Source organism: Macaca nemestrina, chromosome 7 (assembly GCF_043159975.1).
Source record: "Macaca nemestrina isolate mMacNem1 chromosome 7, mMacNem.hap1, whole genome shotgun sequence".
In the NCBI taxonomy this organism is placed as follows: Eukaryota; Metazoa; Chordata; class Mammalia; order Primates; family Cercopithecidae; genus Macaca; species Macaca nemestrina.
In genome coordinates, this window is record NC_092131.1 from 91744487 (window position 1) to 92282057 (window position 537571).

Sequence of the window (537571 nt, forward strand, 5' to 3'; positions counted from 1 at the left end):
CCTTGTTGTGACTTCATAATTGCTAGGATGCCTGGGGCGGTAAACTGTGATGGACATTTCGCGTATGACAGCTTATGTAATACAACGGCCCCATGAAGCGGATTCAGTTTCTATTCCCATTTTACAGATGAGGAAAGGGAAGCTGAGAGCTAAAGTGACCAGTCAGGGTCACAGCTTCAGAGGAGGGCTCTGAGGACTTGAACTCCTGACCACTCTGCATGCTGCCTTTTCTGAGACAGGTGCAAAGGGGATAGGCTTAGGACAGCCGTTGTGTTTTCTGGGGCTACTGATTTTGTTTAGAGAAGTCTTTAGGAGATGAGCCATTGTTGGCCCTCTCATCCAGAAGACCGCTCACCTCTGAAGTTTTTCGGGGCCACAGTGCCTGCATGTGCCCCCAGAGGTGCCTGTGTAATGGACACGAAGCCAAATGGTTGTTTGCATTTGAAGATGAGAAATTCAATCCCACAGCACTTAAAACAAAGTGGTTGGGGTGGGTGAGCAGATGAGCAGAGGCTGTGAGCAGAGGAACTGGGAAGTTACAAAGGAAGCCAGAGACTGGCCGGCTTCCTCCCTCAAGGACAACGGGGCAATGTGCTGGGGAGAGCCCAAAACAAAGGCGGCACATAGACAGCAGACGCCAGAAAATAAACCTGGAGCTCTGCACAGAGCTCCATAACACCAGTGTTCAGGAGAGCCAGCAAAAGGGACTGCAGGGAGGTTTTTAAAACATGTCAAAATGTGGTGTAAATCAGCAAGTCATGTGGAAATGCATGCTTTTTAACCTGCCAGAAGCTGCAGAGCCAGCTGGATTTGGCTCTTCTGCTCCAGGAGGACAGGAAGAATTTGATACTTATCCTTTAAAGCTTCGGGTCTGGAGTGGGGGCAGAGTTATCAGTGGCCCCCTCCTTGCCACCTGCCGTCACCCTGGAAGAAGAGGCAGTGAAAACAGACTGTTCCAAAAGATGTTTTCACCCTCATTGCTCCACTCCAGCTCCCACCCTTCCAGAAGTTGAGCCTCCTGAGGCACAGAAGACTCAGCGCACACTGCCCACCCCTTACCCATTCCAATGCTATTGTTACCCTCAAAAAGTCAAGCAGAGAACTCGACTATGAGTCCAGCCAAAGCAGAAATGCAAAGAGTGTTTACATCACTTTAGAGAGCACGTCTCTCCGTACCACTCTTCACGTCAAAGCCCTTGTCTGAGAATTGCAGGCAGTGGTAAAAAGGAAGGAAGGAAGGAAGGAAAGGAAGGAGAGAAGGAAAGGAGGAAGGGTAAGTTTAAGAATTCTGGAGCACAGCTATTAGCAGAGCACAATCACTGTTATTTGTAGTTAAAGCAACCAATTTTAGGAAATTGCCACAGCCTCTGTTCAGTTGTTGAAAACCTATACCTGAAGTCTAGTGTCTCCAGCAACTTCGAGTGCTCAGAAAGACCCTGTGCCGAGCACTTACGTGTGCCACTGGCTTAGAGGGAACTGAGGAGCAGCATCTGTCAGTCTTTCCCCTGTGGCTTCCTTGAAGGCACTCAGGGGTCCAGGTGTTTCTGAGCTGCAGGGGCTGTGCACTGGGCCAGGCACTGAGATACAGAGGTGAGAAGGAGCAGCCTTTTCTTCAAAGGGGCTAGCAGGCCATGGGGAGGATACACCTTAAAACACAATCCGTCATGAGGAGTTTCCTAGGGGTGTGGGAAGAGAACAATGAGTGTCTAAGGAGGAACAAAATTAGGGTAGGCTTCTTAGAGGAGGTGATGCCCACAGTGAATCTGGAAAACCTCCTGGTAGGATGCAAAAGGGACCCTCACTGTGTCTTGATGTGAAGAATAATGCTCAAGCTGCCTAGAAGCCAAAGGAACCACTGACGACTTGGCCAGCTTCTCCCTCACCTCTTCCTGACACCCCACTTTCTCCATTCAGAAATTCGAGAAGCTTCTCTGTACACACAAGCCTGTTTCCTCCTGTCTTCAGGGTAAACCCTGCATCAAGTCAATCCATCAAGTCTCCACTTAGGCATCATTTTCTCTAATATGGGGTTTTACTCAATGTATAGTGTGTTTCTTTTTGTATGTCTGTATCCTCCCTTTAGAGAGTGAGCTCCTTGAAGAACTAAAACTGTAACTTATTCTTTATTGTATTCACTGTGTCTAGCACCAGTGCCTGGAATGTCCTAGAAAATCAAATAAATGTTTCATAAATATTTATGAGCAGCCTTTAGGCAGAGGGACTGCTGTGTGCAGGGACCTTGAGTGTGGCTCTGAGACCCCACAGCTAGCACAGTATGCCTGGAGTCTGCGCTGAGTACTGGGAAGCAGCTAAAAGAGTAGTTGGGAGTGAGATAGTGCATTGATTGATCATTAACATGTCAAGATCAAGCCATTCGGATTTTATTCTGAACCCCAACAGATTTTAAGCAGGTGAGGAGCTTGAGCTATTTGGCATTTTAGAAAGATTACTTAGGGAGTAGTGGCTGGTGGGGAGAGAAAGCCTGGAGGCAAGACAACCAGTTAGGAGGTACTGATGTTGTCAGACCCCCTCCCGCCCCACCACCTCCAAAGATCTCCACAAAGTTCCCACACATGCTGATGACTTCCTGTGTGTCCGTGTTTGAGAGTATGCTCTAGCTAGAGGGCTGGTCTCGGTAGATAAATATCCCAGCTTCCTCAAAACTCAGGAAGACATTTCTGAGGCATGCTCCCCGAAGTCTCTTGTGGAGGGATGGGTTGTCCCAGTAGATTGGGCACCCATTGACAGCCGTGGTGACCTACTCATTTGCACACTTCTGTTACCTCTTCTTCTTTCCCCTCTCTCACTTCCTGGGATCACCTTCCAAACACTCTACCTTCACCAGAATCTTTGGGAGTCTACTTTTCAGGGGACCTATTTGATGCCAGTGCTACCTGAGATAAGAAAGAGGACCTGAATGAAGGCAGTTTCCTGATACAAATGAGAAAGCAGGGGCAAAATAGAAAACTGTTTAGAAGTCACAACTCACTGGCTTGCTGACCTTTGAACCAGGGCTTAGAGGGAGTCGAGAAGTCCCAGTTGTCCCCCCAGGTTTCTTGTTTAGGCTGGACAGTAACAGCATTATTTAAGTGGGGAACACTGGAGGAAGACAAAATGGAAGGAGCTGGGGCTGGACAGAAAGAAATAGAATGAGTTCCATTCCACTTGTGTGGAATTTGAGATGCCTGTGGGACAGTATCTCCTTAGCCTCAGGAGCTGGAGAAAGATACAACTAGATGAGACTGGACACGTTAGCAGGGGACTTCTTGGAGGAGGAAAAAAAAATTTTTTTTTTTCTTTTTTGAGACGGAGTCTCGCTCTGTCGCCCAGGCTGGAGTGCAGTGGCGCTATCTTGGCTCATTGCAAGCTCCACCTCCCGGGTTCACACCATTCTCCTGCCTCAGCCTCCAAAATAGCTGGGATTACAGGCGCCAGCCACCACGCCCAGCTAATTTTTGTATTTTTAGTAGAGACAGGGTTTTGCCATGTTGGCCAGACTGGTCTCGAACTCCTGACATCAGGTGATACGTCCACCTTGGCCTCCCAAAGTTCTGGGATTACAGGCGTGAGCCACCACGCCCCGCCAGCAGGAAAAATCTAAGCAGATTTTTGAAGTTGAGGTATATGGGCTGAGGAAAAAGGGAAATGACTTATGGAGTAGAGGAATGACCAGAAGGAGGTGGTCAGGGAAAAGAATGGATTCATAGAGGAAAAAAGTAAGTTTACCCGAACCAGGGAAAACTGGAGCAAATAAGTGATTAGGGTAAAATGAGCCTCGAAGGAGTTTTGTGAGCCACTTGAAGACAGGGACTATGCCATGTTCAACCTTCTGTCTCCAATACTTACACAAAGTTGATATTTTTTAGGCATGGTGTGAACCAAGCAAAGTATCTTAAAAAACTAATATTTCTCTCTCTCAATATTGTATGAGTATAAATAATTAAAAATTGAAGGTTTTTAATCTGTTACCCCAAATTAGTAGTAAATTCTCCCTCCAAATTTAACTTCGTATAAAGACTTTTATCTTGTTGAGAAGTGCCACATATAAGAGAACTATGTCTTACTTGTTACATCAAAGATCTAGTGACTTGTAACTATTTCAGAAAATCAAAATTCTACGCTATTAATTAAACCTAAAGATAAAAACAGAATCTGCTTTGTTCTGTTCATGGGAAGTTCATCAGCTTTAAGATCCGTAATGTCTGTGTGCCAGAGAGAGAAAATCGTATACTCCTTTTCTATTGCAAGTTCTACAATAAACACCCAGATCTGTAACAAGTGCCATTTTACGATAAACTATGGCTAAGGAACTATAGCTCCTTAGATAAATAGTTGATTCCAGGACTGGGGCAAGAAAAAAGCAAGATGAACTTATGGTACCAGAAAATAATGGGGTCATGTCAAAGGAATAAAATAAATATCCATGAGCCCGTACTGATACTAATAAATAGTTAAGTGAATAAATAAATGGGAGAGAGGGTACAGATCTTCCTGACTGAAGAATTCCAACTAAAAAATGTAAAAGGAATAAGGACAATACAAAGCCATCATTAGGCAGACAGCACTGTTAATAATTGTTGCAGTGGGTGAAAGGATGATTAGAAACACGACATTTACATAGTCTCAAAGTAGTTTCCTATAAGATATTTATTAATTAGAAAGGGAAAAATAGCAGCTTTATAGTAGAGAAACCCAGCAGACACCACCTTAAGCAAGTGAATAAGGCTAGCATCGTCAGTAATAAAGCATATCAACATCATGTATCCCATTATATGATGCAGTGAGACGGGCATCTCACTTCTTTGGTATTCTTGCTAAAAATGTATAACCTGAATCTAACCATGAGAAAACATCAGACAAACTGCAATTGTGGGGATATTTTACAAAATAACTGACCAATGCTCGTTAAAAGTGTCCAGGCCATGAAAGACTAGAAAAGACTGAGGACCCGTTGCAAACTGGAGGAAATCAAGGAGACCTGATTACTAAATGTAAAATGGGATTCTGGATTGGATCCTGGTGCAGAAAAGAGACAGAAATGGGAAAACTAGTGAAATTTGAATAAGGTCTGTATTCTATGAGCATATATAATAGTGTTATGTCACTGTTAGTTTCCTGATTTTCATAATCATATTATCCTTATGCAAGAATTCAATGAATTTTCTGCACCATTTTAAAAACTTTTGGTAAGGCTAACATTATTTCAGGATAAAAAAATTAAGTGATAAAATATTTTAGTATTCTATGCTTTACTCAATTCCCCAATTTTAACCCTCATATGGAGTTAATATAGCCGGTATAAAGTATTTTTACAATGCTTTACAATAGTAAATTCAACTTCAGTTTGGGCAATATTAAGACCATTAGAAAATGTTTATAAGTATGAATGTGTTAAGGTGATCAGTGTTCTGAATCGAGGGGGAAAAACACAGAAAAAAACAAAATGTTTGCAATTATTACACAAAGCCATAGGGTTCCATGTCCACCATGTGGCTATTCCTAAACATCAGAAACTGACACATACACATGTATAATGTGGCCCATTACATCCTTTTCAGGTATTGAAAGGGTGTTTTCACTTTTCTTATTTTAATATCACATGGGCTTTTATTCTTGAATGGCTGATGATGAAAAGGATGAATTCAGGTTCTCAAAGAAGCAGATAAAAGAACTTTTCTTTGCTCAGTTTATATTCTTGCATGTAGAAGTCTACCTAAAGATTAAATAAACTTTTAAAATATAAGAAATTGAATCTTTGACAGCTGGATGTTTTACACAATTGAACTTCAAATAAGTCTTTCAATTTCTATTATATGTTGTCATTTTGTTATATTGTATTTTTTCTCTTGTACAGAGTTTATTCAGACTTTGTGATTCTCTCTACAACCAACAATATATTCACATGTCAATTACAGTAATTCCAAACCTTGAGTTTATTTTCTTTTCATGTTTTATATTCAATCCAAAGAGAGGCTGCATTTCACACATCTCCCGATATCCCACCCACATCAACCCTTGCATATGCAACCATCATGATCTCTCCCTACTGTTCTCTTTGCCTGTGTATTTTTGTCTCAAAATTTCTTTTAAAGGCTTGACCTCTCTTACCGAGAACCCTTTAGTTACCCTTCAATAATCTCTTTTGAAATGCATTCCAGGCATTATCAGACTCTACCATGCCTATTAAGATGTCCATTTAGACCAATTCTGGGTCTGGATGTCCCCAAAGATCTTGTACAGAGAGAACGGTCAGTTCTCTGTGATGACTACAGAGAGAACACAAATCAGTTCCAGACTGCAACTCATGATCTAGCAAGGATTTATATCTGTTAGAATTTTCAAATGTTGAGATTGGAGACAAATCTGGTAGTGACTGAAAAGGCATGACCACATATTTTCGAGTCAAAAGTTCCTTTGTTTAAATCACATCTCTACCATTTCCTACAAGTGTTACATTGGGCAAATTGCTCAACCTCTCCAAACCTCAATTTTCCTCCATATAAAAGATGATGATAAAAGGTTATCATCTTTTACAATACCATAAAAGATGAAAACTTTGAGTAAGATTATCTTACTCAAGGTTATTTAAAGAGCCTCCATAAGCTACATGTACCAACATAAATAATAGTTACATGTGTGGTTCATTGATTCCTTCCGCAAACTTCTGAGCCCCTGCTGTGAGTCAGGCACTATTCAGGCCCTGGAAATACAGAGAAGATCCATGTTCTCTTGAAGCTTGCAGTCTTGGGGGTAGACAGACAATAAAAAAATGCACCAACAAGAAAATGTCAGATGGTAATAAGAGCTATGATGAAAATAATCATGAGATACAGTAACTGGGCCAACGCCTTAGCTCTGAGTTCAGGAAAGGCTTCTCTGAGGCGGTGACATTTCAGGTGAGTGGCCAGATTAAGACCTGGAGAAGAGTATTTCAGGCAGAGGAAATAGCAAAGTTCCTGAGGTGGGACAGAGGTTATTTTGTTGAAAGAACAGAAAGAGCACAAGTGTGGCTGGAGCAAGGTTAGGGGGCAGGGGGTGGTTTTTAAGCCATTGGACGGTTGTTTTGCATTGTTGTTACCTAAGGAGAGAACCAGGAAGAAGTAGTAGATTAAATCATTAGCAGGGTTAGTACAAACTGCTCCCTTCCTGTTCAAAAGGCAAGTGACTCTACTTCTGGCTATTAGGTCTTTTTTAGTTAGTTTGTTTGTTTGTTTTGTTTTGTTTTGTTTTTTGAGACAAAGTCTCGCTTTGTCCCCTAGGACAGAGTGCAGTGGCTCCATCTTGGCTCACTGCATCCTCTGCCTCCTGGGTTCAAGTGATTCTCCTGCCTCAGCCTCCTGAGTAGCTGGGATTACAAGTGTGCGTGGGATTACAGGCGTGCGCCACCACACCCAAATTTTTGTATTTTTAATAGAGATGGTGTTTCACCATGTTGGCCAGGCTGGTCTCGAGCTCCTGACCTCAAGTGATCCACCCGCCTCGGCCTCCCAAAGTACTGGGATTATGGGCATGAGCCACTTGCACCTGGCCTTGGCTGTCTATTAGCTTTTTAGCTGCAAGTAAAAGGAACCCAAGTCAAACCAACTTAAGCCAAAAAGTAAAAGAGAAAGAATGTATTCATTCATTAGACTATAAAAGGCTCAGGGATATTTACAATCCCAGCATTGCTGGATTAGAAGCTGAAATGACATCATCCATTCAGATGCTGTCCCCCAACACCACCACCGCATTCTGTGCTCCTCTGTATCACCTTCACTCCCATGCAGGCCCTCTTTACAGCTGGTCCTGCAACAACTCTGGGTTTTGTTGTTGTTCGTCCGAGTCTCGCTCTGTCGCCAGGCTGGAGTGCAGTGGTGCGATCTCAGCTCACTGCAACCTCCACCTCCCAGGTTCAAGCGATTGTCCTGCCTCAGCCTCCCGAGTAGCTGGGACTAGAGGCGCGTGCCACCACATCCAGCTAATATTTTTGTATTTTTAGTAGAGCCGGGGTTTCAGCATGTTGGCCAGGATCGTCTTGATCTCTTGACTTCGTGATCCGCCCACCTCGGCCTCCCAAAGTGCTGGGATTACCGGCTAGAGCCACCACGCCGGGCCTCAGCTCTGATCTTATAGTTTCCAGCTTAAGATCTCCATCAAAAAAGAGCTTTATTTTACCTTCTTATTAGCAAAGTCCCAGAGTTGAGCCTGGCCCAGGTCACATGTCTCTCTTAACCAATCACCATGGCCAGGGTGATAGAGTACTCTGATTGGTCGTGTCTGAGTGACTCACCCACCCCTGGAGTCCTGGAAGGGGACTCAAACTCATCAGAACCTCAGGGGCACGTGGACTGAGAGTGAGGAGAGCCATTTTCCCCAAATTGGGATGCTATTATCAGAAGAAGGGAGCCTGTGTGTCAGACAGACAAAAAGAAAATCAATATCACAACAATTGTTCAGCAAGTGTTAATTGTATGCTTGTATTCAGGCTGCAGTTGGCAGAAATTTGGTCCATATCCTCAAAGATAATCCTGGGCTACTATTGGAAGAGATAGAGAAGGAAAATTGTCAGTAAGAAATGTAACAGACTATCTTGTAAGACCTGAAATGTCATGTGCTGCTGCCTTGACCCTCTTTGACCCTCATGAGATCCCAAAGGTCTCACCCTGAGTCCCCTTGCTTTCTCTCACCAGATATGCCCCCCACCCACCAGGAAAGATTCCTCACCCAGCTAGTTCCCCTATCAGCCAGACCAGTTGCCCACTATCTGGACCTAAACCTACTAGGTTCCATGTCACTGCCAGCCTGTAAAATTATCAAAACAAGCCAATGACATCTTCCTACAGGAACCTGGGGACACCTCACCCTCTTGTTACTACAAGGCCTGATTCCCACGGCCCCTCCTGGTTCTCTCTGCCACAAGCGTAACCCCAACGTGGCTTCACATGGTGCATGGTATCCTCCTCCCCAAGGCTGTGAGGATGTGTGACTAATAAACTGATGCCAACCTCACCTATCCAGTGTCAAGTGTCTTGTGTTTGGCCATCTCATATTAATTAGAGCAAGGGATCCCTCCTTCACCAAGAGAGTAAACAGGAGGTGATCAGAACTCACACTCTAATTACTTTCCTAACAATAGCCAGGAGCCCTTTGCACTGGTCAGTTGATTTCAGGCCAGACTGGACTATGATAAATCCCAAGAGCTGCTACTAGTAGGCATGGGGGCAGCTGTGCACACCAGCAAAGCTCCTCTATTCCCCTGGTCCCCAGCCTCTCTTCTCAGGTCTTCTCTCATGTGAGGTCAGGCCAGCAGCTGTGGTGTCTTCCTCATTAGTACCTTCCCCAGAGTCTAGCTGAGGGCCTGACACATAGTAGGCTTCCAATATATGAGTCCTGAGTGAACGAATAGATCTTTGTCTTCAATCAAGCAACTGCAAAGTGTGGAACACTCTGGTCTGATTCAAAAATTTCTTTTAAGTTGGAGCCAAAGTGACCAACCCAGAAAATCAGGGAATGGAAAACCTATTTCACCCTGGGCTTCACAGTACATACTGGAAGTACATACTGGAGGTCAGAAATCATGATTTTCAGTGTTCACATTAGCAAAGTATTGAAGCAGCCTTTTTTTTCTCTTTTAATGAGGATTCATTTTATGCTTACATTTTCAATGAGGTCCCTGTTTTTGTCAGAAATTTCAACCTCTTCTGGGTAATTGCACAACTTCTGGCTTCACTTGGCCTGCATAGCCTTGGCGTGACTGACTTTTTTGGGTACATGCTGTAGGCAAGATTTTTATGAGGCTTGATTCTTGTCTTGACTTTATTTGATCATGTATATCTGTAATTCAGCACATAGATGAAAGCAGACAGCACCTCTCAGCACCATGATGGTGAACGCCACAGAAAATGATAAAAGTATTTATCATATATGGATCTACAGGAATGCAAAAAAGCCTTTCCAGAAATCATGCTCTGGCATGTTGTGTGAATTAAGCACACAGTTTCAAGGGGCTGGGTCTCTCGTTGAGAATCATTTGCAATTTCCAGCAGCTTAGATAAGTTGGATTTGACCTAACCTAAAAAAAGAAAAAAGAAACTGAAGTGTTTTATCAGAATTCTTCTCCAGAATTCTCTGTCCTGGTCTTTGCATCTATGGGAAGGTGCATTTTTGAGCAACTTCTCTTTAGAATACCTCTTCTAGAACTGAACACAGCGGCAGAGCTGTGACAGAAAAATCCCATTTTTCACCTTTCAGATTAAAAAACATGAAAAGGTTTGTTAACATGCTGAGTTGGCAAGGGCGTATAGAAACAGGCATTCTCATACATTGTTAGTGAGAGTGAATATTGGTGCATTCTCCTTGGAAAGCAATTTGGTTAATATCTATCACAATGTCAAATGTGCTTAGCCTTGACCCAGCAATTGCACATCTAAGAATTGTCCCTTGCAGAATATATTCCTTGTGGAATTGTTTATAGTACAAAATAATTCAAAAAAGGAATAAATATCTATCAAAGTGAGATTGAGTAAATAATTTATAGTACAACCATGTAAGAGAATACTATTCACCTACTATAAATATATGACACAAATATATGTGCATGTGTGTGTGTGTGCTCCTAGACCAGTTGTTTCCAACAAGAGAGACATCTGGTAACATTTGGAGACAACTGTGGGTGACCAGGGGAGTGGGTGCCAGAGGCATCTAGTGGGTAGAGGCCAGAGATGCTGCTAAGCATCCTCCTATACACAGAACAGCACTTCCCCATGAACAACAAAGAACCATCCAGCACAACATGTCAACAGTGCCAAGGATGAAAAATCCTTCTTGTAGACAAATCTCTTCCTCCAAGAAGGGAAACTGGAAGACCCTTTTGGCTTAGTGTGCATGTGTTTATATTCCACATTTTCTGTTAAAGAGTAAATGCTAATCAGTTTTCCAATATGCATTCTCAGGCTCGCTCTCAGGCTGGGTATGAGACAGCAGCAGGTTTCACAACAGCCATTCCTCCATCTTCTTTTGCCTTGATCCCTTCCTTGCTTAGACAAAATGGCAGACGCAGTGAGTGAGCTTGCGGTTGAGAAAAACTACTTGGAATTCACAAGTTCCTAGGCCATTTCTGGTCACCCAGGGACAGAAACATCACTGATATGTTGGGTGTTGACTTTAAAAGTAAAGAAAAGAGGGTAGCTTTCTTTGACTGGTTGCCTCTGCTCATGTTGACTCTAGAACTTGGAGATGTAGAAAAGCAAATCACTCTTTCTCTTCCTCTCAGGATAGCTAACGTCAGGGCTACACCTCTCTGATGGCCAGAATGTGCAGTTTTTACTATTCAAATCATATATTAGCTCTTGAGATATTTTAAACACCAATTGAAGTCTAGCATATAAAAATTTACCCACAAAATTTGGCAAAGATAGGGCTACCAGGATATTGGTTGTAGCACTGTTCATAATGGCAAGAATCTGAAAACTTTTAAAAGTCCAGGAGAAAACTGTCATATTAACTACATCATAGTCACGCTATAGAATATTCTGCTGCTGTTAAAAAATGAGGTGGGTCCATATGTGTTGATATGGAATAATCTCTAAGATACATTCTTTGAAAAAAGCAAGTTAGAGAACACTATGAATGATAGGCTTCTTTCTATGTAAATTACAAATATCTATCTATATATGTCTTTGTCTGTATCTGTCAATCTACGTACATATATATATATTAAATTGCATCTTGACATAGACATTTCACTTTCTGAACGGAATAATAGTCACTTACATCATTGCTATGGGGAAAGGAGCTGAGGGCAGGGTAAAGGTGAGTGTTCCAGGCAGCTTTCTCATAGCATTTCATACTCTCACATGCTGTTTAAACATTCTAACCATGTACATATGCATGCACTCTTAAAAATTTTTGACAGATGTCATCAGGATGGTAAGAGTATAGACTATTTGAAATGTTTTTCTTTATATTCCTTTTTACTTATACAAATGGACACATATGAATATTATGAAAGAAAATTTAGAAAACCTCAGAATCTAAAAGAAGCTATGTAAAAGACTAAGGAATTAAAGAGACAATTAAAAACTTTTCTTTAAAGTTATAGCGAAATTTATTTACAGTAAAAATGGCTCATAGACGAGCTCTCAAGTATGAGCAATGCCATTGAATAAGTATGAGTGGAGGCTGGGCATGGTGGCTCACACCTGTAATCCCAGCACTTTGTGAGGCTGAGGTGGGTGGATCACGAGGTCAGGAGTTCGAGATCAGCCTGACCAACATGGTGAAACACTGTCCCTACTAAAAATACAAAAATTAGGCCGGCATGGTGGTGCGCACCTGTAATCCCAGCTACTCGGGAGGCTGAGGCAGGAGAATCACTTGAACCCGGGAAGCAGAGGTTGCAGTGAGCTGAGACTGCACCCTGCACTCCAGTCTGGACAACAGAGTGAGACTCTGTCTCAAAAAAAAAAAAAGAAAAGAAAAGAAAAAAAGTATGAGTGCAACATGTCTTGTTATTATCATCATTATTATTATTAAGGTTACTATTATCCTTTAATCTGTTGGTATTTTTGAATGTCTACAATAAGCAAAAAACATTTGTGGTTAATTTGATGAAGGAAATAAAGATGATCCAGACATGGACACAGGCATAGACTCCTTGAGGTACCTGCCAGCTGAGGGGATGAGTTTGCACTGAATTCTGTCTGCAAACCAGCTAACCAGGGCCAAAAACCTGGGTAACATCCAAGAAAGGATCAGGGCATGAACTGAACCAGTGGTTTGAGTACCAATTGCCACAAAAATCTCTTTCATGCGCATGGACCAGGGCCTGAAATCTCCACCATTACAGTGAGTCCTAGAGATGACAACAGAGGCTGTTTTAAAACAAAGTGCGCTCTTGTCCACTGGAACCCTGGAGGTATCAAAGAGGGGAAGGTTCCTGCTGTGCCTGAAACCCTTAAGAAAAAGCAAAGGAATTTTGTAGAACTGAAGATTAAGCACCCGATAAAGAAGTTTGCCTAAAAAATGCTTTGAAAGGCAAGGAGGAAGCTTATCTATGAAAAAGTGAAGCGTTATCACAGGAAATATAGACATATGTACAGAACTGAAATTCAAATGGCTTGGATGACAAAAAAAACTGACAACTTCTAAGTATCTGCAGAACCCAAATTGGCATTTGTCATCGGAATCAGAGGTATCAATGGTGTGAGTCCAAAGGTCTGAAAAGTGTTATAGCTTCTTTGCCTTTGACAAATCTTCAATGGAACCTTTGTTAAGCACAACAAGGGTTCAATTAACATGTTGAGGATCGTAGAATCACATGTTGCATGGGGGTAACCAAGCCTGAAGCCAGTCAATGAACTAATCTACAAGCGTGGTTATTGCGAAATCAATAAGAAGCGGATTGCCTTGGCAGATAACACGTTGATTGCTCAATCTTTTGATAAATGTGGCATCGCCTGCATGGAGGATCTGATTCATGAGATCTATACTGTTGGAAAACACTTCAAAGAAGCTAACAACTTCCTGTGGCTCTTAAAATTATCCTCTCCATGAAGTAAAATGAAGAAAAAGACCACCCATTTTGTAGAAGGTGGAGATGCTGGCAGCAGGGAAGACCAGATCAATTGGCTTCTTAGGAGGATGAACTAAGGTGTCTACCTGGATTTTTTCTAGTGTGGTCAATTAATAAACAGTGCCTGCTTTAAATCGAAAACAATAAAATGAAATGCTCATGATTAAAATGCAGGTGAGCAGGTACTTATTTCTCAAGCCATGCAACCCAGTGTCTCAATGTGACATTTTTATTCCTCTTGATAGCAGCAGATAATGTAAATCTCAGCCAACCAGGGGCAAAGTGGGTTATTTCAAATTGAATCTCATTTAACTCAAGAATCTGGCCGGATGCGGTGGTTCACACCTGTAATCCCTGCACTTTGGGAGGCCAAGGCGGGCAGATCACTGGAGGTCAGGAGTTCAAGACCAGCCTGCCCAACATGGTGAAACGCCATCTCCACTAAAAATACAAAAATCAGCTGGGCATGGTGGTGGGCACCTGTAATCCCAGCTACTCAGGAGGCTGAGGCACATGAATCGCTTGAACCTGGGACGTGGAGGTTGCGGTGAGCCGAGATCATGCCACTGCACTTTGGCCTGGGTGACAGAGTGAGATACTCTGTCTCAAAAATACCCCTGACATGTATTGGAGTGGAGAGAGGAAGGTGCTGGTTCATGGTCATTCTCTGTAACCGATTGGCATCCCCCCAAGATCTCCAGTCTGCTCTGGATCTTGAGCACAGTCACCCCGTTATTGGTGTCTACTAAGGCTTGGATGCAGTGTTCCCTTACTCAGCTGTGAGGCTCCTATTTATCATAAAATAGCTGTAAAACCCCACTGGACAAAGATCCATGAATCTGGTTCCCTAGGTATTCATCCTAGTTTTGTAGTTCTCTACTCTGGCTGCGCATTGGAATCAATTGGATAGCTTTAAAAAATGTCTGGGCCTCACCCTTTCCCCAGATCTTCTGATTTAATTGGTCTTGGGTGCAGCCTGGGCCTCAGGGTTTTTTAAGGGTCCTCAGGTGATTTTAATTTGCAGCTATGGTTGAGAACCACTGCCCTAGTTTCTCTAGGTGAGCCACTAAGCTCTCTGAGGTTTCAGTGGCAGAGATGGGCTCCCATGTGGCCCTCTGACTCATTAGTTTCCACTGCTTCTTCACCCTCTGACATGACCTGTCACTGTACTAGTTGGGGCAGGCACGGCTTTAGTAACAAACATACCAAAATGTGTAATGGTGCAAGGTAAGAGGAATTAATTTCTAGCTCACATAATCTAGCTCACAAGTGTCAGGGTAAGGTGGATATGAGTGTGGTGGTAGAGTGGCCTCACACAGGCCTCAGCAACACAAACTGACTGCAACTGTGCCATCTTCAACAGCAGCTTCTATGGTTCCCCCAGAGGTCACCAAAACAGCTCAGCGGGGACAAAAGCATGGAAAGACACATTTGGAAGGTTTTAATGGGCCAGGCTTAGGAGTGGCCCTCAAGACCTCGGTTCCCATTCCACTGGTTAGAGCCAGTCTCAGGGCCACACCTACCTGCAAGAAAATCGGGGAAATGCAGGAAGGAAGGAGAGGAAAATGGATTTGGGTGGATGCATTGCAGTCTCCATCACAATCACTGTAGTTGCACCTGGCAAATTGCACCTAGCCTCAATTCTCTTGGCCCTCTCTGCCTTCAAAATAATGAGCTGGCAACACCCTAACATTGTGATGAACCCTTCATCTGCCCTCTTGAGGACTGCACCTAAGTAGCTGAACATGACTGGACACAGTTTGGCATTTAATTCATGATTTTAAACCTTAAGTGGGGCCAGGTGCAGTGGCCCATGCCTGTGATCTGTAATCCCAGCAGTTTGGGAGGCCGAGGCGGGCAGATCACTTGAGGTCAGGAGTTCGAGACCACCTTGGCCAACATGGTGACACTCTATCTCTACTAAAAATACAAGAATTAGCCAGTGTGGTGGTGCACACCTGTAATTTCAGCTACTCAGGAGGCTGAGGTGAGATAATTGCCTGAACCCAGGAGGCGGAGGTTGCAGTGAGCCGAGATGGCACCACTGCACTCCAGCCTGGGCAACAGAGCAAGATTCCATCTCAAAAAAAAAAAAAAAAAAAAAGAAAGAAAGGAAAAAATATTTTATTTGGACACCCAATGCCTGAGGCAATCTGACTACATTTCCTTAATAAGCTTGCTCCCCTCTTGCTCAGTGTGATCATTTTATACCTCAGCCTCTTCCCAGTCTTAATATGTTGAAACCTGAACTTGACTTTACCTCTTAAACCAACCCTGACCATCCTCCCCAGGCTTCTACATCTCAGGAAGCAGCACACTATTCAGCCAGTTGCTCAATCTGGAAATGCGGACATTATCCTGATTCTTCCCTTTCTCTTCCCTATGTCTAACCCATGAGCAAGTCTCATCAGCTTTGCCTCTGAAATCTATCCAAATTCTACCCGCTTCTTCCCGTCTTTTCTTCCACTGCTGTAGGCCAGGTCACCACTGTCTCTCGCCTGGACTGCTGCCTCTTGGTCCATGCCCCTAACAGCCTATTCCCCATCGATAGCCATGGGATGTTCCTGAAACACTAGCACCATCACCTCACTCCCCTACCCGATCCCCTAACGTGGCTTTCACTGCACTTTGTAAAAACTCCAGGTTGCTGTACCTACATGGTACCCGCTGCATGGTCCCACCCCTCTCATCCCATCCAGCCCCACTCTCCCTCCCCTTTGCCCTCAGGTCCCTCTACCTCTCCAGTCCTCGAGTCTCATTCCTTTCTCAAAGCCTGTGCATTTGCTGTTCTCTTTGACTAGAATGCTTTACTCCTGGCTTTTCAGGCCGCTCCCAAACATCTTTTAGGTTTCAGTGGACAGGACTTCCCCTGTTCACACTTCCAAATAGGTCCTCCCCATCCCTTATCCTTTCACTCTGCTTCCTTTGCAGCACTTATTACTATCTGTAATTAATTAGTCGTGTGTGCTTATTTGTTTATCGTTTCACCCCACCAGATTCTTAGCTACACTAGGGTAGAGCTATGTCTGCTTTGTTAGTGGCTGGCTCCAGTGTCTGATATTGGTTGAATGCAATATAGGTTCGTGAATGCAATGCAGTGAATGAATACAACAGGTCAATGGTTCTTAGCATCTATCTATCTATAATCTGTCTCAAGTAACTCCTAGGAACCTGATGAAAGGTCTTTGGGCCTTTTCCACTGAAATGCACAGAAAACACTGCATTTAGTTTCACATTATCTCTGGGCCTCCAGAATCCCATTTGCTCTGAAATTAGATTAATAATTCTGGAACTAAATAGTACTTTTAGCTCTAAAATTTATGTATGTATGTATGTATGTATGTATGTATGTATGTATGTATTTTGAGACAGAGTCTTGCTCTGTCGCCCAGGCTGGAGTGCAGTAGTATGATCTCAGCTCATTGAAACCTCCGTCTCCTGGGTTCAGACGATTCTCCTGCCTCAGCCTCCTGAGTAGCTAGGATTACAGGCATCCCCACTATGCATGGCTAATTTTTGTATTTTTAGTAGAGATGGGGTTTCACCATGTTGGTCAGGCTGGTCTCAAACTCCTGACCTCAAGTGATCTGCTCGCCTCAGCCTCCCAAAGTGCTGGGAGTTCAGGCACGAGCCACCACCACCTTGCCCTAAAATTCTTATGGTATCACATATCAACTATTCTGCTACCAATAAAAGTACCAATAAAGAAAACAATAAAGCCTTAATAAGATGGCACCCAGGAAAGGTAATTTTTTATGGGATAATGAAAAGAAGCAGGAGATAACTGGAGAATAGGCCATTGCCTTCAAAAAACAGCTGGAGAAAGACACACCCAAATGAGACCCCAGAGAATCCAAAAACCACCTTGGAAGGTGTGAGCTCCTAAAGCAATCTAGGAATACCTGAGTGGCCCCCTTGGAGCCAGGTTCCAGGCCAGAAGACAGCCCCCCACCCCCAAATTACTTAATGCGTGGCATGGCTGAGAGAGAAAGATCATCTGCCAGGCCATGGATGTGAGTCCCTGAAGGGCACTCCAGAGATGTTGGAGCAGAACTCATATTTTGTTATCTTGGCAGCTATGGCTAATGGGAGATGGGGGACAATAGGACCAGCTCATCAAGGGCCATTTCCAAGGTGGTGGCAGTTGTGAAAGTGCTAGCATAAATCTCCCCTTGTTTGAATTTCCTTAGTACTCCCAAATCCCTATGTGCTGGAGATACATGTTTCTGACGTTTCAGGCAGCAGGGTTCATGCAATTCTCATGAAACTACTGCAGGGTTTGCACAGGGAGCTCCCCAAGAAATGCTTATCAAGGCAACGATCAGATCTTGTGCTGCTGCCAGGGTATTCACAAGCCCTACAGGAGTCTCTATAGGGGCTGGAGGTAATGGCTGAATCAGAAGAGCCACTCCAGGGAGACAGAAATCCTTGTTGCAGAAGAAGCTTTAGGACCTGAGCAACTCATCACGTCTGATGTCAGGTGACATGCAACAGCCCAGTCTTTGGTCCAACAGGTGCTGGAGCACCTGTCAGCATAGCTGCTACAAACTCCTGGGTATGTCACAAAAAAGAACCCAGGGCCAGCTATCTAAAGGGCAAGAAGGGATTTGGATAACCACAGGGGCCTCACCTATAGGTCACAGCTGTCCCTGGCCTCAGGCAAGCAGACCAGCAGCCACTAGCAGGTGCCACCCATAAATGCTGTAGACCAGAAGTGGATACCTTGATCTTTCAGCTGTTGGACATTCCGTGCAGCATATGTTGTGGGTTGCATGGTAAATGATGCCAGTGCTTAAAATTTTGAGATGAGTTGGTAGATGGGCTATGGTCCAGTATTTATTTCTACAGAAAGTGGGTTTATGTGCAAGGCAGAAACTATCCTGTGTGTGAATAGGACCCCTTTATCCCACCAAGCCCCCTTGAATGGGCATTTCTTTGTTTTAAGAAGTTTTTTTCTTTGCTTACTAAAGGCATTTTTAAAAAATTGATCATCAGAATTGTGTATTATTTCAACTTTTAATTAATAGTTTAAATAATTAAATTGGGACTCTATATCGCTTAACAGATGCATTTAGAGTAAAAGTCAGATGGCAAATATTAAAGAGAGAGAAATTCCCTGAAGTGCAAAGGAAAAGGAGAAGAAAGAGGAACAGAGGGGAGGACTCAGCTGTTTCTGCTTACTTGAAAACACACACACACAAAGATCTGAAAGAAACGTAGCAAAAGATCAACATCTGTTACATCTGGGAAGTAGAGGCTCTGTAGATACATATAATATTATTTTCTGTACTTTTTTGTACCTTTGAAACTTCGTAATCAAAATAAACTTTTAAAAAAATGATGGGATGGAGAAAGTAAATGTTATGGAACATAGGTGTGTATAGGGATTTCTAAAATTTCTTCATATGATTTTTTGCCTCGGAGATGAGAAAGGGAGATACATGTCAAGTTTGGATATGTAAGGCATAACACAAATTAAAGCAAACGTATTTGTGCTTAAAATGTGCCAGGCACAGTTCTGAATCCTTTAATCATTAACCCATTGATTCAAGTACCAGCTAAAATCTCCTTCCAAGGACCTGCTTACCAGACGACAAATGGTTTCAGTTGCTAGGGTTTCCAATTCAGCCTCACTTACTAAAATTAAGCAAGGAAACCTCTAGCCAGAAAAGATTAAGCTCCTATTTCTCAATGCATGGGTCTCAGGAGTAAGTGAAGCAGGGAGAAATAAATCTCGGCTGCTGATGTAGCATCCTGCATGAGATGGACCAGTGAAAAACAGGCCCCAATTCTATGAAGGAACTAGGGACCAGACACTGAGAGGACTAACCCCGCCAGGATGTCCATCACTCACAGTCACTCTCTCTTCCCTTCAAGTTTACCATTATCCTGACTACTAACACCATACATTACCTTTGCTTGTTTATAACATGTATACAATTGCAATAATTTGAAATGTATTCTTCTGTCTTGCTTTTGTACTCAACATTACATTTGTGAAATTTATTTATATGATTGCATGTATCAGTAGTTCACTCTGTCATTACTGTACAGCTTTCTGGTGCATGAACAGATTATAATTTATAAACCCATAACACTACTGAAGGACAGTTGGGTCATTTCCAGTTGACGTCATTCTGAGTGGTGCTATGGTGCTGCTATGAATGTTCTTGTGTATGACTTTTTTGTTGTTGTTTTGAGACAGGGCCTTGCTGTGTTGCCCAGGCTGGAGTGCAGTGGCGTGATCATGGCTCACTGTAGCCTCAAGCCTCGACCTCCCAGGGCTCAAGCAATCCTCCCAACTCAGCCTCCCAAGTATCTGGGACTACAGACCTGTGCGACCATACCTGGCTAGTTTTCTGTATTTTTTGTAGAAACGGAGTTTTGTCATGTTGCCCAGGCTGGTCTTGAACTCCTGGGCTCAAGTGATCCACCTGCCTCAGCCTCCCAAAGTGTTGGGATTACAGGTGTGAACCACTGCACCTGGCCTTGTGTGTCTTTTGGTGCAAATATCTATGCATTTCTTTTTAATATATCCTTACCATGCACATGTGTTCGGTTTTTGTAGATACTGCCAAATAGTTTTCCAAGGTGGTTGTACTGATATACATTTTCTCCAGCGGTGTGTGAGAGTTCTGGCTGCCCTATAGCATCATAACATCATCAAAACCTGAACTTACCTGTTTTTTAAAAAATTAACATCTAATCTATGTCTCTGTGCTTATGTTTAATATTTCTCTAGGGAAGAGATTTCTGGTGAGGCAAAAGCCTACTTCTCACATTTTTCTTTTTGAAAAAGTTCCTTGTTTTCTCTCATTTTTTCTATTCTAGGTGAATTTTATAATGAATTTATTGAACTCCATAAATATGGTCATTGCCAGATTAATGCTATACACATTTAAAGTTTTAATAGATACTGCAAAACTGCCCATCAAAAAGGTCATGTCAATATATAGTTCTACCAACAGTGAGAGTAACTGTTTCCTCTCTCCTTAACCAACCCTGCATATTAACAAACTCTCAATTTTTTTTTTTTTTTTTTTTTTTTGAGACAGGGTCTTACTCCATTGCCTAGGCTGGAGTGCAGTGGCATGATCCTAGCTCACTCAGGCCTCAACCTCCTGTAGTCAAGTGATCCTCCTGTCTCAGCCACCCAAGTAGCTGGGACCACAGGCACGTGCCACCACACCCAGCTAATTCTGGTATTTTTTTGTAGAGATGGGGGTCTCACTATGTTGCCCAGGCTGCTCTCGAACCCCTGGCCTCAAGCAATCTTCCTGCGTTGGCCTCTCAAAATGCTGTAATTACAGGTGTGAGCCACCGTGCCAGGCCAAACTCACAAATTTTTACCAAAAAAAAGATATCTTAGTGTGTTAAAATTTGCCTCATTAAAAAGGAGGGGGTTCAATGTTTGTTACTCATTCATTGGCCATTTGCGTGTTTTGTGTGATTTGCATGTTCACATTCACGGCTAGTTTGTCTGCTGTTTATCTTTTTACTATTTCTATCTGTAAGAGTTCTTTATATATTCCAGATCTGCACTGTCAAGATGGTTCACGACTTGCCCTATTTGTGTATAAAGAAAAATGTTTTGTTTTGTTTTGTTTTCAGACAGAGTCACGCCTTATCACCCAGGCTGGAGTACAGTGGCATGATCTCAGCTCACGGCAACATGTGCCTCCCGGGTTCAAGTGATTCTCCTGCTTCAGCCCCCTGAGTAGCTGGGATTACAGGCGCGCACGCACCACCATGCCTGACTAATTTTTGTATTTTTAGTAGAGATGGAGTTCACCATGTTGGCCAGGCTGGTCTCGAACTCCTGACCTCAGGTGATCTGCTGGCCTTGGCCTCCCAAAATGCTGGGATTATAGGGGTGAGTCACTGTGCCCAGCTTATCTCTCTACATTTGAATTAATGAAGTAAAATTTAAAATTCAGTTCCTCAGTCACACTGGCCATATTTCAAGTACTCACTGGCCACATGTGGCTAGTGGCTGTCCTGTTCAGGAGTGCAGAGAAAACATTTCCATTATCAAAGAAAGTTCTATCGGATAGGGTTGGTCTAGACTGCAATCCTTTTCCTACCAACAGTAAAAAAGAGTAACTGTTTCCCCTCACCTTCACCAACCCTGCCTATTAACAAACTCTCAATTTTACTTGTTTTTTGAGACAGGGTCAAAAATATTTCTATTGAAATAGTTTCACTTAGTCTATTCCTATTTTTAATATTATTTTTAATGGAGGGATCATAATTGTATATATGCATGGGGTATAATGTGATGTTTTGATGTAAGTATACAACGCGGAATGATTAAATCAAGCAAATAAACGTATCACCTCACTTACCATTTTTTGTGATGAGACATTTGAAATTGAGCAATTTGGGAACATGCAATACATTATTATTAACTACAGTCACCCTGCTCTGTGATAGATCTCAAAAGGTTTTTATCCTGTCCAACTGAAACCGTGTAATCTTTGACCAACAATCTCCCCACTCCCCACATTCTCTCTCTACTCCTCCCCTCCCCACAGTCTTATTCTTAGATTTTAACTTTTGAATGCATTCTCTTATGGTACAGAGGAATACATTTTGATGCAGGCAACTATATTAATCATTTTTGATATGGATTGTTGAGTATGAATCTTGCTTGATAATACCATCAGAAGTTATAAGCATATTTTCCTGCACTTTCTCCAATTATTTACTAGTTTTGTTCTTTATCTAGAATTAGTTTTTAACTGTAGCACAAAACAGGAGCCTAATTCAATTTTTTTTTTTGCAATGGATGGTCAATCTTTCTAATACCATATATTGTGCTTGGGAAGATGAAAACTAGAAACATTGGAGAAAAGCACTAGTAAATGTCACATACCTTTAACCAAGTTAATAAAACTTTCCATCTGATTTTAGAAGGAAAAATTTCCTTCTGATTTTAGCTAGAATGGACATGAATTTTGTCAACTGAGTTCTCTGTGTCTCTCAGGAGAATCACTTTTTTTCTCCTTTAATTGGAACAAATCCTATCCTTAGTTAGGGGTAATATATTGTTTTTAATTAACTGATGGATTTGAGGTGCTAACATTTTATTAGGATTGTTGTATATATTGGCACTTTTTGATACCTACTATGCCATTGTATCAATGTGTTATATGTTTAGCCAGCTTCCTATTAACAGACATTCACATTCTTCCAAAAATTTTCTCATACAAATAATATTACGATGCTGCTGTAACTTTGTATGTATGTCATTTTGCACCTGTGCACATATATCTGTAAGATAAATTCCCAGACATGAGATTACTAACTCAAAAAGTCAGTTTTCCAGGTATTGCTGAATCGGCCACCGTAAAGATTTGTACCAATTTACACTCCTACTGGAAATGTACGAGAGTGGCTATTTTCCCAGATTACTCCTAAGAGTGTCCTTAACTGAAAACTCCATCTCCTTAGCTCAGCGACGCTGCTGGGCTCAGTCTGTGTCCTCACTTTGCCCCAGTGGTCTAGAAACTGTCTCCAGACAGAGTGGGACAATCGTCAGGCTCACTTCGTTTATTTTCCTTCTCCGAGAGATCACAGTCCCGTGCTGTCCAATGTCTGATGTCAGAAAGCCATTATTTGAAATATTTGGTCCAGTTTTCTAGTTGTTGATGGTGAGACATTAAGTCTGTGCCTGCCACTCCATCAGAGGCCAGCAGGAAAACTTCTCTTTTTATCTTTTGCTCTCACTCTTTCTGTACACAAAAATAGAGTTGGGCTGGGCTCGGTGGCTAACGCCTGTAATCCCAGCACTTTGGGAGGCTGAGGCAGGTGGATTGCCTGAGCTCAGGAGTTCAAGACCAGCCTGGGCAACATGGCAAAACCCTGTCTCTACTAAAAGCACAACAGATTAGCTGGGTGTGGTGGTGCATGCCTGTAATCCCAGCTACTCAAGAGGCTGAGGCATGAGAATTGTTTGAACCCAGGAGGCAGAGGTTGCAGTGAGCCTAGATCGTGCCACTGCACTCCAGCCTGGGTGACAGAGTGAGACTCTGTCTCAAAAAAAAAAAAAAAAAAAAAAAAGAGTTGGGTTTAGTTTTGTAATTCAACCTGAAACTCTTTTTTTATAGGTAAGTTAAGCTGCTTTACAGTGATTGATAACGACAGATATGTGTGATCTCACTGCTGTCGTATTATTTTATATTATGCTTACTTTCTCTATTAAAATAATTCACTATTTACCTTATTCTCTTGCAAGTTTCTTCTGCAAATTAGGCAGGTTTGCATGTTTGATGTTTACCTGTGTAATGATAACTTCATATCATGCTCTTAGTTCTCTACTTTGGACTACATCTATCAGGTCCCTATTATGAGCAATAATAAAATTAGCATATTTCCTCCTCCTTCCCTACCTTTTCCTTTCCTTAATCATCTAATTTTAGTCAATGTTATCTTTCTTATGTTTATCTTTGCACAATTTAAGATGCTTGTAAATCTTTTATTTGATGTTCAACCTTAAGTGATATCCTTTGATTTCTGTGACTACATAGGAGTTGATTAGTGAGCATATTCTACCTTCCACCTTTTCCTCCCTTCTCTTTTCTATTCTGGAATTGTATCATTTCTAACATCTCAGCAGATTATGAGATACATTTTCTGATCTGTCATGCTAATCCCCACATTTGTTTTAGCCTTAGAACTATAGTTAGGTATATGCTATGTTCAACCATCTCTTGGTTTTCTGAAGTTTGTCTGTATGTGTCGGATATCCTTTGCTTGTCTTCTACGTCTAACATTTTCTCCTTCATCTTTTGAAAAACTTTCTTTACTTCCATTTCATCTATTCATTGTTCTCATTTTTACTCTTTTTGTCAATACTGTGTCTTCTCTTTTATGTTCCTGTTAATTTTGTCTTAATTCTAGGGTCCTTTTGCTATGTTATTCTATTTCTTTCCCAAGTTCTTCAAGCACATGATTCGTTTCTTCCTATTATCCTATCACCTCTTCCCTGTTATATATATTTGTATTTTGAGATGGAGTTTCACTTTCAGGCTGGAGTGCAATGGCATGACCTCGGCTCACTGCAACCTCCGACTCCCGGGTTCAGTCGATTCCCCTGCCTCAGCCTCCCAAGTAGCTGGGATCACAGGCGCCCATCATCGTGCCCGGCTAATTTTTTTTTTATTATTATTAGAGATGGAATTTCACCATGTTGGTCAGGCTGGTCTCAAACTCCTGACCTCAGGTGATCCGCCTGCCTCAGCCTCCCAAAGTGCTAGGATTACAGTGTGAGCCACCGTGCCCAGCCAATATTTTTCTTTTTAATATTAATTTTTGCTTCGTGGTTTTACTTTTAGAGGAAATTTCTTCAATAATCTTTAAATTTCATGGCAACATATTGAGCAACATTTTATTGCTTTCATGATGACAATATGTTCCTAATAAGTATTCTTTATTTCTTGGTAAATCTTGCTGATTTTTTCAGCAAGATAAAAAAAGCAGGTATCTTTAAATTTGTGTTTGGGTAGTTCATTTTAAAAATTACTCATCTTTGAATGACTTGGGTTTCCCTGGATCAAAAGGTTTCTGGTAGGGGAGTGCTATGGAGAGGGGGACTGGAGACAGTATAAACCTTCTACATTTCACAACTCACAGGGTTTCTTCTTCTCTGCTCTACCACAGAGACAGACTGTTTCTTGCAAATATGGCGCATCTTTGTGATTCTTTGAGCAGCTCCACCTTTTCTGCTTTTTTGTATCATATGAAGTCCAAGAGGGTTTCTGCTGCCCAGCTTTGCTTACTGTGGTTCTTGCTTTTTTTAATTGAAAACAGGAGATACATATTTACACGTCAAGTAGAGCCTTTTACCTATTTTTATTAGCACTTTCAACTCTGCTAACCCACCCCAACCCTGGGCCATCTAGCTACTCTCTGAACCTTTTTCTTTATATTCTTCTTATAGCTTTCGCTTAATATCAGCCGTCTTGACATTCCTTGCACATATTTTAGAGTCTGCATATAATATCTAGATATCTTGATTTCACTGAAAGTCGAGTGCGTAGGGTGTCTTTCATTCTCCTTGCTGCTTTTGTAGGATTCTCTGGAGGACAAGGTGAAAGATGTTGATTTACTCAACCATGTTCTACTTAAAGTCTGACCCTATTTTTTGTCCTTGAAGTTAACACATCCTGTTGTCCATGTCCTTGTGTATTCTGAAAAATTGATTGTTATCTGTTATCCAATATTTCAATTTAATTGAAATATTTAATTTTGTAATTTTTATAGATTTGATTTTTATTTTATTAAAAATAATAGGATGAGAAAATCATAAAGAGTGAAATATTTACCAATTGGGGTGGCAGTGTGACTCTCAGTGGTTCCTTCTTTTGGAATTGGCACCCACACTTAGGGGGAAGCCTTATCCCTGTCCCTCTCATCACACCTCTTTGGCACAGTAATACACATGAGCAGTAGGCAAGTGTCATAATCAATTCAGAAATATTACCATCACCAGTTCATAAATTCATTTCTTACCTTTTCTCTACTTTCTTCTAAAAAGGAAATGGGAATACATTGTTTTATTTATTGTATCTATATCTTGGGATAACTGTTATTACTATTTTCATTTTACAGATAATGAAATAAAGCTCAAAGAGGCTCAGTTTCCAAGATTACACAACCAGTTAGGTGCTGAGTTAGGACTTAAATCCAAGATCACCTAAATCTGAATTACATTCATTTTACTATGTTATACTATGCTATACCATCAATATAACAACACTACACTATACACCAGACTATACTATACGCTATACCATACCATTACCTTTCCATGCCATCCCATGCCATCTCATACCATACCACACCATACCATTATACCACACCATGCCAGGCCATACCATACCATTATCATACCATACCATGCCATTACCATAACATGCCATGACATGCCATACCATACCATACCATGCCATACCATGCCATACCATGCCATACCATGCCAGGCCATACAATATCGTTACCGTGCCATCCCATCCCATCCCATTCCGTTCCATACTATACCATCCCATCCCATCCCATACTATACCATCCCATCCCATCCCATCCCATCCCATCCCATCCCATCCCATCCCATCCCATCCCATCTCATACTATACCATACCATTCCATACCATACCATACCATACCGGCAGCCTCCTTACTTCCTGGGGTGAATTCACATTTCTTGGAAATATACATATTATAAAATATACATACTATTGTGTACGTACTTTAGCAGAGTTTATAAATTTTACTAAATACTCATTCTTAAGTTTATAGGCAGGTATATTAGTGAAGTCATTAAGTTGTTAGTAATGCCTATTTTTCTTTTCCAAATGATAATAAAAAATAATTTCTGCATGGGAAAGAGCCTTTTGTTTTTCCTCAAATTTTAAGCTTTCCCCCAGGGAATGAAAATTTCAAAGATGTTAAATAGTTCCCTAACTCAAGGTCTAAAGCAGGGGCAAATATCCTATTCAGTAAGCCTGGGAACTCATCTACATTTCCTCCGGGTCAAGAGGCAGAGAGGCCGGAGTGCTTTCAGCTCTTGTCTGAAGATGAACACTGACAGGACATGGGCAGGTCACAAGGCAGCAGGATGGTGAGACAAAGATCCAGACTCCCATTCCTGACTCTGTGGCTCATGCGCTGGGGAGCCCTGAGCAAGTTACTTACCCTCTTGGGATCACAGTTTCCTCATTTTTATAAACAGTGTGTTAGACTAGATGGTCTTATATAAGGCCTCCTCCAGAGAAAAAAATGATAGAATTTTATGCTTTTTATAAGGCAGACTGTGTGAGCTATACTGTTAGAGTTTTAAAAAGCACACAGCTTACGAAAGTATTTTATAAACTATAATCTAAATAGCATCTGAAAGCAAATGCAACATTTAAAAAAATCCTTATCTCTGGGTGGTAGAATTTCCTTCTCTATGTTTTTCTGCCTTTTTCAATTTCTGTACAATGAATATGTATTATTTTTGTAATCTGAAAAAAAATTGTATTTTTTTTAACACATTGGAAACTGCAAGGGAACCAAAGATAGAATAAAACAACCCAAATTTTAATGTAGCCAGGATACCAGACGGAAGGCCCAACATCCCACATATTATGGAACGTTTTAAGATGTCAGAGGGTCAGGATCTCATCTGACAGATGGACCCACCAGCAACCCAGTCCTCTCAGCAGCATCCGGGGACAGTGTTTCCATAATGACTCACGGGGACGGTGCCAGCCAACCCCAGATCACAGCCTTTTCCATTTCCAGCCCTAGAGTTGTCACAGCCTGACACTGTGGTTCTCATGGAATTCTGAAACAAGCCTGGCTTCATCATAATGACTGCCTATTCAAGGCAGAAAGGGAAGGAGGATATGACTAATGACATTTGGAGGGAGTATGGGAACAAAACCAAAAATTACAGTGACTTTCTGGTTGGGACACACTGGTTAGGAACAGAACTGCGTATTCACGAATCCAAGAGTGTGTGGCCTGGCCAAAGGACCAGAGGCAAAAATAAACATCAGAACTGCCCAATTTGTCAGTTTTGAGTGATGAATCTTGAGCTGCAGGCTGGGAGTTGGGCAAGAAGCCATTTGACAGGTGGACTCCTCAGCAGTGGGGGCAAACTTGCTTGGTAGGGGAACTGCAGTAGGGAGACCCATCTTGGCACAAAGGACACTCCCAGTTGTCCTGTAAATGCTATCCCCCTCACCCGCACAAAAACTATCCTCATGGCATCTCACATTCTCAAGGTAGATTCAGACAAAATCATTGTCAGTTCACAAGCTTAGCCAATTGTGTAAGATTCACAACTCCCAGGCACTCCAGTTTCCATTCATTAATAGGGGTTCTTATCCTGGACCCACGGACTTCCCAGGGGTCTGTGGACAGAATTCAGGAGGCTTTGATCTTGGGTGAAAGAGCAATTGGATGTTTATTTTTATTAACCTCTGACTGAAATTTAGCATTGCCTTCTGTAATGTACGTTGGCAACAAACCACAGTAATATTAATAGTACCCTGACATTGTCACCAATGGGAAGTAGTGATATATTGAAATTACATTACCTTGTTGTAAATGTCTCAAAATAAAGCTTATGCTTATTACTACTTGAAAATTACAGAACTCATTAAACCCACTAGTAGGTCTTGGTATTCAATGCATTAATTAAGAAACACATCTATTACTATGGCACAAATTCACTTAGAAAAATATTCCGATAACTATATCCACTATAAGGATTTCCACTGTAGTCCTCTGTATTTTACCTTGTGCATTTCAAAACATTCTCAAAAGTAAACCATAGGTTTCACAAGATTGCCAGAGGATCTGCAGCATAAAAACATTTAAGAATGACTGCATTAAAATAAAAATATGGTACTTCCTTTTTCATCCACATTCAACGTTAGACTAAATCTTTGGCACTCGATTACCTCTGAAGAATTCTGCTGCCAGGCAAGATGGAATAATGGGTCAGAGACTATCCGTCAATATAACTTAAAATCTGCAGCAAGCATACAAAACAACTATTTTCAAAACATTGGATATCAGCTAACAAAGTAATCCATGAGAGCTGGGAAATGAATGAAGGGAAGCCTACCATTGCCAAAGTGTACAGCCAGAAGACAGTTTCCAGGCATGAGTGCAGGCAGGGGAACCCAGCTGGGGCCTGCTGGTCTCCCCTGGTTAAGAAGACTTCAGCTGGAAGTCTGAGAGACTGAGGTGGCCAGAGTTTGCAAGACATAGTATCAGAGAAGAAAGAGCTGCAAAGAGAAAGAGCTCTAGAGATCTTCAAGGAAGTCCCTGTAAGTCTTCAGCTATGGACAGATCAGCACATGTGGAAGAGAAAACTACCCACGGCTGAGGAAAGAAGCCCCTGAAAGGATTACAGGGAGCAACCCCTGGAAACCAGCCTGAGCAGGGAAGGGTTCATAGTTTAGTGGTCATTGATTCTACCTCAGTAATGGAGAAAAAGTTAACCCTAGACTAAATGCTATTCTGGGCCCTCCTGTCAAAACTTGAAAGTAAAATCTGAAAGAAGTAAATTGGAGCCAAGTACTTTAACTGAACTTCAGGATAAAACTCAAGAATATTAATAGAATTAGGAATACAAAAGTGTCCAACCCTTAAAAATGTAAACTTTATAATGCTGGTATCCTAGAAAAAATTACCAGGCATGCAAAACAGCAGGAAAATATGACCCAGGAAGAGAAAAAAATTAATCAATAGAAACTGGCCCCAAAATAAAACAGATAATGTAGTTCCTAGCTAAGGATATAAATATGGTAATTATAATTGTATTTCATGTGTACAAGAAGATAAAGATTAAACATGTTAAGTAGATACGTGGTAGATATTATACACACACACACACACGAATTAAGAGATGAAAATTACCATGTCTGAGATGACAAATAGTTGGGATAGGATTAATGCTGCAGAAGAAAAGTTTAATGAACTTGAAGACATGGCAACAGAAACTATCCAAAATGAAACACATAGGGGAAAAAATAGAATAAAAAAAAATTTACAGAGATTCAGTGAACTGTGGAACAATTTTATGTGGTCTACTATATGTGTAATTGAAGTCTCCAAAGAAGGAGAGAGCAGAAAAAATAATTGAAGAAATAATGCCCTCAATTTTTTCAAAGTTGGTGAAAAATATAAACTCACACTATAAATTCAAAACACTCAATGAACCCCCAAGTACAAGAAATGTGAAGAAGGCTGGGCATAGTGGCTCATGCCTGTAATCCCAGCAGTTCAGGAGGCTGAGGTGGAAGGATCCAATGAGGCCAGGAATTCAAGATTAGCCTGGGCAACACAGCGAGACCTCATTTCTACAAAAAAATTAAAAAATCAGCCAGACATGGTGGCGTCCACCTGTAGTCCTAGCTACTTGGGAGATTGAGGCAGAAAGATCACTTGTGCCTAGGAGTTCAAGCCTGCAGTGAGCTTTGCACCAGCCTGGGTGACAGAACAAGACCCTGTCTCTAGAATTTAAAACATAAAAAATAAACAGGTAAAGAAAACCAAGGCATGTTATAATCAAATTGCTTAAAATCAATGGTATAGAGAAATTCTTGGGCCAGGCGCAGTAGCTTATGCCTGTAATTCCAGCACTTTGGGAGGCCAAGGTGAGAGGATCATTTGAGGTCAAGAGTCTGAGACCATCCTGGCTAACATGGCGAAACTCTGTTTCTACTACAAATAAAGCAATTAGCCAGGCTTGGTGGCGCACGCCTGTAATCCCAGCTACTTGGGAGGCTGAGGTACAAGAATCGCTTGAGCCTGGGAGGCAGAGGTTGCAGTGAGCCGAGATCACGCCACTGCACTCCAGCCTGGGCGACAGAGGCAGAGAGAGAGACTTTGTCTCAAAATAAACAAACAAACAAACAAACAAACAAATAAATAATAAAAAAGAGAAACTCTTAAAGCAGCCAAAGGAAGAAAGACACCTTATGTACAGAGGAACAAAGGTGAGGATTATAGCACATTTCTCCTCTGAAACTGCAAGTGAGAAGATGGTACAGCAACATCCTCAAGTATTAAAATAACAAAAGAAAACAAAGCAAAAAACCCATCAGCATACAATTTTTCTCCTTATGTTAAATCCTTTATTTAAGAAGTTTTTAAATGATTAGTATTTATATATTTAATAAGTAATTAAATATTTACATAAAACTGTACAGATCTTCCCCTTCTTTGGTTACATTTATTCCTAAATGTTTTTTGATGCTATTGTAAATGGGATTGTTTTAACTGCAACCTCCATCTCCTGGATTCAAGTGATTCTCCTGCCTCAACCTCCTGAGAAGCTGGGATTACAGGCAGGCACCATCACGCCCAGCTAATTCTTGTATTTTCAGTAGAGACAGGGTTTCGCCATGTTGCCTAGGCTGGTCTTGAACTTCTGGCCTCAACTGATCCACCCACCTCGGCCTCCCAAAGTGCTGGGATTATAAGCATGAGCCACTGTGCCCAGCCCCAATATTTCTTTTTTCAGCTAGTTCATTGTTTGTGTATAGACATGCAACAGATTTTTGCATACTGATTTTGTACCTTGTAATTTTACTGAATTTGTTTATACAAAAATTCCTAAATCTATGACATAAATCAACAGTTTTGTCAATGTGGTTGAACAATATTAAACTATATATGCCTTTTTGTAGTTTTCTATTTTTTTCCAGCTTTATTAAGGTAAAACTGACAAATAAAAATTATACATATTGAAGGTATACAATGGGATTTCTTTGATATAGTTACACATTGTGAAATGATTATCACAATGAAGTTAATGAACATAGCTATCATCTCACAATTGTCTTTTTGTGTGTGTGGTGAGAATATTTAAGCCCTTCTCTGTTAGCAAATTTCAAGGACACAATACAATATTATTAATTTTAGTCACCATGCTGTTCATTAGATCTCCAGAATTTACTCATCCTGTGTAAAAAACTGTACCCTTTGTCCAATACCTCCTCATTTCTCCTACCCTATAGCTCCAAGCTACCACCATTTTACTCTGCGTCTGTGAGTTTGACATTTTCAGATTTCACACATAAATGAGATCATGCAATATTTTCCTTTCTGTGCCTGGTTTATTTCACATAGCATAATATCCTTCAGGTTTATTCATGTTATTCCAAATGACAAGAATTCTTTCATTTTTATGGCCAAGTAATATTCCATTGTATGTGTGTGGGTGTGTGTGTGTATATATATATATATATATAAAATACTTCCATTCATCTGCCAATGGACACTTAGGTTGCTTTGATGTCTTGGCTATTGTTAGTAATGCTGCAATGAACATGGGAGTGCAGATATCCCTTCAACAGACTTATATCATTTCCTTTGTATACATGCCCTAAAGTGAGATTGCTGGATCATATAGAAAGTGCAGTGTACAAGGGTTCCCTTTTTTTCACATCCTCACCAACACTTGTTATTGTTTGTCTTTTTGGTAATTACCATTCTAACAGATGTGAGGTAATATCTCGTGGTTCTAATTTGCATTTCCATGATGATTAGTATGTTGAGCTTTTTTTTCATATACCTGTTGGCCTGTTGTATGCCTTCTTTTAAGAAATGTCTATTCAGATCCCTTGTCAATTTTTTAATTGGGTTGTTTTTATTGCTATTGACATACAGTTTCAGGTCTTATGTTTAAGTCTTTAATCCATTTTAGTTGATTTTTTGCATGTGGTATGAGATGAGTCCAATTCTATTAGACATGTGACAGGTGTGGTGGCTCATGCCTGTAATCCCAATGCCTTTGGGAGGCCAAGGCAGGAGGATTCCTTGAGTCCAGGAGTTTGAGACCAGCCAGTGTAGGGAGAATCAACATAGGGAGAACCCCATCTCCACAGTTTTTGTTATTAGCTGGGCATGGTAGTATTCACCTAGGCATAGCTACTTGGGAGGCTGAGGTGGGAGCATTGCTTGAGCCCAGGAGTTTGAGGCTGCAGTGAACTATAATTGCATCACTGCACTCCAGCCTGGGTGACAGAGGAAGATCCTGTAAAAAAAAAAAAAAAAAAAAGAAAAAGAAAAGAAAAAAAAAGAAAAGAAAAGAAAAGAAAGAGAGAAAAAAGAAGACTACTCTTTCTCCAGTGTGTGTTATTGGTACTTATGTCAAAGATTAAAGGTTAATCACTATTGAATATAAATGTGTGAATTTATTTCTGGGTTCTCTACTATATTCCATTGGTCTGTATGTCTGTTTTCATGCCAGTACCATACTGATTTGATTGCTATAGCTTTGCAGTATATTTTGAAATTGGGTAGTGTGATGTCCCTAGTTTTGTCCTTCTTGCTCGAGATTGCTATTACGATTCAGAGTCTTTTGCAATGTCAAATGAATTTTAGGATGGCCTTTTCTATTTCTGTGAAAAATGCCAATGGAATTTTGACAGAGATTGCATTGAATCTATAGGTCATTTGGGGTAGTATGAATATTTTAACAATTTTAATTATTCCAATCATTAACATGAGATGTTCTTTCATTTATTTGTGTCTTCTTCTTCAATTTCTTTCATCATTGTTTTATAGTTTTCAACGTACAGATCTTTCTCTTACTTGGTTTGATGAATTCCTAAATATTTTTGGTGTCTTTGTAAATGATATTGTTTTCATAATTTCTTTTTTCAAATTGTTTATTGTTTGTATATAAAAAGTAACAGATTTTTTACGTCTTATACCTTGCAACTTTACTGAATTTGTGTATTAGTTCTAAGAGTTTCTGGTGACACTTTTGTCTTTAGGGTTTTTTGTATGTACAGATCATACTTACAGATCATAGCATTTGTAAGCAAAGACAATTTTACTTCTTCTTTTCTGATTTGGTTGCCTTTTGTTTTAGTCCATTCTCACATGGCTATGAAGAAATACCCAAGACAGGGTAACTTATAAAGGAAAGAGGTTTAACTGACTCACAGTTCCACATTGCTGGGGAGGCCTCAGGAAATTTACGATCACAGCAGAAGGCAAAGGAGAAGTAGGCACCTTCTTCACAGGGTGGCAGGATGGAGTGGGTGCCAGCAAGGGAAATGCCAGATGCTTATAAAACCATCACATCTCATGAAACTCACCCATTATCATGAAAACAGCATGGGGGAAACTGTCCCCATGATCCAATTACCTCCACATGGTCCCACCCTTGACACATGGGGATTATAAGGATTACAGTTCAAGGTGAGATTTGAATGGGGACACAGAGCCAAACCATATCACCTTTTATTCCTCTTTCTTGCCTAATTTCTCTGCTAGGACTACCAGTACTATATTGAATAGAATCAATGAGAGCTTGTCTTGCTTGTGCCAGACAAGTGCATCCTTGTCTTGCTACTGATCTTAGAGAAAAAGCTTTCAGCTTTTCATTATTGATTATGTTAGCTGTGGACTTGTCATATACAGCCTTTAATGTGTTGAGGTACATTCTTTCTATACCTAATTTATTGAGAGATTTTATCATGAAAGAATGTTGTCATCAAATGCTTTTCCTGCATTCACTGAAATTATCATGTGGTTTTTATCCTTCATTCTGTTAATATGGTATATATCACATTTATTGATTTTTGTATATCAAACTATCCTTGCATCCCAGGGATAAATTTCCCTTCATCATGGTATATAATTCTTTTAATGTGCTATTGAATTCAGTTTGCTAGTATTTTGTTGATAATTTTTGCAAACAAGTTCATCAAAAATATTGGCTTATAATTTTATTTTCTTACAGAGTCCTTGTCTGGCTTGGGCATCAGGGTAATGCTGGCCTCATAAAATGGACTTGGAAGTATTTTTTCCTCATCAATTTTTTAGAAGATTCTGAGAAAGATAGGCTTTAATTCTTCTTTAAATATTTGGTAGAATTCAGAGGTACAAAGAGGAGCTGGTACCATTCCTTCTGAAACTATTCCAGTCAATGGGAAAAAGACGGAATCCTCCCTAACTCATTTTATGAGGCCAGCATCATCCTGATACCAAAGCCTGGCAGAGACACAACAAAACAAGAGAATTTTAAACCAATATCCCTGATGAATATCGATGCAAAAATCCTCAATAAAATACTGGCAAACCGAATCTGGGAGCACATCAAAAAGCTTACCCACCATGATCAAGTGGGCTTTGACATACACAAATCAATAAACATAATCCATCATATAAACAGAACCAAAGACAAAAACCACATGATTATCTCAATAGATGCAGAAAAGGCCTTTGACAAAATTCAACAGCCCTTCATGCTAAAAACTCTCAATAAATTAGGTATTGATGGGACATATCTCAAAATAATAAGAGCTATTTATGACAAACCCACATTATCATACTGAATGGGCAAAAACTGGAAGCATTCCCTTTGAAAACCAGCACAAGACAGGGATGGCCTCTCTCACCACTCCTATTCAACATAGTGTTGGAAGTTCTGGCCAGGGCAATCAGGCAGGAGAAAGAAATAAAGGGTAATCAATTAGGAAAGAGTAAGTCAAATTGTCCCTGTTTGCAGATGACATGATTGTATAACTAGAAAACCCCATCATCTCAGACCAAAATCTCCTTAAGCTGATAAGCAACTTCAGCAGTCTCAGGATACAAAATCAATGTGCAAAAATCACAAGCATTCCTATACACTAATAACAGACAAACAGAGAGCCAAATCATGAGTGAACTCCCATTCACAATTGCTTCAAAGAGAATAAAATACCTAGGAATCCAACTTACAAGGGATGTGAAGGATCTCTTCAAGGAGAATTACAAACCACTGCTCAGTGAAATAAAAGAGGACACAAACAAATGGAAGAACATTCCATGCTCATGGATAGGAAGAATCAATATCATGAAAAGGGCCATGCTGCCCAAGGTAATTTATAGATTCAATGCCATCACCATCAAGCTACCAATGACTTTCTTCACAGAATTGAAAAAACTACTTTAAAGTCCATATGGAACCAAAAAAGAGCCCACATTGCCAAAACAATACTAAGCCAAAAGAACAAAGCTGGAGTCATCATGCTACCTGACTTCAGACTATACTACAAGGCTACGGTAACCAAAACAGCATGGTACTGGTACCAAAACAGATATATAGACCAATGGAACAGAACAGAGTCCTCAGAAATAATACCACACATCTACAACCATCTGATCTTTGACAAACCTGACAAAAACAAGAAATGGGGAAAGGATTCCCTATTGAATAAATGGTGCTGGGAAAACTGGCTAGCCATATGTAGAAAACTGAAATTGGATCCCTTCCTTACACCTTATATAAAAATTAATTCAAGATGGATTAAAGACTTAAATGTCAGACCTAAAACCATAAAAACCCTAGAAGAAAACCTAGGCAATACCATCCAGGACATAGGCATGGGCAAGGACTTCATGTCTAAAACACCAAAAGCAATGTCAACAAAAGCCAAAATTGAGAAATGGGATCTAATTAAACTAAAGAGCTTTTGCACAGCAACAGAAACTACCATCAGAGTAAACAGGCAACCTACAGAGTGGGAGAAAATTTTTGCAATCTACCCATCTGACAAAGGGCTAATATCCAGACTCTACAAAGAACTTAAACAAATTTACAAGAAAAAATCAGCAACCCCATCAAAAAGTGGGCAAAGGATATGAACAGACACTTTTCAGAAGAAGACATTTATGCAGCCAACAGACACATGAAAAAATGCTTATCATCACTGGCCATCAGAGAAATGCAAATCAGAACCACAATGAGATAGCATCTCACGCCAGTTAGAATGGCAATCATTAAAAAGTCAGGAAACAACAGGTGCTGGAGAGGATGTGGAGAAATAGGAAGACTTTTACACTGTTGGTGGGACTGTAAACTAGTTCAACCATTGTGGAAGATAATGGTTGTAGAAGTTCGTCAAGGATCTAGAACTATAAATACCATTTGACCCAGCCATCCCATTACTGGGTATATACCCAAAGGATTATAAATCATGCTGCTATAAAGACACATGCACACGTATGTTTACTGTGGCACTATTCACAATAGTAAAGACTTGGAACCAACCCAAATGTCCATCAATGATACACTGATTAAGAAATTGTGGCACATATACACCATCAAATACTATGCAGCCATAAAAAAGGATGAGTTCATGTCCTTTGTAGGGACATGGATGAAGCTGGAAACCATCATTCTCAGCAAACTATTGCAAGGACAGAAAACTAAACACTGCATGTTCTCACTCATAGGTGGGAATTGAACAATGAGAATACTTGGATGCAGGGTGGGGAACATCACATATCGGGGCCTGTCGTAGGGTGGGGAACGGGGGAGGGATAGCATTAGGAGATATACCTAATGTAAATGACGAGTTAATGGGTGCAGCACACCAACATGGCACATGCATACATATGTAACAAACCTGCACATTGTGCACATGTACCCTAGAACTTAAAGTATAATAAAAAAATAAGAAAAAAATATTTGGTAGAATTCATTAGTGAAGCCATTAGATCCTGGACTTTTATTGTTTGGGAGGTTTTATTACTGACTCAATCTCCTTACTCAATATTGGTCTGTTCAAAATTTCTTTTTCTTCATGATTCAGTTTTGGTTGGTTGGACATTTCTAGGAGTTTATCAGTTTCTTCTAGGCTATCCAACTCATTGGCATACAATTGTTCATAGTCTGTTCTGATCCTTTGCATTTCCACGGTATCAGTTGTAATGCCATCTCTTTCCAAAAGAGAGTAGTGATGGCTATACTTATTATCAGGCAAAATAAATTTTAAATCAAAAACTGTCACAGGGGACAAAGAAGGTCATTATATAGTAATAATGGGGTAAATTCATCAAGAGGATGTAAGAATTGAAAATATACATGTATCAAACATCATAGCACCTAAACATATAAAGGAAATATTAAGAGAATTGAAGGGAGAAATAGGCAGTTATACAGTAATAGCTGGGAATTTTAGTACTTCACTTTCAACAATGGATAGGTTATCCAGACAGAAAATCTATAAAGAAATAGTAGACTGTAGGCCAAAAGGATGTAACAGACATATACAGAACATTCCATCCAACAGCAGGAGAATATACATTCTTTTTAAGTACATACAGAAGAGTCTCCAGGTAGATCACGTTAGGCCACAAAACAAGTCTTAACAAATTTAAGAAGACTGAAATCAATCAAGCATCTTTTCTGACCACAATGATATAAAATTAGAAACCAATAGCACGAGGAAAACTACAAGAATTATAAATATATGGAAATTAAACAACATACTCCTGGACAACCAATGGTTATATTGAGAAATCAAAAGAAAATAAAAAAATATCTTGAGACAAACAAAAATGGAAATACAACATATCAAAACCTATGGGATACAGCAAAAGCAGTTCTAAGAGGGAAGTTTATAACACATCGAGAGAAAAGAAAGATCTCAAATAACCTAACTTCACACCCCAAAGATCTAGAAAAAGAAGAGCAAACTAACCCCAATATAGCATAAGGAAGGAAATAGTAAAGATCAGAGCAGAAATAAATAAAACAGACACTAGACAAACAACAACATATACTGTTAAACTTAAGGATTGGTTTTCTTGAAAAGATAAAATTGACAAAGCTTTCACCGAACTAAGAGAAAAAAAGAAAACTCAAATAAATAAAACGGTAAACACAGAATTCATTATCCAGAAAAAAGACTTTTCAAAATATAGGCAAACTAAAGGCTTTTGCAAACATACAAATGCTGAAAGAACTCATTACTAGCAGGTCTGCACTACAAAAAAAAAAAAAACAAAAAAAGTTAGAGGAAGTCCTTTAGATAGAAAATCATGCTATTTGGAAATCAAGGTCTACACAAAAGAATTAAAAGCACTGGAAATATGTGTAAACTATAAATATGTGTAAATATAAAACTTTAAAACAGAATTTAAATCTCTTTTTTAAAAAAGATGTGACTGTTTAAAGCAAAATCCAAAACAGTGTATTATGAGGCTTATATGTAGAAATAAAATGTATGACAACAATAGCACAAAGTTTGGGAAGGAAGAAATAGAAGCGTACTGTTGTAAGGTTCTGATATGATCCATGAAGTGATATACTATCACTTGCGGTAGGCTGTGATAAGATTAAAAAGGTTATTATAAACTCTACAGCGACCTCTAAAATAACCCAACGAAGTGTTTGAGCTAATAAGGCAACAAAGGAGATAAAGTGAAATAATACGAAATACTCAAGCAATCCACAGGAATAGGACAAGGGTAAACAGGAACATAAAAGGGATGAGACACATAGAAAACAGATAACAATATGTAGATTTAAACCTAACCAGATTCATTCACATTAAATATAAGTGGCCTCAATGACCTAAATACAAGGTAGAGATCATCAGATTGGATAAAAGAGAGAGACCCAGGTATACGCTGCCTGTGAGAAACATACTTTTGAAATAAAAACTAAATAGCATAAAAATAAAAAGATGGAAAAAGATATATTATGCTGACACTAATTAAAAGAAAACTGGAATGTTTATATTAATTTCACACTGAGTAAACTTTGGAGCTAAGGATATTACCATGGGAAAAGAGGATTGTTTCATGAGGATAAAGAGGTCAGGTCATCAAGGGGACACAGCAATGATAAACATGTATGCATCTAGTAACAGAACTTCAAAATACATTAAACAAAGACTGGATAGAAATAGAGAAAAAGAAAAATTATAGTCAGAGATTTCAATAGTCCTTTCTCATTTACTGATGTCTCAATAATTAAGGGAACATAGTGACCTATGGGACAAAACAAGTAGTCTGATTGGCATGTAGTCAGTATCCCAGAAAAAAGGAAGCAGCAGCAAAAAAGTGAGAGAAATAATGGCGAAACGCTTTTCAAATTGGACGAAAACTATAAACGCATGATAGAGGAAGCTCAACAAAACTCGTGCAGAATAAACATGAAGAAAACCACACCAAAGTACATTATAATCCAATTGCTCAAAACCCATGATGAAGAGAAAAATCTTAAAAGCAGCTGTGGGTAGTTGGGGGAGATACACTACATACAGAGGAACAATGATGAGAAGGATGGCAAATTTTAGTCACAAACTATGCAAGTTATTGGAAAATGAGGCAACAATACTGAATGAAAAACCCTGTAGATGTAGGATATTATATCCAGCAAAGAGATTTTTTTACATAAAGGTAAAAAATGACAAACAAAAGGTAATAGAACTTACTCCCAGTAAACCTGCACCACAAGAAAAGGTAAGGAAGTTATTCATGAAAAAGGAAAATGATACCAGATGGAAATAAATCTACACAAAGTAAGGAAGGGTACTGGAAATGGTAAATATGTGGGCAAATAGAAAATATATTCATTAATAAGAAGTTCTTTGCCCTGCAGCCTGGCCATGAGTCTGTTTGCCTCCATGTGGCAGATGGGATGGACTCATGGCTAAATTTGTGGGAAGACTGGGTGCTGGGCACCACCAGGAGGAGACTTGCCAGCAGCCATCCTTGGGTTCTGAAAGTTTGTCTTGGATTAAAAAAGTACAGTGGCCTTGGTTGTAGGTGCAACTAGAAAGCTACAAACTATTCATGCTGGATGATCTGCTGTGTGCTCCCAACTTCTCCAAGAACATTTTAATCTAAAACCACTACCTGAAGTAATGGGAGTATCTGCAGCCATTATGTTGCCATTTGGAGGAACAGGAGTAGGCTCTAGATACCATGTGGAGGTAGGTCCCACTGTGCCTGTCCTTGTGTGCCCGGTCCTTGTTGTGTGCCCCCTTCTATTTAATTTTCGCACACAGTGTTCTCCCTATGTCACAGATGACAAACTCAAAGATTAAATAACTACTACAAAAAGCAAGATGCAGAACAGTGTATGTAATATATTACCGCTCAGGTAAGAAAGAAAGGGAAATGAGAAAAATTACATAATATTCACACACATACATATTTGCTTGTTTTTGCAAATAGAAACACAGAAGCTAACGAAAATGGTTCCCTAGGAGGGGTACGCAGGAGTATGTTAAAGTGAATATGAATGGCAAAAGTCCCACCCCCTTTTTAATAACTTTGAGTTTTGTTCTATATAAATGTCTTATATATTTAAAAATAACATTTAAAATAAAAAGAAATAGAAAAAAAGGAAAAATTGAAGCTGAACATAAACTAGGCCAGGCGTGGTGGCTCATGCTTGTAATCCCAGCACTGTGGGAGGCCAAGGTGGGAGGATCTCTTGAGGCTAGGAATTCAAAACCAGCCTGGGCAACATAGTGAGACCCTGTCTCTATTTAAAACAATGAACATAAACTAAAAATACCATATCAAATTGATAACCTATTCTTACAGAGCAAATAATTATTTCAAATATCTTAAACTCATAGTAGTCTGACTACATCCTTCAAGGTCAGTTAATAGTTTATATTAGTAATATTGATGTTGTAGAAAAAGGAAAGCAACAAAATTATACCACGATAATAAGCATGATGGAAAGGCTCCCAAACATAAGTCCTATATCTGTTCTATTTGTTCCTTCATGACAAAGAGCTTCCTCTACAATTCTTAATTTCCTGTGTAAACCCAAAACCTGAAACTTAACACCAAAAAAAAGATGAGATGTCATTTACCTAAATAGAGAAATATAATAACATGCTGCCAATGAAAATATTGAAAATATAATCTAATTAATTTAAAGAACTGATTGGCACAGTTTAGGCTGGGCATGGTGGCTCAAGCCTGTAATCCCAGCACTTTGGGAGGCCGAGACGGGAACACAAGGTCAGGAGATTGAGACCATCCTGGCTAATGAGGTGAAACCCCGTCTCTACTAAAAAATACAAAAAAACTAGCCAGGCGAGGTGGCGGGCGCCTGTAGTCCCAGCTACTCGGGAGGCTGAGGCAGGAGAATGGCGTAAACCCGGGAAGCGGAGCTTGCAGTGAGCTGAGATTCAGCCACTGCACTTCAGCCTGGGTGACAGAGTGAGACTCCGTCTCAGAAAAAAAAAAAAAAAAAAAAAAAAGGAACTGATTGGCACAGTTTAGAGGAAGATATTGCAATAGAGCTGCTGCTGTGGTTAGTAAGTAAGAATTTAAGCTGTTTAGATTCTTTAATTTCTCACTTTGAAGCTAGAGAATTTTCAGAGAAACCAATAAAACATGAGGATCCAATTTCAGAGTTGGGTATTTGGAGTAAGTGGGTCATAATATGGTGTAAAAAAAAATCTGAGGGTGCTAGATTGCTGGATAAAAGTATTAAGAGCAGTTGGGGGAAAAAAACCTCTTTATATGGGAAAGAAATGTTTATATGCTAGATACTTGCCGCAATCTCTATAAATCTTTGGTGAAACAAAACAAAGAGAGTTGTGGTGAGTACTAAATAATACTGGTCAAGCACTCACTGTTCGCCCATGGACATTGCTCAGTTAAAATGATGGAGAGTTTGCTGACAGTTAAATCAAAATGACTAGGAGTTTCTTTTTGTTATTGTTGTTGTTTTTTTTTTTAACTTTGGCATTTGCCAGACCTGAGTATCTTATTTTCCAGAATTTTGAATCCAGTTACAGTAAAAATGAATGTTTTTTATTTTAATCTTTTATTTGTTTTTGTTTGTTTATTTGTTTGTTTGTTTTTGAGATGGAATTTTGTTCTTGTTGCCCAGGTTGAAGTGCAGTGGTGTGATCTTGGCTCACGGTAACCTCCACCTCCTGGGCTCAAGCCACTCTCCCGCCTCAGCCTCCTGAGTAGCTGGGATTATAGGCGCCTGCCACCATGCCTGGCTAATTTTTTGTATTTTTAGTAGAGACAGGGTTTCATCATGTTGGCCAGGCTGGTCTCGAACTCCTGACCTCAGGTGATCCACCCACCTCGGCCTTCTAAAGTGCAGGGATTACAGGCGTGAGCCACTGTGCCCAGCCCATTTTTAATTTTTTAAAAAAGTATTTGGCTATTTAAAGCAAAAATAAAAAAAAACAATGTATTGTGGGTTTTATAACATATATAGAAGTAAAATGTATGACAACCAAATATGTTATTTGAAATAAGATGAAGATTGTGTGTGTGTGTGTATATATACACATACATACATATACATATATTATAAAATACGCACACATGTAACTGTAAACCCTAGAGCAATCACTGAAAAAGCAAAATCAAGAGGTATAGCTAATAAACTGAGAATGGATATTTAATGGGATTATTAAAAAAATTGAAAAGAAAGAAAAAAAGGAGCAAAGATCAGATAAAATAAAAATATAACAAGATATTTAAACTCTGCCATACTTATAAGTACATTTTAAAAAATATTGACACATAATATTTGTCTATATTTATGGAGTATTTGTGATATTTTGTTACATGCATAGAATGTCTAATGATCAAGCCAGGGTGTTTAGGGCATCCATTACCTCAAGTATTTATCATTCCTATGTGTTGGGAACATTTCAAGTTCTCTCTTCTAGCTATTTGGAAATATATAATACCTATTGTTAACTGTAGTCACCCTATGCTGCTATGGAACATTAGAACTTATTGCTTCTATCTAACTGTATTCTTGCACGCATTAACCCACCACTTTTCATCCCCGCTTCCAACCACACACCCTTCCCAGTCTCTGGTATCGCTCATTCTACTCTCTATCTTCATATGATCGACTTTTTTAGCTCCCACATGTGAGTGAGAACATGCAACATTTGTCTTTCTGAGCCTGGCTTATTTCACTTAACATAATGACCTAAAGTTCCATCCATATTGCTACAAATGACATGATTTCATTCTTTTCTGTGGCTGAATGTATTCCATCGTGTATATATATATACACATTTTGTTTATCCACTCAGCCACAAAAAAGAATGAAATCATTTGTTGATGGACACTTAGGTTGATTTCATATCTTTGCTATTGCAAACAATGTTGCAATAAACATGGGCTACAGGTTTCCCTTTGATATACTGATCTCCTTGCCTTTGGCTAAATACCCAGTAGTGGGATTGCTGGATCATATGGTAGTTCTATTTTTACTTTTTTGAGAAATCTCCATACTATTTTCCATAGTGGCTTTACTAATTTACATTCCCAGCAATGGTACAGAAGAGTTCCCTTTTTTCACACTTTGGCCAGCATCTGTTTGTTTGTTTGTTTGTCTTTTTAATAATATCCATTCTCATTGGGGTAAGATGATATCACATTGTGGTTTTAATCTGCGTTTCTCTGAGGATTAGTGATATTGAGCATTTTTTCACACACCTTTTGGCCATTTGTATGCCTTCTTTTGAGAAATGTCTATTCATATCCTTTGCCCACTTTTTAATGTGATTTTTTGTTGTTGTTGTCATTGAGTTATTTGAATTCCTTGTATAGGCCGGGCGCGGTGGCTCACACCTGTAATCCCAGCACTTTGGGAGGCTGAGGCAGGTGGATCACGAGGTCAGGAGATCGAGACCATCCTGGCTAACATGGTGAAACCCCGTCTCTATTAAAAATACAAAAAATTAGACGGGCGTCGTGGCGGGCGCCGGTAGTCCCAGCTACTCGGGAGGCTGAGGCAGGAGAATGGTGTGAACTCAGGAGGCGGAACTTGCAGTGAGCCGAGAAGGCGCCACTGCACTCCAGCTTGGGCGACAGAGTGAGACTCTGTCTCAAAAAAATAAAATAAAAATAAAAATAAAAAAAGAATTCCTTGTATATTCTGGATATTAATCCCTTGCTGGATGGATAGTTTGCAAATATTTTCTCCCATTCAACAGGTTGTCTTTTTACTCTATTGGTTGTTTTCTTTACTGTGCAGGCACTTTTTAATTTAGTATAGTCCCATTTATCTATTTTTGGTTTTGTTGCCTGTGTTTTTGAGGTTTTAGCCATAAAATATTTGCCTAGACCAATGTCCTGAAGGGTTTCTCCTGCATTTCTTCTACTACTTTTTAAAATAGTTTTGGGTCTTACATTTAAGTCTTTAGACCATCTTGAGTTGATTTTTGTACATTGTGGGAGATAAAGGTCCAGTTTCATTCTTCTGCATATGAATATCCAGTTTTCCCAACACCATTTATTGAAGAAGAATGTCCTTAATATGAATGATTTAAACATTCCTATTAAAAGGCAAAACTAGTCTCATTAGATTTTAAAAAGCAAGATCCAAATATATGCTGCCTATAAGAAAGCATATTAAGTATAAAGTTGCATAGATGTTAAACAGAAAAGAATAGAAAACAATATACCCTGTGTGCAGAAAAGAGTTAACATAAAAGATCTAAAACTGCTATCCCCAGACAGGCCTTCTTGAGAAGCTGGCCTTCAGTGGTGTGTGGGAACTTGAATTTTGGGAGTGTTACTACCATTTTCAGGATGGATAACAATGGCTTACTGTGCCTAAACTGTCTGTACGAATAACGTGGTTTATGGTGAACAACCACTTACCTTCTGGGGGTCTGGCATTTTGAGATGTGCTAGTCAGAGAGTGTCTGTATGACCAATGCTCTAAAAAAAAAACAGAAGAAGAAAAACCTTGGCCATGAGTCTTTAAAGAGCTTCCCTGGCAGAAAACATTTCAACATGTGTTGTTACAATTCACTGCTGGAAGAATTAAGTGCATCCGTGTATGCTGATTTTGCTTTGTATCTCTTCACTATAATAAATTATGGCTATGATTATAACTCTATGTGTCCTTCTAGTAAATCATTAAAACTGGGAGTTGTCTTGGGAGACACAACATGAAAATACTCATCAAAAGAAAGTTGGAGTGGCTACATGAACATCACAGTAGATTTAACAACTGGTAATATCACCAGGAATAGAGAAGAGCATTTCATAGTGATAAAAGGGTCAACTGATCAGGAGGATGAGATAATACTCAAATGTGTAAGCAACTAGTAACAGAGCTTCAAAATAGATGAAGCAAAAATTGAAATAATTGAAAGGAAAAATAAACAAATCCATAATTATAGTTGAAAATGTCAACTTTCCTTTATCTGTGATTGATAAAGAGCTTTTTTTTTTTTTTTTTTTTGAGACAGAGTCTTGCTCTGTCACCCAGGCTGGAGTGCGATGGCACGATCTTGGCTCACTGCAACCTCCACCTCCCGGGTTCAAGCAATTCTCCTGCTTCAGCCTCCCAAGTAGCTGGGACTACAGGTGCTCACCACCATGCCTGGCTAATTTTTGTACTTTTAGTAGACACGGGGTTTTCCCATGTTGGTCAGGCTGGTCTGGAACTCCTGACCTCAGGTGATCCGCCTGGCTTTGCCTCCCAAAGTGCTGGGATTACAGGCGTGAGCCATGCCCTCCAGCCAGAAGAACTATATAAATGCAAAATTAAAGTAAAATTGATAATAAAAAGATATTTGAGATCTCTCCAAATATTTGGAAATTAAACAATACATTTTAAAATGCATGAAGAAATCACAAGGGAAATTAGAAAATATTCAGAATGGAATGAAAGTAAAATAACACATATTAAAAATTTGTGAAATGAAGCTAAACCAGTATTTACAAGAAAATTAATAGCATTAAATACTTATATTAGGAAATAAAGAAAATTATCAAATTTTAAGGTACCAGGTAATTTAATGAAGAAAGGATTGACTTTTCAATAAATACAGTAGGAAAAATTATCTATCCATACTTGTATTCCATAATAGAATTAAATAGATACAGGATAATGAGTGCATTTCTGGCCATTCTTTTGCACAATTTCCAATTTTTCAAAAATAAGAGTACATTACTTCTATCATTTTTTTTTTGAAAAAAGGAGCAAAGTTCTTAGCTAACAAAAAGTTCTTAGCCAGATGGCATAATACAGCAAAAATCTGGCTATTTGAGAATAAAAGAGAAGAGAAAAAATTTCTTTCTAAGATCATTTCTGATCTAAAATTCCATGATGCTCTCTTCCCACCAGTTAGTTAATTCAGGGCAAATGAAGTGCAGCTTCTGTCACTGCATACAGCCTCCATTGCTGGATCCTAATGGCCCTTCAGTCCTCAACACCAACCACTCCGTCTCTCTCCAAGCCATGTCTCTATCTTGGATAAAGATCCAGTCTATTATTTGGCTGTTTTAGTAGGTGTCCCCTGCCCCTACAGGTTTTATGGACTCCAGGCAATTGTCTTCTTTGGGGTCCTAGGATGGTATTTTAAGATATTTAGGGGACATTTTCTTAATTGGCTGAGACCACAAAAAATATAAAATATTTTGTTTAATTATGGCCTGAATAATATCATATGCAGAATTAACTGGATCAGACATTTTGAATTATCTTTACAGATTTCTTTAAAAATATTATAGGCCAGACACAGTGACTCATGTCTAGAAGCCCAGAACTTTAGGAGGCTGAGGTGGGAGGATTATTTGAGACCAGCCCGGGCAACATAGCAAGATCCCTGTCTCTACCAAAACAAACAAACAAATAAAAAAAGTAGCCAGCTGCTGTGATTCATGCCTGTAGTCACTGCTACCCAGGAGGCTGACGTGGGAGGATAGTTTGAGCCCAGGAGGTTGAGGGTGCAATGAGCTATGATCATGTCACTGCACTTCAGCCTGGGAAACAGAGCAAGAGCCTGTCTCAAAAAATAAAAAGATAGATAGATAGAGAGATAGATTACAAGGCAGGCTGGATGGGATGGCTCATGCCTGTAATGCCAGCACTTTGGGAGGCCAAGGTGGGAGGATTGCTTGAGCCCAGAAGTTCGAGATCAGCTTGGGCAACATAGACCTCATCTCTACAAAAAAATTAAAAATTAAAAAAATTAGCCTGATGTGGTGGTGCGCACCTGTAATCCTAGATACTTGGGAGGGTGAGGAAGGAGGATCACTTGAGCCCGGGAGGTCGAGGCTACAGTGAGCCATGATCATCACAGCACTGCACTCCAGCCTGGGTGACAGAGCAAGACTCCATCTCAAAAGAAAAAAAAAAAAAAGAAATAACCACCTTAGACGGAGTCAATTTATTAGTTTTGATGCAATTATCAGATGGTGAAGTTGTTTTGTACTTTACAGACGTGTACGAAGTGTGTTAGATAAGTTAGTGGTGATCGACCACCAATATCCATCTGCTGTCTATTGTGCTAAATACTCCAGGGGGATTTGAAAGATTCTCTGGTTTCAAGGAGCTGTTGGCTGAGTCCAGGAGACAAAAAACTTCACACAACTTCTGAATAATTAGAGCAACTGTCACTAGCTATAGTTCAGGACGCACATGTCAAAACTGAGGACATTCAACAAAGAGGAGAATTCACATAGAAAAGGTAAAGTCGGAGGAGGTGAAATCCTGGTGACGTGCTTGGGGTTGTCAATGTGTCTGGGTCCAGTACTAGCACAATATTTGGAAGAAAATATTACAAAGACCTCTTAACTGAAGTCAAACAAATATGCTATTGTATCATAGTCAATTCAGTCTTAATAGTAGAAACGTTGATTCGAAGTCAATTCATTGGTTTTGATGGAAAATTCATGCACTAATTCAAGAAATAGGTATTGAATTTTTGGTATGTGTCAGGCACTGAATAAGAAGATAGGGATGCAGGTGAGCAGTAGGACACAATCACTGCCCCCATGGAATATATACATCCCAGGAGGGATGTTATCAAGTTATAAGCACACAGCTGCCTCCCACAACACAGGAAATAAACAGGGTGTTCAGGAACATGTATCCAGGCCAAATCTAGCCTGGGAAGTCCAGAAAGACTTTGCTGAGGTTGTGATGGTTCAGTCGAATTTTGGAGGATGAAAAGAAATTAGCAGGGTGAAGGGGAAAAGAATATTACTGACAGAAGAAACTGCATATGTAAAGGTTAAATTACTTTTACCTTATAATATTTTTTTGATACAGGTCTTGCTCTCTCACCCAGGCTGGAATGCAGTGGCAGGATCTCAACTTACTGCATCCTCCGCCTCTGAAGTTCAAGCGATTCTCCTGCCTCAGACTCCCAAGTAGCTGGGATTACAGGCCTGTGCCACCATACACCACTAATTTGTGTGTGTGTGTGTGTGTGTGTGTGTGTGTGTGTGTATTTTTAGTAGAGACGGGGTTTCACCATGTTGGCCAGGTTCATCTTAAACTCCTAACCTCAGGTGATCCGCCCACCTTGGCCTCCCAAAGTGTTGGGATTACAGGCATGAGCCACTGCGCCCAGTCAGGTGGTTATTTCTAACCTTTGCACATTGCAGTTTCCTTTTAGAATGGCAAAAGTTGGGGACTTCCTGGAAAACTCCACATGCACAGACTGTAGGTTCAATAACCCCAAACTAAGATTTACATTGAGCAGAGTGCATGGAATATAGTGTAAAAATACACTTGTGTAATCCAGGCCAGTGGTGTCTGTGATGTATTATTTCATGATTTTGTGTTTATGAAGTTCTATATAGGATCTGTCTTTGATGGCAATTATTAGAATGGTTTGGGAGATGAAGAAAATAATTTTAGAGAAGAAAATTAACACTAGGTACCTACCATGTGACTGCATTGTGCTGGGCCTGGTATACACCTGATTACATTTCATGACACCGCACCCTAGAGACAGCTGTCATTGACCCTGTTCTATATTTGAGAAAACTGAGGACCAATGAGTTAAACAACGAGTCTGAAATAATGCAGTTACTAAGGAGTGGAGCCAGGATTCAAGTCCAGCAAATATGTCCTTCTCAAACACTAGCCACACTTTGTAGGTAATTACAGCTGCATAAACCTCACTTCGGGTTGCTCTGTAGAAGTTTTGCTCACAAGTTCTGTAATGTACCTTTTACGTTGAACCAACAATATTTTGGGGCGCACAAAGTATTAAAAGTGTCCCTATGTATGTGAAAAGGAGCATTTTGGCAATAAGAATAAGAAAATAAGATCTTAGGATAAAAATAAGATTTTATTTCCTTTGCCACTTATCTCAGAAAAGGCTGTAAAGTTCCACTGTAATTATTCATATTAAAAGAGAGTATCTAATACACATCTAATACATCTAATCCCTATTTGACTCAAAGCTTTCCTTTAAAACAAAAAGTTTTTTTTCTAAGATCCTGTAATAAAATTCATAGATAATCTACCTATATACAAAATTTCAAAATAATTAAGTATAATATTTTAAATACAATACAAAGAAGAAGACAAAAAAATTATAATAAACTATGTATTGCAACATGTACATATTCAGGCATGCCTAGACTGGAAGACATAATACACTAACCAGGTCTTTTGCACCAATACGTAGAATCACATTTACAAATACAGGCTGATCAAGTAGTGTTACACTGAGGATGCAAATACCATGAGCAGTATTGCTCACGGAGATGTCATTTTTCTGAAAAAGCAAACAACTCTCAGTGGAGTTGCAAACACAATGTGAAACAACTTTCTAAATGTGTGTGTATTGCATTCTTGGAAAATTCAGTGCCTATTAAAACTGTGCAAATGTTACTCTGTTTATATGAAAAAAACAGCATTATAAGTGCTGATAATTACAAACAGATTTTCCCCCTATATCGATGTCTGGTGGTATATTCTAAAGTGTGTGGGATGTGAGACAATTCTTTGTATGGTAGGATGCCGCCACAGGTATTGTCTAGTGCTCCTGGCTCTGCTCTCTAAACACTAGTATTGTCTTTTCAATTATTGTGATAACCACAAACACTACCATCGCCACCACCACGTTTCCAAAATCCCCCATTGTGAACCATTAATTTAATATACACCAGGCACTGTGCTAAGTTCCCTACAAATATTATTTAATAATTTACTAATTTTTTCCCATTCAACAAACATCACACACACTCGAGATGCAGACATAGTGCTATGCTCTGGATATACAGTTGTAAACAAGATAGTCAATGGCTAGTGACCACACAGAATGAATGATCTAGTAGAGGAGATAGATGACAAAAACTTACAAATGAATATGTAATTACAAACTGTGCTGAGTGCTATGAAAGAAAGAATTGGCTATTGTAAAACAGCAACACACGAATCTATCTTAAAAAAGAGTATCAGGAAAGTTTCTCTGAGCCAATCAATTTAAACCCTGACCTGAAGGATGTCAAGCAGGCAGCTGTGGGAAGTTATTCTATGCTTTTCCCAGAGGAAGAAAATGAAGCCTGGAGAAGTAATGTGGTCAGGTCATACCACTTCTAAATAGTCGAATGTATCTGAACTCAAGTATCACTAGTTCTAAAGGCCATCAACTTTCCAGGTTAAAAATGAACAGTACTACCAAACAAGATAAATAAATGGGCCAGGCATGGTGGTTCACGCCTGTAATCCCAGCACTCTGGGAGGCCAAGGCCAGCAGATCATTTGAGGTCAGGAGTTCAAGACCAGCCTGGACAACATGACGAAACCCCATCTCTACTAAAAACACAAAAATTAGCTGGGCATGGTGGCGTATGCCTGTAGTCCCAGCTACTCGAGAGGCTGAGACATGCAAATTGCTTGAGCCCAGGAGACAAAGGTTGCAGTGAGCCCAGATCACACCATTGCACTCCAGTCTGGGCAACAGAGCAAGACTCTGTCTCAAAAATAAATAAATAAATAAATAAATAAATAAATAAATAAATGGCCAAGAAGCACATGAAAAGATGTTCGACATCTTTGGTCATTAGGGAAATGCAAATCAAAACCACGGTAGGCTACCACTTCACACAAGAATGGCTATAATAAAAAATATGGAAAATAACAAGTGTGAGTGAGGGTGTGGAGAAATAGGAGATGTCATTCATTGCTGGTGGGACTGTAAAGTGGTTCAGCCATGGTGGAAAACAGTATGGCAGTTCCTCAAAAAGTTAAACATAAGATTACCACAGGACCCAGCAATTCTACCCCTAGGTGTAAGCACCCTAAAATGACAATAGGTACTCAAACGAATCCTTATACATGAATATTCATAGCATCATTACTTACAAAAGCCAAAAGGTGGAAATACCCAAATATCCATCCATGGATGAATGGATGAACAAATTGTGATTTATTCATGCAATGGAATATTATCCAGCCATAAAAACGAATGAAGCTTTGACACATACTACGATGTGGATAAACCTCAAAAACATTATGCTAAGTGAAAGAAGCCAGACACATAAGATCACATATTGTATGATTCCATTTATATGAAATATCCAGAATAGGTAAATTCATAGAAATGAAAGCAGATTGGTGGTTGCCAGGGGCTGAAGGGTGAGGGGAGAATGGAGGGTAACTAGTTTGTAGGTATGGAGTTTTTACTTTGGAATGATGGAAGCGTTTCAGAACCAGGTAGAAGTGGCAGTTGGTACAACATTGTGAAGATACTAAATGCCAGCAAATTGTTCATTTTAAAATGATTAATTTTATGTTTTGTGAATTTCACCTAAATTTTAAAAAATGGATGGAAATATCCTCTTGCCTTCTTAGATTTACATCCACCTGCCTTGAAAAAGATCTGACTTGTTTATATGTTTGCTTCCAGTGTAAAGGTGTATGGCCAGGAAAATGTGACTCACCAGATGTTTTCTCATGAGAAAAGCAGTCAGACTGATAGGGGAACTCTGCTTCTCAAGCTTAGGGCCTTCCTGAGCTTCTCTGACTGGGAGGCCACGGAGGAGCACAGGGTACCGTGCTGTGGGGTTCCCAGCCACCTGCAGGCCTGGTGGGCAGATAAAGCAAACGTCTCTGTGGGGACTTCCTACAGAGAGCACACCGTGGAGGGGAGGAGGAAAGAGGAGGGGGCTGCATGGAGGGAAGGAAGTCCAAGGTCAATGAGGGAGAGCAGGGAGATGCTGCCCGGAGGTGGCCAGCAGAGAAAGGTCTGCACGGGGTTTGAGGGAAGCTATCCATGGTGTGTGCTGGGTAATATCCCAAAGATCCACCCTGTAGGAATACCAGAAGTAAAGCCCTATATTGTTTGTCAAGATTCCTGGCAATGGATTTGTTTTCTCTTAATATGTAAAGGAACATAAAGGGCATAAGACTCATTTGGTTATAGGTAAAAATGAAAGGTTGAAGGAGTTAGTGCCTCCACTTTTCTCTGTGAAGGTAGAGGCTATGATATTAGCAGAAAGGGAGGAGGACAGAGCCAAGGAAGAGATTTTGCAGAGGGTAACCCATCCCAACGTGTGAGGACAACAGCTGAGGCTGAGATCCCACTTTCCAGAGCACCACACCCCTACTTTCTATGTTAGGGTTCATTAGTAGACATCAGGAACCACACTAGCTATTTTGAACAGAAAAAAATTAATACTAGGAACAGTACGCTTTAAAAACAATCATCAGAGGGCTCCAGGCACAGACTTCAGGATGGGGAACAAGGAACATGACTGGTGTGCTGAGAGCTGCCATAACGAGGAGCAAGGGAAATCCAGAAGCTGCCCTGGACACATGGCCTGTAGGACACCTTCCCTTCATTGCAATCCAAGGATCAGAAAACTACTGTGGAAATATTGGCTCTCAAGCCAAGCAGTGACTTTGACCCACACCAGCAAAAACATGAGTGTGCCATGCCTTGCCTCTGGGTGAAAAGATGGAAACAGGGCTGGCTAAAGCTGTAGCAGGATCCAACACAGCCTCGGGGGATTTGTCACAGAAACAACAAAAGCCTTACTTCTGCCTCCCAAACTTTGTGCAAAAATCCAAACAGAGTAATATCAAAAGCTGAGCTGCAAGGGATCCTGGAAAAAGCAGGTGCTAGCTAACCAGCCTTGCAGTACACAAAGGCCCAGTAGGAAGGTCAAACAGACTGTGTGTCCATCCACAGTATCCTTCTCCCCTTAGTCTCCCATTAGACATTTTTAAACCTTGAAAGTATTCATCTTTAAAGTGAATCAGAGTTTGCATTGAAATATGGAAGCTCTAACTCTTGTCCTCGAGAGTTCTGTAGATTGCAAATCCTAAGTGATTTTAAATTAATCATTTAAAAATGAAAAATTTGCTGGCATTTAGTATCTTCACTTAGATACGAGAAGATATTGATTTTTCACTGAATTTCATCTAGATCGGAGAGAATCTGAAAATTTTGGAGTAGGAAGAGAAATCATTTTGTTCTCATAATAAAGCTGGAGAAAGAAAAGTGCAGAGAAGTCCACGCCCTTGATGCTTATATTCTAAATTGCACACTCACTCACAAAATAATCCCCCATAGAAAACAGCTGCTCTTCTAGAAGGAAACCCCTAAAATCATATTTTCACAGGTTTTGAAAGAGTTCACCAGCTACACAGTCAGATGTGTAACTGAACAATCTTTTCATGCCTGGAGCAAGTTCCAAGGGCCTCTCCAATTTGCCCCCCTAATTTGCCAAACCATGGGACAGCAAACCTGCAATTAGAGCTGTATTTTTAAATTGTGTAAGTTTTATGTGGCACTTTCCCCCCCCACACACAGTCCTGCCAAAATGCTGTTATTTTTGCAGAGGAAATACAAAGAGTGGGCTTAAAATTACAAGTCACATTCTAACTCAGGAAAAGGAAGTGGGTTCTCTGGGGCCACCTCCAGGCTGGACTCTAGGCAGTTGTCCCAACCTCATGACTCCACAATGTCAAACACCTGGAAAAGCCATGGCCTGCCCTGAAAATGCGAAGACTCCTGCTTCCAATTTTTCCACAAAGATCCATGATCCTTCCTGACCGCTGGACATCTGTGCTTTTGGTTGGGTTTGAGGACAAAGTTTGGCCCCTAGCTCCGTGTCACTTTAATGTCAGATATGTTCTCATTGGCCCCATTGGCCAAATGTTCTTGCGCCATCCCCCACTGAGTCTCATGACATTTTATCTGTTCTAGAAATGACAGAAGATGGGTCCCTCTGGGATTCACGCTCCTCTGCTGGGATTTTCACACCATTCGCCATGTTAACATGAAGCAACAGCTGGGTTGAAGAGAGCCGATAAAAATAGCAGCATCACACTGCAAGCAAGCTGCATGGAAAAGAAGGGGAGTCACGTACTTAATGCAGGGTGGCACTGATTTCTTGTCTTCCCAGTCCAGTGGTGTATTTCTCAGACCATCTACTTTTTCACAAAGAGCAAAGTGAGTTTCTTGTCCGTGTAAGTTTTGGCTAGGAGAATGAGGAGGGGGGCAGATAGCTCCTGCTCTCCTGCTCTCCCGCTCCTCCCTTGTTGGCCCCTGGTATCCCTGATTGCTAACTGGCAGATCAGACAACTAGACAGCACAGCCCCTGAACCAGTGAGCCCAGCCAACTCTGGGAACTTGGTTTTCAAGATTGCTGTGAGTTGCAGCAGAAACTTCCTGCTGTTACCCTATCTTTCCATTCATTAAAGTGTAGCTTGCAATTGAACATTCTGACATAACATAGCTGAGATTTTTGGCAGCAATGTTAACCATATTCAAGAGTTTCCTTCAGACGACGTTAAGTTTTTATATCCTCGTGAATGCTTGCCGCCTTCCTTTAATAACTTGAAAAAACAAGCTTCTCTCAGGAACGTCATTGTTCCAATATTTCCCCAGCACACATTTACTCCTTTTAGAAGTGTATTAGGTGTGTGTATATTTATAGAGTCTGGGTGTACCTAGGTGGGTTAGAATTGGACATCTTATAAAAAGTCAGCAATCTGAATGGACCTTAGAGAAGAGGTATTAGAAGTCTAGTATTTTCTTCGTAAGATCATGTTTTTCTCCTTCTAAATTATTCGTTCATTTCACCACAAAATTGCATTTTATCAAAAAGAGTATATTCACTAACCCTCAGCCTTGGGGTGTGAAATAGCCTTTTACATTTCTAAAGCAAAATCTTACCAAAAAGTTACAAAGGGAAGGTGGTAAAATGAAGGTTTCCTTCCCTTCCTCTACAGTGAAAAATGTAGTCTTATTGTGTACAGATATCACAGTAGAATTTTTCAAGTAGAAAATTAATTGGCTTAAATTTCCAGCTACTGAGATAACTGAAAATCTTTAAAAACCCATTCTTATTAAAATGCAAAGTAATAGTGCAAAATGCAATGAAAAGCCAAACTGAATTTGTAATTTTTAAGTGCCCCCACAAATGGGAAGTTTGTAGTCTTCTTGGATGACCAGTGGTTTAGTAAGTTCTCCAAATCCATTGTGGTGCTTGTTTGCAGGCAGAATTATCGCAGCAGAGTTACTGTTCCCTAAAACTTTAAACAGTGTTATGTAATATAACACAATGTGGTTAACTGAGATTTTTTTTTTAAGTTGCTAACAGGGTTATTCATTATTTATTTATTTATTTATTTATTTATTATACTTTAAGTTCTAGGGTACATGTGCACAATGTGCAGGTTTGTTGCATATGTATCCATGTGCCATGTTGGTGTGCTGCACCCATTAACTCGTCATTTACATTAGGTATATCTCCTAATGCTATCCCTCCCCCAATCCCCCTACTCCACGACAGGCCCCAGTGTGTGATGTTCCCCTTCCTGTGTCCAAGTGTTCTCATTGTTCAATTCCCACCTATGAGTGAGAATATGCGGTGTTTGGTTTTCTGTCCTTGCGATAATTTGCTGAGAATGATGGTTTCCAGCTTCATCCATGTCCCTACAAAGGACATGAACTCATCCCTTTTTATGACTGCATAGTATTCCATGGTGTATGTGTGCCACATTTTCTTAATCAGACTATCACTGATGGACATTTGGTTGGTTCCAAGTCTTTGCTATTGTGAATAGTGCCACAATAAACATACGTGTGCATGTGTCTTTTTAGCAGCATGATTTATAATCCTTTGGGTATATACTCAGTAATGGGATGGCTGAGTCAAATGGTATTTCTAGTTCTAGATCCTTGAGGAATCGCCACACTGTCTTCCACAATGGTTGAACTGGTTTATATGCCCACCAACAGTGTAAAAGTGTTCCTATTTCTCCACATCCTCTCCAGCACCTGTTGTTTCCTGACTTTTTAATGATCACCATTCTAACTGGTGTGAGATGGCATCTCATTGTGGTTTTGATTTGCATTTCTCTGATGGCCAGTGATGATGAGCATTTTTTCATGTGTCTGTTGGCTGCATAAATATCTTCTTTTGAGAAGTGTCTGTTCATATCCTTTGCCCACTTTTTGATGGGGTTGTTGGATTTTTTCTTGTAAATTTGTTTAAGTTCCTTGTAGAGTCTGGATATTAGCCCTTTGTCAGATGAGTAGATTGCAAAAATTTTCTCCCATTCTGTAGGTTGCCTTTTCACTCTGATGGTAGTTTCTTTTGCCGTGCAGAAGCTCTTTAGTTTAATTAGACCCCATTTGTCAATTTTGGCTTTTGTTGCCATTGCTTTTGGTGTTTTAGTCATGAAGTTCTTGTCCATGCCTACATCCTGGATGGTATTGCCTAGGTTTTCTTCTAGAGTTTTTATGGTTTTAGGTCTAACATTTAAGTCTTTAACCCTGAATTAATCTTTGTATAAGGTGTAAGGAAGGGATCCAGTTTCAGCTTTCTACATATGGCTAGCCAGTTTTCCCAGCACCATTTATTAAATAGGGAATCCTTTCCCCGTTTCTTGTTTTTCTCAGGTTTGTCAAAGATCAGATGGTTGTAGACGTGTGGTATTATTTCTGAGGGCTCTGTTATGTTCCATTGGTCTATATCTCTGTTTTGGTACCAATACTATGCTGTTTTGGTTACTGTAGCCTTGTAGCATAGTTTGAAGTCAGTCAACTGAGATTTTAACACAAATTATGACATTATTGAACCCAACAGGCTCCACTTAGATTTTTTGTTTTATTTATTTATTTATTTATTTTGAGATGGAGTCTTGCTCTGTCACCCAGGCCAAATTACAGTGGTGCAATCTCGGCTCACCCCCTCTGACTCCTGGGTTCAAGTGATTCTCCTGCCTCAGCCTCCACACTAGGCTGGGACTACAGGTGTGCACCACCACACCTGGCTAATTTTTGTATTTTTAGTACAGATGGAATTTCGGGGTTTCTCCCATGTTGGCCAGGCTGGTCTTGGACTCCTGACCTCAAGTGATCTGTCTGCCTCAACCTCCTAGAGTGCTAGGATTACAGGCATGAGCCACCGTGCCTGGCCTCCACTTAGATTTGGAAACTGACTTACAGCTGTAGTACTGCATCCCTAATCTACTCCTCAGTGCAAATATACAAGGCGTAGGCTAGCCTAGGGCCAGAACAGCAATGGTATTAGTGACTTACTTCATCTTGAATTCACACAGAAAGCCTTAGTATCCTCTATTTTACAGATTAGGAAAAAGATGCTAAGAGAAGTTGAGGAACTTGGCTGAGCTGATGTAACTAGATGGGACTTGAAACCTTGGCTCATGGACCACAAGTTGACATTACAGCCATTCACATGAGTTTGCATTTGTCATCTGAAGCTTCTGGATTTCTATCATGTCACTTGCTGTGGTCTCTTGTCTTTGTGGGAATTAAAATTAAATTGTGATGGTTTTTATTGACTTCTTTCCCCAAACATGTGCAACACCAAACAGAAAATAAAAGATCGCAGATGGGATTCTGGAATATGATTTCTTTAACAAACGATTTTATAAATGTATCAGGCCCAACTTGCTTGGTTGGCCAGATGCTAAAATTGTATCGCAGAAGTTTGGGCAGCTTCTGAGGAAATGGGCTGCTTCCTGTGTGTATTTCTCAAGTCTACTGTGGCTTTAGTCCCACACCACCCTCCCACCCCCAGGCGCATCTGGCTAGAGTGTGTGGATGGGGCAGACTGGCCAGGTCCAGCCAGGCTAGCTTTTCATGAGCATAGAACCAGGGAGCATGCATAGAGCCCCAAGAGCAGGGGCATGTGGGCACCTTGATTTCCCAGGGGAAAAAATATTATAGGAAATGTGAACCAACAGCCAAAAGTAGGTAAGAGTCAGAGGCTTGGGTGGACAAAAGGATGCAGTGAAAAAGAAGAGAATTTGGGGGTGTGTAGAAAGACTGATAGGAGGCCAGGCGCGGTGACTCACGCCTGTAATCCCAGCACTTTGGGAGGCCGAGGCGGGCAGATCACAAGGTCAGGAGATCGAGACCATCTTGGCTAACATGGTAAAAACCCGTCTCTACTAAAAAAAATACAAAAAATTGGCTGGGCATGGTGGTGGGCGCCTATAGTCCCAGCTACTCGGGAGGCTGAGGCAGGAGAATGGCGTGAACCTGGGAGGCGGAGCTTGCAGTGGGCGGAGATCGCGCCACTGCACCTCCAGCTTGGGTGGCAGAGCGAGATTCCGTCTCAAAAAAAAAAAAAAAAAAAAAAGACGGAGAGAAACTGGCAGATGCAGAGAGAAGGAAGAGGAAGGTGTGAAAAGACAGAGGAAGAAAGCCACGTCTGTGCAGGGAAAGCTCTGTGCAAACTAAGTAGCATTGAGAGACCGTGCCTCCGTGTCCAGGGATATTGTGGAATCCTCTCTCCCATGCCCCTTGTTTTAGTTAGGCCACTCTTAATTGGAGATGTGGGAGAGAACCTTAACTGGACAATTTTTAGCTAAAATAAGAGAATGATACCTCCTGAAGCCAAACTGTGGGGTGTGGAGGTGGGTCCCTGCCTTGGGGTAAATGGAGCCGTTTTTGGCTGCACTCTATCTCTTATCTTGGCCTTTCTTTGTGAGTGGACTTCACTGTCTCAAACCACTCCTCCATGAGGCAGGAGACAGTGTGCCTGGGCTTTAGGCTCTCCTGCTCCCCGTTCCAGTTTCCATCCCAGAGATGAGGGACCCCATTCCTCCGTGATCAAGTCCTACCCCTACAATAGGAAAAGTCCTTGTAGGGTTAGGCCACATGCCCACCCCTGGGCCAATCACTGTATCAGGGGCAGGTGTGGTACTAGGATTGGCCCAGATTTGGTCACGTGCCCGCCCCCTGAGCCAATCACTGCATCAGAGGCAGGTGTGGCACTAGAATTGGCCCAGATTTGGTCATGTGCCACCTGAGCCAATCACTGCATCAGAGGCAGGTGTGGTACTAGGATTGGCCCAGATTTGGTCATGTGCCCGCCCCCTGAGCCAATCACTGCATCAGAGGCAGGTGTGGTACTACGACTGGCCCAGATTTGGCCATGTGCCCACCTCCTGGGTCGATCACTGCCTCCAGGGGCAGGTGAGGGACTATGATTGGCCTAGATTTGGCCATGTACCCACCTCCTGGGCCAATCACTGCATCCCGTGGCAGCTGAGGTACTATGATTGGCCCAGCTTTGTCTATACCCCTATCTATGGGGTAGGAGAGGCAAAGTCTTTACCAGGGACAGGGCGATCAGAGTGCTGTCCAGATGCTATGGTGTTCTGTTTTGCTGTCCACGTGTTTTCATCCCGTTCCAGCAATGGCTTGATCTATAAGGACTCAACTGAGAGCAGCCAGGCTGTCCTTGTTGGATGGTCATATGAGGATCTTGCAGGCTGGGGACAGTTGCATAAAGTGTATTAAATTATATAATTCATTTCCTTTGCTTTGAATCAGAATATTTAATTTTATTTGAAATTTCAAATAATATCGAAGAAGGGCACACAATGTTTACATTGATCAAAATGGGACATAGATTTAAAATGTTTGAGAATTAGCATTATAACGGGGAGCTTTTCCAACTGTCTTGCCAGTGGCAGAATTCATTCCTGTTTGGACAAAGGCTGACTTCATCTCTTTAGTTCATTGTGGGGTGAGTGGAGGAAATGGTCCAAAGTGGTTAGCCGCATTCAGAGGGAGTAGGGGACAGGGAAGGCACTGCCCACGTACTGAGCACCTACCGTGCATCAGGCACATAGTGTGCAGTTTTTCAAAGTGACCGCATTTCATCCGTTTGGCATCTCGGCGAGGTGCAGCTGCTCAGGCTATTTGTCATAGAGGCACTCGGCCTTAAGACGGGCGTCTTGGCAACTTACTTAGACTCTCTTTCAAGGTGCTTCCAAGTTTGCCACGTGGATAACAGTCCCTCGTGTCTGCGTCAAAGTGCAGAGAAGATTGATGGGATGGTGTTGGCAAAGACAAGAGTGATGAAGACACTCCTTTCTGTTCTGAAACCTTATTAGGATACTGAGAGTTCTTTCAATGCAGCATCCACTAGGGCTTTGGTTATGCTGCAGCCTTGAAAAAGACCAGCCTGTTTCCATTTCCTGCCTAGAGCCAGCTCTCAGCAGAAAGTGGTGGGGCTTAGTGGAGGGCTGGGTGACCACAGGCAGAACACCACTGGAGCCACATGGCCCTCACTGTGAGATGGGGTGACAATGCTAACCTTTGGGGTTTTCAGAGAGAGACAGAGAACAACGATGCCTTTTCTGGAGCTGCTACAAGGCACATAGGATGTACCGGATACATACTAGCTAGTGTTAGGAAGGGAGCATAAACATCTGCCTACTTATTTTTATTTATATATTTTTACCCTGAGCTCGGATGCCTAGCTTTGCTCAGCTTTCTGGATGCCAGCCAAGCTAAATTAACACTCTTATCTTCTGGCCCCTGCAGCTGGCAGCCTCCCCGTAGTCTTTGCGGCATTCTTTTTAGGCTCAGTCGTGTGCACTGGGAAGTCATCCTGGGCCGTCCCAGACTGTCCTCTGCTCTGGGCTTTTTTACCTACTCTACGGCCAACTGAGCCCATGTTTCTTCTCTGCAAGCAAAGCAAGGTCACTGAGGCGGCCCGGGTTGTACACAGTGGGAAAAAAACCATCTTGCTGTGAGAGTGAAGGAGGGGCCACGGATATTCAAAATAATTGTGTCAGCTGACCAAAACTTCACCCAATTGTGCCAGAGGGGATTCAGCTAGATGTATTTGATGTGCCCAGCAATGTCAGCAGTACCATGGGATGCTGCCCGCCCCCCGGGTTTTCTTAGGCTACTCTTCTCAAACTCTAAAATGCGTGCTTAATCTCCTAGGGACCTGCCTAAAATGCAGATTCTGACTAAGAGAGTCTGGGGCGGGGCTGGAAATTCCAAAGTCATAACAAGCTCTCAAGTGATGTCCCTGATCTCTCTGATGACCACTTTCCAAGAAGCTAGGCTTATGGCATTACTTAGCAAACTTCAGTAACGTTTTGCCACATGTCATCTTTTTTTAATTATTAAGCTTTTATTTTTCAAAAAATTTTATTTGTAAAATATATGGGGTATACATGTAATTTTGTCATAGGTTGGTGCAAGAGTAATTGAGGTTTTGTCATTACTTTTAACCACAATTACTTTTGCACCAACCTAATACATGGATAATTACAGAGTGGTAAACTCAGGGCTTTTGGAGTATCCATTACCTGAACAACATAGACTGTATCTATTAGGCAATTTCTCATCATCCACCCCTTTCCCACCACCTCCCTCTTCCAAATATTCATTGTCTATCATTCCATACTATACGTCTGTGTGTACACATGATTTAGCTCCCCACTCATAAGTGAGAACATGTGGTGTTTGTCTTTCTGTATCTGAGTGTTTCATTTAAGACAGACCTCCAGTTCCATTCATGTTATTGCAAAAGACATGATTTCATTCTTTTTTATGGCTGAATAGTATTCCATTGTATATATACACCACATTTTCCTTATGCAATCATCTGTTGATGGACACTTAGGTTGATTCTATATAGTGCTGCAATGAGCATACAAATACAGGTAACATTTTTTTTTTGGAGATAAAGTCTCTCTCTGTTGCCCAGGCTGGATTGCAGTGGCGCAGTCTCAGCTCACTGCAACCTCCACCTCCCAGGTTCAAGCAATGCTCCTGCCTCAGCCTCCCAAGTAGCGGGGATTACTGGTGCCCACCACCACACCCGGCTAATTTTTGTATTTTTAGTACAGACGAGGTTTCACCATGTTGGCCAGGCTGGCCTTGAACTCCTGACCTCAAGCAATCTGCCCACCTCGGCTTCCCAAAGTGCTGGGATTACAGGCGTGAGCTACCACGCCTGGTCACTTTTTGATATAATGATTTCTTTTCCTTTGGGTAGATACTCAGTAGTGGGATTGCTGGTAGCTCTGTTTTTACTTCTTTGAGAAATCTCCATACTGTTTTCCATAGTGGTTGTATTAATTTACATTTCCACCAATGGTACATACGCATTCCCTTTTCTCTGCGTCCTCACCAACATCTGTAATTTTTTGTCTTTTTACAGCCATTCTGACTGATGTAAGATGATATCTCATGGTTTTAAGTTGCATACAATTTACTTTTTAATTTTTTTAAATTTTAAATTACTTTTCTTCATATTGACCTACTTTTTTTTTTTTTTTTTCCTTTTTGAGACAGGGTGTCCTCTGTCACCCAGGCTGGAGTGCAGTGGCACAATCACAGTTCACTGTAGCTTCCACTTCCCAGAGTCAGGTGATTCTCCTGCCTCAGCCTGGCAAGCAGCTGGGAGGCGTGCACTACCATGCACAGCTAATTTTTGTATTTTTTGTAGAGACGGGGGTTCGCCATGTTGACCAGGCTGATCTCAAATTCCTGGGCTCAAGCCGTCGCCTACTTCGGCCTCCCAAAGTGCCGGGATTACAGGCATGAGCCACTGTCCCTGGCTGACCTATCTTTTAAGGTAAACCTATGTGTATTGCCATGAAATCACAGCTTTGAGGAATGATTTTTGTTTTAATACATCTTAAAATGAGCATGTAACCATTAAAATGTGAACTATATGTTGATAATAACTGTACGCTCCAACAGTGGTGTGGCATCATGTTCTAAGAAACACTGGCTTCAGGGGTTCTGAAGGAAACCATAGCCTGGACTGCCCAGACCCCGTTTTTTGGACTCTTTAATTTGAGCAGCACCGATGCTTCTGCAGGAGCACTGGGGATTCTGGAATGGAGTCAGGGTCATTTCTGGACAATGTATTAACTGCAGCAAAGAGCACCTTCCTGTGCCCAGCAGGCTGTGTGAAAGCAGACTGCTCCTACCCAATGCCAGGGCACCTAAGAGGGTGACGAATGGCAGTGGGCTGTCCCTCCAAAGCCTTGTCCAAAATGCTTTTTATGCTCGGCCACAAATTTTGTAAAAACTTATGCCGCGACTAGAGAGTAGGAAAAAATTATATATCCAAATTCCCTGCTGACTCTGAGGTGCTTGTTTACAAAGTAAAACGTCCCTGGTGAATTGTTTCATTTACAATTAAATCTAACAATAAGCCATTGTGGCTAAATTAATTTCGAGCTAATTTCACAGGAACTCCATGTCCTGTATCAATTCTGAACAAAAGAGTGTGGTGTCGGGCAATATGACTCATTCTGAGGCCAGGCCTCCAGGAGGAGCTCCGGGAGGTTGATGAATAAATGGTAGGTTAAGAGAGCTATGATCAGGTCCCCTGCAGGCCAGAGACACCGATGTGATGGGTTCTGGAAGCCCCTATAGGTTTTGTCAGTCACACCTGAGACTGGCTTTCTACTGAGAGCACCAACCCTTGACCAGCCCTTGACCGAGGCAGAGTTTTCCACTAGAACCTGTCCCACTCTGACCACAGCCTGGAGGAGCCCGGTCCTGGCCACAAGTGTTTCTGCATAGGCTCTTTAGTCCTACGGACACCTTGATGGGCCAAATACCTTCACAAATAGGATCCCACTTCATCTCACCCTGAGAAGCCCACATGGGTCTCTCGTTTTTATGGATGCAATAAGTAAGCTCAGAACCACCCCGAGTAATCATCCCAAAGCCATGTAAGAAGGAACTTTCAGAGCTAGGGTTTCTACCCAGACCTAGTGAGTCTGGTCCTTCTGTCCCTTCAGTGAAACAGCAGCCATAAAGATCCCCTCCTCCATCTAGTGGGTCCCCGGATCTCCCCACAGTGAAGATCTCTGAAGTTTATCTGGGAGCTTTTTCCTTTGAGTTTCAGATTTGACTCTGGTTCCCAATTTGGCTGATGTCAGTTACTCACATTTGAATGTGAGTGATTTTGAGAACAGACTTTGGGCCTCTCTGCTCTATGGTGGTGGGAGTGAGGTGGCCAAGGAAACCCCATCTCAGCCTCAGAAAGGGGAAGCTGTGGATGCCAATGACAAGCTTGGCGGGATACTTTTATTTTTAGGGGTGATGGCCATACAGTCTTTTTGCTCGTGCTGGTTTGTCAAAAGAACACATCTGTGCACATCCCACCTTCTCTGGAATTAAGGCTCCAATGATGCGTGAGTCTTAATTTTCACAATCAATAAGCACCTGCCTGTGTGTGTTTTCAACCATGTTAGAGAATGATTCTTTCCTGGTTGGGCAACTGGTTTGGATTATTAAGATGACCTTTGAAAGAATTCACAGAGCGGGTCCTTCATAGGGTTTCTGAAGTGATGCATTTTAATTAAGAGTGTTTCTGCAAAGGAAAAGATTAGGTCAGTGATACCACTCTTGTTTTCCTGTTTGCTCCCTGCCACCGTGGTCTCCTGACTATCTTGGCCTCCCCAACCGGGACAGGTTGTGTCTGAAGGCAACAACAGAACCATCGGTTGGAAAATCTGGAGTCCTAGGGAAGGAATGCTGTGAGACAGTTTGCCTGTGTCAGGGCTTGGGGAGCATGACATTTATGTGCCTGAGCAGGATGTCATTTCCCGCTGAATAACCTGGGCACCTACCCAGCCTTGATTTTGGCCCCAACTGTGTGTTAAATGCAACCAATATCTCTTCTGAAAGCTCCTAAGAACAATCTGAATTGATGGGGATGTTTTGTTTCCAACCAAAAGATGCTGGTGGCATCAGCAAGGAAGGCAAACCCCGTGACCATAAGAGCTAAACAAAGAGGCGGGAGCCATCTCCGCTGGCCAGGGGGATCAGTGCGTTCAGGGGTGAGGAACGACAAGGGCAGTCCCCTGAAATATTTGTTTCTCTTCTTGTCATGTTTTTTCTTTGTTATCTGATGGCTTGCACCTGACCTTCCCAACAGGCTGCAAAACAGTAATGATTGCTGCCTGGTGGAGGTAACCTTTAAGTGGAAATACCGTCCTTGTGGGCAAGAGGCCACAAACAAAAGGTCAACATGTGGACCAACGGGGAGCTGCCTTGTTTGCCCACCTGGGGCCTTTACCCCCACTCGGTCTTGTACTTCCCACCCTCCTCCCCACAAGCAGATGGATGGCAGGTGGACTCCGACATCCACATCCAAGCACTGAGTTCTTCCCTCTCCTCTTGGCCCTGACCAAATTTCCACAGAATCTGGTTTCATCCCAGTGTTGCACTCCTAGTAATGGGAGGGAGGGCTGGTGCAGCCCACAGTGAGTAGCTTTACTGTTGACGGCTCAAGTACTTCTAGCCACGGTGGTCTTTCCTTCAGTTCAGTCCCATCTTCCAGCTGGATGGATGCAGTCCTCAGGGGAGGGGCTCCCCGCCTTGGTGCCTCACCCTGGGCTCCTCCACAGTGGAGGGCCTTTCCCTGTGGTTCTCAACCCTCTCATGAGTCCTCTCCCAGCTCCTTGGTCTTCGTCAGGCCTCTGCTCCTCTTCCTAGAGGCAGAATCTCTGTGTCCCGCAGCCTCTCCTGTGCTGCTTTGTTTGTGTCCTTTAGTGGAGCACCTTGGAGGCTCTCAGAGAACCTTCTCGGGCCAGCCCCAGTGTGTTTCTTATGTGAAAGGAGAGCCCTTGTAATGAGCTTTGGTTTCCCAGCACCTGAAGCATGATCTTGATATTTATGTGGAGAATTGCTTCTCTGTCTCTCTCTCTCTCTTTGAGTCTTTGTGAAGAGCAAAACCACCTCTCTGAAAGGTAAGTGATGGTCAGATACTTTCTTTTTCCAGCCTGCCTTGCAGCTGGGGCTCAAAGAGTGGGGCCTCCCAGCCAGGTGAAGGTGCCAATACCAGACTCAGAGTGGGTGACTCAGGAGGGAAGGGACAGTGGTGGCCGCAGAAGCAGTGGCAGCCAGGCACAGCTCCTGGGGTGGGCGAGGTGTGGGTGCTCAGCAGTGGTGGCAGGGTTTCCCCATTGGCCCTGGTCTGTGGTGTGATTTGACTCATAGTTCCTCAAAGATCAGCTTTGTGCCTGTCTGTCCTCTAAAATGATTTGGAGCTGCCCCAGAGCCTTTCATGAGACTCCCTTTCACTGAAATTAGCCAAAATAGGTGTCTGTTGCTTGCTACTAAGAACTTGTTGCAAACAGCATTTCCCTTCACCTTAAAGCACATCCCAACACCCATTCTCAAGGTTTCTGTATCTTATTTTCCTTATTGGCCTGTAGCCTCTACCCCAAGGAAAGGGAGGGAAAGCCATCTGAATTTCCGAATGGATTTTTTTAAACACATGGCAGTGACAATACTCTTTACAAAGCCAAGGTTTTGGTTTCTTCAAGTAAATTGAAGGTGAAGGGGAGGGACAAAGGGGCGGCAAGCCTCTTGAGAAGCCCACATGTGCTGTGGCACCAGAAGCATGGAGGAGCCCCAGTGAATGGGCCACACGTGGTTTCCCAGAGCCCCCAGGTTCCCAGGGTGGTGCAGCCAATGTTTCCATGCCATGGAGAGAGAGCAGGTGTGCCTGAGAGCAAGCTGCAGAGCCTTGGTAGTGGGATAAAGAGAACACAGGGGCACCTGCTTGGGTCTGGCAACTGGAGAGTGGAGAGGTCACAGATACAGGGGTAGCAGGGTAAGTGCCAATTTCCTGGGGCCAATGAACATTGACTATCTGGGTCGCAGACACAGGGTGCCTCCCAACCCATAATACACCTCACTCAAGTTTAACACCTGGTGAGAAAGAGAGGAAAGAGGAATAAATTTTAAAAATCTGTAACTGATTCCATTTTTACTTAAAAGACACTGAGAAAATTTTGATAGTGACTGAATATAAATAAGGGGTTGGGAGCTGCATTAAATTCAATCAGAAAAATTAAGTAAGTTATTTGCCTGCATAAGTCTGAAAAATTTCAACTTTCCTCATCTCTTGGGGTTACCGTAGGTTTTGGAAGAAGGTGAGATTGGGGCTAGAAAACCCACTGTCTTCCAACTCAGCTTTATCCTTCTCTTTAAGAACCAGGCTTTCTGCACTTGATGTGGTTACATCTTTGAACTTACTGGCAAGAAACATATGTCTGTAAATTGGCTTTGAAAAGTGATACCTATATGCAGGTCATAGAGAAGGGCTAGGATCCTTATTCTGGGAAATTTTCTGCTTTCCTGGGAAGAAAATTACTGCAGTGAATGAAAACAAGGTGAAACAAAACCAAAGGAATCAATACATTCCATCCGCCTTTGCTGCTTCAGCCTGTGGTTTGGGAAGCTCAGGCGCAGAGGTTGTTGAGAGCCTGCTGAGACAGTTTGCCGAAAAGGTCAGCATTCTTGGTCATCAGGGCTAGTCCTGGAGCCCCAGATCTGCTATTGCAGGGACTCTCTTCTGCACCCTTCAGCTTTATATTATTCTGGAAACATCTTCCCTGATCAAGCATGAATGGGACTGGCCAAACCCTGCCTGCTTTGATGGCATCTTGCCTTGGACAGTACTCAGGCTAATAATACACACCCTCCCATAGGTGTTTGTTGTTGGGTGCTCTCCACCTTCAAGGACAGACACTGTCCTGTTTTGAACTCGAGGCAGGAACTTTGACACCTGCCCTAGGCTGTCTCAGGAGCTCCAGGAAGTGTCACTTTATGCTGTAATGAAGGTGTTCTTCTGTACGGCCCCTGCCTTCCTTTGCAGTAGACAACTCACTCCTCTCTAAAAATATCACCCAAAAATATCACCCATGTTCACACTGCTGTGCCTTTAACCACAATATCTCCTCAACCCAGAACGCCCATCAGCCTGCCCTACCTCACTCCAACTCCCTGCCTACTGCAGTAGGTTGTCCTAGACTCTGCTAATGACCAGGTGCCACAGGATGGAGAAGCCAGGGCATAGGAAACATGAATAGTGAAATCCAAGAAGCCACCCCCACATTGTTTTTGTTTTTGTTTTTGTTTTTTGAGACGGATTCTCACTCTGTTGCCCAGGCTGGAGTGCAGTGGTGTGATCTTGGCTCACTGCAACCTCTGCTTCCCGGATCCAAGCAATTCTTGTGCTTCTGCCTCCTGAGTAGCTGGGACCACAGGCATGTGCCACCACACCCAGTTAATTTTTCTATTTTTAGTATATATGGGTTTCACCATGTTGGCCAGGCTGGTCTCAGACTCCTGACTGCAAGTGATTCGCCTGCCTAGGCCTCCTAATAGGCCAGGATTATAGGCGTGAGCCACCACGCCCAGTGCAAGAAGCTACTTTGAGCTGAAGATCAATCAGTTTATTTAAAATTGGGACTGGGAGCCAAGGTGTGGCTTGGACATTGACCAGATGTGTGGTGGTGATGGATCATTCAACCTCTCTAGGCTTCTACTTCCTCAGCTCTGGGCTGATAGGGCTAGATGGATGAGTCCTGTCTGCCACATTAGCCTGCCACTGTAATTCTGGGTTTGCTTCAAGATGGTTCATCCACATGGCTTGTGGCAGGAGGCCTCAGCTCCTTGCTGCATAGACCTCTCCATGGGGCTGATTGAGTGTCCTCACAATATGGCAGCCAGCTTCCCCAATGCTAGTGATTTGAGAGAGACAAGGGCAGAAGCCACAATGTCTTTCATAGCTGTACCATCACTCAACCTTACTCCATCAGTCACGTGGACCAACCCTGATCCTATGTAGGAGGGGACCACACAAAGCATAGATACTAGGAGGTGGGACTACGGATGGCCATGTTGCAGGTGGCTGTCACCAAGTTCCCAATCCAAACTTAGTTAGGCTCACCTGAATTATCAAGAAATCGATCTGGGGAATTTCCTAGGAGTTCCTGCCCTCAGGGTCTGTATCCTGCCCCTTTGGTGCCCAGGAGTGATAGGTCCCACGGAGCTGGATACCAGAGAAAATCCTTGCATGACACTAGGCAATGCCAGACACAGAGTTGACAGACAAGCAGGCGCCAAGAGAGGGATCTGAGAGCCTAAGGCTCGGAAAGTCCAGAGGCTCAGCAAATGTAGGAGGGCCCAGTGGGAGCCAAGTTGGAGCTGAGTGCAGGAATACATGATTTCTTTCTTCTTTTTTTTCTCTTTTTGGAGGAGGGAGTAAGTCATTTTTAGTTAACATCGAAGTAAATGTGTTCAGATTAATACCTTGAATTATATTAATGTACTTTCTTTTTTTCACTCCTCCTTGTTTGTGATTTCCACCTACTTAGCCACAGTTTCCATCATCTTCATGAGCAGTAGCTGGAATGAAGGAGAAAGGGGAAATGGGAATGAAGACAGGATGCTGAGTGTCCACTTAAATACACTCAAGAACAGGAGGACTGAAAGCCAAGACCTCAACTGCAAAAGCTGGGCCCTTAAGAGAGGAAAGGGTTTCCTAAACCCGCATACATTTCTCTTAACTATAAAAGTCTTAGAGGACAAGCATGGGGTTTTCAGCACACACCATAGTGTAGAGAAGGAGTCACAAATGACCCAAGAGCACTTCCGTGTCCCCCAGCAAGGGGAACAGCCCTTCTTGGGCTGGGATGTGGGGGGCAGAGATGAGAGACATTTTCAGTTAATGACATCATTAGATTAAGACACTATACCTAGAGTGCGGGAGAGATTATGGACACTTCAGATGGTCCAAAGAAGAATCTGAAAGCTTGTGCTCCACTTTCTGTTTAGAATTTCAGGCAGAGACTGCCTTGCAAGGTGATCTAGACCCATGCTGGCGGGCTTCAGTAGAGGAGAAATGATGGTGTGGAACGTTTAGATATGGAGGGAATCTGAGATGCTATAGAGGAGGTTCCCTGGGTCTGTGTGTGGCTTGGGTGAGATCTAGAACTTTCTGTGTGGGGTGGGAGTCGGGAGCAGTAGTGCTACAGGGTTGCGGGAGAGGAAGAGGTTGGTGCCTGGTAGGAGACAAGCCCCTGCAACTGGAGGCCAAGACAGGATCACAGTGGGCAGAGCACAGAGCCCAGGGGTGGAGCCGACCTCCAGACACCAGGAGAACAACCCAAGTGCCTCCCATACAGTCAGACTTGAAACTAGAGAACAGAGGACCGGTAATGTCTACTTTGCCCCCATGAGGAATAGAAACGACTTCCTGACCATCACTTGGAGGGACAGGAGGACTTTCAAGAGGGTGAAACTCTGAAAAAGAGTTTACCCTGTGATTAATTAAATGAAATCCTCAATGGCCAAAGTAATTATACAAAGATTAAGTGTCAAATGGGAGAGAGTTTACCTGGAAGCAGTAAGATTCATTGCTTTTATTGGTTCATTTGAGGTTTTTTTTTTCTGCTTTCAGTGGAAATGGATCCTCATGAGTCGGTTGAGTTTGATTAAACAGAATTTAGCATTTCAGCCATTTGAGTGACAGTGGGTACATTTTAAAGTCAGCATACCACCCAAAGTGATATATGAGGTGGAATAGGAGGGGTGGCAGGTATTCAGCTTAAAGGACAAGGGTATCATGATCAGTGGCTACTGTTTTACTTTTAAAAACCTTCCTTTTCTGGATCTAGAATATATAAAGAATGTCTACAAATCAACAACAAAAAAGAGGAAGAGTCTAATTTTTTAAATGGGCAAATGAGTTCAGTAGGTATCTCACAAGACAAATGAATGGTCAGTAAGCACTGAAAAGGTGTTGAACATCCCCAGTCATCAGAAAAATGCAAATTAAAATTGCAATAAGATAACATTTCACGTCCACTAAAATGGCTAAGGTGAAATATAATGAACATTGGCAAGTGTGTGAAGACACTGGAACCCTTTATCATTGTGGATGAAGACGCGTCTAGCAGTTTCTTATGGCAGTAAATAAACATACATCTACCCTACGACCCAGCAGTCAGTTCCACTCTTAGTTATTAACCCAAAAGAAGTGAAAAGAAATGTCTACACACAGACTTATACAAGAATGTTTGCAGTAACCATACTCATAAGAGTCAAACACTAGAAACAACCCCAAGGCAAGTCAACAGAAAGGATCAACAAAATGCAGCATCTCCATTTAATGGAACATCACTCAGCGATACAATGAACCATCTTATTTTTATTTTTTGATATGGTGTCTCACTCTGTCACCCAGGCTGGAGTGCAATGGCGCGATCTTGACTCACTGCAACCTCCTTCTCCTGGGTTCAAGTGATTCTCCTGCCTCAGCCTCTCGAGTAGTTGGGATTATAGGTGCATGCCAACACACCCAGCTAATTTTTGTATTTTCAGTAGAGACGGGATTTCACCATGTTGGCCAGGCTAGTCTCGAACTCCTGACCTCAAGTGATCCTCCCTTCTCAGCCCCTTAAAGTGCTGGGATTGTAGGCATGAACCACCAGGCCTGGCCAACAATCCATCTTCTGTTAGACCCACAACAAGGATGAACCTCAAAAAAAATCGTGCTGAGTGAAATAAGCCTGACACAAAAATAATACATACAGTATGATTTCATTTATATGCATTTCTAGAACAAACGCAATTGATCTATGTTGATACAAGTCAAAAGGTGGCCAGGAACATGAGGGAACTTTCTGGGCTGATGATTATTGTTCTATATCTTGTGTTTAGTGGTGATTACATAAGCATATGCAACTGTCAAACCTGAACACTGAAGAGCTGTGCATTTTATTGTACATAAATTATACCTTAATTTTTTTTTTTAAAGAACATTAAAGAAACCCCTCTTCTTAAAGTTTTGGCTCAAGTTCTTATGACAGATTAGGCTGGCAAACACACAAACCCCAGAAGGCTCTTTATCTTTAGTGGGGGCACCCTCCCTCTGTCCCTTCATCTGTTCCAAGTGTCTACATGCCCTCTTACACACATACTGCACACTTGGGGAATGTGAGCGTGTACATGTACAGACACTCCTTCATCCCCAGGGGCAGCCCCCTCCCCACATGCCCCTCTCTCACTTGGAGCCTGCAGGAACACCCTGCCCCTGCCCCTGCCCCTGCCCCTGCCCCTCTGTCCCTCTGCCCTCCCTGCCCACACCCTCGTCCTCCCCCCGTGGTCTTAACTGCACTAGAGTCATCTCCGGTTCTAAACCTCAGCACACTCTAAATCATAGTTTGTGTGTGTTTTTTTTCGGTGAAATACGGATGCTTTTGAAACCACTTTCCCCTCTAAAGGCCTCCTCCTTCCTTGTTAACTCTGGGCTCTGCTGTTTCATCAATAATGCAGCTCCTTCTCTCATCTCAATTACAAATGTGGACTCTCTCTCTGTGTTTTGGATCAGACCGGCCTCTTCCGAGTTGCTTCCTTGTTTCTCAAGTCTGGCCAGCAGCGACCCCTACCCTGCCACTGGGATGGAGGGGTGGCACTGACTCTCTTGAAGTCAGCCTTGTCTTGGGGCTCAGTCACTTTGTTACAAGTGCATTATTTCCCCTCCATCTTGCTTTTGCCCAAAGCAACTCAGCAATCTCCTTCAGGCCTCTGGGTCTGCATGGGAAGTCCTTTTGTGAATGCAGTTCCCGGAGGAGCAGCCTTTTCCACAGCATCTCTGCACACACCATGTTATCAGCCCCAAGGGACAAAGCATTCACCGTCAGTATCCACATCTCCATGGTTCTGAGCCCCTGCCTACTTTAGAAGAAATTCTGAAGCTCACACTGTCCAAATATTTACCAATCCAACAGCAGTCAGAAGCGAGGGCTGCTCCCCAGCTAACAAAGCTCCAAGTCCATAAGGCCAGGCCCTGCCCCCTCTCCATCTCTGTCCCTGTCCCCCAGCTGGTGGTCTCGGTGAGGCTGGGCCTGCCTGGGCCAGAGCCTGGGTGCTTCCCACCCTTCCTGTGGATGCTCCCCTGGGCCTCACTTGAGCAGTGAAAAACATTCTTGGTCCATCAACCGAGTACGGGGCTTAGGCTCTGTCCCCTGCTGGTAACGGAGGCCGTCCTGGAGTCCAGCCTGTGTCCTTGGAATGACTAACTCTGTGCTGTTCCTGCGTCCTTGGTGAGGGAGCATCCCACCTGGGCTGGTCTCATCTGCTGATATCAGCAGCAAGTCCCCTGCCCTGGGAAGAGGCTGGCCTGAGGGAGGCCAGAGGCTGAAGCCCCCGCTGAGTTCACAGCTCCCGAGACCAGACCAGAGGACCAGCTCCTGAGAAATCAGTCTTGAGAGGTGAGGACCTTTCAGTGCCCTGGCTTGCAGTGCTCCTGGCCACAGAGGGTGACAGGCATGAGATGGGAGGGCCAGGGTCTGCAGAGGAGGGATGCCCCTGGGCACCGTGGTGTCCCTGATGGGCTGACAGCAGCTGAGGGGCCAGCACAGCAGCTTCTTGGTAGAAGACAGGGGATCCTGAGGAGGAGGTGAGGGTATATTTCCACTGGACGATGTGGGCCTGAGCTAGCAGCACTGTCTCCCCAGGTGCAGCCAAGAACCCAGGTGATTGCAATTGCTCTGGAGAAGCTAATAATGGGAGTGGTGGCTCACGCCTATAATCCCAGCACTTTGGGAGGCCAAGGCGAGCAGATCATGAGGTCAGGAGATCGAGACCATCCTGGCTAACACGGCAAAACCCCATCTCTACTAAAAATACAAAAAATTACCCAGGCATGGTGGCGGGTGCCTGTAGTCCCAGCTACTTGGGAGGCTGAGACAGGAGAATGGTGTGAACCTGGGAGGCGGAGCTTGCAGTGAGCCGAGATCGCACCACTGCACTCCAGCCTGGGCGACAGAGCGAGACTCCATCTCAAAAAAAAAAAAAAAAACTACCCTGCCTTTAGATATATTTTATTTTTTAATTCAAAAAATAATATATTTCCCAGTTCTCTTGCACCTTGGGTGCAGGCTGGGGGATGCTGGATCTATCCCATGCTCCCTGAGATGGGGAGCACACAGCCTCAGCTACAGGCATCGGGAGGTGCCTGCCGAGTGCTGTGGCGATGGCAGGTCCCAGCAGGCCTCTGAGGATGAGGGCCCACTGAGTGCAGGAAGGGCATGGTGCCGGGCCACACAAGCACAGTGAAGGCAAAATGACATTGCGTGCATGGAGGCCTGCAGTGGTCACAGCTGGGGTCCAGCATAGGGTGGTCAGCCTTGTCAAAAAGGGATGCTGTGGTGGGGTCATTCCTGGGCTCAAGGCCTCCAAGCTCAACCCTCCCACGCTCTGTCTGTTCCCCTCCAACTTTGTCACTGAGCTCAAAGCTTGTGTCCTCCCTTCTAAATATGCTTAGAATATGGCCTGGCCTGACCTCAGCACCGCCCCCTCAATGGGCTTCCCTGGCAGGCCTGACCTTCCAGGAGCTGCCCACCTTGGCCTTCCCATCCCTTCTCAGCCCTGGAGGATCCGCGGCTCAGAGGAGAGTCCTGTAGTGAAGCCAAAGGCAGGAGGGGGACAAGGCAGAGTGACGGGAGACGAGGTTGGGAAGACAAGCAAGGTTACAGAGGGGGCTTGGGAAGTCATGCCAAGGACGTCGCCCTTTTCCTTGAAGATGCTGAAGACATGCCCAAGGTCATTGACTGGGGACTGGGTCAGCTCTGAGTTTCCAGAAGATCCCTGGGGGCCAAGGCCATGGGACATGAGGACTGAAAACTCAGATCCCACTTTCCCAGCACGGAGGCTGCCTTCCAGCTCTCTTCCTGCCCCAACCGAAGGCTGACGGCCACCACAGCCCCGTGCCGAGCCCTGAGAGCCCCTCCAGTTTCCACCATCTCTTTCCCTTCCCCATGGCTTGTCCTCCTCTACTTCCCTTTCCATCTGTCCTGCTGGAGACCTCACACAGCAGCATCTCATCCCCAAACCCCTCCATATTCCCCTCAACGGAACCCTCCTCCTGCCTTCATATTTGTCTGTTCATCTTCTTGCTGGCCCCCTCCTGGGGACTCTCTGTCTCCCTTGTGCCCCTGGGATCTCTTTTGATCAGCTGGTTTGAAAGTGGAAATGACCCACACCACTCACCCGCTTCCTTGTGTCTCTGGAGGAGGCTGCCTGTTGAATGCATGTTGTCTCAATTGCTCTCTCTCTGGGCTGCCTTAGCTACACTCGCTAATTCTGACATTAAGTGTTAGTTTAAAACTTAGCACCAGTATTATGAAGGCCCGCAGATAAATGCCATGTCTTCTAACATAGCCTGTGCATGGACTGAATGTTTGTGTCTCCTCCAGATCTACATGTTGAAATCCTAACTCCCAATGTGATGGAATTAGGAGGTGGGACTTTGGGAGGTGATTAGGTCATGAGGGTGAAGCCCTCTTGAACGAGATTCATGCCCTTATAAAAGGGACTCTTGTTCTCTTGTCCTCACGTGAAGACACAGAAAAGGTGGCCATCTGCAATCTGGAAGAGGTCCCGCATCAGAACTCAGCCAGGCTGGTGCCTTGATCTCCAATTTCTAGTTTCCAGGCCTATGAGAAAGAAAATCTTGCTGTTTATAAGCCACTCGGTCTATAGTACCTTGTTATAGCAGCCGAAACTAAGACATCGTGTCAGTAATAAGGGTGATATTTTGAGTTCTACCTCTCTTACTACTTATTTCTCTCTTGCTTCAGACATTGGGTGGGGAAGAAGGGTGCTATTTGTTGAGTCCCCTGAAAGACCTCCAAATAGAGGGTCTCTACTTCTCTGCAGAGATTGCCACCCATTTCCTCATTTACTTGTTGCCTCCTTTGGTACCTTGTTGTTCTAGAAGTCTTTTCGCCCATTGGTGTTTTGAAATGTAGAGAGAAGGACTTTCACTTCCAAGAAAGAGTAGAAGACAGCATCATGCAATGCAACACTGCAACAAATAGAGAAAAGACAAACACATCAGGATCACATTGTGAAGACCTTAGGGAGCTGCGGATGCAATGAAGACTAGATAAACTAAGATATGAAAGAAGATAGACCCCCTTCCCAGGGATAAAGAGACAGAGACCCACCAAGCATTCAGTAAAACATCTAGGAGAACCTCGGCTGAGGAACAAGAATAATGAACCATGAATGAGTCAAACTAACTAAACCTGCAGTCCAGCCCCAACCCAGCTCAGTTCCTCATGGGTTGAGGTGACCGGCCCTCTCCCACCAACTGGACAGAAGAAAGGGTGAACTTTCTTTGACATCCTCCAGGGTTCTTTCACACACACTATCCAGCATACATTAAAAATATAAGGCCAGGCGCAGTGGCTCACGCCTGTAATCCCAGCACTTTGGGAGGTAGAGGCAGGTGGTCACTTGAGGTCAGAAGTTCAAGACCAGCCTGGCCGACATGGTGAAACCCTGTCTCTACTGAAAATACAAGGCTAGCTGGGTGTGGTGGTTCACACCTGAAGTCCCAGCTACTCAGGAGGTTGAGGTACAAGAATCACTTAAACCCAGAAGGCAACGGTTGCAGGGAGCCAAGATCATGCCACTGCACTCCAGCCTGGGCAACAGAGCTCTGTCTCAAAAAAAAAGAAAAAAAAAATTAAGAGGTGTGAATAGGCAGGAAAACATGACCAAAAAAATTTTTAAAACCAAGCTACAGAAGTGGTCAAGGACTTTAGAGTTAGTAGGAAGGACTTTAAAATAACTATAAAAAATATGTTAAATGAAATAGAGGAAAAGATGACCAAATGGATAAAAGATAGAGAATTTAACAGAATATTAGAATCTGTAGAATAATTAATTGAACATTCCAGAATTTTTAAATATAGTATCAAATCAAGGACTCTGGAGTGAATTGAACAGCAGCAGGACATAACAAAAGATGGCATAAGTAAACTCAAAAACCAATAGGAAATTTTCAGACTGAAGCACAGAGGGCAGAGAATGAAAAGAGCAAAAGAGAGTGTGGAAGACGCATGGGGAACCATGAGATGTCTAACGTAGTTGGGGGCCTAGAGAAGAGAGGAGAGAATGACATAGAAGCAGTATTCGAAGAGATAGTGGTTGAGAATTTTCCAAAACCAATAGAAAGCATCAACTGAGCTGGTGTTCATTTAAGAAACCCAGCAAACCCCAAGCAGGATCAACACAAAGAAAACCACTCTTCGGCACATTGTGGTCAAACTGCTAAAAACCATTTATTAGAAAAAGGCAGATGTCCTGCAAAAGAGCAACTGTAAGGTGTACGGCTGGCTTTTCAACTCATGGTGAGCAGAATAATGAGTTTTAAAGATGTCCAGACCCTAATCCCTGGAACCTGTGAATATGTTACCCCACATGGCAAAAGGGACATTGTAGATAGGATTAAGGTAAAGATCTTTGCATAGGGTAAGCATCCTGGACTGTCCAGGTGGGCTCCACATAATCACTAGGGTCCTTATGAGAGGGAGGCAGGAGGGTCAGAGTCAGAGAAGGAGATATGAAGATGGAGGCAGAGGTCAGGGCGATGCCATGGCTGGGGCAGATGCCATGAGCCGGAGAATGAGGGCAGCCTCCAGGAGCTGGAAAAGGCAGGACACAGATTCTTCCCAGAACTCCCAGAAGGCACACAGCCCTGTGGACACCTTGTTCTCTTGTTTTGTTTTGTTTTTGTTTTCATGGAGTCTTGCTGTGTTTCCCAGGTTGGAGTGCAGTGGTGTGATCTCAGCTCACTGCAACTTCCGCCTCCCGGGTTCAAGCAATTCTGCCTCAGCCTCCTGAATAGCTGGGATGACAGGTGTGCACCACCATGCCTGACTAATTTTTGTATTTTTAGTAGAGATGGAGTTTTGCCATGTTGGTCAGGTTGGTCTCGAATTCCTAACCTCAAGTGATCCACCCCCATCAGCCTCCCAAAGTTCTGGAATTATAGGCATGAGCCACCAAGCCCAGCCCCATTTCAGATTTCTGACCTCCAGAACGGTAGGAAAATAAATTTGTGTGTTTTTAAGCTTCTAGGTTTGTGGTCATTGGCTACAGCAGCAGAAGGGAGTAAATACACAATACAAGATAGCAGGCACCTTGCTGAGGTGCTATTAAGTACACAAAGGAATAGATTTGTTGCCACTTTGCCCACCAGACCCCTTACCTCTCTCTGTATTCTTTTTTTTTTTTTTTGCCTTGAAGTAACTATTTATTTATTTATTTAATTTCTTTTTTTTTCTCCTTTTTTTATTTATTTTTTATAATTATTATACTTTAAGTTCTAGGGTACATGTGCATAACGTGCAGGTTTGTTACATACGTATACTTGTGCCATGTTGCTGTGCTGCACCCATCAACTCGTCAGCACCCATCAACTCGTCATTTACATCAGGTATAACTCCCAATGCAATCCCTCCCCATGATAGGCCCCGGTGTGTGATGTTCCCCTTCCCGAGTCCAAGTGATCTCATTGTTCAGTTCCCACCTATGAGTGAGAACATGCGGTGTTTGGTTTTCTGTTCTTGTGATAGTTTGCTAAGAATGATGGTTTCCTAAAAAGCTTCTACACAGCAAAAGAAACTACCATCAGAGTGAACAGGCAACCTACAGAATGGGAGAAAATTTTTGCAATCTACTCATCTGACAAAGGGCTAATATCCAGAACCTACAAAGAACTCAAACAAATTTACAAGAAAAAAACAAACAACCCCATCAAAAAGTGGGCAAAGGATATGAACAGACATTTCTCAAAAGAAGACATTCATACAGCCAACAGACACATGAAAAAGTGCTCATCATCACTGGCCATCAGAGAAATGCAAATCAAAGCCACAATGAGATACCATCTCACACCAGTTAGAATGGCGATCATTAAAAAGTCAGGAAACAACAGGTGCTGGAGAGGATGTGGAGAAATAGGAACACTTTTACACTGTTGGTGGGATTGTAAACTAGTTCAACCATTATGGAAAACAGTATGGCGATTCCTCAAGGATCTAGAACTAGATGTACCATATGACCCAGCCATCCCATTACTGGGGATATACCCAAAGGATTATAAATCATGCTGCTATAAAGACACATGCACATGTATGTTTATTGTGGCACTATTCACAATAGCAAAGACTTGGAATCAACCCAAATGTCCATCAGTGACAGACTGGATTAAGAAAATGTGGCACATATACACCATGGAATACTATGCAGCCATAAAAATGGATGAGTTTGTGTCCTTTGTAGGGACATGGATGCAGCTGGAAACCATAATTCTTATTTATTTAATTTCAATAGGTTTTTGGGAATGGGTGGTGTTTGGTCACATGAATAATCTCTTCATTGGTGATTTCTGAGATTTTGGTGCACCCATCACCCAAGCAGTGTACACTGCACCCAATGTGTAGTCTTTTATCCCTCACCCCCTCCCACCCTTTCCCCCGAGTCCCCAAAGTCCACTGTGTCATTCTTACGCCTTTGCATCCTCATAGCTTAGCTCCCACTTATGAGTGAGAACATGTGATGTTTGGTTTTCCAGTCCTGAGTTACTTCACTTAGAATAATGGTCTCCGATTCCATCCAGGTTGCTGCGAAGGCCATTATTTCATTCCTTTTTTATGGCTGTCTCTCTGTATCCTTAAAACTAATCACAATGAGGCCCTTAAACATAAACTTTGATACCTCAGGCAGTCCTAGAGATAGATGAAACTCCAAGCTCTTGACAAATCTAGCACTTCTAATGCATGGTTGTTGAAAATACGAGATGACACTTAAGACTAATTAATTATTTTTCTGTTTTCATGCTTCCTTGTCAGTGATCTTTCCCCAGTTTTGCTAGGGGAGGATTAAGATTATTATAGCTGGATTCCAAAGAGAAAGTGACAGCATTCCTTCTTGACATCCTGGATAAGCTCCTGAAACCCATTTCAGAAATAAGAGTGACTCTTTCAACCCTAAGAGCCAAGTATTTGAGAGAAAGAAGTCTTCTAAATTCCAAAAGCATTCTTTAATATATCAGGCACCGAAGTCAGAAAGACTGGACATGAGCTTTGTTTTTTTTTTTTTTTACAATAAAATACACATAACATAAAATGTATCATTTCAATCTTTTGTTTGTTTGTTTGTTTGTTTGTTTGTTTTGGACCCTCGCTCACTGCAACCTCCACCTCCGTGGTTCAAGCTAGTCTCCTGCCTCAGCTTCCCAAGTAGCTGGGATTACAGGCACTTGCCAGCACACCCGGGTAATTTTTTGTATTTTTAGTAGAGACAAGGTTTCACTATGTTGGCCAGGCTGGTCTTGAGCTCCTGACCTCAGGCGATCCACCCGCCTCGGCCTCCCAAAGTGCTAGGATTACAGGCCTGAGCCACTGCCCCCAGGCCTAACCATTTTTTAAAATTATTTTTTATTTGTATTATTTTTATTTTTTTTAAGACAGGGTCTCACTATGTTTCTCCCAGAAACACTGCACCCCACTGGCGTGCAGTGGCTATTCACAGGTTTGATCATAGCTCACTGCAGCCCCGGACTCCATGCCTCAAGGGATCATCCCACTTCAGCCACCTGAGTAGCCCAGACTACAGGCACACGCCACTGCATGTGGCTCCATTTTAACCATTTTTTAACTGTACAATTCAAGGGCATTACATATATTCACATTGTTGTGCAATCATCACCACCATCCATCTCTAGAACTTCTTCATCTTCCAAACTGAAACTCTGCCTCCACTCAACACTCACTCCCTTTTTCCCTCTCCCCTGCCCCTGGCCCCTGCCATTCATTCCCCTTTCGGCTGCTGTGAATTGGACGATTTCATGTTCTGCAGAAGAGTGGAGAGTTTTGCTTTTCAGCTCTAGAATGGGAAAGGAGCAGGATAGAATATGTGGGCAATTTCCTGCCACACAGGAATGCAGTACATCCCATTTTCCTGGGCTGGAAGAAGAGCATGAAAAGAGAGGGCGGAGTAAAATAACTGAGGCCTGAGTGAGCGCCCTCTGCTTCTCTGTCACTGGAGGAGGAAGGATGGGGACCCCAGCAGGTTAGGGGATCCCAGAACAGAGGGTGCTTACTTCCTGCCAGCCAGAGGGCCCAGTCCCCTCCCAAGATTGTACATGGACGTCTCAAGCTCTCACATGCCTCCTGGGAAGATTGAGCACTTCCCAGAGACTGGATTCACCCCCGGAATGGACTAAACTGCAAACTCAATGTGACTGCCTTCTCCAGGATGGATGAGGTTAGTATTTTTCCACTACTGAATAGAAGTGGGGCTCTCCAACAAATGGAGTTCAATGGTAGAAAATGAAGTTAACATTTCTGAGCATCTGAATCTTAATTCTAAATTGTATACCTGCTACAAATACCCTGGCCCAAGAGATTCCTTCCTGTCCCCTGCAGGGGTCAAGGCCAGCATCCCTTGGCTTCCTAAGCTGTTTGGCTCTGAGCTGGGTGGGGCCCGCACGCAGGAGCAGCAGCTCCGTGTAGAAAGCTGTTTCGGATTTCTCCCCTGGGCAGGGTGCCACACGCACATGTTGCAGTCCCTGCCGACAGCCATGCCCAGCGCCCTGGCAAGCCACCCGCCTCCCAGGCTGCTTAGACCACTGGGTAACGCCTCCTCCCTCTCCCACCCCCACCTCTTTCCTTCCCCCCACTCCACCTCTCTCCTGCTCCAGGAAAAATATTTGGACATTGCACATCCCTCCTGTCACGAAACACACATAGAGGACAGAGGGCGAAGGCAGGGTCTGTAGGAGCCCAGGCGACCTCAGAGCAGTTCACTTGCACAGCCAGTCCTTGGAAACGTGGGCTGCGTGTCTGCTGCCAGCCTGGGGAAACTGGCCCACGGAGCGCAGCCAAAGGGGCTGACTGGGTGAAGCCAGGGATTTACAGGCTCGGGGAATTTGTAGGATTCACATCTGTTTCTCCAACATTTCTCTCGCCTCTGCCGGACGTGAGCTCCTTGAAGGCAGGACCAGGCTTGGTTGTTCTGAGTCTCTCCATCTCATTGGTCCTTGCTAGACAGATCCCTTTTTCATGGAGTGTCTCTGCCGTCACCCCTCACTCCACCCCAGCCCTCAGTAGTCCCATAGAAGTTGTGGGCTCCCGTGGTTCAGGCCTGGGGCAGTGGTAGATTCAAAATATTAATAGCACCATTCAGCAATCAGAAATGAATTCCACTCCTCACTCACATATCCCCCAAAGATCTTAGACGTGGCACCCGTCATAGTCTCTGCAAAACTTCTGTTCTCTTCTCATTCTCTTTCCTGCCACCCTTGAAACGGCAAGGACAAAAACGATACCTCTCCTCCCAGCCCTTCCTTCCTTCCTTGTCTTCCGCCTCTGCACCCCCCGCTCCACCTTTTATCTTGCTTGTTGACTTAACTGCTTCCTCTTACCTCTGGGTCCCAGCCTTCCCCCTCCATTCCTGCTCAGAAGTGGCTTTGGAGCCTGTAGAACATGCTGCAAGGTCTTTGGGGCGCTGGTAGATCTACACTCACACCCTCTCACCCTGGCAAGACCCACAAAGTAGAGGCTGGCACAGTTGGAGGAACAAGAGGCTGAATCGGAAAAACTCATTCAGCTGAATTTTGACGACGGATGGCCTTTTTCTGTAAAAGAGAGAGGAGACAATGCATGCAGTTCAAACACAGGCTGGGCTGTCTCTCTAGGGTGGGGAGATTTGCTCCTGTCCCCAAAGCACCCCTTTCTTTCCAAGACCCTTGTGACCCTCCGGCTGCCTGCTTAATGTACCACCCACACTGTGCAGACCCCACCCCAGGAATGTCCCCACCAACAACCTCAGCTGTGGCCTCAGGGCCACCATGGACACTCTGAGTCCCCAGGGATGCAGGCAGCCCCTAGAGGCAGTGGGGTGTTCCCAGGATGAGGGGTGGTCAGACACAAGAGTCTTTCATGAATGTCAGAAGACCCCGAGTGCTCTGTGTGAAGGTCAGTTGCTTGTGCTCAGAAGGCAGGAAGAAGCTGCTTTGTGAGCTGAGGAGGGCAAGAAGGCATACCATTTGCCTTTCAGGCTTTGTGCGTCCCTGCTGGGGGCTTTTTTTGTTTGTTTATTTTTGCCTTATTTTGGGGTCCATTTAAAAATTCCTCACACCATTAAAGTATGTCATTAGGGAAGCCCTGGGCCTTTCTTACGAGGCTTTGAGTATGAATGTCAGCCAACATCTCTACTTTAGTTAGCTTCATCTTTTAACTCTTTGAAAAGTGAGGACAAAGAGCAAATATTTTATTTCCATTTCTTTTTTCTTTATCTTTTCTTTTCTTTTCTTTTTTTGAGACAGAGTCTCACTGTGTCACCCAAGCTGGAGTACAGTGGCACTATCCCATCTCACTGCAACCTCCACCTCCTGGGCTTAAGCAATCCTCCTGCCTCAGCCTCCCCAGTAGCTGAGACTACAGGTGCCTGTCACCACGCCCAGCTAAATTTTTTTTTTTATTTTTTGTTTTTATTTTTAGTAGAGACAGGGTTTAGTAGAGACCTTTTTGGCCAGGTTGGTCTCAAACCCCTGACCTCAAGAGAACCACCAGCCTCAGCCTCCCAAAGTGCTGGGATTACAAGCGTGAGCCACCACATCTGGCTTCTTTCCATGTGTTTTTTTTTTTTTTTTGAGACAGAGTCTCACTCTGCTGCCAGGCTGGAGTACAGTGGCGTGATCTTGGTGATCTTGGCTCACTGCAGCTTCTGCCTCCCGGGTTCAAGCAATTCTCCTGCCTAAGCCTCCCAAGTAGCTGGGACTACAGGTGCCTGCCACCACATCCGGTTAAATTTTTTTCATTTTTAGTAGAGACAGGGTTTCACCATGTTGGCCAGGTTGGTCTCGAACCCCTGACCTCAAATGATCCACTTGCCTTGGCCTCCCAAAGTGCTGGAATTACAAGCATGAGCCACCACGCCCAGCCTCTTTCCATTTCTTGAGTTCAAATCTATACCCTCACACCGTGTGTGTGCCCCAGTGCTGCAGCTACGGAAATCCACTTACAAGGCCTAGGATGCACCACAAAGTCCCTCCCTCACCCAGCAATGACCCCCAGGTAGCTGGGCTCATCTGTGCCCCTAGAGACACTGTGTGGCCCTTCCATGCCTTGGTTCCTCACCCGTGAGGCAGGAATTATGGTGCCATTCCAGACAGACGCTTGAGCGTTTACGGAAACGTCAAGCAGTGACAGCTAAGCTTATTTTAGTGATTTTTGTGTGCCAGGCACTGTTCTAATTAATTTAATCTTCACAGCTCTTATTTCATGAGGTAAGTACTGTTACTATCCTCCATTACAAATGAGAAAGTTAGGGCCCCATGAGGATGAGGGACTTGTGCAACATCACATGACTCATACGTGGCAGAGGTGAGACTGGAACTCAAGCCATCTTCAGAGTCTACTCTTTCGTGCATGCTCAGCTGGCCTCGGTTTAGAGGTAGGTATGGAAGCCAATCCAAAATGCCTGCAGGGACCCCCAGACTAGACAGCCCTCAGCGTTCATGGGGCGATGGCGGCAGTGGGCAGCTGCTCTTGAACCACAAGTGATTGTTACCTTGCAGGAAAGAAGGCTCAGTGTGTCAGACACTCCTGCTTTTCAAAACCCTGTCTCTACTAAAACTACAAAAATTAGTTGGGCGCTTTGGCACATGCCTGTAATCCCAGCTACTTGGGAGGCTGAGGCAGGAGAATCTCCTGAACCTGGGAGGCAGAGGTTGCAGTGAGCCAAGATTATACCACAGCACTCCAGCCTGGGCGACAAAGCAAGACCCTGACAAAAACAAACAAACAAACAAAAAAGAGCAGCTGGAAATCTGGATATTTATGTGAAATTCTTAGTATAAAAATGTAATCGGGTTGGGCACAGTGGCTCACGCCTGTAATCCTAGCACTTTCGTAATCTGTCCTCGGGTGGATCACACAAGGACATCGAGACCATCCTGGCTAATATGGTAAAACCCAGTCTCTACTAATTACCCAGGTGTGGTGGCACGCACCTGTAATCCCAGCTACTCAGAAGGCTGAGGCAGGAGAATCGCTTGAACCACGAGGCGGAGCTTGCAGTGAGCCAAGATCACGCCACTGCACTCTAGCCTGGGCCACAGATCGAGACTCTGTCTCAAAACAAACAAGCAAACAAAAAAAATCTTTTGAAAACCTTATGTAAGGAAAACAAAAAACAAAACAGTCTACACCAGCTCATGGGTTGCCTGCCTATGGCCTCTGGCTCAGGCTAAGGAAGGTAGATTGGTTTAATCTCCCATCAACTCTATCCCATTAATAGTGGCTACCTGGAGAGCAATGTGGAGAGGGGCTCTGAGTGTAAGTCTGGCCTCAATGAGAAAGAGTGCTGCAATCCTTTGGTCATGTCTGCCACAGGCACAGCCTAGAAGAATGACAGCATCTATATCTTGAGCTCTCTTGACTGGTAAGACACTATACGGAATGAGCTAGCATTCAGTCCCCATTCCTCCAGAATCTCATTGGTTAAGTCCCCCCACCTTACCCCAGCCCACTCCAACCCAGAGCACCTGCAGAGTCATTAAGGGTTCCGTGTCCAATACTTTCCAGTTACTAAGTACTTAGATTAGAAACCCTCACACAAATCTTGTGAGAAAAGTGTGGCCACATGCATTTGATTTTGTTTCAGCTCCTCTCCAGTCAGGAATTAGGAGTCCCTTTTGCCATAAGAAAGCCAATCAACCTATCCAGGCATATTGTGATCTCATTGAGGCTTCACTGGTGCTTGGTGAAGGGACATGATACAATGCACATTATTTTCACTTGGAAAAGCCTCTTCTTCAAATCGCCTTATTTATCATCCCACTGTGGGGCTTCTACCTCTGACACGTGTACCCCATCTTGCTATGGTTTAAATGTTTTTCCTCTCCAAACTCATGTGGTATTTAGTTGCCATTGTGATGGTATTGGGAGGTAGGGTCTTTAAGAGATATTTAGGTCATGTGGGCTCCACCTTCATGAATGGACTAATACCATTATTATGGAAGTGGGTTTGTTATAAAGGGTGGGGTTTTCCCCCTCTTATGCTCTCTCTTGTGCTCTCTCTCTCTGCCCTTCTGCCATGTTAAGATGCAGCAAGAAGGTCCTTCCAAGATGCCAGCTCCCCAATCTTGGACTTCCCAGCCTCCAGAGCTGTGAGTCAATAAATTTCTCTTAATTTTACATTACCTAGTCTGTGATATTCTGTTATAACAGCACAAAATAGATGAAGACACATCTTTTTCAGGATCTGACCCTACTGTTCTTACTTCATGAGGGTTTCCTTTTGGAAATTTCCAATCCCTGTCCTTTCCTGAAGAAGCCATCTTCTGTGGATTAAGTGCACCCTTTAGAATCCCTGTTTATCCTAATCTGCTTAAAAACATATTTTCCCTGACAAAGTAAGTCTCCCCTTAAGAGAAGTTCCCATACCAGCCACTAACAGGAAATGGAGCTCCCAGTACATCATGACTTGTGTAAAGCCATTCAGAGTCAACCCTCGAGCATCTCAGATGTGTGACCCAGAGATCTGACATTTATATCATATGTGACACTGTATCATATATGATACTGTGTATGACACATTTATGACAGATTGTGATCTGTGGGTGGCCTCACCCAGACTGATTTTTTATTCTTTATTGCATCTACATTTGCTTATAGTTACTTTTGCCTGGTTTAGCACTTAATCTGCTTTCTGATTTTCCTTCTTTGGGAAATTGGCTTTCTCAGCCAAATGATGAGGCGTCTGAGAGCAGATCCTATTCCTCTTACTTCATTCACTCATTTGACTAATATCATTTGAGCTCTTGCTGTGGGCCAGACACTGTTCTAGAACCCAAGGATACAGCACTGACCAGAACAGAGTTTCTACTCTACTGGAGCTTACATTTCTTTTTTGAATTGTATGGCAGTCCATGACTGTCAACATTCTGGTCCTGAGGATTCTTGTGGTTTTGCTGGGCACAGTCACACACTGGGAGCTTGCCCCAGCTTGCACCAGCTCCACGTATTTGGCTTTGGTTTCTCCTGGTGGGGACTTCTTTCTCTAGCTATGTTGACACATGCCCTAGAAAAAGACCACTCTCCCCAGGTTTAGGCATTGCCATTTGATCCTGGGCAAGGCACTTGAACTTCCTGAGCCCCTTTCCCTACCAGTAAAAGACGGGTGATTCTACACAGCAGGGCTGTTGCGAATTTTAAGTGGTTGAAGTGCACTGGCACCATGCAAATGTCCCTTATGATAGCAGCACAATCATATGCAGAGATGCATATTCAGAATCCAGCTCCCACCCCTCCCAGCATGTCCTTGTTGCTCTGATTCTTTCAGAGGTCTCCTTTCCCTGGGAAAGAAAAGAACCAGCAGAATACAAATACTAAAGAATCCAATTCTTAACTTGGGAGTTTCAAAACGGGCTTTTAAAATGTATAGAAGAAAAAGTAATCATGTGAATCAAGACTTTTTGCTATGCAAGAGGGAAGCTTTTTGAAAGAGAAATGGTTTACCGAGTTTCAAAGAGGAACTAAAAAACTCTTTAAAAATTGGAGCATAAAGTTTATTTCCCAAAGAGTGGAAAGGAAAGAGGAGAGGAGAAGAGGCCACATGAGCAACGTGATGTGCAGACCCAAACCAGGTTGCCAAGGCGGAGGGAGAAGGGACTGCTGGAAGGAAGAAGTCTGTGAGCCCTCCTGTCCTACCAGATGGCTCAGGCTCAGGGGGAGACAAAGCAACCCCTATATGAATTTTGGGGAAATCCAAGGGTAGGGGAACCTTACACCAGCTTCCTGGGCAGGAGAGCTGTTGAGAAGAGATGGGTGTGGGGACAGCAGAGTGAGAAAGCCTGGATGGGGTCTCCTGCAGTCTTACTGGGACTGTAGATTGGGAGAGTAGCTCAGATTGCCTGTGCTCCCGAGATGGATGTGGTAGTGAGCAGAGAATGGAAGCCAGAGGCCCAGGCTGGTGGCTAATTCTCACATGACAAGCAGACACAGTCATCAGTGGCAGAGAGGGCTGGGCAAGCCAGCGGCCAGATGGAGATATGTTCAGTCCCATAGACACTGACATGAGGAAATGCTGGTTGCTTCAGCAGATACCAGTGGAAATCAGTGTTGATGTTAGGAGCACAGGATAATCAGCATAGGATAATAGCACAGTTATAATCAGCATAGGATAGGATAGGCTCTGCTGTAGTAACAAACATACTCCAGAACTCAGTAGCTTGACACATAAACATGTGTTTCTCTTTCATGTGATCTAATCCATTGTGTGCTTTGAGGATCTCCTAAGTAGCTCCCTTCCAAGCCATGACTCAGGAGTCCAATTTGCTCCATTTTAGTTTTGACTTCTAGGATGGCCTCAGCAGAAAGGGAGGACTGGAAGGCTGCACAGAGTGCTTCCCACTATCTTAGCAAGGAAATGACATACATTATATCCCCTTACAGCCCCTTGGCCAGAACTAAAAACATGACCCCAACCTAACTGCAAAAGAGCCTGGGAAATGCAGTCGTCCATGTGCCCAGGATGAGGGAAATTAAACGGGGCTTAGGAAAACCTAATATCGTCTCTATCACCATCACGAACCAGGCATGTCTTAGACACAATGATCCGCACATTCCCTGTGAAATTGAGATGTCATTTCAGGGAGAAAAATCCTAAATTTCAACAAGCTTTAACCTAACTTGAGAAATCACCAAATTCAATTGGTTTTTCATGGAAATGACTAGGCTACATTTTGTTTTTTTGTCATTAGGGAGAAATGGGGACTAAAGATAGGAAGAAGTTGCTGACGGAAAGGCAAATAAAGTTGAATCTTTGCACACATGAGAGCATGGGCCATGGCATTTGTGCCTGCTCCATTATTATGGGTTATACATTGTTATTGCTGGGAAAAAAAGCTTACAGATTGTTGGTCAGAAGTGGGATAGCATAGAGATTGAGTGCATTGGCTCATGGGTTCAAATATGAGTTCTGCCCTTTACCAGCTGGTTTACAGGTTAAATAGGATCAAACGTGGAAATGATCAGCTCTGTGCTGGACACACCATACACTCACAATAAGATTAGCAGCTGTGAACATCCACAGCTCAAATGAAGATCCAAGGAGTTTAACCTCCTATCTGGTGCTTTCTTATTACCCTACCCTGCAAAGCTCTTGTCATCATGTTTCCACTTTTAAGATTAATGATGATAATAATAATAATAATAATGATGCTAGGAGAAGAAGAAAAAGGAGGAGGAGGAGAGGAATTATCATTAATTGAGTTCCTCTAATGTGCCAGGCATTTTACATAACTCATTCAATACTTAAAACAACTCTGCGAATTGGGTATCATTATCACCATTTCACAGATGAGGCAATCAAGGCTTACTGAGGTTACATAACTCGCACCAGGTCATAGAGAAGTTTGAAAGCACATCCATGTTGAGATCCAATGCTGGCCCTGTCATCCACTAACTGTCAGACCCCGGGTGAGTTGCCTGACCATGCTAGGATTTGCTTTCTCTTCCTATAAAAGAGGAATAAAAATAGTACCTATCTCAAAAAGAAAAAAAAAAGTTCACAAATTCTTTGACCTTCTTCCAACCAAGAGGTGGGATCTCTGTCCCTCCCCCTTGTATCTGGGCTGACCTTAGTGACTTACTTGTAACCAAATAGAATGGAACTCAACTTCTAAGGCTGCTCAGAAAAGGCCATGTGGTTTCTGCTGGTTCTCTTGGAACACTTGCCTTTGGAGCCTGGAGTGACTGACATAGGTTAAATTGTATTATCCCCCCAAATTTTTTTGTCTAAGAATGTGAAATTATTTGGACATAGGATCTTCATAGAGGTAATCAAGTTAAGATGAGGTCGTTAAGGTAGGCCCTAATCCAATATGACTTATTGGATTATGAATTTCCCCCTTATAAAAGGAGGAAGGCCTGGAGCAGATCCCTCCCTCACAGCCTCAGAAGGAACCCACCCTACTGACACCTTGATCTTGGATTTCCAGCCCCCAGAACTGTAAGACAATAACTTTCTGTTGTTCTAAGCCACCCGGTTTGTGGTGTTTTCCTATGGCACCCCTAACAAATGACTATAATTGTTACACAAGAAATCTGACGACCCTGAGGCCCATGAGGAAGCCCAGGCCACATGGGGAGGCTACTTCTATGTATTCTGGTGACAGCTTCAGCTGTGGTCCCAGCTGACAGCCAGCATCAACCACCAGACACATGGGCAAAAATGTCTCCAGATGGCTCCAGCCCCCCGTCATCAAGTCACATCCCCCCACCCTTGTTTTCAAGTGTCCCCAGATGAAGCCCTAGACACCATGAAGCAAGTAGATGCTGTTGTACCTTGTCCGAATTTCTGAAGCACAGCATCTGTGAATACAATAAATGGCAGTGTTATGCCACCAAGTTTGGGACTTTGTAAAGCAGCAACACTAACAGGAGTAGCCTCGCAGCTAATGAGGGCCCCAGCCAGGTTCTGAGCCCGGGCTCTGGCCATGGACTGCAGGTCTTTGCTCTGCTCTCTCACGCAAGCTCAGCAGCCTTGTTTTCTCAGAGGGTGCCCCGGTAGGAAGATCTTCGCCGAGTCTTGTCTCCAGGGAAGCAGGGCTGGCCCACCCAGGCTTAAAACTCTGGTTAATCCATGGTTAACCTCCTTTCAGGAAGCCATCTCCCCAGCTTCATTCTCCAAGCTTGGAGAGCAGGCCAGGCTCCTAAAGGCAGCCATCAAGTCTAACCTCATCAAAGTATGACTTGAACCTGTTCTCAGGGTCTTTTGGCTGATGAGTTTGTGCAACATTACGGCTGTCGGGAGGCAGAATATGAGCTGGATGTCTAATCACCTGGGTTTAAATTCTGGCTGTGCGACACTAGCTGTGTGGCCCTAGGAAGTTATAATAACCTCCCTGAGCCTGTTTCTTCAACTGCAAAATGGGGATGTAATAGCAACCACCTCGTAGGGGTTCTAGTGAAGCTCAGACAAGCCATTTTCATATGAAGCGTGGAGCAGGGGTCTGCCTAGCACAGGGTCAGTTCACAGCCCATGTTAGCTACTGTTGCTAGTCATCAATATCAACCGTTTACTTGTAGGGATTTGTTTGTTCTCTCCAATGCAGACTATTTTAGTGCCTGGAAGCATCCTCGCAAAGGAGAAAAGTAGCTTAAAATAAACCCAAGAATGTTGAGTTCTTTCAAAAGTTAATTTACAAAAAAAAAAAAAAAAGATTCCAGACAAATCTAAGGTAGAATTGTTATTACGGGTTTTATTGTTCCAAACAACCTTGAAAAACTAACTCTGGAGCTCCAAAGGGTAGCAATTAGGCCTCTGGTGAGAGTCTTCAAAGCATTTAAAGCCTTGCCAAGGGACTCATGGCTTCACTTCCTTCCCCATTTTGTGGTCACCGTGTCTGCCTGCATCCCCCACCAGGGCCCAGGCAGGAGTGTGGGCAGGGCCGCGTGGTCTCCCCGCTGCTGCAGGAAACGCTGCCTGCTGTCTGAAGACTCCCAGAAAGAGAAGGCTGAGAGGGTGACTCAAAGTGAACCATCTCCTCTCCCAACCCATGTCCCCCACCCTGCACGCTGCACCCTGACAAGACCCCTCTTCTGAGCCCAAGACTGAATCACGGCTCGGGGCCCTGGGATGCTCGCAGGCCCCCTTCCCCAGTGCTGGCCATGAGATCCGACTGCAGGGTGCCTTTATGGGTCTGAGCTAATTCCCTCCTGAGCTGCAGCTTACCCCACGGCAGCACTTTGTCAGAAACAGTCTCTGGGCTTGCTGCTGGCAGGCTGCTTGCTGGCTGTTAAGTCTTCATCCTGCTCTATGCGGGGCAAGGCTTGTCCAAATATTTGGCTTGATCCTGCTTTCTGATTCATCATGTGCAGGAACCTCTGTAATTTCATCTACTGCGTGACTCAGACAAGAGCTGAGCACAAGTGCTGTGCACCAGAGCCCTGGAGGCTGCACACAGGCCAGGCCTGCAGCTCCCCAGGCAAGCCTCCTGGGCTTGGGGAGAGACGCTGGCACTCTCGGGATCAGCTAGCCTGAGATTAAATCTCTTTTGTCTGAGATGATTAATAGAACCCCAAACACGCCTCGACACAGGGTGTGAGGTGCACTTTGTACCTTTTCCAAGTTTTTTTTTTTCTTTTTTAATGCTAAATCCATTTGCATCTCATAAATTATACTGGCTCCAAAATGAAGTGTTCCTGACAGCGGCAGGCAGGGTGTGGGTTCCATTGAAATGCTTTTCCCTGTCATCCCCTCTCTCGCTCTGAGACCCTAGAAGATATCCTGCTGATCTTCTAAAGGAGGAGGGGAGGCAGTGAGTGACCTAGATTTCAAATCAGAAAGATAGGTAGAGCCAGCTCGCCTGTCTTCAAAAGGCTGCCCATGCACTGGGTTCTGGGGTTTTGGAAGGAGCCGGAAGGAAGATGTTCCCCGGGCTCCTACCCGGATGCTCCTGCTTATGGGTAACATGGTCATTTTCTCCTTCAGCAGGTTTTTCAGCCTCAGAAAGGCCACAGGTTGGGCCAGTGGGGTCCGTGAACCCCCCTCGGTGCCCCTAGGTAATGCTATCTGGGAGGGGGAGGGGAAGTAGAGAGAGATTGACAGCAGAGGTGAGGCACTCCTTGTGGAGGTGGTGGGGCAAGGGAAGGGGACCTCTGGACAGGGGGTGGGAAGTGGGGATGGCAGTTCAGACACCAAGGGGATCCAGGAGTCAGAGGCAATGGGGTCTGAACCCTCCTTCCACCACTTTCCAGCTCTGTGGCTTTGGACAAATGACTCGCCCTTTCTGAGCCTCTGTTTCTTCATGCACTCATTCATTTCCTGGGTATTGCCTCTGTGCCAGGGCTAGGCCACCCCATTGGCACTTAGGTTCTAGACATTACACAGTCAACACAGCCCTGTGCCTCTAGAGCACGTCCAGTGTTGGGTGAATATACCAAGCACAGGACAGAGTTTGGTGCAGGCCAGAATCACAGGACCATCAGTGAGCTAGGCCTGGGGTGGGCAGGTGAGGGGTCCAGCGCAGAAGACTGAGGAGGTGCAGCCAGGGAGGCAGGAGGGATCCAAGGAGGGTGACAATAAAGAGGAGAATGCACACCCTCACACAGTGGGAGCTCAGGAAATGTCGCCGTTGCTGTTATTATTTGATCACTGTCAGTGGGCGTGGCAGTATGCTTGGGGCCAGGATGCTGAAGGGAAGGGAAAAGAAAAGCTGGAGGAGGGTGGCTTCGCAGCCAGGGTAAACAGCACAGCCAGATGGCTGCCATCATTTCTCGCCACTCCAGTCGCCCTCCTGCCTCCAAGTCACAGGCGGGCTTCACTTCGCACCATGTCCCAAAGGTCAGCAGGCTGGGGTTTCACAAGCGGGCATTCCAGGCCCGGGTCCCGCACAGGGAGCACTCTGTCCGTGGTCAGGCCTCCAAGTTGCCAACCAGGACTAGCTGCTGGAGCTCTGGCCCATCCCAGGGGACCCCAGCTGCTGTCAGGCTGGAGTGGGTCAGAGTGTGGTGGGGAGAAAGGCAGCCCCGCCAGGGACAGGGGCAGCTGTCCTTGCCCTAAGCACCTGAGTCACACTCAGGCCAGGGAGCCATGGCCAGGGGCATTCCAGGCTCTGCAGGGAGGGCATGCAGAAGGGTGGTGTGTATAGTCACACGTGTATATGTCAACGTAGTGTGTGAGTATACTGTACGTATACGTGACTCTTTTATCGGTATATTTGTAGTTTTATTGAATTTCCATATCCTAGATAGTGGCGATCGTTTATCACCTTTTTCTAAGCAGGGAGAAACAAGACTCAGAGAAGTCCAAAGAAACTAAGCTGAGAAGCAGACAGCAGAACAAAAGTTCAAGTCCGACGTTCTGTGCCTTCAGGCAACAGCCATGAAACAAGAGGTCACAGCTGTGGAATGGCTTGAGCCCTACCTCTCATCACAGATTTCGTTATGCTCCATTGGTAGAAACAGAGGGAAGGTTTTGCGTCTCCTGTTTTTAAGGTTGAGAGAGAGCCACTAGAAGGGGACGGAGCTTAAACAAGGCCCCCTCTGGCCTTTCTCCTGTGTAGGTGATGCTGGCACAGTGGCCCCATCCACCGGGTGTCCCTGTGCCCTGGGCTCCTGGAGGAACCCTGCTGACCAGAGGAGCTCCCCACAAAGCCCACACTCAGCACTTTTCACCCCCTTCCCTTCCCCTTTCACTTCCTAACACTATTTGGGGCTGCGTCTGCCTCCTCCAAGGACACAGCGTTCCTCGCTCATCTGGGCGTCCCGGGGTGCCAGGCATGATGGCCTGTGATGGGGGCTCACTCTGGTCGCTCACCTTTGTATCCACAGGGAAATGGGGAAGCTCTGCAAGCCTGGGCCAGGGCACAGCTTGGACAATCTGTCACCAGTGTGCAGAGTCAGCCGAGAAACACAATCCTGCCCAGGCTTTCTGTGGCTGCGGCCAAGAGGGTAGGGCTGCTGGGCTGAAGGCTGTCAAGTGACCGGGCAAAAAAAAGCCAGCCTCAGCCTGCATGGCTGCAGCAGTCCATGCTGCAACAGAATAATTCCTCTTAGTGGGAACAGGCCTCCCACGCTTATCACAAAGCACCGGCTGCCTTTCCAACGGGGCTGGAGGAGCTTTACAAAAAGAAAAGGAAGTTGCCCTTACATCTTGGGGAACTTTAAAGACACCTAGAAAATGAAATCTTGGATTTTACTTTCCTGAAAGGCTGAGGTTGAGCATAATTCTCTGCCTTTGTTCCCCTTCTTTGTCTTGGTTAAATGTTCCTGGCCATACTGTACCTGTGGTTTTATTGTCATCCTTTTTGGGAACGAGCAGGATATAAATCAGTTAGTGAAATTTTAGAATGTAGCTCTTTGGTCTAGCATCTAAGTAGATAAAGAAGAAACAGGCACTTAATAAGTGCCTCTGGAGGCTTGTGATTTGCGTGGGGCTCCCAGCAAAAGGTAAAGTCTTTGCTTAGAGGTTACACACACTGAACGCAGGGTGGTCCTCAGGCCCCTGGTCACAGCACGCACAGTGTTGGTGCCTCGATCTGCAAACCTGGTGCGCACAGCCACTGGGGACCATCTGCCCCAAGGCCACCCCAGGACTTATCAGAAAGGGGAAGAGTCAGCCAGGTGCGGTGGCCTGGGGATCACGCCTGTAATCCCAGCACTTTGGGAGGCCGAGGCCGGTGGATCATGAGGTCAGGAGTTCAAGACCAGCCTGGCGTAGATGGTGAAACCCCGTCTCTCCTAAAAATACAAAAGTTAGCTGGGCGTGGTAGTGGGCGCCTGTAATCCCAGCTTCTCGGGAGGCTGAGGCAGAGAATTTCTTGAACCTGGGAGGCGGAGGTTGCAGTGAGCTGAGATCACGCCACTGCACTCCAGCCTGGGTGACAGAGAGAGACTCTGTCTCAGGAAAAAAAAAAAAAAAAAGAAAGAAAGAAAAAAGAAAAAGAAAGAGTCAAGTTTCCTGCTTCTTGCTGCAGCCGGCTTGATCAGTGCTCTAGAAAAGGGGGGTGGGTGACTCCAAACAGCCCCCGCCCCAACTTCTTGCCACTGTTGGCTTCCCTAGGCAGAGGTCTGACAACAGCAGGGAGTCAAGGCCTTGGAAGGGTCCCCCCAGGCAAAAGCTGATTTGCCTGTCCCCATGCCAGGCATAGGGTGCTTGGAAGTGGTTGGGTCTTTGCAAGGGGGGTGACTGCAAAAAGAAGGTGAGATGTGTTGCTGCCACAGTGGAGGGCTTGCCAGAACCAGCATCGGAGTTGGTGGGTTCCCTGACTTATGGAAAAGATTTAGGGAAAGCCTGTAAAATACTGGGCAAAGGATTATATGGAACACTTTAAACACCTGAGCCAGGTTGTGGAGGGAAATAAGTGTTATGACAAGCCACCTATCTGCAATCCCTGCCCTTTATCTGGGAGCGCAGGCGTGATGAAAACCTTGAAGTGAAGTCAAGGTCAACATGCTGTCCTGAGTCATTAGCCATACACAGATTAGTAGGTTAATACAGAACAGGCTGCACAGACGAATTACACCCAGAAGCCCTGTCCTTGGTGTTGACACCGAAAGGTTCAGTTATCACAGGGAGAGTGATGCCTGCTTAATTTTGATAGGGTTTAATTATTATGATAAATGCCCTTGGAATTTAACTCTTTCATTCCACCTAGTGTTATGGCTTGTATGTCTGTGTTCCTCCAAAACTCGTATGTTGAAACCTTAACCCCCAGTGGGATGGTATTAGGAGGCGGGGCCTTTGGGAGGTGATTGGGTTTAGGCGAGGTCTTGAGGGTGGTGCTCCCGTAATTAGAGTAGTGATTAGAGTAGTGTCTTTAGAAGAGAAAGACACTAGAACTCTCTCTTCACCATGTGAGGATACAGTGAGAAGGCAGCTATCTATAAACCAGGAAGCTGGACCTCATCAGATCCTGGATCTGCTGGTGTCTCCAGAACTGAGAGAAATAAGTGTTTGTCATTTAAGCCACTCAGTCTGCAATATCTTGCTGTAGCATCTCTAACTGGCTGAGATATCTTATTAGAGTTCTCCAAAGAAACAGATCAAATAGGAGATAGATAGACAGATAGATAGATAGATAGATAGATAGATAGATACATAGACAGACAGATAGAGAGATAGATTTATTATGGAAATTGACTCACGAGATTATGAAGGACAAGAAGTTCCACAATCTGCCATCTGCAAGCTGAAGATCCAGAAAAGCTGGTGGTGGAATTCAGTCCAACTCACCCAGGAAAGTTGGTGGTGGAATTCAGTCCAAGTCCAGAGGCCTGGAAACGAGGGCATGGGGAGGACGCTGGTTTAAGTCCTGATGTCCAAAAGCCCAAGAACCGAGAGGTCCAATATCCAAGGGCAGGAGAAGATGGATGTCCCAGCTTAAAGAGACAGAAAATATACCCTTCCTTCACCTTTCTGTTCTAAGCAGATCCTCGACAGATTAGGTAATGCCCTTCCACATTGTGGAGGGTGGACCTTCTTTACTTTGTCCACTGATCCAAATGCTCATCTCTCGCAAAAACACCCTCACAGACACACCCAGAAATAAAGCTCTACTAAGTATCTGGGCATCCCTCATCCCAGGCAAGTTGACACACAAAATTACCCATCATAGACAATGTCAGAATGAGGATCTCAACTTCAACTGGATACAAGAGAATTGGCCTTTTCTCTCCCCGGCTTCTCTGGGATCTTTGGGAAGGATCTTTGAGGAGTAAAATTCTGCTGTTTCAGAAGGATACACATCCCTGTCACTTGAGGTTGTTAGGACACTTTAGGTCAAAAGTTGCAGAAACCCACTTCAAATGAGCTCATGGAATTTGTTGGGGGGGTAATTGAGCACTCTTTTGGAACCAAGATGGAATTGAACCACTGGGCCACGAGAGAGGTGGCAACCACGCCTAGAAGCTGCCAGAAATACAGGAAGCTACTCCCTATCTGTCTCTTGCGAAAGCCACATGTGTTCTTGCCTCTGCTTCTCTCCACCAACCCATCTTCTGTGTTGCCCTATGCATGTCATGTGGTGGGTGGAAGGTGATCATCACACAGTTTCTGAGTTTACATTTCCTCCCTTTATAGAATGGAGCACTGATTGGTCCAGCCTGGGTTAGGTGTCCAGCCTTAATCCAGACATCTGAGATTAGGGAGACAGGGTTGTAATACACAGACACGGACACCAGAAGCTCTCCTCTGTATGTAGGTGGGTGGAGGGGATCAGCACTAACAGAATAGTCATTGTGAGCAGGGTGGCACTCCAAAAGGAGACTTGTCCTGATCCTGAGATCAAAACGGTGCACAGTGAAGGAAACAATCAGCATAGTGAAGAGACAGCCTATGAAATGGGAGAAAAATATTTGCAAATCATCTATCTGATTAGGTTAACATCCAAAATATATGAGAAACTCAAACAACTAAATAGTGAGAAAACATATAACCTGATTTTAAAATGTGCAACAGATTTGAACAGTTATTTCTCAAAAGAAGACAAACAAATGGCCAACAGGTATATGAAGAGGTTCTCAACATCACTAATCATCAGGAAAATGCAAATCAAAACCACAGTGAGCTGTCACCTCACAACTGTTAGAGTGGCTATTATCAAAAAGATGAGAGAGCCGGGTGTGGTTGCTCATGCCCGTAATCTCAGCACTTCACCTTTGGGAGGCGAAGGCAGGCAGATCACCTGAGGTCAGGAGTTCAAGACCAGCCTGGCCAACATGGTGAAACCCTGTCTCTACTAACAACAATTAGCCAGGAGTGGTAGCGGGCGCCTGTAATCCCAACTACTTGGGAGGCTGAGGCAGGAGAATCACTTGAACTCAGGAGGTGGAGGTTGCAGTGAGCCGAGGGGAACCCTTGCATATCGTTGGTGGGAATATAAATTAGTACAGTCATTATGGAAAACAGTATGGAGTTTTCTCAAAAAATTAAAACTAGAACTACCCTGTGACCCAGAAATTCCACTACTGACTATATATCCAAAGGAAATGGAATCGGTATGTTGATTTCAGATCTGCACTCGGGTGTTCGTTGCAGCATTATTCACAATGGCCAAAATATGGAATCAACCTAAGTGCCCATCAGTGGATGAATGGATAAAGAAAATATGGCATATATACGAAATACTATTCGGCCTTAAAAAAGGAAATCTTGTTGTTTATGACTACATGGATGAACCCAGAGGATATTATATTAAGTGAAATAAACCAGGCACAGAAAGACACATACCACATGTATGTGTCAAACTCACAGGAGTAGGAGTAGAAAGGTCATGACCAAGAGTTGAGGGGCAGGGGGATTAGAAAGATATTGGTCAGAGGACCCAACATTTCAGTTAGATAGAAGGAATACATCCAAGATCAATTGTACATCATGATGAATGACTACAGTTAATAATAACATATTGTATACTCGAAAATTGCTAAGAGAGTAGATTTTAAGTGTTGTCATCCCCCAAAAATGGTGTTTGTGAAGTAATGACTATGTTAGTTTTATTTAGCTATTCCACAATGTATACATATGATCAAAATGTGTTGCACACCATAAATATATATATATACTTTTTTGTCAATTAAAAAATGAATTAAAAAGTGATGCTCTCAGAGTTTCCTGATGCCAAGAATAGCCGGATAGAATCCTAGGAGGTGGAAGACCTGGATCCCACCTCCACCCTCTCAGGCTCTCTCTTTTTCTCTTTATTACACCCCAGCTTAGTAAAGGCTCTGAAAGGAGTCATCTTCAGCCTTCTCAATTTGCCAAGCAGCAGGATTTTGGATGTTACGATCACCTTCTTTCTTCTGGAACCCTCTTTCCAATGAGGGTAAGTGTGGTGTGGTGGAAAATGCAGAATTCAATGTCAGGCACACCTGGAGTTCTACACACACTCTGCCACTTACTAACATCTGATCTTTCTACATTCTGATTTTCTAGTCTATAAAATGGAGATGGTAAATAACATGTATCCCTCAGGGCTGTGTGAGAACATGTGATCCTCAGTTCAGTGCTTGGGACGTAGAAGATGCTCAACATACCCCAGTGCCCTTAGGTCTCCTTGCCAACACACGAAATCCCCCAAGGGCAACAATGTTGTTCTTCCTGCCTCTTCATCGAGAGGGCAACTTTTAACCAATGTCCTAATGGAAATTAGTGCCATTCACAAGTAGACTTAGGCACCACCACTCAGGGTGCTTGGGTACTTGGGGAAATTGGGTGTCATAAACATTTAAGTAGGCCTACACATTTATATTCAGGCAGGACATCTTGCAGGACATCTTAACCCAGTGTCTCAGAGAGCAGAATCCATAGAACATTTCCTTGAAGCCATCATCAGAGACAGATTCTGGGAAGTTGGGCCATGGAAACTCTTTTTGCTTTTGCTTTTTTTCTAGAGGTGGGGTCTTGCCGTGTTGCCCAGGCTAGAGTGCAGTGGCATGATAATAGCTCACTATAACCTCAAACTCCTGGGTTCAAGCTATCCTCCCATCTTGGCCCCCCAAAGTGCTGGGACTGCAGGCATGAGCCACCAGGCCCAACCTAATTTTTGAATTATGCTCCTTGAATGAGTGAGTCAGCATTAATAGATGATTCAATTCTAGCAGAAATCAGACCACGTAGAGAGAACGAAGAAAGAAGCCCACAAGGGCCAGGAGAACTTCTAACGCACCTGCTCAGAATGGTGAGGACAGAGAACCAAGGGGACTTCTCCCTGTCTCCAATGCCACAGCCCACCCAGCGCCAAGGCTCTCTGGCTATGAGCTGCACACAAGGGTTGCAGGGAAGGGAAGGCCACAGGCTTGAGGGAAGCCTAAAGACACTAGCTCAGGGCTCTGCAGCTGTTGGGGGGATTCCACCCGCTCTACCATGTTTGTAGACATGTACTATCTACAGTACTCCTCCTTTCAAGAGTCAAAGTCCCAGGGCAGAAGGTAAAGATGGTGGAGCCTGGGTTGTGGGCAGGGCTCTTTGGCTCGGAGTCCCTGCAAGATGTCCCCAGAGGAAATCAAGGCCCAGTGACCAGAGAAGGGGACATGGCTCAGCAAAGGTGCCCCACACCAAGTCCTGCTCATTCTGCCTACAAAATATTTCTCAGATACATTGCAAATCTATTTCTCAAGCTATTTCTCCAATCCATTCCTGCCGCATGATTCCCGGGCTGCTGCCGTATCACGTGGTACCTGAGCTGGTGCCCAGATGTTTTTCTACATGCATTTACAGACATTCTTAAAATTGGTCTTGTTTTGTGGACAAAGAATGACATCTACATACTCTTCTATGTCTTGCTGTTTTTACTCAACTCTGATTCCATGCCCTTCAGGTTGGCTTCTCTTATTCTTTGTCATACTTGCTTGTCTTGCAGAGTATGAATGGCCCATAGTTTATTTTGTTGGGCTCCTGACAACAGACATTTAGAGTGTTTTTCTTAAAGACATTTTTTATTAAATTACATATTTGATTTTGTGATAATGGTAAATTCACATGCAGTTGTAAGAAATAATACAGAGAAATACCATGTACCTTTTACCCAGTTTCCCCCAATGGCAACATCACTCAAAACTGTAGTACAGTATCATTAGAAGGATACAGTGATACAGTGATCCATCCCTACAAGAATCCTTTCTGTTGCCTATTTATTTACTTATTTATTTATTTATTTATTTATTCATTTATTTATTTATTTAGAGACAGGGTCTTTCTATGCCCAAGCTGGTCTCAAACTCCTCGGTAGCCTCAAGTGATCCTCCCACCCTGGCCTCCCAAAGCACTGGGATTAAAGGCATGAGCACCTGTTGCCTTTTTTAGCCACACCCATGTCCCTCACATCCTCACTCCCCATTCCCTGCACCTGGTCTTTTACTCTGGCCAATCAGTAATCTGTTCTTTATTTCTATAATGTTGTCATTTCAAGAATGTTATGTAAATGGAAACATATAGAATGTAACCTTGAGAAATAGTTTTTTATAACTTAGCATAATTCCCTGCAGATTCATCCAGGTTGTTGCACATATCAGAGTTTGTCCCTTTTTACTACTGAGTAGTAGTCCTCAGAAGGAATGTACCATAGTTTGTTTAATCATTCACTCTTGAAGGACATATGTGTTGTTTACAGTTTGGGGATATTACCAATAAAGCTGCTATAAACATTTGTGTACAGGTTTTTTGTGGGAATAGAAATTTCATTTATCTAGGATAAATGTCCAGGAGTACAAATGCTGGGCCATATGGCAGTTGCATGTTAGTTTCCTAAGAAGCTACCAAACTGTTCTCCAGAACATCTGTGCTATTTTACATTCCCACCAGCAATCTATGAGTGATCCAGTTTCTCCACTAACATTTGGTGTTGTCCCTGTTTTGTATTTCAGCCATTCTGATGGATACATATTGATATTTCATTGTGTTTTAATTTGTATTTCTCTAATGCCTAATGATGCTGGACATCTTTGACGAAGTGTCTGTTTATGCCATTTTCTAATTGGCTTTTTTGGGTTTGTTTTTGTTTTTGTTTTCCTATTAAATTTTGAGAGTTCTTTATATATTCTAGATACCAGTCCTTTGTCGGGTATGTGGTTTGCAAATAGTTTCTCATTGTCTGTGGCTTGTCTTTCCATCCCTTTAACAGGGTCTTTCTTAGAACAAAATTAGAAACTTTGATGAAGTCCTATCTATCAGTTTTTTTTCATTATGGATTGTGCCATTGGTGTCAAGTTTAGGAACTCTTGGCTTAACCATAAAGCCCAAAGATTTCCTCCAATTTTTTTCTAAAAGATTTATAGTTTCATATTTTACATTTAAGTGTAAATGTACCATTTTGAATTAGGTGTGAGGATGAGGCTGAAGTTCACTTTTTGCCTATAACTGTCCAATTGTTATAGCACCATTCGCTGAAAAAGCTGTACTTACCGCATTGAATTGATTGTGCACCTTTGTCAAAAATCAGTTGGTCATTTTTCTGTGGGTCTATTTCTGGGGTCTCTGTTCTTTCTAGTGATCTATGTGTCGATCTCTCTGCCAGTACTGCACAGTCTTGATTACTAGAGCTAGATAATATATCTTGAATTTGGTGGACTAATCTCATTTTGCTCTTTTTTTGAATTTTTTTTTTTTTTAGCTATTTGAGTTATTTGTGCTTTTTATATAAATTTTAGGATAATTTTGTCAACATCTTCAAAAAACTCTTGGTGGAGTTTTGATAGAAATTGTGTTAAACTTGTATATCAAATTGGAGATAAATGATATCTCTACTATGTTGAATCTTCTAATCTACAGAGTCCTTCTCTTCATTTGTTAGATCTTTGATTTCTTTCAACAGTTTTGTAATTTTTATCATATGATTCTTATGTCTTGTTAAATTTGCATGTATTTTGCTTTTTAAAAAACAATTATAAATTGTATGCTAATGTCTCCTGATCATTGTTAGTATATAGAAGTACAATTGATTTTTGTGTGGTTATCTTAGATACTGCAACCTTGTCCTTCAACCTTGTTGAATGCACTTTTTAGTTCTAGGAAGTTTTTTATTTTGTGTAGATTCCTTGAGATTTTCTACATAGAAAGTTATGTCATTTGCAAATAGGAACACTTTTGTTTTTTTCCTCTCCAATATGTATGCCTTTTATTTCCTTTTCTTGTCTTATTGCAGTGGCTAGAACTTCCAATACTATGCTAAATAAGACTGATGATGGTGGACATCTCCAGTTTTAGAGGAAAATCCTTCAGTCTTTTGTGATTAAGTATAATGTTTGCTGTAGGTTTTCTGTAGATGCTTTTTATCAAGCTGAGGAAGTTTCCATTTATTCTAAATTTGCTGAGAGTTTTTATCATAAATTGGTGTTGTATTTTGTCAGATGTTTTTTCTGAGTCCATTTATACTATCATGTAATTATTATTCTTTAGTCTGATGATATGGTAGATTATATTGATTGATATTTAAATGGCAAACCATTGTTGCATATCTGGAATGAATCCTGTCCAGTTTTGATGTATAATTAATTCTTTTTCTATATTGCTGAACTCTGTGTGTTCATTTTTTGTTAAGGATTTTTGCTTCTATGCTCATACATGATATTGGTCTGTAGTTTTAGTTTTTACAGCTATCTTTGTCTGCTTTCAGGGTCAGAGTAAGACTAGCTTTATAAAATGAATTGGGAACTATTGCCTCCTTTTCTATTTCCTGGAAGAGATTGTCTAGAATTTATGTTAATTCTTCTTTAAATACAATTTAGTATTGAAATCATCTAGGTCTGGAGATTTCTTTTTGGAGAACTTTTAAACTACAAATTTGTTTTTCTTTGTAGTTACAGGGGTATTAAAATTATCTATTTCACAGTGAGTGAGTTGTGGTAATTTATGCTTTTCAAGAAATTCATTCAAGTTGTCAAATTTATGTCTGTAGAACTCTTCATGGTATTCCTTTATTACCGTTTTTATGGATGTAGGGTCTGTAGTGATATTTTCTGTTTTATTCTTGATAATGTTAGTTTGTGACTTCTCTCTCTCTTCTTTGTCAATCTTGCTAGAAATTTGTCAATCATATTGATCTTTACATTTCATAGAATTTTCTTTTTGTTGTCCTGTTTTTAATGCCACTGGTTTATGCTCTTACCTTAGTTATTCCCTTTCTTCCACTTGGTTGAGGTTTAATTTTATATTCTTTGCATATGCTGTAGCTATATCCCACAAATTTTGACATATTTTCATTTTAATTTACTTCAATATATTTTTTATTTTCCTTGGGACTCCCTCTTTGATTCATGGATTATTTAGAAGTGTGTGTGTGTTATATTTTCAAACATTTGGAGGTTTTTCTGTATCTTTCTGTTATTGATTACTAGTTTGATTTCACTGTGGTCAGATTATACACTCTACATGAATTCAGTTTTATTAACTTTGTTTGTTAAGATTTATTTTATGGCCCAGGATATAGTCTATCTTGATATATGTTCCATAGGCTCTTATAAAGAATGTGTGTTCTGTTACTGTGGAATCAAATGCTTCAAAAATGTCAGTGAGCTCCTGTTGGTTGATGATGTTGTTCTTTTTATCCTTGCTGAGTTTCTGTCTACTTGTTATATCAGTTGTTGAGAAAGGAAAGTTCAAGTCCCCAACTACAATTATGGATTAGTCTATGTCTCCATTCAGTTCTATGAGTTTTTGCTTCATATTTTTTGTTGCTCTGTCGTTAGGTACATACACGTTTCTAGTTGTGAAATCTTGGTTGATTGATTCTTTTGTCATTAAGTAATGCTTCTCTCTGTCTCTGGTAATTTTCTTTGTTCTGAAGTATTTTTTCATCTAATATTTATATAGCCACTCCTGCTGTCTTTTCTTTTTTAAGTAAACCTTTTTATTTTAGGATAGACTTAGAGTTATGGAAAAGTTGTGAAGAGAGTTTCCATGTCTCATGCCCAGTTTTCCTCATGAACACCTTACATTAGTATGATACACTTGTCACAAGTAATGTGCCCATATTCACCCATTATTAATAACTAAGGTCTATACTTTATTCAGATTTCCTTAGTTTTCACCTAATGTCCTTCTTCTGCCCAGGATTCCATTCAGGTTACTACATTACATTTAGTCATCATTGTTTCCTTAGGATTCTCTTGGATGGGACCATTTCTTAGACCTTCCTTGTTTTCAATGACCTTTGGAGGAGTACTGGCAAGATATTTTATAGAATGCCCATTGATTGGGATTTGTCCGCTGTTTTTTCTCATAATTAGAATGGGGTTATGGGTTTGGGGGAGGAAGACCACAAACACAAAGTGCCCTTCTTTTCATATCATATTAACAACATATACCATCAGCATGATTTGTCACTGGTAATGTTAACCTTGGTCATCTGGATGAGAGCATGTTTGTCGGTTTTCTCTACTATAAAGTTACTCTTCACCCTACCCCTACCTCCAACTCTCCACCCCTGCCTTCTTACTGTACTTTTTGAAAAGAAATTCATTATGCACAGTCCACACTTAAGGAATGAGGAGTTACATGCTATTTCCTTGAAGGGAGAATATTTGTCTATTTTTTCCATTTGTCTATGTATTGAATAATTTATGTATGACAATATGGACTCGGATATTTATTTTAGGTTACGATCTAACACTACTTTATTTGTTGTTTAAATTGTCCCAGTGTTAGTCTCTGGGAACTCTTTGGGTTGGCTTCTGTGTTCCTTTGATAGACTCCCATCATCATGTTTTGTGGATGTTGGCTTAGTTTTGAGGACTTTCTTGCTTTCTGACATTAAAAGATGATCCAGGATCATCTCAGATAGTCTCTGCCCCAGATGCAGTGCCAGCCATTTTCCCAGAGAACTCTGATTTCTTTTGTTGAAGAATGATGTTAGAAATCAAGATCTGGGCACGAGGTGTGTTCCTGTGGTGACATTCCTTCTTGGCTCTCTCAGCAGAGAGAGCAGGAAACTCTATGTGTGTGTACTAACCTGTGTATACACACATATCTATAAACATTTCAATATGTATCAATCTGCATCTATATTAGGCTAGACATGAGTTTATACCTATATCTCCAGCTCTAATCAATCACCCCACCCCATTATAGCCTTCTCCTCTTATTGTCTGTAACTTCCTATTCCAACAGTGAGAAACTTGACTTCAAAATTCACCATTCGTTTACTTAAGTTTTCTTCTTTTGATGAAACTAGATCACTGCTTACACAACCCTGCACAAAGCCCTCTTGCCCATCCCTTTCACAGTTCCCTTGGCTCAGCCTCTCCCATCTCACAGGAACTGCAGCAAAGTGGGCATGGAAGAGCCACCACCATGTCCATTGAATGACAGGAAGGCTCTGACCGTGGGCCTTTAGGGGTGACAGTTCTTCCTTTCACATCTGTTCTCATGGGGCCTGGAGGTGCATGGATGAGGTTGGTCCATGCCACCATGACTCTCAGGCCACCACCAAGACTAGAGTGAAATGATGTGAATATCCCACACTACAGATGCTCCTTCCCCTCATAGACTCCCCCCACTCCCCCAACCCTAATTCTATCCCTCTGCTGAGATGAGGCCCAGATTCTGTCAGAAATGCCAGGGACTACAGTCTTTAGGACTTGAGGCTTCTGTCCATGCCTGTTGGAGCGATGAACTTGGTGTGACGCCTGAAGGCCACCAGCTCCATCCATATTGCTGCAAAGGACATAATCTTTTTCTTTTTTATGGCTGCACAGTATTCACTCATGTATATGAACCACTTTTTTTTTTTTTTTTATCCAGGAACCACTGATGGGCATTTGGATAACTCCTTTGCTATATAGGCTCTTGTAAACAATGTGTGTTCTGCTACTCTGATTTCATGTTTTATCTATATATATGGCATTGCATAGCATATATATATGAGAATTGAAAAGTTGAAAAGTCAAAAAATAACAGATGTTGGTGAGGTTGCAGATGAAAGGGAACACTTATACACTGCTGCTGGGAATGCAAATTAGGTCAGCCATTGTGGAAAGCACTGTGGTGATTCCTCAAGGAATTAAAAGTAGAATCAGTATTAGACCCAGCAATCCCATTATTGGTTATACACCCAAAGGAAAATAAATTGCTCTACCATGAAGACACATGCATGCATGTGTTCATTGTAGCACTATTCCAATAGTAAAGACATGGAATCAACCTAAATGCCCATCAATGGTAGACACATAAAGAAAATGTGATACATATACACCAGGGAATACTATGCAGCCATAAAAAAAACAAGATTATGTCCTTTGCAGCAACATGGATGGAGCTGGAGTCCATTATCCTAAGTGAACTAACACAGGAACAGAAAACCAAATACTGCACATTCTCACTTACAGTTAGGAGCTAAACATTGAGTACACACGGACACAAAGAAGAGAACAACAGACACCAGGGCCTACTTCAGGGTGAAGGGTAGGAGAAAGAGGGTCAAAAAGTTGATACTATGCTTATTACCTGGGTGAAAAAATAATCTGTACTCCAAACCTCTGTGACACATAATTTACCTATTAACAAACTGCACATGTACCCCTGAACTTAAAATAAAGGTTAAAAAATAAAAAATAAAATATGTACTTAGAACTTTTACGTTAATGTAATTATTGATGTATTAGGACTTAAGCCTGCCATTTTATTTTTTGTTTTCTGTTTGTTCTCTCTGTTTTTCATTTTTCTATTTCCTTTTTCCTCTATTCCTGTGGTTACTGGGACATTTTTTTGGATTCCATTTTGATTTATTGATAGTGTTTTAGAGTGTCTCTCTTTGTGTGGCATTTTAACTGGTTGCTGTAAGTATTACATTATATCTATATAACTTTTTTTTTTTTCAGACAGAGTCTCACTTTGTTGCCCAGGCTGGAGTGCAGTGGTGAGATCTCAGCTCACTGCAGCCTCCACCTCCTGGGTTCAAGTGATTCTCCTGCCTCAGCCTCCCAAGCAGCTGTGATTATAGGCCCCCAGCACCACACCCAGCCAATTTTTGTATTTTTAGTAGAGATGGGGTTTCACCATGTTAGCCAGGTTGGTCTCAAACTCCTGACCTCAAGTGATCCAACTGCCTCGGCCTCCCAAAGTGCTGGGATTACAGGCATGAGCCACCACACCCAGCCCATTATATCTATATAACTCATCACAGTCTACTGGTGTTGATATTTTACCAGGGCAAGTGAAGTGTAGAACCATACCTCCCTTTATATTCCTCTACCCCTCTTATTTATAATGTCTTAAATATTTCCTCTATATATATTTAGAAACTAATCAAACCGTGCTATAATTTTTGCTTCAATCATGAAACAATTCAGAAACCTCCAGAGGACAAGGAAAATGTATTTGTCTATATTTTTGCCCTTTCCATTGTTCCTTCTTGTTCCTGACGCTCCAAGATGCCTTCTTTTATCATTGTCTTTCTGTTTAGAGAGATTCCATTCTTTTAGGTCTCTGGTGATTAATTATATTAGTTTCCTTTCATCTGAGATGTCTTGATTTCTCCTTTCATTCCTGAAGGATATTTTCATGGCATATGGAATTCTGGTCTGAGATTTCTTTTCTTTTCTTTTCTTTTTTTGAGACAGAGTCTCACTCTGTCATCCAGGGTGGAGTGCAGTGGCACGATCTTGACTCACTGCAACCTCTGCCTCCCAGTTTCAAGCAATTCTCCTGCCTCAGCCTCCTGAGTAGCTGAAATTACCAGCGCCTGCCACCAAGCCTGCCTAATTTTTGTATTTTTAGTAGAGATGGGGTTTCACCATGTTGGCCATGCTGGTCTCGAACTCCTGACCTCAAGTGATCCGCCCACCTCAGCCTCCCAAAGTGCTGGGATTACAGGCGTGAGCCACCACACCCAGCCTGAGATGTCTTTTCTTTCAGCTCTTAGGAAATGCAGTGACATTTCTTTTCGGCTTCCTTGGTTTTTAATGAGAAATTCAGTGTCATTTGTATTGTTTCTCCTCTAGGTAAGTTGTCATTTCTTTCTTGCTGCTTTCAATATTTTTCCTTTGTCTTTGATTTTCACTATAATATAAAAGTTTCACATTAAGTTTTACCATGATATTTCTTGGTATAAATTTCTTTGAATTTATTTTGTTTGGGGTTCACTCAGTTTCTTGAATCGGTAAATTTATGTCTTTTGACAAATTTAGGAAGTTTTCAGCCATTATTTCTTTGAGTATTTTTTCAGCCCTCATTCTCCTTTTCTGGAACTCTGATGACAATAAACGTTAGAATTTTTTAATCATCCCACATATCCCTCAAACTCTCTTGTTCTTCTACTACTACTCTTCTCCTTCTCTTTATCCTTCTCCTTCTTACTCTTCTGTCTATGTTCTCTTTGTTCAAACTGGGTAATATCTATTGTTCTATATTCAAGTTCATGGATTCTTTTCTCTGTCCATTCTACTGTTAAGCCCATCATTGAGTTTTTAATTTCAGTTACTGTATTTTTCAGTTTTACATTTCTCATTTGGTTCTTCTTTATATCTTCTGTTTCTTTGCCTAGATTTTCTATTTTTCACTTGTTTCAGGTATGTTTGTAATTGCTTGTTGAAACATATTTATCATATTTGCTTTAAATCTTTGTCAAATAATTCTACTATATCATCACCTCAGAATTGGTATATATTGATTGTCTTTTTCATTCAAATCGAGGTTTTGCTGGTTCTCAATATGACAAGTGATTTTTGACTGAAACCTGGACATTTGGGGTACTATGTTGTGAAATTCTGGATTCTATTTAAACCTTCTGTTCCAGTTGGTTTCTTCTGAGATTGCTCCAGTACCAAAAGCGGGGACACTATGCTGTCTTGTAACTGCCAGGTGGAAGTAGAAGTTCATGTTCTCTACTTGTCCTTTATTAATGCTTGGAGGGGAGGATCCTTGTTCCTACTAGGCCAGAGTGGCAATTCTAGCTCCCCACTAGGCTCCACTGATTCTACCCTTGTGGGAGACAGGGAAGGATGCCTCATTATTACTAAGTCCAGGCTCTCCATGTATTCTCCATTGACAATGCAGTGGCAGGAGCTAAACTGTTTTCCTCTATAATACTTGCTGTCAAAAATGAAACTGTAATGAACATTTGTGCTCCAGTGGGAGGATCTGGAGTCTTAGAGGTAGAACTGCAGATAAGAGAGAATGCTCATGACACTTTGAGAGCAATGCTTTTCAAACCAGGCATTCCAAGGGGTGCTGGGGACTTCATGAGGGAGCATAGGGAGGTACATGGGTGTCAGACAGGTCCCCACCTTTGGGTTCTCCACACTAATTCAGCAGGAGAGGCCCCCCTCTGCCCTGTCTCATTCACTCAGCTCTGAGTCAGATTTCATTTGAAGCATTAGTTCCGTGGCTGAAAAAAGAGAGAGAATGCATGTGGAAACCATGGTGAAAATGTCTGAATTTCTGTTTGTGGATGTCTGTGATGATATGAATCATAATCCATCCCAGCCATGTTTCTGAGGCTGCTTGGGGAAGGAGCCATGAACCTGAGTATAACTGGCTATAAGAGCCTTTGAAAATAATGAATTTGCCATCAAATTATCTTAAAATGCAAACCATCTTGTTGCATTTAAAACAGCATTTAATTTATAACAAAGCTAGTTGACACATAATTTTTCAGACACACATCAATTATGTGAAACAAGGTACACCTGTACTAAAATTCCTAGTTCACCGATCCGAAGAAGAACATCTGCTTGGATAGGCCCTTAAAGAGCAACAACAGATTTGAAATAAGGGACAAGTCAGGAGGTTGCCCAGGAGAGGAAGATAGTTACAAAAATGTTCTGAACTTTAAAATAACAGTCCCTTGCAAACAGAAGTTTTTTTTTTCCAAAGTGTCTGTCCTCCAGATCTCCCATCTACCATTTCCACCCTGCATGTGAATCTCACTTCTAGAGGCAGCTGCCTCACATTCAGCTTACGACACCTTCAGAAGGTTTGCTAATAAATGCATATTGAAAAAGCATTCTGCCCATGGGAACCAACTTCTTTTTCCATCACCTGTGGCTTCTCAACATGAAATTAAAGGCAGAAGCAAGTAATTGCAGCTGGTGGCAGCTCTCAAGGTTTAGTACTGCCAAGGGATCTGGTCCATGTCTCATCCCCTCCGTTTCTCCCTCCTCTCATCCAAGGACCAAGCAAAATGTGGGGCATGACCTGCAATAAGGTGGTCCTCCCAGCTAGAGCACAGTTCCCTGAATAGCAGTTCTCAGGAAGCCTGTGAGCTAGCCCAGCCAGGGGCTTTTCCAGGCTTTGTCCCAAGCGCAGGGCTTGCAGAAGAATATTGTCAGCCTTCGCTCTCAACTCAGGACCATCAGTGACCTCATGTGGACCTCACCTTGGTGGGAGAGGTTGGAGGATGATGCTCACCTCCCAGGGAAGTAAGCCTAAGTGCAGGTTCCTCTGTCTGCCATGGGGGAGAAAGTGAAAGGTAGGGCTTCTCACAGTGCCCATCTGGCCCTGTGGAGAGTTACTGGTGACATTTCACAGTCAGTCATCCAGCCAAACTCATGTGTACCAAAAAGAAAAAAAGGCAAGTAGAATGTGCCGAAAGCTTGGAGTCAAGGATGGCATCATGATTTTTGGCTTGAGCTAAGAAACGATGGAGTTGCTCAGATGTTGGGAGGCGTACTTAGCTTTTGGGGGTAGAAATCAGGAATGCAGGCTTGTGCAGGAGACAGTTGGATTTATGACCCCAGATTTCAGGGGAGAGGGCTGGTCTGGAGATAGAAATGAGGGAGGCACCAGCTGGTTTGGACATTCTTTCCCCCATGACTTCATACCTGGCAAGGCCTCACTCCCCACTGGGGGGTTGGGTGTGTTCTCCCCTGGGGGCCCTGCCCACCTGCCCTCTCTCCCTGCGGAGAAGCGAGCTGGGGGCAGCGTGGGGCCCTCTGCTCCTGCCAGCCAGGCCTGGGCTAGCGAGTTCTCTCTGTGCTCAGGCCCCAAACGGAACACCCTCTCATAAGATTCCCCAGCCCGCTCATGGCTGCCCACCCACACCAGCCAAGTGTCACGGAAGGAATGTGGTGGCAGCTGGGCCCGAATCACAAGACAGAAACACCCAGGACACATAGGTCAAGCCAGGAAGTGCCTCCTGAAAGGGAGAAGCCCAAACAGGCCGTGGATGGGCGGGGGCTCAGAGGAAACCAGCGCCGGTGAGTCAGCCTGCAGTTCTGTTGGATGGAGTGTGGGCTGCCAAAGAAAACAAATTCCTCCAGCAGGTTTATCTCCTTGTGGAGGAGGCCTAATCAGCAGCATGAAGTGGCAAAGGAGGGAGGCCATATGCTCCTGACCGGGCTGAGCTGCCCATGCCCAGATCAGCTGGGTCAGCCGCGTTGAGCGCCTGCTCCCAGGATGGAGGCTTACTTCTGGTGGGGCCTGTGTAGGGCAGAGGCCCCTGTACCAGGCCAGCCAAATCCATCCCATCCCAAACCCTCCAGGGGAATGGAGCTCCAACAGAAATGAGGAGGGGCAGAAAAGACACAAACGAAAGCAAACGTGGATGCAGAATTTCTGAGGCGCCACAAGAAACTTTCCATGGCCACACGCTGGGCTTTCAGTGGGAAACGTGTTAGGCTTGGCAATGCCATGGAGGGCCACAGTTCAGGGGAGGTGAATGGTGGCTTCTGGGTTTGTGCAGTGCACACTCTGCCCTGCCATCCCAGGGGCCCTGGATGGAAGGCCCCAATTCTTTATCTATATGGCTGCAATGATGATAGGAGAGGCACATTCCCAGCCTCAGAAGATGCATTTGGAGAATCCATAGCACCTAAGAAAACAGGACAGGTGGGCCCTGCTCAGTGGAGCAAGTCATCTGACCCTTAACAAGGACCACATGTAACCCCCCCTCAGTTCTTCCTCCACTCCTGCTTCCTTCTCCAGGGCTTCTTAGAGTGGGGCTCCCAGTCCGGCAGCACCAGCACCACCTGGGAACTTGTTAGAGGTCCCATATTCTTGGGACCTCCCAAGACCTGCTGGATGGGAAACTCTGGGGTAGGGCCTAGTTGTGTGTTTAATAGCCTCCCCGCCACCACCTGCCCCCAGGAAGAAGCATCTTTTTCCCCTACACAGCCTGGGGACAGGCAGCTCTGGCCTTGGAATCACTTGGGGAACTTTTAAAAGTGCCCATACCTGGGTCTCACCCCTACAGATTCAGAGTTCACTGGTCTGGGTTTTAGCCTGGGCATCAGAATTTTTGGCTGTTTTGCAGGCTGAAAGTGCTTCTGTGTTCTGGGGTGCTGGGCTCAGGGTCACCCCCTAGAACCATGAACCACGAGATGGAGGCTTGCACTTGACACCTTGCAGGTCTGAGCCTCATGGCTGCGGAGACAGCTCAGCTCAAGAGAGGTGCTTGGTCTTCAGTGTGCACCAGAATCATGCCTGGGCTGTGAGGGGGGCGCCCGATCATGCAGATTCCTGGGCGTCTTCCCCAGAGATCCCAATTTGGTAGGTCTGGAGTGGGGCTGGGGAGTGTGCATCATGAACAATGTCCTGGGTGATTCTGATGTGTGCTCAGGGATCTTCCCTTTGAGAGTCACAGAACAGGGACATCTGAATGAGGTTCTGGTTCCATCTCTACCACTCATCAGCCACAGGCCTCCAGCAAGCCCTTTCACCTATGGTGGCTTCATGCATAATTTGGGGAAAATAGCAGCCTCCCTTGTCCCCTCTGCACAGTCGTGAGACCACATAGATCTGGGCTAGACTGGCCGCTGTGGATGGTAGGACAGACAGAAGGAACTGCTGGACTGTCCTCCAGCCACCTACAGTTGGGCTGTGTGGAAGGAGTAATACTTACTGAGACTGCCCAGCAGAGGTGGCAAGAGTCGTGCCGAAAGACCAGGCCCAGAGTGCGTGGGTGCCACTTGCAGCTCCCGGCAGCTGCAGGGAGGGGTCTGTGGGTCCCAGGCAGGCTTTGGGGTGCAAGGCAGGGGAAGGGGCAGGCCCTGAGGTCCCAGGAGCTGGATCTGAGACCGAGAGGCTGCAGGCTCCAGGGAGCTCTTCTTTTCTGATGGGCTTCACGACCTTTGAGACTTCAAGTTTTGTTCAGCTGCCCCTGACCACAGCCGACCATAGCCACTGAACCTGATAGGAGTTTTGTTTTCTTTCAGAGCAAGTCCAGAAGCAGGCAGGCAGGGCTGGTGGAGCTGCATGAGGAAGTCCTAGGGAGCCAGGCTTCTTTGAGCATCCGGCTCTGCCGTCCCAAGCATACAGTGTGTCCTCAGTGTGTCACCAGATGGCCACCCCCGGCCGGACTCGGCTTCTGCATTCAGGCAGGAAGCAGCGAGGAGACAGGGCGGTGGCTGTGTCTGGAACACCACACTTCCCCAGGCATCCCGGCACCCTGCCACGTGCGACTCACTGGTCAAACTGGATCCCCTCCAGGTCTCAGCTTGGGGGAAAGCTGAGAAATGTGGCTGCCTGGAACAAAAGCCAGGTGGTAAGGCGGGAGGTGGAGGCGGGGCAGGAGCGGAGTGGGCTCCTGGCTGGTCGCAATGGACTCATGCTTCTGGCCACCTTCGCCACAGCAGGGTCACAGTGACCCCACTCCCAGATGGCCACCGGGCAAAACAGGGCGTCCTGCTTCTCAACGCTGGACCCACACAGCCTATAACCTATCCCCTGGCTGGAAAGAACTCACTGAAGTCATCACAGCCAAGCAATGTGACCTGGGAAGCGTCTGCGCCCAAGAGCCATGGTTTCCCTGACATTACTGACTACCCATGGTGCTTCCAAGAATCAAGTGAGGATACAATTGTGAGAACAACTGAAGGCTTAAAAGGCTGGTAGAAGTACAGGGGATGAAGCCCTGACTCGCCCATTGCCCACCTCTCTTCCTCATCATCCCTCAATTCAGACCTAGGCAGGATTTGCCTCTCTGACCAGGTAGGATTTGCACTCACACCCTCTTCAATTCTCTTGCTACCACGGGACGCTCGTGTCTCCCTCCAGCAGTCACTGGCTCTGGAATGAGGGGCCGGGGTCTCTGTGTCCTGCACAACCCGAGGCCCTACGATTAGGTGGTGGGGCCTCTGCCTTGCTCCAGGCCGCATGGGTGTCTGACCTTGGCCGTCTCGTGGCCTTTCTCAATTAGCATTTCTTCACCTGTGCAGCGGAGATAATAATGTTACCTCAACCCAGGCGGAGGCTAGGAGGAAAGGCAAACAAAAGACCTAGCAATGGCAAACCTAAACAGCCCTGGAAATGCTTCATAATCAAAATGTTTTCTCCCTCTTTTGAAAGCAGAAATGGAGGGAGCATGTGAAGGATGGAGAGAGGGGAGCTGGGTCACCGCTTCCCTGGGCAGGAGGAGAGAAGAGGAGGAAAGGGGGAGGCGGGTCGCTGGAGGCAGGTCGGGACGGGGCTGGGAGCAGCCCCTCTGCGAGGCTGTGAGGTGCACAAGAGGGGACGGGTGGCCAAGGGACACTGCCACTCCACTCAGCAGGTATGTGCTCCAAGGTGTTGTGTTACTACATGATTTTCAGGGTGAGATGTCCCTCTCTGGGCTCTGCATGGTGGCCACCAGCTTAATAGGGGCGCTGGATGGGAGAGGACCATGGGCATGACTCAATTCCACTTATTTAGGGGCAAGGAGGGCAGAGAGTGTCTAGAACCTCTGAGCAGGGAATTTGGGTTGCCACAGTGATCAGAGCTCCACTGCTGGGGCCTCCTCCTGGGGTGACCTGGAGGTTGTCCCAAGACCCTGCGTTCGCCATCACAGCCAAGAAGTTCAAATGGGGTTCCTGAGACAGCATCAGCCTTCTGAAGGAGGACTCCGTCGTCCTCTCCTCCTAATGTGCAGTTTCGTTCTTGGTTTTATAATGGTGAGTCTCTGGGTGCACAGGCTCCTGCGAGTCGGGCTCTGAGCTTTCTGGCTTGTCACAGGGAAGTCATAACCTTTCCACAGACACGGGTGTCAGCGGTTCCTTTTGCACATCCTCTAGCTGAGGGGGAAGGAGTGGGAAGCTGAGGCTGAGGCTTGTGATTATGCAACCAGGAAAGGGCTGCTCTAGCAATGAAGATCAGGGTTTGGAGCTCTGCTCTTAGACGGAAGGCTCAAGGGGCGGGGGTCTGGTCATTGTCTTCCAGTGGGTGGGAGCTTTGTTCCGAGCGTGGCTTGTCCTTCCTGTGAGTAGCTGACCTCACTGGGGAAAGGGGGTGGTTGGAACAAAGCCGGAGAGACGGGGCTTAGACACAGGGAGTGGTTTCCCGACAGACAAGGTGAAGACAACAAACCACTGGCACGGGTGGAGAAGAGTGGCCCTGGGATCATTTTCATAAATTATTATTTTAAAAAACTATAAAACTGATACTTGAACATGGTGGCCAAATTCGAACACTACAGTAGGGCTTCTCAAAGTGGGGGTCCTGGAGCAGCAGCAGTGGCTGCAGCCTTGCCTGGGAACTTGCTGGAAATGCATATTCTGCCTCCTCCCCACCTCACCACTCACCGCAGGACCTGCTGAATCAGACACCCTGGGGCTGGGCCCAGCAGACTGTGTTTGAACAAGACCTCCAGGAAACCCTGAGGCACCAGTCTGAGAACCCTACAATACAGAATGGAGACCACAGAAGGCAAATTTCTCACTCACAGGGGCGCTCCCCATGGCTACCTTCTTTATTCACTTTCTCACACAGATGGGCTCACTCCCAGCACCGCATTGCTCAGCGCTCCACGCTTTCACCTAATAAATAGATCTTAGATCAACCCACCTTTTGCCAACTCCAAAACTTAGGTGTCAGCCTCATTCTGGTTTTTTTGTTTTATGTTTTTTGAGACAGAGTCTCACTCTGTTGCCCAGGCTGGAGAGCAATGGTGCGATCTTGGCTCACTGCAACCTCCGCCTCCTGGGTTCAAGTGATTTTCCTGCCTCTGCCTCCCAGGTAACTGGGACTACAATTATGCACCACCACGCCCAGCTAATTTTTTTTTTTCTTTTTGTATTTTTAGTAGAGACAGGGTTTCACTATGTTGGCCAGGCTGGTCTCAAATTCCTGACTTCAGATGATCCACTCACCTTGGCCTCCCAAAGTGCTGGGATTACAGGCATGAGCCACCACACCTGGCCAACCTCATTCTTTTTTATACCTGTCCTTCCAGGGGAAGAGGGACATAATTCATTCAGCCATTGCCCCATCCATGACATTTAGGCTGTTTCTAGATTTTTACTCTCTCAAAGGCTGGTGCTGTGAGCATTCTTGTGAGAATCTGTTTCTGGGGCAGGTACCTCCTAGTAAACGCATTGCCGGGTGGAATGGTGTTTGCAATGCCAATTTTGCCAGAACCTAGGTAGCCCTAAAACAGGTTCCATCAATTTATATTTTCTTCCAAAATATAGAAAAAATTCCCTTTTGCCATTCTTTCATCAGTACTAGAATTGTGAGTTTCTTCCATTTTGCCATTCTGACGGGTGAAAATGGAGAGTCAGCATTTTGATTTGCATTTCTTTAACTAAGAGTGTCCTTGGGTGACTTTGCACATGGAAATGGTTCATAGCCACTTCTATTTCTTCTGTGAACTGTCTGCTCACAGCTTTTCTCCCTGCCTCCCACCCCATTTTTCCTTTGGGTCGTTGTACTTTTTCTTATTGATTTGGAAGAGCTCGTTGTATATTAAAGAAAATGGAAATTGTTGTATATTACAATCGGTTTTCCCCGGCACTTCTTTTGTCTTTTGTCTGAGTTGTGATGGTGGTCATTATTACTGTCATTATAGGACATAAAGGTGTTTCTGTGAATGATGTTAAATGTATCTGGTTTGAATGCTTCTGGATACATGTTATGCTTTAAAAAACTTTTTCCATCTTGATATATATATTTTTTTAATTCATGTTTTCTTCAAGTTCTTCAAATCCAAGTCTGAGCTCCAGGACTACACAATTTGGGTTCAAATCCTGCCTCTCCTAATTGTTGGGTGACTCCATGCCTCACTTTTCTACTCTGTAAAGTGGGGATAAGGAAACCTGCTTCATAGTATCAGGTTGGATGTGTGCTTCTCTAGGGGATGCCTCCTCGAATGCTCAACTGAAGAAGGTTAATCACACCTGTAATCCCAGCACTTTGGGAGGCCAAGGCGGGTGGATAACCCGAAGTCAGGGTTCGAAACCAGCCTGGCTAACATAGTGAAACCCTATCTCACTAAAAACACAAAAAAAAGAATTAGCTGGGCGTGGTGGTGCACAACTGTAGTCCCAGCTACTTGGGAGGTGGAGGCAGAAGAATCACTTGAACCTGGGAGGCAGAAGTTGCAGTGAGCTGAGATCACACCATTGCCCTCCAGCCTGGGCGACAGAGCGTGACTCTGTCTCAAAAAACAAAAAACAGGTTAACTTGAAATATTCCCTGATGCCCCACTGGAACCAGCACCTGGATCCGATGGCCTTTCACGGTTATTTCCAGGATCTCCCGTCTCCAAGAACAAGAGACTTTCCCTGCACCTGGACACATGCTTGCCTCCTCACCGCTGCTTCTCCACCTAGAGGGGAGAACTCCCCAGGAAAGGGGTTCAGGTTCTGCCTTGAAGGTTGGCAAGCCCAGGAAGAATTGTGGGGTCCCTGGGATGCTGTTATGGGTTGAACAGGGTCCTCTTTCAAAATTCTTGTTGAAGTCATAACTCCCTATACTAACGATGTCACCATATTTGAAGATAGGCAATTAAATTAAAATGAGGTCATTGGGGGTTAAGAATCCAGCCTGACTGGTGTGCTTAGAAGAAGAGGACATTTGGACACAAAGGAAAGATAACGTGAGGACACAGGGAGAAGGTGGCGGTCTACAGAGCAAAGAGAGGGGCCTCAGAAGAAACCAAGCCTGCCAACACCTCCATCTCAAACTTCCAGTTGCCAGAATCGTAAGACAACACGCTTCTGTTGTTTAAGCAACCGGGTCTGTGGTGTGTTGTGGCGTGTTGTTAGGGCAGCTGGAGGAGACTAGCAGAGACGCCCTCCATTAGGCCTCCCTGCCTCTGCTTTTCTAGACCCCAAGCTGGGTGGGGGGTGTGGATTATCTGGGTGTCTTTTACCCCTTATCTGATGCTGCAGACCATGACCCAGATGCGGACAACTGTTCTCTCCGTTCTCTCTCCCCTCCCACAGTCACCCCTCTCCCCCCACCGAATAATATGAAATACAATATGTGAGGCTTTGGGTCTGGACAAAGATCAAAACCAAAGGACAGGTGCTGAGGCGGAGCGTGAGGAGGCTTCCTTCGCTGGGCGAGGATAGGGACATCCACGTGGACCTCCCGAAAGCCCTGGCGGACCCCCCAGAGGCCTGCAGGCAGCTGCAGCAAAAACAGGTGTGGGGGCCGCAGGAAGCTGGCGGCCTCCAGAGGCCCCGCGCTGGGGAGTGCAGCACAGCGGGTGGATGGAGGTTAACGTGGGGGAAGAGTGATAGGGAAAGCGCGTGGCACCTGGCTGTAAGATTACGGGTTCTCCCTGCAGGCTGGCCTGGAGATTGTGGGCGGGGCCTCCTCGGGGCAGTGGGCGTGTCCAGGCATTGAGCTAAACCCAGAGTGCCTCCCCTTCCTCTGTCTCTGCAAGCATGCCAGCTTGACCCCAAAGCAAGGGGATGTACGGGGGGGGGGGGGGCAGGAAAATCCATCTCTGGGGGAGATGGATTGCAATTTAGAGGCTTCTCCTGAGCTTCAGGGACGAGGAGCCGCAGGTCAGAGTGGAGAATAAACCTGCTGGGAGACTTGATGCCTCCCTTCCCTGTCCCGCGGACCCAGAGGAAGGTTCTTCATTTAGGGCCAGGCAGGGCAAGGGCCTCAGAGCCTTCCACAAAAAAATGAGGACCCTGCCTCTCTAAGACGCCCGGACCCCTGCACAGTAGGGAATCCCCGGCCCCAACTCCAGGGCTGAGCTGGGTTGGGGGCAGCGTGGTTGGGGTTGCACCTCTCCTCCTGCGATCTGGTCCTGAGGCCCAAACAGGCCCGAGTGCTGTCCCCCACCTGGCTCTGCCCGCCGGCGAGGCTGCGTCTGCTAATGAGCCGCCAGCTGCAGGAGTGGCTCTCAGCAGCTGCTCTGGCCCTGCCAGGTGTGTACGCCCCAGGCGCGCAGGCAGCTGGGCAGGCTGAGCGCCACTCGTAAAAGGTAATAACCCATTGCCACAGGATAACCGTCCCCTCCTGACAGGCAGACTTGATCTCATTAGCGATCCTGCAGAAGGTCTGGAGAGGACTCCTACTCCCCACCCGGGGTAAGGGCGGCACTCAAAACAGAGAAGGTGCACCATCTGCTCCAGGTGCAAATGGGACCAAGCTCCAAGTTTCCTGGGAATATAGAGGCAAAGGAGAGGCAGGACATGTTTAACAAAGGAGGAGACACACTCCCAGTGCTCCCTGTGTGTGTGTCCCTGACTGGTGCCTTGGCTATGCAAACACTGCTCCGGGCGTCTGTGGAGCCCAAATGAGGACCTTGCACAGGTGGGGTCCACAGCTGGAATGCCCTTCCTCTGTGGACCTGATGAGCCCTCCTCTGCTGGGAAGAGCTCTTGTCCCGGCTATCACTTCACCCTTGCTCTTTCCTCTGAGCTCCTGTAGTGCTGTTGCCTGCACCACTGGGGTTGAAGGAAAGAACTGCCAACACCTCACTGCACTGGGGATATCTCTAAACTTCAGGTTCCATGATTTGTTCTGGGTCGTATGTGGCCAGTGTCTGCTTGTTTGCTGGATTCTGCTCTCCTAATCTCTTTCTGCTATGCTAGGGATATTAACATTTTTCTGGAGCATGGACACTTTTTGAGAACCTGATGGAAGCTATGGACCTCTTACCAGAAAAAAGTACATAAAAAATAAAATGTCTACAATGTCAGGGGGTCTGTGCATTCACTAAAGTCCATTCAGGGACCCTTCAAGCCAGTGGTTTCTAAACTTCAATGTGCATCAGAATCATCAGGGGCTTGTCAAAAATACAGATGTTCAAGCTTTACCAGCTGGTCTGGGGTGACAGGGAATCTGCATTTTGGCCAGTGCCTGAAGTTGTTTAGATGCTTGTTCTAGAACTGCACTTCAGGAAATACTGCTCCATAACCAGGCGCGGTGGCTCACACCTGCAATCCTGACACTTTGGGAGGCCAAGGTAGGGGGATCGCCTGAGGTCAGGAACTCAAGACCAGTCTGGCCAACATGGCAAAAACCCATATCTGCTAAAAAATACAAAAAAAAAAAAAAAAATAGACAAGTGTGATGGTGCGTTCCTGTAATCCCAGCTACTTGAGAAGCTGAGGCAGGAGAATCACTTGAACCCAAGAGGCAGAGGTTGCAGTGAGCCAAGATGGCACCACTGCACTCCAGCCTGCTTGATGGAACAAGACGCTGTCTCAAAACAAACAGACAAAAAACCAAAACAAAACAACAAGGGCAACAACAAAAAACACTGCTCCGGGCGTCTGTGGAGCCCAAATGAGGACCTTGCTCAAAATCATCTCCAGATGTACAGGTCTTGATGTTCCAAAGGAAATTGCAAACTTCCTTACAGAAGGGACTGAATCTTAAATCTCTGTACTCAGCCCCAGTGCCCCAAGACCTCATCCATAAGCACTCACTGCTTGCCCAAACTCCTTAAGGTTCCCCAAAGAGGATTCTGGGAAAGATCACAAACCAATTGATGTGGGCAGACTCTTTCTTCTTGTAACCCCAATGGGACCAAACAATGTTGCCTTGTTGTGATGTGATGAGATTCCATCCCCTTCTCTCAATTTTTCCACCATTGGCAGCACTTAGAAGGGTCTTTGCAAAGGCGAAAAGAATCCCCAGGATTCATGGCTTTCCTGCCCAGCTGCACTAGCTGTGTGTCAGCTACCAGTCAGGGGGAAGGTGTGTGCTGGCATTATTATGCCTCTGTGTTCGCTAGTTCGAATCTGGAATTCTAATCTGATTGACTAAGTAACTTTTACTCTAATTAGAACAGTAGGGTTTGTTCTTAATCTGCAACCATTTAATCTTCCGTCTCATTAACTGTATAAAGGTCTTTATGAATATGTAGATTGGGAAGGAAATAAAAGATTATTTGACCTTGAAGAAACACATATAAAATAGGTATACACTCTCAACCTCTTGTTCCCTTTTATTATGCAGATGCAAAAATTGGTAAGGCTCCAAATCAGGCTATTGTGGGTTATCGACAATCTTGCAGCCAATTAGGATGCAGCATTCTGATGAGCCATACAAGTTTAATAATTAGTGTAGTATTTACATATGAGCTGCTTGCTGAGAATTTGCATGTAAATAAAAATGTGCCTATCAAAACCAGTCAGCAGCAGCCCACTGATGAAAAATGTCAAAAAGGTCCAAAGTAAAAAAGGAAATTGCTGTGAAGTAAGGGGCCAAATGTCTGCAGCCTCAAGTTGAGTCCTCATTTTAAGGGTAAATGGCCTTCTGAGTATACCTTGTGCCTTCCCTTTTAGAGATATGGGTGATTTGTCCTCTGAAAAGCTTGGAACATAATGTCAGACAAGCTGATTAGCTGGTTAAAATCCTGACCCTACCACCCACCAGTTGGGAACCTCTCTGAGTCTCAATTTCCTCATCTGTAAAATGGGGAAAACTGCCAGGCATGGTAGCTCACGCCTGTAATCCCAGCACTTTGGGAGGACGAGGCAGGTGGATCACTTGAGGTCAGCAGTTCGAGACCAGCCTGGCCAACATGGTGAAACCGTGTCTCTACTAAAACTACAAAAATTAGCTGGGCATGGTGGCAGGGGCCTGTAATCCCAGCTCACTCCAGGGGCCAGTGTTTAGCCAGTACTCCCAGTGACAGCTGCGCTGGTTATGAGGACCCTGCCATCCTTCCAGACTATGGCCCAGTACCCACTGCTATGCCCCCATGGTTCGCTGACCTAGCCTTTCTCCAGAGCCCCCAGGGGACCCAGCATCTCAAAGATTAATAGCCTCACCCCACCCTGAAGTGGGCTCCAAGGTCCAGCACCAGCCCATCCGTTGTCATGTTTTCTGATTGGGTGACTGCTCTCCAATACCAGTACCTGTGGTGATATCACGTCTCTGGTTACCGATGTCTGCACCAAGCTCAAAATTCATCTTTGCCATAGCATTTGCAATGGCAATCCTGTCTTTAAGGACACTCAGACTCACCGTCCTTCAAGGGGAAACCCCGTATGCTCTTTTCCAGCATGGTCCAGTGAGTATTTCAGTGAATGCTGTGAAGGGGAGAGTTAGCCACTGAAGCACCCACTCTCTGCTCAATGATTTTGTACCAGGTGCCTGGGGTGTTGGGGCTGGCAGGGAGAGGGCATGACTTGGGAGGAGAGGGTTTTCCTGGCTAACATGGGGCGTGATGTCTGGCTCCTGGCCTTTGACATAGTTGACTAATCCTTTCCACTGCCAGAAGCCTGCAAGGAATGGCATGTGTGGAGAAGATGGGGTGGGGGTGGAGTGTTCTGAAGCAGAAGAAGGCAGACACATGACTCTTACAGCTTTTAATCTTTACATGTGGAGCAAATGAGAACTGAGAAATTTTAAGAGTTAATCAGCAGTTTTCAGATGACATAGTTCACATTCTTTTTTGTATTCAAACGCCAGCAAGAGAACTCTGGCAAAAAGATCAAGTCCATAGATGCTTGAGTGGTGGAAAAAATAGTGACACAGTTTTTCCATTGCAAATCAAAAAGATATGATCTTATGTTAGTACAGGGAAGTGTTTATGAGCAGTGACATTAAAGGGAGCAAAACAAAAGTCGGTGTGTATATACTAATTAAAAGTGTGTACAAACAGCTCTAAGCACATCAACAAAGCTCAGATGGAATCACAAACTATGCCCCTGGTATAGCATTGGGCTCTCTTTTGAATGCAAAGTTGAGTTTTAAATTGTTCTGGTAAACATTAATCAGCGATCGAGACCAACTGTTCCAGGAGGAGGGTGGCATTCCCGGGGGCTATCCAAGTGTTTCATGGACGTCTGGTGCCAGGTCCTTTCTCTGAGCCCCAGCACAGGTGCTGAGACCACATCCTCCACTGCCTGTGGTAACCCACCTAAAGGCAACTGCAGATGGGGTGGGTTTACAATGCTCTCCAGCCTAGGAGAGCGAGGGGGAAGCAGGATGCTGAACCATGCACATTGCACAGCTACTGTCTGTGCCCAAAACACACCCAACCAAAAGGGACGAATATGTCCCAGGGTGCACAATTTGCGTCTGTTGTCAAGTTGGTCTTCGGGGAGTAGAGAAAAAGCTTGGGGATGGGAAAGAGTGAGGCTTCACTCAATGCCATTTTGTGCCATTTGAGTAAAATAAATAAATAAATAAATAAATAAATAACATACAAGCATTTCCTATTGCAAAAAGGAATTTACTAATTATTTAAAATATTTAAATGGGCCTCATCAATGCACACAGCTGGGCTCCAAACAAGATGCCCTTAGAACAGTTAAACCTCATCTACACCCTTGAGTTCCCAGAACGACTCTGTTCCCCACCCTCTGCCCCAGTAGTGGCAGCCTCCTCAGCTCCCTGCGCTTGGAGACAGTGTCTCGAAGGATCCGTCCTTGAGCTCTTCCTTTCCCAAAGTCCTCACACCCTCATTGCTTTCAGGAGAAGGAAAGTGATTGTGGGAATGAAAAAAAGCTAAAAACAGGCACTGTGCTTAACAGCAACAACAACAAAATCCAAGATAACTTTTTGCAAATCAAAAAAGAAGCTGGAGATAAACATAGTTTGTACTTAATAATAGTATAGACACGAGACGGAACATCCTCTTCCCTCAACTGAGGAGGGGCATCTGAGCTGGGGCAGGCAGCAAGGTGAGCCAGACTTCAAGGAGGCTGGGAGGCTTTGGGTGGGAGACCAAAGTGGAGCATGGAGTCAGGGGGTAGGGTTGACAGCTAAAGTGGAAGACACCCAGTTAAAACTGAATATCAGATAAACAATGATTATTCGTAAAGTATGTCCCACATATTGCATGGTGTTGCTGTAGAGGACAAGCCTCCACATAGGTTCTGGGTGGGGATGGACTGGGGTGAGCCCCCCTACCCCACTACGGTGACATTGCAGACATTTGTTCTGCTGGAGTTGCTGTCGTCCCACCTGGCATTAAGCCAAGCATCCTTAGAAACCAGTGTTCTCATGTTATACATGAAATACCTGAGACTCAGAGGGTTTAAACAAATTGCCTAGTCGCTTTGTAGTCATCTACCCAGTAGGTGGTAGATGGGATTCTCCCTGAGACCAAGGCCTCCTCCTTATACCAGAAGGTGTGGTGGGTGGCAGGGGTTGCTGAAGGCTGTGAGTTGCAGCCGTGGCTGCCTGTGTCTGACTCACACTCAAGTACTCAGGCTGGTCACCACCCAGATGAAGGAGTTCAGGCTTCACTGGGCACGTTCCCTGCCCTGCCCTGTGGGTCTCACAATGTCAGGTTCATTTTCAGTCTTTCAAAGCTTTGGAAGAGCTTTGTAATGTCATTAAGACACTCGAACCCCTTGCTGGAACTCAGGTTGGCGTCAGTCTTCATGACCTATCAGTGTGACCATCACTAGTGGCATCTAAACCACAAACTCACCCACTTGGGAATTTGAAGTCCCAAGGTAAAATGCCACCTGCCTGGAACAGATGCCTCCCCACCATGTTCGTTGTGGGCCTGCTTCCAAATTGGATCACAAGAAAGCAGAGAAATGGAGGAACAACCAAGTCTAGGAGTTGGCACCCCGTTGACCCCTATTTTACTGGACAGGAAGAGGAGTGGGGAGGTTAAGTCCCTTGCCTAAGGTCACCCAGGTCTTGAGCAGAGGAGCCAAGAGTCGCACCCCGGGAATCTGACCGCAGATCCAGGGTGCTGAGTAACTCTTGGCTAGTCCATCTTTCCAGGTGATCTCTGTGGTCCCGGGATGATATGGCAGCCCCCTGCAGTCCACTTAGTCCCCCGGCTGCTAAAAGGCGGTGCAGGATGAGATTCTCTAGCAGAAGTTCTATGGAGAAGCTCTTCCCTCCCCTCTCCATGCTCAGCCACCCAAAGTGGCAGCATCTGAAGAGAGAGCTGCACACCCTTCTATCCTCTCAGGTCTGGAAGGAGCCTTTTGAATCAAGGGTATGTAGTGGTTTGGCAGGAAAGACGGGGAAATTCAGAACAAGAGCAAGATCAAGATACAACGATGCATCCACAGACACTGTGAGGAAAGGGAAACCCAGTGCAAGTGGGCTTACTCAAAAAAAAAAAAAAAAAAAAAAGGAAAATTTATTTCCCTAATACATTTCTGCAAGGTGGGCTCTATATGAAGGTCTATTTTATGTATGAGAAAATGGAGGAGAATGCATTTAAAAAGCTTGCCCACGCTGACACAGTGGGTGGCGGAGCTGGGATGGAACCCAGGGAGCTGAGCCAGCAGCCGTGACACCACCCGGGAGTTTGTCAGAAATGCAGAGCTCCAGGCCCCTCCTCAGACTCTGATCAGAGGCTGCTCCTAACAAGGCCCCAGGTGATTTGTGTGCTTGGTCCAGTTGGAGAAGATAGGCCCGGAGAACCGTCACATGCTCCTTCTGGGTTTGTAGGACCATGCAGCCGAGATGTCCAGGGATTTTTGTCATTTTGTTGACTGCTGTATCTCCAGCACCTAGAACAATGCCTTGCATATAGTAGGTGCTCAATAAATGTTTACTGAGTGCATTAATTGAATTTGAGTATGGCTTTGTTGAGACTGAGCTCAGAACGACCTCAAAGACCTTGGCATGGGTTTCTGCCTGGGCTGGTCACCTTCTCCCCAGCCATCTTGATGGAAGGCCAGAGGGGGATAGGTGGCCGGAGGGAGTAGTCATTGTTTGGGATTATCTGCTTCTCTCATTAGTGGAGCTAATCACCCAATGTTGGATCAAATCACAAAAATCTTTGAAATCCCTGGGAGCAGCACCTCTTCCAGCGACAATCCTCATTTCTTCAGTTTGTTCATCAAACCTTCCCCACCTCGGGTACCAGGGCTGCTGTTCTGCCACTCACATACCTCAGGCGCGTTTCACATACCCGGGAGTTATTTCAGCCACATCTCTCCAAGGTCTGCGAAGGGTTTTATTTTTGTTCTGTGAAAAGCCTTCAAAGCCCTCACTCTGAGCTTTGAGTTTGGTGTGGGCAATTTGAAACATTTAATGGGAATTGTTATGTTTTTTTCAAGAAGGAATTATTCTCAGCAAAGTCTGGGACTGGCCGGAAGGAGACAGCCAGACATCTCCAGGTGGAATGAGCTTCCTGCTGTTCTCGGGGAAATCAAAGCGAAACGCATAGCCCCTGCTTCCCACCCCCGTGCCGGGCCTGACCCCAGCCTTTCATGTGCAGCAGCCACAGGGAGGAGAGAAAGTACAAAACCAGAACAAACCCCCCGAAGTCAAGGCTTGAAATGAAACCATTTCGTGATGACAATACTCTGTTCTTCTTTAAACTCTACCCAAGAACAAATGGAAGTCTTTTTTTCCATGGAAACACTGGATTCGGGCTTTCATCCTCAGAGGGCTTTATTTTGGGTGCCTCCCCGCTTCCCTCCTTTCGTTCGTTATTTTATTTGCACCTTCTCGGAAGCCAGGTGGGGGTATTGGGAAACAGGAGCCTCCCCCTGTTCTGGCCGAAGGACCCACCACCTGGGCCCAGTGACGCTGGGTCTTGGGCTGCCCTGGCCGGGGGATCATGAGGGGTCTGCTTTCATCCTGGTGTCAGGGAATAGGGGAGTCCAGGGAAAGGATGGTGCTGCAGCCCTCCCCCCACCCCCAAAGCAGGGCGCTGCCTGCCATCTTCCTTTCAACCTGTGTGAACAGAGAGGGTCATAACACAGCTGAGGCAGCTGGCTGGAAATCTGGGTCTTAAAATAAAATATTGTCATCCAGCCCACTTGGCCAGTGTGACTGCGGTCCCCATGTGGACCGGCAGGAGGGCAGCATGAAAGGCTGTGTGAGCCACTCGGCCTTTCCAGCTGTCCTGAGGCCCAGGGTGTTTCAGGAAAAAGTGTCCGGGTTTCAGGGTTGGATGCTACTAATTATTCCGGAAGAAAAGCAATCGCACGTGGCTAAAATCAAAGGTTGATGTTTCTCCGGGCACCAGACTTTAAAACCGGGGAAGGGCAGACAGGCTGGTGTGGCCCTTGCCTTGTTTGCTTCAGCCTGGTACTAAGCCCACTCCTAGTCCAGGCTTCGGGAACTTTCTGCATGGAAACAGAAAGCTGGAGGGAATAGGGAAGCCCTGCTGAGGGGCCCACGGGAGCACGGCGTAGCCCAGGAACAATAGATCAGAAGGGGGTCCACAGGGGTGGGAGTGCCCAGGGGAACCTGCAGGCAGCCCAGCCACTCCCCCGAGTCACCAGTGGCTCTCGGTCAGGTCTCTCGGGTGCTGACGTCCTCCTGCTTCATGTTATGGGCCTCTGCTCAGCGCTGACCTCCTCTCCCTCCGTGGGTCCTGGGTCCCTGAGGGCAGAGACCCCCAGTATGCTGGGCCCCAATCCTCCCAGGCTGGAGCAGGGAGCCTCCCCAGATAGTGTTGGAGCTGCCTTCCTCACCTGCTCTGCACCCCAGAGAGACTCCTCTCCCTCAGCCTCGGTTCTCACCCTGGCTGCCTGTTGCCCAGGCCACACTCCAGCCTGATCCCTGGTGTGGGGCTAAATGCTCCAGGTAGGGAACATGGGAAAAGCCAAGAGCTGCTGCTCTCCCAAACCAGGCAGTCAGTCATCCCGGGCAGACACAGACAGGAGGGATACAGGGAGAGGTCAGGCATGGAGAGCTGGGTCACAGACAGCAAGGAGGGCCAGAGTGCCCCTGCCAAGAGCCAGTGCAGGCCACAAGGGCCCAGGGACGCCCCATCGTGGCTCTGCTCTGTCTCTCACTTAGCGCCACCCCTGCCTGCCTGTGGACCTCACTCTCTGGTGTTGGACAAGCTTTTCCAGGAGCAGGGGACACACCACTTGACTTCCAGCGCCAAACTTCTCAGCCTAGTGCCGGCGGGGAAGGGCTCTCTACATATGCGCCCGTGCTGCATGAGGCTGGGGGCAGCTGGGCCTGGCAGACCCCTAGAATTACATGGGGAGACAGAAGGCAGTCCCCAGAGGCAAGGGTGCTGGACAGAGGGGAGGAGGGATGCTGAGCTGATCCCAGTGCCATGTCCCCACTTGGCATATGACTTTGCAATGCCTACAGAGGCGGCCCTGGGATGTGGCCCTGGCCCTCGGGTCACTAGGCACGGCGCCCCACCCCACTCCCCAGCATCCAGTGCAACAATGTCCTCCTGTCGCTAAGAAATGCTGATGGATCCCTGGATGGCAAGGGTTGCAGAGGTCAGTCTGGGGGTCACCAAGAGACATTTCTTCCATTACCGTCTTCTGGTTTTACGTGTGAGGAAAGGCAGAAGCAGAAAAGTTCCGTCACCTCGAGGTCACACTCAGATTAGAATCAGGGGCTCATCCCACCCAGGTCCACACCCCACAGAGGGGCTGTCAGGCTCTCCCATGGGCACAGGAGAGCACATGTGTGGCTGGCACAAGAGAACCTCTCTGCAGGCATAACTGGGTCCTCTTTGGGGGATCGGGGGGCACCTGCCTTGGCGGGGAAGGAGAGTGAAAGAAGCCAGCGTGCCTGGTGGCTGAGGGTTCAGGGGAGGCACCTGGGATGCAGTGGGTCTTGTCATGGAACATGAGGGGCGGATCAGATCTCACAAGCTTGGGATGGTGTAGGAGTCCCAGGGGCAGGGGGCAGGAGGGAGTGGCAGCACTCAGGTGGTTTCAGCCCTTTCTGGCCCCAACTGGTTTCCCTTTCCTTTGAAGCCCTCCCATGGGTGAAATCAAATATGTTTTTGTACCCAGTCTTGCTGGACTCTGGGGCCAAGGAGGGCTGCATCAGGGCTGCTGGGGGCTCCATCCCCTGCACGATGCCTTCTCCTGCAGCGACTGATTGGCAGTGGACAGAGCGGAGCTGAGGACAGGGCAGAAGAGGCTGGCAGGGGTGGGGTGATGTCACCCTGGGTTCCAGATGGCCCAATGCTCCCCACAAACCTGGGTGCCAAGCCCAGCTCCCTCTCAAACCTCGGCAGTCTTCTAGGGAGTGAAGTATCCTGATTCTCAGCTTCCGCATCATTTTTCTAGGACAATAAAAATGCCCAGGCTCTGGGAATCTGCCCAAGGATACAGAGTCCTCCTTAAATGTGCCGTTTCCTTCTCTGGAGCCAGGAAGTAGGAGAACGGAACTTGTCTCTTCTTACCCAAGTATCTCTGGGCACGCCACTTCCCTCCTCATCTATAAAATGAGACAGCAGAGCAGATGAATAAAGTTCCTTTCTTGCTCTCTTTTTTAAAATAGCAAGACTCATTCCTGAAATGAAATCTCGTTCAGAAATTTCAATATAAAACAGAAGCAGCACTGCCTGGCCGAAGTCAGTGTGTGTGGGATGCAGGGGTCAGGCAAGGGGCAGGAAGCCCACCAGGTTGGCCTCTTTGCCCCACAGGCTGCCTCCACACCCTGCCATGAAGCCCCAGGGTGTCAGGGAGCCTCAGTGTGAAATTCACTCTGACAGCTTAGAACTCTCTGGATCCAATTCAGATGCACCAAACAGGGAAACAGCTTCCAGGAAGCCTCACCCTCCCGTGGCCTAGAAGCCTGGGGCAGCATCCCTTGGGTGTCACCCGCGAGGGTGGGGACAAGTGGGGGAGGCTCCCCCTGGACATCTAGGAAGGCTGGGTTCAGGCTCGAGGTGGCTGGACTCACATCTTCCTCGCATCCCGTCACCCCGCCCCTCCCCTGCCAGCCCCTGTGGGCCCCCACCCGACAGGAGCTCACGCATAGGTAGTTGCCTCCACGTCTTAATGCCCTCCCCCTGTGAGTCCCCAGGGCTGGCACACCCTGCAATTACAGCTGCTGTTCCCCTGCCTTCCCATTGTGCCTGCCTCGCCTCCCCACTCTCCCCGGCTAATTGCCGGGTTTGCCCTTCACGGTTTCTGCGGTAATGCTAAGGCCTGCGCCCCTCAGCTGCCAGCGTTGCCTGTTTTAGTAGCTGCAGGGAGGAAGAATCAAGATGACTTCAGCAAAGCCCTCCACTTAGCTTGGGAGAAGGGGGCGTTTGTGGGCAGGGCATCGCATGGGAAACTGCAGTGTGCACTTGTTTGACGTGGATCCCTGGTTCAAATGCATCCCCTGGTCCCTGCAGGTCCGGGGTGGTGCTGGAGTTTTCGCATGTCTCATCAGCTCCCAGGTGAGGCGTGAGGGTGCAGGGGTGAGCACAGAGGAAGTTGGGAGCCCCAGGCTGGTGTGGGTGGCTTGCCCAGGTCTTGCTGGGCAGCTTGGAGCAGGTCCTGCCACCAATCTAGGGGTCCAGTCTCAAGGTGTCCCAGGTTGTGGTAAAGACCAGAAAGGGAGGTGCACTGGATTCTAGCCCAGGGCAGACCATGTCAGGGGGGCTTCTAGGAGCAACAGAGATGCCAGCGTCCACTCTTCCAGCCCTGCTGAGAAAGCGTCACCATTTTCTGAAGAAAGCATCCTTTTTATTCATTCCAGAAATATTTATCGAGTGCCTATGGCATGCCAGGCACAGTTTAAGTTCTGAGGATACAGAGTAAACAAGACAGGCAACATCCCTCCCTCCTCGAGCTTCTATTCTACTGGGAGTCAGGGTAGGAAGACGTGATAACAAGGTAAATAAGTCTAATCCGGAGTGTGTTACTGACAACGCAAGCTAGGAGAAAAAAGGAAGCAGGAGCTGAGAGGAGTCTCGGTGGTGATGGAGATGGGGAATTTACTTAAATAGGTGGCTGTGAAGATATCCAGCCTGTCCCAGGTGGACTTTTAGAAGATGGATTGTTTATAAGGGCCCAAAAGTATAGGTTCTTCAAAAAAAAAAAAAAGTAATTTTTGAATGTGTGACAGGAACACAAATTCCTCCATGACAGCTTCTGTTTTTCTGGGCAGCTGGGCTCTGGGTCACGGCTGCTGAGTGCAGGCAACACTCGAGCAGTCCCAGGGCTGACCGACTGCCCATCTGGACACTGGCAATTGCAGGGAAAGAGGCGAGAGCTCTGCCAGGTGCTTTGAAGCTGTTGCATCATGTCTTCCTCCCCACAGCATTCTGCAGGGCCTGTCCTCTTGGTGATAGGGCGCCTTCCCAGTCCGCGGCTCTGCTCTAGGGGAAGAAAGAGGACACTGTCACAGGTTCCTGTCCCCTCCAGCCAACAGGAGCAGCCACACGTGGTCATCTGCCCCCGAAGCTCTGTGGCGTCCCTGCCATGGGAGAAGTTACCAAGAAACCCCCAGAGCCCAGAAGGAGGCAGGCTGGAGCCCCAGCAGGTTCTGCTCAGTGGGGAGAGGCAGATTGAGTCCAAATTTTCCATTTTAACTGGAATCCTAGGGGTTAAACCTGGCTGTGACTTGGCAATGGCCCCTCGTCCATGCTGCTCCACAGGGGGCGTCCCTCCTCCCCAGGCCCTGCCCTGCTGTGGCTCCTGGGGCCTCTGCTCCCAGCAGGTCTCACCCGGGACAGAGGTGGGGGTGGAGCAAGAGGAACCAAGCCAGGAAGCTGCAGAAATAGCTCTGGGGGTGGGAGGGCGTGGTGCTGCTGAAGGCCGAACACCCACACAGGGTGTTGTCTCTCTGCCCTCCCAGGCTGAAGGGATTTCTCAAACACAGGCCTCCTTCCCAGGCGGTAGGCCTATGTCCAGTGAGGGCCCTGCCCATCCCAGCCTCCATTTCCTCTCACTGTTCTCAAAAGCTGGGCCCAGCGGAGGTGGGGACACCAATGTCCTGCTGCCCATGGTCCCTTGAGAACTGGCCAGGCTGCCCCCGCGCCCGGCACTTGTTCATCTGGACCCTCCAGCCAGCATCTGGGCTCCATCTGACCCCACCCTACAGGGCTCAAGCCAGCTCCAGGCATGAGTGTGGCCAAGGCCAGGTCTGTCTTCAGGGTCCCTTCCTCATCTCCACAGCCTTTTCCTGTCCCGGCTCACCCACAGGGGGCCATTTCTGCCCCACACAGGACTCCCTGTGAACTAAGGCTGCACATGCTTCTGGGTGCCCCTCTCTGGGCAGCTGCGGGGCAGGAGGAGCACCTAGCTGGTGGGTCCCAGACCCAGCAGCAAGAGCTGCCTGCCAGATAGGACCAGAGGGGATGGCAGTCAGCTGGGGTGAGGGGTCCACAGACAGAGGGCATGGGGAGATAGGAGGCCTGGGTCCCTATGGGGAAAGGGGGCCCCAGAAACCAGTGGGAATTATGGGATCTCCTAAAAGAACATGCTGGAAGAAGGCACAGCTGCCCACTGCCGCCCCAACAGGAGTCACTGCTCACACAGAGGTCTCCCCTTCACCAGCCACTCCAGCCAGTGACTGGATACCGTACAGGCACTAGTCCCTAGAACCAAGCCATTCCTGCCCGACCCACTGCCCTGTATGCAGGCCTCTCTCTGGGGCTTCTCATCAGCCTAGCAGCATAGCTTTCTCGGGGCTCCCCTGGGTACGCACATCCTCCTGCCCAATCCCCCTTCCCTCTCTCCCTGTCCCAGGGTCAGACCTTCATCCAGACTCAAGTCTCTCTTCCCATCTGCCACAGGTGCTTCCCCCGATGAATCTCTTGCCCCTCTCCTCCTGGCTTGCTGTCTGCTTGTTGAAGGACCTGGATGGACATGACAGGGTCCAGACAGGACTTGGGAGGAGCAGTGAGCTTGCCATCAGGGCCAGCCTTGAAGGACAGGGTGTGGGCGTGTCCCCCATCAGGATCCCCTGCTGTGGGTCTCCTTCCTGCTATGGGGGCTGATGGAAGATGCAGGCCAGACACCTGCACGTCTTTACCCTGTGCTGAGCAGCACCCCCTGACGGAGTACCCTCCCCACTACACCCCCATCCCATTCCAAAGGAAGAGACCCTGAGTGTCTGGAATGAAAGCCCCCTTACCCCGGGTCAAACTGATATTGCTGGGATCTTTGGTTGGGTCTCAACATTACCCAATATGGGCAACAGAGAAGGACTGCCAAGAACTGGGCAAGGCCCCATAACTGCTCCTCCTGCTTGTGCTCTCTAGATCAGAGACCCTCCCAACCTCTTCCCTAGGAGCCTGACCCCTCCCTGGTATGTCACCTTTGCTTGACCCAGGCCTCTGGAGGGGCAACAGCCTGTCTCCCAGCACCAGCTGGGCTTCTGGCCTCAGTGGTTGCTCATCACACTTCCGGGGGCTGCCACGTGGGGTCACGTTGGTACCAAGGTTCTGTGTGGGGTGCAAGGATGACCACTGGAAAAAGGGCCAGCCCTGCCTTCCGCTGCTGCATCAGACTGGTCCCCATACCTCTCTCAGGCGGGCCAGTGACCCTCCTCACCAGCCATGGCTTCTCTTGTGACTCAGGCCCACTGGCAGGCTGGGTCCTGAATCCGGCAGGGAGGCTGGCCTATCAGGTCCTCACATGGCTGGAGGCACAGCCAGCCACCAGCATCCCTTGTGCTGTCCCCGTGGGGAAGAGAAGGGAATGATGTGTTCATAAACACCAGGGCAAGTGGGCACGGGCATGACACGGAGGAAAAAGTACTCCAATCAGAAGGGGAGTGGATTTTGGCAACACACATCTGGGCGGTCAGTCCCCAGAGGTGGGTACTGGACTGAGCTCTCTCTCATCCAATGCCACCACTGGGTGACCTCCATTACGTTTCTTAACCTCTCTGTGTGCCAATCGCCTCATCTGGAAAAATGGGAATGGAGAAGAGTTGTACCTACCCACGGTGGTTCTGTGAGCGTTTAAGGAGCAACTTCCTGTGAGACATGGAGTCCACGTGTGGCCCATGGTGGGCTTCAGGAAATGTTGGTGATGACAGGGATGAGGGAGCAACGGAGAGCCGGCAGTGAGGTGACGTACCCAAGGTCACGCCACCAGCAGAGGCAGCTGGTCACGCTGCTGAGAGCTGGCAGGAAATAGATGCGGACAAAGCAGGGTTGGTTTTCAGCTTCTCTCCATGGAAAGGCCGGCTGAACTTTCCCTCACCACGCAGAAATCGATAAGCAGGAGGTTTTTAAAAACCACCTCCCCATCGAACCTGCCACTGCCGGAGCTGAAGGCTGCGTGTTTTGTGGTCCGCCCAGCCCCAGGGGCACTTAGGGTGCGTCCACACTGGGTGTGCCAGTCATGCACTTGGGCTGCAGACGCCCAGGAGGCAGAGCCGAGCCTGCCAAGGTTATGTGTGCACCTCTCAGCTCCCTGCTTAACACTGCGTTCCCGGGACAGAGATTTCTCCCTGGCTGCTTCACATCCAGAGGAGACTATCAGTTCTCAGCAGAAAATAAGGCAAGTGTGAAAACAGCTTTTTATTTATTTTTATTTTTATTTATTTATTTTTTTGAGACAGAGTTTCCCTCTTGTTGTCCAGGCTGGAGTGCAATGGCGTGATCTCGGCTTACCACAACCTCCGCCTCCCACGTTCAAGCAATTCTCCTGCCTCAGCCTCCTGAGTAGCTGGGATTACAGGCATGCACCACCACACCCGGTTAATTTTGTATTTTTAGTAGAGATGGAGTTTCTCCATATTGAGGCTGGTCTCAAACTCCTGACCTCAGTTCATCAGCCCGCCTCAGCCTCCCAAAGTGCTGGGATTACAGGCGTGAGCCACCACTCCCGGCGAAAACAGCTTTTTATGCCCACTGGGGCTCCACTTCCAGGGGAGGCCTTTCCTGGAGGCCCCCATTCGCTGCAATTCCTCAGCCTGGCTTGGAGTCACACCCTCCCTCCTATCAAGAAACATTGCATCTGCAGCGATCCCCCAGAGTGAGTGGCTGGGAGCCTGGGGGAGGAGCAGGGAAGGTGTTGGAATACTTCAGGTCATCAGCAGTGTTGCTGAAAAGTTTTGCCAGGAAACCCAGATCAGCCACCAAGAATCTGAGAGCCAGCACATGGGAAGAAGAAAAATAAGGTGATTTTTTCTGGGATTTTTGGGAATATTTGGGCCTCAACCCTGTCAGGGCAGGTTAGGTGGTGCAATGGTGACAAGCCCCAAGTCTTTGTGGCTGATAGCAGCAGAAGTTTCTTTCTTGCCCACAGTAAGCATCCATCATGGTTAGCAGGAGACTAATCGTGGTCGTCTCTCCAGGACTCGGTTGACAGGAAGCCACCATCTCAAACTGTCGGCTTCCATTTCAGAGGGAAGGCGCCCTCTGGATGTTCTCACACCAGCATTCAGAAGCTCTTGCCTGGAAGTGTCACAGGTCACCTGTGCTCCCTGGCTAGGAGTAGTCCTTTGGCCACCCAAATGCCTGGGAGCTGGTCAGGAAGACAGTCACACAGGGGCCCAACATGGGTCTGCCCAGTTCTCAGGCACCAGACCACACCAGAGCAGGACCCCCTCCTCCCCTGCTTCCCCTCCTGTACCCACCAAAGCCACATGCCAGACGGATCACATGAGCTCAGGGCCAGGCCTGCCCAGATCCTCGGGCTGGGCCACCCCCGAGAGCTTCCTATGTCAGAGGCCCACTTTTTTACATTTAAATTTTACTTTTAATATTCTAAATGGATAAATTACAGTTGTATGTATTTATGGGTACAAAGTGATGTGATGACTGATGAACATAACATAAAAAATTAAATCAAGTAATTAGCATATCCATCCCCTTACACACTCATCATTTTTTGTGGTAAGGACATTTGAAATTTACTCTCTTGGTGATTTTGAAATGTACAACACATTATTACTTACTATATTTACCACACTGTGCAATATATCTCAAAGAAAAGAAAACTTACAGTGCACACCTGTAATCCCAGCCATACAGGAGGACAAGCACGGAAGGATCCTTTGAGCCCAGGAGATCGAGACTAGCCTGGGCAACACAGCAAGACCCCATTTCCTAAAAAACAAAACAAAACATGTATTCCTCCTGCCTAATTGAGACCATGTGCCCTTTGACCGTCATGTCCTCACTCCCCTCGCCAGCTCTCCCACAACCTCTGGCACCATTCTGCTCTCTGCTTCTTTAACTTTGATTATTTTCCACCCCACATACAAGTGAGAACCTGCAGTATTTGTCTTTCTGTGCCTGGCTTATTTCACTCAGCATAATGTCCTCCAGTTCCATCTATGTTGTCACAAATGACAGAACGTCTTTCTTTTTTACAGCTGAATAGTATACCATTGTGCGTCTACACCACACTTTCTTTATCCATTCAACCATTATTGAATGATTAGATTGATTCCGTAACTTACAAATAGTGCTGCAGTGAGCATGGGCATGCAGTCTACATGTCCACTTTTGATCTTTTGAACATGAACTCAGACCCCAGTGACTCACACATTTTCTTATTTAAAAAAAATACGTATGCATATGTATAAATTATATATGTGTGCATATATGATGTATACATACGTTATGTGAATGTATCTATACACACACATATATACACACATACAGCAAAGGTCTCCAGAGACTTCAAACTATATATACATTTTTTTTCTTTTTTTCTTTTTCTTTTTTTTTTTGAGACAGAGTCCCTCTCTGTCACCCAGGATGGAGTGCAATGGTGTGATCTCAGCTCACTGCAACCTCCACCTCCCAGGCTCAAGCAATTCTCCTAACTCAGCCTCCTGAGTAGCTGGGATTACAGGCACACACCACTGCACCCAGCCAACTTTTGTGTTTTTTTTAGTACAGAGGGGGTTTCACCATGTTGGCCAGAATGGTCTCGAACTCCTGACCTCAGGCGATCTGCCCACCTTGGCCTCCCAAAGTGCCGGGATTACAGGCGCGCACCACTGCACCCAGCCTAAGCTATGTATCTATACATACGTATAGATAGATGGACAGATGTTCCTTGCAGTTTTCCTTTGGAGATGGTTTACAGCTCTGGAGAGAACCCGGGGTCTCAGCACCTTTGCCATTCTAACCCATGAAACCTAAGGGTCAGCAAAGGGGCAACGGGGCCTTGGAAACTATCTTGCTTCAGTATAGTCCCTCATCAGAAAGTGGAGTCTCAGGAGATAAAAGATGCCCGGTGTCACCAGCTAGATCAGGGATGTGTTGACTCCCATTCCATCTGGAGGGATCTGGGGCCCTGCAAGTGACACTGAGGCAGGCCCTGCAGCATTCCCAGGTCCCACTGAGATTGCTGTACCTTGCCTCAGCCTGAACTGGACCACCTCTGCTCACACTGCATGCATGTTACTGCCTGTGACTGTAAGCACTCTGATCGCATTGCCCGTCCTCTCACATACTCATCAGCTTTATTTCTTGCCACTTTCAAGAAAGTGAGAGCCCGAAGAGTAATGCCCAGGCAGTAAGAGAGGTGAAGCATCTGATGGAGGCTTCTTCCCACTTTTCTCTAATCCGATCCATGTTCAGTAGCTTTTCTGCATAGGAGAGCCTCTTCACGTAGACATCCATGCATCCACCCACGCATCTACCCATGCATCCACCCAGTCGTTCAAAACCCATTTTCCTTTCCTTCTAGTTTACTGCGCACCTACTCTATGTCAGGTGCTATGTTCACCAGCTTACAGTAGAATGATGACCGAGTGAAGATGTTGGCCCCGAGGAAAATAAGCGACTGCTCTCTGATTCTTCCAGGGAGCAGATTTTGATTAGAGAAAAGGAGTCCAAATAGTACAAGGCAGGAAAGAGGGGAGGGGCACAGAACAGTGAAGCTGAGGCTGCAGAGAGTGGGGAGGTGGCTGCTAAAAGACTGTTTATTTACAATTCACACAGCAAAACTGACCACCTGCCAAACCCCATCCAGGGACAGATCTGGGTGCAGAGACCCCCAAATAGCCTATGCAGGCAGGTGTGGGGCAACCCTCAGTGCAAGGGGAGGGCTTGTGGGGTCCTTCCAGAGGCTCTGAAGGTGATAAGCTGCCATGAAAGATGGTAAAGTCTTTCCTGTAGGCACAGTTTGTGGTCCATAAAGACCTTTGCAGTGCAGAATGAGTTATTATTATTACAAGCCAGATGTGCCCCACTTGTTACTGAATCATCAGGTTGACTCTAAGTTTTAAAAATCCAATTTCCAGGCCCTCTTCACCTGCCAAGTGGGCAACAGCAGTTACTCTCATTGGAGACCCTTTCCCTTCGCCACTTCCCAGGCTCCTCCAGACTGAATGCATTCAGGGAGTCACCTCCCAGGTCAAAACCTGCTGTGATACCATCAAACTGCAGCACAGACCACAGACCACAGTCCCAAGCCTCCCATTCTTGACTCTAACACCAGCCTAGCCTGACCTGCTGCAGAGTGTGGCCTGTGACCACATCTGCGCTCTGTCCACACCGCTTCGTCCAGCCTCCCATGCTGATCCCCAGAGCAGCTCCCTGGGATGCCCTCTTCTCATCACTGCATCTGCTGCCCACCCAGGGCCCTCTGACCTTACCCTCCTGCAGGCCCCTCCCATCTGAGGTGCTCTGGAACGCCTGTGGTGTGAGTATGCGTGAACTTTGACGTGCCTGCGTCCATGCTCAAGAGCGGTCTTGCCTGAACCACCTTGTCTCTAATAATCAGCATGAAACTCCTCAGAAGAAACAGAGGGGCCCCTCAGAACATCACGGAAAAGACTATGGCTCCAAAACAGCTAGATTCTAATCCCACCCCTGCTGCAGGGCGTGGCCCTCAGGCACATCTGTGCTCCGTGCATGTGATGTGACCTCGCAAAAGCATCCATTTCCTCATCTGGAAAACAGGACAATTCCTGGACTCTGCACACCTGGAAGTGACCATGAGGGTCAAATGAATGCTTTTCGAACTGCAAACGCTGTTCAGATGCTGGCGCCGTGACCAAAGACCTGGCTTACATCTGCTCTGTTTTCACAGGACACAGCCCTGGGTATACAGTAGGTGCTTAATGCAGGTGACCATGAGGAAGGGCTGTAGCCCGTGGAGGGCAGGCGGGTGGGATTCAGCTGGGGTCCTCAAAGGCTGCACCATGGGAAAAGCTGACAGGCCCTCCTGCTGGGGCCCAGGCTGGGAGCCAGAGCCCCTCCTTTGGCCACTCTGCAGTGGAAGAACAAGGAGCACACAGGAGGAGTGGCCCAGGCTCTCCATCTAAGGACATTCGAAGGGGACAAAAGGCCGTAGAAGCACTGGCAGAGCCTGAACGTGGCACCGTAGCCTCCTGCCAGCTGGAGATGTGCCTGGGCAGTGTGTCTTGGCATGGAATCCACAGCCAGCCAGCCTGGGGAGGGGATGGGGCCAGGACCCCTGGCTGTACAGACGGAGAGCCAGAGGTGGTTGCAGGTTTCTAACCGATAGTGGAGCTGATGAGTGGCCCGGCTTTCATTTGTTGACAGGAGACGCATGTCTGAGGCCAGAGCCAACTTCTTCCAGGGAACGGCTGAGAACCCCCGGGGGTGGCTTCCTTCCTCCTCAAAGGACACATGGGACGCAGATGTACAGGAGGCTGTTTAGAGAGGGCTCAAGTGGTGAGCTGTGCAGGGGTCCTCACGCCCCAGCCCAGTCTTGGAATGGGGCTGGAGACTTAGGAAGTGAGTGCTGGGGTCCTGTGGTTCCTGCCTTCGGGAAGATCTGAAGGAGCTTCCTGCAGGCCTTTCTTCGCAGCATTCATCCCAAACCCCGAAGCCTCCTTCCCCTGGTTCCATGGTAGGAGCGGTTGCATTCCCCTGTCTGAGAGGGCCACCTCCTTCCCACCTACTCAGGCTGGCAGGGCTCAGGCTGAGGTCCAGACCCTCATGCCAGCTTGGTGCTTGGCCAGAGCTGCAAAATTGCAGCTGGGCTGCCTGCAGGAGGGCACCGCTGAGGCCTTCTAGGCCCAGACAGGCCGAGAGAGTCCCCACCCTCCACCCCAGCCCCACCCTCCTCCTGAGGCCCCTGTCATGGGTGTGGGTGACTCAAGAGGAGGTTCTGGTTTCTGTCTGATTTAGCGGCTGAGGCAACCTGATCCTGAAACAATGACAAGCCTCAGAACGGTCCTTCCCACGCCCTCAGAGGAGCGTTTCAGGCCCAGCCAATAACACAGCAGAACGGAAAATGACGTTGGGAGGGAAAGGTCAGGCGGCTCGGCCTCCCGTGGAAGGCAGCAGGTGGTTGCTCAGGCCAGAGGGCCAAGTGGCGCGATCTGTGGGCACCGGCAGTTGGCAGTGACCCTGCAGATCAACCTGGGTCCAGGCTGCGGACACCAAGCAGGGGCACCTGCCTGGCCTGGCTGCCTCATGTGGTCCCCACAGCCTTGGCCGGGACAACTCAGGACAGTGGCCTGGCCTCTAGGCCAGCAGGCCAGCTAGGTTGCTAACGCCTAATTTGCCTGGAGCCCCGGGCCACTCGTGGACACAGGAGGAAGGGGTGGGGTAGAGGTGGCAGAGGGAGAGCAGAGCCCAGCACACAGCATTTGGCACCATAATCGAGGCAGCTGCTTTCCTTACAGAGCTGCCACTGACAGGATCAGCACTTACAGAGCCCCTGCTGTATGCCAGGAAGTACATTTATTATTGCTTCTTGTCACATTGGCCCTGCCAGGTATGTACCCCAAACATTAGCCCCATTTCACAAATAAGAAAGTTGAGGCTTCTGTGATTAAGCAGAGGCTGTGAAGTCCCATTCAGAGCCCCAGCCACCCAGCTGTCCTGTAGGACAGGACATACCTACTAGCCTGCTTCTCGATTATTCTTTTCTTCTCTGCCACCTTGGGAATGTCCCCCCCACCTGCAAGCACAGCCCGGCTATGCCAGGGGAGTCTGTGCCCCAGAGCCCCCTCATCCATGGGGATGGGAGTCTGTAGAAATGCTCACCTCTGCCCTCTCCAGTGAGGACATTGGAGGCCTGTGTCCCACAGTCTCCCTGAGGGCCCAGTGGGTTGAGCCCGTTGCCTGCAGTGGGAACCCCTCATTCATGGACCTCTCTCCCTCCCCTGCCTCCCTCTCCACCTCCACCCCTGCCCTGCACTTCCTGGGATCACTTCATGCACCCAAGTCCTCATTGTGGTCTGCTCGAGGGGGAACCCACATGGAGCCATGCCCCTTCCAGGCACAGGGAAGAAGCACAGGCCCCTGGCTGAGTGTGCCACAGGGGGTGCAGCAGGAGTGCAAACGCAGAGTTCAACTCAGCATCCAGCTGGAACCCACGTTCACTTGCATTTGACCAGCTTAAGAGAGACAAGATGAGTAGAATTGTAGCAATCAAAGTGCTTCAGCTGCAGGTAGTAGGAAATCCAGCTCAAACCGGTTTAAGCGGAGGCCAGGGGCTGCAGGTTGGGCTTCTCCCATGGCACCTGCTCTGGTCCCCCAGTCCCCCTGAGTGGTGCACACTTCCCCCCACAAGGTGTGTTGCTGGGTGGCCACGGCTGTCCCGGGCTCGCATTTGCTCATGACAGTGTCTGGAGAGCTCCGCCTTTGAGGGCTCTTCCTGGGGCCTCTACCGAGAGAGGACTTGGGGAACATGACAAAAAATATCTGGGTTCTTGAGACAGCAGAAAGGGTGGTGGAAGCTGGGTGAGTAACCAAACAGCATCTGCTAGAAATTTTTTTTCTCCAATTTAAGTTTCTCCCTGCTGACTTCTCCTTAACCCGCCGCTGACTGGCCAATGCTAGCAGACGGGCACAGGGAACAAACTAGTGGCATATTAATCTTCATGGAAAAGCCTAGAAATGGGCCGTCCTTTCACAGCAGTTCTGTGTCTACAGTGAACATGTGAGCTGTGTTTAACTGTGTAAACACAATAAAGTTGTGTTATGGAAGTGAACTTGTTCCTGACTGGCAGGTGGATTTAAATGTAAGAGTGGTCCACGGCTCCCTCCACGGAGCTGCTGCTGCCCTGACATCCTTCCTATGACCCTTCAGCCTCTGGTCATTGACCTGCCTGTGTCCATGCATGGCTGAGCTGGAGGCCCACACAGGAGCAGCCATTCCTGGCAGGTCTGGGCAGGGGTCCCTGGCGTGCAGCCCTGGAGGGGCTGGGGCTGTGTAAGTTCAGGGCCTTGTCTCCCTCACTGAAAATACAGGACACAATGGGACAGAATAGAGAGCCCAGATATAAGGCTGAACACCTACAACTATCTGATCTTCACAAAGCTGACAAAAACAAGCAATGGGGGAAAGGAATTCCTATTCGATAAATGGTGCTGGGATAGCTGGCTAGCCATATGCAGAAGAATGAAACTGGACTCCTACCTTACACCATATACAAAAATCAACTCAAGATGAAGTAAAGACTTAAAGGGAAAATCTAAAACTATAAACACCCTGGAAGACACCTTAGTAAATACCATTCTGGACATAGAACTTGGAAAGATTTCATGGTAAAGATGCCAAAAGCAATTGCAACAAAAACAAAAATTCACAAATGGAATCTAATTAAATTAAAGCGCTTCTGCACAGCAAATCAACAGAGTAAACAGACAACCTAAGAATAGGAGAAGATATTTACAAACTATGCATCTGACAAAGATCTAATATCCAGCATCTATAAGGAACTTAAACAAATTTACAAATGAAAACCCCATTCAGAAGTGGGCAAAGAACATAAACAGACACTTCTTAAAAGAAGACATACATGTAGCCAACAAGCATATGAAAAAATGCTGAATATCACTAATCATTTGAGAAATGCAAATCAAAACCACAATGAGATACCATTACACACCAGTCAGAATGGCTATTATTATTATTATTATTATTATTATTATTATTACTGTGATTTGAGACTGAGTTTCGCTCTTTTGCCTGGGCTGGAGTGCACTGGCGCAACCTCCGCTCACAGCAACCTCCACCTTCCAGTTTCAAGGGAGTCTCCTGCCTCAGCCTCCCGAGTAGCTGGGATTACAGGCGCCCACCACCACACCTGGCTATTGTATTTTTAGTAGAGATGGGGGTTTCACCATGTTGGCCAGGCTGCTTTTGAACTCCTGACCTCGTGATCTGCCTGCCTCAGCCTCCCAAAGTGCTGGGATTACAGGTGTGAGCCACCATGCCTGGCCTGCAGAATGGTTATTAAAAAGACAAAAAATAACAAACCCTGGTGAGGTTGTGGAGACTAGGAAACACTTATACACTGTTCATGGGAGTATAAATTATTTCAGCCATTGTGGAAAGCAGTGTGGTGATTCCTCAAAGAACCTAGAACTACCATTCAACCCAGCAATCCCATTTCTGGGTATATACCCCAAAGAATATAAATTGTTCTGTCATAAAGACACATGCACACATATGTTAACTGCAGCACTATTCACAATATCAAAGTTATGGAACCAACCTAAATGCCCATCAACAGTAGACTGGATAAAGAAAATGTGGTACATATACACCAGGGAATACTATGCAGCCATAAAAAAGAATGAGATCATGTCCTTTGTGGGAATGTGTATGGAATTGGAGCTCATTATTCTTAGCAGAGTAATGCAGGAGAGCCAAATACCACATGTATGTTCTCACTTATAAGTGGGAGCTAAATCATAACACATGGACACACCAAGAGGGGAGCAACACACACTGGGGCCTCCTTGAGAGTGGAGAGTGGGAGGAGGGAGAGGAGCAGAAAAATTACCTATCTGAACTGTGCTTATGACCTGGGTGACAAAACAATCTTTACACCAATCCCCCATGACATGCAGTTTATCTATATAACAAATCTGCACATGTACCCCGAAACTAAAATTTCAAAAAAAAGAAAATAGAAAACACAGGACACTGTCCCTCTCCCTCCCCCAATCAACCCAAGCTAAGATTTTCAAGGCCTCTACACCTCTTTTAAATAATTCCCAGATGACTGAATTCCCAGACTGAAGCAAATGCTCCCGAACAGGGGAGCAACTCGGCCCTGGGGTCTTAAGTTCCCACCTTGCCCAAGAAATGAGACTGGCCTCCTCCTCCTTGCAGGGCAGTGCAGGGCAGTGGAGGAGCAGGGGCAGTGGGCTGCACTTGCAGCTGTGTCGCCCTGAGCAATGGTATCCGCCCTTGCTAAGGCTTGAGTAGGTAAAAAAAGCGACCAGGAAGCTTGAACTGGGTGGAGCCCACCGCAGCTCAAGGAGGCCTGCTTGCCTCTGTAGACTCCACCTCTGGGGGCAGGGCATAGCTGAACAAAAGGCGGCAGAAACTTCTGCAGACTTAAACATCCCTGTCTGACAGCTTTGAAGAGAGTAATGATTCTCCCAGCACGGAGTTTGAGATCTGAGAATGGACAGACTGTCTCCTCAAGTGGGTCCCTGACCCCCGAGTAGCCTAACTGGGAGACACCTCCCAGTAGGGACTGACTGACACCTCATACAGCCAGGTGCCCCTCTGAGACGAAGCTTCCAGAAGAAGGATCAGGCAGCAACATTTGGCTTTCTGCAATATTTGTTGTTCTGCAGCCTCCACTGGTGATACCCAGGCAAACAGGATCTGGAGTGGACCTCCAGCAAACTCCAACAGACCTGCAGCTGAGGGTCCTGACTGTTAGAAGGAAAACTAACAAACAGAAAGGACATCCAAACCAAAACCCCATCAGTACGTCACCATCATCAAAGATCAAAGGTAGATAAAACCACAAAGATGGGGAGAAACCAGAGCAGAAAAGCTGAAAATTCTAAAAGTCAGAGTGCCTCTTCTCTGATTTTTCTGATCGCAAAGGAATGCAGCTCCTTGCCAGCAATGGCACAAAGCTGGACAGAGAATGACTTTGATGAGTTGAGAGAAGAAGACTTCAGATGATCAGTAATAACAAATTCTCCAAGCTAAAAGGGGATGTTTGAACCCATCACAAAGAAGCCAAAAACCTTGAAAAAAGATTAGATGAATGGCTAACTAGAATAAACAATGTAGAAAAGACTTTAAATGACCTGATAGAGCTAAAAACCATGACACAACAACTACGTGACGCATGCACAAACTTCAGTAGCTGATTCGATCAAGTGGAAGAAAGGGTATCAGTGATTGAAGATCAAATGAATGAAATGAAGCAAGAAGAGAAGATTAGAGAAAAAGAGTAAAAAGAAATGAACAAAGCCTCTAATAAATATGGGACTATGTGAAAAAACCAAATCTACGTCTGATTGGTGTACCTGAAAGAGACGAGGAGAATGGAACCAAGTTGGAAAACACTCTGCAGGATATTATCCAGGAGAACTTCCCCAACCTAGCAAGGCAGGCCAACATGCAAATTCAGGACATACAGAGAACATCACAAAGATACTTCTCGAGAAGAGCAACTCCAAGACACATAATTGTCAGATTCATTAAAGTTGAAATGAAGGAAAAAATGTTAGGGGCAGCCAGAAAAACGTAGGGTTACCCATAAAGGGAAGCCCATCAGACTAACAGCGGCTCTCTCAGCAGAAACTCTATAAGCCAGAAGAGAGTGGGGGCCCATATTCAACATTCTTAAATAAAAGAATTTTCAACCCAGAATTTCATATCCAGCCAAACTAAGCTTCATAAGTGAAGGAGAAATAAAATCCTTTACACACAAACAAATGCTGAGAGATTTTGTCACTACCAGGCCTGGCTTACAAGAGCTCCTGAAGGAAGCACTAAACATGGCAAGGAACGACCAGTACCAGCCACTGCAAAAACATGCCAAATTGTAAAGACCATCAATGCTAGGAAGAAACTGCATCAACTAATGAGCAAAACTACCAGCTAACATCATAATGACAGGATCAAATTCACATATAACAATATTAACCTTAAATGTAAATGGGCTAAATGCTCCAATTAAAAGACACAGACTGGCAAATTGGATAAAGAGTCAAGACCCATCAGTGTGCTGTATTCAGGAGACCCATGTCACTTGCAGAGACACACATAGGCTCAAAATAAAGGGATAGAGGAAGATCTACCAAGCAAATGGAAAACAAAAAAAGAGCAGGGGTTGTAATCCTAGTCTCTGATAAAACAGACTTTAAACCAACAAAGATCAAAAGAGACAAAGAAGGCCATTACATAATGGTAAAGGGATGAATTCAACAAGAAGAGCTAACTATCCTAAATATATATGCACTCAATACAGGAGCACCCAGATTCATAAAGCAAGTCCTTAGAGACCAACAAAGAGACTTAGACTCCCACACAATAATAATGGGAGACTTTACACCCCACTGTCAACATTAGACAGATCAATGAGACAGAAAGTTGACAAGGATATCCAGGAATTGAACTCAGCTCTGCACCAAGTGGACCTAATAGACATCTACAGAGCTCTCCACCCCAAATCAACAAAATATACATTCTTCTCAGCACCATTTCACACTTATTCCAAAATTGACCACATAGTTGGAAGTAAAGCACTCCTCAGCAAATGTAAAAGAACAGAAATTATAACAAACTGTCTCTCAGATCACAGTGCAATCAAACTAGAACTCAGGATTAAGATACTCACTCAAAACCGCTCAACTATATGGAAACTGAACAACCTGCTCCTGAGTGACTACTGGGTACATAACAAAATGAAGGCAGAAATAAAGATGTTCTTTGAAACCAATGAGAACAAAGACACAACATACCAGAATCTCTGGAACACATTTAAAACAGTGTGTAGAGGGAAATTTATAGCACTAAATGCCAACAAGAAAAAGCAGGAAAGATCTAAAATCGACACCCTAACATCACAATTAAAAGAACTGGAAAAGCAAGAGCAAACACATTCAAAAGCTAGCAGAAGGCAAGAAATAACTAAGATCAGAGCAGAACTGAAGGAGATAGAGACACAAAAAACCCTTCAAAAAATCAATGAATCCAGGAGCTGGTTTTTTGAAAAGATCAACAAAATTGATAGATTGTTAGTAAGACTAATAAAGAAGAAAAGAGAGAAGAACCAAATAGATGCAATAAAAAACGATAAAGGGGATATCACCACAGATCCCACAGAAATACAAACTACCATCAGAGCATACTATAAACACCTCTACACAAATAAACTAGAAAATCTTGAAGAAATGGATAAATTCCTGAACACATACACCCTCCCAAGACTAAATTAGGAAGAAGTTGAATCTCTGAATAGACCAATAACAGGCTCTGAAATTGAGGCAATGATAATAGCCTACCAACCAAAAAAAGTCCAGGACCAGACAGATTCACAGCCGAATTTTACCAGAGGTACAAAGAAGAGCTGGTACCTTTCCTTCTGAAACTATTCCAATCAATAGAGAAAGAGGGAATCCTCCCTAACTCATTTTATGAGGCCAGCATCATCCTGATACCAAAGCCTGGCAAAGACACAACCAAAAAAGAGAATTTTAGACCAATATTCCTGATGAACATCAATGCAAAGATCCTCAGTGAAATACTGGCAAACTAAATCCAGCAGCACATCAAAAAGCTTATCCACCACAATCAAGTTGGCTTCATCCCTGGGCTGCAAGGCTAATTCAACATACACAAATCAATAAATGTAATCCATCATATAAACAGAACCAAAGATAAAAACCACATAATTATCTCAATAGATGCAGAAAAAGCCTTCAACAAAATTCAACAGCCCTTCATCCTAAAAAATCTCAATAAACTAGGTATTGTTGGGACATATCTCAAAATAATAAGAGTTATTTATGACAAACCCACAGCCAATATATTGAATTGGTAAAAACTGGAAGCATTCCCTTTGAAAACTGGCACAAGACAGAGATGCCCTCTGTCACCACTCCTATTCAACATACTGTTGGAAGTTCTGGTCAGGGCAATCAGGCAGGAGAAAGAAATAAAGAGTATTTAACTAGGAAAAGAGGAAGTCAAATTGTCCCTGTTTGCAGATGACATGATTGTATATTTAGAAAACCCCATCATCTCAGTCCAAAATCTCCTTAAGCTGATAAGCAACTTCAGCAGCAAAGTATCAGGATACAAAATCAATATGCAAAAATCACAAGCATTCCTCTACACCAATAACAGACAGAGAGGCAAATCATTAGTGAACTCCTATTCACAATTGCTTCAAAGGGAATAAAATGCCTAGGAATTCAATTTACAAGGGATGTAAAGGACCTCTGCAAGGAAAACTACAAACCACTACTCAATGAAATAAAAGAGGACACAAACAAATGGAAGAACATTCCATCCTCATGGATAGGAAGAATCAGTATTGTGAAAATGGCCATACTGCCCAAGGTAATTTATAGATTCAATGCCATCACCATCAAGCTACCAATGACTTTCTTCACAGAATTGGAAAAAACTACTTTAAAGTTCACATGGAACTAAAAAAGAGCCTGCATTGCCAAGACAATCCTAAGCCAAAAGAACAAAGCTGGAGGCATCATGCTACCTGACTTAAAACTATACTATAAGGCTACAGTAACCAAAACAGCATGGTACTGGTACCAAAACAGAGATATAGACCAATGGAACAGAACAGAGCCCTCAGAAATAATACCACACATCTACAACCATCTGATCTTTGACAAACCTGACAAAAACAAGAAATGGGGAAAGGAATCCCTATTTAATAAACGGTGCTGGGAAAACTGGCTAGCCATATGTAGAAAGCTGAAACTGGATCCCTTCCTTACACCTTATACAAAAATTAATTCAAGATGGATTAGAGACTTAAATGTCAGACCTAAAACCATAAAAACACTAGAAGAAAACCTAGGCAATACTGTTCAGGACATAGGCATGGACAAGGACTTCATGACTAAAACACCAAAAGCAATGGCAACAAAAGCCAAAATTGAGAAATGGTATCTAATTAAACTAAAGAGCTTCTGCACAGCAAAAGAAACTACCATCAGAGTGAACAGGCAACCTACAGAATGGGAGAAAATTTTTACAATCTACCCATCTGATAAAGGGCTAATATCCAGAATCTACAAAGAACTTAAACAAATTTACAAGAAAAAAATCAAACAACCCCATCAAAAAGTGGGCAAAGGATATAAACAAACACTTCTCAAAAGAAGACATTTATGCAGCCAATAGACACATGAAAAAATGCTCATCATCACTGGCCGTCAGAGAAATGCAAATCAAAACCACAATGAGATACCATCTCACGCCAGTTAGAATGGCGATCATTAAAAAGTCAGGAAACAACACATGCTGGAGAAGATGTGGAGAAATAGGAACACTTTTACACTGTCGGTGGGACCGTAAACTAGTTCAACCATTGTGGAAGACAATGGTTGTGGAAGTTCCTCAAGGATCTAGAACTATAAATACCGTTTGACCCAGCCATCCCATTACTGGGGATATACCTAAAGGATTATAAATCATGCTGCTATAAAGACACATGCACATGTATGTTTATTGTGGCACTATTCACAATAACAAAGACTTGGAACCAATCCAAATGTCCATCAATGATAGACTGGATTAAGAAAAAGTGGTACATACATGGAATACTATGCAGCCATTAAAAAGGATGAGTTCATGTCCTTTGTAGGGACATGGATGAAGCTGGAAAACATCATTCCCAGCAAACTATCACAAGGACAGAAAACCAAACATCGCATGTTCTCACTCATAGGTGGGAATTAAACAATGAAAACACTTGGACACAGGGTGGGGAACATCACACACTGGGGCCTGTTGTGGGGTAGGGGGAGGGGGAGGGATAGCATTAGGAGATATACATAATGTAAATGATGAGTTAATGAGTGCAGCACACCAACATGGCACATAGATACATATGTAACAAACCTGCACGTTGTGCACATGTACCCTAGAACTTAAAGTAAATAAATAAAAATATATATATAATCAATGCACAGGACTCAACAGTAATAGCTCAAAACATAACCGACCTAGATTCTTTCAAACAGCAAGATCAGATTAATAATATTATAGCTGGATTTTATATTTTTCTCTTAAAGTTCTTTGCCTGCTCAATTAAAGAAAGGATACATACCCAAAGAAAGCAAGATATAACGACTGTTTTTTATATACAATTTTAAATCCCTGTCATTTATTTAAAATCTAGACACAGCTTTGATCTATTGAATTAAACTGCATACCATCAAAGAGGGTGTAATTCTTCAGTCAATAAATCAAGGCCCACCCCAGAGACGGTGAGAGGGTACTGTCTCGCCTGCCTCTCAGGGCTGGGCATGGGTGGGGGATGCAATTGGAGTGTACATGGGGCCTCATGCACAGGGCGTGTCTCCAGTCGCAGAGACCCCTGCCTGAAGGATCACTCAGGGTCCAGCTAGAAGTAGAAACCACCCCAGCTCTTTGAACAGAGAGACTGTACCATCAAGCATCGCTAACCCTTGTGCATTGCAAAGGCAAAAAGTGAAAACTGAGCTAGCACAATAGAGCAGCAACTGCCAGGGGAGGGCTGGGAGCAAAGAGGCCAGGACAGAATGATTAAACTTCCAGGAGTGAAGGACCCCTGGAAGCAATACGCAGATCCGTGAGGAGTGGGCACAGGCTGGCCGCAGCAGATGGTCTGCCCCAGTGAGGGGAAGGAACACAGAAGCAGGCTCTGCGGCGTCCTTCTTCATTTCGTCCTGAATGGGCTTGGCATCCCCCAGCTCCACAGCCTTTGCTGTGCCTTGTCCCCTTTGCGATCCCGTAGGGCAGGCAGCCTCTCTGATGGCCCTCGTGATTCCTGCCACCTAGCGACTGGCTTCTACTGAGTAGAATCTAGCAAAAGTAATGGGCTGTCCCTTCCAAGATTATTTGGCTACAAAATGACTGTGCCCCCCAGCTTGCCCGCCTTCTCTTGTTCTCTCCCCTGCAGAGCCCTTGCTCTGGGAAAAGCCAGCTGCCCTGTACTGAGCAGCCCTGTGATCCACGTCCTCCACCAGCAGCTGGAGAAGGCCTGGAGCCCCAACAGGGGACACCAGAGAGAGCCTGGAAGCAGATTCTCCAGCCCCAGTGGAGCCTTCAGAGCCTCCCGCCATGACTGGGGCCTTGTTAGGAAACCTCAGAATTTCCAGGATCCTCTTCTGACCTCCATTCCAGACCTGCTTTCTCTGACATGGCAGCCCTCACACCCGCCCTGTTAGGGGAGTCAAGGCAATTGACGCATACAGGCGCTCCTCGAGTTACCTGGGGGTTGCATCCTGGTAAACCCATTCCAAGTTGAAAATATCGGAAATTGAAAACGCATTTGACACACCTAAGCTACCGAACATCCTAGCTTAGCCTAGTGGACCTTAAACATGCTCAGGACACTCGGGTTAGCCTACAGTTGGGCAAAAGCATTTCACACAAAGCCTATTTTATCATAAAATGTTGAATATTGTACATTCGTCAAAACTGCCAAGATTTCAAAAAATCGTAAATTGAGCCACCACGAGCCAGGGACCGTCTGTAATTCCTCAGGTGGACAAAGATTATAAGACTATGTATTTCCTATAGCTGATTCCTGAGAAGAATGCTCCACTCCAAGTAGGCGACAGTGCAGGTGCGGCAGGCCCGGGCTGCCCTGGGATTCTGTGGCGTCCTCCATGGGGTGCTGGCAACCTGCATCACCCTTGCTGTGGCTCCGTCCTGCAGCCTAGGCTTGCCCACGCTGTGATTTCCTGAGCTCTGCAGCTCCCGTTCAGCCTTCGCCTGCGCAGTGGGCATGCAGCCCTCAAAGACTGGGACACTTCACCCTCACAGTGATGTTTCCTGGCAAGCCAACCAGCCAGATTCTCAGCGGATCCCTGGGGCCTCCCCTGGAAGTAGGGGAGATCCTTCAGGCTGCTTCTCACTCTGCAGGGACTGAATGAGAAGCACCACTGGTTTCAGGGAAGCTGATACCCACCAAGGTAGAGCCTGGGCTGTAGGGAGTTGTTAGGGTGTCCTCTGGGGGGTCAACCCTGATGGAAGGAGACAGAATGGGACAGGCGGGATGGTCCGAGGGAGAAGCTGGTCTGAGGAGCCCCGGAGCTGGGGTGGCCCTGCGAGCTGCACCAAGCTGTAATGAGGGGACCAAGGTTTATGCCCCCAGGCTGATCCGTCCCTGGCTGGGGGCTGCCTTGGGTGAGGAGGCTGCTCTTTCCTGCCAAGGCATTTCCCCAGAGGGCTGACAGCTCTGTGACCTTGAAGTCCTAGGCCTTTCCAGCTTCTCATTCCCTGGGGCCATGAGCCTCATGACTCAGCCCTGGAGGTGGAGGCTGCAAGGAAACCTGGAGGAGGTGGGAATGAGGAGACTGCACATAGCCCGTGGACTCCCACGGCCAGCCTGTGCCTGTGGGAAATGAGTTCAAGCAGCAGGGCCGGGAACTGACTCACCCTGCGGTGCCCACCGATGAGAGGTGCCCATCGTCCCCGCTCAGGGAAGCTGCTGTAGCATCTCGCACCTTCGCCTCCTCATTTCCTACCACCTCCTATGCTTCAGGAACGGCTGCCTGTGAGGCTTAGCCCCACATGATGCCTGGAGACCCTAATTTTAAGGACCTCTCTCTTGTTCCAGATCCACACTGGCTACTACTAGCTCCTTTCTGACAAGAGCCAGCAGCTCCTGGTACTGACAGGAGCCCTCCTACTGCCCCATCGGTGACCACTGCCACAATAATGCTGTGGGACGGATCGCCCTGAAACTCAGTGACTTGAAGCAATGAGCAATTATTTAGCCCACGAGTCTGCAGCCTGTGATGCAGGCGGGACTCACCCGGGCCATTGTCCTGGCTGCTGGCTGGTCTAGGGTGGCCTCGGCTGGGGCAGCTGGGGACGCCAGTCCTGTTCCAAGGGTCCTGTCCACCAGCAGGCCAATCGAGGCATGTTCTTACACTGTGGCAGAGCCGAGTGAGCAAGCCCCATTTGCCGGCACTTTTCAGGCCTCTACTTGTATCCCACTTGCTGACATCGCTTGGCCAAAGCAAGTCACGTGACTGACGCTGGGTCAAAAAAAAAAAGAAGGCCCTGCAAGGGGGCCCGTGATGGATGTGGATTCAGGGAGGGTGCGGTTGACAGCCCCCATCCCCATATGCTGCCTGGCAGGAAAAGGAAGGCCAACAAAGCGACCCCCAAAGTCACAATCCCAAAGCTAGTTCTGATACGAGAACAGATGCTCGACCCCCTGGAGACTCTTCTGGGCTGGACTAGCGTGGCCACAATCACTCTGGGAGAGCAGGGGCTTCATCTGATTCACACTGCTGCCACCATCGATAACAGTGCAACCCCTGCACAGAGAATGGGCAAAAATAATTACTCAATGAATGAAATCTAAAATGGGAACCAGGGGGTGTTTCTGACAACGTTTGTATGTCTTATAAGGGGTTGGAAAAGGGCATAACCATGTTTTCGGTGTTTCTATGCAATGAACTTCATTTTATTTCATTTGTGTTTTTGTCTTAAAGTCTACCACTGCAAACAATTTTATATAATTACCACTAGCTGTATCACCACCCCCCGACCCCCGCCCCCCACCCAAAAAGTGGCCATGGCTGGTACAGTGGCTAACGCCTGTAATCCCAGCACTTTGGGAGGCCAAGGTAGGTGGATCACCTGAGGTCAGGAGTTCGGGACCAGCTTGGCCAAACATGATGAAACTCCATCTCTACTAAAAAAATTCAAAAATTAGCTGAGCATGGTGGTGGGTGCCTGTAATCCCAGCTACTTGGGAGGCTGAGGCAGGAGAATCGCTTTAACCTGGGAGGCAGGGGTTGCAGTGAGCCAAGATCGCGCCATTGCACTCCAGCCTGGGCAAGAAGAGTGAGACTCCATCTCAAAAAAAAAAAAAAAAAAAAGGCCGGGCTTGGTGACTCACGCCTGTAATCCCAGCACTTTGGGAGGCTGAGGCTGGCAGATCACGAGATCAGGAGATCGAGACCATCCTGGCTAACGTGGTGAAACCCCGTCTCTACTAAAAGTACAAAAAAAATTAGCCTGGCATGGTGGCAGGCACCTGTAGTCCCAGCTACTCGGAAGGCTGAGGCAGGAGAATGGCATGAGCCCGGGAGGCAGAGGTTGGAGTGAGCTGAGATCACACCACTGCACTCTAGCCTAGGCAACCGAGCAATACTCCGTCTCAATAAACAAAACAAAACAAACAAAAAAGTGGCCATGATTGCATCACCATGCAGCCTCTGGAGTCCAGAGCAAGAAAAATGCCGAGGGTACTCGTTAGCCCTGAGTGGAAGTGACTTATTGGAAACTTGGCATGGGCTGGCTAAGGCCGAGCTCTGAGCTAGCATAGTGCCGAAGCCTGTCCCCAATCACAGCCACATGGACTGGCCTGGACCCCATGACCAGGGAGGGGAGAGGGGCCCAGGGAGGCCAGCAGGAGAGGGACCACCAGCGTTCCCCGGGGTTCTTCCCCAAGCTGGATTCCAGGTGGGTGCCAGACAGTGCAGTTGGGGGAACACACCAGACGGTGTCTGCCATGTAGTCCCCTCCAGCGCCGAGACCTTGTGGTCTCTCTCAGCCTGAGGTCCTGCCTGCCTTCAGCAGCCCGATGCAGCCCTGCCATGCCCTGCCGTGCCTCTGTGGCTCTCCTCTCCTTGGCAGTCTTCCCCTCACCTTTCTTTGTGCTGGAGCAAGATGAGGCTCCACGCAAGGCATCTCATAAGGGGACTCATTTGGAACATGAAACTAACGCAAGGACTCGGGGCAGGGAAGCTCTCCGTGATTAGCAATGGTGTATAGGATTTATATACACGTGCTGGGCATGAACACAGGCTGGAAGGAAGATTCATTGCTTTTGCTTCTATGGATTCATTTACTTTCAGCTCCAGGCTTCCTTATGCTGAGCTGGAGGGAACTTGACCTCAGCCATCGTTAGGCTTCTTCCTTGGGAAGAGCAGAGGTCCCAGGCTTTCTCTATGAGGCCAAGGTGCTGGAGGCCCAGCTCACTGGTCTGTCCTGGGTGTGGTGAGACACTAGACCCCAGCCTGCCCTGCCCTTCAGATCCATCCAGTGTGTGGGTGTGGGAATCTTGATATGTTTAGGAGTTCTAGAATCCGTCTACCTCCCAGTGCTGCTGGAAAGCACTGCCTAAGAGCTTCAGACTCCATTCCCCAGGAAACAAAGAAAAAAATTATAAGAAGAAAAAAGGGCCAGGCGCAGTGGCTCACACCTGTAATCCCAGCACTTTGGGAGGCCGAGGCAGGTGGATCACAAGGTCAAGAGATACCATCCTGGCCAACATAGTGAAACTCCATCTCTACTAAAAATACAAAGATTAGCTGGGTGTGGTGGCACGTGCCTGTAGTCCCAGCTACTTGGGAGGCTGAGGCAGAAGAATCGCTTCAACCCGGGAAGCAGAGGTTGCAGTGAGCTGAGATCACGCCACTGTACTCTAGCCTGGCGACAGAGTGCACCTCTGTCTCAAGAAAAGCAAAAAAGAAAGCCAGAAACTAACTTAACTGACTCTCCATTCCTACCAATAATGAAAATAATAATACTAATAATAATCGCTAGTGCAAATACTACTACTAATGATTGCTAATGAGAATTATAATACTACTAATAACTGCTCTTAGATTGTGTGCTTGCTTTGTCTAGCATTGTCCTAAGTTTCTTATGAATAATTAGCTCATCTGATCCCCACAGCAACCCTAGGAGGGCGATACTACTCCCATTTTACAGATGAGGAAACCGAACCACAGAGACCTTCAGTAATTTGCCCAAGGTCAGACAACGAACAAGCAGCAGAGCTGGGTACCCCAGCACTCTGAACCTCTGAGCCCTCCTGCCTGTCTAAGGATAAGCACAGCCATTGGGATTGTGGAGCAGTGAATCCGGGCACTCTCTCTGTAATGAGGGAGCTGATCTCACCAGAGAGTGGTGTCCTGGCCTTGGAGGTATGCCTATGGTTCTGCTGTCTTCTTCTCTGGTCTCAAAGCCCATTTCTCCTTCCACTTAGGGTCTTTGGGGGGTCACTTGGAAAGGGATCCAGGACAGGCAGAGCCAAGGCTGCAGGTGCCTTTGACATGCTTGTTAATCCAGACAACTCACCCTGTGACATCAATGTGCAATACTGATCCTCGGTCACACCGGGCTAGTCTCAGAGTAGGTGAGTTCGCCAGAAAGGGAGTTTGCAGGGAGGTTTCCTTGAATAGACCCTCAGCCCTTGCTCACCTAAGCTCAAAGAAAACCACCTCCACTAAGATGCCAAACCACAGGGAAGTTTGTTCTCACATAAATTCCATGCCAAGGGTCAGGGTGGGCTTCAGGACTGGCTTCATCCAGGGGCTGTGGCCCCATCTCTCAGTGATTCTCTGACTTCCCAAATTAACTGTGTTAGCTTCATCCTCAGTCTGGCTTCCTTCATGGTGGCAAAATGGTGGCAGCTGTCCCAGGCCTCAAACCCGCCTGCCCAGATGTCCAGAGACAGAGGAGGTGTTTCTTTCCTTGGCTCACTCTTAAGAGCAAGGAACTATTCACATCTCCCTGTCTCAAACTAGGTCACACGCCCACCTCCAAGCCACTGGAGCTGCAACTCTGGGGCCCAGAGTAATGCCTGCGCTGATTGGCTCAGGCCTGGATTCCTCCACCAGTCACAGTGCCCAAGACAGTGGGATGCTGCCTGGCCAGTCAGTCTCAGCCCTGGGCCAGGGATGCTTGGGGCAGGCCTAGGGGAGAGGGGAGGGAGCTGGTGGACAGCAGCAGAGGAACCCAAGCTCTAAAAGAAGAGGACATTAGTTAAACATCAGAAAATCAAACTGCAGCTCAGAGTGGGCTTTGCCTTAGGGCTGGGCAGCTAGACTGGCTGGTGGCTGTGTCCTAACATGGACCTTCCTTTAGGATGCATCCTGGCTGGCCTGAACTCGGCACCTTACCTGATGCAGAGTGGTGACGGCTGGAGATGGAACCCCTCTGTTGTGGGCCACCTCCCCAAGGTTGACCAGGTCTTCAGAGACCCTTGGGAACTCGTAGTTTTGTGCCCTGTTTATTTTATTTTTATTTAATTAATTAATTTATTATTATTTTTTGAGACAGAGTCTCATTCTGTCACCCATCCTGGAGTGCAGTGGTGCGATCTCAGCTCACTGCAACCTCCACCTCCCAGGTTCAAGCAATTCTCTTGCCTCAGCCTCTCAAATAGCTAGGATTACAGCCCTGTGCCACTGCACCAGGCTAATTTTTGTATTTTTTTTTCTAATAGAGATGGGGTTTCACCATATTGGCCAGGCTGGTCTCGAACTCCTGGCCTCAAGTGATCCACACACCTCAGCATCCCAAAGTGCTGGAATTATAGGCATGAGCAGTGACTGCACCAGGCCACCCTGTCAATTTTATATTTATGAAGCCATCTGAGGGTAGGTTTGACTCATGTCTCAGACAAACAGCCCCAAGAGAAGAAAGGGATGTGTTATGGGCAGTGGACGCTGACATCCAGCCCACCTGTGTCCCTGATGGACACAGCAGCCTCTCACACAGCACCAGGCAGGCACTGAGGTCCTTTGTCTAGCATTGTCCTAAGTTTCTTATGAATAATTAGCTCATCTGATCCTCACAGCAAACCTAGGAGGGCGATACTGTGAAAGCACAGATGAAGAACAATATTATCCATGTAATAACCTCCAGCTTGCAGAGGGGAGCATTTACAATAGAGCTGTTCTAGAAGGGCTCCCATTAAGTGGGGCCCCACTCACCAGGTGGCTGCTGGGGCGGAATCCAGGCTGCCCATCAGGCCCATGTTTTGAGTGATACCTTTTTTTTTTTTTTTGAGATGGAGTCTCACTCTTGTTGCCCAGGCTGGGGTGCAGTGGTGCGATTTCACCTCACTGCAACCTCCACCTCCTGGGTTCAAGCAATTCTCCTGCCTCAGCCTCCTGAGTAGCTGGGATTACAGATGCCTGCCACCACGCCCAGCTAATTTTGTTGTATTTTTAGTAGAGTTGGGGTTTCACCATGTTGGCCAGGCTGGTCTTGAACTCCTGACCTCGGGTGATTCACTAGCCTCGGCCCCTCAAAGCGCTGGGATTACAGGCATCAGCCACCGTGCCTGGCCCTGAGTGATGCTTTTGATGAGCACAGATTTAAGATGCATTTAAACAGGAAGGCAGCAGCTTCCTTCTGGCAGCTGGGGACACGGGAGGAACAGGAAGAACACGATCTCCAGCTCAGCCCTGGCTCTGGAGCTCCCTCTACCCCTTGCCAGTATTAGGTGCTGGGTGCTCTTCAGGGTGCCACGGCCATCACCATGACCCAAATCAGGAAACAGTGCTGTTTATGTGTCAGCTGGCACCAAAAACTTTTCTGCAGCCCGAAACCAGCATACAGAATATGCTCTCAGCTGCAAATCAGGCAAATGTACCTTGTGTTTTTATATCTTTAAGTGACATTATCATGAAAGTGATCGTGTTGTAATCTGGAAGGAAAGGCACTCCTTGGCCAGACACTGCCTCAGAGTCAGCAAATGCTGGCCATATCTGGGGAGGGCAGGCAGCAGTCAGGAGCTCAGGAGAACCATGCACAAAACTTATCCACAGGGCTTTATCTCAGCAATGCCAAGTTAGTGAAAGCACAGTTGAAGAACAATATTATCCGTGCAATGCCCACAAAACCATACTATATAAGATGTGCAACATTTACGTGTGCAAACATATAGAAAATAGAGAGACCCCAGACTACCATCAGCAAGAGCGGCTGCAGCTGGGGAAGGGCCTGGAGTGGGGGTGGGCACAATATTAACTCCACCACTAATATTTTTTATTCTTTCCACAACCTCCCTGGGGTAGCTGGGAGTGGAAGCCTGGCTGCACAGGGAGATGTGGTTTGATGTCTGACCTTGTTTTGGGTTTAAAGGCATCCAAGTAACTTGTCTCAGCACTTAGAAGTGCATCAGAGCCAAATGTCTCCAAAACTGGGCCTCGAGCCATAAGGAGAAAAAAGGAGGCCGCAGGCTTGGCAGGAGTGTGCTGCGAGCGGAGGCTGGAATCAGCCCCTTGGGAATGCTCTCTCTCTGGGGACAGGAGGAGGGCTTTCCTACAGCACCCCTCTCCCTCCCACCAACTCAGCTCCAAGGAGTGAAGATAAATACTGAGCCACGCCCAGGAGAGGGAGGGAGTGGGCAGGAGGGAGTGTGCAGAGTTTGGGGGATGGTGGGGAATGGGGAGAAGGTTTCTTTTTGAGGTCTTGGCGTATACCAGGCACATTTCATTATTCCTCAAAAAAATCCTAGGAGAATCTCTTCATCATCTCCCTTTGTAAGATCAGGAAATGAGGCTTAGAGAGGCTGAGGGGCATGGCTGGGCTACGGGCAAACACATGCCATTTAGCTGCGGAGCTGTGTCCCCTCCAGGGCAAAGGTGGCTCTGGACTTCAGGGGCAGCAGAATGTGGTGGTGCCAGTGACTAGGATTTGGGGACTGTCACCTCCAGAGTCAGCCCCATCAGCCTACAGGAAGTCTCAGCGCTCCCTCAGCAGCTTCTGTGGTTCTCTGGCTGCAGGGCTAGGTCCTCAAAGCCCAGCTCTTCTGCTGAGTCCAGGGCTCGAGAGGTCTGCAAACGGGAAGCAGGGTCCGGGGAGCACCCCATGGAGGCAGACATGTGCCCACGACGCAGGCCCAGCACACCTGCATTAGGTGGGATTTACGGCAACCCAGAGACCCTCCAGCCTAACCTGAGGCTTTGTGCAAAAATACATGTGCTTTGATTATCAAGAAAAATGGGACGGTAAAGTAGCTGTTACTTAATACATGCAGTTTTCCAAGGCAGATGAAACCTTGCAGGCACATGAGGCCCAGGGCAGGTCTTGGGGAGCAGCCTTCAAAAGGTCTTGGCAGAGCCCCTAGGTAGAATCCACCAGCTCCTCCGTCTGAGCCCTACCTGTCTGAAGGCTGGAAGCACCAGCTCTCTAGCTGATCACCCTCAGCCCTTGTGTGCCCAAGGTCCCAGCACAGCAAGGTGGAAATGGCAGCCAATTTGGGCAGGGTATCAGTGCCAGATGGACTTCCAGTCATGTCTGTTGATTGGCAAGGACCCAGGCCAGGACCACCCAGACAGCATGCCTGGCTGGGACAGGAGAGAGGAGCAAGCCCGGTCCGTGCCGTGCCCACCCAGTCCTTCTGCACCTGGCTTTGCCAGCTTCTTTGTCTCTCTAGTCCTGACTATCCACCTGGAGGAACCGAGAGCTTCCTCAGAGCAATGTGCAGCACCGTGCTGGGCACGAGGTGGGGACGTGCCTGATTTCAGGCTACGGGTGGACTCTGAGAGGTTGAGAAGGGGGACTTGAGTTCATGGGCATCTCCAGCTCGCTAGCTTGGGTTTGGGTAAGAATCGGGACCAGTTTTTTAGAGAATCTGCTCTTCTCCTCTTTCTCATCTGAAAAACTCTCACCAAGTCTATTTTGGATCTTCAGCTGGAAGAAATCTTTATTTTTAAGATGCTAACCCTGGCACATCCTAGCTCCAGAGCAGCAGCTGGCGGGGAGCGCAGAAAGCCTGGCGGGGCTATGTGGGTGCACCTGGAAGGCTGGCCACTGCTTGTAGAGCAAGGACGAGAATTCTCGCCACAAACTTCTGGCTCTGGAAAGGCCAACTGAATGCCTCAGAACCTGGAAAGATTTTTGTTTGTTTGAAGCATTTTTAAGGGTGATAATTATTATTATTATTATTATTATTATTATTATTATTATTATTTTGAGACTGAGTTTCACTCTTGTTACCCAGGCTGGAGTGCAGTGGCGCGATCTCGGTTCACGGCAATCTCTGCCTCCCAGGTTCAAGCAATTCTCCCTGCCTCAGCCTCGTGAGTAGCTGGGACTACAGGCATGTGCCACCATGCCCAGCTAATTTTGTATTTTTAGTAGAGATGGGGTTTCTCCATGTTGGTCAGGCTGGTCTCGAACTCCTGACCTCAGGTGATCTGCCCACCTTGACCTCCCAAAGTTTTGGGATTATAGGCATGAGCCACCATGTCCGGCTGGAGAATTATTTTTATGAGCAAGCAGACAGGTTGCTGTCACCATTTCACACCTGCAAGAGTCGCCTAGTTCGGGAGGTGTGTGGTCCTTATCCTAACAAAGTCATATCTCTGCTTTCTCATTTCTCAGTTGTGAACACAGGTGCCCTGTGTGCCTTGACCACGCCATGTTCAGTTACTTAACCACAGCTTGCCCAGGGTGCCTTGGCTGGAAATGGTGAAATTTACCAAACAGTAAGGCCCCGGGGACACTATCACCCTTCCCTGTAAGGAAGGGACACTGTGGAATGGTAAGAGGGTGGAGAGCCCAAAGCCCACACCCGCACCTTTCATTTCACTTGACTTACTGTCTCGTTCATTCACTTCATTCGTTCATTTTACAGGAGCCTTGTCTGATCTTCGAATCACCCAGGAGTGTGGTCTCCTTGTCCCCAAGGCTGTTTCCTGGAAGAGCCTCTTTCTTCTCTCCATCACCATGGAACTATAAGGGTCCCTGGAGCAGTGGCAGTTGGGGCTTCCCTCTGCCATGCCATCCAGATGCAGCACTCCTGTCTGAGAAAGTAGAAATCGGGGACCTCAGAGACTCTCATGGAGCCTTCCTCTTCCTCCGCAGGTGAGCTTTCTTCCATCCTGCAGCAGAGGGAAGTCTTGAGGGAAGTCTTGAGTGGCACCCCATCAAGCCTGCAAGGGGAAAGTTTCAGGGAGAATGGCTGGACCCGCTGCTGACTCCAGTCACCACATCACAAAATCCCTGACTGGACCCAATAGTGGGTTTGGACAGGGTGGCATTTATCCTTATTGGATTATAAGTGTTGCCTCTTCCCACCCTCCAATCTCCTTTCCTACTAATGTCTTTGTGCTCTAATGACTACAAATGAATACATTATAAACTTCTCAAAGGAAGGGACTGTATTCCCTCTGTAGGAATTGACAGAGATTCTTTGCTTGACCAAACTTTAGTCAGATTCCTGGGCCTTCTCCTAGGCTCATCTTTGCATTTCCTTGTAAAATCCAGTTTTAACTTAGAACCCTGCTGAGTCAGTTGAGCAAGAACCCCCTACCATTTGTACCTGGTCACCCTCGATATCTGATCCGGTTCCTCTCTCTCCACCATCCCCCGTGTGGGGTCTGCTCACTCTGGCCTGTCTTCTGCAAGAATCCTGTGAGGTGCATTTGCTCCGGATCCCCCGTATCCCCCTTTCTCCTGATGTTTCCTCTTAGGAATTTTCCATCCACTGCCCCTACCCTGCTCCTTGGCTGTCAGTTCCGCCTTGCCCATACCGTATTCAGAGCTGTCCCAATCTCCCCTCCCCACTGTATAAGTCCATCGCAGCAGTCCCTATAGCTATCCTGATGGTCCTGAATAGTCTTCTTTCCCACACTTTAACGACAACCACCGAATAATTTTTCTTTAACAGTATCTCTGCGGGGCCCTAAAGTGGTATCTAGTACAAGACCTTCGGTACATGTTAAATATTTCTAGAATGATGAGACCTGACCTTCCCTCCTGCATGCACTTATCATAGATTGCATGGAAAGTACTGCAGTGGGAGAAAGGGGACAGTTATATGTAAGGAAGGAAGTGACCTACATCGTTAGAGAACTACAAATAAAACATTTTCTAAGAGTGAGAGAGGGAGAGCTTGCTGCTGACCGGCGGAAGTGAGCAGGTCCAAAGGCATCTGACCCCAGGGGCCAAGAATAAGCAAAGGGCAGCATGTTCACAGGCTCAGACTGGACTCCATGCCGCCGCTGGCCCCGGTAGGGAATACGCCTTACCAGAGGATGTGGACCCTTACAAAGCCAGGTTCAGCAAGAGACAGGAGGTGGGCCCCTCATCTTCCTACATCCCACAGAGAGCGCAGCAGTGGTGGTGGGGAGCTGGCCAACAGATGTCCCACGGGAGACTCCCCACCTCTGTCACTCTCCCTTTTTGTAGGGCCCACATGAGAAAGTGACCCCGTCACAGTGGGAATACCCACACTGCAAGGTGCCAGGAAATCTGGCTGGTGGTGCCAGCTGTTTCTGAGAGTTGTCTGGGAATGCCAGTTGTCGGGCAACTGGAGACCCTAGCCCAGGAAAGCTGCAAAGAAACCACTTGTCCCAGATGAGGCCGAGCTCAGAGGCAGTCCCTCTGGCTGGAAGGTGGGGGTCCAGGTCCCCACTAGCGCATGGTCCGAGCCACACTGTGATCCTGGTGTTTGTAGCGTGCCCTGCTCCTTCCTCATAGACAGCGAAGGAATCGGTTGCTGACAGCTAGATAGGAGGGCCAATTTGGAATTTAAGAAAATAAGAGGGTCAGAAGCCATTCTGTATAAGAGATTCATGAAAACGAAGAGCAGAGTAACAGGTTAATACAAAAAATGGAGTAGCAGGAGGGATCACAGCAGACCAGACTGATCTGGACAGAAGAGAAAGTGAATGGGGTGTTCTAAAGGCCTGCAGGACACCACAATTTGTTGTAAGACGCCGTCCTGCATCCTCTCCTACCCACCTCTGTTGGCAGTGCCCTGGAGTCAAGTGACAACCGAAAGCGCCCCCCACAAAGGTCCGAATGCTCCGTGGGTGGCAGTGCCTGTGCTGTGAACCACTGACCCAGAGCCCTCGGGGGTTTGCCGATGGATGGTAGGGGCTGAGGTGGGCAGTTTGAGAAATACAGGTGGGCGAGGGTTGGCCAGCTATGGAAACTTTCTGGACTGGGAAGTTAGTCAGAGGGACGAGTCAGTGTGAGTCATGTTGGGGGCAGGTGGTGGCTCCCTGGCGACAAAGGCATGGGTGTGGAGGTTAGGGCCGGGAAGAAAGGAGAGCTGGTGGTCTTTTCCTTTTGTTTTGTATAATTTATGTACCATAAAATGCACATGTTAGTGTAGAATTCAGTGACTATTGGTGCAATCACAGAGTTGTAAAACATCACTGCAATCTTATTTTAAGTGACTGAGCTTCGGTGAGGCTGAGGATGCCGGCCAGGCCTCAGGGCTGGTAAGGACTGGATGTGGGGTTGAGACAGCCCCTCCTTCAAGGTCATGGCGGGAGCCACAGGCAGTGGGTGGACCAGGTGGACCCCTGGTCCAATGGCTTGGGGTGGGAGCAGGAGGAGGTGACCTAGCCAAAGAGGCACAAGGAGGCCAGGAGCCTGGCTCAGAGCCCACGGGAGGAGAGTGGGGGAGAAGCTGCTGGCAGTGCTCCCAGCAGGGGCAGGGGTGGTGTCAGGGGGTGGGGAAGGCAGGGTGGGGGCAAGTGGGAGTGGGAAGGGAGCCCACTTTCCTGGTGAGGAGAACAGGGAGACATGGAAGCCAAAAGGGCGGTGGGCCACGAGGTGGAGGTGGAGGAGGCAGCGGGTGATCCTGCTGGAAACCCCAGGTCCATTCCTTTAGTCCACCCTCCTCACCCTCGCATCTACCCTCCTCGCCGTCCCTCCTCTCACCACCTTTCACCGCCTCCTCGCCTCTGCCCTTAGTCCCTTACCCCATCTGCACTCTGGTTTAGTCCAAGCCACCACCCCGGACCTCTGTGCCCACTCCCTGCCCCCTGCCTCCCCCAGTCCCTTCTCCACAGCATTGCACTAAGTGTGACAAAATGTCAGTCTCCCTGAAACGATGCAACAGCTTTGCAGCTGTCGTCTCTGGGGAAGAAAACACAATCACTTTAGCAGCGCTCCTCAAGCCAGGCCTCATCTGCGGCCTGGTCTACACCCACCACCCTGTCCATGCCCGCCCCCATCCACGCCCATCCCCATCCACACTCACCCCCATCCATGCCTGCCCCATCCATGCTCACCCCCATCCATGCCCATCCCCATCCACGCCCACCACCCCCCACCCACACTCACCCCCGTTGACGCTCACCCACATCCATGCTCACCCCCATCCACGCCCATTCCCATCCACGCTCACCATCCCCCATCCACACTCACCCCTGTCCACGTCCACCCCCATCCATGCTCACCCCCATCCACGCCCGCCCCATCCATGCTAACCCCCATCCACACTCACCCACCATCAACGCTCACACCTGTCCATGTTCACACCCTGTTCATGTCCCCAATCCACGCTCACACACACCCACGTCCCCCCATCCAGGCTCACATCTGTCCACACTCACACCGGCCCACACTCACCCCATCCCATCCCACGGGACCCTGCCTCACAGCCCCGCCCTTCCTCTGCCTGGAACAATCTTCCCCTTCAAATCCACTCATAGGTAGGCCAGCCCTTCCTGCAGGCCTCTTTCCACCCAGCCAGCAAACACCACACAGTCTTCATGTTTCCTGTGGCTTTTCAGCAGGTTGGATTTTTTCCTTACGGTGTCTGGAAAAGGGAGTCAAGCTTCTCACTCCCCTCCCTTGCTACTTTCTCCTCCCTCTGCAGGCTCTGGATCAGGCTGCCAATCTGTAAATGATGTTTTAGGTTTTTCTTTGTTGTTGTTTTGGTGCTGTGAAGACTGCCTTGTTAACACCAGGTGCTGAAAGATTAAAACTTATCAATCACCATCATCAAAGCAAGGAGGGGTAGGATGGTTTCAACTAGTCCCAAATTTCCTGGAGGAATTTGGCCTCTTGTCAATTCCCCTCTCCCAAGGCTGACATTACCAGCAGAACAAAGTCCCCTCCAGCTGCCCACTCTCGGGGTTTACTGAGTTAAAAATCTCTTAGCTTGGGCTCTGTGCTAAGCACAAGAAAGGGACCAACATTTCTTGACTGATAATATATTAGTCGTTTCTTGCAATCTGACTGTGGGACTCTAAGAATAGTATATTTTTCTGGAAGCAGTTTTAACAACCTAGAAAGCTTAATTAAGCTTTCCTGCTGCATTGTTTAAATTGAATTAGTAGCAGAAGAGTATTTTTAGAAGTGAAATGATTATTTCATGTAACAGATACATGTCTGAATATTCTTAAACCTCTATATAGGCCAAAACATAGCTAAAGAATTGACTTCACAAGTCTAAAAGTATGAGCGGTTGCTTTTACATACGTCATCACTATCATATCTATTTATTCAATTTATACCTTGAATTCTTTTTTCCTAAGTACAAAGTGAGCTGGGATTGGAAGAACTTTTAAAAGCACTTTACAAACGTGATAGGCCTGGAGTGATTTTTCAGCTCCTTCTGGTTTTGCTGGTCTGGGTGGGCTCGCTTCCTAGCTTTCAGTCTTGTTTGGATTTTTTTTTCTTTTATTCAGAGGAACCAGGATATCACTTAGTGGGGACTGCTTTGTGTATCACTTTGGATAGTAAAAGTACCTGATATGGTTTGGTGGTGTCCCCACCCAAATCTCATCTTGAATTGTAACTCCCACAATTCCCACATGTCGTGCAAGGAACCCAGTGGGAGGTGATTGAATCATGGGGGCAGGTCTTTCCCATGCTATTCTTGTGATAATGACTACATCTCAGGAGATCTGATGATATAAGGGGGAGTTTCCAGGCACAAGCTCTCTTCTCTTGTCTGCCGCCATGTGAGACACACCTTTCGCCTTCCGCGGTGATTGTGAGGCCTCCCCAGCCACATGGAACTGTAAGTCCAATAAACCTCTTTCTTTTGTAAATTGCCCAGTCTCAGGTATGTCTTGATCAGCAGCATGACAATGGACTAATACGGTACCATTAAAAAGTTTTGTTATGAGGAAGCTGCAGGTTAAAATAGAAAGCAGCCATTTAACTCATGCTTTGAAGTGTGCATCTTCTCAGAAACTCGGGTGACCAAAGTGAGGTCCCAGATGGCATATTTTCAAATGAATGCTCTAGCTAGAATGGACATTTAAGGCGCTAGTGAAAAACATGACATGAAAGTGGTCCAAATGAAACTCTCAGATTTCCCTGGGTCTTTCTATATAAGTAGAATAAAGATTGTTTTGATATTGGTAATGTGGAAAATGTAGTTTCCACCATGACTCCTGATGAAGATGACTAAAATATTGATATAAAAATAATGGGAACTGGCCAGGCACGGTGGCTCATGCCTGTAATCCCAGTACTTTGGGAAGCTGAGGCAGGCAGATCACCTGAGGTCGCGAGTTTGAGACCAGCCTGGTCAACATGGTAAAATGCCGTGTCTACTAAAAAAACATAAAAAATTAGCCGGGCGTGGTGGTGGGTGCCTCTAATCCCAGCTACTCGGGAGGCTGAGGCAGGAGAATCGCTTGAACCCAGGAGGTGAAGGTTGCAGTGAGCCGAGATTGAGCCACTGCACGCCAGCCTGGGCAACAGAGCTAGACTCCATCTCTAAATAAATAAAATAATTAAATTAAATTAAACAATGGGAACCACCTAATAGAAGTAGAGGAAGTGATCTCGAGTAGGAATCATCTACATTTGCTTGCTACAGGTTTGGCAAAGGGGCTGAGAGGGCTTCTTGGAGAAACCTGAGGGTGAGTTGGGGTGAAGCATGATGAATTCTATTTGAGGAATTTTCCACATCCTCTGAGATAGGTTTGCCAATTCAGATACATCAGTGAGATCACGCAAAGATATGGGACTGGGCAAGACTGTCCCAAAGGAAAGTGGCATGCGAAGACAACTCCTTGAGGTGGCCACAGGCACAGGCAAAAATCAAGTTGTTGCTTGCTTTCTTTTGATACTTGTGCTATCAGATGATTCTGCTCTTTAATCTCACTTTTTCATGTTCACCTTTAGCATGAGTTTCAGTATTTCTCCATGTCTCTTCCTCTGCCAAATACTGCAAATCCAGGAACCTTTGTAAACAATCATGCACCATTTCTTCTAAATTTGTGTAGTACCTCCTTCGATTAGGGTTTTTTTGGTGACCTGCAAAATCTCCGGGCTTCCCTTCATCTTCAGCTACTCACTTAGCTTAGCTTCCTACAGGGTAAACAGAGGTGGGCTCACTTTCATTTCAGGTTTTCTAAATACTGAGTCTAAGTCTTTCTTCAGAAGAGCCATCCCCCACACCCATGGAGACACAGTCCAGGCTACTCCTACACTCAGCCTATTAGTAATCTCAGAGGCTGCTGCAGGTCAGTGCCAGGCACCAGCAAGTTGTAGGAATGTGACTGATGTTACCAATTCATAACATTTCTTTTTTCTTCTTTTTTTTTTTTTTAGATGGAGCTTTGCTCTTGTTGCCTAGGCTGGAGTGCAATGACATGATCTCAGCTCACTGCAACCTCCACCTCCTGGGTTCAAGTGATTCTCCTGCCTCAGCCTCCTAAGTAGTTGGGATTACAGGCATGCACCACCACATCCAACTAATTTTTGTATTTTTAGTAGAGACGGGGTTTCACCATATTGTTCAGGCTGGTCTCGAACTCCTGACCTCAAGTGATTCAACTGCCTCGGCCTCCCAAAGTGCTGGGATTACAGGTGTGAAACACCATAACATTTCTTTCCTTAAATTTGGATTTTCTTTCAGAGCAAACATAGGCACTGGTAAAATCATGGAAATTTGTAAGTAATGCCTTGTTACTAAAGCGGTGGTATTTCATCATCTCCCCCCATCCCCACGACCCTCTTCTTCTCTTTTTTTTCCAGTCTCTTTACTCTTCACACTTCCTAAGTCTGCGGAGTTTCTCAGCCACAAAAACTCCCCAAAGGGTGCGGCTTGCTCTTCTGCAGCTGACACAAGGACCCCTGCTGCCACCCTCATCTTCCTGATGCCATTTTCTCGGTGTTCACACAGCTCTTTCTGTGAGCTGTTCATTTTAACTAAAGCTGGACCCCATAGCTTATTTTTGTAGTGACCCCTGAACAACATGCCAACTATTAATATTTTGGCCATGAATCTGATGTAAATCAATGTTGTGAATTTAATATTAAGCAAAAGCTTAATTGATGAAACTCCAGCTTGTTTTGTTGTTGCTGCTTTTACATAATACGTCAAACAGAGATGGTTCTGGGAAACCTAATGAAAATTGTGTGGCCATGGCACACCAGACAGTCACACAAATAAAAATACATTTGGAATGAAATCCTATTACAAGCCTCATCATAAATGAATCTTACATTAAATAAAGAGATAACATTTTCTGGGCCGGGTATGGTGGCTCACGCCTGTAATCCCAGCAAATTGGGAGGCTGAGGCGGGTAGATCACCTGAGATCAGGAGTTCGAGACCAGCCTGGCCAACATGGTGAAACCCCATCTCTACTAAAAAAATACAAAAAAATTAGCTGGGTGTGGTGGTGTGCACCTGTAATCCAAGCTACTCAGGAGGCTGAGGCAGGAGAATCACTTGAACCCAGAGGCAGAGGTTGCAGTGAGCTGACATCATGCCACTGCAATGCAGCCTGGGCGACAAAGTGAGACTCAAAAAAAAAAAAAAAAAAAGATAATGTTTTCCAAGATTGCTCTGGTTGAAAAGAGCTGAACTGATCATGTGTGTTTATAAAAGTAGTAGCAATTTAGTACTTGCTTGTAAAAGAATTAAATCTTCCATCTGCCTGCTCAAATAAAGTCATAGAGGAGGAAACTGGAAGAAATCGATATTTTCAAATACAAGAGAAAGCAAAAGACTTAGGTTTAAAAATATATTAAATATACATACAAATATATATTATATTAAATGATATTGGTAGACATATAATACTTTTTTTTTTTTTTTTTTTTGAGATAAAGTCTCACTCTGTCGCCCAGGTTGGAGTGCAATGGCACGATCTTGGCTTACTGCAACCTCCACCTCCCGGGTTCAAGCAATTCTCCTGCTGCAGCTTCTTCAGTAGCTGGAATTACAGACACCTGCCACCACGCCCGGCTGATTTTTGTATTTTTAGTAGAGACGAGGTTTTGCCATGTTGATCAGGCTGGTCTTGAACTCCTGACCTTAGGTGATCTGCCCACCTTGGCAAAAGTGCTGGGATTTTAGGTATGGGCCACTGCATCTGGCCAGTAGACATGTAATACTATGTAGTGATTATGTACATCTGTTTGTTGATATAGATTTTCATAATAGGTGAAGAAAGCAGGTTATAAAACTGCAGAGAAATATGCCATTTAAGTCAGACCACATATGTATGTGTAGGATTCATACGAAAGAATGAAAAGGTAGGCAAATATTCATCAAAAGAGAGGGGGATTAATGAAATTTCAAGCTTTCACTTCACGCTTTTCTTTAGCCTGCAGTATTACTTTTGTAATTAGAATAAGGCTACTTTAATATGATTTAGAAACTATAAAAAATACTACATGGATAGAGAATTCCTGCAAGGAGACTGGGATTAAAGTACACTTCTGTACTAAATAAAAAAAGACCAGGTCTTCCCTTTTAGGGTAGTCAATCCTGTAATTCCAGCACTTTGGGAGGACGAGGCCAGTCGTTCGAGACCAGCCTGGCCAACATGACGAAACCCTGTCTCTACTAAAAATACAAAAATTAGCTGGGTGTGGTGGCATGCGCCTGTATTCTCGGCTACTCGGGAGGGTGAGGCAGGAGAATCACTTGAACCTGGGAGGAGGAGGTTGCAGTGAGCCAAGATCACACCTCTGCACTCTAGCCTGGGAGACAGAGAGAGACTCAATCTAAAAAAAAAAGAAAAGAAAAGAAAAGAAAAAAATATTAAGTAATCAATGCACAGGACTCAACAGTAATAGCTCAAAACATAACTGACCTAGATTCTTTCAAATAGCAAGATCAGATTAATAATATTATAGCTGGATTTTATATTTTTCTCTTAAAATTCTTTGCCTGCTCAATTAAAGAAAGGATACATACCCAAAGAAAGCAAGATACAACGACTGTTTTTTTATATACAATTTTAAATCCCTATCATTTATTTAAAATCTAGACGTAGCTTTTATCTATTGAATTAAACTGCATACCATCAAAGAGGGTGTAATTCTTCAGTCAGTAAATCTAATGGTGCAGGTCAGTGCCAGGCACGAGCAAGTTGTAGGAGGACGTTTGGTAGATAATTACTTCCTGTACATTTTTATTCTAAAGAATGGTACCAAAACAGTGTTGGAAACTGAGGAAAAAAGCAAATATGGCATCCAAATGCTTTACAGAGGAGTACTTCCTAGTACTTTACAGAATTTTCCATTTGATTTTATGTTCAAACACATTAATTTCATGGTGTCTTACTTTCAGCAGGTTTCAGTCCTTGAGGAGCGCTTACTAGGATGGTAATTGTTTGATCAACAGATTAAGTAAATTGGAAGACTCTCCAAGTGAAAATTTAAAATTACTGCAGTTTTGGCCTGATGCTGATGTTAACCAGCAAGAACAGAATCTGAAACCAGATGAGCTGTTCGTACTGCTTTCTCTGTTTTACAGCCACAGTGACAGCAGTTCCCTGGCTTCTGGAAGGAGTGTTGGTCTATCCAAAAAATGTACTAACAGATATGTAAAGTAAGTTGCATCTCTAGCTTTGATTTTTTAAATCGAGATATTATATACCATACACTGAATTTTACCTCAATTCGATGGTTTTCGGTACATTCACAAGGTTGTGCAACCATCACTGCTATCTAATTCCAGACCATTTTCATTGCCCCCAAAGAAACTCGATACCCATTAGCAGTTAGTACCCATTTTCTTCTCCCCTCAATTTCTGGCCAGTAGCTACTTTCTGTCCCTAGGGATTTCTTATTCTGGACATTGCATGCTAATGGAATCATACATGTGATCTTTTGTGGCTGGCTCCTTTCATTTCATTTTCACGTCATAATGTTTTCAAGGTTCATCCATGTTGTGGCATGTGTCACTAACCCATTCCTCTTTATGGTTAAATAATATTCCATCATATGGATATACTAGATTTGATTCATCCATCCATCCATTGATGGGCACTTGTTGGCTATTATGAACATTCATGCACTAGTTTTTGTGTGGATGTGTTTTCAGTTTTCTTAAGTGCCTAGAAGTGGAATTACCAGTCATGTGGTAACTCTGTTTAACCTTCTGACGCACTGCCAGACTGAGCCAGTGTGCATAGTTCACACATTCCCACCAGTAATGTATGAAAGTTTTAATTTATCCATTCTTGTTAAGGCTTATTATTCTCCACCTATTTGTTTATAGCCATCTTAGTGTGTGTAAAATGGTATCTCATGGTTTTGATTTGCATTTTCCCAGTGACTAATTATGTTGAGATCTTTTCATGTGCTTTTGGACATTTGCATATCTTCTTTGGAAGAATGTGTATTCAAATCCTTTGACCATTTTTTCTTTGAATTTTTTTTTGAGTTGTAAGAATTCTTTATATATTCTAAATACTAGACCCTTATCAGACATATAATTTGGGACAAGTTTTCCCATTCCGTGAGTTGTCTTTTCACTTTCTTGATAGTGTCCTTTAGGCACAGGTTTTTAATTTTAATGAAACACAATTTATCTATTTTTTCTTTGGTTGCTTGTGCTTTTGGTGTTATATCAAATAATCAAATGCTTAGTCAGATGTCATAAAGGTTTACATCTACATTTTCTTCTAAGAGTTTATTTTCATTCTAAGACCTATTTTCATTTAGGTCTGCCATCCATTTGCAGCAATTTTTGCCTATGGTATGAAATAGGAGTTCAATTTCATTGGTTCATATGGCTATCTCACTGGCACCATTTGTTTAAAAGATTATACATTCCGTCATTGATTTGTCTTGGCACCCTCATCAAAAATAAATTGACCATAGTGTAATGGTTGATTTCTGAGATCTCAATTCTATTCCATTGATCATGTGTTTATCCTTATGCCAGCATCACGTAGTCTTGATTATAGTAGCTTTGTAGTAAGTTTCGAAGTGGGAAGTGTGAATCTTACAACTTTTTCTTCAAGATTATTTTGCTATTCTGGGTCCCTTGCATTTCCGTATTACTTTAGGATCAGCTTGTCCATTTCTGCAAAGAGTGCAGCTGGTATTTTGATATAAATTGTTGATCAATTTGGGGGGTATTGACATCTTAGCAATATTTTCTCCCAGTCGTGAACATGAAATTTCTTTTTTTTTTTTTTTTTTTTTTTTTTTTTTGAGACGGAGTCTTGCTCTGTCGCCGGGGCTGAAGTGCAGTGGCCGGATCTCAGCTCACTGCAAGCTCCGCCTACCGGGTTCATGCCATTCTCCTGCCTCAGCCTCCTGAGTAGCTGGAACTACAGGCGCTCGCCACCTCGCCCAGCTAGTTTTTTGTACTTTTCAGTAGAGACGGGGTTTCACCGTGTTAGCCAGGATGGTCTCGATCTCCTGACCTCGTGATCCGCCCGTCTCGGCCTCCCAAAGTGCTGGGATTACAGGCTTGAGCCACCGCACCCGGCCGAAATTTCTTTATATTTATTCAAATTATCTTTGGTTTTTAATGATGTTAAATCCAAGTATTCTTTGTGATGCTGTTGTAAATGGAAATTTTTGTGTTGTTCATTGCTAATGTATAAAAATCAATGATCTTTGTATATTAATCTTGTATCCTGCAACCTCATTGGACTTATTAGCTCTAGTAATATTTTGGTGTGAATCCCTTAATATTTTTTACATACAAGATCATGTCATCTGCAAATTGTTTTACTTCTTCCTTTCCAATTTGGATGCTTTTTATTTCATCTTGCCTACTGCTTTGGCTAGAACCTCCAGCACAAGGTTGAATAGAAGTGATGAGACAGAACATCCTCGTTTCATTTGTGATCTCCGGGCGGGGAGGGGGGGAGGCTTACAGTATTTTGTGTCAACATATCAGCTATGGGTTTTTCATAGATGTCCTTTCTCAGGATGAAAAAGTCCATTTTTGGCTTTTTGAATGTTTTCGTCTAAGAGTTTTGGATTTTGCCAAATATTAAATGCTTTTTCTATATGCATTGAGATGATCATGTTGTTTTTGTCCTTTATTCTAATAATATGGTGTACTACATTGATTTCTGTATGTTGAATTTTGAATTCCTAAGATAAATCTCACTTGCTTATGGTGTATATTCCTTTCTGTATGTTGCTGGATTTAGTTTCATTAGTATTTTGTTGAGGATTTTTGCATCTATATTGAGGGCTATTGGCCTGTAGTTGTTTTCTTTGCCTGATTTCTAATGTGGGTGATACTGAATTGGGAAGGGTATCCTCCTTTTCTGTTTTTTGGAAGTTTGTGAATAATTGGTGGTATTCTGTAAATGTTTGATAGAATTCACCAGTGAAGACATCTGCTCCTGGACTTTTCCCTGTAGGAAGTTTGTTGTTTTTAAGAGATGGGAGTCTCACTCTCACCCAGGCTGGAGTGCAGTGGTGTGACAATAGCTCACTGCAGCCTTGAACTTGTGGGCTTAAGGGATGCTTCCACCTCAGCCTCCCAAGGCGCTGGGACTACAGGTGTGCACCACCACACCTATTTTTTTTTTAATTTATATATTTTTAGAGACAACGTCTCATTGTGTTGCCCAGGCTGGTCTTAAACTCCTGGCCTAAAGCCATCCTTCTGCTTCAGCCTCCCAAGTAGTTGGCATCACGGGTGTTAGCCACCATGCCTGGCTGTGGGAATTTTTTGATTACTCATTAATCTCTTGTTTAGACTTATTTAAAGTTTTTATTTCTTCTTCAGTTTTGATAGTATATGTCTTTGTAGAAATTTGTCTGTGTCATCTAAGTTCCCTAATTTGTTGTCATATGAACTCTTATTTTTATTTCGTAAGATTGGTAGTAATCTTTCATTCTTGACTTTGGTAATTTGTCTTCTCAATTTTTTTTTTCTAGGCTGGCTAAGGGTGTGTCAACTTTATAAAGTGACTTTTTCTAAGAATCAGCTTTTGGTTTGATTTTCTCTATTTTTCTTTCTATCCTCTATTTCATTTATTTTGATTCTAATCCATATTATTTCTTTGTTCTGCTTGCTTTACATTTAGTTTGCTAGCCTTTTCTGGTTTCTGAAGGTTTAGAGCTAGGTTATTGATTTGAAGCTTTTAACAGAGACATTTATAGCTATACATGGTCCTTTAAGTGATGGTTTAGCTGCATCTCATAAGTTCTGGTATGTTCTGTCATTTTCATTACTCTCTTAAGGGACTTTCCTTTTCCCTTGTGATTCTTTTCTTTGACCCATTGGTTAAAAGGAGTGTACTGTTTAATTTCCACATTTTTGTAGGTTTCCCAAATAGTCTTCCAATTTTTAATTTCATCCCACTGCGGTCAGAGAACATGTTTTGCATAATTTCAACTATTAAAATTATGCCTTCTTGATGGATTGTCCCTTTTATTATGTAATGTCTTTGTCTCTACCAACAATTTTTATCTTAAAGTCTATTTTGTCTGATGTTATATCCACTCAAGCTTTTTTCTTAAAGTTTACATGTATTTTTTTCATCCTTTTACTTTCAGCCTACTTGTGTCATTGAATCTAAAGTATAATAATAATTAATTAATTAATTAAAAAAATATTCTTACCTGCATCTGGAACAAAAGGAATTGTTAAAATAAATATGTAAAAGGAGAAAAAAAAAAGAGTTTCTTAGTGGGCAGCATATAGTTGGACCATGATTTTTATCCATTCTACCACCTTTGCCTTTTGAGTGTTTAATCCATTTATGCTTAATGCAATTATTGATAAGGTAGGGTTTAGTCTGCCTTTTTTTTTTTTTTAGTCGAGACAAGGCCTCACTATGTTATCCATGTTGGCCTTTAACTCCCAGGCTCAAGCAATCCTCCTGCTTCAGCTTCCCAAAGTGCTGGGATTATAGGCATGAGCCACTGTGACCAGCCTTGTTGTTTTCTATGTTTTTTTGTTCCTTTATTCCTCCATTACTTCCATGTCTTTTCTTAGCAGCTATTTTCTAGTGTACCATTTTCTTTGTTGTAACTTTTCCTATATATTCTCTAGCTATTTTCTTAGTGTTTTCCCTGAGGATTATAACATTTCGATTTATAACAACCTAGTTTGGAATAATGCTACTTCAACAGTATAGAAAAATTTTCTTCCTCTGTAACTCTTTTCCCTCCGCCTTCCTTTGTAATGTTGTCATACAAATTGTTTTTTCACTTTGTGCCCAGATTTTTAATTATTGTTTTATGCCGTTGCCTCAAATCAGATAGGAGGAAAATAAGTTACCAAAATGCATTCATACTGCCTTTTGTATTTACCAATATAGCTACCTTTATCAGTGCTATTTCTTCATGTGCATTTGAGTTACTATTATCTTTTCATTTCAGCCTTAAGTTCTCTGTTTATTATTTCTTGTAGAGCAACCTTGCTAATAAATTCTGTTTTTATCTGGGCATGACCTAATCATTTCTGAAGGATAGTTTTGCTGGAAATAGAATGCTTATTTGATAGTCATTCACTTTCAGCACTTGGAATACGTCATCTCACTGTTTTCTACACTCCATAGTTTCTGATGAAGATCCCTAGCACATGAGTCACTTCTCTCTTTGCTTCCAAGATTCTTTGGACAGTGTGATTTTGTATCCAGGCATGAATCTCTGAGTTTATACTTCTCAAGGTTCATTGAGCTTCTTGGGTATGCAAATCAATGCTTTTCATCACATTTCAGTTTTTGGCCATTATTTTTTCCCCAATATTCTACCTCTTTCTCTCCTCTCTTCTGGGACTCCAATTATGCATATATTGGTATGCACGATGGTGTGCCACAGGTCTCTGAGGCTCTATTCATTTTTCTTTATTCTTTTTTCTGTTTCTCAGACTAGACAGAGTTCTTCTCATGAATTTTTCAATTCAGTTATTGTATTTTCAACTTCATGATTTATATTTGGTTCTTTTAAAAATAATTTTTCATTTTCTATTTAGTGAGACATTTTCATACTTTTAGTTCTTTACACATAATTTTTCTTTAGTTCTCTGAACCTACTTAAAATAGCCAATTTAAAGTCTTCATCTAAAAATCCAATGTCTAGACTTCCTCAGGTGCAGTTTCTATTTTTTATTCCTCCCATATATGGAACATACTTTCTTCTTTATGTGTCTCATAATTTTTCTGTGGAAAACTGGACATTTCAAAGAACAACGTGGCAACTCTGGAAATCATACTTACCTTTTTATCTCCTTGCTAAGGGTTTGATGTACTTGCTGAGTTTTTGGCTTGTTTAGTGACCATTCTGAACTAATTGGGTAAAGTCTATATTCTTCATAGTGCATGGACACTGAAGTCTCTGCTAGGGTCGTTTAGTGGTCAGCTAATGATTGGACGGAAATTTCCCTAAACATTACCAAGGGAGTTTTCTTACTGTGCTATGTCTCCAAGTCTGTACTAACGGCTCTGGGTGCCTGTTGGGGCACCCCTTCAACACTGAGCCAGGAAGGCGACAGGAAGGAAGCTGCCTTTGGCCTCACTTTCTGCTTGTGTGTCAAGGTCAACCTACGGTGACAGCTCAAGATATTCTTAAGTCTTTCCTGAGCAGGAGGATAACCCTTGGCATATGCAAAGCTCTATACATACACATGACCATCTAAATTCCTAAGAATACCAGAACTTTTTGAGGTCCTTATGGACATCTCATTCCCTAGCTTTTCCTTTTACGTTTTTGGTTAGCCTATTGTCTGCTCCAAGGGTTGGCCACCACTTGAGGCAACCACAAAATTAACCAATTGCCTCTGAGTCTTTCTTGATTAACGTCCCTGGGAAAAAGGCTTTTCACACCTGGCAAGCTCCAATCTGGTAAAATAAAGACAGTCTTGCAAATGAGGTCTTCCAGGGACCTGCCTGACAGGTCAAATAATGACAATTCTCTGGGAATGAGGCTTTAAAGGAGTTCTAAGTCCATTCTGCCCCCTCTAGTGGCTTCCAGGCTGCTACTTTTCACCTTCATTGTATACTGTTGGTTTTCAAGGATACAATAGAGATGGAAGGGGGAGATATCTCGTTGTTCATACCGAGATTCAATAATTTCTCTTGAATAAATACACCACCATTGATATTCTGAGCATTCACATGGTTCAAGCTCAATTATTCTATAAACTGCAGTAACTGAGAGAGGCAACCAAACTGGATGAAGTATGAGTTTTTAGCCACACTCCAAATGAATGTTGCCATAATTTTTCAGAGGCCTCGACAATCCTTTCATTATGTATCTATTTTAAAAATCTTGGATCATTAAGACTCAAAAATCACCATAAGAAACAAAACCTGATACTCTTTAACACAGGTAGCAACGATAATCCACACTTGTTGAGTGGAAAAAAACCCGGCTAACCCTTGAAAGTCTCTTAATTACATATAGAAATAATCTCCAAATGCTACGCCTTCTGCCCAGCCACCACACTGGCTGCTATACTTTCCATCTCCAAAGTACAAGGGGACCACACATACAGTCATGCTTCAAAGGCTGTGAAGCAAGCTCTTTTCCTGACCAAGAATGTCAGTCACTTGGCTATGATCAATCCCTTTCCTAGAGACACCGGCATCACTTTCAGATCTATTAGCTGATGACACAGGAAGGTAGTTCCTCCCTGTAGGCACAGTGAGACTTGAACGATTTTTTTTTTTTTTTTTTTGAGACGGAGTCTCACTCTGTTGCCCAGGCTGGATTGTAATGGTGTGATCTCAGCTCACTGCAACCTCTGCGTGACGGGTTCAAGCAATTCTCCTGCCTCAGCCTCCCGAGTAACTGGGACTACCGGTGTGTGCCACTATGCCTGGCTAATTTTTTGTATCTTTAGTAGAGACGGGGTTTCACCATGCTGGTCAGGCTGGTCTCAAACTCCTGACCTCAGGTGATCTGCCATCCTCGGCCTCCCAAAGTGCTGGGATTACAGGCGTGAGCCACCGCTGAGACTTGATTTTTAGACAGACATAGAGCTATTTCAAAATACAAACTTTATAAAAACCCCCTTTGTTTGAAGCACAGACAAGATATTCACTGAGTTTCTGGGAAAATGTATAAGAACTTCAAGAGGAGCAAGCAGGAGTGAATGAAAACCACAAAAATGAAGGCATAATAAAATGAGCAGGGTAATGTAAGGATCCATTTAAAGAGTCTTGAAGAGAGTGTGTTTATGAGTCTGTGAAATGAATTTACATCTCAATTTTTAATTGTATCAGGTTGCATTAGTGTTGGTCCAGTTAGAAATCCATGTTCATAAATCATCATAATACAAATGTTTTGATTTATGCTGAGGCAATGTATTAAATACTTTATAGCAAAGATTAGAATTTCTGATTTTTCATTCAGGAAAGAGAAACAACTTTACTACTAATAATTTTAAAAACTGGCTTTGAAAGTCCCCAGAGACTACAAAATAGTTATGTATTTTAGAGAAAATTATACGCAGAGCCTCATAAGCCAACTGGTGTTGAAGCCTTTTTTTTTCCTAGACTGTAAAGATTTTAATTTGTAATGCTCAATGTAAAACAGGAGTGAATTACACTAGTCAGACAAGCTGGAGTGTGAAAGGTCTTAGTGAAGCACAGTGACCAAAAGATGTTTAATGTACACCTCACTTTTCCATAAGAGAAGGGCCAGGTAACAAAGAAGTACATCACTCTTATCCGTTAGCCGGAGTGGATCCTCTGCCCAGGCCAGGGCTCTTTTGAATAGGGATCATTTAATTATTATGTATTTTAAGAGTGTGCTCAAAACATGTATTAACTGAAGATGCAGCATTTCATCCATACAATGTTATGTAATTAAGGTTTTTGGTATGATAACAATTGGACATACTGATGAACACTGATAGGGTAATCCACTAAAATGGGCCCCCTTTGCACTACATCATATGAAGGCCTATGCTCATGAGGCTATCCTGGACTTTAAAATTTACCACTAACCACACGAGAGCTCACTGAAGTAAACTTACCTGAATAGAGATACTTTCCAAGTAGCTCACTTTTTTTGCATTACTATTATTGTGTGAAATACTTTTCTACCTAGCGTAACTGTTGCTCAGAAAACAACATATATAGTAACTTCAGACTTGCTTTTCTGCAAAGTTTTGGACACAATTCAAATATACAGCATGTAGGCAAATTTTCCCCAGTTGATAACACTCCTTTATAATATCAAAAGATTAAGAATGACATCGATGAATCCAGCATAAAATTTCCACAATGAACAGCACCAGGGAAACCATTTAAGTTCCACTTCTCATCAATTAAGTTCAGGTGCTATACCCAAGGATTAAGGTTGAGACTGCCCAAAGGTTGTCTGCCTAGCCCACTGCTGTTGTTTAACACACCGTAGTTAGGTAGAGAAAGAATGCTTGGATTATAAGCATCTTTGTAAAATTTCAAACAAGGTAAAACTAATGTATTACCTTATCACAATGAGAGTCCTGAATACCAAGTTAGCACATTTCATAGCTCCATTCCATGACATATGATTGTAGAGGATGAAATAGAAAAATGTAGCAAGACATTTACTGTCACTTAAATGATAGGTAGCAGTCACTTAGGCCTGAAGCACAATTGTGAAGTTTCATGCCACATTTTCACCGGCTAACTTATATGCATGTAGAGGTTATGTTAAAACTTCAGTTATTCCAAAGGATGAAAGTGTTACATTTTGATACAGATCTTCAGTTCCTATTTTACTATAAGCCTTTGAAATGTTAAGGCTGAATAGATCAAGTTATGAAAAGGGACAAGAGGAAGTAAGAACAGTGCACACATGGTAACTTTCTGCCTTCTCCATTCTACGTGGATGGTGTGCTTTCCGGGCAGCAGGTGGTGTGACTGTAAAAAGATCACACATTTGTCAGTAACTATGTAGGATTTTTGGCACTGTTAGAGCGTAGCATTATAAAGTCAGGGCGGCTAATAAAAATTCCATCAACCAAATTTTTGATAAGTCTGAAATTTAAAAAATATAATTTTTCTACCAAGAAAATCCTTAGTTCTCCATTCAGCCCTTTTAGAAAACTTACATCATTAAAAACCATTTTAAAAAAAGAATCACTTCACAGCAACCAGATGAACATCTGGCAGCAAAGCAACATTAAAATGCCATCCTTTGAAAGGAAGAGCAAATACGTGACTCCTTCATGAAGAGCAGTTCTTTCTGGCAGGCTGGAGGCTCACAGACTTTCTGTTTATGGACTTTTGCAGAAGTCCAAGGCTGAATTTGGACCTGCTTTTCCTGTATTTTCTCAGTTGCATCTGGACAGTATGCTAAGTATACAAGAAACGAGGGTCAAAATGAAGACAATGTCATGCATCAGGTGACCAAGTAAATGTGCACAGCTTGTACTTAGAATCATTCTGTTAAAAACTAGTAGTGGAAGTAGCTGAAGCCTGTCTTTCACGTGTGACAAAAATATTTCAAAGTCAGTATAAACTTAATCATAAACCCATCAAAAAAGAACACTGAGGTCTTATTTCAATGTGTGTTTTCTCCCCCCTTTCTCATTGTATGGAAACTGTTTATATTGAGAAAGAAAAAAAAATCAGATCCTGTAAAGCTTCAAATATTCCTCAAATTCTTCTCATATAAAAAAAACTTATCAGAAAAATAAAAAATTTCAAAATCATTTTTCTGCAAACATTTTTAAAAGATAAGAAGTGTATTTTATTACAATCTACATTTTTGTTTTTAAAATCCCTCACAAAAGTCTGTTGCTACATTGTAAAACTTATAAACAAGGCTGGAACTTCCAGAGGGTGTGTGCTCTGGGATCCTCACTGAGCCTCCATGGGAGCCTCACTTTGCCGCCAACTCAGGCACCCCACCCTGCTACTCAAGACCATTGAGGCCATGGGGTTTTCTGAAACTCCTCAAAAACTAACAAGTTTCCATTGGAGACACTGTGGAGAATATGCTCTCAGGGAAATAACTCTCTGGGGAAAACAAGGGAGAGGAGAGGAAGCATCATTGAAGGTATGCGTGTTCAAAAGGGAATCTGGCTAGATTATCAAATCACTGTTTTCCAGGCACCTGAAACTTGCTTTAAATTAGATTTGGGGAGGCCCATCAATCTAAATGGTTTGTGTAAAAGACACACTCACATAAAAAGGAAAAACACAGAAGACAAACGGGTCCTTAATTTGGGGGATATATTCCAACTTGGGGGAAGGGTGAAGGCATTTTAGCTCTGAAGCTCAATCACGACATTTCCAGAGAGTTCTGCAGTGCCCCCGCATTGGACAGGACAGAATGGAAGAGTGTGCTGGACTGGCTGGATTCCCCAGTGTCAAGCTGGCAGCGCTCCTGAGGCTCTTGAGTGTTTATCAACTCAGCAGGTCAAAAGTCTGCAGACACTGGGTGGAGCAGCAGTAAGCCACAAAACTAACAGTTGTCCTCCTGGAAGGGGAAAAGGAGAGAAGAACACTGTGAGTTCAAGATTAAAGTCTCTGATTCTTTCTGTTGAAAACTGTCTCTTTTTTTTTCTTTGTTAAAATGGAAGATTAGCCATGGTCGACAAACTGCATAATAGAAATTTAAATTTCCTTTTAAAACTGAGCACTGGAATCAGGTGAAGTATATACATGTGAATGTTCATTTTAATAGCAGTGTTCAGAGGATATACTATCCCTAAAGCAGAAACTAAGAAAAAAAAAATCTTTTCCACTTTACATTTTGAATTCTGCTTACTAGAACCAACAGTGCAATCATAGAATTTGAAGTCCATTATAAAAATCATGTAACAGAAAATGTCACCAATTTAGCCAGAACACATATATACCAGAGCTTAAACAACATAATTTTAAGGAATTTATCCTACAAATATATGTATACACATAGATTGCTCATAGAGGTCATTTCAGAATCTGAATAATACAGTTCAAAGGTCTTCCCACATATCAGAGGTTTGGGCACCTTTGTGCAGTGAGTCACAAACTCCAGGGGGCCTCCGACTCACTCTGGACAGTTTCAGCTGCTAGATGCCTTGTTTTCCTGCCAGAAGTGCTATCCTCTGGTAGGGGAGAACAGTCTCTTGTTGTTTCCACAAGACCCCCTGTGCTAATTGTCTTCTATTTCCTCACCCCCAACACAGTCCGCCTTTCTCTGTGGCCCAGGAAGGGGACCTCTGTAGACTTTACCAGCAAAGCTGCCTCAACTCCAGCTTCTGGTTAGGCCAGTGGGAGGCACCAGCAGAAGGCACCAGCAGGGGGCTGAAGGACAGGAAGAGGGAAAGTTGAGTATTTCCACCCCACTTCCTCTCTACCTCTGGGACTGGAGATTCTATCAGGCAGGCCCCCTTTGCCACCTCTGGTTCTTGCCAGGCTCCAGAGCTCCCTTTGCCCTTCAGGCCCAAGGATTAAGCATGGTAAGGGCTTCCTAATGCTGTGAGTCCCTGTGTGCCTCATTATCCTTCTGGATGCTCTGCACCCTGCCCAAACTTCAGCCAATTGCCCTTCTTCACTGATTTCTCTTCAAAGTCTCAGCCAAATGTGCATTTTGTTTTTCAGCCCTGATGAATACAGTATGTGTTATGAGAAGTGGCCCAACAAAGCAGCTCATCCAAGTGACATTCTGAGGTTGGGCTGGTGAGTACATGAATGGCTTTCTTACTAGGGAGAAGTGGGACCCTGCTAATCTGTAGCATGTGGTGGCATCGCAGTTACTCAAATATCACTGGAACAGAAGGTAACAGGAGGGCAAGGCATTGGGACAGCAAGTGGCTGTGGCACTTGATTGCTATGGCATCATGGTGATTCCAAGTTTGTGGGGTGAGATGACTTCTTTTGACTGTGCTGAAGAGATTCCGAAAAGAAAATGATAAGCTTAGTCCTTGAGATCTCAACTCAAAGCATGGGTAGAGAATCAGAAAGTTTTTATGGTGGCCTTAAATGAATCCTTATTTTATGAATCTGCAAGGGACATGGCTGAAGCTAAATGTAGAGGTTTCAGGATCACATGCCAGATAAAGATATATTTATGCTAAGTCTCTTATGCTAAAGTAAAAGATGCTGTTGGGAAAGAGTGGGAACTTGAGACTTAATATGGGAGCCTCTAGACAGGCACAAATCTAAGAGCCTTGACTCTCTAGCACCTCTAAACATTTCTTCATATCAGAAACAGATCTTTCCACCTTCTACGAAAACTAGCATTCCCTTGGGTACAAATGTTTCAATGGCTTCCTCTGTGGTGGTTATCTAAAAACTTTTCAGGACCCACCACCATCAATACTCATCGCCTCTAGGGCCAAAAAGGGTAAAATCCTAGCATGATCCAGAGATCACTGCAAGGTCTACTCCTGGAGGAAATCATGTACATGCTGATGGAGTTGCAGGATCTTGTCAAACTATATTAGCAGGAACCTGGAGGGCACACATGGAAATGGATTCTAAGTACATTAGCCAGCAAGAATGAATGTAAGATTGGATCAGGCCAACAGGGGTACTTCACCTATACCTCAGAATATGATACATTAAGCACCTGGGAGTGGTTAACAGAAGGCTTGACTCATTGGAGGCCAACAGCCGATGAGACAGCTGTGCTAGACTCCCCTTGCAGATTCTAGAGGGAGGAAAATGGAAATGCAGAGAGGACCCAAGGTGGCGGACCCTGCTCAGCCACCTCCTGAAAATCTCCAGGAGGGCCAAGAAGTCTTTTCTTCCCTAAGGCTAAATATATTTGCAAGGGGGAATACAAACTGGAAGTAGCAAGCACCCTTGATGCCTCAATAGATACATGATTATCAGAGGTGAGAGAGAAATCCTGCAAGAGTTCACATGCCTGCTACATCAGTGCAGTTTCAAATGGAAAAGAAGAGTTATATCCAGAACTGCCCACTACAGAGAAACAGATACACACTTGGTGGATCCCTCTGGATTTCGGGAGAAAATATATTTCAGTGGGAACTTCTGGTTCCACCAAGATGGGGTAGGCCCCATTCTTCCCAGGTCTTCTCCACTACACCTGAAACACTCTGAACAAAATACAACAAATAAGCACAGGCAAGCTCTGAAAGGGAGAATGAAGGCAGACAGCCCAGGGACAGAGGGACTTGAGGAACAACGCAGTGCTGGCGAGTTCCCTGGGTACCTTATTGCTCTCTATATCTTAAATAGAATGCTGTAGAAACCTCCAATCCAGAACCAGTAACATGCCCAGATGAAATTGGCTCCAAGTAAAGTAAGCCAAAGGCCAGGGATAGGAAAATCTACAGAGACAGAAAGTAGATAAGCAGTTGCCTAGAGCTAGATATGATGGGGATAGAGGGACAGGGGCAAGAGCTAAGTGTTTAGGGTTTCCCTTAGGGAGAGAAAATGTTCTGAAATGGATTAGGGTGAGGGTTGCACATATCACTGAATGTACTAAGAAACACTGAATTGTATACTTTAAATGGATGAAACTATATGATATGTGAATTATCTCAATAAAGCTGTCAAGAAATAATAGAGATGAAAGGAGAAATAGATAAATCCATAAATAGAGTCGGGGACTTCAATACCTTACTCTCAGCAACTGATAGAATTACTAGATAGAAAATTAGTACAAGTACAGAAAAACTGAACAACACAATAAAAAAAAATCTGACATATACAGAATACTGTCCAACAGTGGCAGAATACACGTTGTTTTTCTCAAATGCCCATGGACCATATACCAAGTCACAGCTGAAATCTGCCTACGTGGACAGAGCTGCTAGAGCCATAAACTGGTAGGAACACTTAAATGAGAATGTTTACAAAATGTGGGCAAAAAACCACACCTTAAAAAATTTAAAAGGTATCAAACAAATTATGTTCTCAAACTACAAGGGAATTAAACTAGAAATAATAAAAGATAGCTGGAAAATTCCTAGATATTTGGAAATTAAACAACTTAATTCTAAATATTTAGGTGAAAGAAGAAATCTGAAGAGAAATAAAACAAATTTTCAACTAAATGAAAATGAAATACAAGTTATCAAAAAGTAATAGGACGCAGCCAAAGCAGTACTTAAAGGGAAACTTATAGTACTAAATACACATGTTAGAAAAGAAAGGTCTAAAATTAATAACTCATATTTCTACCAGGAAACTACAGAATGAAGAACAATTTAAGTTTAAAGCAAGGGAAAAAATCATAGAGTATGTTCTTTGACTATAATAGAATCAAACTAGAAACCAATAACAAAAAGATAAGAGGAAAATCTTCAAACATATAGAAATTAAACACCACAGTTCTTTGACCCATGGATCAAATGACCACACTTTCGCAGGTCAAAAGGAAATATCAAAGGAACTTAAAACATACACAAACTGAACGAAGATGAAAATACGATTCAAAAATCAAAGATTTTGGTACATAGCTAGAAGACAGCAGTGCTGAGGGAAATTTATATCACTAAATGCTTACATTACAAAGAAGCTTAGATTATTGATTTGAGACTTTTCCTCTTTTCTAATGTAAGTACTTAGTGCTATAAATGTCCTCTTTTAGCTTTTAAAAACCTAAAAAAAGAAAATAAGCCCAAAGCAAGCAGAATAATACCAAACAATGAGGAGAAACCAATGAAATCAACCACTAGGATTATGAATAACAATAAAACTGATAAATCTTGAGCAAGACTGACAAAGATAAAAAGAGAGAACACACGAATTAATATTAGAAATGAAGCAGATGATATCACCACAGATCCTACAGCCATTAAAAAGATGTATAGGAATACCAGGGACAACTGTATACTAATAAATCTGACAACTTACAAGAAACAGTCTAGTGTCTAGAAAACTACAAACTACCAAAACTCAACTGTGATGAAATAGACAACCTGAATAGTCCTACAACCATTAAATAAATTGAATTTATAATTTAAAAAAGAAAACAAATTTCCCTGCCCAGATGGTTTCACTGAAGAATTCTAACAAAGAGTAAAAAAATAAATTTTTGAAAAGTTTTACACAATTTCTTCAGGAAAAAACAGAAGAAGAGGAACACTTCCTAACTCATTTAATGAAGCCAGTATTATCCTGACTCCAGAACCAGACAAGGATAATACAAAAACAGAAAATTACAGACCAACATCTTTCATGAACAAAGATTTTTAAATCTTCAACAAAGTATTAACAAATTAAAGAAATGTACAAAAAGAATTACATACCATGATCAAGTGGGAGTTATTCCAGGCATGTGAGGCTAGTTCAATATTTGATAATCAGTATCACCCGCCACATCAACAGGCAAAAGAAAAACCATATGATTATATCTATGGACTCAGAAGAAGCATTTAACAAAATAGAACACTTTTTCATGATTAAAACTCTCAGCAAACTACATAGAGAGGAAATCTTCCTTAATTTAATAAAGAGAACATACCAAAAACCCATACTTATCAGTAGGGTTAACACATTATACTTAAGAGATTATATTATACTTAACACATTATATATACTATTATAGTTAACACATTATACTTAACAGTGAAAGGCTGAGTGTTTTCCCTTTAAGATTGGGAACAAGGCAGCTGGGCGCGGTGGCTCACGCCTGTAATCCCAGCACTTTGGGAGGTGGAGGCAGGCGGATCACGAGGTCAGGTGATCAAGACCATCCTGGCTAACATGGTGAAACCCCGTCTCTACTAAAACTACAAAAAAATTTAGCCAGGTGTGGTGGCAGGCACCTGTGGTCCCAGCTACTTGGGAGGCTGAGGCAGGAGAATGGTGTGAACCCAGGAGGCAGAGCTTGCAGTGAGCTGAGATCACGCCACTGCACTGCAGCCTGGGTGACAGAGTGAGACTCTGTCTCAAAAAAAAAAAAAAAAAAGATTGGTAACAAGACAACAAGGCAAGGATGTCTATTTTCACAACCTTAGTCAGCACAGTACTTGAAGTTCTAACCGCTGCAATAAGGCAAGAAAAAGAAATAAAGGCATACAGATTGGAAGGGAAGAAATAAAACCACTCCTTAGCAGACAGCATGACATGATTTTCTATGCAGAAAATCCCAAGGCATCTACAAAAAATACTCCTAGAACTAAAATGCCAGTTCAGCAAGCCTGCCACATATACAATCAAAATATGAAAATGAACAACATTCCCATATGCTAACAATGAACATATGGAAATTGAAATTTTAAAACACAGTATCATGTATAAGCACACAAAAAAGTGAAATATTTTGATATAAACTTAGGAAAACGTTTAATGGTATGTATGCTGAAAATTATAAGATGCTGATGAAAGAAGTAAAAGACCTAAATAAATGGAAAAACACACCATGATCATGCATTAGAAGACTCAACATAGTATATATGTCAACTGTCTCCAAATTAATCTATAAAATTAAAGCAATTCTTATGAAAATCTCAACAAGGCTTTTTGGAGACAAAGATAAATTTATTCTAAAATTCAGTGGAAAAGTGTAGGGCCTAGAATAGCTAAAACAATCCTGAAAGGGAAAAGTGAAGTGGAAGTATCACTCAACCTGATATTAAGGCCTACCATAATCTAACTATAGTAATTAAGACAGTTTGCTATTGACTAAGAGATAGACATAGATCAAGTGAATGGAACAGAGAATTATAATATAATTATATTAACATGTAATTATATAGGCTTCACGACCTTGGGGGAGGTAAAGATTTCTTAGAACACAAAAAGCATTACTATAAAATTGAAATGGATTAATTTAACTTCATCAAAACAGAAGACTTGTTTTCAAATGACATCTTTAGGAAAGCAAAAAGGCAAGCATCACTTTTGAATTTTTTTTCTTAACTCAAGAAATTATGTGAATTTTGAGTTATTAGATACTTTTACATTACCTCTAATTTTAAAAAATTGAAGTTGGTTGGGTAATGGTTAATGGGTACAAAAAATAATCAGAAAGAATGAATAAGACCTACTATTTGATAGCACAACAGGGTGACTACAGTCAGTAATTTAATTGTGCATTTTAAAGTAACTAAAATTGTATAATTGCATTGTTAGTAATACAAAGAATAAATGCTTGAGGGAATGTGATTTTCATGATGTGATTATTATGTATTGCATGCCTGTATCAAACATCTCATGTACCCCATAAATATATCTACTATGTACTGACAAAAATTAGAAATGAAAAAATTTTTTAAATAATTTTTTTAAATGAAGTTGGTTAGAACCCTAGTTCCAATAATTTTTATGCTATACCAGGATATATACATTTGAATAAATCAAATTGAAAAGAACCACAGACACAAAAGGTGTATTTTGGGGGATTAGTTGATGAAACTTAACACAGGGATCAAAAGATAATTATGTTACATGCAAATCATTCATACTAGGGATACATTTCATACCACAGCCATTTAGTTTTTAAAAATAAAGCTCCTCATATGGTTTAGCTGCGTACCCACCCAAATATCATTTTGAATTGTAATTCCCATAATCCCCATGTGTCGCGGGAAGGACCCAGTGGGAGGTAATTAAATCATGGGGGGGCGGCGGTTACCCCCATGCTCCTGTTTGCATGACAGTGAGTGAGTTCTCATGAGATCTGATGGTTTTATAAGTGTCCTTTCCCTCTTTGCTCAGTAATTCTCTCTCGCTGCCAGTGAAGAAGGCCATGCTTGCTTCCCCTTGAGCCATGATTGTAAGTTTCCTGAGGCCTCCTCAGCCATGTGGAAGTGTGAGTCAATTAAACCTCTTTCCTTTATAAATTACCCAGTCTTGGGTATTTCTTCATAGCAGCATGAGAACGGACTAAAACAGCTCCCAAGCAAAACCATTCAATTCCATGAAGATACGGGATTTACACTCGTTAAAGGATAATGTCCTTTGGATCATCATTAACTCCTTATGAAGCTCATGGGGGTGGAGTGAGTAACCTGGAGGTGTCATATTTGTGCAACAAATAAATCCCAAGGCTGTGTACTTATTTGCTTTTGGGAGACTCATCTAATAACATATTGTATCTGTTTGTTGTATTAATAATCTGAGTTATTACAAGTACACCAACAAATCTGCTGCCTTAAGAATGGATTCATGTTGGTTAAGTCCTTTAAAATCCACAACTGTGGCACCAGAGACATCAGAGGTCTGGGGAAACACTTTGAGCTGAGCAATAAGCTCTACAGTTAAGAAAAAGATGCTGATAAATTCTACAAAGAACATCAGACATGACATTTGTTGCTTTAGAATCTCTGAGCATATTTACAGGCAAGGCAGAAGAAAGAGCATTTCAGCTTGGTTTTAAAATACAGAAATACCACTATTCCTTAAAAGAACGAATCACAATGCTGTTGGCACATATTGGAGCCCACAAAAATCATAAGAAATGTGGGATTTCTTCTGCAAATATGTTTCCTGATTAAAAACATAAAGCATACATTTGACTCATACAGAAAGTCAAGCCAAAAGAAAAAAAAATATTTATAAGACAAAGTTAAAATCCTGAGCTTGTGTACATATTAACTTACTCAAGAATCATCTAATAACATATTGTATCTGCTTGTTGCATTTATGTTCGTAGTGACTGTCTCTCATGGGAAGATTCTGTGTGCAGAAACAGAAACAGAAATGTCAAGCAGATTTCTTTCTTGATTGTGTCCTTGCCCTAGACATTAGGAATGAGATATGTATGAGAAAAGAATCAGGTGGTGGGGTCAAAGCAGAATTTTCAGTACCTACTGCAGAGCATGGCCCATGACAGATGGTCAACAAATAATTTTTGAATGTTACAAGGAGGAAGAAACAGTTAAGAACAATTTACTTAAATTTTTGAAGACTATTTCACTTGTGGGAAATTTCATAAGTCACCTTAAGAGGGTGCCAATGAATAGGCTTCTGCCAAAAGGAAAAAAAAAATTCCCAAAATGAGTATGCAAATAATGTTGGTATGACTGATATTACTTGGCTTCAAAGAAGCAATAGCCACAAAAAGCAAGGGTAAGGAAATGTGAAACATTTCATAAGTGATGAAACCAGATAAGAATTATGTAAAAGAGCTTATTTTAAAAATAAACTACTAGTGAGTGAGAGAAGGGAGTATTAATTCTTCTGAAAGACAAAGGGAAACTTTAAGACCAAGTCAGTTTTGCAGGCCCTCTAACAAACAGGTCTCCATCTCAAGGCACAGCAATCACTCAGACACGTGGCACTCTCATAGAATCACTCTGGCCCAGATGACCAAGAATTCCTGAAAGAACCAAGCTGTGCAAATCTGAGCTTGAAAGTGGCCTGACTGAAGCCCATGGTGTCCTCACCTACCACAGCGCCCGGCTGGCAGTAGGTGCTCAAACTGTGTTTGCTGACCGACTGGATAAATTAATAAACAAGAGGATGAGTCTTTTGAGTTACTTGGAAGTAATGTGAAAATTTTTTTTACAAGAAGCCATTGGCATACTAATGTTTTGTTTTTGTTTTTGTTTTTGAGACAGACTCTTGCTCTGTCACCCAGGCTGGAGTGCAGTGGCACGATCTCAGCTCACTGCAACCTCTGCCTCCCGGGTTCAAGCAATTCTCCTGCCTCAACCTCCCAGTAGCTGGGATTACAGGCACCTGGCATACTAATATTTTAATCATTAAAACTATTTTTAATTTCTAAAGCAATACCAGTTTGTTACAAAAATTTAACACTACTTAAAGGAAACCAATGTTACTTTGGTGTATGAGTCCTTCCCAAGACTTTTTCTATATATATACAATTATTTCAATATATGTGTATGTGCATGTATTTACTATATATGTGCACATAGATATACACATATATTCACACCTATAATTGCTTGACAAAGACTGGATCACACTATGCAATCTTTTATGCAACTTGCATAAAAACTTTTTTTTTTTTTTTTTTGTGACGGAGTCTCGCGCTGTGTCACCCAGGCTGGAGTGCAGTGACGCGATCTCGGCTCACTGCAAGCTCCGCCTCCCAGGTTCACGCCAATTCTCCTGCCTCAGCCTCCGAGTAGCTGGGACTACAGGCGCCCGCCACCACGCCGGGCTAGTTTTTTGTATTTTTAGTAGAGACGGGGTTTCACCATGTTAGCCAGGATGGTCTCGATCTCCTGACCTCGTGATCCACCCGCCTCGGCCTCCCAAAGTGCTGGGATTACAGGCTTGAGCCACCGCGCCCGGCCCATAAAAACATTTTTAATTGAACAAAAAAAAAATTGCCATAACAATCTTTCCTTTTCTTTTTTAATGTGTATACAATTTTAGAGAAAGGGCTTTTTCAGTACCTCTAGAAAGAATTTTTTTCAAATATTGTTTTGTAGATTTCTAAAATTATATCCCAAGTATATAGAGTTGAAAATGAAAGTTCCCCTTCCACCTGACTACCTCATAACTCCACATTCCCCCCTTCCCAAGATACTCATAGTAAAGAGTTAGAACTCCATCCTTCTGGACTTTTTAGTGCAAACACCCAAACTGTACACACACACACACACGTGTGGGTACATACATACACATACACGTGTGGGTACATACATACACATACACACACGTGTGGGTACATACATACACATACACACACGTGTGGGTACATACATACACATACACATGTATTTCAAAAGTATCTTGTTCAGAATGTTAGAGAATATTTAATTTTGTGTTTATGAGTTTATTTATGAGTTGAAAGTATATTTGAACTCATTATTTACAAGTTTATTTATTTCAAGATTTCTCGATGCTAATATGCTGGTCCACTTAGTAGCTAATTGAACAGCACAGTGGCTAAAACACAGATTTGGAGTCAGACTGCTGGGGTTCAAATCCCAGCTCTGCTATGACACCTTGGCCCAGTTTGTAATCTTCCTGTACCTGTTTCCCCTGTAAAAGGGATATCACAGGTTGGACCACATGGAAATGCATATGACTTGTATGATTCAACCTAACGACAGTAAATATCTTATAGTACTAAGAAAAGTAATATAGCCCTAGCTCAACTTCCAAACTAGATCTCTTTATCCCTAGGACTATTGGTTCTTCCATTGCACCCATGGCTTATTACACAAAAGCAGAGACAACACAGCAATGAAGCCTGAATGCACTCTGTACTACCTGTTTTGGCTAAAGCTTAACCAGCATTATGGGAAGAACCATTGTGATACTGGCCTATCTACAGTTCCTGTCGCAAAATACCCTGGTGATTAAAGTAAGACCTTTTGATTAACTGTGATAGTTAATTTTATGTGTCAACTTGGTTAGGCTATGGAGCCCATTTGTTTGGTCAAATACTAGTCTAGCTGTTGCTGTAAAGGTATTTTTTAGAGATATGATTAACACTTAAATCAGTACACTCTGAGTTGAGCAGATTACCCTCCATAGTGTGGGTGGGCTTTTATCCAATTAGTTGAAGGCCTTAAGAGCAAAAAAGTAGAAGGTATTCTCCTTAAGACTGCAATAAAGAATCCCTGCCTAAGTTTCCAGCCTGGTGCCCTGCAGATTTCAGACTCAACACTGCAACTTCAACTCTTACCTCAATGTCCAGACTGCCAGTCTGCCCCAAAGTTCTGAACTTGCCAGCCTTTGCAATTGTGTGAGCCAATTTCTTAAAATCAGTCATTCTCTCTCTTTCAATGTGAGAGATTTTGCTATCAGGAAGTGGGATGCTGCTGTGACAAATACCTAAAAATGTAGAAGTGGCTTTGACATGGGGTAATGAATAGAGGCTGGAAGAGTTTTTAGGTGTGTGATAGAAAACAGATTACTGGGAGAAATAAAGAAGAATCTGGTGAGGGCTCACAAAAGAAAGGAAGGCGCTATAGAGAAAGTTTCTATTGTCTTAGAAAATACATTGTCAGGAACAGAATGTTGCTAGAAATACAAATGTTAAAGATGCTTCTGGTGAGGTCTCAGACTGCAAAAGAGATTATTGGGAGAAATAAAGAAGAATCTGGTGAGGGCTCACAAAAGAAAGGAAGGCGCTATAGAGAAAGTTTCTATTGTCTTAGAAAATACATTGTCAGGAACAGAATGTTGCTAGAAATACAAATGTTAAAGATGCTTCTGGTGAGGTCTCAGACTGCAAATGAGAAATGTATTATTGGAAACTGGAAGAAAGGTGATCCTTGTTATAAAGTAGCAAAGGACTTGAGTGAACTGTGTTCTATTGGATGGAAAGCAGAATTTGTAAATGATAATTTGGATATTTGGCTGAGGAGATTTCTAAGCAAAGTGTTGAAGACACTGCTTGGTTTCTTCTTGCTGCTTATAGATGTAAGTAAAATACAAGAGGAGAGAGATAAATTGAGAGCACATTATTATTAAGCACAAGGAACCAGAACTTGAAGATTTAGAAAATTCTCAAAGTCTATTCATATTGTAAAACATGAAAGAGAACATCAACAGTGTGACTGGACAATGGTTTGCAAACAGATTAGGTATGTGACTTGTGGATCATCAACTATTTCAGCAAAAATACTGCTAGCTTGTATGAACAGGACAGAGATGGGATGAGATGAAGAAATGCAGTCAGACTTCTGGTATTTTAGGCAGGATGGCCAAAAGAACTACCTAGATGCAAACATATGTTATCCTTAAAGAGAAGAAAGAGTCCAAGGGTAGGGCAACCTTCTCAATTCCAGGGGCAGGGCAACCTCTTTGGTTCATCCAGGACTAAGGGGGTGTGATTGTCACCCCACTGGGCCCAGAGAACAGAATGTGGAACCAAAGAGGATTATTCTTAAGCCTTAAAATCTAATGCAATTTCACCTTCTAGATTTTAGATTTGAGACCTGTGACCCCTTTTTTCCCTTCTAACATTCTCCCTTGTGGAGTAGGAATGTCTATTGTATTCCTGTCCCACCATTACATGCTAGAAGCAGCTAAATTGTCATCTGGTTTCATAGGTTCATAGCTGGAGAGGAGTTTTGCCCCAGGATGAATTATATCCTGACTCATACTTGATTTAGATATTTAAGATGAGATTTTGAACTTAAGGGTTGATGCTGAAATAGATTTAGGACTTTCTGGGGATGGGATGGGGTGAATTTATTCTGCATGTGAGGACATGAATTTTGGGGGATATGGTATTGTCTTAGACCCTGTTTCCTGACATATGGCTCCTAAAACTCTGGAATCTCCTAAGTGATTAGAGTGTCATTCATATGCTAATGAGACAACTGGTGGCTGGGGAATCCCTAGGTAGCTTCAGGATGTGTGCTGGTCACTGAAAAGACCAAGACATAATTAGAGGGTTGGGACTTTTAGCCCCATCCCCGACCTTTGGGGAAGGGAGGGGGGCTGAAAGTTGTGCCACTCACCAATAATCAATGGTTTAATTAATCATGCCTATGTAATGAAGCCTCCATAAAAGCCCAAAGGACTGGGTTTGGAGAACTCTGGGATAGCTGGAAGATGGCATGCCCAGAGAAGGCATGGAAGCTCCATATTTATTCCCACATGCCTTGCCTTATATGTCTCTTCTATCTGGCTGTTCACCTGTATCTTTTATAATAAATCAGTAAACTCAAATGCTATGGTTTGAAAGTCCCCTCCAAAGTTTATGTTGACATTTAATTGCCAATATGACAATATTGGAAGGTCTTTGACAATAATGGAGGCCTTTAAGAGGTGATTAGGCCATGAGAGCTCTGCCCTCATGAGTGCCGTTATCACAGGAATGGGTTAGTTATCATGGGAGGGGGTTCCTGATTAAAAGGATGAGTTTGGTCTGATTTTCTTTGTCTCTTGTGCCTGCTGCCTTTCTGACATGTTATGATGCAGCAAGACAGCCCTCACCAGACGTGGCCACTCCATCTTGGACTTCCCAGGCTCCAAAGCATGAGCCAAATAAACCTCTTTTCTTTATAAATTACCTGATCTCAAGTACTCTGTGATAGCAGAATAAAACAGATAAAACAGTTACGTGTTTCCATGAGCTCTGTGAGCCACTCTAACAAATTAACTGAACATGAGAAGGAGGTATTGGGAGCCCTGATTTTACAGCTGGTTGGTCAGAAGTACAGGTGACAATCTACAACTTGTAACTAGCATCTTAAGTGGAGGCAGTCTTGTGGGACTGAGCCCTTAACCTGCGGGATCTAATGCTATCTCCAGTAAGATAGTGTCCAGAAACTGATGGACTTACAGGACACCTAGCTAGTATCTACTGGAGAACTGGCTGGTTGCTGGTGGGGAGAACTTCCCACAAATTTTGGTGACAAGAGGTGAAGCATTCTGTATTATATTCAGTATTGAGTGACTATGTAAAAGCAGGAGAAAACATTTTTTTTTTCTTATCTCAGTGGGGAAAGAGCGCCAACTGTTATGGGTTGAATTGTATAGCCCCCAAAATTCCTGGGTTTTAGTCCTAACCCCTAGTACCTCATAATGTGACTACTATGGATTGGACTGTTTCCTTCCTAAATTCATATGTTGAAGCCCAAACCCCCAATGTGAGGGCATTTGGAGAGGATGTCTTTGGGAGATAATTGGTTTAAATGAGGTCATGAGGTGGGATCCTCATGATAGGATTTGTGCCCTTATAAGAAGAGACATTCTCTGCCATATAAGGAGACAATGAGAAGCTGGTTGCCTGCAAGCTAGGAAGAGAGCCCTCACTAGAACCCAACCATGCTGACCTCTTGATTTCAGACTTCTTTCGTCCAGAACTATGGGAAAATAATTTCTGCTGTTTAAGCCACCCTGTCATTTTGTTATGGCAGCCTGTGCTGACTAATATAGAGACCTTATTTGGGAACAATATCCTTGCACATATAATAGATAAGATGAGGTCATTAGGGTAGGCCCTAATCCAATATGAATGGTGTCCTTATAAAAAGAGAAAACTTGTGCACAGAGACAGACATTCATAAAGGGAAAATGATGTGAAGAGACGAAGGGAGAAGATCGTCATCTACAAGTGATGGAGGCCTGGAACAGATCCCTCCCTCACAGCCTCAGAAGGAACCAACCCTGCTGACACCTTGATCTTGGACTTCCAGCCTCCAAAACTGAGATACAATAAATTTCTGTTGTTTAAGCCACCCAGTTTGTAGCATTTTGTTGCAGCATCCCTGGCAAACTAATCCAATGCCCCTGAAAAACTTTGGGTAGCCTGGTTTCCTACTGGGAAATACAGAACTTGTGAGATCCATACATGCTTGGGAAAAGAGAAATATGTTATTTTACTAAGAAATAATCTTCTGTGTTGAAGTCCTCCATTTTAATAAATGAACAATAAGTTTTGAAAATGAAAATTTGCTATGCCTACAGGATCAAAAGTCATGAATTTGCTAGCTATTCTTCTTTGCTATATATATTTGAAAGTTTGGGTATTTATTGTTTATGCAAAATATTGTCATTTCTTTTTACTTCACTCTGTATTAAATTTAGGTTGAAACTAACACTTCCACTGAATTTGGTATTTTAGAAGAATATTCAATATGTTCCTTTTTGAAATAATGCCAGATGTTCACATTAATTTAGATATTGGCTGATATAATGTATTTTATGACAAGCAATGCAAACAACTGAATATATTAGAAAACTTAGATCTTTTAGAGTTTATGATATTAAAAAATATTTTCAGCAAAAAGCTACTGGAGATTCAAGTATTTGGTTTTCAATTACAAAATAAAGTACTTTTAAGACTATGGTAGAAACTGAAGCCGATGCTTTTAATACAATCTCCATGGCAACATGGGAAGGAGCACAGCCTGGTGGGCTGAATGAAAGCCACAAACTCTCAATTTCAGACCCTACCATTAACTTCCCACAGAAAGCCATGTTTGTATCTTGGCATTACATCTCTGCTATAAACAGAGGCACTCTGGCTTTATGCAAGAAAAGAACATTGCCTTAGTTCTATGTACTTGATATACTCATTTTATGAAATTAATATCATATTTATGTCCTGAAACAATAGATTAGTCACACTATATTTCTAAGTTGTAGCAGGGAAATTAAATAGTAAATGGAAAATGCAAGTACTGCCTAAATTCCCCAAATTTTATATAAAGATAACATAAAAGTGATTTCATTTGAAGGATCTACTTTATTTTCAAAAATGAATTGCCATGATTTAAAAAGTTTAATTTTAAAAACAGGTATTCAGAATTTGATTGGCTACTGAGCATCCTGACACTATCATTTTGTTTACATTTTCATATTTTCAGTAAGGAAATGTCTTCTATAGGAAATTGTATAATAACAATGCATAAGGGTTTGAACTATAGTTTAATGAATTAGTTAAGATTTTCCTGCGATGATATCTTGCTAATATAAAGATCATTTGCTAAAAACACAGCAAAAATAAGAAGTAAAAGTCTCTGAACTACAAAAATAGATAATAATAGTTAACATTTGCTTTTTATTACTTGCCAGACACCATCCTGGGCTCTTTGCAGGGATGATCACATTTAATTCTCACAATGACCTTATTAAATAGATATTATTATTATTCCCATTCTATTGATGAAAAGACTAAGCTCAGGGATGGTCAGTAAATTGCCTTAGGTGGCCTGCGGAGTTGGAATCAGGGCCTGTGTACTTCACCACTGTAAGCTTCTCATAAACATGTCTATTTTATTTGTTAATTTTATTCATGTAGTAATACTTAGAACCCAATTCAATTATTTTTATTCTAATTTAAATGCAATTCCACCAAATCTGGTTATCTGATCACCTTAGAAGTAGCAAATTAGAAAGATTCAGAGCAGAACTCCTGCAAGCATGAAACATTAAAATTACAGAATATTGAAATAGGAAATGAAATATAGCAAAACAGGATTATCCAGAGCAAGAAAAAGATAAACACGGTTTTGGGATGGAGTGGGTAGAGCTATGGAAATGGGAACTACCATTTGTTGAATACCTCTTAAGTGCCAGGTGCGTACCTTTCTCATCTGCCAAGCCTCACATGGCCCTGCCACGCAGGCTGTTGTATCCCCATTTTGAGAAGTCCCACAGCCTGCCCACGTTCTCACAACAGAAGAGCCAAGCTTGTTGGGTGCAAAGTCCATGCTCTGAACACTGCCCCATATTGCCTATCTTGCATGGATTAAGAAACGAAGGAGGGAAAGAAAATCTTGGAAAGGTTTCTATTAACATGATTACAAGCAAAATGCTTTTTGGCATATGAAAGAGGGATAATGGCTTCAGTTATGTGGAAAATTTACTCACATGAAATATATTTGATGGTGATAAATGAGGTACTATAGTACTTTTTTTAACTTAAACAAATTCAAAGTTAGAAAACGTGTAAATTTAGTTTCCTAAATTTAGGAAGCCCATAAACTAAGGTTGTAGAAATGGGGAATTTTTCATCTGATGGCCTATCTTTAACTGCTATTTTTTTTTTAGATGGAGTCTCACTCTGTCACCCAGGCTGGAGTGCAGAGGCGCGATCTCGGCTCACTGCAAGTTCCGCCTCCTGAGTTCATGCCATTCTCCTGCCTCAGCCTCCTGAGTAGCTGGGACTACAGGCACCTGATACCACGCCTGGCTATTTTTTATATTTTTAGTAGAGACAGGGTTTTACTGTATTAGCCAGGATGGTCTCCATCTCCTGATCTCGTGACCTACCCGCCTCGGCCTCCCAAAGTGCTGGGATTACAGGCGTGAGCCACCACGCCCGACCCACTATTCTTTTTTGGAAGTAGCACTACTGGGCATGAGAATGCCACTTGGAAAGGTTACAAATTCAGAACAGAAATGTGTGTGTGTGCGCATGCACACTCTCTCTCTCACACACACACACAGAACTCAATCACACATTTTCAGTTAGCAACACCAACTAAGTAAAAGAGCTGGGCGCATCCCGTTATACAACACATTTTTTTTCTTGCATCCTTTATTGCCTAAAGGATACTGTGAATAGGGAAATAGCAGGAAAACATTCTCACAAAGAATGAGTTCCTCTAAATAATATATACAATAAAACTGTCCAGCACATGACCAAAAAATTAACTAATAAAGGCAAGTCCAGTTTTCTTCTGATGTTCAAAGTGAGCATCATTTCATTTAGCTGTTCCTCAGGAAGCATGTTATGCCCCTTTAAAATTGCTGACTTAATGCTTTCATGCACAGCCTCTCGCCTCCCCACCCGGCACCCCTTGCCTGGGTGTAAACCCTGGTGCCCACTTAGGCATGATTACCACTGGTGCAGCCCTGCCATTGGCGTCTCTCTTAAGGGAAAGAGCTTGGGGTAGACGATGGTAAACATAGGCTCACTACACCGATGACAGTGCCCCAGAGGGCAATGCAGCAGCTCCAGGAGACTTCTGGGTAATGAGATTGGAGACAGAAAGTTCAAATCTGGAACACAAGAGAAAATCACGCACGTGAGTAAAAAATCAAACTTCCTTAAACTAGGCTTCTTAAAATATTTCTCTTTGTTACCAAATAATTTCAGTTACTTAAAAGTACTTCATGTTGAAAATTCTGTTATCTGATTGATAGACACTGAATAAAAATCTAACATCATCTGAAAATGAAAGTTTTTAAAAATATTTTTGATACTAAAAGAAAACATAAATTCAATCATTTTAAGAGCCAGAAACTATCCTGAGGTAGAGGCAAGGAATAAGTGAGATAAAATATTTTTTAAGAACAAAGATCAAAAAGGGATAATTCACCCAAAGAGGATTTTTGCAAACTTTAATAAGGGTCAGAGACTTTTTGGAACTGACGACTAAAACTGACTTTCATTAAGTTCTCCCTAATCTATCAGGCATTTAGTATCAATCTTCCACTAAGGCTAAATCATATTTTTTAAAGAGAATGAAAAGGAGGAAATAAAAAAAGAATGAAAAATAATGAAATCAAGCTTTTCCTTGTCTTATTCCCATGAACCGTCATTAATAAAAACAGGGAGCTTCCTTCCCAGCTTAGTCTGAGCTACCCAAAAGAGACATTTAAAGCAAAACATCCCAGTGGCCCAAGCAATCTTGAGGACACATTTACACCAGGTTTCTACTGATGACGAACATCCAACAGAGAGAGAAATGCTCATGCTGAGGTGAAATCTAAAAATTATCAACTCATCTTTGGGAAGGAAATACGAATCATCTTTTTACCTTTTATATATGTCCAGACTCATCAATAACACTTAGAAAAATGGAATTTACTGATTGGTGAACAACTATAATTTTCTGTTTAACTTTTAAAACCAACTTAACTTTGCACTAGGCATTTCTGGAAGGTTAATGTGAGATGTTTTTGTATGGACTCTGTTTTTTAAGTAAAGATGAAACATTTCACAGTTTTAAAAACACCTGAAATGTATTTTTCGTATTAATATTGCCTAGTGCTGTCTTAAAGCATTTCAGACATACACCCACAATACCTATCAAATCTGTGCACTGCCAAATCCTTTCCAAATTTCAGCTGCCTCACTACGACAATACTGCCAACGGCTCCCAGTACTTCTACCTCCTTTAGATCTACATATTGCTGAGATGCAAGGAGGCGGTAAGGCAAAAACCTGCTCTACTGACGTATCCAACTTTAAGGACAAGATCTTTCCAAATTTCCCCTACTGCCAGCCTTTTACTTTAACCAAATACACATTCCCAACACCAAGTTCCTTACCTGAAACCACACAGTTGAACTTTTAAGCACCGTCCTTTGCAACTGACAACCACGTTTTTTAAGAAAGCTTCTCTGTCTGTAGGGGGTGCTAAAGTGATCAGTGTTGATAACATATCAAAAGTATTTTTCTTATTAGGAAAATCCTGTTGCAAAACAATGTGAATGTACTTAATGCCACTGAACTGTACACTTAAAGATGGATAAAATGGTTACTTTCGTGTTATGTGTATTTTACCACAATAATTTTTTTTTTAAGATGAAAGCCCAAACAGGTGCACAAAGCACAATGTTCACTAAATAACACAGAATAATAAAAAAACCAGAAGTCCCACGTACCTTTCAGCAAGCTGTGGTAGGTATGATACAGACTTCTCATGGCCAATTCCTGCAGAGGGAGGACGTGATCATGCTCCGTCCCTATGGCCTTCACCTCGGCTGGGAGGAAAACGGTTCGCTGCCCTGAGGAAAAGGAAAGCAGCTTCACCTCGGAAACTTGAATGGGAGCACCACAGCTGCAGAAAGACACACATTCACAGTATTAGCAATAAGGAGAAGAATACGGGTGCCAATAAAATGTGTTCATCAAAATATACATTTGAAAATTCGTGAATTCTTTTAAAGTAGAATTGCCAGAATTCTTTTCAAAGTGAACAGATGCTATCCCGGGTTCCTTCATAAAACCTGGCCCAGAAATCTAAACTCATTAGTTGGAACTCAGCTAAATCATTGCTGAGGCCCAGTCACTTCTAGCAAGGAAGAACCTTAAAGGAACTTTCCTTCCTAGGCTCTACATAATTTGCTTTGTAAATTCTACTTTTCCCCATTTTATTACCCTCTCTAAGTATGTGTTTTTTTTTGAAACTCTCAAAATTAAAAGAAAAAAAAAGTACCTTGTTGAATAACAGCATCTTGGTTTAATAGAATTTTTGTGTAGAAAAACTTAAACCCATAAAGCAAATAGATTTTAAATGGCAGAAGATAACTTTATTGGATCCTTCCATAAACTTGTGGGGAAAATATTCTTGGCATACTCAATAAGCCAAGTCATGCCCTATTCCCTGCAGCCACTCATAACCAGAAGGCAGAGATGTCCTCATCCCTAATGCTGCAATGTTACCAAAACTCACAAATCCAATCTCATTCTACTTCTTGTGTGAAACCACTGGGTAACCTGAGAGCCTCACTTTTCTTGTGTAATGACAAATAGATGGCCAACAAACCTTGGCTCTGAAAACACAAAATAATATCACTAACCTTGACCAGATGCAAGCAATGAAGCTTAGGGCACAGGACTGAAAGCCAGAAACCCTTGATTCATTTATTTTTTAAAATTTTCTTCGTTTGTTCCTTCCCTCCATCAGAAAACATTTCCAGAGCACTTACTATATGCTAGTCCGTTAAGATACTTAAATTAAGAAAAACGAGAATGAACCCTTCCTTTGGGAGAAATCATTACAATTGTTCTAATGTGGGGGCAAAGAAGGGTTGACCGACTCTGTCCAGGGAATTAGGGGAAATTTTAAAGATAAGTCAATATCTGACTTAATGTTCAACTCACCTGGAATAAATGGAAATACGTAATGAGCATTCCAAGCAGAGGGAACAGCATGTGCAGCAGTACAGAAGCCTGAAAGAATATGGCTACATCTTGGTTTCAACAGTGCTGGAAACAGGGATGCAGGGTATGGATGGGTAGGGGGAGGAGGCCAGGAATATTAGCTGAAGTTAGATGGTTTTAATTCATGGGGAAGACTGTTAGGTGTGGTTTTTTTGTTTCTTTGTTTTGTTTTGTTTTGTTTTTTACCAACTATCTGACCACAGTATGGTAGACAGGTAAGGGACTGATAAGTGGCAAAGAGGTAAAGAGAACCCAAATATAGAAGGAAACAGAAATGGGGAAGTCTTTAGGGTCTTGAAAATGAGAGCTTGAGATAAACAGAAGAGGTATGGAGTATCATTATGGGTAAGAAGCCAGTGGCTTTCTCTGTTAGTTCCCAAAGCAAATAATTCTGAAATGTGACTTTGTTCACATAATCTTTTATACTAATCAAGATAGATTTAGAGAATTCCTTTTGTAATATTCCATACTATGGATGAACCACAGTTTATTAATTTATTTATTATGTTTATCCTGACTTCAATGTTTTCCCTCCTACTACACATACATCATCACAATAAATCTTACATACATTCCAATGCACAGATGTTTTTATTATAGTAAAATTCCCAAACTGAGACCACCGGCCATGAAAAATGAACATTTTAAATGCCTGAGATCTTTCCAAAATGATTGTTAAGAAAGTATCCATTTCCCCATACCATCATCAGAAATGGATATTATCAGTCATTTTAGTTTTTGCTAGGCTGATTAATGGAAATGTCTCCTTGGTTACTAATGAGTTTGATCACCTTTTGTTAGGTTTGCTGGCCACTTGTATTTCTTCTTCTGTAAACTGTCCATGTCCATCCCTTACCTAATTTTCTGTTGAATTAAAATATAACGATTTGTAGGAACTTCCATATTGGTGATAACAATCCTTTGTCATATACACTGAAATATTTATCAATAAAAATGTTTTTGTCTTTTAACTTTGCATATGGTTCCCTTTGTCAGCAGTCATTCTTTTCTGATGTGAAATCTATCCACTTATTTTCTTCACAGTATCTACATTTTTCTGAATTTCTTAAGAGGGTTACCCTAATTTGAAGACTGTGCATATATTATCCTAAAGTTTCTTCCAGTATGTTTATTGTATTTTTATGTGTAGATTTTTTTTTTTTTTTTTTTAAGACGGAGTCTTGCTCTGTCACCTAGGCTGGAGTACAGTCCGTGATCTCAATCCATTGTAACCTCTGCCTCCCGGGTTCAAGTGATTCTCCTGCCTCAGCCTCCTGAGTTGCTAGGATTACAGGCACCTGCCACCACATCTGGTTAATGTTTGTATTTTTAGTAGAGACGGGGTTTCACCATGTTGGCCAGGCTGGTCTTGAACTTCTGACCTCAAGTGATCGGCCCGCCTCAGCCTCCTAAAGTGCTGGGATTACAAGTGTGAGCCACCACACCTGGCCTTTACATGTAGATGTTTTATCTATTTGTCTTACTTGGTTATATAATATAAAATAGGACATAGCTTTTTTTTTTTTCCAAATGGAAAAATAATTGGAGTAGCATTATTAAACAACACTATCATTTACCTCTGAATCGCACTGTTCTCTTTATTCTATTAAGTTCCCATATACCCTGGCATTGCTTTCTGGAGTCTTTAGTCTGTTTCAGTGATGCATTAATTTAATTCTGTGTCAGTTCTATATTGTTTTGATTATAATACTTTATAGAAGATTCTATCATTTGACAAGTCTGTCCTAACTATTATTGTTCAATTTTTTTTCTTGCAATTCTCAGTTACCATTCAATTTGAACTTTACAATTATTTTATCTCTATTTCCCTAAAGCCTTCCAGAGATTTGGATTAGAATTAACATCAGTTTCCATGTTAAGAGAGGTAATTTGATAATAAATTTCCTTATCTGCAAACATGGTATGTCTGTACTATCCACCTAGTGCTTTATATCCTATCCTTTAATAAAAATTTCACAAGTTTCTTCATATAGATTCTGTTCCTTTCTCATGATATTTATTACTGGATATTTAAATGTGTGGTACAAATATAAATGACATTTTCTCCCTAACTTTGATTTCTAATTTATGAAGACATAAAAGCTGCTGATCTTTGTATGCTATCTTATATTTAGCCACCTTACTAAATTCTTTTATGTGTCTGAAATATTTTTTTGGTAGCATATCTTGAGTTTTCTAGATAGGTGATATTCAAGCATATCACCTATAAAGACCTTTCTGGTTCTTTTTTCCCAGTATTTATAATGTCTATTTCCTTTTTATCCATCTTATTGCATTAGACAGATGGTAGTGGTGACAGTGGGCCCTCACTCCTCTCCTATTCCTGATTTTAATGGCCATAGTTTGAATACATCCACATTTAATATAAAAATTATTATATATGGCTACAGAATTCATCTAAAGTTTTTCTTAACATACCAATATAGTAATGTTTGTTTTTCTTTAATATAATGTTGAATAAATTATTGATATTTTAAGGTAAACTTTAAAATATTTAAAACATTATTTAAACATATCATCATATAGAAAAGTACAGAAATCACAGTTGCTCTGTGATTTTCACAAGATGAACACACTAATCACCACCAAGGTCAAGAACAAGAACCTCAGAAGACCACCTTGGGTCCCACTGCTAAGCAAAACCCATACCCCAAAGGGAACCACTATTCCAAATTCTAACACTATAGTCTGGTTTGGCCTGTTTGAACAGCATGAATGTTGCTGTGCCTGGTTTCTTTTGTCAACATTATACTTCTGGAATTCATCCATGTTGCTTTGTGTACTGTAGTTTATTCATTTTCATTGCTGTGTAGTAATGATGGACATTTGGGCTGTTTGTAGTGTGGAGCTACTACAAATCCTGTCTCCATAAAAATAGTGTATTTGGTACATATGAGCATATACATTTGTGAGGAACACACTTAAGATCAAAACTGGGCCTCTTATAGTGAGGAGAGACAGACATTAATATATAATAGACTGAGAGGGGAGTGAGAGCTGTATGACTTTTGATAGTACCCAAATAATGACCTTTTCTCCTTCAGAAACTATGCTGTGTCATCTACATGTGCATTCTTGTGGGAAGTGCTACAGATTTATCCTTCTCCTTTTTAGCAAAAAAGTTTTTCTTCAGCTTAAAAGTAAAAGGAAAGGGGAGAAGTGGATATGGAGATGGAAAGAAACTATGTCACCTAGAAAGAATAAACCTTGGCTTGGACAAAGAGTCTGTCATCTTGGCAGAGCTACTTAAGGCTAAGTTTTGTTCTGAGAATGTATTTATATAATTCTGAGTTGACTTTTTTCTTCAGCACTTATAAAATATAGTTGTATTGTTTTCTGGACTTCAAAGTTTCTGATGAGAAGTTAACAATCTTTTTGAATTACTCCTTTGTATGTAATGTTATTTCTCAGGTTACTTTCAAAATTTTCTTTTTATCTTTTGTTTTCATCAGCTTTGCCTATGCATGGTTTTCTTTGAATTTATACTGCTTAGGATTTGCTACACTTCTTGAAAATGTAAATTTGTTTTTCATCAAATTTGGGAAATTTTTAAACATTATTTCTTCAAACATGTTTGTTACTGATGTTACCTATTCTCTCCCTATTTTCCTTCTAGGATGCCAATTATACATGCACAAGACTCTTTTATATTGGCTGGCAAGTCCCTGATGCTGTGTTCATTTTTGTTTTCAATGTCTTTTCTATGTGTCCTTCAGATGGGATCAATTCTACTGATCTCTCTCTAGTTCAGTGACATTTCCTCTGTTCCAACCATTCTGCCATGAAGTCCATTAAGTTAATTTTTTACTTCAGACACTGTTTTCAATTCTAGATTTTCCTTTTTTTTAGTCTCGATTTTTCTGGCCTTTTCATTCATTAATCATTGAGAATAACTGTAACAGTTGCTTTGAAATCTCTGTGTGTCACTTCAACAATTTGGGTCATCTAAAGTTGGAATCTCTGCTGGTCACCTTTCCTCTTGAGAATGGGTCACATTTTCCTGATTCTTTACATGTCTTGTAATTTTGGAATGTTTCCTAGATACTGTGAAAGTTATATTGTAGAGACCCTGGGTTCTCTTATATTCTGTTAACACTTAAAAGTAATTAATATTTTTGTTTTAACAACAATTAACTTCATGGGTGTCAAACTGCAAACTCAGTCTCTTTTTATTTATTTATTTATTTATTTTTTCATATGTAGCTCTTTTTTCTTTTTCTTTTTTTTATTATTGAGTTTAAAGTATAATAAACTCGGTCTCTTAAATGACAGTTTCAATCACACTTGAGTACTTTCATCTGCAGCCAGGCCACTTTGGTCCTGCTCCATGAAAGTGTGTTTCAGGTATCCGATACTGGGGGCAGGCAGCCCCTACATAAAAATGGACTACTTTTAGTATATTGGTTTAACTCAGAATACATTTCTCATACAAGCAACTCTATTACCCTCAGTGGTTATATTAATAAACCCTTAGAATAGTATTTAACCAATTTGGACACAAATCCAGTTATAATTGCTTATTTACACAATAAAAAGCAAAGCAGTGGCTTGGTTTTTTTTTTTTTTTTCTTTTTTACATGATTAAACAACTGGAAAAAATCATCCTGTAGAGGATTACTTTTACCGTTAAGTTCTCCTCAGTAAGCATGTGTGCCAATTACCATTCTCTAAAATTCTAACATGGAATGAACCTCTCTTTCTGGCTATAATGTAGAAGAAAAAGGACATTTACTCCTGTAATAACAAGAAAAACCCAGAAAAAATGAAGATCATTCCTTTCCATGAGGCTAGCAAATAGTATAGATGCCATGAAGCTGTGATAGCCAGTCTCCAAGTGAGCCCCGAATGGTCCTGGCTCCTAGTGGTCACTCCCTTCCTACTTTGAATAGGGTTGACCTGTGTAATCAACGGGATTTAACAGAAACAAGTGTGTGGCTTTGAAGCTAGGTCATAAAACACAGTTCCATGCTATACATTTCCATCGCTCTACCTCTCTTAGGGTATTTATTATTTGTATTACAGTTATTTTTGCATATCAAGATAAACATTTAAACTATATTTGTTTTTCCCACAATTTCTAGCACTGTGCTGATTTGCTAATGTTCACAAATTATTTGACAAATAAACACAGAATAAGGAGAAGCTAACTTTGTTTGCATTTCCATGAATACCAAAGATAATTTTATGAGACTTCTGAGATTTCTTAAAACTGCAACATTTGCTATTTGCTGTTTCTATACCTGTTTATAAGTTTTATACCCCATTCTCTCTCTATTCTCCTTCCGAGATATGAATCTGAGATAAATATATATATATATATCTCAGACTTTTCTTATATTGCCTCACAAGTCCCTAAAGCTGTGTTCATTTTGCTCAGTTGTTGCTCTAATTCTTAGACCCTCAATCTGAAAAGGGTACTGCAATTGTTTCAGAGCTTGTACAGCACAGCAGAAGCTATTCTTATATCCCGGGCCTACATCTAGGCCAGATGCAACATATGATAGCAGTGAAGAACCAAAGGAGTTGATCTTTCAGGTCTCAGATTAAATATTACTTCCTTAAAGAGAACTAGTACCAAGTTTGTTATATTATTTAGGGTTTGCTTGACTCCCTGGCTAGATCAGAAGGTCCATGAGGGCAGGTACTGTGTTGCTTAGCGCATCACTGTATAGCCATTATCTCATACAGTGACCAGAGTAGTTGCTCAATAAATGTTCACTGAAGGAACAACTGGACCAAAATTCTTGTTCTGAATCAAGAAGGGCACTTTCTAGGCTTCAAATACATGTATGTCCTTTTACTAGATTTCCCCCAGGCCCTTGTGCTACTACCCTTTCCCCCTCCTTTCCTTTAGGCTGAGGCACGAAGCAACACTACTTTGAACTGGAACTGGGAAGTCCCTTTCCACATATCCAACAGATAAAAGAGGCAGAAGAAAGGAGACTCTTAATGCTGTTGTGTCAAAGCTTCAGCAGTTATCATCTATTAAAATTCTGAACACATTTTGCCATAGAAATATGTAAGTATAATTTAGGGGGTGCAAAATAGTCAATGAGTCAATAGACTCTTCAATGAGTTTGCTTACCAAGGTAGTGGCCAGAGCCGTTTCTATGAAGAAAGCATTCTGAGTTCAGAGTTAAACCAACAGGCTAAAAAGGCCTTTAGATTATAGGCCATTTGTAAGTAGGACTGCTCATTCCCTCAATACTACTATTAGAAAACTGGTTGTTTGATACCTATATTGTTAATAATTTTATTTCTCTATTACTACTAACAAAAGTTTAATAATAAAAAAGTCGACTTCTACCTAATTTGTGTATTTTCCCCTAGTGTTTTGCTTTTTTTAAAAAGATTTGGAGTTCTCATCAAATTTACTACCACTGCTACCAGACACCAAGTCAAAGACTTAAAAATATCTCTCTACTTAGCACAAACAGAACTTTCTAGTAGTCAATAACATCTATATCTAAACAACAAAGTATAAGGTACTTTTTCTTTTTTTTGTTTTTGAGACGGAGTCTCGCTCTGTCGCCCAGGCTGGAGTGCAGTGGCCGGATCTCAGCTCACTGCAAGCTCCACCTCCCGGGTTTATGCCATTCTCCTGCCTCAGCCTCCCGAGTAGCTGGGACTACAGGCGCCTGCCACCTCGCCCGGCTAGTTTTTTGTATTTTTTTAGTGGAGACGGGGTTTCACCGCATTAGCCAGGCTGGTCTCGATCTCCTGACCTCCTGATCTGCCAGTCTCAGCCTCCCAAAGTGCTGGGATTACAGGCTTGAGCCACCGTGGCCGGCCCACTTTTTCTCAAATAAGAGCTACTCCTTAATTGTGGCAGAGATGCAGATTGCATTTCAGTTTGGTCGCTGAAGGTTCTGGTGTGGGAAAAAGTGCCTTCAGCTTTGGAGCTTGCTTGCATCATTCTATGTACCATGGTGACTACAGGCATTTTATTCACCACCTGGAAGAATTAGGCTATATTAATGATCCTTTAAGAACTCATTAGGATTAATGACTACATAGTATCACAGCTGTGACATAAGCAGCTGTAGAAAAATCACTGAGCTAAAAACACCAATTCTATCATCTTTGCTTCACAGAAAATTCCAGAATACATCTCTCAGCTTGGAGTTCATCAGCCTATACAGGCATTGAACTCATCTTGGGCTTTCCCAAGATAACAACTGCATAAGTTTTCCTAAAAGAACTGCTCCTAGGACTGCCCCTGGAGCTGTGCTATGCCAACGGCGGGGAACGACTGTCTTCTATGTATATATTTATTGTCATCCCTTTTCTTGCCAGAACTACACATAGCCTGTGCCAAGTCATGCAGGATGATGGGGACTAGAAGGGGAGAGTCAAACATGCTGATTAGGTTGCCTCCAGGGTATTCACTTGGCTGCTGAAGTGGGGAAAGGAAGGTCAGTCACAAGTGGGTCCTGGTGGTTGAGTGGCCCCATCTTAATCCTTGGCCACTCAGGGAAACACTTTAGGGTGGTTCTGTGCCAGCACTGTAGAAGGAGAAGATGAAACCATCTTTCTAAAAGCCTGACTAAAAAGAAAAGATTATTGCTGCTCTGAAAATAAAAGCCCATTAACTGAAATATCTGTTTTGGTTGCTAGAATCATGATTTATTTTGAGGGACTATCTCAAATGTTGAGTTCTAAATATTTCCAACTGGTAAAATCCTAGATACTAGGACTGTCACTGCAGTAAAATTGTCATTGCAATGGGCTTTGGAGAAAGACAAACTTCTAAATTAATGCTGATTCCTCTACTTTCTGTGACTAGCACCACTGAGTTTATAATGGCACGTGTGGCAATGTATGTACATCAAACCATCACGTGTACAATTTAAATAATTACAATTTTATTTGCCAACTCTACTTCAATAAAGCTGGGGTATGTGGGGGGGAAATAAAGGTGTTTCTTTCCATAATAAAAAAAGGTATACATGGATTCATTTTTCTTTCAATTAGAAAATAACTTACTGATTGAACCCAGCAGGCAATATTCCAAACTGCCTGCCCAATACCCTTAGTTTCTAAGGATACTTGGTTTAGCATATCAAGGGCAAAGATAAAATTGAACAGAAGTACCAAAAGTAGTTAATCTATTTTTTAGTTCAAAATGTGAAATTGGCCTTACCCACTGCACCCGATGACTTTATTGTACAGATAAGATGGCAAGCCTTTCAGGTGAATGTTGTTATCCACGTATACATACTGTAGTTCTCGAGATCGACCTAAATCTGGATTAGAAAGAAAAGTGCTGTAATTCCTATATACAGGCACCATTATAATGTGAAATATAAAATGTAATACATAATATTAGAAATACTCGAAAATTTCTATTCTGGAAGAAAACCATAAAAAGTGTTATATAAAGTAAGCTATAGCTCAGCCTAAACAAGCCTAGTTCTGCCCCTTGATACAGATTCTTTGCTTGGTCAAACTTTAGTCAGGTTCCTGAACCTTCTTCTAGGTCCACATGTGGACCTTGTAAAATCCAGTTTTAGCAAAGAACTCTGCTAAGTCAGTTTAGCAAGAACCCCTCACTTGGGATATCTGATTGGGTTCCTCCTTTCTCCCCCATCTCCTAGGTCTAATCACCCTGGCCTGTCTTTAGCAAGAATTCTACTTGGTCAGTCATCCCTTTTCTTGCCAGAACTACATATTGTCTCCTTATTCCTGATGTTTCCTCTCAGCAGTTTCCATCCACTGATCACCTTGCTCCTTGGCTGTAAATTCCTACTTGCCCATGTTATATTCAGAGCTGGCCCAATCTCTTTCCCCAACTACAAGACCCAGTTGCAGCGGTTGCTGCACCTAGGCTGATGGTCTCAAATAAAGTCTTCCGTACTATGCTTTAACAAGTGCCACTGAATCACTTTTTCTTTAACACCTTATACAGAGATTTCCTGTGTCTCACCTCCCATGGCAAAGGTGGATGGAGGAGAGGATTAGGGATCAGGCATTGGCTAGGCAGGAGTCTTAGGATCCAGGCAGATGTAGGAATAGAGAGAACTTCCCCGTGAGGAAGAAGTAAAGCAGAACCCAAACCCCAGTCCCGTGAGGTGGGACAGTGGCATAGACAAGACTTAAAGGCCAGAGAGCAAGGGCTGGAATGGGTATGAACCTGGAAAAGGAAGAAGTTGAGAAAGGGGGCCCCAAAAGAAGGGTCTACAACAGTAACAAGAATGTCAGAAAGAGGCAGAACTCAAGTATTTCCCAGAGGTAGCAGGGCAGTGAGAAGGCAAAGAGTGGAAGAGGATCCAGTGAGGAAATAAGGCTGAAAGTACGGATGGAGATTCCCAGCAAGAACAGGTGGTAGAGACACTTCTCAGATATCCAGGCCATCCCTTCCCATGTGCCTAGGAATGTGCAACCAGCTCTCCTCTCCACTCCTAAGCACTCACTGACTAGGGCTATTTGTCTTCATTGTCACAGAGGTACACAACAGAGTCCTGAGCAGTCTTGCTAACCATCTGCTCTTAAGAAAGAACATAATATGGCGGGGGTGGGAGGTGGTGGTGCTTATGCCTATAATCCCAGCACCCTGGGAGGCCAAGGCAGGTGGATTGCTAGAGCCCAGAAGTTCAAGACCAGTCTGGGCCACATGGTGAAACCCTATCTCTACCAAAAAATACAAAAAAATTAGCCAGGTATGGTGGCATGTGTCTCTAGTTTCAGCTGCTCGGGAAAGGTGAGAGGATTGTTTGAGCCTGGGAGGTTGAGGCTGCAATGAGCCAAGATCATTCCACTGCATCCAGCTTGTGCAACACAGCCAGACCCTGACTAAAAATTTTTAAAAAAGAGAGAGAAAAAAGAAAGAACATAGTCTTTGAAAGGTTTTCTAGGGTTCTGCTTACGAAAACAGAAGATAGGCTGAAGGACAGCTCTTCCTCTTAATCTTTCTTTAGTTTAGGAAAGTCAAAGGCCCAGATAGCTACATTAGGAGGCTTTTAGATTCATTTATATTGCAAAAGAAAACCCATTTAACCATTAAGGACCTTTAGGCCTATGCTAGGCCTTGGAAATACAACTATGAATACAGTATTAACCTATGTGGAAACAGGAAAAACGGTAACTGTAATATAATACGATCACTTCTGTTAGAGAAGCTGGTTGAAGGTCTTATGGTTCACAAATGGGTTCTGGATAATTTGTCCCAGAAAGCAGGAGGAGCGTAATATAAAGTTAAGGTAAGAAAGAGTTCCTGTGGGAGACGGTAGGGTGGGTTAACATTACTTCCTGCTGGTCCTATTACAATCATCCTGCCCAGTTACAAAAATGAACCACAATTTCCCTCAAAAGGGTTACAACAATTTACACACCTACCAGCCACGTATGAGAGCACCTGCTTCCTCATAGGAAGCAAAACGTCATGTTTTAAAATTTTTGCCATCCTTATAGGTAAGAAAAGGTATCTTGACATTGTTTTAACTTGCATTTTTCTACTTATGAGTTTGAACATTTCAAAACTATGTCTGAGGGGCATTTATATACATTTTGTAAATTGCCTGTTCAAATATTTTTCTCATTTTTTGATCAGGTTTTTGGTATTTCACCCCTTGTTTTTATGAGTCCTTTATGTATCAGGGACATGAGTTCCATATCTGTGGTTTATGTTATAAATACTTTCTCTCAGTTTGTCAGCTGTCATTTAACTTAGTTGATGATGTATTTTTGTCATGCAAAATTCTGAAAAGTCTTCCAATTTATCTTTTTTAAAAATTGCCTCCAGATTTTGAGTCGTAGTTAGAAAACCTCTTCCCTGTGACATCCAAGTTTAAGCAGAATTCACCCATATTTTCTTCTAGTGTTCATATGGTTTCATTTTTCTCTTCCTTTTTTTTTTTTAAACAAATTGAGTTCTAATTCATTTGGAGTCTATTCTTATACATGGCATAAAAGTACAGCTAATAATTCCCCTTTTCAAATGGTGATTCAGCTGTCTCAGTGTCATTTATGAACTTTTTAGTCCATTTTTACTCCAGTACACCAAAAAGAAAAAAAGATCTCTAAGACTAGAAGATAAAAACAATTATAAAGTGTACATATTCCAGAAGAGAAAAACTGTGGTGCTAATTGAGCTGCAAATATGTAAAAAATAAGAGACGAAACCCCAAAGATTTCACAAAAAAACTAGCAGAACTTATAAATGAATTCACTATAGCTACAGGATACATTTCAACATATAAAACTCATTGATTTTCTATATACAAATAACAACCGACCAGAGAAAGAAATCAAGAAAACAATCCCATTTTTGATAGTATTTTTAAAAAGTACCTAGAAATGAATGTAACTAAGCAGGTGAAAATGTAACTAAGGAGGTGAAAAGATACACTGAAAACTATAAAAAACTGATGGGAGAAAATTAATAATACACAAATAAATGGAGAGTGTTCGTGGATGGGAAGAATTAATATTGTTAAAATATCCAAACTACCCAAAGCAATATACAGATTTAATGTAATGTCTATCAAAATTCCAATGGCATTCTTCACAGAAATAGAAAAAAAATCCTAAAATTCATATGGAGCAAAAAATAAAACAACAATAACAACAACAACAACAACAAAACCCAAATAGCCAAAGCAATACTGAGACAGAAAAATAAAACTGGAGGCATCTCACTTCCTGATTTAAAATTACTTTACAAAGCTATGGTAACAAAAGCACTATGATGCTGGCACAAAAACAGAAACCTGGACCAATGGAACAGAACAGAGAGTCCAGAAATAAATCCAAACATATATGGGTACCAAGAGGACATAACAGGGAACAGAAAGTGTCTTCAATAGATGGTGCTGGGAACGCTGGATTTCCACATGCAAAAGAATAAAATTGGACCCTTATCTTACACAATACACAAAAATCAACGCAAAACTGATTAAGAAACCTAAATATAGAATCTGAAACCATAAAGCTCCTAGAATAAAACATAGGAGAAAAGCTCCTTGACACTGGCCTTGGCAATGATTTTTTCAATATCACACCAAAAGCTCAGGCTACAAAAACAAAAATAAAGGAGACTACATCAAATTAAAAAGCTTCTGCACATCAAAGAAAACAATTAACAAAATGAAAAGGCAACCCACTCACTGGGAAAAAAAAATAAGTGCAAACCACATAACTGATAAGAGGTTAATATCCAAAATTTATAAAGAACTCTTATAACCCAATAGCAGAAAAACAACTCGATTAAATAATGGGCAAAGCATCTAAACAGACATTTTTCCAAAGAACATATACAAAAGGCCAACAGGTATATGAAAAGGTGCTTAACATCACTAGTAAAGGAAATGCAAATTAAAACCACTATGAGATTACCACCTCACACCTATAAGGATGGCTATTATAAAAAAGGTAAGAGATAACAAATGTTGGTGAGGGTGTGGAGAAAAGGGAACCCTAGTACGTGTTAGTAGGACTGTAGATTGGTGCAGCCATTATGGAAAACAGTATGGAGGTTCCTAAAGAAATGAAAAATAGAACTACCACATGACTCAGCAATCCCTCTTCTGGGTATATATCCAAAGGAGATACAATCATCGCCTCATAAAGACATCTGCACTCCCATATTCACTGCAGCATTATTCACCACAGCCCAAGATATGGAAACACTGTAAATGCCAATTGATGAATGACCAGATAAAGAAATGTGGTATGTATACATAATGGAATATTTTTCAGCCTTAAAAAAGAGACTTATGCCACAACCTGGATGAATCTGGAAGACATTATACTAAGTGAAATAAGCCAGACACACAAAGAAAAATGTTGCACAATCTCACTTATATACAGAATATTTTTTAAAAAAGAGCTCCACGCCTGTAATCCCAGCACTTTGGGAGGCCAAGTCGGGCACATCACGAGGTCAGGAGGTGGAGACCATCCTGGCTAACACGGTGAAACCGTCTCTACTAAAAATACAAAAACATTAGCCATGATGGCGGGTGCCTGTAGTCCCAGCTACTCGGGAGGCTGAGGCAAGAAAAGGGCATGAACCCAGGAGGCAGAGCTTGTAGTGAGTCGAAATCGTACCACTACACTCCAGCCTGGGCGACAGAGTGAGACTCCATCTCAAAATAAATAAATAAAATGAAATAAAATAAAATAAAATAAAAAAGAGCTCAAGTACACAAGAAGACTGAAACAGGGGTTATCATGTGGGAAGAAGGTAAGGATGGAAAATAGCAGACATGTAGGATGAACAAGTTCAGAGATCCTAACGTACGACATGAAGACTAAGGTTAATAAACTTGTACTGTATTACAGAATTTTGTTAAATATATTTTTAGCTGCTCTTGTCATGAAAAACTATGTGAGATGATAGATATGTTCATTTGTTTGTCTACAGTAACCACTTTACTATTTATTTGTATCCCATAATATCATGTTATAAACCTGAAATATACATAAGAAAATTTACTTAAAAAAAAGTACACACACACACACACACACACACACACACACAAAACCTTCTTCAATGGAAAATAACACCGAACAGAGGTCATACAATTTGGAAGGGAAAAATGTGTACCACGTATACAGGTTTTTATGTATTTTTTAAATGGGTAATGGTTGTAATGAAAATATTTTTGATAAGTATGCTTCCATTAAAGCTGGAGAAGTAAATTTACAATGAATTCTGGCTTTAGTATAAACAAAATATTTAAACTTAGAATAAAGTCAAGTTTTAATACACCTACTTTCAGTTTTTGATATTTTTTCAAGTACTTTAATGCCCTAAAAAATTAATGTTCTAGAAAAAAATCATAGGAGTGCACATTCTTCCTTTTGCCTTGGGCTTCAAATGTCTCAACATGGCATTGCCAGATCCTGTCTTGATTCAGATTTTTGCTATTTTGTTTACCATGGATTTCTTTGCATTAATTTTATTTCTTAAAATATTGTATTAAAATGTAATTTATCTTAAAACAAAAGGAAACGAGTCATTTAAGGCCAGAATTTTAAGATCAGCTTGGGAAACAGCAAGATTCTGTCTCTACAAAATAATTAGCTGGGAGTGGTGGCACATGCCTATAGTTCCAGCTACTCAGGAAGCTGAGGCAGAAGGATCACTTGAGCCCAAGAGTTCGAGGCTGTACTGAGCCACAGTTGCACCACTGCACTCTAGCCTGGGTGACAGAGCAAGACCCTGTCTCAAAAAACATGAATGAATGAATGAATGAATGGATGGATGAATGAATGAATGAACGAACGACTATTAGCTGGGCATTGTGGCCCACGTCTATAGTCCCACCTACTCAGGAAGCTGAGGCAGGAGGATCACTTGAGCCCAGTAGTTCAAGGCTGCAGTGAGCCATGACTGCGCCACTACACTCCAGCCTGGGCAACAGAGTGAGACCCTGCTAAAAAAAATAAAAAATAAAAAAAGAGGCGCTAACTCAGAAATAAGTCACTGAAGAGAATAATTTGCTCACCGTGGGGATAAGAGGACTCATGTGTCTGACTATTCACTTACAAGGCATGTGAGCAGAGCTTCTGTTTGCTCATATGTTAAATGGGGTAACAGTACCTGGTCCCTCAATATTACCAGTTGCAAGGTTACTGAATGTTTAAAACAATTGTGATATTTAAATCAGCATACAATATGTTTTTTAAGCATCAGACTAGAGAATTACCAAAATATTGCATACTGTTAACTTAAGTAAACATTCATGGACATATCTATTGGTGTAAAAGGCAACACATTTATAAAATATAGATGGGAAAACTATAAATACCAGAATCCACTTGCATAAAAAAGGCCTCAACATGGTACTAAAAATGCCTATTTTATTTCTTCACTACTTCTCTGGTATACATAAAGAACTCTTACAACTCAGTAGCAGAAAAACAACTCAATTAAAATATGGGCAAAGCATCTAAACAGACATTTTCCCAAAGAACATATACGAAAGGCCAACAGGTATATGAAAAGGTGCTCAACAAATCCTACAGTCACAAATAGAAGACTTTAAAAACACATAGAACATCTTGGAATTTTTTTTTTTTTTTCCAAAATGAAACTGCGTTGATAAAATGCAAATGATCTCTGGTCTCAGATTTGTCTTTCAGAGCCCCTTGAAAGACAAATCTGAGCAGGGCTCACAGAAAGCAGGAAATATTCTTTACTTGGGTATATGCAATGGTAAGGGGCAGAGCATACTAGTTAAAAGAGCAGGAGCACAGACTTGGAGTCAGACAACCTGGGTTTGAATCCTTGTTCTAATTACTAAATGTGTGGCTTAGTTTCCTCATCTGTATAATGGGGAAAATAAAGCTGTCCTCAGGTTTAGTGAGAATTGCTAACAAGGTTTAAAAATTATCAAATAGAATTCTTGGCACACAACCTTCTCCAATATATGGCAGTTACTGTTCTCTTTATTAGTAAGTGACATATTTGGAAGTACGTGCCTACAGTAGAAGGCGGCCAATTAAAATTGAGAATTCTCTTTGGCATGCAGCAAATGGTAGTAACACTTTTCTATACTTTAATTGCACAGAAAAGAGTTGGAGGCAACAGCCTCTAGAGACAATGATTTATCCCCTCAAACCAAGGACACAAAATGAGACATGACAGAGGAAGCACCTCTTTTCTCTATACTGCAAAAGAGCTTGTGCAAATTAAATGAGGTGACATGCAAAGATCACACAATAAAGTTAAATAAAAGCTGGCACTTGCTACCTCTTACTAGTTTAGTCGTCTTTCCCTATGTTAGTTTTATAGGAAAAAACGAGTTGATAATTTAAAAATGCTATTAGGTTCAGATCTTGTCTTCGCTTTTCCATATTCCAGATAATTCAGTTTGTACCTCCTGGCTACTTTGAGGAAGGTAATTTTTTAATATATGCCCACCATGAAACAGACTATTTTATGTTAAAGCTGAAAGAAAATCAGTACCTGCTATGTTCAGATTATACATTAGGCAGCATAATGCCACATGGACATGAGTATGTAATACAGACACTTAAATTTTCCAAATACACAATCTGATAAAGAGTAGGGAATGGCAGTACTGAAATTAGATAATGCAGTGGGTGCTGGAGTCAGAACTGAGTCTGAATCCTGCTTCCCCACTTGCTAACTGCTTCCTGACATGAAGGGAAATGAAATGTTCTGAGCCTGTTTCCTCCACTGCAACAAGGGGATAAGAGTACCTTTCTCACAGACCTGTTACGAAGATTAAACAACATATATGGTGCCCAGCTTTATTCCTGGCAAAATAATTGGTACTCGATACATCTTAGTCTTTTACCTCCTACTTCTGAATACAAAGAGGAGATCACAAAACAGTGTGGGATGATGAAGAGAACCAGGCAGCTCTGCAGTTTTAGTTGGCACAGCACAGCCTGGTGGGGAGGCCAGGACACCACAGCGCCAGGCAAGGTCACAGGCTGTAAAGGCGGTGCTGTGACAGCCTCCTGAGAGCGTGATCCTGGCCAGAAGGCAGTCGGCTGGCAAAAACCCCAAGCACAATGGAATGGCATTCGTAATCACTACGAGGCTGAAATACAAACATGTACTTCATGAAAAGGCTTTGAGATATTTCTTACATTCTTGAGACAAAAAAACCTTCACTCAATAATTAACTTTGGAAGAGATCACTCATCTACTAACCACTGGGGTGGTTTTCTTCCTTTTATTAATATTAATGCACCAATACCTTACAATAGATATATCATGCAATAATATTTTTTAAAGTTCTTGAGCAAAAAAGGCTCAGTATGTAAAATTTATAAAGCAAGGAAGCTGTCCATCTGCATAGATGCTACGGCCATAAAGAACTTTTTCATGTGGCTTTTTAAAGTACTGTACTGTGTCCAGAATATTTCCTTTTTTTCTTCCAAACTCACGGATCAGAGTTTCTGACTTAGAAATTAGCAAAATCTAGGAGTCCTGCACAAACTCCAATTCTGTTTGTTTGTTTGTTTGTTTGTTTGTTTGTTTTCAACCTCAAGGCTCTGGCATATGCAGTCCACATGGCTGAAAATGGAACAAAAAGCTCCTGTGTATTCAGACTACTGCCCTTTTAACCATACTGTAAAAGCGAGCATGGAATGACAGCACAGGAGAGGACAGAACAGGGTCTGTGTTTACTCCATGCTGACCAGTATGAAACTCATTTATTTTATCAAAAGGTGAATGTATATTCTCATCAACAAAATGATGGGCCAAAAGAAACAACAACATCAAAGCAATCAACCAAAATAAATTGTTTGGAATGCTCTATCAATGTTAAACCAATTATCACAGTTCAATAAATCAGAGATACTATTAGTCATAATTACAATGCTTTAAATACTATAAAATGTGGGCTTCTTAGTAATAAATTCAGAATAATTTACAGTGTATTCCAAAATAATTCTTAAAATGAATTTAAATTACCTACATGATGCTTTTTACAAAGACAACCCTTCAACCACTTTCTCAGAGTAATAAATTTTTAAGTGCTAGCCTCTTTAAATACACACAACACACAGATTCCATTAACTCTCTTACAAAGTCACTGTCTTTCTAGTCTATTCAGCTTTTACAAAATAAGACCTCACAGTGAATTATAATCTAATAAGATAACTTTATACATGGTAGATCACCAACTGTTAAATTAAAATAAATAGATTTTAATGAATTTGAATGACTGCAGGCTTCCTTTGCTGTTGGTTTAAATATTCATGCTGCAGCATCTCTATTTCTGTTGCACAGTTCAGGTAACAAAGAGATGACAAGCAGTGGGCTGGGCACTGTGCTCAATGCTTGGGGTCCAAACATGAAGACACACACTTCCTACACTTCCTTACAGTTTAGTTACAGAGTAAAAACAGTTCATATTGACTGTATGCTTATGTGGTATTTATAAGTGATACATGTTTTATGGATCTTATTCTCACAATCGTGCTATGAAGTAGGTGCTAATATTACCTTATTACTGAGACTTAAATAACCCTCCTAAGTCCAAGATTACACAGCTATTAAGTGGTAGAGCGGGGATTTAAAGGCACATATGCCTGTTTCACCATGATGGAAGTTAGACAGCCTCCCCCAACACATTATTTCTATACAAGCAGGACACTCCCATGCAGGGCAGGGAGTGGTACTACCTAGCAGGATGCCTGGGGGCTGAGGGTGAGAGAGCTGGTTCTTGCCCAAAGCATCCAGGTACAGTATCGGAGTTGGATCTTGAAGCAGACATTGCCAAGGAGATAAGTGATGAACCAAGTTTCTCTTTGCTTGCTTTAAAGGACTAGAAAACTGGTGGGCTAGTTCTAACTTACAGATTTATGGCAGAAATACCAAGAATTCCTTCAGAGAAGATCCTAGAGAAGGAAACTGGTTGACTGTCCAGTATGGACTTCGAAAATACAACCCTGCCATGGCAGCCTGTGTGAAGAGCAAAATGTCTTCACTGCATTGTACCTTGAACTGCTGCTCAGCTGCACTATGTGCCTGTGTTTCTGGTTTGTTTGGAACTTAAAACTTCACTGAAAGCTATGACTGATGGAAACTCTAGATTCTTGCTTTTAAGTCAATTCATAACATCTTCCAGACTTCACTAGTACTGCACATTCTTGTCACTATTTAAAAAGCTGTGAGTTCCAGAACCAGAATAACAAAAAACTCCTGGTAAACATTCTGCTCATGGTGCTAGCCCTCATACTACTATTTTTCTAAGCTTCACGTTGTGCCCTAAGAATGAGCAGCATTTCTTTTTCTTTTAACTGATATTTGGGAGAACAGGGCTCACTTTCTTCACATTAATCATGTCCCACCCCCTAAATCCTACTCCAAAACTTAGAGAAAAATACAAATTTGTTCACTTAAAGCTCACCTAATCTAGCTGTACTTTTCTCTTCATACGTTAGCATAGTAAGTCAACGTCTGGCCCTTGCTGCAGAAGCCACATGAAATAACCGTTAACTTCCCAAGAAAACCGAAACAAGAGAAAAACCCTTATGCAATGAAAGAAAAACAAAGCACTGTCAGAAGACAGTAGAATAGGCTGGGCGTGGTGACTCACGCCTGTAATCCTAGCATTTTGGGAGGCTGATTCGGGTGGATCACCTGACGTCAGGAGTTCGAGACAAGCCTGGCCAACATGGTGAAATCCCCATCTCTACTAAAAATACAAAAATTAGTCAGCCATGGTGGCATGCACCTATAATCCCAGCTACTCAGGAGGCTGAGGCAGGAGAATCGCTTGAACCCGGGAGGCGGAGGTTGTAGTGAGCCCATATCGCGCCACTGCACTCCAGCCTGGGCAACAGAGAGAGACTCCATCTCAAAAAAAAAAAAAAAAAGACAGTAGAATCGGCTCAGAAGAGTAAGCAGCACAAGGATAAAGAAGAGTTTTTGTTACAAATACTTACAAAAAGACAGAGCTCAAAAAAAAGCATTGCACATCCATTTCCTTGACAAAATTTGCATTCTAGAGTTCTAACTTTTCTCCTGAAAGATCTGTATGGATTTTTGTTAACAGACTCATTCTCTCATTTCTTCCCACTACTAGATTTTGAACCTTGCTTTCAAGACTTTCTTTTCTCTGTTTTCATTACATAGAGACCTGCCCAACAATTACTGTAGAACATCATTTTGTCACAAGCTTGGGTCCCCTTTTTGAAAGCAGGTATCACACCTTCTACTCAAACACAGAACTCACTCCAACCTTTGGGACTTTTTGTCCGTACTAGAATAAAGTTCTTCACTGAAATTTACTTAAGGTCACAAATTCTGCAAATTGGTCCCATTAAATAATGACGTCAAGGCCACAGTTCTTCAAACGGCAGATGAAATACATTCACAGTTCAGTACAGTACAGTTTACACTCATCTGTAAGTCTGAGATTAGGAAATTATTAACTGGTTTCCAACTAGTTTCAATACTAGATTGAAGTTTAAATAGTTTTACTGTGTGGACTTTAATTTTTATTAAAAAATAGTAAACAGCAATTCTTTTCCTGACTTTCTAAGCAAATACAGAGAAAGTAGGAACAAGAGACAATAGAAAAAACAAGTACAGTTAACAGATTTGTGCCTTTTATATGCCATTTACAAAAAGAGAAGGGATTTCAGCATGTGCTTTGAAAATGCCTAGGAGCTAGTTTCTAAAACTGCACCATTACTTGCTATATATTTTTTCTACATAAGGCATCCAATTCCTACAAACAAATACAAGTACTACCACTATAAAAAACTGGAGTGTTCTCCTGTTACGTGACAAAGGGCCAGCTTTATACCCTTATCAAAGTCATGGAGTGTGGTCTGGAGGACTGGTAGAATCACGCTAAAACATGAATCTCTGCACTCACATGCTTGCTTGTCCGCTAGAATTGTTCTATAAACAATTTTAGGTTAGTGCAGAGATACATTCATTTTTAAAAATCTATTTACATTTGATATTTTTCAAACATCATTTCGGTATGTAGCACAAGTCCTTGACACACAGAATAACTCTTCCCAATAAAATAAACACTACTAGAATCTCCAAGAGATAACTCTGGGGCTGGTTTAGAAACCCAGTTAATTTTCCTTAGTAGAAAGTTATTTTCTACTAGCTGTTGGGCTTACTACATGGTGGTTTATGCACAAGCTATTCTGTAAATCTCAATGTCCTGTGCCAAACGTTCCTGATTACGAATTCAATCGCTTTTTTTTTTTCTTCTCGTTCTGTTGCCCAGGCTGGAGTGCAGTGGTGCAATCTTGGCTCACTGCAACCTCCCAGGTTCAAGCGATTTTTGGGCCTCAGCCTCACCAGTAGCTGGGATTGCAGATGCCTGCCACCACATCCAGCTAATTTTTGTATTTTTAGTAGAGACGGGGTTTCACCATGTTGGCCAGGCTGGTCTAGAACTCCTGACCTCAAGTGATCCACCCACATCAGTCTCCCAAAGTGTTGAGATTACAGGAGTGAGCCACGGGTCCCAGCCCAATCACTGTTTTTTAAGTTAACATCAATAAGAATTCCATCGCTAATGTGGGTACAACTTTTGTTTTCTTGTTTTCTTAAACTACAGAAGTTACTGGCATTGAGTTTGGCTGACACGGCATTTCCTGGGAGCTAACTAAAGGATGCTCTTCCATAGTCAATTTGTGAATGGGCAACCTCACAATCCTTCTATCTATTATTCAACATTAAGTAAGTTGTGGATAATTGGACTTATTAATTATGCAATGAAAACCAGAAGTGCATGGTTAAAAAGCCTCAGAGAAAAAAATCATTTTCTTTATATCTCCCTACACTTTCAGAAGCCAAGAAATGAGTTGCAGTTGTCTGAGTTATTTAGTTAACGGAGCTATATTGAATCAAAAGCAAATATTCAAGTTTTGAGGCCGCTATTAAATTTCATAGCACTAGGCTCAAGTGACTGCTTTCCCCTCTTCCTTGCTGATAGTCACCACCGTGAACAAAGCTTCTATCTGTAGAATCTTCTGTCACTCAGTTGTGCTAGCATAGTAATAATAGGAACATCCTTTTCTTTTGATGCATCTTTTCATCTTAAGAAGAACACAGTCAAAGAGTCTTAATGGTTTCAACAGTATTACAAGTGACTTAGGGAAACATACTCAAAGACTGTTAATGGGTTAGACAGTATTATAAGTGATTTAAGTCATCCCTTACATATGGTATCTTTAGTTACCTTTTGAAGAGGCTATAATCTTACATTTCTTTAAGAAGCCACTTGAAGACTGGTTTTCTCCTAAGTCACACTTCTTTGGCAAGAAACTGAATTCATTAAGTGGCTCCCCAAAATAAGATTCCCACCTCCTATCATAGGGAGCGATATCACAGCATTCGTTTCATAAAACTTTCAAGTTCCTGTATTATTCTTATAGGATCAAGGCTCTTATAACACAGAAGCCTTCTAATATTTGAAAACCTTAGAGGTACATGTGAGTGTGTGCCTGTGTGTATGTGCAGAGTATTTCCAAACTACTGTAAAGAGATACCCCTATTTGCTAAGTTTCTAAGAACAGTTCAGTTCTCTAAAAAAAAAAAAAGGCAGTATCAGAGGCTGCATGCTTTGTTTGGCTCTCTCCCAGATAGTTCTTAGCATTAGATGGCTTTGGTTTTTCAGAAAAAGGTTCATGGAAAGGTTTTAAGTGTATAAATTTAATTGTTTTCTTCCTAAAGACAGAACTGAATTCAATTTCCAAATCGATCTTCATGATGGCAAAAAATACCCCCAGAAACAGAAAGACGAGAATGAGGAAACTGTGGCTATTTTGGTCAGCTTCAGTTTCTTCATCTCCGTGGATTATCCTGTCTCCAGTCTCCTGAAGCCTTCCTTGAGTGACCTCACACAGAGCTCTCTAGCTGTCTCATCCATTTCTTACAAAGAATATCCAGTATACCAGATGCAGCAAGGCCACCAGGGCTTGTATTTGCTCCCTGATCCTTTCTTCCTGCTGTTCTCAAAGAATCCAGTTTTAGACCAGGACAGAGCATTGCTTCAGGTAGCCTGCTTCTTTTATACTGGATAATCTTCATCATCATCATCCTCTTGCTTGTATGCTTTTCTAAAGTAAAGTAAGACCTATTCACAGGCCCATATTCTGCCAGGGCTGTAAGCCTTATGAGCCAGGATGGTGACCAGAGCCTTGTGGAAGCTGCTTCCTATCCTGGGCTATCTGCAGGCCAAGATTGGGAGTTGTGGTTACTTCAACTGCCATAAGGCATCCTCCTCAAAGTGCAGAGTAGACCCTCTTGCCTCTAAAGCTCTTTGACACCACATTCACAAATTCACAAAGGAAAGTTGCTCCTGACACAGAGGCAAGGCTTTGGAGTAACAAGAAACCTAGAGACAGAAGCTACTCTGTAATAGTTCAACTCACCACTGAAGATTGTGTACCAAAGAAGAGATGCCCACCTCCCTAGCCACACCGGCCATTAGCATGGTGCATACAGAAGATGCCCTAATAAATAACTGAGGGTGCCAAGGCAGAAGAGCAGACTAGCCATGTGTATGTAGCACTCAGTTCTCTACCAACAACCATTTCTTTAACTTGCACCAGCCACTGCAAGTTGGGTCCTCTGTTGCTGCAAGCATTCAGCATGACACACAGCATCACTCCCAGGGCCCCAAACATGACAGTGGTCAGCTTCCTATGGGAATGGCTTCCCTCTATTCTCCCACCACCACTGCCACCTTGGCACATACTCAGCTTGTGTCACTGCTGAAAGAAAGGCAGGAATGAGTAGCCAATGACTAGGGGAATGAGGAGCCAAGGCTAAGGAACCATAGTGAAGGAGGCAGAATAGGCAAGGCGAAGGGCACAGTAACCAGCTGCAGCAAACAAAAGTCATTCAACTTAAGGAGTTCAATTGTGTGCAGGAATCTAGGCAGAGCTAGGGCTCTAGAACCAGATGGCATTGTGGTAAGAGCACATCTGAGTATCAGACAAGAGAAGAGGGCTATGGATCAGACTCTGGCAGGCTCAATGTAGCCAGTAGTTGTATGAATGGTTTACAGCTGAGACAAAGAATATGTAACAGAATAACCAAGACAAGAGAAAAACAATTTATTAGGAGCACACCTCCAAATTAAGGAACCAGGAGCTCTGCTGAAGTTGTAGGGGCCGGGCAATGGAAGAAGAGTTACTAGCACCAAGATAGATCTAGATAACAGGGTTCAGGCCTAGGCTTTTATAAGATTTCTGTTGATGCAGAAGCTACTGACACAAGGCCAGGTGGAAACAAGTAATTGGGAGCACCAGGTTGGTGTACAGAGTGGGTAGGTGAGATAAAGCACTAGCCTCCAGCAGGTAATCTTGTTAAGTGAATAGAGAGATATATTGAATGAGGCCAACAAGAGTGTCACTAGGAGTATCTTGAGCCCAAAATGGCAGAGCCAAACTTTGACACTGGAAACTGCCACAAACAATACGGTGCCACAAACAAGATGATGCTCAATACGGTTCAGCCCTATTCCCAAATAAGGTCCCCCTGTAGAGAGACCATGTCTGAAATATGGAGACAGCATGCCAATGTGGCAATGTAGGTTTGGAATCAGACAAAGCTCAATTCTGTCTCTTACTAGCTGTGACTCTGGCAGATTACTTAACTTCTGTGAGCCTCAATTTCCTTATCTGCAAAATTAGGTTGCCAATAACTTTTATAATAATAGATTTTGCATTAAGGTTTTGTAATAACTAAATTAGTGAGCATATTAAATAGAATACCTGGCCGAAGGCTCAGTGCTCAATAAATGATAGCTATTATTATTCTTTTTTTTTTTGAGACGGAGTCTCGCTCTGTCACCCAGGCTGGAATGCAGTGGCCGGATCTGATAGCTATTATTATTCTTACAAATAGTCATAGTAGTATACATAATACCATTATTGCACACGGAAACACTCCTTTTTATGTATATTGTCTATAATAACAACAACATTATGAATAGTAGCATGGGCAACCCCAGACTTAACAAGCTAATCTGTTTCTGAAAGTCTGAAAGTCAAACCACAGTAGGTTAAAGGCTACTTACAACGAAATTTGCAACTTTACTCTGAATCTGGTGTTATGCCAGTAAGTTGCATTCTATGCCACACAAATAAAACCATCACATCCTTTATATCCCTCCCTCCCTCCCTCCTTGCCTTCCCTCATGTATTGCCAGCACTGACAGCAACATCCTGGCAATCACTTGGAAGGGAGTTGGCACTGGTATAGGTCACATTTCCATCTCCATTAGGAAGTGGTAAGTACAAGTTTAGGTACTTACTACAAGGAGATGAGGTGAATGTGAGGGGAGTAAAAACAATTTTTTTTAGAGACGGGGTATTGGTATGTTGCCCAGGCTGGAGAGCAGTGGCTATTCTCAGGCACAGTCATAGCTCACTGCATCCTTAAACTCCTGGGCTCAAGTGATCTTTCTACCTCAGCCTCCTGGGTAGCTGGGACTACAGGTATGCATCACCATGCCTGGCTCAAGAGTAAACATTTTTTAAGTCAGATATGGTAATCTACAAGTTGTATCTTCTCATTTGAGAGTCATCTACATTTGTACAGTGCTTTCTAATTCTTATACATAAACTATCATATTTGACTTCAAAATAACTATAAAGGAAGCAGGATAAATATGATGTCTGGCTCATGGAAAATAAAATTTATGAAGCTCAGAGAGGTTCCGGTGACTTACTCCAGGTCACACACTGTGAAATGGTGGAATCAGGCTATAACCTGGATCTCTAGATTTGTAATTTGGTGCTTGTCCACCATAATTGGTCTATGCATGACCTGTGGGGTTAGAGCAGCAGGTACCTTTATTTTTAAAAATCTATTTATATTTTATATTTTTCTCACTTGAAAGAAGCTCTGATTTCTTAGAAATGTAGCCTGCTTCTGAAACGGCCTCATTTTGTTAATTTTATAAGTACAAAACGTAATTATATTTATGGAAAAAAATAATCTCCTTAAATTTGATTATCACTTCAATTGATTTTAATGTGTTCAGTATTTTAAAGTTACCTTGAACATATTAAATTGAAAATAGTATGTGCATTGTATTATGTTGGAAAATATTTCCTTTAGGGACTAGTAAATTATTTACTGCCCTCAGAGATGAATTATTCACTATAAAAATGCTTTTATGAGTAAAATCATATGATGCTTATTGTGACAGTTTAAGTTTCGAAGAGGCCTCATATTTAAATTTTTTTAAGTGGCACGTTTGTTTCTTACAAGTTAACAAAATTATTCAGCTATCTACAAAATAAATGTACTGTTTTATTCAAGGCCCATGTACTTTGACATATATTATGTCAAAATGAGTCAGCTACAGCTACAGTGGATAATACGTTATTTTTTAGTCAAGCTGACTTTCTAGCTCAGCAGGAAGTTCAGCCAATTTTAAGGTCTTCAAAGTGTTGTAATCTGGTTATTTGGCAATACTAACTATTAGGATACCCAATACCAATTTTCCTAGGGAGAAGTCAACACCTAAGCCAATACTTGTACCAGTAGCTATCTTTTCATATTGTTCAATACCTTACACACACACACACACACACACACACACACACACACACACACATACACACACTCTTTAATTCCTTTCTCTGAGGAAATCATCTCATATATTTTGTCCCTAAACACAATTTTAGCACAGATTTCTTTTTTAAAGTATAAAATCCCTCACTGAAATAAATTCCATTTGTTAACTAGGAATGACACTTTGTTCACTGCAAAAACAAACTTAGAGAAGCAATCATCAAGATAAACACAAGGAAGGAAACTAACTAATTGGTTCCAGTCAAAGAAACAAAAGCTTTCCATCTTATTCTTTGGCTGTTTTACTTTAAACACAATTACTTACCAAGTGGCAAAAATGCAAGACGGTTTCCAGCCATGGAGAGCTCATTGAGGCTGGGCAGCTGGCAGAGATGGCGCGGCACATACCATAGACGATTTCGGTCCACAGTGAGGTACTGCAGAGAAAGGCACATGTGAAGCCTCTCGGGTAAAGTTAGCAAACGATTGGTAGAAATGTCTAGTGTCTGCAGCTCCTTCAAATCGCCAACCTCTACAACCAAAATCAAAATTAGGATAAATTGCATCCTTATGAACTGAAATAAACAAAATGAATCAATATTATAACAGTTTAACCAAATGAAATCAGTAGCTGCAACTATTTCCACAAACATGAATGCTGAAGAACAGGAGTTTTGGTGAAAATGCAAATAATCCAACCTAGGTGGACGTCTTTAAATTACCCTGCCAGAATTTCTTAAGTGGAGAAAAGGGCCGGCTGGCATGGAGAAAAAAAGAGACACAAAGTGGTGAATCGGAACCAGAAGTCTGTCACTGTGGCTTCTACATCTTGATGAGTCAAGTTTGTTGCCAGGGTGAGAAAAGAACAATTACAGTCACTTCAAGGAACCTGGTTTTTGCTACTTGTGTGATTTTACCATCCATCTAAGAAGAAAATAGGAGATTTATGAATAATAGCAATGAAGTAAGTGCAACTTGTTCCTATGAGCTAAATAGATTTCTGGAGTAGAAATTAGAATGTCTTTTGGAAATGTTCATCATGGTAAAGGTTATAACAATAAAATGAGATACAGTTTAACTAACATTTTTAGATATTGTTTAGGCATGTGGCACCTTTTAAAAAACCCAAAGTATACATACCCTATAAAGATTTACTTTAATTCCCAAATTAAATACTTCCATTTACTCCATAATTTCCTCATCATTGATGCCTACAGTTGTCATCTGTTCCATGGTGAGTACAATTAGGTCCTTTTCATACATCAAATCACGTAAGACTTGAGTGAAGATTAGGAAGTTCCTTACAAGGAACTTAGTCCCTCAGGGAAAAATCACCATTTTAGGGGAAGGACATTTACTCTTTTCCAGGACAGCACATTATACTGAAGACCTAGTCAGCACTGTGCAGGACAAGTCTACTTTCACATCATGGAGACTTAGATGTCGAAGACCACTCTTCCCATTCTTTCATCCTGTCCCTATTCCTGAGCCATTCCTCCTAGGTTAAGATTTCCCAGGTTCTACCACTTGACAGTACCCCTCTGTGCACATTCCAGTTTGTACAACAGTTGGATTAGTATTAGCTATGTCTTCTCTACTGGATAACAGTCTTCTGCCATCTTGGATGCTCAACTGAACAGGGTAGCTTTTCTCATTGCTACAGACCAGGTGGTGGTAAACTATGGCTCACAGGTCAAATCTAGCCTGTGGCCTGCTCTTGTCCTGCCTGCAAGCTGAAACTGGTTTTTTTTTTTTTTAACATTTTTAAACGATGGTAAACAACAATAAAAACAAAGAACACGTGACAGAGATCATATGTGGCTTGCAACAGCTAAAAATATTTACTAGCTGGCCATTTACAGAAAAGGTTTGCTGATCTTTGCTACAGACCTTTTGTTAGAGAATTTAAAATAATTATTTTACTTTATAAAAGTAATACAAGTCCAAAATACCCTAACTCGTAGTTATTTTTCTAATATTTACAAATTTGTGCTGGGAAGTTCATACATTACTGCTCAATTTCCTCAATACTGAACAAAATATACACCTGCAGCGGAGCAGGCAGGTAGGATTCAGTATATAGCCTGTGACTCTGAAAGGGAGTTTTCTACTTGAACTTAACTAGTGCACAGGAGAGTCAATTTCATGCTTGGCTCCCCTGGCACAGTATTCCACCTTGCTAAGCCCGTCTATCTCTTTCACAAAACAAAAATGCTTTTGATTTTGGGTGTGTGGGGATAAAACATGAGGAAGAATCATCGTGTTTTATAAGTCATAAGAAGAAATACAAAGAAAAAGAGAAAAGAACTAAATTTAAAAATCAAAAAATGACTATGTGGGAGAGAAGAGCAACCAATCCCAGACTTAACATGGGCAGTGTCAAGACAAGAATGAGACAAGGCCTCTGCCATTGAGAAGCACATCACACACAACCAACAAGGTGCAAGAGGAGCTCAGAGAAGGTTATGTGAAGGCTTGGAGAAACTCTTCCAAAATTTACTGGAGATGGGAATTTGAATAAGGCACAAAGAAAACATGTAAAGGATTCCCAGCAGGGCATGGGGGCGGGGTTAAAACCATGAGGAAAGGCATGCAAGTGAAAAACTAAATACAGCTTGCACAATGGGCTCTTTGGGGACCAACAAATGACAAAGACCAATGGGAGAAGAGCAGAAAATAAATTCAATACAGAGAGACAGAGTTTGGTGGAGACAGGAATGATAATAAATATTGGGTAGAGGAGCCTGGACTTACTATTGTGAGAATATGACATCTCCTGAAGAATCTTAAAGGATGAAGGCATGTTTTTTGGAAAGGTTAGACAGGCAAATATGCAGAAAGCAATGATATGGAAGGAGATACGAGGCTGACAAAACGAGTAGGCATTTGACTAGAACAGATGCAGTGCGATAGAATTTGAAGACAAATTCCAGAGGTATTTTAACGAAAGCATGAGGTAGGCTTGATTTAATATGAAAAATAATAAAATAGGAAAAAGTCAAAGACAGTTACAAGCTTCTAGACTATTACACTTTAAATGTGCTGATGCCAATTCTAAGAATTTATTTTTATAGAAAAACAATTAAAATGTCATCAATACCTCTGAACTGCATTATTTACAAACCATCTACTTAAAGGTATTTGAAAAAATCCATCAAAATGTACATGGAAGCAAGTAAAATAAATGATTTTGAACATATTTCAAAAATAATTAAATGTGCAAAAAAGTGTTTTTACATGGCTGCAAAAATTACTAAGGCCTGCACTTTTTTTTTCATTATTGTAAAATGGGGCAACAAGGTGTGATTATGAATTTAAATTTTGATGAGAAATATTAAAAGACTTAAACTTGATAAAGACCAAGTAGGATAAATACAAAGAGACCCACACCTATACACATCATAATCAAACTATAAAAGACAAAGATACATAAAAAATCTTGAAAGCATCAATAGATAAATGGCTCATCATGTTCAGAGGCAACAAGAAGATAATTAAAAATATACAGTTAAAAAAAGTTGGCACAGTAATTGAAATTGCACACTAAAAATATTTATCTAACATTAAAAAAGGCAATAAAAGGAGAGGTACAGGGAAAAAATACAAGATATGTAGACTACACATGGCAAAATGGGTGATGTATTAATAAACATAATCATATCAATAATTACATTAAATGTGAACAGACTAAATAACCCAGTCAAATGGGAAGGCTGTCAACTGCATAAAAAACAATATGATTCAAAGGCACAAATAGGTTGAAAAGTAAAAGGATGGAAAAAAATACATACCATGCAAAAAGTAACATAAGAGAGAGCAGCTACATTCATATCAGAAAAAAAACAGACAAGAAATACTATAAGAGGCAAAGAGGAAATATTTCATAATAGTAAAATGGATAATACTTTAGAAAAATAAGTCAACTATAAATACATAGACATCTAACGAGAGTCCAACATTATATAAAGTAAAAAACTGACAAAACTGGAAGGACAAGCAGACATTTCAACATGATAGATGGAGATTTTAATACATTACTCTCAATAAAAATAAAACAACTAAGCAGAAAACCACCAAGAATATAGAAAACTTAAAACTACACAATCAGCCAAATGGGCCTGGGCCATAATTCTAACAGACACACTCCTGAGAACCATAATGCCAAATGTTGAAATCCTGAAAGATCCAAAATCCCGAGTGTAAAATCTTGAATGAAAATCACAATCCTGAAAGATCAAAATCCTAAAAGTATAATTCTGGAAAGAAATAATTTTTAAAAATTCCTTTTTAAAAAAAGACATGTATTTATTTTATAAAGAGGGTTTATTTTAGAAACATAAAAACCTAACAATACTTGATAGGTCACTTTACACAATAAAATAGGCAATAAAAACATATATTTTTGCAAGTATAAACACTCAGATATATTAATCATAGGTGCATAGGTATAATAGCTACAAGCAGAAAAACCATATTCATAAGGAAATATGTCAAAAAGCAAAATGCATAAATGCATACCACTATGCTTGGCAACTGTGTGCCGCCAGCTTTATAACTGCAGTCAGATGCATGAAATACCGTGTTGAACAACCTAAGTCTTCTGAAGAGATCAATGAAAAACTATGACGGGTCAACCACTGAATACGCAGTTATCCATATCCAAAGAGCCAGGATCTCAAGAAATGTTATCTTTCACATATGCAGATGTACAAAATGGACATCTCTTCATTTACTGAGGAAGTTTCAACCTTTTTCATACATGCACAGTGCTTATACCCAAAGTTAACATTGTAATAATGCACTTTCGTGGACTCAAATTTATAAAAATGCAAATTAGAACTCTCGAAATGTTTACAAATTTATACCTCCAGTGTTGGAAATTATGCGAAGATGAAATGCTCAGCATAACAAACTGGCACTATGTGTGAAGGGGCAGAAGTTGTACACCATTGAAAAATTTGGCAGGGGAGATTTCTTGTATTTTTTTGTTTGCATTTTCACTTCTAATATCTTCAAAACACTCTCTCCACTTGTATTTGGAGGGTGGTTGTGGTCTACAAATTTTTGAAGTGTATGCTGTCTATTTGAAAGTCTGGTTATTGCTTGACCACTACAATTAAGTGATTTTCTGTATTCATAGCACCAATTATATTTTAAAATTTATCTTTTACCATTAAGTAGCCGCATACACTTAATTTATCACAGCGTTTTTGCAAGGGAACAATTTCACTGATCCCTTCCATTGTGTTAGAAGGAATATGGTAAGAAGGAATGATACTTGGCTTCCCCAATACCAAATCTGTATTAGAGGTTTTCAAAGAGACAGAACCAATAAGATATGTATACAGATATATGAGAAAGGATTTATTAGGGGAATCAGCTCATGTATGAGAAGTCCCATGACAGACTGTCTGCAAGCTGGAACCCTGGGATATCTACAGTGTGGCTCAGTCCCAGTCTGAAGGCCTCAGAACTAAGATGCCAATGACGCAACTCTCAGTCTGAGATCAAAAGCCTCAGGACCCGGGGGGCTGCTGGTATAAATCCTGGAGTCTAAAGGATGGCAAGCCTGGAATTTTAATGTCTAAGGCAGCAGGAGAAAACGCTGTCCCTTCTCTGAGACAGAGACCAATTCACCCGCAGTATTTGTTCTCTCTGGGCCCCTGGCGTACTAGATAGTGCCCACCAGTAATGAGGGCAGATTTCCCCTACCTAGTCCACTCAGACTCATGTGCCAGTCTCCTCTGGAATACACCTCACAGACACACCCAAAATAATGTTTTACTAAGTTTCTAGGTATTTCTTAATTCAGTCAAGTTGACACCTAAAATTAAGTCCACGAGTCCACTCCTTGTCAACCTGGCACTCATATGCGTCTCCTTAAATCATACCTAATTTCCAAATAAAGACAATAACAAGGTAATAGTTCCACCTAACATGATGCAACTATCCTGGTACAACCAAAATGTACTAAAACTCCTTCCCTAGAATTAGGCTTTTAGGATTTCAACATTCAGGATTTTGATCTTTCACAATTGTGACGTTCAGAATTTTATGTTAGGAGTTCTGATCTTTAGGAAATTTGATCTTTCAACATTTGGGGTTCTCACATTCAGGACTGTATCTTTCAGGATTACAATCAGCACTGCAACCAAACTGACCTAATTTGACATCTAAGAACACTACAGCAAAATACACACATTCTTTTCAAGTGGACTTGGTATATTCTCCAGGACAGACCACATGCCAGACTATTAAGTCTCACATTTAAAAGAATTCAAATCATACAAAGTATGTTCTCTGATCAAAAGGTAACTAAATTAGAAATCAACAACAGAAAGAAATTTGGGAAATCCCCATACTTGGAAATTAAACAACACACTTCTAAATAACCCATAATAATAAAATAAATCAGAAGGAAACTTTGAAAATATTTTTGCCAAATAGAAACAACCAATACAAGACATCAAGATTCATAGAATGTAGCCAAGGAAATGACTAGAGAGAGATTTAAAGCTTCAAATGTCTGTATTGGAAAGAAAGTTCTCAAATCCATTTCCTAAGCTTCCACCTTTAGAAAGGAGAAAAAGAAGTAAAAACTAAATCAAAATAAGTAGAAAATAATAAAAATTATAGTAGATATCAATGAAATAGAAATCAGAAAAGCAACAGAAAAAAATGTCAATGAAAACAAAAGTTAGTTCTTTAAAAAGATAACAAAATTGACAAACCTTTAGCTAGACTAACCAAAGCAAATAAATACATGCACAGAAAAAGAAAACTGACTTGAATTACCAAAACTGGGAACAAAAGATGAAATATCACTATTAACTTTAAAGAAATTAAAAAGATTAAAAGGACATACTATAATATGAACAAATTTATTTCAATCAATTAGCAATTTATCTTTCTAAAAAGATACAAATTACCAAATTCAAGAAGTAATTAAAAATCTAAATAGATATATCACAAGTTAAAAAACTGAATTAGTACCCTGGCGCAGTGGCTCATGCCTGTAATCCCAGCATTTTGGGAGGTTGAGGCAGGTGAATCACTTGAGGTGAGGAGATTGAGACCAGCCTGGCCAACATGGTGAAATCTCATCTCTACTAAAAATACAAAAACTAGCTGCGTGTGGTGGTACACACCTGTAATCCCAGCTACTTGGGAGGCTAAGGCAGGAGAATTGCTTCAACCTTGGGGGCAGAGGTTGCCATGAGCTGAGATCGCGCCGCTGCACTCCAGCCTAGGTAACAGAGCAAGACTCTGTCTCAAAAAAACAAAAAACAAACAAACAAAAAAACCTGAATTCGTAATTTTAAATCTTTAAATCCTCCCATAAGAAAGACCAGGTCCAGATGGTCCTTGTCAACCTGCTTTTCTGTTCTATCAACTATTTCAATTCTATTATATATTTAAGGAAGAAATAATATCAATTGTTCACAAACTGTCTCAGAAAATAGGAGGAAAAACTTCCCAATTCATTCTATGAACATTACCCTGATACTAAAACCATACAAAAACATCATAAGAAATCTACAGACCAATATCCTTCATGAAAATAAGTGCAAAAATCCTTAACAAAATATTAGCAAATGAAAGCTAGCAACACTGAAAATGATTATTTATCATGAACAACTGGGTCTGAGATGTTTCTGAGTGTACATTTTTTTTAAAAAGGTGAGAAAGAGAATCCAGAAAAGCAATAAAAAAAATACTGGCAGGCATCATGAACTAGAAATTGTGAGAAATTACTGGATGACAGAAAACTGAAATTAAGTTAAATACAGAAATACCACAGAAAAGTCAGCAGCATCAACAAAGTGGTCAAAGCCTTTGTTAGCCACCATCCACCCAAGCTAACTCAGTAGCCTGGTTCTTTCCACAAAGTTGAATAGTAACTTAGCTGTATATCTGACTTTTTGCTTTGCCCCAGGACACGACCTTTTAAAGGGCAGGGACTGTCTTGCCCATCTTTGCAGTAACATGCCTTAGCTCTGTGCCTGGAACACAGGAGGCACCATTATCATTTTGCTGAAAGAATAAACTAGAATGTGATTAGCATACTGTAAAATGGCATCTGGACCTTAATGGGGGTCTGAAGTTAATTTTCCAGTTAAGAAAGTATACCTTTTAAAACCTTTCAATCATTTTTTATTTATTTATTTTTTAAAAAGCAAAGAACATACCCTTATTTTATTGATAATTTATGAACTGGGTAATGACCAAATCTGGGAACACCACTGTAACTTATATCCTCTACAGAATAGAGAGAAATAGGAAGGTGAGGTCCCCATAAGAGGCCACACTCCAACATCCATACCGAGTCTGTTCGTGTCTCCACCTCCACTGTTGACACTGAGCTCAGCCCATTACCATCTCTTGCCTGAACTCATCCAAGAAGCCTCCCCATTGGTCTTCTTGCTTCTATTCTCACTCCCTCCAATCTATTTTCTACACAGAAGCCAAAGTGATATTAAAATATACGTCAGATCATGGTCCTTCCCTGCCCCAAACTCTGCCCTTTCTGCTGCACATCAATAAAATCTCTAACACCATCTTACCAGTAACATGGTCTCCAGATCAGCCCTGGCCCACCTCTCTCCCCTACAAGTGGGTCTGATGCTAGAAATGTAAGGTTGGTTCAATACCTGAAAAATCAATGTAATATACGTGTTCACGGAATAAGAATAAAGCATTTCACAAAATCTAAAATCCACTCATGATAACTACTCTCAACAAACTAGGAACAAAAGGCAACTCCTTCAACCAATAAGAGGCATCTACAAAACACCTCGAGCTGAGAACACTACGTTAACGGTGTCAGGCTGAGTGCTTTCTCCCTTAAATTCCCCTTGTGCCTACAAGGCAAGCAGGCTGAGTGTTTCCATTGCTATCCAACAATATACTGGAGATTCTAGCAAAGGCCGGAAGGCAAAAACTGAACAAACAAAAAGCACCAAGAATGGAAGAGAAGAAGTAAAACTTTCTTTATTTACAGATAAAATGATCCTTAGTAGAAAATACAAATTAAGGGATCCACAAAAACTATTAGAACTAATAAACAAGTTTTAAAGAGTTGCTAGATACAAGATCAATATTAGAAAATCAATTGTATTTCTATATACCAGGAAAAAACAATTTCAAAATTAAATTAAGAAAATAATTCCACTCACAACAGCACCAAGAAAAATTATATACTTGGTAATAAACTGAACGAAAGTAGTACAAACCTTATATGCTGCAAACTGCAAAATACTGCTAAGAGAAATTAAAGAAGATCTAAATAAACAGAAAGATATTTCATGTTTATAGGTTTGAAGACAACACTGGTGAGATAGCATGCTCCCCAAACTGATCTGTAGATTCAACACCATCCCTATCAAAATCCCAGGAGGCTTTTTTTGGTAGAAATTGACAGGCTTATTTTAAATATTTATTGCTGTGTCATGCTGAAATTAATGTTGTATTACTGACATAGAGTTACAATGCATTCTTTTTGGAATCCTGGAAGAATCCTACTCCTTTCACACCACTCCCAATCCTTTCTACCCCTTCCCTGGGAGCAAACATAAGTCTGTACACCTTATTTCCGTAGTGTCTCTAACTTTACAGTTGTTTGCATTGTTTACTTTTGTGCTAAATATACAATACCTTGAAACTTTTCAGCTACTTATAGAGTATCCTGAAAATGATTTTATTATTGCCACATAGTAATTACTTAGATTAGGCACAAAAATAACATTATGGTGTCAATTTCAAAAGAAAAACCCAGTAAGTTCCCTTTAAATCATAGTTCTGCGCTGATGCACAATGACCTAACCTAAAATTTAAATGGGAATGGGAAGGAAGCCACCCACTCCACACCAAGCTAGTGACCACAGAGAGTCAATAACAGGCTTGCTATTTTTAAGCACTTGCTTTTTCCAGTACCACTAAAAATAGCTCTAAGTTGAGCTCCAGAGCACACTGGGCTGAGAACATATAGAAATTCCTCTTTATCCGCGGTTTAGCTTTCTGAAGTTTCAGTTACCCGCAGTCAACTGCAGTCTGAAAATATTAAATGGAAAATTCCAAAAATTAACCATTCATAAGTTTTAAATTTCATGCCATTTTGAGTAGCGTGATGAAATCTCGTGATGTGAATCATCCCTTAGTCCAGTGTATCCACACTGTCTACCCTCCTCGCCCATTAGTCACTTAGTCATTTAGGTTATCAGATCAAGAAAATGTAGTGTATATAAGATTCAGTGCTATTTGAGGTTTTAGGCACCCACTGGGGGTCTTGGAACATACTCCCATAGATAAAAGGGGACTACTGTACAAATAAATAAAAGACAACATTTCAATGCCAAATTTCATTTGGTGTACAGTAAGTCTTCCTTTTTATATCCATTTTCTTTCTCTTGACTGAGCTGTGGAATGTACATACTCTGGTATGTACAAATAGGTTCAAACCATAATCCTGTTACTTATTGGCTATGCAACTTTGGGTTATTTACTCAACTATTTAGATCATCAAATCGCTGTTAAAGAAAAAAGAGTAACACCTAACTCAGGAGGTTAATAGTGATTAAAATATCCCATATAATTCAATAATACACAACAGAAAAGTTAGTGTTTATAATTTCAGTTCATCATACTACAAAATATTCTAAATGTAAACTCAATATAAATACGTCTGTAATTGATGTAGTTTTTTATTACGAAAATAACTGCAAACACAAATATGTTTGTTAACTCTAACACAGAGAAAAGTGCTCTTTACTGGGAGATAGATGACCTTCAGAAACTGGGAAGCACTACCTTCCTTAGACAAATAAAAAAATTAAAAGCAATTCAGATTCACTTGAAATATTAGTCCATTTTTAAGGCTAAGAACAGCATTCAGGATGTCCCACACCCTTAAGTTAACTGCAATTATCAAACAATGCAACCTCTTAGACATTCCTTGTGACAATTGGGATTGAATCCTAGATATAGTCTAAAATCATTTTTTAAAATGATTATCTTCCTAAGAAGGAGTTCAACCCGATTCTCTGGTATGAGGATTAAAATCCTTTCACACTGAATTATCATATTTATGTTTTTAAATCCAGACTGGTCACTGCAAATAAGCAGCCTATCTAGAAAGGACCTGGTTTCTACACGTGAGCTGAATCATGCTCACAGACCAGGGAGCCAAAATCAAATTGTGGTAAATTATGCTTAATAATACAAACAAACTTTGATACTTCCATTCTGAGATGTTTCTGAGTGTACATTTTTTTAAGAGGTGGGAAAGAGAATCTGCAAAAGCAGTAAAAAAAATACTGGCAGGCATCATGAACCAGAAATTATGAGAAATTACTGGATGATAGAAAAGAACAGAAATTAAATTAAATACAGAAATACCACAGAAAAATCAGCAGCATCAACAAAGTGGTCAAAGCCTCTGTTAGCCACCATCCACCCAAGCTAACTCAGTAGCCTGGTTCTTTCCACAAAGTTGAATAGTGACTTAGCTGTATATTTGGCTCTTGCTTGCTTTGCCCCAGGACATGACCTTTTAAAGGGCAGGGACTGCCTTGCCCATCTTTGCAATAATATGCCTTAGCTCTGTGCCTGGAACACAGGAGGCATTATCTCTTTGCTGAAAGAATAAACTAGGATGTGATTAGCATACTGTAAAATGGCATCTGGACCTTAATGGGGGTCTGAAGTTAATTTTCCAGGTAAGAAAAGTATACCTTTTAAAACCTTTTAATCGTTATTATTATTTTTTAAAAAGCATTTTATTATTTTATTATTTTTTTAAAAGCATATTATTTTAATTTAAAAATATTACTATATTTTTAAAAACACACCCTTATTTTATTGATATTTTACGAACTGGGTAATGACCAAATCTGGGAACACCACTGTAACTTATATCCTCTACAGAATAGAGAGAAATTGTGGAGAAAGGTAGGTGAGGGCCCCATAGGAGGCCACACTCCAACATCCATACCGAGTCTGTTCGTGTCTCCACCTCCACTGTTGACACTGAGCTCGGCCTATTACCATCTCTTGCCTGAACTCATCCAACAAGCCTCCCCATTGGTCTTCTTGCTTCTATTCTCACTCCCTCCAATCTATTTTCTACACAGAAGCCAAAGTGATATTAAAATATATGGCAGATCATGGTCCTTCCCTGCCCCAAACTCTGCCCTGGCTTTCTGCTGCACATCAATAAAATCTCTAACACCATCTTACCAGTAACATGGTCCCAGATCAGCCCTGGCCCACCTCTCTCCCCCACCTCACTACAATCTAATTACCTTGTCCTTCCTTCTGTCTGGCTCAAAGAAGTGTCAAGTTATTTCTTCCCTCGGAGCCTTTGAATCTGTTATTCCTCGGTCAGGAATGCTCTTTCCCAACTCTCCAAACTGTAGACTCTTTCTTGTCTTTCAGAACGTTACTATCACATTTTCACAAAGGCCTTCCCTGACTTTAAGCAGATTTCTTATTTCTCAATTGTAGCATCTTATTTATTCCCTCCCTGCATTTACTTATTTAATTACTTACTCATTCATTTACATGTCAAACCACAGTGTGTACTTCCCACTCATAAGAACAGGGGCTTTGACTTTGTTTGCTGCTATATTCCCCATATTCCTAGCACCTAGCAGAGTCTAGCACATGATAGGTGCACAGTAAATATTTTTTGACTTAATTAATGTATTCCTTAAACTGCCTCACTTGTTCAGTGGCCACAGACCAGACTTGCAGCTGCACAAAAACCTCACACTTACGATTCAGATTTGTTGCTTAGCAAAATTACAACAGTTGTGGACTTTTGAGGAAACTCACAAATCCTTGGAGGAAAAAAAGTGAAATCCAAGACTGCTAGAGGTTTGTTGCACATTTAACATAATTTAAGTTTTCCTTAATGTCTTATAATTATCTCTGTGAATGCAAGTGATGGGAGTATTCTATAAGACATTACTGACAGAAGACCAGCTGCCCACAAGCTAAATAGCCCCAGTCTGTTATGCATTTTCAAATTTGCATGTGTGATCTGCTAAATAGCTGACACAGTTTTACAGAAATAAATGTAATGTGCATAACTTAGAGTTGACTATAAAATAATGTAACTAAATTTTCAGCAGGCATGTCAGAAGTCATGTAAGCAAATAAATATTGCCCTTCAAGATCATAAGCCAGCAAAACCAATCCAATGATATGTGTTCATTCACATTTTTGAAATTTCTGGTTTGAAATTCTCTTAAGATCTTGATACAAAATTTTTTCATGGATTCTAGGGATCAAATCTACCCCCAAAATGATAAAGATATGATACCATCAATTATATTGAGAAGAACATGCCTCAAACTCTGAAGGCAGGTCCAAAAGAAAACATTTTTTTCATGTTTAAACAAGATTGGCATCCTCTGAATAACATACTCAATGACAGCTCAGAGGCATTCTTATAACAATGATGTTCTTTTGTTTTTGGAACTATTTAGAAACTCGATTAGATCTTATTTAAACTTAAAAACCATGAAGTCTTGTTGGAATAAATATATCTTCAAGATTAACTAATTTGAAGGAATTAACAATGATCTGACTTTATAAATTTGGAATGTGGGTATATTTGTTTAACTATTACATCATTTTCACATTTGGGAAGGTACAACCAGATCCACCCAGTTTGGCAAAACCAAATCTATGCCTTACCTGGTCTATTTGATGGGCCAGAAATAGTTTGATTTTGGTTCACATCATGATCCAGTAAGTCTGAAGGAGTGACTGCTTGTAGGGCTCAAACAGCACCAGCATATTTCTCCATGCTCTTACTACACTCTATTATAGCTGCATGCTTACTAGCATGTGTTCCCTCCTATAATTCCAAGTGCATAACATGTTTCAAAGGCACCAGGAGTTAATCAGGTGTTGGGAAACTTGCTTTGGAACCTATCCAGCAATTATTTTGGCTCTAAAGAGTGATGGTCCACAAATTTAAACATGAACCTATGTTTATTTTTTTATAACCCTTAGTAATACATTACTTAGGATCTGCCAGTATAGGACACAACTGTCCATATTATAAGAGGCTTGCTATATATTCATAACTTTTGAATATGTGGCAGGTTATATTTAGTAACAAATGACCATAACTTAAAGTTAACAATACCAGAAAGCACACCAAGAAAATTTATTAATCATGCATTTGTCTAATATAAACAATATACAAGAACTTAAAGTTAAAAAAATTAAATCAGCAATTAAGACGACCTCTTAACAGAATATCTATTATATTTATAAAAGATAATTAAATATTATTTGGGAGCTTTAAAATAAAATACTCCCGGCTGGGCACAGTGGCTCACACCTGTAATCCCAGCACTTTGGGAGGCTGAGGCGGTTGGAATCCCTGAGGTCAGGAGTTGGAGACCAGCCTGGCCAACATGGTGAAACCCTGTCTCTACTAAAAAGTACAAAAAAAATTAGCTGGGAATAGTGGCGGGCACCTGTAGTCCCAGCTACTTGGGAGGCTGAGGCAGAGAATAGCTTGAACCCAGGAGGCAGAGGTTGCAATGAGCCGAGATCGCACCACTGCACTCCAGCCTGGTTCTGTCTCAAATAAAATAAAAAATAAATAAAATAAAATAAAACGTCCCCAAACATATGACATCTGACAAACATAAGAAAAATGAATTTGATTTAAATATTTATGTCCAGGTGTCAAGCTTGCCAATTAATTCCCAGTAAAATTTTTTAAATGTTAAAAACAGTACTTAAAAAAAAATCACACTGTTTTGACATTTTACCTCATGCTTTGTGTGTGACTAAATTATGCACTAGAATTTCATTCAGTATTCTTCCAAATAAGTTATTTCCCAGGTGTTCACTGGGTAGCTAACCAATTAGTCATTAAAGTATTCTTGCTAAATGACAATTATAATATAACTAACTGCTAGAGAGAAATAGCATTTATCTCTTTTTCAGATATATTGTCTTTGATTTTTAAAAGCATTTATTCTAAAAGTTAGCATCTTTGTTATCGCTTTGTGTCTGTACATGGATTTCTATTTGGAAAAATCCTTTATCTTCTTCATTCTTCAAGATTCATGGAGATCACATACGCAGATTTTCATTTTATGTTTTATTTTAGCGATGGTCAATTTTACAGACTTCTTCTAGGTAGGCTTTTTTCTCTTTACTGAGTTAGCACAATGGGGTTTTTAGGCTTTGACCTGAATGAGGCCACTAGGTGTCTATTGTTGGTATAAAACTATTATAATCATTGCCTCAAGAAATATCACAGCATCACAGTCCAGAATAAAAATTTATTTTTTAACTTTACTACTTTGCACAGGATAAGTAAAAGTAATCTCTATTTTACTTGCTGGAAAGAATGATATAATAATGATGACTGCTTTCATCTCACTTTCTAAATTCAAAACAGGAAGAAATTTTAAAGGAAAACATTTTAGTGTATATATATTTCAGATTACCAAATTGATTAATTCCAGTTTATTTCTTTGAAATTCCCATAAAAGAATTACCATGAAAAATAGAAAGCGGCTGACGACCTCCCCTGATAGAACACTTGGAAACCACTGGAAAAACACATGCACAACATATAAATTATCTAGTTTAAAAAAACACCTCTCTATTAATTAAAAGAATTACATGTTAAATTCAATATATAATTCTGATTTCTAAACCTTAATATATAGCCTTTGTAAGAAACAATAAGAAACTCACATCATAATTTACATGAAAAACACTGCGTTAGAGATTTCTGAATATGCACGTATTGGTTATTAATCTTAATACAAAAGCAAAGTCTCTAAATTTACTGCCTGCTCTTATTTAGAGTTCTCAGATAACCACCTACAGAGTGAAAAAAAAGACTCAAAAATTATTAATATCAAGCGTAGAGATGAAATGTGGCACAGAAAGATGTTATCTTTCCATTTCAAAATTTCCTATGCTGTTTAAACTTTTACTTCTATTGCGATGAACTACTTCTACAATAAAAATTAATTATTTAATGGTGCCTCGTCACACACTTTGGGATTCCTTAGAACAAGAAATACAACAATTCTAAGCACCTGCTACATTTTTATTTATTAGTTGTATTTACTTTAGCTAAGAATTATCACACTGAAATCTGTGATTAAAATTCTAAAAATTTGGGTTTCCTAATGATATTCTGGTTCACTGCAACAGAACACAAAAATTTCATAAATGTGTATATATAATGCTTTTATGTAAATCTATATTGCTGAGGGTCTCACAAGTTCTGTCATTATAAAATTCTTTTAAATCTAAAATTTCATAGTTTCTGTCAGTTACAAGTATAGAAAATTGTATGATGCTTCTAATGAGAACACATAAAAACATATTTCTTCAGATGTCTATTTATTCTCAATCTTTGCAAAAATACTACAAAGAGGACGACTGCTTTACTGCAAGGCAGTCAGTACACACCAGAATTCAAAATCTTTTATTGTGTTCTATAAATCTTTTGTTGTGCACTGCATTAACAAAGCTTTTAAATGCTCCTCAATAATAACAAGTAACAACACAGTGGAAAAAAACAATAAAACCTGTATGTTTATAGAGAACAGCAAACACTTCAATGTTGCAGAGATGGCGTGTGTTTTATAAGTCATATTTTTTTCAGAAATGCTTTAATTGCAAATAAAATTTCCAAGAATACTAACATTTTCCAAATTAATTTTATGTTCGACTCTCCTATTATTTGAACTGGCAGGTTAGCAAAATGTAGGAATTATTTCAAAACAACACCCCAAAAAGCAACTTAAAAAACAGAACAAAAGAAAGCTGACATTTAATTTTAAATTAACTTTAAGAAAAACCAAATGTCTGTAATAATTTTTACTACTGGCCTTATGGAACAACACACATCTCAAGTAGTGGTTAATCCAACTGTGTTCACAGGAACACCAGTTCAGAGCAATGTTCTCATGGTCTAGTAAGTTTAGGAAAAACAATATACTATACTGTTTACTGTAATACACATTAACCTATCACAGAGCATTATTGAGTCAGGAAACCCACTTAATTGTGATTCACCAGGAGGTTCCCATACATTTGGCCACTGCACACTTTTCCACAGAACATGTAAAGAAAGTTTGGAAAAGGTCGGTCATCAACCTTTTAAGGCACATTTTCCCTAGGTACTCCATCAGAAAGGCATAGACATTTTTAATAGTAGTTCTAATATTTTTTCCTTTTTTACAGGAAAAATAAAAAGGAATTATCTTGGACTCTGCTCAAGAGAAACGAAATGAAAAGGGGATGCTAAATCCTAGTCTAATACTCGTGGTCCTTGGCGTACTTGTGTACATGCAACATTTATGAGGCTCTGATTATTATAACTTTAGGCTGTGCTATTAAAAAAAAAAAAAAAAAAAAAAAAGCCCAGTAGGTGGCTCACACCTGTATCCCAGCACTTTTGGAGGCCAAGGAGAAAGATTGATGGAGCCCAAAATTTTGAGGCTGCAGTGAGCTATGATCACACCACTGTACTCCTCCAGCCGGGGCAACAGGGCAAGACCCAATCTTTAAAAAACAAACAAACAAAAACCTTCCCTGGTGTCCAAGCTTGTATCCACCATGGTCCTTTCAATAGATACTGTTTTATTCTTGTAGTTCTCTGGAAGGATGTTCAAAGAGTTTTTTTTTTAAGAGTTTTCTATTTAAATCCTACCTCAAATTTGTCTTTGTATAATAATTATCTCCTATCATCCATTAATTTTCTACTTTCTTCCCTATAGGCAAAAACAGGCCTTCAGCCCCTTATAGCAGATGTTCCCAATACAGTAATAGAACTTAAAAGTTTCTCACAAAATATGGAATGAACTGTATTCATAACCTCCTTCAAATCTTTCCACCAAAAAAATGACTTTCCTTATTCCTTAATTCCTATTTCTCTAGTTCCTTATCAGAGGCAAGTGGTTTCTACCAAATTCTTCACAAGAAATTCTTCACAAGAAAATAAAATTAAAAGGAAAAAAAGACCACTGTTTTGAAATGAGTCTACAAAAATATGGATACAACTACTGTTCAAATAATTATTATTTCCTTTGTATTCACTTTCATTAAGAGATATTAGTATATATAACAAATTATATTTAATGAGTAACCAAAAGTATGGATGAATTGATTTTTATATAACCTTACATTCAGAAATACTGTCAACATAGATACAACAAACTTTATAAAAGGCTTACTGGTTGAGCCAATATAGCATTAATATCTAAATGTTTTATTTAAGTTAAAATTTCTAGAAAACATGAGCAGATTCCATTAATAGCACACAAAAATTATTGATTTGATGCTTTACTCAATTTTTTATTGTGTGATGCTTTTTGTTACGAATTCATAATTTAAAATAAGAATTTCGTGAGTGGGAAACAGGCTTCTAGTAGGTGAAGATAATATTTTTCTTTTTTTGGAGACAGGTTCTCGCTCTGTTGCCCTAGCTGAAATGCACAACTCACTATATCCTGGAACTCCTGGCCTCAAACTATCTTCCTGCCTCAGCCTCCAGGTGTAAGCCAGATGCCTGGCCTGAAGATGGTATTTCTGATACCTTATCATAATCATGACTATTATCATAGTTGGTGCTTAAACAAAATTGGGGCCACAGAGTAGCAATCAACTTCAAACCTTTCTATATGGCCTCTATCATTACCCACAAAGTAGCATTAGCTAATTTGTACAAAACCAGGTAATAGCTGGAAAAAATTAAAAAGAAAAAAATATGATTGGTTCAAAATATATGGACTTATAACAGCATAAGAGTCTATAATTGTTTCAAAATTGAGTTTAACCAACAAACAAGCATATGGACTGTCAATAGCACTACTGGCGTGAGATCCTAGAATTCTATTTCCCACCATAAAAATTTTAGGACAGTAGTAGTGACTTTCCACTGGAAGTTCATTTTAAGCCTATAAAAAGAGAATAAGAAAGTTCGTTTGGTTAATGATTCAAAACACCAAGAAACTTTCTATCACAGAAACAATTAATACAGAAACAGTACCTAAACAATGACAGTATCTAAACACAACATCTAAAACAATAAAAGGAATTTACTTTCCTGTTACCTAGATATTACTGTCTGTTGATCTGCTGTTGTCCTCAAAACTAAATTATGTTTAATATTTTAAATAAATAATCAACACTGAAATTATACTGTGCTCCTCTGGGAATTTTTACAAGAACTTCATGATTACTTGTTTGATGATAAAAAAAAATTTTTCATCCTCTGAAGAGCTGAAAATCTACAAAAAACATTTTCTAGCTTTTACTATTTTATTCTTTGGAGTAAAGAGAATAAAAATTGATGTCAAATAACACCCTATGCAAATAAAATCCAAGATTTAAAGTTGTATATACATCTTATTGCTTTCTGAGAAAGCTATAACCAAAGATTTACATTTGTCTTTAGCAATGTGAATCTGCAAGAATGAAGTAAATTTCATTGTCCTGCATGAGCCACACTTCAAAAAAAAGCTAATATCAGAAAGATTTCTAAATGTATACTTGCACTAAGAATAATTAGCTAAAATGACAAGTTAAAGGCTACTTTCTCCACTAAAGATTGATGTTCAAACATCTTATAGAGGAACTTAAAACCAGGTTAGGTGAAGGGGGTAAGAAGGCTTTTATATACTTTAAAGCAGTTTACATACCTAGACAAATACCATCTCAGTAAGTGAAAGAACATAAAAACACATTCCCAATGTTTTTGTCAATAACTGTGAACACAGGAACCTACCCAGTAACTTTAGAAGTGCTACAGAATCAGAGATGATAAAATATTGTTACAAATTCATGACAAAAATATGGATTCCACAGCTCTGTGAGCTCCTTATATCTTTTAAAAAATTATTTATTGATTCATTTATTTGTTTATTTACTTAGAGACAAGGTCTCACTCTGTCACCCAGGCTGGAATACAGTGGTGTGATCACAGCTCACTATAGCCTCAACCTCCCAGGCTTAAGTGATCCTCTCACCTTAGCCTCCCAATTAGCTGAGGCTACAGGCATGTGTCACCATTCCTTGCTAATTTTTTATAGAGACGGGGTTTCATCATGTTCCCCAGGCTGATCTCAAACTCCTAGATTCAAGTGATCCACCTGCCTCAGGCTCTCAGAGTGCTAGGATTACAAGGATGAGCCACCACACCTGTCCAATATTTTTAAATAGTTAATTAAATAAATTGCTTGAGAATATTTTGGAAGAACAGCAGCCTGGGGCATGTGAAAAACTCAGTTTCTCCACCAAAAACCAGCATAACACTGGACAACACTCTGAAAAACAACTATTTCAGAACTCTAGAAATCAACCAAAGGCAGACAATAAATTCAGTAGTGTTTGTTCTACAAAACCTTCATTCAAGAACAGTGGAAGTCTGAAGCCTTTTTTTGGTTGGGATGGCTCCTATCACATCCTACCTCCAGCCCAGACTACAAGAATAGTAGTTTATCAAAACAGGACTAAGGAAACCAAAAGCTTGGCTACCAGAGAGAGCACCCTCAATTTGGGGCAGGGGACAAAAATCCCACAGCTTTGTCACCTAAAAGTGGCAAACTCTGTAAGGAAAAGAAAAAAAAATGTCAACCAAGAATTCTACATACAGGAAAACTATCCTTCAGCCATAAATTCAAAATAAAGGCATTCTCAGACAAATAAGAAATGAGAAAATTAGGTGCTAGCAAACCTGCCCTATAAGAAATATTAAAAGGGCTGAAAGAAAATGATTATCAGACGGTAATTCAAAATAACAGGAAGGAGTCAAGTTCTTTTGAATTTATTAAGACTTGCTTTATGGCCTAGCATATGATCTATCCTGAAGAATGTTCTATGTGTGCTGCAGAAGAATGTTCAATGTGTGCTGCTAAAGAATAACACGTTCTGCTCCTGTTGAGTGGAGAGTTACCTTAGTTCAAGTTGGTCAACGAAATTGTTCAAGTTTTCTATATCTTTACTTGTTCTCAGATGCCAAGAGAGGACTACTAAAATCTTCAACATAATTGAGTTGTTTATTTCCCCTTTCAATTCTGTCATTTTCTGCTTCATGTATTCTGGGCCTCTTCTGGTAAGTGCATCTACATTTATAATTGTTCTATCTTCTCGATATACTGATCCTTTTATCATTATAAACTGTCCTTGTTTAGTTCCAATATTTCTTGTCTTAAAAGTGTATTGTGTCTGTTATTAAAATAGCTACTACAGCTACTATTTCCTGTTTGCATGGTATATCTTTTTCCTTCTTTTTATTTTGGCCCGTTTGTGTCTTTGTTCCTAAATTGTATCTTTTCTGACAAAATATAGTTTGGATCTTGCTTTATGATCAAGTTGGAAAACCTCTTCCTGTTGATTGTAGTGTTTAGACCATTCATATTTAATGTAATTATTGATGTTGTTATATTTACATTTGTTATTCAGCTATTTTTAAAATTATGTCTCATGTCTTTTTGTGTCTGTTTTTCCATTACTATTTTTTATCTCATACAGTCATGAATCACATAACAACATTTTGGTCAACAACAGGCCGCAGATGAGACAGTGGTCCCATACAATTATAATGTAACTAAAAAATTCCTATCACCTAGTGAGAGTTGTAGCCATTGTAACATTGTAGCACAACTCATTACGTGTTTGTGATGAATCTGGTGTAAACACAAACCTACTATGCTGCCAGTTGTATAAAGGACAGCACATACAAATACTGTACATAATTGATAATAAACAACTCTGTTACTGGTTTATTAATTATACTATACTTTTTATTTTAGAGTGTACTCCTTCTACTTATAAAAAAAATTAACTGTAAATGAGCATTAGGCAGGTCTTTCAGGAGACAGTCCAGGAAAAGGCATTGTTATCATAGGTGATGACAGCTCCATACATGCTATTGTCCCTGAAGACCTTCTGATGGGACAAGATTAGAGGTGGAAGACAGTGATATTGATTATCTTGACTCTGTGTAGGCCTAGGCTAATGTGTGTGTTAGTGTCTCAGTTTTTAACAATAAAGTCACATTGTGTTATAACTGCCTATAGTATTCAGTATAGCACCATGCTGCACAGGTCTGTAGCCTAGGAGCAATAAGTTATACCATATGGCTTAGTGTGTAGCAAGCTATAATATCTAGGTTTGTGGAAGAGTACTCTGTGATGTTCACACAACAACAAAATCACCTAACAACACATTTCTTAGAATGTATTCCCATCATTAAGCAGTGCATGACTGTAGAAATATTTGTGTATTGTTTTAATTTCCTTTATTAGTTTTTTAGCTATACTTCTTGAGGGTTTTTTTAGTGATTATTCTAGGAATCACAATATATATCATTAATCACAATATATTTCAGGTTAATACTGGCTTAATTCTGGTAAAACACAGCAACTTTGCTCCAATATAGCTGTTTCCACTTTTCTCATTGTTATGACTATTGCTTTAAATAATCTTTAGGGTTTTTTAAAAGAAATTAAGAAATATACATATTCAGCCCTTTATATTTCACATACATTTACCATATCTGATAGATCATATTCTAGAGCAGGGGTGGCAAATGTTTTCAGTAAAGGGCCAGATGGTAAATACTTTAGGCTTTGTAGGCCATGTACAGATTCTGTTGCATATTCTTGGCTTCTTAAAATACTCTTTAAAATTTTTAAATCATTCTGAACTTGCAGGCAAATAACAACAACCACAAAAAGACCACTGACCAGATTGGGTCTGTGTGTCATAGTTTGCCAACCCATGTTAGGATATAAAACAAGTCTTACTAAATTTCTTTTTTAAAACTGAAAACATACAAGAATATAGTCTGACCACAACAGAATTAAATTGAAAATCAACAACAGGAAGAAACTTGAGAAACGTCCAAACACTTGGAAATTGAACAATACACTTGTAAACAACTCATGGGTAAAGAAGAAAATTAGAAAATATATTTGAAATGAATGAGAACAAACACACAACATATGTAAAGCAATGAAAGAAGTACTTAACCTGAAATCTGAAATGCTCTAAAATCCAAAGATTTCTGAGTGCTAACATGATGCCACAAGTGGAAAATTACATACCTATCCTCACGTGACAGGTTGCAGTCAAAATGCGAGTACATAACACACAGTTTATTCCATGTCCCCAAGACAGAAAAGACCCTCCCAGTCCCCTTTAGCTGAAATATATCTTTTCGTGCACGCCCAGATACCCCCACACAAGCAAACCAACAAAGGGTAGTGAAAGGGCATGGGTGCAGGCTAAGGACACCAACAGCAGGTTCCCCACCATGACCCACACAGGGCCAAGACCTACGTGCATTACTCACTGTGGTTTTTTGTTTATTCTCTGCTTTGTGGTGTAAATATATTGCTGAAAATGTCAAAAAGGCCTGCAAATACCTCTGTGGGTAACAGTGATAAGAAAAATAGGAAGCATTTGTGTTTATCTAGAGCACAGAAAGTCAAACTGTTGGAGAAACTGGACAGCCATGTTGTGTGAAACACCTTACAGAAGAGTATGGTGTTGGCATGGTCACCATTTATGACTTGAAGAAATGGAAGGATATGACTCTTAAATCTCTTAATTTATAACAGTTCTCCCTCTCCCTTCTTCATTTTCAGGTCTTTCATTTACTTACACGGATTTTTGTCTTATAGAATTTTCAACATCCTCAATTTGGATTATTGTGCCTTCATTGTGTCATCAAAAATACTCACTTATCCCTTGTTTACTTTGCTTTGGCATGATTACATTATAAGGAGAGAGCTATACACTTCCAATTTCATCACACAGGGTAGTAGTACATGATGTCTGCTTGTCCCACTTTTAGTGAAGTTAAGATTAACTAGTAGATTCTAGTGTTATCAGCCTGATCCATTCAATACAAAGCTTCCTATCAACTTTTTACCTAATGGTTCAGGAAGCTATTAATGATTTTGCCAAGATATTTCATTAGAAATTATAAATGTTGGTTTTTAAAATTCCATCATTCCTTCTATATGTATTAACTGTAATTATTCCATGTAGAAAAACTCTTCCCTCTTCAACTATTCAGTTACCCTGAAAAATAGTTGTTTTAGAAAAGGCAGAAAAATGTTTGGTTCTTTCCCTTTAAATTTTGAAGAACAACTTGGTACTACAACAACCTCCAGAGTTTACCAACAAGTTTTTAAGAGCACCATTACAAACTCATAGATGTTTCTATATCTGATGTGTTTCAATACATTTCAGTCATTGCTTTTTATGCTTGAACAGTCCACTTTTGACTTCTGTACGATTTTCACATGACCCTCAGTAGTCTCTGACTGATTCTCTGTTTTCTGGCACAAGATGTTCCGAGGGTGCATCTTCCACAAGTTGTACCTCAAACCCAGCAACCTGGCTCATTTTAGTGGGAAATGGTGTTTAAAAGTTTTAATCTCTTTGACCTGGAATTCTTCACCACCTTATTAGCTCACCAACGCCTTTAAAACAGATTCTCCCAGACTCCCCACTCCGCACTGTCCTCAAGGGAGGGTTGGTCTGAGTTATCTAGTCTTCCAATTCTATAAGCAGAAGTCCTAAGAGAAGAAACTGTGGAAGAGAGTGCCCAAAAGCTTTTAAAAGACATCTTCCCGGCTGGGTGTGATGGCTCACCTGTAATCCCAGCACATTGGGAGGCCGAGGCAGGCAGATCACAAAATCAGGAGTTCGATACCAGCCTGACCAACATGGTGAAACCCCATCTCTACTAAAAATACAAAAATTAGCCAGGTCTGGTGGCACATGCCTGAAATCCCAGATACTCAGGAGACTGAGGCAGGAGAATCGCTTGAACCCAGGAGGCAGAGGTTGCAGTGAGCCAAGATCGCGTCACTGCATTCCAGCCTTGGTGACAGAGTGAGACTCCATCTCAAGGAAAAAAAAATAAAAAAGACATCTTCCCTCAGTTATATGCCATACACACAAATAAAGACTAGTTTATAACAATCAGCTAAGCTGAGGCAGAATTCAGAAAGGCTTCAGGAGTGGAGAGAGTCAGATCACAGTTGAGGGTCACTCTGTTTTTTGAACCCAGGGGTTGGTTCCACAAATTTTCTTAATTCATCAGCCAAAGAACCTGCAAAAGATCACCCTGACAGTGGCAAAAGCAGAATTAGGAAACTAAATGGAAAATAACCACTAACAAGCCTAATTAGGATATTTACTCATGGCAGCAAAATGAGGATAACACCCACAAACATAGAGTCTGCATTCCAAGATTCTTATAGAATGGAATAAACAAGCATTTATACTCTAACTGCTAAGTTTACATATCCAAAGCTGAGGTGAGAAGGGAGTGATACTATAGAAAAAAAGACAAGGGCACTGTTCCTTAGTAGAATTATTTCTCTTAGATAGCAAAAACAATCAAGAATTCCTTTATTAGTCTGCAGTTGAGCCTCAGATAAGACTGCAGCCCTGGTCAACCCAACCTTGACTGCAGCTTTCTGAGACCCTAAGCAGATCTAGCTAAGCTGTGCTTAGACTGCTGATCCATAGAAATTGAGATAATAAATGTGTGTTGTTTTATGCCACTAAGTTTGTAGTAATTTGTTATGTAGAGATAAATAATATAGTATTATAAGCTAGTACACGATTTTTAATTTATTTATTTATTTTTTTTTGGAGACAGGGTCCCACTCTATTGCCCAGGTGGAAGTGCAGTGGAGCATTCATAGGTCACTGCAACCTCAAATATTCTAGACTCAAGCAATCCTCCCACCTCAGCCTCCCAAGCAGCTAGGACTATAGGCACGTGCCACCATGCCTAAGTTTTTTATTTTTATCTTTTGTAGAGACAGGGTCTTACTATGTTGCTCAGGCTGGTCTTGAACTCCTAGCTTAAGCTATCCTCCTACCTCAGCCTCCCAAAGCGCTGGGATTATAGGTGTAAGCCATCATGCTCTGTCACTAGTACATTATTTTACTTTCTTCAATTATATAAAATATTTGAAAGACTTTTTTTTTAAGATTAAGTATTTATGTTAATAACTTGGAAAAAACACTATTGAGAATCACGAGACCTAACATTAAGTCTCGATTCTACCTTACTAAGTCACGTTGTGTAAGGTTCATAATCTCTCAGAGCCTCGAGAGTTCTTATTTATAACCAGGGACAAAACCTGCCCTGTTGGTAAAAGAAAATGAGTGAGACACTGAAAATTATAAAGCACTAAAGAAGCCAAAATCCAACTGCTTCTCATCAACAGTTCTGCTGCCATTCTAGTGCAAGCCATTATCATTTCTTGCTGGGGTTATTTTGGCAGATTCCTAACCCATCTCTCAGTTTTTGTTGCTGGCGCCTCCTTTAAGTTTTTCATTACTGGCCCCTCTTTACAGTTATCTGAGTCATTATTTTAAACATAAATAAGATCATATCACTTCTCTGCTCAAAATCCACCAGTGACTCCCCTTCACATCCAGAATGGGATCCACAGTGACCAAGGTCACACATAAGTAAGTCTTTACTGTTAACAAGTATAGAATATTGCACCTTAACAAGATTTTCAATTGCAGGATCTTTATAGTTTCCCTTTAAAACTGAGATGAGTCCCCGGTGTATGGGGAGGGGGGAGGGGGGAGGGATTGCATTGGGAGTTATACCTGATGTAAATGACGAGTTGATGGGTGCTGACGAGTTGATGGGTGCAGCACAGCAACATGGCACAAGTATACATATGTAACAAACCTGCACGTTATGCACATGTACCCTACAACTTAAAGTATAATAATAATAAAAAATAAATTTAAAAAAAAAAAACTGAGATGAGTGTTAGAAGTCAGGAAAACAAAGGCAAGGCTAATGACAGAGGAACTATGAGCCAGCCTTCATGGAGTGTGGACTCTAAGAGGATAGAAATAAACTGGGAAAGCAAAAAAATGAGATGAGGAAGAGGGTAAATTTATTGAGTACATACTTTTGGTCTGATAACTTTTCTATATGTAACAACTTTTACATTTTAAAAAATGAATGAACAGGATTAGAATCTTTGGTGTCTGATGCTAGGACTGGGCATCTATCTGCCTTATTCAGATATTCAAAAGGAGAGGAATAGATCTAAGAATTATTTTCATAGATTAGTAATGTTCTGACCACTTCAGTTAAGAATTTTTGATGTTTACACTTTTGGATGGCATTTATAGGATGGGAAATCTTACTTGTCCTAAAGTCCATGGGATTTGACAACTTAAATTTATATTAAATCCACTTTGTTCCACACTGTAACCAATGCTGCCTTAAGCATGATGTGGACCCTGCACACTGTATCGTTCTCCATACCCAACCCACAGTGTCCCAAGTATTAGCATTGTTCATTTCTATCTGTCAAAAGTCTAGTAAAAGATGAGATAAACTCTCTCAATGAAAACATGCTTCAGAATTACCTGCCTCCAGGGTTTACATACAGTCTAATGGCAATTTAACAAAGATCACCAGAGTGAACAGCTGGCCCCATTCTGACAATGAATGGCAGAGACTGAAGAAACACATAATGGCTTGAAGGAGAAAAGCAGCAGGCTAATCCTCAGGGCTTCAAGGCTTTTCTCCAAATTCAGAGGCAATGGACCTTAAAAGGACCAAAGATGTGCCAGACAAGATGCACCAGCAAGAAGGAAACGTGTCAGTGGATAGGAAACCAGCCTGTGCTCAAACACTCAGCAAAGAAACTGCTGCAGACCAACCTAAAGTGTTAGCGTGACGCAGAACACTCATGACACTCACAGTGCAGGACAGACAATAGGCACCAAGGTCGCTCAGCCAAGCTGGTGCCAGAGCCAAGGAATAAAACTAGGCTTCTTTTAAAACCTGCCAGAACTTTCTTTCATTTCCTCACACAGAAGCACAATGCATATGTACATTATCAACTCCTTTATATTATGCTATATGGAAGGGTATTACAAATACATAAAATAATTTAACAAAATTAACAATAATTTTCATACATTATTTAACCAAGCAAGAGCTTTTAAACATTGACCAAAAAAATGTGAAATTAAAAACACAAATATGAAGCTTAATTTTTAATTTTGGAAAAGGAAACAATATATCATTTTGTGTGTATGTGTTTAAACAAAACTGACTTTATTTAGGTATCAGAGGGTTAGCCGAGTTCCTTTAAATAGTTAGGGATTTGCAAAGTGCAAAGCTCATGTAACATAATCTGTGTTTTCCTCAAATCCCCATCGGTCCATTTGCTTAAGAAACCAACGCTTCCTGGCAGGGCGCCAGCATACCAAACCTGCCCAGTCGTGCATAGTTTTATTTCTGTTACTAAATTAGGAAACCGAGTGGGCAATGTCTGGGCCAACAGCGAAGAGAAATGCCTCAGCATCATTAGCCTGCAAGTCTCCCTAAAAGCTACATCATTATAAGATATTTAATTTTTAATTAGAGATACCAAGGTCATTTAGCCTAATAATGTACAATACTAAGAAATAATTAAATGAAGACAAAAGGGAAAAACCCAAATGTTTAACAAAAGTATTCTTCTGAATAGCCTTAATCATGTTGTTAAAAATAAATGAACTACTACCACTTAAGGCTTAATTTCTCAATGACTGATACTAAAATACTGCCCTCTGTTTCTAAGTGATGAAGGAGAAATGTGAAGTTATGCATCACAATTCTTACAAAGATATACTAACATACTTTATGTAGAGCTCAGTTTGAACATTCAAGATTTGAGTGGAGAAACACGAACAAAGTCACTGTTTTTATTTTCAAAGTAATTTATAAATAACAGAAAAATATAGAAGGAAAAATATATAATATTCCTCTTTCCAAATTTTACTGACCCCTAATTAGCATATCACAGAGCTTTTAAAAAAAAAGATAGTATTCATTAACATTCTTTAAATAAACAAACCCTGATATTTTATGGAAAGCTAAAGCTTGAATCCTGAAGGTGTTAGGATAATTTTAGTTTCAGCGATTTCAGAAACACTTTTTTCTTATAAACATCTTGTTAAATCCAAACATTATAAACATTTTCTTAATTAATTTCAAAGTAGTATTTATTTTACTTTATAAAAGAATAAAAAATTAAATGAATATGTGCTAGAAAATCTACATCTTTATATAGATAATTTATGTATTTAAATATCAGAGTTCAGAAATTACAGAAAAATTAAACCAAGTTTCGGTGCTGTAAAAGCCCTGAAAGACTCGTCAACCATGACTATATAAAAAGATGTTCAAAATATTTACTACCATTTAGCAAGACAGAAAATTCATTCATATTTATAAAAAAGCCTGAGAGATGAACTCTTCCAATAATCATCCTGGCTGTCGGCATGCCTTCTTCTAGTCTCCTTTTATATATATGTATTTACATGATCTCTAGAGGATAGCAAAATGCACCTAGCTGATCTGATGTGTGCCAAAACCAAGAGCCTTTCACTTGTTTGGCTCAACTCCTACCACTAAGATCTGGCCATCAAAGACGCACGTGAGCAGTTCCACAGGATTGGGGTGGGTCACATAGTCTCAAGTCTCTCCCTATATTGTTGATAAGAAGCACATTGCTGTGGAGGCCCAACAAAATTAGAGAAGCAAGATTAAAGCCATAAGTATTCTTACATAAATAAAAATACAAGCAAGAAATAGACCAAATGATTAGAAATTAACACTGAATAGGGTCGTGATCCCCATAAATCACTTTAATAAATAGTCTTTCAGACCATCATCCTTGTTAATATTGCTACCCATACACACATAAAGAAATATATATAAGGCTGGGCATGGTGGCTCACACCTGTAATCCCAGCACTTTGGGAGGCTGAGGCGGGTGGATCACTTGAGGTCAGGAGTTCAAGACCAGCCTGGCCAACATGGGGAAACCCGGTCTCTACTAAAAAAAAAAGAGCCAGGCATGTTGGTGCGCACCTGTAATCCCAGCTACTCAGGAGGCTGAGGCACGAGAATCGCTATAACCCAGGAGGCAGAGGTTGCAGTGAGCCAAGATCACGCCACTGCACTCTAGTCTGGGTGACAGAGTAAGACCCTGTCTTGAAAAAAAAAAAAAGGAATATATATATAAATGAATGGAGTGCCGGAACAAAGAAAAATAAGTTTTGCTCTTCAAAAGACACGCCAATTTAAAAAAATACACAAACCACAGACTGAGAAAAAAATTTGCAAATCATATATCTGATAAATGACTTGTATCCAGATAATCGCAGGGGTTGACAAAAGTTTACAAACTTGCTGTAAAGGACTATTTATGTAAATATTTTAGGTTTTGCAAACCATATGGTCATTGTCACAACTACTCAACTCTGCCACTGCAGCATAAAAGCAGCCATAGACAATATGTAAACGAATGTGTTCCAAAAAAACTTTATTTAGTAAATCAGATGAAGTGCCAGACTTGGCCCACAAGTCAGAGTTTTCTAACCCTTGATCTCTAGCATATCCATACAGGTTATCTGACACTGAGTCTCTGACAGTAATTTTACAATTCCATAAACTACAGATAACTGATAACAATGTAAATAATTCTTGTTTCTAAACATACATATAAATTATATCCACTGGGGGGACAATGCTCTGTCCTTGTTGAGAAAACCAGCTTTGCCTCATTTGAATATTCATTCTTTTTTTTTTTTTGAGATGGAGTTTCACTCTTGTCCCCCAGGCTGGAGTGCAATAGCACAATCTCAGCTCACTGCAACCTCCACCTCCTGGGTTCAAGCGATTCTCCTGCCTCAGCCTCCTGAGTAGCTGGGATTACAGGCATGCACCACCATGCCCAGCTAATTTTTATATTTTTAGTAGAGACAGGGTTTCACCATGTTGGCCAGGCTGATCTCAAACTCCTGACCTCAAGTGATCCTCCTGCCTCAGCCTCCCAAAGTGCTAGGATTACAGGCGTGAGCCACTGTGCCTGGCCCATTTTTATATTCTTGATCTATAAATGTGTTTGTCCTAGGGATTCTCCTTGAACTGGTTATAACACCTCATCAATTTACTCATTAATGAGTTAAATAAAAGCTTTACCACATTTTAAATTTTTTATATCTGTATGGGAGTCACGATGTTAGCTTTTTTATGAAAATTATCCATTAACACCAGTATACATAAAGAACTCTTACAACACAATAATAAGAAAATAAACAACTCCATTTAAAAATGGCCAAAAGATAGAAATAGTTAATATTTGCCAAAGAGATGGCAAATAGACACATGAAAAGGTGCTTAATCTTTAGTTATTAGTGAAATGCAAATTTAAAACACAATGAGATACCACCATACAGCAACTTGAAGAGCTACAATAAAAAAGACTGAAGATACCAAATGTTGGCAAGGATGAGGAACTGGAACCCTCATACACTGCTAGTGGGAATGCAAAATGGTACAGCCACTTTGGAAAACAGTTTGGCAGTTTCTTTCAAAGTTAAAAATATATCCAGCAATTCTACTCCTAGGTATTTATCCAAGAGAAAAGAAAACATATGCCCACAAAAAGCCTGTACACAAATGTTCATAGCAACATTATTCCTAACAGCCCAAACTGGAGACAGCTCAATTAAACAACTGATGAATAAACCAAATATGGCACATCCATACAATAAAACATTACAAAGCAATAAAAGATGAGGTTATATACATTTAAACTACTAAAACATAAGGTTATATACATTTACATGAAATTTCTGGAAAGTCAAAACTATAGAGACAAAAAGCAAGATCAGTGGTTGTGGGTGAGAACAGAGGCTAGCAATAAACAGGCACTAAGGAACTTTCTGCAATGAAGGAAGAATTCTAAAACTAGATTGTATTGAGGGTTCCTAAACTGTGGACATTGAATAAAGTTAATTAACTGTACATGTAAAATGATGAATTTTATGGCATATAAATTTATACTTCAAAAAAGCTGTTAAAAAATCAATAGCTTGGTGGCACATGCCTGTAATCTCAGCTACTTGGGTGGCTGAGGGAGGAGAATTGCTTGAACCCAGGAGGCAGAGGTTGCAGTGAGCCAAGATTGCGCCATTGCACTCCAGCCTGGGTAACGAGAGCAAAACTTGTTTTCCATCTCAAAACAAAAACAAAAACAAACACACACACACACACACAAAGAATATCAATAGCTTAAAAAATTATTAACTCATACCAAGAATAAAATGATTGACACTGTCATAAAGTTTAACAAGATATTATTTAGATGGCATTTATGAGTGGTATGTAGGAAAAAAAAGTGATGTATAGAACACACATTGTAAACAGTAAAGATCATGCCCTGGGGATAAGGAAATATAGGTTCTCTTTCTTGTCATACCATTATATATCATAATTTTACATATGTTTCTGATTTAGAAGTAGTCAGAAATTTAAACTATGGATAGGAAACAAACACTGGTAATATATAAACTCTCACACCTTATTATGTCATCTCTTTTAGCAGCAGAAGCAAATTTTCAAAGGCATCATTTTAGGTCCTCCATAAAATCAAACCTGCTAGAGCTAGTAAAAATTTTAAAATGTTGAGTTTTAGTGGTAGAATGAACATCAGAATCCATCATGTTAAAATTTACCTACCACATTGGATAAGAAAATGGAGACACAGAGGGATCAAGTAACAATAATTTTATAGGCTTTTGCTTTATTGAAAGTTTATAGTACTTAAAGCTCCATGGAATTCCGTTGTGAGAAACTTAAATAGTTTTACCTATAAAGTTCAAATGCAATTTCACAGGATATCATAAGCAAACCAAGAATATTCAAATAAAATAGATATGGTGGTTGGCATTTTATAAAAAAATTAAGAAGTACAGAATAGATACAATTATTATTAACTTTGATTTATGAAGCTGATTTTATTAAGAGTCTCAAAAGAAAAAGGTTAAAACGTGCACTTCCCTTTTACTTAAAAATTAATAGTATTCTATAGTCTATATTTAATATAACATGCACTTAAAAACAATACAAATATTTGACTCTTAGATTGCTAAATAATTTAGGGATTTGGTCTTTGTAAAATACATATTCAACTATGCTATTGGATCTTCTCACTTAAAGAGAATGAGTTACGGAAATTTATCTCTGAACGAGAACAGCTCCTCTGATGGATAAAAATACTGCAAGACAACACCCTGTGCATATAAAACAGTAACGGTGATTCTTCCTTCACTGGTTATGTACACAGAGCTGTACAGAAAAATTATCTCACATTCTTGAACACGTAGTAATCAGTTTCCTAGAGATATCAGGTAATAGAAGAATAGCACCACAGAAATCATAATTTTGGTTCAGGACATATACAACAATATGCGTAATTGTGCACACCTTTTATTTTATTTCATTTTCTTAGACAGAGTCTCACTCTGTCACCCAGACTGGAGTGCTGTGGCACAATCTTGGCTCACTGCAGCCTCCGCTTCTTGGGTTCAGGCGATTCTCATGCCTCAGCTTCCTGAGGGGCTGGCATTACAGGTACACACAAACACATCTGGCTAATTTTTGTATTTTTAGTAGAAACAGGGTTCAGCATGTTGGCCAGGCTGGTCTCAAACTCCTGACCTCAAGTGATCCGCCCACCTCGGCCTCCCAAAGTGCTGGGATTACAGGCATGAGCCATGGTGCCCAGCCAATTGTGCATACTTTAAAAAATATTTTCCAATGTACATTTGTTCTGCTTTAGATTAAACACTATTTTCATAGCCTGTAAACAAAAAATTATAAAAATAATTCTTTGATTACTCAATTGAATAGTTTAATAATTGAAATTTTAATTTTATATATGAGACTTGTACTTTCATTTATAAAAATATGCATTTATATTTTAAAACTAGGTAAAAATAGATACAGAAAAATTCTAAGACTTTATATTACTATAAACATCCATATATATCTTTCAGCATTTTGTTCTCAACATTTTAATTATTTCAACATCTTATAATGACTATGAAATTACAGTAAAAACTATCTCATTTAAGAAAAATGGATTCATGCTAGGACCTAAATATATATGAAAATAATATGACTTCCACAAAACCTGTGGTTATTCCAAAAAAAGAAAAAGAAAAACTAAGTCACTAATACTAGTATTGTAAATTCACACTAAAATGAAGAATGCCAAACTTCTCAAATTTAAAAAAGTCATCAAAAGAGCTCTGCCAGGCTTTAATTCTCTTTCAGATTATGTCAGGAGCAGAGATGTCAGCAGATCCAGCTAAGAAGCAGATCAGACATATAAACGACTAGTGATATTTGCTATAAGCATATAAAGATATTCATTTTTTGAGCCCGTCCTCACTTCTACAGCCAGTTTTGACTTCATGTTTTCCTACTACCTACAAAAAATACACAGTGAAAACCAAAACTTCTCAAAAACAAAGTATCTGTTTAAAATGGCAATTTTTAGTAAAAGCGTTAATAAAAAGGATTAAACAAAGAATTATTATGCACATTGAGTGGGGGGGTTCATAACAAACAATATCAAGCAACGTTGTAAAAATTACTTCTCATTACATCGACCCTTGGCAAATCATAAAGCTTTTCACTCATTAAAACAAGCGTTAACTCTAAAATTACTTGCATAACAGAAATCTGATTTAAATTGAAACCTTTAACAAGTTAAAACGTAATTTACAGATGAAGTAAAGCAACGGCATGTTCAAATAAATGAAAAATAAAATGTTTTGCATATTAAATACATTAATTTTTAAGAAACACTTATTTTGGTATCTATATTATGTGAACCTATATATGAAACCTATATTATATCCATCTATATAATACATGTAGATATATTAGCTATATTAATTTTTCTTTACAATTTACATAAAATCATTATTTTCTGATCATGTCACAAAATATATTGAAATCAAGGTAGAAAAATCAACTGAATCATTTCAATATATTGAAATCAAGGTAGAAAAATCAGCTGAAACTGTAAAATAATTATACATGAAAATGCTATCTTTGCTAATGTATTTATCTAAAACATACTTTTGCCAGAGTTTGGTTAACAAATGCAATACATCAAATCACGATTCATATAATATTTTAACACTTGAAAGTTCTTTAGTAAAAACAAACAATTAAACCACATTTTGCCAAGAAAGCAAAAGGTATGGTAGAAATTACTCCATGCCACCTCTAAAATATTGCAGGCTGATTTAGATACAAAAATAACAAAGCCAGGTGCAGTGGTTCACACCTGTAATCCCAGCACTTTGGGAGGCAGAGGCAGGTGGATTGCCTGAGGTCAGGAGTTCGAGATCAGCCAGGCTAACATGGTGAAACCCCATCTCTACTAAAAATACAAAAATTAGCTGGGCATGGTGGCACATGCCTGTAATCCCAGCTACTTGGGAGGCTTAGGCAGGAGAATCGCTTCAACCCGGGAAGTGAAGGTTGCAGTGAGCCAAGATTGCACCACTGCACTCCAGCCTGCGTGACACAGGGAGACTCCATCTCACAATTAAATCTCTGAAGTCTTATTAATAGGTTGTTGTCTAAGAAAACACATATTCTCAAGAAAATTCACTTGAAAAGACTAAAAACACTTCTATATTTATCAGGTTTTTAAAAATGTCCCCAATTCCTGGTATTGATAATAAACAAATGGTTATGAACTCAGTATAGGCTTCTATCATGCAACCACAACATTTTCAGCAATTTATTTAAATGAAGGGTTTTAAACTGGGGAAACAGTTGGTCAAATCTGTATTTGAGAGAGAGAATCCTGGAACCAGTGTGTATAATGGATTATGAGATGGATACATTTCAGAGATAAATAGTGGAAAATACCCAAACTAAATCATTTGCTCCTGCATACCACTTTCACACCAGCTTAGTTCCCACACGTCACATCTGCCTTCTCCTTAAGCCCTCCTTAACTGACCTCAGTGCTGTCATCACTGTTGCCATGCAGCACCAAGCCTATAATATACCATGCTGTCATAAATTAATTCTATAAGAAGTACTGCATGTGAAGTGAATTTGGATCACTTGGGTTATAGTGTTAGTTGCTTTTAAATCTTTTCACAAAGGAATGGGCCCTGGAAAGGAGTTCATCATGCCTTAGGCGTTAAGCATGATTGATGGTAGAGGCTTTCCAAGTCTGAGCAACCAACTTTTCTTCTTTTGCCTTTTTTTTTTAAGTATTGTAGCAATGAACTTTTGTATTTTAGACATCTGGCAAGTTTTCTAACATTTCCCTTTACACCGCTCCTAAAAAGGAGTATTTTCTGTATTTATTTGACACTGAGAAGGATACATGGTCCAGAAAACAAAACTTTTTTTCTTTTAGAATATTTTTAAGTCATTTTTATCCTAAGGTTTTGCCAAATTTTGAAAGCTTGTAAAAGTTTGTAAATAAAATTGATGAGCCTTAGCTCCATTTGTAAGAAGATTTTACAATAGCTGATAGTTTATCTACAGTAAAAATATTTTTCTGAGAAATCTGTTTTATCTATTATACCATAATTTTATGTAAAAATCTAAATTTAAAATCTCTATGTTATTATAAAGTTTTTAATATATGTATATTTAATTATACTATAAAGTTACTTTACTAATAAAGTACTATAACCATTACAAAGTTATAATTAATAATAAGGTAACTTCAGGTTCATAAAAGTCATTGAGGGCCAGGCATGATGGCTCACACCTTTAACCCAGCATTTAGGGAGGCCAAAGCATGAGGATCACTTGAGGCCAGGAGTCTGAGACCAGCCTGGGTGACATAGCAAGACCCCACATCTATAAAAAAAAAAAAAAAAAAAAAATTAAAGAAAATTAGCCAGGCATGGTGGTGCATGCCCGTAGTCCCAGCTACTCAGGAGGCTGAGGCAGGAGGATGACTTGAGCCCACAAGGTCAAGGCTGTAGTGAGCTATGATTACTCTACTGCACTCTAGCCTGGGTGACAGAGTGAGATCCTGCCCCTAAAAAAATAAATAAATAAAATAAAAAATAAAGTTACTGAAAGAACAAGTTCTTAATATGAGTTTAGGGCTCTGGTAGATAATTTTTTTATTTTATTTTATTTTTCTGAGACAGAGTTTTGCTCTTGTTGCCCAGGTTGGAGTGCAATGGTGCAATCTTGGCTCACTGCAACCTCTGCCTCCCGGGTTCAAGTGATTCTCCTGCCCTCAGCCTCCAGAACAGCTGGGATTACAGCACCCATCACCACACCCAGCTAATTATTTCTGTATCTGGTAGATAATTTATTCAGTGGTCATCTAGCAAGCTGAGGTAGATTGTTAGATTTTTGCCCCTCCACCCATTAGTTGTCAAAACGGGTATTTCAAGTCTCAGCACTGTGTACCAAGATAATCACTAGCTACAATAACACACTCAATACTTCTTTCTCTCTCCTCTCTAATTTCTTCTTTGCAAGTACTGCATGCAGTTTAAATATTAGACAATAAAATATTATAAGTGCCCTTGAAGTATGGGTCCAGATTTTGTTTTCCTTCTTAGCGTCCACTTTCTCTAGCACATAGCGTGGTATACTTTGAGCAGTAAAACTATTTTGTTAAGCAGATGAAATAGCAAGTCCCCTTCCAGTCATGTAGATAACCCCACAAAATAGAGAAAATCTATTTATGTATATTGCTGACCACACATATATAGCCTGGTGACACCAGAAGGATGCTCTGCCAGAGATTAACTTTTTAGATTCTTTTTTAGTGAGAGAAGTGCTAGCTAGTTATTTTACCAGACTGATGTGTAATCAGTGAAAAGCTGAGTCTCCCAGAAGAGTAAATCACCCAAAATTACCATGGTATTCGCCTAAGGAGGGTAATATGGGGTGAAGAGCCTTGAATATCTGGGGACAGGAGACAGAATAACACACTTTGTGTTTTGCGGATTCAAAATGAGAGCTGCTTTGTTCTCCTTTTGAACTGATCACATAGTATGTAGGCACAATGGAAGCGATGAGGAAACCGGGGCTGACCCAGTGTTCCTGGGCCACTTATCATTCCTAGAAACTGTAACACAGGGAATTCAAATATGGAGCACCTGTGCCAAGGCTTGTAACTACAAGGTGGGATCAGCACCTCTGAAAAATCAGCACCTCCGTACTGCATAGGCAGTACAACATGAGATTGTACTCCTCTTCGCCTCCACATGAGATGAATAAACACGGAGGTTTCACGACAATTCAGGTGGCAATGGGACAGACCTAAGAAAGGATACTAAATTTCATTCCAATAAACTTACAGAGGTTCAATGGGTGAAAAAGTAAATTTTAAGAAAAAAATGGTAATAAATTTGACTACACTTGAAACCTGGGTTTTCGGAACAACACATGCTGGTTATATGTGGTACACATTTCTGTCTGTGCATACTTTCAGCCATTAAAACACAACAGAGTCATGCTTTTAACTTGGGCTGAAAATCCTGCCTTTTTTGGTATGCAAAACAACTTTTCAAGGATAAAAGTATTTTTTAAAAATAGGCTGATTTATATGCCAGATGTAAGCAACATCTTTTCTGACTGCTGGTTACTTTTTGTTGTTTCTTTGTTGCTATAACCTTCTCTTGTGGTAATTCAGAGTGTTTACAGCAGACCACAAAGGTGTCAGGTTTCTCTTGACTATCAAAGATTGGCTGTTCTTTCTGTCTCCTCAAACATCCATTGGACTTTGTGACATTTAGCGAGGTTTAATCAGAAAGGGGCCCTGCACTGATGGAAGCCTTTCTCCAACAATCCTTTATTTCTAGGTACACAGTAAAATTCTCTTCATAATAGATTACATAATTTTATATGATCAAATTACAAAATGTCATTGGAAGAAAATTGGTTTAAATATGTTCTATGACAAATAATGTTATAGTTTTGACGCCAGGCATAGAGAAAAGCAATACATAAATGTTTAAGTGGTACACACTTAGCAGCAGCAACAACAACAACTACAAAAACATATATATAAAAGAATGTAGGGAAGCACTCAGATGAGAAATCAAAGGACATCTAATAGGACTTCCACTTCCAGACATGACAGGGTAACTGATGCCAGACCTGCCTCCCACCAAAACACAATAAACTACTCAAAAAATATGAAGCAATTGTTTTCAAGCAATGGACAGGCAACCCAGAACTACAATCCTTAAAATCTGGGGAACACAAGAGATGAGCCCCATGTTGGACCCAAATTTCTGCCATGGGGCTTATTTTGGGCCACAGCACAGGGAAATGGAACCTAAACAGAGCTCCAGTCTTGCAGAACTGAAGAGGCACAGATCAGAGTGGCGGGCAAGTGAAGCACCTAGAAGATGCAGGACAGGGCACCAAAGATGAAAAGGCTGTGAGGAGGTAAAGAGGGTGCTATGATCTGAATGTTTGTGTCCCCACCTCTAAATTCATATGTTAAAACCAAGTCACCAATGCAATGGTCTCAGGAGGTGGGGCCTTTGGGAGGTCCTAAGGGTGAAACCCTCATGAGTGGAATTAGTGCCCTTACAGAAGATGCCGCAGAGAGCTGCCTTGCCCCATTCCACCACATGAGAACATAGTGAAAAAGTGTCATCTATGAATCAGAAAGTAGGACCTCACCAGATACCAAATCTGCTGGCACCTTGATCTTGGAACTCCCAGCCTCCAGAACTCAGCAATACATTTCTGTTGTTTATAAGCTACCCCATTTATGGTATTTGTTTACAGCAGCCTGAATGGATTAAGACAGAAAAGCATAAAAACTAGCACACTGGAGAGCATAAAAGAAATGGTGAGTAGAAGTCAGATCAACAGATATCTTCTAATCTTGAGACAAGGGCAAGAAAAAGATTACATTAAAAAAAAAGAAGAAGAAGAACAAAGTTCAGTGACCTGTAGAAGAATACCAAATTATCTAATGTGTGTAACCAGAGTTCCAGAGAGAGAGGAAATGTGGAACAGAAAAATATTTGAAGAAATAATAACAGGAAACTTGCCAATTTGGGAATAAAGAAAACCCCAAGAAAGGTAAATATAAAAAATCCTGTATCAAGACACATCATATACAAACTGCTAATACCAAAGATAAAGAGAAAAGATTAAAGAGAGAAATCTTAATGCAGCCATAGAAAAAGATACAGGGTAACAATGATACAAATTACGGCTGACTTCTCATCAGAAACAATGACAGCCAGGAAATAATGGAAGATCTTCCTTAAAGTGCTCAAAGAAAAAACTCTTGTCAATTCAGAATTTTATTTCCAGAGAAAATATTCTTCAAAAGTGAAAATGAAATAACATTTTTGCATAAAGAAAAACTGAGATAGTTCATTGCCAGTAGAACTGCACTAAAACAAATACTAAAGGAAGTACTTCAGGTTGAAGAGAAATGACAGATGGAAACTAAATCTAGAGGAAAAAATGGCCAGGTGCAGTGGCTCACATCTGTAATCTCAGTGCTTTAGAAGGCCAGGATATTGAGATCAGCTCAGGCAACACAGCAAGACTGTGTCTCTTAAGAAAAAAAGAATAGAACATACAGGAAATAGTGAATATTCAGGAAAATTTTTTTAGGTGTTTTATTTTTTGAGACAGAGTTTCGTTCTTGTTGCCCAGGCTGGAATGCAATGGCGTGATCTCAGCTCACCACAACCTCCGCCTCCTGTGTTCAAGTGATTCTTCTGCCTCAGCCTCCTGAGTAGCTGGGATTACAGGCATGTGCCACCATGCCTGGTTAATTTTGTATTTTTAGTAGAAATGGAATTTCTCCATGTTAGTCAGGCTGGTCTCAAACTCCCAACCTCAGGTGATCCACCCACCTTGGCCTCCCAAAGTGCTGGGATTACAGGTGTGAGCCACCATGCCCAGTGTTAGTATTTTAAAGACAACTGACTTGCAAAAATAATATTATCTTAAAGAGTTTATAACATATATTGAAATGACATAGTAGTACAAAAGAAGGAGGGTAAAAGGAAGTATACTGTTGTAAAATATGCACAATAATAAATGAATGTATATAATTTATATGAAATGGTACAATATTCTAAATGTAATAAGTTAAGGGAGCATATTGTGAAGCCTAGAGGAAAGTCAATGGAGGAAATAAAATGGAACACTAAAACATACTCAAGTAATCCAAAAATAGAAAGGAAGCAAAGAGGAACCAAAAACAAATTGTGGAAGTCAGTTGGGAAGAAGGAGGACTTAATTCCAATTTGAAAATAGAAACTCCAAAGAGATCATCGCTCTCACCCTAACAACTAAAACAAGCTGAATAAAAACCCATCAGAGACTGAGGACATGGGGAAATCTAAATCAGCTCCAAAGAGTGAGAAGCACATTTTCAAAGAGAAGAGATCCCTGGCTGCTATCATCCCTGACTGAAATAGAGGTGGGAAAAGAAATCTGCCACAGATAATGGTTAAAGAGAAAACAGTCTAACTTTGAAAGCTCTATGTGGACATACCCGTGTAGAACCCAGAGGATCCATAGGTATAGAAAGACTGTACTATTAATAAATCCCCCTGCTCAACACAGACACACAAACCACTCTGTCCCACCAACCTTCACCAAAAATGAGGGCAAGGAAAGAGAGCAAGAACTGAGATAATCTCCTCAATGTACTCTAGGCTTCCAGCAAGGGAAAACCTGGAGGATAGGTGGTAACAGAAAAGCCAAGAGAAACTTCTCAGAGGCAAGACCCACTGTCACAGAGTACAGGGCGATGACAGTCAACCTTTACAGGCCAAGGATGGAGCAGCAGGATTCAAAGAGCTCTGAAGTCACAGAAAGCCAGAAGCCAAACTGGAGAGCAAAGAGAATTCCTCAGCAACTGAACCTGCTGGCAGCTGGTCTTTAAAGCAGGGAGATATCTCCTATAATTCAAAAAGATTTGGAATAGCCCATAAATACATGAGAAAGTGCTAAATAACATTAGTCAAGAGAGATTTGCAAATTAAATAGAATTTTTTAAAAATGCAATACTACTTCACACCCATTATGATGGCTAAACAAACAAATAGACAACACCAAATGTTGGCAAGAATGTGGAGTAACTGCACCTCTCATACATTGCTGAGAGAACAGTGTAAAATGGCATAACCACTTTGAGAACTAATTGGCAAATTTTAAATATTGGATATAAAACTATAAAATTATATTCAAAGGCTTTTCAATGACAACAAAGAAACATGGTAAAATGTTAAGTCTTTTAAGAGAATGTAACATGTGACAAGTCTTGGCATGGACTATGGACTATGGAGAAGGGGCTTATTAAGCAGATATCAACTGGTGCCTACTGTGGTCAAATAGGGACAAGATCACAGTCCCTCACATTTCTTTCCCACATTTAGAATACCCTCCCATAGTATGTCTCCAAACATAATAAAGCATTTAGGGGATGTATGCTTAGCCCCTTACATACTTAAATCATAACATCTGAAATCACCTCATGAGATGTATAAAGTGAATCAAATAATTGGTAAAACTTAGTCCATTGCTACTCATGGTGGCAAGAAAGAATAAAGTCTGTATACATGGCTCAATCAAAAGTTCCTATCCAAAATGTATAACTGTTAATGTATATAATTTTACTCAAAACAAGCAAAAGCAAACACAAATAGAAACAAACCCAGGAAAATAAAATCACAAGTATATGCCTCAAATTTCTTATGTAACAGGAGAGATATAAATAAATTATATGAAAGTAGTCACAAAACATATAGCCTTCACTGGTTATTAAGAAGCAGTCAATGATATTAGAAGTACATCCTTAACCTCTAAGATATATAATGGAAGGAAATGACCATATTCTACTACATCATGTTTTTATATTACAGGAAAAGACAGAATAATACAACACCCAGAACAATGGTTTATCACAGAATTGTTTTTTGTGGGGGGTTGGGGACAGAGTCTCACTCCGTTGTCCAGGCTGGAGTGCAATACTGCAATCAGAGTTCACTGCAGCCTTGATATCCTGGGCTCAAGAGATTCTCCCACCTCAGCCTCCCAAGTAGCTAGGACTAAGGTGTGTGTCACCATGCACGGCTAATTTTTTTTTTATTATTATTGTTGGATTTTAGTAGAGACAAAGCCTCACTATGTTGCCCTGGCTGGTCTCGAACTCCTGGCTTCAAGCGATCCTCTTGCCTCAGCTTCCCAAAGTGGTAGGATTACAGATGTGAACCACCATGTCTGGCAGAATTGTATTTTTTGTATATTCTTTAAATGTATGTAAAAAAAAAAGAGTTCATAAATACAGCATTATATTTATGCATTTTGGTTGTATATCTTATATAAGTTTCATATATGAAAATGTTAGTAAAATGTAAAGTATTATCTTTACTGATACATTTTCTAGGCAATCCTCAAAAGAGTATCTCATTTTCTAGGTATCTGAATGTACAAACTTGATGAAAGCTAGAATGATGAAACACCATTGGCCTGATGTATATATAATAAAGGAAAGACCATATTCCTGTATTGTGTCAAAAATTTTTATATTAACTATAGTTAGAAAAAATAAGACATTCATTATATGAGGGTAAAATAATATTTTTTAAAACACAGTCACCGCTGACTGGTGCCAATTTTTTTTTTTTTTTTTTTTTTTTTTTTTTTTTTTTTTTTTTTGAGGTGGAGTCTCACTCTGTCACCCAAGCTGGAGTGCAGTGGTATGATCTCGGTTCACTGCAACCTCTGCCTGCCAGGTTCAAGCAATTCTCCTGCCTCAGCCTCCCAAGTAGCTGAAACTAAAGGCACAACACCACCACACCCGGCTAATTTTTGTATTTTTAGTAGAGATGGGGTTTCACCATGCTAGCCAGGTTGGTCTCGAACTCCTGACCTCAGGTGATCCACCCACCTTGGCCTCCCAAAGTGCTGGGATTACAGGTGTGATCCACTGTGCCCAGCCTGACTGGTGCCATTTTTATATACAGTATTGAATCTATATATTAAGGCCAGAACATAAAGTCTAAAAATTAATCCGTTAGTATGTTTTAATTTAGACATTTCTGTACTTGAAAAAACAAAGAAATATCATAGACTTTTTCATTCGTGGGTTTAACATGCATAATTTTTAACATTCTCATGTTACCCTGAAGTTCTATGACAGGTAGTAATTTGTAGTTTTGTTTGAGTCACATATTTCACCTAGATACACTAAAAGGCTGGTTGGTATTCTCGAGTTGGTTTTACTCAAAAGAGTAAAAATAATCTCAGACAAATTAACATCTGTATCTTTCTCTGCTCATTCTTGAATACACAGTAACTTTCATATAATACCTGAAGCGTAAGTTTTTTATTTTTTAATTATCATGTTTTTTAATACATGAAATCATATATGAGAGTGGGATTTGCAAATATGTGGATTCACAAAGCAAGGTCTCTGGATGCTCCTCCTAAGAAATCAAAGGGTTTAATGGTGGCTGTCAATAAAATGCAAGATTTTAGTACTGCCTATCTATAAGGTACATTCATAATTTACTTACATGTTCAGCAGGCAGAATAGACAATCCTAAGTCTCAAATGTAAATTGTTCTACTAAATTTTAGCATGACTCCTTTTAAAATCAAAGTTAACATACATTAGGTCAGGCGTGGTGGCTCACACCTGTAATCCCAGCAGTTTGGGAGGCCAAGGCAGGTGGATCACTTGAGGTCAGGAGTTTGAGACCAGCCTGGCCAACATGGTGAAACCCTGTCTCTACTAAAAATTCAAAAATTAGCCAGGCATGGGGCCACGCGCCTATAGTCCCAGCTACTCGGGAGGCTGAGGCAGGAGAATCGCTTGAACCTGGGAGGCAGAGATTGCAGTAAGTTGAGATTGTGCCACTGCACTCCAGCCTGACGACACAGCGAGACTCCGTCTCAAAAAAAAAAAAAAAAAAAAAAAAAAAGTTAATGTACATTAGTTACCTCACTGGAGAATAAGAGAAAACACTGCAGGTATTTGACTTTTGGATAGTAAAATGATTATATCATGCAAAGCTCACCTAATTCTCTTATGTGAAATTCAGAATTGAAGTAGCTCCTTGTACAAATATTTTGCCAGAGCAGTAATTCAAAGGGATATTGGTTGCAATGCACAGTTGTAGTAATTGTAGCTATATCTAAAATATAAATGCTACCTTTTTACATTTGCATCACAAAAAAGACTCTTAGTAATATTTCGCCCACATTCCTTAAAGTTTCATCTTCAAACAAATGGACAAATACTTACAAATACATCTACAGCCCATTGCCTAGACATACAGTGAGAAATATGAAGAAATATAGATTTATACTAGACAAGAAACTATTGTGTGCTATAGACTATGATTACCTGGAGGTAGGAATTGCAGTTGGTTATTAGCTAATCGAAGATGACGTAAAGCTCTCAGACGACCAATTTCTGGGCAAACAATTTCTAAGGCATTGTCACTAAGATCCAGACATTGGAGTTTTACAAGAGACCCAATGGCTTCAAAGAGAAAAGGAGAACCAAAATGAATTTGATTCAAGTATTACATCAAATCTGTAATGCAAGTATTCCAAGTTAAAATATTTTACTACTTAATATCCTTGTCTCAGTTGCTCACAAAACAGTAAAAACACGGATCAAACTAAGTTGAAGAAAGTGATAAATACTTCCAGCTGAAGATAAAATATAACTTAAAATACAGCACAAATAAAAACATTAAAACTAAAATAATTCAAGAAATGATACACAGGGCCTTTTTTATCTGACCAGAATTCTTAGCTAGATTTATTAAATTTAGAACTTATTATCTACCTAATAGGAATTTATCTAATAATAGTTTACCTAACTATTATAACCATTTTAGACTTATTTATTTAATTATAGTTCTTAACTGGACTTACTAGAAGAAAAAAAGTTTTGAAGCTAAAAAATTAAAGGTGTCTTAAAATTAAAATTTGTTCTATTTATAAAGCAAAGCTTAAATTATATTATCTTCTAACTAAAAATTTTAAGTAAACATACCTTCCGGAACCACAACTATGTTATTTGAGTGCAGGTATCTAGGAAGGAAAAAGAAAAAAAATAGCTATTGTCATTAAGTACTTTTGTCAGATAATCAGTTTATAAAATGCTCACTTAGAAATTTATCAAATATAAATAGGCCACAACTTTCACACCCTACTCTAATGCATCGACATACAATAATGGTTAGCACAGCTAACTAATAATACTTCGAGAATAATCTTTTGTACTAGAATTGCAAATATTAAATCTATTTACTGATTTAGTTATTTTAAAATAAAAGCATACATAATAGATAAACTATACGTTTTTTTTTAACTTCATAACACAAATTACTAGTTTTTCCAGTTCATTTTATTCAGGCTTTAAAAAATATACTTATTGTGAGAAAAAAATCAACACCTATTGTGTAAAGGAAGATGAACTTTTCATTTCTAAAAAATAACTTCACAAAATAAAGATACTTCTAGCTAGCACGCATACTGAGAACCAACAACGGAGAGATTAAATACTCTTCATTTACAGTGTCTGTAGAACTACTCAACTGTCAACGTACAGAATTTATTTCATGGCAAAAGAAATTTTGTAACAAGAAATCAAATGTTTCTCTTAAAAAATTTTCTTTTTCACAGAGGCTAGAAAGTCTAGGCAAGCCTAAGTAACACTTTTCCCACTACAGTGTCTTGAGCACACTCTGGTGGAGACTTCCTGCAATCAGTAACCAACTATTCAGAGCAAAACAAGTGAATGCTGGAGATCACACAGCAATAATTTAAGAAAATAAATTTATATCATTGATTTAGAGACAACAGAACTAGATTTTAGTAAACTTTACTTTCAAACCTATGGTTTTATTTATTGTACTTTAAAAATATATCTTATAAAGTACTTTTAAATAGAATTTAAAAGTTTTCTTCTGCATTCTTAAAGTCTAATATTGAATATTAAAATGTCAATAAACACAAAATAAGACAGAAAACACTTTTATGAAGATTATTTTATATTGAATTAAATCAATTTTGTAGAAGGTTAATTAACCTGCTGGGTATAACACAATTTAAATAAGCCCACCATTTACTCTATGATATACTTCAGTCCTTGCTTTCTGTATATGAAATGATTACACATTTTAAAATCAATACTCTTTAAACATTAATTTTAGGAAGGAATACTCAAATCAAAATAGAGAACTGATTAAAAAATTTTTTTTAAACAAAATACTTGCCTCAATTCAAGCTCTACCTATAAAAAGACATTAAAATGTCCAAATCAAAATATGAACTAAAGTACCCATTATTATGATTAGAATTTTTCAAACAGACTTTAAAATATTATCTACATATAATGAAGATGCTGTATGAAATAGTACACAGTGGCTGCCTGTGGATGCTGCTGAAGAAGCATCGTTAAAGTCTCTCCTCCCCCTGCCATCATGTCTAAGTCAGTCTCCTAAAGAGCCTGAACAGCTATGGAAGCTCTTCATTGGAGCTCTTCATTGGAGGCGTGAGCTTTGAAACAACCAATGAGAGCCTGAGGAGCCATTCTGAGCAATGGGGAATGCTCATGGACTGTGTGGTCATGAGAGATCCCAATACCAAGCGCGCCGGGGCTTTGGGTTTGTCACTATGCCACTGTGGAGCAGGCGGTTCTGGAAATTTTGATGGTGGTCGTGGAAGTGGTTTTGATGGGAATGACAACTTTGGTCGTGGAAGAAACTTCAGCAGTCATGGTGGGGTTGGTGGCAGCCATGGTGATGATGGATATGGTGGCAGTGAGGATGGCTACAATGGATTTGATAATGATGGAAGCAATTCTGGAAGTGGTGAAAGAATGATTCTGACAATTACAACAGTCAGTCTTCACATTTTGAACCCATGAAGGGAGGACAATGGTGGCAGAAGCTCTGGCTCCTATGGTGGTAGAGGCCAATACTTGACCAAACCATGAAACCAAAGTGGCTATGCCAGTTCCAGTAGCAGCAGTAGCTATGGCAGTGTCAGAAGATTTTAATTACTGTCAGGAAACAAAGCTTAGTGTGAGAGGAGAGCCAGAGAAGTGACAGGGAAGCTACAGGTTACAACAGTTTTGTGAACTCAGCGAAGCACAGTGGTAGCAGGGCCTAGATGCTATAAAGAAGACATGTTTTAGACAAATACTCATGTATATGGGCAAAAAACTTGAGGACTGTATTTGTGAATAATTGTATAACAGGCTATTTTAGTTTCTGTTCTGTGGAAAGTGTAAAGCATTCCAACAAAGGGTTTTAATGTAGATTTTTTTTGCACTCATGCTGTTGATTGCTAAATGTAGTAGTGTGATCATGACACTGAATAAATGTATCTTTAAAAAAATAATACAGAGTGTTGCCAATCCTAACTGTATGTTAGAATCACCAGGGGTCTTACTGGTGTCCGAAACCATCCTGTAGCAAGTGAAACACCATCTTAACTCCAATAATCCTGATGTACAACCAATTAAGAACCATTACTGGTAAAGTGGATCAGACAGCGGGCTCTGAAGCCACACTGCCTGCACCTTAATAGCCATGTGACTATGGAGAAATTACTGAACTGCTCTCTCTCCTAATCTATGATGTTGCAGGGACTAAATGAATTAATATATGTAAAGCTCTTAGAATAGCGCTTGACTCCCAGAAGGATTTAAATGAATGCTCTTGTTATTGTTGTTATTATAGTTATTATGAGTCATTTGTAGTCATAGGCTTAGGACTTTCAAATTTAAGTCACTACCTTTTACTTAATTTTGGTAATTTCAGAGTAATTGAAATGTTGATGTTTCAATGTCCTTATTATGTTCCTCTTCTACTCAAATAATGCAGGAACTCTCATTCATTGTTGGTGGGAATGCCACTTTGGGGTATACACACTTTGGAAAATGGCTTGGCAGTTTTTTTAAACAACGTTAAATGTAGATGTTTACTTAATAGGAATATTCCAAAGTCAGCTTCTTTGTTTTGACAAATGAACCATGGAATTCTTTTTTTTTTTTTTTTTTTTTTTTTTTTTTTGAGATGGAGTCTCCCTCTGTCACCCCAGTTAGAGTGCCATGGCTCGATCTCTGCTCACTGCAACCTCCGCCTCCCCGGTTCAAGTGATTCTCCTGCCTCAGCCTCCTGAGTAGCTGGGATTACAGGTGCTTGCCACCACACTTGGCTAATGTTTTTTGTATTTTTAGTAGAGATGGGGTTTCAGCATGTTAGTCAGGCTGGTCTCAAGCTCCTGACCTCGTGATCCGCCCACCTCGGCCTCCCAAAGTGCTAGGATTACAGGCGTGAGCCACCGCGCCCGGCCTGTACCATGGAATTCTAAGATGTTAACAACAGGACAAACTGGGTAAGGGGTATACCAGAATGCTCTGTACTATGTTTATAACTTTTCTATAAATATAAAATTGTTCCAAAATAAAAAAGTTATTAAAAAAAATTTTTTTAGGTTGGGTGCAATGGCTCACACCTGTAATCCCAGCACTTTGGGAGGCCAAAGCAGGTGGATCACCTGAGGTCGGGAGTGCGAGACCAGCCTAACCAACATGGAGAAACTCGTCTCTACTAAAGCTACAAAAATTAGCTGGGCGTGGTGGCACATGCCTGTACTCCCAGCTACTCAGGAGGCTGAGGCAGGAGAATCTCTTGAACCCAGGAGGCGGAGGTTCCAGTGAGCTGAGATTGTGCCACTGTACTCCAGCCTGGGCAACAAGAGCAAAACTCCATCTCAAAAATAAATAAATAAATAAATAAATAAATAAATAAATAAATAAATAAATGAAATTTAATTAAAGAAACAGGACTTCTACTTTTAGTCAGGATGAATCACAGCAATGGAGTAAACGGGATTTACCCAACTGTTATAAACAAGAAAACCGGATGAAATACAGTGACATGCCACTTAATGACTGGGATATGTTCTAAGAAATGTGTTATTAGGTGATTTCCTTGTTGTGCAAACATCATAGGTGTTCTTGTTTTATTTTATTTTATTTTATTTTATTTTATTTTATTTTATTTGAGATGGAGTCTCGGTCTGTCGCACAGGCTGGAGTGCAGTGGTGCAATCTCGGCTCACTGCAAGCTCCACCTCCCAGGTTCACGCCATTCTCCTGCCTCAGCCTTCCGAGTAGTTGGGACTACAGGCGCCTGCCACCACCACGCCTGGCTAACTTTTTGTATTTTTAGCAGAGACGGGTTTTCACCTTGTTAGCCAGGATGGTCTTGATCTCCTGACCTCATGATCCGCCCACCTCGGCCTACCAAAGTACTGGGATTACAGGCGTGAACCACCATGCCCAGCCCATAGGGTGTTCTTACACAAACCTAGATGGTAGAGCCTACCACACGCCTAGGTTGTAAGGTGTAGTTGCTCTTAGGCTACAAATCTGGACAGTATGTTATTGTACTGAATACTGCAGACAACTGTAACACCATCAGACAACTGATACACAATGTATTTGTATATCTAAACATATGTAAACATAGAAAAGGTACAGTATAGAAGTATAGAAAAGGTACAGTAAAAACACAGTATTATAATCTTATGGGACCACCATTACATATGTGGCCTGTCGTTGACCAAAACATCATTATGCTGTGCATGACCTTACATGAAACAATTATTTTCAGATATTAACAAAGGCAACTAGGACTACATTCCCTACGAGAAAGGAAGTAAGCCATACAATCTCCCTAGCTTTCTTCCTAGAGGCAAATTCTGGACTGTAGAACAGGAAGGAGAGCCCAAACAAAGTACAGAAGTCTCACTGAGTTATGGAGACACATATCAGAGTTCAGGGGACACATATTAGAGTTCAGGAACCTGAGGCAACTGGAAGTTGTGGGGTAAAGTTCTGAAGAAGAGAGAGCCGCTACTACAAAAAACAAACAAACAAAAAAATTTACATAAGGAATCCCTTGGCCTCACTCATAGCTGAATTCTAGCACAAACACACAGAAGAGAAACTCTAGCAGGGTACAGTGGGTCATACCTGTAACCCTAGCTACTTGGGAGGCTGAAGCAGGAGGATCACTTGAGGACAAAAATTCAAGACCAGCCTGAGCAATATAATGAGACCCCCATCTCAAAAAATAATAGAAGAAAAATACAAGGAACTCCGGGCAAAAAGCAGCTAAAAATCAATCAGCTGAACAGTCTGAAAAGCTCACACAGGGTTGAGAGACATTCAAGTTCTGAGCAAGTGTGCCAAATCCTTGTTGATCATTTGAGGTATTCAAGAAAGACTCTGGAAAGCTCATGCTTCAGTAATAAGGCTAACCTACCCACCTGTCCTAACAAAGTATAAAAATAAGACATAAAAGGATCAAAATAAACTGCAAATAGCTACATGCCAGAAAAAAGGAGACAATAAAATTTAGACTCTCAAAAATGCAAACTTTATAAGGTCCATCATCCAATCAAAAAGTATTAGACATTCCAAGAATCAGGAAAATATGACCCATAACCAGGAGAAAAACCAGTCACTACAAATAAAACCAGTATGACACAGATGATAGAATTAGCAAACAGGACATTAAAATAGCTATAACAACTATATTCAACTATTTAAATGAAAATATGAACATTGTAAGAACTGTAAGATATAAAGAAGCATAAATAGAACTTCCAGATATCATAAATACAATAACAGGCTGGGCACAGTGACACTCCTATAATCCCAGAGCTTTGGGTGGCTGAGGCAGGAGGATCACTTGAGACCAGGAGTTTGAAGTTACAGTGAGCCACGATTGCATCACTACACTCCAGTGTGACTCCTGGGTGACAATGTAAGACCTTGTCTCAAAAACACAAACAGAATGCCAGCCTGGGCAACACTGCAAGACCCCATGTCTATGAAAAAATTTAAAATGTAGCTGGGCATGGTGGTGCATGCCTGTACTTCTAGCTACTTGGGAGGCTGAGATGGGAGGATCCCTTGAGCCCAGGAGTTCAAGGCTGCAATGAGCTAGGATAGAGTCACTGCACTCCAGCCTGGGTGACAGAGTAAGACCCTGTCTCTTAAAAAAAAAAAAAAAAAAAACCAAAGAGAAAACTTCACTGAGTGGGATTAGTATAGTACATTAGACACTGAAGAAGAAAATATTACTGACTCTTAACTAGAATATACAATTTGTCCAAACTGAAGCACATAGGGAATAAAAGTTTGAAAAGGAAATGAAGAGTCTTTGTGACTACAGGACAGTATTAAACAGTCTAACAAACATGTAAGAGTTCCACAAGCAGGGGCCAGGAACAGGGTATATAAATAAGTCTCTGAAGAAACAATGTCAAAATTTTCCAAATTTGATAAAAACTGTGAAGACACAACCCCAAGATGCCCCATGAACCTCAAAGGTAAGAAAGAAGAAAACCACAAGATACATCTAAATCAAATCCCTTAAAACCCTTCAAAGTAGCCCAAGGGAGAAAAAGACACATTACACACAAAGAAACAAATGTAACAACTGTAGATGTTTCTTCAGAAACTATGCACACCAGGGAATAATGAACATCATGAAAGGGCTGATAGGAAAATAAAATGGTCACTAAGAATTCTAATCTCAGAAAAAAAATTTTTAAATATAAGTGACAAATGTACAATAAAAAAACTGTAAGACTTTGGGGGGTGGGTGGGGAAAGGAGAAAGTCTTTGGGACGTAGGGCTAGACAGAGAGTTTTTAGATGTGCCATCAAAAGCAGGACACATAAAAGCAAAAAATGATAAACTGGACCTCATCGAAATGTAAAACTTTTGTTCTGCAAAAGAACATAAAGAAGATGAAAACACAAGCTATCCACTGGGAGACAATATTTGTAAACAACATATAAAACAGAAAACTAGTTTACAAAGAACTCTTAAAACTCATAAATTAAAAAAAAATACAATCAGAAGATGAGCAATAGACATGGACAGACATTTCACCAAAAGAAAGATGCCAATGACAAATAAGTCTACAAAAAGATGTTCAATATCATTAGTCATTATAGAAATACAAATGAAAATTCCAATGTAATAAAAACCACACATCTATCAAAATGACTAAAATAACAAAGACAACACCAAATGCTAAGATGTGCAGACACTGGAACAATCATACATTGCCAGGGGAAATGTAAAATGGGACAGCTAATCTGGTAAATTGGCAGTTTTTTTACAAAACTAAAAATTTTGAGCAAAAGTGGTAGAGTAAGAACCTCCAAAAATTCCCTTCCATAAAAACAATGAGAAACTGTCAGAAATGTCTAAATGCTACATGTTGAGAACTCTGGAAATGAACCTAAGGCTTACAGTAATATAGGGAGAATTTATTCAAGAAAAAAATGACTGAACATCAGTAAGAACAGTGGGTTGTAGGCTTCATGGTATTTTCACTTGCTCTAGTCCAAACCCCACTCTCCTGCTCTGCAGAAGACTGAAAAACCAACAGCCCACAATCAAGGAGAAAAGCAGTAGCAAGGGGTAGGACCACATTAGAGTGCCTTAAAAGCTTCCTTCTCAGAGAACTGTCAAAGATTCGTCTCATGGTTCCCTGGAAGACCCACTTGCAAGGCTGTCTTTATTCCATCTGACTGCGAGATTGCCCAGTGCAAAAACCGTTGTAAACTGAAACAAATTACAGGCAATTGTTTAACTTCACAGCTGCCTGAAACAGTTGTAACAAACAACTGACAAACCAGAAACTGTAAAAGGAAAAGCTTTCAAAATGTGGAAACATCACAAATGTCTATCAACTGATGAACAGATAAACAAACCGTCATGTATCTACTCAATGGAATATTATTCAGCCATAAAAAGGAATGAATTCTGATACCTGCTACAACATGAATAAACCTTGAAAACATTATGCTGTGTTAATGCAGCCAGATACAAAAGGCCACATATTGTTTCATTCCACTAATATAAAACATCCAGAAAAAGGTATATCCATAGAGGCAGAAAGTAGATTAGTGATTACCAGGGATTGGGAGAAAGTGTATACTCTCTCTTGCTCTTTGGCTTGCTTGCTCTAATGAAAGCCAGTTGCTATGTTGTAAACTATCCTATAGAAAGGCCAAATGGCAAGGAACTGAGAGAGGTGCTCTAGCCAACAGCAAGCAAGAAACAGAGTCCTTCAGTTCAACAGCCTACAAGGAATTGAACCTGACAACAACCACATGAATGAACATAGAAGAAGGTCCTTCTTCAGTTAAGTCTTCAGATGAGACTGCAGTCCTGGCCAACAACATTGACTGCAGCTTTGTAAGAGACCTGGAGGCAAAGGCACCCAGCTAAGTCAGGCCCAGATTCTGGGGCCTCAGAAAATATAAGATATTGAATGTTTAAATCACTACATTTGGGGGTAAGTTGTTAAGCAGCAATAGATAATTAATAAAGATGAATATTTGCTTAAAACAATAGATTACAGATACTTTAACTGTAAAGTCAGCATCTTTCTTAATGGGGAAAACCCTAGAGGCATTCCCAGCAAGGTCAGAAAGAAGATAAGAGGCCAGGCGCAGGGGCTCATGCCTGTAATCCCAGCACTTTGGGAGGCTGAGGCGGGTGGATCACAAGGTCAGGAGTTTGAGACTAGCCTGGCCAAGATGATGAAACCCCGTCTCCACTAAAAATACAAAAACTAGCCAGGCGTGGTGGTGGACACCTGTAATCCCAGCTACTTGGGAGGTTGAGGCAGGAGAATTGCCTGAACCCGGGAGGCAGAGGTTGCAGTGAGCCGAGATCGTGCCACTGCATTCCAGCTTGGGCGACAAGAGTGAAATTCGGTCTTAAATTTTTTTGTTTTTTTTTCTAAAGAAAGAAGACGAGGATGTCCACTATCTCCAGGACACTTTCACATTGTATGGAGGAACTAGCCAATGCAATAAGACTAGAGAAAGTAATTAAAGGGATAACAGTTGGAAAAGAAGAAGTAACACCATCTGTATTTTCCAACGTAAGAGTACATCTAGAAAACTTTACAGAGAATCTATCATGAAAACTAATTGAAACAATAAAGATTTCAGCAAGATACCAGGATATAAAGTTAACATGCAAAAATCAATATTGTTCATATATACAAAACATAACCAGTTAGAAGATATAACACATGACAAAATTCATTTACAATAGTAAAAAAAAAAAAGATTAAATACTTAGTAACAGACTTTAGAAATTTTCAAAACCTGTTTTAAATAAAACTATAAAGTACCTAAAGGACACAAAAGTAAACTAAAAAGATGGAAAGACAGCCTTGTTCCTAGAAATACATACTTACGTATTTAGAGGAAAAGAAAAAACCATGATGTGCATAACTATCAGAAACTTCAGAAAATAATACACATATACACACATACAAAAGGATGAAACCAAAAACTTGATAAAGCAAGTTTTGTGGTCAAACACCATCAAAAATGTTTAAATCAATGTAATCAAGAGGAAATAATCCAGTGAATTCAGACATCTACTTTTAAAAGGCATTATTTTTGAAAACTTACATAATTTAAACATAAGCTGTGTATTAAATTATAATGAATATTACTTTCCTTAGGTATGATAATGACATTATGTCTATAATTTACTTTCAAATCATTCAGCTTCTGGGGGGCAGAGGGGTAGGAGACAGAAGGGAAAGAGAAAGCAAATGTGGCAAAATGTCAAAATTGGTTAAATTTAGGTGAAGGGTATACGGGTGTTCTTTCTATGTTTTCAACTTTCTTGTTAGTTTGAAATTTTTCAAAATAAAAGGATGGGACAGAGGACATGACAGAAAAGATGGCAGGTGTAAGGCTAGATTTCCTTCCTTGACCTCTTGAAAATCGTGCCAAACAACAAAGAGTACAAGAAATAGCAATGCAAACCCTCCTGCAAAAAATCAGGAGGCAGCTAGACAGAGAGGGAAATGTAAGATATCTAAATTTATCTTCCTTAGTGGTAAGTTAACAGACAATTAACATGGGTGCATTAAAAAAACAATGGTGTAAACATAGTATTTAGCACTTGGAGGTAATCATAAAAAGAACTAAAACAAATGAAGCGTGGAGGATGCATGAAAAGAGACTTTTACTTATATTTTACGCTATCTGTTTATATGAAGTATCACATGTAGTAGTAGTAATAACAATAATAGAGTTTCCCAATTACATGGACTATCCAGAAAGATTCTGTGACGGAAGACACTGTACCCAGAGAAAAGGCATTTCTCATCATCTTCACTACCTTGAAGTGAAATATTTAAAATACAGTTGTAAATGGTTAAATACTTTAAAATACTATTGGGTTTAGTAGAATCACAGGTCTACCTACATGAGTACCATGATCATGATACCAAAAAATAACAAATTAATACATTAAGATGACACATCCTATTATTTCAAATAACTTAGAATTATGTTCATTCTTGTTTTTAAAAAATTTGAATAAACAGACTCACAGTTCCACAAGGTTTGGAAGCTTCTGAGCAAGGTTTTCTGGCTGAAAATTAAAAACTCAGAATTAAATTTTATTTTTGAAAAATGTCGAAACATTTCTAATTTATTTAAATACAAAGTACTACCTTTTTGAGGGGTGTAAATTTTGAGAAAATGTGAAAATAATTAATCAGCAGGTCTGGGTTCTATTCTTACAGAGACCATACTACAATTTAAATTTATAAATTCGAACAATAAAAAGCAATGTCTCTTAGAGCAGCGGTCCCCAACATTTTTGTCTCCAGGGACTGGTTTCCTGGAAGACCAATTTTCCAGATAAGGTTGTGGGGGTGGTGTGGGGATGATTCAAGCACATTACGTTTATTTTGCATTTTATTTCTATTATTATTGCATTGTAATACATAATGAAATAATTATAGAACTCACCATAATGAAGAATCAGTGGGAGCTCTAAGCTTGTTTTCCTGCAACTAGATGGTCCCATCTGGGGGTGATGGGAGACTGTGACAGATCGTCAGGCATTAGATTCTCATAACAAGTGCGCAACCTAGATCCCTCACGTGTGCAGTTCACAATAAGGTTTCTGCTATGAGAATCTAATGCTGCTGCTGATAGGACAAGAGATGGCATTCAGTCGGTAATGCAAGTGACAGGGAGTGGCTGTAAATACAGATGAAGCTTCGCTCGCTTGCCTGCCACTCACCTCCTGCTGTGCGGCCCCAGTCCTAACAGGTACCAGGTCCATAGCCCAGGAATTGGGGACCCCTGCCTTAGAGAAACCACAAACCTCATAAACCATGGTCATGGAAGAAACGAAAATGTGCTTCACAGACACAGACAGAGGGAAGAACCAGAAACTGAAGTGACACAACTGGAAGCTGAGGAACACCGAAGGTTGCTGGCAACTCCCAGCAAGGAGAAACGCAAAGAGCACATGCTCCCTCAGAGCCCTGAGAAGGAACCAATCTGAAAAGGAACCATTTCGGACCACACCTTGATTGCGGAATTCTTGTCTCAAGAACTGTCAGAGAATACATTTTTGTTGTTTCAAGTCACCCAGTTTTTGATAATTTGTCACGGCAGCCCTAAAAAACTAATATATCCTCCAAATTCCCAAATCATGCTCCTCAAGAGAAAATAAGGGAAATCGGCAGGGCCCCCAGGTACAAGACCCGACTAAGCTCCAAATGAACAGGGAAAGCTGGAGCTCATGTGGTCCAAGGGAGTGTCAGACCTGGCCACAGGTCTGGAGATCAGAGTAGAGGTGTGATGTGGGAGGGACAGGAAATTGGCCATTGGCAGAAGAGAGAAAGGCAGACAAACCTAGGTCCCTTACCCAGAAAAAGTCAGAGTCCTGAAAGGGCTGGCCTTTCCATGAAAAGAATCCTAGAACAATTCTACTCACAGACTGAAAACAGGCTTCTCTCTGCTGGAGGTACTGGGTAGGGGAGAAAGCCTCCTGTAAATAACTGAAAGCCAGTCTGCATACACACACACACACACACACAGATATATGCATATATACACATATAATCTCTCTCTCTCTCTCTCTCTCTCACGCACACACACACACACACAGGGGGTTCAAATTTACACAAACGAAAAGAAAGAGTCGAAAGGCTGAAGGAGCACACTGAGTCAGAACTAATTTTTTTTCATCTACATTCAAGCATACTATAGGGTAAACTGTGTATCAGTAATAACAAATCAAGAATGGCTTTTTAGAAGACATTAGGTCTGACCCGAGTTCCAAAAGACATAAATTATAACAGGCTGACATGGAATGGAGAGGAGGGTAGTTCTGTATAGCTTTCTAGGCACAAGAAGCAACATATGAAAAGCCAAAAGAAAACAAGGTACAACTGGGAAACTGCAAATACAATCCATTCTGCTATAACTACATAACAGCACTCCTGAAGAAATCTTACATTTTCAAAAATCCTGTTAGAAAAACAATCATGTCAATAGAAAAACTAATGTGTTAAGGACTAGAAAGTTGACTATTTTAAATAACCAAGAAATTTTTCATAGAGAAACTTGGATTTTTAACAATGAGCATGTGTCTTTTATAATTGAAAAAAAATTAAAATTGAATTTTAAGATCTGCTGTGTGCAGCATAAGCTGTTATACAATTGATTATAATCAATTGTATACAATTTGAGATCTAAACATTCACTAGGACAAGTGACATTAGTTTGGTATGTCTGGGCCATTGGGTATGAAGATGTATGATTTTACAGAGAATAGCAAGGAACAGATCACTAAGGGCTTATATTTTATACTAAGGAATAGCTTTTAAAAAATCCTGAACACAATGGAATATCACTGGTTTATTTTAAACCAGAAAATGTCATTATTAATGTCATACTGGCATACTGATGTATTTAAATAGTTAGCAACAGTATCCCAAACTGTTTATATATACATATCCTTCCCTTTTGTGATAACCAAGTATCACTGAATATGAATATTGTTAAGAAATCAAGGAAGCATTTTTGAGGACCCACTCTTATCAGTACCATTTGTATTTCATTTTCAAATGCTGAAAGCTGTGATTCTTTTTGCCCCATGTTTCATACTGATATATGCAACAAGGTCCTTCAAAACTAGTCATTTCTCAGATGTTCCTTGTGGATCCGTCTAAATCCCTGGAGTGTTTTGTTTTTATTATCAGTATCTCCCTTGAGACTATACACTTCCATTTATGGGCATACATACAAAGCATCCTAGAAAAATTAGGGAACCAGTGGGTGGAGGGCCTTCATTATAGCTGTTCCTATAAAAAGGAAAGATTTGTCCAAAAAGAAATGCTGTTTGACTGTGAGACCTTCAACTAGTTTCATCTGCTAATATCAATACTTTATCTGGCTAATTCACACACTCCACGGCCATTCTTTCTGCATGTCTACCTGGCTCCATCAAATAGCATTCTAATCTTTCCATGACAAACTAGTTAGTTCTTTTGAGCTGTAGCTCTACACACAATTAAGCACTGAAATAATGCTTTTGCTGCCAATAGAGCATCTCTATGTCTTTATTAACAAGTAGGTACATTGTGTTTTTATTTGAAAATAAGCACATTCACTTTGAGAAAATTGCAGTTCATTAGAATAATGCCTTAAAACACACAGACATTTAGGAATAGATGCCCCAAACTCCTGGCAAATAATCAGCCCTTGCACAGGCTGTGACTGACACCTACTGGTGTTCCATAATATCACTCTCTGTTTTCTAATGCCGTATTTTTAGCAATGTAGCTGACAAATGCTATACGTTTTAATTTTTATACTTCTATAATTTAGATACAGCATGTAAGAAACTAGACAACTAGAAATTAATGTCAGAATTTTTGTTACTTTGTGGGTAACCAAGCTCTAATGTTGGATTATGGAAGTCACACAAACTAGTGTATCCTAATCCATAGGATTTACAAGCTATGAAGTGTTTTAATGTTTTTAAATTTAAAATCCTGATAAAAGCAACAGTCTTAACGTGCTTCTCAAATCTATTACTATTATTGCCTTCTTGTTTCACTATTTGAAACAGAAAAGTTTATCAAATGAATATAACATGTACTCAAATACATCCTACTAAATTACCTAGAAATTGTTTTTCTAAATCAAGCCAAGGATTCTCTTCATTAAATCCCATTTACATTATTATCTAGCTAAACAACTTTTCTTTACAATAATGAAAAAGTAAACTTCAGCAAGCACAGTTAGTATAAAACTTACCCCAAATTCTGAATCAATAATGCTTTACCATATCCTTTTAGACTCCACTTAAATGGGAATGTTTTAAAATTTTTAAACTTGGAACAAATACGTCAAATATTTTGCAAACACCATCATGTTCAGTGATATCTTCTGGTGGGCACTGTGCATTACCTACTTTCTTTCCTTCTCTTTCCGAACACCTGCTAGGACTGCACATCTTTCATCAAGCTGGCCACGGCTAAGTAACTTGCTTGGTCAGTGAAATTAAGCCAAAGTGGAAGCCTTGACAAGATTGAGCACAAAAGACCTCACCCCTTCCACAGAGACCGCCACATGCTGGACGTTTTGTCAGCTTCATTCCTGAGCAGAGGCTCAGTGTAGACAAGAAATATGTGTGCTGTTATAAGCCACTAGGACTCAGGGTTCGGAAAAACCTGCTCCATCCTAGCTTCTAACAACACATTTCAAAGAAGTCACAGATTAAATGTATTTCAGTTCTTATAGAAGTTATAAAAAGTAGAAGAAAGCAGAATGAATTTGGACCACTATCTCATACCATATACAAAAATTAACTCAAAATGGATCAGCAACTTAAATTTAAGAGCTAAAACCAAACTTCACAGAAGAAAACATAAGAGTAAATCTCCATAATCTTAGATTTGGCAATGAATTGATAGCTATTACATCAAAAGCATGAGCAGCAATAGAAACAATAGACACACTGGCCGGGTGCAGTGGCTCATGCCTATAATCTCAGCATTTCGGGAGGCCAAGGTGGGTGGATCATTTGAAATCAAGAGTTTGAGACCAGCCTGACCAACCTGGTCAAACGTCATCTCTACTAAAAATACAAAAAAAATAGGTGGGCATGGTGGCATGTGCCTATAGTACCAGCTACTCCAGAGGTTGAGGCAAGAGAATCCCTTGAACTCAGGAGGGGGAGGTTACAGTGAGCTGAGATTGTGCCACTGCACTCCAGCTTGGGCGACAGAGTGAGACTCCGCCTCAAAATAAATAAATAAATGAAAAAACAGGGCTGGATGCGGCAGCTTACACCTGTAATCCCAGCACTTTGAGAGGCTGAGCCAGGTGGATCACAAGGTCAAGGGATGGAGACCATCCTGGCCAACATGGTGAAACCCCATGCCTACTAAAAATATAAAAATTAGCTAGGCATGGTGGCACGCACCTGTAGTCCCAGGTATTCGGGAGGCTGAGGCAGGAGAATTGCTTGAACCCAGGAGGCAGAGGTTGCAGTGAGCCAAGATGGCGCCACTGCACTCCAGCCTGGCAACAGAGTGAGACTCCATCTCAAAAAAAAAAAAAAAAAAAAAAAAAAAAGATACAGTGGATGTCATCAAAACATAAAAACTTGCGTGCATTACAGGACATTACAAGAAAGTAAAAAACACAACCTATAGAATGGGAGAAAATACTTACAAATCATGTATCTGGTAAGGGTCTAGCATTCAGACTATAAAAAGAGCCCTTACAATTCAACAACAAAATGACAACTCAATTAAAAAATGGGCAAAGGATCTGAATAGACATTTCACCCAAGAAGATATGCAAATGGCCAACGAGCACATGTAAAGATGCTAGCATTAGGGAAATGCAAATCAAAACTACAATGAGGTAACACTTCATACCCACTAAGACAGCTGTAACACTAACAGTAAAAGGAAAATAACAAGTGTCGGCAAGGATGTGGAGAAACTGGAACCATTGTGCATTGCTGGCGGTAATGTAAAATGGCTCAGTCACTGTGGAAAAGTTTGGTGGTTCCTCAAAAAATTAAGCATAAAATTATCATACGATCCTGAAATTCCTCTCTTATTTATATACCCAAATGAACTGAAAACAGGTCCTTTAACATGTACATTCACATTCATAACAGCACTACTCACAATAGCTAAAAGGTGGAAATAGCCCAAATGTCCGTCAGTAGATGAATGGGTAAACAAATGGTGGTATAGCCATACAATGGGATCCTACTGAACCACAAAAAAAAAAAAAAAAAAAAAAAAAGAAGTACAGACTTATGCTAAAACTTGGATAAACCTTGGAAACATTTTGCTAAGTTAAAGAAGCCAGATACACAAAGTTTCATATTTTGTGATCCCATTTATATAAAATATCTAGAGTTAACCCAGACAGAAAACAGATTGCTGGTTACTAGGGCTGGGTGTGGGAGCTGAGGGTGGGGGTGAGGGAATAGGGAGAAACTGCTTAATGGGTGAGGGGTTTTACTCTGGAGTGAATGAAATGTTTGGAACTAGACAGAAGCGGCTGTATACACGGTGAATGTACTGAATCCTACTGTTCATTTCAATAGGATTAATTTTATGTTATGTCAGTTTCACCCCAATAAATTAGTTTTCATTTTTAAAAAGCTAATGAAGTTTTGGTACTGAAGGAATAAAAAGTACTTCATTCACAAACTACCACAACACACTTAACAAACTTTTTAGTTGGATCAATAATTTGATGTCATCGCTTCCAAGCAGGTACACGGCATGAGTTAAATACCACGTGTCCAGATTTTTTAAAACTGTGGTAGACCTCTTTTCAACTTGCCCATTCCTTCTCCAGTATTTCCCTCCATTTGTATATATGTCATAGAGCAATATTTATCAACAGAGGAATCGGAAACCCTAGCAGGCTAATGGTACAGAATGAGGGAACCAGCATTCTTTCTTCTTCCGTAGTAGCATAAACGCCTTCAGGGTCCTAGTTACCATTACCTTTGTCTCTTGGCTCACTTCATAATTATTACTCACTTTCCTTTGTTTCTCTCTCTGCCACGATGGAAACATTCTCCATCTGTGCTGTCCAATATGGCAGACACTTGCCACATGTGGCTATGAAGCAATTAAAATGTGGTTATGTGATGGAGGAACTGAAGTTTTAATATTATTTCACTTTAATTTAAATGTTAATGCCAGGCATGGTGGCTCATGTCTGTAATCCTAACACTTTGGGAGGCTGAGGCAGGTGGATCACCTGAGGTCAGGAGTTCAAGACCAGCCTGGCCAACATGGTGAAACCCCGTCTCTACTAAAAACACAAAAATTAGCCAGGCGTGGTGGTGGGTGCCTGTAATCTCAGCTACTCGGGAGGCTGAGGCAGGAGAATCACTTGAACTGGGGAGGCAGAGGTGAGCTGAGTTCGTGCCACTGTACTTCAGCCTGGGTGAAACACTGTCTCCAAAAAAAAAAAAAAGTTAATAGCACATGTGGCTGGTAAAGTGTGCAGAATTCATACCTTTATATTCACTACTGATTTTTCACTTAAACTCAGCTCTTTCAAATATAAAACATAAAGAATAACTACTTAACTGTATGAATGATAAATGTTTTAGATTATTTTTCTTAGAAATAAATGAAAGTATTTACTTAGCATTTATAGAGATTAAAATTGTCATCTTAAGAAATGTAAATGAAAATATTTTAAGTACCTTCAAAACTGCAAATGTTTTCTGGCAAAAAACATAAAACAAACATCGAGACTGATATTTTTAACTTAGCAAAAACTTAACAGAATGAGCTCAAAATAAAAAAACACTATACATCTAGTACATTTACAATAAAATGTTTCTGAATTTGATAGAAATTTGATTGCCAAGAAGAGATTTTTCAAAAGAAAAAACAGGCATCAAAAATTGCTGAAATGCCTCTTGAAGTGTTTATCTTAAAAATACTTGTTAAAACTGGAAGTTATATAAATGTCGGAAACAAGGGTTGGAGGTTACAAGCATGAAGAGTCTTATCTAGCTTTTTATTTTTTAAAAATCCTATTTAATAAATATGCCATAAGTATGACTTTACAAATGAAATTTTCAAAGCAATATAAAATACACACAAAAATAGAATACCAAACACATTCCCATTAAGCCACATCAATGATTTAAGATTACATGTAGCTTGAACAATTCTGTAAGTTTATGACATAACTGTTTGGTTTGGGGGCGTGGGGTGGGGAGCATGTTCCAAGATCAGTGTACAAGTGCCTTACTTACATAACGTATGTATTTGTTGACTGATTCGATGGGACTAACATTTAGACACTGGCATCTCACTTCTAGTACACAGGTGCCTCATTATAGTGAATGCCTGAAAAATGAATTTAAACTTGTGGAAACATACATATACCAATGGTTTTGAGTCTTTTGCTTGCAAATAACACCCTTCAAGTATACAAGAAAATGGTCTATTCTAAGGAAAAGACCCCTAGGCCTGCCACCTCTTTCTAAACTGTCCCCCTCCTAACTCCCTAGGCAGAAACTACAAATTACAGGGTACATGCTAAGTCAGGTTCCCTATATTTTATTTAAAAAGCAAAGAATGATACATGTTTTAAAAATATTTCTAGCAAGCTAGACTTTTATTCACAGGAAAACTCAGACACAGGCTTTACAAAAATTAACTGGGAAAATTCACTTAACATGCAGCACTTCATTTCTACACAGTGGATAAACGTGGTTAAATTTTAACGGCATGGTGGTGCTAGACTAGGAAGAGGTTATCAATAAATATCTACAGAATTAAAATGAAGCAAAACTAACTGGACCACAAATTAGGAGACCTTATTTTTGCACTGAAAAGCCATAAAAGTGACTTTAGAACCAACCATTATCCTTTTCCTACTTTCTTCAGAAAGAAAAAATATCCACATTATCAATAAAGCTTCTAGCTTTAAAATCCTATGACTCCATAAATAGAGTTATGGAACAGACATTCATTTTCCTGAAAAATGAAAGTCTTTATGACATATGAGAGGCTTGAGTTTCTTAATTATTTGACAAGGAGTCACTGTTCCACATTACTGACAAGGAAGCGGTAACAATGACAGAAAAGCTTCTAAATCTGAAAATTCAACAGGAAAATAAGTTGTTGTAACAAAACTTAATTTTCAGGCACATGTGTATTATGAAGACAGGATAAATGTAATGGCTGTTTTCCAGAACAGTACCACATATTACATACAAACACTAAAACACTAACAGACCATCAGAATGCTTTACTATTTAATATACTCACATATTTCCACATAGTCAATTTAAGAAACAGAGATGCTTTTATACAGAGCCAGCTCAAGAACAGTGCAATCATGGCGATTATGGAGGTCCTGCATCCTAGCAGCAGTTCAAGCTGCAAGGATCCAACAGACCGGAGAAAAACAGGAAGTCCTTGCTCTGGAATTCAAAATGAACCAAACCAACAACAAAACTTAATTCCCGCTCCCTGTTTCTCCTACCACACTTGGCTGTATGATGCTTTTTTAGCCCATCTCCTTAACTTACTGTTTTTCCCCTTACGGTGTTCTGATCCTTATTTGATCCAGATCCTACTATTACCAAATTCAAGTGGGGGGATGGCAGATATAGTTGTGTGACTTTCCTAGCCATCAACCTCTCTCACTCTCATCTAGCCACCGGCTAAGAGAGTCATCTATGTCAATATAGCATAAACATATGCATCACTGTAAATCAAAATATTTAGACTCACTGATTAGAAAGCTTGATAAAACCTTAGTGGTACTGTATTCTAACCATCTTATTTTAACTGACTCTGAACTATAAAAATAAATATTTACTGAAACTAATATAAACCAAACTTACTGGTAGGGCTTTCCCTTTTCCTATAAACACTTAAGTAAGGCTCTGTTTCTTTCAGACTCCACCCCTACCCTCACACTCTCCACCCATCTACAACTGTAATCACTATCAGTTTGATGTACTTTCTATGCCTTAGTTTACTTGTCTATAAAATAAAGATAATAGTGCCTACATCATAGAATTGTCCCGAGGATTAAATAACACATGCCATTTGCTTAAAACTGAGCACTTGGTACAGACTCAAACAGTGCTAGCTGCTATCAGATTTTAACTAATCCAATATTGATGAATATTGAGGTTTTAACAATTTTTCATCATATTCAATCCTGTGATGAACATTCTTGTTCACCAGACTTTTCTATTGGGTAGATTCTTACAAGTGAAAATGCCGATTCAAACACATATCCATGTACAGTTTTGCTAGATATGGCCCAACCACCCAACAAAAACATTAATTTCCATTAAAAGTATGTGACAGTATCTTCTCCCAACTGTACCCAACACTGGGTATTAATTATCCTTAACACTAGGTGTTAATCTTTTTTTTTTTTTTTTTTTTTTTTGAGACAAGGTCTCACTGTATTGCCCAGGCTGGTTTCAAACTCAAAGCTCACATGATCCTCCCATCTCGGCCAAGAAGCTGGTATGCCTCGATGCCTGGCTAGGTGTTAATCTTTGCCAATCTGATAGGTAAAAATGATTAGTGTTTTATCACTTCCTCTAAAAGTTGAGCACCTTTTTTTTTTTTTGAGACAGTCTCGCTCTGTCGCCCAGGCTGGAGTGCAGTGGCCGGATCTCAGCTCACTGCAAGCTCCGCCTCCCGGGTTTACGCCATTCTCCTGCCTCAGCCTCCCGAGTAGCTGGGAGTACAGGCGCCCGTCACCACGCCCGGCTAGTTTTTTGTATTTTTTTTAATAGAGACGGGGTTTCACCGTGTTAGCCAGGATGGTCTCGATCTCCTGACCTCGTGATCCGCCCGTCTCGGCCTCCCGAAGTGCTGGGATTACAGGCTTGAGTCACCGCGCCCGGCCAAGTTGTGCATCTTTTTATGTGTTTTTGCTATCTGTATTCTTTTTTCATTTGCCTGTTCATATTTGAAGCAGAAAGTCAGGAATGTCTTTCTCCTGGGCTAATAGGAAAGAAAAAACATCTGTGCCTCATTTCCCAGCCCAATTCAGGAATACGATTCACAGACCTCTCTTTCCTTCACTTGGCGGAATATAATTTTTAAGTTAAATTATCTCTTGTTGCATAAATTAACTGCTTAATCAGGATCCATCTACTCCTGTTGCTTAGCTATAAGCCAAACTCTCTCTTTCATTAAAATTTGGATAGCTCTGGCTGGGCGCGGTGGCTCATGCCTGTAATCCCAGCATTTTGGGAGGCCGAGGCGGACGGATCACAAGGTCAGGAGATCAAGACCATCCTGGCTAACATGGTGAAACCCCGTCTGTACTAAAAACACAAAAAAAAACTTAGCCGGGCGTGGTGGCAGGTGCCTGTAGTCCCAGCTACTCAGGAGGCTGAGGCAGGAGAATGGCATGAACCTGGGAGGCGGAGCTTAATAGTGAGCCGAGATCGCGCCACTGCATTCCAGCCTGGGCGAGAGTGAGACTCCGTCTCAAAAAAAAAAAAAAAAAAAAAAAAAAAAGATACCTCTTTCTTGTCCATTCATATTTATAAAATAAGCAAGTAGTAAGAGCTCTATCAGTATTTGGGCAAGTTACTCTTTCATTTCCTCAGGAAGGCCAACTGTTCCCATTAAGAAAAGAAGTTGACAGATTCATTAAGTGATTTTGCTTCCAGGTTGAGATTTTATACTTTCCTCAAAGTCTCTTGTGGCCCTTTTTATTGTAAATAAAGGAACTGAGGTCCAAAGAGGTTAAGCCATAGGACTTCGATCTCTTACCTCTCAGTCCTGAGTTGTGCTACCAAACCATGAAACAGCCACTTCCCAGGACTGCAGCCCTGAAATGCTCCCACTACTAATTTCCTCCCTTGAGGAACTTCAGAATTTTAGAAAGGACTGGTGATTGTTGCTTCCAAGCTATATTCCTTCTACTTCTTACAAAGACCACAGGCACCAATGCAGGGAAGGTTGTAAGGCCCTACCTCAGCCCCCTCCACCTTGCACACTCAGACCGTGTCATCATCAGAAACTTCTCCATGACCACAGTCTTTTTCTGCCACCAAAATGTCCCATATCCCAGATGGCTTACCCAATACAGCAGTTCTTCAACATCAATGGGTACTTTGGCCCACCTCCATTCTCCGTATTCACTCTTCCTTTATTTGCCTCCAATCCAGCTCAGATTTCATGTTATATCACTCTCTTGGCCAAATCCTAAACCTCCTTAGTCTCTCTGTACTTGTACTGCACCCACCTGGCAAAAACCTAAATCTGTATGAATGCCAGAGTCTTCCTTCTCCATACCTCAGACAGCTGAGTACAGCAAGAGAAAGTTCCCTAAACAAGCAGAAGATTCCACCATAAGCTTAATCACCAACTGCTTGTAAATAACACCCAACAATTCTATCTTTCTCTAGCCAAACTGCCATGTGAGTCTTCCAACCTGCCCTCTCCCCAAATGTTCATTCCCAAGCAGATGGTCTGACCTGGTAAAAGCATCAGACAAAAACTCTCTCAACTGCCTCTCTCTCCCTCAGTGTCCATCTGTCTTTCCACCTGTCCTCCCTTTCTTTACTTTTACAAAGGAGGAAAGGATATATTCCCAAGGTCAATCCTTCCATGTGTACTCTGGAGCCCATTCTTAGGAAACTTGGACTTTTAATTATTCCCTTTTTCCAGAGGTTCAACTCCTGTCTAATGGGAACTTCCTATCAGCATTTACTCTGTCCTCTTAGAAAACAGAAGAGAGGGGGGAAAGGAAAGGGAAAAGAAAAGGGAAGAAGAGAAGAAAAATCTCCTTTGTTGTCAAATTCTCCCCCACTATGCCCATCCCATATCACAGCCAAACTTCAAGACCTATCTACCCATCTGTTTACTAGAGGTCCTCTCTGCATATCCCATCTATGTGGGGGTTTCCATAGAGAACATCAATACTCAAACAAAAGAAGAGCTGCTTCCGCTTAAGTGGAGATAGACTATTGCTCAGTCCCCACCTCAGCATTGCTCAGTAAACCTGAGGTTCTGTGGAACTCTTAGATACAGCTAGGTTCCTCTTCAAACAGTTTGTCCAGTTCCCCTGTTATTTATTCCAAGTTCCAGCCCCCACTCCCCCCTTTTGCTGAGCTTTAACCTGTCTAAATACGCCTAGACATGCCACAGCCCTGTTTCCTTATGTGGAAATAGGTTAGCTTTCTAGTCACCTGTAGTGACCCCTTCCTCCCCTCCCTCTCTCCTCTATCATGTGCCTACCTTGTCTAAGAAAGTTTAAATGTTTAGCCAATCGGGACTAGTTTAGATTGTGTGGTCCAACCCCAGCCAATGGGGGAAAGACACAGGACAGAATCTGCGTTGTTCTCCTTTGTTCTGTGTGTTCTCATGGTGGCTAGGCCTATGAGCCACACTCTTCCGCAGAAGAAAATTGGCCTTGCTGAGAAATTCTCTGAGTGCTCGTTTTCTTTGTGGCCCTGAGCTTTTACTTCCAATAGAACCTATAAAACCACTGCTCAAGGCAAGCGAAACAGGTATGTAGACTTGTCCCTCGAACATTGTGCCACTGAGTCTTAGTTCATCTTCTTCCCTTAAACTTGAAATGCCAACAAATGAAAATTCCATGAGAAGAAGCAGCTATTCCATGATATACCTATCATCAATGTCTTGAAGAATGATGGGTACACAGTAAGTACTCAACAAATACACACTAATTGAATGATGCTCTTCCTCCTAAGTGCCTGTCAAAGTCAGTCTTCAGTGTCATACAAATAGGATCTTATTTTTAAAATATTCTACAATGCTGCTACATAGAATGAAATTATGTGTACTACACATGTTAAGCAGTAAGCCAGGCACTGAAGGTACAGAATGCAAGATACAGTTCCTGCTTTTGAAAGCTCTCAGTCTGGAACTCTTATAATATGGTCTTTATGCAATTCTACTTTACATTCATTTATTTAATTCTACCACTACATGAATACCTATCATGTGACAAACCCAGACCCTATATTACTCCTAATATCTTATTTATCTTAAAATGATCATAAAGATCTGACTTAATTCCTGAATTGCATTTAAAATAATTATGGAAAAAGTATTTAAAACATTTTCTAAGGTAAATCATAGGAAGATAGGAAGAAAAATCATGTTTCTTAACTACTTTTTTTTTTTTGAGACAGGGTCTCACTTTGTCACCCAGGCTGAAGTGGAGGGGCATGATGTTGGCTCACGGCAGCTTCAACTTCCTGGGCTCAAGCGATCCTCCCATCTCAGACCCCCCAAGTAGCTGGGACTACAGGCACACGCCACCACAACCAGCTTTTTTTTTTTTTTTTTTTTTTTTTGTATTTTTTATAGAGAGAGGATTTTGTGATGTTGCCCAGGCTGGTCTTGAACTCCTGAGCTCAAGTGATCCGCCTGCCTCAGCATCCCAAAGTGCTAGGATTACACGCATGAGCCACTGCACCCAGCCCCCACAACTACTTCTTGTTCACCTATCAACTATGTAACTAGATTTCAATATAAACCAGCTTATGTTTAAAAAGAAAGTTCTGGCCAGGCACAGTGGCTCACTGTAATCTCAGCACTTTGGGAGGCTAAGGCAGGAGGATCACTTGAGCCCAGGAGTTCGAGATCAGCCTGGGCAACACAGCAAGACCCCATCTCTATAAAAAGTTGTAAAACTTAGCTGTGTATGGTGTGGTGATGTGTGCTTGTAGTCCCAGCTACTCAGGAAGCTGAGGCAGGAAGCTCACTTGAGCTCAGGAGGTCAGGGCTGCAGTGAGCCAGGAGTATATACTGTCCTCCAGCCTGGGCAACAGAGCAAGACCCTGTCTCAAAACAAAACAAAAAGTTTTAAGGTTTCTCAGCTATACAAATAAATGATAATCAAATATTGCTTTAAAAAAGTTTTTTTTGAGACTGAGTCTCACTCTGTTGCCCAGGCTGGAGTGCAGTGGCATAATCTCAGCTTACTGCAAACTCAACCTTGCAGGTTCAAGTGATTCTCCTGCCTCAGCCTCCCAAGTAGCTGGGACTACAGACGTGTACCACCATGCCTAGCTAATTTTTATATTTTTGGTAGAGACGGGGTTTCACCATGTTGGCCAGCCTGGTCTCAAACTCCTAGCTTCAAGTGATCTGCCCGCCTTGGCCTCCCAAAGTGCTAGGATTATAGGTATGAGCCACCATGACTGGCCAAAAGTCTTTTGAAATATAAAACGTGTCTACCCTTTAGTCCAACAATCCTACTTTTTAGGCTATCCTAAATATAAACATACATATACATACAAGAATGTACATATATCTAGTGGCCTAGAGGTTAGTGGAATGAGAATATCATGAAATGAAAAAAGAGACTTCCAGAGAAATATGTATGATTTTATTTTTGTTATTAAAAAAGGAAAAATACAAACAGAATATATATATAATTACATAAACACAAGCAAGGAGGTGGAAGGTGGTATAGTCTGAATGTTTGTGTTTCCCCAAATTCATACATTAAAATTCTAAACCCCAAGATGATGATGGTGTTAGAAGGTGGGACCAGCTGGGCATGATGGCTCACACCTGCAATCCTAGTACTTTGGGAGGCCGAGGTGGGTGGATCACCTGAGGTCGGGACTTCAAGACTAGCCTGACCAACATGGAGAAACCCCATCTCTACTAAAATTACAAAATTAGCTGGGCGTGGTGGCGCATGCCTGTAATCCAAGCTACTCAGGAGGCTGAGGCAGGAGAATCACTTAAATCTGGGAGGCAGAGGTTGCCGTGAGCCGAGATAGAGCTGTTGCACTCTAGCCTGGGCAACAAGAGTGAAACTCTATCTCAAAAATAAAAATAAAAATAAAAAGAAGAGGTGGGACCTTTGGGAGGCAATTAGATATGACAGCAGAGCCCTTATGAATGGAATTGGTGTCCTTTAAAAGAGTTCGGGGAGAGACCCTTGACCCCTTCCACCATGTGAGAACACAGCAAGAAGGCACCATCTACGATCCAGTAAGAAAGACCTCACCAGACACCGAATCTGCTAGCACCATGATCTTGTACTTCCCCACCTCCAGAGCAGTAAGAAATAAATTTGTTTATAAGCCACTGATTTTATGGTGTTTTGTTATGGCAGCATGAATGAACCAAAGCAGAAGGATACAATCCAACTATATTAATGTTGGTTGCTTCACAAACTGGAAAGAGAGGATTGCTTTCCAGATACTCCTCTATGTTGTTTGACATAAGGGCATATACCAGTTTTGTAATTGCAAAGTTTATTCTTTTAAATGTGCAAAAAGGCTTTTTCTTGTGCTTTAGTTCTAAATATGAGCACTCGCCAAGTTCTGGACTTTTGCCATGCAATCATCCTACAAATACAAGCCACTACATGGCTCTGAGCAACTAAGGGGCAAAAGGGAGAAGGGTAGAGGTTGTGTATTAGTGACAACTTCTCTTCTCAGCAAGAGGCCTAATATGCTGAGGGGTGGGAGAGGAAAGGAGGAAAATGCTGAGAGAAGGCGTTTAACACACATGCAAAAATGTTAACAGGAAACAAAAAAAACAATGTTAAGAAACACTAAAACAACATGAACATGGAAGTGACTGACAGATTCTCAAGCTTGTTTAAAATCCGTAAGTAAAAGGCCAATTAAGCAATAATATATTCGAGATACTATACATTTTCAATAATGTTTTCCCCAGTTTTGGACAGTATTGCAGTTGTAAATAAAACTGCACATATTACTCTCTTTTAGGAACTGTATTTTAACATCAGCAAATATTCCAAAAGCCCTAAGAATCACTACTAGTTTTGAGCACTCTAGGAAAAGTAATGTTTTACCTGTTTTCAAAAACTGTGCTGTAAGCTGTCATGTATCTGATATAATCAGGCAATGCGCAGGCTTTGGGATGACTGCTACTATTCCCACCATCTCCTCATATCTGTACAGCACTTTATAGTTTACAAAGTTCTTTGATATACATAAATCAAATATTCCAGCTAAGAGAAAACAATTAAAGTAAAATATATACATAATTATAAACATACACAACAATTTAATCTTTGATGATTAAAAAGGTTGCAGAGAAATAAAATGTATTACCATAAGCTATTATAAACATCAATTTACTGGACAGTAGATTCTTATTTTCATAAATAAAAAACTGAAGCTGAGAAACTATGACAAGACCAAAAGTTTAACTTTTGGTGGGGGGGGGGAATCTTTTTTATTTTTATACACATGACAAGATTTTACATCAAGAATAGTCAGTTAAATAGTACAAATAAGGTATGTTTAAAAAATTCAACTAAAAAACCCACTTCTTCCTGTAACCCATAATCCCACATTTAACAGTGCAGGGAGAAGGGGACTGGTGGGGTGCATCTAAAACAAGTCTCTCCCAAAAGAAATGACTTAAATTTCACATTCCCTCTCCACACAGGATCCAAACAGTGAGAGTATAATTTACAATTCATCTTTTTCAGCTGTAGATTCCTTTGCTGTTTCTTGTTCTTCATCTGTTCCCATATCCATTTCTTTGTCTTTGTCTTGCTCTGCGTCTTCTATTGTCTCCTCAGGTTCTTCTTTGGGTTCTTCCATCTTTGCATCAGGATCAATGTTCAAACTGAGGCAAGGCATTCTTTCTATTCTATGTCCATATGCTTTAGTGTCTGGTAAAAGATATCCTGACTGGAGCACTGCTGTTTCAAACAAAACCATAGCAAGATCCAAAACTGTTTTATCATCTTCATCTTCCTTAATTCGTTGAAGCATGTCTCTGATCAGCGGATGTCTGGGATTAATTTCAAATGTTTTCTTCTGACTCACATGGTAATTTGTAGAGATGTCCTTGCCCGTTTGGTACGCTTGTGCTTTCATGATTCTCTCCATGTTGCCAGACCACCCGTACTGGCTGGCCACCAAAGCACATGGAGATTCTGTCAGGCACTGAGATACCACAGCCTTTTCAATCTTGCCCTTAAGGGCTTTATCTTTCATCCAATTGAGCAGAGGCTCAAATTCTTTCTCAACTGCTTCATGACTCTCCTTAGTTTTCTCACTTTCATCAAACTTCACTCCTTCCTTGGCAACATTCTGGAACCTCTTCCCATCAAATTCGGGAAGGGCCTGAATGCAGTATTCATCCACAGGTTCTGTGAAGTAAATAACTTCATAGCCCTTTTTCAGAAGTCGCTAAACAAATGGAGAAGATTCAGCCTCTTTTCTGCTGGACCCAGCCATGAGGTAGATTTTGTCTTGTTTTTCCTTCATTCTTTCCACATACTGGTGTAGGCTAGCAATGTCGGTTGGATGATGAGAAAACTGGAACTTAAGAAGTTTAGCAAGATGTGTTCGATTCGAGTGGTCTTCAATCACACCAAGCTTAATGTTGGTACCAAATTCTTTCCAAAAAGTATCATTGTATTTCTCATCAGCAATCTTCTTGATCATGCGCAGAGTTTTACAGACAAGTTTCTTCCTAATCACCTTAAGCAGTTTATGTTGCTGAAGAGTCTTGCAGGAAACATTCAAAGAGACCATCTGAGTCCACCACACCCTTGACAAAATTAACGTACTTAGGCATCATAACATGGAAGTCATCTGTGATGAATACGCAGCGCACATAGAGCTTAATGTAATTGCTCTTTTTAGATCCATATGTGTCAAATAGGCCACGTGGAACAAATGTGGGTACAAATGAAATTGATTTGAAGGTAACTTCCCCTTCAGCAGTAAAGTGGATATAAGCCACAGTGTCATCACTTTCCTTTGAAAATGATTTGCAGAAAGCTTTGTATTCATCTTCTACTCCTTTGGATGGTCTCTGCCATATTGGTTTGATATCATTCATAAGTTCCCATTCACAGACAGGTTTTTCAACTTTTTTAGTCTTCGGTTTCTTTTCTCCTCCTTTTCTTCTTTCTTCTTCTTCTCCTTCTCCTTCTTCTTCTCTTCTTCTTCCCTTTCTCCTTTCTCCTTTCTCCTTCTCTTTCTTTCTTCTTCTTCTATAGCTTCATCATAAGATTCTTCTTTCTCTTCTTTTGCTGCTGCTTCTTCCTTCATGGGCTCCTCAGCAGTTTCAGTCTTGCTGCTCCATACATAAATAGGAAGGTTTACGAACTGTGAATATTTTTGACAAGATTTTTAATTGTATCCAATTCAAGGTAATCAAATGCTTTTTCTTTTAAGACAAGGGTAATTGTTGTTCCCCGTCCTAGAGTGTCTCCTCTTGAGTCAGCAATTACAGAATATTCACTGGAGTTGGACTCCCAGATGTCCTGGGTATCATTGTTGTGTTTTGAAGTGACAATAACCTTATCTGCTACAAGGAAGGTGGAATAGAAACCGACGCCAAACTGGCCAATCAATTCAGGAAGTTGACTGGCCATCTTCCTGTGCTTCAGTCATTTTGTTTAAAAACTTGTTTGTCAGATGTGGCAATGGTACCAAAGTTTTTAAACAACTCTTCTCTGGTCATTCCTACACCAGTGTCTGTGACACACAGCAGATTCTTCACCTTATTGCACTTAATTTTGACTGTTAGTTTCTCATTTCCAGAAAGAGCATTTTCATCAGTCAGTGATATTAGCCTTATCTTATCTAAAGCCTCAGAATCAGTTCTCTCAGGAAAATCTCTTTATTTTCATACAACGAATTGATGAGAAGTTTCATCATTCTGTTAACTTCAGCTTGGAAGGCAAACTTTTCGGACTCTTATTTATGATGCATTTAATTCATTCAACTGAATAGCTTCTTCCTCTCTCTGTACTACTTCATCGTCTGTCCTTGAACCTTCTCTACTTTTACCCAGATCCTCTTCTACTGTACCATCCACATCAACTTCATCATCAGCTCTGACCGACCCGAAGGTCAGCAGGACACGGCAGAGGCCCAGCACCCACAGGGCCTTCATGGCGTGCGGCTGGTGAGTCTCAAGTCCCTTTCGATTGCAAGAGCTGCCTCCGCCCTCTCACTCCTGGGCTGATAGTCACACCTCCAGCCGCATGGTCCGCCCACAAATTTAACTTTTATAAGCAAAGGTCAATTCTCTGAACAAAGTCTACCCCATTGGGCTATGGTAGATAGTTAATAAGTAATCCACTCACAAATTTTTCTTTATACATAAAGAGCAAACATGGGAAAATCTAGGCTATAATCCTTGTCAAAATATTTCTTATACCACTTCTCATTAAAGGGCTAAAAAAATACTAATATGGTTTCATATCATGAGATGATGACTTTGCAAAAAAGGATTCCTATAACTGCATATAGATTTTCCAAGTTGGAAAACTGAAAAATCTAATTTCAGAAATATAAGTAGGCATTCAACATATATGCCAATATGCTAATCACAAAAGAACAAAACATACTTATCTATTTAGTTCCAGACAAAGCAAAGATAAACTAATTTTACAATGCTTTCTACCCACTATAGGCATTGTACACAGATTAAATAAAACTTTTCCAGGAAAACATGCCATGTACATGAAGCCAATAAGATACACTTTCCAGATATTTAGCAAAGTCCAATATAGCGAAGGGAATGAAGAATGGGTGAATTCACAAAGTAGTAAGATTTCATAAATCTTCTAAAATGAGTAAGAACTAGAATTCAAGTACAAGATTCAAATAAGGTTAAGTGATAACCAGACAAGGCCATACAAAGTAAATCCATTTAATACAGAGTCCAAGTTTTACAAAATAGTGGGAATAAAAAGCTTGATTTGGACATTCTTTTGAAAAACTTTTAGTTTATCTTATATGTAATACAATTCAGATTATAATAAAAACTATGTGCTTATTCTTAGAACATAAAAAAAGCAAATTAAATGTTGTCTTTGTGGCAAAATTTTTTCCAAAAAATTGTATGCTAGCCCAATTCAAAGTTATTTGATTTTCACAGGCCAATCATAAAGGTTTTGTTTTCAAAACACTCAAAAGTTACATTAAGCTTCCCTAGTGCCTCTCTTAATGCTTTAATTTTCAAATCACTCTCCCTTTAATACCTGTATCTCAAAAGCACTGTTGGTCTTTCTCTTGTTTACTTTTTAACTGGTCTAGTGAATGCTGTAATATCCAAGAATCACCTGAGAAGCTTAACATACAAACAAATTACAAGTCAGGACAGAAGCACATGCTCAATGAAGACAGGTTTTTGAATGGGTACTAATTTGATAAGTCATACATGAGTGAATATTTTGCTTTCCTTCACAACTTCCCTTGCAACCTCATAACTGCACGAACTTGGATAACAAATTCATAGCCAATGAGAAACCCCTGTGTGTGCATTTATATTAACCGTATATATAACAACAGGGGATATAAGTCTTGGTCTGAATGCCTTAGGGTATGTAAATGTATCTTGATCAGGACCACACGTATAAATAATTTTTTGTAGTGTAATATAATACTGTACCAAGGTTGTCAGGGAGTTCCTTTTCATATAGAGTCTCTCCAAGTACTGCAGTCCCTCATCTTTCAGTAACTCCAATGGAAAATGGTGCAGATTCCTATAATTTAAGAACAAATTCTTGTGCTTTTCCAGCCTTGCCACAGAGATCGTCTTACAAAGTTCGGATGCCATGACTGAATATATCCCATCAGGCACACTGCAGTACTATATCTTGTCAAAATTGGTCCATTTCTATAAAGAGAACAAGAAAATTTATTCATTATAAGATTTTTTACAAGCATTGCCACATAAACCAGTTAGCACCCAGAGCTACTTGAAGACACTGAAAAAGATAATTATATTAATACATTCAATCCTACATTTTATTTTCATAACAACTAAAATTGTCACACATATTTAGGAGGAGATTAAAATGAATAACAATTTAATAAAAATACTCTGATTAAACAATATTTATTATTTATTAGAAATAGTCCTAATGGAAAAAATAGTTTTTGCACTTGAGATAGGAACCCTTGTCTAAGAAAAACAGTGACCAGTTTCATAACATGCAACCAAAGGAGAAGCTTAAAAATCAAATGCAGCAAACCCCATTTCTTTTATGAACTACCTCATTTTGTATTTAGCTTAAGGTACTTCAAAAATATTAAAATATATATTATTTATATCTAGAGCATTAATAGCTTCATTTTCTTCACTTCCTAGTATGTAAATATTGTCCTATATTCTGATTTTTTTCTTTATCTCTTTATTCTTTTCTTTCTTCTTATTTTGTTTTTAGAGACAGGGTCTCACTCTGTTGCCCAGGCTAGGCTGCAATGGCTCAATCATAGCTCACTGTAGCCTCAACTTCTGTGCTCAAGTGATCCTCTCACCTCAGCCTCCCAAGCAGCCGTTACCATAGGCAGCACCACCACACTCAGCAAATTGTTTTATTTGTTTTAGAGATGGGGGTCTCACTGTGTTGCCCAGGCTAGTCTCAAACTCCTGAGTTCAAGCAATCCTCCCACCTCAGCCTCCCCAAATGCTGGGATTACAGGTGTGAGCCACTGTGCCTCGCCTCTTTGTTTTTAGCTTTATGGATTATCAGAGGCATCAAAGAAATAGATCCAGGGCCACACAGTTTCATTATTTTAAATTATTTCAATGAAAGAAGAAACACTGCACTCAGAAACAAGAATCCTGTATTATTCTATAATACTACAATGTCTCTGGGTCTCCAGTTGCCTAATATATAGAAAGGAGATAGCAACTAATGTACTGGTTTACAGGCCTGAGTCCAGGGCAGATTATTATAAATTCTCTTCTAGCTCCAAAATTGACAAGGGCAACAACACAAGTAACATTTGCCATTTTATCCACTAGGCACAGAGCTAAAACAAACTTCACCATCAGTTAACACAAAAAGAAACAAACTAAAGGCTTCAGTAATTTGTCCAAGGTCAAACCGTTCACAAGGGATAAAAGCAAGGGTTTGATGCCAGGTCCAATGAATTTCAAAGTTTGGGTTCTTTACAGACACTGACTCACAAGATTCCACAGGATACTAAGGAAATGCTGAAACAACTACAAAGAAGTTGAACTTTGCTTAAAGATTTGACTATTTTCCTCAGCACTTTTTCCCAACTCTCTCTTGGAAAGTACCTTTCAATATTTTTTTTTTTTCTTAAGGAAAGTGATTTTCACTGGGAATTAATACCAAATTAGTACAAAATGCAGCAACATAAGCTTTCAATAAACAAAAGTTCTGTAATTTTCTGGTTATATTTTATTATTTCCAAATTCTAATTCCTAGCTAATGAGTTAGCACTTGCCATTTTACATAAAAAGGCAAAGTATGAAATATTAACTATTTCCAAAGCAACATAAGGATCCAATACTTTCCCACATTTATTCCACCTACTCACCTATTTTATGAGATATATTATGTGACTTTGTACAAGATATATCTTTCCACATCTTAATTCTCCTATCTGTAAAGCAAAGGGAAGTAGACTACAAATAACATCAATGATTCTGTGAAGAAAATGAAACTTTTTAGGTAATTATTCACTGAACTAGTAAACTGTTAGCAGTTGAGATGTCTCACAACCATCTCAAACTTAACACACTCAAAGAGCTTTCCATTTTCATCATCAATCCAAATCTCCATAGTTTTTCCCATCTCAATAAATGACCCACCCCTCCATCCACCAGCAGGAAGTCATGAATGATTCCATCCTCTCATATTCTGACCACCTCCAATCTATCACAAGGCTAGTGGCTTCCATCTCCCAAAGACATCTCAAATCCATCCAAATCTCTCCATCTGCCAAAACCACAAGCCACTGTCATTTCCTGCCTGGCCAACTGTATTAGTGGTCTCCCTGTGTCCACTCTAGTCACTTCCAATTCATTAATCCCAGCAGTGGGCCTTTAAAAATGTACATCCAATTACATCTCACTCTTTCCGGCACACATCTTACTAAATAAACCCTTCAGAAACCTCTTATTCAGAAAATCAAACCCATACCAGGCCTTGAGGGTGCCTCACCATCTGCCCCCACCCACTTCTCCAGCAACTCTGCTTGGCTTCTCACCAAGCTTCTGGGTTTTTCCAATCCTTAAAGCTACCAAACCCCTAACAGCACTTGCTGCTCTCCTCTTAGCCTAGAAAGCAATGTCCCATCATTCTCCAGATTTCAACATAAAAATCACTTCCCGAGGCCAGCCGCGGTGGTTCACACCTGTAATCCCAGCACTCTGGGAGGCCGAGGAGGGTGGATCACCTGAGGTGAGGAGTTTGAGAACAGACTGGCCAACTTGGCAAAACCCCATCTCTACTAAAAATACAAAAATTAGCTGGGTGTGGTGGCAGGTGCCTATAATCCCAGCCACTTGGGAGGCTGAGGCAGGAGAATCGCTTGAAGCCGGGAGGCAGAGCTTGCAGTAAACCGAGATCGCACCACTGCACTCCAGCCTGGGCGACAGAGACTCGGTCTTAAAAAAAAAAAAAAAATCACTTCCCTATCCCAAAGTACTCCCCTGGTGTTCTTTCAGAGGAACTTGGCTGTTTGTTTTTCCTTCGTAGGACTCCTCACAATTTGTCACTTAAATATTTATCGTTGCACCTGTTTATTGTCAATAAAGCCAAAAAGCCTGCAAATAAACTCTTCAGAAACTTATTTAGAAATCCTGAGGGCAGGGACTGTGTTGTTTTCTTCACGCTTGCATACCTGCATCTAGCACAATAACTAAAAGTAACCCTTCCTAATACCTAGGTGATGGGTTGATAGGTGCAGTAAATCACCAAGGCACAAGTTTACCTATGTAACAAACCGGCATATTCTGCACATGTATCCAGGAACTTAAAATAAAATTTTAAAGTAAGCCTTCTAATATCTGATGACATGTGGAAGAACATTGCAAGGTTGATTTCCCATCCACCTATGTCAACACCACGGATAGAGCCTATAAGCTTGCTACATGCCACAAGGATGTCTAATCTTTACAATCGTGCATTGCAATAGACATATGTAGCCCGTTTTGCAGAGGAGGAAACTGAGTTTCTCGGAGGGTAACATGCCATAGTTCCATCGCAGGTGAACCGACTGCAAAGCCTGTGCACCGCCGCCCTACGATGCAAAACCACACTCACTGAGGCAAGATTCAGTAAGAGATTCCCTGTAACCTGACGGCTTTCCTTCTGAATGTTCTAGCTGGGATTGGCTGCCTCAAAAACACCATTAAACTCTGTTAAAATTGCTACAAAGGCTGTTTGGGAGATAAAATCTAAACAAATGAAATCCCAAAACTGCCAATAATGACAATAAAGCATCAACAATGCTCATAGTTTTGCAGTATGCATTCACAGGCCATACACAGCCTTTAACAAGGTAATTTTCTTACTCCATCTCACTTTACTACATCTTAACCTAGTTAAGCAAACTACCTCTTGTGTAGTTATACTACCTCTTACGTAGTTAAGGCAAATAGTATTACTTAATATCAGCTGTATACAGCTGCACCTACACACGAGCTTCCTGACAAGTGAACACCAATCTATCTTACTAAAAACAAAACAAAAAAATCAAAAACCTCTCAACAAAATTCCACACATATTAAGGAATATTTTGAAAGAAAGGAGTCCCTTAGACTGACTTGCCCGTACTCAATTTAGTAGAATACGCATTCCAATTTCCTAACGCTGGAGATGAGAGAACTATAAGCTACATATTAAAAGCATTTGTAAAAGGCTATTTTCTCAGCTCAGTGTTAATAAACACTGGCAGAGTCTTAGGCAAAACACACGCCGTTTCGCCCGAGTTAGCCAGCCACTGAGATCGTTACAGTTGGGAAGCAGTGAGCCCAGCAGCAGGGATTTCACGGACCCGGTATCAGGGTTCTCAGGTCCCAGGGGCCGCGGGCCGCAGAGTGCGAGAAGGACCCAGCAGCTGTGGCCACCCGAGGCCCGGACGGCCCCGCTGTCCCACTCGCCGCGACCCGGACGCTTTGGCAGGACCAGGTCTGGGGCGTCCCCCCCGGGGGCCAGGTCAGAGAGCCCTGCCACTTGAACCACCCGACGAAGCGGACAGCTCTACTCACCTTAGCGCCAGCAGAGCCAGCGCTCCGGAGCGCAAGCTGCGCTGGAAGGCAAGCGGGGGACTGCGAGCGGGGCGGGGCAGGGAGCCGGGCGGGGGCGGGGCGGAACGCCGGGCGTCGGGGGCGGGGCTCCGGGGGCGGAGCGGAACCCGCGCTACAGGGAGCTGGAGAAGAGGGAGCGGGAGAGGAGCAGGGAACCTCGCGATAACCCCCTGTGTTCTCGCGCTTTCACGATAGGTGTGGGAAAATGTTCGTTTGCCAAGCGATATGTCTATTGGCCGAGAGCGCGACTTCCTCTATTCTGGCCCCGCCCGCGGCTCTACTCTTGCTTCCGGCTCCGGCGTGGGGTTTGATGTCCACGGAGTGGCTTTTTGTTTAGCGTTTTGAAGGGGTAATTTAGCCGGCTCCAACCTCGGGAGCCGCCAGTTACTGGCCTGTTCCTTCATTCATACATTCATTCAGTCACTCGGCCTCTCATTCAGTAGCACACGTTGAGGGATTACAGCAATGATCCCACGTTGAGCGTTCATTCTAAGAGCTGTTTATAGATTATCTCGTTGAACCCTTGACAGCAATCCCGTGACACAGGGACTAACAGCACCAGTCTGACGGTTGAAAAACAGGCCAGTGAGTTTATGTAACGAAAGCAATGTTAGCAAGTAGTGAGTCTAAGCACTAGATTTAAGGGGTCACTGCGCACTGGTAGATAACAAAGATGAGGAGGAGGTAACCTAGTCTCTGCCCTTCAAGCACCCAAGGTTTATTGTGAGAAAAGATTGCTACAAAGGACAGGAACAATTTAGAGAGTTAAATACAATGACAGTTCCTAGCATGACTGAGTAGGCTGTCATTATGTATTTCTTCAAGACAAAAATTATGTCAGCGAAATAGCATCAAAGAAAGAGAGTTTTATGCTGTTAAAAATGCTTGGAAGCATAGTTCGGAAACATTTTTAAGAGACACTTTTTAAAGTGTCTCAATATGACAAATTTCCTTCTGAAATGAAGGTTTTAAAGTATTTTCCTCTACTGCAATCGCTGATGTTTTTTGTTCCGTGAAAAGCCTGTTAATTTGCGAGGCTCCTTGTCAAGGAACCTTAACTTTATAATGAAGCAGTTTTACAGTGGCTGACTTAATTACTCTTAGAGATGAATAACCTAGAAAGCAGAGTTACATTAAATAAAAAACATTGGTTTCAAAACAAGGTATGAGTTATAATAAAATATCAGTTATCTGTTAAATTTGGTCTTCAAGAGCTACTCAGGTATAGAGCACAGTATATGTCATGTATTTCTAAGATAGTTTCATAATACTTAAGAATTCGTGGCACTCAAATTTTTTGCTGGTCTTAAAATGAGGAAATCCACATTTTGTGTAAAAACAAAGATACTTTTGTGGTCAACCCAAATAAGACTTGCTGCTAATATATGAAGAGGTACACCCCCCAAAAAAGAAAGAAGATTAACAATAGAACAGTTTTTTCAAAATAATGTTAGCCTCTTAGTTTTCATTTCTTTTTTTTAAAAGGGGAATACCGTTTTTCAATGCATTCATTTAGTATCTGATATTTGATCATGAAAAATGAATCATGTTAAAATTACTTTCACCTCCTCCCCAGATTGACACAAAAGTTACCAAGTGATTATATGTGAGAGTATCCTATGACCCCACTCTTAGAAGTTCTCCCAATTTGCAGAGAATCAATTTGCACGTTTTGTCTCTCTTGAAGGGGGAAAAAATTCTCTAAGCTGGTGATTTTGCATTCTTTGACAAACTTCAATAGCAACAGGCAGCGATACCCCTTTAAGCAAATTCCAAGGAAAAGACCTCATTTTAAAATTCCCACCTCTGGCTCCCAAGGATTGGTTTGCAAACTTCGACAAAATACTCTTCTCCACTCGCTATTGGTGAGTGCCCTATCATTCATTCTTTTGCCTGGAGTTTTGTGAGGTACCCCCTTGCTTTACGGGAAAAAGCTGCTCCGGAACTGCCCTACTTTAGACTTTTTCATGGTTATCAATCTGTACAAAGAATCACCAAACTGATAAAGCAGGAACCAAAAGGGCAAGTCACGCTGCCAAGACAACTGTGTCATTCGCTCGAAAAAGAAACGGTGAGCCTCCCCAGCAGACTGGGTAAACCGGCAAAGGATTTTACGACATAGTTGGAGATTGGAGAGTTACAGAAACTTTTACGGTTTTGTTTTTGTTTTTTGTTGTTGTTGTTGTTGTTTTTACAAGTTTTAAAGGAGTGATTGAGTGTCAAAAGAAAAGCAGAGAAAAATACAAGCACAATTTAAAGATAGCAGGAAGAAGTGTTCCGAGAGTATTTTTCTCTTTAGGGTAAGGTTTGAAAGCATCACGCCCAGATTATCAGTGGATTTTTGAAAAGTAAAGGAGGCAAGATAGTAAGATTAACTATAGATCATTTTCTACTTTAAGAATCTGTGCTTCGTTTTTGTTGCTTAAATGGGGATTTAGAAGGACATTTAGTAATATTGTAATTTTTAAATGAATTTTTTTTTTGTATATTGTCATACCTGGTATAATAGATAATGCATCTATTAAAAGATATAAGAGAAAATAGAGTTGCTTGAACCCAAATTTTGTGTATATCTGTGGATTAGGGAATCCAGGGACAGATCTGCTAATGGCTAAATAAAACATACTATAGATACCTGAAGCAGAATCAGCATGTAAGGATAAATTCTCAAAAAATAAATCTAGCATCGTATTTTCAAAAATGGCATTTTAAATTAAAACAAATATAAAAGAGAATTTATCAAGGAAACATAGATAAACATGAATAACTATTTCTTGAGTTGCTTCTGTTAATCTATATAGGGGAATATAAAGTAATAAAATCCAGCCCCTCAAGAACAGGGACAAATGAGGCTCAGAACATTTAAACTAAAACTTCTGAGCAGTTCTTAATGCCCAGATGACTGTTGTAGAGCACAGATACTTCAGGAGCTCAGCTCAATGTGAGATGAATTATTCAGAGAAGGCTTCACAGTATGGGTAAGACTCAATTTGGGCCTGAGCAATGGGCAGAATTTCAGAGAGGAAAGAAGGGAAGTGGCATCCCTACTAGTGAGTGAGTTGTTAGCAAGTATGTGCAGCCCGAGGAAGAGCTGGCTCTGACTGCAGCAGAAGGTTCATTTGGAAACTTGGTTAAAAATTTATAAAAACAGCATGAGAAAAATGAAAAGCTAGAATTCCCAAAATCAAGGGTTTTGGTCCTGTGTCTGGAACAGGAGGCACACCTTATGAAAGTAATATTTGAAGACGATAAAACTGACAGTGCAATTTAAGATGACTACAAGAACAGAGACCAGAAGCTAAGGGGCCTCATACTGTAAATACTGGCACACAGATGAGTAACCCTGCTTCTTACCCAAATACATTTACCTTATCATTGCTGAATAATATAAATTTTGATGCATTTCTTTGTAGTCTTCGAAAGCATTGAGTTTACTTCTTAAGATTTTTGGGGACCTCTGCCACATTGTTTTGGGGAATCATGGTTGCCCCATCTTTATAAAAGTCTTGTCATAAGATGTATAAAAACCAGAATTACACATGAAACTGCATTGCGGTTTCATACCTATTTTTTACCAGCTTTAATGAAGTATAATTTATATATTATAAGGTTCATTTAAGGATATAACTCAATGATTGTTTTAGAAAATAGAGTTGTACAACCATCACCACATTCCAATTTCAGAAAATTTTCATCTTCCTAAAAAAATACTTTGTGCCCATTTGCAGGCAAGTCCTGGTTTCCTATCCCCAGCCCCACTCACTGAAAAACTTTCTGTCTATAAATTTACCTTTTCTGGGCATGTAAATGGAATTACACAATATGTGATCCTTTGCATCTGGTTTCTTTTACTTAGCATAATGTTTTTGAGGTTCACCCATGTTGTAGTATGTCTCATTACTTCATTCCTTTTTGTTGCTAGGTAATAATCCACTCGATGGCAAGACCACATTTTATTTATTTAACAGTACCAGTTAACAGACATTTGGATTTCTTCCAGTATTTAATGATAGTGTTTAATTGTACTAATTGTAATTGTATTACAGTAAATACAGTACAGTATTTAGCTATTATGAATAATGCTGCTATGAAGATGGGTACAAGTTTTTGTATGAACATGTGTTTTCAGTTTTCCTGGGTGTATATCTATGAGTGGAATTACTGTCATATGGTAACTCTGTATGTGTAACTTTTTGAGGTGTTGTACAACTGCTTTCCAAGGTGAATTCCCACTTTACATTTCCACCAGAGTGTATGAGGGCTCCAATTTGTCCACATCCTCACCAACACTCCTGATGATCTGTCTTATTCATTTGGCTGGATTTTAAGTGGTATCTTATTACAGCTTTCATTTGCATTTTCCTAATGACTGATGATACGAAGCATCTTTTCATGTGCTTATTGACTATCCATAGATCTTCTTTTGTAAAATGTCTTTCAAATATTTTTCCTTTTTTTTTTAATTGGGTTGTCATCTTGTTACTGATTTATTTATTTATTTATTTTGAGACCGAGTCTTGCTCTGTCCCTCAGGCTGGAGTGCAGAGTGGCCCGGTCTCGGCCCACTGCAATGTCTGCCTTCCCGCTTCAAGCAATTCTCCTGCCTCAGCCTCCCAAGTAGCTAGGATTACAGGCGCCCATGACCGTGCCCGGCTACTTTTTTTGTATTTTTAGTAGAGATGGGGTTTCACCATGTTCGCCAGGCTGGTCTGGAACTCCTGACCTCGTGATCCACCCGCCTTGGCCTCCCACAGTGGTGGGATTACAGGCATGAGCCACCGCGCCGGCCCATGTTACTAATTTTTTTTTTTTTTTTTGTCACAGAGTCTCACTCTGTCACCCAGGCTGGAGTACAGTGGCTCAATCTCAGCTCACTGCAACCTCCGCCTCCCAGGTTCAAGCAATTCTCCTGCCCCAGCCTCCCAAGTAGCTGGGATTACAGGTGCCCGCCACTATGCCCAGCTAATTTTTTGTATTTTTAGTAGAGACGGGGTTTCAGCATGTTGGCCAGGCTGGTGTTGAACTCTTGACGTCATGATTTTCCCACCTCAGCCTTCCAAAGTGCTGGGATTACAGGCGTGAGCCACCGCACCCAGTCCCATGTTACTGATTTTTAATTGTTCTTTATACATTGTGGTTAAAGTCTTTTATCAGATTAATGATTTACAAATCTTGTCTCCCATTCTGTGGTTTGTCTTTTAACTTTAATAATAGTATCTTTTGAAGCAGTAAAGGTTTGGATTTGTTGAAATCTAATTTATGTTTTTTTTTTCTCTTTTATCACTTGTGCTTTTGGTGTCGTATCTCAGAAGTCTTTGCCTAACAGGCCAGGTCCTGTGACTCACACCTGTAATCCCAGTATTTTGGGAGGCCAAGTCGGGTGGATCACCTCCACTCCAGCCTAAGCGACAGAGTGAGAGTGCATCTCAAAAAAAAAAAAAAAAAAAAAAGTTCATGAAGATTTACTCCTATGTTTGCAATGAGTTTTATAGTTTTACCTCTTACTGTTAAATCTTTACTCCATTTGGAGTTAATTTTTATATATGGTATGAGGTGTAGAGATCCAACTTTATTCATTTGCATGTGTCTATCCAGTTATTCCAGCACTGTTTCTTGAAAAGACTGTTCTCTTCCCATTGAACTATCTTGGCACCCTTGTTAAAAAATAATTCACATATATATGAGTTTATTTTTGGACTCTCGCCACTATCCCATTTTTCTATATGTCAATTCTTTTTTTTTTTTTTTTTTTTGAGACGGAGTCTCGCTCTGTCACCCAGGCTGGAGTATAGTGGTGCAATCTCGGCTCACTGCATCCTCCGCCTCCCAGGTTCAAGCGATTCTCCTGCCTCAGCCTCTCAAGTAGCTGAAATTACAGGTACTCGTCACCACCTGTAAATTTTTTGTATTTCTAGTAGAGATGGGGTTTTGCCATGTTGGCCAGTCTGGTCTCGAACTCCCGACCTCAAGTAATCCGCCCACCTCAGCCTCCCAAAGTGCTGGGATTACAGGCATGAGCCACCGCACCCAGCCTCTATATGTCGTTTCTTATGCCAGTACCACCACGTTGTTTTGGGGAGGGCTTTTCCCCAGCTTTATTGAAATATGATTGACAAACTAAAAATTATATACATTTGAGGTAAACATCATAGTATTTTGATATAAGTATACCTTTTGTAATGATTCCCACAATAAAGCTAGCTCACACATTCATCACCTGACATAATTACCATTTTTGTGTGTGTGATGAGAACACCTAAGATCTTAACAAATTTCAGTTATTTTCTATAGTTACCATGCTGTATATCTCTAGAACTTATTTACCTTATAACTGAAAATTTATAAGTACAACACTTTTGATTACTTTTACTGTAATTTTATAGTAAATTTTTAAAATGGGAAGTGTGAGTCCTCCAACTTTATTCCTCTTTTTTAAGATTGTTTTATTTATTCTTGGTCTTGTATTTCCATCTTAATTGATCCATAATAAGGATCAACTTGTTAATTTCTGCAAAAAAACAGACAGCTGAGATTTTGATGGATATTACATTAAATCTATACATCAATTTGAGGAGTATTCTATCTTAGTATTGAGGCTTCTAATCCATGAACATGGAATGTCTTTCCATGTATTTAGATCTTTAAGTTCTTTCGATAATGTATGATTTTCATTGTACAAGTCTTGTATTTCTTTTGTTAAATTTATTCCTACATATTTTATTCTTTTATCCTATTTTGAATCAAAATGTTTTCTTAATTTTATTTTATGATTATTTATTGCTGACATATAAAAATACAATTTTATTTATTTATTTTGTATCTCATGGCCTTGCCAAACTTTAGTCATTCTAATGGGGTTGGGGGGGTTGTTTATTTATTGTGGAATCCTTAGGATTTTCTACGTAGAGGGTCATGTCATCCGATAATAATGTTTTATTTTTCCCTTTCTAATCTGCATGCCTTAATTTATTGTTCTTGCCTATTGCTCTGACTGTAATATCCATTACAACCTTAACTACAGGTGGTAAGAGCAATTGCTCTTGCCTTGTTTCCAATCTTAAAGGGAAAACATTCAAACATGCTCCGTTAAGTATGATATTAGCTTTAGGTTTTTGTAAATCAGGTTTTTTTGGTTTTGTTTTGTAATTTTTAATTTTTGTGAGTACATAGTAGTAGGTGTATATATTTATGAGATACATGTGATGTTTTGATGCAGGCATACAATGTATAATAATCACATCAGAGTAATTGGGTATCTGTCTCCTCAAACACTTATCATTTCTTTGTGTTAGAATGATTCCAATTCTACCCTTTTAGTTATTTTGAAATATACAATAACTTAGTGTTGATTGTAGTCACCCTGTTGTGATATCAAGTACTAGATCTTATTCATTCTGTCTAACTATGTTTTGTACCCATTAACTATCCCCACTTTTGCTTCCCACCCCAATACCCTTCCCAGCCTCCGGTAATCATCATTTTACTCTCTGTCTTCATGCGTTCAGTTGTTTTAATTTTTTGCTCTCATCAATGAATGATAACATGCAAAATTTGTCTTTCTGCCTGGTTTATTTCGCTTAGTATAATATCCTTCAGTTTCATCCATGTTGTTGTAAATGACAGGATTTCATTCTGTTTTGTGTGTATGTCTACCACATTTTTTTATCCATTCATGTGTTGATGAACATTTAGGCTGATTCCAAATCTCGACTGTTGTGAATAGTGCTGCAGTATACATGGGAGTGCGGAAAGGATCTATATGGAGCAGTGGGATTGCTGGATCATATGGTACTTCTTCTGTTTTTAGCTTTTTGAGGAACTTCCATACTATTCTCCATAGTAATTGCAATAACTTGCATTCCCACCAACAGTATATGAGTGTCCCCCTTTCTCCACATCCTCACCAGCATCCATTACTACCTTTTTAATAAAAGCCATCTAAGGTGGGGTGAGGTGACCTCATTGTAGTTTGATTTGCCTTTCTGTGCTGATCAGTGATGTTGAGTATTTTTTCATATACTTGTTGGTCATTTGCATGTCTTTTGAGAAGTGTCTATTCAGATCTTTTGCTCACTTTTTAATCAGATTATTAGTTTTTTTTTCCTGTTGGGTTTTGTTTGAGCTCCTTATATATTCTGGTTATTAATCCCTTGTCAGATGGGTAGTTTGCAAATATTTCCTCCCATTCTGTGGGTTGTCTCTTCGCTTTGATTGTTTCCTTTGCTATACAGCAGCTTTTTTACTTGATGTGATCCCATTTGTCCATTTTTGTTTTGGTTGCCTGTGCTTTTGAGATCTTTCTTAAGAAGTCTTTGCTCAGACCACTGTCCCCGAGAGTTTCCTCAGTGTTTTCTTTTGGTAATTTCATAGTTTCAGCTCTTACATTTAAGTCTTTAATCCATTTTGATTTGTAAAATCAGGCTTTTATTAGCCTTTTATCAGGTTGGGGAAGTTTTTTAAATCATGATTGAATATGGATTTTGCCAAATGTGTTTTCTGCATCTATCATGATGATCAGATGGTTTGTGACCATATTCTATTATATAGTGTATTATATTAATAATTTCAGATGTTAAACCAACCTTCCATTCCGAGGATAAACCCCCCCTTGATCATAATGTATTATCCTTTGCATTTGTTGCTAGATTTGGTTTGCCAATATTTTGTTGAGGATTTTTGTGTCCATGTTCACGAGGGATATTCATTTGTTATTTTCTTGTGATGTCTTTGTCTGGCTTTGATATCAGGGTAATACCTCATAGAACAAGTTGGAAAGAGTTTCCTTCTCTATTTTCTGATAGAGTTTACGAAATACTCATGTTGTTTCTTCTTTAAAAGTTTAGTAAAGTTTAGTAGAATTCATCACTGATGCCATCTGAGCCCGGGCTTAACTTGGTATAAATATTTTTAATTACTATTTTAAAATTTTTACTTGTTATAGATCTATTCAGATTTTCTATTTTTCTGTTATTTGGTTTCAGTATTTTTTATGTTTTTAGGGTGTTTTTCCAGTGCCTTAGCTTGCATGTGGGTAAGGTTGCTTCTTAACTAGCGTACACTAGCGTACGCTAGTTAAGAAACTAGTCATAATGGCTTTTTTTTTTTTTTTTTTTTTTTTTCTGAAACAGGGTCTTGCTCTGTCACCCAGGCTGGAGTACAGTGGTGTGATCTCAGCTCACTGCAGCCTCTGCCTCCTGGGCTCAAGCAATCTTCCCCACTCAGCCTCCCGAGTAGCTGGAGGAGCCGAGCGCCACCACACCCAGCTGATTTTTGTAATTTTAGTGGAGACAGGGTTTTGACATGTTGCCCAGCCTGGCCTTGAACTCCTCGGCTCAAGCCGTACATCTGCCTCAGCCTCCCACAGTACTGGTATTACAGGCATGAGCCACCATGCCTGATTGATAAAGTTTTTTATTTCCTAAAAGCCACTGCCCTGAGGGCCCCTGCCCCTTCCTCAGGCTCCCCTACGTCTCTCCACAAGTCAGCATCCAAAGGTTCACACCCGGAATAGCAGGGGACCTTCAAAACCCAGCTCCAGCCTCGTTGGCACCTGTATAGATTGGTTGGCCCTCCTGCTATTTCAGTTATTATTTTGAATATCACCACTTGGAAATGGAAGACTGAGACTCCACTTCAGACCTCTTCTTCCTAACACCTTGATCTGGGGCTCATTATGTGCTTTAACATTCTACTGGGCAGGTCTGGTAGAAGGAACAGTATCAGTTGACTGAGTAGGTCTCTCTGGCAGTTGTGATTCAGAGGCCTAGAAAGCTGAACCCACACCTGGCAGGAAGGGGGTGGTTTGTGGGACCTGGGCTGATGTGTGATGAAATTTTAAGCCCCAGCTATAGCTACTACAAAGAAGAGAAAAGTAACTGATGATAAGCATGTAACTCAAAGTAAGTGAACTCAGAAGCATGTTTTTTGTTTGTTTGTCTGTTTGAGACAGTTTCGCTCTTGTTGCCCAGGGTGGAACGCAGTGGTGCAGTCTCAGCTCACTGCAACCTCTGCCTCCTGGGTTCAAGAGATTCTCGTGCCTCAGCCTCCGAGTAGCTGGGATTACAGGTGTGTGCCACCACACCTGGCTAATTTTTTGCATTATTAGTAGAGACAGGGTTTCTCCATGTTGGTCAGGCTGGTCTCGAACTCCCGACCTCAGGTGATCTGCCCGCCTCAGCCTCTCAAAGTGCTGGGATTACAGGCGTAAGCCCCCGTGCCCAGCCTGAGAAGTGTGTTTTTATGTTGAGGATGTTACTGTATGATGCCACATACATTGAAACACACACATTTAAAGTAAGGCCACAGACTCAAATGCCTCTAGAAGCCAGACAGGTAACGTACCTCCTCCTTTCGTTGATTCAGAGACGTACATTTTTTTTTTTTTTTTTTTTTTTGGCATTTGAACATCTCTGAAATTAGAATGAACATTACAATTGCAAGTCAAATGGTGTATAAAAAAGGTAGCATCTTATAATCAGTGGTGCTTTAGATTAGACGAAATACAGAAAATGAGTGATGTTGGCCAGGAAAATTATATCCTTCTCTGTTGGCCTTTCACTTTGAAAGAGAGAAAATGGATACAGAGACCTACTTTCCTACAATAAGACACAAGAACAATGACAAATGGGAATGACTTTGCTGCCTTCATGTCCGGTAGCCAATAGGGATTGGTGGCAACAGGAAAGTATCCTTGCTTCCAGGGGCAGCTACCCCTCTTCCCTGGCTGATTACTGCCTGTGGTGACACAGATCTAGTGTTGATAAGTGTTCTGAGTTTTCACAAGAAGTCAGAAACCCCAAAATCTACGTCTTTATGTAACTCCTAATTTTAAAATGATGGCTCAAGTTTTTTAAACTGGCCAAAAAAAAAAAAAAGTATATACAAGTTAGATGAGCTTATGAGCGCTCAGAATAAATATAACCTCTCTTTTAAGGATGCAATATTAAGAGGCAGCATGAGACAAACCACTTTTTACAGTTAAGCCAAAAAAGAAAAGTTAAATCCATTTTGAAGTTTAATACTAGGTTCAGAGGCCCAGAATAATAAATACTGCGGGGCATCTTACTTATTTCATCTTTAAACTTTCTTTTCTGACTCCCCTAAATGGAAGATAAGAAAATATAGTTAAATCTATTGAAAATGTTGCATTCCTTTATATAAAAATGTATGGTCACTTTTTAAAATGCAGGCTTGAGTTTCCAAAGCAACAACATTTGCTTCCCACTGCTATAGACTGTGGTCAGTGAAAGGCAGGGAAACCACCTGTCATGGGAAACCACCAAATTATAAGACCAGGGTCCTAATTCTGGCTGTGTGATGTGCAACTGATTTAGCTTCATTTCATCATCTTTATTTATAAAATGGGGATGATAATACCTAGCCTCTGTACCTTACATGGTTGTAAGGGCCACATGAGATAAAATATGTGAAAGTATAAAGTGTTATGTATATATTAGTTGGTATTGCCCAAATCACGTGGGTAGTTGGGACAGCACAGTTTCTTGAATCTCAGATTCTCCATCTCTGGCTACTGCTCTTCTCTAGACAGCAGCACCTGTTGAAATGGTCATCTTATCAGCCAGTGGGGTTGAACAGATGAGGAAGCATAAGGCAAGAAGTTATTAGAAAAAAGTTAGCCAACATCTTGGGATCTCAAATAGCACTGTGTCTCTGTACAACAGGGTATAGGCAAAGCTTTCATGTTAAACCTGAAGTATTGACCTTTAACATTTTTATTTATTTTTATTTATTTATTTTTTATTTTATTTTATTTTATTATTATTATTATTTTTTTTTTTTTAGACAGAGTCTCACTCTATCACCCAGACTGGAGTGCAATGGCACAGTCTCGGCTCATTGCAACCTCTGCCTCCCTGGTTCAAGCGATTCTCCTGCCTCAGCCTCCAGAGTAGCTGGGACTACAGGTGCGTGCCACCACACCGGGCTAATTTTTGTATTTTTAGTAGAGATGGGCTTTCACTGTGTTGGCCAGGGTGGTCTCGAACTCCTGACCTCGTGATCTGCATGCCTCGACCTCCCAAAGTGCTGCTGGGATTACAGGTGTGAGCCACCACACCCGCCTGACCTTTAACATTTTTAAGAGGTACCCAGGAATGAGAACACTACCTGCATTGTAGATCAGCCTCTCTAGCATTCTCACAGTTTGACCTTTGGCTGATTCCTTCTTTCTCTTTTTCATATTTTTGTGCTATAATGCTTTATGAGGAAAAGAGTCAATCAAACTCTTAGCCTGAAATGAATTAATGCCTTCTTAGCCTGAAATCCAGCGTTTTACTTTTCCCCTAGCTCAGGGTTTCCCAAACTGTTTTTAAAGTGCTATTTCCATAAGATTTAATAGGTGCTCAAGAAAAAAGATAATCTCATGGTCAAAAAAAGATTGAAAAAGTGGTGTATACTATACCCACTCTGGGATATTCACAAGGTATTAAAGTTTTGAGAAGACCTGAATTAAAGAAATTTGTCCATGTTTACCCATTTATTTGATCACAGAATCCTCCTTTTGTGGAACCGATATTTGTGTTTACCAACTCATTTGATCACCTCTGTCAATAACCCTCCTTGATGGAATGTACATTAATGTCTTGTGGCTCTAGTGTACTGCAGAAATTGGCTTGGAAAATGCTGTTCGATAGCCATGTCCCTCATTTCACATACACCAAATTGAACCACCAGCAGTTAGCCATATTCGCTTTCCCACTTCCAAGCCTTTTCTAATTATTCACTCTGCTTGGGATGCTTTCTCTTCTCCTTGTTCTCTGGAATCTTTTCAGCCAAAGAAGCAAGGTCATTGCAGCAGCAATGATTCCCATTTCTGAAGTCTTAGCACTTGCCACTCTTCTAGCAATTTTAGTACCTAGTACTATGCTAATGTGTACCTGATCATTTTTCCTTCTCTACTTTACATTTCTTGGGGTTATTGTTTTCCACATAGTACATTAGCCTGGTGCATTGTTTGTAGCCAGAATTCAGTAAATAGTTGTGGAATGAATAAATAAATGAGTTGTGGCCAGGTGCAGTGGCTCATGCCTGTAATCCAGCACTTTGGGAGGCCGAGGTGGGCTGATCACTTGAAGTCGGGAGTTCAAGACCAACCTGGCCAACATAGTGAAACCCCATCTCTACTGGAAAAAAACACAAAAATTAGCCTGGCATGGTGGTGCGTGCCTGTAATCCCAGCTACCTGGGAGGCTGAGGCAGGAGAATTACTTGAACCTGGAAGGCGGAGGTTGCAGTGAGCTGAGATCGTGCCACTGCACTCCAACCTGGGTGACAGAGTGAGACTGCATCTCAAAAAATAATAATAATAAAAAATAAATAAACAAGTTGCAATAGGATGAAATTTAAAATGTTATCTATAGTAAATAATGGAATTGGAGTTTGAAGAGGAGGAATGGGGAGGGATCTCTGAAAGGCTGATCTATGTATATGATTTTTAACAGTTTTATTAATTGGCATAAAAGTATACAATTTGGTGATCTGGGGCATCTGTGTGCACCCAAGAAACCACAGCCACAGTCAAAATAATGAGAAGATCCGCCACCGCAAAAAGTTTCCTCATGCCCCTTGTAATCCCTCCACTCCACCCTTTCCTACATCTTCCTCCCTCTTGTGTACCACCCCCTTCATACCACCTCCTTAGGCCAATTCAAGGGAATCACTGATCTGCTTTTGGTCATTATACATTGAAGTAGATTTCATTGAAATTTATATAAATGGAATCATGCTATATATACTCTATTTTGCCTGACTTCTTCACACGGCATAACTATTTTGAGATTTATTTATGTTGCAACATATTCATTCCTTTTTATTACTGAGTAGTATTTCATTGTATAGCTACACCACAGTTCGCTTACCCATTTACTTATTTATAGACATTTGGATTTTTTTCTAGTTTTTTGGCTATTAAAAATAAAAATTCTATGAACATTTGTATGTAAGTCTTTTTATAATGTATGCTTTCATTTATCTCATGTAAATACGTAGGAGTTGGCCAGGCATGGTGGCTCATGCCTGTAGTTCCAGAACTTTGGGAAGCTGAGGAAGGTGGATCACTTAAGGTCAGGAGTTTGAGACCAGCCTGGCCAACATGGTGAAACCCCGTCTCTACTAAAAATACAAAAATTAGCCGGGCATGGTGGTGGGCGCCTGTAATCCCAGCTACTCAGGAGGCTGAGGCAGGAGAATTGCTTGAACCCAGGAGGCAGAGGTTGCAGTGAGCTAAGATTGCACCATTGCACTCCAACCTGGGCAATATGAGTGAAACTCTGTCTCAAAAAATCAAAAACAAAAACAAAAACTTAAGAGTGAAACGATGGCTCCTGTGCTAAGTGTATGTTTAACTTATTAAGAAACTGTCAGGTATGACACCAGAGGCAAAGGCAACAAAATAAAAAATAAATAAATTGGGCTACTTCAAAATTGAAAACTTTTGTGCAAAAACAGGACAATAATCAACAAAAGGTAATCAATGTAATGAAAGAAAATATCTACAAATTGTGTATCTGATAAGGGGTTAAGGTCTAGCATATATAAAGAAATCCTACAGATCAACAGTAACTAGAACAACAAAAACAATTAAAACGTGGGAAAAGGATCAGCCTCAGTGCCTCACACCTGCAATCCCAAGCACTTTGGGAAGCCAAGGCAAGAGGATCGCTTGAGCCCAGGAGTTGGAGACCAGCAGGGGCAACAGAGATTGAGGCAGGAGGATCACTTGAACCCAGGAGTTGTAGGCTGCAGTGAGCTGTGATCACACGACTGCACTCCAGCTTGGGTGACAGAGTAAAACCTTGTCTCAAAAAAAAAAAAAAAAAAAAAATGTGGGAAAAGGACTCCAATAGACATTTCTCCAAAGTAAGTATACAGATGGCCAATAAGTACATGAAAAGATGTTCAGAATCTCTAGTCATTAGGGAACTGCAAATCAAAGCCACCATGAGATAGCACTTCATATCCATTAGGATGGCTATTATTAAAAACAGAAAATAAGTTTTGTCGAGAATGTGGAGAAATTGGAGCCCTTGTGCTCTGCTGGTGGGAATGTAGAATGGCATAGCCTCTGTGGAAAACAATATGATGTTTCCTCAAAAAGTTAAAAACATAGGGCCGGGTGCAGTGGCTCACTCCTGTAATCCCAGCTCTTTGGGAGGCCGAGGCAGCAGATCACAAGGTCAGGAGATTGAGACCATCCTGGCTAACACTGTGAAACCCTGTCTCTACTAAAAATACAAAAAATTAGCCGGGCGTGGTGGCAGGCACCTGTAGTCTCAGCTACTCCGGAGGCTGAGGCAGGAGAATGGTGTGAACCCAGGAGGCGGAGCTTGCAGTGAGCCGAGATAATGCCACTGCACTCCAGCCTGGGCAACAAAGCAAGACTCCGTCTCGATTAAAAAAAAAAAAAAATTAAAAACATATCATATGATCCAGCAGTTTCACTTCTGGGCATGTACCTCCCAAAAATGAAAGCAGAAACCCAAAGAGATACTTGTAAATTAATGTTCAATCGCAGCATTATTCACAATAGCTAAAAGGTGGGAGCAACCCAAGTGTTCATTAATGGATAAATGTGTAAACACAGTATGTTATATAGTATTTAGCCTTAAAAAGAAAGGAAATTCTGACATGCTACAATATGGATGAACTTTGAAGGCATTATGCTAAGAGACATAAGCAGTCACAAAAGGCAAAATAATGTATGACTCCACACATACAAAGTACCTAGAGCAGTCAAATTCAGAGACAAAGTAGAATGTGTGTTGCCAGAGGTGGAGGGTGGGAGGAATAGGGAGTTACTGTTTAATGAGTACAGAGTGTCAGTTTTGCAAGATGAAGGAAATTCTAGAGATGGACAGTGGTAATGGTTGTACAGCAATGTGAATTTACTTAATGTCACTGAACTGCACACTTAAAAATGGTTAAAATGGTCATGGCACGGTGGCTCAGGCCTGTAATCTCAGCACTTTGGGAGGCCAAGACAGGTGGATCACGAGGTCAGGAGATTGAGACTATCCTGGCCAACGTGGTGAAACCCCATTTCTACTAAAACACAAAAAGTTAGCTGGGCATGGTGGTGCACACCTGTAGTCCCAGCTACTCGGGAGGGTGAGGCAGGGGAATCGCTTGAACCCAGGAGACAGAGATTGCAGCGTGCCGAGATCACGCCACTGTACTCCAGCCTGGCGACAGAGCAAGACTCCGTCTCAAAAACAAAAACAAACAAAAATGCTTAAAATGGCCATATGAAGAAAGGGAAAAAAATGAAAAGGTTAAAATGACAAATTTTATTTTTTTATATATATATATATTTTTTTTTACTGCAATTTTGTTTTGTTTTGTTTTTTGAGAAAGTATCTTCCTCTGTCTCTCAGGCTGGGGTGCAATGGTGTGATCTTGGCTCACTGCAGTCTCCTCTTCCCAGGCTCAAGCCATCCTCCTGCTTCAGCCTCCGGAGTAGCTGAGACTACAGGCACATGCCACTGCATTCGGCTAATTTTTGTATTTTTTGTAGAGACAGAGTTTTGCCATGTTGCCCAGGCTGGTCCCAAACTCCTGAGCTGAGGTGACCCTCCCGCCTCCACCTCCCAAAGTGCTGGGATTATAGGCATGAGCCACTGTGTCTGGCCTTATTTACATTTCCAGCAACAGTGTATGAGAGTTCCAGTTATTCCCCATCCTCATCAACACTTAGTACAATAAGTCTTTTTAATTTTAGTCATTCTAATTGATGAGTAACATCTCATTGTGGTTTTAACTTGCATTTCCCTGATGCCTAATAGGGTTGAATATAAAGCATGTGCTTATTTGTTCTTGGTATATCTTCTTTGATGAAGCATCTGTTAAAATAAATTGCCCATTTTTGGCCAGGCACGGTGGCTCACGCCTGTAATTCCAGCACTTTGAGAGGCCAAGGCGGGCGGATCACGAGGTCAGGAGATCAAGACCATTCTGGCTAACACGGTGAAACCCCGTCTCTACTAAATATACAAAAACAATTTAGCTAGGTGTGGTGGCAGGCTCCTGTAGTCCCAGCTACTTGGAAGACTGAGGCAGGAGAATGGCATGAACCTGGGAGGTGGAACTTGCAGGGAGCCAAGGTCACACCACTGCACTCCAGCCTGGGTGACAGAGTGACACCCCGTCTCAATAAATAAATAAATAAATAATTTGCCCATTTGTATAGGGAGCTGTTTTCTTGAGTGTTGAGAGTTCTTTATACCAGTAAGATACAAATCTTACATCAGATACATATTTATGAAAATATTTTCTTCCAGCCTCTAGTTTTCTAATGAACAGTTTCTCTTGAAGAGCAAAATTTAAAATTTTGATGAAATCCAATTGGTTATGTTTGGTGGTCATATCTAGGAAAGCTTTGCCTAATGCATGGTCACAAGGGTTTTCTTACACATTGTTTTGATAGTTTTAAGTTTTACATTTAGCTCTATTCAATTTTGAGTTAATTTTTATATATAGCATGAGATATAGATCAAAGAAGTTTTTTGTTTTGTTTTATTTTTACGTGTGAATATCCAGTTGTTCCAGTATCATTTGTTGAACAGACTTCTTTCTCCAAGGAATTGCTTTTGCATATTTGTCAGTAATCTGTTATTCATGTATGTGTGGGTCCATTTCTGGACTCTCCATTCTGTTCCATTTCTTGTCTATCTTAACAGCAGTACAAACTGCCTTGCCTACCATAGCTTTATAATAAATATAGGTCAATAAATCTGTATTTTAGATTTAAGTCTAAATTTCACATTGAGATTAAAATCTAAAGTCTATATTTTAGATTTAATGAATAAATAAAGAAATTTAAATAAGTTTAAATTTCTACTTTATAAATAAATGAATGGGAAAAAGCCATGTTAATCTTCCAACTGTGTTCTACTTTTACAAAGTCATTTTGGTGTGCTAGATTCTTAGCACTCTTATATGAACTTTAAAAACAATTTGTCGGCCGGGCGCGGTGGCTCAAGCCTGTAATCCCAGCACTTTAGGAGGCCGAGACGGGCAGATCATGAGGTCAGGAGATCGAGACCATCCTGGCTAACATGGTAAAACCCCGTCTTTACTAAAAAATACAAAAAACTAGCCGAGCGAGGTGGCGGGCACCTGTAGTCTCAGCTACTTGGGAGGCTGAGGCAGGAGAATGGCGTAAACCCGGGAGGCGGAGCTTGCAGTGAGCTGAGATCCGGCCACTGCACTCCAGCCTGGGCCACAGAGCGAGACTCTGTCTCAAAAAAAAAACAACAACAAAACAATTTGTCAATTTCTACCAAAAAAAAACAACACAGAAACCCATGTAGAGTTTTGGATTGGGTATGCTTTAAATCTGTAGCTCAATTTAGGTAGAATTAACATCTTAATAATGTTCAGTCTTTCAACCCGTGGATATGGTGTGTGCTTCTATTTACTTAGACCTTCTTTAATTTCTCTCAGTAGTGTTCTGTAGTTTTAACTTTTGTACAGGTCTTACTCATCTTTTGGTAAAATTTATTCTTATTCCCTATTTTTGATGCTATTACACATGGTATTATATTTTAATTTTAATTTGATTGTTCATTGCTGATACAGAAAAATATTATTTTGTGTAGTGATCTTATATCCTACAACAAGCTTGTCCAACCCGTGGCCTGTGGGCCACATGTGACCCAAGACAGCTTTGAATGTGACCCAACACAAATTTATAAACTTTGTTAAAACATGAGACTTTTTTTTTCTTTGCAGTTTCTTTTTTTTTTTTTTTTTTAAGCTCATCAACTATTATTAGTGTTAGTGTATTTTATGTGTGGCCCAAGACAATTCTTCATCCATTGTGGCTCAGGGACACCAAAAGATTGGACACCCCTGTCTTACAATTTTGCTAAACTTATTTATTAGTTTTAGTAGGTTTTTTGCATATTTCATCATATTTTCTATATAAATGATAGTAGAGATGTACTGTTTGTGAATAAAGGCAGTTTCATTTCTTTCTTTCTGATCTGGATGTCTTTTATTTTCTTTTCTTGATTGATTGCACTGGCTAGAAGCTCCAGTACAATGGTGAATAGTAGTATTGAGAGTGAACCTTCTTGTCTTATTTCTGATCGTGGAGATAAAGCATTCAGTCTTTCACTGTTAAGTCCGATGTTAGCTGTAGGTTTTTCAAAGGTGCCTATCAGATTGAGGAAGTATAATTCTATTCCTACTTTGCTAAGAAGTTTCCTCAGGGATAGATATTAAATATTAGATCTTGTCAAGTGCTTTTTCTATGTTGAGTGACATGATCATACAGTTTTTCTTTTTTATTAATATTTTGGGCTTTGGTAGTTTATGTCTTTAAAGGAATTTGTTCATCTGTATTGTCAAATTTATGGTATAAAGGTATTCATAATATTCTCTTGTTAACCTTTTAATATTTGTAGAATCTATAGTGATGGCATCTCTCTCATTTTTTATTTTGTACAACATGATGTTTTGAAATATGTATATGTTGTGGAATGGCTAAATAAGCTAATTAACATATGTATTACCTCACATATTTATCCCTTTTTATGATCAGAACACTTGAAGTCTACTTTCTTAGCAATTTGCAAGGAAACAATATAGTAGTCACCATGTTATACAATAGATCTCTTGAATTTATTTCTCCTCCCACAACCTCTGGTAACCAGCATTCTACTCTCTACTTGTGTGAGTTCAACTTTTGTAGATTGTACATATGAATGAGATCATTCAGTATTTGTCTTTCTGTGCCTGGCTATTTCACTTAACATAATATCTCCAGGTTCATCATGTTGTCACAAATGACAGGATGCCCTTCTTTTTTAAGACTGAGTAGTATTCCGTTGTGTATATGTGCCACATTTTCTTCATTCATCTGTTGATAGACATTTAGATTGACACCATATCTTGATCATTGTCAATAATGTTGCAATGAATATGGAGTGCAGGTATCTTTTCAATATACGAATACTGTTCTTTGGATATTCAGTAGTGGGATTGCTTGATCATATGGTAGTTCTATTTTCAATTTTTTGAGAAACCTCCTTACTGTGTTCCATAATTTACATTCCTACCAGCAATGTGCAAGGATTCCCTTTTCTCTACATCTTCACCAACATTTATCTTTCTTTTTTTAATCATAGCCATTTTAACAGGTGTAAGAAGAAATCTCATGGATATAATTTGCATTTCTCTAATGATTAACAATCTTGGGCATTTTTTCATACTCCTATTGGGCATTTGTATGTCTTTTGAGAAATATCTATCAGGCCCTTTGATCATTTCTTTTTTTTTTTTTTTTTTTTTTTTTTTTTTTTGAGATGGAGTCTCGCTCTGTTGTGCAGGCTGGAGTGCAGTGGTGTGATCTTGGCTCACTGCAACCCCCACCTCCCAAGTTCAAGCAATTCTCCTGCATCAGCCTCCCGAGTAACTGGGACTACAGGCATGTGCCACCATGCCCAGCTACTTTTTTGTGTTTTTTTGTAGAGATGGGATTTCACCATGTTAGCCAGGATGGTCTCTATCTCCGACCTTGTGATCCACTCGCCTTGGCCTCCCAAAGTGCTGGGATTACAGGTGTGAGCCACCGTGGCTGGCCAAATTTTTCTTTCTTTGTGTCCTTACTCTATAAGCTTTTTTCCATTTTTAAAATTTTTTATTTTCTTTTTTTACTTTTTTAACTTTTTTGTTAAAACTAAGACACAGGACAGGTGTGGTGGCTCATGCCTGTAATCCCAGCACTTTGGGCAACCGAGGCGGGCTGATCACCACCTGAGGTCAGGAGTTAGAGAGCAACCTGACCAACATGGAGAAACCCTGTCTCTACTAAAAATACAAAATTAGCTGGGCGTGGTGGCGCATGCCTGTAATCCCAGCTACTTGGGAGGCTGAGGCAGGAGAATCACTTGAACCTGGGAAGCAGAGGTTGTGGTGAGCCAAGATAGAGCCATTGCTCTATCTCTAGCCTGGGCAACAAGATAAAACTCCGTCTCAAAAAAAAAAAAAACAGGCCAGGCACCGTGGCTCACGCCTGTTTCTTTGAGAACATTGTAGTGCAAGTCTTCTGGTGATAAATTACTTAAAATTTTGTTTTTGAAAGGTATTTTCACAAGTACAGAATTTAAGGTTGCCAACTTTTTTCTTTCCATACTTGTTTGCTTTTTATTCCTCTAAGAAATCTGTTATCATCTTTGTCTTTATTTTTTATATGTAATGTGTCCTTTTTCTCTACTTTTGAGATTTTTGCTGTATCATAATTTTAAGCAATTTGTTTATGATGTTTTGACTTTATTTGGTATAGTTTTCTTCATGTTTTTTGTGTTTCATGTTCATTGAGCTTCTTGGATCTCTGGCTTTATGCTTTTTCTTAAATTTGGAAAAATATTGGCCATTATTTCTTCAAATATGTTTTCTGTCCCTCCTCCAATCTGCTTTCCTTTAGGGACTGAAATGACATATATATTAGGCAACTTGAAGTTGTGTTACAGCCCACTGATTTTTTTTTGTTTTTGATAATTTTTATTGCTATGTCTACAAATTCATCTTTTCAGCTGCAGTTTCTAATCTGCCATTAATCCCACGCATTTTCATCTTCACACATAATTTTTCTATCTAGAAGTTCCATTTGGGTCTTTTTTATTTCTTCCATGTCTTTATGTAACTTTTTAAACCGATAGAATACAATTATTATAACTGTTTTAATGTTTTTATTTGCTAACTTAACATCTGTGTCAATTCTGGGTCAGTTTTGATTGATTGATTATTCTCATATGGGCCATGTTTTCCTGCTTCTTTGGATGCTTGGTAATCTTTGGATATTAGACTTTGTGAATTTTACCTTGTTAGGTATTGATTATTTTAGTATTCCTATGAATATCCTTGAGTATTGTCCTCTAGTGCAATCAAGTCAATTGGAAACAGTTTGATCCTTTTAGGTCTTACTTTTTATGATCTGTGTGGTGATCTGAGCAGTGTTCAGTCTACAGCTAATTATCAGCCCTACTGAGATAAAAGACTTCTGAGTATCTATCTAATGCCTCATGAATTAGAAATTTTTTCAGTCTGATTGCTGGCAACAGGCACCAGCCTTATGTGAGCACAAAACACTGTTCCCTGTAACTTCGTTGAAGGATTCTTTCTCCAGACTTAAGTAATTTTCTTATGCACATGCTAATCAGTATTCTGTCCCTAGACTTAAGGGTGTCCCTCTGCTAATCTCTTGGTTCCTCTGTCTCTGGAGCCTTCTCCTCTTCAGTAATTTTTTCTGTCAGTTCTAGTCACCTTGGTCTCCCCAAATTCTCAACTCTACTTCCTCAACTCAGGTAGTCCACTGGGGTAACTTCTGGGTGCCCTCTCCCTGTGCTGTTTCCTGGAAACTCTCTCAAAGCAATAAACTGGGGTGATTTATTTTTTCCATCTCTCAGGAATTGCTCTCTCATTGCTTGTCTTGTTTCCTGAAACCATTGTTTTATCCTTTGTTCTGTGGGCTGTTTATTTGTTTGTTTTGGGTTATTTCAGGCCAGAGGGTAAATGTAGTTACTATTACTTCATCTTGGCCAGAAGTAAAAGTTGTAACAACAGTTATTTGTTTTCTACCTCAGGGTCAGTTGGGCTTCAGCTGATTTAATCTGGGGTCATTGAGAACTCTTTGGGCTAAGCTAATTTCTACTGGACTTTATATATATATGTACATATAAATACATATGTATGTGCTAAGCTAATTTCTACTGGACTTTATATACGTACATATGTATGTGTATAATACACACATATACACATATACATTTATGTGTGTGTGTGTTTATATATACATGTGTATGTATGTGTGTATATGTATGTGTACATATATGTGTGTCCATATACATAAAGAAGGTTTAATTTAGTTGAAAGTAGAAATCAGCAGGTCAGTAGTAGCCACCATAATCTTGGGATATAATACTACTAATTTCAAAGAAATTATGGTATAGTGTTGAAATGTATATTTCTAAAAATAACTATGTAAATTATCATTTAACATCTTTGTTTTTTATTTTAAAATTAGAAGACAATGTATGTAAAACTATGCAAGAATCACAGGAAACCCACATATCCAACCACCTAGATGAAGTTGTTGCTGCTGTTAGCATCACTAATAGTAAGAAGTTCCAAAACAAGCTGCCTCAGACAGCACTATTCCAGCCTCCTCGAGAGAAACTCCACCTCTGTGAAGAGAAAGCAAAGTCTTATTCCAACAGTCACGAAGTAAGGAGACTTTTGTTTCTGTATTTCTACTCTGGGATTTGAGCTATGAGGTGTAATCAAGAGAAGTAGAATGTTTTGGATTACATTCCTAATCTCAGCAGTTTGGTACAAGAGAGTGTGTAAGACAGTGCCTTTGTTATAACATGAATGAATGTAGTATCTCTAGGCTCCAAGCACAGCAGCTGGCACAGCCAACAACAAATATTTATTGAGGTCCCACTGTGTGCCAAGTCTGGGCACTGGGATACAACACAAACAAAGCAGATGAAGCTTCTGCTCTCATAAGAGCTTATAATTCCTTATAATCTCAGATCTTGTTCTCTGCATGCTTCTTTCCCATTCTTTCCTTGAAAGTTTTACTCATTCACTAACTCATTCAGTAGGCATTTCTCTGTCACCTCTTATGTGTTGGGTCCTGTTCATCCATTCATCATAAATACCTATTGTATGCCTAATATGTGCCAGGTGCCATGTAGGTACCAGGGGCACAGAAAGAAAAGCCACAGTCTTTGTCTTGGAGGGACTCGGGATTTGGTTGGGAAGATAGATGGGGGACAGATAATGGTAGTCAGTTTGATAAGTTCTGTGAGAGCTCGAGTGACATAGATACAAAACAGAAAGGGGTGGGCAGTGAGCCTGGAGGTGGTAGAGGGACAGCAGGTAAAGCACACTTTCTTGGGATGGGAGTTACGTAGACTGCATTAGTAAACAGTGCTTAGGAGTTGGACAGGTGATGAAGAGGACCAAAATGTTCTGGACAGAGGTAGCAGATAGACAAGAGCCAAAGGTCTGAGGGAGTGCAGTCTGTTTGGAGAACTATAAGGAGCTGTCTGGGACTAATGTGTTAGTGACACAGGGCAAGATATGAAGCTGGATTATGGGCAGGAACTGAGGCCCAGAGGGCACTGAAGGCCTAGTGAAAGAGTTTTGATTTTCCCCTGAAGATGATGGAGGATTACCATGAGGTTATAAGTAGAAGCATGCCATGAGCAGGTTTGATTTTAAGAACAATCACTCCCATAGCTATGAAAGGTATGGACAAAAAAAGAGTAAAACTGGAAGAGGAGCATCAGTTAGGAGGATATTTGCAATAATCCTCCAATAATGAGGACCCGAACAACACGTGGCAGAGGCAATAGAAATGCTGAGCTCTTTTGAAAGGAATTTAGAAATGAAGTCAGTGGGACAGGACTGGATGACTGAGGGGACATAGGGAATGGGGATGTGAGAGTGAGAAAGATGGGGTGTGTAGAATTCCTACCACCCAAGGTCTGAGTCTGCTTGGATGATTGGAGACTTGCCCATGACCTTCATCAGTATAGTGAATACAGGAGAAAGACCAGGATTATAGAGAAAGAGCACAAATTTGGTTTTGAGGTTGTACTTGTTCATTATGCAACAGATACTCGGTACCTACTATTTGTAGGCTCTAGGCTGGCAGCCTTTCTCAACCAGACTTCTGCAAAAGAATTAAGCCCTCATGCCCAAAGGCATTTAACAAATGTAAAGAATTAACTTATTTTCTGTGTATCTAGAATGGTATTAAACATGTCATTGTTCTGTGGTTCTGGTGAAGAATCCAGGATACAATGGTGAATAGGACAGACAAGGTACATACCCTGATGGACCTGAGAGGCGATCGACGTTGTAAATGGACCAGATTCTTATAGACTGTGATAAGTGCTAAGGAGGACATAGAGTGGCTCTGTCTTGGGTAGCGTGATCAGGGAGGGCCTCCAGGAAGATAAGGTGAGACCTGAGGAAGAGAAGGAGCCAGTGTGGAGGAGCTGAGGGAAAAGAGTTCTAGGGAGAGGAAATAGCACACATAAAGCTACAAGGTAGGCACAAGCAGGACATATTTGAAGCAAGGAGAAGAAGCTGCAAGCTGACATTAAACATAGTGAGAGAGGCTGTCAGTTCACTTACGGCCTTGCAGGTTTCAAGCTAAGTGCCCTGGAAGGCCTTAAAAATATTTTCAGCAAGGTATTAACATGATGTAATTTACTTTTTAAAATATCAGGTTTTTGGTAATTTTGTATTTTAAAGTAATTTCTGACTTACAGAAAAGGCACAAGATTCACTCATTGTTAACATTTGCTGTGTTGCTTTGTTCTCTGACTCTCATTGTTTTTCTGAACTGAGAGTAAGTTATAGATATTATGGCCCTTTACCCCCAAATTCTTCAGTGTTTATTCCCTAAGAATAAAGCTATTCCCTTACATAGCCACGGTACAGTGATCGTAATTAGGAAATTAATGTCAGTATAATACTATTATCTAATCTGTAAACCTTGTTTATATTTCTTCTTAATAATGTCCTTTACAGAAAATAATCAGACCCATGGTTCAGTCTGTGAATTCATGCTAAATAGAGTTGTTATGTCTCTTTAGTCTCCTTTAATCTGAAACAGTTGCTTAACCTACTTTGTTTTTCATGATCTTGATATCTTGGAAATATGTACTCTAATTGTTTTGTAGAATATCTTTCCTTTTGAGTTTGTCTTATGCTTCCTCATGATTCTATTCAGATTGTACATTTGGAGCAGGAATACCACAGGTGTGACATGGGGCGCTCCTTAGTGCGTCCTGTCAGGAGGTGCAGAATGTCTATTTGTCTCGTGACAGTGATGCCAACCTTGAACATTTGGTTAAGGTGCTGTGTGGCAGGTTTCTTTACTGCAGAATTGCTATTTTTCCCTTTGTAATTAATAAGTATTTTGTGGGGAGATTCACTGAGACTATGTATATATTTAAAACTTCACTCCGTCAGTTTTAGTGTTCACTGATGATTTTCACCTGAATCAGTTATTACTATGATGTTTGTCACAGAGCCAGTCGCTGACTTCCACATGCTTTCAACATTTGTTTGTTGGCATTCTATTATAAGGAAGAGCTTTTCTTTCTTCACAGCTTATTTATCATTCATTTATTCCTATCAGTATGGGTTCAGGAAATTGTATTTTTCAAATACACTACAACCTATTGTTTTCTTGGAAGCTCAGATTATTCCATATCTGCCAATGGGAGACCCTTCAAGCTGACTCCTGAGTCCTCAATCCATCCCCTCATTGTTTAACCACTTCCTGATGCTACCACTTGCTGGTAAATCATCTCAATTTTCCAGCCTTATATTCCTTCATCTTTAAATTGAGGGGACCAGATTAGATTATTTCCAAGGCTCCTCCCAGTTTTGAAATTGCCTTGCTACTTCATACTTGTCTTCTGTCTGCCCCTTACCAATGCCTATTGCTAAAGCCACTGGGACTGGTAGAATAAAGGTTGGAAAACCAATAGGGATATTTGGACCATGCCTTATAACATAAGGAAGTGAAGGGAGGGCAAGCTGTTTCTTGTATACCTCTAACCCCGCTCAGGTCCTGAGAACCAAGGTTATTATCAGGGAAGCCCAACTCAGCCTGCACAGTCCCCTTTGCTGGAAATCTGTATTTGGGACAGATTCACTATCAAAACAGATCTCCCTCTTTTTTCTGTCTGGATTCCGTGATGTTGTCGTCATTTCCTTCTCTTTCATACACTGTAGTTGTTGTTCTCTTTCTCTCTCTCCAAAGAAGTCATTCCATAAACTTCCTGTGTCTAGAGGCAATAAAAAGGTGATTCCCAAAAGAAGTACAAACAGCCAGCTAACACATGAAGACGTTCAGCCTCATCAATTTGGGGGAAAAATGTGGACTAAATCCAGAAGAAATGGGCCAACTGACAAATTGACAAACTAAAACCAAAACAAAAATTCCACAATTTGTACTCGGTTCAACATAAGGGGCATTTCTGCTCACATATGATGTGTTGAAAGTATGAACTGGTGCAACCTCTTGGAGAGGTACTTCACCAATAGCTACTCACAGCCTCAGAATTTTGCATATCCTTTACACAACGATCCCATTTGGAGGAATTTATTTTGTGGGAATGTTTATGGGTGTGTGCAAAGGTATCCATACGGGATATTCAGTGAGTAAAAAATTTGCAGACACCTAAATGCCCAATAAAGAGTGGATTGAGTAATGCGGTTATGATATAATCATATAATAAAATACTGTAGAGCCATTCAAACTTATATCATAGAAGATGACATGAGAAGTTATTCATATATTGTTAAAACAGCAGACTGTAAACCTGCAAGTAGCTTATGAACCTATTTTTGAAAAAGAAAAAATAGCCAGGCGCAGTGGCTCACACCTGTAATCCCAGCACTTCGGGAGGCTGAGGCGGGCGGATCGTGAGGTCAGGAGATCGAGACCATCCTGGCTAACAAGGTGAAACCCTGTCTCTACTAAAAATACAAAAATTAGCCGGGCATGGTGGGGGGCGCCTATAGTCCTAGCTACTCGGGAGGCTGAGGCAGGAGAATGGCATGAACCCGGGAGGTGGAGCTTGTAGTGAGCGGAGATTGCACCACTGCACTCCAGCCTGGGTGACAGAACGAGACTCCGTCTCAAAAAAAAAAAACAAAGAAAAAAGAAAAAGAAAAAATATATAGATTCATAAAAATAAAGAATAAAGGGATATTTAGCTGCCTAGATATCTCTAGGGGGTAAACTTACAGGTGATTTTTAGTTTTTATCTTTTTGCTCGTCTGTATTTTGACAATGAGCATACATTATTTTTGCAGTAAGAAACAGGTTACTATAGAAAAAAAATGCCACAGTCCACCTTCTTTCAGCACTTTATGGTGAGCATGTATTCCTTAGCTTCCTCCTGCTAGGTCACAAAAGTGACTCTTCTTTGGCCAACTGTCTGGCTGTCTATTTTTGTCTAGAAAAATGTTGTTTTAGGGTGAAGGTATTTCCAATGCATGGAGGAATTGTGTGGAAATGCAAGTCCTTTGAGCTTTGACATTGATGGGGGTGCATCCTAGGGGCATCCTGGGTCTTCTCCACAACTCCATCGTTGTTCTTACCTTTCTTCCTCTGCTTTGACCCCTTCAGCTTTCTTTCTTCAGCCATCTCTCTTGCTGTTCTGACTATCTGCTGCTGCATAACACCCCAACAACTTAGTGTCTTAAAACAAAAAGAGCGATTCATTTTCTCATGAGCTTGCAGTTTTTGCAGAGCTCAGTGGGGTTTGCTCAGCTTTGTTCCACACAGCATCAGCTGGTCTTGAAAGGTCTGGAGAATCTAGTGCCAAAATGGTTCACTTTCTATGTGGGTCTTTCTATGTGGGTCTTCTCTCCACGGGGCCATGTTGGCTTCCTCACAGCACTGTGGTTGGGTTCTGTATTAGTTTGTGGTGCTGACATAATAAAATTCCACACATGCTGTGGCTTAAAGAACAGAGTTTATTTCCTCACAGTTCTGGAGGCTGGAAGTCCAAGATCAAGGTGTGAGCAGGGCTTGATTTCATTCTAAAGCCTCTCTCCTTGGTTTGTAGATGACTGCCCTCTTGTTGTATTCTCACATGGTCATTTCTCCATGTGCATGCCCATCCCTGGTGTCTTTTCCTCTTCATATATAAGGATACCAGCTGTATTGGACTAGGGTCCGCCCTAACACCTTGTTTGAACTTAAATCACCTCTTTAAAGACCTCATCTCCAAAAACAGTTAAATTATAAGCTGCTGGGGGTTGGAACTTAAATATATAAATTCAGGGAGGTTGGGGAGGGGACACAGTTCAGCCCATAACAGGTTTCAAGTGTGAGTACCCAAGAAGAGACAGAAAGCAAAGCCACCAGTTCCTTTAGACTGTGGCCTGAAAATTGGTCCTGCATCATTTCCTCCAGGTTCTATTGGCCAAACAGTCATAAAGCCCAGATTCACAGGAAATGGGACATAGACCCCCATCTGTGGATGGAAGGAGTATCAGAGAATTTTGGAGCTGAAGGTTTTCGTTTGTTTGTTTGTTTGTTTGTTTTGAGATGGAGTCTCGCTGTATTGCCCAGGCTGGAGTGCAGTGGTGCAATCTCGGCTCACTACAGACTCCGCCTCCCAGGTTCACACTGTTCTGCCTCAGCCTCCCAAGTAGCTGGGACAACAGATGCCCACCACCACGCTTGGCTAATTTGTTGTATTTTTAGTAGAGACTAAAAATACAGGGTTTCACCATGTTAGCCAGGATGGTCTCAATCTCTTGACCTCATGATCCACCCACCTCAGCCTCCCAAAGTGCTGGGATTACAGGTTTGAGCCACCGCGCCCGGCCTGGAACTGTGTTTTAAAACTACCAGCTTTGCTTTGAGGATATGGCTGCTCTGAGATCACCTCGAACTGGGAATCTAGTTTTCTGTTCTTTTTGTCCTAGCCCTGAATGAAAATGTGCTTCTCACTGCTTTAATCAACTCTGTAAGTCCTGCTGATCTCATTTGCTATGCTAGTGTAGACGGCTAAGGAGAGTTTTGAATTGAGAGCTAAAGTATAGTATTTGACAGCCTGGGCAACATGGCAAAACCCTATCTCTACCAAAAATACAAAAAATTAGCCAGGTGTGGTGGTGCACACCTGTGGTCCCAGCTGCTCAGGAGGCTGAGGTGGGAGGGTTGCTCGAGCCCACCCTGGAGGTCGAGGCTACAGTGAGCCAAGATTGTGCCACTGTACTCCAGCCTGGGTGACAGAGTGAGACCCTGTCTCTCTCTCTCTCTCTCACTCTCTCTCTCTCTCTCTCTCACCCTAACCCTAACCCTGTCTCTCTCTCTCTCTCTCTCTCTCACACACACACACACACACACACACACACACACACACACACAAAGTATAGTATTTGCGAACACTACCATTTGCCCCTGTTGTGCCTGCATATGGAGTAGCTGTTCATTGGTGGACAGCTGGGAAACCTAGAGAATGACTAGATGTCTGCTCTACTTTTTCTATTTTTTAAATTCTATTTCTTTTTTTCACCTTTAAATGTGCTATAAATTGTACTTCTTATGTTTATTGTCTATTTCATCTTACCAACTGTACACTCTACCACCCCAAATAGATCTTTGTCTGTTTTGTTCTCTGATACATCTCAAGTGCTTTGAACAATGTTTTGAACATAGTAGTCACTCAGTATTTATCAAAGGGATATAAAAGCACATTGATTTTGTGTTTTGTGACTCTTAAGTTTTAAGTTGTATAACTGGTAAGCCTGTTTTCTCTTCCTAACAGTACAAACAGGCCGTCCACGAGCTTGTGCGTTGCGTAGCACTGACAAGAATTTGCTATGGAGACTCACATTGGAAACTAGCAGAGGCACATGTTAATCTGGCTCAAGGCTACCTCCAGCTGAAAGGTAAGCTCGCCTTAGACTGAGGGTGATCAATTGGTTGATTTCTGCTGTTCTCCCCAAAATTTGATTCATACTTAATTCGAAGGATGGGGTTTTTTAATATTCTTCTTTCTAAATACCAAGAAGCCATTTCCTTTTAGAAAGAGTTGATAAAGTATATAACATGTAAACATTCAAAGGGGAAAAAGGGAAAAAATATTGTAACTTTTTTTTTTAATGATTTCAAAAGTAAGGTTCTTAGGAGAAAATTAATCTACAAAGAAGACTTTGTAGGAAAAAACCCAAGGTATGGAATAGGGGCCCAGAATGGGATTCATTCACACTTTTATTGGAGAATCTCTTGACTGTAAATAACCAAAAAATTTAAAAAGACTAACCCAAATTGACATAAACAAAAGTTTTTGGCTCATACAACTGAAAAATGCAAGAGAAAAACTTGCTTTAGATTTAGCCATATCCAGTGTTCAAACAATGTGACCAGGATTCAGTTTGTCTCTCTCCCACTGCTTGGCTCTGTTTTTCTTGGTATTTGCTCCATTCTTAGCCAGGCTTTGCCCACATAGCGGCAGCAAGACTGCCTGCAACTTTAGGCTTCCCTTATAAGCATTCCCAGGAGTAAAATAATGTCCCTCTACCAAAATCCTAGAATATGGGAAGGGTTCTAATTGAAACAACTTGGGTTGTATACCAAAGGCAAGGAGTAGTCTGATTGGCTAAACCTTCCTTTTGGCTTCATTGGATCCTGAAGGAGAAGCAGGCCTTCGCCAAATCACATGGATTGGATGTGCAGGAGCCAGGCATCCCAAAAGGGAAACGGGAGACTGGGTGCAGGGAAGACAAAAACAATAGACACCGAGGATGTGATAATGGCTTCTACTTACTGACTGTGCAGCCTAAGACAAGATGGACAAGAGCATCTCTCTGCTCAGCTTCTTCGGCTGAAAAGTGATAATGATGGTGATGGTGATGCTAACTTTCCAGGGTTGGCCCAGTGAATAAAGAAAACAATAGAAGTGGAAAACACCAAATGCCAAGCATATTCTATACCAAGCATATTCATTATTGCCATCCAATCAATTTGGCCAAATCTGATTATAGACTTGTCCTACCTATCAGATCAAAGCTGTTAGAGACCTTGGAGATTATCTAGTTTAAACTCTGCCCTCCCACCCCGTTTTGTAGATTCAGGGAAAACAATGAGTCTGAGTTAGAACAGCTTACCCCATACCACACTGTTAATAAGTAGCTGATCTAAGACTCAGACCTAGGATTTCAATGCCAGTTTGTCCTGCCATCTGGGGTTTCAGATGATGCTTTTCTTATACAGCCTGCTGCCTCTCTGCGTGATAGTCCTTCTCAATTTAAAGTAAGAGTAGTATCTGCCATTTATTAAAGTCTCATTTGGTGCCAGGCATCATGTTACTTTCCATGCATAACCTTGTTCAGTCCTCACCACGGTCCTCAGAGGTGGGTATTTTTAATATCCCTGTTTACAGCTGAGAAAGCTGAGGCCAGCATTTTATAATAAGTGGTAGAGCAGGGGATCCATTCTGGGCAGTCTGACTTCAGAGCCAATGTTTTTTTTTATGATTTCAAAAGTAAGGTTCTTAGGAGAAAATTGAACTTCACCCTATGCTGCCTCCAGTAAATTGAGTTCAGGTTCCTTCAGGGACTTGACACAGTTGAAAATACAGTCCACCATGCTTTGTGTAATATCACAAGCACAGGTGGCACTAATACATGTGTGTGCTTTTTAAAAATATGTAATAAGATAATATCATGTAAGAATTCCCACATGAAAAGCATACCCTTGACTTTCTCCATTAGAAAATATATTCTTCCTGTTTTATAGACATAGGAACAGAATTAACTTCATATTTTGACAGGATTTTTTAGAGATGTGAGATACAATTTTGTGTAACTAAGAACATAAGACGGGGGCTGTGTGTATGTGAGTGGAAGTGGGTGTCAGTGTAAGGGAGGAGGATGGGAATACAGGGAAGTGCAAAGCCCTGAAGCTTTGCTGGCTTCAGTCCTCCCTTCCCACAGATTAACAAGCCCATGGAGGAACACTGGAACACACTGAGGAATTCGTTCTTAGTAGTAATTTTTTTTTTTTTTTGCTCCATTTTGTTTCATATTAGTCTCTTACCACATAGGAATACGAAATTATCACACATTAATCTGTTACCTCACTGGAATTGTGTTTGTAAGTTTTTGTAGATATCAGATATGCATTATGTTAAAAAATAACTCTCTGACGTTATAATTATAGGTGGGTGAGCTGAAGATTCAGAATTTTTAGTATTTCATTACGATTGCAGTTACACAGCCAGGATTAAAATTCGTGAATATTTTATTTCCTGCCCAGAATGCTGTAGTTCTTGTATTCAATTTGTTTCTTATAATTATATGTAACATATTTTACTTCTGATATTGGTGAAGTTTCAAAGTTGTTCAATTCCAGCTCATTCTGTTTATTTCTAAAAAGGCCATTGGGGGAAAATTTATCTTGAGTACTTGGTATAAAACACTTCTTTGGTTGTTACAGTCACGACAGTGTTTCATGCTGCCCAGATACATCTCCATGTGCCATTTGACAATATGTGAAGGAGACCTTGTTAGATTCCCAGAGTGTAGAGAACTGTATTCCTGTCCAGTTGAGATGAAAGAGAAACTGAGACCTCTTTTTCTTTGTCCACAGGACTGTCACTGCAAGCGAAACAACATGCAGAAAAAGCCAAACAAATCCTCGCCAACTCCATTGTGCCTCCCTATAACGAGAATACAGATGTTTTCAAGTTTTCCATTGAGCTTTTCCATACCATGGGCAGAGCTTTACTCTCCCTTCACAAGTATCCTTTTGCCTCTAACTTTTACAAATAGAAATACTATTCATATAATACTTATATGCCAAGTAAAAAGCTGATGCTGATGGATGACTTAGGAAGTGTGATTGGAAGTATGGGAACCAAGGAAGTTCAGGACATGGGGTGTAGAATCTAGAACCAAGTGGAAAGTTTCCTGAACACAATTTAGTTTTAAGGAAGCTTCAGAGAATTTGACAAAAGCAGAGAGACTTTCAAAGGAGCTGCTACAATGTGGAAGGATTATAAAGGAAGAATGGATAGAAATTGAAGCACGGATCAGATTATCATTTGCACAGTAAGTTTCAAATTTAGGATTTTGCTTACATGATGGCTGGAGGCTCTTTGCCAGTAGAATCTGTCTCAGGTAGGAGGAGCATCTCCATGAGGCTGCGGCTATGGCTTCTCCGGAGGCCACTGCGTAAAAGTAAAAGAGGAGCACAGTCATGTCAGAGCAGCCCTAACCAAGGCATCCATCAGTGACACTTTTCACTCTCTATGGAGTGCCCTCATATCCACCCTGGGTCCCGGAGTTCTGATCATTATTCTCTTGACTTTCTTTTTACCTGCTCTCCCTCCTCACCCCCAGCCCCTACACCCTTCTCTTCCTCCCTCCATTCCTTTTTTCCCTGCCCTGCTCTGGTCTAAAATGCTTCAACGGGTTGCTTTTATGATGAAAACCTAAAAGGAGAAAGATCTTAAACTATCTGAATCCATGATAATGAAAGGATTGTTCTTTGTTCCTCGCCTTACTCCATACTCACCAAGTAAACTCAGCTGGAAGAGATATGAAGAGAAGGTTCTGCGTAGTTAGTACTTTTATCTCTCTCCAAAGGGCAACCTAAGCCAATTCCTCAGAGTATTGGGGTGACAGAGTTTGCCCACACTCTTTGGAAAGATGGACTTGTGCAGAGGAAAAGATGAAGAAAGGTCTGTGTTGGAAGAGGCAGAGAATCCCAGTTGACCTACATGGCTTCCCTCAGCCAAACCTGGAAGAATTCAGTTTACCTTCCTAACTAGATTGTATGTGTAGGTTGATTCCCAAGACAACTCAGAGAACCCACGGAATCATTTTAAGAAAATTGCTAGGAAAGGGCCCCAGGAGAACACACCTAATGCTTCCATGTGAATGGAAAGTGGGAAGAACCAACTTTGACTCATCCAGTTAAAGGTATTTCTTTTGTGATCACAATTCCCCTTGTTCTTTTGTTTTTCTTGAGTGGTTTTTGAACTGCAAGTGCAGAGCTCATTCGTCTGTGCAAATTCTCCGGTATGGATTTTTAAATTAATTTTTTCCTTTCATTTCTGATTTTTTCTCTCATTCTCCTACACACACATCATAGATAAATACTTTAATGATGGCTTATGTTTTTAAGTATGTATCTCTGAGTAACAAATAGTATTGTTTTACATATTTATGTGTTTAAAATTGCTATAAATTTGGCTGAGCACAGTGGCTCACACCTGTAACCCCAGCACTTTGGGAGGCTGAGGCAGGTGGATCACAAAGTCAGGAGTTCAAGACCAGCCTTGCCAACATGGTGAAACCCCATCTCTACTTAAAAATACAAAAATTAGCTGAGCATGGTGGCACATGCCTGTAATCCCAGCTACTCAGGAGGCTGAGGCAGGAGAAATTGCTTGAACCTGGGAGGCAGAGGCTGCAATGAGCCGAGACCTCACCACTGCACTTCAGCCTGGGCGACCGAGTAGGACTCTGTCTCAAACAAAAAGAATGGAAGAAAGGAAGAAAGGAAGAAAGGGGCGGGGGGGGTGGGAGAGAGAGAGAGAGAGAAAGAGAGAAAGAGAAAGAGAGAAAGAAAGAGAGAAAGAAAGAGAAAATTCCTATAAATTTGTAGCATATGTGTCATTCTGCTTGTTACTGTTTTCCACTCAACATGTTTTGGTTGTTGCCTGGATTTTAGTTCATTGCTTCTGGTTCCTGTATAATTCTCCATAAAATGCATTTGTTGCGTTTTGTTTGTCCATCCTCCTAACAATAGACATTCAGCTTGTCCCCAGCTCTCTGCTGCCACAGCAGTGCTGCCATGACCATTCTTACACAGCTTCACTTATATGGCTAAGCAACACTTTTTCTGAGGTTTATATCCCAGGGGTGGTATTGCTTTTCTGAGGTTTATATTCCAGGGGTGGTACTGAGTACAAACAAACTTTAAGTGCACCAAGCACCAGCCAACCACGACACCCATCTGTATTTGCATTCCCACTTGCAAAGCGGGTGGGTTCCTAGCACACCCCTGGCAATATTTGACATTGTTGATCTTTGCCAACCTGGTGCATATAACGTGCTATCTAATTATTTAAGTTCTGTTTATATTTCTCCTATTAGTGAGTTTGAATACTTTTCATATACATCTTAGCCACTTGGGATTCTCCTTCTATGAATTGCCTGTTAGTATTCCTTCTCATTTTTATTTTACAGTTTCCTGTACCTTTCCTATTGATAATCAGGGTTTTCTTGTATATTATAAATATTAATGATATAAATATTTTCTTATATCTATTGCCCACTTATTAATTTTGTCTATGGTGTTCTTCATGGCTTAGAAATTATTATTATTTTGCTTCACTCAAATCCATTCATTTTCACCTTATGATTTATGCTTTGGGAGTCTGGTTAGAAAGTCTTTTCCAGCTAAATATCAAAAATATTCTCTAAAATTTCCTTCCAAGACCTACTTTAACTCTACTCCGTATATTTTATCATGAAGCGTTAGCACTGTCATAACTTCTTAGTATTTCATAACTCCATTTATAAATTATTCTTTAGTCCAAGGATTATTCAATGATGTGTGTTTTGGTTTGCAGTTATGAGAGTTTTCAAGATATCTTGATGTTACTGATTTTTAATTGTATTGCATTGTTATATATATCCTGAAGCTATTTTGTTGGGGTGAGAGGAGGAGAGTTTAACAGCCTCATATCTTCTTAACCTATCACTTTATTGGTTAGTTGACCTTGTCCTTTTTTGTCTCCTACATCTATTCTGTCTGATATTATATCCTAGCTCTCTTTTAGTATATATTTTCCTACAATACCTTTTAAAAAATATTTATTTGGGTTTAAATTTCCTTTTCTCCTACCAATTTTATGTCCCTTTCTTTTTCCTTACTTGCTTTCTTTTAGATTAATTAAATATTTCTGTCATTCCATTTTATACCCATTAATTTGCAGGTTATACACTCTTTTCTCTTGTTTTTTCTTTTATTTCTTCTTTTCTTTGTTGTATACAGGGTCTCACTCTGTTGCTCAGACTAGAGTACAGTGATGGGTTCATGGCTCACAGCAGCTTCAACCTCCCTGGGCTCAAGCAATCCTCTTATCTCAGCCTCCTGAGTAGCTTGGACTCCAGGTGTGTGCCACCACACCCAGCTAACTTTTTGTATTTTTTGTAGAGATGAGATTTCACTATGTTGCCCAGTCTGGTCTTGAACTCCTGGGCTCAAGCAGTCCACCCACTTTGGCCTCCCAAAATGCTGGGATTACAGGTATGAGCCACCATGCCTGGCTTTGTTATTTTCTTTTTATTCTAGTAGTTACCATGGAGTTTGTCATTTATATCCCTGATTTATTAGAATCTAAGTGTAAATTAATCATTTAACCACTTCCTGAACAATGCAAGGACCTTTGAGCATGCCAGCACTCTTTATTCTCTCTGCTTGGTGCTGTGTTGTCCTGTATTTAAATCATCGTGTATCTTATACTGCAGACAATATGTGTAATACATATAACTGACAAAGGGCTTGTATTTGAAATCTATAAAGAACCCTTATGTATCAGTTAAACAAACACACATAACTGGATAGAAAGATGGGCAGGAGGCTGGGCGCAGTGGCTCATGCCTGTAATGCCAGCACTTTGGGAGGCCAAGATGGGTGGAACACCTGAGGTCAGGAGTTCAAGACAGCCTGGCCAACGTGGAGAGACCCTGTCTCTACCAAAAATACAAAAATTAGCTAGGTGTGGTGGCGGGTGCCTGTAATCCCAGCTACTTGGGAGGCTGAGGCAGAAGAATTGCTTGAACCCGGGAGGCGGAGGTTGTGGTGAGCCAAGATTGTGCCATTGCACTCCACCCTGGGCAACAAGAGCAAAACTCCGTCTCAAAAAAAAAAAAAAAAGAAGAAGAAAGAAAAGAAAGAGAAAGATGGGCAGGAAACTTCTCCCAAAAAAAGAACACCCACATAGCAAATAAACCTATCCAAAGGTGTTCTAACTCATCAGTCATCAGAAAATGAAAACTAGAATCATAAGATATGGCTGGGTGTGGTGGCTCATACCTGTAATCCCAGCCCTTTGAGAGGCTGAGGCAGAAGGATAACTTGAGCCCTGGAACTCAAGACCAGCCTGGGCAAGATGGGGAGACCCCCATCTCTGCAAAAATATTTTTTAAATTATCCAAGTGTGGTGGTACTCACCTGTAGTCCTAGCTACTCAGGAGACTCAGGTGGGAGGATCTCTTGAGCTCAGGAATTTGAGTTTGCAGTGAGCTATGCAACACCACTGCACTCCAGCCTGGATGACAAAGCAAGACTGTGTCTCTTTAAATTAATAAATAAATAAAATCATAAGATACTATTACATTCCCACTAGATTGGCTAAAAAAAATTTTTAGACTAATAAAACCAAATATTCGGAAGTATGTGGTTCTCTGATATGCTCTTTCATATACCATTATTTCAAATACATTTGGTGTAACTACTTTAGAAAACTATTTGGCATTGTCTCCTAAATTTGAACATTTGCATACCCTTTGATCCAGTAGTATCACTACTAAATTATATGCCCAACATATGCATGTTTTCACCGAAAGACATAGCCAAGAATGTTCAAAGCTACATTATTTGTAATAGCCAAGAGTTGGAAACAGCCTAAAGGTTCAACAAAAGTAAAACAGAAAAAATGTGATCTGTTAATATAAATAAAATGATTAAAACTACTCCTAAGCTTAACAGCTTGAATGGCTCTCACAAACAATGTTTAGTGAAAGAAGCCAGATGCAAAAGAATCATACTGTACGATTCCATTTATATAACTGGAGGAGGAAGAAGGTCGTTAGTGACTGGGAGGGCTTTACCAGTCCAGAATCCCTTCCTGCCAAAAGTTAGGTATTCTGTCTTATAAGATAGGAAATACACAATTCAGATATCCAAGATATAATATTTATTGCATTTGTTGAGACCTGATTAATATATCAGTATTTAATATTGAGCGGTGTTGCTGTGAAAAAGAGTAAATGATCCTCTGGCACCTCCTCTGAGTGCCTTCCAAATTAGCAGTACCAAGCCTTGCCAGCAGATGGCGGGCTCTGTACACATCTGGGCTGAATAGCCAAGGCGCATTTAAGTTAATCTTCCAGACTATTCTACAAAGTTACTTTTGTGTTTAACCAAGTTGTTTCAAAGTTTGCTACTTCTTTTCATCCTAATTCTTCACCCTGATATAATCACCGCAATGTGCATGCTTAAACTATAATTTTCATTCAATTACTTTGCTTTGTTTCCTTATTGAAATGTATTTTGTCCAAATCGATCTGTTTTAGAAATTAACACGGTGTTTTGGGTCTATGCACTTCTGTAGTTACAGTTGAACCGTGAAGTCTTTTGCCAGGTCTTGGAAGTGGAAGGCCAAGATAATTTCACAGGCAGCGCTCATAGGATTTATGTCCCTCTTTTTCTTTTTTTTTTTTTTTTTGGAGATAGGGTCTTAACTCTGTTGCTCTGTCTGGAGTGCAGTTTCACAGTGACAGCTCACAGCAGCCTTGACCTCCTGGGCTCAAGCAGTCCTCCCCTCTCAGCCTCTTGAGGAGCTGGGACTACAGGCACGTGCCACTGCACCCAGCTAATGTTATTTTTTTTGTAGAGACAGGGTCTCACTACTATATTGCCCAGGCTAGGCTCAAGCGATCCTCCTGTCTCGGCCTCCCAAAGTGTTAGAATTACAGGCGTGAGCCACTGCACTCAGTCCTATGTCCCTCTTAAAAGGATATCTTTTAGTGTATCCTCTTCCTCCTCCTGCCTGTCCTTTTATGGTGCCCGTCGCAACAGCCCAGTGCCTTTCTCCTTGGGCTGACAGATAAGTGCTGTGCTGCAGGGTGACTCATGCTCCATGCCTCCCATCCCTGACTATGGCCTGAAACTTCTCCCCTTCTTCCTCTCCTCTGTTCCAGCACTACTTCATACATTAATGGTTTGTTAACTTTGGAGAGTGAATCCAAATCATGTATTCCTGTGTGCACAGTTATATATCTTTAAATCTGGTAAGGAAAGTCACTTGCAAAAATGGGCAAATTTATCCCCAGTGTCGAGAATTATTTTCTATCCTATTTACTGATAGAAGCCCAGAGAGAAATAGTTGACTTTGTATATACAGGCATACGCCGTTGCACATGCATGCACAGACACACACACACACACACACACACACACCCCTCTTTAAATTATCTTTCTGTGCACCATGATGATGATGATCTGTTGAGACTATTGCTCCAGAACATGTGATTTTCCCCCAGCTCTCTCTGACTGCTTGACATGTCCTTGAAGTCTCCCACAGCTTGTCCAGCGAACACTTTGCCTGGCATGACTGTGCTGAACTAACTCAGGAATGAGTAAACACTTTTATTTCCTCAGACCATCAACAAGACACCTCCCAGGTATTTCTAAGCAGTGTGCCATGGTGTCATTAACAATGTAGGCTTTGGGCCTGGTATGGTGGTTCATGCCTGTAATCCCAACACTGGGAGGCTGAAATGGGAGGATCGCTTGAGGCCAGGAGTTTGAGACCAGCCTGGTCAACATAGTGAGACCCCATCTCTATTTAAAAAAAAAAAAAATGTAGTCTTTGGAGTCAGAAGCCCTGGGTTCAAATCAGTGTTCATTCAAAATTCCCAGCTGTAGAACTTGGGCAGATCTCGTGCTTCCCGGGAGCCTCACTCTCCTCTCCTGTTGAAGTGGGAATAATAAGACCTCCAGGGGTTGCTGTGACAATTAAAAAGATTTTACTTTAAAGAATCTAGGTGCATGGGAGACCCTCAGAAACAAGCAAGAAAGCAAGAAAAGGGCAACTATAATTATCATTACGATCTAATTGAACATTTTGCTTTCTGCTGTTTCATCTCAGAGGTGATTTTAAATCAAGTACTTATATCACATATTAAGGTTTTGTACTTCAAGACTGCCCTTGGTGTGCAATTTTTTTCTGCATTTTTTCCCTATACCCTGGGAAGGCTACATTTTGTTTTCTTTGCTCTCCTGAATCATCTAAGCTAAAATCAGATAAGTACATACTTAACTTCTTTTTTTTAAAAACAGTCTCTATCACCCAGGCTGGAGTGCAGTGGCATGATCTTGGCTCACTGCAACCTCCACCTCCCAGGTTCAAGCAATTCTCCTGCCTCAGCCTCCCGAGTGGCTGGGATTATAGATGTGTGCCACCACGCCCGGGTTAATTTTTGTATTTTTAGTAGAGACAGGGTTTCACCATGTTGACCAGGCTGGTCTCAAACTCCTGGCCTCAAGTGATCCACCTGCTTCGGCCTCCCAAAGTGCTGGGATTACAGGCATGAGCCACTGCACCCAACCTGTATATGCTTATTTCCTTAAGCTTGATTTTCTTTGTCTTGCTCTCTCTTGATTCAGTGAAGTCATGAGATTTGGAAAGTGATTCTAACACAAGTTTTCCAAAGGGAAAGGGGAGGGGAAGGTTTCTCCCTTAACTCATACTTTCTAGGAGGGAGGAGAAGATAATGGAGAAGTGATGTGGCAAGGGGAGCAGAGTACGTATCTACCTGCCATCACCTTGTTAAGATGATGGGGTTCTACTTAGTTCCATAAGCTGCTCCAGAAATGCTTCCCAGTGGAATTTTTGATACTTCAGTAGTAACCTTTGCGTTTAGATCCCATAGTCATCCCCAAATTGGTCCAGTCAGAAATTTCAACATCTAACTTTTGCTTTCTGGACTCAGCGTTTAAAAAAAATTTTTTTAGTTGTTACCATCACCTCAGGTTCCTTGATGTCTGAGTTGCATTTTCTCTGCTTCTGTCTTTTGGGCATAAAGGCTGTAACAAATGCTCATATGTTCAAAGTCCTGCTCCCTTGCTTGCTCCCTGCTCTTCTCCAGCAGACATGTTTCTCCTGTCAGCTCCTCCTATGGTACACTATGTGCCTAGAATACTTTTTGCTTACCTAACAAGGAAGGAAATTGCTTGTTTTCTCTGGCGCTCTTCCTAATCCTATATTTCTGTGATTGAAGAGATGCTCTTAACTTACACAAGTCTGATTTTTTTTTAATTATTTTTTTCAATGTAGGGAAGCTAAAGAAAAACCACATGGCACAGGTTACTTTCATATACTTTATCTGCTTTCTATTTCTTGAATCTCCTAAAGCTTTAATGTTTTAGAGCACTGCATTTCTATCTTTCCCTTTCTGATATTATACCCTTCTAATGTACATTTTCCTAAACATATAAGAATAATGATTTAAATAGTAATGTTTTAAAATAACATGTCATTAGTATTAATATGTAACATAAATATATAATCATGTATCTCTAAATACACAGTATATAATAATATATATCAAATAATAGGCTGGGCACTGACTTACACCTGTAATCCAAAAATTTGGGGAGGCCAAGACAGGTGGATCATTTGACCCCAGGAGTTCAAGACAGCTTGGGTAACATGGCAAAACCCTGTCTCAAATTAATACAACTAATACAAAATCACTAATACAAAAAATTAGCCAGGCGTGGCGGCATGCACTTGTAGTCCCAGCTATTCCGGAGGCTGAGACGGGAGGACTGCCTGAGACCAGGAGGCAGAGGTTGCAGTGAGCAAAGATCATGCCACTGGACTCCGACCTGGGTGACAGAGTGAGACCCCTTCTCAAAAATACAATAATAGGCCGAGCGCGGTGGCTCACGCCTGTAATCCCAGCACTTTGGGAGGCCAAGGCGGGCGGATCACGAGGTCAGGAGATCGAGACCATCCTGGCGAACACGGTGAAACCCCGTCTCTACTAAAAATACAAAAAAATTAGCCAGACATGGTGGCGGGTGCCTGTAGTCCCAGCTACTCGGGAGGCTGAGGCAGGAGAATGGCATGAGCCCAGGAGGCAGAGGTTGCAGTGAGCTGAGATCACGCCACTGCACTCCAGCCTGGGCGACAGAACGAGACTCCATCTCAAAATATATATATATATATATGTGTGTGTGTGTGTGTGTGTGTGTGTGTGTGTATACATATATGTGTGTGTGTATATATATAAATAAAATAATGATAATATTTTTAAAAACCACACCAGCTACCAATTATTGACCACCTTCTGTCAGGCTTTTGCTAAGTGCTTTACAGATGTCATCTCCTTTCATCCTTAGTCCTCTGTATGTAGTGGATACTGTTAGTATTCCCATGTTCAAATGTAACATCTAAGACTGAGAGAAGTGAGGTCACTTCCAGGGTCACACAGGTGGGAAGTGATGAAGCTGGAAAGTGGCCCAGCAGAGCCCTGCCTATTCAATGCTAGTGTCCAAGTTCCTAACCATGGCACAGATTACATTTACTGATGTAGACTGGAAACCCCACAATGCATTCAGCAGAGCAAAGCCTTTACCTGTATTGTCTCAGGTGATAAAAAGAGGCCCAGATGTAACTCTTTTCTCATGTTGGCTATGGAAAATCCCATTTGTTACCTTTTGGGATTGGTTTCTCATCAGATTCTGATCAGCGATATTCCCATAAAGCCTTTCCTTTATACTGGTGCTCAGTATTCTTGCCAAATTCTAGAACTTTTAAAAGGAAACTCTGTTGCCTTAGTAATACCAGAAATTGCATTGTTTATTGCTTGTTAAAACAAGTCTCCATCCCTGTGAGATCTGAAACTTGTCTGCAATGAGATAGTGTCTCCTCTTGTGCTCTGTAGAATTAGTGTGTATATATTTTCTTTCAATAAAATATGCCATGGCTTAAGTTGTGCACCTGCCAAATTAACATACTGCCACATTCTGTTATTCAAAATTTTCTGTCTTTTCATCTGTCTAGTGTATCTCTTAAGCTACCAAGTACATTGTGGGTACGCTAGATAATAAATCCTTAAAGCATCCCTGGCAGGTAGATAGAAATGGAAAGGAGAAAATATTGCTCTCTCAAACATTACATATGAGAAAATGGAAACACACAAGATTACCCAAAATTAACTGATGCTTTAAGTAAGTTGTAGATGGATGTAAGACTATAATTTAGTTATTTCTTGATGTAGTACTCTCAATTCCTTTTTTATTAAATATATTATAAAACTACAGTAATTTTATTTTCCATTTTGCCTTTTCTTTTATGTGAATAATGTACTCACAGTGAGCTTCAGAAGGCTCATTGTGGGTTGCATTAGCTTGATAGCCTCCATTTCTGGCTGTGTTAGTACCAGGACCATGAAATAGCCTGCAACAGCAACCTTCAGTGAGGGGCAGGATGTGCTTCATTCTTTGTACAATTGCATGTTATATTCATCTTTTTAATAAAATATTTTAGGCACCTATATATGTAGTATTGTTATATAAATTTTGTAGTGTAAAGAATAGTATACACACTACTAAGCTTACAAAATCTATTTCTGATCAAAGAAAGCTTGTTATACATTCTTCCCAATACCATTTTATTCCCATACATTATAGGCAATTATTGTGCTGAAATTGGGTGTTTTTCATTCCTCTGAATATTTTTGTACCTTTACTGTGTATATGTATAGCATACATATATGTGTGTGTGTATATATGTATAAAATTTTCATATTTTTAAACTTTATATGTATGTTTCCTTCTGTAACTTCCTTTTTTCCCATTACATCTGTATTTTTGAGATATATCTCTACCAACTGATATAATCCAGCTCTAGTCTTTTCTTTTTTTTTTTTTTTTTTTTTTTTTTAGTCTTTTCATTTTAGACCTCCATATGGTGTTTAATTGTCTGACTTTCCCCTAATGTAATTGTCTGTTTTGATGAGGGTGAACATGTGAATTGTTTCCAATATTTTACTACTATAAACACTACTTTCATGATCATTCTTATATAAGTCTCTTTGGGCACATATGCAGGATTATCTCTGAGGTATATTCCCAGGAGTAGAATTGTTTACTTGACAAGCATCTGCATCTTCAATTTTACTGGGTTTACCAAACGCTTTCTAACAATTTTTGCTTCCACCAGCAGGGTGTATAAATTGTTACTCAACATCCTCAGGCTTCTTATAGTTCTCAATTATATGGATGCAAAATTATATCTTATGGTTTATTTATTTATTTAATTTGAGATGGAGTCTCGCTCTGTCACCCAGGCTGGAGTGCAGTGGCATGAGCTCAGCTCACTGCATCCTCCACCTCCCGGGTTCAAGCAATTCTCATGCCTCACCCTCCTGAGTAGGTGGGATTACAGGCACATGCCACCAAGCCAACTAATTTTTGTATTTTTAGTAGAGATGGGGTTTCACCATAGCCAGGCTGGTCTCGAACTCCTGACCTCAAGTGATCCACCTGCCTCAACCTCCCCAGAGTGCTGGGATTACAGGTGTGAGACACCACACCCGGCCCTTATGGTTTCTTTAATTGAATTTTTCTGATAGGGAAGTTAAATATCTTTTTATATGTTTGCTAGACATTTGGAATTCTTGTTCTGTGAATTATCTATTCACATGTTTTGCTTATTTGCTACTGAGCTATTTGCATTTTTCCTAAAAATTGGTGGATAGTCTTCATATTTCTGGAAACAAGTTATTTGCTGTTTACATATGTTGTGTGTACTTCAAATGTGTAGTTTGCCTTGATTTTTGATGCACAGGAGTTTTTATTTTTAATATGATCAATTTTACTTATGTTTTCTGTTCTTATTTGTATACATATTAGAAATCCTTCCCTACTCAAAGACACAGGGTTACTTTTCCATATGTCTTCTCTCAAACATATCAGTTTTTTTTCTTTTAATTTAGGACTCCTAAACAGCCATTGGGGCAATGAAGAAATTAAGAATGAAATTAAAAATTTTCCTGAAACAAATGAAAATGGAAACATAACATACCAAAGCATATATAATACAGTAAAAGCAGTACTACGAGGGAAGTTTATAGCAATAAACACTTACCTCCAGAAAGTGGAAAACCTTCAAATAAACAGCCTAACAATGTGTCATAAGGAACTGGAAAATCAAGAGCAAACTAAACCTCAAATTCAGATTAAAAAAAATAATAAAAATCCAAGCACAAATAAATAAAATTGAGACTAAAAAAATTCAAAAGATGAATATAACAAAAAGTTTGTTTAAACGAAATCAACAAACCTTTACCAGACTAAGAAAAACAGAGAGAAGATCCAAATAAATAAAATCAGAGACACAAAAGAAGACAATACAACTGCTACCGCAGATATTTAAAGGATCATTAGAGACTATTATGAGCAACTATGTGTAATAAACTGGAAAACCTAGAATAAATGGATAAGTTCCTAGGCACATAAAACCTGTTACAATTGAACCATGAAGAAATCAGAAACCTGAATAAACCAATAAGTAACAGGATAGAAGCAATGATAGAATGTCTTCCATCAAAGAAAAGCCCAAGATCTGATAGCTTCTGTGCTAAATTCTACCACACATTTTAAGAAGAACTAATATCAATCCTACATAAACCGTTCCAGAAAATTGAGGAGGAAGCAGTACTGCCAAACTCATTCTATGAGAGCAGCAGTATCTCAATACCAAAACCAGATGAAGACACAAAAAAGAAAACTATGGGCCAATATCTCTGATGAATATGGATGCAAAATCCTCAAACCAAATTTAGCTACACATTAAAAGGATCATTCATGTTGATCAAGTGGAATTCATCCCAGGGATGCAAGGATGGTTCAATATACACAAATCTGTAAATATGATACCTCACATCAACAAAATGAAAGACAAAAACCATAGATCATTTCAATAGATGCTGAAAAGGCATTTGATACAATTCAACATCCCTTCATGATAAAAACAAGGACTTAAAGGAACTTACTTAACTTACTTAAAGGAACATACCACAACGCAATAAAAGCCATATATGACAAACCCACAACTAGTATCATACAGAACAGCGAAAAACTGAAAGCCTTTCCTCTAAGATCTGGGACAAGACAAGGATGCCCACTTTTACCATTTTTATTCAACATAGTACAGAAAGCTCTAGCCCAAGAAGTTAGGCAAGAAAAAATAAATAAATGACATTCAAATTAGAAAGGAAGAATTCAAATTATCCTTGTTTGTAGATGATATGATCTTTTATTCAGGAAAACCTATAGATTCTACCAAAAAGCTATGAGAACTGATCAACAAATTCAGTAAAGTTGCAGGATACAAAATCAACATGCAAAAATCAATAGCATTTCTGTATGCCAACAGCTAACAATCTGAAAAAAAAAAAAAAAACCAAGACAGTAATCCCATTTACAATAGCTACAAAAAAAAATACGTAGCAACAAATAAGATAAAATAGTTAAGAATAAACGTAACCAAAAAAGAGAAAGATCTCTACAATGAAAACTATAAAACATTGATGACAGAAAATGAAGAGGACATACAAAAAGATTTCATGTTCATGGATGGAAGTGTCAATACTGTTGAAATGTGCATATAACCCAAAGCAATCTACAGATTTAATGCATTCTCAGAATATCAACTCTCATTATCAAAATGCCAATTACATTCTTCATTGAAATAGAAAAAAAAATCATAAAATTTGTGTGGAACCACGAAAGTCCCAAAAGAGTCAAAGAAATCCTGACCAAAAAGAACAAAGCTGGAGGCATCACATTATCTGACTTCACACTATACTACAGATCTATAGTAACCAAAACAGCATAATACTGGCATAAAAATAGACACATAAACCAATGGAACAGAATAGAAACCCCAGAAATAAATTTATGCATTTACAGTCAACTCATTTTTGACAAAGGTGCCAAGAACATACACTGGGAGAAATATAGTGTCTTCAACAAGTGGTGCTGGGAAAACTGAATATCCATATGCATAAGAATGAAACTAGACCCCTAGCTCTTGCTATATGCAAAAATTGAATTATAATTCATTAAAGACTTAAATCTGGCCGGGAACTGGGGCACATGCCTGTAGTCCTAGCACTTTGGGAGGCCAAGGCAGGAAGATTGTTTGAGCACAGGAGTTCAAGACCAGCCTGGGCAACATGGTGAAACTCCATCTTTACAAACAAACAAAATTAGCCAGGTGCATATTGGTGTGCACCTATAGTCCCAGCTACTCTGGGGCCTAAGGTGGGAGAATCACTTGAGCCCAGGAGGTTGAGGCTGTAGTGAACCATGATCGCACCACTGCACTCCAGCCTGGGCCACAGAACAAGACCTGTCTAAAAAAAAGAAAAAGAAAAAAGAAAAACCTTACATCTAAGACTGAAACTCTGAAACTACTGGAAGAAAATATTGAGAAAACACTCCAGAAAATCGGTCAGGGCAAAGATTTCTTAAGGAAGACCTCAAAAACGTAGGCAACCAAAGCAAAAGTGGACAAACGGGAACACATCAAGCTAAAAGGCTTCTGCATAGCAAAGGAAACAATTAACGAAGTGAAGAAACAATCCACAGAATGTGTGAAAATACTTGCAAACTACCCATCTGTCAAGGGATTACTAACCAGAATAAATAAGGAGTTCAAACAACTCAATAGAAAAAGACAACCTGATTTTAAAATGAGCAAAAGATCTGAATAGACATTTCTCAAAAGAAGACATGCAAATGACCAACAAGTATGTGAAAACAAACTCACTATCACTGATGATCAGAGAAATGCAAATCAAAACTACAATGAGATATCGCGCCCCAATTAAAATGCATTCTATCAAAAAGGCAGTAACGGATGCTGGTGAGGATGTGGAGAAAGGGGAACACTCATACACTGTTGGTGGGAATGCAAGTTAGTACAGCCACTATGGAGAATAGTGTGGAAGTTCCTCAGAAAACTAATAATAGAACTACCATGTGATCCAGCCATCTCATTACTTAGTATATACCCCCCCAAAAAGGAAATCAGTATATCAAAAGAAATATCTGCACTCCCATGTTTATTGCAGCACTATTCACAACAGCCAACCTAGGACTCAACCTAAGTGACAATCAGTGGATGAATGGATAAAGAAAATGTGGTAGATATACATAATGGAATATTACTTAGCCATTAAAAAAGAATGAAATCCTATCATTTGCAGCAAAATGGATGGAACTGGAGGACATTATGTTAAGTGAAATAAGCCAGGCACAGAAAATACCACATTTTCACTCAAATGTGGGAGCTAAAAAGATTAAAAAAAAAAAAGAAAGAAAAATTGAACTCATGGAGATAGCAGAATGATGGTTACTACAGGCTTTGAAGGGTAGTAGGGAGCTGGAGATGAAGAGGGGAAAGCTATTGGGTATAAAAATATAGGTGATTAGTGGGAATAAGACCTAATGTTTGGTAGTACAATAAGTTGACTATAGTTAACAATATTTTATTGTATATTTTTAAATAACTAAAAGAATGGAACTGGAATGTTCCTAACACAACGAAATGATAAAAATGCTTGAGGTGATGGGTATGCTGATAACCCTGATTCAGTCATTAACTTTGTGTGCTTATATCAAAATTTTACATCTACTCCATACATATATACAATTGTTATGTATACATAATAATTTAAAAAAAATTTTTTTAATTTGTCCTCTAATCCACTTGGAACTTTGGTGTATGTGGTATGAGGGATCTCCTTTTATATATCATTTGTTTTTATTTATGTGTTCTTACTTTTAGTGATGTGTATGTATTCTTATAAAAATTATTCTATTTTTTTTAATTCAATTGGATAAGAAAATGCCCACCTCACTTGCACAATAGTTCCAATCAGTTTCTCTGATTTTGCCTATTATTTGGACTTTCCAAACTCTTCTATGGTTGGTGTTGGGGTGGAGCTGAAATCACAGTTGAGCCCGTTTCAACATGGGAACAAACTGAGGCTGTTGCTTATGGTGTGCAGGTTGGGAGGAGGAGTAAAAGATATGATTATGTGTAGACATTTAATACTAATCTGTATAATGTACTTCTGTCTGCAAAGCATTTTCATGGACATCTTATTCAATTCTCACAACAACCACTGTGTTTGGATGATGAAACCAAGATTCGAGACATTTTGTTCTTGTCCAAGCTTTGTCAACAAGGCTGCTCAGACTACAATTTGGGTTTTCTACTCCCGCGTACTTACAACTGATTTTCCTGCCTCTCATTTTCTGTTCTTTTCCATACCATTTTCTCTAAGAGTCAGGTATTTGAAGGATGACTTTTTGAGACCTGAAAAGGTGACCTGGTGTTAACTTGGGATGATATGCTGTGCTTTTGGCTTAAGATAGTTAGTAGGTGGCTACAAGTTTTCCATGGTCTTCACCTATTAACAAACCCCCAAACACTTTTCTTTAGTGTCCTATCTCAGGAAAGAAGGAATTTTTGATATATCAATGAATACATGCCTTGTTGTTTTCTTTTTTGCTCACTTATGAGCTTGATTACTAAACTTTAAACACTGCTTTCTTTAAAAGCCATTGCCCAGATGAAATTATCTTGGTGTTTGTACTTCCTTCATTTCTCTTCTGTGACTTTTACGGGCAGTCTGGGAAACAAAGGACCCATTCTTTACTTCAGTGGCACACTGCATCATTATGAACATGAGACAGGAAAAAGATGAAGATTTTTTTCCTTCTCTCAAATATCCATGGCATTGTCTGAGTTCTCTAGGCTAAATTAGGTGGAAAAAAATCTGAAATCATTTTGGAAGTATGTAACTTTCTCTAGATTCTAGACCAGAGGTCAGCAAACTTTTTCCCTAAACGCCCAGATAGGCCGGGCGCGGTGGCTCAAGCCTGTAATCCCAGCACTTTGGGAGGCCCAGACGGGCGGATCACAAGGTCAGGAGATCGAGACCATCCTGGCTAACACGGTGAAACCCCGTCTCTACTAAAAAATACAAAAAACTAGCCGGGCGCCATGGCGGGCGCCTGTAGTCCCAGCTACTCGGGAGGCTGAGGCAGGAGAATGGCGTGAACCCGGGAGGCGGAGCTTGCAGTGAGCTGAGATCCGGCCACTGCACTCCAGCCTGGGCGGCAGAGCGAGACTCCGTCTCAAAAAAAAAAAAAAAAATTTCAGATATTGTAGGCCATATGGTCTCTGTGGCAACCAATGAACTGTGTCATATTTCAAAAGCAGCCATGGATGATATGTAAATGAATAGGCATGGCATTGTGCCAATAAAACTTTATTTATAAAAACAGCAGATTTGGCCCTCACACCATAATTTGCTGACCCCCATTTTTAGTTATTTAAGCTTTGTCTACCACAGAATCTAAGTATTTGGCTAAGTGATTTCTTACCAACCATATGTTTCAGAGACTCTTTCTATCACCAAAGGTTCTACTGGGTTTTCTCTTCAAATATAAAGTATGATATTTACAAAACTAAGGATTACCCACTACATTCTAAGCTCCTTCAGCATCAGGAAGGAAGCCCACAGAAAGGATGCCCAGTATTACTGGGTCACCTATTAATCTTTTTCCTTCCCAGATTAAAGTTTCTACAAGCTACAGCCCTCCTTAGTCCCTGAATTCTTCCTGTGTTTTTAAACCTCTTCACAATTATAGAAGGTATCCAGATTCATAAACTGTTCACTCAGCATTTTATTCCACTGTGGCCATCTGGACCACAGATCCAAAAAGTATCTTTACTTCCAGCAGTTAATTCCTTTGGAGAGCAAAAATAGGTGTGAAAAATACCCAGTGGTTGAGTTGAAAATAATACCTTTTTTTTGGTAGTCTTTTAGTTTTCCCTTGGGCAGCTTGGGAATCACAAGGCCTTTTGATATTAAAAGTTCTAGTGTGGAGGGCAACATAGGAGGGATTATAAATTTTGCACATAAAATTTTTCCATGAAAGAAAAGGTTCCTAATAGTCTTAACAAATATTCTGGAGAAGATTATTTTTAAATATGTGCTGTGTTTGCTAAAAAATATGTAGGCATACATTTTTTATATGAGAGATTCTTATTCTAAGAAGGTATAGAAATATTTTCCCACTGCCACCTTTACTTATAATTTCTAAATTAGCATTTTTATGATATAAAAGTAACACATTTTCATAGAAGAAAATTTGGGATATTTAGAAAAGCACAAACAAGAAATGTAAAATTACAGTCTAACAGCTTAGAGGTAAGTATTGCTAACATAGCAATGGCTTTTGCCATCTTTCTGTGCATATGTGTACACGCAGATTAGATATAAAGTTTTCACATGCATGAGATGATATACAGAATATTTTGGAGCCTGATTTTTCACTGAAGTATATAGAATGGGTAAACTTCTGTGTCAATAAATATGGATCAGCACTAATTTTCATGGCTACATGGCATTCCACAGTATAGACGTACTTACTGTAACCTGCTTGCATAGTCTCCTATTGGTGCATTTTAAGTGCTTTGGACTTTTCCACCATTATACAGAATACTAAGATAAATGTTCTTGTATATATATCTTCTTGCCCTGCCAGAGTATCACTTCAAGATAAATTCCTAGAATTGGAATTAGCAAAATTGTATGTGTATATGTGTACATATATGTGTATGATTTGATATAAAAAAGTTTATGTCCAAACTATATTCTCCTCAGCAGTTAATGAGAGTGTTTCACATCCTCCCCAGTACTGGGAAATTTCTAAAATTTCTCAACAGATCAGTTATTATCATCTCAGCATCCCTTCCTTGATGATTGCTATCATTGTTTTGTGAAGCTCCTTCAGCAATTGTTTTGTGAAGCAACGAAGCCCACAGAAAGGAAGCCCAGTATTACTGGGTCGCCTATTAATCTTTTTCCTTCCCAGATTATACCTACCTATATAGCACTTACTATGTATTAGAGGTTATTCTAGGTGTTTTATGAATGTCAATTAATTTAATCTTCATAATAACCCAATGAAGTGTGGGCACTGTTATCCTTAACTCACAAATGAGGAAACTGAGTGACTGGAAGGTCATACATCTAGTCAGTGGTGAAGCCAAGACTTGAACCTTCCTGGTGATTCCAGAGCCCATTTTCTTAACCACCGTGCCCAGCTGGTTCTTGGAGGAAAAGCTTAGTTAGCAAGGAAACTAACCTGGACACCAGGGATCAAAGAGTCACATCCCAACTACCAGCTCACCTATATTTTCAGTATTTTCTATTTTAATTATTAAATAAAATAATTCCTTTGTTTTTTAGGGTGTGTCAAGGTCAGAAAAAATCAAAAGAAGCTTTGTCCCACTATCAAGCAGCTTTGGAATATGTTGAGATCAGTAAAGGTGAAAAAAGTCATGAGTGTGTACCCATATTGAGAGAATTAGCAGGTGTAGAGCAAGCCCTGGGACTCCACGATGTATCCATTAACCACTTCCTCCAGGTAAGCTACAATGTCCTGGCTACCAAAGCTGTTCTAGACCCAATGCTTTTCATAGACACAAGTGGCACAGCCGCTCTGAAAATGTCTGGCTTTGTCATTTGCTATAGATAAGGACAATACTTGGCCTAGAGTAGACACTCAACAAGGGTGTTCTTATCAGATGGCCACGTGGGCAAGTGCTGATACTGGTCCCCTGTTAGTAGCTGCACAGACCACAAACAGCCTGAGATGCCCTAAAGGTGGTTTCTTTATCTTTTAATATTTATTTAGAGAGTATGTTACCAAACTGATAAGGACTCCTTTTTTCTACATTCTAAAGTCTTCACCTGAAGCCACTTGGAGTTTTATCTGTTAGCTGCTAGTCTACTTTATAAGATTCCTCAGTGAGTGTGTCCATCAGAGTTCTCCAGAGAAATAGACCAATAGCATATGTACACACAAACACACACACACACACACACACACACACACACACAGAGACAGAGATTTTTTTGTTGTTGTTTTTGATTTTTTTTTTTTTTTTTTTTTGAGAGACACAGTTTCATCATGTTGCCCAGGCTGGTTTCAAACTCCTGGGTTCAAGTGATCCTCCTGCCTCAGCCTCCCAAAGTGCTGGGATTACAGGCATGAGCCACCAGGTCCGGTCTCTCTTAAGGAACTGACCCATGCAATTTAGGGGCTGGTAAGTCTGGAATCCACAGGACAGGCCGTCAGTCTGGAAACTCAGGAAGGATTTCTGTGTTGCAGTCTTGAAGCAGAATTTCTTCTAGAAACCTCAGTTTTTCACTCTAGGTCTTCAACTGATTAGATGAGGGCCACCGATATTATCCATCTCCTTTAAAATCAATTGATTGTGAATATTAATCACATCTACAAAATACTGTGTATTCACTGCAACACCTAGACTAGTGTTTGACCAAACAATCTGGCCCCATAGCCTAGCCAAGTTCACATGTAAAATTAACCATAATAGTGAGTTTTATGTCTTTATATTGTATCATGCCAAAGATACTTTTAAAAAAGTTTTTCTCATAATTTTTTCCTGTAAAAGTTTTAAGATACAGACCAATCTATTCTTGTTATTTGAAATGAGATACAGTGACAAGGTCCTGAGAGTATTTCATTAACATTTCTTATTGTAATTTGTCTGACAATTTATACTCCTACTCACAGTTTGTTAGAGTGCCCCTTTTTCTCACTTTATCTAGATTGTCTCTTTTAATCATGATTACCACCCCGTGAAACATTATTATTTCCCATCTATAGATAAGGAAGCCAAGAATTAGAGAGGTTGAGTGATATGCCCAGGAGTACACACCCAATAAATGGTATGCTCTCTTTCAAAACCAGTACTTTTTAGAAAGATTGTTCTGGCTGATTTGTAGAGAATGGATTGGGGAAGTTGCGCCAACCATAGAACTGGACCACTTAGGAAGCTACTGAGGTAGCCAAACGTAAGAATGATGGTAGCTTGAACTAGGGTGAAGATAGTGGGGATGAAGAGAAGTAGATGGATGTAGGAAAGATTTAGGAGGCAGAATTGATAGGACATAGAGATTGATTGGATGTGGGGGAGAGAAGGAAGGGAAGAGTCATGGATGACTCCCAGGTTTCTGGCATGGACTGCTGAGTAGATGTTTGTGCCGTTTCTACCAGGGAACTGGTGTGTGACTGGGTGATGGAGAGATGGCAAGCTGTGTTTTAGATGATGAGTTTGAGATGCCTGTGAGGCATACAAGTGGAAATGACAATAGGCAGTTAGATAATCGGGGCTGGTGCTCAGAATATAGGTCAGAAAGTTATCCCCTTACACGTAGTGATTGCCCTGGGAGAGGATGAGATCACCTAGGGAGAGTTGATGGAGGGAGAAAAGAACCAATAACAGATTCTTGAGAAATTTCAGTATTCACAACTGAAGTAAAGAAGGATTACCTAGCAAATGAAACAGAGAAAGATTGCCAGGAAAACAGGGAGGAAAAGGAAAAATGAAAGTGGTGTCCTCTGTCCCTTTCTTTTCTTTTCTTCTTTTTCTTTTTTTTTTTTTTTTTTTTTTGAGTGGAGTCTCGCTCTGTTGCCCAGGCTGAAGTGCAGGTGCGATCTGGGTTCACTGCAACCTCCACCTCCTGGGTTTAAGCGATTCTCCTGCCTCAGCCTCCCGAGTAGCTGGGATTACAGGTGCCCACCACCATGCCCGGCTAATGTTTGTATTTTTAGTAGAGACGATGTTTTACCATGTTGGCCAGGCTGGTTGTGAACTCCTGACTCCATCTCCTGACCTCGTGATCCACCCACCTTGGCCTCCCAAAGTGCTGGGATTACAGACGTAAGCCACTGCGCCTGGCCTCCCTCCTTTTTGATACCTTTCACTGTTTTGGAGGACATGGAATTCCAGAGAGGATAAATAAGTTTGTAAAGAGCTTAGCACAGTACCTGATACATAGTGCTAAATTTGGATGTTTTTAATTTTCTCTTTCCTTTTATGTTATTTTTTTTTTCTTTTTCTTTCATTGATGACTTTGTTGAGGTGAATACTGGGGTGATGATTAGAACAGAAACCAGACCAGGCACTGTGGTTCACACCTGTAATCCCAGCACTTTGGGAGGCCAAGGCAGGCGGATCATAAGGTCAGGAGATCAAGACCATCCTGGCTAACACAGTGAAACCCGTCTCTACTAAAAATACAAAAAATTAGCCGGGCATGATGGTGGGAGCCTGTAGTCCCAGCTACTCGGGAGGCTGAGGCAGGAGAATGGCATGAGCCTGGGAGGCGGAGCTTGCAGTGAGCTGAGATTGCACCACTGCACTCCAGCCTGGACAACAGAGCAAGACTCCGTCTCAAAAACAAAACAAAACAAAAGAACAGAAACCAGATTATATAGCAGGTGAGATGTGAGAGACCAAAGATAGCAAGTATAGTTGGCAGTTACAAAAAGTACTGAGATGTTTTTGGGGGAAGACAAGCCTAGACAAGAGGGCAGAGCACGTGGTAAGGTCTGAAGGTTAGACAAAGCTTGACACATTCAGGGAGCTATAAGAAGCTCCCTCTGCCTGGGCTGTGGGAATGGCAAAGGCAGTAGACGGGTATCGTTTAGGTAGATGTTGAAAGTCATATTAAGGAATTTGAGCTTCCTCTTAAGGGCAGATGAAGGTTTTCAGGCAGGGAGATGGGCATCATCAGATTATCATTCTGGAGGGACCACTCTGCGGTATGGAGAATGGACTGGATGGTGGTGGGATAAGCAGGGGGATAACTCACAGATGATGACTGCAGCAGTTCAGGTTGGGGGTGAGACAGCCCATACTCACGTGGTGCTGGTGAAAATGGAGAGGCATGGACAGATCTGAGAGATATGTGGGGAGTAGATGTGACAGGCCTGGGGGTTATGCAGATCTCGAGGAGGAGTCCAGCTTTACATCAGGTTTCTGGCCTAGGTCACTGTGGCTCATGGCAACATTTACTTAGCATAGGAACACTGGCAGGTTTACAATTTTTTGTTAGTATCAATAACTGTAAATATTCTTATACAAAAGCCTTTTATAGTTTCTTGCATTATTTCCAGGGGTAAATGTCCAGAAATTAAACTAGTAGGAGGAAGTTCATATGGATTCATATTAACATTCTGCCACAGAATTGTTTTTGATGTACCTTGCCACCGGCAGTTTTTTTTTTGTTGTTCTTAAATGAAGCAGTTTTGTACCAACCATGCCAGCTTTTTACATTATTTTACTCTCATTTTACAGAATAGAGTCTCAAATTTACTTTAATTTTTTTTTCTTAACCCATATCTCTCAAACTTTTTTTTTTCTTTCTTTTTTTTTTTTGAGACAGAGTCTCACTCTGGAGTGCAGTGGCACGATCTTGGCTCTCTGCAACCTTCGCCTCCTGGGTTCAAGGGATTCTCCTACCTCAGCCTCCCGAGTAGCTGGGATTACAGACATGCACCACCGTGCCCGGCTATTTTGTATTTGTAGTAGAGACAGGGTTTCACCATGTTGGCCAGGCTGGTCTCGAACTCCTGAACTCAAGAGATCCCCCCGCCTCAGCCTCCCAACAAACTTTTTAATAGGCTTTTTTCTTTTAAGCAGTTTTAGGTTCACAGCAAAATTGAGTGGCATGTACAAAGATATAGCCCCTGCCTGCCACCCCCATGCATACCCTCCCTCACTAGAATCATACATTTGTTATAATTGATGAGCCTACATTGACACATCATTATCACCTAAAGTCCATAGTTTACATTCAGGTTCACTCTTGGCATTGTACATTCTATGGGTTTGCACAAACTTACAGCATCATGTATTTACTATTATAGTATCACATAGAGTGGCTTCACTGCCCTAAAAATCTTCCATGCTCTGCCTGTTCATCTCTCCTTCCCCCTAAACTCTGGCAACAACTAGTTTTGTAAGAAACCACCAAACTGCCTTCCAAAATGGCTATACCATTTACATTCCCACCAGCAATGAATGAGAGTTTCTGCCGCTGCATATCCTTGATATCCATCAAGTATCCAAGCCAGTACTTATGTTTTCAGTGTCCTGGATTTAGGCCAGTCTAATGGGTGTGTAGTGGTATCTCATGGTTCTTTTAATTTGTATTTCCCTGGTGATATATGATGTGGGGCATCTTTCCATGGGCTTGTCATCTGTATATCTTCTTTGGTGAGATGTCAAAGTTACTGGCCCATTTTTAAAATAAATTTGTTTATTTTCTTATTGTTGAGTTTTTAAGAGTTCTTTGTATATTTGGGATAACAGTCCTTAATTCAATATGTCTTTTGTAAGATTTTCTACCAGTCTGTGGCTTTTAATTCTCTTGACAATGTCTTTTGCAGAGCAGAAATTTTTAATTTTAATGAAATCCAGCTTATCATTTCTGTCATTCATGGATTGTGCCTTTGGTGATACATCTAAAAAGTCATCACCAAGTCCAAGGTCATCTAAATTTTCTCCTGTGTCATGTTCTAGGAGTTTTATAGTTTTATAGTGTTGTTTTGTTTTGGTTTTGGTTTTTTTGTTTTTGTTTTTGTTTTGAGATGGAGTTTCACTCTTGTTTCCCAGGCCAGAGTGTGGTGGTGCAATCTTGTCTCACCAACCTCCGCCTCCCAGATTCAAGCGTTTGTCTTGCCTTATCCTCCCTAGTAGCTGGGATTACAGGCATGTGCCACCATGCCCGGCTCATTTTGTATTTTTAGTAGAGGCAGGGTTTCTTGGTGTTGGTCAGGCTGGCCTTGACCTCCCAACCTCAGGTGATCCACCTACCTCCCAAAGTGCTGGGATTACAGGTGTGAGCCACTGCGCGGCATGTAGGTTTTATCACTCCCAGGAGTCCTTAGCGCTTTGGAAATGGGAAGTGAGTTATGTAGTGCCTTTCATTTGCAGCACCCTGATTCACCACCATTGTGACGTATTTTGCCACATTTGTTTTCTCTATTTATCTATATAGACATACATACAAACATACACACATATATATACACAGACAAATGTACTCAGAGATAATTGTTTATATTTTTTAATCATTTGAAAATATGTTCAATATATCATGTCCTTTTATCCCTGAATACTTCAGTGTATATTTTATAAGAACAAGGAAATTAGCCAGGCGGGGTGGTGCACACCTCTAATTCCAGCTACTTGATAGGCTGAGGCAGGAGAATCGCTTGAACCCAGGAGGTGGAGGTTGCAGTGAGCCAAGATCACGCCACTGCACTCCAGCCTAGGAAAAAAAAAAAAAGATATGTAACCACAATATAGCTATCAAAGCCAGGAATTTTATTTACTTATTTATTTATTTTTTAGACAGGTCTTGCTTGTCACCCAGGCTGGAGTGTAGTGGCGCAAACACAGCTCACTGCAGCCTCGCCCTCCCAGGTCAAGCAATCCTCCCGCTTCAGCCCTTTAAGTCACTGGGACTATAGGCGTGCACTGCCACACCCAGCCAATTTTTACATATTATTTTCGCCACGTTGCCCAGGCTGGTTTCAAACTCCTGGGCTCAAGCAGTCCACCCGCTTCAGCCTCCCAAAGTGCTGGGATTACAGGCATGAACCACTTACTCCTGGCTTTTCAGGGAATTTTGAACATTGATCATATTCCATTTTGTCCATTGTCCCAATTAGGCCCTTTATGGCAATTCTTTTTCCTCCAATGCAGGATCCGCTCCAGGATCATGTATTATAGTTAGTTGTCATAGCTCTTCTCTCCTTTAATCTAGAATAGTTTCTCATTCAGTCTGTTTCTTATGACATTGAAATTTTTGAAGAATATAAGGCAGCTGTTTTATAAACTGTTCCTTGGTTTGGGTTTGTCTGATGTTTCCTCATGAGTGAAGCATGCCAAGCTAGAATACTACAAAGGGATATTGTACCTTCTTGTGGTATTTCATTCAGAGGCACATGAAATCCATCTGTCCTTTTCTGGTGATATTAATTTTTATCACCCATGCATGGTGGTGTACAGTTTCTTCACTATATAGTAACTGTTTTTTCCCTTGCAGCTAATAAGCATCTTTAAAGACACATTTTAAGATTATGTAAATATCTTGCTTCTCACATAAATTTTCCCTCTGGGTTTAACACATCTATTGATGAATCTTTCCTGAACCAGTCATAACTGTGGTGGTTGTAAAATAATTATTTTCCATTCTACCATTTTATCCACACTTATCAGTTGGCATTCTGCTGTTAGGAATGTCCCTCTCTTTCCCTCCCTAACAAAGTTATTTATTTGTTATTAGTATGTTTGCTTTTTTTTCATATAACAGTATATCTGGAAACCTTCATACTATGAACTTTATAGCAGTTCATAGAAATCTCCCTTACTTGTAGAGATGTATAATAATACATTTTATGTATGTACTGTGGGCTTTTTCCAAATAGTTTCCACTTTGGGGCATTTAGATAGGTTTTAATATTTTGAAATTATTTTTGTATTGTTGGAGTTGTATCTTCAGAGAAAATTCCTAGGCGTGGGACACTAGGCTGAAGGGAGTGTATATATTGGTAGTTTTATTTACTACAAAACTTAATTGGTAAGTTTGTCTTATTGGAATTCTACTACTGTATTGCCAAATTGCCTTTTAATTAAGCTTGTATCATTTGTATTTCCATTAGCAGTGTATGATAGTGCCAATTTCCCCACAACCTGTTTCAGCAAAGTACACTGTCAAGCTTTTGAGTTAATTCCAATTTGATGAGTGAGAAATGACGTCTCAGGATAGTTTTAATTTGCATTTATATTTTTTAAAAAGGGGTTGAACATCTTTTCATATGTTTAAGTGACTTTCATGTATTTTTTGTCAATTATCTTTTTTGTGAAATATTCCTATCATTTCACCATTTTTAAATAGAAGCTTTGGTTCAGTTTTCTTAACTGCTAGAAATCCTTTATCTCTTATACATATTGCCCCTTTATTTATGAGATATGTTGTAAATATTTTTACCCAATTTATTTTTTAAAATTTTGTTCATGGTGTTTTTTGAGAAAATTTGTATACCACAAAATTTACCCATTTAAAATGTACAATGTGGTGGTTTTATTATATTCACAGAGTTTTGTAACCATTACCACTATCTAATTCCAGAGTATTTTCAAGAAATTCCATACTCATTGGCAGTCATTCCTCCCTCTTCCCCCATATCCTGGCAACCATCAATTTATTTTCTATTTCTATGGATTTTTCTATTCTAGACATTCCATATAAACAGAATCATACAGTATATGGTCTTTTGTTTCTGACTTCTTTCATTTAGCATAATATGTCCAAGGTTCATCTATGTTTAGCATGTATCAGTTCTTCATTCCTTTTCATGGTGGAATAATATTCCATTATACAGATTCACCTCATTTTTTTATCCATTTATCAGTAGATGGACATTTGGGTTGCTTCCAGTTTTTGGCTATTATGAATAATACTGCTGTGAACATTCATATACAATTTTTTGTATGGACATATGTTTTTATTTCTCTTGGGTATAAGGCTACAAGTGGAATTGCTGAATCATATGGTAACTCTACATTTAACTTTTCAAGGAACTACTGTGCTATTTTCCAAAGCAGCCTCACTATTTTACATTCCCACCAACAATTTATGAAAGTTCCAATATCTCCACATCCTCACCAAGACTTCTTAGTATCTGTCATTTTTAATTTCAGTCATTGTAGTGCATATGAAGTGATACCTCATTGTGGCTTTTTATTAGAATTTCCCTAATGACTAATGACGTAGCACATCTTTTCATAAGCTTATTGGCTATTTGTATATCTTCCTGGGAGAAATGTCTATGGAAAATCTTTGCATATTTTTAATAGGGTTGTTTGTCTTTTTATTGTTGACTGATAATAGTTATTTACATATTCTGGATACTAGATACTAGAGCCTTATCTGTGAGGTGTTTCCCAATCTGTGGGTTGTCTTTTGACTTTTTTATAGTGTCCTTTGAAGCACAAAAGTTTTTCATTTTGATTGTCCAACTTGTCTATGGTTTTGTTTGTTTGTTTGTGTGGGTTTTTTGTTTGTTTGTTTGTTTTTTGCTTGTGCTTTTGGCATCACATCTCAGAAATCATTCCCTAATCCAAGGTCATGAAGGCTTACATCTATGTTTTCTTCTAAGAGTTTGTATAATTTTTAGCTCTTACACGTGGGTCTTTGATTCATTTTGAGTTAATTTTTATATATGGTGTGAGATATAGGGGTCCAACTTCCTTTTTTGAGGGAGTGTGGGGGGAAGTGGCTATCCCAATTGTCCTAGCACTATTTATTGAAAGGACTATTCTTTCACCATCAAATTATCTTGGGACCCTTGTCAAAATAAATTGGCCATAAATGTAAGGGTTTATTTCTAGATTCTCAATTCTGTCCATTGATCTATGTGTTTATCCTTATGCCAGTATCACATTGTCTTAATTAGTGTTGTTTTGTTGTAAGTTTTGAAATCAGTGCAAATCTCTAATTTTGTTCTTCTTTTTTAAGATTCTTTTGGCTATTCTGGATCCTTTGAATTTTTATGTGAATTTTAGGATCAGCTTGTCAATTTCTGCAAAAAAACAAAACAAAAAAACACCAGGATTTTGGTAGGGATTACATTGAATCTGTATCACAATTTGGGAAGTATTGACATCTTAACAATATTAAGTCTTTCAATCATTGAACATGGGATATCTATTTACTTAGCTCTTCTTTCATGTCATTCAACCATGTTTTGTAGTTTTTAGAGTATAAGCTTTGTACTTCTTCTGGTAAATTTATTCCTAAGTATTTTATTATTTTTCATGCTATTACAAATGGAAGCATTTAAAATTTCATTTTCTGATTATTCATGTATAGAAATACATGGTTTTTTATGTTTATCTTGTATCCTGCAACCTTGCTGAACTCATTTATTAGTGCTATTTCTGCTTTTGGCCACACAAGTTTTCTAAATGTGTTCAAATTTTCAACCTTTCCTGTGACCCTAAGTTAGAAGGATTTCCCTGTATCCAGGTTATAGTGGAATTCACTCATTTTTATAATACTTATGAAGTTCGATAGGTGACTTTTGCTGTTGTTTATTCTTGAGGTTAAAAAATATTAGAGAGTGTTTTAAAACTAATTGCAGATTATTAAAGAAATACCTTGGTGAAATGAAAATAATACTGAATTTGAAGTAAAAAAAATCTGGGTTGGAGTTCAGACTATTCTGTTTATCAGCTGTTTGATTGTAGGCAAGTCATTTAGCTCCTTAAAAAAATAACCTACAAAATATTCCATCCACTTCATAGAACTACTCAAAGGTTCAAAATGGAAAGTGCTTTGTGAACTATTAGGCCTTCTGCCAGTATAAGCTACTTTTATTTCTTAACAGTAATTATTAAACATGTTTCAATCCTTCTCTTTCCTTTAGGAGATTTACCTAAGATACAGAAAGGTGCAGTAAGGCCACAGCCCTCGAAGGGGACCCATGTATAAAAGCCGTTTATTAAGTATACACAAAGAGGTTTTGTTATTTTTTCCCTGTTGTTTTTCACCCTTCATTCCTCTGGAGTGACAGAAATACCCAGAGAGAAAAGACCTTTTATTTCCTGTAAAATACAGAAAAGTTCCAAAGCATTTTAGGGATTAGCTCATTAAAATGGAGAAAAATAAACCAAGTCCTGGAGAGCCAACACAAAGAAGGCAGCAGTCCCAGGGTCTGATGAAAGAGCCGTCATCTACCTCATCCCTCCCTCTACCGCAGGGGTCCGGAAGAAAACATTGGAAATGTGATTGTTTCTGAAACTCCTCATGGCAGATTTTGGCAATAAAACCTTATTTTCCTATCCAAAAGAAAAATCACAGGGTTCTCCTTATGTGAGTGAGAGTATGTTTATGGGTGTGTATAAATTAACACACCCATAACAGTCCTAGCTTGGGTTGCTTTTTCCCATCTCTCACTTGAATTGCATATCCCTCTTTTCAGTTTCCAGGGTAGCTCTGCCAGTCAGGAGTTCCCAAATTTAGGGTATTTTGACTTGCAAAGTATAATGAAATCATTAAATTCATCAGTTGCTCAACTGACAGCTTTGGAGCCAGAAAATCTAGCTTTGGGTCTCAGCCTGGACAACTTACTGGCCTTGGTCAGGCCAGGGGTGATGGCTGCTGAGTGCTCCCACATGGCTCCTGGCAGGTGCAGAGTTCTCAGCTAATGGCAGTGCCTCTGATTGGCTCTTAGTAGTTGCTGTGCACTTGCTATAAATATGCAATCAATTTATTGTAAATAATCAGAATAATGCTATTTTTAATTTTAAACATTTCTGAAAATATTAATACTAGCCTTCTGTTTAGAATTAGGAAAGATGTAGAATGCAGTTATATTAGTCCATTCTCACACTGCTATAAGGAAATACCCAAGACTGGATAATTTATGAAGAAAAGAGGTTTAATTGACTCACAGTTTTGCATGACTGGGGAGGCCTCAGGAAACTTACAATCATGACAAAAGGCTCCTGTTCACAGAACAGCAGGAGAGAGAATGAGAGCCAGCAAGGGAAATGCCAGACACTTATAAAACCATCAGATCTCATGAGAACTCATTCACCATCATGAGAACAGCATGGGGGAAACCACTCCCATGATTTAATTACCTCCCACAGGTCCCTCCCATGACACGTAGGCATTGTGGGATTACAATGCAAGGTGAGATTTGGGTGGGGACACAAAGCCAAACCATATCATTTTGCCTGTGGCCTCTCCCGTATCTCATGTCTTCACATTTCAAAACATAGTCATGCCCTTCCAACAGTCCCCCAAAGTCTTAACTCATTCCAATGTTAACCCAAAAGTCCAAGTCCAAAGTCTCATCTGAGACAAGGCAAGTCCCCTCCACCTATGAGCCTGTAAAATCAAAAGCAAGTTAGTTACTTCCTAGATGCAGTGGGAGTATAGACATTGGGTAAATACACCCATTCCAAATGGGAGAAATTGGCTAAAACAAAGGGGCTACAGACCCCGTGCAAGTCCAAAATCCAATAAGGTAGTAATTAAACCTTAAAGTTCCAAAATGATCTCCTTTGACTCCATGTCTCACATCCAGGTCATACTCATGCAAGAGATGAGCTCCAGGGCCTTCAGCAGGGTACAGCCCCCCTCTTGGCTGCTTCCATGGGCTGGCATCAAGTGTCTGTGGCTTTTGCAGAGCACAGTGCAAGCTGTCAGTGGACCTACAATTCTGAGGTCTGGAGGACCGTGGCCCTTTTCTCACAGCTCCACTAGGCAGTGCCCAGTGGAGACTCTGTGTAGGGGCTTCCATCCCACATTTCCCTTCCACACTGCCCTAGCAGAGGTTCTCTGTGCATGCTTCGTCCCTGCAGCACACTTCTGCCTGGACACCCAGGCATTTCCATACATCTTCTGAAATCTAGGCAGAGGTTCCCAAACCTCAGTTCTTGACTTCTGTGTAGCCGCAGGCTCAACACCTCATGGAAGCTACCAAGGCTTGGGGCTTGCACCCTCTGAAGCCACACCCAAGCTGTACCTTGGCCCCTTCTAGCCATGGCTGGAGCAGAAAGCAAGGTACCAAGTCCCTAGGCTGCACACAGCAGGGGGGTCCTGGGCCCACAAAATCGTTTTTCCTACTGTCTCAGGGCCTGTGATGAGGGGGGCTGCTGTGAAGGTCTCTGGCATGCCCTGGAGACATTTTCCCCATTGTCTTGGTGATTAACATTCAGCTCCTCGTTACTTATGCAAATTTCTGCAGACAGCTTGAATTTCTCCCCAGAAAATGGGTTTTTCTTTTCTACTGCATTGTCAGGCTGCAAATTTTCCAAACTTTATGCTCTGTTGCTTCTTGAATGCTTTGCTGCTTAGAAATTTCTTCCACCAGGCCAGGAGCAATGGCTCATGCCTGTAATCCATAACTTTGGGAGGCCGAGGCAGGTGGATCACGAGGTCAAGAGATCAAGACCATCCTGGCCAACACATGAAACCCCTTGTCTACTAAAAAAATATATATATGTACAAAAAGTTAGCCAGGCCTGGCAGCACGTGCCGGTAGTCCCAGCTACTCAGGAGGCTGAGGTAGGAGAATCGCTTGAACCCAGGAGGCGGAGGTTGCAGTGAACCGAGATTGCACCACTGCACTCCAGCCCGGGTGACAGAGCGAGACTCTGTCTCAAAAAAAAAAAAAAAGAAAGAAAGAAATTTCTTCCACCAGATACCGAAAATCATTTCTCTCAAGTTAGTTCCACAGATCTCTAGGGCAGGGCCAAAAAGCCACCAGTCTCTTTCCTAAAGCATAGCAAGAATGACCTTTACTCCAGTTCCCAGCAAGTTCCTCATCTCCATCTGAGACCACCTCAGCCTGGACTTCACTGTCCTTATCACTATCAGCATTTCGGCCAAAGCCATTCCACAAGTCTTTAGGAGGTTCCAAACTTTTCCACATCTTCCTGTCTTCTGAGTTCTCCAAACTTTTCCAACCTCTGCCCATTACCCAGTTCCAAAGTCGCTTCCACATTCTCTGGTATCTTATAGCAATGCCCCGTTCTACTGGTACCAATTTACTGTATTAGTCCATTTTCATACTATTTCACTTATTGTTTCATATTGTTTCATATTGTTTCACTATAAAAATTTTCTAAGAATGACATCAATCCAAGTGCCACAATGGGGAAGATTACTGTTTGTTTGTTTTTTTTTAAGTAATAACTACTTTTTCTAAAAATGATACATGCTCTTTGTTTTTTAAAAATCAAGCTATATAGGAAAGATCAAATATATGCCACCAGTCACCTCAGACCTCCTGGCCCAGAAATAGCCAGTATTGACACTTGCTGAACAATTTTTCTCTGCATATATACAGATCAGTATACATTAGGAGACAGAAGAGAAAAAGAGAAAGGAAGAAAGTGATAAATTTGACAGAGTAAAAATGAAAAGCTACTCTGTGATAATATATCATAAAGTCAAAACATAAATGTCAAAGAGAAGAAAATATAGAAGGAGTTCTTTAAAAATCTGGATAAAAAAGACAACTCAGTAGAAACATGCACAGGACAGGAACATACAGTTTACAGAAGAGGAAACATAAATGACCAATAACCATACAAAAATAATCCTCGGACTCACTCGTAATTAAAGAAATGCAATTTAGCTGTCTGGCCATTGTGGCTGGAGCCCAGTATGGGTCATAGGAGATGAAGCTAAGAGCAGCATGTGGCTGGGTTATGATTGTGCATGTGTGCGTGTGTGTGTGTGTGTGTGTGAGAGAGAGAGAGTTCTCAGCCTCACTCGTAATTAAAGAAATGCAATTTAGCTGTCTGGCCATTGTGGCTGGAGCCCAGTATGGGTCATAGGAGATGAAGCTAAGAGTGGCGCATGGCTGGGTTATGATTGTGTGTGTGTGTGTGTGTGTGTGTGTGTGAGAGAGAGAGAGAGAGAGAGAGAGAGAGAGAGAGAGATTAATTTCTGGAACAATACAGGAAACTGATTAGCTGTAAGGCTGAGAATGGGGAGAAAAAGAGGGTGAGGCAGGTAGAAGGGGGAAGGAGTATTTTTAATTTCAATTGTTTATTCTTTTCCACCACTTAAAATTTTTGAAGATTATATGCAGGTAATACCCTTATCATTTAAAAATCTAATGAAGTTTTAAGAAAACACATACTTGCAACCAAACGAAGAAAATATAAGCCCTGAGGTATCTATTTTGTTGCTAATGCTTATACAGAGTAGTGCTTTTTCTCCCCAGCTCTTTGGAGGAGCTAAAATTGACAACTGGAGAGCTGCCACTGAGGACTTTCTCTGACTATTAAAAGAAACTAGCTTAGTCCAGGGCCCTCAGAACTCAGTTTTCCAATGCTCTCTGCTCCCAGTGACTTCCTGTTCATCTAATCCCCCAGGGATTCCCAGCTCCATCTTTTTCTTAGCCAAGGTTCACCAGCTGCCCCAGCCTCCAAGGTGTGTGTAGCCACGAAAGGCTTCCCTGCTGGGCAGAGATGGGAGAGGGAAGGAAATGGCAACCTGGGGCTGCAATGTGACCCTGTCTTGCGTAAGGGTGTCAGCTCAAATTTGAAGAGTGAAATGACCAGTTTTGGCAGGATGAGAAGGAAAGCTATGCAGCTTCACAACTAGTCAGTTATAAAAGAAACAGCAAGCTCACACCTCCAATGACAAGTGGACTTCAACTTCTGTTGAATTAAGGCACAAACTTGAAACCAAGCAGACTCATAGACTCTTGGTGGACGGCACCATAACATCTTCTCTAACCACCATCTGCTGCTTTTCTCTCCTTTATGGCATCCCTCTAAAGCATTTAGAAGCTGCTAAGGCATCCACATGTTAGCACCTCACTCTTCCATCTAGGCAGCCCACTGCATTTCTAGACAGTCTACTCTTTCACAACCTCTTTCTCTGACCATTAAATAGCTCTTCATTACATTGATTAGAAAATCATCTTTCTGTAACTTCTACCCTCTCAATAACCAAGTGTTAGACTAGAAAAGTATGCAGTTGGGAATTATAGGCCTTAGTCTGAATCTCTGTTCTGCCACTGACCCACAATGTGACCTTCAACCAGTAGCCTAATATCCTGGCGGCTTAATTTCCCCTTCTGTAAATTGGGCTGTTCACATCACTTTCAATGGTCATTTTGAGACTGAGTGAACCTGTGAGTGGTAAACTTCACTTAGTACCACACATGGCAGAAGAAGATGCTGAATCGGTGTCAGTTCCTTCCTTCCCTGTGTCCCTCCATTGCTCGCCCTCAGCTGTACAAAGAGATCCTGGCTGTGACTAAGTTGAAGAATTCTATTGTCTCCTCCCTGAGTGTTCTCATCTCCAGAGTAAATACATCCAGGCTAAGTCCACAAATGTACCTTGATCTTCTTGTGTACTTACTCTCTACTTTGCTGTAGGAGAGATTTTGCTCTGTCACTGAACCCCTAATTATTGCAGAGTGGGGGGAAAATATATTTCCCTCACCCCCAAGACCCACCCCACCCCCAAGAGCTGGGATTCTACACTCAGACTCCTCCCAGGGTTTGAAGTTGAGTGTTCAGATGATGGGGTCTGCCTGCAGAAATAGAAGTATCTCTCATCCTTTTCACTAGTCATCAAGCTTTCTCTTTAGGAAATATTACACATTTTACAAATCCAAGGGGACAGGCCCAGTTAGATAAAAGTCTGCCAGTTCTGGCTCTGGCTGCATCTATTGACAGCTTGATTGGCACTGAGGAATCTGTGGTTTCCCCCAAACACACACACAAGGCACCAGGATGGAACAGCTGCTCTGTGCCTTGGCAGGGGTTGAGGTCCTTGGTCTTGTGGATGAGTTTGTTTGTTTTTTCTTAATTAATGACCTTGTTCAATGTGGGATATTAGAGGTTTTTTGTTTGTTTTTAACCCAGTCCAACATGCCAGCACCCCAAGGGATTTGGGGATATTAAACATTCCTCCTCAGCTTCAAGATGACAGTTGATAAATGTAACCATAAGATACTAAAAAGAACAAAGGACATGAGGGGAAATGGAAGCCCTGGGGAGATTAATAAATCATGAGGAGAAGGAGTGAGTGTGGCCAAACTATGGAGCCCCCGCGAGGCCCATTACTTGATCTCTTGCAAAAATCCAGGAGATGCAAGCAGGATGCCTATAATTCTGTTAACTGTGATTCCTAGTCCTTAAATGCTCTCAGATGCATGTAACAGGGTATTTATATTCCCTTAGCAAATGAAGCATTGTTCGCAATTGTGAACAATGGTTGAGTTTGGAAAGACAGTGTAGTCTAATCACTAGCTTTGTCAACATCCTTTGTACTCACTCCCTAAGGAAGCCTTACTGCCCAGCATGTGCTGTGGTTCTCAATCTGTGTCACCCTGAGCCCTCATGTTCCATGGAGGTTCTGGGGCAGCCAGCTGGGAGCAGGTAGTCAGACTTCCAGGCCCCATCCACCTACTTCTGTGAGAGCAGCTGTTCTACTCTTTCCTGCTGTGTATATTAGAGAACCACAGAAGATTTTGTTTGGGTTCTTCTGCCCCAAAAAAGAAACTTGAAAATCAATGGTGCCATGATGTTTGCCTCCTTTTACAAGTTGCTTCTTTCACTCAGTGGTATGTTTTTGAAATATAACCATGTTAACATATGTAGATGGAGTTCAATCAAGAACTTGTAGAATAAACCACAATATGTTCATTCCCCTGCTGATAGATATTTAGGTGGTTCCCCATTTTTTACCATCTCAATTAATGCATCAGTGGAGGGCATTTTCAACACAGGCAATGGGCGGTGCCCATTAAGCTGAAGAAGAAGGGAAGGACAGCAGGAGGGGTGGATGACTAGTGAGAATGTCAGGGGGCAGTGGAGTAGATGTGCATGGATGCAGCAGATCCAGGGCCTCCCAAGAGTCAAAATGGGTCTGTGAGCTGGAGGATCCAGTGGTAGCACAGAGTGGGCGATGATGAGGTCTGGAGTGTGACCCGGGGACTGGGCAGCTGAGAGTAACGAGGAAAGTAAGTCTGTTAGAAACCTGAGAGGCCAAGGTGTTAGCTGGGTCGTTTGCTGGACATTTCCATTTGGTCCTTCAGCTACACTCTGCATCCTTCGCAGCCCTATTCTGTGCCCCAGAGGCTGACCTTTAATTACCATCTCAGTGCCCTTTCCCTCAGACTGAGAGGTACACAGCCTGGACCAGGGACGACATGGAGACAGAGCATCCATTCCTCCAGCCCCTCCCTTCAAGGTCCCTGCAGGTCGGCTGCGTCTCTACTGAAACTCACTGCTCATTTCCCTACAATTCTTCTTTCTGGGTATAGCAAATGCCCCCAGCACCTTGTCTTGGGACCCAACACACTCACCTTGGATTTCCTCCATGCCAGGAATCATTTTATTGACCTCTTTTCCTCTATTAACCTGTTTACATGTGCCATCTCTTTCTTGCCTGATTGAGTACAGGCCAATCTCATGGATACTGAAATCTTGGGAAATGATGACAAGAGTAAGGGTAGATAGGAAGTTAGTTAGCTGGGTGCAAAAACCTAATGAGGGGTGGTGTCTGTAAATCTGCATAAAATGCAAACTATCCTACATTTTTGTAGTTCACATGTGAGCGCCTTTAAAACTAAAATTCCTGCCTAATTTTTGGGGGGAATTCCTAGTGTTAGCACAATATCTGGCATGTAGAAAGCATTTAAAAATGAAAATAAGTTGAATTGAATAGGAATGAATTAAATTAAATAGAATTAAATTGAATTTTACTGAATAAATGAGATGCTAATTTTGCTCATTTTAGACATCATGGGTGCCCCCCATCAAATCCCCTTCCCTCTAGCTTATGGTTTTTAAAAGCTTCATGAACATCAAATAAATTACATTAGGGATTGAGTTTCTGAAGTGAATAATGAATAATAAATGTTTGCTTATGTTAGCATCTCATGTAGAAAAATATTTAAGTCATGAAAATTTTGTGATAAATTCAAATCCCTTTAAGCTTTCAGGACCCACTTTCTTTTTTTACTTTTTGAGACAGTCTTGCTCTGTCACCCAAGCTGGAGTGCAGTACACGATCACTGCTCACTGCAATCTTGATCTCCCAGGATCAAGTGATCTTCCCACCTCAGCGTCCTGCGTAGCTGGGACTACAGGTGTATGGCACCACCCCTGGCTAATTTTTTTTTTTATTTTTTAGTAGAGACAGGGTCTCACTATGTTGCCCAGGCTAGTCTCAAACTCCTGAGCTCAAGTGATCCTCCTGCCTCAGCCTCCCAAGGTGCTGAGATAGGCATGAGCCAGCGCACCCAGCCTGACTCACTTTCTTGATATTGTGTGTATTTTGCTCTTGGAAAACTTTGCTTTCTGTCTCCATGGCAAAAAAACAACTTACAGTGGTTTCAGAACATGTAATTATTCATTTGAAAATAATTTTGTTAGACACATATCTATTAACATTTTCTTGAATTTATAATACTGAATAGGAAGAAACAAAATATAAAATCTTTCTTGTTTTAGTTTTAATCTAAAATACTATATGTCTTTGCATCATATGAGTTAAAGCTTTTCTGGCATTACACAGTGATTGTTCTCTTCAAATAACAGATCGTAGCGATAGTAGGGGAAAAACAAAGTAAACATGGCTCAATTTGCATTTGGTATTCTTTTGGAGCGGGTGAGTATTTCCTCTCTTTTTTCCTTTCTCCAAACACTACACAAGTAATAATTTGACTCTATCCCTGTGGCTCCTATTGTCTATACATACATGAAGTTGAATTTCATAGTGCCCGTTATTTGAAAAACATTTCAAGTCAGAGCTTAAGACTGGGCCTTTCATGCCAAATCAAGGACAGTGGCTAATTTGGGGTTGCCAAAATCACATATTCAATTTATATTAGATAATAAGAAAAGTTGCTTTAAAGCAAAGGGTATTGTTGGCACTTATGAATAAGAAATTCTGATTATTCTAATACAGCAATAAAAATTATTACCTACAATCTTATTTTGGAGTAGCCCCATCATAAAAAGTCCGGAGCCAGTAGCTCGGCAGGTTTTAGCATGTGACAAGTAAGGTGACAGTCTAGAGTCGAAGATTCTATCTCCACCCTGATTATAGTCTCAGAAATGTATTCAGCTGGTCATAAGAGGAGGAAGGACTGCATGGTCCAGACTAGAATGCTCAACTGGGATGACTCGATCTCCTGTGCCAGCTCCCGTGGATGAATCACAGCTCCTGAGGACCGAATCGGGGTTCCCTGGGGAGTGTGCTGGCATCAGATAGTGATGTCTCCCACCACTGGCTAGGATCGGAGGAATGGCAGCACTCAGGACATGATAGAAACAGCAGAATTTGAAGTTAGAGGATCAGGGTCAGACTCATCTCTATCTCTTATTAGCTGTGAGATATCGTACTCACCCATTCAGCAATCTTAGTTTTGTCATGTATAAAATGATGATAACAATTATCAAGAAAATTAAAATTGGTATCACAAATAAAAAAGAATTAAAGTGCAGCTTACATCTTATGAATTGCTAGTGTATTTTGCCTATCCCAACCTAGTGTTTTCCTTTTTTAAACTCATAGCATTTTATCTTTTTGTGTGTATGTGTGTGTGTGACAGGGTCTTGCTCTGTCACCCAGGCTGAAGTGCAGTGGCATAATCATACCTCATTGCAGCCTCAACCTCCTGGGCTCAAAGCAATTCACCCACTTTAGCCCTCCCAAGTAGCTGGGACTACAGGCACATGACACCATACCCGGCTAATTTTTGTATTTTTTGTAGAGACAGGGTTTCACCATGTTGCCCAGGCTGATCTTAAACTCCTGAGCTCTAGCTATCTACCAGCCTCAGCCCCCCAAAGTGCTGGGAGTACAGTTGTGAGCCACCATGCCTGGCCTACTCATGGCATTTTAGTATTCTGTCACTCTTTTGGCAATTAATTGTGAACTACCTACTGACTCACATTAGTGTATTATCTTACTTCACCATATTTTATTTTTTGTACTGCCCACACTTTCTAGCCCATGCCTGTCCTATAGTAGGCGATCCTAAGTATGAATGAATGTAAACAAGTTACTAATAGTATTTTAAAACTCAAATGCTGACAGGGAGATGAGTAGTTACTTTTTATTTGAAAGCATGTATTTTTCATGTTATTTGAAAGGATTATTGTGATTTTATGTTCATAAGATCATAGTTTTTTGTTTGTTGTTTAAAAACTATTTTTTTTTTTTTTTGAGATGGAGTCTCTGTCACCCAGGCTGGAGTGCAGTGGTGCAATCCCGGCTCACTGCAACCTCCACCTCCCAGGTTCAAGCGATTCTTGTGCCTCAGCCTTCCAAATAGCTGGGACTATAGGCATGCACCACCACACGCGGCTAATTTTTATATTTTTAGTAGAGATGGGGTTTCACCATATTGGCCAAGCTGGTCGTGAACTCCTGACCTCAAGTGATCCAGCCACCTTGGCCTCCCAGAGTGCTGGGATTACAGACATGAGCCACCATGCCTGGGCAAAAACATTTTAGTGGACTTTATTTTCAAGGAACTGAGCTGCTTTCTGTGCTTGGGCAACTCCCCTGAGCGAGTTTGTAGAGGGTGCAGGCAAATGGGCTTGGTGGCACAGGCACAAAGAAGAAGTCTGTATTTCTGTGGGGAGACTGCTGACACCCATGGATAGGTCCCACTTTTGGGGCTGACTGGTAGGCAGGGCACGGGACTTGTCCGCTTTCTCTGCACAGCATTGACACCTTCTATCCATCTCTTTACTTCTTGTAACTCCCTCTTCCTCTTTGCTGACACTGACTCAAAGGATCATAGACGTTTAATGATTTGCTTAGTGACAGGCCCTGGCCATAGCACTGAGCCATCTGGATTCATTGTTCAGTGTTCCCTCCACTACTCAGTCCTTTTAAAATCCAGCTCTCCTGCAAGTTGATTTCACTTCCACATAAATCATTTCTTCTAGCTTGCTGGAAAGTTCCTTGGCTTTCTGCTTATCTCTGCAAGGACAGTTAGTTCCCTGTTGCTGCTGCCAAGTATGTAAACAACATGTTTCTTCTTTCTGTGGTGACAGGCACATCTCATCATCCTGAGTAGAAGCCCCTCTCAAGTGGAGGCAGCAGACTCCGCACACATCGTCGCCCACGCTGCTGTCGCTTCAGGGAGACACGAGCACCATGGTGAGAAGAATCCTTTTCTCCTCCTGTCTCACAGGCACCTGGGTCTATAAAGGAGCTGTCTTCTAGATGGGTTAACAGGTGAACAGAGCTGCGACACAGGCCTGTTTTATCTGATCATCTGCAGCTATGCTACTCTGCTGCTTTCCTCAGAGTCCTTTGGTTTCTCTCCCCTTCTAGCGTTCTTCTAATCTATTATTCTGAAATACAGCTAATCTCTATGCAAACGTAGCTGTTAAGAGCCCCAGAGCATCTGTACTGGGCTTACAGGGAAATCTGCTCTGCTTTCAGAGGTGATCTATTTTTAAAGATTGTTGTGGCAACAGCTTTGGCCTCTGGGCCAGCCGGCCTCCAGACACTGTCAGGGCTGAACTTTCCATCAGGATGAACTTACACGGCTTCAGGATTCCAAAAGGAAGTTGCCATTTATGGCTCATATGGTTTTTCTTGTCCCCGCATAATAGGTAGAGCATCAAGCTTAAGGAATTGTTTAATCCACCATCCTGGGCTCAGAGCACACAGAGCATACAATGTGCCTCCATTGGCAGAAAACACATAGTACTAATGATTTTTTTTTTTGGTCATAATATTCAGAAATGGAGTACAATTCATAAAGAAAACCTAGGGGTGTATTCCAAGATATCAAATAAAAATAATTACGTACTGAATAAAATAAGGTCCACTGTGCCCAAAAGCATAAAATCAACATCTGGAAGGCATGGGGTTGATTCAGGAAGCAGAAGTTACGCTAAAATGAGGCCAGCACATGGGAGAAGGTGAAGGGAAAGCTTCAATGAGCAACCTGGTCCAAAAAGATCCATGGGCCAGGCAGGGAGCTTCAGTCCCCAGAGGAACTGATGAAGGGGGCATCGGCGTTTATCCATCTGTCCATCACACCTTGCAGATCTCTCATTCTGACCTGCTAGAGCTTGAAGCACCTTTTTAGATCTGGAGGAGCCTGTGTAAGGATGGAGAGAGGAGACAAGTGACCTTTCTTGTCCCCGCTCCTAGAACATTCCACACTAACCATCAGGTTTGCTTGTTGGTGCCTAAAATTCATGTAATAGGAGGAAAGTACTTTCTATTCCATACCTATTAATAAAACACTTAAAATACATGTTTGATGGAAACTCCTAGAATAGCAAGTCACAAATCTAAATGTCTACAGGAACCAAGCAAGCAATGTGAGTGAAGCAGGTGGTTATCAGAAACCAGCAGCAGCAGCAAGCATAGTTATAAATGGCAGCTAACTGATGGCTATAGTATGAGAGAGACAAAACAGAGTGGTGAGGACTGTGGCAAACTAAAACCCATACCTGCTACTTAGCTCCAGCCCCTGGCAGCCATGTGGAAGGGAGGCTTATATTAGCAGAGCTCCTTTTTTAAGAGAAGGTAGAAATTTGGAGTTTTATTGGAGAATCTTCAATTTTTTTTTAATTATTTTTTATGTTTTTAAAGACAGGGTCTCACTCTGTCACCCAGGCTGGAGTGCAGTGGCGCAATTATAGCCACTGCAGCCTCAAACTCCTGTGCTTAAGTAGTCTTCCTGCCTCAGCCTCCCAAGTAGGTGGGACTACAGGCACACACTGCTTGCACCCAGCTAATTTAAAATTTTTTTTTTAGAGACAGAGTCTTGCCCAGGATGGTCTCGCATTCCTGGCCCTAGGCTACCCTCCCATCTCGGCTTCCCAAAACTCTGGGATAACAAGCATGAGCCACCACAGACCCAGTCCAATTTTTAACTGATGGTAACTAACTGAAATATGTTTAAGACTCTGAGTAAGTCAAAACAAGTGTGAAGGCTGGATCCGTGACTTTTGACCTGGAAAGCAAGAGTGTCAGGTTGCTGTCAGATCTTTCCTGTTTTCCGTGGGGGTGTAAACTGGCAGAGTAAGGGGAGGTGGGTCCATTCCTGAATGAATACCAAACAGAGAGGAGGCTAAGGCCAAAAGACCATCTTTTTGCCTAGAGGGATTCTGGTTTCCAGCACTTGACCCAGTGCTCAGTGTACTCACTGCAGGTATGAATTGAGTGGGACCTAGTGAATCTGTGCCGTAGAATGCTATTGTCCCATAGCTGTGAAGTTAGGCCACTCTGCTTTGCGTGACTTACAGAATCAGAGGCAATCCAATTTTAGTTATATATTTTTTAAAAGTTTTCCAGTCTAACTATAGCACACTATTGCCTTCTCTTAATTTGAAAATGATAATAATACCTATTTGATACAGATAATAAATATATGATAATTAAATGACCTCACACAGTTATAATATTAATAGCTACTGCTTATATATGGCATACCAGCAACGGTTCTCACCGCATTACATTTATTAATTCAGAAATCCTTGCAACTCGATGAGATAGGTACAATTATCCCCATTTGTTGGATGGAGAAATTGAGGCACCCAGAGATGAGGTAATTTTTCCAAGGACCCATAAGCAGTGAGTGGTAAAGATATGAACCCAGGCAGCCAACCACCCCAGAGGCTCTTTACGCCATGTCACATTATAGGGTCTGGCACTGCACATGTCTCCTCCATCCTTAGGCCCACCAAAGAATCCGTGAAGTGTGGGGCAGAAAAGGGACACAGCAAGAATGAAGGCAGCCCAGAGAGAAGGGTTTGGAGTGCCAATGGGAAGGCCTGGGGCCCAGGAACATGTGGAGAATCTCAGCTCCAACCTGCAGCAGCTGAGGGCATTTGGTGACGTGCACCCAGAAAGCTCACTTGCCAGTCAGAATTGAAATATGTGAGGAACCAGTTTGGGAGGCCAAGATGGGTGGATCACATGAGGTCAGGAGTTCGAGACCAGCCTGGCCAGCATGATGAAACCCCATCTCTCCTAAAAAATACAAAAATTAGCCGGTTGTGGTGGCGCACACCTATAGTCCCAGCTAGTCAGGAGGCTGAGGCACGAGAGTCACTTGAACCTGGGAGGCAAAGGTTATACAGTGAGCCAAGATTGTGCCACTGCACTCCGGCCTGGGCAACACAGCAATACTCTATCTCCAAAAAAAAAAAAAAAAAAAAAAATGTGAGAAACATAGAGGAGATGGGTAAGAAGACGACTTCTCCCAGGCACAAGGAGTTGGGACTGATAGTTTTACAAATTGGGAAAGGGGGTGGCTTCTGCATTAGGCCTGGAGGACTGGTTGCTTGAAGCAGAAGCAAAAGATGACTAAGAGGCTGGGCCCAGTGACTCACACCTGTAATCCCAGCACTTTGGGAGGCTGAGGTGGGTGGATCACGAGGTCAAGAGATAGAGACCATCCTGGCCAACATGGTGAAACCCTGTCTCTACTAAAAATACAAAAAAAATTAGCTGGGCGTTGTGGTGCACACCTGTAGTCCCAGCTACTCAGGAGGCTGAGGCAGGAGAATCACTTGAACTCTGGAGGCAGAGGTTGCAGCGAGCCGAGATTGTACCACTGCGCTCCGACCTGGCGACAGAGCGAGACTCGGTCTCAAAAAAAAAAAAAAAAAAAGATGAAGAGACTCAGGAGCAAGCAAGAATCATAATAATGACAGCAACAATGACAGTAACAACCATAGCAGCAGCACTTGGGCACCTCTTGTATACAGGTGCTGGTACTTCCACAGACATGCTCATTGAATCCTTTTAACAACCCTTGGAGGCAGGACAGGACCTTCCATTTTACAGATGAGTTCACACTGCCACCTCTTCGTACCAGAAAGTACCATGAATCCGAGGGACCTACTGTTTCTACTCTTTGCTCTACCCCAAAAGGACCAAGTCCCCATCAGTCTGTATGGTGCTCCTAGGCAGGCCCTTGTCAGATTCAGTACTTATCAACCAGAAGACACTTGAACTGTTTATCACCCTGATGCTGTTAGGAAAAAAGCTTACTGAGGCCTTAAAGGTGAGTAAATGCTAAATGAGGAGCCAGGGCAGAGAAGCAGTGAGCTAGAAATAAATGCTGATTGTCCTGCAGCAACATGAAGTCCTTGAACAGGTGCAAAAAGAAGCATAAACCTTTGCCCCTAAGGCCTCAAACAAATCACCTAAATGGGCAAATCAGAAACAAAAAAAAGCAAGAAGAACTCTCAAACTATTCCTACTCCATGAACATAGTTTAAAAACTGCTGCCATTGAAATCCTTGCACCCATAGTGGCAGATGTGGGAAAGGCTGGAAAAGAGCTCACCAGGCCAGCACGTGTTGCACGTGTGGGGAATCAGCTTCCCTCTAGAAGCAGAAATGCAACAGGCACCACCCAGCCAGGGGCTGCAGCAGGAGCACGGGTGGGTACATTCCCACTGTCTTTTATGTCACCTCTCTGCTGTCCCCTCACGTGGCCATTGCCCCCACAGCAGGAATGAAAGAAATCCACTGCAGCCTAGGTTTCTCCAGGCCTCTGCTGCCTCCACCAGGGAGAAATAAGAGAAGGCAATTTGCAACTTATCTTTGTGTAACAACTAAGGGGCAACCAAATCCCTTACAGCTCTCAACAGCACAGGACTTTCTGACCTGGACGTTGGTCACTTCTAATTCAGAAGTCCTGGCTGGATCCCAGGAGCAAATCTGCATGTTCCACCCAGCACCAAGGGGGAATCTTAGCTCTGCTCTCCTGTGCTTAAACCTGTTTGTACCGAGTACAAAGACTTTTGGGGGGTTGGTTTTGGTTTTGATTTTTGAAGAAAATAATTATTAATGAGAAAAATTTCTCCTTTGAGGATTCTCTATAGCCTGCCTGCTTGCGTGCGGAATGCCCATTGAAGGCATTGCCCTCTAACTAACAAAACGCCAGTGGCCAAGGAGCAAGTGTTTCAGTCTCGACGCACAAGCTAATCCTTTTGCTCTGTGCCTTCCCTGTATTCCTTATGCAGACAAAACTGCCCAAGAAGTCACGAAGGCTTGTGATCGCATAAAGATTCCCAATTCAGGCTCCTGGAATGTCACGAACCTGAGCCTGGCCAGCTTCCCAGAGCAGCCATAGACAAACTTGGTATTAACAGCTTTCCCAACCCTGCTAAGTGTTCAAGGCATTGGCTTTGTGTTTATAACTCATCTCCTAAAGGATATTAAAATGAAATGGTTCAAAGCCAAGAACATTTCAGCATCAGCCTTTGAGAGGCAGAGCCTGCTGAGTGCAGACGGCCTTGTTTGGAAGTAGCCCCATCTGCGGCCTGGGCTCTTGCAGGCTGGGGAGTTCTGCAGTGTCCAGTGACAGCAGATGGAATGGGCTCTGCCCGGTTAGAGCTTAGGGGGAAGGGGCTGACTAAGTGGATTCCTAAGATATAATTTCCTATGCACGAATATGTATATCCCCCCCGCCCCCACTGGTCCTAGCCTTTAGCCACATTTTACACAGTAGACTAGAAAAATGTCAGTATCAGGAGCTGGGCACTGCATCTCACCCAGGTCTCCTCTTTTTTACCTTACACGACCCTCCCTTTTCTCAACTCTTCCCCTGTGGCCTGCCTTCTCAGCTTGCCCAGTGCTGGGCCCTCCCGCCTCGCTGCTCACTGGATTACTGATGCTCCTTGGGCCCCGTGTGTTCCAGAGAGACCAGAAATCAGGGACCCCCGGTGTACACAGGCCCTAGGTCTTGTGGGCCCCTGACAGGTAACATGGACACCTGGGAGCAGCCACAGTGAGGTGTCCTTTACCTTCCCATGCTCTTCTTAGCTGTCCCTGCTGCCTCTCATGATGCCTCCAACCTGAGCCTCCAAGCGGGGCCTGGTGGTACAGTCAAGTGAGAGTAAGCCATGGCTGGCCACGCCCCAGCTGCCTCTCTCCCTTCAGGCTTCCCACTCCTCTGGGCCCCTGTGCACTCTGAGAGAAACTTCCTCTATTGCTTCTCAGGGCCCATTTGTTTTTACAAAATGCCCAACCAGCCTGAGTTTGGCCTTGCCTTTGAGCTCCCCAAGCAGCACATGTGGCATCCATCCCTGCTCTGTGCCCCACAGGGAGCGAGGGAGAAAGGGGAAGTGAGGGTGCAGTGGAGTGAGGCTGAGGCCCAGAGAAGGAAAGAGATGCCCCATACTCTGTTTTCACTGGCATCAGGAGGATCCCTTCTCAGAAACTTCTGGAAGTCACTCTAGAGTAGTCACATCTAGGGGATTAGGGTCCAGGGTCATTCAGCAAGTTAGAGGCCAAGCAAGGCCTAGAATGGACCCCGGGTGCCACCCACTTACCACACTCCAGACCCAGAGAGGGAGTTGCCCCACCCCTACCCCCACCCCCACCCCCAACCCCACCCCCGCTGAGGGTGCAGGGCTCTGAGCAGCCCTAAAGGACAGGCAGGTAGGGGCTACAGGGCTTGGCAGCCCTTGGGGCCAGCGGAGGAGAAGAGGAGGCCTGTTCCCCACCCAGGTTTATGCTATTGGCCCCTCTAGCTAGGGTAGAGCTGAAACCTCATCAAGCTTGCTCACCAGCTGCTGTCCCTTCATTGTGTCTGAGAGCAAAGCCTGTCCCTTCATTTCTCTCCTGGGGAGGCTGAAGTGCATGAGCAACATGGTGACCACGTTCCTGAGGTTCGGGTTTTTCACTTCTGGGCTGCTTTGTAATTTGTGTTCAGAACTTCTTAGAGAAGCCTATGTAACTTCTACCCCGACTCAGCTTCAAAAAGGATTTTTAAGACAGCTGACGGAAAACGCATCTACATCACCAAGACAAGTGACAGGAACTTGAGGTTGCTGGAAGCCTTCACTACATGGTGGCCCCAAGTTATGGTGGCGGAGGGGGCTGGTCACTTTCCTCGTGGTGAGGACACTTAAGGCAGGCAGATCCCAATGGTGACCAGGCCGTGTGTGGGCACGCTGCATATTTATACCCTGCGAGCCGCACGTGGTCTGCTGCCATTGGATCACTTCACTTTATGGATGCACACCTGTCCCTAGAGATGGCCACAGACTTCCTCGTATCACATAGCTAGTGAGCAGCAGCCCTGAAGCCATGTCACAGGCCCCTGTCTATGGCACTGTGAAAGTGTTCCTCATGAAGAGGGTCTCCTGTGGGGACCGCTGAAGGCTCTGGGGTGAGGAAAGAGTCTCTTCCAGGCTTTGTGTGTTCTCAGGCTTCCCGTGTGGCCTCCACAGGCTAGCAGCCTCGAACAGCAGCCCCCAGCAGGGTCTAAGTAGCTTCAATGTGTTCGTTTCCTGGGTGAGGGAGCTCTTCTGGGTTAGCGCCAGGCTAAGATTTGGGACTTTCCATTTTTAAACTCCCTGGGGTCCTTAAAGCCTTTACGGTTGGTACAGAGTAGGGACTATTTCCTAAGACTGCTACAAAAGACAGTCGTCACATTGTACACAGAGGCTTCCCTCTTAATGAAAACTGTCCTTACTGTTCCAACTCCTGCCTTAGGACAGCCACAGGGAAATGAACGCAGGGTTACTGGAATTTATTTTAATTAAAAGCCTCCTGGCCTCCCCGGCAGTGGGCAACATTGCAGTCCTGCATTCCTCTTGCTCTTGGGATGAAGCCTTGTTTTCTGTTGCCTGTATATGAACATCTCTACACAGAATCTTTCAGGGTCTTTTGGAATGACGTGGCTCCAAGTCCTCAGACAGAGCCATCTGCAGAGACGTCAAACCACCCTGCCCGCCGAGCCACACCTTCTCCCTGCTGTAACTCACCGCCAACCTAAACATTCTGTTAGAGTGGAAATAGAAGATTCACGGCCTTGGAACACCTGTGCCATTAGGGCTCAGATTTACAGGCTAAGTCATGCTCCTGTGTTTTAGAAAATGACCTCAGCTTCTGCCCAGGCCTTCGGCATCAGATTGCAGAGGATTCTAGAAGTGGTTTTTAAAGGTAGGGATGGACTTGTGTGAGAGTGCTGAAACTGCTGGCTCTTTGTGAACCCACACCCTGTTTCAGGGCACAAGGTTCAGGCCAGGAGGTGGCAGCCACTTTAAGGGGCTATGACTTCCTATCCCTCTGGAAATCCTGTTGTCACTTGTCCCAGGTGGAGATAGACTGGGATGTCCATTGCCAGGAGAATAAACTGCTTCTCAGGAAGTGACCCCTTTGCTGTAGTTGTAGGACTCAATTTGCCCTCCCCTAAAAGACTGCTTATGTGGATTTAGTTCTCAAAGTTAATTTGGAGGTGAGGGGGTTGGGGGAAATACATCAGGATCTTGCAATAAAGGAGCTTTCTTGTATCCCAGATAAAGATAAAAGTGGTTTGAAATCTATAGACAGGGAGGGTGCCCACGTGGATGCACTAGACCTTCCTCTGTTCCTCAGCTCTAGACCATTTTAATATACAGGGGTCCTAACCTGAGTTCACAGATGCCTCATGTGTGGTTGGCTTGCATGTGACAACATCTGTTTGGGAACCCTCTATCTGGCCTTATCCCCCTGTGACTAGAGACCTACCAGGAACAAAAATGGGAAAAGCACAAAACCTTAGAGAAGCTAAGGATTTGAAGGAAGAGAGCAGCGACTTGAGGAGGCGGTCCCCAGAGGGCAGATTCCCAGGCAGGGCCCATCTCTGTCTGCCCACCACAACGCCTGGCCTTCTGTCACTTCAGCAGCCACATTGCCTTCACGTAAGGAATACACTCCTTCCGCACTCTCCTCTCTTCGTTCCTCCCTTGCACCCATTCCCTCTTCCGGAGGTCCATGTACACTAACAAGCATCCTCTTTGGAAAATATGACTGGGCGTCCCTAAGTCTGAGGTTAGGAGCCATTTGCGCATTAGTTGGAATTGAACCCCGCAGCATCCTCCCTCGAAGCTTCTCTGTGAGCTGAGCTGCACTGAGGGACAGGAGCATGCCATTCTCGGGTTGAGAGGACCAGCCCAAATGGGCTGTTAGGGGAAGGAATACTGGGAGGTGGGAGAACATTACAAATAAAAGGGCTTAATATATGTGAGGTGCGGCTGTGTCCACCTGTGCCAGGGAGACCAGCTCCTACCCTGGGAGAGGGCAGGGAAGTGCTTCCTAGCCCTTTTGGCCTCTGCCTTTCCCTGAGCATGGCAATGCTGCTTCGGCCAAAGCCCAGAGTCTGAAACTCAGTGCACAAATTGCCCCATGCCTTATACATCTGCAGGTCTTCACGGTAAGGGCCCATCTTTAGGGACAAGGCTGAGATGCGGAAAGATCTTTACTTTTAAAAAGAATTACTCAGCTACATTCTTTAGTTAACTCTCAATTAGCCAGAAAATTAAAATACCAAAAGAGTACTCCACTCCTGAATATCTTCATTCATTTTAGTCATGAATGTTCATCTCTGTAATGCTTTTATAATCAACAAAATTAATGCCACTTCATCCTCAACATTTGCTGTCGTTAGATTATCAAAGTAGCCAAAGTTAATACTCAGTTTGCACATTAAATCTGTAACGTTTTCTCTCATGGGTCAGCTATGAGGAAGAGATGTAACATTTTCCATGTGGTAGATTTTCTCCCACCAAGACAAAAACTTCTGAGTAGTGCTCCAGAAATGCATCTGCTGGTGGCTGGGGACAGGCCCCATTGAAATAGAGGGTTACAGGGATCCAGTTCAATTGATTTCTGCCTAACTGCAGACCCCAGGGCCAGCTGGCACTGAGTGCAATTCCTGCTCCTGTCTGGCAACTGTCTAAAATCTACATGGAGTAAATCTTGCAGATGAACATAACTTGTTTCAGACCTAAGCTATCTTTAGGTTGACTACATTTGGTAGACATATTTCCCAAATGTTTACGTCTCTCCTTTCTAACACAGATCCTATGGAATACAATTAGATCATTTCTTAAGACCCACGATTCTCATTGTAAATTTCAGGCATGTTCTCAGAGCTCTTGAGGTGTACAGGGCTGTTTATCTGCAAAGGATGCTAGACTTCTGTGTCTTTTGATCGCTCTGTGTGTTTTCATGTTTCTCTCCTCTCACTGTCCATTTCTGCCACTTGCTGCTTCCAGTCTGCCTGCTATTTCAGCCCAGTATGGACACCCATAGCCACAATTATCAAAACTGTCCCTAAAATTAAAATCATCAACATTTATTGAGCACCAGCTATAGGTCAGTCCTGTTATCATTTGTTCGTGTGCATTAACCTGTTTACTTCTTACACCTCCTTATAAGGGAGTTATTAATACAATGGTCCCCCTTTTCCAGATGGGGAACCTGAGACACACAGCAAGGCACACAGCTATAAGGGGTAGAGCCAGAACCTGGGCCCAGATAACGCAAGCCCAGAGCCTGCTCTCCTTGCCACTCATCCTGCTGCCTCCAAGAAGCAGCACACTTTACAGGGGCTAATTGGATTTTTGATCCTCATGTGTTCTAGAGAGCTGTACCTGAAGACCATGGAGGCCACTTTGGAAGCACCTGGCATTACCGTCACAGAATGAGAAAAATAAATCCAAATCAATTCACTGGAAAAGATAATGAAACAGATAAAACACTAGCTGGCCTAATCAAGAAAACAGAGAGAAAGTACAAATACAAAACTAGAAATGATAGAAAGGAATAACCAAATATTGAGGAAATTTCTAAAAGCAGAAGATAATGGTTTGTACAGTGCATAATAAATATGATATTTCCAAGTAGAAATGTCAAGTAGACCACTGTATATATGGCTCATAATCTTCCCCAACAGACTTTATGTGCTTGTCATGTGTCACCATTAAGCTATCTTCAACAGGTGCTTCTATGGGAGTCCTATGTCTCCCAGGGGAGGAAGCCATCACATTTTCCTCTACTAGGGTAGGGGCAGCAAACTTATGCACATGGGCCAAATTTGCTCACCACCTGTTTTTGTAAATAAAGTTTTATTGGAACATGGTTATTCTCATTCATTTATGTATTGTCTATGGCTGCTTTCATGCTACAACAGTAGAGTTGAATAGCAACAATGGGGATCATATGGCCTGCAAAGCCTAAAATATTTACCATCCTGTCCTTTACAGAATAAGTTTGCCAAACCCTGTGCTAGAGCCCTGTGATTTTTCCAGTTTCAGACTAGTTTCTGTGCTGGTTTCTTGGTTCAGGATTTCCAGACCAAGTAGGTGGTACACATTCAGACTGCATATACGCTTATTTCAGGTATTCTTTTTCTAGTCAGAGCCTCTGGGTAGACACCCTTAAGTCCACACCTGGAACAAGTGCAATTGTTCTTATCTTCATTTTAGAGATTCCTGGCTTAGTCTGTTTGGGAAACTATAACAAAACACAATAGACTAAGTGGCTTATAAACCACAGAAGTTTTTTTCTCACAGTTCTGAAGTCTGGAAATTCCCAGATCAAGGCTCTGGTAGATTTGGTGCCTGGTGACCTGCTTCCTGGTTCATAGACAGCTGTCTTTTCACTGTGTCCTCACAGGGTGGAAGGAGTGAGGAAACTCTCTGATGTGTCTTTTATAAGGACACTAATCCCATTCATGAGGGTGCCATCCTCATGACTTAATTACCTCTGAAAGGCCTTACCTCTGAATATCATCACCGTGGGGGTTAGATTTCAACACTTGAATTCGACGGGGATAAACATTCAGACCATAGCACTGCCTGTATTCACTTTATTTCGTGCATAACAAATTTGTTCACCATTTATTACCTCGCAGTTCTGTCGGTTGGAAGTCTGGTGTGGTAAGGCTTGCTTCTCTGCTAAGGCTGAAATTGCTTTGTTGGCCAGCTCCACTCTCAACTGGAGGTTGGGGTCCTTTCTGAAGCTCGTACCTGTTATGAGCACAGTTCAGTTCCTTGCAGCTGCAGGACTATAGCCCCTGTTTTCTGGAGAGCTGGTGGCCAGTGACCCCTCTCAGCTCCCATAGGCTGCTCTTGCTCAGGTCCTTCCACCATATCCCTCTCCATCTCAGCAGCAGGCACAATCCTTCCCATCAAATCTCTGTCATGCTTTCCATAAATATGACTTCCTTTTCTGCTACCAGCCAGAGAAAACTCTCTGCTTTTAAAGGGCAGCTGTGATTAAGTCTGACCCAGGGGATAATCTGTTTTTGTTTTTGTTTTTGTTTTCTTTTGAGACAGGGTCTTGGCTCTGTTACCCAGGCTGGAGTACAGTGGTGTGATCACAGCTCACTGAAACCTCAACCTCCTGGGCTCAAACAATCCTCCCACTTCAGCCTCCCAAGTAGCTGGGATGACACGTGCACATCACCACATCTGGCTAATTTTTTTTGTATTGTTTATTTTTTGTTTCACCATGTTGCCCAAGCAGGTCTTCCAGGCTCAAGCGATCCTCCCACCTTGGCCTCCCAAAGTGCTGGAATTACAGGTGTGAGCCACTACCCCCGGCCATAATCTCACTTTCTTAAAGTCAGCTGTACCCTATAACATAAGCTCATCTCAGGAGAACTGTATCTTCATACTCACAAGTTCCAACCATAACCACAGGGGAGGTACTACACAAGAGCAAGGGTCACAGGTCACCTTAGACTTCTGGGGGCCACACCAGCTTTTTGCAGGGAGTTCTCTTCAGCTTTCCACCACAAATGATCCTTAGGCTTCATCCCTAGTCCTGCTCAGACTTAGAAAGCCCCAGTATTTCTAATATGCTCATGGGCCATTCAACCTCAGCTCCCACTCGCTTCTCTGGCTTTTAGTTCTGTCATCATTTTCCATACCTGAGGTTTTCTATTTCTTGCATTCAAGATTGGCATGCATTTAAAAATATGTGTGTTGTATTATAACCTGTATGTTGAAGTATTTGGAATGATTGGGGTTTTGAATGATTTCTTCCCTCAGCAGCATGTCAGCAAGATTTTTCATGTTTTAGAAATACATACCAAAATTACCCTCCAAATACATCAAAATAAGTGAACTTTCAGAGTCCTACCCTCAGTAAAGTTATAGTTACCCTAAAACTAAGGTTATAGGAAGAATTGATGGTTGATCAACCTGAAAACTCACCAGTGTGTTCAGATCTAGGGCATAGTTTCTTCTTTTGCAGTAACTCTTCTTTATGTATCACCAGGAAAGCTAGATGTATGAAAATCAAGGAAAGTAGATTACGGTATCTTTCGAGACCTAAATTCTTTCTAATGAAACAGGCAGATTAATGGGCAAAGGACAGTCTTAACTGTTTTTTTTTTTTCTTGTCCCAATACCTCTTTTCAAATAGCTCAACATTGCTAACAGTATATTTATTCTGTTTCCATTTCAAATCTGTGAGCAGTTTTCAAAGTTATAATAAATGCTTTTCTTCAGATGTAGCTGAGCAGTATTTTCAAGAGAGCATGGCTCATCTTAAAGATTCTGAAGGGATGGGAAGAACCAAATTTCTTTCAATTCAAGATGAATTTTGCCATTTTCTACAAATGACTGGACAAAAAGAGGTAAGTGAGTTTGGATCACAATTGTCTAGTTATTCACAGTTGATATCCAAAGGGCTACTCCTTTACTCTGCAAGCATCCATTAAGCACCTATTGTGTGCAAAGCATGTGCCAGTCTCTAGAGGGACACATAAATAAGGCTAGGGCTCCTTTCGGGTAGCTTCCAGAGATACTTGCTCTTAGAAGCTAGGAGACTTCATGAGAATATAGATTGTCATGCCCACCTACAAAAGATCCTAAAGAAATAGTGGACAGGCCCTGCTTATTGAAGCCCTGCAGATCTGGCTGGAATAGTGTGGCAGTTAGTGTGTCTAATCCCTCTCTCCTCAGTTTGGGTAATGAATGGAATTTGCGTATCTAAGGAAAACTATACGGTGCAGAAGTTACAGCTCAGTTGTTTAGTATTGATTCATACAAGCATGATTTACATGGCTTATAAAAGTAGAACAAATCCCAGATCTTATATTCATTGGTAATTAAACCCTTGGGAACGTATTCCTTGCAAAGCCTAGCATACCGTGGCTATATTCTTTTGTGTGTGTGTGTGTGTGTGTGTGTGTGTATACATATTAATACATATATATATATATCTCCAATCGCCGACAGATACTGAGGAACAATTATATATATATGTGTGCATATATATGTATATATGTATGTGTATATATATGTATGTGTGCATATATGCCCACACCCTCTTCTCAGTGCACCTAAGTCCTGTTTACTCTTCACTCCTCTCTGTTAAGCTTTTCTTTTTTTTTGAGACAGAGTCTCGCTCTGTCACCCAAGCTGGAGTGCAGTGGTGCAACCTCCGCCTCCCGAGTTCAAGCAGTTCTCTGCCTCAGCCTCCTGAGTAGCTGGGATTACAGGCCCCCGCCACCACACCCAGCTAATTTTTTTGTATTTTTAGTAGAGATGGGGCTCTACTAAAGAGCTAGTTTGCTAAAATCTTTTAGTCAGATGGGGCTCACCATTTGGCCAGGCTGGTCTTGAACTCCTGACCTCATGATCCACCCGTCTCAGCCTCCCAAAGTGCTGGGATTACAAGTGTGAGCCACTGTGCCCAGCCTCTGTTAAGCTTTTCCTATCAGAGGTTAATGCCATCTCAGTTTCCTAGAAAACCACACATGCATGCATATATACACATACGTGTACACAGTACATGTATGTGTACACACACACACACACATATCTATATACATAGTTGTTCCTCAGTATCTGTGGGGGATTGGTTCCAGAACCCCCAAGGATACCAAACTCCAAGGATGCTCAAGTCCTTGTACAAAATGGTGTCATATTTGTATGTAACTTAGACATAGCCTCCTGAATACTTTATATCATCTCTAGATTGCTTATAATACCTAATACAATGTAAATGCTATGGTAACAGTTGTTACACTCTATTTTTTATTTGTATTGTTTTTATTGTTGTATTGTTGTTTTTGTTTTTTTCCCATATAATTTGTGATCTATGGATATGGAGGGCTCGCTGTATATTTTTTTCAACTCTATCATGGCAAATCTTGGAAATGAAAAACTTTATTTCCCTTGCCATCTGTAGACCTCCTCCCCCACAGCTCTTTTCTCATCCTTAATCCCCCCACTACCCCCACCTTCTCTCAGTTAGGGAACATGGGCTTTTACATAGATACACACATGTTTCTCGGGCCAAAGTAGGGCCACAATCAACATGACAAATGGGAGTTTTCTTGGTCACCCAACCCCAGAGAGAGAAATGCCTTCCAGGGGCATCATATTCCCTCCCCATCTCCCCTCACATCTCTAGAATACTTAAGGGGAGTGCTCAGGTCAGAATAATGGGGCATCCATTGTTTTCCATCTTTAGTCCTGCCACTCATCATCTCTTGCCTGGACCGCTCTAACAAGTTCCTGTCTCTCAGCTGCTTTTTCCATGCTTGCCCTCTTCTAATCCACTCAGAATAAGGAAGCCATGGTGATGTTTCCAAAAAGCAGATCTGACCAGTGAACACTAATTTGTAAAAGCCAGTCCACTGGCTCCCCGATGCCCTCAGGATAAACCAGAATCCTGACATGGCCCACAGTATTGTCCACAACCTGGACTCCACTGACATTTCCAGGCTTATTTTTGCCTCCTCCCCCCGATCCATGTTCCTGCCACACTGGCCTTTTCTAATTCCCACTTCCAGGCAGTGCCAGCTTCTGTTTCCTCCTCCTGGAAGGCCCTTCCTCATTCATCTCCAGGCCAATGCTAACCCATTCTCCATTTCTTATCAGCTTCTCTGATTCCTCTCCCCCAGGCTTCATTTAGATGCTCCCCATTGTTCTTCCTTACAGAATCCATTTGATGTCATCAAATATTTGTAAGTATATATTCACGTGGATATTTAACATCTATCTTGCAACTAGACTGAACCTGTGAAAGCAGAGACCCTCTTGCCTGTGGTGAGGAGTGATGAGCAGAGAGGTGGATGCATGTTTGGCCACGGGCCAGCTGGTTGTTCTGACTCCCATGGGCCATGCATCAGTTCGTCTGTACTGTCTGGCTTCCCACCATAGTGTCTTGTGGAGTCAGCCAATGCTCACTGTCAGTGATGCTATGCCTCACTGCCCTTGCCCAGGTCACCCAGATCAGTATTGATCAAAAGATGCATCTCACTCTCCTAAGCTGCCCTCAAAGAGTTTAGCAAACTGGCTCTTTTCATTCTAGGGCCACTACCAGCCCATCCAGTGCCCTTATGATAATAGAAAAAGCTGCCCCTTCCTCAGGTAGATACCGCCCATGTTGGAGGGGACCAGAGGCTGGATTTCAGCCCTCCCCATGCTCTGGCCAGGCACCCCTGTGTGTGGCACCCCCTGCCCAGCCAAACATGGCCAACAAGGGCCGGGCCCAAGGACAGTCCCGGAGCCAAGAATGGGGCTGTGCTCAGGCCATCCCAGATGTTCCCACAGCACATGGCCATTGGCACTGTGGAACATGATCTTTGGGGGCCGAAATGCCTTTTAAGGTAAAATGTAAGTGAAGGTCACTCTGCCACAGGGTAAGCTACTTTACGAGGGTTTGTCTTCTAGTTATGCCACTCTTTTGCTCAAGAATCTTCTCTGACTTCCTCAGCCTGGTCACTCACTGGCTGTCAACAGGCCATGTGCTCCTCCTGTGCTCCCAGTTGCCCATACCCTCTTCTCAGCCCGCCTAAGTCCTCTTTACTCTTCACTCCTCTCCATTAAGCTTTTCCTAGCAGAGGTTGATGCCATCTCAGTTTCCTAGAAATCCGTGCCGTTTAACTTCCTTCACATCTACCCCGTTTCCCCAGTCAGGCTGTAGACAGTAGCCAAAGCTTCATTTGAGAAAGGGAGTCTCCCTGGGTCTTCTCCCCATCACTGGCTCCTCTAAATCTGACAGTCAATTCCCACAGAAATATTACCAAACCCAACACTCTCATCAGTCTAAGTCCTTGCTCTCAGAAGTTGGGAGATGTGATGGGCTTTACCCTCAGGCAAGTCTAGATTTAAATGCTAGTCCCTCATGTACCTCAGTGGGGCCTCACTGGTGAGTTACACAATCACTCTGCCTCTACAGGGATTCCTCTTTCACCTGAGAAATTGATTTCTGCCTCATCAGCACCTGTAATGGGGTTCCCCTACCCCAGCCCTAGCCCCTGACTTGTATTATTGCCAACAAAAGGATTAAAGGCCCTCCTTGTCCTTCTGTTTGTGGAGCACTTTCAGGACACCTTTGGGGCTGTGTCATGAGGAAGCTCCCATGGTCCATGCTGTATTTGGCAGTCAAATTCAGCATCCATGCTCTGCAGCTGATGTCGTGCCTTCATGTGGAAGATTGTGGAAGAATTTCTGGAGAAAGTATGGAGGATTGACATACTTTAACAGGGTTTTCCCCCGCCTATTTTGGTGTCTGAAGAAGCTAGTATCAGGAAATACTGTGTCCTGACCAATTCATATTTTTTATTCCATGTTAGTATAAATAAATTGGATAAACCAAACAAAATGTCACATCATGTTGGAATGTTTACTTTCAGTTTCCTAAACGATTTCCTATGAGAATAGTAAAGCCTGGAGTGTGTTCAGGATGTTCTATACATAGATAATTTGCCCAGGAATGCTGTATTTTCACTTCTGTAAGAATGGCATTGTGGACAGAGGGAGAAAAGCATGGGACTAAAGTGTATGAAAATTAGGCTGGGCATTGTGGCTCGTGCCTGTAATCCTAGCACTTTGGGAGGCCAAGGTGGGCGGATCACTTGAGGTCAGGAGTTCAAGACCAGTCTGGCCAACATGGTGAAACCCTGTCTCTACTAAAAATACAAAAATTAGCCAGGTATGGTGGTGAGCGCCTGTAATCCCAGCTACTTGGGAGGCTGAGGCAGGAGAATTGCTCGAACCTGGGAGGTGGAGGTTGCAGGGAGCTGGGATCATGCCACCGCACTTCAGCCTGGGAGACAAAGAGAGACTCTGTCTAAAAACAAAAACAAACAAACAAAAAAAAACCCTCCAGATTTCCACCTGCTGTTGTAAAATGGAAGATCTGCTGAGATGGATTTAAAAACAGAAAAGTATGAAAATTGCTGGCTGGATTCAGATCCTAGCACCAACATAGCTGAGCCCTCTGACTCTGAGCAGGTTTCTTAACTGCTCTGTGCCTGTTTCCTCCTCTGCCTAATGAGGATTAAAATTTTACCCATCTAAAGAAGACGGCAAAAATTAAATGAGATCACACACAATTGTGTGTGTTCAGCACAATTACTGACGTGAGGACTGATCCATGTGAGCTTTTGTTCTTACTACTCAACTGAAATGGATTCCTGTAATGGCTGAGTGGGTTTATTTTGCCAGGTGTCCTTTACCTGGTTTATTTTGCCAGGTGTCCTCTCTCTTCATAGTTTACATCTTTCCTCACATTTGTGTTGTTTCCTGACTCCTGTTCAACCAGAGGTGATATGATTTGGCTGTTTCCCCACCCAAATCTCATCTTGAATTGTAGTTCCTATAATACCCATGTGTCATGGTAGGGACCTGTGGGAGGTGATTGAACCATGGGTGTGGTTACCCCCATGCTGTTCTTGTGATAGTGACTGAATTCTCACAAGATCTGATGGTTTTATAAGGGGCTTTCCCTGCTTTGTTCAGCACTTCTGTCTCCTGCTGCCCTATGAAAGAGGTGCCCTCTGCCATGATTATAAGTTTTTTGAGGCCTCCCCCCCCCCCCATGAGGAACTGTGAGTCAATTAAACTTCTTGGCTTTATAAATTACCCAGTCTCAGGTATCTCTTCATAGCAGCATGAGAATGGACTAATACAAGAGGAGAATAGGCTCAGCTCATGAGACTACCACACCCATGTGAAAATATACAAGTTATGTAATTTTCTTAAGAGGCACTGATTTTAATCAGCCTTTGAACTTGTTAACCAGATAGCTTTTTGTTCCTTTCACAGAGAGCAACCTTGATCCTGAGAGAGTCCCTGGAAGCCAAAGTGGGAGTATTTGGCGATTTCAGTCCCGAGGTGGCAGAGACATACCGGCTCCTGGGAGGAGCAGACCTGGTGCAGGGGAACCACAGTGAGGCCCACAAGAAACTGAAGAAGGTAAAGCTGGAACCAGTACGAACACAAGAGTAGGCTCTCCCTCCCCTATCCAAGGTCAATTTCTCTCCCTCGTGGTGGTTCTTTTAAATGAAACTTTAGAAGTGGCTTGTTTAGATAGGATGACATCACTTTTGTGGTAGATCTAAGCTAATACCTTTTGGGTAAAACACATAGTAAGCCTCTTAGACATATATGTTTTGTAAATGAATTATCAATTATTTTTACTATGCAAATATTTTTAATTTTTTACATAGTATAATTTATCAGTCCTTTATGTTTGTGGTGCTCTCTCTATATACTGAGTTTATAGAGGAATTCTCTTACATATTCTTCAATTGTCATTCTTCTTTTTCTTCTTTTAAATTTGGAGTTTATTTGTGTGGATGGCATGAGGAATGGATCTAATCTTACCCTTTTTCCAAATGGCCACCCAGTTGTCCAGCACCATTTAATTAGAGAGCCCATCTATGCTCCAGTGACTTCAGATAACACCTTCATCATATACTGATTTTCCTTATGGACTTAAGTCTATTTCTAGATTTCTCTTCTTTTCCACTAGTCTTTCTGTTTATTCATGTGTCAATATTTCACAGTTCTAACTACAGAGATTTTACAGAATGATTTAATATGTGATAGGAGTAGACAACGCTTATGGCTTTTCTTTTGCTAGAATATCAGATGTTCTAGCTATTCTTCCATTTTTTTTTTTCTACATGAAGTTTTGTATCAATTTGTCTAACTCCGTAAAGAGCTTGCTGGTATTTTTATTGCATTACTTATAAATAAATCTTGTGAAAATTAACAACTTTGTGATATTGAGTTCTTCTATCCAAGAACAAGGGGTATCTTTCCATTTCTTCATGCCTACTTTTATATCTTTCAGGCACATCCAAAAGTGTTCTTCATATGGGTTTTGTATATCTCTTATTAAGTTTAATTCTAACCATTTGATCTTCCTTATTACTATTATAAATGGAGATTTATCTACTGTTATATCTTTTGATTTTTTTTTTTTTACATACGAACCCAGTTGGTTTCTCTGTCAATTTTATATCCTGCTAATTGCTTCTTTTATTGCTTGAGTTAATTCAATCATTGATTCTCCCAGGTTTTGGGGGTATTCTATTACATCATCTGCAAATAGACTTAGTTTTACTTTATGCTTTCCAGTTCTTATGCCTCCAATTTATTTCGTTTGTCTAATTGCATTGGCTTATACCTCCAATATAATAATAAACAGCAGTGGAGATAATGAGCATCCTTGCCATGTTCCTGATCTTAGTGTAAATGCCTCCAGTGATTCTTCATTTAATAGATGCTGGTTTTAGAACTAAGGTTTATATATTTTATCATGTTAAGAGAGTATCCATCAATTTATATTTTCATGAGTGCTTTTTTAATTAGAACTAAATGTTGAATATTACCAAAGGCTTTTTCAGCGTCAGTGGAGATTATCAGATGGTTCTTCTTAGATCATTTAAATAAATCACAATAAATAAATTTATTTCACACTACCAGAGATTGGGTAATTTATAAAGAAAATAAATGTATTTATTATAATTCTGGAGCCTGGGAAGTCCAAGATTCAGGGGCTGACATTTGGCAGGGGCCTTCCTGCTGCATAATCCCTTGGCAGAAAGTGAAAGGAAATGAGAGAGAGAAAGGGAGAGAAAAGGAGGCCAAACTCAGCCGTTCATAATGAAACCACTCCCAAGATAACAGCATTAATCTGTGCATGAGGGCAGAGTCCTAATAGCCTAATCCCCTCTCATTAGGCTCCACCTTTCAACAGTGTTGCATTTTGGATTAAGTTTCCAACACATGCATTTTGGGAGGCACATTCAAACCATAGCAGATGTTGATTCTATATGCTAACATTTATTGTAGGATTTTTCTGCCAATATTTGTATGTATTATTTGTTTAAGGATCAATGTTATATTTGCTTATAAAAATAATTTGGAAGTTTACCTTATTTTTCGTGCACTGAAAGAATTTATGTAGCATTGAAACTCTGTAGTCTTTGGAGGTTTGTGTCTTCTGTGACATCCTTTAGGCCTGGTGCTTCTTTTGTAGGGAAATTCCTTGATAATTTTTTCTATTTCTTTTACAAAAAGTGGTCCGTTGAAGCTTTCTGTCCCTAATGGGGTCATTTTGGCAAACTGTATTTTTCTAGATAATTATCCATTTCACTTACATTTTCAGATTTATTTGCATGGAGATTTGAAAAGTGGTCTCATGAATTTTAAAACTTTCTACTTTTTAACAGTTATTTTCCCATTATAATTTCTTAGTTTTATATTTGGGTTTTCTCCCTTTTTCCTTGACTTAGTTTGTCTATTTTGTTAATTTTTTCAAAGAGCCAGGACTTTAATCCCATAAATCCTATTCTCTATTTCCTTAATTTCTGATTTTATCTTTACTATTTCTGTCCTTGTACCTTATTTTGTTTTGCTCTGTTAAAATTGTTTTTCTGGGTTTATGAGTTGGGAATTTAATTCATTTATTTTCATTTTATTAATCTAAGTGTTTATGAATATGAAATTTTCTTTTATTCTAAATGTATCTCATAAGTTACATCATATGTTTTCATTACATTCATTAGTTTTAAAATGGGGAAAACCTGGGAAACCCTAAGTAACATAATTAATCAAACCAAAAGAATTAACTAGTTCTGAGGGGCTATCCTATAAATCAAGTATTTTTCTCTTATGATTTTTCTGATTCTGCTGCAAAAGACACTAGATTTGGTAACATGTGTGACACCTATTTGTTGGGGAGGTGACACATATCTTTTATCAGTTAGTTAGCAAATAGTTACTTGGCACCTTCAATAGGCCAGTCACTGTGCTAGCCAGACCTGAGGGAAAACAGTGACCAAGACAAATATGATCCTTGTCTTTGTGAGTCCCCAGTCTAGCCAGGAAGAAATATATTAGATCAATCATTTTTAATACTTTAAACATTACCCATATGCCAAAGACATTTTGGTGAGGGAGAGGTGAGACGGAAGCTGAGGGTGGCAGATGCCCTGCATTTCCCCATCTGTCACCTCCATATAGTAAGAGCCAATGCTGGCCAGGCACGGTGGCTCATGCCTATAATCCTAGAACTTTGGGAGGCCGAGGCAGGCAGACCACTTGAGACCAGGAGTTCGAGACCAACTTGGCCAACACAGCGAAACCCTGTCTCTACTAAAAATACAAATAATTAGCTGGGCATGGTGGCACACTCCTGTAATCCCAGCTACTCAGGAGTCTGAGGTGGGAGAATTGCTTGAACCTAGGAGGTGGAGGTTGTAGAGAGCCGAGATCATGCCACTGCACTCCACCCTGGGTGACAGAGTGAGACCCTGTGAAAAAAGAGCCAGTGCTTTTTGAGTGATTGTTACACCAGTGGCACTGTGTTAAGCAATTCATGTACATTAACTCATTTAACTCCTACAGTAACCCTAAGAGTTGGTGTATTAGGCCATTCTTGCATTGCTATAAAGAAATACCCGAGGCCAGACGTGGTGATTCATGCTTGTAATCCCAGCACTTTGGAGGCCGAGCTGGGCAGACCACCTAAGTTAGAGACCAGCCTGGCCAACATGGCAAAACCCCGTCTCTACTAAAAATACAAAAATTAGCTGCTGATGCACACCTGTAATCCCAGCTATGTAGGGAGGCTGAGGCAGGAGAATCGCTTGAATTCAGGAGGCAGAGGTTGCAGTGAGCCGAGATCATGCCACTGCACTCCAGCCTGGGGCACAGAGCAAGAAAGACTCCGTCTCAAAAGAAAAAGCAAAAAAATAGTAATACTTGAGACGGAGTAATTTATAAAGAAAAGAGGTTTAATTGGATTACGGTTCTGCAGGCTGTACAAGCATGATGCTGGTATCTGCTCAGCTTCTGGGAAGGCCTCAGGGAGCTTGTACTTATGGCAGAAGGCAAAGTGGGAGAAGGCACGTCACATGGGGAAAGCAGGAGCAAGAGAGAGAGAATGGGGTAGTGCCACATACTTTTAAACAGACAGCTGTCATGAGAACTCACTCACTATCATGAGGACAGCACTAAGAGGATAGTGCTAAAACATTCATGAGAAATCCCCACCCACAGGATCCAATCACCTCCCACCCGGCCCCACCTCCAATATTTGGGATTATAATTCAACATGAGATTTGGGTAGGGACAAATATACAAACTATATCACTTGGGTACCTCTACTCTGTATTTTATAAAGAGGGAAACTGAAGCTGAGAGAGAAGTGTCTTGGCTTTGATCATGTGGCTCAGAGTTGTTGGAGTGGAGATTTTTTGTATTTTTAGTAGAGACAGGGTTTCGCCGTGTTGGCCAGGTGGTTGGTATCGCACAGTCTATACTACAGGGTCATTTATTTCACATCTTGGAATTCCAAGTAAGACTTGTTTTTGAACAAGGGGTCCCTGGGCTTAAAAAATGTTTGGAAGCAAATGGCACGGTGGGGAGAATGCCAAGATCGGAACAGTAGGAGTCTTTGGGTTGTCACTGACAGAATACAATTGAAACTAGCTCAGGTATAAAGGAGCGTCTATTGTCTTGTGGTTTCCAAATAAGGGCCGACAGCCAGTGATTAGCCGGCAGGATGCAGCTGAGCCTCAGCCAGACTCTCATGCCAGGAAGGCACTCTCTGTCCAGGACTTCTCCTTGCTCCTCTCTGCACATCTTCCTCCTCTCTCATGGCAGTGTCTTCCCTCAAGGTGAAGATCAAGGCTGGCAACACTCCATAGTTTTACTTTCTGTCCCTGTGCCTTTTCTTGTCTCAGCTTGAAAGACCTCAGGCCGGGCGCGGTGGCTCAAGCCTGTAATCCCAGCACTTTGGGAGGCCAAGACGGGCGGATCACCAGGTCAGGAGATCGAGACCATCCTGGCTAACCCAGTGAAACCCCGTCTCTACTAAAAAATACAAAAAACTAGCCGGGCGAGGCGGCGGGCGCCTGTAGTCCCAGCTACTCGGGAGGCTGAGGCAGGAGAATGGCGTGAACCCGGGAGGCGGAGCTTGCAGTGAGCTGAGATCCGGCCACTGCACTCCAGCCTCGGCGACAGACCGAGACTCCGTCTCAAAAAAAAAAAAAAAAAAAAAGAAAGACCTCAAAGACCTCAGGGAAAGACTGACAGGCCTGGCTTGAATCCAGGGCCCACCCCTGGCTCAGTCAGCCAAGGCCAGGAGAGTGGTAAGCTATAAAAACATAGTACTTCCAAGGTAACTGGGTGGCCTGGGGTGGAGGTGGCACAGGAAACACTATCCTAACTATCCTATAGTCAGAAGACCTGGGCCAGGGTTGCCAGCGTCCCTCCCTGTTTTTGGCACATGTGCAATGAATACAATAGGAATGAAGTGGCCCCTTTCCTTAAAAATGTCCCAGACCAATGAGGGAGTTATAGACCGCAACCTCCCAAGTGTATTACATGCTCAGTTCCACGCAGCAGGTCCATACTGGGATCTACGGGAGTGAAGAGATTTAGGGAAAGTGTCCAGATAAGTAGTCCTGAAAAAGAGTATAGGCTAAGAGAAACAGGAATTCCCAGACCGGGAAGTGGGATGGAAGAAGGGTGCTCAGAGGCAGGACACCAAAGTACATCCAAGGAACAAAAAGCAGTTGGAGCTGGCTGGCTGTGGGGTTGCTGGTGGGAGAGGTGCAGGGCAAATCCTTGAGACCAGGTTTGCCAGGTGAAGGGGCCAAGACCTGATCCTTTAAGCAAGGGTCCCAAACTATGGCCCACAGGCCAAATGCAGCCCTCCACCTGCTTTTGTGTGGCCCTCAAGTTAAACATTTTTTACACATGATCATTTGCAACCCATTTGATGATGGAGGACACCTTTGAACTTCAAGTAAGTGAATAGTTATCTTCCTCCCAAAATGAATCTATTTTTCTCATTAGTAGAACTATAGAACTATATTGCCAAAAAAAATGCTCATTATTATATCTTGAATTTCATGAAAAGAAATTTTGTAGAAATTTGTCTTCTGTCTTGTTATGTAAGTGCTGCACCTACCTAATAGCCTCAACTTTGTCTCTTGGACTATTACGTCTACAATATTTACCATATGGCCCTTTGCAGAAAATTTTTCTGAGCCTTGCTCTAAGCAGCTGGGAATGCTGCTTACAGGGAATGCTAAGCAGGGCACAATCAATGGGTCTAGAGTTGTCCTTTGGAATTTTTTTTTTTTTAATCACTATGAGGATAGTGTTGAGAATGGAATGGAGTGGACCAAGAATGGAGACAAGAGGACTCAGTTTTCTTTGTCCTCCTTCCATCCCACAGTTTTAGGGATCGAATGAGATGAACTGAGTGAGGCTGTTCTAATGAGCACCAGACACTGCCTGTGTGCAGGCCATGCAGGCCACTGGGAAGCTGTTCCAACCATCAGCACCTCTTCAGGAGAGAGGAAAACGCAGAGCCAAGGCGCTGCCTGCCACTGGGAATACCTGCTTTCCTTCCCGCTCCTCACTTCTCCCCTGAAGAAGGTAGATAACATCTGGAGAAACTCCTCCTAGGGTTCAGCCCAGCCACTGCACCCCAGGCAGGGGAAGGACCTCAGAATAGAGGAGGGTGGCAAATGATAACAGAGATACACAGAAACTTGAGCAGGGCTGAGCAGGACCACACAGACCTTTACACTGTCACTGCTGGCTCCCGGTGGGACTGAAGTGGTTTATGTGCCCCACCGCACACTCACTGCTACCAGGTGTGGCTCATACATCATTCCTCATCTTCACAGCAACCCTGCAGGTCAAACCTGCATAGCTCTGTTAAACAGAGAAGGAGCCTGAGGCTCCCAGAAGTAAGCCAGTGGTCTGTGGGCAGGTTACTCTTATGTAAGGCCCGACTCTTTCCTCTATGCCAGTGGCTCACCAAGTATCCTTCTTGAGACCCCTGCATCAGGGTCACCTTCTGAATCAGAGTCTCTGGGGCAGGGGCCAGGTGCTCAGGGTTCTGCATGTTGGCCAGTTTCCTAGGCAGAGGCTGAGAAACACTGCTCTGGGCCACACTGCCACCCAAGAGGCTAAAAATCAGCTCAGCTTCAAGAAACTTTCAGGGTGCATCACCCTAAAGCCTGTGGTAGAAGTTGGTGGCCCCTTTTTCCTCTGATTTGGCCTTGTTTACCATCAGTCCTGAAAACAATAGCATTGGCATCTTAAAGATACCTGACCGTTTGCCAGACTCCAAGAGAAACGATGGACACTTGTATTTCTGAAGGTTGTGCACTGTGGTGCCTGCGGTTCTGATCTCCACTCCTCCACATGTACCTGTCTGAGGACAGGCTGACTGCTCTGTGAATACGAGGGTGCAAATGGGGACTTAAAACATGCTTTTCACATCTGCTGCTGACTGCAGTTTCTCAAATGCCATATTTAGCAGTCGACTCTGTGAAGCCAGCAGTTCCTAAAGCTAAACACTGCCTGAGAAGTGTCTCTTGTTTTTATCACAACAACAGCTGCATCCCCTAAGTTTTCAACTCAGTAGCAGGAACCCACTGAACAGTGGCTTTTCCAGATGTACCCTCCTGTGCTGAATGGTCCAGGCATGGACCTGCAGGCATGAAAAACAAAAAACAGGAAGGCCTGGGAAACAAGGCACACAGAGGGATTAAATCACTGAAAAGGAAACCATATTATTGATCTGCCTTTTAAAGGCATCTGCCTGCAGGGGAAAATCACAGAATTCTCTTGGCTCCAGATGGAAATTTCCACAGCAAAAGTTCACCTACTTGTACAACATAGAAACCTGATTGTATTCTAGGATGGTCATCATCACCAACATTTTCATCAGGTGAAAGGCTGCAGAAAGAATTCCTGAAGGCTGCTTCATAGATCAGGAACCTCAGGAGTATGCTGAGCCCAAGAACAGTGTGAAGTCAGATTTGGGTCCAGCCTTCATCTGGCCTCTATATTAGATACTATCTTCAGCAGGGTTCAATCCACGGCCTCACTACTTTAGCTGTGGGCATTAAACATTTTCATAAAAGAATGAAATAATTTTATGTGACCCCTTTCTTCAAAAAATCAAAGCCCACTAAAATGAACCTTTTTAAGAAAGGAGTTGGAACATAGTTTTTATTCAGAGGTTGTAGGCAAGAAAGCCAATGTTAAAAAGGTCTTTTTTCTTTTTCTTTTTCTTTTTCTTCTTTTTTTTTTTTTTTTTTTTTTTTTTTTTTTTGAGATGGAGTCTTATTCTGTTGCCCAGGCTAGGGTGCAGTGGCACGATCTTGGCTCACTGCAACCTCTGCCTCCCGGGTTCAAGCAATTCTCCTGCCTCAGCCTCCTGAGTAGCTTGGACTACAGGCACATGCCACCATGCCTGGCTAATTTGTGTATTTTTAATTGAGATGGGGTTTCACCATGCTGGAAAGGCTGGTCTCGAACTCCTGACCTTGTGATCTGCCTGCCTCGGCCTCCCAAAATGCTAGGCTTACAGGCGTGAGCCACCACGCCCAGCCTAGGAAGGTCTTATGTGGTCATAAGTCAAGACTGGAGAACAGGCTATGGAATCCCTGCTATATTCCAGCTATTCCTCCAAGCAGGCCAATACACACAGCCTTCCTAGGGAAGGCCATACCTTATGTTAGAATCCATTCCCTGTAATTCCATCAGTAGCCCACTTTGTCTTACTTTCCCTTTAGCATATTTGGTATTTTCCTTGTTGTCCTGGATATACCAGGAAATCCAGAGCCAAATTTGGAGTTCCCACAGAGCCACCACGCCACTCCACATTGTTTTCATGTGTAGAGCCTCATTTGTCCTTGATCCTGATTTTTCTAATCATCTTTGACCCATTGTTGGACCACAACAGCCCACCTTTTTTAAAGAGAAGGTCATAATGACATTAATTGCATATAAAAAGTCTTGTTCTTGGGTTGAGAAGTGTGCTTAAAGACTCTTCAAGCACTTGTGACTTGAAGATGTTTGTAAATCAGTTTATATGAGAATGAGAGCCAATTGTTAAAGGGGTCATGGTTATTCATTCTTATCTTGGTTAAGAGTGAATTTGGAGGCCCGGCGCCATGGCTCACACCTATAATCCCAACACTTTGGGAGGCCAAGGCGGGTGGATCACCTGTCAAGAGTCCAGGACCAGACTGGCCAACATGGTGAAACCCCATCTCTACTAAAAATACAAAAATTAGCCAGGTGTGGTGGTGGCATGCCTGTAATCCCAGCTACTCAGGAGACTGAGGCAGGAGAATTGCTTGAACCTGGGAGGCAGAGGTTGCAGTGAGCCGAGACCACACCACTGTACTCCAGCCTGGGAGACAGAGCGAGACTCCATCTCAAAAAACAAAAAAGAATGAATGTGGAGCCTCCCTTGCCCACTATAGGCTGTGTGGGAATAAGAACTCCAGTTCTCCTGGCCACAGGCCTCCCCAACATCATCAGCTGCAGGGAAAAGGCACCCTCCTGAGGTTGGGCGCGCCCAGCTATGGCACCCAGGCACAGTGCCCCTCCATGTTTGCTCTCCCTTGGAAAACACTTGATTTGTAGTGTACACAAGCTGCCCACTGACAAGGCTACATTTGCTGTGGAAAGCTCCTCAAGCATCAGAACTCTGACCATGGCTTAGTGAGTGTACAGTGCCTCAGAGGGTCATCAACTATCCCACAAGGTCTGGAGGGATCCAGAACTGTGGGTGTGGACAGACCATCCTGGCCTGAGGCTCTCTAGCAGTTTTTCAGAGCTTCGCTGGAAACAGTGAGTTTATGGGTACATGGCCAGGGATGGAGGGAAAAGCAAAAGCTCCTGTTACATAAATCTAGTGTAACCTTAAACAAGTTGAAAGAGTAATGGTCAGGAATGGCTGGTGTGGATATCACAGATTCAGGAAGGACTGAACCAGATCGCTGAGCTCCATGTAATAGGGAAATTTGCCAAGAGAAGGCAGTTCAGAAGGCCCAGCTTTAAGAGTCTGCATCCCTTTCCTTGGCTGGCTTAGAAATAGGCAAATCCAGCCTTTATACAAAAAGCCGGCTCCACTTGAAAAAGAAACCATAATTTCTATGTGGGTACACAGCAGGATTTCTCTCAATAGCAAGTCCTGCCAATGCATTTATTTTCTAAATATTTGTATTGCAGTTGTTGTGGAGAAGGATGATGGTACCTTGCTCCAGTACAGTGGCCAAGGGATGGAACAAAGTCGTGGGGGAGTCGAGGGATGTCGATAAGGACATAGAACCCATGGGACTTGGCAACCTAGAGGTGAGGAGTGAGGGAGACAGCAAGGATGACATCCATGCCCCCAGGGCTGGCACCCAGGACATACTCAGGGAGAGCTTTCTGAAAGAGTCTGCTCTGAGGAGCTGTGCAGGTGGCAGTGGCTGGACCTCACCCCCTTTATCCTTCATCTCCCATTTCCCTGCAAAGCCCAGCATCCCCCTTCCTACCTTCCCTGTGTTTCTCTCATGGGAGGCTCCCTACCCACCAACCAGTGCCTCAGTCCTCAGGTCATAGGATCACTGGCCCTCCAAGTAAGGGAGCTGTAGGGCTGTGTGAGAGAGACAGACAGAGACAGAGACAGAAAGATAGAGAGACAGAGACAGAGACAGAGAGAGAGACATAGACCGAGAAAAAGAGGATGCAGGGGTGTGTTCTCTCAAACACACACTCGGAATTCCTTCTCCCTGTGAGCCCACCCCCACCCCCACCACCACCACCGCCTCCACCTCCCCCCAATCCCCACCACCTCCCTCCATCCCCATCCTGCCCTGTTTGTTCTTCACCTGCTGACTCCCCAGTCCTCAGGTCTCACTCCAGTGACACCTCCTCACATAGGCCTCTGCTGGCCCAGGTACCCTGGATCGACCACCACCAACACCCCCCGGTATTCATTCATAGCCCCGTCGTCTTTTTTTTCTTTTCTTTTGTAGCTCTTATCACAGATTGTTATGACATGTTTATGTATTTTAAAAATATCTGTCTCCGCCACTCCACTGGAAGCCCCCTGAGAGCAAGGCCCACTTCTGCCCATTCTCCATTCCATCTCCGAAGTAGCCACAGGGTTGGCGTGTTGCAGGTGTTCAGCAGACAACCTGCTTCAGGAAGTGGCGAACGTGGACGAAGACATGCGTCCAGCCAGGACGAGGCTGGTTTCTGCGTGGCTCAGAAGAACCACCCACTACCCCAACTGTGTTTCTGCAGGGGAAGGCTGTCTGATGAATTATGTTTTGGTTTACTCCTTCAATTCCCCCAAGTTAGTCGTTTCTGCCTGCCTTGTAATGGTTGGTAAATGAAAGCGCACTTGTATTTCTTGAAAGATGTATCACATTTCACGCTTCCAAGGAGTAAGGCTTCCGGAGTCATCTTTTCTCTTAGTATCAGCCTTGAGAACTGACATGAAAACAGAGCACAATTTTCAAGTTTCTGAGTAATTTCTCCCCCGTGGACATAATCTGGCATTGGATAATGTGTGTAAAGAAGAGCAGGGATTTCAGATCCTCAGCGTTAGAGCATTTTTTTAAATTTACCTTTCTTTAGCTTTTTCATTTTATGTAAGTACAAAATACAAGTAATAGCTTGACAAGCCTGGCTTGGAACCTTACCAGGAATGAACAGTATGCTTTTCTCGATTTTCTGTTACGGAGTCATGTAGCCTTGTAACTTAAATGACCCTTTAGTTGCAGTCCTTGCTGCACTGTCTCCATTAATGAATAGGAGGTGTTCCATCGGTACCTTCATCATCTGAAATTCCTCAATAGAAGTTATGATGCAATTCTGGGACCTTAGGCAGGAGGTTAAGGGAGGAAGGGAGATACCACCAATCTACTTCTGCAGGATGCTGCTATGAAAATGGCCCTCAGTAACAACTGCACATTTTCACAGATCCCCCTAAAACAGAAAATATTCTTCCTGAGTTTGGGTATTGAATTACTGTGGGTTTTTAAATGACAGTATAGTGAGTCACCCAACCCTGATGCCACAGCTGCCACTGAGCCACCCCTCTGTCCACACTGGGAAGGGTGTTAGCTCAAAGGCACCACAGCTAGGAAGATGGCTAACTGATAGCACCTATCCCAGCTTTCTTGGCTCCTGGGCTCCTTAGACTCCCAGCTTTCAAACCTCAAAGTCATATCAAAAAGAATTCTGAAAGTTTGCATCAAATGCTTAAGATTGTCTCTTAACTACCCCAGCTTTCCGAATGAGTCCTAAGAGTAAGCAGCAAATAGTGAACAGCCGTCTTTCTCCTATTGAAGGCTGGACTGTAATTTCGAGGGTTTTTAACACCACATACCCAGTGGGACTTCCCTAGCTGAGGTTTTTAATAACTGATGAGCCACTGGAACCCTAGGGTCCAACTGTGTCTTAAGGAGTCTAGACTCCATATAAGAATTTCCCCAGCTTACGTGTTTGTCCTAATCATTCACTCACTTAACAACTACTGCATCTGCTTGTGTGCCAGGGGTTGTGCAAGGCCCTGGAACACAGTGGTGAGCAAGACAAACATGGCCCCATTTAGGGACAGCCTGCAGGCTGGTATAAAAGCAGACATTCCCTTTTGTCTTCCTGCAAGGGAAAGAAAAGCTCCCTGTTTGGTATTTAAGGAACAATAGAAACACAAGTGACTTCTCACAACCCTGCATATAAAATCAAAGAGAATGTAAGGAATGGCTCCTAAAATTCATCTGGACACTCAGGAGTTCAGTTTATTGTTCACTTTAAAGAAAAGTGAGAAACACCCCTTATTGGCTCATTTCAAGGAGGAGCATATCTGCCTCTCAGAAGAATCTGGGGAGCACAGAGTACCTTTATTTATAGTGGAGAATGTTCTACTGTCAAGGTTTGGCGAGTTCTTTACTTAGCTCAGCGACATGTTTACAATGCCTGGCTCCAGTAGGTTCAATTAACATTTATTGACTTCCTCTCTGTCAATGCCTATGTTTTTAACAAAAGAATCAAAACACCTACTTCACACAAAAATGCTTAAGTAAATTTAGCTAAGAACAGCTGAATGTTGAAAAATTCAGTTTATGTTTCTTAGATAAATACGTAACTATATAAAACATTTTCTAGTAGAAGTCCATAATGGGTTATTTTGCTGTTTTAAAAAGCTATCTTTGGAAGAGTAGTTTAGTTAATGGATGACCATTTTTTCCAGCCTTGGTGCCTGACCTTACACTGTAATCACACAAGGGATTAGTGAGGGGCTGAGGATCTGTTTCTGTCTCCTAGTTGACACCCCTTTGCATCTCTTTTCACTTCAGCTGGAATTTTGGGCAAATCTCCTTAGTAAGGATAAGTAACCTTAGGGAAAAAAAAATATATTAATACCAGGAAGAGTTGAGTTTTGACAAAGGTCTAGGGGTAGGGTAAGGATGGGGCTCCTCTCTTCAGGGCTTGATTACTAGAAAGGATCTCTTGACCCAACCACAATCTTCTCTCAACTCCACTCTCTCTACGAACATAGTAGTGAAAATGATCAGCACAAAGGTTTGTAACAAGTGGGGATGGTTAGTAGACCCACTGATAATTTGAATAAGCACTGTCAGTTGCCTTCTCATTCTTCCCAGGGATTCGTGCATATTCAGCGAACAGTGTATTTCTATCCCTAGAGAATGAGGGGCCAAGGAGAAGCAGCTTCAATCACCAAAGGGGTAGGATGGAAATTCCTCCAGAATATTAGATTTTGAAGGCAATCTGTTAAGGCAGAGTGAACTGAGACCTCAGACTGTCTCAACTAATTGTTACAGTGTCAGTAACTCTAATGCCACAGTGAATGAATTAACGACAAGCAGTGACAACATCACCTCTCAAAATGAGCTGCATCGGAGGCAATCATAAATACATAAACACAGGGAAGATTGGGTGGCTCTAAAAATAGCCCTGATCTTTTACACTGAGTGAAGGTATTTCTGGGCAAAATAAAGTCTATTCTGGGTAAGAAGTGTTAACGCTAGAGAGAGGGGCCTCTCACTGATGGGCGACAGTCGGGGGAAGCATCTTGCCTCTCTTGCTCTGTGGCCCTTTCTGAGCGCCACCTCCTCTGCCAGGCCCAGTGTGCCCAGGCTTCCAATAGCTGTAACCCAAGCAGGGTGCTGGAAAGGTTTTCATCAGGTACCATGGGTATCAAAAACATGTCCCCATCCCCTCCCCTCAAAGCAACGGAGCTTAGTCAAAGTTCCTACATTTCTAGGGTCACAACAACCTAAAGCATTAAAGCAACGTTGGCTCAACCCCATGGAATGAGCAGCTCAGCCCACTGCCTAGGCCAGGCCAAGGTCCCTGTGCAGATTTAGAAAGTCAAGGGCTTGTTGGACAGAGGGACAGGGATCCTTGCCTTTGTAGGATTTGAATTATGCATTAAATAAAAGAACAAGCAGCGTTTACTACTACTTGATACTGTATATTTCTTAGTCAAATGACTAAGAAATAGTGAATATTTTCTGTTATTTAAAAAATCCTGTCATATTCTCATATGATAGTTACTTTTTTCAAAGGACAACCACATTCTCAGATTCGAAAAACACATTCTCAATTCCTCACACTGAAACATTCAGACAGTTTTTATAGTTTCCACAGCTTATAAAGACAAAGGCATTTGGCTACTTGCATTTTAATTTTCTTGAAGACCTAAAAATGGTTGGCAGATCAGAATGAATAAACAGCCTTCAGTAGTAAGTCCCCAAACCCTCACACTTTTTTTTTACTCAAGCTATTACCATGTAGCACAATTCATCCAATTTTTTAAAAATATATTATGAAATATTTCAGTTATGCAGAAAAGTATGGATAACATAACAAAGACTTTTGAACTCACTATTCAATATAAGAAATAAAACATGACCCATCCAGTTGAAGTCCCCTGTACCCCATCCCCAGATAGCTACTTTTTTTAATTTGGTATCATTCCCATGCTCTTATTTTACTATAGTTTTGTTTTGCATGTTTTAAAACTTCATATAAATTATAATATATATCATGTGCATTCATCTGTAGTTTTCTTTTTCCCCTTGACTTTGTAATCATGAGATTCATGTATGTGGTTATATATACACATACATATATCATTTATATATCACATACATATATAATATATACATATCACAATTTACATATTCATTACTAAATATTGCTAAATTGTTTTACAAAGGGACTATAACAGTTTGAATACCCACTATCAATATGTAAAAGAATTCTTGTTGCTTTGTATCTTTAACAAAGCTTGGTAGTTTTTGCAGGCTGATGGGTGAAATGGTACCTACCTTATTGAAGTTGTAGTTTGTATTTCTGGTTATTAATGAGATTAAGCATGTTTATTTCATCAGATTTCAACTCTTTGAATAATCTGTTTATATCTTTTGACTGTTATTCTATTGAGAGGTTTTGGTTTGGTTTGGTATTTCTCATTGCCTTATAGGAATTCTTCATGTATTCCGAATGTTAAACCTTCCTCATTTCTGTACACTGCAAGAATCTTTTCTCAGCATGGTTTGTCTTTCTACTTTGCTTATGGTGAATTTTGGTGCACAAATATTTTAGGTTTTCATATAGTTACACTTTATCAGTCTTTCACTTTTGCTTTGTCCAGATCTTGTCTAAGAAATACTTCCCTACCTCAAGATCATAAAGATATTTTCCGGTCGGGCATGGTGACTTACTCCTATAATCCCAGCACTTTGGGAGGCCAAGGCAGGTGGATCACCTGCAGTCAGGAGTTTGAGACCAGCCTGGCCAACATGGTGAAACTTCATGGGGAACATCACACACCAGGGCCTGTCCTGGGGTGGGGGGAAGTGGGAGGGATAGCATTAGGAGATATACCTAATGTAAATGATGAGTTAATGGGTGCAGCACACCAACGTGGTACATGGATACATATGTAACAAACCTGCACGTTGTGCACATGTACCCTAGAACTTAAAGTATAATTTTAAAAAATAAGAATTATAAAAAAAGAATTAGGAAAATAAAAAAATTAAAATGCAAAAATTAGCCAACTGTGGTGGCGGGTGCCTGTAATCTCAGCTACTCAGAAGGCTGAGGCAGGAAAATCACATGAACCCGGGAGGTGGAGGTTTCAGTGGGCCAAGATCGCCCCACTGCACTCCAGCCTGGGCGACAGAGTGAGACTCCGTAAAAAAAAAAAAAAATCCAATATTTTCATCTAAAAGCTCCAAGTTTTGCATTTCACATTTAGTCCTTTAAATCTTTCTTGAGTTTAATCTTTGTGTTTGATTTGGGGTAGTGATCCATTTTCTTCTGTTTGGAAAACCAGTGGTCCCAGTACCATTTATTGACTAGCCCACCTCTTCCTCACCAACCCTGCAAGGTCAGTTCTGTCATCTGTCAAGGCTTGGGCTCTCTGCCCTGTCCACTGGTCTTTTTGTCTACCCTGGCTAACGTGCTGTCTTACTTTATTAAAAAAATAAAAAATAAAAGGGTCTTGGCATCCAGTAAAGCAAGTTCCTGCACCTCATTCTTTCTCAAAATGATTCTGGCCATTTTTGGCACAGCTTTAATCTTTCTCCTCTCCTCGATTTGCCCTAGCCTAGGACGAGCAATCAAATGGCAAGACTTAAAGTAAGCAGAAGGGAGAAATCAAGCCAAAGCCAGCCCTGGATAATCCATAAGCTGAGTATTTGACTCCTAATAACTAAGACATTGCTGTGTAGTAAACAGTATAGAAAGCCCATGTATTAATAAAAGTATGTGTTTACAAAAAAAAAAAAAAATCTATTATCTTTTCCAGGCTATAGCAAGGGCCACATTTAAAAATAGAAACTAGAGCCCATGCTCTGGTCAGTACCAAGGTTCTTGCCTTTATTTTTAAAAATACTACTTTTAAATATATTGTTTACATACAGATAAGTCACAGAGAGTTTTGTGAAATAGTGCTAAAACTGTTCATTTTTGCCTAGATCCCTCAGAACATCCAAATCAAAGGTCAGTCACTAGGAGAAACCCCAAGAACGTGGTAATTCCATAACAGCAGGGTCTAAGAATGAAGTGATCTTTCTCTCATTCAAGGGAGACCTTATTTTCCTGCTCTCAGCGACATTTCCGTAGCCTTATGATAGCTGCTTGGTGTTCTAGTGTCTCCAGATCCAGACCCTCTTATACGGACCACAGGACAAAAGGACTCTGGCCACCCAGCAGGCCATGGGCATCTTCTCCACGTGAGTTGGCTTCCCTCACACTTTCTCTGAGTATCTCATTCCCTTTCCATTCAGAAGCTCAAGAGGAAGCTGGTTCTAGAAGGTTCTGTGGAACCTTCTCTGGAATGTTTTACTGACTTCCCATAACTTCCATAAAGGACAAGTTCCTTTGAAACCCAAGTTGTAAAATAAATTCCTTGCCCAGATATTTTTTTTCAAATTCATCCTTTAAGTCAGAAATATATGCTGGAAGTTGTCTTCCTGCAGACCAGCCCCTGCAGGCTAAGGCACCCACTGCAGGGGGAGGGCCCCAGGAATTCCTGTGGCCTCCTGCAAGCCCTGCTTCTGGCTTCCCTCTGCCCTCAGATGCCTGTCAGGACTGCAGCTGGAGAGTTCACTGACTTGACCTTAAAGGCTGGCCCACCACGTCCTTTCTCAGCCCCTGAGCAGAGGCCCAGCGCTCTGCTGTGGAGGGCCCACCTCACAAATCCTGGTTCACAGGGAGCAGCCCCAGGGCTGCCCGAGTCTGTGCTCAGGGAAACAGGGCCACAGCCTGGAGCAGAGAAAACCTGGCCAGCAGGGAAGGCGAGCCAGGGAGGCCTCCAGCGCAACCCTGACCATCCTCCTCACCCATGTCCTGCTCACCAAGACAGCTAAGGGTTGAGTGCCTCAGCTCAGTGGGGATGGTCACAGGTGATTTTAAAAGATGGGCGGGGCCGGGCGAGGTGACTCATGCCTATAATCCCAGCACCTTGGGAGGCCAGGGCGGTGGATCACTTGAGACCAGGAGTTTGAGACCAGACTGGCCAACACGGCGAAACCCTGTCTCTACTAAAAATACAAAAATTAGCTGGGTGCGGTGGCATGTGCCTGTAATCCCAGCTACTCAGGAAGTTGAAAGGCACAAGAATTGCTTGAACCTGGGAGGCGGAAGTTGCAGGGAGCCGAGATTGGGCCACTGCACTCCAGCCTGGGTGACAGAGTGATACTCTGTTTGAAAACAAAAATTAATAAAAAATAAAAGATGGAAGGAAAACATCTCATTTTATGCTCTGTGCTACAATTCTCCTCTCATTTACAGCCCCTCCCGAGGCTTCTCATAAATAGGTCTGGGCACCGGCTGGGCAGCAAAGGCTGGATGGGAACGGTGTGGGGGCTGAGGGGCACCACAATCACCCCAACTTCTGCTTGTCTGCAGGGCCCCCAAGGTTGCTGCGAAGCCAAGGCAGGCATCGAAAGCCAAAGTGGTCTTTCTGCACCAGCATCCCTCAGGACACCATGCTGGCGAAGGCCCGGCCCGGCACAACAGCAGACTGACACCCCCACCCTGAAAAAGCCTAGGACATTCCTGGGCACTGTCATTTAGGGTGCTGTATAAATCTGTCTCCACCTAGAAAATGGAATTCAACAGTCAGGATACAGACTTCCAAGGCCAACTGCTGGCCCCAACGTGCAACAGTGAGACCGTAAGCCTCCCATTGGCCACATTTTGACAGTGGATGCCCTTCAGGGTGATATATGCTATAAAGCAGTTTTCTTTCTATCACCTAAGTGGTTTTTCTTGCCAACAAAGAATTTTTACCCATCAGCACTACTGTGGCTGAAAAACTTCTCTTCAAAAGTTTGGTGCACCCTGTGCAGGAGTCAGCCCGACATCTGCTTGTACACACAGCTCCTTGCATAGGTCTGGAATCAGATCTGGAACAGTGAAATTCAAGAAGGAAGCCCTTTCTTATAGGAGGCTAATAGGGATTGAGAATAACATGAGAAGAAAACGCTAATAAAGGGAAACCTGAACGCGCTGGTGTCAGCATGTGTCTTCAAAGTGCAGCCTGCCTCAGAGTTCCTTGAAGCCTGAAAAGGGGTTTGGGAAAGAGCCCAGTAGGAGGGGCAGGAGGCCAACACACCTGACTTGGCCTGGGTCCGGGGGGAAGGTATAAGGGAGTGAAAAGAAAGGCTAGCAGGAGGCTGCCAGGGGAGGACCGCAGACTCCCTGCTGCTTCGCATCCCTCCTGTGGCCTCCACTGCAGGCAGGACAAACCTGGACGCCACCTGGAGCTGCTTCCTGAGTTGGCACACTATCGTGTACACAGTAGTCTTCAGCCTCCTGGAAGGAGGCCATAGTCGTGTGAGGATGGCAAAGTCGAACAGGAAGCTTTGAGCGCCTTTCTCCACGATGTCAACAAGAAGATCCAGTGCCAGATCGAGGTGGACTGAACACACAGGGGTAGGGGTGCAGGTGTAGGCAGTGCCGTCCCTTCCCCTCCCTCCCCTATGGCCATGAGGCTGCAGGCCAGTGCTAAGATGACAGCAGACTGCAGCACAGGGCCCTCCCCTCCAGCCCCCAGTGGGACATCCGAACCACCCTGGGGCCATTTGTGCAGGGCACCACCTCCAGTATTGATGGGGAAAAGAAACTTAATAGAGCCATGACAGGGTGGAGAGAAGCAGGGTCCACTGTCTTCCTCAGGAGCGTGACAGCTGACCCTGCAGACCATGCTTGCTGGTACACACTGGTCCCACACCCAGGCCTGTCGGACATCAGCAGTGTGCTAAAAAGGTGTAAGATGTGGTCATTACTCACCGTGTCTCCTATCTAGTTGACGTGGGTGAAGTCTGCTAAGGGGTGAATGTTCATATGCTCCCAATCCACACTGAAGCCCTAATCCCCAAAGGGATGGTACTAGAGGATGGGGCCTTGGAGAGGTGATTAGGTTATGAGGGTGGAGCCCTGATAAATGGGATTAGTGCTTTATAAGAAGAGACACCAGAGAGATGATCTCTCTTTCCACCATGTGAGGACACACTGAGAAGGCAGCCATCTGCAGGCCAGGAAGAGAGCCCTCACCAGGAAGTGAATCTGTTGGCACCTTGAGACTTTCCAGCTTCCAGAACTGTAAGAAATAAATGTTTGTTGTTTAAGCCTTTCAGGCTATGGCTTTCTGTTACAGCAGCCTGAACTGAGTCCCTGCTGAGTTTTTTAAATAAATGTTAATTATGATGTTACTTCTTCCTTTCTGTATTTCTTGAAGGGTATCTTGGAATCACAAAAACTAAAACACATTTTTAAAATTTAGCGCCCCCATCCCACCCCACCCCAGGAAACAATGAATTTAGGAATGTTCCCTTCAATGTCTCCCATCTGGCAATTCTGTTGACTTCAACAAAAGAGGAAGACTACAGCTACTTGTGTTTTTCTATTTTTGGTAAAGGGCTACAAGGTTACAAACAGGTAAAGATATCTAGCTATTCCTTTGTCTCAAACTACCTCAATTTTTTCAAGAAATGGCCATGGCCATTTCTTAGTCCTGGTATGCCCTGGTATGCCCAGGACAGTCCTGGTTTTAGCACTCAAAGTCCCACATCCCAAGAAACCTCTCCATCCCAAATGGGATGGCTGGTGGTACCCTACTGCCACTAATCATTCAGGCTGTGATGATGACATTTTTACCACAAATTGTCCAGTGTGTATCTGAATACAAGCCAGTTGGCTTATGCTCTATCTGCCGTGCTTTCTAGCTCTGTGCTCCCAATATTGAGTTCTGATTCGGGGGAGGAATTAGAAAACTGGAACTTTTCATATATATTCTGCCCAGTAATTCTCTGCTACACTAAAAACATGCATGTAAACACGTAGATTCTTTATTTAGAGTTTAAAGGAAACATCAAAATCTACTGAAAATATTCATTCTCTTTAAGAACAATGTGGGTTTTTTCCTCAGATTTTTATTTTTGCACATTCTTGTGACATTTCCCATTGTAGGGAACAGGAGTTTAGCAAAATCAGCTTCTTAGATGATGCCATTCTAAATATACATCTTAAACAAACAATATCAAAACAACCAGTGGGAAACTGAAAAACACTCAGTGAGTACTGTTTTGTCTAAATAACAATAAATACAAAAAGACTGGTTGTGTTCCGGCCCCATCCAACCACGAAGTTGATTTCTCTTGTGTCCAGAGTGACTGGTTTTAAAGGACATGGAGCTTTGGGGTGACCTGTCACAATGTCAAGGGCACACTCCTGGGTGATTCACAGATTTAGCAACCAACAATAGCTCATGATTCCATACTTATAAATACTTCTGGCAGAATACTTCTTGAAGTTATGTGTTCCAAACTTGCAGATGACAATTAAGATTCACGATATTTCACAAAGTAAATAGAAGTGGGTTATAACATTAATTACGTGTTCACATCAGCTTCCATTTACAAGTCATGAGCCCAGACACTGACATCAAACTGAGCCCACTTAGACTCCTCACCACCAGTCTGTCTTGTCATCAGACAGGAGGCTGTCACCTTGACCAAATTCTCACCGATCAATTATCTATCCAAAAACCATTACTTGTTACAGTTAAAACAAAATCAGCACATCTTTGACTGCATTAGAAACGACACACTTTAATAAACGACAAAACCTTACAAAGCAGTCACCGCCATACCAGTCTGACAATCACTAGTTCATTTGGCAGATGGACAACAAAGGTTTAAACTTGCAATTCAAATGAACTTTCTTTCCATACTCTGATTCTTGGTGTTTTTAAAATATCATCTTGAAAGCTGTGCTGCATTTCTCCTCCACTTATCAATGAAGAAAATGCACTCTCCGGAAACTACCTGGGGTAGCCACTACTAGGACCTGGGGAGATGTGCACCCTGGGGGGTCTGAGGGCCTCCAGGTGAATCTGAGAGGGAAGACCCTCCAGTGCCTTCACTGTAGCCTGCCTGAGGGTGGTGCTACCTCAGACTGTTATTCCTCAGTGCACTACAGTCAGTGCTATGATACTGTGTTACAGGAAGTACAGTTGAGACAGCATTATGTGAAAGAAGCTAGCCTGGACTAAACAAATGCTGTGCTGCTAGCAAAACTCTTTTTATATGATGCCACACTTTACAGATGGAAACTTTAAAACAATACCCAAGTGTAAAATAAAACGAATCCAATGAAGCATGCTCATCCCAGTATCTTAAACTTGGTGGTGCCTATCTACAGGTCCACACTCTGCGGCCCATGAGCATGGGGGCCTTTCTCATCCTCCAGGCCCATCCTGGGTATCTCAGTGCTGGGCTGCAGGAGAGAGATCCAGTTCCTTCCCCCAAAACATCCTTCTATTTAATAGATTGTTGCCCTGGACGAAACACCCCAACTGCAATGACTTCTGTTGAAAGTGCAAAAAAGGCTTCCATGAGGTGGGTTCATGGTTGTTACTGTATTCATCTTTCAGCCTTGAGCTCAGAAAGACCTGCATCCCATGAATGAAGGGTTGGGAAAGGCGTCTTTAGGAGGCATGGTCTACTGTGTGTTTCCAATTTTCCTGTACACAGCCAGCTTGCCAGTCCAGCTGTAGTCTGAGCATCGGCATTCTCTTCATTGTCTTCAAGGTCTACCTCCCACCAGTGAAATTAAATGTTTGAGTGCTAAGGGCTAAGGTATAGAGAAGCTCAAGTCTGCACAGTCTGATAGGAACTGGCCACTCCAGAACTTAGGCTATACCAAAAAAAAGGTATTCACACTGTATGCTACTTAATGACCTAGTGCCAAAAAAATTGAAATGGTACTGTAAGTGATTCCCAATAATCATCTACCCTACCAGTGCCGGGGAACCTGTGCAAATAGAATGTGAAATATCACAACAGACTACAGCTGTCCTCTCCATAAATACTATATTTTTTAAAGTTCTATACATAGAAAGCAATTCATTCAAGTCTTAACATGAATTTAACTCTATATGGCCAGTAAATTTTTCCTAAAGATGAAATTATTTAGCAAGAAATTTTTTTAACATGAACAGTCTGCCTATTTCCTATTTCTTTTTGAAAAGACTTTTTAGAAAGAGTCTAAATTGTATTTATTTTTCCCCTAAAATGTTAGTTTGTTATTTCATATTAGCACATGCAAGCAAAATTGACTCTTAAACATATTACTTTAATCTGGTTAATGTTTTGACATCTATAATTAATTGTAGTTTCAAACAGATGCAAGCCATGTCTGTGACCAGGTGCAAAACACAGAAATCATCTCCAGAAGTGGAGAGAAGACTCCAGGAAAAAACGTGTTTTGTAAAAGTCCCAACTCAATAATAAAATTGCAGTGCCTTTTAAGGCACGGATTAACTGGAAACCTTTACGGAGTAACTATGAAGGAAACTGACACTGCCTGGAGTACTCTTTAAGAAAGTAAAAAAGGGGAGATTTTCATAGACTCCCCCCGCCTCTTAAAGTGAAGGCCTTTGGATGTTGGCATGTCGCCAACAGGATGCCATTAAGACAAAATGTTTCTGCTTATTAAAACCAATGCCCATCATTCTCCTCCTCCTCATTGTCTAGATAGAGGAGGGCAACTTTCTTTTCATCTGAAATCACCGACCTTTGGTCTACCATTCTCTGGAGCTGCACCTTCTTATCAAACATGGCCTGCTCCTTGCCCTGTTCTCCATGGGCCTGGTCTCCTTCCCCAGCAGAGGCCTTAAAGCTCATGCCAACTGCCCGGTCATTCCTACTGTCCGCGTCTGTCCAGGCACCATGGTCAGACACACCGCGATCTCCCGCTTCCTGTGTCCGGCTGCGGATCGCCTCTACGTTACTCACATCCATCTGAAAGGTAAACGAAGTTTCTTTGGGCCCTGGTGTAATGTGTCTTAGCGTTCTGCGGCTGTCTGCTAACTTGCCTAGCTCAGGGGAGTCCGCTGAACCAGCAAGCACAAATGTTCTGGACACGGGTCCATGGACAACAACGTGTTCAGAGGTTTCCGTTTCTGTAGGACCTAGTCGAATGTGCCTAAAGGATCTGCTAACACCCGATGTCATTTCTGCCCCTGACGTGTCCCCTGCACTGTCCTCCTGAGGAGATTCAGAAACGACACTTTGGAAGGTGCTCTTTTCAGTCATAATGGTTTGTCTACCTAAGGTGTGACTATGAGTGGCCTGGTGCACATCTGCTGAGCCTTCTCCGTGCACAATGCTCTCTGAGTCACCAGACTCCCCCGATTGGGGAACCAGCCCATGGTAAACTATCTGCTGGGTGGTCTGATGCCTCTGAGGCCCGATGCTGATGTGCCTGATGGATGTGCTGCTCCCTGGCAACCCTTCCATGTGTACAGAATCTCCTCTGACACCCACTTCCACCTCGTCTGAAAGTGGAGCAGTGAACTGGATTTGCCCACTGAACCCTTCTTTAGGGCCTAACTGGAGTTGCCTGACAGAAGTCTGGGTACCCACTGACTCTTCTTTTGTGAAATAATCACCAACCTTCCCTGCAGCAGAAATGGGGCCCTGAAAAATAATCTCCTTTTCAGCATGAAATTGTCTGGAGCCAAATGTGCTGTGCCTCCCCAGTCCGTCCGTATCTGCAGAAGACTCTGCCGGGCCAGGTTCTGGTGAGCCCCCCGCCTCCGGACAGGCAGGGGCAGGGCCTAGGAAGATGACTTCTCTGGACGGTGGACTTGGACCGGGACCCAGCGTGACATGCCTCACAGACCGGCTGGCTCCGGTCGGGCTCGCTGCCTGACTTAAGTCGCCTCCCCCACTTACCTCCACCACTTCTGCAGCGGGTCCTTCATAGGACATTCGCTCAGTCCTCCAGACTTCAGAGGGGCCGAGTTTTATGTGCCTTGCAGCCTGGTTCACGTCCTCCAGCACCTGTGACTGGGCAAAGCCTGTGGGGCTGCTGACCTCCACAGTGGCCGACACTGGGCCCTGGCGAGCGTGCTGCCCCGAGCTGTGAGGGGCCCCACCAGCATCCTCACTCTCGCCTGCAGGGATGTACAGCTCCCGGGTGGCCCAACGCCTGAAGCGAGCGCCAGCAGCGGGAGCCTCCGCTCCATCTTCCTCATCTGGGCTGCCAGGCGCTGGGCTGCGTTGCTTGCTCAGGCTCTCCCGAACCACTGACTCCACAGCTTTCTCCATTTCACTGGCCTCATCTCTGCTCAGCTCCTCCAGGTCTAACCGATCGGCATCCACAGTTTGTGAGACGTTGACTTCAGCAACCAGGGTCACGGAACCGCCACCAGCACCCTGGACCTTCTTGACGTCCACGGAAATGCTCCCCGGCCCGCCCTGCCCCTCTCTGGTGAGGGCAGACAGCTCTTCCCTCATGCGCTCGGGAAGGGTTTCCTCCAGCTGCCCGATCACCTCCACCAGCTGCTGCCGGGGCTCCTTGGAGGAGATACCCTTCATGGAGGTATGGAATTCATGGGGTATTTTAATTTCTTTTTCAATGACTGTGGGTTCGGCATGAAATTCACCACTTCTAGCTTGTTCTTTCCAGTGAGTGGAACCCAGGTCCCCCTCCAGAGAGGACGCTGGGATCTCTGAAGGCTTCACAACCTTCTCGCCCACTGCACCATCCTTCTGTGTCCTCCTTCCAGTCCCCTGCACGATTTCATCCTGCCAAGAGTACCTGATGGTGGATTCCTCCTCGATGTGGATCTGCCCATACACCGAGCCGTCATCTCTGTCGTGCCCCCCCGGGTATTCATCTGGAGTTGACACAAAATAACTCTGCTCGCTCTCTGAATCACCTGCCTCTGTCACTTCTTCAACGTGAGTCGTGTTCTCCTGGGGCTGCTTGGTCCTTTGATGCTGATTAACTGAGAATGTGACATCACTTTCTCCATAACCTTCCTCTTCCTTAACCAACCCCCAGGAGCCTGGGGACACATCTTCAACCTCCTCCACTTTGAATGGGACAGAAAACTCCTCTGGTTTCCCCTCACTAACGTAGCTCACAGGCTCCTCGACGATCTCCACGTTGACGACCTTGGCTCTCCCCTCCCTCCCTTTCAGGCCAAGGTTGATGACGTCTCCTATCATCTGCTCGGCTGACCTGCCTTTCAGCCCCACTTCCTTAATATCCTTGCTTAAAAGGTAGTCCAGGCCAGCTTCATCAGAAATATCAACATCCTCAGTCAGTTTCGACTCCACAACTATTTCAGTCTTTGTTTTCCTTTCCCCAGGAAGCTCTTTCCTGTCCACGTAAGTGACTTTTGTGTCTGGAAAAGAATCAGCAGATGCTTCTGTCTCTGGAGACTGAGTGAACTGCTTCAGGATACTGGTAACGATGTTTTCTGCTACGGTTTCTGTCATGGAATCGCCTTGCAGAGAACCAGCGGCATCTCTGGTGCCCAACGTGGACCGCAGCGCTCTTGCTTCTGCCTCTCTACCCGCCCCGCCACCAGCATCCTTCACAGGCATCTGCAAACCTTTCGGCGACACCTCTGCTCTTCTGTCCTGGGATACTTCGAGACTAATCGGGATCTCTCTCTCTTGCCCGCTCTTCTCCTTCGGTGAGTCCTTCTCCTTGGCCTTCTCCCTCATCTGCTGGCTTTCTCTCTGTCTCGCTTCTTTATCTAACTTTGTCAGTTCTTCCCATCTTAGGTTTCTCTCCTCAGAAGCCTTCTCTTTAGAATCGAACATTTTCTCTTCTGGCTTTGTTCGGATGGTTTCCGGTCTGTTTCTTTCTTGCTCCCTTGTGGCTTTCACTTCTGTTTCCTTTCCCAGAATGACGGTCCTCTCATTTGACCGTGTGCTTTCCGAAGCACCTGCCGCCACATTGTCTCGGCGGTCCCGGTACGACTCACGGGCAACTGTGGAATCTTCAGCTCTGTAAACGGGGACCTCCCTTGTATCTCCAGCTTTTGGTCTGTCAGGGAATGTTTTCACTTGAGCCTCAGTATTTCTTAAAAGGCCATAGGTTGGAGAGAAAGTTCTGACATTAGTTGAACTGTTGACGGTTTTTCCGTATGAGTTTTCCTGCTGGGTAGTGGCCAAGGAAGAATATCCCGAGCCCAAGAAGCCTCCTCTGGCATCACCTCCAACAGATGTGCCCGTCTGATATCCACGGTGTGCTGACAGGTTAGAATACAGTGCCGAGCTGTGATTTAAACTCGCCAAAGGTGCTTTCTGCCTTGAAAACAGATTTCTTTCATTTTCCCTCTGTAACAGTGAGTCGGTATAGTGATAGGATTTGTTTCTGAATTCTGTAGAAATTGAACAAACAGTTCATTAAAATGGCAGGCATCATTACCCTTTTCCATCTAAAAGTATTGTTGCAAGTCAAATCCCATCCCATCATAATAAATATATACCGTTACCACAGAAAGCTCATTATAAAAATCAGTTACATTCGGTGCCCAAATTATTTTTTGGCAGTTTACAAAATCCTGTTACAATAAAAGGCAGCACTACAAATACTTCAGCCTAACGCATTTCTCCAGTTACTGATGTTAAAATACTCACTCATCTTAACATTAATCCTAAAGCACAATGCATATCCCAAGGAGGTCAGAGGTGCAGTTTTTTTAGGCTGAAATTTCACAGTCTCATATTTTGAAATCATTAATTTCTGCTTTTTGAGGTAAGTTTAATTTACTTACTTTAGCAGAGACGGGCTCTATAATTAAAAGTATATCATGATTAAACACCAAATAGCACTATCCTCCACTATTTAATATACTCTTATTTTTCACTGATTTCCATATTGGGCCAAGTATTAAATAACTTAACTTTTTTAAGATTTCTGATCTTTTATTTTTACACTTAACAACCTTCTTATCTGATAAGGAGCCAGTGCAGAAACACCCCAGTCTGTCTTAGTGTCATGATCCTGAACTTGGGAGGCAGTCCTCAGGGCTTCCAGCTTTGCTCCAGGCTGTTTGCAGACAGTGCTACCCTTTGGGGTATCCAAACCCCAGCAGGGTAAACTGCTCTTTAGGAATGGCAGCTGGTGGTTAGAACATAGCCAGGAGCACCATCCACCCCGAGAGTGCCCCTGGTGTCTACCCACACCCCAGCTGGCTCAGCGGGGACAAGGCCTTCTCTCCCCCTTATGGCAGCCAAGGCCAGAGGCCTCCTTTGGACAAATCCCAAGATACAGGAAAGAGACCAGGCCAGGACATTTTCTACAAGACTCCTCTTTTCAGGTCAACGGATCCTACTGATCCAACTGAGAAGTCCCAGAAGATGAACCCCCATGAAACAGTGCAGGAACCATCTCATTTATGATGAAGATTCAACAAGAAATATGGAATATTACAGACTGGGTTTAGGTCTATCAGCTAGTGGGCAAGTGGCCAACATTATTTTATGCAACATTACAAAAGAAACACAAGTACACTAATAAGTACTGATAAATTCACTACCTGAGGAACTTATCTGTACATTTATTCAACAGAACACAACTATCTAGAAGCTCAAAGTCTAATAAAAAAATTCCCAACTAGTAATTTTTATTCTAAAGCTTTTGGCATAATATGTAATTTCCAGAATAAATTTAGTTTACAAATATTAAGTCTCTATTTCCTTCAAGAAGTCTGAAAAATGAATGAATGAATGAATGAATGAATGAATGAATGAAGCAAGTTAACAGCAACAGCCATTAGCCCCTCCATGTGCTCTCCCTCGGCTCCAAATCACAACTGGGAAAATTTGAGCAAGGCCCTGGCTTACTTAGACTGTTGGTCTTCCTCAGAGCTCCTGGGCCTGTCCCTTCCTTCTCCCCTCTCTTTAGGTTACATGATGGATGTCCAAACTTAGGTATCAACAGGTTAAAAATGTAGGTAACTAAGTAAATCCTGAAATCTGGGGAGTTAATTCTTGTTTTAGAGATGTCATATGTTAACTGATGCCAGGCAGGCTGACCAATGCCTACCCTTCCATGAACGCCTTTGCTTTTTTCAAACTTCCTCTCAAAATTAGAAAGAAAATCTGCTGCATGTTGTCTAAGACCAGATCCCTTCCAGTTATAGATTATTAGAATCCGAATATTATTCTCAACCCAGCGACGTGTCAAATCCATGAGGTGCCTAAAAGAAACAAGGAAGACTAAAACCATGCTGCCTAAGGTGTGAACTCAACATTCTATACGTAATTTAATCGACACTTGCTTAGCCAGAGCTCTTTAAGATTCTATAGGGCTTTAAAAGGTTAAAAAACAAGTTATCCCTCAGTTTCTTAGGATCTTTCTAATGAACATTAATTATCTTATGTCAGTTCTGCAGCCATAGGAAGGAAGGGCCCTGTCCTGAGGCTCTTGGCCTGAATAAGATAGTCTTCAAGGCACCAAGATACATTTTCCTGAGCTGCCCACACCAACCTAGGGTGGTGGACACAATGTAACCACTCCCGGATCTCTTTCCTGTTAGGGTAGCAGGTTCCAGAGTACTGCCTGCCTGCCCTCCAAGGCCATACCTCCCTCTACAGGTGTAACAACCATAACCCCTTGGTCTGGAAATGGAAGGAGTGTCTCTTCTAGGGGTGTGAAACACAAGTCCATGTGCATTCCTCCTCGCCCTCACACTGCCCAGTGCCATCAGCCCCTTCCGCTCCTGCATCCTGTCAAGAGAGGACCAAGTTTATCACGCACCTTCCCAAACATTCTCCTTCACATAACTGAAATTATGTCACACTAAACTAAAATCTATTTGGTACTTAAATGAGAGATGAACTCCTGTTATCTAAACACCGTATCTAACCCGTTCTTCCAGATGATGGTGCTTTACTATCTAGCCACAGAATAGACAGTTCAGATGCTTAAAGCTAAGTTAAATCATTAGCTTTTATTTACCTGATGGCATGTTTTCAATGTGCTCAGTCCAGACCACTATCTCTGGATTACTTTCTCCTTCCAATAAGGCCCTGTAAAAATAATTTTAAAACATAATTAATTAGGAAATGAAAGAGTAAGAAGTGCCTCTAATGAAACGTATTATGTGGTATGTGCCAATGACCATAGTGTCACATGTTTTAGGACTTCTACCTGAAGAGGCGGCTTGGGCAGGGCTGCACCATAGGGCTTGCAAGCCCACCCACCAGCCTCAGCAGACCTGGGCCAGGCCGCCTGCTCTGCTCACCGCCACATCCCTGGCGCCCAGCATGGCGCTCAACCCCTACTAGCCCAATGAACAAAATGACCAGGCTAGGGCTTCAACAGTACTGGCGAGCCAAGCCCTTCTAGAAAGCTTTCTCAGTCCAGGGTGAAGAGGAGCAGGAGCATGGGGGCACTGGAGAAATGTGGGCCCCAGGCATGGCCTGTCACCCCAGGCTAGAGGGCCCCAGAGCAGCTATACCCCCCACTGGGGTCTTCCTGGAGTCACAGCTTGGGGGGCAGCTTGCAGAGGGCTGACCAGGAGCACAGCAGGGACTACACTTGTAAGGCAGCCAAACTGCATCTGCGGTTTCAAACTGCCTTCCAGGGGGTCATCCTGGAGATGACAAAAAGCAGCAGAAGGCAGGCAGATGGAAAAGGCAGTGCTAAAGCGCCCCGTCAGCAGCACCCTCCCAATGCCAGTCCCGGGGCCTCACTTCATCCAAACTGGCATCCTGTTATCTCCTTTAACAAAATGGTGAGAAGTGCCCAATGAGGTGATTTTTTTGACTACGTCTGCTCCAAAGTTCTAAAATTATAGAGGTTTCATCAGGTTGTTCATGTCTACTGCTTCAGATCCCAGAGCTGAGGAGAGAGTGGTCCCAGCAGACCCAGCCTGCTGGTGAAGGGCTTAGCCCGGGATGCCTGTCAGCCAGTCACTCACAAAGACCCCCTGGGCTGCTGGCGGCTCTGGGTGTAACAGTTTCTCAGTTGCTAGAGCAACATGTGAAGTCACTAACTCCGGTTCCAAGAAACGCACGGCATACGGCAAAAGGCATCCAGAACCAGAGCCCACTGAGAAATGCCCATCTTATGGCTGAGAGCTGGGCAGAAAAATGGAGCAGGACGCCACCCCCAAGCAGGGACTTGGCAGCTTGGACAAACTACACCGAGTTGTATATCCCTCTAGTTAAACATGGTGAGCCCCATGAACATGAGAACCCTGTGGGCAGCTGGAATAAAGCAAGGAAGGCATGAGGCGCTCTCCCGAAGGTGCACACAGCGGGCCCGCCCCGGAGCGGTGACTGCAGAGTGCTGGTGTGTGGATGGGGGATGGGCAGGCGCCTGAGTCCAGAGCCCCAGCCCTTGGCTCAGGGCAGAAGCCAGGAAACAGGACACCAACCCATTAATCCCACACCCCCATGACCAAGCATTTTAGGTTCCAGGAACGCAAACAGCTTTCACTGCTGAGAAAGTTCTGAGGTCTATATAATCAGAGGAACATTCAGGATAAAGCTAGGCTCCAAGGGTCTGCACCCCAGGATGACAGCAGCAGAAGGGGTGGCGTCCTACAGCAGAGGAGCTAGAGTAGGGTGTGGGGAGAAAGACTAGGTTCCAGTTCAGATCCTCCCGGCCTGGCTTAGCTGCCAACCTTGGGTACCACGGGGCCTCTCCCTCGAGCTGCCCAAGTTAGAACGGAAGGTATGTTGCTGTCCAGGGAAAAATATGTCTTCCCCACCCCTCCAAGGGGAATGGTTCTGCTCCTCTTCCAGGAGAATTCCAAAGCATCACCAAACCTTCATAGAGTTCAGGACCCTGACGTACAAGAGACAGGCACCAGCCCTGCGTGGGGCTTCTGGCCTGGTTCAGGAGACAAGATACAGCCCCACGGCCTCCCCTTTCTAGGCCTGTACAATCCCTGGCCAACACTGAGCACCATGCATTGTGGTCACTCTCATGTCTGTACTTACAGTCGGAGCCACCACCAACCCAGGGCCTGTGGCCGCATCCTCGCTCTATAGGTGAGAAGACCGGGGCGCAGAGATAGCATCTTGGTCAAGGGCACACAGCTCACCAATAAAGAGAAAAATGCAAACCCAGGCAGCCTGAGCTCTCAGCCCCCTCCCCTGTGATATCGCTAAGCCTCCCAGTGAGGCTAGAGACCATGGTATTGCATACAAATTTCAGAAAGCATAAATCCTGCAGATAGACCCTCCGGGCCATACTAATGAAAGTAAATTCTCTTTGTGATTTCATCCAATATGGCCCTGCAGAGCTCTCCTATGAGAGTAAGAAGCTCCTGCTGGAGAAGGAGCTGTCCCTCATCTGTGTCCTCTCAATGGCTGGATCCTAGCAGGCAGGGACACATGTCACCTTTACTCTCTGTGAGCACCCGGCTGGGCACTGGCCATTGAGTTCATGCTTAGGGTGGCACGCCCAGCCCAATGGCAGCCACCAGCCTTCCGCACAGCCCCAGGACTACACGGCGAAGTCACCAACAAGACTCTGAGGAGAAGCCAGAAACTACGATTTCCTCTAACGCTCTGCGAGGGACATTTTTAAGGAACAGGTTTGTACCACTTTAAGAAATGGGTAGACTGTTCTCTGAGCCTGCAATCAAACCTGGTTATTTTGAGAGCGGTTGGAGGAAATCTGCCCCCAAGCCTCAGGGACTGTGAGAAATGCCAATCCCCTGAGTCATGGGCTATTGTGGGCATTTCACATAGCGCCACAGGTTGGTGGCCCCTTAGGCAGGAAAATAAGCCAAAGTGCAAGAAAATCCACGTCCCTGGCCTCGTTAAGGAGCCCAAGACAAATCCACAGCGCAGAAGCCGGCTGTAATGTGGCCTCTGGCCAGGCGCCAGGCCCTAATGAGCCACCCGGTGTCCTGAGCAGGCCCCAAGGCAAGGCTCTCCGTCTGGGATAGATTATCCTAATGGAATTTCTGAACAATCTGCTGTGACTCAGCACTGTGGGCACAAGGCCATCGCTCTGTGCAGTCCCATAAATGAGGCACTGTCAGGATGTTCCCAGAAGCCAGGCCGGACCCGGGGCCTGGGCCTGAGGGTGATTCACACGGTGCTTCCTAGCAAACAGCAGGTGGAGAAGTACATAGAAGAAAGGGAGGCCTCAGAGCTGGAGGAGCTGCAGAACCGCCTCCCATGGCTCCTCACTGTGCCAAAGGGAGCCAAGCTCCACACAGAGTGGAGGCACCGCCTGGGTCACCCCAGATGCGGGCCCATGGCTGGTCAGTCACCGGGAAGACCAGGGAGCAGAAGGGAGGGAGCAGCGGGGAGTTCCATTCCCATGACCAGCAATGCCACCTGAATGGGAAAGGTGACACGACCACCGGCTTCATAGGAAGGATAACAGGAGGTAAGGTGACAGTGCTGGGCTATTTCCGGGCATCCCTTCTGGGGTCAGTATTCAATCACATCCCAGAGCCATCTCTAGGTCAATACTAGAGACTGAAAAAAAAAATCAGATAATCAACAGAGACAAACGTTACTTATTAAACAGAGAGGAAACGCAGGACACAGCTCTGGAGTCAGGATGTCTGGATTCAAATCTGGGGCCTGCCGTTTCCTAGTTCTGTGACCTGGCAGGCCGCTCAAACCCACTGTGACTCAGTTTCCCCATTTCTGAAATGGAGAGAACTCACAGGTTTGCAGTAGGAACTAATCCAGAAGCAGGAAGTTCTCAGAACCATGGCTGTCACAGAATAAGAGCTCACTAAACATCAGCGATCACGTCATCACCACCTCCTCTACATCCTCCAAAGAAAACTGATTTCCAGCTAACTAAAATGAGTCCACAAGAGAAGGGATTGTGGATCACCTGTATTTTATGGTTAACTGAATGTTAACTCATTTATTTGGCCAACAACCAAAGGTACTGGTCGATCCTTTCAATTATATATTCGATTTATTTATTTATTTACAGGATTTTGCTCTGTCACCCAGGCTGGAGTGCAGTGGTGCCATCTCGGCTCACTGCAACCTCTGCCTCCCAGGCGTAGGTGATCCTCCCACCTCAGCCTCCCAAGGGGCCGGGACTACAGGCAAGTGCCACCGCACCCAGCTGGTTGTTTTTGTATTATTTGTAGAGATGGCGTTTCACTATGTTGCCTAGGCTGGTCTCCAACTCCTGGGCTCAAGTGATCCACCCACCTCAGCCTCCCAAAGTGCTAGGATTACAGGCATGAGCCACCATGCCCAACCCTATTCTTAAAACTACAAGATTTTATTCACTTCAAGTATTTTATCTAGCAATCAGATAAGTCTCAGTGTTCACACATTTTTATAAGTCTTCCCAAAAAAGGTGGGACCTAACTTTAAAAAAAACAAAATATACTTCTGCAAAACCTTGAGGAAACCCCTAAGAAACATTTTTCTTTGAATAGACATGTGAAAAGGTACAGGTGGCCTAAAAATAATGGAGCAATCAGAAATGTCGCTAGAATGATGAGATGTAAACATCAGGAGTCCTCTGTGTTGCTACATTAGCAGTCTACATCGAGACCAGAGACCACATCATATTTTTCTCCATTAAAACATGCTGTTTCTGCCAACTGGGATTAGAAAGAAGAAACAGGAAGCTTCCCATGCCCTTCCTGGCACACACAACATATTTTTTGATGTTGTTTCTAACCTAACCTTTTAAAAGGACTTTTGCCTTAAAGATCCCAGGCAGTAAATAAATCTCTGCATTACATTTTCCTATCTGCCGACGGAAGGCTTCCTTTGGGATTTTTCTACTGAAAAATCATTTTGACCCAGCTTTCCATTTTTTCTTTCAGGTGAAATTTAGAACAATTATCATATCTTTCATCTCCCAAAAGATAGAACACAAAAGCCTCTTTTTGGATTCGTACAGAGACCGCATTGTCTGTCTTCCAGACCAGAAACCTAGGATTGGCCTCATGTCATGCACGCTGTTTCTGCATCCTTCTGTTCTGTGGTTTCTGCACTGTCCACTCCTGGGTATTCTTGCATTTGTTGTTTCAATATTGAGTATCTTTTTTGAAAGATTATGTTTTCTAACAGCTTCTTGCTGATGACTGGGCTCTATGCTGAGTGTCTGTATGGGGAGGCTGTTTCTTTTCTATCTGTGCTTCTGCACGTCGTCAGTCTGTAGAATCTGGACCAGATCTTCACATCGGCAGTGAGAGGGTTTGGGGACGCTGCAGGTTCTGGACATTGCTAGGGTTTTCACCATCTTATCATCAATTACCATCCGACTATTCACAAGACTCCGTGCTAGCCTGCAGAGAGTCACAGCAACACGTCTCTCATATTTCCTTACCTCTCAGTCCCTCAGGCTCCTGCCTCCTGCCACAGCTACCTCCATCAGGTCTACACACCTGGGCATTAGCGACTGCAGGCAACTTCGGAAGCCCCCCTGCAGCCACCCAGACACCCCATGGCCCCCAGCGCTGTAGGCCTCCTGCACTCCGCCTGCCGCTGCCTCCCCAGCCCCGCCTACTCCCGCCACCGTGCTGGCCCTGGGACTGCCCCCGCAGGCCCCAGAAAGCCCCACAGAGGCTTCCCAGCATGCAAGGCCCCTGCGCTCTGCCTCATTCCCAGACCTCTCCACACTCCCCTTGCACGTTCCTCTCTCAACTTATTCCCTTATTCAAATTTGCCCACCTGGAGCTCCTTCCTGATTCCTTTCTGCCAGTCCAATTCCCATCTCCCTACTTCCCCACCACCCAAAGGCCCAAACCCCACACCTCTTCGCAAATCTCTTCTCATCACCTCGGTCTGAAGTGCTCCATCCAGCGGTGACCCATGGACAGCTTTCCCTGTTAGGTGGCAGCGAACCATCGACACTACCTCCTAGGAACGTGCCTTCTATTATCGGAACATGCTTGACTTTTTACCTCAACATTCTGTGTCCCTCCTGCTACGCTACCCCCTACTGTCCATCTCCCTCTCTCCTCTATGTCTGCTCAAATGGCCCCTTCTTTCAAGACTTTCATCCCTCTCAAATCCCTCTAGAAGCCTCCCCGGATTCTCACAACTCCCTCGCCAGCTCCAGAAGCCTCGTGCTGGAGGGTCTCTGGCGGTCCTTTGGGTTCCCTGCCCTGCAGCAGGCTCCCCAGATCCATGCTGCCTCATCTACAGCCCATGTTCCTTGACATGAAGCCCACGCTGGCAGTATCTTTGCAGGCCCCCACCCAGCATCATATCCTGCATACCAAGTGTCTCGGAGCAGGCTGAGGGCAGGTGTGGCTCTTATCCAACCATCACACGCGGCCCTCCATGACAGGCCCCCAAACCCCAGCTGCCCAGAGACTGGCACTGTCACAAATACCACACTAGCTCAGTCCTCAGGGCCTCCCCCTGGCCATTCCCTCTGCCTGGAAAACCCTTTCCAAAAAGTCATTTCCAGCTTCTCTTTCTCTTCCTATAAGAACCAAGCATTGCCTCTTCCAGGAAGCCCTCCCTGCCTGCCCTGTCAGCCTCCCCCAAATGCACCCAAAACATCATCATCCTACCACTGAGGACAGGGACTAGGTCTGTACCGTCATCTGCCCAGCATCCCAGTACATCCAGCTCCTTTCTAATTCCACATTCAGCAGGGCATGGAGGGAACAGCCCTGGTTTAAGGCCTGAAGTTAGAATCTCAGGCTCTCCAATTATGAGTTGTGTAACCTTGTAAGTAACCTCCTTGAACCTGGGTTTCATCACATGGAAAATGAGCTTCTTCGGTGAAGCTATAAAAACTGGAGATACTGTCTATAAAGCACTTAGCACATGGTAGGTACTAAACAGAAGGCAGCTGTCACTCCCTGTTACCCATTCATGGTCAGAGGTAACGGCACCTACTTTGGAATGCATCAGAAAGATGGATGATGATACGGGTGGACAGTCGTGAGATAAAGCAAATGTTCATTGGAGAACTCAAATGGAACATTCATTATTCTTTCAACTTTTCTTATCTTTGGAAATTCTCGTAACAAAATGTTGGGGAAACTAGATAAACTATTTGTTCTGACATGATTCTGCAAAACAAGACTTAAAGGAATGAGTTGTGTTGCTCATCTGGGCTGTTCAGAGCTTCAAATTCTGTCCAATCCAAGTCATTACCTTCTCTAAAGTGTGGTCTCTCCAGGTGGCTCCACAGGATTCTGTGACCTCGGACAGGCCCCATGCAGCTCTAAGGGGACTGCCACACGCAACTGCAAACAGCCCAGACTGGCGCGTGGGTCCTGGTGTAAGCCCCACCTCCTACTATGACTGCTTCCCCTCTCCTCCATCAATCCATCCTTCATCTTGTCCTCCAGGCCGCTGTGAGAAGACCTAGCACTTACCTGCCCCTGGGCCACTCTGCCAACAGCAGTGTGCGCACAGATCACCTGGGATTTTGTTACAAGGCCAACTTTGGTCCAGTATGTCTGGGTAGGCCCAAGATTCTGCATTCCCAAGAAACTTGCAATGCCTCACAATGTGCATGCTGCCGCCCTGTGAGCAGTGAGGCCCTGGACCAGGGATTCCCTATTCTGGTGGTACCTGACAATCATCCGAGGAGGTTTAAGACCACTGTGCTGGTTCCACCTGTCACTAATCTAATCAGAATCTTGAGGGCCTGGAGATTCCCAGGTGCAGTCCCTCCCTGTCTCTGAGCATCTTTCCCTTACCATTCTGCTGCTAGTGCCATAAAACGCACACTCCAGGCAAGACCCTGCGATCATATAGCAAATGGATCACTACCTCCAGCCCCACACAACTGCAGATACTCTTGACAGGAGACAAGAGCCAGTACGGCCTGGTGCCAGCTTGCAGGCAGGGTGTGTCTCCTCTCTTCTCATGGCCCCAAGCCCAGCCCCACAGCTCCCGCTCACTGCCACCCGCAATGCAGGAGGAAAGGGTGGGACGGTGCTGCACGTCTTAGGATGCTCAGAGGTCTCGATCTCATCTTCACCTGTCAGGCAAGGTGCCAGCAGCTTCACTGGCCATGTACTGGCCAAAGGCAAACCTCCAGTCTTAAGACTCTCTGAGGTTTGCTTTGTTTTAATTTTATTATCCTATGTTTATTTTATTAAGTTATATATTTATTTGTAAATTGCAAATCTCTTTGGAAATTACAAGTATACAATTATATTATTACTTTAATGTTGCTCCTTCCCTGTGACAGTCACCTAGAAGGGCCAAAGATCTGGGTTGGGAGGTGTTCAGTACATTTTGTTTTTGTTTTTGTTTTCTTTGAGACGGAGTCTCACTCTATCACCCAGGCTGGAGTGCTGTGGCGCGATCTCAGCTCACTGCAAGCTCCACCTCCCAGGTTCACACCATTCTCCTGCCTCAGCCTCCCGAGTAGCTGGGACTAAAGGTGCCCGCCACCACACCCAGTTAATTTTTAGTAGAGACGGGGTTTCACCGTGTTAGCCAGGGTGGTCTCAATCTCCTGACCTCATGATCCAACCACCTCGGCCTCCCAAAGTGCGGGGATTACAGGCGTGAGTCACTGTGCTAGGCCAGTGTTCAGTACATTTGAGAGTCCTTGGGACAATGGACAAATCCCAGCAAAATGTGCTTTAAGCATTAAAGAGCCACAGACCCTTCCCTTGCATGTGAATGAGAACCAGTAAGCCACAGGATGATGATGGTCAACTCAGCAATTCTGGGGCAACGGCCACCACAGGTGGGACAAGGTTTACAGAGATCAAATGGGCACTTTAGTTAAAGAGTAAGTGTCAGAAGAGCGCAAGTCCACTAACACAAACAGGAACGTCACATCTGTCTTCCTAATAGGAGCAGTGCAGACTACTGAAAAAGACTCACATTGAGGATGACGAGGGTGTGTCTTCCACACATGCACTGGTGATTTTCAAAAATGCTAAGTTTTTGGCTTATACAAAAGAATGGGTTCTAGTCAACCATCTGTGTGTCTTTTTCATCGATGGGCATCTCCGAGACTAAACCAGAGCACAGAGGTGGGAGGCCTGCAGCGATCCTACCCAGCAGGGTTGGGAGTCTGCAGCAGGGCTGGGAGTCTGCAGCAGGGCAGGGAGTCTGCAGCAGGGCTGGGAGTCTGCAGCAGGGCTGGGAGTCTGCAGCAGGGCAGGGAGTCTGCAGCAGGGCTGGGAGTCTGCAGCAGGGCAGGGAGTCTGCAGCAGGGTTGGGAGTCTGCAGCAGGGCAGGGAGTCTGCAGCAGGGCTGGGAGTCTGCAGCAGGGTTGGGAGTCTGCAGCAGGGCAGGGCCAGTCAGGCAGGCTCCTGGCAGGGGTCCTCATTTTCCCCATGCAAACGTGGACAGCAGAAAGAGGTACAGTGAAATCCATCACTTGCTCCCCGGAAAGCACGAGTAGCTCCTAAATTCCTAGAAGATGGCCACATCAATCCATAATTGGGTTAGGGAAATGCCAGCCATAGACAGACAAAATAAACTCTGTCCTGGCTGACAGACTGCTGACAGCGAGCAGAAACGGCTCGCAATCGATGCCCTGGAAAAGCTGGGCCCATGGGCTTGTGAATACCCTGCCAAAAAGGCAGGCCCCAGACTCTCAGACAGGACGCCCATGTTTATACACTGGCTTTTCAGGATGGAGAACAGGGGCAGGACGAAGGAGGGAAGGAAAGAGCTCAACATCCCAGAGACACAAGACACAAAATAAGTTTCCTGATTCTAACTCAGAGAACTAGTACAGAAAGAAAATAGAAAAATCCAACTGCCCTGCAGGGAAAAAAATGCATCTGGCATGGGACATTTCCTAACACAGACACAGAAGTCAGTTTTCCAGGCCTGCCTGGCATCTGCCCTAGAACAGTGCCTGATGTGAGGTAACTCCCACCACCCCAGGCTCAGTCCATGTGACTCACAAGAGGCTGGGACCCCACCCCAAAGCTCTAGAGCCCTTCATCCCTCTGGCCAGTGACGGGCTCTGAGGCAGGAACATGACCCAACAGAGATGGAGAGGCTGACAGGAGAGACCCCCGCCTTTGACCACAGGCACAAGGCTGGGTGGCCCTAAGCCTGGAGCTGCTCAGGCCCCATCCAGCCACGTGGTGGGAAAAGTCCAGAAGAGAGAGACCATCCTGCCATGTGGACCAGCTGCACCTGAAACTAAGGATGTGATATGGTTTGGACGTGTGTCTTCTCCTATTCTCATGCTGAAATGTGACCTCTGTGTTGAAGGTGGGGCCTAGTGGAAGGTATTTGGGTTTGGTTAGGGGGGTGGATCGCTGAAGAATGGCTTGGTGCTGTTCTTGTGATAATGAGTGAGTTCTCACTCTATGAGTCCACACGAGATCTGGTTGTTTGAAAGAACCCAGCACCGGCCAGGCACAGTGGCTCATGCCTGTAATCCCAGCACTTTAAGAGAGGCTGAGGGGGGAGGATCACAAGGTCAGGAGTTCGAGACCAGCCTGGCCAATATTCTCCAGGCCGAGGCAGGAGAATCAGGAGAATCACTTGAACGTGGGAGGCAGAGGTTGCAGTGAGGTGAGATTGTGCCACTGCACTCCAGCCTGGGTGACAGAGTGAGACTCCATCTCAAAAAGGAAAAAAAAAAAATAAGAACCTGGCACCTCCCCACCCTCTCTTGCTCACTTTCTTGTCATGTGACATGCCTGCTCCCCTTTCACCTTCCACCATGACTGCATGCTTCCTGAGGCTTCACCAGGAGCAGATGCCAGCACCATGATTCCTGTACAGCCTGCAGAACTGTGAGTCAAAATAAACCTCTTTTCTTTACGAACGATCCAGTCTCAGTTATTCCTTCACACACAGAGTGGACCAGCACAAGACTTGCAGGTATGTGAGTAATAAATTCTTTTTCCGACTTGTGGCAGTCTGAGGAGAGTTTCTGTCACTCACAAATGAAAAATTCCTGATTAATGCTTTCTTCCCCCAAATAAAGCCTGAGTGTTTTCAAGTTTTCCATATTAAAGTTTAGATTATCTAACTCAACATGTGTTTCAATGCCCTACCGATTTAATTGTGCAACTGTTCACCCCACAAGATTTCCAAGGAGAATGCCAAGAATGGGCTTTGGGAAGTCCAGGCTGGCAGCATTTTTTCCCCTTTCTCTAAGCCCCGGCCACCAGCCCCTCAGCTTCGGTAAGGTTCTCAAATGGGGATCCAGAAAGGCCCTCATGGCCTTGGCCCCAGGACCACCCCTCAATTCATTCCTCAATTAAGCCATGGCTCCTGCACAGACTGCCATGCCCCTGGGAAGGCCTCACCCCTTAGTAGCCTCCTGGGGCCCAGGCCAGGGGCTGCCCAATAGAGCTGCTCCCTCTTCACTCATGGGAGTGAGGCTGGGATGAACCCTGGCTGATGTAAGTCTTCCAGAAAATAAAGACAGTGAGGCCAACCCAGGCTACAATGTAAACTATAAGCACTTATCAGCCAGATACCCTTTTAATAGACATCAAAGCAATTCAGGCCACCTTGATATTCTTAGAGCAAAAAATCATGATCAGGGCTGGGCGCAGTGGCTCACATCTGTAATCTCAGCTCTTTGTGGGGGCGAGGTGGGTGGATCACCTGAGGTCAGGAGTTCGAGACCAGCCTGACCAACAAGGTGAAACCCCGTCTCTATGAAAAATACAAAAACCAGCCAGGCATGGTGGCAGGCGCCTGTAGTCCCAGCTACTCGGGAGACTGAGACACAACTGCTTGAACCCAGGAGGCGGAGGTTGCAGTGAGCTGAGATCACGCCACTGCATGCCAGCCTGGGAGATGGAGCAAGACTCTGTCTCAAAAAAAAAAAAAAACATGATCAGAAGATTACAGAGGCAGCCTACAAGATGTGCTGAACCAGGCCAGGGGATGGTCCCTGCTCTAGCCCTCCCCAGGGGAGTTGGTCCCCTTCTTAACCTCTCCAGGTTTAACTCCCCCACCTGTTAAGGAGACACCACTAGAACATGGCTTTGATGACCAGGGCTTTGACTCTTTTGCCAAAGGGGTTTCCACAGCTTGCTCACACCCTCCATTGACACATGTTCCACAATCCTGGGAATGGAGCAGGCAGTGTGCCATTTTTACATAGCTTGGTGGGCATGGCACAGGTTTGGCACCAGACCTGCTGGCTCTGCCCCTCACCAGCCTGCAGCTCCAACCTCCAGGCCTCTCTCTCTCACCTCTAAGAGGGGAGAGTGGCGCCCACCTCAGAGGTTGACTCGGAGCATAGAATAGCAGCAAAGAACTTAGCACCACGTCTGGCAGGCAGTAAGGATGCCATAAAGCTGGCTATTGTTATCGTTCCTGCAAGTTGGACATCTGGGTCTCTAAAATTCCTTCCATTGTAAGCTTCACAGATCCTGCTCCTCATAGCAGTCCTGAGCATGAGAACTGCCAGGAAATAAGGGGCACCACCTCAATCAAAGACCCACTGTCACCCAGGGGAAGGGAGGGGTGATGCCAAGGAGGGGAGGAGCACTGTTCTGCCGGCCTGCGGGCCACACCCAGGGGGACGGGACTGGACTGCATCTCTGCCCCGCCCAGCACCCAGCCTTTGTGACCTTTTCATCAGAGTTGGTTACCTTGAATTCAAGTCAACATCTTGATAAATAAAGCCATTTGCCCTACATCACCATGCACCATGCTAAACTCTTGGAAGAGATTCAGTTCATGGCCAAACCCAGACAGAGTGGCATCAGAGCCCTGAGATTCAAAGCAACAATCAAAAGGCTTTGATAGACACAGACTTCCTGGGTCCAAATCCTGTGACATGGTTTGGCTCTGGGTCCCCACCCAAACCTCATCTTGAATTGTAACCCCCACATATCGAGGGAGGGACCTGGTGGGAGGTGACTGGACCATGGGGGCGATTTTCCCCACGCTGTTCTCATGATAGTGACTGAGTTCTCACGACACCTGATGCTTTAAAAGTGGCAGTTTCCCCTGAGCTCTCTCTCTCTCTCTCCTGCCACCTTGGGAAGAGGTTCTTGCTTCTCCTTCACTTTCCGCCATGACTATAAGTTTCCTGAGGCCTCCCCAGCCCTGAGGAACTGTGAGTCAATTAAACCTCTTTCCTTTATAAATTACCCAGGCTCAGGTAGTATCTTTATAGTAGTGTGAAAACACACTAACACATCCTGGCCCTCCACTTTCCAGCTCTGTAACTTCTCTGAGCAAAGTCTGTTCATCTGTAAACACAGTCTCTAGCTCCTAGGATCCAACACGTCGACATGTGTAAAGCTCTTCAGGAGTCCCCAGAACACACGAACACTAGGTAAGGGGGCAAGGCTCAGCTACTCCCATACAGGGGATACCTGCTCAGTGACCTAAGCTAGCCCCTACTCTTCCTCTTCCTTTTGGCCTTGGACTCCATGCTTGGCCATGCCAAGGGCTGCTCTCTGCTTGTCACAAAGCCACAGGGACTCCACAGAGGCTATGGTCCCTAGACCAGTCTCCTTCATGTACAAGTTACACCCCCATGGCTTCATCAAGACCAACTCAGCACAGCATCCTTACCGGTAGGTTGCCACCTCCAGGCTGAGGCCGGTCTTCACCTGCAGGAGGTCCTGATAGTCCCGCAGCCAGTCAGCCATAGCCAAGGTGAGGGTCGCCTTCTCATCCTCCAGGCAGTCAATCACTCTCTAAAGAGAATAGACAGACTTTTAGATTGGAGAACTGGAGCTTTACTGGGTCGAACTGAAGGTACCAACAATTCAGGACATAAAAACAGACCAGGATTATTAGAAGAGCTGAAAAACATCCAGGGTTATTAAACATGCAGTCATTTGCAGGATGGTTTCCAATGTTTTCTCTCTTCCATATGGAAGTTTGCTATTGCACATGGAACATTTTGATAGGACACTGGCTTCTGTGTTCAGACTCTCTATTAATAATGAATGCTTAGGAGTTTATTCAAATCATCTCTACCGTCCAGACATCAGGCAGCTTAGGAAAGCCTCAAACCAGTCACTAAGACGCTATGGAAAATAAGCCAACACTAGAAATCAGGGGTTTTACAATATTTGAAGCATCAGTCACTCAGATCTGAACTGGAATGTACCCCCCAAAGTCACAATTTCTCCAATAATAAGCAGGTAAACTGATACAGTTTTGTTTCACTTAGAAAAGCTACTTTAAGATCATCTGGGGAGAAATGCATTCTGGGCATAAATGACAAAATACAGACTCAGATATAAAACTTCTTTTTGGGCCGGGCACGGTGGCTCAAGCCTGTAATCCCAACACTTTGGGAGGCCGAGGTGGGCGGATCACTTGAGGTCAGGAGTTCCAGACCAGCCTGGCCAAACTGGCAAAACCCTGTCTCTACTAAAAATACAAAAATTGGCTGGACGTGGTGGCGCAGACCTGAAATCCCAGCTACTTGGGAGGCTGAGGAACAGGAATCACTTGAACTCAGGAGGCAGAGGTTGCAGTGAGTCAAGATCATGCCACTGCACTCCAACCTGAGTGACAGAGCAAGACTCCAACTCAAAAAATAAAATAAAAATAAATAAAACTTTTTTTTGAACTGTACTTGCACAGTGCAGTTAGTAAGGGCATCCTGGGTGCTCCTTGCAGCTCCCCTCACCCCCGGCCGGGTCCCTCACCTGCCTCTCTACCTGGCAGGGAGATACTGCAGCCTTCTGAAGTCCAGTCCTAGACTAGCACCCACCACATACAAGTCACACAGCACATAGCTGTTCAATTAAATTTAAAATGAAGTGATCCAGATCATATTACCCTCCTTAAAATGTCCTGTTTGAAGTCGACAGTATCTTCTAATTAATACACACATGGGCTTCAGCTGCACCGATTTCTAGTTTTGTTTTCTTCCTAGTTGTTAGTTACTCTGGGGAACAATTAACCAAGCAAGTATTTCAACATTGAAATAAGTCCATATACTTTTAACTTCTGGTTTGTAATGGGAAGTCGCGTTACTTCTGAACATAATTAACTAAACTAAGCTAGACCTATAAACATTTATCTTTGTAGAATTCAAAAATGGTAAGACTACTGGGAGAGGGAATATTATGTTCATTGCTGCTGGAATCCCTTCACCAAAGGCACCCGGCAAGATGCTGAGGGTCCACAATACATATGTCTGTGAAACCAACAAACGAACTACTAAGATTGCACATGGAATTTATCTTTTTGTTTTTGTTTGTTTGTTTTTTGAGACAGAGTCTTGCTCTGTCACCCAGGCTGGAGTGCAGTGGCGCAATCTCAGCTCACTGCAGCCTCCACCTCCCAGGTTCAAGCGATTCTCCTGCCTCAGCCTCCCAAGTAGCTGGGATTACAGGTGCACACCACCACACCCAACTAATTTTTGTATTTTTAGTAGAGACAGGGTTTCACCATGTTGGCCAGGATAGTCTCAACTCCTGACCTCAGGTGATCCTCCCGCCTTAGCCTCCCAAAGTACTGGGATTATAGGCATAAGCCACCGCACTCAGCCGGAATTTATCATTTTTCAAAATGCATGATCGGCCAATAAATATTTCCACTTCTCATAACAGTTGTATTTCTATGCCAGCGATTGTTGTTAGGTTCCCTTTGAATATAAAGGCTACTAAAATAGTTTAAAACCCCTTAGCTTTTAAAGCAAAGAAGTAAACTTAAAAATCACTGGCTTAAGTCCCAGGGTGGAAAAACATTCACAGATTCCACAGCTGGCATTATAAACAGATAGAGAAGCTCACCAAAGCAGAGCAATTGCCAGTCTTGACGTAAGTGACAGCACTGCCACAATTCAGCCACAATATTCACACATTCTATAGTTAAATCTCAGTGTCAAAATCCTACATTCCCCTGTTTCAGAGGGAATACAAATTTAGGTACAAGGTTATCATATAAGATGGGCTGTATGTATGCATGCATGCATGTATGTATGTATGTATGTGTGTTCTTCCTACTACAGGAAATTTGACATAACTATTACAAATTAAAAATTTATAGTAATTTATTCCTTACAAAGAAGTTCAAATGTTGTTACACTACTTAGAAAAAAAATACGATGAAAGCTCTCCAACCACAAACCTCTTGAACAGGTCAAGAAGGCCCAGTCACGTCAAAGGGGTGCGCAGGAAGATTCTCCTCCCAGAGGACACGGAATAGTTCTGCACCCCACAAAATATAAAGAGGAAAACCAAACTGTGTTGAAGTTGGAATAAGTATGGTTTCAACCACATTTCCATGTGAGTCAGCTCCTCCTCAATTGTCAAAGGAAATTTAGTTGACATTTGGAAGCAGGAATATAAGACTTAACTGGCTCCCAACAGTCTCCGCAGAAATCACAACAAATCCTGCTGTTGAATAAAACTTCAGACTTGGGCTCTGCTTTGCCAGTCTGCAAGCTGTGGGTCAGAACAGAGGCACTGGAGCCCCAGACACAGGACGCTAAATCTAACCCAAGCAGAGGCTGTTTCACCTAATGCTGCAAAAGCCTGGGAGAGAAGTCACCTTTTTGCTATTTAGAGAACTGTTGGGCAGCATCACAACTGATGATGAAATCTTGCTCCACACCAGGAAAGGCACGCTGCTGTTAGTATCAAAAGAATTAATTTTCTCTTAGCCAAACTTGAGCTACCGCTCATTGAGCAAGTCTGTGGGATAGTTCACAAATACCACAGTCATCTGCAACCTTGAAAGGTAGAGCTCCAGGGGATTTAAATACTGTGATAACTTCAGTTAGACATAAAATTTAAATGTATTCATAACAATAAGCATGAATTGGATGCCAACAAAGTATTTATAGCTCTAGCCCAGACAGCACCCTGAACTCAAGTTATATTTTACAATCCCAGGTTGGTATGTAAGAAGCACCTCAAACTGAACACATGTACACTGAACTTGAATCTCCCATCCAGGCCCATCCTCCTAACCAATGCCCTGCAGTAAAGGGTACCCCCTTCTTCCAGTTGCTCAGGCCACAAGGCCTTAAGCCCACTGTGATTTCTCCCTCTCCCATCACATCCAATATGGTGGCAAACGCTGTTGGCTTCAACTTGAAGGCAGGTCCCCCTCTGAGACCCCTGGTCCAAGCCTCCAGCACTTCCTACCTGGATTACTGCAACAGTCTCTTAAGGCATCCCTGCGCCCACTCAGTCTATTTTAAAAACAGCAGCAACAGTGATTCCATTAAGATACAGCCAGGCACCAACTCTCCTCTGCTCAGAACCTCCAGTGGCTTCCCATGGCACTCAGAGTAAAAGCCCAAGTCCTGCAGTGGCCATTCTACCCCCTGCTCGCTGTGCCCTAGCCACATCAGCAGTCTGGCTGAGGCATCCCCAAAAAGCCATGCACTGTTTCCACCTGAAGTCCTCTCAGGTCAAGGGACTTTCCTTGCTTTATGTGGCATTTTTTACTGCTGAATCCACAGCCATGAAGAACTGAGCTTGGCACACTAAATGTTCAACGGCTGTTAGTCGAACGAATGAACCAATTGTGTACACCCTGGGAGCTACTTCCAGTACCTCTTGTTTCACAAATGGGGAAACTGAATTGCAGACAGGTTAAGGAACATAACCTACCCAGAGAGCAGCAGAGTCAGAATTCAGGGCCAGGTAGGATAGCTGCAGAGCACTGACCCTTTGCTAATCCCATCCTAATCCCACCCCACCTTCCCATCTACAGAAAGTTTTCATTCAATCATGTTTTGGGGGCTTGGAAGCCTTTTCCAAACAGTCAGCCTGAGTAGCTAAGGGCTCACTTTCATAAGCAAAAATCTCAGTGTTTGCAGAGTAATGCTGGTCTTCACCCTATCATAAATGTCTTCAAGTGTTTTCTGAAGCCCCCTCCCGCAGCCTGGGTGTGTTACTCAGGCTTTAAGTGATCTAGATCACATTTGGGAACTTGGATGTCAGTTCAGCAAATTCTTCTCAGGCAAATCTGAGGCTGGGCCTGGGGCAGGCCAACTATCACCCCATATAGTGAAGGCGCATGGGCCATCTGGGAAGGACCAGTTTCCCCTCAAGTAGAATCTTAGCAAGCATCTTCCCCCTTAAGCCACAGAAGCTAGCAAGAGGCAGGGAGAGCTGGGCACAATGTGGGGGCACCCTCTACTGCCTCCAGCTCCTGCCTCCAGGGGAGAGGCATTAAAGCACATGGAACACAGAGAGAAAGAAATGAAAGAAAATAGTTTTAATACCTAAACTATTCTGACATCAGCCAGTTGGAGGGGTCTAAAAGCATTTTAGGACTGGAAATCACTAGAGTACCTCGGACTAGCCCTTAGGAAGAGCAATGATTATTATGCTATGAATGCAAGAATACTGGTTAAAGGTTTCTCTCTGATCGAACAGACAGAAGAAACAGTGGCTCAGTGGTCAGCTGCTCAGGCACTGGAGCCTGAGTTGAATCCTGGCTTAACTACTTACTAATCAGGTGATCTATGTGCCTCAGTTTCCTCCTCTGTAAAGTGGAGCTAATATTAGTACCCACTTCCTAACACTGGTGTGGGCACTGAGACTGAACATTTATGAAGGGCATCTGTGGTACCTGGCACACAGGAAGCACTTGCTACAGGCTCTTAGTAATAAGATATTTATTACTGTATAATTAAACACACTTTTAGGATTTTTTTCAGTCTCCCCATAGTAAGCTTCTACAGAACTTGAAAAAAATTACAGGCTTGGGGTTAAATAATCCATACTCACTCTTTCACATACTTCCTAGCATCTCTGTGATTGGTGCTGAATCTTCTAGAATGCAATTTGAAATGGGGTTGACTTAAGTTAACTGAGGGAAGATTCAGTATATGGACAAGGTAGTGACTGGTAACATTTAGTACAATAAAACCTCTGCAAATTGGAACTTAAAAAAAAAACAAAAAACAAAAACAAAAACAAAACAAAAAAAAAACGGCCGGGCACAGGGGCTCACACCTGTAATCTCAGCACTGTGGGAGGCCAAGGCAGGTGGATCACTTGAGGTCAGTGAGACCAGCCTGGCCAACATGGTGAAACCCTGTCTCTACCAAAAATACAAAAATTAGCCGGGCGTGGTGGTGGGCTCCTGTAATCCCAGCTACTCGGGAGGCTGAGACACGAGAATCACTTGAACCCGGGAAGTAGATGTTGCAGTGAGCCGAGATCAGCCACTGCACTCCAGCCTGGGCGACAGAGTAAGACTCTGTCTCAAAAAACAAAAACCAAACCAAAAACAACAAACAAACCCAGGTCCTTATTGACATTTTCCTTGCTCTTTGCTTTTAGGAAAAAGCAGCAAATTCTAACAAGAGAGAGCTATCGCTGAGTGGGAAACTGATAGTGAGGTCCCAGCCCCACTCTGAGGGCAGGTAGGACCTCAGGAAAAGCACTTCCCTGGTGGACCCTGGAGTCCCTGTGTCAAAGGAGGGCTGGACAGGATTCTAACTGCACTTCCAAGTCCCCATCTCTCCTCCAGTGAGGGGAACTCTGATTTCATATGTCTCAGATTAGGGGTTCCACTGAAGATTTCATTAGGGGGGAAAAAAGCTTTGCTGCTAAGAACCAACACTTGAACCAGAGTCTGAAGGTCAAAAATGTGCCAAGTGAGCTGTGGCTGTGAATGCATAGTGAGAATTTGGTCCACACAGCATGGCTCAAAGCAGCATTTTCTAAACCTGCCTGCACAGCACAGGCCCTTGAGTTGGTAGTGAGGGTTCCCTACAAAGGGGTTCCCTGGGCAGTAGGTTTGACAGACACTCCTTTTTGGAGAGTCACAATAACCACTGGTTAAATCTCCATGAATGCCACATTAAGGCACTTTTTAACTTTCACTCAACAAGGGGTATAGGACCTGTGCAACTCAGACCTCAGGCCACTGTCATTGCGAAGGGACACAAGAGCTCACAAGTGGAAATCGGTACACACTGGGTCAGTCCCTGTCCCTGCTCTAGCTATGGCAAAGCCCCAAGAGAACACTTTCAAAAAAAGTTGAGGCGGAAGCCGAACAAAACCCACAACTCAAAAGATTAAATCCCAATTTAGTACCATATTGCATTCTATGATTTCGCATCTAGCCTGTAGCTCTTTGAATACTTAAAAGTCTAGCGCAGTGCTGGGGACCCAGGGAGAATCAACAGGTATTTCCTTATCATCTGTGGACACCTGTCACATCACCCCAGTCATTCCATATGACAACCCCCATGTTCCTCTCACCTCTAATTTTAAAAAGTCAGTCTCAAATCTTTAACTCACAGCTGCAAACTGTACTCTTGAAATATTTGTGAAATTGTACAGATGTTATTTCCAACTGTCCTCCTGAAAACTGACAGTGTGATTTGGGAATATTTCCAATTCTGGCTGAGGCTGGGCAGGGCGGGGGCCAAACGCTAGGACTGGACTGGGCATAGTTTACATCAGACACAGGTGTCACCCCGCCGGTGTCAGAGGGTTTGCTTCTCTGAAATAGTAACTGTTTATATCACTCTGCACTTGTAATAACATCCTGCCAAAGGGCCCCACTCTCCCACAACTTTTACACTACGCAGAGATCTGACGTCAGCGTGTGCTGTGAGCAAAACATCTTCGATCAAGCTCTCTTCTGCATTACGGTTGCTGCCCCTCCCAAGATCAAACAAGGCAGCCGCCCAGGGAGCCACAACTGCGGCTTCCAACTGGGAAATCATATTGGCAAAATAAAAACCGTTTTGGAAATTAATTTTGAGTTTTCCCCTGAGGAGCGCTATAGACAGCGGGGCTACCATAAGCCGTCACTTCTGGAAGTGAGAGAGGTTTCTTGGTTGACTCTTATATTTGGATCTACTGGGTCTACGAAGCATGGGAAAAGGAAGGAAAACCTAAAGCTAACAGGGTCGCCTATCAGGATGCGCCCAGTTACGCGCGTCAAAAGTTAGAGCAGCTGCCACCTAACTCCATGACGGGGACGGGACTATCCGCTGGCAACTGCCGCCCGGCGCTCGCCCGCTGAGTCGATGGACCAGCGGACCGAGTCCGGGTCCCCAGGCCATTCGGGCATCCTCTGGGCGGGCCCTACAGATCCGCGACGCCGCGCCCCTGGTGAAGGGGCCGCTGCCCCACCCCGTCAAGGGCAGGGTGCTGGGGCGGCGGCAGGGGGTATGGGGTCAGCGCGCAGTCCCCGTGCACAGACCTGCCGCTCCTGGACCTGCAACCCGTACTCCTCGCGCATCCGCAGCAGCTCTTCCTCCAGCCGCGCGCGCAGCTGCTCCAACCCGAGCACCTCGCGCTGCAGCCCCTCGGCCTCCTGCGCGCACAGCCGCGTCTCCTCCTCCGCCTGGAGTCTGCTCTCCTCGCCGCGCCGCAGCGCCTCCTCCAGCTCGCGCACCTCGTCCTCGTACAGCTGCACGGTCTCTCGCCACGACTCGGCCACCAGCAGCGCGTAACTGTCGTGCACCTCCCGCAGGCGCGGCGGGGGCGCGGCGGGGCCGGTGGCCCGGGCGCGGAAGTGCATGGTCAGGTTGGCGGCGCGGGCGCGCAGCTCCCGCACGTCGCGTTCGTGGGCCGCGTCCAGGCCGCGGCGCTCGGCCTGCAGCCGGCCCAGCAGCGCCTCGAGGGCGGCGCGCGTGCCCAGCGCCTCCTGCAGCTCGCGCTGCTGCGCACCCAGCTCGGCGTCCAGGCGGCCGCGGGCGGCGCGCTCCTCCGCATCCAGGCGCTGCAGCTCCCGCAATTCGCGCCGCAGAGCGTCCCGCTCTCCCTCCGCCAGCGCAGTGGCCCAGCTCAGTTCGTCCAACTGCTGCCGCAAGCTGCGCGCCTCCTCGGCGCAGCGGGCCTGCCCCTCGGCCCACAGGCCCTCTCGCCCGCGCCGGCCGCGCAGCTCCTCCTCCAGGAGCAGGTTTTCGCGCTCCAGCTCCCGCACCCGGCACACGTAGTCATAGAGCCGGGCGTTGAGCTCCTGCAGCTCGGCCTTCTCGGGTCCCGTCTGCAGCCGCCAGGACAGCATCTTGCCGGGCGTGCGGGGCTTTCGCGGCTGGCCGGCTCCCTCCTGCCCTGGTCTTGTCCTGGTCTTGTCCCCTCCGCCACGACGCTCCGGCCTCGCCGCTGCCCCGGAGGCCCGCAGACTGGGACGCGAGCTGGAGATCCCGGGCACTTAGCGGACGGGGCGGGCGAACTGGGCGAGGGCCGCGGCCTCCAGCCAATCAGAGCGCGGCTCAGCGCTGCCCCTGCAGCCGGACAGCGCCCCCTGCAGCACCTTGGCGGCCGACGGTGGTCCGGGCGGGGAGTCGGGTAACAGCGGGCGGGGTGGCGGGCTAGCCAGGCCGGGCTCAGCGAAGGGACGCGGGAGAAGGCGCCCTGCTGCTGTCTCGTCACGCGTGCCCGCAGCTTACGAGTGTCCTGGCGTTCGTGGATGGAAATAGAAGCCTATTGAGTTGCTGTGGTGCTGGCCATTTACGAGAGACTTCTTACCCGAGGCTCTGGAGATTGGGGGGTTTTCTATTTTAAAAAAAATTATATGGATCGGGCGCGGTGGCTCACGCCTGTAATCCCAGCACTTTGGGAAGCCACGGTGGGAGGATCGCTTGAGCCCAGGAGTTCGAGACCAGCCTGAGCAACATAGAGAGACGCTGTCTCTACCAAAAATAATAATAATAATAACCTGGCGTGGTCACACGCGCTACTTGGGAGACTGAAGTGGGAGGATCACTTGAACCCAGGAGTTCAAAGCTGCAGTGAGCCTGATCGTGCCACTGCACTCCAGCCTGGGCAACAGAGTGAGATGCCATCTCATATATATCTATATGGCGCATACATGCGCATTAATCTTTTTTTTTTTTTTTTTTTTTTTTTTTTTTTGAGACAGAACTTCGCTCTTGTTGCCCAGGCTGGAGTGCAATGGAGCGATCTCGGCTCACCGCATCCTCCACCTCCCGGGTTCAAATGATTATCCTGCCTCAGCCTCCCGAGTTACCGGGATTACAGACCGGTACCACCACGCCCGGCTAATTTTTTTTTTCTCCATGTTGGTCAGGCTGGTCTCAAACTCTCGATCTAAGGTGATCTGCCCGCCTCGGCCTCCCAAAGTCCTGGGATTACAGGCGATAGCCATGAAGTGCTCCAAGTACAGAACTTTCTAGACATCTAACATCTCCCTGAACTTTTACAGCTCTCACACACACCCCAATGTGACAGCTGTTTCTTTCCAACATTTCCCTAAGAAAGTATTCAATTTAATTGCCATAGAAACCACAGCTCTTTTTTGTACACTTGAATTTCATTAGTTTTCATGGCAGTTATTTATGAATGACAATTCTCAGTAGAAGTGTCATTGAGGCTCACAGGGACAAACCAGCTGACCCTTGGTTGGGGTACCGTTGGACTGGTGGTGACACAAGTGCCCAGGGGGAGACCTGGACGGTCATCCACTGGCCAGAGAGCTCCTCATGGCAGGGCCAGCGGTTAGTGTATTTTACAGATGGCATGGAAAGGTGGACTACTCAGCAAGCTGGTCCAGGGCCTCTGAGAAAGCTTCTAGTGCTCTCCTTGTCACAGGCATGAGCCTCCAATCACAAGCAAGGCAGAAAGTGGGCCTTTCTTTTTCTAGAGACCCTATGTTCGAGATCCTATTCTGTAAGTGGTAGAAATTAATATCTTTCAATGAATAATTCCCTGTGCTTTTCTGCTAAAACTAAGTGGGGGTGGAGAGTGAGTTTATTCAGTGCTTGGGTTTATTCACCTTGGTGTGGGACGGGGATTTGGACCCCCATCACCCCATCATTGTCCATCCTTCTCCCATTCCCCCAGGTGCACACTGACACCTGGCCTTTGCTTGTCAAAAAACAGACCTGCTGTGGTGTCATCACTAAAACCTATGTGGAGACCCTGCCAGTCCTGGGCCCCTCTGGGACATTGGGGTGCAGGAGGGCGGCTCTCACCGTTGCCCGGACTCCGCTGCAGCTGTTTGTTCTCAGCTCTTTGACTCCCCACGCTAACAGGGGTTCTGCTGTCCCACATCCCCTGGCTGGGCAGGAGACAGCTCTGCAGGGTGGGAGAACCTTCTCAGGGACCGGTGAGTCCCAGCAGGATACTTTGCAGTGACTCATTAGTCTTTCTTTGCCTGGTGCCCTTCAGGATCTTGGACTTTGAAACTCAAAACTTTTCCCCCATTTCTGCTGTAAATCCTGTCCCCGAGGAATTGACTGCTCCAGCATACAGCTGCCCAGGTAGGGAAGGAGTTATAGGGGACCATGAACTAGCAGGGCCAGGAGGTGAGAGGGGGGAACTACCCCCCGCTACTCTTTCAGGATAATATTCTGCTGCTTCATGCTGAATCCTCACAACACTGAAGCTCGGAGGGGTGAAGTGACTAGACGTATTAAAAGTTGTGACCACAAGAGCAGACTTGAGCAGGCAGGGTCTGGCCAGGAAGCAGAGGCAAACTCAAAGGGAAGGGAATGATTGATGGGATGGGGGTGGATGAGATGAGGAAGCACCAGGAACCAGCAAGAGCAAGAAGCTAAGAAGCTGTTAGCACCCTAGGGTGTTGACTGAGCCTGGAGAAGCCCAGAGCGCTGGAAAAGAGGAGCAGAATGGATCCCAGGAGGAGGAAAACCCAGTTCTTCCTCCAAGCCTCCCTTCTCTTGCCAGTGCCTCCCGCTGTGGAAGCCAGAAGTCACTGGAGCCTGGCAGTGGTGCACTGCGGTTGGCTCCCACAGGTTTGTGAGTGCCAACTGTTAAATTTCTAGAATTTTGTGGACCACTTGTTAAACACAGCCATTATTAAAAATTAATTATAGAAGCTTACAATTACAGAAAGAGCAAACATATTCAAAACGTATCACTTCCTCAATATTTCACTGCATTTTCCTATGATCTGTTCTTGAAGTTATGAATAAGTAGTGTGCCTGCACCATAGAAATGCCATTTAATGTGTACTATCCTACTCCATATTCACTGACATCATGCTGGTAGCCTGAGTATTTACAACACAGAAATCAGCCAATGACTTGTTTTTGTGGATTTGATGTTTTGTTGATTGTCTAAGCCCTTAAAAGCAGTGGAGAGTTTGTTAATAGTGCAGATTAAATTGAGTGGCATGTTGTGTCTGTAGCTATTGAATTGTAAATAGCACAAAAACTTGAGGAAATGTTTGTCCAGTGTCTCAAAACTTGTATCCAGATCAGGAAAGAAGTCGCTTCATGTCTGGGTGTGGTGGCTTCCACTCATAATACCAAGACTTCGGGAGGCCAAGGCATGCAGAGCACTTGAGCTCAGGAGTTCCAGAGCAGCCTGGACAACATGGCAAAACCCCCTCTCTCCAAAAAAATACAAAAATTAACTGGGCATGGTGGCATGCCCCTGTAATCCCAGCTACTCAGGAGGCTGAAGTGAGAGGACTCCTTGAGCCCAGGAGATGGAGGCTTTGGTGAACCGTGATTGAGCCATTGCACTCCAGCCTGGGTAACAGAGCGAGATCCTGTCTTAACGAAATTTAAAAATACAACAAAAAATTTAAAAAGAAGTTACATCATGATGAGGAATAAATGAAGTTTCTCAGTTATTTCACCTTTGTCTTTCTTGCTAAGGTAAACAAAAATATCAATATTCATGGTGCTGCATTCATTTGTCAACTGTAACCATAAATTCACTAGGAACAGCAGAGTTCTGCAAAAATCAATGAGACCATTCTGCCAGAATCAATTTGCTATGTGGAATTTATGTTAAGGAGCAGTGTGTACTTTATTATTATTTGTAATAAAAATTTGAGAGACATGTAGCTAACATATTAACAACTTTGCATTTCTATTAATAGCTTAATGGCAAAAATAAAAGTCCTGCAATCTTCACTTCTTATTGATATTCTTCTATTCAATAGATGGGTAATCTAAGCTGGAAATATTATATATTCTATATATAATATATAAAATATATATTTATAAATATATATGTATTTATAAATATATATTTATAAATATATGTATAAATATGTATTTTATATATTATATAATATACAATATATAATAAATATCTGTGCTGGCATCACTAGCATTCCAAGAGAGCCCTAGATCTTCATCCCTACAGGCAGAGGCTGGGACAGTGGACCACTTTGGATAGTTAAGCGGCTTGATCACTGCACAAACATATCCGGATGGGGTGATTAGTGGGACTGAAATCCCACCTTGATTTCAAGGTGTCCTTGCTGAGCTATGGATGTGGGTGCAGGGCAGCCTCCACCCTGAGGCAGGGTGTCTCTTCCTTAGCACCAAGGAACCATCCACGGACCAGGTCATGCACCCAATGGGCTCATTCATCTTCCCAGAAAGGGTGACTTTTCCTAATTTGCACAAAGGAACCTTAGAGATGGATGTGGCCCTGCTGGCGTGGCCCCATGCTGTTGGAGTGGCTCCCACAGGTCTGCGGTCCTCTGCCACTTCCAGGTGGCGCTCAGGCCACTGGCCTCACTCAGGCTTGGGGAGATGGGGTGCAGGGGAGGGCATTGGGGAAGGCTATCCTGGGCCATGCTGCGGCCCTTCCTCTCAGGCCCACAACTTCCCCAAGGCTGCCTCTGGGAAGTAGGGCACAAGGGGCCCGTGGGATCGGTGCTTGGATCCCACAATATAACTGGGGTTTTGCTGTCTCCTGGGGCTCTGCCGAGGAAGGGGTGCAAGGCTCCCCTCACTACGACCCAGCGGCTGTGCTTCCATTCCACTCCATCACCCCTCCTTCAATATTTTCTTGCCTCTGCGGAAACCCAAGGCTACTCAGCCTTCCTTCAGGATTTTCTCCCCATCTTCAGTCCAGCTAGAAGTCCTACCCGACTTCCTAAAATCTTGGATTTTGGAGACCACAGTCACGCCTTTTCTTTTCGTCTAGGGTATAGGCCTCCCCTCAGGCAGTGAGCAGAAGGAATGAGCTGGAGTAGGGGGACAGGGAAGGGGAGATCTATTAATCGTCCCATCCCACAATAATTGCACATGCCTGGGAGCCCCGTGGAGCGCAGGCCACACTGTGCCGGGCCCTCCGAGTAGGGAAAGACTAGCTATTCCCACTTCCCCAGCCCTGCGCAGGGGCTGATGGAAAAGGCTTTAGCCCCCGGCGCGCGTAGCCTCATGGTTCTTGGACTTTGCTAAAATTCTGGCCGCGGAGCCGCGCTGCTTCGGATCCACCGCGCCGCTCAAGCGAAGGCTCAGGGGGTCCCCCGCCCGAGGCGGCCCCGGAGCCGCCCCTCTGGTCTCCATGCCGGAGCACCGCCCACCCTCCCTCCTTGAGAGGCGCTACCCCAGCGGTCGGGTGTTTTCACCCCCGACCGACCGCAAGCTTCCTACAGTTCCTCCACCCACCGCAGAAAGCGGGCGCAGATGTTACTCTCTTTTCTCCAATTCCGCTACATCCCTGAGTTCGGTTTTCACTGCAAACGACGCTGCCTGGAGTTGATGGTCCCTAAGGTGTTCAGCCTGCGAAAGAGGGCAGGCTGTGGTTTAAAAAAAAAAAATGCACTAGAGCCTTACCGAGTCCTAAGCAATTATATATATTTATGTATATTTTATATATATATATATATATATATATATATTTTTTTTTTTTTGAGACGGAGTCTCGCTGTGTCTCCCAGGCTGGAGTGCAGTGGCGCGATCTCGGCTCACTGCAAGCTCCGCCCCCTGGGTTCACGCCATTCTCCCGACTCAGCCTCCCAAGTAGCTGGGACTACAGGCGCCCGCTACCACGCCCGGCTAATTTTTTTGTATTTTTAGTAGAGACGGGGTTTCACCGTGTTAGCCAGGATAGTCTCGATCTCCTGACCTCGTGATCCACCCGCCTCGGCCTCCCAAAGTGCTGGGATTACAGGCTTGAGCCACCGCGCCCGGCCGTATATTATATATTATATACTATATATTATATAATACATTATTATATATTATATACTATATATTATATAATACATTATTATATATTATATATTATATTGTTATATTACATATTATATAATATATTGTTATATATTATATATATTATATAATATATTAATATATTATATAGTGTATTATTATATATTATTAATAATTATATTAATTATATTAATATATAATTATGTGTTATATATACTCTTCCAGCTTAGAGAGAGAGAGATATATATATATGAAATATCTGTATCTACGGGCGATATCTAGATAGATAGATCGTGGGATTCAGTAAAACAATTTTTATTTGAATGAAAAAATGACCTGTAAATTTGTTTTCTAAAATTGACCTAATACAAAACAAATTGCTTAGGACTCGGTAAGGCTCTAGTGCATTTTTTTTTTTAAACCACAGCCTGCCCTCTTTCGCAGGCTGAACACCTTAGGGACCATCAACTCCAGGCAGCGTCGTTTGCAGTGAAAACCGAACTCAGGGATGTAGCGGAATTGGAGAAAAGAGAGTAACATCTGCGCCCGCTTTCTGCGGTGGGTGGAGGAACTGTAGGAAGCTTGCGGTCGGTCGGGGGTGAAAACACCCGACCGCTGGGGTAGCGCCTCTCAAGGAGGGAGGGTGGGCGGTGCTCCGGCATGGAGACCAGAGGGGCGGCTCCGGGGCCGCCTCGGGCGGGGGACCCCCTGAGCCTTCGCTTGAGCGGCGCGGTGGATCCGAAGCAGCGCGGCTCCGCGGCCAGAATTTTAGTAAAGTCCAAGAACCATGAGGCTACGCGCGCCGGGGGCTAAAGCCTTTTCCATCAGCCCCTGCGCAGGGCTGGGGAAGTGGGAATAGCTAGTCTTTCCCTACTCGGAGGGCCCGGCACAGTGTGGCCTGCGCTCCACGGGGCTCCCAGGCATGTGCAATTATTGTGGGATGGGACGATTAATAGATCTCCCCTTCCCTGTCCCCCTACTCCAGCTCATTCCTTCTGCTCACTGCCTGAGGGGAGGCCTATACCCTAGACGAAAAGAAAAGGCGTGACTGTGGTCTCCAAAATCCAAGATTTTAGGAAGTCGGGTAGGACTTCTAGCTGGACTGAAGATGGGGAGAAAATCCTGAAGGAAGGCTGAGTAGCCTTGGGTTTCCGCAGAGGCAAGAAAATATTGAAGGAGGGGTGATGGAGTGGAATGGAAGCACAGCCGCTGGGTCGTAGTGAGGGGAGCCTTGCACCCCTTCCTCGGCAGAGCCCCAGGAGACAGCAAAACCCCAGTTATATTGTGGGATCCAAGCACCGATCCCACGGGCCCCTTGTGCCCTACTTCCCAGAGGCAGCCTTGGGGAAGTTGTGGGCCTGAGAGGAAGGGCCGCAGCATGGCCCAGGATAGCCTTCCCCAATGCCCTCCCCTGCACCCCATCTCCCCAAGCCTGAGTGAGGCCAGTGGCCTGAGCGCCACCTGGAAGTGGCAGAGGACCGCAGACCTGTGGGAGCCACTCCAACAGCATGGGGCCACGCCAGCAGGGCCACATCCATCTCTAAGGTTCCTTTGTGCAAATTAGGAAAAGTCACCCTTTCTGGGAAGATGAATGAGCCCATTGGGTGCATGACCTGGTCCGTGGATGGTTCCTTGGTGCTAAGGAAGAGACACCCTGCCTCAGGGTGGAGGCTGCCCTGCACCCACATCCATAGCTCAGCAAGGACACCTTGAAATCAAGGTGGGATTTCAGTCCCACTAATCACCCCATCCGGATATGTTTGTGCAGTGATCAAGCCGCTTAACTATCAAAAGTGGCCCACTGTCCCAGCCTCTGCCTGTAGGGATGAAGATCTAGGGCTCTTTTGGAAGGCTAGTGGGTGCCAGCACCGATAGGTGGCATGAGGATCAGGTAGGCCCCCAGCCCTGGTGCCTTAGCGCTGTGTAAGTCCTCAACAGTTCTAGTGCAATCTAGGGAAGGGGGTCAGATCTCTAACCCCTTTAATGGATGGGGATTAAGTTTTCATCACCCTGTGGTTACTCCCTGCCTACCTAAGCTTGCGGACTGAGAGGCACGCTTGCCCCCAACAGGCTTGGCCAGGTAGGAAATGAAGCCAGTGGGAAAGGGAAATGCATCACACCGGTGGGAAGGGCTGGGCCGGGCACAGTGGTGTAGAGTGGACTGACTCACTTTGCATCCTGGAACTTAGTACCAGCATAACCTTAGGCATGACAGCCCCTCTGAGCCCATCTCCTTATCCATGTAATAGTAATGAGAACAAAATAGTCCTTCCTATAGAGGTGTTAGAAGGACTAAGCTTTCACGTCCATTGGCCTCACTGGAGAGCTTGTTAAAACGCAGATCCCTGGGCCCCACACACAGAGTTTCAGAGTCAGTAGCCTGGAGCGGGCTAAGCATTAGTCCATTCCCAAGTGAGGAAGATGCTGTCAGGCAAGGACCACAAGGAAAGCTCCTGACTCCCACCATCAGAGTTGGTCCTTGTATAGTCTTGCCACGTCAGGCACTGTTCTGAGCTCTTCATGCGGGTCACCTCGCAATCAGCACAGCAGCCTGTGCAGCAGGTACCATCAGCTCGAGGTGAATGATGTGGACGCTGAGCCACAGAGTAGTCAGCTTGCCTGAGCCCATGCAAGTAAAAAGTGGCACAACCAGGATTTGAACCCTTACCTTACCCACTTTGCCACACTGCCTGTTACGCTGTGTGAAACGTGTTGCACAAGACTTAGCACACCGCACTCAGCAAGTGTTGGTCATCTTCATGGGAGAAGTCCTGGAGCCCAGAATCATATGGAAGCCACCGGCCAGAGGTCTGTCTCTGGAAGGCCAGGGAGAGAGGCTGAAGAGTCAGGGCACGGATGCAGATGATGGCAGCTCAGCAGGGTCTGAGACCAGCTGAGTCTAGGGAGCAGGAGGACAGGGACGAGCTAGTCCTTGAGCCTCCCAGACTCAGTTTCCTCACCTGTAAAATGAGGATAACCCCTCCCTCATAGGATTGCTACAAGGAACAAGTAAGATGAGAATGTAAAAGCCTCAGGACAGAGCGTCTTCACGCTCCATCTCACACCAAAGTCTGAATCCAGCCGCTCTTGCTCAGAGCCCACAGTGTCCCCACTCTGTCACAGCTCTTCTGGCTATTTTGGGCAGATCATTTGTTTGTCTCTGTTTCATAGGAGCACAGCAGGTGTTTGTTGGGGTATAGGCTGCCTTTTCAAAAAGTGCAAAAATAGCATTTGTCACATCAAAAAAAAAGTGCAGTAATTTAAGCTGTACAACTTCCTTCTCTTAATTTGGAAAGTCATGTCGTAATCATTACAGATGAACTTGGGAAGGGCCCCAAGTGACAAAGAAACATACCCTGATTAATCTTCCCAGCAGGGACAAGACTTCTCACTTCCACTGAAGAACTAAAAAAGAATAATTTGCCTTCAAAAAACAGCATATTTGCTCTCCCTGCCCTTAGACGCACATTTTCCGTGGAGTTTGTTGGTGGTGTTCATGAAAGGGTAACTCGAAAGCCAGTTTTTGAGTCCCCTCTATGTGCCTGGTGCTGGGCTGGACCCTGGGAACACAGAAAGGAGAAAGACACAGCCGCTTTCCTCATAGACCTGGGGCCTGGGGAGGCCAGAGAGCTTGGGGAGGTTGCTCTCTTCTCCTAACGCTGTCACAAGTGCCTGCTCCTCCCCTAATTGCCACCCACTAGTCATTTAGCCACTCACCTCTTCTCTGTCTACCTGCTGCTACTCCAACCCAATCTCATGGCTTCAAATACAACAACATGCCAGTGATCCTCGGATGTGTGGCTGCAGCCCAGACTGCTGTTCTGACCCTGCTGTGTCTTGGGCCAGGGCTCTGTGGATGATATGACCCCCATATGTCCCTATTCTAACACGGGGGCCATGGTGGTGCTGTGGGTCCCTGGGTATCAGCATCAGTTTAGACGCCATAGTAGGAACCAACCATTCTGAAAAGAAATGAATGCTCATGTTCTAACTGGCTGCAGTTGCTCTGGGGAAGGACCAAGGCTCTCACTTGCCATAGAGGTTGTTGGGTCCTTCTTTCAGCCAGTGTGTTCTGGTGGCTCAGCGTCAGAAAACTGGATCATAACTTTGCTTAGAAGTGTTTTTGATTATATATATACTTGGGGATGTTTCTGCCGGCAGCCCATTTATCTTTCCCCTAGGAACACCACATTCTGAGTCACTGATCCCTCAGATCCCTGAGTCTGTAGAATCCTTAGTTCACTCCCCACCCCCATGGCCATTCCAACTTCGCAGCTCATTACAGTAATTATACTCACCTTTTTTCTGAGACTTATGGGCTGCCATCCGCCCTCTGCTAGGCCTATAGCCAGTGGCTCTCAAAGTCTAGTACCTGGATGAGCAACAGAAGCATCACCTGGGAACTTTTTAGAAATGTACCCTCTCTAGCCCCAGCCCAGACCTGTGGATGAAACCCTGTGTGTTTTGACGAGCCCTCCAGTTGATTTGAATACATGCTAGTTTGAGAGCTCCTGCTGCATCTTCTCATTCCCACCAGAGAGGCCAGCTCTGTAACAGTCTCTCTTCTGTCAGTCCCTCTCCTCCAGAGGACAGATACCACTCAGCTTCTCAGTGGGCTGGTGCCCCTCACCAGCTGCTTCCTTATCACTTTGATAGATGGAAGATCCTCCAGGCCTCCCCAGGAACGTAGCTAGCCTGGTGGGTTTTCTGGTCTTACTCCCACTTCTCTGATATTTGTTCCTTCCCTCCTGCATTGTCTGTCCTGGTGTCTCTACTTCATTCATTTAATGTATACTCTCCCTTTCCCAGGCTTCCCAGGGCTACCCCAGCGGCACATTAGCAGCTGCCCAAGGCCCTTGCCAGGAAGTGAATCTTTGTCACAGGACAGGGCCCCCACACCAACAACTCTCCCATACTCCAGCTATATAGCCTTGACCCGCAAGCCCACCTTGACCCAGCACCTTGCAGACCACCTATCCTCCCATGCCCAGGCTTTCTGCTTCAGTCCCTGCTGGCAAGCATGAATCAGGTCCTGTAGCACCTTTGCTTGTATAATTCCCCTCCTTCCTGAGCTGGCCCAGTACTTCCCAGCTGAGCTTGCTGAGGTTTGACCCTAGATACAGATCTGGTGGCCAGGAGAGAGGTGGTGGTGGACCCCAAAGGGAAAGCATTGCCTTGTAAGGCCCCTGCCTCATTTGTGGCCTGTGTAGTCTTCTGGTAGAAGTTGGTGGCGGAGAGCAGGGGCCTATATTCCTGAAAGGGGGAGTGGGTCACTTCTGCAAGGGAATCTGGAGAACCATGGTTCTTACCTGCACTCCCCAAATACCCCCATCCCAAGTCTCACAGTCCTACTCCTTTCCCATCAGAGCCCTGGCTTTGACATTAGAGGCTTGCCCAGAATGAGAACGCAACCTCTCTCACAATTAGAAGCTGTGCCTGCTCTTCCGTTCTCTCTGCCTTCTGCCTGTAGGGGGTGAGGGTTCTTTTAAAAGCAGTCAAGTAGGCCTTGAGACTCTCACACTTGGCTGTAAATCGCTGAGCAACAGATCTGAGACAGACATTTTCTCTCTTAATGAGCTAGTGGCACTTAGCAAAAGTCACTTGATTTTGTAGTCCTTCTAGTTACCATTCCTCCAAACCTCTCAAGAGCTCATGGGATTTTACCCTTTCACCTGCCTCCACTTCTACTGTATCTTGTCCCAGTTCATGAGGGGTGAAAGTCTTAGCAATCACACCTCAACAGCATGCGGGAACTATCAATACTCCCCTACCCATTAGCAATAAACAATCCAAAACTGCAGTTAATATTCACTTAATTTTTTTTTCTTTTTGTGTAAATGGAACTTTAATTTAGAAGTTCCATTCATGGCTGGTTGTAGTGGCTCACGCCTGTAATCCCAACACTTTGGGAGGCTGAGGTGGGCAGATCGTTTGAGGTCAGGAGTTTGAGACTAGACTGGCCAACCTAGTGAAACCTCATCTCCACTAAAAAAAAAAAAAAAATAGCCAGAAATTAGCTGGGCGCGGTGGCAGGCGCCTGTAGTCCCAGCTACTAGGGAGACTGAGGCAGGAGAATCACCTGAACCCTGGGGATGGAGGTTGCAGTGAGTTGAGATGGTGCCACTGCACTCCAGCCTGGGCAACAGAGCAAGACACCATCTCAAAAAAGCAAAAAACAAACAAAAAAAGAAGTTCCATTTATAATGATATAAAAAAAATTACTTAGAAATAAATTTAACAAAAGAAATTCGAGACTTGCACCCTGAAAATGACCAGACATTCTTAAGATACCTTTTTAAATAGACCTAAATTGATGGAAAGACAGCCTGTGTTCATGGATTAGAAGATTTACTATTGTTGGCTGGGCGCGGTGGCTCATGCCTGTAATCCCAGCACTTTGGGAGGCCGAGGCGGGCGGATCACAAGGTCAGGAGATCGAGACCACGGTGAAACCCCGTCTCTACTAAAAATACAAAAAATTAGCCGGGCGCAGTTGTGGGCGCCTGTAGTCCCAGCTACTCGGGAGGCTGAGGCAGGAGAATGGCGTGAACCCGGGAGGCGGAGCTTGCAGTGAGCTGAGATCCGGCCACTGCACTCCAGCCTGGGCGACAGAGCGAGACTCCGTCTCAAAAAAAAAAAAAAAAAAGAAGATTTACTATTGTTAAGATGGCAACACACATACATACACACATACACACACACGCACACGTGTAACCAATGTCTACAGGCATGTCCATATTTATTTCTCTATGTATCTAGCTGGCTGTCCTCACACAGGTTCATACTGATGCCTCCAGCTCCCATCCACAAGGATCATTCTAGCCTCCCCTTCCCTTATTTCTCATTTGTAATTTCTTTCTCTAGCAGTAAGAAGCCTGGCTCTCATTACCTATAGTATAGTTTCTTATTTGTTCACCCCTTGTGTATATATAAAGTAGTTTCTCCATACTCTTTTCAAAACCTAAATCAGATCACTCCTTTGCTCAAAACCCTCCCATGCCTCCCCACCTCATTTAGAGTAAACCCAAAACCCTGGACATCCTCTGACCTACAAAGCCCTACGTGCTGTGGATCCTCAACACATATTGATCAACTTACCCCTCCTTGTGCTTCTGCCTTAGATACCTTGGCCCCCTTGCTCTACACGACAGGCTGGGTGATGGAAGGAGACTGACTGAGAAGGGGAACAGGAATCTTCTTGGTAAAACAGAACTCTTCCACATCTTGACTTGGGCGGTGGTAACACAACTATACATATCTAGTTCCTTAAACTGGACACTTAAAATTAGTAAATTTTAGTAAGTGTGCTACAATAAAGTTGATTTTTTTAAAGAGACATTTATCCCAGCGGGGCAGGGTGACTCACGGCTGTAATCTCAGCTCCTTGGGAGGCCAAGGCAGGTAGATCACCTGAGGTCCGGAGTTCGAGACCAGCCTGGCCAACATGGTGAAACCCCATCTCTACTAAATACAGAAATTAGCCAGGCATGGTGGCGTGCACCTGTAATCCCCAGCTACTTGGGAGGCTAAGACAGAAGAATCACTTGAACCCAGGAGACGGAGGTTATAGTGAGCTGAGATGGCACCACTGCACTCCAGACTGGGTGACAGAGCGAGATTCTATCTCAAAAGAAAAAAAAAAAGACATTTATCCCAAGAAGTGCTCTCTACGATATCATTTAAAATGTTAGTTTTATGTTTCTAAAGTACTTTGAAGTACTTTGGGAGGCTGAGACAGGAGGATCACTTGAGGCCAGGAGTTCAAGACCAGCCTGGGCAACGTAGTGAGGCCTCATCTCTACTAAACATAACAAACTTGGCTGGGCATGGTGATGTGCCTGTAGTCCCAGCTACTCAGAAGGCTGAGGCAGGAGGATCAGTTGAGCCCAGGAGTTTGAAGATGCAGTGAGCTGTGATCACCACTGCACTCCAGTCTGGGTGATAAGTAAGACCCTGTTTCCAAAAATAAAATATTAAAAAAAAAATAAAGTAGATAAAATAGAAACTGTTTTGTCAGTGACCACATCAAAAGGAAATATATTTTTCATTGCACACACATGCAAGTAACTGAAACAAAAGTTCTACAAAGCATTTCTTATCCCTCCAATGTTTTAATCTCCTTTTTGATGCTGCATTGGTGCCACAAATTTAATATCATGACTCATTAATGGATCTTGCTTTATAATTTTAAAACCTTTCATTCAAATGTTGTCATCTACACATTGATCAGTTACATTAGCCTGGCATTCATCAACACTTGTGGGTTTTCTTTTCTTTGTTTTTAAGACAGATCTCACCCTGTCACCCAGCCCAGCCTGGAGTGCAGTGGCGTGATCTTGGCTCACTGCAACCTCCACCTACCAGGTTCAAGCAATTATCTTGCCTCAGCCTCCTAAGTGTCTGGGATTACAGGCACCTGCCACCAGGCCCGGCCCATTTTTGTGTGATTAGTAGAGACAGGGTTTCACCATGTTGGCCAGGCTGGTCTGGAACTCCTGACCTCAGGTGATCCGCCCACCTCAGCCTCCCAAAGTACTGAGATTATAGGTATGAGCCACCACACCCAGGCCACCTGTGGGTTTTCTAACTGTGGTGGATAATGAGTCTGATTGAACACATTCTGTAATGGACCTCCACTGGCCACACCTCCACTCCCACCTTCCTGAAGGTTCCTGGCCTGTGGTTGGGGAAATGCTGCCCTCAACTCAAGCCCACCCTTTCTAACCTCTTACCACCTCCTCAATAGTAAATTTCCTACATCAACTCACAAGCAGCTAAATCAGTAGGCAAGGATAATTTATGGACTCACAAACTACTTGAAATTGTTTTTCTACTGTATTGGGGGATTGTCTGGATGACATCGATAGCTATGGTCAGGAAGCTGGTTTCAATTTCTCGATCACAAAGTGTCAGCATCATCAGTAAAAATGTCAGTGACAGCCAAGGCAACTGAAGCTCTTACAAGAGCTACCAAGACCCTCCTTCCAGATAGCCCCAAAGTTTAGTCATCAGCAGCCAAAAGGGTAACTCAGAGCTGGAGCCTTTGATTAATGCTGCCATAGTGAAGCTCACAAAGTTAGATTTGGAGACATCAGGGTGGAATCGTGAACTCTCAGCCTAGCCCCACCCCATTCATCCCCATCTGCCTAAATCCATCTATACTTCAAGGCCCAACTCAGATGTTAACACCTCCACAAAGCTTGCCCTGAGGGTGCCGGTGGAAATCAGGCCTGCCTTTGAACTGTCAAGGGTCTTTAGTTGTAGCTTTCTGATGAAGTGTGCTCCATTCTACTGGGTAATCTCATTCAGTATATCCCACTCCACACCACTCCTGTGACCTTATTATGGTCAGGGACCATGATTGTATTCTTTATCCTGGAATATCCATGCTGCCTAGTCCAGTTCTTGTTTTTGGTAAGCACTGAATGAGGAAAATATGTAGCTGCTAAATTGCAATGTTTTAAAATATGGAAAGTCTGGGTTCAAGTTCTGGTTTGGTGATTAACCTCTGGTGTGATGTTGGCCAACTCACTCAGAGGTTATAACTCTCGGACCTTAGCTTCCTTAGCTGTCATTAAGGGAACAGGACTCCATTATTTCTAAGATTCTGGGGTAGCCATCCTCCAAGACAGTGCCCAGTGATCCCCATCTCCTGTCGTTACTTCGTCTTTGTACCTAGGGTGTTCGGTATGTCACTTCTGATAATAGATTATAAAAGGTACTATGGGCCAGGCACGGTGGCTCACGCCTGTAATCCCAGCACTTTGGGGGGCCGAGGTGGGCAGATCAAGAGTTTGAGATCAGCCTGACCAACATGGTGAAATCCCATCTCTGCTAAAAATACAAAAATTAGCCGGGCGTGGTGGCGCACACCTGTAATCACAGCTACTCTTGAGGCTGAGGCAGGAGAATCGCTTGAACCTGGGAGGCAGAGGTTGCAGTGAGCCGAGATTGCACCACTGCACTCCAGCCTGGGTGACAGAGCGAGACTGCATCTCACAAAAAAAAAACAAACAAACAAAAAAACACACACACACACAAAGGTACTATGGCTTCCTTCTTGGTCATTCTCTCTCTACTTTGGATCCCTCACTCTGGGAGAAGTTAGATGCCATGTGATGGGCACCCCTTTGGAGATGTAGCCAACAAGTAACTGAAGCCTTGGCCCACAGCCTGTGAGGAACCAAGAGCTGCCAGCAACCATACGAGTGAGCTTGGAAGTGGATTCATCAGCCCCAGCCAATCCTTGAGACAACTGCAGCCCTGGCCCACAACTTGACTGCAGCTCCATGCAAGAATCAGAGCCCAGACAACCCAGCTAAGCCACTCCTGCATTCCAGACCCTCAGAAACTGTGAGATAATCAATATTTGCTGATTTGAGGTACTTTGTTACACAGCAATAGACAACTCATACAAATTGTTTCTGGCTCTAAAATTTTATAAGCCTAAAGACCCTGAAATACAGCTATTGCATTCGGGAAAAGCCTGATTTACAGCAATTGTCAATCTTTCCCCTCCTGCCCCCAGCCAGAATCATAAAGAGATAATATAAAATATGTCAAAACATACTGTGGAATCACAATATTTATTTTATTTGTTTTTATAAGAGTTCCCAAAGCCTTGTTGATTTTGCTTCACTGAATCCTTTATTTAACAAATGAAGGCGGAAATCCAGATGAATTAGGTGACTGGAAGAATGCAAATGAGTTTCACTTTTGCAACATTTGCAATTCCTCAGTGGTGACTGAAAATGAGGTACAGGCTTGCTTTTTTTCACTTCTGCCTTATCATGAGAAATGTGTCTTGAGCAGTGGTAATACTTGCACTGTCTCCCCAGGCAGCCACGGACCCAGGGAACTCTCAGGGGAGAAGGGTGAGTGCAGCTTGCTAAGTCACCGCCAGAAAAATAGCTGAAGGTTGAAAACAGACAGCTGGGCAATGGGGCTACCAGGTCAGACTGGATTAACAGAAGACTTTTGACAGGACAAGTGACAAGAAGTGATTTTCTGTTTAAAATGAGACCACCATCCATGATAAACATGAGGCTGGGAAGGAAATTAAAAGCATGGAGGGTGGGTTCAGGAGGCCTGTGTCTTCTCTGGCTGCAGTTTGAGCCCTGGTGGTTCCCCAAATGAAAACAAACAGCTGATGGCCTCATCAGCTGATGACAAGGGCTGATGACAAGTGTGGGGATGAGTTTGGAAAGATGGTAAGAAGGGGCTGCAAGAGGAAAGAGAATGCTGAGGGTGATAAAGCACATTTGGAGGGAAAGGGTCTGTTCCGCCCACTATGGGTCTCTAGATTTGGTGTTCCATGGAAGAGACCCTCAACGTAGGTTTGTTGAAAGGATGGGAGTGCACGTGAAAATAAAATTAGGAAAAGGGGCGCAGTGGCTCATGCCTATAATCCCAGCACTTCGGGAGGCTGAGGTGGGCAGATCACCTGTGGTCAGGAGTTTGAGATCAGCCTGGCCAACATGGTGAAACCCTGTATCTACTGAAAATACAAAATTTAGCTGGGCATGGTGGTGCATGCCTGTAATCCCAGCTACCTGGGAAGTTGAGACAGGAGAATCACTTGAACCAGGGAGGCGGAGTTTGCAGTGAGCCGAGAGTATGCCACTATTCTGCAGCCTTTGTGACATAGTGAGACTCCGTCTCAAAAAAAGAAAATAAAAATAAAAATAAAAGAAATTAGGAAAAATAAGAAAAGAGGTGTAGAAGGGTGGGAGATGACTCTGGAAGATTAAAAGTGTGTTGCTCTGAAAGCATTTGCTTTATCAAACGGGCTTTTGTTGCAGTATTTTCTTATTTAAGTAATGTGGTCATTTAGATAAACCCCATCTTGAACTTAGTAATTGCCTCTTGGATCAAAAAGATTGAAGCCACCATGACCATATTCCCGGCTACTCAGAAGGCTGAGGCAGGAGGATCACTTGGGCCCAGGAGTTCAAGGCCAGCCTGGGCAACATAGCAAGACCCCATCTCAAAAAAAAAAAAAAGATCTAAATAGTCTTAACTGGATGGGGAGCTTTGGACTTTTTGGTGTTGCTGTGGAATAAAGGAGAAGTATGGATAAGAGACAAGATGTGTGAGGCTGGAGGGAAGAGGGAGAAGCTGATGGGATGCCCAGTCTGAGAGTCAAGTCTTTCAGGGGACTTAAGACCAGAAAAGAGCCCTTCTTCTTCTTCTCCTGCTCCTCCTCCTCCTCCTCCTCCTTCTTCTTCTTCTACTTCTTTCTTCTTCTTCTTCCTCCTTTCCTCCTCCTCTTCCTCTTCCTCTTCCTCCTCTCTTCTTCTTTCTTCTTCTTCTTCCTCCTTTCCTCCTCCTCCTCCCCCTCCTCTTCCTCCTCCTCCTCTTCTTCTTCTCTCCTTCTGCTTCTCCTTCTTCTTCTCCTTCTCCTTCTCCTTCTCCTTCTTCTTCTTCTTCTTCTTGCAGAGTCTTGCTCTGTCACCAGACTACAGTACAGTGGTACAGTCTTGGCTCACTGCAACCTTTGCCTCCAGGGTTCAAGCCCTGGGTTCAAGCAATTCTCCTGCCTCAGCCTCCCAAGTAGGTGGGACTGGCACATGCCACCATGCCCAGCTAATTTTTTATATTTTTAGTAGAGATGGGGTTTCGCCATGTTGGCCAGGATGGTCTTGAGCTCTTGACCTCATGACCTGCCCACCTCGGCCTCCCAAAGTGCTGGGATTACAGACGTGAGCCACCACGCCCTGCCAAGACCGGAGAGTTATTTGGCTGCTAACCTCCCATTGACTTTAGCAAACCTGGCTACTTCACCAAGATCACTGCGGTAGCTTCCTTGCTCCTTCCAACAGATCCCTTTCCAATTGCTAGACCACACAGAGCTGAACACACTGCTGCTCCACCATGTGAGTTTTTCCTTTGTGAATGAAATAAAGACATGCTTGGGGAGTGAATAGCAGAAAAACCAATCCAAATGGAAATACTGTACTAGGGAACGGAATTCCAGAAGATAAAGGAACTCGGGTATTTTTTAGTGTATTAAAGAGCAATTTCTCCTCCTTTATATTTGTATACCCCAAGAGGATTATTTTTTCTGAAGCCAAGTGTTTGGATAGATGCGATAATAGATGTGAAAGTGTCTCAAGTCCAATAAGCTGTTGTTTTACTAGTGATGGCGGTACAGTATTTCACTGACTCTCCCCACATAACTGTCAAGAAGGGAGGAAGCAAATGTCAGTGATATTTTGCAACAAGACCAAGCCACAGAGGTTTGAACAATTTGCTCAGTGTGACAGGACGAGTCAGAGTGGGTCATGGGGTGACAAGTACCAGGAGATCTTGGGTCCTAGATATGCTTTTTCCACTGAGATCACACTGGGCTTTGACACAGAGATCTTGGCTGGGGGTGGCGGGGGAGCAGGGAGGCAGCAGATCCCAAACAGTCAAGTCTTTATCTGGCAAGTTAGTAGAAGGCTGTGGTGTGAAGATAACCCCAGACCACACACAAACCTGGGAGTAATTCCTGTTGAACTTTGTACAGCAGGACACAAAGTTAGAATACCTGGGCAGACGTGACTACTGAGTCAGGTGGAGGCTCAGTCATTTTCTGGGATTTGATTAGAAGGGAGGCACGAGAGACTCAGGGCTGCTAGTGTGGGAGGGGGTGCGTAATATTTGAAATAATAGCCAGATTCCCCTTCCCCATATTGTCAGCTTTGCAGGTCACTTAGGGAAGGATGATCAGAAAGTAGGGAAGGGCAAAGATTCAGACACTGGCCTTAGTTTTACCAATGCCTCAGTCTCGGGGTGATAGATGATACCTCGTGTATGCGGCACCTGGGAGAACTACCCTAGAGAAAGAACACAGCTTTTTGCCCTCCACCCTGAACCCCCAGGCCAGGAAAAATTTTTCCCCCTTGGCAGAGTGGAAGAGTTGTTGAGAAGGCCAGGAGTGGCGTGGTGCTTCCCAAGGAAGTGCTCCTGTGGTGTGTTCCCTTGGGCTCTACCCTGGGCAGAGGAACAACCAGGGAGGCTGTGGCATCTGGGAGGGTGGCAGGATTCCAGAGAAGTATGACTGGGCAGTGAGTCTAGGCAGAAAGGCCTGGCCAGACTCACAGCCCATCCTGTCAAGGGAGCAGCAGAATGTTTCCTGTGCATCTAAGAGACTGGATTGCATGATTAAATATACTTAATCGATTTTCAAGCAGCTCTATTCTCTTCTGAAAGCCATTGAATTTAGAAACACCCTTATATGACAATGTGATAAAAAAAAAAAAATCAGGATATATGTCAGATTTCCAGCCTACTGCTTTAAAATACATATTCTAATAAATTAAAATATAGCAAGTGCAACTAACACTCCAGATGCCGAATGGAGATGCCCATGTATAAAGCATTAGCTCTTCGGAGTGCTTCACCAAAGCTGTTTTTCAGGGACTGTTGAAATAATACTGGCATGGGGCTTTTCATTCTGATTTCTCCAGAAACTTATAATGGAACAAATATCTTTGTTTGTGTCAATGTAACAGAATTTAGGATAGTTAGGAAATATCTTTTCTTTTCTTTTTCTTTTTTTTTTTGAGATAAAGTCTCACTCAGTCACCCCAGCTGGAGTGCAGCGGTGCAATCTCAGCTTACTGCAATCTCTACCTCCCAGCTTCAAGTGATCCTTCTGCCTCAGCCTCCCAAGTAGCTGGGACTATAGGCATGAGCCACCACACCCGGCTAATTTTTGGTATTGTATGTTTAATAGAGACAGGGTTTCGCCATGTTGGCCAGGCTGGTCTCGAACTCCTGACCTCAAGTGATCCACCCGCCTTGGCCTCCCAAAGTGCTGGGATTATAGGCGTGAGCCACCATGTCCAGCCGGATATATCTTTTCTTATGATCATTTCACCCGATTGTCCATCACTGTTAGTAATTTACTCACAGTAAAGGAAGTCCCTAAAAGAGTGAATGGATTCTATTGTCATTCATACTATCAGTTCTTACTACTTACAGTCAAGAATGGAAAAGCCATCACCAGCAACTGTGAGGATGGGGTGAAGACCCAAGGAGGTACTATATGGAGCCCATGAATCAAGGATATCTGAGAAGTAAACCAAAAAGCAGGGCAGCCTAGGAGGAATACTCAAGCCTGTAAATAATAACCATGACAAATGTCCCGTGGCCAGCCTCCATCTGGAGTAGCTCCAGCTTGCCTGTCTTCATAAAGTGGCTTTAGTAGCTTGTGGATAGCAAAGGAAATACATTGCCCAATTTGGTCTCAAGTGAGTTTTGAGTTTCCTAAATCGGTTTTGATTGAAGTGTAGAATGGTGTAAATCCTAAGTGTACCACTCACAGAATCACAAAGTGAGCACACCCTTGTGCCATCACCAGGATCCAGAAACAGAAGATAACCAGCAGCCAGAAGCAGCCGCCCTCATGTCCCCTGCCAGGCACTATCCTTTCCCTTTAAAACCATAGACTGGAAGCTGCGCACGGTGGCTCACGCCTATAATCCCAGCACTTTGGAGGCCGAGACGGGTGGATCACTTGAGCTCATGAGCTCTAGATCAGCCTGGCCAACATGGAGAAAACCCATCTCTACCAAAAATACAAAAATGAACTGGGCGTGGTGGCACATACCTGTGGTCTCAGCTACTTGGAAGGCTGAGGTGGGAGGATGTTTGAGTCTGGGATGTGGAGGTTGCAGTGAGGTGAGATTGCGCCATTGCCCTCCAGCCTGGGCAATAGAGCCAGGCCTTATCTCAACACACACACACACACACACACACACACACAAACCAACAGACGGGGTGAGCCAGTGGAATGGAATCACACTGTATGCATTCTTATGTATCTGACTTCTTTCACTCCACATGGCAGTGTTATTTGTAATAGACCAGCACTGGAAACCACCCAAATGCTCAGCAAGAGAAATAATGAATAAGTAAACTGTAATCTATTCTACAATGGGATACAACACAGTAACCAAAATGAATGACCTGGCAAGAGACATAGCAGTGTGGGTGAATCTCACAAACAGAACATTGAATGAAAGAAGCCAGATTCAAAAGAATATACCATTCAAATGCAAACACAACCAGCAAGTAGCAGCAAGAGCTGTGATTCCCTCTGGGGAGGAGAGAAAGGGTAATGTCCCAAGAGTTTTAAATTTTAAATTGTAGCCATTATGGTAGGATTTAGAGTTAAGGTTTAGGATTAAGGTTAGGAGTAGTAGTTGAATTAGGATCAGGGTCTTACAGTGTTCTGATTACTAATGACATTGAACATTTATTTTCATATATTTATTTGCTATGTTAATAACCTCTTTTGTGAAGTGTCCACATCTTTTGCTCATTTTTCTGCAGTGCTGTGCGTCTTTTGCTCATTGATTTGCTTTTCTTTTCTTTGTTTTGTTTTGTTTTGAGAAAAGGTCTCACTCTGTCACCAGGCTGGAGTGCAGCGGCACCATCATTTGACCTCCTGGGTGTCAGTGATCATCCCACCTCAGCCCCCTGAGTAGCTGGGACCACCGGCGTGCACAACCACACCCAGCTAATTATTGTACTTTTTTGTAGAGTTTGGTTTCCCCATGTTGCCCAGGCTGGTCTCGAACTCCTAGGCTCAAGCGATCTGCCCATCTTGGCCTCCCAAAGTGCTGGAATTACAGGCGTGAGCCACCACGTCCTGCCTGCTTTGTTCTTTGTATGTGTAAAATACAAGTACTTTCTCGTATCTCTGGTTGTACCTCTATAGTTACACATTGCAAATATTTCACACTGGGTCTTGCTTTTTCTTTTTCTTAATGAGATCTTTTAAAAATTGAGATCTAATTTACATACCATAAAATACATGTTTAAAGTGTATGTTTCGGTAGTTTTTGGTATATTCACAAGGTTGTTCATTCATCACCACTATCCAATTCCAGAACATTTTCACCACCTCCCCAAAAAACTCCATTCCCTTTAACTATCACTTCTCTTTCCCTTCTCATCTCATCCTCGGCAACCACTAACCTAAACTTTGTCTCTCTGTATTTGCCTATTTTGGACACTTCATATAAACAGAATCATACAATATGTGTGACTGTTTGTGTCTGGCTTCTATTACTTAGCAAAGTGTTTTCAAAGTTCATCCATGTTGTGACATGTGTATTCCATTGTATACATATAATACATTCTGTTTATCAGTTTATCAGCTGATGGACATTTGAATTTTTTTTGCTTTTTGGCCATTATAAATAATGCTGCTATGAACACTGGTGTACAGGATTTTGTGTGAACATATGATGTCAATTCTTTTGAATTTATCACTGGGAGTGAAATTGTTGGGTCATATGTAACTGTATTTAACCTTTTGAGGAATGACCAAACTGTTCTTAAAAGCAGCCTCACCATTTTACATTCCCATCAGCAAGGTATGAGGGTTCAATTTATCTACATCCTTGCCAGCACTTGCTATTGTCTATCTTTTTTATTATAGCTATCCTAGAGAATAGAAAGTGGTATTTAATTGTGGTTTTGATTTGCATTTTCCTGATTGATGATGTTTAGCATCTTTTCATCTGCTTATTGGCAATTCATACATCTTCTTTGAAGAAATGTCTGTTCAACCTGGTGCGATGGCTCATGCCTGTAATCCCAGCACTTTGGGAGGCCAAGGCAGGAGGATCACTTGAGACCAGGAGTTCAAGACCAGCCTGGCCAACATGATGAAACCCCATCTCTACTAAAAATACAAAAATTAGCCAGACATGGCAGCACATGCCGGTAATCCCAGCTACTCAGGAAGCTGAGGCAGGAGAATCACTTGAACCCAGGAGGCAAAGGTTTCAGTGAGTCAAAGTCATGCCACAGCATTCCAGCCTGGGTGCCAGAGCAAGACTGTTTTTTTTAAAAAAAAAAAAAAAGAAAGAAAAAAAGAAAAAAGAAAAAGAAAAAGAAAGAAATGTCTGTTCAAATCCTTAGCTCATTTTTTAATTGTATTATTTGTTTCTTCATGTTGAGTTGTAAGAGTTATATCTGACTACAAGTCCCTTATCACATACATGATTTGCAAATAGTTTCTATCATTCTATGGGTTGTCTTCCATTTTCTTGATGGCATCCTTTGAAGTACAAAAGTTTTTAATTTTGAAGAAGTCCAATTTATCTATCTCTTCTTTGGTTACTTGTACTTTTGGTATCATGTCTAAAGAATCATTGCCTAATCCACAATCATAAAGATTTGCACCTATGTCTCCTTCTAAGAGTTTGATAGTTTTAGCTTTAGTATACGATCCATTTCAAGTTAATTTTGGGGTATGGTGTGAGGTAGGGATCCAATTTCACTCCTTGCATGTGGATCTGCAGTTGTTCAGCACTATTTATTGGAAAGAATATTCTTTCCCACCATTAAATTGCCTCAGCATGCTTGTCAAAAATCAGTTGACCATTAGTGCAAGGGTTTATTTCTGGATTTTCAATTCTATTTCATTGATCTATATGGCTATCCTTATCCCAGTACCACAAAGCCTTGATTACTGTAGCTCTGTAGTAAGTTTTGAAATCAAGGAAGCTTGAGTCTTCTAACTTCGTTCTGTTTTTGCAAGATTGTTCTGACTATTCTGGGTCCCTTGAATCAGAAAATTTTATATGAATTTTAGAATCAGCTTTCAACTTCCGCAAAACAAGCAGCTGGGATTTTGCTAGGAACTGAAGTGGATCTGTTGATCAATTTGGAGAGGATTGCCATCTTAACAATATTAAGTGTTCCAATCCATGAACATGGATGTCTTTTCATTTCTTTAAATCTTCTTTCTTTTAACAATGTGTTGTACTTTTCAGTATACAAATCTTGTACGTCTTTTGTTAAATTTACTCCTATATTACTCCCTATGATGCTACTATAAATGGAATTATTTTTTAGTTTCATTTTCAGATTCCTCATTGCTCATATATAGAAATACAACGGATTTTTGTATATTGACCTTGTATTCTGCAACCTTGCCAAACTCATTTATTCTAATAAGTTTCTTTGGTATGTATCCCTTTGAATTTTCTATATACAAGATCATGTCATCTGCAAATAGAGATAGTCTTCTTCCTTTCCAGTCTAGATGCCTTTTAGTTTACTTTCTTGCCTAATTGCCCTGGGAGCCTTTGGGACAATGACAAATAGAAATAATGAAAATGGACATCTTTGCCTTGTTCTTGATCTTAGGAGAATCTTAGGTCTTTTGCCTTTTCACCATTAGGTCTTTCTTTATTAAGAATTATGTTAATTGTGGGATTTTCATAGATGCCCTTCATCAGGTTAAGGGAGTTCCCTTCTATTCCTAGTTTGTTGAGTGTTTTTATTATGAGAGGGTGGTGGATTTTGTCAAATGCTTTTTCTGCATCTATTGAGATGATCATGTTGTTTTTTCTCTTTTATTCCAATAATATGGTATATTGCATTGATTGATTTTCTTATGTTGAGCCAAATAATGGTGCCTTTCAATAAATAATTCTTAATCTTAATATAGGTCAATTTATAATGCTTTACTTACCTTTTTTCTTTTTTGAGATGGAGTCTTGCTCTGTCACCCAGGCTGGAGTGCAGTGGTGTGATCGCAGTTCACTGCAACCTCCACCTCCTGGGTTCATGCTATTCTCCTGCCTCAGCCTCCTGAGTAGCTGGGATTATAGTCACCCACCACCATGCCTGGCTAAATTTTGTATTTCTAGTAGAGACAGAGTTTCACCATGTTGGCCAGGCTGGTCTTGAACTCAAGTGATGCATTCACCTCGGCCTCCCAAAGTGCTGGGATTACAGGCATGAGCCACCATGCCCAGCCAATGTTTTACTTCCTTTTTGTTTTTTTGTATACTGTGAAAGAAGTCTTTGTCTATCCCAAGGTCATGAAGGCATTCTCCTATATTGTCTTTTATATGTTTTTTTGTTTTACCTTTTATATTTTGACTTATAATCCACCTGTAAAATGTTTATAGAGATTAACATAAACATTAATTTTTAATTGACCGAGCACTATTTATTGAAAAGATCATACCTTCCTATTGCTCTGACTCGTCATAAATTGAGCATGTGTGTGTACCTCTAGACTATTCTGTTCTATTCGTCATTTGTCTAATCTTGCTTAAATACCACATTGTCAGCCGGGCGCGGTGGCTCAAGCCTGTAATCCCAGCACTCTGGGAGGCCGAGACGGGCGGATCACGAGGTCAGGAGATCGAGACCATCCTGGCTAACACGGTGAAACCCCGTCTCTACTAAAAATACAAAAAACTAGCCGGGTGTGGTGGTGGGCACCTGTAGTCCCAGCTACTCGGGAGGCTGAGGCAGGAGAATGGTGTAAACCTGGGAGGCGGAGCTTGCAGTGAGCTGAGACCTCCAAGAAGAAAGCTATACATTTTGTTACAGGGCATAAAAACAATATTTCAACTAATTGTGAGACACAGGCTGTCCTTGAATGTGAAGAATTAATCATGATAAATGTCAATGATTTCCAAATAAATATGTACCTTAAGTTAATTCCAATCAGAATATCAGAGGTCTTTTCCTGGGGCTATACAAAAAGTATTTAGCATTTATATTGGAGAAATTCTAAATGTTTTAGAACTGACAACAAAAATATTTAACTGTGAAAAGACAGTGAGTGGGATTCCCTTACCAGCTATTAAAACTTTCTACAAAGCTAATATAATAATTTAAAAACTGTATGACTTTAGCTTATAAATAAGTGTGCAGATCAGAAGACCAGAAAGTCAAAAAAAATCTGAGTGTATATTCAAATTTAATACATTATAAACATGGCATTTTAGTTCAGTGGGAGAGAAGATGGTTTATTTAATTAATGCTACTAACGTAATTGTTTATTCATCTGGAAAATAACACCTCCAGCCATGAATAAAATCATTATGAATGAATTAACCCTAAATGAAAAATAAAACAAAAAATAATAGAATAAATTTAGGAGAAAATGTGTATAATTTCAAGATTGGGGTGTGGCGGGGGTGGGGGTTGTTGCTTATGCGTTACAGGAAATCTAGAATCCAGAAGAGAAAAGACAAGTTTGACTATAAAAAGTTAAAACATGGCCAGGTGCAGTGACTCATGACTGTAATCCCAACACTTTGCCAGGCTAAGGTGGGAGGATCATTTGAGGAGTCCAAGAGAAGCCAGGGCAACATAGGGAGACCCTGTCTTTACAAAAATATTTGTAAATTAGCCAGGTATGGAGGCAGAAATGGGAGAATTGTCTGAGTCCGGGAGTTCGTGATTGGGTCACTGCACTCCAGCCTGGGTAACAGAGCAAGACCTTGTCTCAAATAAATAAATAAAAATTAATACAATAAAAGTTAAAACACAAGAACAGATTGGGGTAGACCGGGTGCGGTGGCTCATGCCTGTAATCCCAGCACTTTGGGAGGCTGAGGTGGGCGGATCACAAGGTCAGGAGATCAAGACCATCCTGGCTAACACGGTGAAACCCCGTCTCTACTAAAAATACAAAAAATTAGCCGGTGTGGTGGCGGGCGCCTGTAGTCCCAGCTACTTGGGAGGCTGAGGCAGGAGAACAGCATGAACCCAGGAGGCAGAGCTTGCAGTGAGCCAAGATTGTGCCACTGCACTCCAGCCTGGGTGACAGAGCAAGACTCCGTCTCAAAAAAAAAAAAGAACAGATTGGGGAAAATATCTGCAACATTCTTGATTCGTGAATTAACATCTGTAATACATAAGGAGCTCTTGCAACTGATAAGGAAAAAGACTCTCAACCCAACAGAGATATGCACAAAGGACGTGACTGGGTAATACATGGGAAGGGAAATGAAAATGGTCAGTAAGTGAAAGATCCCCAGACTCACTAGACAGGGAAATGCAATGTATTTTATAAGGTAACATGATAGGATTTCTCACAAATCATATTGGCAAGAATTAAAAAGCTTGATAGCATTCAGTGCTTATGAAGGTGTAGATGAAATAGTTCATACAATGTTAGTGGGAGAGTGAATTACTGTCCTTTGGACAAAGAATGCTGGCCAGAAGCTTTGGTTAAATGTCAAACATATACACCATCTAACCAAAGAAATCCACTGGTGGATGTTATACCTCAAAGGACACATATTTACAGTGGTTTTTCATTTTTCACAGCTATTGAAAATGAGTTAGGCCTTATTTCTGGGCTCTCTGCTCTGTTCCCCTGGTCTACATGTCTGTTTTTGTACCAGTACCATGCTGTTTTGGTTACTGTAGCCCTGTAGTATAATTTGAAGTTGGGTAAGGTAACGCCTCCAGCTTTGTTCTTTTTGCTTAGGATTGCTATTTGGGCTCTTTTTTGGTTCCATATGAATTTTTAAATAGTTTTTTCTAGATCTCTGAGGAATGTCCTTGGTAGTTTGATAGGAACAGCACTGAATAAGGCCACACTCCTACAACCGTCTGATCTCCAACAATGCTGACAAAACAAGCAATGGGGAAAGAGCTCCCTATTTGATAAATGGTGCTGAGATAACTGCCTAGTCACATGCAGAAGATTGAAACCGGACCCCTTCCTTACACCATATGCAAAAATCAATTCAAGATGAATTCAAGACTTAAATGTAAAACCCAAAACTACAAGAGCCTTGGAAGACAACCTAAGCAATACCATTCTGGACATAGGGACTGCCAAAGATTTCATGATGAGGACACCAAAAGCAATTGCCACAAAAACAAAGATTGACAAATGGGATCTAATAAAATTGGGAGCTTCTGCACAGCAAAAGAAACTATCAACAAAGTAAACAGACAACCTGCAGAATGGCAGAAAATATTTACAAGGTCTAATATTCAGCATCTATAAGGAGAAAACAACCTCATTAAAGAGTGGGCAAAGAACATGAATAGATACTTTTCAAAAGAAGACATATGTGGCCAACAAGTATAGGAAAAAAAGCTCAATATCACTGATCATTTGAGAAATGCAAATCAAAACTACAGTGAGATACCATCTCACACCAGTCAGAATGGCTACTATTGAAAAGTCAAAAAATAACAGATGCTGGTGAGGTTGTGGAGAAAAGGGAATGCTTATACACTGTTGGTGGGAGTGTAAATTGGTTAACTATTGTGGAAAGCAGAGTGACGATTCCCAAAAGAGCTAAAAACAGAACCACCATTCGACCCAGCAATCCCATTACTGGGTATGTACCCAAAGGAATATAAATCATTCTATTATAAAGATACATGCACACTTATGTTCACTGCAGCACTATTCACAATAGCAAAAACATGGAATCAACCTAAATGCCCATCAATAGTAGACTTTATAAAGAAGATATGGTACATATACACCATGAAATACCATACAGCCATAAAAAAGAACAAGATCATGCCGTTTGCAGAAACATGGATGGAGCTGGAGGCCATTATCCTTAACAAACTAACACAGGAACAGAAAACCAAATACTGCATGTTCTCACTTATAAGTGGGAGTTCAATGATGAGAAGACATGGACACAAAAAAAGAGAATAGACACTGAGGACTACCTAAGGGTGGAGGGAGGAAGGAGGAAGAGGATCAGAAAAAAATAACTATTGGGTACTAGGCTTTGTACTTGGGTGACAAAATAATCTGTACACAAACCCCAGTGACATGAGTTTACCTACATAACAAACCTGCACATATACCCCTGAACCTAAAATAAAAGTTTTTTTAAAAAAGAAAACGAGTTAGATCTAGAGTATTGACTATATGAGATATCCATAACATATTAAGTTGAAAAAACAAGTTTTAAGTACTATTATGAGCCAGGCATGGTGGCTCATGCCTGTAATCCCAATACTTTGGGAGGCTGAGGTAGGTGGATCACTTGAGGCCAGGAGTTCAAGACCAGCCTGGTCAGCATGGCAAAACCCTATCTCTACTAAAAATACAAAAATTAGCCAGGCGTGGTGGCACATGCCTGTAGTCCCAGTTACTCGGGAGGCTGAGGCACAAGAATCGCTTGAACCCAGGAGGCGGAGTGTGCAGTAAGCCGAGATCTCACCACTGCACTTCAGCCTGGAGGACAGAGTGAGACCCTGTCTAAACAAAATCAATGAAATCCAATTATAAAGAAGAAGAAGGAAAAAAATCAACTTCTATATATGCTTTATGTATTAAATGTTTTTTATGATACATGTGATTTATAATAACTGCATAAAGTGTTTCTACCTTTTAACCCATTGTTTTGGTTGCAAGATCACCAGTTCTCAAGCTTGGCTGCCCTTTGGAATCACCTGGGGATTTTTAAAAATGCTGATGTCTGGGCCCTCCGTCCAGAGATTCTGATTTAATTGTGATGAGGTACGGCCTGGACATCAGATTTTTAAAGGCTCCCCGGGTGATTTTAATGAGAAGCAAACCCTGAGAACCAGTGGCATAGATAACTGAGGTCAGAAGCCCAATTTTGGAATAATTTGAGGTATGACCTGTGAAGCTATTTTTGCAATTGTCCTATTAACCACTAGATGGCGTGTTATCCACACGACAGCATTTCAACAACCAGGTTTTTGCCGAACTCTTGGGGAGGTGAAGGACTTAGGCAAGCAGTAAGCAACCAAAGATGGAACGGAACAGACCTGGGACCAGGAATTGTGCCAGGTTCTGGCCTCATCCTGCATCATGTAGTGAGCATACAGCTTTTTTTTTTTTTTTTTTTTTTTTTGAAGTTCTGGGGGGAAAAATGATCATCTTTAAGCCTGGCCTTGCTTCAAGTCAAAGAGAGGAAGTGCTCCTTAGTCTCCTCCTGTTTCAGTGTCTTTTCTTGGCTGTGAGTTACAGAAAGTCATTCTTTGTGGAAAGGCCACACCCTCTGTTGTTTGGCTGCAAGGGTGAAATGGAAGGAGGCTCTTTGGAAATCTCTTAATTAAAAGTAAATAATTGACTGTGTATTAAACAGCCAGGGGGCAATATTTAAATGCTATTTATAGATTCAGATTAGTGGTGGGAGTAAACAGGACAGTCAGGAGAAAACTGTTAAATTAAAAAGATTCCCGTCACCCTCACACACAGGAGTGTGATTTTTTTTTTTTTTTTCTGAAAACAAGTACCTCTGGGCTTCATTTTTCTCCCTTTGATCTCAAAATAAACACCAACCTCCACACTTCTTGGTCATGCACTGCTGGTTCATTAAAGAGCCATATGCTGATTTCCTCTGAGTGTTTCCTGTGAGGGTCATGATTAAGGGCAAAGTCAAGAAACAATTTAAGGACAATTTTGCAATAAAATTAGCTCCAAAACTAAGTGTAATCACTGTATCAGTGTTTCTATTATTTGGACTTTTTCCCATCAGAATGTATAAATAGTGTTTTTAATGAATATACAATGTATGTATTTCTGAGAACCAAGAACTCTGACTCCATGAGGAGGCAGATAGTTTCTATATCCCAGAGCAGGTCAGTAATGTGAAGGATTTGAGATTTCCTTCGTAGCTATTCATCTATAAAGCAGCCAGTGAGCCATGAGGCCCTGCAGACCATCCCATCAAAAATCTCAACCAAAACTTGTATCAGTTAGGGTTCTTCAGAGAACCAGAAGCAACAGGATATATCATATATGATGAAGAATCAACTCAATTGATAATGGAGGCTGAGAAGCCCCCAAATCTGTTGGCAAGCTGGACACACAGGAAAGCTGATGGTATTGTTCCAGTCTTGAGGCCAAAGACCTGAGACCAGGAGAGCCAATAATGTAAGTTCCAGTTCAAGTCCAATCCCAAAGGCAAAGGACTGATGTCCCAACTCAAAGACCAGAGAGTGAAGACCCAGCTCTAAGGCCGAGAGAGTGAATTCTTGCCGACTCAACCTTTTTTTTTTTTTTTTTTTTTTCCTATTGAGGCCTTCAGTGGATTAGATGGAAATCAAGTAACTTTGTCAAAGTATGTTCCACAGAATTCAAATTCCTTGGGATGTTAATAAAGGCAATTTGGTAGAAAAGGGCTCCAATGCCAAATAAGTGTGGAAAATCCTAGGTAAAATAAACAGATATCTTTTCTGCAGACATTCTCAGAGCCTTTAATATGTCAATGTGCTTTGCAGTTGTCCAAGAAGAGGTGGTATTTTGCAAAGCTTTTCAAACTTATTTAACAAAATATCTTGTTTGGTATTTAGCACCTCTCTAAATCCTGGGAAATACTGCTTTATAAAGTACTTCAAAGCAGAGATTGTGCTTTATCTGATTGTTATACCCCAGCCTCTAGGTCAGTGCCAGCCAAACAAATTCAATAAATGTTTGAGGGGTCTATTAAGTGAAATGATGAATGACGAATGAAATAGCAGTAGAGATATGGCCAAGCCATAAACATAAATTCTACACCAGACTAGCCTGAGTCTACGTCAAGGACTTCCCAGAGCACTCCCAGAGAGCCAGAAAATGCAAAATGGATATTGAGAAGCTTAGAGTAGAACCTCAGCTCTCACCAGTATAGGAGATGCCACAGTGAGAATGGGATAAATGGACTCTTCCTTAGTGAAGCAGATGCCAACTGTGCCCTCATTGCTCTGCAACTGCCAGCACCTGCATTTCCGTCTGATATTTTCCCTTGCTGCAGAAGCCATCTCTGTTGTCCACTTGGCAGACCCCTGAGAGCAACCCTGGATCAATGATCAGCTGGAGTCAGTGTATAAATACCCCAGCTCCCTCACTGCCTAGATGGGATTAATTCTAGGCATGTGTTCTACACCACACCCAGAATGCTTGTGGTGGGTAGGATGTGCTTCCATGGCCACACTGATAAGTTGAGAATGGCTGGCTTCCTCCCCATTCCTGCCTCCTTCCCCAGTCCCCTGCCAGTGCCCCTTGAGATCATCTCTCATATAAACTACTTGCCTCCTGATGCTTGACTCAGGATCAGGGGTTCTGGGGGGCCTCTGATAAAATATTGCTTATCCTTTCTATGAACTCTCTCCTGTCTTGACTCTACCTCAGTTCCAGGACCACTGAACCCCTGGAAATTTCCCCTAAATTATTTCTTGAAGTCCTAGAAGGGGAACCTCCCATGTGCCCACAGTCTTGTTTGTCAGCTGCAGTCCCCCACTGCATGGCCTGTCTTCACTTGCATTCACTGGCATTAAGGAGAGACTTGGTGATGTGCCTCATACTGTGCCAGGTGCTGGGGGGGCAAGGTGAGTGAAACAGTCTTGGAGCCTACCTTCATGAAGCTTACAGGCTTTTTGGGAAAATAAGCGCAATCACATTATCACGCAGATCCACATGCAAGAATAATCTTTAATAAGTGCAGGCAATTAAAACCAAAGGGTGCAATGCAGAATAACAGGGGGTCTAATACAGTGGAAGTTATAAGAGAGGCTTCCCAGAGGAACTGGACTTACTGATGAGATATGAAGGATGAAGGAACTAAGTAGGTGAGGAGGTAGGGTGGGGAAGAGACCCAGGCAGAGCAAACAGCATATGCAAAGCACTGGGTACAGAAATGTGCCCTTTGCATGCCAATAGTCCTGATAAGTGGACATCCTGAGTTTTCTGAAGCCATCAGTGCTGTCTAAGGAGCTGCAGCAGAGGTAGGGAGGAAAGCCATCTTCCTAACTGTGCAAACTTTGTCCTCTGGGCCCCCAAACAGCTCTGCTTATTTCCTGAAGGTCACAAATGTGGATCTTGCAAGTCAGCTTCATCTCCTCTTCTGCAAACTGCTCACCAGCCCTTCTCTCTGCAGGAGGGTTGCACTGCCCCAGCCTCTTGCAGTTGGGCTTGGCCATGTGACTTGCTTTGGCCAGTGAAACTGGAGCAGAAGTGATGAGCTCCACTTTCTAGGGGAAAAGCCTTTAAGAGCTGATGCACAGGGGCTATGCTGTCTTTCCTCTTTGCCATGGCAACTGGCGGTGTTCCAGATGGGTTAGCTCTGTCTGTCCAGGACCACAATGACACATCAGCTGACCCTCAGTAATCATGTGGCATAAGCAAGAAATAAGCTTTTGTTGTTTTAAGCCACTGAGATTTGAGGGTTGCTTCTGTATGTAGCATGGTCTAGTAGCCCATCCTGACTGATGAACCTGTGAAAACTGGTCCAGAAAAGACACACACAGGCACGATAGCATGGCAAGTAACTGCCCCATCTCTGGGGCCCCATGGCTTGTGATGCTTGCATTTGAATTTTGGCTCTGCCACTTCCTCACTGAAAGATATTGGGAAAATTACTCAAGCTTTTTATGCCTCTGTCTCGTCATCTATTAAATGGCAATAATGTACAGCTTGGGCAACAAAGCAAGACCCCCATCACAACAAAAAAACAAAAACAAGATAAATTAGCTGTGACACGTGCCTGTAGGTTCAGCTAATCGTGAGACTGAGTCGGGAGGATTGTTTGAGCCAGGTCAAGGCTGCAGTGAGCCATGATAGCACTGCTGTACGTCTAGCCTGGGTGACAGAGCAAGACCCTGTCTCAATAAAAATAAAAAAATAATAAATTAGCAATAATTGTATTTACTGCATATCCTTGTGAGAATTACATAAATTAATTCATGTAGGCTGGGCACCGTGGCTCACACCTGTAATCCCAGCACTTTGGGAGGCCGAGTCAGGCAGATCATCTGAGGTCAGGAGTTCGAGACAAGCCTGACCAACATGGTGAAACCCCATCTCTACTAAAAATACAAAAATTAGCCGGGCGTGGTGGTGTATGCCTGTAATCCCAGCTACTTGTGAGGCTGAGGCAGGAGAATCGCTTGAACCTGGGAGGTGGAGGTTGCAGTGAGCCAAGATCACGCCGTTGCACTCAAGCCAGGGTGACTAGAAGAAACTCCATCTCAAAAAAAAAAAAAAAAAAAAAAAAAAATCACGTAAAGAGCTTGGGAAATTGTCAAGCACAGAGCAAGTACTCAATAAATGTTAACTTTATTATTAATATTTCCTCAAAAACAAATAACAGTTGGATGCTGCAGGTTGCCTAGATCCCTTTTTAGGAAAAATATTATCCAAAGGAAATCTCACTGGCTTCTCGCTTCAAGAGAGACAATCTCCTATATCAGGGGATGCAAACCCAAATGCCCCTGAGGAGTCACAGAGACACCTTACCATATTATTTTGATCCATGTTTGATAGAGACCCAGGTACGAAGAAACACAGGCTCTTCTATAATGAAAACAATGGTGCAAATGAAATGATAAGTGTTCAGCTTCCACGTGGGGTGAGGGAGCTACAAGCAATATTGGTGCTATAGGGGAGGGGTGCACTGGAGCCTACAAACCCGTCCAAAGGGGAGTTGGGGGCCATCTGCAAATGTAGGTGGAGCGATGCTAGATTTTCAAGTTTTGTTGCTTTAAGAAAAAAAGAAGTAAAGCCAGGCATGGTGGCTCATGCCTGTAATCCCATCATTTTGGGAAGCTGAGGTGGGCGGATCACTTGAGGTCAGGAGTTTGAGACCAGCCTGGCCAACATGGTGAAACCATCTCTCTACTAAAAATACAAAAATCAGTCAGGCGTGGTGGCAAACGCCTGTAATCTCAGCTACTCGGGAGGCTGAGGCACAGGAATCACTTGAACCCGGGAGGCGGAGGTTGCAGTGAGCTGAGATTGTGCCACTGCACTACAGTCTGGGTGACAGAGCGAGACTCCATCTCAAAATGAAACAAACAAACAAAAAAAAACAAAAGAAGTAAGGAGCCTGTAATCCCAGCACTTTGGGAGGCCGAGACGGGCGGATCACCAGGTCAGGAGATCGAGACCATTCAGCTAACATGGTGAAACCCCGTCTCTACTAAAAAATACAAAAAACTAGCCGGGCGAGGTGGCGGGTGCCTGTAGTCCCAGCTACTCGGGAGGCTGAGGCAGGAGAATGGAGTGAACCTGGGAGGCGGAGCTTGCAGTGAGCTGAGATCCGGCCACTGCACTCCAGCCTGGGCAATAGAGCAAGACTCCATCTCAAAAAAAAAAAAAAGGAGATTCTAATTTTTAACTGTGAACTTGTTTATTTTTAAAACATTGTTTAGGCCAAACAGATCACATCAGAAGGTTGAATGCAGTCGGTGGTTTGTATCCCTGTTCAAGAACCCGCACATGCTTGGGGCAGATGGCCTCCCTAATGTGTGTGCTTCTCTGGGTGGCTTTTCCAGAACCTAGGGAAACACATTCCCAAAGATGCATGCAGGCCTCCATCCCCTGCAAACATAAAAGCCCTCCCAGGGTTGAAATGACAATGTTTTCAGGATCCAGCACCCTCTCCAAGTTTCCCAGGCTCTGGTTCCTCTCTTGGACTGAGCTCAAAGCGATGTGAGTGGTCTCTTCTCAGCAGTTTTTGGGAGACATAAGCTTGTCCCAGGCTCCTGGCCTCAAAATAGGAGGTGAACGGACTGGGGATAGTGCAAGGCACCCCTGCCTCCTCACCTGCTCCACACCCTTCAGGTCCATATGTCAAAGACATACGGTCTTTTAGATAACTTTGAGCGAGGGGCCCGCAGCGGCAGCCCTGGAGCAATGCACCTGTTTCTCTATTTGGAATCTGGCTGTTCCTGTCCTCCTAGCAATGGTCAGTCAACAGCAGGTTTGCAGCCCCCCACTGGTCCTCCCAGAAGCCTCCTGTCTCTACAGGATTCCTCCCAGCCTCCCCTTTCTCCCCCACACAATGGGGAGAGGTCTGAAGGCCAGAGACTTCAGGAAATATCTTGCCCCTGACTTTTGTCTGTTAACCTTGGCCTGGGGGAAACAGTGAATTTACATCAGCCAGGGTAGAGCAGCGGATCTTTCCAAATCATCACCAGTGACTCTTTCTTTCTTTCTTTCTTTCTTTCTTTCTTTCTTTCTTTCTTTCTTTCTTTCTTTCTTTCTTTCTTTCTTTCTTTCTTTCTTTCCTTCCTTCCTTCCTTCCTTCCTTCCTTCCTTCCTTCCTTCCTTCCTTCCTTCCTTCCTTCTTTCTTTTCTTTTCTTTTCTTTTCTTTTCTTTTCTTTTCTTTTCTTTTCTTTTCTTTTCTTTTCTTTTCTTTTCTTTTCTTTTCTTTTTTTCTTTCTTTTTTTGAGACAGAGTCTTGCTCTTGTGTCCCAGGCTGGAGTGCAATGATGCCATCATGGCTTACTGCAACCTCTGCCTTCCGGGTCCAAGCTATTCTCCTGCCTCAGCCTCCCGAGTAACTAGGGTTACAGGTGCCCACCACCATGCCCGGTGGTATTTTTTTGTATTTTTAGTAGAGACAGGGTTTCGCCATGTTGGCCAGACTGGTCTCCAACTCTTGACCTCAAGTGATCCCACCTTGGCCTCACCAAAGTGCTGGGATTACAGGCATGAGCCACCACACCCAGCCCATCACCAGTGACTTCTAAGTTGACACCAAGCAGATTACTTACATTTTTTGATGATTCAGTCTCTTATCTGTAATGTAGGTGTAATAATAGCATATTCATGGTCATGTGCCACCTAATTCATTAGCATTTCCTAATCCCAGTGAGCTTCTTTGGGGGAGAGCAGCACTACACTATAGGATCACACATCTCAGTTTACTGGTAGCAGCCAAATGGGGAAAATGATACTGAGGAATGTGATTTAGAATACTTCACAATGATGCATTAATTATTTCACTGGATTGTCAGAGTTTCTTGCTGCAATTTATCTTTCCATGTGGGTTTCTGCAAATGGAGCTGGCAGACTTTTCCTCCCCAGTCCGACCCCAATTCCAATCCCAGTTCCAATTGTTGTTGAATTTCTTGCATGTGGTCTAATCCTACAGCCACACATGAACATGGGAAGAAACTGGTTTTTAATAACATGGAAGAGGCAGGAGAAAGAGAATCTTCCCCAAGTAATGAGACGTAGACAGCCTAACACTCTGGAAGAAGAAAAAACCTTTCTAGAGACTTTTATCCCCCAGAATCATCCTCATTAATATTAGAAGACATTTGCTGCCACTTTAAAAGAAGAAGCTTTGTAACATGTCTGTAACTAGCACAGAACAAATTAATTTATTTCAGGTGGATTCATAGCAGCAACGGGCAAAGCTCTTGCTCACACCTCTCCCCTCCAGCAGGTATACGGGGGCTGATGCATCCTTCCGTGGGAACTTTGGATATGGTAGGTCCTTAGAAAGGGCTCATTACCAAGACAAGAGTAGCAAACTGTTCTTTCTCTTGCAGGAACCCACCAGAGTGAAAGACACAGGCTTTAAGCACAAGAGGAGGATCTGGGTATGTCTCCAATCTTTTGTTACTCTCCAGATATTCTTGGCCCTGCACTTAAAGCGTGGGTGTATTAGAAGGGATGGGTATAGGGGTTAGGAGTGGGATCCATCCACACATGCTTCCAGCCCTGGAGACCAACAGCATGGATGAACCTCAGCCAGCTAGGGTCAAGAGGCCAGCCACCTTTGGGAAACCTACTCATTATTATTATTTTGATTTTTATTTTTTTGAGATGGAGTCTTGCTCTGCTCTGTCGCCCAGGCTGGAGTGCAGGGGTGTGATGTCAGCTCACTGCAACACCCGCCTCCTGGGTTCAAGCTATCCTCCTGCCTCAGCCTCCCAAGTAGCTGGGATTACAAGTGTGCACCATCATGCCCGGCTAATTTTTGTATTTTTAGTAGAGACGAGGTTTCACCATGTTGACCAGGCTGGTCTCGAACTCCTGATCTCAAGTGATCTGCCCGTGCTGGCCTCCCAAAGTGCTGGGATTACAGGCATGAGCCACCGTGCCTGGCCGGAAACCTATTCATAAGACCAAACAGCACCCACTAACCAGAGCTGTCTAGGGATCTATCTGTGAAAACACAGCAACACCAAGGCCCATATTCAGCTCTGACCTACTTAGTGATTGCTGACTGTGCCTTCCGGGTTGTTCAGTACTTGGAATGTTACCCCTGCCCATGGGCACGGAAGGAGGTAGCAGCTCCCACTCATCTATGTGCATGAGCTGACTTAATCTTCACAACAGTCTTGCTGTACAGAGGCTATCACTCTGCCTATTTTTAAAATTGAAATAAACTTCCTAGAACATAAAATTAACCACTTTAAAGTGTGTAATTCAGTAGCTCACAATGGTGAGGAAAGGGAGACTCCAATGCAGGCATTTGAGATCATCTAGTCAGTCGCCCAGAGAGGCAGGAGTCTCCCCTACAGGGCAAGGGCCAGGCCCGGCTCACTCATTTTTGTATTTTCAGAGCTGGTGCAGAGTCAGGACTCAGTAAATACTGAAGAATAAATGCTAGCGTAAATGGCAAATGAATGTCTATGCGCCCACACTATTGCATTTCACGACGATTCCTCTTTGGGGATAAGGGTCCTTCTGATTTCTTGGATTTTGCCTCCTCCTCTAGCTCTTGATAAGTGACGCCCCGGCTCAGAGCAAAGCAGGCTGGAAGGGGAGCCAGGCTTACACGCGGCTAGCACCTTGTTAAGACAGACATGCCTGCTTCCCTGCCATGGCCTCTAGCCAAGCTCTATCTACCCCTGAGGCTGTAACACCCTCCAGCGGCCCTGCCAGGGGTGGATGTGCCATCAGCTCTATCCTCACTAGCTGTGTGAATTTGGCCAAGTCACTTAGCTTCTCTGGGTCCCAGTTCCTCATTTATAAAATGGGACAAATAATAATAAGACTCTCGTGCAGGTAAGATGGGACCAAGTTTCTGCAGAGTTTAGCATGGCGATTCTGTTCTTAGACAGCAAAACTGCACAACACATCTTGCATGATGTCTACATGGAGGTGCACTGTACTCATCTCTCTATGTCTCAGTAGTTGGAATTTTTTTTTTTTCTTTTTTTTGAGACGGAGTCTCACTCTGTCACCCAAGCTGGAGTGCGGTGGCACCATCTCAGCTCACTGCAAGCTCCGCCTCCTGGGTTCACGCCATTCTCCTTCCTCAGCCTCCCAAGTAGCTGGGACTACAGGCACCTGCCACCACGCCTGGCTAATTTTTTTATTTTTAGTAGAGACGGGGTTTCACTGTGTTAGCCAGGATGGTCTCGATCTCCCGACCTCATGATCTGCCTGCCTCAGCCTCCCAAAGTGCTGGGATTATAGGCATGAGCCACACCCAGCCAGTATTTGGAATTTTTTTTTTTTTTTTTTTTGAGACTGAGTCTGGCTCTGTCGCCCAGGCTGGAGTGCAGTGGCCGGATCTCAGCTCACTGCAAGCTCCGCCTCCCGGGTTTCCGCCATTCTCCTGCCTCAGCCTCCGGAGTAGCTGGGACCACAGGCGCCCGCCACCTCGCCCGGCTAGTTTTTTGTATTTTTTAGTAGAGACGGGGTTTCACCGTGTTAGCCAGGATGGTCTCGATCTCCTGACCTTGTGATCCGCCCGTCTCAGCCTCCCAAAGTGCTGGGATTACAGGCTTGAGCCACCGTGCCCGGCTGGAATTTTTTATAATATTTTTTAAAATAAAGGGACTCTGGCTGGGCATGGTGACTCATGCCTGTAATCCCAGCAGTTTGGGAGGCTGAGGTGGGTGGATCACTTGAGGCCAGGAGCTCGAGACCACCCTGGCCAACATGGTGAAACCCCGTCTCTACTAAAAATAAAAAAATTAGCCAGGTGAGGGTGGCCCACACTTGCAATCCAGCTACTTGGGAGGCTGAGGCAGGAAGATCACTTGAACCCAGGAGGTAGAGGTTGCAGTGAGCCAAGACAGCGTTGCTGCACTCCAGCCCAGGCGACAGTGGGAGACTCCATCTCAAATAAATAAATAGGGCAGGCATGGTGGCTCATGCCTGTAATCCCAGCACTTTGGGAGGCTGAGGCCCGCAGATCATCTGAGGTCAAGAGTTTTGAGACCAGACTGACCAACATGGTGAAACACCATCTCCACTGAAGATACAAAAAAAATTAGCCAGGTGCGGTGGTGCACATCTGTAATCCCAGCTACTTGGGAGGCTGAAGCAGGAGAACTGCTCTGCCAGGAGGCAGAGGTTGCAGTGAGCCGAGATCTTGCCATTGCACTCCAGCCTAGGCAACAGAGTGAGACTCCGTCTCAAATAATAAATAAATAAATAAATAAATAAATAAATAAATAAATAAAGGATTCTTCAGGTGACTCAATGAGACATTTCCCATTTCTAAGGAAAAGGAATATAGATGCCCTGTTAGGGGCTTAGGGCAGGTCTGGTAAGTTTCAGAGAGGACAGCACAGAGAGCAGAGGAGAATAGTCAGTATTTCTTCCCTGTGCTCAGGAGGTGGATCAAATGCTCAGCTAACAGAAGCCAGCCTGGAGGATCCAAGCTGAATCCACTACACCCACAAAGAAGCCCCATGGTTGGGAGTACAGAGAAGTCAAGAGCTGACAATGAGACCCTCCTCACTCCCTTCTCACTCTCCTGAGATCTTGACTCTCTTCCATTCCCACCAAGCCACTCAGGCCGCTCTCAAACCACTCCTCCCAGCTACCCTCCAAGCCCACTGCCACCACTGTCTTACAGGTAGAACCTTCTCCTTGGTCCTTTCTTTTTAACCCAAATTATTTAACCCATTTCTGGTGTGTGTCCCATTCCCACTTGCCCAGACACCTGTCCTCTGAATGCCTCTGACAGGGCTGAGAGAAGGACCCAGGGGTCATCTTTAGTGCTGTTCATTAAATACTTCTCTTTTTTTTTTTTCCCGGGTAATGATAGGATTGGAGTTAGCCATGTGACATGGAGTTAGCTCTGTGACTTGCTTTGGCTAATAAAACGTGAGGGAAAATGACCTGTGTTATTTCAAGGTGGAAGCTTCAGGAACCAGCGCACTACTTGCTAAGCTCTGTCTTCCTCTGCCAGACACCTGGCAACACGCCGGCTCACAGCTCCTCTGCCCACCTAGGTCCTGGGGTGAGGATAGTGCCAGGACAAGCCCCTAGTCTCCCAACAATGGGCATGTGACATGATCAAGAAATAGATCTTTGGTTTTTTTTTGTTTTTTGTTTTTGTTTTTGTTTTTTGAGACAGAGTCTTACTCTGTCGCCCAGGCTGGAGTTTGCAGCAGCGCAATCTCGGCTCACTGCAACCTCTGCCTCCCAGGTTCAAGCGATTCTCCTGCCTCAGCCTCCTGAGTAGCCAGGATTACACGCGTGCGCCACTACTCCTTGCTAATTTTTGTATTTTTAATAGAGACAGTGTTTCACCATGTTGGCCAGGCTGGTTTCAAATTCCTGACCTCAGCATCAAATTCCTGTAATCCAGCTACTTGGGAGGCTGAGGCAGGAGGATCGCTCGAACCCAGGAGGCAGAGGTTGCAGTGAGCTGAGACGGTGCTGCTGCACTCCAGCCTAGGAAACAGAAGTACTGGAATTACAGGCGTGTGATTCCAAAGTGCTGGAATTACAGGTGTGAGCCACTGAGCCTGGCTGATCTTCATTGTTTTAAGCCACCAAGATTTGGGGGTTGTTTGTTACAAAGCATGACTAAACTGACTGGAACGGACTGCACAGGGTCTAGAGAGATGGGAGGCTGTTAGGTGAAACATACTGGCCATGGCTGATGGCTGATGACTGGCATTCTCCTCCAGGATACCAAAGCGCAGAAGCAGAGGTGGAAGGCCAGGGAGGCACAATTTCCACAGGGAGCCTTTTTAGTCATTGTTACTACACTAATGGAAAGACATGAGAGGACTCAGTGTAGAACTCATGACTGAACATGGTTAGCCTGCAGGAGAGGACAGAACACAGAGTATAGTTTCTTCTAGTCTTATCTTCCTACCAGCCATTGTCTCAGATCCCTCACCCTTGGGGTTCCCTTCCAGATTCACATCACACTCCACTTCCTACTATGTTCTTACATCCCTTAAGATTCCAGATCATGATGAAAATGAGCATTGGCATGTCTTGCACTCTTTGTCCAAGAACCAGCCCATTTTCCTTTCTACCTGTTCTTTCCCATCTCACATGGTGGTCAGTGGATACTTTTTTTTTTTGACAGAGTCTTGCTCTGTCACCAGGCTGGAGTGCAGTGGTGTGATTCGGCTGACTGCAACCTCCGCTTCCCGGGTTCAAGCAATTCTCCTGCCTCAGCCTCCCAAGTAGCTGAGATTACAGGCACGTGCTACCACACCTGGCTAATTTTTTTATTTTTAGTAGAGATGGGGTTTCACCATGTTGGCCAGGATGGTCTTGCTCTTTTGACCTGGTGATCCGCCTGCCTCGGCCTCCCAAAATGTTGGGATTACAGGCATGAGCCACCACACCTAGCCCTAGTCAGTGTATACTTTTTAAAGCATTTTTGTTTGTTCTTTCATTCACAGAGAATGAAATGCCTAAATCCTAAGTGTACGATGTAGTAAAATATCATCAGGCCAAGACCCCTGTAATTATCACTCAGTTGGTAAATTCTTGCAGGATGCCAAATTGGAACTTTAGGTGCTGGAGTGGTGAGCATTCCAAAGCAGTGGGCGTGAAGCCAGTCTTATGACTCTCCAAGCCTAGACCCCCTGGAGGGATTGGGTCATTAGGCATTAGAGAAGATTTATAAAGGGTACCGCTCCGCAGATGCCTAAGTTGAGAGAACCAACCCAGGCAGGGCGGAGTGAAGCTGCCTCCCTCCTTCCCTCAATCAGGAGAATGGGGTTTCAAGGGATCACATGGAGAGCTTGACATGTGTCCCTTGTCATCAAGGGGGACCCGGTGACCTGGTATCTGATGACTGATCAGGAAACTTTGAGGACAAGGGAGGAGCTGACTAGTTGAGGGCTACTGCACTGAATGGGTCTCTACTCCCACAATTTGATGGAACAGAAAATGTGTGACCTTTCCCCATGGAGCAGGTGTGACGCTGTTGGGCAATAGAATCCCAACAGGAAGAACCTGTGTGGAGTAGACTATCAGGGGTGTGAGCCTGCCTGGGGGAAATGCCCCGCCTTTGTCGTAACATATGCAGTCAAATATTTCCACTGGCGCCAGCCAAAGAACCCATGGAAGCCCCTTGCCAGGCCCCACAAGCAGAAAACCTCTTACAACAAGGCTGAGGAAGGAATGATGGACTTTGTTGCCCCCTTTCCTACTCCCCTCTTCCCCACCCCATTTCCCACTGCAGTGGCAGTGGCAGGGCCAAGGCCAGGTGTCCCTTCACATGGGTCATTGCTTAGGTGGTTCTTAAATGATGTGACTTTCCGCCGGGCGCAGTGGCTCATGCCTATAATCCCAGTACTTTGGGAGGCCGAGGGGGGTGGATCACTTGAGGTCAGGAGTTTGAGATCAGCCTGACCAACATGGTGAAACCCCGTCTCTACTAAAAATACAAAAATTAGCCAGGCAAGGTGGTGCACGCTTGTAATCCCAGCTACTTGGGAGGCTGAGGTAGGAGAATTGCTTGAACCCGGGAGGCAGAGGTTGCAGTGAGTCGAGATTACGCCATTGTACTCCAGCTAAACTCCATCTCAAAAAAAAAAAACTGGTTGTTTCACTCAACCCAGAAGAGTCTGAATTTGTCTGTCATCTTCAAGCTGTGGAAGAGAACTGGAAAGGGAGAAAATGCCCATTTCCCTTCCCCCATTCCTGTGCAGCAGGCCCTTGCCTGCAGGAGGTCCTACAGTGGAGGGGCAGCAGCTGTCACTGTGAAGGAAGGCAGAGACTCTGGTTATCAGCCAGCACCGCATGTAACCAGTGTCTGGAGAGGAGGCTGTCTCTGTTGTCACCTCGAACATTCTATGCCCCTAAGAGTGACCAGGAAAGACATGGAACTGACCTGAGACTTCATCCAGAACCAGAAAAGGCAATTCTGAGGGATATTTCAAGGGAAAACGTGAGAAAAAAAATCAGTTACTTTCATGATGACATCCCAGGAGTACTGCCTGCTCAATAAGCCAGTCTCCCACATTTTGACGTCTTAACTCTTAAATCGATGTGTGAATATCTCTAAGCGATGTCTGAGAGATGATTTTTAAAACAAAAATAGTAAACGTCCGTAATAATTTCGATGTAAGTAAACGATCTTCTAAAAATGCATAATGACACTAACAGCCTATGACGTGTCAGATGTCCTGTGCTCTAACACGGCTCCACCATAGCCCTGGCATTGGGCATCCCTGTATCCATTTTCACATAGAAGAAAGCTGCCAAGGGGCAGACCTCAGATGCCAGTGTAGATCAGCTTGACCACATTGTCTCCGCAGTCTCTTTAATCTAATGTGTGTCTGGAAGCTCCAGGGTTTTGAATGGTTCTCCATTTTCCAAAATGTGGGCATGCCTCGTGGTTCATTCAAAGACAACCCACAGATGGGCCAAGTCAGGATGGCTTTGTGATCAGGAACATGGCTTGGCCATTAGACAGCCTGGGCTCAAATCCCAGGGGGATTATCCATGAGTGATCTATCTTTAGAAAAGCTACCTAGGTGAAGGACTATGCTTCACACAGTGCCTGGCACATGCAGGAAGCTCTGTGTACACCATAGTAGCCACTGTTGTAATTATTCTTGCCCTTGGACTTGAAACCTGGGAAAAGAGGTAAATCCCTCCTGGAGAAGGCTTTCCTGTTTCCCAACCACTTATTGGATAATTCAGGGCTGGGACTTTGTTCTTGGAGGGCTACAAGTATAGGAGGGACACTGTCTGAGATAACTGAAGGGTACAGATCTAAACATCTTTCCCTCATCCATCTCTGCCTTCAAACATCTCCCCCACTGGCCTGTCCCACCATCTTAAATTTCATCGTTCACCTTCCTTTGGGTATTATCTCTGAAAGCTCCTGTTAACAAGTAAAAGGGCTAGCACACTTTGGGTTATAGCGCCCCTGCCACAACACCCTGGATTGCTTTGAGATATGGATGTGCGCTGGTGTTGCAGGGCTACCTGGCATCCTTCCTGCTTCCTTTCCAGGGGATTTTCCCTACTGTGGGAATCTCAGACACTGGGGCACACACAGGACTATGCTGGAGCACAGCTCACCGGCCCACCGGCACCAACTTTTAAATTCTCAGGAATCCTTCCAGCTGCTTGTTAAATGGTTGGCAAATAAAAATCAGTCATGGTGAGAATGTCTTCACCATGGAAGTCAGCAAATGCTACAAATCAGGGCTTTTCCCACTGGTGAGCAAGCTGTTAAACGTTTCTCAGCCCACCACCCAGCACAGCACTTGGGTTTAGCCACCTGATCCTCCCTCTGAGGCCTTGACTCTCAGGCAAGTGATCCAAGACACAGGAACAAGACAGAATCCATGTACTGCAGGGGCAGCTGGCCATGGCAGGGCAGAGGGGAATCTAGTGGGGGTGGTGGCAGGGCCCAAGGGTGCCAGAATCAGTTGCCCCTCCCTGGCATGACTTTGGCCAAGTCTTCCTCTTGCCTTCCCCTTCCTTCATTTCCTGCCCAATTTTCAAGCCGCCTTCTCTTGCCTTCCCATCCATTTCAAGAGCTTCCTTTTTCTTTTATGTTAACCAGAGCCAATTTCTGCTGAGGGGTCTGATTCATATAGGTGACTAATCATTTGACAGACAGAGGTCCCCGAGAAAAGCAAAGCAGCTCTCATTTTGATTCCTCAAGAAGGATGACTGCTTGGGGCAGAGCAGCCTTGGCTTACTTAACAAACATTTATGGAGCACCTACTGTGTGCAGGCACTGCCCTAGTGCCAGGACAGGAAAGGAACAGGTACGTCTCTGTCCCTAGGAACTTACCACCTAGCTAATGGAAGCAGCTCTCAAACAACTGATTATGCAATTAATTTTTCTGAGGATTGCTCCATCATCATTGGGTTATACCAAATTACTGATAAATATTTGAATACTGCAGTGGGTAAAGTACCATGCAATGTACAAATGGACATACCGAAAAAGATGAAACAGTCTGTGCCTCCCTCCCAAGTTCACAGTTTAGCTGACAACACAGGTACATGCTCATGCCGCTGAATAAACTTCCAACACAAGTTCCCACTTGTCAGAATCATGGGGAGCTGCAGCTTCCAACTTTGGGGATCAGGAAACGCTTATGTGAAGAAAGTGGGATTTGAACACAGCCCGGACTGTGATTAACAATAAGAAAAAAAAAAAAGAGTTCAACAACACAGACAACATACCTGTAAAATTAGCCACCTGAAATTCTAATGTCCAAAGGTGATCATGGTTAGCATAGCCATGAGTGGCCTTCTGCACAGCCACGGGATCCCGTTAGGCACACTCTTGTATAACCAGCTGTTTTCACTCAACAATATGTCATGGACATTTTTCCATGCCAATTATTCCCAATCTACATCACCATTTAAGCGGCCGGCAAATACTCCATTATACGGATGTACTCTAAATTAATCAAATCCCCATCGATAAACATTTAGTGTTGCGGTCAAGGGCACAGACTCTGGAGCCTCAGAGCGTGGCATCAATCCTGGCTGTGCAACTCCCCAGCTGGGTGACGGTCAGCAGAAACCTAGCATCTCTGAGTATGTTCCTCCTGTATTAAATGGAGGTGTAGTTGTTTCTTGGTGTGCGTGAGGAATTGGTTCCAGGAGCCCTATACCAAAATCCACAGATGCTCAAGTCCCTTATATAAAATGGTGTGATATTTGTATATAACCTGCACACATCCTCCTATATACTTTAAATCTTCTCTGGATTACTTATAATACCCCATACAGTGCCAACGCTTCATTTCATTCTTGTGGATCCAATGTAGCAGTAGTCCGCGCATGGCAAATTTGGGTTTTGCTTTTTGGAACTTGGCGGAATTTTTTTTTTTCCGGAATGTTTTCCATGCATGGTTGGTTGAATCCACAGATATGGAGGGCTGATTGTATTAACAATGCAACCCCCGGCCGGGCACAGTGGCTCACGCCTGTAATCCCAGCACTTTGGGAGGCCGAGGAGGGTGGATCATGAGGTCAGGAGTTTCAGACCAGCCTGGCCAATATGGTGAAACCCTGTCTCTATTAAACATACAAAAAAATTAACCTGGCGTGGTGGTGCACACCTGTAGTCCCAGCTACTCGGGAGGCTGAATCAGGAGAATCGCTTGAAATCGGGAGGCAGAGGTTGCAGTGAGCTGAGATCGCACCACTGCACTCCAGCCTCGGCGACAGAAAATACAGATAAAAATAAAAAATAATACAGTCCCCGCAGCATAGGGATGTTGTGAGTAGCTATTTGTAAAATGTTTAGAACAGTTTTTAGCACTGTTAAGCACTGCACTTAACAGTAAATGCTGTTAAGGCCAACTACTGTTACTGTTAAGCAGGACTGTGGCCATCCTCTGTGTTTAGAATGTTTATCTTTGTGCACCCTTCTCAGCACCTACTTAGGATAAACACCGAGAAGTGGAATGAAATCGTCAAACAGTGCACTTATTTTAAATCCTGATCAATGTCATCCAATTGCCCTCCAGAAATGCACCAGCCGCTGGTGGACAGGAGGACGCTGTGGCTGGCGGGAGGCTGCAGAGGAGACAGACCCTGCCTCCTAATTGGAGCACCGGGGACCCTCACCAGCCATCCACACCGCCAGCGAGGCTTGACTTGCCCTGTCTTCCGGGCGGCATTTTGGAATATAAAGCATGAGGAAAATAGGCAGCAAGTCAGATTCTCTCACTTTGATTTCTAGAAGGAAAGCTAGAGTTTAGGCCATGTTCGAAAATATAGGTCAAATCTCGGTTTCTGTGGTTACCAAACACTGTCAACCACCCACTCCCTCCCTCGGGGGCGATGCCAGGGTTCCGAGGCCGGGCATCGGGCCTGGCCCCCGCCGGGGTCCCGGGTCTGCTGCCCCGCGGGCCTGCAGGGTCTGCACCGGGGCGAGGGCCCGCGGGCACCCTGCCCTTCACTTCTTTTCGGGGGAGGGGCTGGTGGGCTTGACGGAGCTGCCGACGGGGTCCGGGGTCGCGCCCATCCCGCCTGGCTCCCCGCGCCCGCGGCTGCAGGGTGGGCACGGGCCGGGCCCGCTGGAGGAGGGGGAGGCCGGGCGCCGCGGGAACAATGTGCTCGGTTGTTGCCGACTGTCAGCCTCATTCCCGGATCCTCCTTTCCACGCCCCTTGGCCTAACTGCCGCGGGCCCGGCGCGCAGAGGGAAGAGCCCCCTTATTTGGTCTTGGAAAGAAAGGGGAAAGGTTATCCTCAGATGCCTGCGGCGTTGGGTCATCAGCCCGCAGCGGCCGGCACGCACGCGGAGCAGCTCCCACTCCCGCCGGCAGGGGGCGGCGCCGGGCAGCGCCGGGGAGCAGCCGCTGGTAAACAGGCCCGCAGGTTCCGCCGCGGCCGGCGCGGATCCGCTCTTCAGAGTGGGGAGGAGGTTGGCGTGGGGGCGGAGGGGGGGCGGAGGGGGGGCGACGGAGGGGGCGGTGTCACAGGCAGGGAAGAAGAGGGAAAAGAAGAAAACAAAACCTTTTTATGGCTAGTCAAGCTTCCAAAATTGGAAAACCGTTTCAGTTCGAGGGTGTGACTTTGCCATGTCGATTTCATGTGAAGCATTTGAGAGTGCACGGGGTGGGGGAAGGTGGGGGCGGGGTGCGGGGTGCTGCGGTAATCAGTGTTAAGATAAGCCGTGCCATTGGGGTGCAAGTTACTAAGATAATTAAAAAGGTACGATTTGGGGATCAGTGTCGGCTCGGGCACTTTCCTCGCCACCCCCTTCCCTCTCTTCCTCACTCCTCCCTCCAACCCTGCTTTTCCAGCCTCTCAGGTGAGCCTGGTGACGCGCAGGGAAGTCTCGCTCTGACCCCCAGGCTGGAGTGCGGTGGTGCGATCTTGGCTCACTGCAACCTCCGCCTTCCGGGTTCAATCTATTCTTCTGCCTCAGCCTCCTGAGTAGCTGGGACTACAGGCGCGCGCCACCAGCCCAGCTAATTTTTGTATTTTTAGTAGAGACAGGGTTTCGCCGTGTTGGCTAGGATGGCCTCCATCTCTTCACCTCGTGATCCTCCCACCTAAGCCTCTCAAAGTGCTGGGATTATGTTTCTAAGCACTAGCCACGTGCAGGCTGGGCCTTGCCCAACCTTCTTATCCTGCGGAGCTCAAAAAGAAGAAGCTGACCAAGCTGGGATTTGAACCCTGGTCCCCCCCGGTCCTTCACCCTTCAGCGTTAAGGCTTATTCCACGGTTAAGAGCACATTACCCCGCCAATCACTCCTCCAAATAAAGCTCGGGTAATATGTGTCATTCTTCGAAGACCTTTAAAAAAAGATCAAAACAGTAACTGGTTTGACTTTTTCAGCAGAACAAAGCAAAAGGGCATCAGCACTGGAGGTAAGTCTAGTGGGCAAGCCTGCTCCCTAGAGGTGAGAAGGAAGCCAGGGGGCATTCGTTTCACTCCAGCTGCCCCAGGGGCTCTTGTCCATCTCCAGAGAGGCTCTTGGGTAGCGTCCTGCCTCGGTACTTGTTACCCCACAGAGCCTTCCAAAGAGGGGCCTGGCAGGCGGGAAAGCTGTTGCTAACTCTATTTTCTATTTCAGGCAAGTTGCAAGCAGCCCTCGTGTTTTGCCTGCAGGTCCCACAGGGTCCTCCGCCCCTTCTCATTGTTCGAGCTGCTTCCTGAGGGGGTTACCAATAATTTTCACTCACAAGACCTGCATCGGGTTTCTTCATCTGGAAAGAAATTAATTTTCAAGACACACAATTACAGACAACTTTTAAGAGTCGCTGTGACAGTTTCATGCTTACCTTAGATTAGATGGTTCCAGTTTATTCTTTTTTAAAAAAGAAAATTTGCGTGAACAAAATTAAATCCAAGAAACATGGTTTTTCTCTAGCTTTTTGTGTGTGTGTGTGTGAAATAGTTAAAAAATAAAATAAAATAAAGAAAAGAAGCTGCTTCTACCAGTTTTGGGAGGTTTCCAGGTTTCCAGACATTTACTTAGCTTGATACATAGTATATTTCTGTGGGAAAAGGACAGCATGAATATCTTATAGCTTTTACTTCCAGCATTGTTGTATTGGTTACAGTCAACTCCACAGTATGAACAAGTTGATCAGCTCCGGTAAGGCCTCCCATTTCCTAGTGGAAAAACCCAGGCCTTTTCCACTGCTCTTGTGTCTTGCTCAGGACTGCACTTTTTGTTGCTAGTCCCTTGCTTGGCACTTCCTAGCTGACAGGCCAGGAGGCAGGCTCACTCTCCTTGGCAATGACTCTGCTAATCCCAGACACCAGCTTCCATGAGAACCAGCAGTCACTTCCAGCTGGGGGCAACCCCATCTGGGTTTGCCCTGACATCCCAGAGCCCAGGTCCCCATCCCAGGAGCCAGTAAGAGTCCTCAGCAGGGTCAGGAATGCAGCAGCATGGCTGCTGCCTTTTCCCTCCCAGATGCAGGCTGGAGCCTGGGGGTCCCTAACGCCTGCCTTGGCTCTGCACTTCTTCCTGAGGTTCTCCTCAGCATGAAACTACTCCCAAATGGAGATATGGTTCCATTCCATTGCCTGGATTCTGCTCTCTGTTTATGCCAAAGGAATGTCACACTGTCCCAGCATCATCTCAGGGGCTGCCCTATTTGGAGGGGCAGTGGTACCCAGCAATGGAGCAAGGACATAGGGAACAGAGCTGCACAGCCTTGGTCACACTCCTTAAACTCTTTGTGCTCCCCCTGTTGTGAGGATTTAATGATCGCTTCATATGTGAAGGACTTAACACAGTACCTGCCCCCTGGGGAGCACAGGTGGGCATACCTCCCAGGGTAGTTCAGAGGATTACGTGAAATAATGCCTGTAAAAACCCTTAGCCCAGGGCCTAGCACTTAAGAGAGGGCACAGTCATGTGGCCAGTAGTATAATCAGCTACTTCTTTTGATGGGTCAGCTATATGCTACAAACTAAGGCTCTTTACTTATACATTTGAATCTTTGTGGAAACCTAGAATGCAGACAAAATTATTGCGTATAAAAGGAACTCAGAATCAGGCTAAGTAAGTTACCCAGTGTCATACAGTTAGTATACAGCAGGGCCAGGATCCATCTGGCTCCAAAGTGTGTGGCTTTGCAGTTATGGGCAACCTTGGAAGAAAGAATAAATCATAAACAGTCCTATAAAGTGAGCTGCAGGGTCTTCATGGAGAGGAATTAAAACTGACTCCTCAGTGTGAATAACTGGCAGTTAGCCATGTGTCTTTGAAACAGATGTACAAGCCAGTGACAGAAGGCTAATTACACATGTAGATATAATGCCAGTGGACAGCAGCTACCTTTGGGTCTCCTGACTACTGTCTTCTTAAATCCTTCAAGCCACATGGCAGTCCTTTTAAGCCCAGTCCTTTTAAGGCTTGTCAGGACTCTTCCTGTTTTCTGGAAAAGACAGAAATCCAACCCAGACTGATTTAAGCAAAAAAGAAATTTAATTGGCTCATGAAACTGATAATGGAAGGGTCCAGCTTCAGGCATAGCTTGATACAGGAGATTAACAACATTATATCGACTGGCCTTCTCCATATCTTAGCCCTGTTTTCCTCCCTGTTGGCTTTATTCTCAGGTTGGCTCTTTCAGTGAACCTTTTTTGTCCCTTGTTGGCCAGGCCTAAGAGAACTTAGAGACTTGGGTCTCTAAAAGAAATCATGGTTCCCTTTATTAAAAGAGGTCAGGGATGCTGAGCAGGTAAGTATGACAGATGTCCACTACACCCTGCCTATGTACACCATGGATCAGAAAGATAGTAGAGAAAACGCCAGGCACAGGTGGCTCATGCCTGTAATCCTAGCACTTTGTGAGGCTTAGGTGGTCAGGTCACTTGAGGCCAGGAGTTTGAGACCAGCCTGGCCAACATGGTGAAACCCCCTCTCTACTAAAACACAAATATTAGCAGGGCATAGTGGTGCATGGCTGTAATCCCAGTTACTTGGGAGACTGAAGTGGGAGAATTGCTTGAACCCAGGAGGCAGAAGTTGCAGATTGCACCACTACACTCCAACCTGGGTGACAGAGCGAGACTCGCCTCAAAAAAAAAAAAAAAAAAAAGGAAAAAGAAGAAAAAGAATGATAATAGAGAAAAAACTTTAATGGTTTAATGGTGAATGTATTAGTCCATTCTCTCATTGCTATAAAGAAATACCTGAGACTAGGTGATTTATAAAGAAAAGGGGTTTAATTGGCTCACAGTTCTGCAGGCTATACAGGAAGCATGGCATCAGATTCTGGGGAGGCCTCAGGGAACTTACAATCATGATGGAAGGCAAAGGCAGAGCCAACATTTCACATGACCAGAGCTTGAGGAAGAGAGGAGCAGGGGAGTCGCCACACACTTTTCAACAACCAGATCTCGCAAGAAGTCACTATCTCCACGACAGTACCAACAGGGAAGTCCTCCCCCATGATGCAATCACCTCCCACCAGACTCCCACCTCCAACATTGGGGATTACAATTCAACATGCGATTTGGCTGGGGACACAAAGCCAAACTATATCAGTGATCAGTTCTGCTGCTAAGGGCACTCACAAACCAAGCACGCAGGGGAGGGGTAACTAGAAGTGTTTTGGGTTACACAGGAGACCCATACTCCTCCCATTTTGAGTCAGACTAGCCAATTTTAAATAGTAGAAAGGCCGGGTGTGGAGCCTCACACATGTAATCCCAGTACTTTGGGAGGCCGAGGTGGGTAGATCACTTGAAGTCAGGAGTTCGAGACCAGCCTGGCCAGAATAATCCCAGCTACTCAAGAGGCTGAGGCAGGAGAATCACTTGAACCTGGGAGGTGGAGGTTGCAGTGAGCCGAAATGGAGTCACTGTACTCCAGCCTGGATGACAGAGGGAGATTCTGTCTCAAAAATAAATAAATAAACAAACAAATAACAAAGAAAAACCTTGCTATCCATAAAGATTGGGTGTGAAGGACTTTAGAAATCTTCAATGTCCTAGTGTAGCAGAATGCTTTAACAATATGATACATAATAATATAAACAGAATACATAACAAAATGCTTTAACAATGTAAATATTACAAATAAGTATAAATGTACATATTTGCACATATGTGGTATTATATATAATATAATGATAATAAGTGTAAAAATGCAGTAAAGTCTTACTGAACCTACTGAACTAAAGATCCCTATAGACCCTTAATGAGAGTCAGTGCACACACAACTGTAAATAAAACATTACGAATCCACACTGAGGGTGGATGCCAGGCTGTTGACTAGGTTTGGTCACAAGCTGCGTGATGATTTGTTCCTCACACCAATCTGATGCAATTCAAACCAGTGCCTGAGCAAATTGGCAAATTATTAGATGTCATGGACCTCTGGTCACTTCTCTAACAGTTAAGCTTGAGAACAGTCACTGGACAAACAAATACTAAGGTGCTGCTTTCCTGCCATTAAACGTGCTCTGAGCTGAGGGAGAGGCCACCGAGGCACACTCCACATTTCAAGACTGAGGGTGTTGGAAAGTGGGCAAGCCTCCCACCTTCTGCCTGGGGAGTCTCCCAACACTTGTGTCTCCTCTCTGAACCTTTTACATACCACGCCCCATCCCGCACTATCCCCGTCTCTGGGATGGAGACTCTGCACCCCCATTCAGAGAGCAGTCGTGGTGCAATTGTCCTTGATGTCAATCCAGGGTGTCCATTTGTCCAAGAACACTTCAATGTCATGTCCCACACGTGAACAGAGGGCAGGTAAAAACTGACCCTGCACAGATGTCTGCATCTCCAGAATGTGTCAGCCCTCCTCCCATTTGTCTCCTGATTCTCTGCCTCCAGGCACTATCCATGTGCTCCTCAGGTGCCCCTACGGTGCAGGTCTATTTTGGATCTGAGGATAGTTACCAGCTACAGTCATGTATTGCTTAACAATGGGGATATGCTCTGAGAAATTTGTCATAAGGCGATTTCGTTGTCGTATGAAGATTGTAAAGTCTACTTACACAAACCTACATAGCCTGGTACACCCCAGGCTGTATGATATAGCCCATTGCTCTGAAGCTACAAACCTGTACAGCGTGTTACTGTCCCAAATGTTGTAGGTAATTGTAATACAGTGGTGTTTGTATATCTAAACAAACATAGAAAACGCAGAGTAAAAATACAGCATTATAATCTTTTTAAAAACAATTAATAAGCTTTATTATAGTACAGATTTAGACTTACAGAATAATTAAGCAAAACGACATAGAATTTCATGCACCCATCCACTGCTCTCTCACCCACCCCACCGTGGTTTATCCTATGAAATTCTTACATGTGGTACATTTCTTACAATCAATGAACCAACACTGATACATTGTCATTAACTATAATCCAGAATTTACACTAACATTCACTCTTTGTGTCATACAGTTCCATGGGTTTTGACAAGTGCATAATAACATGTATTATAATCTTTTTTTTTTTTTTTTTTTGAGACTGAGTTTTGCTCTTGTCACACAGGCTGAAGTGCAATGGTATGATCTCGGCTCATACAACCTCTGCCTCCCAAGTTCAAGTGATTCACCTACCTCAGCCTCCCGATTAGCTGGGATTACAAGCACCAGCTACCATGCCTGCCTAAATTTTGTATTTTTAGTAGAGACGGGGTTTCACCATATTGCCCAGGCTGGTCTCGAACTCCTGACCTCAAGTGATCTGCCCGCCTGGGCCTCCCAAAGTGTTGGAATTACAGGCATGAGCCACCGCGCCTGGCCTGCATGTATTATAATCTTATGGGATCACCGTCCTGTAGGCAGTCCATCCTTGACTAACATGTTATCTAGCACGTGACCGTATTGAGCATTCACCATCTACTAAATTCTTTTGTACATGATTTCATTTAATCCTGTGTCAGCCCTGGGTGGTCAACATTATTTATTAGCTTCACTTTACACAGAAGAAATTGGCGCTTAAAGAGGTCATGTGATCACTCACCGTAAATCTCACAGAGAGGAAGTAGATAAAAGTAGACTTAGTTCTGGGCTCAAGTCATTCATCCTGTCATGAATCAAGTAGTGACTGAGTATTAGTAGGTGCCAGGCAGGGTGCTGGGGCCTATGAATTTAGTGAAGAGCAGAAGACTGGACTTTGCTCTCAGGGAGTTTAGAATCTACTGGAGAGACAGATATTTGAAAAGCAATTATAATGCCTATTATTACAAAGTATATTTTATGCTGTGAAGGAGAGGTGCTGGCCAGGTGTTGTGGCTAATGTCTGTAATCCCAGCACTTTGGGAGGCTAAGGTGGGAGGATCGCTTGAGGCCAGGAGTTCAAGACCAGCCTATGCAACAGAGGAAGTCCCTGTCTCTACAAAAAATTAGCCAGGGCATGGTGGCACGCACCTGTGGTCCCAGTTACTCAGGAGGCAGAGGTGGAAGGATTGCTTGAGCCCAGGTGGTAAAGGCCAGAGTGAGAGAGGTGGTTGTGCCACCACACTCCAGCCTGGGTCACAGAGCAAGACCTTGTCTCCAAAAAAAAAAAAAAAAAAAAGCTTTTGTCGGAAAGCTTACCCTGAGGCAGAGTTTGTGTGTAAGGAATTCATCTGGGAGGTAAACTCAGACAGCGGGTGGGGAAGGGAGACAGGGAAGGGAGTCAGTGAAAGGAATATCAGTGGGAGATTTTCTGCCATGGGCAATGGAAGCTCAGGCCTGCTGGAGATCTCCTGAGGGACCATGTGAAACACACTTAAGGAGCGTCCCACCCACAAAGCCACTAGCTAGGTGCTCATCTCCAAATTCCGCTCATGGCTGAAGGACGCTCTTAAGAGAAGATTGATCCCACAGCACTTCCAACTTACCCTGAGCCAGGGGGCTGCCCCGCTGTAGCCACAGAGGACTCTCAGGCCAGAGAAAGGCAGATGTTGGAGGGACAGAGGTGTCAGCCTGTCGGGAGCTGTCCACCAAGGTCCCAGGGCACTGACAGTGTCTGCCCCGCTATCCCAGGGTGAGGCAAAGGTGCAGAAATTGGGCAGGGGTCTGAGAACCAGGAAGGATCAGAGGAGCTAACATGCTCCTCTGAGGTGTGTGTGCTGGGGATAGGGGGAGCGAGGGGGCTGAGTGGGCCAGGTGGAACTTGAACCGTGCTGAGAAGCACGTGAACTGCTGTGAAATGCTGTGATCCGGCTCACAGCTCACAGAGGGATAGGAGCACCCCTCTGGCTGCAGTTTGGACAGTGATCCAGAGAGGATCCAAATTACGAGAAGAGATTGGGTAGGAGGTTCTTGCTGGGGTCCAGATGAGAGATGATGCTAGCTGGGCCAAAGGAGCTGGTGACTGAGTTGTGGGGGCAGGAGTTAAAGTCAGCGGGACTGCCACTCTCTGTCTGCCTTGCCTCATACCCTGCCACATCTTTGTCAAGGGTGTTGTGGCTCCTCGCTGGATCCACTCCTGTGGATCCCTTATCTCAAGAGAGGATGAGACCATATAAGGAACACTTGAAAGAAAGGAGCGTGTGTGTTTGTAAGAGGTGCATCAATTTGAGCTCCTGGAAAGTAGTGGCAAAAATGGACTCAGGCAAGCTTACATAAGAAAGGCATTCATTGGGAGGCTAACAGAACTCATCAAACCTGACAGCTTAGGAAATGGACAGGGACCAAGATGGCTCCAGATGGTCAGGCAGCAGGAATCCCCTGTTCTTTCATTCCCCAAACATTTACTGTGTGCCTACTAGGTGCCAAGCAACAGCACATCCACAGGTAACAGAATAGCAGGTGGGATAAGAATGTATGAAGGCAAAGGAGGGCCCCAGAGCCACACAGGGCATGGAGGGGTTCTGTTTCAGATGCAGGGGACAGGAAGTCCTTTCCAGTGATGCGATCAGAAGAGATTGCTGAATGCAGAGAAGATGCAGCCTTGCAAATCTCCGTGGGGCCAGCATCTCCAGCAGAAGAATGGGGGCTAGAACAAGCTCTGTCTGTCATGGGAACAGTTAGACCCATGTGGCTACTGCCGACTTAGCAGGCCACAGTGGGCACTGTGGATTTCGAGTGAAATGGTGAGCCACTGGAAGGATTTGAACAGGGGGATAACCCTAACCCAATCTGATTTACATGCTGAAAGAATCCTTTTTTTTTTTTTTCAGACAGGGTCTGGCTCTGTTGCCCAGACTGGAGTGCAGTGGCTCAATCATGGCTCACTGCATTCTCTGTCTCCCTGGGCTCAAGCCATCCTCCGACTTCAGCCTCCTGAGTAGCTACAGGCGCACACCATCACATCTGGCTAATTTTTGCATTTTTGTAGACATGGTGTTTCACCATGTTGCCCAGGCTGGACTTGAATTCCTGGGCTCAAGCAATCTGCCCACATGAGCCTCCCAAAGTGCTGGGACTACAGGCATGAGCCACGGCACCCGGCCAACATGCTGAAAGAATCTCTCTGACTTCCACGTGTGGAACATGCAGTGGAGAGGCACCCAGAAGAGAGCCCAGGTGAGAGGCACCCAGGTGGGGGTCTCTGCAACAGGTGATAGGGGTTGAGGGAGCTGTTCCAGTAGGGAATAAGAAATAACCAGACCCTAGATATTCTTTGGAGGTGGAACTGACAATACTAGTGGATTAGATAAAGTACGAGGGAAAGAGAGAAGTTTAAGAACTCCCAGGTTCTTGGCCCAGTGAGATGCCAGTTACTGAGATGGGGATGACTAGGAAATCGGGAGATTTATTGTGTGTGGTGGGGGGTCACACTAAGACACACAAGAGCTTTAGAAGGATCCCTGAGGATAAATGTAAGCTGCAACTATCCCACATCTTTGTGTCCCTTGCTTAAGATCCAAAGTCCTGGGACATTACATGCAAGTTTCCTAGTGGTGCTGAGGCTGGACAGAGGCCAAGCCCCTGGGCACAGGCTTCAGGACAAGGCTTCTCAGGGAATGCCCCAGATGAAATTCAGTGTACTGTTAAAAGTGAAGTGGGATGTTAGATGACCAAAAAATGAGTGAGACTCCACTAGAAGAGGGTAACTCTGAGACTTGGATGATCTGCAAGTGTGCTGAAGGGCAGCTAGGTCAAGCAGGAGCCAGTGTGGACTATGGGCTATAAGGGCAGGGCTGGGCTGGGGGCAATAAGCAGAACATCCAGGGAGGTGGGTTTTGATTAGGTACATGGCAGAAACTCCCAGCCCCTTCCAACAGCCCCTAGGCCACAGGGATGCAGCCATTCCCTGGTATAGAATACATTTGAGCATCAGCTGGTCAAGCACTCAGGATGCAAAAGAAGCAAGCTAAGCATGGTGGGCAGTTGAACCAGGTGAGGGGCTCAAAGTGTTTGCACTGAGCACTCCCATCAGGAGAGTATTTTGAGGATGCAGCCTGTGTGTGTGTGTGTGTGTGTTTATGCAAACGTATATCACATTCTACCGTAATAATAATAGATATGCCTAGAATAACATCACAAAATAGACTTTTAAAAGAATGAGTGATAAATGAAATAAATCTATTTTGAATTTTTATTTTATTAATTAACACTAAAAATTATTTTTAAAATTTTTTTTATTATTTGAGATGGAGTCTTGCTCTGTCGCCCAGGCTGCAGTGCAGTGGCACAATCTTGCCCCACTGCAACCTCTGCCACCTGGGTTCAAGCGATTCTCCTGCCTCAGCTGGGAAGCTGAGACTACAGGTGCCCACCTGTAGTAGCTGGGACTACAGGTGCCCACCACCACCCCTGGCTAATTTTTGTATTTTAAGTAGAGACAGGGTTTCACCATATTGGCCAGGCTGGTCTCGAACTCCTGACCTTGTGATCCACCCACCTTGGCCTCCCAAAGTGCTGGGATTATAGGCGTGAGCCACCGCACCCAGCTAAAAATTATTTATCACAAGTATTAGATTAATTATTGGTATTTTAGGGCCATATGATTGAAAATATTTTATTATTGTTTCATGGATTTACCACTCTGTAATAGTGTAATGTGGAAGCCTAGCTCTAAATTTAGTTTCCTTGAATACTTAGTTTTAATAACTGTTGCACTTCATAAGATAATTTTCAAAGATGCCTGATTCCAATTGGCAGGCGGGCATCATTGGCCATAGTTAGTGAATCATGACTTTTTTTTTTTTTTTCCAGTTCCAGCCATCAACTGATCAAAACATTTTAAATGAGATTGGTTAGTAATTCTGCATTTCTTTTCATGTTAATCAGTTATTCTTGAAAACTAATTTGGAACATATTAGAGTTTTATATTGTTTTAACTCGGTAAAGTATACATAACATAAAATTTACTATCTTAAACATTTTTAAGTGCACACTTCAGTAGTGTTAAGTACACTCACATTGTTGTGCAATCTTCAGAACTTTTTCATCTTGCAAAACTCAAACTCTCTACCCATTAAACAACAATGCAGTTTTATACTTGTAATATTTGGGTTCAAACCTCAACTACATATTTCCTTTTTCACTTGGAAAATAAAAATTTTGTTTCTAAATTTTAAAATAGGTACGTAGCAGAGTTTATTGTGGCCACACATTGTTTTTTGGTAAGAAAATAAAAAACACAACATACTGGAAACATCTAAAAACATCTGTTTCACAATGATCTCTCTGTAGCACGTTTCTTTAAAAAGTAGTTCATTTCTAATTTATTATTCAAAGCAGCACTTTTACTTGAAGGTAGAGAGGAAACCAGTTTCTTCCTTCTATTTTACCTGCTATATACTTGTATTATTGAAAGCCACTTGTCGGCCGGGGGCAGTGGCTCACGCCTGTAATTCCAGCACTTTGGGAGGCTGAGGCGGGTAGATCAGCTGAGGTCAGGAGTTCGAGACCAGCCTGACCAACATGCAGAAAGCCCATCTCTACTACAAATACAAAATTAGCCAGGTGTGGTGGCACACGCCTATGATCCCAGCTACTCAGGTGACTGAGGCAGGAGAATCACTTGAACCCGGGAGGTGGAAGTTGAGGTGAACCAAGGTACCGCCATTGCACTCCAGCATGGGCAACAAGAGCAAAACTCCATCACACACACACACACCCCCCCCACACACACACACACAAACACACACAAAACAAAAAATAATCGCTTGTCTTCTCAGGAAAAGTCAGGAAATCGACAGCAGTTGATTTTGTTGCTGTTGTTGTTGTTGTTGCTTTTGGTCAAAGAAGACATTTGTTTCTTATTTAAGCACCTGGCATTATGACAGTCTATATAGATTTAACTGTAATTTAAACACCTTGTTTTCATAAAATTAATCACATTGATGACTTCTTCCATCATTTTGTGTGTGCTTTTGGTTTCCAGTTCTCTCATGCAATACTTTGCCTCTGAATGATGTAGTGAATCGTCTTGATTGAAATCTGACCTCAGACCTTTTTTTTTGAGATGGAGTCTCGCTCTGTTGCCCAGGCTGGCGTGCAGTGACGCCATTCTCCTTCCTCAGCCTCACGAGTAGCTGGGACTACAGGCGCCCGCCACCACGCCCAGCTAATTTTTTTGTGTTTTTTTAGTAGAGACGGGGTTTCACGGTATTAGCCAGGATAGTCTCGATCTCCCGACCTTGTGACCCGCCGGCCTCGGCCTCCGAAAGTGCTGGGATTACAGGCGTGAGCCACGGCGCCCGGCCTACCTCAGACCTTTTATAAAAAGAAAATTGCAATCAAAACAGTCATCTGGCTGGCCGTGGTGGCTCACACCTGTAGTCCCAGCACTTGGGGAGCCTGAGGCGGGTGGATCACTTGAGGTCAGCATGGCCACTATGTTTTGTGAAACCCAGTCTCTACTAAAAATACAAAAATTAGCCGGGCATGGTGGTGGGCACCTGTAATCCCAGCTACTCGGGAGGCTGTGGCACGAGAATCGCTTGAACCTGGGAGGTGGAGGTTGTAGTGAGCCAAGATCATGCCATTGCACTCCAGCCTAGGGCAACAGAGACTCCACCTCAAAACAAAACAAAAAACCCCAGCCATCCCTGCTGTGGTTAGTTACATTTACACTGTTTTCCCATAAAACATTGTTTTTAATAAAGTCATATACTATTGAGAATATATCTTCTCTGCTACATCTTTTCCTTAGTAGCTTCCAAACAATCAAATTATTTGTTTTTCATCATTGAAACAAAATCAAGCAAATACCATAGACTAATACATGTAAAAAAACCTCACTGTACTTTTATACAACTACACAGTAAATATCTCTTATTGCTTATTTTTCTAGTACTTTTATTTTCAAATCTTCAGCAGTATTTTCAGACAAATGAATGCATTTCACTGTCTTTATTTTTCTCTATATTAGTTATACTATTTTTACATGAAAAATAGATCAAATATCCAGAAATGATATGTGAATTTTGGTCTTTTGTGCCAAAAACCTTAGAAGAGATTTCTAAGTGTTTACCATTGCATTTAATGAAATGTTTTAAGGTATGGATTGAATATTTCATTACTTTCAAGATTGCCAGAAAAATTGGAGCGATTGGCTGGGCACGGTGGCTCACGCCTGTAATCCCAGGACTTTGGGAGGCCAAGGGGGGTGGATCACCAGGTCAGGAGATCGAGACCATCTTGGCTAACACGGTGAAACCCCGTCTCTACTAAAAAATACAAAAAACTAGCCGGGCGAGGTGGCGAGCGCCTGTAGTCCCAGCTACTCGGGAGGCAGAGGCAGGAGAATGGCGTGAACCCAGGAAGTGGAGCTTGCAGTGAGCTGAGATCGGGCCACTGAACTCCAGCCTGGGTTACAGAGCGAGACTCTGTCTCAAAAAAAAAAAAAAAAGAAAAAAGAAAAAAAAATTACATGTAAGTTTGGGATCCATCTTGCATTAATTTTTTAAGGTAGGGAACACAGTTCTCCCCAATTCCCACAAGGGGGCTATCCAGTTGTTCCAGTATCCCTTCCTGAAAGTGAATGTTAGCTTTCAAGTGTCAAATCAATCCTGATGACTTTATCTTACTATCAGCAAGTGTCTCTAGGTGCAGTGCACACTTAGGGCAATATTCATCATTGAGGACAGTTAATATGAACCCTTATTTAAGGGTTCATATTACTTGGCAATTATAACACTGTTTGGACTTCACTTCTAATCTGATTAGTTCATCATTTTTTATCTTTCAGTGCAGCTAAGAGCTTATAGTAGGAATAAGAGTAGGGTCAGTTCTGCAAATTTGGTTTCCTTATGTTTGCATTATTAAATGATATAACATACATATTATATAGTATAACCTTTTAGTATGTGATAATATTCCACATCTTTTTAAGCTACTCATTGATTTTGTTAAAAATCTCCACATTGATTGAGGGTTTGTCTCTTTCTCTGTATAATTTTGTCTTCTAGTTTTTTGAGACTGATTCTCACTCTGTCGCCTAGGCTGGAGTGCAGTGGTGCGATCTTGGCTCACTGCAACCTCCACCTCCTGGGTTCAAGTGATTCTCATGCCTTAGCCTCCCAAGTAGCTGGGATTACAGCTACATGCACCACCATGCCCAGCTAATTTTTGTGTTTTTAGTAGAGACAGGGTTTCACCATGCTGGCCAGGCTTGTCTAGAACTCCTGACCTCAGGTGATCCACCTGCCTCGGCCTCCGAAAGTGCTGGGATTACAGGCGTGACCCACCATGCCTGGCCTAATTTTGTCTTTTACTTGATATATTTTGAGGAAATGATACTAGGTATACATACATTTTAAATTATTATATAGTCCTGTTGAATTCAATCTTTTATCATGAAGTGATTGTCTTATTGCTGCTAAAACTATTGTCTGTAAAGCATATGTTGTTTGATACTAATGTGGCAATATCAGTTTCATTTTGTGATTTCTTCAATCTTTTAATTTTAATTTTTGTGGCCTTCTATTTTAGATGTTTTTCTTAAAAACAGTATATAGCTGAAATTTTGAAAAATCACCCTGTCATTGTCATTTACTTGGAACATTTAACCATTTACATTTTGTTATATATTTGGTTACATTTGTTTGTTTTGTTTTGTTTTTGAGGTGGGGGTCTGTCACCCAGCCTGGAGTGCAGTGACATGATGTCAGCTCACTACAACCTCCACTTTCCTGGTTCAAGCAATTCTCCTGTCTCAGCCTCCCAGCTGGGACTACAGGTGTGTACCACCATGCCTGGCTGATTTTTATATTTTTAGTAGAGACAGGGTTTCACCATGTTGGCCAAGTTGGTCTCGAACTCCTGACCTCAATTGATCCACCCACCTCGGCCTCTTAAAGTGCAGGGATTACAGGCATGAGCCACCACCTCATATTTGGTTATATTTGGCACTTTATTTTGTGCTTTCCAATTGTTCTACCTTGTATTAGTTTTCCAGGTATGGCTGTATTAGCCTGGGTTCTCCAGAGAAACAGAACCAATAGGATACATATGCCAATAGGATAATTAGGTAAATAATTGATTGATAGATGATGGATAGATAGGTAATAGACAAAGATATTTGCTATAAGAAATTGGTTCGTGTGATTATGGAGGCTAAGAAGTCCAAAATCTACACTCGGCAAACTGGAGACCCAGGAGAGCTGATGATGTCAGTTCCAGTTTGAAGGCAGGAGAAAACCAATGTCCCAGCTCATTCTTTCCTACTCATCTTTTTATTCTGTTCAGGCCTTCAACGACTTGGATGAGGTTCACTCCTATGGAGAGGGCAATCTGCTTTACTCAGTCTACCAAATCAAATTGAATGTCTTCCAAAAACACCTTCCCAGATACACTCAGAAATAATGTTTCATCAAGTATCTAAGCATTCTGGGGTTCAGTCACATGGACACATGAGATTACCCATCACATTGCCATAAGAAAGTGTTGCAAACTGGGTGGCTTAAAATGACACAAGGTCATTATCCACGTTTCTTGAGGCTGCAAGTTTGAAATCAAGGTGTCAGCTGGGCCATGCTCCCTCTGTTATTCTGTGTAGAATCCTTCCTTGCATCTTCCGAGCTTCTGCTGGTGGTCACCTATGCTTGGTGTGCTTGGCGGGCAGTTGCATCACTTCCACTGGCCCCGTTGTCACATGGACTCCTTCCCTTTGTCTGTCTCTTCTCTTCTTATAAGGACACCAGCCATATTAGGTTAGGGCTCGCCTTAATTCAGCATGACTTTATCTTTACATTGGCAAAGACCTTATTTCCAAATAAGGTAACTTTCACAGACACTGGGGCTTTGGATTTCAACATATCTTTTTGGTGAACCCAATTCAACCCATAATATACCTGCTCCATGCCTCTTTTTCTCTCCTTTCTTGCCTAAAAATGTGGGATAAATTTTATTATTTCATTTATTCTTTCCACTGCATTGAGAGTTTTATATTCTATTTCTATTCTTTTAGTTGCTATTCTAGAAATTATATATATTTGTATGTATTCAACATGCACATTACAATGAAGTATATTTAATCAGTACCTTTGCCCTCTCCCAGGACAATAGAAAGGTTTTAGACCACTTTAATTCCACGTGCCCTTCTCCCAACCTTATGTAACATTATTGCCATGTATTCAAATCTATTTTTAAAAATAATCTTCTTATTGTGAAATAAAGCCCAGAGACAGAAACCCACATGAATCAACTGTGTGGCTTACTGAATGATTTTAAGATAAACATCATTCAAGTCAGAAATAAAATTTTGCCAGTCTTCCCAGAAGCACCTCTGTCTGCTTCTTCCCAATGACAAACCCTCCTTTACCTCTTAAGTAACCACTGTGCTAGTTTCTATATTTATCATTTCCTTTAAAAATAATTTTATTTGGCCAGGTGTGGTGGCTCACGCCTGTAATCCCAGCACTTTGGGAGGCCAAGGAGGGCAGATCACCTGAGGTCAGGAGTTTGAGACCAGCCTGGCCCAACATGGTGAAACCCCATCTCTACTAAAAATACAAAAATTGGCCAGGTGTGGTGATGTGCACCTGTAATCCCAGCTACTTGGGAGGCTGGGGCAGGAGAATCACTTGAACCCAGGAAGCAGAGGTTGCAGTGAGCTGAGATTGCACCACTGCACTCCAGCCTGGGCAACAGAGCAAGACTCCATCTCAAAAATAATAATAATAATAATAATTTTATCAACCAAATGGTATATCCATAATACTATAGCATTGCTTTGCCGAGTTAAAGAATTTAACACTTCAAGTCTCTTTTAATCTGTAAATTCCCTCTCATCCTTTTCTTTTCCTTGGAGTTTATCTCTTGAGGAACCTGGGCTCTCTCTGAGTGGTTTAGCTTCCTTCAGCTTAGAGTTTGCTGCTTACATCCTTACGGTACACTGCATTTCCCTGCCCTCTGTATTTCCAGAAATTTGGGCAGCTGAATCCAGGAACTGGATCAGATTCAGATTTGATCCCTTAGATTGGCAAGACAATAGGAGGCATAGAAAGCCCTGTTGTCTCTTTTATTGATGTTAGCAGTTGTTGATGCTTAGTGCCTCCATCTAATAATTCACTGGGGATGCAAAATGGTGACATTCTACCTTTTTCATCATTTTGTTATTTAATGGTTATAATACTGTTCTAAGGAGATGCTTTCCAACTGCGATCTGGTTACCCAGCAGTACAGTTCATATAGAAATGGGAATAGATGCTAGATTCTTCCTTTATTTGGCAGTTTTCAAGATAATGAATCGGTTTCTTGTCATCCTCTGAGGGTGACTAGTTCTTTTTTATTGTTTCAATATTATCATGTACTCACGAATTTAAACATTATCTTTACCGTAGCTTCAAATTGTTCTGACTTGGGCCAGTGCAAACCTCTTTAGGTTAGTTCTTGAGTCCTTTGGACATGATGCTAGAAGTCTTTAACATCGCTGCTTTCTGACATGACAAGATGTTCCAGGCCCAGACCTGAATTCAGTCATTTATGCAAGAAGTCCTGGTCCTTTGTAGTGTGATGTGGAACTTGAATACATAATATCAGCACCAGCAAAGCTCACTTCTCTAGACTGGTCACTGTTTCTTTTCTGTGGCACTGAACACTCTCTCTGTCTCTCCCTGTCTCTCTCTCTCTCTCTCTCTCTCGATCTCTCTCTCTCTCTCACACACACACACACTTCTGAGTTTTTCTAATTCTAATGTATTAGAACACATATTCAAATATGTTGTACAAATATGCACAATATTTTTTTGAGACCGAGTCTTGCTCTGTCACCCAGGCTGGAGTGCAGTGGCACAGTCTCGGCTCACTGCAACCTCCACCTCCTGGGTTCAAGGGAATCTCTTGCCTCAGCCTCCTAAGGAGGTGAGACTACAGGCACGTGCCACCACATCCAGCTAATTTTTTGTATTTTTAGTGAAGACGGGGTTTCACCATGTTGGTCAGGCTGGTCTTGAACTCCTGACCTTGTCCTCCTCAGCCTCCTAAAGTGCTGGGATTACAGGCATGGGCCATCATGCCTGGCCAAAATTATATATTTAAAAATAAAATAGCTCATGAGTCAATATTGATACTTCTAATTCAAACTACCACAATTTTATTTAACTTCTTCTGTATTACATCTGTAACTCCTTTCTTCTCTATCACAAATCCTGGTTCTCAAGAATACAGGGAATCATGTAATTAGAATTTCTCATAATTAATAATTTTCCTGAATCCCATAGTACACACACAACAGACATGGAATAAAAATACTAAAATACTAATCTACTATCAATATGATTTTTAAAACATTAACATAAACCTTTTGCATATGTTCTCCCGTTCTCTCTCCATTTTTCTTTTTTTCTTTTTTTGAGACAGAGTCTCGCTCTGTCTCCAGGCTGGAGTGCAGTGGCGTGATCTTGGCTCGCTGCAACCCCCAACTCCCTGGTTCAAGTGATTCTCCTGCCTCAGCCTCCAGAGTAGCTGGGACTACAGGCTTGCGCCACCATGTCCAGCTAATTTTTGTATTTTTAGTAAAGATGGAGTGTCACCATGTTGGCCGGGATGATCTCGATCTCCTGACCTTGTGATCCACCCCCCCTCGGCCTCTCAAAGTGCTGGGATTACAGGCATTGAGCCACCGCACCCAGCCCTCTCTCCATTTTTCAACAGCTGTGCTATGTATTATCAGAACATATAGCCAAGACAGTCTAGATGCACACCTTTTCAGCCACTATTCGGTCCTAATTCTACAAGTTAAATTTAATCCTCGCCATCTGCCTTCACATCGGTAAGGATCATTTTGGTTGTCTGAAGTTTTGTTCTCTACTAAACTTCTTAGACTCATAGGAACAATATTCCCTTAGATCTTTCTTGTTGATAATAGTGTGTTTTTAATACTTGGAATTCAATTTGCTGCAATATAAAATCCTGGATGCACCTTTTCTTAAATATGTGACTATTTTTTTTTCTGGCATAAAGTACTGCTTTCAAAAAGTCTGACAATTATCTATTATCATTTCTATTCAAATTCCATTCTCTCTTTTTATGTCCAAATAACTTTTTTTTTTTTTTTTTTTTTTTTTTTTTTTTTTTTGAGGCAGAGTCTCGCTCTGTCACCCAGGCTGGAGTGCAGTGGCCGGATCTCAGCTCACTGCAAGCCCCGCCTCCCGGGTTTACGCCATTCTCCTGCCTCAGCCTCCCGAGTAGCTGGGACTACAGGCGCCTGCCACCTCGCCTGGCTAGTTTTTTGTATTTTTTTTTTTTTAGTAGAGACGGGGTTTCACTGTGTTAGCCAGGATGGTCTCGATCTCCTGACCTTGTGATCCGCCCGTCTTGGCCTCCCAAAGTGCTGGGATTACGGGCTTGAGCCACTGCGTGCGGCCGCCCAAATAACTTTTATTTTTATTATTTATTTTAGAGATTGGGTCTTGCTATATTGTCCAGGCTAGTCTCAACCCCCTGGCTTCTACCTCAGCCTCCCAAGCAAATAACCTCTCTAAAGTTCAGTAATTATATTAGAATATCTCCAGGTGTTAATAACTTTTTGTCAATATTCATAAGTACATAGTGTCCTCCTGAACATGTAATTTCAAATCCTTTAATTAAAATTTTGGGCGAGTTTTCTTGGGTTAATTATAGTTTTTAGTATTAATATTTGTTTTGGTCCCTCTCTTGGTATGCTTCCTCAGGTTTTCTTGAAGAAAGCATATAATCCTTGGCTATCATTTGCCACTGTTACTTTCTCCTAAATCCTTTTTATCCCTTTTTTCATTTCTTTTTTATTTGAAAACTTTTTAAAAATCTTATATTCCTCTTAAGGCATTATTTGTTGTTTATTCTTTCCCATGTTCCATCTAGTTTAGTTTTGATTTCTGAAGTGAATTTGCCTTTTACTTCTTATTTCTCTCACTTCATTTCTAAGTTTTTATAATGCTGATGTATTTCCATGTCTTTTATAATTTTTTTAATGTTTTTAGTTGTTTTGAAATAGTAAGTTACATTCTTTGGTCTATTTTGTGGGCATGCCTTTTGTGTGTTTTATTATTTTTGATCCTTATTCTCTTTTTTAAAAATTCTAACTTTGTACAGAATTTGACCTTAGTTTTAGGTGAAATTCATATTCTTGACTTTAGAATGAAGTGGGTTCAGGAAAGTTTTCTAACATCATAAAGTGTCTTCTTCTGTTGTTTTTGTGTAACATGCATCAAACATATAATGGCTTATTCTCTGAGATTTCCTGTCTCTGGTTCCTTCTCTTTTGAACTAGACCTTCTCTTTCCTTCATCTATATTGTCTTCATCCTGCTTAGTTTTAATTCTACTTCCAGCACTTTCTCCTTATTGGGACTGTGTCCTAGAAGAAAGCCCTAGACGGTTAGCTTTTAGGGTTCACGATCCATATATATCATTGCCCAGTATTTGCCCCTTCCAGAGTCAACTGCTGTTGTCAATTAGTTTTCAGTGTTTTCCAGCAAACTCCTGCCGGGGTTCTGCTATTCTCAGGTATATCGAATGCCACTCTGTTGCTTTCTTTTTCCCCTTTCCACACAGATTCCAAAATCATAAAGATCTTGAGGTTATTGGTGGTTTGTCCACATATCCACCTGTATTTTAGGGTTTTTGAAGATATCTTGTCACCGGTTTTTTTGTAATTGTTGTTTGCTAATATGTGGAGATTCAGTGCAAGAAAAGAGCTGTCACCACTATAATTTCCCCTAATCTCTCTCTCTTCTTTTAACCTCACGAGAAACTATGGTTATTTTGTACAGTCAGTGTTTATTTAGAATTGGCTATATATTCTTTCTTGCTTCTTCATTCCTTCTTTATCTTCTTTCTGGGACAAATTTCTTTCTGCCTTTAGAATTTTTTTTTTTTAAACAAAAGTCTACCAGTGGTGAAGTCACAGTTTTTGTTTGTTTCTGAAAGTAGATTTGTTTGTTTGTTTGTTTTGCTCTTATACTTGAAAAATGTTGTCCCTAAGGATAGAATCCTTGGTTGGTAGCCATTTTTTTCATTCTACTGAAGATATCATTCTACTATATTATGACTTCCATTCTTACAGCTGATAAGTCAGTTGTCAGTCTGTCACTCCATTGAAGGAAGTACATCTTTTTACTCTGACTCCTTTATGACTTTCTATTTGTTTTAGATGTGCTGAGGTTTCACTATAATATATCTAGATTTTCATTTACTTATCTTGCTTTGAACTCATTGTTAAATTTATTATGGAATGATTCATTATTGAACTATCAGTCATAATCTTTTAAAATAATGCTTCTGTATCATTCTCTCTATTCTCTCTTCAGGGACTCTGCTTAAACGTATGTTAGATCTTCTCTGTTTATCTTCCATGTCTTGTAACTTCTATTCTGTATGTTTCATCTTTTTGTTCTGCATCCTGGAAAATGTCTTCCAGCATATCTTCCATCTTATTAAATTCTTTCTTTGGCTATGTCTAGAATGTTTTATATGCATCCATTGAGTTCTTCATTTCAATTCTTGAACTTTTCATTTGTAGAAATTTTATTTCTTTTTCAAATCTTCTATTATACTCTATAGTTTCCTATTCCCTATATACATTTTTAAGGCTGTCTTTAATCTTTAAACATAGGAAGCACATTTGTTTATGATCTGTGTTTGACAGTTCTGAAGTATGAAGTCTTTAAATGCTTCTATTTTGTATTGTTCCTTATTTTCTCATTCACAGTGGCTATTTTCCTGTGTGCTTGATTATTTTTAGTGTATGCTGCTTTTTGTCACTAAAAATTATTTGTAGGAATAATTTGAGATCTAGAAGGAAGTATTCTCACAAGAGGATTTGTATTTGTTTCTGCTGAGTATCTCAAAGCACTACAGTCTGAGTTTCTTTCAAATGAGGTTCACAGCTAGCAGGGGTTTAGTGCTCCCAAATTGTGATACTTTGAGCTTCAAATCCGTTCAACCATTGGTTCACTTCTGGATCATATATACCTAGAGAGTGTATCCCTTTGAGGTCCCAGCTTATTTGGGAGATGGCTTCTTATGGTTTTGATTTCTATTCCTCTTTCCCCAAGACCCTGTAAAATCTAATGTTCCTATGTGTTTAGATCAGCAAGTGCCCTGAGAACAAAGGTTCTTAAGCTTCTCAATTTTCCATCAATTTTCAAGTACCTAGGAATTCCTAACTATGTTGCCAATTCCTTGATACTTTAAGAAAAGTTTAAAAAATATATTGTGTCCAGCATTTCTTTCTTTCTTTCTTTCTTTTTTTTTTTTTGAGACAGAGTCTTGCTCTGTCGCCCAGGCTGGGGTGCAGTGGCCGGATCTCAGCTCACTGCAAGCTCCGCCTCCTGGGTTTACGCCATTCTCCTGCCTCAGCCTCCAGAGTAGCTGGGACTACAGGCTCCCGCCACCTTGCCCGGTTAGTTTTTTGTATTTTTTAGTAGAGACAGGGTTTCACCGTGTTAGCCAAGATGGTCTCGATCTCCTGACCTGGTGATCTGCCCATCTCGGCCTCCCAAAGTGCTGGGATTACAGGCTTGAGCCAGCGTGCCTGGCCTGTGTCCAGCATTTCTATATGTTTTTAGCAGAGAGTTACTGAGTAACCTAGCTCATCACTTGTACACCAAAGGTTCCACTTGTCCATTTTGTTAGAGTTAGTTTACTTAAAACTAAGTACTATAATTTGTGAAGCTGCTTTATTTCATACACTCAGACAGCAATGTATTACGATGAGACCTCCCTCTCTTTCCCCAGGATTCCTGGTACCTTTCACACCAGAGATGTTTGACCAAAAGAGAGCAATTACATTATCTACATATTAGATAGTAGTAAAAATGAATTTCTTCTTCATATTTTACTTAAAATCAAAACAAAAAATCTAATATTTTCTTCCATACCCCAAAAGATCATCTCATGCATCCCTTTCTGAAATTAGGTTCTGTTAACCGGGGTCCTATGATTCTATTAAAACCTGCTCCAGTAAACAGATATGCTGTCAGAAATGTTCAGTAATTCCTGATCCCAGCTCTTTCCTTGAATGCAGGAGATCTTGGTCAGCTCATTTAAACTTCCTTTCCTTGGGCTGGGCTCGGTGGCTCATGCCTGTAATCCCAGCACTTTGGGAGGCCAAGGTGGTTGGATCACCTGAGGTCAGGAGTTCAACACCTGCCTGGCCAACATGGTGAAACCCTGTCTCTATTAAAAATACAAAAATTAGCTGGATGTGGTGGCACATGCCTGTAGTCCCAGCTACTCGGAAGGCTGAGGCATGATAATTGCTTGAACCTGGGAAGCAGAGTTTGCAGTGAGCCAAGATTGTGCCACTACACTCCAGCCTGGGCAGTAGAGTGAGTGTCTCTCTCTCTCTCTCTCTCTCTCTCTACATATATATATATATATATATATATATATATGTATATATATATATGTAGAGAGAGAGAGAGAGAGAGAGAGAGAGTTTATATATATATATATAGAGAGAGAGAGAGAGTTATATATATATATATATATAAAAACTTGCTTTCCATTCTCTGTGGTTGTATAATTTGATATTGGGGACGACTATATCACTTCCATGCGCATGTAAAGCCCCTATTTAATCGTAAAATGAAACATTTATTTCTGCTCTTCAGGCATCTGAAAACAAGTATATGGGATTTGAACGTGTCTTTTTGTGTGTGGTGGTGGTGGTGGTGGGGAGGAGGTGGGACAGGCATGGGAATAGCTATCCTGACATCCTTTCAGTGATTCTGCTGGATCTTTAAGATTCCATCTGATGGCTGGGTGCGGTAGCTCACACCTGTAATCCCAACACTTTGGGAGGCCGAGTTGGGCGGATCACCTGAGGTCAGGAGTTCAAGACCAGCCTGGCCAACATGGTGAAACCTCCGTCTCTACTAAAAATACCAAAATTAGCCAGCATGGTGGCAGGCACCTGTGGTCCCAGCTACTTGCTGAGACAGGAGAATCACGTGAACCCGGGAAGCAGAAGTTGCAGTGAGTCGAGATCGTGCCATTGCACTCCAGCCTGGGCAACTAAATAATTTTTTAAAAAATAGATTCCATTTGACCTAAAACAATAGTATGTTCTGTATTCTAGGTTTCTTTTCTGTTCCTGTAAGGGCTTCTAATGTCCTAATGCATTGAATTTATGGAAACTGAAAAATTACGTGAGGCACAGTGGCTCACACCTGTAATCTCAGCACTTTGGGAGGCCAAGGTGGGTGGAACACCTGAGGTCAGGCGTTCGAGACCATCCTGGCCAATATGATGAAACCTTATCTCTACTAAAAATACAAGAATTAGCTGGGCATGGTGGCACGTGCCTGTAATTCCAGCTACTTGGGACACTGAGGAAGGAGAACTGCTTGAACCAGGGAGTTGGAGGTTGCAGTGAGCTGAGATGGCGCCATTGCACTCCAGCCTGGTGACAGAGTGAGACTCCATCTAAAAAACAAAAAAAATTAGAGCAGTTCTGCTACAGTTGTTTCATTTCTGGTAATTTTTAGGTGGTCAGCCACAAAATTCTTACTGAGGCTGAAAGATGAGTTTGTTACAGGACAAATGTAATATAGCTATTATGTCTCAAGTTAAATAAAAGAGGGAAATAATTTGGCATAGGTCTGGATTATATGCTACACTTACTGCCCTATTTATTAAAAAAAAATTTGAAATCATTAAGCATAAAGGCAGATATATACATCTTACCAAGGTGTTACTTCAGGATTAAAGCTGAGATTTTCCTTTCCCCTCAAAGACATTCTTTGCTTAGACTTTTTTATTATCCTAACAAGGAAACAAGACTTTTTTTCTTATCCTAACAAGCCTGGATAATTTCCTTGCTTGATCCTCAGTGCTTAAGTGTGCACATGGGTCTGTGGTGTGTTTTGCTTTCTCAAGGAAAATGTAGCTATGCCATATTGCATTGGTTTTCCTTTTCTTCTCTTCATTTTTTCTATGATCTAGTTTTCACAACTTAAGCTTCCATTTAGAACCTGGAAGAAATTCTGTTGCTTTAAGGCAAGCATAAAAATTTGGAATGCATTGCTCTAACTCATCTCCAGAGTCTTTGGGAGAAAGAGTTTCCCAGTGCCCAGGCAGGGTCGGAATGCTGTTTGGTCCCCGACTCCTGGCTGCGGCAACATCCCTCACCTAAGGGATTGCAAGTCACCTGCCCCTGCTCCCAAATGTCTGGCTTGTGAGAACACTTAGAGAACACTGCTCCATCACACTGAGCAGGACAGGCTTCTCTTGGGCTCATCCTACTTCAGTTATTTTTCTTTCTACACCACATTTTCGGATCCCCTCCCCCTTTTTGTGTGTGTGTGTGTGCCTCAGTGGGTAGACTGGTGGGTTTGCAGGATTCCTGAGAAAGGTGTCAGCCACCATCTGTTTTCAACTCGGGAACATGAGAAGCTAGCCTGACACTGGTGCGAGATTGTAGTGGGACTCAGGCGCAGAGAGGGATGTTCACATCCTCTCTAGCATCTGATTTCAACAGCAGCGAAATGCCAAGCGGGGCCTCATTGCTTTGTGCTGGGGCTTCTTTTGGGGAAATCAGAACTGTATAGGAATCCATGAAAATAATGAAAACCACAGCTTCATTTCTGCTGTGATAGATGATCAAAGATAACCATTTGTTTCCATCTGCCCCACCTCTCTCGTCTCCTACTCCCAAGACTCCATAGACTAGAAGAATGAACTGATGCAGTGTTTTTTTCCTTCTATTCCTGTGGATTCACCACTCCAGCACCAATGAGTTGCCCCAAATAACAGGTATAGAGAGATAAGGTCAGGGTGGTCTGGGGCCCACTGTACACGTGCATCAGTTACTGTCCTGCCCATGGCACTAGGGCCATACCTCCTCAACAGGGGCAACACTGCTAATGGGTAAAAAAAAAAAAAAAAAATCGATCCAGGGATGGGACAGTGGGGACAAAAAAATCTGCATATTTTAATAATGGTTTGGGTCCCTCCAAAGGGACACAGTACATAAACAGATCTACAGTATATCTGTGGTACTAAAATTTCATGGGGAGTCGAGAAGCAATTAGGAAGAAAACGTTCAAAAAACCTACTTAGGGGCTGGGTGCAGTGGCTTATGCCTGTAATCCTAGCACTTTCGGAGGCTGAGGCAGCCGTATCACCTGAGTTTAGGAGTTCAAGACCAGCCTGACCAACATGGTGAAACACTGTCCCTACTAAAAATAAAAAAAAATTAGCCGGGCATGGTGGTGCATGGCTGTAGTCCCAGCTGCTCAGGAGGCTGAGAAAGGAGAATCGCCTGAAATCCAGGAGGCGGAGGTTGCAGTGAGCTGAGATCATGCCTCTGCACTCCAGCCTGGGCAACAGAGTAAGACTCCGTCTCAAGAAAAAAAAAAACAAAACAAAAGAAAACAACAACAAAAAAGCATTACAATTGTTCTTTTAATATCTGTCTCTCCACTAGATTCTACACTCCTTGAGAGCAAAGTCCAGTCTGTTCTGCTCTTCACTAAATTCACAGGCCCCAGCACCCTGTCTGGCACCTACTAATACTCAGTTGCTACTTGATTCATGAAAAGATGAATGACTTGGACCCAGAATTAAGTCTGCTTTCATCCACTTCCTCTCTGTGAGATTTTCGGGGAGTGATCGATCACATGACCTCTTAAGCACTAATTCCTTCTGTGTAAAGTGAAGCTAATAAATAATGTAGACCTCCCAGGGCTGATAGAGGATGAAATAAATGTACAAAATAATTTAGTAGATAGTGCCTGTAATCCTAGCTACTTGGGAGGCTGAAGCAAGAGCATTGCTTTAAACCAGGAGGCAGACGTTGCAGCGAGCTGAGATAGTGCCACTGCACTCCAGCCTGGGCGACAGAGCAAGACTCTGTCTCAAAAAGAAAAAAAAAAAAAAAAGCTACTTGGGGTGGCAATTATTCAATTAAGAAGATCAAGAAACAGTGCTGGGCCAGGTGCGGTGGATCATGCTTGTAATCCCAGTACTTTGGGAGGCCAAGGTGGGCAGATCACCTGAGGCTGGGAGTTCAAGCCTGATGAACATGGAGAAACCCCATCTCTACTAAAAATACAAAACTAGCCAGGCATGGTGGCGCATGCCTGTAATCCCAGCTACTTGGGAGGCTGAGGCAAGAGAATCGCTTGAACCCGAGGGGCAGAGGTTGTGGTGAGCCAGGATTGTGCCATTGCACTCCAGCCTGGGCAACAAGAACAAAACTCTGTCTCAAAAAACAAACAACAACAACAACAAAAAAAAAAAACAAAAAGGAGAAAGTACTTTGGATTCTGCTTTTTCATGTACCCCAGATGATCCTGAACTACTGGGATCTGTATCTTTGTCCATGAAGGTTTTCCCTTCATTCAACCAGCAAGAGACTGGGGTTGGTGTATAAATACCCCAACTCCCTCACCCGTGGGCTGCACTGGGCAATTCTGAAGCAGATGTTTCCCAGAGTTTGCCAACATGACTAAGTTCTGGTTGCCCCCCCTGTGGTTGCTCCTGAGGAATGTACCCTGTATCTGCTGCCTTCTTTTTAGTGTCTCACATCACCCCTTTCTTGCTGATTTCCCTTCACCTCCCAAGTAAACCACCTGCACTCAAATCCCTGTCTCAGAGTCTGCCTCTGTGGGAGCCTAAACTAAGATTATGTGTGTGTGTGTGTGTGTGTGTGTGTGTGTGTGTATGTGTGTTAAATGATTTGTGACTTCATTAAGTTAAAGAGAGCCCATGCATGAGAAGATTGTAATTAATCTAATTCTATGAACCTGAGGTCCACTAAAAAAAAGTTTTTAAAGCATAGACTCTGGAATCACACTGCCTGGCTATGTACACAGGCCCTATTCTCACCAATACAGCAGAAAGGGAAGGCAGCAAGAAAAGTTCTGCTAGGACTTTTTGAACTAGAAGTCATCTTTTGCATGACTAAAAAGGCCCAGACAGGTCCGGTGCGGTGGCTCACGCCTGTAATCCCAGCACTTTGGGAGGCTGAGGCAGGCAGATCACCTGAGGTCAGGAGTTTGAGACCAGGCTGCCCAACGTGGCAAAATCCCATCTCTACTAAAAATACAAAAAATTATCCAGGCATGGTGTCAGTCACCTGTAATCCCAGCTGCTTGGGAGACTGAGGCAGGAGAATCGCTTGAACCCGGGAGGCAGAGGTTGCAGTTAGTCGAGATCACACCACTGCACTACAGCCTGGGCGACAAGAGCAAAACTCCGTCTTGAAAAAAAAAAGAAGGCCCAGACATTGGGCTAACTGGGCAAAGAGCTATTAATGTATTAATAGTCTAATTATTTACTGTCTACTCAGAGCAATCTCACAGCCCTACCTTTGGGATTGAAAGATCCCCATCTCCAGTAAAATCCACAGCCCGTACCTTCCTTATAACCCACTGGGCTACTGAATCCAGACTCAGAATTATTAAACAGATAGGCACAGGCCTAATGTCATAAACTCTACTGAGCAATAGATCCCTGTGGCAGGAGAAAAATTCTCCATGCTTCTTTTCTCTCGGTTTGCAGCAACAGTGCAAATGTGGGTGATGGCCTTCAGACAAATCTTTAAAAGCCAGAGAACACAACTACAAGAGGAAGTCAGGATCCTTCCCTTCCATGGTTGAGCTTCCAAAGAAATGTTTTGCTCTACTGTAGTTCTGACTTTGACATGATTTATTTGTGAGTCAGAGATCCCGTGAACTGATAAAATGTTTAATACCGCTATGAAAACCTACATGGTAATTTCCCTTTGTACCTGAGCATTTACATTTAGACTTTTACTCCACATAGACTGCTTATTAGAGAATGGAATCACAACCCACGTAGCCCTTTCTTCTCCCTGTTCACTTTGGAGCCTACCTCCTAATTGAAGGCCTCAATTTCCTCTGCACATACTCTAATACTGTGCCTTCCTTCCCATCATCCTGTGACTTTTTCTTTCTCTCCTCCATCTGGCCATCACCACACTAACTCCACATGAGCAAACCTTCTCTGAAATAACTATTTCCAAAAGAACAGGCGCTGGTGAACTTTTTCCGTAAAAGGCCAAATAGTAAATAATTTACGTCTTGGGCCAGAAGTGGTAGTCCAAGATCATGTCACTGCACTCCAGCTTGGGTGACAAGAGTGAGACCCTGTCTCAAAAAAAAAAATAAAATAAAAATAAATAAATAAATAAATAAATAAATAAAATAATTTAGGTCTTGTGGATCCATATGGTCTCTGTTGCGACTACACAACTCTGTCTTGGTAGCACAAAAGCAGTCACAGACAACGCATACTTGAATGTGGCTTTTTTCCAATAAAGTTTTATTTACAAAAGCAGCAGTTGGTCCCATAGTCTGTACTTCGTTGATCTCTACTAGGGAACAACAAAAACAAACAAACAAAATTAATCATACCCCAGCTCCACTTAACAAGGTCTTAACAAATTGTCTTGCTTTTTTCTTAATGACTTTCTATGCAATAGCATGTACACAAGAATTTCTATATTTACTTCTAAAGCTGCTTTGAGACACAGCCAGTGTTGTACAGCAACATTCTCTATATATTCACCATACTCTGTCAGTTGAAAGCAATAATTAGGGTCCTCATATTCTTGCATTCGTTTCATAAAAACCACATACTGGCCACCAAGGTTACACCCGTGGGTACATTCATCAATGCTTCTTATTTCATTTTTCTTCTCATTGCATACAGTATAATTTCATTTACCACACTGGGCACAGTAACAAGGTTTTTCTCTAGCATGGACACACAATCAAAAGAAATAGGCAAATATTGGCTGTACTAACTTTGGCCCAAGGCATCTGTATGGAAACTTCAGAACAGAAATACAATTTCTCTGGTTTTGTCCACTCTCTGAGTCCAACTGTGCACAAATTACATGTCATTGTGGTGACACAAATAAGACTTCATTAACATGGCCATTCTGATCCTGGTAAACAAGTTTATTTACACTTGAGCACTGCTAAAGAATGAAGTCACAGAGAGAAGTTCATGGTGGGTGGCCCTGCCTTTTACACTAAGGCAGGCTTTGACAAAATCCCCGCACCTCACTTACACAAGCTGCTACTCAGCTAGCAGGGGTTAATGAAAGTTCGGGGTAGGTGCCTGTTAAAAGAGGATAACAACACTTGTAATCAAGGCTGGTCACATTTGTATTTAACGACATATGTCAGTGTTGTTTCTAGTGTGTGTTTTGTTTTGTTTTGTTTTTCCTGAACTCCTTGTTCCTTTGCTCTGCCAGAGGGTATAAAAAGGATAAACCAGGTTTATCTTCAGGGATACGTGATGGCTGGTTAGTTACCAGTTAAATCGGGTTTTGTTTGACTCATAACTAGATATGAAGTAGTCCGTGAAGATGACAAAACCTGGGAAGACAGGATTATCTGGGATTGTGAGAAAGACAAAGTTGAATCGTCCCACTGTGAGAAAACAGCAGGGGGTGTCTCTGTCTTCGGAAGCAGCCTGAACGTTGCTCACAGGTGACGGGAAAGCTCCGTCAAATGTTCAGGCTCCTTCCTAATGCGGGGTTGGTGGGTCTCACACAAGGAAAAGCAGAGGGACGTTCAAGTTTCCGATGCTGCATGTGCTGGGAAAATATGCCGCGGAGGATGCAAATGCGGAGGCAGGTCCCTGTGGTGACCTGGTCTGTATACAGGAGACACCGAGCTCATCTGCCCTCCTGAGCCGCCTGGCCCAATACCAGGCTCTTCCTCTGGGACAGCCAAGCCTGTCCTGCTCCAAGCTTCTTGCAGGCAGCCAGGAGCTGGAATTCCATCATTCTGGGAACCGAAAGAAACCCATGTGTGTGACAGCTCACAGCCAGATGCTAGAATGTTCTCTCCAGGGACTCACTGGGTAAGGGCAGGCTCCAGGAGGACAGGAGACAGGGCAGAAAGAACACCTGACATTCACGGAGTACTGACCACACCCTGTGAATGGAGGTACGTGCCTTAGGTCATGTGGCTGCATGTCATCAAGTTGAAATTACAGGAGACACACATCAGGCAGGATGGCTTTCTCCTCTCATCCTTTTCCTGGGAGGTTAGCTTCAGCCAGAAGAGGTAGAGACTTGTATAACCTATTTGGACCACAGCCTGCAATAGAGGAGTTGGTACCAGCCAAAGAAAGGTTTATGAGTCTGGGCGGGGTTCTGCTTGTGGGCCTCTGAAGCCACCTCCCCACAATTTCTGCAGGAGAAAAACTTGATCTAATTGGCCTTGAGCTGAGAATCCTTTGTTAGGGAGGGGTGGCAGGTTGTTGGGGTTAACAGAGAGAGATTGGGAGAATGTTGGAGGAAGAAAATGAGTGCCAAAGAATGTAGACTCCAGATGCACATCTCAGGTAAACTCTGAGCTAATACATACTCAACAGGTACATTTAAAAACAGAACCTGCACCATCCTCTACACGCTGGGGACCAGGTGCAGTGGCTCACGCCTGTAATCCCAACAATTTGGGAGGCCAAAGCAGGAGGATCGCTTGAGCCCAGGAGTTCAAGACCAGGCTGGGCAACACTGGTAAACCCCTTCTCTACAAAAAATGTTTAAATTAGCCAGGCATGGTGGTGTATGCTTGTAGTTCCAGCTACTTGGGAGACAAAAGTGGGAGAATCACTTGAGCCTGGGAGGTCAAGGTTGCAGTGAGCCATGATCATGCCATTGCACTCCAGCCTGGGGGACAGAGCGAGACCCTGTCTTAAAAAACTAAACTAGGCCGGGCGCGGTGGCTCAAGCCTGTAATCCCAGCACTTTGGGAGGCCAAGATGGGCGGATCACGAGGTCAGGAGATCGAGACCATCCTGGCTAACACGGTGAAACCCCGTCTCTACTAAGAAATACAAAAAATAGCCGGGCGAGGTGGCAGCGCCTGTAGTCCCAGCTACTCGGGAGGCTGAGGCCAGAGAATGGCGTGAACCCGGGAGGCGGAGCTTGCAGTGAGCTGAGATCCGGCCACTGCACTCCAGCCTGGGCTACAGAGCGAGACTCCGTGTCAAAAAACAAAAAACAAAAAACAAAAAACTAAACTAAACTAAACTACACTACACTAGACTATGGGAGGATGTGTGATCATCTGACAGCAAGATTCTTTTCTGATGACAGACCAGACCAATGCTATGGGCACAGACACAGGGTTCCATCCATTTAGAGGTGGTACCTGAGGCTCGGACACTGTGCAGGTGCCCAAAAGTTTACTCGCCTGGAGATGGGTCACACCCTACCTTGTTTCCACGTCAGCAGACTAGCCAGTAAGTCCACAGGATTTGACTGAGCATCCTAAGGACTAGGTTTAACAGCAAAAGGAAGTTTGTAACTGGTATACAAACAAGGTTTCAACCCCCAAGGAGCTTTCTGTCCTTGATGAGATCAACCAAATAGTCTCTTCATATGATAATAACAATTCACTGGATACTTCTACACACTCTGCTTTATGTACTACGCACACTTTAACTCACCAAATCCTCGCAACAGTGCTGTGCGGGTAGTGCTATTATTGTCTTTTTTTAAAAGATGGTACATAGAAGTTAGATTATTGAACAAGTTACACACCTCATTAAGTGTCAGGGCTGGGATTCTAACTGAGACCAAGGGCTCCAGAGGTGTGCGAGAATGAAGCAAGAGAGCTGCAATCACTTCCAAAGATAACCATGTTGACAGAGGGCTTTCCATTCCATATGCTTAGTCCTTGCAAGATATGAAGAGTCTTCATCTTTCAGATGAGGCGCCTGAGTATCAGGCGAGTGATATAACTTGGAAAAACTCACGTACCTGGTAGGTTGGCAGAGGTGAGATTCAAGTTTGGGTCTGTCTGGTTTGC

The 537571-nt window shown here is 42.6% G+C and overlaps 3 protein-coding genes, 3 long non-coding RNA genes and 1 pseudogene across 20 annotated transcripts; 3 read left to right on the forward strand and 4 right to left on the reverse strand.

Annotated features, from left to right (window-relative positions):
• Positions 1 to 93687: 93687 nt before the first annotated feature.
• Positions 93688 to 94962, forward strand: LOC139364116 (uncharacterized). Of its 2 annotated transcripts, none has more exons than XR_011625394.1 (3): positions 93688 to 93837; positions 94279 to 94558; positions 94827 to 94962. It is a non-coding gene; the product is annotated as an uncharacterized lncRNA (long non-coding RNA). The 2 variants fall into 2 exon arrangements; XR_011625395.1 differs by having other exon boundaries at positions 94279 to 94554.
• An 87742-nt stretch (positions 94963 to 182704) lies between these two features.
• On the reverse strand, positions 182705 to 311773 carry LOC105479406 (leucine rich repeat containing 28). Of its 5 annotated transcripts, XM_071100596.1 has the most exons (12): positions 311640 to 311773; positions 307059 to 307286; positions 286200 to 286240; positions 275783 to 275820; positions 275123 to 275260; positions 230183 to 230389; positions 212005 to 212107; positions 203781 to 203849; positions 202559 to 202734; positions 200788 to 200947; positions 187864 to 187898; positions 182705 to 183131 (listed from the first exon to the last, which is right to left on the reverse strand). In XM_071100596.1, exons 2-11 carry the CDS (start codon positions 307224 to 307226, stop codon positions 187880 to 187882), a joined length of 1119 nt encoding a protein of 372 aa, XP_070956697.1. In that variant the 5' UTR covers positions 307227 to 307286; positions 311640 to 311773; the 3' UTR covers positions 182705 to 183131; positions 187864 to 187879. The 5 variants fall into 5 exon arrangements, with proteins under 5 accessions (XP_070956697.1, XP_070956695.1, XP_070956696.1 ...); XM_071100594.1 differs by lacking the exon at positions 187864 to 187898; XM_071100595.1 differs by lacking the exons at positions 187864 to 187898; positions 311640 to 311773 and adding an exon at positions 308963 to 308985.
• On the reverse strand, positions 297167 to 307052 carry LOC105479407 (endoplasmin-like; annotated as a pseudogene).
• Positions 311774 to 313568: 1795 nt separating the features above from the next.
• On the forward strand, positions 313569 to 424571 carry LOC105479405 (tetratricopeptide repeat domain 23). Its single transcript, XM_011737337.3, is given in 12 exon segments — positions 313569 to 313749; positions 334723 to 334922; positions 342020 to 342143; positions 344845 to 344995; positions 345180 to 345305; positions 364344 to 364521; positions 385538 to 385643; positions 398755 to 398882; positions 404311 to 404460; positions 421504 to 421586; positions 422764 to 422812; positions 422814 to 424571. Coding segments are annotated over 11 exon segments (1344 nt in total). The 5' UTR covers positions 313569 to 313749; positions 334723 to 334742; the 3' UTR covers positions 422883 to 424571.
• Positions 344719 to 354792, reverse strand: LOC105479404 (uncharacterized). Of its 9 annotated transcripts, none has more exons than XR_011626064.1 (6): positions 354639 to 354773; positions 353210 to 353337; positions 349444 to 349540; positions 345772 to 345910; positions 345335 to 345424; positions 344719 to 344914 (listed from the first exon to the last, which is right to left on the reverse strand). It is a non-coding gene; the product is annotated as an uncharacterized lncRNA (long non-coding RNA). The 9 variants fall into 9 exon arrangements; XR_011626063.1 differs by having other exon boundaries at positions 345772 to 345939; XR_011626069.1 differs by lacking the exon at positions 353210 to 353337 and having other exon boundaries at positions 354718 to 354792.
• Positions 424572 to 425271: 700 nt separating the features above from the next.
• Positions 425272 to 456083, reverse strand: LOC105479403 (synemin). Of its 2 annotated transcripts, XM_011737335.3 has the most exons (5): positions 455151 to 456081; positions 447576 to 447700; positions 434131 to 434201; positions 429099 to 431545; positions 425272 to 428162 (listed from the first exon to the last, which is right to left on the reverse strand). In XM_011737335.3, exons 1-5 carry the CDS (start codon positions 455958 to 455960, stop codon positions 427854 to 427856), a joined length of 3762 nt encoding a protein of 1253 aa, XP_011735637.2. In that variant the 5' UTR covers positions 455961 to 456081; the 3' UTR covers positions 425272 to 427853. The 2 variants fall into 2 exon arrangements, with proteins under 2 accessions (XP_011735637.2, XP_011735636.2); XM_011737334.3 differs by having other exon boundaries at positions 425272 to 431545; positions 455151 to 456083.
• LOC139364362 (uncharacterized) lies at positions 455283 to 472222 on the forward strand. The gene is made up of 3 exons (XR_011626070.1): positions 455283 to 455472; positions 462286 to 462414; positions 472014 to 472222. It is a non-coding gene; the product is annotated as an uncharacterized lncRNA (long non-coding RNA).
• Positions 472223 to 537571: the final 65349 nt, after the last annotated feature.

Bases quoted from the DNA above. Each gene is read 5' to 3' on its own strand.
- LOC105479403 (XM_011737334.3), bottom strand. From the start codon at position 455,960: ATGCTGTCCTGGCGGCTGCAGACGGGACCCGAGAAGGCCGAGCTGCAG. The intron at 447,701-455,150 runs GTCTGTGCACGG...TATTCTCTTTAG, and splicing joins TGCAGGTCCAGGAGCGGCAG to AGAGTGATTGACTGCCTGGA. The intron at 431,546-434,130 runs GTAAATAAAAGC...CAATTTCTACAG, and splicing joins CATTGAAAACATGCCATCAG to AATTCAGAAACAAATCCTAT.
- LOC105479406 (XM_071100594.1), bottom strand. From the start codon at position 307,226: ATGGCATCCGAACTTTGTAAGACGATCTCTGTGGCAAGGCTGGAAAAG. The intron at 286,241-307,058 runs GTACAGTATTAT...TTTAATTTTCAG, and splicing joins GGAACTCCCTGACAACCTTG to CCAGAAAACCTTGCTCAGAA. The intron at 275,261-275,782 runs GTATGTTTACTT...TTCTCTTTGAAG, and splicing joins CATAGTTGTGGTTCCGGAAG to CCATTGGGTCTCTTGTAAAA.